The sequence below is a fragment of the Eumetopias jubatus genome, unplaced genomic scaffold (genome assembly GCF_037043125.1).
Source record: "Eumetopias jubatus isolate StellerSeaLion01/CBP00866 unplaced genomic scaffold, mEumJub1_p1.0 scaffold_5, whole genome shotgun sequence".
Taxonomy (NCBI): Eukaryota; Metazoa; Chordata; class Mammalia; order Carnivora; family Otariidae; genus Eumetopias; species Eumetopias jubatus.
This window is the reverse complement of record NW_028274811.1, coordinates 79549570-80016926: the sequence shown is the minus strand read 5'-3', so window position 1 is coordinate 80016926 and position 467357 is coordinate 79549570. Positions and strand designations below refer to the sequence as shown.

Genomic DNA, 467357 nt, shown 5'->3' with positions numbered 1-467357 from the left:
GGGCAGTCGCACCTAGCGCGCGGCCACAGCCGCGGCAAGCCCGGGAAAGAGCTACTTCTCAATGGGGCCCCGAGACCGGCCGCCCCGCGGTGCGGGCACGCCGGCGGAGGAATTAGCGTGCGCGCCAACGCGCCCCGACTTCCGCGCCTCCGCGCCGCCGCACAGCGGGAGAGGCGCTCCGGCTCGCCGAGTCCCCGCACCTCCCCGGCGAGCGCACGCCGCGCGCACACGGGGGCGCACGTCCCCGCACACTCACACGCGCTGCACACTCACGGCGTCTCCGGCCCCACCCCTGTGCCAAGCAGCCGCGGGCTCCCCGCACCCCGCAAGGGCCCCACCCAGTTCACCAGACCCCAGCCTCCTGCCCGGGCGCCCAAGGACCAGCCCGCCGAGGCCCGGGGCCCCTGGGGCCGACCCGCCGCCCATCCCAGAGGCCCGCCCGCCCAGGGTTCCCCAGCACCGCGCAGACACCGCGCGCCCGGCCCCGACACGAGGCAGGGAGGAAGGGGCGGTGCCGCGACTGGGGCTGGCACCGGGGCTCGGTGACTGGGGCACCCCCCAACCCACCCGCCCATCACCACCACCACCACCTTTTTCTGCAGCACAAAAGGTTGCAGGCGGAACCGCCGTCCCCGTGCAACCTACCGGTGGCCCACGGCTCCGCCACCTCCGCTGTGCCTGGGCCACGGAGCCGGAGACAAGGGCGGGAGAGGCGCAGGGCTGCGGCGTCGAGATCCGGGCAGAGGCCGCCAGGCGAGCCAGCCGGGTACCCTCTCCTCTCCCACCGCGCTCGGCGCCAGCTACCGCCCGGCGTAGGCCCCGCCTTCTCCTCCCCCGCCCGCCTTCCCAACCTCCTCCCTCTAACTGCGGAGGCGCCGCCCGTCAGCGCTGGGCCCGCCTCCTGCGCCCTGCTCTGACACCCCGAGCAAGGGCGGGCGGGCGAGAGAAAGGTTTTAAGAGGCCTGAAGTAGGTGGCGGGGGCGGGGGCGGGGGCGGGGGAGTTGCGGCCTGGGGAAGAGAGGAGGAGTCGTGACGCCTCCTCCCAGTCCCAACCGGCACTCTGCCTCGGGAGCTCCGACTCGCAGGCCCGGCTACGCTCAGGTTTCCTCCGGGTTAGGGGCTGTGGTGTGATGTTTATCATCGGTGAGTCTCTACTTTAAAGGACTCTGCACTGAGCCGAAGTAGAGAAGACCGGAAGCCCATGAAATTACAAATTATAGGGTCAATCTTGAAAATTGCAGGGTGAGGTGTATTCAGATTTAGATTCTGATTGGATTCGCTGTTTTTGAATCCTCAGACTTGATCTTTTCCATTCTTGTAAGAAATTATTTTCTTTGATCAGACTTTTCCATTCTCAATTCGTGTGCATCTCCTCTGCCAAACAAGTTAATAAACTCGGCGATAAGAATATGACATTTGGTTAGCTCTCACCATGTGCCAAGCCTTTTCACATGCATTTCCAAATTTACACCTCTCACTTCAGTAAGGATGTGACCAATTATGATCCACATTTTAAAGATTTGGAAAGTTTAACTTCCTCGAGGTCACACACCTAGTTGGTGCCTGAGCTGAGTCTGAACCCAAAGAGTGGAACCACAAAATGGTTTTATAAATGTTGCTAATTTATGTTGCAGTCTCAATCCAAGAGAGTTTGTTGTTACTGTTGTTTCTTTTTTTTTTTAACAAAATACTTTATCTGAACATAAAAGGCGTAAATTTTGGTGTAAATTAATACAAATTTAAATAAATATTGATTCAAACTTATTTCAAAATCTACATATGCCCCCGATAATATAAAGGCAAATAAATCCGAACACCCGTATTTCAACAGAGTGATGCCTGCCGGCTTCTGCACTAGAAGACGTTTTATATCACCTCTATGTGCCCTGAAGTAAGTACGGGAGGATAGAGGCAGAAGGACACTTCGAAGAACATTCTCTAAACAATTTTAGAAAACATAAATTACTTGATTTCCAACATAGATACGTATGTAATTTCTCAGATATAGAACCGCGCACAATATACTATGTATTGAACAAATAAATGAATGGATTTTTTGTTTGCATCAATTATTTCAGATTATAATTTGTTTGACACACAGTGAACTGGAAGTTATTTCAGATTGTTGACACAGTGGTGCTTTGTCCTGATAATCATTCTCATAAAACCACTTCCCAAATAGTGTATATTTTATATTAGGAAGCTTCCTTTTATTCTGTCCTGTCTGAAATCTTATAACCTTTCAGAAGAATGACTTGTACTTGCCCTTTGCTCTGAAAGTTTGGCAATGTTCTTTGGCCAAAAGCAATAAAGTGCTGGTTTGCCCTTAGCTTTATTAGGCTCCAGCCTAGCCATCTTGAAAGGGCTTTGTCTCCAAATTGCCTTACTCTCTGGGTGGTGCTTCCATCCTACCCTTAACTCCTCACCCCATCAAAATTTCAGTTTTTGAGTATCACAAAAAACGCCTACATATTAAGCCAGTTCATGAGGCAGTTAATGACTGATAATAACTTTATGTGTGGCCCCTCAGTACCCTGACTGGGTACTGCCTTAATTTGGATCTGTTGTGGCTTAGTAGGAGCTGTGGCTGAGGGGAGGTGGGGATTGCAGAAGCTCTTCCCAGATCTCTTTTGTGTTCTATGAAGATCTAGTCAATCTATAAAAAAAAAAAAAAGCCATGCTTATAAACAATAGGGACAAATGTAGAAAAGACCTCGTGATCTGAAAGGCCTGATTTTGAGGAGTCCAACACTCCATCTCAAAGATCCCTTGTGTGAGTTACATCTTTGCCTCAAGCCACCCGTCCCAGAAAAACCACTTGAAAATGATGGTTGCCCGAGAAGGCTTGTATATGAATGTAACAGTGCCACTTAGCAAACAGCCAGCTTGAGAGAACAAGATAGGTAGATTTGATGATAATAACATAGTGGATATAAACTACAAAGCCAAGTGTGTAAGAAATACCACATTGCAGCCCGTGCTCTAAACCCATTTGTTTCCATCAGGGGCTAACAAGGAAAATAGAGACCACTTCAAGTCTTTACAAACAGACAACTCAGGGCAAGGAAACAATAACACAGAGAATGGAAGAACTCAGAAGCTAAGCAGGGGTTGGTGAGGTAATCCAGAAATTAACAAGCATGGCCCCTAGCTGGAGAAGTAAAGGGAGGAGACAGAGGTACTGGAGGCCAGGGGCCTGGCAGTATGGCCAACCTGGAAGCTGCGGCCACGGAAGAGAAACAGCTACTGTCAAAGAAGTCATCTGTGGCAAGGGAAGGGGGGAAAATGTACCATAGATTTTCCTCTCCTTGTGCCCTCTCATCTCCTGCCAGTGCCTGACATTCAGCCAAACCTAGATCACAGCCATCCTGAGAACCTGGGAAACAGCCTTTGGGGTTAGCCCTTCTGCAACACAGAGGCAAATAGGGTAAGGGCACAGAACGTGCATCTGAGGGCAGACAGGCCCTGAATCAGCACATCTTTTTATCTCACTTTCAAGGCTTCAGTTTTCCTTAAAGTTTTTCCCCCACTCCCTTGTAGGGTCAAAGTTCCAAGAGTTCCATGCCATTGCTATGTGTAGGTGGTGATGACAGGGAGTGGGAGGAAGTCCTTTGGTTTATATGCATCTGTCCACAGAGGTTTCTTGTGTCCCTTCCCAGAGCTACCACCTACAGCAACATGCTGCAGTGTACAACATGTCCATAGATGGGATGGCTCTGTTCTACACACTTGAACACTCCCTTTAGCTCTCTCCTGCTCCAGCACCACACTTGGAGCCAGAGAATATTTCTAAGCTCTTGGATTGTCCTGTTAAGCCTCATACATTATCAGTCATTTGTATTCAGGGTCCTTTATCAAATATATGATATAGGCAGGTTGAAAGTTTAAGAATGAAAAAAGAGATATATCTTGCACACATTGTTGAAAACAAAGTAGGAGTGGCTCCATTAATATTAGATAAAGTGACTTCAGATCAAAGAAAATGGAAAGACAGAAGGGAGCATTTTCACATACCCAAAAGACTAATGTATAATGCACCAAATAGGAGAGCTGCAATTTATGTAAAACAGAAGCTGTTGGAACTGAACAGAGAAATAGGCAAACATACAATTATAGTTGAAGACTTCAATACCCCTCTATTAAGAACTGTTAGAACAATGAGACAATAAACCAGCAAGGATCAAGAACATCATCAACCAATAGGATGTAATTGACATCTATGTCCACCCATAAACAGAAGAATGCACAATCTTTTCAAATGCCCATGGAATACCAAGAAGGAAAATATCCTGGTTCATAAATCAAATCTGAACAAATTGAAAACAATTGAAATCATACAGAGCATCTTCTCCAACTACAATAAAATCAAATTAGAAATCAGTAACAGAAAACCAGGAAATTCCCAAGCACTTGGGACAAAACAACAAACCCCTGCGTAATCCATGAGTCAAAGAGGAACTCTTCAGGGAAATTTTTAAAAATACATTTATTTAACAGAATGAAAATGAAAATATAACATTTCAAAACATGTGAGACACAGGTAAAGCAGTACGGAAAGGGACAACTGTAGCACTAAAATGTGTACATTAGAGGAAAATCTCAGATTAATAATCTAATCTCCTATTTTAAGAATTTAAAAAAAAGAGAGCAAAATAAACCCAAAGCAAGCAGAAGAGAAGAAATAATAAAGATCAGAACAGAAACCAATGGAATTGAAACAGAAAAATGGTAAAGAAAATGAATGAAATGGAAAGCTGACTCCTTGAAAGGATCAGTAAAATTCACAAACCTCTAGCAAAGCAAAGAAAAAAAGAGAAAACCCAAATGATCAAAATCAGGAACAAAACAGAGGATGTCACTATAGACACTGCAGACATTAAAAGGACAATAAGAACATACTATAAACAACTCTATACTCATAAATTTGACAGCTGAAATGAAATGGACCAATTCCTTGAAAAATACAAGCTACCACAATTCACCCAATATGAAGTAGATAATACGAACAGCCATGTAACTATTAAAGAAATTAATTCATAATTTTAAAACTTTCAAAAAAGCAATATTTGTGTCTAGAGAACTCCTAAAAAACTCTATCATACATTTAAAGAATTAATATCAACTCTGCAGTCCCTCCCAGAAAATAGGAGTGAACACTTCCCAATTCATTTTATGAAGCTAATAGTACTTTGATACAAAAACCAGAAAAAGGCACTATTTAAAAAGAAATCTATAGACAAATATCCCTCGTGAATACAATTGTAAAAAACTCAACAAAATATTAGCAAATAAAAAGCAGCAATATATAAAAAGAAGTATACACTATGACTGAGTTTATTCCAGGGATGATAGGCTGGTTTGATATTCAAAAATCAGTATTATCCACATAGTAACAGACTCAAGGAGAAAATTCATATGATCTCTAAGCACTGGGCAAAAGACAAAATTGTTTGTTCTCACCACTCATATTCAAGTTGTACTGGAATTTCTAGCCAATACAATAAGGCAAGAAAAGGCAAACAGACTTGAATGGAAGAAATAAAACTACCCCTATTTACAGATGACCTGATTTTATGTAGAAAATCCCAAAACATCTACAAACAAAAACAAGCAAACAAGTTCCTAGGATTACGTAGTGAGTTCAGCAAGGCCTCAAGATACACATAAAAAAATCTGTATTTACCTATAACGAATATATGGAAACCAAAACTAAAAATATGGTATCATTTACAATCACTCAAAAAAAGAGAAATACTTAGGTTTAAAGCTAACCAATGAAATATAGGATGACAAAATGTTGATGAAAGAAATCAAAGATCTAAGTAAATGGAGAGAAGTACATGTTCATGGATTGGAAGATTCAACCTAGTGAAGATATCAGTTCTCCCCAAACTGATCTATTAGTTTAATGTAATCCCTATCAAAATCCCAGTAAGTTTTTTTATGTAGGCAAAGATGAATTTATTCTATAATTTATATGGAAAGGTAAAGTACCAGAACAGCTAAAAAAAAAAAAAAAATCTTAAAAAAGTAGAGTAGGGGTGCCTGGGTGGCTCAGTTGGTTAAGCGTCCAACTCTCGATTTTGGCCCAGATCATGATCTCAGGGTTGTGAGATGGAGCCCTGCATTGGGCTCTGTCTGCAATGGGAGTGGAACATGCTTGGGATTCTCTTCGTCCCTCTCCTTCTGCCGCTCTCCCCCCTCACTTTTGTGCTTTCTCTCTCTCTCTCTTTTTTATTCTTTTTTCTTTTTTAAAAGAATTTATTTATTTATGACAGAGAGAGACACAGCAAGAGAGGGAACACAAGCAGGGGGAGTAGAAGAGGGAGAAGCAGGCTTCCTGCAGAGCAGGGAGCCCAATGTGGGGCTCCATCCAGGACCCTGGGATCATGACCTGAGCAGAAGGCAGACACTTAACAACTGAGCCACCCAGGAGCAACTCTCTCTCTTTCTAAAAAAAAAAAAAAAGAAAGAAAAAACAGGAAGAATCAGTTTACACCTTTGCAAGACTTATTATATAACTATTTTAAATGAGACCAGTGGAATAGAATAAAGAATCCAGAAATAGACTCACAGAAATATGGCAAACTGATTTTTGACATAGAAGCAAAAGCAATTCAACAGAGGGAAGATAGCCATTATAACAAATATTGCTCTAAGCAATTGGACATCGTTAGGAAAAAAAATTGAAGTTCAACCTCTTACTCTATACAAAAATTAACTAAAAATGAATCATAAACTTAAATGTAAAACATAAATCTACCAAAACCATAAAACATTTAGAAAAAGGTAAACTTCTCAACTACAACATGAAAAGCATGATTCATAAAATGAAAAACTGATTAAGTGGACTTAATTAGAATTAAAAACATTCACTCAGCTAAAAACCCTGTTAAGAGGATCAAAAGACAAGCTAAAGAGTGGAAGAAAATATTTGCAGACCATATACCTAATGAAGAACTGGAACCTAGAATATATTATAAATGTCTTAAAACTCAACAGTAAAAAAAAAAATCAAATAATCCAATTATAAAATAGGCAAAAGATATGAAGAGATATTTCACCAAAGAAGATATATAGATGGCAAGTTAGCACACGGAAAGATGTTCAAGATCATTAGCCATTAAGGAAATGCAAAGTAAAACCACAATGAGCTATTACTTACACAACTATCATAATGGCTAAAATAAAAAATAAGGACAACACTAAATGCTAGGGAGGATGTGGAGAAACTGAATCACTCACATTGCTAGTAAGAATGGAACATGGCAGGGTGCCTGGGTGGCTCAGTCAGTTAAGCGTGTCTGCCTTTGGCTCGGGTCATGATCTCAGGGTCCTGGAATTGAGCCCTGTGTTGGGCTCTCTGTTCAGCAGGGAGTCTGCTTCTCCCTCTCCCTCTGCCTCTCTGCACTGCAACCCCACCCCCCACGCTTGTGCTCTTTTGCTCTCTCTCAAATAAATAAATAAAATCTTAAAAAAAAAAAAAAAGAATGGAACATGGCATAGCCGTTCTGGAAAACAATTTGGAAAAACACTTTGGAAAAAAATTGAACATGCAGTGACATATGACCAAACAATTACATTCTTGAGCACTTTTTCCAGAGAAATGAAAACCTACATTCACCCAACAACCCGTAAATGAATGCTTAAAGCTTTCCTAATAATAATGCTCTGCATTATTCATTAGAGTCAGAAACAGGAAACAACCTAGATGTTCTTCAGTGGGTGAATGGTTAAACCTTGATGCATCCATACCATGGAATACTACTCAGCAATAAAAAGGAACAAACTCTAGATACATGCAACAACCTGCAGAGAATTATACTGAAAGAAAAAGCCAATCTCAAAAGGCTACAAACTGTATGATTTCATTTAGAAAACATTCTTGAAATGACAAACTTAAAGAATTGGAGAACAGATTAGTGGTTGCCGGGGGTGAAGGCTGTGATATTGTACCATAGTATAGTACTCGGTAGCACTCTACGTAAGTTACCAAGAGGGAATCTGGGTAAAGTGTTTATGGGATCTCTCTGTATTATTTCCTATAACTGCAAAATAACTCAAAATAACAAGCTTTAAAATACTGAAGGAGTTTAAAAGCAGCACATCTTCATGTTGACAGCATATCTCTAGAAGCATAGCCAAGAAGTGGAAAATATGAGTTGCCCCAGGGAGGAAAAGATGGTGGTTGGGAAACAGAGTGGAAGGTAATCCTTTTAGTGTACATTCTTCTGTACATTTTGAATTTTGAACGATGCAAAATTAATGCCTATTCAAAAAATAGATTTTCACATATCTGTTTTGAAATTCATCAACCAGTCAGAGCCTGATGGTTTCCAATTGTTAAGAGTTTTGATTCATCTGTTAATTTTCTATTCAGAAACTACGTGAAGTGGCTTTTTCACCCTTCCAATCAGTAACCTAGTGCAGTATTACAACTTCTTGTTCTTCCTAAACACTTAGCCAAAATCCTTCCTTCTTTAATCATGAAGATTCACTTTAATATACTCATTCTTTTCCAGAATAAAAAAGAAGTTTATGGGAAAGTCTGTGTTACTATTTGTTATTATTGTAATTACGACAGTGTGTTGACTATGAAATTACTGACCACTTGCTCAGATTCCCCATCAGCACCAGGGCAAGGACTGGATCATAACTGTAAGACTCCACTGCTTTCAAATCCAGAATGAAGTTTTAGGTTAATTTTTCCTTTTGTGTTGAAAAAAATACAGCTGGGAAAATACAACACCCTTGAGCAACACGAGTTTGAACTACACCAGCCCATGTACACTTGGATTTTTTTTAATTTTAATTTTTTTAAATATTTTATTTATTTGTCAGAGAAAATAAAAGACAGAGGCAGGCAGAGGGAGAAGAAGGCTCCCCACTGAGCAAGGAGCCAGGTGCAGGACTCGATCCCAGGACCCTGGATCATGACCTGAGCCAAAGGCAGATGCTTAACCGACTGAGCCACCCAGGCATCCTAGGATTTTTTTTTTTTAAATACAGTACAGTTCTGTAAATGTATTTTCTCTTCCTTGTGATTTTCCTAACATTCTCTTTTCTCTAGCTGACTTTATTGTAAGAATACAGTGTATAATACATACACAAAATATGTGTTAGTTCACGGCTTATGTTTTGATTAGGCCTCTGGTCCACAGGAGGCTCTCAGCAGTTACTTTTTGAGAGTTTGAAAGGTATATGCAGATTTTCGACAGCAAGATGACTGCATGTTTTTCAAGGGTCAGCTATATGTTTTTCCAATACATTTAAAAGGTTGAAAAGAAGTGCATATCACCAAATACATCATGCAAATTACATGATAGCTTGAATGAGATTTTACAGTGTTTTCTAAAACTAGTTTTTATTTAGAATTAAAACACATCCAGATTTTTCTAACGTTCCTGCTCCTGGGTTTTCTGTCTAGATTTCTAAAAGTCTAAATGAAATTTATCTCACTCCATGATAGAGGTAGCCCTGAAAAATGAAGTGGAAATGTCTCTCTCTATTTGGCATCCAACCATATAACCAGCTAGTTATTGGTTGATACCGTCTTTGTCCTCCCTTATAATTTATGATTTTCAAGTATCTTATATGCTCCTAGGAGAAAGGGTCCATGGTGTAGACTGACTTTGTACAGGACTCTGGTATGTGCTTTAACATCCTCACATTTTCAAGTTGGAAATAACACTAGAACTAGTAGCTAAAACCACCTCCTTCTAATCATTTCACAAGTGAGGCAATAAAGCTTTAAAATAAAGTGCCTCCCCACACATTTGAAATAGAATTCCATTTACAGAAATTAATTTACATTTTTCAGGAACATGGTTATTGTGTAAAAAGCTGTCCATGCGGGCCACATGTATATAAAGCAAAGCCAGTGGGCTTGGGAGTCAGACAAACGGGTTCAAGTTCCCGCCTGACTCTCAAATAGCATTGCTTGATTGAATACTTTACAAGGGGGGTGATACCTCCTCATGGAGTAGTGGGTAAGATGAAGCGATAGAAATGGCGCGTAGCTTTGGCATACAGAAGGTGCTCAAAAATATGAATTTCTTCTTAAATGTCCCTTCCCCATTAAAAATCCATTTACTTGAAAAAGAAATCAGCTTAAACTTTATAACAGTAGTATTGGGGACATTTTGAGGGGTGCTTATATTAAATAAAAAACGTATTGTCGGGCAAGAGTTTTTGCTGCGTTACAGTTCACTCTATGTGAAAACCAGAGGCTTCACTGGTGGAGGAGAACCGAGTCTTCCTTCTGTAGTGTCTTGGTTCCCCAGCCTGGACCCAGTGTGCGGCAGAAGCAGCGCAAGGGAGCATCGCGTGTCCGTTTCCTAAATCTGTGGAAGTTCCAAAGGCTGATACCTGTGGGAGCTTCCCAGGATGACAGACAGGTCTTGGTGCATTCACTCCTTCCAGTTTCTGAAGCTCAAGAGGCAGATCCCTTTAACTCAGTAACTAGCCATTTCCTTTGGATGAAACTCTTCAGCAGTGGTAAGGAAAGTAATAAAGTGACAGAGTCCTTGCCTTCTCCCTTGCTGTTCGCACTGGCCGTGAGGGCGTGTTTTCTCTGTAGCCACTCTTGGGGGCCCTGTGCACCTGTGCTGGTGAGATGAATCCACTCAGCTCACTTGAGGCTCCCTGGCCCCCGGTTAAGCACGGCCACAGAAACCCAACCAGCAAAGAAATCGTTACAGGTGGATGGGACTTTGGGGAGTTTTCTTGACCTCTAGAAATTAACAAGGAGGGTAGGAGATAAAGATAGATTTTCACACATTATCTCCCGTGTTCTATTACATTTAGGAAAATGTTTCTGTTCCTTAATACGAATTTGAACTTCCCTGCCCTGACACTTACTGTTCAGTACCCTCTCTTTCTCTCTGTCTCTGCCTTTGTGCTCTTCTGTCTCTCTGTATGTGTTATTCACTAGTTACCCCTAGGAAGGATGAATAGGCATAGCTGAGCCTTAAACCTTAGGATACGCCACCTTTTGAGTGCCAAAGCCCACCTGGACTTTCCTTCATGTTATTCCAGATTGAATATCTCATTACAAATGTAGTTGAAGATGATTTCATTTTCTGGATTATACTCCTTGGAGGAGGGGGATGGAAACAAGGGCAAGGTAAATCCCCATGGGGCAGGCAGTAGATTTTACTAAAAAGAGGAGGGAGAACGCTGGCAGCAGGGAAAAAGAAGGCAGAAGAACAGACAGAAATAGTGTGTGCTCTTAAATGACCCCTTCGGAGGGGCTGAACTTCCCTTTTTTTTTTTTCTCTTGGATTAGGGAAACAGATATCTCTGGAGTATAACCTTAAAGGTTCTAATCCTTGGTTGTAATTAATTTTCTTTAATTATTCCTCATCTTCGGAGAAAAGTGTCTCACCCGTGCAGCTTTGACTGCTAATGCTTTGGGGGAGTTAGAATACACAGCAAGCAAACAAAGTGTGGACTTTCCAACCACAGGAACATGGAGCCCAGGACAGCACCCTAGCTGGGGGGAAAGTAGGGAACTCTAGCTGGTAGCAGCCTCCAGTGGAGAGGATGCAGTGTGGAGGAGAAGTTGCCAAGCTGAGACTTCAGGGGTGGGTATGAAATGAACTTACTCCTTTGCAAATCTTATAAAAAGAGTAGGAGTTGGTGAAATGGGAAGAGGTTGCCACATAGATCACACTCAGCAGACACAACGTGGCCCTTCTCACAACATGGAAACCACCATTAATACAAGGAACCCCAGTTCCCACTTTCACCTCTCCCCTTCTTATCTTGGGTGCTTTCTTTGATTAGGAGCAAACTTCCAATGTCAGAGAATTATCAGCTGTGTCGTCATCTAACTAAATAAGACAACAAATCAATCTGAGCCCATTTTAACAGGTTAGCTCCTATTAAATCAGTAGATTAACATGAGTAATACACTGTATCTGCGTGAGCATCCCCCTTAATTGAGGATGACACAGACAGAGCTGCAGTTCCATAAGATATTAACCTAGTGTACATCAACCCAAATTTATGAATCTCTAAGTGACATTCCCTTGATGTTTCTGTATTTCCATATTGTTTCAATAGCCACATGTGTCAGATGCATTTCTGAAATGTTGTCAGTAGAGAATAAGTATTTAAGATACCTCTTTCCTGTAAGTTTCCGGTTGCCCTTTTGAAGTCCCCACAGTAACATGTAACTTCAACATGCACATTCCCAAGTATTCTGGCTTTGTTGATGTACCATTTGCATACAGTAAGTTCTTTGTTCAAACTCTAATGTAGCCAAAAGGACAGTCAAATTACAGAACTTTCATATCCTTGTTTCTGTAATATTACACATATATCAATGTGCACCACACAGGTGATTATCGTATCTTGGACTTCTTGGAATTCTAAGAGATTTTTATATTGAAGTTATCATCCTACTTAAGTATTCAGCAGAATAAGAAGAATAGAAGACTCACAGGGACAGAATGGCATAGATCTCAATGGTCACTAATCTCTGCCTCTCTATGTTCATTTACGAAAAAGATAGTCTTATTATGAGACTGGACTTGCCTTCTGTTGCACATGACAAAGGCTTTGAAATGTCCAGAGCTATGTATCTGTAAAGGATAAACTGATATTCAAAAAGCACTGTGCAGTTTCTTTTCTCTCAGCCTATGCTAAAGTTGATGATCTTCCAACTGTAAAGATCAGGTTCTCCGTTTCCTAAAAAATTCACTACCCAAAGTCCTATAAGACAAATTTGGAGAAGAAAGTCCACTTAATCATTCTCAAGGGAAATATTTCTTCCTAGTAGAGAAAGCAATATGATACTAGAAGCCCACTTATTTAGAATTTGAGTAAGAACTGCACACACCATCATAGGTTTGGGTCAGATCGTCCAGGTCCTCTTGTTGGCCCATTTAGACCTCTCTTTCCTGCGCAATCTGAAGACAAGAGCTCTAAATGGTTCTCAAGCCTAGATTTTCACTTCTCCAAGCTACCCTTTCTGTCCTTCGAACATCTAATATTTACCTGGAAAAGCCCCCCAGGCTGTCTTACAGAGAAAGCCTCTCTGCATGAACTTCTTTTTAAACATCTGACAGCTCCTGGTTTATTGAGGAAGGGGTACCTCCACCCACCACAATTTGGTGAGCTTCATCAACATGTTATCATATTAAGTACCATAAGCAAACAGTAAGGTAACAATGACTTCCTTATAAAGCATTGTGATTTTTGCACTATCATTTTATTGATTATTTTTGAAACTTAAATCCATTCTTATTGACTCATCAGCCAGAAATTATAAATCTGCTCTTTGGTTCATGGTTACAAAAGAAAGCTTTTGTTTTTCTGTGCTAAATCATTAGAGTCAGAAAGAAAGAGTTGGCTCTTAAAATCACACTGCGCATGCTTAAGGTTGGTCCTTAAACCTGGGGCATGTGTGTGTGTGTGTGTGTGTGCGTGAGAGAGAGAGAGAGAGAGAGAGAGAGAGAGAGAGAGAGAGAAACAGAAGGAGGAAGGGAGGGAGGGAGGGAGGATTGAGGGACAGAGAGAGAGGAAGAGAAATCATTCCTATATTCGTGGAGGAGTTGCTGATCATCATTTTTCCCCTAAAATAGCTTAACCTAACCATATTTCAGTAGTCTACATTTTTCCTTCTTGCCTTTCCATTGCTACAAATCCTGGATGAGAACTTTCTTCATTCTGATATCCTGGAGCATATCGGTGACATACAATCAGTATCTTCAACATCTTCATGGTCCAGATTCTTTTCCTCCAATCCCCCAGTTGCCAGGATATTCAACACAGAACTGTTGAGCAGGGAGCAATTGCTCACCAGTCTTGAGGCCTTATGGAAGGTATAGGTCAGGGATCAAAGCTTTTTTTTTTTCTCTTTTATAACCATCATTTAGTGCTAGTACACAGTGAATACTCAATAAATATTGAGGGAAGCAAGGAAGGAAGGGGCATTTTGCAAATGACCTGGCAAAAAACAAGCAAAAAACTGGGCATTTTATGTTTTAAGCCACAGTATAAGGGGGTCAGTGGCAAGGACATCCCATTACTTAAGACAATCAGAACCAAGACTGGTTGTGGGGGAGGGGGTAAAATTACTAAAACACATGAAAGTGGTGATGATACAGATAATGATGACGACGATGGTGATGATGAGAATTCTTACTAACACTTACTGATTTTTAACTGGAGGACTAAAAAATTGAGGAGAGAACAAACTTTTGATTGGTTATAATAATATTACTTACAATCATTTCCATGAACTACTTCTATTTAAGCCAGATTACTTTGCAATATGATAATGATGATAAACACTCTAATAGATAAGATTACTTTTATTATAATTTTATCCTCCTAGAGTATTTATCTATATATACTTCTTCATAGTTGTCGTGTAGCATGATGATATGTTTATTCAGAATATTGCTTAGGACTTAAAAGAGTCAAAGGAAATACTGCATCTCTTCAAGGAAAAATATATTTTTCCTGGCCATGGTGAATAAGTTGTTTTGTTCTTTTACTAATTAGTCATATCCTCAAACCAAGGTGGATTATCTTTATAATCAGCCTTGGCAAATAGGTGCTATTTTGTTTCAATTGCAGACAAGTTGATAGCTTAGAAATGTAGTGGTTTCCTATGAACAGGACATACAAGGATAAGCAGAACCAACACAAATGAATAGCTGTCAGTGTTTAGAGGTATCTGATTTGCTTTTCCAGAAATCTACTAAACTTTTTTGTCCTTGATATTCTTAAATTTCATAGAATATGCCTAGATGTGGCTTTTTCTTTTTTTCTCATGTTTGTCACGCTATAGTTTTTTTCACTGAAAGCATTCATCTTTCAGTCTGGGGAATTGATCTCCATTGTTTCTTCAAATATTAACTCCTCTCTTTATTTCTGGGACTCCTAATATTCAGATGTTAGGCTTTCTACTTACTGCCTCCATATTGCTTAACTTTTCTCTTATATTTTCTGTGTCATTATTACCTGTTCCCTCTGGGAAAGTGCCTCCATCAAATTTCTAATGTGTTCATTAATTCTGTGGCTGTACCAACACTACTTTTTATCCCATCTATTGGGCTCTTTATTTCAACTCCTATGTGTTTTTACACATAATATTTCCACCTATTTCTTTTTATATTTTCTTGTTATCATTTTGTGTTGGTAATGTTGTTCCTAATCTGTTTGAGTGTATTTACAATGCCTATTTTGAATCCTTGTCCCATCACTTGTAAAACTCACTCTTTTGATGGACCCTGTAATCCAGGTTGCTGTTTTCTTTAAAAAAAAAAAAAAAAAAAAAAAAAAAAGCTGAGCTCCTCAGATCTCTCCTCATTTTAACCTATCAGTTAATATTCCGACTGGAGTACTCATTGCTCTGTCCAGCAACATACACAGGGGAAGGCCAAGGGTCAAAGTCCAGTCTAGCTCTGACCTGGTGCCCTTGGATTGTTCACAGGGCCAGAGAGAGTTGTGAGCCTAAAGGTGGAGTGCGGTGGGCACCAGAGAAACATCTTAGTTTGTGTCGCCATACCTGGAGGTTTGGGTGAGGAGGCAGAAGAAGAGAAGTGGCCATCCAAGAACTATCAATCCCCACCTGCTTTTTTGGAAACCCCTAACCAATATTTGGATTGCCAAGATTTTACACGTGACACCACCTGCATCGGTGTTGATCCTGGCACCATTGATGGCCCTGAGGCAAGGACAGTCATGTCCTCACACAACGGTTCAAAACAGCCCCCAGTCCGCCCAGGAATTTCTGACAGCTTCATGTCTCTCCTGATGTTTCTACTGCCACTGGCTTTGATCTTGGGGGAGTGATGTTGTGGTGCTTCATGACACAATGTCTTGACTGGAAGGGGTGATTAAAACTTACTTTACTCAAACTCCATATAAAATCCTTTGTGGTCCTCCAGTGCTTCATAAAAACTATTAACATTTTGTATAGGCGCATAGTGATAAGATGCCTGATTACAATGTGCAGAGAACTGCACTGTGGAACTTTCAGGCATGTAACTGGGATTCCATGATAGGATATATTAAGGATGTGAGATAGCAAATGGTAAATCCATATATACCACCAAGAAGCGTGGCCATGTTTGTTTTCTCTCTTCATCTGAGACACATGATGATGTTGTTTTTCTGATCCAGAAAGAGAAAATCCTTTAGGATACCATCCTACCTATTTGTAAAGCACCACAGGCCCACCAAAATCTGGCTGGCAGAAATTGCTTGGCTGCTTGGACCACAGCAGTGCTAACTAACTTCTGGCTTTCTTTATTAGTCAAGACAGCTAACTGTGTGCTTTAAAAACAATCAACCCTCGAATCTCAGTCCTTTAACACCCCACAAGTTAACGTTTCTCTCTCATGTTACATGTCACCATAAAGATGCTCTGCTTCATGTAGTCATTCAAGGACACAGGCTGATGGACGTTCTGCGGAGCCTACATACTGTGGGAGAAGGGAGGGGAGGGACATCCTAAATTGGCCGTCACTGCTGCTGAAAACTCATTGGCTAGAACTAGTCACATGGCCTGGTCTGTGAAAGCTCATTGGCTAGAACTGGTCACATGTCCCAGTCAGCCTGCAGCGCGGCTGGAATATGTTGTTTTCCTGAAAGGAGAGGAGTTTGGATACTGATGAGCACCACGTGGCCTCAGTGCTGTGTCCCTGTATTTATGATACAGGCTTCATTTCCAAGATGACACATGGCACAGATTCACCGCTTAGCTTTTTTATTCTCTTTTTCTGTTTTTCCAGTGGATTTTCTTATTCCATGTACCTTATAAAGATGTTTCCTAAGGTTCAGTTTCCAGCCACATGCTACTTTTCTTATGCACTATTTTTCTTGAAGCTTTAAGAAACATCTATCATAGTGTTTCTCATACTTCCTTGACTATAGAAGTTTAATAAATATTGAGTTATTGGTGAGCTAATTAAATATCAGTTCAAGGCTAAATGGTGATTTTAGAAAGTCCATATTTGGTATGCATATTTAGTAATCTTTTATACTTAATAGTAGAAATCTTCAGTATTCTGCCTCCCTTTTCTCCTATTACTCCTCTTTCTACCTTTTGCTTCACTGTAACACCTTACCTGTACTATTAAAAAACAGTGTTAATGCTGTAATGAGCTCTGGTCTTTGATAGACCAGAGTTGGTTAGTAATAACAGCATGAGGATATTCGAAGAATATAAAAGTAAACAAGAAAACAAAGTATATTTTTTTATTTTCCACTTTAAACCATCAAGTGATTATCTTCATTTTTAGTTATCTCTCGTCAGTGTTACACAAATAATACTAACTTCAATGCCAAAATAATTTTGGAAACAGTACTTATTGTTTTTTAGTATCTTCAATTAGAAACTATTTAAGAGTAGTGTTTTTCATAAATAGTGCAACATTTAGGGCTACAACCAAAACAAACTAATTTTTAAAATTTTGAAAGTTGGGGGCGGCGGTGCCTGAGTCAGTTAAGCATCTGCCTTCAGTTCAGGTCATGATCCCAAGGTCGGTTCTGAGCCTGATGTCGGGCTCTCAACTCATCAGGGAGTCTGCTTCTCCCTCTCCCTCTGCTGCTCCTCCTGCTTGTGTTCTCTTTCACCCTCTCTCAAATAAATAAATAAATAAAATCTTTTAAAAAAATACTGAAAGTTGGGTTGTCTGGCTGGCTCAGTTGGTTGGGCCTCGGACTCTTGATTTTGGCTCAAGTCATGATCTCAGGGTCATGAGATGGAGCCCTGCACCAGGCTCTGTGCTAGACATGGAGCCTGCTTGAGATTCTCTCTCTCCCTCTGCCCCTCTTCACTCACATGCTCCCTCTCTCTCAAAAATTAAATAAGTAAAACATTGAAAGTCATTTTCATTAAGACTTTTGCATGAATATGTAAGTAATTCAAAAAACAAAGTTGTTCATTGATTCGTTTTTTAAAAATGTCTATTGAACATGACAGTGCTTAAGGCATCTTGTTAATAAATTGACTTTGAAATCTCTGACATTCAGGTACCAATGAGTAGATTTCTAAAAATCTATTGAATCCTCTTAGATGGAGTTAATTTTGTACATTTCTCAGTGTGTAATATGTATGGATATATATAGACATGTGTACATATATATATGTCTGTATCTATGTATCTAGAGAGAGAGGAAGGCAGATGATGTGACTCTTGTTTTTGCTGCTTTGTTATTGGGTTCCATTGGCAGGAAAACTTGTTTCTTGCATTGTTTTTTGTTTGTTTAGCCCAAAAATATATCAAAAGGAAACTATGATTCTATATGCAATTAGAAGTAAACTTTTTACTCCATATCAAACATTTTCATGGAAAAGATTATATATTAAACAGATTTATTTTCAACTAAATTATATTGAGTATCTCCTATAACTGCCTACTAGAGTGCTAAAATGCTTTTATATATCTTTTATATTTTTATAAAGAGCCAGAAAATAGTACCTGATATACAAAAAATACTGTGTCTGTTATGAATTTTTTAAAGATTTATTGGAGTATAATTAAAATAAACTGCACTTATTAAAATGCACTGTACAATTTGATAGGTACTGATATATGCACATACTTGTGAAGCCATCGCAACAATCAAGATAATGAAGATACCCAAAGTCCAGGGTTGCCTGGTGCCTTCACCATCCTTTCTTCCACAGTGATCTACATCACCACCCTGCCCCCCAGCAGGCAGCCAGTGATCTGCTCTGGCATTAGATTTGTTTCCATATTCTAACATGTTATATACATGGAATGATACAGTGTGGATTCTTTTTTTGCCTGGCTTCTTACACTCATCACAATTATATGGAGACTCATTTCCGTTGCTGCATGTATCTATAGTTTGTTCTCTTTTAATACTGAATAATATTCCATGGTATGGATATATCACAATTTGTTTATCCATTCACCTGTTTGTAGACATTACAAATGGAGCTGCTATGAACATTCAGGCTCAAGAATTTGTGTGCATATGCTTTCGTTGATTGTGGGTAGATATCTAGGAGTGGAATGACTGGTTCCTATGATAGGTATATGTGTAATTTTTAACACAGTTGTCAAGCTCCTTTCCAAAGTGATCATACCGTTGTACATTCTCACTAGCAGTGGATGAGGGCTCCAGTGGTTCTGCTTCCCTGCCAACACTTAGTACAATTGGTATTTTTAATTTTACTCATTCTAACAAGGGTGTAATAGTATCTCATTGTGGGTTTAATTTACTTTTCCTTAATGACTAGTAATTTTTTTTCAATTTTTGTATGCTTTTTGCCATCTTTACTTTCTTTGCTCAAGTATATATTGAGGTCTTTTTCAAATCTCGTATAGGAGTGTTTGTACTTTCAAAAATGTTTCTACATCTTTTTGTTTTGCAATAGTTTGAAAGCCTGAAATTACTTCTGAATAAAGAAGTAAAAAAGAAAAAATCATTATAAATATGGTCACAAGAATTATAAATGTTAACAAATCATCTTTAAAGATATATTTGAATATACAAATACAATAAATACTTAAAATATAAATATACACAATATAATGTTAAATAATATAAATTAAATTTATTTTATCAAATATTAAATAGTTTAAACTCCAAATGATGCTAGGAAAGATCAAGAAGTGGCGGAGGACAGGTGTGAAGCAACAGAACCACAGAAAGCTTCCCATCCATTGAAGTGGGCCAAGTAAAAAAACTCAGTTTCAATCTTGACTTGCACAATTAGAGATCTGTTTGTTCAAGGCAAGTACAAGCAAGAACCGAAAACTGTATAAATCACTGCAGAAGACAAAAGCAAAAGAACCATATTCCTTACGTTGAAAGACAAAGAACACAGGACATGGCACCAAAACATAAACGTAAAAAACTTAAAGCCACATGACAGACAAAACAAACATTATAGTTAAGGATTTTTTGAGAAATGCAAAAATGTTCACAACATAATGTTAGACAAAATGTGTAAGATGCAAAATGTATTCAGAATGACCATAATTATGTTCAATACACACATATATATGTGGCACAGAGAAAAATGAATCAGAGTAAATACATCAAAGTGGTGTCTCTGGATGGTAAAATTACACACAATTTTTATTTTCTTAATTATAAATTTATGTTTCTTCAAAGTTGTCTAGAGTGAGCATGAATTACTTTTATACTAAAAATAGGAGTTCTAGTTTTTTAAAAAGAAAAATAGAGCTTTCCATCTCTCCCTGTTTCTCCAGCGAAACCTGATTAAATGGTGCATGAAATGGCATCAGGACCTTCTGCCTAACATCTCCCAGGAACACTGTAAGACTGCCCCTTGGGCAACATTGCTGAGGTAACAAGATTTATCACTTCAGTTGTTTTACCTGGAACGCCGTCCCTCACATCAATTTTAGTTTCATCTTGGGCATATGAAAGGTCATATCAAGAAGTTACGGGAGTAAACATTAACGTCAGTCAGTTTTGATTAAAGTGGAGAACTTCCTCCCACGTCAGAGGCCCTAGAAGAGCGGGAGTTTTCCCTTTATAGTTGCAGTTGTTGTTTGTATTGTTAGATGATTTGGGATCACCTCCAACAGTGGCCCAGTTGACTTCATGGATTCACAAAGGCCGCACAGAGCAGAGATTAGGAGCATGGACTCTGAAGACAGGATGTGGGCCTGAGTCCCAAACCTTGAGCAAGCTAGTAAGTATCTTTGTGCCTTAGTTCCCTCATCCATGAAATGGGCACAATAATAATGGTACCTACCTTACAATTATTTTGAGAATCTGATGAGTCCCTCATCTGTACTCTTTCTGTGTCTTGTCCTACACAAAACTGGGAAACACATTGCATTTCTCCATTGGGCTCTTCTTCCCTTTTGACCTCCCAGCCTTCTAGATATAGTGGTTTTCAACCCTTTATCTTCCATCACCTCCTCAAAAGCTACCTCGCCCCACGGATCCTGTATCCTTGCAGTCCTGCTTTCTACTTTCCAGAATCATGGCTGGGGATAATCCACAGTAATTTATCTACATGCTGTTCCTTTCCACAGGGCCTTTCTGGAGATAATGCCTCAATCCTATGTATCCAGAATGCTGTGACAAAGAACAGTGGTCAGAGGGATGTTAACAAGTGTGCTAAGAGAAAAGGAAATGGTGTTCTGAGCTCCTAAAAAGTCGGTAAATATGCTCAGTTTAACAAAACTAATGTATGCAATTTTGAGGGCTCTATAATATGCTAATGTGTATGTCCTGGTGGCGAAGACAAAGTGTATAGCATTTCTCAAGCTTATTTGCCTGGTGGAAACTTTAATTTTCTCTCTGTATTCCTATTAACTGCCGGAAAAGTTGGCAGAACACCACTTTGAAAAATGCCGTCTGTCTTTACTAAAAGGAGAGACACTCTGTGGTGAAAACACTCCACAATCTTGTGGGAAAGAAATGTTTCTGAAGACACTATTCAAATCACACCATTTTGCTTTGGTGACCAGAATGGGTTCATCAACAAAATCCCCAAAGTGACTGAATCCCCCTCACCTTGCCACAGGCCTTCAGGCCTGTGCTCATTCTACAAATTTTTATGGAGGACCTGCTACATGGCAGAAGCTGTTCTCGATGAGCAGCTCTGACTTTGTTTCCCTGGTGGGGATACCAGAGGCTTACTTGAAAGCTCACAAGGACTATGTGCCAAAGATTGGAAAACATGAATCAGACATTCAGGTAAGAAACTTTCCCCCTCCTTTAGGATGCTCATGAACAGAGCCAGCCTTGAGGTGTGGATGGAGGGTGAAGGAACTAAACAGTGCTGTGAGTTCTGCTTGGTCTGCTCTTCGCAGCACACCATTTTGGCATACATGGCCATGTTCATTCAGTCTTCAGTGTAAGAGTCATCCAACTTAGAGTCCAACAAGTTACACTGGCTGATAATACGAACAGTGACAAAACCTGAAAATATTTACTATGTCAGGCACTTTATTTATGTTAAACCCGCTTTTACTCTCTACTTGGAGGGCTAAGTATTTTCCCGTCCCTGGTTGAAATGTCAGGCAGGTACCATGATTTTTAGAATCTTAACAAAACATACGTCCTTGAATCCCTTCTAGGTGCAAGAATATTCTCATTTTAATAATTAAAATATTCAGTGCAGTATAATAACTACTGTTCCAAAGTTTCTTCCAGCTCCCCACCCCCATCCCAGTGTGGGCAACTCCTCACGTCCTCACTTCAGAGGTGGACTGAGGGTGGGAGAAGTAAGGGGCAGGTGGCACAGATACAGGTCCTGGGGCTCCTGGGGCTGGCTCCTGGGCTGGTGGAGCACCAGCAGTGATTCCTTCTCTGGCGGAGCTCCTCAAAGACACTGCCGCTGGGGTCCTCACACCGTGATGCTCACCGTGCCTTGCCCCAAGTGGTCATCATGCTTCCTCCCTCCTGTCCTGGGCATCGACTTGGTGGCCTTTGTGGTGTTAAAGGAATTAAACAAGGAAGCCAGGAGACTGAGGAGGCTCTAATGTCTTGGTGCCCTACGTAAGCAAGCAGAAACCTGAGTCTGAGTCAGTTCCTGTAAGCGCACTCCCTCAAGGAAAATGAAATTTAAGAACAACCAATCACAAACAGCCAACTGGTTGTTCCTAAGGAAGGCAACCACTTAAGCTACAGCCACTCAAATCATTCCCTTGCTTTACTTCCGGGTCTGCTCTATAAAGCCTTACCACTCCCCCCAACTCTTGTTCGCGGAGTGCTCCTAGCACTGCTTCAGAATAATCCATGCTTGCTCAAACTCTTGAAAATTGTAATGTGCCTCAGGTTATCTTTTAACAGTGGGTATCAGATAGTCTTTCCAGATAGGGATTCTTCACGTCGTTGGAGTTCACATCTTGCCCATGAAAAACAGTCCTGCTTTTCGGCTAGTCAGCAATAGACAAATACTTTGTGTGCAGTTCAGTTCTCCTCTCTCAGCTCTGCCACCTCAGGGCTGAGCAGCCACAGTCTCTCACATGACCTTCATGTGCTTCCACTCCAGGAGACTCGTGTCAACCCCCCCCCCCCCCCGCCCCCGCCGCTTCTCTCGAAGGTCCTTTTCTCATGTAGGTGAGAGGGAGGTTACCCACTCCACCGGGGTGGGGATGCTTAGTCCTCCAACAACCATCTCCAAATAAATTCTCTTTAAAAACAATTCTTTCTTTTGACCCATCCAAGCTCTCTTCATGCTTGAGGTAGGTATTGAGCTGAGGTTTGCCGTGGTTGACAACTCTTTTTGCAGGTACTGTATCAGTGGCCTCTGGACTATGCAAAGATACTTTGAACCTATGATTTAGTTCTAGACCTTTGGGGATTCAGTGAAAACAGAGGTAGAGAGTCTCTGACAGCCTGGTATACAACCAGGGTCTGATTTTAAATGATAGAGGTTCTCTGATTATTCATTGGATTCTAGGTACTGGAGAGAGCATCACACAGGCAAGGATTTCTGTCCTTTTTAAAAGTGGTATATCCGCAGCTTCTAGAGCAATGCTTGACACAGCGGCTCAACAGAATTTTAAAGGCATGTGTAATTTTACAGATAAGAAAACTGGGGCTTAGAAAAGGTAAGTAACTTGTCCAAGCTTATTCACCTAGTGAACCAAGGAGCCATGGTTTGACTAATTAGTGACAGAAAGCAATTAATGTTAAGCATATGTATTTTATTTAAGCTTTTCTTTTTTTAAAGCTCTTCTTTTATATATATATTTGTGACCTTGTATTGAAGTATTTGCATAGAGCCCTTATTTTATTTTTTTAAAAGATTTTATGTATTTATTTGAGAGAGACAGAGAGAGAGAGAGCATGAAAGGGGGAAGGGTCAGAGGGAGAAGCAGACTCCCTGCTGAGCAGGGAGCCCCATGTGGGACTTGATTTTGGGACTCTACGATCATGACCTGAGCCGAAGGCAGTCGCTTAACCAACTGAGCCACCCAGGTGCCCTGCATAAAGCCTTTAAATTCATCTTATTTTCATAGAAATCTTCTAGAATTTGGTTACCCTGTATTTCAGATATTCACGCCGGCTCATCTGTAGGACTACCCGGCAATCTGACCTTGGATGGCGATACTGCCATCTGGTGTTGAATATATGAATTGCAAGCTTAACATTACACACCTTTTGGATCATGGTTTAAACTTTACATCCAGCTAACTCATTTAATCTTCACAACAACCCTGTGAAATAGGTACTATTTGTATATTCATTTTTTAAAAAAATATTTATTTATTTGAGAGAGAGAGAGAAAGAAATAGAGAGTGGGTAGAGGGAGAGGGAATGGAAAAGAATCTCAAGTCAATTTGGTAATGAGCTCAGAGCCAGATGCAGGACTCGATTTCAAGACTCTGGGGTCATGACCTGAGCCGAAACCAAGAGTCTGACGCTCAACTGACTGAACCACCCAGTCTCCTCTGTATACCCATTTTATAGATGACTTAAACACTGACAGGACCAGGACTTGATCCCAGGCTACCTAGCTCTAAATCTCACTCTTTTATTACATTGTCATGTTTCTCTAGTAGAGGAAAACAATTTCACTCTATTTCAGTAATGCTAGATGTCTTAGGCCCTTTGCCTCCTTGCTCTACTCTAACCTGCTTGTTGACATTTCATGGGGTTATTATGATCTCCACCAGTCATCTAAGGTGATGCTAGGCAGAAACTCAAAACTGTCTTGCTAGTTACTCATATAATTTTCTTTTCCTCATTTCTGAGTATTTTACTGCCAGTCCAAGTGAAAAAAGTTATAGTCTGATATTTCATCAACCGTAATGAAGCTTTAACATCTATCATCTCTGGTTCAATAAGCACTATGCAAGAATTCGCATGTGAAATTGTTATAAAATAATGCCCCACATGGAAATGTTTGCCTCATTAATTTATAGTTATTTCTCCTAAAGTTAATACTTCACTACCTGAATGGTTTGGAAGAGAACAACTCTCCTTTGTGGAATCAGGAAATCTGATAGTTACATATCATTCATCTACTGTCAGAGCACATTAAAAAAATGAGGGGGTCAAGCATTCTTAGGGAGACCAACTTTTAATGCTATACCCATTATTTTTGTGATGCTTTTATCTTTAAAATGCCTTGCAATTTACAGGGCTCTTGCACATAGTTTTTTTTTTTTTAATTCTCCTAATTACAATTTGAAGTATTTTTACTCTCATTTACAGATGAGGAAATTGAGATCCAGAAAGTTTTTTGTAACATGTACAGGGACATAATTAATAAGTAGCTGAGCTAGGACTAGAACTCTGTCTGATTCTAATCCAGAACCAGACCATTTTAAAGGCTTTCCTAATATCCAGGCTAATGTCAATTTCTAAGTTATCTTTTTTTCCCAAGAGATGCCTTCATGAGAAAATAAGTTTAAGGTCAAATGCATTTGGGGAACACTCTCTATTAAACTCTCCATTGGAAGAATCACAAACTTGTTATCATTTTTAAAGGCTGTGAAGGACTCCTGCATTAATGAAGCTCATTTAACTTTGTTTCATCTAAGCTTATTTCTAGATTTAATTAATCATTGAACTTTCCCCCCCAAGTAATTGCTAATAACATCCAGAGGACCCAAATTAATGCTTTTCAGTATTAAATGAACAGCATATTACCAACCATTCAAAAAAGGCCTAGTTCTACCAATATTACATGTGGACAGGTTATATTTTAGATAAGTTTAGCAAAGATTAGAGCAAGAGAGTAGTCATAAAAGAACAAAAATAAGTGTATGCTTCTGTTTTTTGTTCTTAGTCAAAGAGACCTGCTAGACTATAAATGCGATAGAGGTAAGAACCATTTCTAAACTTTTTGTGAGACATGTAATGCAATCAATCTACTGTCAAAAAAATGTGTTTAAGGGAGAAAACTGGCATTAATTTCTCACATTGGTTTTATTAATCATAAACAATTGTTTATCAGAAAACTGAAAATTAAGCCTATTTTTCTACTTAAGTGGCATAGCTTGTGGTTATTCTGATGCAAAAAGATCATTTGCAAAACTGCTATATGTTTAAGGGACTTCTGAACATCATCACTTAATGACTTGACCAATGTCGCATATGTAAGTTTCTTAAAAGGCCAATAATATACTAGAGAGTGTTCAAATACATTAGAGAATAAGTTATCTTGAAATTGGAAAAATAAATGATTATTTTCTATGGCACTTTTTTAAGGGCAAAGAGAATGTACTTCAAAGGTTTTATTTATTTATTTGTCAGAGAGGGAGAGAGAGAGAGAGCACAAGCAGGGGGAGTGGCAGGCAGAGGGAGAGGGAGAAGCAGGCTCCCTGCTGAGCAAGGACCCCAGTGCGGGGGCCTCTGGGATCACGACCTGAGCTGAAGGCAGATGCTTAACCAACTGAGCCACCCAGGCATCCCTCTATGGTACTTTTTTGACTTAAAAATCAATTCTCTTTCCTTTTCTCCCTCTTTCCTATTGTCTCTTATTCACCTACTTATTGATCCAAATTTCTTATCTCAGAACTCTACAGTGAAGGCATTTCAAAGTCAGTCTGGGTAGAAATGGACACACTGGTGTATATCTTTAGGGCAACTAAAGCACTGAGACATTTGGACAACCACAGATACAACCTGCACACAGAGGCATATTAATCTGGCAGATTCTGCTCCCCTTGATCTCCACCAAACTACAACAGAAAACTTAAATCCGAGCTTGTATTATACCACATTTAGTTCTTGCCTACATGAGTACTTCCCTGCACACAGATACGCACAAACTTCACTACATTATTGCTCTTTCAAAAAATACTGTTTACTTAAGGTAAGAGAATTTGAAAATCCAGTAGCCAGATGGAAAGTCTGAAAACAATTCATAAACTACCAAGTTATAGAGAACATGGATTTAATCCTACAGATTGCTCCCTATTGCTCTCATCCCTGGAGACTAGGAAGTTAACCTAGCTCTAACTGGTATACTTTTGTACTTTGTAAAGAGACACCCAGGTTATCGTAAACTGCCATCCTTGAATTGCTTTCATGGCAGAAATTTTTACTAAAGGTCAACTTGTATCATTCAAGCAAATAAATCCTAACAACAGCTAAGACTGAAACGTCTTTTAAATGGCCTCCCTCTTTCTCTCTTCCATGAACCTAAGAGGTATCTCTTCACCTGTTCTGTGGTATGGAGGAAATAATAGCATCTTCCCTCCATGGTGTGCTTTACAGTCTACGAAGCATTCTCCCATATATCATCTTAGTATTGCTTATCACAAAAAGCCTGGGAAGGCAGTAAAAGTGGATATTATTCTGAGTTTTATCTATGAAGCAATGGAGACTAGAGGAGGGTGACCAGGAAGATACACTAGTGGAAAACAGGGCTGAGACAGACAGACCTTCCAGATTTTCATCCATTCTCTTCCCATAACCACACTGCAGTCAGAGTTGAGATATAGAGTGAATAAATAAAAGACAAGATTGAGCTATATTTCTTGAATGAAGACTCCTGAAACCCAGTCAAGATAGCAGAATTTCTGTGCAAATACTTCTGATTTGAAAAACATTTTTTCAGTAACTGCATAATAAATTACAAACACCAAATGATATTCCCTGAGAACTTCAGCCACTCAGCAAGGTTAGCAAGTTAAAGTAATAAACAGTGAGAGAGCTGATCATCAAGAGATGGTGACAGGAGATGAGACAAAAATGCCCAGGAGTTGGGGCACCTGAATTCCTTTTCCAACTAATGTCACTGACTAACTGTGTTTCCTCTGGCAAACTCTCTGGATGTCAACTTCCTTATCTGTCAAATAAGAATAATCATACATGCTCTGCTCACCTCCCCAGGCTCTTTAAAGAGCTTGGCAAAATAATTTATGGTGAAGTTGAAAAGAATATGTCTCATTCAAATGAAAGGACTGTAGTTGAATTACTTGACTAGAACTTCTGCTCTCTTTAAATCATGTGAATAACGTATAGGCTTAGCATTCTTAAAATCGCGTATTTTATTTCTGGCAATATGTGCAATATTCAGGAAAAGAAATTATTTTATATTCCTTTCTCATGTTTTAATGACTACCCCCATTTACTCTGATTTCACTTGTGCTTTTCTTTTTAATAAAGGTGCCAATCGAAAGCGGAATGTATACTCAAGGAAATATTTAATGTCTCATCTGTAGTTTGAGGAGTGTGAAGTAAGAACCAAAAACTGGGCAGGCTTCGATCTGAAAAAATTCTGTAGTAAACTGGTCTCTTCAGGTGAAAACAGAAACAGAAAAGCTAGCAATCTATTCTGTGCAGTTCTGGAAATCAACTTCATAGTAATGCAAGTAGGACAATGAGGCAAAGAAACCATCCTCCTGATTGTACTTAGTTTAGTCAATTTCTAAAAGCTGGCAAGATTCCAGAAAGGTATAATAACTTTTTATATGAATTGCAAAAGACTATTAGAGAAAAGAACTTCTTTTTATTATAATACCACTTGCAAAGCTCTAATTAGGTGCAAAATACACTGTTCAACCGTCAGATGCCTGCCTTAGAAAGCCTTGAGCGTGTGGACAGTTTGATAAAACTTAGAGTGATTTGATGCATAGAAATTGTCAAACCTAGAGACTTTTTAAGAAAGGAAAATGGCAAATAATGGAGTTAAATTTGTTAAGGAGGTTATGTAGCAGTATATTAACACCAAGAAGTCTACTTTACCTTTGTCAAGCCATATTTAGTTATTTTAAATTTTCTTTACTTTACTTTGCAGAGTATTTTGATTTTTGGAATAAAGATTGTCTTAATCTTAATTTTGGGTACTGAGACTCAGGTGAATCAAGAAAATAAATTGCTTATCACACAGCAAAGAGTGGATTTAGGAGTTGAACTATATATCAAAACCCACACTTTTCTACTAGCCCACATGGCATCCCCTTTTAATTTCCAATCCCATAATTCCACCTCTTGTAATTTACTGCAAGGAAATAATTTGTTACAAGAACAAAAACAAAAACAAGCTGACAGGAAAGAAAAAGAAGGAATTTAAGGTCTTTATAATGACAAACATTTAAACAAATTTTGGTAGATGATCCAATAGACTATTTACCTATTGTGAAAATGAGATTTCCTCTTAATGAAAGTTGAACTTTTGCAGTGTACCTACACTTCCTTCCCCAATCACTCTAAAGTGACAAGAAAAGAAAGATTAAAAAATAATAAACCACAAAGCGAGTACGAATGAAAAGAAACATCAGATGAGAGGTGTCAACAGATTTATGGAAAGTAGAAAGCACACCACATTGTGTTACTGGATGTAAAGAGCAAGGTACTGCAGATGGCGACACGAAAGTAAAGCAAACCAGCCCCTCCAGGAAGCCAGAAAGGGCTTGGAGGATATGGTTCAGTGGGAGGCAAAGATGGCAGGGGGCTTGGGGGAAAGGCTGTGTACAGACACTGGTGGTTTTGTCTTCAACATCTGCTTCTCACCCAGCCTTATATATTCACCCTTTCTCCTTCCTGGAAGAATGTGGAGTCCTTCTCTGAGTGTGACCATGTGGCCATGTGATTCAGAGGAGGACATGGGCAGAGAATCTGGGAGATGGAAAGCTAACACAGGAAAGCAGGGAAGGCTGGCTCAGAGAGAAGGAGCCCAGAATGGAGCAAAGGGCGGGGGACTCTGTTAATTGAGTCCTGTAATACCGTCAAGTGCAGCTTGGGAGCACAACAAAGATTATTCAGAGAGCCCTTTGGTTTTTAAAATGCCCAATTTAGTGAAGTTATAAATTCAAAATTCCTAAGCACTTATGTTGACTTAAAGGTAACAGTATTGTTTATAAATCTTGTAAATTTTAATCACTTTTGAGTGATCCTTTTATTAATATTCAGTCCCATTTATTTAGTAACTTAGTTCATGAGACTTGTGTAAACTTTTTAAACTGTATTTTAAATACTTTGTGTGACAAATGTTCCAAGAATTTATAAATTCTTATAAATCTAATGTTAGATTTCAACTTAAAATCAAATTAAATCAATTACACACCTTAAAATTAGAATCACAAGGCTGATTTAACTCCAATTAGCCAAGTTTTCTTAAATACTACAATTACATAAAACTCAAAACTGCAGAGATTCTTTAACACAAAAAAATATTTTTACTTTAAGTTCCATTCCTTAAATATTCCTCTACTTAATTCTAAGTCTTCTCAAGATTGAAAGATAAATGATTCTTTCCCACTAAGGAAAAAACTGTTACCCACCAACAAAATATGGAAGTTACCATCCCATTTTTGTGGCCACCTTTTAGCATGTTTCAAAGTTTCTTTCTGTTTCAAGAAGACCTTGGACTAGACAAGGATGGGATTCTTGCCTTCAACTTTGATGGGACTTACAGAGCACAGTATATTGCTGCTATACTAAGTATGCTATGGCCTTAAGAAGAAAGAGGCTTTTAAGTAGCCTGGGTCTCTTAGGCTGTAAACACACATTACCTAATTCTTCTGTCTACTCAAAGAAGTCTTTAGTTGGCCACCTTTATGTAATTGGCTATGTGACTTGATGGGATTCTGAATTTCATTGGCCCTTCTTCAAGTATAAATATCCCCCTGCCTAACTTTAAAAACTGAACTTTATGAATCCTTCATTCACTTCAAATTTTTCCTGACTGGTGGGACCACACAACTCTAAAGTATAGTAATATGTCATTGGATTGACTTCTGAGTATCTGTCATTGTTTTTTGTCTAGTTTTGTGCACACAACTTCTAAAGTCATCCTACTGACAAGAAATAAGAAGGAGCTATTCGGGAGAAAACATGGAACTAAACCTGGTTGTTGCAAATAATATTGAACTCTGCTTTACATATTCACTGGAGAATTTAAAGAAATCACAATACATCCACTGAATGGAAACCAAGGAAAGTTTCAAGAAGAAACAAGTATTTTACAAGAAAGGGAACAATCAGAGCATACCATTTGGCTCAGCAATAAGCAATATTTACACAGCCACTCATACTGTATGCACTGATTAATGATTTAACAACCTTATTAGAGAGTAGAAAGGAAAAGCAGAGTTTAGAAAGTTAAATTCTTACTTATCATAACAAGAAGTCAATAGATAATATCTAAAATGGATACATCAAAACACAGTTGTGTAAGATTATTATATAGAAATGTGGAGGTGAGTATCTGAAGATAGACCTGGAAAACGTGTAAGGAGATGCCTTTAGAAACTGAGACTTGGGGTAGGGATGGGTAGAGGTCAAAAAAAAAAAAAAACAAGAGGAAGGAAAGTGAAGCACTTTTGTTTCATTTTAGTAACATTTGACCTAATGTATACATATATTACTTTAATAAAAGTTTAAAAAAATTTTAAATGAAATGACAGAATTTTAAAGTGATAATTATGACCACGAAAAATACTATGGATCATGGGAAAGTGTCATGTAATATGGAATAAAGAACCTAGGAAAAACAACATTTTCTGTTTATGGCACAATAATTACAGTTATGTAAAGATACCTAAGAACAGTAACTGGAAGAGACCATAAAAAATGAAAACAGTCTTACTAGGTTGATGGAATAAAAATGACTTAAATTTTTTTTTAATTTCATGTTATAACATTAGCTTGACATCACTTATTTTGAAAATCTATCACAATTTACAGAATACCACTTCAGAGTACACACTTTGAGATTTATTAACATGGAAACCATCCCTATCTCCAGTAGTTTATACTCCAAAGTTAATGAAATTCTTTAAGCCTCCTAAATTAAAGCCTCCCACTCAACACCACCCCAGGTACATTTATGAAGTCATCATTGTTTGCCTTTCCTATCTTCCCCTTTTTTTTCTTTTATCTTCCTGCCCCAACCTTATTCTGCTCCTTTCATGCCACAATAACACACCACCATCTACTTCCTCAGATAAAAATTCTCCTAGGATGCCCAATGTCTTCTGTGGTTTTCTCATGGGATTTGCAAGTTGTTTTTTTAATGGTGAGATTCTTTTCAGCGTGATTTTCTATTGTGGGAGTTCCCTGTGCGTGCCCTGGATCGTGAAAGTGTCCCAGTGATGTGTTTCGGCATTTGCTTCTTTTTGTGGACTTGGGCTTTTCCAGACAATGAGTAGGTATAAGGTTTTACAATTCTGGTTCGCAGAGCATAGAGCCTTTCCTGCTCTCTTTTATGAATGGAGCCCAGCTGCAGCAACTTGCCATGCTTTCAGTCTGCAACTTCAATCCCTGTCATACTTCCTCAAGAGTACCCTTAGCTATATAACTCATGCTGATCAAATAAATTATCCCTGAAAAATCAGGGATTGAGGTACCGTTTAAATCCCTTAGACAAAAAGACTTCAAGCTTGATTTAGACGCTGCTTTCTCTTGTTTCCAATACCTTCTGGTTTTAATTTCTTGCTTTTGAGCTGTTACATGCCATTTCCAAAATAAATATTTTATCCAGAATTTTTAAGTGTTTGGAATATAAGAGTTAATTATTCATTTTGCCATGGTCTCTGTGATAGCTTTAGAGCACTTGGTCCCCAAAAGACAGTAAATTCCTTGAAGGATGCTAACAGGACTTTTCATATCACCAGGGCTTAGCACAGTAATGGGTTTATAATCAACATCCAGCACACATTTGGTGAAGGACTGCCTTTCTCAGATGACTGTGAGAAAAGCAGTTGATAAATTACGGGGTTAATGGTCAGATTAATGATCTAAGCCTTCCAAGGGTATTTGCATTTTAAAGGGGGCTATCTATGTGTTTGGCAGGGAGTTCATTGAGCTTTCTTAATGATTTTCCCCATATGATCTCCACTATTGACATTTCAGACATTGTATCTAGCAAGTAGGTAAGATTTTGAGCAGATAAATTCCTCCCAAATTCCCATTCCTTACTTAGCAACCAACTTTTCTGCTTATGCGGTAGCCTCCTGGCCCAACTCAGTAATATGAGGTCATCTGCTTCCTATGGGGTAACTAGTTTTTTAGGGATAATTTTTTTTTTCTTGGTCAAAAAGAGTTACAACCCTGTTATGATAAAATGATATCAGGTCTACTGTTTCTCATACAGCAAGATAGATACTTATTTGTGGTTGCAGCATTGGTCAGAATATAGAGGGCAGAAAGTAACAAGGAAAAGAATTTTCTTAGAATCACATCATAGACTATAAAGAGAGCTGAGAACCCATATAATCATTTTACAGAATAACTATAGATGTTCATTAAAACAAATAAACAAGGTAATAATGCACATGCAGAAATATAGAACATATTCTATATACTCAAAGATTTCCTATTAGTCATCTGCTTTTATACAATTTATAGTACTACGTCACCAAAATACTAGGTATAATTTTTTTCTTATTCTTGCTGTAAAAACATTTCTCTAACTATATTCCAAACTGTTTAGGCTAATATAAAAGATAGTTTGCATTTACAATATCAGCCAATATCTAGAACTAAATGCACTCTGGGTAATAAGTAGAAGCTAGTAAATATCCTCGAGTAGATAATTCCAAAATTATAATTACAAATATTGTAGCATCAATTGTATTAAGAGTAAATTCCTTAAAAGAGCCTCTGGGGAGCAAGAAGGAGTAGTATTGGATATCAGTACCACTAACTCTTATTTTAGTTATGCTATCTACCTAAATTAGTGTTCAAAAAGGAGGTAGATTTCACATATGGCATATTAGAAACTTTCAAAAAGGTTTCTAAATGACCAAAGAAGGATCAGTTATACAAAACCACTGTGAGTTATAACATTTGGGACTCCCAGGTCTCATTTTCCTATAAGACAAATTAGCCTTTCTAGTCTAATGAAAGACAGTCTTTAATTATCTGGCTTCCAATTTCTTCACATCGACAATGTTTTTTTGATAATACAATAGTAGAGCCTATGTGCTTTTATTCTCTCTTCCTCATCTTTCTTCATTTTCTTTTCCCTTCATTTTTCCATCTACCCATCCATCCACCTTTAACACTGAACATCCTATTGTATTGACTAGTTTGAGAAAAAATCTAGTTTTTAAAGTAGCAAAACACTTTCAGAAAGCACACTGGATTTTCCTTTTTAAAAAAAATCATCCTTTATACATCAAGTACTCGTAAAGCGCGTCACATAGAATGATAAATAAGTAGCCCACTTTCTTCATTGAGATACATCCTTGTAAAATGGGTACCTAAACCATACATCCATTGTCTCGCCAGGGCCACACAACTGTGTCACTCACACCATACACGACAGGAGATGGACAGGTGGGAGGGCAGACCTCATTTTGCTTTGTTTCAATACTGCGGGTTTTTTTTTTTTCAAACCCTGCTTTAAGAAGGAATGTATTGTCTTATTTTAAAGAGTTTATAAATGGAAAATATGCCAAAATAACCTTGATTTTTTTTTTTTTTGGTTTGTCAGATTGTTACTAGGCAGGCTGTTCCCGTGGCAACAAAAGCAACCATAAAAGAGTACTGGGAGCTGTCTAGAACATCCTTGACTGCAAAATGCTGAAATGCAATTGAAAACAGAGGCCTGGTTAACATTTGGACTATATACAACTCTATTACAACAAAAGGACACAAATAATCCTTCAAATTTGTTCTTCCCGTTGTAATTTACCAAATTACCACTTCATCTGATCCTGACAACACTGGACTTGAGGCAAAACTGGCATTATTAACTTCATTTAAAAAATATGAACTGTGTTATAAAAACAGGAGCTTCTCCTTTACTTCTTCCTCCTCCTCCTCTTCCTTCTTGTCAAAGGATAGTAACAAAAAAAGAAGTGATACCCTGTTTGAAAATGCAGAAATCATTTCTCAATAAAAATGATTAGCCCCAAATATAAAACAGAGACATAAACTGTCTTCCGCAAAACTGGAAAACACTTGTAACTTCAGACACAACTGATGAAAAGAGCTGACAAATGAAAGAACAGGTCGAACAGGAAGATGCTTGGAGAGGATGCTTCTAGCTCCAGACCTCAACGGCATCAGACAAAAAGACTCCGAAATAGCTGACATAACCTGAGGGGTCAGACAATTCCTTGTCTGAAACAATGGAAATGGGGTGAGCATCAGCAATTGTGGGTTTTCTGGATACTGCCTGGGACCATAGAGGAGCAAGAGAGGCAAAGCCAAAGGAGGAGATCTAGACATGTCACCAACAAAAAGTTGTCGGTGGGTGAGACAAGAGTGGAGGAAAGAGACTCCAAAAGAGACTAGCTCTGCAGTTGTCAATTACTGTTTGCTGGAGAGAAGGAAAGGCTAAAACAGCTCTCACAGAGCCACAGCCCTGTCGTAAGTGCTTCCCTATTACCCAGGAAGAGCTGTTAGTCCAAAACGCTGCACTACCTACTATCTATGGATGTATACCAAATAGGTGAGCCAGAAAGAAGTGTATTTCAAGATGAGCAATAAATGAACTAAACCTGCATGGTACTTGCACAAATGCTCCTAGAAAAGGAGGACAGGAACAGGAGAAATAATAGCAGATAAAACCCCTGTTGATAAAACCGTTCAACAGAAAAAAATGAATCCACTGAGCATATGAAATATATGGCCAAATATACTGTCATAACTCAAGTGAAGGAAACAAAAATTTCATCCACAGGTGATCAGAAGCCACATGGCACCACAATCAAAGGAAATGCAATAGGCGTTAACAGAATTCAGTAAAGAAACGGAAAAGCAAAAAAGTCATCCCCAAAACAAATGCAACACCAGAGGGAATACAAAAAACTTAAGTGAAACTGAGAGAAGGCCAAGAGAGGATAAGGTGGAAATGGTTTCATCCTGATTAATCAGGGGTTCAAAATATGGCATTTAAATTGATAAGCAAGTGATAAAGGCATAAAATATTTATAGGTATAAAGCTAAACACAAGAAGAACCAAGGAAATAATACAGCCAACTAAAAGTGCTCTGGAGGAAAGGCAGAAAAAGAGTATACTAATTGGACATTGCTCATAGCAGGGAGTCAATAGCATCTAAAAAATGAAATACACAAATCAAAATTACAGTTAAGAAAACCACTAGGGGAACAAAGGAAACTAGAGCAAACATGGATAATGAAAATGCAGTGTACAATGTATATTGTTGATTATTTATCCTTTATTCATCCCTCCACCCCTCTTCAGAACCCTAATTTTGGTCATATGTCCATCCTTTCTTCACATAATCATGTGCTTCAAGGAGAGATTCTTAACTAGCAGTGATTCTGCTTCTCCAGCAGACATTTGGCAATATCTAGAGACATATTTGACTCTCTCCTAGGGGGAGTTACTGGCATTTAGGTTAGAGACCAGGATGAGGAGACCAGCTTCAGGCCCTATCACGGGCAATTACAAAAGCTTTCCCTGGTAGGCTTTATGAGGGAAAGCTGTCCTCCCCACACAGTCTTTGAAGGGAGCTATACTCAAGGACTCAGGTCACCATGCTCATATTCGTATCTGCATTCCTAGCCCTGGCAGCTCCATCCAGAGGCCAACTCAGGGGACCTTGGCTAAGGCAATGTTAAGGTGTCTCCACTGAGACCTTCTTAGTGGGGAGAGGTCCTGACCAAGATGCACTTCTCCACTCCATTGTTTTCCACTTCTAGCCTTTCCTTCTCTCCCTGTCTTGTCCCCTGGGTTCATGAAATGGCAGGAATCTTTTGCTCAGTGCTCCTCAGCAGTAAGACTATTTCCTCCATCTGCACTGCATGTCATGTGATTGACCCTTACCCAGTGCCATTCAGTGGGGGGTGGGGCGGGGGACGAGGCAAGGAAGAACAGTGAGGAGCCAATACTACTTTTCTTTTTGGCCTCTCGCTTACCTTATCACGGTAAGTAAACAGAGACTTGATTATTTTCATTTTGGTTCGTTGTCTTAATTGACTACCTCAACTCTTGCAGTTTAGCATAGGAATATTGTTAAACATCCTACTATGCACGGACCAGCCTTCCACAATAAAGCATTAATTGGTCCAAACTATCCACAATGCTGAGGCTTTTGGGGGAACTTGACCCTATCACCAACTCCAGAGCCAACAAGCCCATGGAATTCTCCTAGACAATGTTAATCATTCAGAAGTGGATAGATGACCAAATAAGTTGGCCCAATCACATGGAAATGAAAGACTTACTATTCCATGGTTAAGGGAGAATTTTCCTCAATTTTTGTTGTGTTGGACATGAACAAGGGAACATACAACCCTGACTGCCATGAGCAGCCATTTTGTGAACATGAGAGAAAACAACTTTGGGATAAAGCCTGTATGATGCTATAGGAGTGAGGGAGAGAACCTGGGTCCTCGAAGACAGTATGGACTGAGAGAACTGTGGCTGGAACCTACTCCATCTGTGGACTTTCAGAAATGTGTTATAAATTTCCTTAGGATTTTAAGTTTCAACTGGAGTTTTTCTTACTTGGAATGAAAAGCATTCTTTTACAAAAAGATAAAAAAAAACAAACAAAGCAATAAAAATAGAAAGCATTAACCTAAAAGCAAAGATATATTACATATGAAAAGACTACACTAATGTATGAAATAAGAGGAATCCTAAAATTGAATCACAAAGCAAAACTCACTATATACTATTTTAAAATACCTAAACAAAGTGACAAAAATACAAAAAAATACAGGGATGAATAAAGGTGTATCAAGCAAATGTAAGCTAAATTAAAACACTAGTCATAATCTTAATATCTGACATTTTAAATTACAGGACAAAAGCATCCAGTGAAACAAAAACAAAAACACAAGATATTGCTATAATGATAAAGGTAATACCCACACTGGAAATCTAGCAGTCATGGAATTCATATGCAACGGGAAACATAGCCACATACAATAGAGAAAAAAAATAAAAACCAGACAATAAAAGGAGAAAATCCCTAAGTGAAAAGTTTCATTTACCTCTGTCTCAAGTCATGACTAAGCACATGGACCAAAGAAAAAGGTTATAAAAGATCTAAATAATATATTTAATCAAAACATAATTTACATATGGTATAAAATAATAGATCTTATATAGTTCTCCATTCTCTGAAAATAGAGTAGACCTTCAAAAAAATTGAGCCATTACAAAGAAAACTTCACATGGCAATAGTTTGGTACCCATGGTTCTGTACAAAGGGAGAGCTGTTTCTACCTGGACTCCTTATGACACGTGATTCTTTCAGAAGGAATATAAAATTGTCCCCATGGTAAGAATGCTGCTGGTGGTGACAGCTCTAGGTAGTTTATGAGGAGTGGAGAGGGGCTGGAGAGGGAACCGCTGAGCCATTGCGGCAGCGATCCGTACCTGACTGAGAAGAATACATGCTGTCCAGATAAGTCAAGGGTAAAATGATGTAACATTAATGAACACTATATGGAAAACAAACTTTGATAAACACAAAAGGAAATACTGAGGACTTTCCATTAACATATGAACACAGCACAAAAAAGTAAAATCTTAGTTCAAACTGGCACGAAACTAGGTCGTAGTGGACATGCAGGGCAAGAGTCAGTAAAACCCGGAGGGAAATCTGGGCAATACTGTTCAAAATAGACTTTTCTCTCCTCTAAAGAGTTTTAATTAAGTATTTCTTGAAGAGCTGTACATTTAACTTTTCTCTCTTCGTGGCCATCTATTGCCCTTTTGCTCCATGTACACACGAAGCACACTGTCGCAAGTGCTTCCTCCCTTTACTGTTTCTCTTCTGCCTCCATTTCCTGCTCCAAGGAAACAGGAGAAGGATGCTCAGCACATTTTTCTCCTTTAACCCGAGGTTGGCAAAACACCCCCAAAATATTTCCTGGTGTTGAGGATGGACTGTGAGAACTCAATAGAACCAGGACAGCAAAAGCTGCCAGCACAACTTCATGGGCAAAGTTAAGTCTGAGTTCAGATGTAGGGGTGAGGATAGAAAGAGTGAAGAATGTGCTACGAAGACCAACATCCCAGAATGGCCGGGCAGTTCTTCAGGCTGCGCTTTCTCATCTCTTTGCTGGTTGCAGGATTAGACTGCGAGAAGCAGTGTCTTCCAGTATTTAAAACAAACGAAAAATACACCTTCCAGGGACAGAAGCATGTGGGAAACAGATGGTTCAGTCAAACTTCCACTAAACAGTGATAACTATAATTTCTTGCTCTTCTCTATGTCTTTTTGTCGTTTTAGAAAATGACTCAAAGATTCTTTCAAATCAGACTGTCCAGTCTACACAAAAATATTACTGAGTTTAGTAACTACAGTGAAATCATAGTTCTTGTATAACAATGGAAAAAGTGAGCTGGTTGAACTTTTCTAGTTAATGTCTAGGAAATATATTGCAATGTGTACGGCCAACAGTAAGTTTTATTTCATATCTAAGATAGCACTGTTTAATACTCAAATAGTTTTCTTCATTTATTTCTACTTTGAAAGTGAAAAGGAAAGAGATAAAGAACAGGAATAAAAAATGATTTGCCATATAAGTCACTCTCTGATTCTGGAAATAAAATATTTTAATTCAGTTTCACTTAAAAAATAAAAGTAGTTTCTTACTCCCACACCGAGCACATTAACATTTTCACATACAGAAAGCCTAGGTACATTGAATTGTTTAAAAGACATGTCTCCACATAATACAATTACATTCACATGAAGTATATAAACTTATATAATTGTATATATTCGTGACTTTTGCATCTGGTACTTTTACAAAACTAACACATAATACGCTTATTTTCTAAAAGTCAATTCTTAGATGATGATCTAAAGTTAGGAGAGTCTCATGAAGAATTTTAATAGTTGTGTTCATATGAGAATTCAGTAATTGCCTAAACATAAGCTTCAAACTAAAGTTTTAGCAATTTAAGTGACCTGACTGGCAATGCATGGGATTCTTATCAGGTTGTACTGTCTGGTTTACAGTTTAAGTCATTTCAAGTGGTTTCTAATTATTTGTGCATTAGGGGGTAAAAAGCACCAAGGATAATAAATATTTTTTCACATCACAGATGAAATCACAAAACAATGATCTCAATATCCTTTCAAAATCTAATCATTTGAAAAGAGCAAATGTTCAATCTTTAAGCTTTCTTTGTGAGATCAACTGATACACTAGAGATAAGAATGGAAATGCTAAAAAAAGAGGTGCTATACATAATATCTACTAACTACAGAATTCAGACATTCTTCTCACATTGATGATATCCATTTCTGAACTGATTTCCTTAGATCTAAAAAGAACTCTGAAAATAAGTGTAACATTTATAAACTTGTCAACTATATCTCTTAAAAAAAAATAATCTAAAGCTGTCTTTCTTCCCAACACATGAAGCAAAAGTTTCCTGATGAGCAAAAGCACCTTATGGTAAGGAAATATATAAAGAAAGTGTTTTCTACAAATTAATATAGAAATTTATGTACATAAAGGTGTAGTTATCCCAGCTGTATATGTAATATTTTAAATAACACACAATAAAAAAACTCAAAGCACATATTGAAAAAATAACCCATATGCTAATACTCCAGTTATTAAATATTGCAGCATATCTGTAATTCTAACAATTGGGGGGAAAAGTTTCTAATCTAAATGATCAATGAAATCTCTTTGGAAATACACTTAAAAAATCTGCAATCAGTAATCCTGACTGCCAAATTCTAACCCAAGCTATAGGTTTTACAGCTAAGATAAAATCTCATGAAAATGAAAGTGTATATAGAGGTCACCTCACAGATTCTTGAGTAAACAGCATTATTGATGTGACACTGGTACAAGCTAGCTGGGCTTTTCTGTCCTTGTCTTTACCAAGGGCACATGGTAAACATAACATTAAGAATGACAGACCTTCCTCACCATAACTTTTGCTGCTCATAAAATGTTAATGAACATTGTCTTAAACATTTCAAGATCATGAGAAAAGTTCCTTACCTGAATATATATGATGAATTCTCTAGATTTAACATATTTTAAGATGAATTCAGAGATGTATAAGGAGAAACATAAACTACTTGCTTTGACAGTTTTCAGCCCAGGTTTATTATGTGTCCTTTTACGTGATTTTTATATATTTAAGGAGTTCCAGCTTCTGCTAAGATTTCATTTCTTTTTCCCTGTGGTTTTTTTGTGTTCATGCATTTCTGTTTTGTTAGTTATATTCTTTTTTCGAGATGAGGTATTAGGAACAACTGCATTAGAAGGTCCGCTGGTAGCTATACAAAAAGAGAAAAACTATTGCTTAGATTTTCACAAGCAATTCATGTTCAAATAATACTGCTAAGTGACAAAATAATTAATTTTAATTGTGATATAAATGAAACATTGTAAACACTCAATAGAGCATTTTTAACCTTTTAACTTTTTAGAATTCAACACCAATACAAAAAAGTAATGTCAATGGGCTGGGTCCACAAAACAAATTTCTCTTTTCACTCTAGGTTCTTCCTGGAAAACTAATTTATTCATCATTTTTAACTACCGTCTATTGTGCTAACAATCTTCAAATGTGCACTTCTGTTCTGGGTCTTTTCCCTTACTTCAAGATTTATATACCCTGTATATCCTACTAGAAATCTCTGTATAGATAACTGACAGGAAACATAATATGTTTTAAACTGAACTCATCATTTCCCTATAAACATCTACTTTCTACTCTATCTCTTATGTCACCACTATTTAAAAAGTCTGAAGGTGGGGTGCCTGAGTGGCTTGGTCGGTTAAGCATCTGCCTTCGGCTCAGGTCATGATCTCAGGGTCCTGGGATCGAGACCCACATCGGGCTCATTGCTCAGTGGGGAGTCTGCTTCTCCCTCTCCTCTCCGCTTGTGAGCTGTCAAATAAATAAATAAAATCTTTAAAAAAATAAATAAAAATTCCAAAGGTTAGAAGACTATAAACATTCTTCACTTAGAAATCATCCTTCTATATCCAAACCCAAATCAAGCCCTAATGAGTTACTAAAAAATTATTCTAAGCCAGATTCCACTTCCAGTATGGATGGGAAGTTTCTGTCAGACCAATTCTCCTACAGATAACAAGTATAAACTTTGGATAAAATATGAAAAACAACTATTTGAAGACACTGAAGAGTAAACAAAAGCAGGCAAATACTGGAATAAAATCAACACTTGGAGGAAGGGAACTCATGTTGAGTCCCCCCAACACACACAGTTTTTAAAAAGTTTTTGGCCTTAAAAAAATGGGGTGCCTGGGTGGCTCAGTCAGTTGAGTGTATGACTCTTGATTTCAGCTCTGGCCATGATCTCAGGGTTGTGACCACATTGCTCTGGGTGTGGAGCCTGCTTGGGATTCTCTCTCTCCCTCTCCCTTTGCCCCTCTGTTCTACCTACCCTCCCCCTGACCCCGCTCATGGCTCACAAGCTGTTTCTCTCAAAAAAAAAAAAAAAAGAAAGCTTTTGGCCTAAGGACAGTATCCAGAGTATCCAGTCTGAACCATGTGCAATGACTAAAACTCCAACATAGAACTCATTCTTAGTAGCATGAAGAACCAGAAGATAAGTATTGGAGCAACTATAGCTGCTGGAAGTCAGGTGGGAGATCCCAGAAAGGGAAAGCCCCCAATTCTTTGTATAAACTTGATCACATTTATGTCATGAGCAGGGTAAGCTCCAAGAAGTCCAGCTGAGGCTAAAAGAAATGAAGTGAAATGTGAGCTGCCAATGACTTGAGGGGACACAGTTTTGCAATCTGAGTTTAGCCAAGGTTAACTCTTTGCTTGAAAAGAACCCAAACAACTCAATACTCTTGGGAGAAATATAACAAAAATAACAGTTTGGACTTTATACAACATCTCATTCATAATGTCTAGGATACAATCCAAAATTACTCAATGTATGAAGAAACAGGAAAACATCCTTCTTCTTGAAAATGGATAAACTGATAGAGACCAATCCTGAGATCAGCCAGATTAGTTACACAAGATTTTTAAAGCAAGTATTTTAACTATACTCAAGAACAAAGGAAAAGATTGCTTATAATGAATAAGAATATAGGAAATCTCTGAAGAGAAAAAATTAAAAGAATCAAAAAGTGTCTAAAACTAAAGAATAAAAATCCACTAGGTAGGTTAACAGCAGAATGGAGAGGAAAAAGTGAACATCAATCTAGATTATTAAAAAAAAAAAAAGTCCTAGGCAGGCTTGCCATAGTCAAACTGCTGAGAGTCAAAGATAAAGGGAAAATATTGAAAGCAGGCAGCAAAAAATAATTCATCAACCCACTGCATACATGGAACAATTCAATTAACAAAGACTTCTTATCAGAAACAATGGGAACCAGAAAACGGGAACAGGTGGGAAAAAAACAAAACAAAAAAAACTTTCTTCCTAGAATTATGTCTATCCAGCAAAACTTCTTTTCGAGAATGAAGGTCAAAGAAATACTTTTTTAAATACTAACAGACCTGCAGTATAAGAAATGCTAAAAAGATTCAGGTTGAACGCGAATAAAACTACATGGAAATAAAGACTTAGGAAAAGGAATAAAAACTGATGGCTAACGTGTGGATAAATAAAAGACTTTTTCTCTTCTTAATTTCTTTAAAATACATATGACTGTTTAAAGCAAATATTCTAACACTGTATTGTAGCCTTTATAATATATGTGGAAGTAACACACATGGATAACTATGTGTTAAGGATGGGAGGAAAGGAAGGTAAATGAACCTATAGTTGCAAGGCTTCCACATTTTGAGTATAAAATTATCTCCAGGTAGACCATGAAAAGTGAAAGATGTGTATTTACAGCCACCAATAAAAGAATAATGCAAAAAGATAAAGCTAACAAGCTAATAGATAAGTTAAAATACTAAAAAATACTGATATATAAATATATCAGTATAAATATATAAAACATAAAAATATAAAACAAGGAAGAAAAGAATAAAAGAATAACAATCAGAAGGTATAAACAGAAAATACAATAAAATAGTAGATTTAACCCAACCATATCAATAATTACAATGTTAATGAACTGTAAACATTGCAACTATAAGGTAGATATTGTTAGAATGGGTTTTTTAAAAAGCCAAATGTATATTGCCTACGAAAAAAAAATCCCTTAAATATGAAGACACAGATTGTTTGGAAAAATACTCCATGCATACAGTAGGCATAAGAAATGTGAAGTAGCAAAATTCACAACAGATTAAATAAACTTTAAGACAAAGCATTACTAGGAATCAGAGGGACATTTCATGATGATAAATGGGTCAATACATTAGGAAGGCATATGAAATATATATGTACGTAATAAAAAAGCTTCAAAGCACAGAATAAAAGCTGACTGAATTAAAGGTAGAAACAGACAACTCCACAGTTGTGCGTGGAAAGTGCTCTCTAAGCAACTGATACAATAATGAGAACCTCTCCTCCCATGCACATGTCCCCACCCCTCAAAATGGTAAAGACACAGAAGATCTGAATAAGATTATCAGCAATTCTGACCTAATGGGTACTGATAGAACATGATACCAATGAACTATGGAATAAAATTTCTTTTTTAGTGCTCTTGGTACATTTAAGATGTACCAAGTCCAAATGGTAAGCCATAAAAAAAAGTTTCACATGTAGGGGCGCCTGGGTGGCTCAGTTGGTTAAGCAACTGCCTTCGGCTCAGGTCATGATCCTGGAGTCCCGGGATTGAGTCCCACATCGGGCTCCCTGCTCAGCAGGGAGTCTGCTTCTCCCTCTGACCCTCTTCCCTCTCGTGCTCTCTCTCTATCTCATTCTCTCTCTCTCTCAAATAAATAAAAAAAATCTTTAAAAAAAAAGTTTCACATGTAAAAGACTGCACTCAGTGTATGTTACAAAACAGTGAATGTTTTGTAATTGCGATGCAATGAAACAAGGAATTAGTAACAAGATATTCACATCCCCACCCCCAAATATTTGGAAATTAACCAATATGTTTCTAAATACTCCATGACTCAAGGAATAAATCACAATGTGAATTAGAAAATATTTTTAACTGAATGAGAATGAAAATAAAATTTAACTTTTGTGAAATGTAGCTAAAAGAGGAAAACTTATAGCTTTAAATGTTTATATAACAAGAGAAGAAATGTCTAACAAAAAGTGATTTAAGAAACTACAGAGGATAAAAGTAAATCCAAAATAAGTGAAGGAAGAAAATATTAAAGAGCAGAAATCAATGAAATATAAAACAAACAGCTAAAATCTAGCTCTTTGAGAACACCAACAGAATGGATAATTCCCTAGTGAGAGTAATGAAGGAAAAAACCCACAACACAAATTATCAGTATCATAAATAATGGAAGTTATTACCACAGTCATTAAAAGGATAATAAAGTAACCAGAAAGTCGACCACTAAGATAAAATGAACAAATTCCTTGAAAAATACAAGTTATCAAAGCCATCACTAAAATGAAACAAAAAATTAATTCTATCAAAATTTAAGAAATACCTATCTTACGAAAACTCATTCAGAAAAGAGAAAGAGGAAGAAATATTTCCGAAATCATTTTATGAAGCCAGCATCAACCTGATACCAAAATCTAAAAGACATTACAAAAACAAAAAACAAGAAAACAAACAAAACAAACAAATAAAAACAACAACTACAGACCAACTGTTATCTTTCACAAATGCAGGTGCCCCAAATACTCAAAAGTCAAATTGAATTCAACAACTCTAAATAAATTATTCATCATGACCAAGTAGGGCTTATTCCAGAAATGCAAGATTGGCTTTTATCAGCCTATGTTTTATTTGAAAAGTCAAATATAATACCACTTCATCGTTATTATTTAAAAATGCTTATGAAATAATGCATTTATTATGTGTCTAATATGTAGAGAACAACAATGTACCATGATTCAAAGAGTATTCAAATCCTAGGTCTACCACTTACTAGTTATGTGAACAGGGATAAGTCACAACCTCTCTGCAACTTTTCATCCATAATGGCATGGCCATGGGCCATGTTTAGAAATTTAAGAATAAAAAAGCGCTTTGCAGCATAAAAAAACTAGACAAATATTAGCTTTGAGCTGTATATGGAATACACGATAATTTATATTTAAGATACTAAGATATTAAGATTTATATTTAAGATTTCAGTTGTCTGTACCTGCATATTCTGGTTAGTTGGAATGTACTAAGTTTAAATATATTTAAGATACTGCCTTTAACTTGTAAGGCCTGATAATCTGACAGAGCTATAATTAATTAGGTATAAATATCAAGTCAGAAGTAGAGTGTCATTGGAGTTCTTGTTTTGGTAATCATATAAATACATCACCATTGGAGGGGGCTGGGTTGGGGTTTGAAGAGTGGGAAGTAAGGGGAGAACATTTTTGAAGAAGAAAAATGACCTGAATGTCAAAGGGATTTATTTGGGGGGAAGTGAACAACACTATAACAACAATGGCAGCTAACATTTAGTGAGTGTTTACTGTGTGTGTCAAGTACTTTACATGTATTATTGGATTCATTTCTGACAACCTTTAAAAGAGGCACTATTACCCTAATTTTATGACTATGAAACCGAGGATCAGAGAAGTTAAGTAATTTACCCAAGATCATATAGCTAACAAGTAGTAGAGCTGAGATTTTAATCTAGGTTCCTCCCACTCCCAAGCACAAACTCTTAACCAAAAGAATATTTGAGAGCACTAACATGAGGAAAAGAATTAAGAGACTTCCAGTGAGGATACAGTCAAAACCTCGGAGCTATCTAGAATTCTCTGAAGGAAAAAAAATGTAAGGTAAGAAAAAAGGGAGCCGTTGAATGTCCTTGTTTGGCATAGGAAAGTAGGAAGAAGAATGAGTGTCAAACAAGAAGAGTAGAAGAATCAGATAAAGGGAAAGAGCACCAAGACAAAGTACACTGTGGAAGTCAGAATAAGATAAGATTTCAGGAAGGATCAATCACATAATCAAATATGCCAAAAAGGAAAAACAGAAAAAAGTTGGGGCGCTTGGCTGGCTCAGGTGGTAGAGTGTGACTCTTGACCTTGGTGTTGTGAGTTCAAGTCCCAGGTTGGGTGTAGAGATTACTTAAAAAATAAAATCTTACAAAGAACAACAACAACAACAAAAAAGTTGACTGCGAATGGGGAATTAAGACACTGTAAAAAAAGAGAAAAAAATTTCATATAAAATGACAAATAATGCCTAGGCTCAAAAGAAAAGCAAAAAGTTCGTAAGTTGGTGTGCAGAAAAGTATCAGTATGAAATATATTTTATTAACAGATACAGGGGTGGGAGAGACAACAGAGAAAAAATATAAATACACCAATAAACTATAATAACAATTTTTAACTCTAGGAATTGTAACGATCCTTCCTAAAAACAGATTTTAAACTCAAAAAGCAAGCTATTATTACTCCTTTAATTGTGTACAGAATCCATAAATTCACACACAGTTCTAACCTGGTTTGCTGCTTGCTTTCGTACTCTTTAAGGTAGCTGGTGGTGTTGGGAGGATCTTTGCAGGTGTATATGTATTTAAAGATATTTTTCTTCTCATTACTGGACTGGAACGCGAAGCTGTAGAGGCTGGAAAAAAAAACACAACAGATAGGCAGTTTGATTATTTCTGCCAAGTTCTTACATTTTAGAAATTTCTAATGACATATTTAGTGGACTTATGAATATACATTACAGGAGAAAATAGACAATGTAAGGCTTATGGAGTAAATGCAGCAAAATCTTATCTTTCCTATAAAAAGTTCTCTCATGCTCTTAGCCAAAGAGATGTTCTGTTTCTACTGTAAATAATAAGCATTTAACAGTCTTTACCAAAGGTATGCCAACAAGAATAGAGCAACAGACATAATTTCATACTGCCTTGATAGAAACTCAGATTCTTAAGGAATGGCAGAGAGCTTATGACAGTTTTACTGCCTGGTTAAAAAATAAAAATAAAAAAAAAAAGACAGGGTCCCAAATTCTTTTTCTCTTAAAAATATGAAGTAGAGATTCAGGGATAGTTAATCTATAAACATTATGGTCTATTAAACTATTATATTTAAGAATAAACTAATAGATTATAAGTAATAAAATAAATCAGATTGTCTTCCTCTATTATCTAGTTGAGGATTTATCTTAATGAAAGGGAATTTTAAAGATTTCTTTTTCTTTCTAATCACAGTGGGGCAATTAAGAGGTGTGACAAGGAAAAGTAGGGATAATTCTTAAGTACAAATTCCTCTGGGGAAGGATAGGTCAGAGCAGGAGAGCTACTAGAACGAGCTTCTGAGTTCCTAACCGAAGGGAGCTGAGGAGTTAACAAAAAGCAAGATTTGCCTGTTTCTGCAATTTGGGGGGAGGATATGATAGCAATAAAAAGCATGTCTCTGAAAAATAAATATGTGGGCCAATTATAACAACTGTGCCTTAGATGGCTGATATCTGTCTACACTGAATGAATATAAATTCCAATGGCAGAAGTTCCAAGTTTAATGACATAATACACAAATGATAAAAAAAATCCCTAAAGTACCATGTAAAGCACTATACCACTACTAAGTCTTTCCTGCCTCTATATTTTATCCTGTTAACTTCCATCTCTAACTTATCCAATTAGCATTTCCACAGCTTCCCCCCATTTGATTCTGTTAGTGTCCCATTGTACCTATCTACTAGCTACCACAAAGTTGATTAATTTTGTCCTAAGTGAGGAAAAAGCCTTTCTGAATGACTGAGGATTAACAACGTCAGCTTCTTTGTTATAAACAGCACAAAATCAAGAGTCTATATTATGATGCTAATTCCTTGACAATGCAAGGAATTAAGTATAAATAATGTAAATATCCTGTGATTACTATTAATTCTGCAGTTACAGTATAAAATGTAGGCTTCAGATAACTTTTATTATAATTGGCATCTATTTTCTTTACTATTCAAAAAGAATTTAAAGAAACCATACACTTTAGAAGACCTGGATTTTAGTCTTGCTTGATCACTAATTTCTTGATTTCCTCAATGGTGTCTAAGTTTTTTTCTTTAAACAGTAAATTTTTCCCAAATGAAATCTTAAATAAAATGGATGAAAACAGATACTCTGGTTGAAGCAGCCATGCAAGACATAAGGCCTAACCACTCAGCATCTTCCTCATGGAACTTCCAAAAGCTCTTGGGAATACAGATTGAAGACCAATGAACCAGAGGGACTCTAAGGTTTATCCAATTCTATGAACTGCATTAACTGTATTTACGTTCTCATCTAGTTCTCTTAGTAAGTAATGGCAGGAAATTTTAGAAGAGCTACAGGGCTTGAGGTACAACTTGTACCCATGATATAGAGAAGACTAACCTGAAATGGAAAAGGAATTTAATATCCTTCATTAATATACCTCAATAATATACTCTGATGAACTGAATTCATTAACCACAGAAATAAAGCCAACATAATATAACAGCATCACAGAATATAACTTCAAAGATGATCTTTTTGTAAATATTCCACAATTCTCTTCCCAAAACAGCTGTCATTACTGCTATTTCCCTTGTCATTCACTGAAAATCTTCTAAAGTCTAAATAGCATTGATATCTATCCTAAGTTCTAATTTAATAATTAGAATCTTTCCTTCATCTCTATTTTAAGATTATAAATCCTTACCCCAGGGAAGAAGTGAAACATCAAGTATAAAGGGGGTAAAGGGTAAACGAAAATTCATTCAGGTTCTCTACTGCAATTTGAGGAAAAGCACTGTCCATTCTATCAGCTAACAGAGAAGAAAGGGAGATGAACATTCTTCGTTTTCCTAACTTTGACTTCATAGAGCTTAAAGTTATTTCATTTGGAGTATTACCAGTTCTCAGAATCAGACACATTCACATGCAGATTTTGAAATCAAAACCTACTTCCTAAAACCATTCCTAAAAGTATTTTAGAATGCCCAGATATCTCTCCATTACTGTTAATGATTCAATGTTGACTTCCACTACCAGAAGTGTAAGAAAAGGGAAGCCACTATACTGCAGAAATGCAGGGGGCACCATTCAGACAGAATACAATGTGAACAGAACTCTCTAGAATCATACAACGTGGTAGTCAGAAAGGGAAGAGGAAAACAGCAACATGTGAAAGTGGCTTTCACTCCCAGACCTCCAATTTCATTCTTCAGAGAAAGAGATTTACAGTATGCACCTTATGAAAAGGAGAAAGGTATACATTGAAAGTTTGTGACTTTCTGAAGATATGACTAGCCCCAGCAAGATCCTTAACAGCGCATGGTCTCCCCAAACTGGATGCTTCCTAAACTGGAAATTCCAGTGTGCTGACGGATCTTATAGAGCTGAGAATGACAGCAGTCAGCTGACTTCTCACACCCAAAAAGGTAGCCCTAAGGGTTTCCCAAAATGATGTCTCTTACAAGAGTGCTATAGAATGTTTAAAAGTGTCAGCAAAAATGTGCTTTCTCAAAAAATAAGGTTTGGAAAATCTGGGTATACAGCTTTCCTTACAGAAGAACCTTAGCTATTTCTACACTAATATAACTCTATCTCTCCAAAGAGAGGTAGGATATAAATATACAGTTTCCAAAACTTACTGAGCCATGAATCCCTTTTCTTCAATGAATGAATCTTTTCAGAATATTTTCTGAAGAACATAACTTGAAAACCCTTTTGTCCTAATTTGCTCTCTTTAGTCAAGAGCTCCTTCTCAATCAGAATGACTACTTACCAGAGCTGTTGTGGGGATAGACATGTGTGCATGTGTGGGTTTAATGACAAATGATATTTTGTAATTTTTAAAAAGCTTATAAAATGACACATGATAAGAATGTGGAAAAAGACCATGACTCTATATTGTTGACTTCTATTGCTGGGTCTTAGATTTTTCTCTTTCCTTTTTAGAAAGAAAAAGATTTTTGGGAAGAGTCAAGAAAAGTGGCATACTGCATAGTAATTACACCAAAGAATTCCAAATAATGTTCCTTTATACCCCCTTTCCTCGTAAAATTCTATTCACTACCACTAGTTGAGTTTGTTGTTATAATTCTTTTTATATTCAGATAATATCTACTGCCACAAAATGATAATAATAATAATAGTAATAAAAATAATTTTCCTACAAATTTCAGGGGTCTTCCGTGGAACTTCACTTGATGGAGAAGCAATGGAAGCAAGAAATTCATCCACCTGCTTTAAAGACAGGGCATTGTGAAGAGTCTCTAGAGGACAAATAGATGGCACCATGGAATACAACTCAAAGCCTGAAAAAAAGAAATGAAGAAAATTTGGATATTTAAAAAATCTTTAATTAAGAAGGAAGATGACCATTGCTTAGGACTGTATGGGTTAGGTCTTTCCAATCTATCACATGCAAACACATGAGATCTCTGAAGTCATGACACCAGATGCTATGCAATATGGGATTGGAACAAGATGTGACAAAGATTTCATTTTAAATGTAATTACATAGTACAGCATGCACACAATTTCATTCTATATTTTGGTAAAATCTAAGAATGATACTTAAAGAAAAAACCTGGGGGGAAAAGTAGAAAACATTATATTGTTTCAGTTTTTACTTTAAAAAATCAGGTCGGGCGCCTGGGTGGCTCAGTTGGTTAGACGACTGCCTTCGGCTCAGGTCATGATCCTGGAGTCTCAGGATTGAGTCCCACATTGGGCTCCCTGCTCAGCGGGGAGTCTGCTTCTCCCTCTGACCCTCCCCCCTCTCATGCTCTCTCTCTCTCTCATTCTCTCTCTCAAATAAATAAATAAATAAAATCTTTAAAAAAATAAAAAGTCAGGTCTACTTGATAGGTGAATAAGTTGATGCCATGATGTGTCCCTTATGCCAGAATGCTAAAATTAACTTCTTACTGAAGAATAATTATGTTGTAATTACTTGTGAAGAGTCATTTAAATTAGCTTTTCTAGTCATACCAAGGCCTACAATACTCTCTAATGTGACCTGAAAACAACATTCATTCATTTATGCTGAAAATGAAATTTCAAAACACATTGTACCTACCTTTATTGAATTAACTCAATAATTCTATTGTTGAAATTGCTAGCTGAGTAAAGTCAGGCCAAGTAAAAAGCAATACAAAATACAGACATGTTTGCATTCAATAATGGCACAGAAATACAAAAATTTCATGAAACAAATCATGCACATATATATTAATACCATCAGTGAAACAAAAATGCTTAAATATACAGGTCTTTTTTTAAACAAATAGAATATAGGTTATTTGCTTTTTATAAAAATTGCCTGTTCATTTAAACTTTATTCAACTGAATGGCTTTTAAAATTGCTTTCATACACAACTGAAATAACAGGTCCTTCTGCATCTACTCTTTCCAAAATCCAAACTAATTTTCCTCCAAAGAAAATACTTTTAATACTTAAATTAAGATTTTATATAAAGGCCAAAATTATTAAATAAAAAGTAAAAATTAATTAAACTCGAATAGACTGCAAAGCTCTCTGCTTCAATAGGCATGTGCTCATTTTAACATTGGCTGATATTTACTTAATTTGGGGAGGAAAAAGTGACCTGAAAACCGCCTAAGTCTTGGCTGAAGTAGGGAAACTATGGTTGAAAGAGAATCTAGTCTTCCTATGAAAATAACAAAAAGGTTTATAAAACTGGTATGTTTGATTTTCAGGTGCAAACCAAAGCATGACAGAACATTACATATACTCAAAAACAAACAAAACAGAAACTATACCGTAACAGCAGCTAAAGCACCTGAATTAAGCACTAAAAAAATTAGGCTTGCACAAGTATTACGTTTTTTTAAAGTACAAGATTCATGCAAATACACGCAAACCCTTTCTTTGCAATACACTAAACTTAACAAGATGATTTTTTTTTTATCCTTTCGTCAGAATGTTTTGTAAGTGTTTTATAACAACTATTTCCTTGCCTTTGCCTGTTAGATTTTCTAACAGGCAAATAACAACATAATCAAGTTCCTCTGGTGACACATTTCCCCACTTATCTTTAGTAAACTGTATTTAATGCACAATGAAAGGGTTAGCGCAGCAATTTAAAAAGCCACCCTGCTGTCATGTTTAGAAGCTATAAAAACATACCACTGGAGCCTAGACATTCCACAGAGGAAACGGACCAGCACCTATAGAGGTGTAGGTGTTCTGCACAGAGGCCCAGAAAATAAGGTAAAGCACTGTCAGAAGATACTTGTTTCACCATGTTCCTTGAACTAAAGATGAAGGGAGGGGTAAGTCCATGATATGTATTAAGATGGAAATAACATAAAAGTTAGGGGAAATAAAAAGTGAAAGAGTCAAATGACAATTCATAGGACAGATAAGACAACACAGTATAAAAAAGAAAAAAAAAATCTTGAAAACCCAAAAGAAACATTTCTAGAGTTGAAAGGAATGCATTTATATGCATTAAGTCACATGTGTGGAAAACCCACATTTAAAAAAAAAGTCTTAGCCAAAGGAATATAAAGTTACTCTATTATCTGTTAAATTTAACAAACTTTCTTTTTTAAAGCTTCAATAAACACAGATTCCTCCTATAAAAAAAAAATTGCAACACTGGCTATAAATACATAAGCATTCTGCATAAAGACTATAGTCAGTCTTAAACCTGTAATGTTTCTTCTTAGAATTTTGTGGCTTCTGTTTTTCTTGTAACTTTGGTTTTTCTTCTAAGAGGTTCTTATGCATGTGGATTCTTTAGAAGCTGCAGCTGTATCAAATAAGGATCTTTTTCTTCAGAAAGTAGCATTTAAAGAGCTACAAAGGAGGGAAAGCACATTAGGCTTTAAGGCTAAATTTTCTCTTGTTGAGGATGAGATCTTCTTACTCCACCTCCAGGAAGTATTTAGTACACTGTTATTTAAGTGTGCTGTTAAAGGATCCAGAAAGGGGAGAATGACCATAAGCTGTGTTTAATTCTTCAGTTTCATATAAGTTTTTGAAAGACTTGATGCGAGTTTTTGAAAGATTTATTTGCAGTCAAAAAGAAAAAAAATTTCCAGGGGATAAAAGTACCTTCATTTGGAATAAAAGCAAAAATCTGTATGTTTTCTTTTAAATTCTTTGACCCTCAATTATTTAAAAATGATCAGCAAATACTCCCTCTTGTCCCAGAAGAACAAGCTCTGTGTAGGAAAGCTGTAATAGTGCAACGATTCAGTTTATAAACAATGGCCACGAAACGCTTCACTGTTCAGCCTCAGAAACTGATTTAATTGAATTAGCTTTCTAGATTTTTAGCTTAGTCTCCTTCCTATTGCGAGTTCTCCAAATTTTAACAAAAAGCAGTGGTACCAAAAAAAAAACTGGTTGCTTGACAATAGCAAACCATATTGCCACATGAAAACAAAGTGAATGCTAGATGAAGTTTTCAGAGTGTTCCAGACCAAACTGAGTTTTGCTTATGACAAAGAGCCATAGATAAATGATGTTACACAGTGAAATCTGCATCTCCTAGTTCCCAAGAACTTTTCAAAGACACATCTCATTTGGCTATTTGACAAGTTGTGGCTCTGTATTTTTATTAAGTAACTCAATAAAACAACCATGTGATCAGAAAATGGATTAGAAATAAAAAAACATTAAAATGATTAGGATTTAAAAAGAAAACAAAGAATACTAATTGTATTTTTAAAATTTGTGTAGACTGATCACTTGAGAAATTAGAAGGGATTTTAACATGCTAGTTTAGTATTAAAACTCATCATCATTGTGGTCATTTAAAAGTTTGATGAGTGATGTTAAATGGTTGTGTAAATTATAGCTGAAAAAGGGAGCTAGACAGTATCAATGCTTCGGGTGAGTAAGTTGGAATTATATGCCAACTGAAATTAAGAATGGAGAAATGAATGATACTGTATACCCCACAGTTTGAAATAAAAGAAAAATAAAAAAGGATGAAGCAGGGGAGTATCTTTTAAAATAAAAGCAAAACGTACCATTGGTTGGGTGTCGAGCAAATGAGATAGAAAACCTTTTAACAGCAGAACCGCGTGTGGCGTCTGAGAAAGAGAAAAACAGGTACCTGAAATTCGTAACAGCTACCAAAAGAAGAACACTTAAAAAAAGAGGGAAAAAACAAATATATAAGGAGGTTAGAATTAGGTGACATGCAGAAGGGAATGAGAGAGGGTACTGGTTAAAAGTAAAATGGCTTGATGATAGAGGCAAAGTGTTTAATGAAATATATAAAAGAAAGAAAAGCAGGATGAGCCAGCAATTCTGGTAAATCCATGTTTTACTGACTTAAGCAAAATTGTGGATACATGAGAAAAAGTTTTAAATAAAGCTAATCCTGAAAGGGCTAATAAACACTCCTATTAACAGAAGGCACAAGATTCCATGAGCCTCCAAAGACAATCTGAATATTAACACTTAAGGTACTTTAACAAGAATGAGAGGCTCTCCAACTAGGGATTCTAAAACATTCTCATGCTATGTTTATTTTTATAAAAATATTGCCAAAATATTTTCTTCTATTTATAAACATTCGGTTCACTTTATTTCATTTAGATCACTATTAGTAAGTAAAATGAGGGATAACAATGAACAAAAGTTTAAAAGATCAAAGAAAGACTTATTCTTTATAATATGGCTTACCGACTGTCTAAAAGACTGATACATATGATGCAGTTCTAAATTTCACATTTCAACAAACTATTCATTGAGTAAGTACTGTGTGTCTAACCACAACTAACTCTGATGAAACACAGATCCAAGCCATGGCTAAGAGAGCAGTGACTGTCACTTAGGCGCTAGGTGTCACCAAAGGGTACTAGGATTCCAGCTGAATCAGTCAGTGGAGGTAGGCTTGCCTTTGAGAAGTACTGTATGCTCATGGGTGTGTGCATGGGTGTCTATATGAATCTGTGTGTGCATGTGTGCACATACCATCTATGCAGCCAGAAGAAGTCAGCTTTTTACGATGAGTACGAGCATAATCCTGTAGGTTAGGTGCGCTTGAAGAACCCCCGAGCACCGAGGTGCTAAACAGGCCCGCACAGTGAGACCCTGATGGGAGTTAGAGAAAATACATACACAACGGGTGTTCTTCCATTCACATTGGGAATTCATGCAGCATGCAATAACATGGCTCTTACCACACTTATCTGGCAGTGCCCTGAATAGATTTACAATTCGCTTGTAATGTCAACTTTAAAATAATCACCACTACCACTTGTCATATGTACAAATGAGGGTTATTTAACACTGGATAAAATGTTGCCTTTGAGGAAAATAATATATCTACCCCATAATTAGAAATATACATATTAAAAGTATTAAAAATACTACTAGGAATTAATTTAGGTTGGTAAGGGATTCTGTCAGTTTGCATGAACAGGTCATATAAGAAACCTCTCCTAGCACAAATCTAGTCATAACAGATCAATATTTTTTAATGTATGCCTAAAATGAAGAATCTTTTCTGATACCCTGAGTTAAGAATCATCAATGTATGTTATGAAATAAAGCAAACTAAAGCTTACTAATCTGTGAGAAGACCATTTGAAAACAATTCCTTGTAGGTCATCCAGGCCAAAATCACCTTAAATTTCTAATACTTAAATGACTTCAGATCTTAAGTAATAAGACATTATTAGCAAATAAAACACAGTTATTAGCAAATAAAACACAGTATAAACTGATGCTTAATTTGTAGCAAAAGTCTTTATACCCCAGGAAAACTTCTATCACTTGGTAAAGTTTAAATAAATTTCTATCAAATATATTATGATACATAAAGGAAGACAATGTGGGAATATTAAAAGCTATCAACATAAGCTATATGTAATTAACTAAAGAAGATCCTCGAGTAAATAGGCATCAACAAACAGTTCATATACTTAGTATGTAGATCAAAGTACATAAATAGTTGAACCTTATTTATGCTTTTATTAAACCTGTTTAGACAACTATTTATAGAGAAAATACTATGCCATTATGTTTATCAACAATGAGCTTAAAACTAGTAAGTTTAGAAAGGTCTTTTTCAATAATGTTGCTTTGCAACACTATTTGCAAAGAACCAATTATGTTCTATAGGTCAGTAATGACTAACAACTGCCCCTAGGCATTAGTTTTGCTTTGGTTTTCCTTAGGAGATAATCAAAAGGAAAAATTAATACACCAAGAAGGGGTTTAAAACATTCCCCACTTAAAAAAAAACTTTTTTTTATCAGAAAAGAAGGTTCTTTTTTTTTCTTTTTAGTAGGCAATAGCATATTTACAATTTTATCAACTGGGAAAAATGACGTTTCCTTCCTAAATTAAAATATTTTGGGATTTTAATTTATAGAATACAAGATTAAAAACTAGCATTGGCAATTGGACTAAGTAGTTTACACTGCAGACAGTCAAAACAGTTATAAATCAAATTAAATGCTATTTCTTGTTCATTTTATTGCCACTTTTACTTTGAGTTGTACAACTTAACATTTTTTAATTAGTATATGTTAAATAAAAACTAAAGCATAGCATTTGGTCATGCTTTCATCACTGACGAGTTTTACATGTGTGCGGAAGAGTGAGTTGAAGAAGATTTGGAATATAATTTCCTTTAGACCACATACCTACAGTAGGGTTCTGCTTTTGTTCCACAAGAGTTCTTGGTGTTCGCAGGTAATTAGCATTTTCAGATACAACCTGTGCAAGGAAAGCAAAATATATGAGGTAAAACAGTAAAATCAATTCAAAAGTCCATACTTCATTTGCAGCCTGTTCCAGACAGACAAAGGTTAATAAGCTGTATGATAAATATTAGTAGAAATACATAAAACACGAAAGATCATGCAAGATCCCCTTCTGAAGGGAGTCCATTTCATATGAAGTCCTTGCAATGAAGTGGTGCGAAGCAGGCATTCAGAATGAAATATCATGTATGAAATAAGACAGATGAAAAGAAACAATTAATAGATTGATATAATTTCACTCTTAAAAGAAGCCAAATGCCCACTCTTAAACAGCTCCTGTATTTGAAGGGGGGAAAAACAATCACAAACAAAAGAAAAGACAGACAAAGACTGTTGAGGTCACCATACAATTACTGATCCATGCACGGGCTTTATCAGAGTAACCTTTAAATATTCACAGCCTTAATGGATACCATAATCCCTTTTCCTATAATCAAATGCGTTCTATTTCCAAAAGGAAATTGCTGAAATTCTTGGAAAAGTCATGTGTAACAGCAGACCTTCCATTCTTAGAACAAGAAAAACAAAAAAAATCCTAGTATTTTAAATTTCCAAATGCCATCACAGAAAGTCCTTCTGAAGTCCTTTTATTTTGACCCATATTACTGATGGGCACCTATACATTGCATCCTCATATAAAGAGAGCATTAAAATATTATACAATTCAAAATACCCCCACTGTATGTATCCCTTAGATACTTCCAGATAATGGAATAGTGAGGGAGAGAACAATTAATATTAGGTGTACCCCGCTAATTAACACAGGACCACATAAATTTTGATATTTTAAAAAATGTTTATATTCTCAGCAAATTCCAAATGGAATCTAATTTTTCAGTTATGGGGGAAAAGGTTATTAAATTTTCTTACCATCAAATTACATAATTTTGTTTCTGAATGTTTTAAAGAACAACCATGCCAAAAAAGATTTCTTTCCTTTTTAAAATTTTTTATTAACACACTAAAGTTCCAGGAATGGAAAATTTATTGATTAATTTTTAAATCCTGGATATTTAAAACCCTCCTAGTAAAAATCCTAAAACACATGCAATGTAAGAGGTTTCTTTCTCTCAAATATTGTCAGGTATCACAAGCATTTTTAAATGAACTGAAAATTAAAATACAGAAGGATTTACTCTGATGTTAAATATAAGGGATTAGATGTCCTCAAAGACAGCTGTTTGTTGCTCTGAATGCGGGTAGGAAAATGTTTAATGAAGTAAAGTTTAAAAACCTGTTGCCATGAGCCAAAAATACTGGATGTGAAAGCCAATGATTTGGGGGAGACAGGGGAAGAAGTGATTTGTTCCCCTGATCTGCGTCTTCGACGCCCAGTACCCACACCACTGGTATAATGCAGCCAGGTACCAGTACCCTCTGGGCTAGACACACTCAGGGGGCTCTCTTCCTGGAAGTGAGAAAGGGGGCAAAAAAAAAAAAAAAAAAAAAAAGCAGAGCATGCAAAGTTAGATACAACAGAGCCAAATGATCAGAAAGAAAAAAAAATACAGTTTGTTTGCATTTGTTTATCAATTTTTTAAAAAACTATTAAACAGTAATTTGGGAGCCAAATATTTCAAATATTTGAGAAATTCATAGGAATGACTTAGAAATCTAATTGTATGTGATAACAATTGTAAGAATTACCTTATCTTCAATTTAAAAAACATTTATACTGCTTAATAGTTGTCCCTTCTCTCTTAAAGCTGGAAAGATTTAACACTTTTCTGTCTTAGCAACTTTTAAAATATAAAAGTATTCTGCTTAATTTTAAATATTCAAGACATTCTGTGCTATACTGGGTAACCTTCCAACCCAAAGCGCTAAAGAATTGTGCAAAGGGTTAGAGAAGTTTCAATTTATATGATGTAGAAAAGAAAACCTATCTGCCAGACACTTATAAAAAGAGGTAAGATGGATTCAAATTGCACTTATCTCCATTTTCAAGCTATTTGTTTGTTTACCCCCTCCAAAGATTATTTATAGAGTTCAGTAAGCAAAACATGCAGCAAACATTATCATTTACATGTTTGCATGTTCAGGTTTCAGACAGTGAGGACAGAGTAAAATCTACTTGCACAAAATGAAGAGAATAGTCTTTTTCTCTGTGTGTCTTTTGGAAGTACAAACTTCTGATATCCATGGAGATGGTGGACGCTGGAAAAAGTCTTCAAGGTTTTACTTGAATAATTTACCTTATGGAAGTAAAAGTTTAGCATGGCATAGAAATAATCTCTTGAAAGCAACTATTTAAGTATTTATGAGAAGAAGGTTTATAAATGTGTTCTGCATCTTAAGAATTAACAAAGGGCAGTGATTTTGTTGATTTTACAAATACAAATGTGTTGCAAAATGAAGACTCACAACACATTTGGCTGTATCAGTGTTATAAGCTTTTTGGGGTGCAGAAGAAAGTTTAATGGTGAAATTTTGAACAATCTGAAATTTGCAGATTGCTTTGTTCAACATCAAAATCACTGCCCTTATACAGATGGTAGTTTTAAGTTATATTAATGTCATTTCCCAATTTTCTGAAATTAAAGATACCTGAACATAACCCCAGATTTCTCATTTTTAAATTAAGCTATACTAGAACACAGTCCCAAATTCTACAGCTGTTAGTCATCCTCTTTTTATAATTAACTTACAATATCACAATCATAGAAACCCTAACTAGTATACAATTTCCATTTTAAAAGTACCACAATCTCTTTACTGATGGATGTTTTTCCTATACATAATTGTCAAATTGGGTAACATATTTATTTGAAATTTGAGAATCATAAAGCACTGTTGTTTGTATAATTTGAGGTAACAGAAATGAGCATAATTCTGTTTTGTTGTTTAAGTTCTTACTCACCAACTGCTAGTTAAATGTTATAATTAACTCTTATGACTTGGCATATTTCATTATTAACAAAAATATTTTTCTAACTTAAAAGTTGATGGTTGTTTCTAGCTTAAAATCTTGCTCTATACTTTTTCAAGCATTTAGAAAACATTTATAAGCACTAATCTCAATCAGTGCTGGGAGAATCATCCTATAGAGAATATAGATAACCCAAAATATAGGTATTTGAAGTATAAAAATGCATACTGGTGTTAAAGATTTACTTAACAAGCTACATTCCAACTGTTCAGCTTTCTTGTTAAATCTTATTTTAGTAGTTATTTAAATGTTATTCTACTAGAGAACACAAGAATTAGCCTTATTAATTGTAGATCTTAATAAAGGTAAAATTTTCAAATATCTCTTCAAATTTTCAAATTCCTATACTGATTTTTGCAATCAGACTAACAACTTAGAATTTCACATCTTAATCTACAGTGTCATTAGAATCAGTCGTTGTTGAAGCATTTCTGGCAGTTCCTCTCTACTTTCAGGTGAAAATTATTCTCTGCATATTAAATCAGACTTTTAAAAAAGTTCTTTATTAGAATAACCTAACGTGACAGGACAAGAAAATAGATGAGTTCATAGAAAGGTCTTATTTTACTATGTCTATTCAACTTTGTTATGAAAATTATATATAAAGCTACAGGTTCTTAAATCAATCTCTTTTTTAATGGCCTCTGTATTTTAAAAATATTTATTAGAAAAAGAGGCAAAGTTGACAATTAAAAATCTGTTAGGTTCCCAAGCTCCATAATTAAAGCTGTATTTTCTTTTCTGTTTTATTAAAATATAGTTAGTTTATTTTATGAAAAACATGCTCTGACACATATACTTACTTCATTTGTAGCCATCTTCCTAGGTCTTGGAAGTGGAGACTTCCTGTGTATATGAATTGGCTCTGATACCATAGGTTTGAACAGTATCACAGCACGATCAATTTCATCTTTTTTAGAAGTATGTGGTTCATCATCATTATCAGTTTTAAAAGATCTCCTGCCTTCATTCTATGGGCAAAGAATACAATATATAAAATTCAGATAAAGCAAGAGTCTCTTATGACAAATTCAACCACCAACTGGTGAAGTCAGTTGAAGCACATACACAAGTAGGCTGATTCAAATGAATCAATATTAATTGGATTTTTACAACAGCCTAGTATTAGTCTATAAAAACAGCTAAAAAAATTCAGAGATATATCAAGTTCTTGGACTAGAGGATCTACTACTGGAAGTTTATTTCCCTCAAAATTGATCTGCAGAATTTATGTAATCTCAGACAAAATCCCAAAAAGTTCTCTTTGGAACATTACTTTTTACTTTAGTTTGAGAATGAAGAAGTGTTTATTTTTTTATTTTATTTTTATTTTTTGGGGGGATGGGCAGTGAAAGAATCTTAAGCAGGCTCCACGCCCAGCCTGGAGCCGACTTGGGCTCACTCTCACAATCCTGAGCTCATGACCTGAGCAGAAATCAAGAATCGGATGCTTTACTGACTGAGCCACCCAGGCGCCCTGTGAATGAAGTGTTTAGTATCAACACTTCTATTCAACACCATGCTGGTAGCACTTCATAAAAAAGCATATCCAAATGGCCAATAAACATATGCAAACTGCTAATCCTTACTGGTCATGAGGATAATGTAAATCTAAACCACGACAAGATACCACTATATATCCTTCAAAATAGCTACATTAAAAACAATGATCATACCAAGTGCTGACAAGGATATGGCAGTATCTTTAGAAAACTATTGGACTGTATTTTCTAAACTTGAACATATGCACCCTATGACTTAGCAATTTTACTCCTCGATGTATATCCAAAAGAAATGTGTACATATGTTCACCAAAAGACTTGTACAAAAATGTTCATGAAAGCATTCATCTTCATAGCTTGAACTGGAAACAAATAAATAATCAAAGTAGAAGAGATGAACACATTGCACTGTATTTATTTATATTTATTGTTGCCATGTAATCCTACATGACAACAAAAATGAAGAACAAAATGGATAAATTTCATAAACATAATAAAGGAAAGAAGCCAAACCCACCCCAACCTCCCAAAAAGCATGTATTTTGCGATTTCACTTATAAAAAGTTCAAAAATAGGCATATTAAAACATGGTGCTAAAGTTCATAATAGTAGGTATCTTTGAGAAGAAGACAGGGAGGTTGTGATAGCGAGGGGCACAACTGGGTCTTTTGGAATGATATTATTCTACCCAAAACCTGGCTGGCTGTTTTATACTAGTGTTTATTCTGTAATACATCATTAAGCTATACACTGATTTATCAATATGAATTTTAATTTAGTAAAAAGTTTTAAATTGAATACATATTTAACTTTGTAAGGTTAGTATAAGGATTAAAATAACAATAATTTGTTTACCATGCACTAGTCCTCAAGTAATCAACAACCAAAACCAGAACCAAAACTATAGTTAAGCATTCTAAATATTGGTCTTAAAAATACAAAAAAACTAAATAAAATATAAAATTCTTGTATGCTTAGAAATGTTGTCTGCCCAAATCATACATAAAGAAATTTATACCGTCTTGCTACTTAGTAGTTGAGATAAGAATTGAGGTACATTAACAGGAAATTCTTATAGAAATCTTATGTGGCTCTACAACTATAGTAACCAAATTCAGACTGAGAGTTTCGTATTTATTACCTCTCTTGAAGCTGGTCTGTATCCATAGCCAGATGGTAAATTTTTGTCTTCTTCACATCCTTTAGCTCCTGGACTAAAATGTAATTCAACATGAAAGCGTTCCTCTGAGGAAAGATCCTAAGAAATATGGAACATTTCCAAAATGAAAAACTACAGGCTATTTATTTACTTCTGATAATACACACAAATCTAAAACTCTTTGTTACCTTGTTAGGATCCTCATAAAGCATGATCACAATCTGAGTCATGTAATTGAGTTCATTGACAACATTTAAGTAATCCATAGCTCGTTTCCACTGTTCATCTTTTGATTCCTGAACAAAAGGTATATGGTAAGCATTTTCTCATTTCACTTTACTTGAAAGTCACTTTATTTTCATTATGGTAGTTTGTTTAGTCCTGAGTGATACTACACAAATAAGGTAAGAATGTATATGCTCAACCTTTCAAAATAACTCAACTATATTTAAGTCTTGATAAATTACTTATGTTTAGGTAAATTATTTTAAAAATCTTTTATCAGCAGTATTAGAAAGTCTAATGGTAACTTTTTAAATAGCTTCTAGAAAGTAAAAATAAAAATCTCTTGAAATACAAACCCACAATTGTATTCTGAGGGTAAGGGGCAATGAGTCATTAACCTTAAGTCCCAAAGTACCCACTGTGGAATCATGCTTCATAAACTGAATACTAACCTATAAGAGTAGAGCTGTTTTTCCCAGTATCATGTATGTAATACATGCTTATCAGGAAATATGCCTTGTTATACTGCAGTGGTATTTAAAATAATCAGCAGGAGGTGGCATATGTAAGCTCTATTAATCTTACCATCTCTTTCATTGCTCCTCCATCTTCATTTAGATAATCATTGAACATATAATCATATAGCATCAGAACTGAAAGGGATCCTAGAGAACATGTACTACAAATATTCAAAGTAGAAAATTCTATCTGAAAAGGTAAAACTACTTAAAGTACAAAGTCTACAGTCAATGGGCAACAGGGTCTACATCACAGATAACTTTCCTTCATTTCATATATCATAAACTTTAGAAAAAAAATGCACACAACAATTTTTTGCATAGCATTAAGAGTATACAGTATTTTAGACTTTATGTGTGTTTAAAAAATGAAATTTGACCCACAAAAGCCTAAACTTACAAGACCACATGTTGATTACCTGTTAAAAAAACAAAACCCAAAACCAGATGTATTCTTTTTCAAATTTAGACATTATATATCTCTAAGGAAGCATTCCCCTTTTGAAGTTTCTAGAAGAGTAAAGTTAAATATACATCATATAATTTGTATTCTTCCATGTGTGCTTAGCATCATTTTAATAAATGACTATCCACACCTCTAAATGCCCTAATGCCAAGCCATTAAAGTAGCTACTCCCAACCTAAGCAACAATCCAGAGAAAAAACTGCATCTGTATGTGTTCGCGTATGTTTGCCTGTGTATTTGGGGGAGGTATATGTGCCAAAATGTATAAGCATTTTTTCAAAATTGGTAAGGGAAAATATTAGCATAGCATTTGAGTCTCAATGTGAATTACTATAAATAATGGATTTAAATTAAATACTAAAAATTTTCAATAGGTGAAAGGATGTATTAGATTTTATGATCCTATACTAATAAGAATACAATCTAATAATCTCTAATTCAGTGTTGCAGTTATAGGTTCTGCTAGGTCTGTTCTAATGAACATATGAAATTAATTAATATTTAGTAGCATCTTCCTGAGCACAATTAACATGCAAGAATCCATAAAAATCTTTTTTTAATTAAGGCTTATTAAATATATTCCCTGAAATCGTACTTATAATCTTGTTTCCTTAACAAATACGTTTTGAAAAATTCTATTATGGAGAGCTAGATTTTACCCAGTTCACACTGAAAAATAAAAAATTTCAACTGGAGGGAGACTGAACAAGGTTTTACGTATACTAGTCACAGGGTCTTATAAAGATAACATGAACTGCAATAATGACTTACGGTTCAAATAAATTTATTTTTTATATTAGAAAATGGGACATCATATTGATATTAAAGACACTACATGTATTTACTAATGTGAAAAATAATTTTTTTTGAAATCCTAGAAGCAGATTTTTAAAAGAATGGAATTGTTCAGCTTCTGTTTTAAAAATGTAGTTGAATGCAATATATACTCAACAAGCTCTAGTTCTACTACCATTATCTTAGTCCAAATTCTTTCTTCAGATCACTGCGAGAGAGCTTCCTAACCGGCTTTTTCATCTCTACTCCAGACTATCTGCTGTCCACACAGCAACCAAAGCCATTTACTTCCCTACTTAAAAATGGCTTCCCAATCTCCTTAGGATTCTCAAGGCACTAGCTCTCCAATCTTATCTGTTGCCATTTCATCCATTGCTCACTATAATGCTCCACAGGCTTGTTCTATTGGCTCCTGTATCTTCCACGCTTCTTCTACCTTCTAAATAAGTGTAAGAAAGTCAAAAAGGAACCATGTAAGAGATGTAGTTCTTCTCCCCCAAAACAATTCCATCATTACTACTGGATATGTAAGTTCTTGACTTGCTAATTAAGCATCTTTTTTTAATGATTTCTTTTATTAAAGCTCAACTAATACACATATGTATGCAAAGGATGTCACTTTGGTATTCCTTAATGGGACAAAGAAAGAAACTGAAACAAGAGGCAAGAACATATGAATGAGAAAATTTGATGAGAACAGAGGCTAAAATAACTTTAGGGTAACTTTAATATTAACTATTCATCAAGGCTAATACTAAAATTAAGAATCAAGAGATGTAACAAATCTTTATTATACATCCAACTGCCCTTTATTAAAAAGGTCAAACAAAACTGAATTTTAAGAACCACTTTGTTAACAGATGTATATGGATGTGTACACCAATATATACACAGAAAATTGAAGGAAAATTCTTATTTTTTTGCTATTTTAAAGATGGATGAAAATATACTTTTGATATATAATAGAGTGACATTGTATTCTAGGTAATCTATGGTTTGGGTGTACCAAGAAACAAGATATTAAAATTTCTAAGTCTCTTTTGTAAATTATCACTTCCATGGCCAATCCCTACAATGTCATCTTCTTTATCATTTCACATGCAAACTCCCTGGGAATCTTACTACTAGTTACCGTCTTAGCTGTCATTAGTATGTTGGCTTCCTCTATACCTTTAAGTCAAACCTCTATCCTCACCTATGAACATAGTCAAGCTGTCTAAAACTAAACTCATTACTTTCCTTCTTAAGACCTGATCTTCCTCCCAGGTGTTACTTTTATCAGTGAATGGTAGGATCATCTACCAAATTATCTACATTAGAGATACGGGAATTTTTTTTTAATTTTTTTTTATAGATTTTATTTATTTATTTGAGAGAGAGAATGAGATAGAGAGAGAGCACAAGAGGGAAGAGGGTCAGAGGGAGAAGCAGACTCCCTGCTGAGCAGGGAGCCCGATGCGGGACTCGATCCCGGGACTCCAGGATCATGACCTGAGCCGAAGGCAGTCGCTTAACCAACTGAGCCACCCAGGCGCCCGAGATACGGGAATTTTTCTTGACTCTTTTCTTTCTCACTCTCCATACCTGTGAGCACTAGAAGGGTCTCAAGGAGAGTGTTAGTAAAAGCCTAACAGGCTGGAGGAGGTTGTTGGTGAGGGATTATATAAAGGTAAGAAAAAGGTTACTGGAAGCTACAGGAAAATGAACTCCTGCTATGTAGGGCATAAAGTGTAGAAACACTAGCCTGTAGACAGTGGAAAATAAATAAAAAGTGTATCTAATGACCTAGCTCTGGAGATTTCTAGGACAAGTACTAAACATGTCACCAAGATTCTTCTCACTGCCTATGATAAACTAGGAGAGAGATAAGCTACAGGGAAATTGTCAATTATAAAGAAGCTTGCTGGGTCCAAAAAGAAAACGGTTTCTCATTCCCAGCCTTTTTGGAGACCAAATAATGCTGTAATTAACTTTCTTCTTTTGAGAAGAAAGGAAACACAAGATTCTGCCATGAAAACATGGTGCAATTATAAAAACACTTGCTAAGACCTCCAAAAGATGTAATGAGGTGCTTCACAGATCTTCCAAAGAAACAAAAGACTTTCTCAGGATCTTAGGAGTATGTCTCTCAGAAGCTCAGTATTAAGCAGTACGGATTGCTAAGTGCCATCCCTCAGTAACCACATAGGGAACCCAAGGTAGAAAATGGCTTATCCTTAAGAGATCTTTGGGTTTGATGTGTTTAATACAGTATATTCTAAATTACTCCATTTTGTTTTGTTTTTTTAAATTAATCACCCTCAACTAAAAATAAACAGACCTCTGGAACCCCAAACTTCTTTGGGCAGGAAGCAGGTTGAAGAAAACTATTCAACAGCAAACATGAGCTACTTTTTATTTTAAGGGAAGGATGACCCAGATGAAGCAATCAAGAACCCAAATTATGAAACCATGAGCCATTGGAAATAACTGCCTGGCAGTATGACAGAGCGCTAATTAAAGAATGGGCAACATGGACCTGGGCAGATTTCAAAATTGCTAGTGACTATAGTGACTACAGTGTACCTTCTGTTTTACCCTCTTTTGAAAAGTTTATTTACAGCAGTTACCTTATGCCTAACCCACCACTGTATACTGGGTATTGGAAGGACAGATAATTGGTTTCTTCAGTTCATAGGTCTCTGAATTAAGATCGAATGCTCTTGAGCACTCAAGGAGTTGTGTCCAAGGAGTCCCATCTACATCTGGACTTGACTTAGATGAATAAACCTGGAATGTCAAGTTTATGATGTAATAAAATAAGATGGGTAATACTGGATAAGAGGTTAAGTGAATTTTGCATATGGAGAAATATGGACTGTGTAGCCAACAGACATACTGTGATGGATCTTATTTTCCAAAGATGGCCACCACAATGTATCTAATCCCAAGTACTCATTTTACAATGTGGCAGTGACATTCCAGGCACGTAGTAATGTAGATCTATTTCCCTATCCCTTGAACCCGGATGAACCTCTGTGACTGCCTCAACCAATTCAGCTCAGTAGAAGTGATATTATGTTACTTTATAAGTTAGATCATAAAAAGTCTTGCACTTGCACCTTGTTCCATTGTGAAACTCAATCTTGGAACTCAGCTACCATGTTTTGAGGAAGCAAGCAGATTACACCAAGAGGCCTGATGTAGGTATTCTGGTCAACAATCCCAGTTGAAGTTCTAGCTGACATACAGCATCAAGCACCAGATATGAGAGGAAAGCCTTGAGATGAATCAAGCCCCAACCACTGTCTAACTGCAACCTCATCAGAAACCCAAAGTGAAACTGCCTAAATATATCACAGTCAGTCCTTTAAACTGTGGGAGTTAAAAATAACTGCGGTTGCATTAAGCTAAATTTTGGTATGACTCATTACTAATGATAGATGAGAGGCAAAATATCCAGCCAAACACCAACTTCTTTCTAACGCCTAAATAACTCAGATTCATCAGCTTCTCTTTATCTCATTACCACCAGCCTATAACATTACCTAAAATACTTTGTGTTATTGTTTGCTTAAACTTCTCCAAAGGGAAGAGAACATGTCTTTATCCCCAACATCTAGCACAGTGCTTGGTATATAGTAGACCCTTGCTTGAGAAATGATGACACATGATCAATTATTGAAATTGCACAGTAAAAACTGGTGCTAGTGATTTGATTACAAATTCAAGGAACCATATTTTTTAAGTAGGTTGGAATAACTTATTCTACTTACATTGCATAAGGCACCATAGCGAAGAATAGATAGTAAAGAATGTACATGACTTTCACTGGTAAAATATAACCTGGTACGGACATGACGTTCAGGAGACAGAACACCTCTGGAATACCTAAAGTTAGCAGCAGACAATGTTAGAACATAACCATCTAGTCAAACCTTGAGTATTGAAATTATTTTGTAAAATGGAATTTAATCTTACTAGAAGTAAAAGACCTAATAGGTAAATCTATCCCTCTTCCAACCACAACTGAGGAGTTATCTTCGGAGATATTCCTCTAACATGAAGATTAACTAGAACTAACTGGGACCTCTGAGATTAGTCAAAAAAGAGTTAATATTAGTCAAGTTCATGGTAAATAGGTCATTTTAACTCCTCTAATTGCAATGACAAAGGTCATAGCCCTAAAGAAGCTCACAGATATTTTATGCTGCTGAGTGATCCCATGTGAAAGATGACACATATCCCCTTTCATCTCAGTTCTTCCTCAGTCTGGAGCCCTTAAAGAACCTTGGTTGGAAGTTAACTGTTAGGACTATCTAGGTAATCCTTACGACCACAGTGCACTAAATAATACATTCCTGATTTCTTCATAGGAACATTAGATTTGAAGTATGCAAAAACAGACGCCTATAGACTTAAAATACCAGTACGGTCTCTTACACAGGGTGGAGTTTATTTACAGTGTCATCATCTTGTGTCCTCTGGAGGTCTGAGCGAATTTTTCTAACTAGAGGAGTACAGTAGCCTTTGGCAATCTCCAGTTTTTCAGCTTTAGTTATACCATATTCCTGAGCAGAAAATACATGATATTAGAAAAAGAGTATAATGACAAAGCACTCTAACAAATGTACTGCTTATTTAAAACATTCTAGTAAGAGACAAATATCTTTATTAAGCTTTTTTTTGAACATTGCAAATTTCCAAGTTTACATTTTTTGCAACTGCAAGTATATTATCTTAAAACTTTTAAGTTTAATTGGAAAGATTTTTTTGGTAGAACTGAAAAAGCGAGTAATTTCTGAAGACAGGAGGATGAATGAATGAATGTAATCTTTATAGACAGTAGTTCAACTCAATCATAAGGCTTCAAATGTAGAAAACAATCGTAAAAGGATGGATTAAGGACACAAACACTAAAGCACAGAACAACAGTCAAATCTATGAAAAGAAATATAAATGAAACCATGAGATTTTGTTTATTTGAATGTCAAAGATTAAAAAGGCTAACAAATCATTTAAAAGCCTTTGGCTAATGCTTTGAAAGACTTACCTAGTGGTAAGCAAAAAATGTAATGAAATCATCAAATTTAATGACTTCAATAATGATTATGAGTTAAACTTACAATGAGGAATTACAATATGAAGTGTTAAGAAAACGTAATTGTAATAATAATTCTAATAAAAATTACAGTTCAAAGAAACAGACTAGAAAATGACCTGATGTGTAAAGAGAAAAAGCTGTGATATGTGTGTAGATGGAAAAGAGGGAGAAAGAAGAAAGGAGAGGGTAGAAAGGAGGAGGGAATAAACAGGCATACCCTCCCTCTCCAAGTTTATTCTACGATACCTGAATTTAAAGACTATTTCCTGCTATCAGGTACTTCTCAAATAGCAAAAATTCTATATGGATAATAGAACTGAAAACTGTCGAATAAAGAAAAGGCTGACTGATTACAGATGGAAGGCCCATGAAAATAGAACTTCTTTACCGGTAACTGAAACTTGGTTCAATAGTCTTGCCAACATAGAAGACTGTGAATGGAATATGCAAAAAAGATAATATATGTAATTGTGTATGTATAAATAAAAGGAAAATACTGGAACTAAAAATCATTAGGTGAAATTTTTTTTGTGTTGTTAGCAAGGTATAAGGAAACAGGTGCTCTCACACTCTGTTTACCTGGAAGAAAACCGGCAAAAGATTTCTGGAGCTACAAAAATGGTCTTGAGTACATGTAAAGACATGTGTAAAGACACTGAAAGAAACGAAGAGTCCAAATTCCCAAATATGAAAAGTTGGTTAAATAATTATTACATCATACCATTAGCCATTAGAAAAAATGATGTACATATAGCTTTAATGATATGTAAAGAAGTTCTTGGTGCTAAGTGAAGGGAAAAAATCAGGTTGTAAAAGATTATGCTTTTCCTGGTTCCATTTTTGCAAAGAATACATTTGTTATATGTATGAGAAAAATTGTATCTTCATGAATTTAAGAGAAAAATCCTTTAAGAATTTTCTAAAACATTAAAATGTTTTTCTCTAATTGTTAATATCACAGTGACTTTTTTTGCTATTTCTACATTTTCTAATTTTACACAAAGATATATTAATTTTGTAATAATGAAATTTTTCCCTTTAACACATTGACATATTTTGTTCATCTGCCACCACCAACTAGGATCAAATAATTATTAGATATCCCAGTTCTCATGTGTAATTACAATATTTCTGCCATAAATAGAACGAATTAAAATACCAGATGAGGCTATATGAAAGCTTATTATGTGGTTATATTTAATGAGAGTATCAATGGACTTTACATGGTGAATGCTATTATAAACAATCCTCTGCATTTCATAATCCATAAGTAACTAAACAAATTGTCTTCAAACTTTGGTAAATGTGATCTCAGTTAGGAGAACCTTAATACCACATTTAGTCTTGAGAGGTTCTTTTCTATTGCCATAACATCATGACTATTTTAAAGTATCATTTTTAAGCCACAGCCTCTATTTGATGAAAATTGAGACTGGTTAAAAAGTGGAAAGTTAATTCTATCACAGCAAAAATATCTATAATAATTAAAATTAGTTTAACTGTTAAAATAAATAAAAGTAATAAACTGTTATATTTAAGCTTAGCAATGATTAGAATTATATAATTCACACAGCATAGATATAAGAATTAATTCAATGGAAGCACAGAAATACATTTTTAGAGGCATAACAACACTTTGAGGTACACCAGAGCATATACCCACTATCACAGATAGTGATATTTTCTAAAACTAAATTAGCATATTCTAAACAAGTTAAAATTTTACATTATTTGACTGAATCATCAAGTCTCTAAGCTTGAAATATTCTTTATTTCTTTGAGAATTAAGTAGGCAAAATTTTCATTTTTTTCCATTGTAAACTACAGTTTCATTATAATTACCATAAATATTTATAATTTTTAGTTTGTTAAGTGGCTGAAAATGCCTGCATTTTGTCCATAGTTCTGGATTTATGAAGGCTAAAGTAATAAAGCAAAATAATATTTACTGGACTGAATTCAACAATCCATTTAAAAAGAAGAAATCCCAAGTTTCTGCTACAATAAGGAACATCAAACCAAAAAGTTAGGGAGGTAAACCCAAAGCTGTCCTCTCAAGTTATAATCTCAGAACTGCAGGAAAGTATGTAAAAAAAAAGTCTGCTTTTAAAGTTACAACTTTCCAAAATGTAATTATAAATCTATCAAAAATAAGACTGATTCTTGTAAGCTTGGGCAAAATGTTGTCTGACGAGTCCAAAGATTTCAAAGATAAATAATTTATCCAAGAAAGAAATTTTAGAGATGTCTTCAAGTAAATTCTCAGACTGCTGAGATCTAACCTAACTGCATCCAAAGACAATTATTGTAATAAAGACTGAGAAGAGTTGAGCATGACAAATTACTTTAAAAGATACAAATGATGTTTTAAATCTTTCCAACCCATTCTCATTTTTACTGATTCTTCTAATTACAGTACTTTGAAAAATCCATTATAAATATTTAAGTTACAAGGAGACGGTAAGAAGTTTCTTCAGTGATTTAAGCAATATACCTGAAATACATACATGATACATAGGAGAAATTAACATCTAAAACCCTATTAACACTTGAGTATCTTAAGCCCAACTCTTAGAAATCAACCTTTCATTCCCAATTCTAGAACATTTAGTATACAGTACTGAGAAAAAAGAGACATGAGATTAAATAAGCCATGTAACAAAATAGACGTGATTATGCTAACAAATCATTTGTGTATTTAGCCACTGAGGTGCTAAGTTTAGATATACTGAAAGCCTACTGTGAAGAATGCATATAGCCACCCTAAATATTTAAGACTGTCTTATATTAAGTTTACCTGTTTTAAATAATCATTGAAAGAATGAGTATAACTAATATGCACTGAGCCTGGACTAATGTCAAAGTAATCCAAAACAATGAAAAAAAAAATGTGGATCTTACTTATACTTCCAATGTAAACTAATTATATGGTTAGCAGAATTAACAGCAACCATTCCAGGGCGCCTGGGGGGCTCATTCAGTTAAGCATCTGCCTTTGGCTCAGGTCATGATCTCAGGGTCCTGGGATCAAGCCCCACGTTGGGCTCCCTGCTCAGTGGGGAGTATGTTTCTCCCTCTCCCTCTGCTTCTCCCCCCTCGCTCATGTGCTCTCTCTCTCTCAAATGAATAAATAAAATCTTAAGAACAAACAAACCAGCAATCATTCTTCTTGGAATAGTTAATAAGAAAAATTTGAATAAATTTTCTTTCCTGAATTTCATAACAAAGATGAGTCTGACTCAGTAACTTCAGTTATAGTCAAACCAGCGTTAGCTCAATGACTGTCTAAACACTGCTGCTAAAACTGAGTTATGCAGAATTTAGTGTGTTCACTCTGATGATAATCTTAAAATATCTTACCTGTTACAAAACTTTTTATTCTGTAAAATTAAATTTCTTTTTAAATTTTTTTTATTATGTTCTGTTAATCACCATACATGACTAGTTTTTGATGTAGTGTTCCATGATTCATTGTTTGCATATAACACCCAGTGCTCCATTCAGTACATGCCCTCTTTAATACCCATCACCAGGCTCATGCATCCCCCCACCCCCCCTCCCCTCTAGAACCTTCAGTTTGTTTCTCAGAGTCCATAGTCTCTCATGGTTTGTCTCCCCGCCCCGACTCCCCCCCCTTCATTTTTCCCTTCCTGCTATCTTCTTTTTTTTTTTTTTACATATAATGTATTATTTGTTGTACCTCTTTTTTCTTTTTTAAATATTTTTTTTTATTTATTTCAGAGAGAGAGAGAGAGAGAGAGCATGCACATGTGCCTATGGGGAGGGGCAAAGGGAGAGGGAGACAAGTAGACTCCCCACTGACTGATCAAGGAGTCCAACGCACAACTTGATCCCAGGACCCTGAGATTATGACCTGAGCTGAAATCCAGAGTCGGACACAAAACTGACTGAGCTACCTAGGTGCCCCTAAATTTCTCTTTTGCAGAATAAAAGCTCTCTTCCGTTTAGTAAAAAGAAGTTGTCAGATAATAATTCCTTGTTTGCTAAGTCAGTGTTTCCTAAGAGGCCCAAAGATATATTCTTGATATGTGAGGTATTTTTATCTTCTTTTTTAAGAATTCATTTCACAAATCACTGAATCATACAATATACCTAAGATTGTCTATATTATACATCTGACCAAACAAGCAGTGTTCTCTCAGGCTGAAAGAATAAGCTAATCTTTAACATGTACACAAATAATTGTAGGTAAGTTGTGTACTGTCTGAATTCCCAGTTTTTTGAAGTTTGTAGTTTTTCCTGAACTTTGTGTGAAAATTAAGGGACACTGATACTATTTAAACCATTTTTATATGTATTAAGTAAGGCTCTTTTTGTTCAGCATCTTCATATTTTTCATGTATTCCATTTTTTCACTGCTATTTAACTTTGGTTCATAGGTAGAATGTCTGATCTACTCCAATCTCCTCCTTATAATATCCAAATAATCTTTAGTCACTCAGTTGAAAACAGACCCCAAATTTTGGAGAAATTGAGGGGCACCGGGGTGGCTCAGTCAGGTAAGTGTCCGAATCTGGATTTCAGCTCAGGGAATCTGGAACCATTTTCTGCTAACATATCTCACTTGTCTTGTCATTTGCCTCTTTATTATCAATCTGATTCTCTGCCTAATTAATTTCAATTATTTGAATTCTGGTTACACCTTTATTTTTATTCTCCTATAAATGAAAAGACCCATGACTTGCACCCTTCCAACAACAACTTACACTTCGACCTCTAAATAATTTTTTAAGGGGTGCCTGGGTAACAATTAAGTGTCTGACTCTTGATTTTGGCTCAGGTCACGATCTCAGAGTCGTGAGATCAAGCCCCACGTCAAGTTCTGCACTGGGTGTGAAGCCTGCTTAAGATTCTCTCTCTCTCCCTCTGCCCCTCCCTCCCTGCTCTCTCTCAGAAAAAAATTTTTTTTCAAAATACTTGCAAACTTTACATTGGGCTACAGCTACCTTTTTCTCCCACTCGCCACATACTTCCATACCACAGAATTGGTAGGTAAATAATAAGTAGCCAATAAATATTTCAGTGATTCATTCTATCCTGTTTTCAGTTGTCTTGTTAGTATATTATTGTTCTTTAGGAGTATCAATCCTTAAGTTTTAAAGTCACTACAATCAAACGATTAGAAAATCAAGTAATGATTTAATATAATAAAAAGCTTAAAATATAAATTCATAATTACTTTCCTGTTAAAAGTTATGGATTTTATAGGGAGATGAAAATCAACTGTCTTTTATCCAGTGATAGACATTTTAAAAGAATCTACAAAACACTATAAGAAAACTGATTCCGAGATTTACTTACCTGAGGGATAACAATATCTGCTAATGCCTTCGAAAGCCTATATAATTCCATTGTATTTTCTAATTTCAAGGAACCATTATGCTGGACATCATATTTTATACAGTCATATATGTCAGGGATTTTACTAATGTCATATCTTCCATTCTTTGTTTTAAAGTCTTTCTCCAACTTGGACCATCTACGTAGCATAAGCTCTAATGTTTCACTATGGTAAAGCTGAATATCTAAAACAACATAACATATTTAGCATATTAAACTTAGAATCAGATTAAGGGTATATACAAAAAGTTGATAATTAGAAACTTTTTTTAAATGTCAGAGGTAAAACTGTTAAGAAGGTAGGGAATGTTATCATAGTCATATACCATTAGCAACCATATATTGTGTAGACCTAAAGAAAAGATATAAATAATTGCTTTAGGACTTGGGTTTATAAAAGACCTTGCCGTATGTTACACGCTTCAATAATCAAAATAAAAAGAACAATTATAACAAAACTCTTTTAGGCTATTTTCAATTCTGAATTTTAAGTAGTAGTCTTTTCTTACTAGATTCACAGAACTAACAGAATGGACAGTCTTTAGCAGAAAGGAAACTTAGAAATTAAACATTTTAAAGGATTTATTTTTACCAGTAAGAATCCTAGATTTCAAAGTTGCCCAAGTTATAACAAGGCTAATCTCAGAGTTAGAACCCCGATCATCTTCTTATTGCTTGTTTCTTATTATGCTGCCTATTTGCTGCTTAACTATACGGCAATGCTACAGAATTATTCAAATAATAATATTTTATTATCTTTTTCATGCTATCATAGAGAAAAGAAACCATAACCTAGCTATTATTCTTCTGCTGGATGTATGTTAACTCATAACTAGAATAGTATGAGGCTTAATTTCTTAAGATTAATACATCTTATTTTAAAATGTTTACAGTATTTGGATAATAATTTTCATTTGTTTCACATTCCAAGGAACACATAATATTTACCTGATGATTTGGGATCTTCCATTCGATATCTGATTTGAGAAGTCAAACTCTGTATCAAGGAATAAACTTTGTCACAGGTCTTCACAGGATTTTTAATTAAATGCATTGATTTGATAAGAGAAATGCTTCCAGATGGAGTAAGCTACAAATGAGGAAAGTGTAAATATTACATCTAGTTATTTATCTAATTGTCCAAGAGAACAATATAAAAAGTTTTCCAATAGCTGGAGAATAATTCCATATCATACATTAAGATGATGCCCAAAATATAGTAATAAGGTCAAGAAGGAAGTAAAAATCTCAGAATTTCATGTTTAAAAAATAGTAAAGATTAGTTATCATTAATTACTCACAGAGAAAATTTAGCAGAAGTACTCTAACTTATAGTGACAAACTGCTGACTCAGTATGGTTCTAACCATTCAACATATATTTACATGCAATAACCCTAATTGCTGAATTTCTATATTGTACACATGAAACTAATAAAACACTATTAACTATATTTGAATTAAAAAGAAAGAACATAAAAATAAAACAACACCTGAAAAATGAGGAAACTTCCTGTGTTCAAAAAGATAAAACACTAAAAATAAAAAATGCAAATGACTGAAAAATGACAAATTAAATATTAAAATAGCAAAAAGAAATTTTAGAATTGAAAAATACACTGGCTGAATTAAAAGCACATTAAGTACAGCCAAAGGTAAATTTAGTAAATTGGAAGACTGGTGAGAAAATTTTATCCATAATAAAGCATAGAGATGAAAGGATGAAAAAAATTTTTAAAAAGGATAAGAGAAATTTTTAACAAACATGTATTTAGAGACCCAGAAGAAGGTAACAAATGCTACATTAAAGACAAAAATCAAAACCATAAAGACAACTTCCTAAAACTGAAACCACAGATCCAAGAATCCTAATCTACTAGCAGGATCAGTTTAAAAAAGCAATCTCCATCTAAACATACAACAGAAAAACTGCTGAAAATCAAAAGTAAAAATGTTAAAAGTGGCCAGAAGGAGTTATAAATAAATAAATAAATAAATAAATAAATAAATAAATAAGACTATCTTCAAAGGTATAACAATAAGATCAACAACTGACTTCTCAAGGGAAACACTGGAAGCAAGAAGAGAGTGTAACATTATCTTCAATGCAATGAAAGAAAATAAATGCTATCCTAGAACTCTATACCCAGTGAAAATATCCTATAGAGTCAAGTTGAGGGGCGCCTGGGTGGCTCAGTCGGTTAAACGTCCGACTCTTGATTTCAGCTCAGGTCATGATCTCAGGGTTGTGAGACTGAGCCCCACGTCAGGCTCTCATGCTGGGGGTGGAGCCTGCTTAAGATTCTCCCTCTTCTTCTGCCCCTCCCCCCACCCTCCCTTCCTTTAAAAACAAAAAAAAAAGTAAAGTTGAAATAAAAACATCTTCAGACAGAAAAGAATTCACCATCAGTAAACTAACAGAATTAATATAGTTGTTCAGACAGAAGGAAAATGCTCTTAAATGGAAACTATGGACTTCAGAAAGAATAAAAAGTAATTTAAAGGGCAAATGAGGGGGCGTGTGGGTGGCTCAGTTAAATGCCCGACTTGATTTCAGCTCGATTCTTGATCCCAGGGTCTTGAGTTCAAGCCCCTCAGTGGGCTCCAAGCTGGGCATGGAGCTTACTAAAACAAAATATAACAAAACAAAAAAACAAAGAAGGGCAAATTAATGGATAAATCTAAATAAAAACTCCCTGCCTAAGGAATAATAAAAATGACATTGTACAGTTTAAAAGATACAAAATTAAAATAAACAATATTAAGAGCATAAAAGTTGCAGGCTATGCAAATGTTACAAGGATCTTAAGGCTTGCTGCTAAATGTATGGTCCCAGAACTAGCAGGCATTGGCATGAACTGGAAGCTTACTGAAAGCAGAATCCTAGTCCCCACCCCAGATATGATAAGTCAGAATCTGCATTCTTAACAAGACTCCCAGTGATTCTTATGCAAGTTAACATTTGAATAGTATTTTTCTAGAGTACTTGCATTGTCCAGGAAGAGTAAGAGCACTATGTATATAAACATTCGACTTTAAGAAGTTATAGAAGCCTACTATTATCTCTGGGGTAATGACAAAACAAACAATAAAATCAAATATAATTTTTAAGCTAACAGAGAAATAAGTAAGTAAAAAGTACTAATTTCAACAACAGAAGAGAGAAAAATTAAAAAGGCAGTATAAATATAAAGCCCTTGAAAATATAGTGGATTCATATATAAATTTGTCAATAATTTATATTGTAAATAAAACTGCCCTAAAGATTTTCATAATACATTTAAAAAAACCCAGTTATATGCAGATTGTAATAGATACACTTAAAAATGTAATTTCAAAAAGTCTGAAACTAAAAAGGTAAAAAAGATGTACAATGCAAAACCAAGTAAGAGGGGGAAAAACTGTTGTTGCTATATTAACCTCAAACTTTCAGGCAAAAAGTACTGATGGAAATATATCGTTTCTAAATTTGATCTATCTAATAACATGGCATCAAATACGTAAAGCAAAGATTAAGAGAACTACAAAGAAAATCCACAATTAGAGTGGGAAATTTTCACACAAAACAGTGAAGAAACAAAAAAATTCAGGAAGAATTTTTTTTTTTTACTAAGATGGTATAAAGTTAGAAATAAAGTTTAACTCAAAATGCCACAGGTTTTGAAATTCTAAAAAAAACCCTCTGACTAATCTATGATCAAAGAAGAAATCACAAAGGAAATCAGAAAATATCCCAAACTGCACAAACCTCAAAATTTATGCATGCAGTTGTAAAGGGAAATTTATAGACTAAAGTCTGTATTTTAGAAAAGATTGAATATTCATGAGTTAATAAGCACACAGCTAGTGACACGAGTTTACAGAAGTAGAAGAAATACAAAATTAAACAAATATTAATCAAATGGAAAACAAGTGCATAATAAAGAGGACCAACAAATTAAAGATATTTCTTTGAAAGGACTAATAAAATGCATCAACCAGTTAAAATGATCAAGAGAAAAAAAGACAGTACAATGTTATGAAACAAAAAGGGACATCTCTACAGATCCTGCAGACATTACAAAGAATTTAAAGAGGATATGATAAACTTCTACAAGAATGTAATTTAATACTGACACAAAACGTAATAACTGAAAATTACTAATTACTCTGGAATCCATGATTACAATGATGACATGATTTCCCACAAAGAAAATCCCCATAGGATTTACTAGTAAATTTTATAAAACATTTAAAGATATGTACACAAACTCCTTCCCCAAAATAGGACTCCCTAATTTTATGACTAGCATAATTCTGATATTGAAAGCAGAGCAAGACATAAGAATAAAAATGTGAAGGTCAATCTGACTCATGAACACAGATGTAAAACTACTAACCAAAAAATAGTAAACCCAAACCAGTGAGATACATTAACAACAAAAATAACAAAATATATATACATACATATAAAAGTTGAGTTTATTCTAGGAACCAAGATAGCTTTATATCCCCCCAAAAAATCATATGATACAAGAGATAAAAAGGAAATAATGATAAAATTCACTGATTTTCCATTTAGCAAAACAGGAACAAAATGGAATTTCCTTATTTTGAAAAAGGATAGCTATTAAAAAAAGTACAGAAAACATTTAGTGGATAAATGTTGAAAGCTTTCTTTGAGAACATGCACAAGAAAAGATATGCCACTTCTATTTAACACTGTTTTCAAGCTGCTAGTTACTGACGACAAGAAAAAAATAATAAAATAAACAAGATCCAAAAGGAAGGAGAAAAACCTGGATGCATTCAAAGGATAAAGAAAAATCTACAGATAAATTATTAAACTAATAAATGAGCTCAATAAGGTTGATGCATATAAAGTCAATATTAAAAAGCTATTTCTGCATAGCAACAGAAAATAACATTTTTAGAGGTACTACTTACAACAAAATTAAAAATATATTAAAAGATATAGATTTTCAGAAACTACAGATTCGATCCATGTAAATCAATATTGCAACAGGATTTTTGACAGCTTATTTTAAAATTTATATGGAAATGCAAGAAAAGCTAAGAAAAACTTGAAGGAAGCATGTAGGACTTGGGTGATCTTGTATTCAGTGGCACAGGATCTAGAAAAGAATATAGTATAGGGCGCCTGGGTGGCTCAGTTGGTTAAGCGACTGCTTTCGGCTCAGGTCATGATCCTGGAGTCCCAGGATCGAGTCCCACATGGGGCTCCCTGCTCAGCAGGGAGTCTGCTTCTCCCTTTGACCCTCCCCCCTCTCATGTGCTCTCTCTCTCTCTCTCATTCTCGCTCTCTCAAATAAATAAATAAAATCTTTTAAAATAAAAAAAAAGAATATAGTATAGAAATAGACCACATGTATATATATATTATAAAGATGGTGCCACAAAGTAGAGGAAAAAGGACAGTCTTTCAGTATATGGTGCTGAAGATCATACATAAGAATATTTTATGACCTCTAATTAGAGCGGAATGGTAGATACAGGCAGCCAGTTATTGAATGAGCAAGTCATGGGGATAAACGGTACAGCACAGGGAATATAGTCCATGGTATTTTAATAGCATTGTATGGTGACAGATGGCGGCTACACTTGTGGTGAGCATGGCACAGGATATAGTCTTGTCTGTCTAATCACTGTGTTGTCTACTTGATACTAATAAAACAATGTGTGTCAATTATGTCTCAATAATTTAAAAAAAAGATACTAGACTACATCAAAAAAAAATGCACTGACCATAAAGGAAAAAATTAAACTTGGAATTCATGAAAAATAAGAACCTCTGCTTATTGAAAGACATCATGAAGGCTCAGAGTAGGGGGCAGGATTTAGACCACATATAAAAAAGAGCTCGTATCCAAAATAATTTAAGAACTTCTACCACTCACTAAGAAAAATACAGACAAGCAGTAGAAAAAAGGACAAGAGACTTGAAGAGAAGGCCTCATGAAAGGATATCTAAACGGTCAGAAAATATTAAAACCACAATGAGCTACTATTACACATCCACCTTCAGAATAGCCAAAACCGAATAGTCTGAGAATAGCAAGAATACCAAGAATAGAGACTACGTAGAATAATTAATGATTCTCCTGGATTTCTGGTAGAAGTGTAAATTGGTTCAATGAATTTGGAAAAACAGTTTGACATTACCTACTCATATTGAAACATAAGCATACTGTGGGTCACAACAATTCCAACCATAGAATATACCAAGAGGATGTATGCTCACATGCACGAGGAGATATACAAGGACAGTCATAGCACTGCTAATCGTAAGGGCACAAAACCGTGACGATGATACAAGTATATATATAAATTATAGCATATTCATAAAATACAACGTGGGTCATCAAACGATGGCCTACAGGCCAAATGTGGCCTGCGGCATAGCCCATGAGCAAAGAATGGTTTTTACTTTTTTAAAAGGTGGGTTAAAAAACAAAAAGAATGTGCAACAAGAGCCCAAATGTGACCCACAAAGCCTAAAATTTACTATCTGGCCTTTTACAGAAAAAGTTTGCCAATCCCTAAAACGAAATACTACATAGAAGTGATTACTGATTAACTATGGAAATTCTCAAAAATACGGATGAACATCACAAACATGATATTGAGCAAAAGAAGCCAAACATAAAAGAAAACCGACTCTATCGTATGAAAGTTTAGAAAAAAGCCAAAACTGAGACCGCAGCAGTTAGGGATGCATACTTAGCCAAATAAGTTTCTTGATATGAGAAGACTATAAAAAGAGCAATATTAAGTCAGGATAGTAATTAATTCTAGGAGATTGGGAAGGAGTTGCCATTGAGAAGGGGCACACAGGGGCCAGAGGTGTCCCAGTGGTCTATTTCTGTATCTTGATGGTGGCTATAGGAGTATTTGCTTTATAATACAATAGGCTCTAAGTTTATGTTTTACATACATTTCTGTATGTGCATGATATTTCACAATGTAAAAGAGTTTGCTAAGACCCACCTTTTCATAGTCTTCAGCAGTAAAATCTCTATCCTTCTGAAGTATTTCATGAAGTCTTGCTTTCACACGTTGCTGACAACTGCTCAAGGAGTCACTGTCACTATCCAAAAGACCATTCATATTTGCACTTTTTACCATCTGAACAAGAATGGGTGTAAGCTCTCCTTCTAGAGCTAAGAGCCCCTAAACATATTGGATAAAGCCAGTACAGATTTTAAAATTAGTATGCAAATTAATAGAAAGCATTTTAATACTTACTTTGTTACATGCCGAATCCCGCAAGGTATAAGCTAACTATTTGCAATAAACTTGGTTAATAATACAGCCCATCACCATTTCAGGGCTCAAGTTTGAAATTTCAAATTTGGGATTTTTAAATATCGCCTTAGCAAAAAGTCTTCGATGACATTCCTAGCAATTCTAAGAAACGTTTACTTATACCTTTGCAAAAGCAGCTGCAGTCATCTGGACTCGTCCCTCATCAGAGGCATATATTTTGAGGTCATGTCGGTAGGTACTATGTAATCTCAGTAAACCACAGCCAGGAAATCCTGCATAATCTCCTGAAAACAAATACTCAAATCACTTAAGCTATATTTTTGTCTCACTATATTTCTATAAACTATTTAGTAACATTGCAAAATAAATGAAGATTTGAAAACATAATGCACAGATTTAACCAAATTAAAGAAGCGCCAAGATTTACCTTGACCTCCAGGATACATACACCTGAAAGCTCTTCCAAGTTCTTCAGCCTGGACCCTGCCTGCAGGAGTTAGTTCTCCTCCCCATTTTAGAACCAAAAGTAAGGATGGTTCTTCTCTTCGGCTATCTAAGACACATGTGAATGGAGAGAGGCAAATGTCAAGTTTGGGTTTTTTATTATTTTTTTTTTTTAAAGATTTTATTTATTTATTTGACAGAGAGAGAGGGACATAGCGAGAGAGGGAACACAAGCAGGCGGAGCGGGAGAGGGAGAAGCAGGCTTCCCGCGGAGCAGGGTGCCTGATGTGGGGCTCGATCCCAGGACCCTGGGATCATGACCTGAGCCAAAGGCAGACGCTCAATGACTGAGCCACCCAGGTGCCCCAAGTTTGTTTCTTTTAAAGAGACATATTTCAAGATTAATTTTTTCTTTGTTCTATCTTCTGCAGTGGAATATAGCTTTTATGTAAATTATTCTGTTCCTTTGAACATACCTATCTTTGTAGGCTTTTGCTTCTGTCAGGAACACCCTTTGCTCCTTCTGTTAAAATGTGACTAAAATTTCAAAATCTCTTCCATACGTTACGAAGAAGGCTCTTTCTCAGTTTTCTGAAAGAAGTATTGTTTCTACCTTCCCTGCTCTCATGGTGACATGACACCAATAGTATTTGCCCAATATTTTAATTTAGTTGTGCTAGCAATGTTAGATTAAGAGCTCCTTGACCAAAGGATCAAGATCTTGTCTTTATATCAAAAGTCTCAAATAAAAGGTAATGTTAGCTGAAGTGAAGATGTATACATTATGATGAGGAATCAATGATTTGCATAATTTTTAGGAAGACGTGAGATGAAAAAGCCTAAAATTTATTATAATTTAAATTTATGAATGATATATATAATAAAATGTAGCCAAGAGCAGCTTTTTATATTTGGAATTGTGCAATCTCTTTATGTTCCCGACCAAAGATTTTCTCAGATATTAGGGGAAGTTCCACAAGCAAATGAGTTTCTATACTTAATTTATCTGCCCTTTATCATGTCCTAAGATCTGTACTGGGCCACAGAAACAAAGGTAATTTAAAAATAAGCAATAGGGGGTGCCTGGGTGGCTCAATCTGTTTGGCATCTGCCTTCAGCTCAGGTCATGACCGCAGGGTCCTGGGATCGAGCCCCCTTGTTGTGCTCCCTGCTGAGCAGGGAGCCTATTTCTCCCTCTCCCTCTGCCCCTCCCCCTGCTTTTGCACTCTCTCTCTAGCTATGTCTCCCCTCTCTCAAATAAATGAATAAAATCTTTAAAAAAATAAAATTAAAATAAATTTAAAAAAATAAAAATAAGCAATAGAAGTGCTAAAAAACTTAATGATGATTCATTAAAAGTGATAGAAATCAACCTTTTTCCTGGGACTAGACAGTAGTTGTATGTGCTTTATTATGCAGGCCAATATTAATTTATGGAAGGACAATTAATTAACAGGCTTTTTCAATCAATTCAATTATTTATTGAATGTTTTTCATCACGAACATTAAAATATAAGAAATTAATCTATATTGCTATTAATCACAAGTATGACAAAATAGCAACATGTCAAATTTTAAAATACATTTATAAAGATCAACATAATCAAACTTGTGCTTGCATTTAAGATAATCATTACTTCAATTTATGCCACTATAAATAATGATATTGTGAATATCCCCAGAGATCAATCTTTCCCTGAATATATGACCACTTCCTTGGGATAGATTCTTCTAAGTAGAATTAAGATTGAAGCATATGAACATTTCTGAAGTTTCTAATATAATTGTTAAATGACTTTTCAAAGTTATGTCAATTTATACTCCTCCCAATAGACTGAAATCTGCTCACACTGCATTCTCATCAACATTCCTTACCATCGATCTGACAAAAGAATATAACAAGAAAATACTTTGCTAGTGTGATAGGCAAAAGTAGTTACTATTATTATCATTATTTTATTGGGCATCTACATTTCTCTATGAAATGGCTTCTCCAACCCCTGCCCATTTTTCTTTTAAAAGGTAAATGAATTGGGCACCTGGGTGGCTCAGATGGTTAAGCGACTGCCTTCGGCTCAGGTCATGATCCTGGAGTCCTGGGATCCAGGCCCGCATCGGGCTCCCTGCTCAGCAGGGAGTCTGCTTCTCCCTCTGACCCTCCCCCCCTCATGCTTTCTGTCTCTCATTCTCTCTCTCTCAAATAAATAAATAAAAAATAAATAAATAAATAAATAAAAATAAAATGTAAATGAATTTATGGAGTTTTATGCTGACTACTTTTAGGAGACGGACCTGACCTTCTTTAAATGCTTATTCTGATTTTTTCAGTGGAGGAAAAGCTGTATTAGAAACATGTTTATTATGTATTTTTTCAGTCTTTTTGTACTTTTTGAGCTTTCTTCCTGTATACTCTGCCCTCTTTCACCAAAAGAGGAAGAAAGGGGTCCATTAAGTAACATGTAGTTATAAATAAACTTTCTGAAACAATCCCAGAGTAAAAGGGAAGTCCTAAGCAGTTTCCAAAACAATAAAATTTATCCTTTACTCAAAGGATCAAGAATAAAATCTATCCTTTATTTAAAGGATTGAAGAGAAAGTTAACAAAACTCTACTTTATTTTTCCTTTATTCAGCATGTCAGTCCCTAAATTATTACACAGACGAGGGTCCAAAGGTAGTAAGATCAGTAAAGTCCCTACACATAAATTAAAACACAAGAGGTATTAATAGTGATATACCTTCTTCTTCACTAGATGTTTTAGGACAACCATGAGGGAGGTAAGTTAATTGGACTTTACGATTTATTCCAGAAAAATGGCCATACCTGAAAAACAAAATGACAAGCAGAACAATTTTTAGTAAGTATTCAATGCAACCTCCTACAGAAAAACTAAAATCCATCTAGAAAACCTAAATCTACATATTAACGTGCCCTTCTATTTTTAATTAATTGATGAATTCTCTAACATACCCTAGCAGAAAATCTCTGTACCATCGGTACTCATTCTAATCACATCAAAAATGAAGATACAAAAAAATTCCTCTATAAAACTTAGACAATTTTGAAGAGATGACAAAGTATAGAAATATAAAAAAATAAATGTATGGGTATCTAAAAAATTAAAGGAAATAAGATTCTAAGGTGTTATATAAAGCTTATAAGTGGAATACCAGTGTTATCAATTTCACTTGATTAAAACATAGCTCAAAATTGTTTTTTAACTAAAGAGTATTTAATCAGTGGTCCTGTTAGCAATTTGGCTTTCATCCTAAATAGTATTTCATAAAATATCCAAATTCTTCTCATCCCAAAATGAAAAGTAAAACTAAAACAATAATCTTCAAAACAACCATCTATTTTCTCACTGTACCAATAAAAATCTCACTAGACTTCCACTAATTTCTCTTCAGCTTCAGCAATAAAGTGCAAAAAGATCAAACTGGGAAGGAAATTTAACAAACTCTTTTAAAAAAAGAACACTGCAAAAATCAAAGTTAGGAGTTTCAGAAAGATTCTCACATTTCCAATACAGTCTTAAGTTGTTCAAGTTTTGACTTGTTTTCTTCAATTTCAGAATCATTATTTTGCCCCAGCTCCATAAGAAGTTGTCGGGCAATGTCCAGCACTTCCTATAAAATAATAAAGAAGTGAATTTTTATGTAACTTTGTCATTAGCAATTTAAAACCAACAAGAAATAAAATGCACTTGCCTGTAACTGTTTTGGTTTTTTGAGTTTTAATTTCCCAGATTTGTATCCATCACACTTTTCAAAAAGATCAAAAAATCTTATAAAAAAAGACAGCACAATTAGTCCTTTGAAATAATTAGTATTAACACTATACACTTACATAAATCACTTATAAATGAAGATATGGGACTCAGATCTATGGATTTCAAATACTGTGTGTCCTCTTTCACTATAGAAGGTTGCTGCTCCACTGAGTGATAAAACTTACTATTCTCCTGAGCACATCAAACTAACAATCACTAGATCATTTTTAAAAGTTTTTCTCATGATGGAAACTGAGTATATGATTGTAATACTAAATATCATATTCTCTGAAGTCACTGCATACATATACATATTAAAAAATGTTTCAACACATATTGATTGGCTCAGGTTTTAAATTTTATTGTTTCCAAATCAAATACTGAAGAGAAAAAAGATAAACTTCCATTCTACTAATTTCTTCTAGAAGGTTGAGAGGTTAAAGACTCATAGAAAGCAATGAAGAGAATAACAAACCAAGATTAAACACAACATCTAAGGATGTTTACGCCTTTACAACAGTAAATGAAGCCAGATCAGATGGACGATAATTGATGGATATTACCATAATAATTTTCAAATGCTGATACATACAATTATTTTACATGGATTTTGTTTGCATCCAGTGGTTTAAATTAATGGCCAAGAAATGGGAAAACAGTTTTACTATATGATGTATTAATCAAATCAGCTAATCCCCTATCAGAAATCTTAAATTATCTCCTGATTAAATAATTATTCCTCCTAAAACATACTTTTGATGCCTCACTTCCATTTTCATTTTTTGTTTTGGTGTTCGATCCCCATGACGTATCACAGCTATGACACATCTAAGTTCCATCCTAAAATAAAAAAAAATGTTCTCAATTTTCTAACAAAGATTTCTGTTATATAATTCAGACTAATACAACATCTCATTATTTGTTTAGAGTCACCTTCTACCATTTCGAGATCTTTCCCATGAAGAACAGTACTTGTAACAACCAGTTGATTTTATCAAATTCAATCTTAAGATTTTAAGAAGCTGGAGGGGAAGTAATATTAAGCTATATATCAGCTTTCACTGGGATAAAAGTAAACAATGGCAATCCTGGAACTTCATTAAATACTTGCCCTGTAGCATAGATCATTACAGACTGAGATTTCCTTAAATCAAAGCAAAATAAAGCTTTACTTTATAGCTGTTGTATTTATTTTGACCTTGTAAGAACAGAACAAGTATTTCAAACTCAAATTACTAGAAGATAATAATGTCTTAGAAAGAAGGCTAGGGTATACTTTAGTGTATGCCAAACTGTAAGCCACAGAATACAACCCTGCAGATTTACCTTAAAAAATTTTATGTTAAATAGTTTAGAATACTGGTTTAAAAACATAATTAATTTCTATTGTCCTCCCACCCCAACCAGGACTTCTCAGAATTTTTAACAGGCTAATCTAAACGTCTAAGCTGTGAATATGAAGCATTTGGTCAACTCACTTGAGTAGCAGGTGAGTTTCAAGCAGTAATTTTCACTAGTAGAATGTTATTAGACACTTTGCCAATATTGGTCTAATTTATTTACCTCAAGACACACCTGTATATTTTTTCTTTACACACTCAGAATACAGAAGTTGTATGACCACTGATTATGAACCTTTAAGTGACATACCTGTTGGCACCTCCTTTATTTTTATGACTTAATTCAATAGTTCTATAACTAAGCATTTTCCAGGATTGTTTTTCCAGAATTTTTTTTTAACAATATAAAAGATTTTTAGTCTAGGTGGACCCCGCAAAAGCATATAATCTATTTCTCCATTTGCCAAGTGAACCATATGAAAACATACACAGTAAAGTGTCCAATAATCATTCAGAAATTTAATCTCTATTGTAATAGCAGAGATGTACAAAACCCAAGGAATTTCTAAAGGAAAATATTCAAACTTACATAGTTCCAGATGTAGTTGGTACAATTGGGATATCTTCAGCTTCTAAGGGTATTGACCAGGGGATATGAAATTGTGGAGCAAGTTCTCGCATTACAATATTGCTTTGATACAAAAAGAAAAACTAGAAATTAGTTCATTTTAAGACAAAACTCAGTACTCAATGACTAACAATATAGAATCATAAAAGGTCAAACTAGTGATTCTGTGATTATAGCACATAAAAAGTAACTCAAAGAATCAATCCTGATTAAAAAAAATTATATAAGCAGTTCTAAACTGGTACATTAGAACACACTGAAGAGATGCCATAAATTTGGAATTATTTATTATTTAAAGTATAAATCACAATGGAGTCAAATAAATCACTATAATTGCATTAAATCTACTCACAGATACATTCTGAAAACCAAGATTGTCTCTTCTTTAGGGCCACAGGTCTTTAGATTTTATTTATTTATTTATTTAGAAAGAGTGTGTGCAAGAAGGGGGTAGGGGCAGAGAGAGAAGGACAGAATCTCCAACGGACTCCCCACTGAGCATGGAGCTCTACATGGAGCTCGATCCCAGGACCCTGAAACTGTGACCTGAGCCAAAACCAAGAGTCAGACACTCAACTGACTGAGCCACACAGGTGCCCCAGGGATCATTTCTTACCTGTTTGTTGATCACTTTTGAAGTTACTCTAAATACCATGGCTCTTTTTAAACAAATTTCCATTATATTTTACTAATAGGGTTAACAATGGAAACATGTTAAGTAATTATAAAACATTTTTTGTTTTGTTTAAACTTAGCATTTATTCATGCTAAAATTTAGTAAGCTCTCCCAAATTTCACCTTAAGTGAAGTTTACCAATCTTTATAAAATATACTATAAAAGCTGACTCTGATTATGACAATACATTTTAAAGTGTTTCTATGCCTTTGTCATATATATTTTGAAATGGTTTAAAATTATTTGTCTTGTGAATCTTCTAAGTCAAGGTATAAGAAAATAGGTCAAAGAAAATAAAAATGGCATTTCTACATGCAGTAATTTCTTTTGGGTTCACTTGATAATCTCATGTGATTATCTTTAAGTGACATATAATTATAGAAAGCAGTATCATTCAAAAAAACCCTGAATTCCAAATATTTCTATTCTACTCTGGTTATTTATTTCATCAGTGTTCATTTTTATATCCCCTTAAAGTAAGAGAATGAAACTTTTTCAACTGTAATCATGTATCAAAAACTTACAGAACAAAGTAACCTAATAAATTAGCTGGAATAATAAGTGTATAGCACTTCTAAATCTTTAAGTTAAAATATCTTTAAGCCATCATCTATACTGGCCATAGATTACTCTGACTTTGATAACCCAAAGTATAACTCAGGATTTGGCATAGTTCTTTGGGGATGTCATTTTATGAACATTGATTTTTATTCTAGAGCGCTTCCAGGACCCTGATCATTTCATGTTTACAATAATTTGGTTTCTGAATAGCTAGTCTGCATTAGCTGTAACAAAGGTAAAGAGGAGAAATATAAAGAAAAAATTCTTACCCAAGTATTTTTGCACAATCATCATAATACTTCATGGAATTTTTCACAAAACTGAAGCCATTGACATCACAGACATAGGACTGTCCATTGGCTCGTAACAAATCAAAACCACAAACTGTTTGCTATTTAAAATAAATTATAAACTTTAAAGTAGGATTCACAGTTTTTCAGTCTTTAACGTATCAAATTTTATAAATGCCTAAAAATTCACTACTGCTTATTAGTTTATTTCATAGTAAGTAATAAATGAAATTATTCATCTGTAACCTGAGTACTCAAAACATGTAAAACATACCATATGATCATTTGAGTTCCCCCATGAAATATAGAACAAAAATGCTTAAGAGATAAGAGAGGCCAAAAAATAACAAACTATTTATTACAAGACATTCTTCAAGTAACATTTAATTAAAAAGAAGAGTAAAAATTTTTAAAGGTTTTGTTAAATTTTGTGATAGTAGAAATTATATCACTTTAATCCAAAAAAGCATAAAGGAAAAAGTTTTGAAGATATGTCCCAGAAGAAATGTCCAATTATGCCTATGAATCTTTTTTTTTAAGAGATTTTATTTTTAAGCAATCTATCCACCCAATGTGGGGTTCAAACGCACAACCCCGAAATCAAGAGTCGCTGGCTCTACCAACTGAGCCAGCCAGATGCTCCTCCCTCTGAATCTTTTACACCCTGACAACTATATCCTCGTGAGCACCTGAAATAAATTTAGTTTATTTGGGAGAAGAAAACAGTTGCAAGGTAGAAATTTCCTACTCAGGCTCCTAAAATTTTCTATTTTCTGCACCTTATATTCAAATCATCACATATTAGTATAATGTGATTTTAAGTCATGTCTTTTGGAATCCTGTTATTACATAATTAAAATAATTTATATAAAGCTATTAAAATGTATTTATAGACTAACATTCCTTCCACAAAAGTGACTTCAAATTATGAAGATATAAAGTATTTATTATTTAATAACCAGTAACACACTAGTTTTATATTATGTACCCAAGACAAGACTTTATAAAAGGTAAAGTTTATCCTTTAATAGATCAAGTTGTACTACTTTGGTTTAAATCTTTAACATACATTATTGGAAGCCTAATGATTTCACTGAGGAAATTAGTCAAATGTTAGAAGTAAAAAATTTTCTTTTACTCAAGAAAGAAAATTAGAATTTCTTTTACAGGGGTCTATATGGCCTGTAAAACATCTTACCTTAAAAGCAAGGCAGACTTTCCAGGCAATTAATTTCTCCCGTGCATTAAGAATAACAGGGTATCTAACTTCTTTTCCCTCACTGTCTCGTTCCACCTTGCCATCAAGCGCTGGAGATTTTCGAGCTTCAGCATGCGCGTAATCTGGACCCACTGTATAAACCTTTAATAAATGTTAAAAATTTATATATTATTTAAAATGTATTAAATGAAAAAAAGCAGACAACAAATCAGAAGAAAAAATAATCAATAAAAAATACTTCAGTCTCCAGACTGTTCTTTTCACACTTCTTTCTATTTCACATGCCAAAATTTTCAATACACTGGAAAAGATTATAAATAATTAATTACATGGCAAAACTGCTAACATGAAATTCTGTTCTCTACAGAGAATGATTATACTGAGCATTACGAGGGAACACAAGGTTGTATAGGATGTGATCTTTTCCAATTTTTTTTAGCTTAACCAAAGGAGAGGTACATTACAGAAGGAAGTAATGGCCAAAAGAAAGATTAAAAAACTGGGGGTGGTGGTGAGGGACAGCATACGCTGAAAGGCAGACAAGAAAGGGAACAGCACCCTAAGTAAAGGTAATCAACACAGAGGCCAGAGGCATTAAAGAGCATGATGTATTCAGGTAAGAGTAAGTTATTTGGTGCCTTTTATTCTGTAAGAAATAAGGTTCATAGGACAGACTGGGCAATATTCTGTATGCCATCCTTATGAACCTGATTATTACCCTATGGTCAACAAAATCCACAAGAGAATTTTAAAGGAGAGATTCATGGTCAGGTTTACACCTTAGAAAAAAAGACACTCTCGTTAGAGACTGGATGAAGGTAAAGCAATTAAGACCTTATCTGTCACCAAATCAAACATATTGTTTGATTGTATTATACTACAATTGTTGCAGATATCAGAACATCATTTACACTAATCAGCACTTAGAAACTAGTGGCTATTGGACCCTTACCCACTATATTTTATTATTTAATGTCCTTTTAAAGAAGAACACATATTATTGTATCACAAAGTTGGTTTTTAAATATTTTTGTAACTACATTTCAATAAAATTTGTCTCCTTGGCAATCCTGTTTTAAGCATCAAAGAACATTATTCTAAAACAAGGGTCCATAGGCTTCAGATTGCCAAAGGCATTCGTAATACAAAACAGATAAAGAATCCCTGGTCATAAAAAGAAAGAGATCCAGAATAGAGTCTATTCTGAGAGTACTCTCTTTTTCTGATATCGTTGGTAAACTAAATACAAAATTAAAATATACTGTAATCAGTCCTACCTTTACATCAGTACCATCTGTGGGCATAAACTCTTCATATATATATGAGCCTGTTTTTCGTACATTGCTTTCTGGGGAATAAACACTACTCCTACTGCCAATCTGAAAATGAAAGATGTCCACAAATATAAAAACTAAATTATTCATCTCATTTTTATAATATGACCTTTTTACCATCTATTTCCATCTTAGATATTTCCAAAAACTTTTATTGGTGCACAGATACTCAACAACACTTACTATAGAGTTGACACTGTATTATTTTCTGCTGTAATATAACTTACATGTAAATTAAATTGCATAAGAATACAACGAACAGTAAGAATAATGTTCCTAAGATTCAACCATGTTCTTGCATGTAACCCTCTTTTGTTCACTTCTTCCACCACAGAATTTTCCACTGTATAAGTACACCATAATTCATTCATTCTATTAATGAATATTTAGGTTGTTTTCTAAGCGTTAGCCAGTAAAACAGTGTTGCTTTCAACATTCTTTTAAGTGTTCCATGTGCAAGAGCATTTCTAAGGTACAAACTACAAGTAGAATTACTAGGTGATAGAATTACTAGGTGCTCATATTCAACTTACAAAGATAATGCCAAAATATTTTATGAACTGTTTTAACAATTTAGAGTCTTCTAGCAATGTATGTGAGTTCCCAATGCTCTACATTCTGGTCTATAATTAGTATCGTTAAACTTAATGTTTGCCACTCTAATGGATATAAAATAGTATCTCACTGTGTTCTTACTTGCATTTCCATGATTGCTTGTAAGTGTACATGCATTTTTAATCTTAATATATTGTTAAATTATGTTGCTAAGAGATAAAAGGCTATATTAATTTACATTTCTGCCAACAACATTTGGGCTTGTGCTTGTTTTCCAACTATCTCAATCTTTTTGATCTTTTGCCAATCCAAAAAGTAATTCGGTGTCATTACCTTTTAGACTTCATTTGCATTTATTTTATTATGGGTACAGTTTTGAGCATACTTTCATGAACGTAAATGATATTGATATTACTTGTATCTATGAATTATCTATCTTGGGGGCCATTTTTCTTAAAGACTACTGATCTTTACCTGAATTTCTCATATGCCAGATACATAAATGGAAGATAGAAAATCAAGTAAGTTTCTTCATATTTTGTATGTAGAAATTTTGCATAAACAACATTAAATAACTAAAATAATGCCTTGCTTTTCTAACAAAGAAAGATATCAGTTTGAATTTATCCATGAATGATACATTCTTATTTAATCTTAGTTCCATTAAATACTTGATTACTTTTAGTAGAATTTGTACAAAGTATGAATAACAGCATCCCCTAGGATAACAAAGGTTTACCTTTCGAAAAAGTCTTTGACTTCCACCACCAGCAGATGTTGGATAGTAAATGTAAACATTGTGATCCTCTGCACTGACTGGCTTTTCTACAAAAGGCTTTTGAAAAACTTCACCATTTACTTCTACATGATCTTCCCCTTCAATCAGATTGCATTCTAAAAATCAAAATAACAGCAGGAAAAATTACATATTGTTTATTATCTATATATAATATTATTGTTAAAGTTTTTACTAGAATAGAGTTTACAAAGAAAAGTAAACTTGGATAATGTATGATTTGATTTTAATTAAAAATTTATGCAGAAGAGGCTGGGTGTTTCAGTTGGTTAAGTGTCCGACTCTTGATTTCAGCTCAGGTTGTGATCTCATGGGTCTGGAGATGGAGCTCAGCCTCGAGCTCCACACTCAGGAGGGAAGTCTGCTTCAAGATTCTCTCCCCCTGCCCCTCCCCCCACCTCTCTCTTTAAAAAAATATTTATGCAAACAACATATACCAAGATTTATGATCTATGACATTAAAAACTACAGTTGTTCTTCAAAATCTTATGAACCTGACATTTTACCTTATCCCATAGAATTCAACATTAGATATGAAATGATGCCAACAAGAAAGACTGAGAAATTATTCTAGATTGTTTTCATCTTCTGAAAATTGTATGGAATCAGTTGTATCACAGATACCACAAAACATGACATTATTTAAGTTATTAAAGTAACCTATATAACGTAAGCAAGAAATCCAATCAGGAAGTTAACTTTTTACCTCTAGACAAATGAGAGAAGTTCCCTGTTACAGATAATAAATGCTATATCTGGTTTTTAACAAAAGTTGCTTTAAGGTACAATAAAATCATCAAAATTCCCCAAAATACCCTTGTCAGAATATTAAATCTTCAAGCAGATAAACATTTCTCTTGGCCTTTTAGACTGTTACATATAACTTACATGCTACATTTTAGATAACCAGAACAATGAAGTAAAGGGTGCTTTAGGATATTAATAAGTAGTAATATTTCTAAATTCCTAGTCATCAGAAATTATGGTATCCTAGCATGAAGTTTCTAATCCCGAATTCAACAGTCATAGATAAATCACTTGTTTACCCCTAATCAATATAAATTTATTAAGCATGTAATTTAAAAATTCTTTATAATTCCCAGATATATGTCAAATGTAGAACAAAGAAAAATAAGATATAGAACTCTTAAATTATTAGTGGGCCTTTTAGCTTATAGTGCCACACTTCAACTGAACATAATGCTTACGTGGTTCATTAAAAAAAAAGTAAATAGAATAATATGAGTTCTTTGAATTCCTTCTACTTAATTATAGAAAGGAAGGGGCTCAAAAGTATGTGAGTGACAAAAGGTAGCTTGCTCAAAATCTCATATTCTGGGGCGCCTGGGGGGCTCTGTCGTTAAGTGTCTGCTTTTGGCTCAGGTCATGATCCCAGGGTCCTGGGATCGAGCCCCGCATCAGGCTCCTTGCTCAGCGGGAAGCCTGCTTCTCCCTCTCCCACTCCCCGTGCTTGTGTTCCCTCTCTCGCTGTGTCTCTGTCAAATAAATAAATAAAATCTTAAAAAAAAAAAATCTCATATTCTTACCTTTGGGATTATTTGGGTCACGGTTCAAAATTGCATAACGAGGAAGTAAAATACCTTCAGCTTGAAGAATACTATATACTTCTCTTCTGAAGAAAAAGGAAAACATTTTTTTTTATTTTATTGCTCTATTTGAAGAGTACATTATTACTATTGTATAACTAAAAAAGGCATGGATATCAAGTCTTATTTTTTAAATAAACAAATAAATCATTAAAAATATTGAAAATTTCTAAGGAAATATTCAGCCATATTAGAACAAAAATGTATGCACACAATACTTCATGTGGCATATTAAAATATTAATATTTAAAATTGAGAATATAAATATATAAAAAGAAATGGTTAAATACAAAGTTGCTATATGGCAATGACAATATTACCTCTTAAAAACTTTATACTCAAAGAATATTTAACGACATAGGAAAATGTTCATAGTATTTTAAGAGAAAAGTGACCCTAATTTAGTAAAATGTGAGTGGATGTATGCATTGCTTTCTACATGAAAAACTATGATAGACAGTAGCAGGGTTAAATACCTTTCTTTATGCTTTTATTTTCCAAATTTCTTAAAGTAAATCTGCATTTATATATATGTATATATAACATAGAAGCATGTATTAATATGTAAATCTATGGAAAATGTTTTAAAATGTTAGATATTGATAATGTTTACTATCTGGAAGAACAGAAAAAAACCAAAACCAAAAAACTATTGGGCCTTAAGTTTTATAAAGCATTTTCACACATATAATCTCATATTGTAATGCTATCATAAAAGAAAATTGAATGTTGGTGAAATTGTAAGGGTAGCCATCAGAGTGAAACGTCACTCAAACAAAATAAATAAATATATTTGTATTCTACAGTTTCCCTTAGAAATCCATGCTTTTGGCCTGTAAAATGAATGCTAAGATATATCATGAGACATTTTTCAAAATTGTTGCACTATTCAATTTAAAAAAAAAGTCTAGTTATAATGAGTATAACGCTAATTTCATCTTCAGTCACATGACAGAGAAGTTGTTCATAATTTTCAATGGTTCAGTAGGCTCTGGATATTACACAAACCTGGTTTAAGTCCTTGTTCCACTATTGACAGAACTACTGTGACTCTGGGCAAATTAATTCAGGATTGAGTTTCTTCATCTATAAAACTGGGTATAAATACCTATTTCTAAGTATTATTTAGAGGATACCACAAATTAATGTATATGAAAACACCTGATGTCAGCTTACAGTAGATACTAAATAAATGTTATTTTCCTTCCCTTAATTCAGCCATCTCCATCACTCACCTATCTTGTATGAGATACTGCATATTCAAGTCATTGATTACAAATGGATTCCTGAGTTTTGCATAGGCAACTGCTTTGTCCAGTGGAAATCCTAAGAACACATATTATTAACATATTCTGTACAATCTCAAGATAAGTTGACATCTATAACTTATATCTATTTGATTTTATGCCACTTCCCATAAAAGGTTAATTTAATTATGCATATAACTGCTTTCCATATAAAGCATGGAAAAAGACATGAAACTTGACATAACTGGTATTATTAATAAGTCTTATTTTTTCCTAGTTAATTTGATTGATAAGGCACAACAAGCCAGTGGCTATATAACCAACTGTAGAGCACTGACATGTTAGTCAATGCCTGATTATTCAAAGTCACCTGATAACAGGTTAAGATTACCTCATACACAAACAGAACCCCCTATATAAATAAGTATATCACAATCACTTGGTGATTTAAAAAAAATAAATATGACTTCTTCTCACTTTAGTCTGATATTTATACATATAAATTGCCAATAATTCAAAGAACTTGTGCATCTTTAAAAATAGCAAAAACAAAAGTTAATTCACATACAATAGATATGCTCTAAATATAAAATATATGAGTAGAATCATACTTGCTGTAACTAGGTCAATGTTAAGGTATCAGAAATTAACTCCCTAAAATTTCTAGACTTTGATAAAACTACTAATTACATGGAAAAAAATCAAATGGCAGCTATAGTAAGAGGTCTAGAAAAAATCTAAAGCATTTTAATAATTATACCGCACTCTCTGTATTGAAACTAAAAGTCTCCAATTTTATCCATCAATACCTATTATTAAGAGATGGTATGGCAGTATACCATAGAGTCTAATAAAACAGGGTTCAAAATCCTGGCTCCATCTTTCATTAGCTATGTGACGCTGGGTAAATTTATTTAACATCTCTAAGCCCCTGATTCCCAGCTGTAAATGGGTATTATACAAGTTTTACCTAGTGGACTTTTTGAGGAACTCAATAAAGGAGTGTATATAAAACACTTAACATAGTCCCTGACAGAGTAAGCTACCAATAAATATTTATTATTCCTTAAATGACAATATTTTAAAGAATATCTTGTCTAAGGAAAAGAGGAAAAATCAGTAAGCATGCATAACTTTAGAATTTAACCTTGGGCACTACAGAATACCTGTACAGACACTGTATTTTGTACCATTATCAGAACAGGTGAGGGGAAGTAAGTACTAAGGCATACTGAAGTTAACAAAACTAAACAAAAAACTATGGTCAGTTAAAAAAGACTTATTCCTAAATTCCTCTTAGTTTTTAAAATTTAATAAAAGTACTCTATAACAAGAATCACTTCCACAAATTACAAACCCTTCTCGCTTTGTAAAGACTCTGCGAAGGATTCATCACTTGTCATCAAGATAGCTCAATGTCTATGATTTAAAGCATCCTAAAAGAACTCAGCATATAGGAACCTCTGTAACAGTTCTCTGGTTCTGTTGTTGTTGTTAAAGAGGAACTTTTTCCATACCAAGAGACAGCATATGGGATAAAACCTTAGATAGCACCTAGTTTTTACAGGCAAAAAAAAAAGCTTTGGTAGGAAGAACCATGTGGTAGTAAGGGAAGACCACTTTACCCTGAAGGATAAGCCAATTTTAAGATTCTCTGAAGTAAAGGACTTCAATTTATAAAGAAGACCAGGGCCTTGTCTTCTCTATAGGCTACAAGAGCACAAAAAGTCTCAATCATGCTCCACCCCCTTCTTGCTGAAGGAGAAGTTTCTTGAACACTTAACTAAAGTAAAACTTTAACACAGCTGGAGATTACATATTTTGATAACAAAGTGATTTAATATGAATACATTTATAACTGAGCATGCATCTTTTAAATTATAGTTCTTAGAAATTCACTTAATTCACAGATTCTTGGGTTACAAATGTTCAAATATTCACTAATAATTTTGACTAGTGGGTTTTACTATGAAGGCATACTTTACCATCAAGTAATATTTAAGTTTAATTAATATTTCTGTTTGATTTGTAAAAGAAACCAAGTAAAATTGAAAATTCAAACATTAAGTTCTTCAGAAATAAAATATGAATATGTACATGAAGAAAGATAGATCATTTTCTATATGGCAAAAGCATGCGGCTTAAAATATCTAATAATTCAAGAATTTATTCTAAGTAACTTAGAGTAGTACAAAAAAAGATATGCATTAAAAGAGTTCATAATAACCTTATTTCTAATAGTGAAAATTGGAGACTATCTATTAGGATAACAGTTAAATATGTTATAGGACATCCGCATGAAGACACACTATGATGACGTTAAAAATCAGGTCTTTGAAGAATGTAATGGAGGGGAAAAAAACTCTTGATATAACTAATGAAAAAATTAAATATAAAATTACATACACACAACCACAGTAAATCCGTTTAAAAAAATACATAGAGAAAAAAATGACTGAAAAGAAATATATCAAAATGCTAACATCACTGATATGTGAGATGGGTGAGTTTAATTTTATTTTTCTGTTTTATCTAATACTCTACAATTAATATATATTAGGCTTATTATTGGAGGATAAAGGGAGTTCCCACCCCATTCTTTAATACCTTTAGAATGGAAAGAAATAAGACAATCACATAAAGGCCAGTTTTCTACTGGTTCATTCAAAATAACATCTTCTTCAAATACTACTACTGTGATATATTTAAATAAGGAGATCCGTTCAAGAATTTCCTTCATTGGTTTGGATTTGGATTTCTTTGCCATGGAACATATTCCAACCACAATCTGCCTTTCTGGTGGCTAAAACAGAAAGAAAACAACAACAACAAAAAATCAGGTTGACTTAATACAAACTCCAAAGTAGAGCTATATTAAATCTTTTTCAGAAGTAAATGCAGGATGTAATCAATACAAATGATACATTACCCAAAAAAGGCATTTTTCAAAATTACATTTTTGTTATAATAAATAACAAATATTAGTTGTCTACAAAAGTTTGTAAAACTTTCAGGACATCATTACTACTTTCATTCTGATTTTAAACTTAAACAGATACTCCTTCCTTAATTGTTTCTAGTACTTATTTACCTTTGCCACAACAGAAAGGGGAAAATGAGGGTCAAAACCTATCTAAACCAAGTAAAAAGACCAATGAGAGTGAGATAAAGAATTCTCTTGCCTGAAATAAGATATTCTGACTACAAAGCGATAGTATACAGTGTTAAACTATTTTTGTAGACTGGGCCTGAACAGGAGCTGGTCACCAATGACAACGTGGAAGAAAATCTTGGAGAAAGCCAAACTGCTAACAGAGGTGTCAATGCTCTTTGAAACTCCAATCTTCATACTCAATATTCCTGTCTACTGGTGTTGTTCATCTCTGACACCCTTGCTACAGCTCAAGGGCCATGGTTCGTCCTAAAACTAAAAAAAGCAGGATATATAGAAATACTTTATAAGTAGCTCATAGGTTTACAAAATTACTCAAGATTCATTCTGAGATCTTCGCATTCAAGTAATTAAGAGTTTTATCAAATAAATAAAGCTGTGCTCAGTTGTTTTTTTTTAGTTCTCCCTCTTCTATATCTTATATATTTCACATGATATTGTAATCTGAACTCAAAAGCATTTCACTAGACTTTCTCTTATTATAAATCTAAAAATAAAATTGGGTAACATCGGATTTAAATTACCATTCTTTATGTCTAAAATTAGATTTCTTCATCACCTCTTCTAACTCATATGAAATTTAGAGCTCAAACTGGTATTGAATTTCATTGTAAATCCTAATCTCCCTGGGATCTGCTGTTTTTCCCCTTGATCATCCACTTTTATGTTCCCTTACTCAATTCTTTCCTGATCAAAAGCCTCTACATAGCTCATGATGTTCCTAATGAATACTTCCCCAGCCAACAAAAGATATTTGCAAATGATATACCCATTAAGGGGTCAATTTTTAAAATATATAAAGAACTCATACAACTCAACACCAAAAAATCAAATAATGCAATTAAAAAATGGGCAGAGGAACTTAACAGACATTTCTCCAAAGAAGACATACAGATGGGCAAAAGATTCATGAAAAGATGTTCAGTATCACTAATCATCTGGTAAATGCAAATGAAAACCACCGTGAGATATCACCTCACACCAGTGAGAATGGCTAGTATCAAAAACACAAGAAATATCAAGTGCTATCCTTGTGTAGTACTGTTGCTGGGAATGTAAAATGGTATGGCCACTGTGAAAGATAGTATGGAGGGTCCTCAAAAAATTAAAAAATAGAAATACCATATGACCCATTAATTCTACTTCTGGGTATTTACCAAGAAAACAAAAACACTAATTCAAAAAGATATGTTGACTGCATCATTATTTACAATAGCCAAGATATGCAAGCAATCTAAGGGTCCATCAGTAAATGAATGGATAAAGGAGGTATAGTATATATATTTGTCAGCCATAAAAAAAGGATAAAATCTTGTTACTCACAACAACATGGATGGACCTACAGGGTATTATGCTAAGTGAAATAAGTCAGTCAGAAAGACAAATACTCTATGATTTCACTTAACGTGGGGCATCTAAAAACCAAAACAAATAGACTCAAATACAGAAAACAGCCTGGTGGCTGCCAGAGGGAAGGGGAACGGTGGGATGGGTAAAAATGGCGAAGGGGATTAAGAGGTATACAGACTTTTAGTTGTAACATAGATAAGCCATGGGGATGAAAAGTACAGCAGAGGGAATATAGTCAATAACAGTAACTTTGTATGGTGACCAGATGGTAACTACACTTATCATGGCAAGCATTTTGTAATGTATATAATTGCTGAATCACCATGTTGTACACATGAAACGATTATGTCAATTATACTCCAGTAGAAAAAAGCACTCAACCTAACATTTCCTATTGCTTTACAATTTAAAAAAAAGGCTACTACGCTAAGTTGTATTTATTACAGATCTATTTAATATCTACTCATTAGCTAAGATGAACTAGAAACTTCCAAGTTTAAAATGAACAAATAAACGTGCATTATTAAGACAAAATTATAGAATTTTCCTATTGGTAAAATCTTGGAAGCATAAAAATAACTCTTCAGACAGATCTGAGTTACTTTGATAGATTTAATGTCTAAAATGAAATTCATACCTTTATTTTATTTTTCTGAAATTCATACCTTTAATCCTAAAAATAGGAGAATGATCTGGAACAAATCATTTTGTCAATCTATAGGTCAAATGAACCAAATCAAGCTTCTCAAAAGTGTCAATTATGTACCACAAATGTGACTCAATTTATTTAGTACCAATATTCCAAGAATTACACTAAGTGCTGAAGTTGGATATACAGAAACTACCTATCCTCAAAGTGCTGTGAATCGAACAGATCACAGTAATAATGTAGTACATTATGATACACGGAATACAAGATATACGTCAAGGTATAGAAATAGTACTGAGGGGGCACCTGGGTGGCTCAGTTGGTTAAGCATCTGCCTTTGGCTTAGGTCATGATCCTGGGGTCCTGGGACTGAGCCCCATGTCAGGCTCCCTGCTCAGTGAGGAGTCTGCTTCTCCCTCTCCCCCTCCCCCTGCTTGTGCATGCTCTTTCTCTCTCTCTCTCAAATAAATAAAATCTTAAAAAAAAAAAAAATAGTACCGAGGAAGAAGTATTCAAGATTATAAGAAGGGGAAGAATGAATAGGGAATATGAGCAAGGTTTTGAAGAATGAAAAATAATTCATAAGGTACCCCTCAGAAAAGGGCATTTCACAGAGATGAAGAAATACACACAACAGCAAAGAGGCATGGTACACCATGGAATAATATATGAAAAGCAAAAATTTGATATTGTTGAAACATAAAAGGTAGAAGGGAAGAGAGACTAGTACAGTTCTAGATATAAAAGAAAGACAAAAGTCCTTCTTTGTAAGAAATGGACTTGATCTGTCAGTGATGTTCAGAATGTTCAGATGAACTCAGGCATAAAGGGGTGGGGGTAGTAGAGGCTGAGTCAATAGTACTTTCTAGCTTAAGTCAGACAGATAAAAGATGTTTTATTTATTGGACTTCTGGATAACACTTCAGATGAAGAAAAATTTTGCCATTAAGAAAAGCCTGAAAATCATTTTTTCTGGGGGTGAGGTTGGGGGTGGAATATGTTTTAAGTGAATGACAGTCTCATTTGCATTTCAGATATGTGTAACGGCATGGTGAAAAGTGTTGAATAACTACGGAAAATGATGTAAATAATCATCCAACAGCTACTTTGGTTTGTTTTTTACTAAGTATAACAGGTTTTGGTTTGAAAACAAAATTATCAGGGTGCCTGCGTGGCGCAGCTGGTTAAGTGGCTCACTCTTGATTTGGGTTCAAGGTCCTGAGATCAAGCCCTGCGTCGGGCTTTGCGCTCAACATGGAGCCTGCTTGGGAATGTCTCACTCTCCTTCTGCCCCTCCCCACCGCCCTCCCTCTCTCTGTCTGTCTCTCTCACTCAAATAAGTAAATAAATCTTAAAAAAATTATTTTTTCAACTGGAAATGTAAGAAAAAACAAACATAAGTGTGTATCTTAAATCAGTTTTCCCAGTAAAGCAATCTACTTCTAAAGGGAAAACAAGAAAAATGTTGAACTAATGCAACTACAGTAAAATGAACATAATAAATGTGTGTTATTCCTAAAGATCCAGTACAGCTATACATCCTAGTCGATCAGATCAAAAAGAAAACAAGACTTATGCACTTATACACCTCTCTGGATACTTGAGGTAGCCTCTTCTTCTAGTCACAGTTACAGATTTCTGAATAGTTAATATATAAGGCTATCTTTGGGTCAACCACCACTTGTATTGACAGCATGACAAACTTAACGAAGCTGGCTAAGTCCTTCTTTAGTATCTTTAAAATTATTTCCTCCAACTTACGTCTTTATCTTGATACAGTTTTTTTAAAAATTTTATTATGTTACGTTAATCACCATACATTACATCATTAGTTTTTGATGTAGTGTTCCATGAGTCATTGTTTGCGTATAACACCCAGTGCTCCATGCAGTACGTGCCCTCCTTAATACCCATCACCTGGCTAACCCATCCCCCCACCCCCGCCCCTCTAGAACCTTCAGTTTGTACTTTTTAGGTACTTCTACATACAAGAAACCCTTTTGGTTTATGGCCCTGATTATTCTCTCCCTGCCACGTTTTCAACTGATTACTGTGTTATGCTAGACATATCAGTGAACATATCATGAAAGACATCATTAAACAACTTAAAAGTCTGACCCCTAATCGGATTTCTTGATGCACCATAGATTCAATAATGCTACTGGTGAAACATAACATGCTTTTACAGCGCAGAAGATTTCCAATAAATTTCTATGTACAAAAATGTCTTCACAATTTAGAAAGTATTAATCCACCTTGACGGTGATTAGCTAGAAGCCTATACTGTACTGGTCTTTTCTCACCAAACAAACAACTTACAGACTCATCCTCCTCCTCCTCATCTTCATCTGCATGGTGGAAGAAATGTCGATAATTTCCTGAGTTTATTTCTGTATCTTCAGGCCCAACAAAGAATCTGGGGGTCTCACTCATTTTTATTTCATCTGATACAGATATAAAGCACTATACTAAAACGCTCCTAAATAAACCATTCTCTCTATACTAGCTGACACAGAGCTCTGTTGCAGCTTGTTTCTGCTTATACAATCACTTGAAATTGTGATGACAGTTGGTCGGCAAATGTTCTTCTGTTCTCAGATATCATTGCTTCATTGTTGATGAAGTTTAAAAGACAAAGAGTGAGGCTATTGCTTCAGTGAGTTGATGCAGTAATCTTTCTACCTAAAATGCAATGAAAAAATTAATTTTGGAGACTGTACTTCAAAAACACTCATGTAAGAGTAAATGACACTTGTAAAATCATGACCAGTAACCTGATGCATACCTTCAAATGAAAAGACATTTGCTTCCATAAAATTAAAAAATTAGGCTCTCATCACCAATAACCTACATTTTATCAATTTGACAAACTGATTCAAAAATAACAAAAAGATAGTAATAAAATAACAAAGTAACAATAACAAAAATACACACTAAATTCAAGTCCAAAAATAACAAACGAGAAAATGATTCAAATTATAACAAAATTCCATTAAAAGGTAACTAACTCTGCAACACAGTTAAGTAATACCTGAATAGAATGGAAAAAAACAAAACCAGATAAAATGTAATGTGGATTTAAAACCCACTGAAAGCTATAAATCAATTTGAAATTTCATTAAATCAATTTTTAAAAGATTTTAACTAGAAAGCTCAGGGGATAAAACCGTTTTGCATTATAGTCTCAAAAAAAATCAACAAAATAAGATTAGAAATAAAAACAAGATTTCATTATAACAGCAGCTCTTAAACTTTTAAAAGTCAAAAACTCCTTGGCTAGCCTAAAAAAATCTATGCATCTGCTCTTCAGAAAAAAATGTACATGTGTAATAAATTCTGCAATTTTATGTGATTGACATCCAAGCTTTTCTATAGAAACTGATGCCTCTCAACATCAGTTTAAGAACTCATTCATATAACAGTGATATCTCAAAATATCTTTACCAAAGCTGTTTATACTACTGTTCCTTGGTCACATTAAAACTAATAACCTACCAAGATGAAACCACATATCAAATAATTCATTTGATTACTGGTAATATAATAAACTATTTGATCGAATATTCTTAAGAGTTGGATTATATGTTAGATAGAACTGCAAAGCCTAACTCCAACAAAACTCTTATTCCTAAAGATCTAATTCTAGTTTAATTGGTTCCCTATTAAATATTAAAACCCTAGTGTACCTAGCCAGGCTTCACTTTATGTAACTTTCAAATTAAAATTTCACAGTGTTATGAAATTTCAAACAGTTGGTGATTAAAAAATTAAAATAAAATATCTGTTCGGAAGACAAATACTACTCAACTCTCATTTTTAAATTGGAAACTACCATGCTACAAGTAGCCACAATCAAAGGAGTGGTTCTCAAACTTCATACGTCAGAATCACCAGGAGGGCTTGTTAAAATACTAAGCTAAAAAGTCTCAAAGTAGGACTTAATACTCTTAAAATTCCAACCTGATGCTCATACTGCTGGTCTGGAAATCAACATTGAGAACCACTACTCTCGACTTTGAAAAAGTGGGTTAGAAAGCTTTTTCTGATAGTTGCTCAGTTCTGTGTCCTTAACTAAGTTATCGAAACTGTCTAGCCACCAACTGTAAAATGGGATAAATCTCATTAATTATTTTGCAAATTAAATGACAATGAAGACAGGGGCGTCTGAGTGGCTCAGTTGGTTAAGCGACTGCCTTCGGCTCAGGTCATGATCCTGGAGTCCCGGGATCAAGTCCCACATCGGGCTCCCTGCTCAGCAGGGAGTCTGCTTCTCCCTCTGACCCTCTTCCCTCTCGCGCTTTCTATCTCTCATTCTCTCTCTCTCTCAAATAAATAAATAAAAATCTTTAAAAAAAATAAATGACAATGAAGACATAACAGCAATTAGTACAAGGTAAGCATTTAGTAAATGTCAGCTACTTACTTATCTTGCTGGCTTTTATAATTAAGACCGAGATTCCTACCTAACTTAACTAGCACAAAACAAATACAAACAATTCAATTTAGAAGGAACCTATTTACTCCCCATGTAATGAAGCCACGGAAACTCCTTTTCGTCGCCGCCGCTGCTGCTGGAGACCTCATTACATGTTTTCCAGTCTTACCACACTGCTTGAGACTATCATGAACACTACTGCCTGGAATAAACAGTCATCTCCTTCACAGATCTGCCATGGTCAAAGCTACTTAATCCTTAAAATGGTACCATGGATCAACCATCAGTCCTATGTAGTATTCAGAAATCCTCCTTTCTCGAGGAGGCTGAACAGACACATGACCAATTTTCCTGAAATCCTAAAAGCATTTTTCAATGAAAGCACTGTTGTAAATGGTGACTCCAGTTCCAGGGAACTATTACTACAGCTACCTAATAGGTTATTAAATAGGCTTCTGCATGCTGGCAAAGGCAGCCAAGCATCATTTAGAAGTGTATACAAAAAAGCCCATGCCAAGTTTCACAAAACCCTCACATTGATTTTTTCCTTCTTCAAACATTCATGAACTATATTTTGCTGAGCCTGTCTCTTCTTCTACTTATAATTCACTATTGTCCTTGAAAGTTCCAATTCCTCCTTTAAAAATTAACTGCAAAGTCCTCAATAAATGCTTTTCTGACAACTATCATGCTTCTGCCAACCCCTAAATACACATCAGCCTCTTTCCCATTCCCCCATGATCCACAGCGTTTGGGATATATCTTTACAATTACCTGTTTCCATTAGAATTAGGGTTTTTCCTCCCCAAGATTTTATTGTGAAAAATTTCAAATATTCAGAAAAGTTGAGAGAATGGTTCACTATACATGTACATTCATACACTCACCACTAGACTCAACAATTGCTAACACTTTGCCGTATTTACTTTCTAGCATGTACTTGCTCTATCATTTGAAAGTTATAGACATAAATATACTTAATTTCTATATACTTTAGTATGCATCTCCTAAAAATAAGGACATCCTGCTATATAACCAATTATGATTTCCACTTAGGAAAATTAATAGTTCCTTAATACTATTTATATGTAGCTGTGCAGGTGCTTTTAGAGAACAAGGACCTCATCTGTATATTCCTAGTACTTAACCGGTGCATAGTACTTATATGGGTGATCAATAAATGTCCCGCCAATTGTTAAGTGTAATATCCTCACAACATCTACCACAAGTCATGAGTTTAAAACTTAAAACAGCAAGATCTGACTGTGCAACTTTGAATCTTCTGCACATGTTTAGTCATCCGCTTTCAAAAAACCCACACTGCAGTTAGTATTTTGGTTTCTGAACTATTTAATTCTGCATCAATATGGAAGCTCCATGAGGACAGAGATCATCTCATCAGACACATAAATAGGCATACTGCATTTTTTTTTAAATGAATACTTTCAACCACTGAAAATGTTAGTGAAGAAACTGGAGGCAAAGAAGCATAATGGTAAGACAACAGTAGTATAATTAAGAATACAGATTTTGGAATCTAAAAAATGTGGTTTCTAATCCAGTTTTAAATGTTTGCTAGTAACAAAAGTTTTTAGGACAAGTGGCCTCTCTGAGCCTCAGTACCTATCTCTGGAACGTGAGAATAATAATCTAATATACCTCATGGAATTGTTGAGAGAAGCGTATGAGAAAATATGTAAAGCACTTGGCACACTTAAGAACTCTGTTAGTGGCGGTTATCTTTAATATTCAATTTGCCTGAAACAAAAACTGTATTTTTCATTGAAGAATTTTCAATAGCAAAACAAAACCCTATCCCAGTGTAGGGCAAGGATGCTGGGTGCTAGGGCCAGCCACGCTTCCTACTTCCCCATCTAAGCCTTCTAGCACACTAAAGCAAAACAAGTATCACCCACAGAAATCCAAAGGTCGCCAATTCCCAGAAGTCGTCCAGAACCTAGTAAATGAGATCCAGTGGTCACCACCCTCGGTCCGTCTCCCTCGAAGGGCGCGAGGTGCAACACTCTCGAACTGATTAGGTGAGGCAGTGAGTGACCTGCAGTCTCCGTTTTTATTTGGGAAAGCTGCAACGCAAGGGCCTTTTTGTTCTTTTGAAGTGGGGGGTGCAGGCGGCGAGGAGAAGAGGGGTAAAGACTGAGCAATGAAAATAAAAATAGCCATCGCTACCCACATCAGTCCCCAAACTCCAGGCTGGAGGAGCGAGCCCACAGCCTGGAGTGCCAGCTGGACCCTAGGCAGTTCCCTTCGGGTTCATCTGAAATTTCGGGTATCTCAAACCCAAGGAATAAAAAAGGGGGACAATGGAGGAGGAAAAGAAATTAAGACGCGAAAGGGCTGTAGTGTCACTCCTCCACGCCCACGATGCCTTTCGCTCTGGCACATGCCCCTAGGAAGAGCGCGTGTCTATCCGCAAAGCGCAGAAAAGACAAAGCAACTAACTGCACAGCAGCGGCCTCGGGTGACCGAATTCGGCATCTCGGTTCTCCTCGGGTCTGAGTCCTCACCTGCTACCGCTGCAGTAGCCACGCAAGCTGCAGAAGATAGCCGCGCCCTTCCCAGGTTTCGGCTTCCCTTTTAATCCCAGACACAGGAATGAAGTGTTCCTCAAAAGACTCCAGCTGTTAGCTTGGACGTAGGTCTTCTCTCTACAGTAGCAGCTGAAGGGCCACACAGAGGTACTGCAAAGCACTACACCTCCCTTATCTTGGTCACGCCTCTCCCCGCCCGCCTCGGGTCTCACACAGAAACCTCACCGGGCGGAACGCTTTCCGGCAAGTGCCAAACGGCCCGCACGACCCCATAAGCACACCCCTCCTGAAGACACCGGTAGTTCCGTTTCCGGCAGCACCAGATAAGTCGCGAGAGGAAGCTTAGATCCTGTCGTTTGCGTTTAGGACCACTTTCGGTGAGTGGTCGTTCCGGTATGCTTTGTTATATCTAGTGATTTTTTTAAAGTGAGGCATCACCTGACAGTAATTTCAAAACCATTTGCATCGACTAGTTTAAGGACGGTTTTAATTGAGTGTGGAGATTGCGCAGGCGCTGTTGGGGCGAGAGGGCCTCGCTTGGGCGTTGCGGTGTCCCGCGCCAGCTGAGTCGAAAAGGGGCGAGTTCTGTAGTCGGCCGAGGGGAGGTGCCTCGTCTGTGTAACCGAGTTTTACTTGAGATCGTTTTCCTGATCATGCTAAGTTTAGCTGGACCTTGCCCTTAAGAGTTGATTAACGAGCCATTAAAACTCCCTGGAAATGCTCTCTGATAGTTAAAGTAGCGTCCGAGACCGCGAGCAGGTTCAAAAGTTGACCGCCGCAGTTGGCCGACGTTAAAGAATTCTCCCACTTACTTTACCGTAGTTGTCATTTAATCTAGAATATTACCTTTTGCCCCAAATTAAAACCGCCTGTGGCGGGGAGAATCGCGAGTTCAAGGGAGAATCTTGTCCGGTAGTTTTAAAGGAAAAGAACACTACCTCAGTGTGGTTTTTCCTTAAATGAGCGTTTCTGAGCCAAAGTAGAGAAATAATTTTCAAAATGGAAATTCATGTATCATATGTGGCTTTATACGTATGCGTATGGAGATGAAGGCATTTTTGTTAAGCGAATTTGTGGGTTGAAGTGAAGCAGATTAGAAGTGTTCTGGTGTAATTAGATTTCCCAGTCTTGGACATTACATAAAATTGTGCTCTACTTTTTTTCAGAGATTAAAGTAGACTAATTCAGAAGTAAAAATTTTGATCACAAGTTAATATGTTTATTGAAATATTGAAAAATTTAAGTTTTTAAGCTGGAATACATGCATATTACAACTTTTTGGAGATGAGTTGTTGGCCTTGATGGGTTTTGTCCAATTCTCATTTAAAGTGATACTTAACTGCCTTACTTTTTGCATACACAAGATAAAATTAAATGAATTAAGTAATAAATATTTACACAAGTACTTATTGATTTTATTTGACGTTGTGTTAGGGACCTAGTGTTAAAGCTCAACTAAATTTGACCCTGACAGTTCCTCTTGCAAAATTAGAAGTTGTAATCACCTCCTCTTCTCATCCCTACGTATTTTAATACACAAGTACTTATTTTAACACAAATTCTTAAAAATAACTATTTAAAGAATGCTTAATCTTCCTTTTGATAACATAAATCACTTAATTCTCCCTTGTAAAAAATACTTTTGTTTAATATTTGGATATAGGAAGATATTTATGTTTGTTCTAATATTACAGCTTAAAGCCTTTTTCTCATGCTACTCAGATGGTTTTTAGGGATCAAATGGTGAGTGTATTTTGAAAAGAAAAAACTGCTGGTTCTTTAAATTATTCCTGTATATAAATGTCAAGTATTGGCAGCAAATTTTAACCTATTTAGATGATTTTCCTTTTTGTGAACTGATTTTTCTTATGTATTTAAGATTGTGAACCACGTTAGACTATAAATTCATTATAAAGTATACAGCTCTTGAGTCTTCTGGGTTTCCTGGTTAGCAGTAAAACATAAATAAATATTACCATAAAACATTAGTCACCATTAGTGAAAATGAGATTTTAAAATCTTTTTCCTTGTAGATAAAGGTTTGAGAAAGGAAAGTATTTTCTATTACTTTGAACAGCTTGATATGAATGATAACAATAACTAAATATGTTAACAGTAATTATATATTGAATTACCATTTGCAAAGGACTTTTCAAATCCTTAATCTCATTGATCCTGATATTTATGGAAAAGGAGGGATAAGTATTATTTTCTTTTTTCAGATGTGGATACTGAAGCTTAAGTAGCTCATACACCAGAAATTTTGACTCCTAAAAGCCATGACTCTTAGACACACCCTACTTATAGTGCCATATTTATATGTGTGTGTGTGTGTGTGTGTATATATATATATATATATATATATAAGTGAAGTAATGTTTTCCTAAGTGAAATAGCAATCATGTTTGAAACGTGCTCTTTTTTTAATTCACTGCTATCTTTCCTATGAGAAAAGGCAAATAATTCTTTGCTCATTCACAAATACGTAAATGTCCACTGTGTCCCAAACAATGTGAAATGATGTAAACATTAAAAATTAATAACTTTGTCACTTCTCATATGTAATCTGAATTATTAATTACAAAATCATTTTATAACTTAACTAGCAGAGGCCTGAACCAAGTATTATGAAATCTGAGGTTGACAATAATGAAGTTATTAGTGTAGCAGGGAAAAAAAGCCAACAAAATTTGAAGCAACAGAAAACAAGGTTCGAATGTCAGTGCCTCCACTCACTGTGTTGCTTTGAGCAAATTGGATAATCTCTCTGAAACTCTTATTTTCTTATAAAGTGGATATACAGCTAGTGCATACTTCGTAGGATGTTTTAAGGATCATAACAGTAAAGCATTGTATAAATGTTTGCAATTCTTAAAAATTGCAGTTAATTAAAAAATTCTCCTTTAATTAAAAGAAATTGTTCCCTAGCTTTGCGCAGTGGCAGTATCGTAGCCAATGAGGTTTATCCGAGGCGCGATTATTGCTAATTGAAAAGAAATTGTTCCCTGTCCCTGTAGTTTTGGCTTTTTCAGATGTCATTTAAATAATAGCATATAGCGTCTAGCCTTTTGTGTTTGACTTTTTTCATTTAGCATAAAAATTATTATGATTTTTAAGATTTATCCCGATTGTTAAGTATATTTTTAGTTTGTTCCTTATCAGTGCTGAGCTGATCCATTTCATCATATGGATCTACCATAATTTGTTTATCCACTCACCAGTTGATGAACATTTGGTTTGTTTTCAGATTTCAGCTGGTAATAAAGCTTCTAGAAACAGTCACATACACATTTTGTATGGTTATAGACTTTCATTTCTCTTGAGTTAAAACTGTTTCCAGCATGTTTATACCATTTTGTATTCTCACCAGCGAGGCTCTGTATCCTTGGTAGTACTTAGTATTGTTAGGTTTTGTTTCTTTTTTGGGTTTTTTTTGCCATTTTGATGGATGTATAGCAGTATTTTAGTTTTTATTTGCATTTTTAAATGTCTAATTGTGTTGAGCACGTTTTCATGTGTTATTTGCAAATCATATTTTCTTTGATGAAAGGTCTGTTTAAATCTTTTGCCCATTTTTTAAGTTGGATTATTTGTACCTTATTATTGAGATTTAAGAATTCTTTACAAATTCTTTGCAATGATGGGGATGGAGCTCGAATATTATACAAGGCCAGATAAGTCAGTTAGAGAAAATGCCATATTTCACTTGTATGTGGAATTTAAGAAACAAAACAGATGAACATAGGGGAAGAAAAAAAAGGGAAGCAAACCATAAGAGACTCTTAACTATGGAGAAAAAACTGAGGGTTGTTGGAGGGAGGTGGGCAGGGGATGGGCTAAATAGGTGATGGGTATTAAGGAGCACACTTGTGATAAGCACTGGGTGTTATATGTAAGTCATGAATTACTAAATTCTGCACCTAAAACCAATTTTACCATGTATTTTAACTAACTAGAATTTAAATAAAAACTTGAAAAAAGTTCTTTAAAGTTCTGAACACAAGTTTTTTATTATATCTGTGTACTGCAGACATTTTCTTCCAGCTGTGATGTTCTTTTCACTTTCTTAACATTGCCTTTAAAAGAACAAAAGTTTTTTGGGGTGCCTGGGTGGCGCAGTTGATTAAACATTTGACTCTTGATTTCAGCTCAGATCATGATCTCGGAGTCATGAGATCAAGCCCCAGCAATGGGCTTCATGCTGAGGGGGTTTCTGCTTGAGATTCTCTCCCTCTGCCCCGCCCCTTGTGCTCTCCCTCTCTGTCTCAAATAAATAAATCTTTAAAAAAAATGAAAGAACAAAAGGTTTTTGTTTTTTAACTTTGTATTCCCATAACCTAGTGCATATAAGGATTTAAGGACTTGGTAAATGAATGAACAAATAAAAAGTTTTATGGATGAAAGGCCTAACAACTGTAGTAGAGAGTAAAACACAGGAAGTTCTGCAGCGGTACAAAGAAAGTCAGGAGAGGTTGAGATCACTTCAGATTCAGATATCATGGAAGGCTTGCTTCAGTGAGGCGCTAGAGGTTTATTTTGAAAACTGGTTAAGACTTAATCAGATAGGGGCATCTGGGTGGCTCAGTCAGTTAAGCGTCTGCCTTCTACTCAGGTCATGATGGCTGAGTCCTGGGATTGAGCCCGGAGTCGGACTTCCTGCTCAGCAGGGTGTCTGCTTCTCTCTCTCTCATAAATAAATAAAATCTTTTTTAAAAAAGATTTGATAAGATAGAATTGGAAGGATAAACTATTCACAGGGGAAATGGTGACATAAACCAAGGTACAGAGAATGGTTGGGATGTGGGCAAAGGTATATAAAGAAGACAAGAGGAGAAACTGTAAGGCTCGTTTTGTGCCAGGTTGTAGAGGCTTGGCTAAATAGTTCAGACTTTGTCTATAAGCAGTGGAGATGGCCAGGAGCAGTCTCATAGTGTCTACTCTGTCTAATAATTCATTTGGAAGATAAAAATGTGCTTAGGACAATGAATAGTTTAAGTTTCAAGGTAACTGTGTCAAACAAATGATCACTCCTTTAAGTATTTTCTTCTTTACTAAGACAGCTGACCTTTATATAACACACTTGTGAAATATGAAAATATGTAGAAATTTTCTGATTTTTATGTCTTCCACCATTAGAAGAGTCCACTCGCCCTTAATGATGGCCAAAAACCTCAAAGAACTCAGTCTCCAAAATTTTGTTTATTGATTTCTTCTACTCCTTGACCTTTTGTACTGTGGGCTTGCTCTGAGGAGGGTGAATTATTCTATTTTGATGTATTTTCAGTTCTTTAAAAGTTAAGGGTTTGAAAGTGGAGAGGTTAATTTCAGTGAATAGACTTTACTGAACATGAATCTTCGTTCACGTATTTTAGGTAGGACAGCCAAGAGTATCCTAATAGCACTTGATTCTTGAATGTACTGAGGGCTTCATCTTATATTGAGTAATTAGAGAAAAGATTTTCTGATATCCCCAGTGCTATAGACTGAATGTTTGTGTGTCCCTCCCCTCACACACAAACACACACATACACACCACAAATCTGTATGTTGAAATCGTAACCATCAGTGTGATGGTATTTAGAGGTGATGCCTTTGAAAAGTGATTAGGTCATGAGGATGGAGCCCTCAAGAATGGAATTAGTACCCTTCATTGTTGTTGTTGTTTTTTAAAGTAGTCTCCATGCCCATCATGGAGCCCAATGTGAGGCTTGAACTCACAGCCCTGAGTTCAAGACCTTAGCTGAGATCAAGAGTCAGATACTTAACCGACTGAGCCACCCAGGCGCCCCGGAATTAGTGCACTTTTAAAAGAGAGGTCAGAGAGCTCTCCAGCACCTTCTGTTATGTGAAGACAAAGCAAAGAGGTAATCTATGAACCAGGAAGCAAACTTTCACCAGTGAATCTGCCAGCTTGTGTTTGGACTTTTTACCTCTATAACTGTGAGAAATAAATGTTTGTTGTTAATAAGCAACCCAGTCTATGGTATATTGTTATAGCACCCCAAATGGACTAAGACACCCTAGAGAATTGGAGGGAACAGTTGGGGGAACTTAAAAGACAGAAGTTTTTAAGTATAAGAGCAAAATAATGGACATCAGTGTGGTTTAGGGAGAGATTCATGTTGTCCAATAGCCAGGTTTTTAATACCAGTTACAATTACCTATACCCCTATGTTTTATGGGACCTAGTGTTTTCTCTAAGGTATGAGTTTAGTGTTTTGCTCCTGGAGGATTTTTATAGGCCTGAAAAGGCCTTGTCTTTTTAAGGTCCTTCAGGTTTTGTAACCTTTACTGATCTCTGAAAGGGAGTCAATAAAGGATTTTAATCTTATTTGTTAAATCACTTCTTCCTCCAGATAACCATGCTCAGCTGCTGTCTAACAGGATGGGATGTTTCAGGGTTTTCTTTTAGATGGTTTAGAACATTGTTGGTTCCAAAAGCCGTTCACAGAAAATAATAATTTGGGGTCATGTATTTTACAGAATATAGACCCTAGTGATTTAATCTAAAATGAGAAATGGCAGGGTGCCTGGCTGGCTCTGTGAGTGGGGCATGTGACTCTTGATCTGGGTGTTGTGGGTTTGAGTCCCATGTTGGGTGTAGAAATTACTTAAAGATAAAAATCTTTGAGAAATAAAATGAGAAGGGCGCCTGGGTGGCTCAGTCGTTAAGTGTCTGCCTTCGGCTCAGGTCATGATCCCAGGGTCCTGGGATCGAGCCCCACATCGGGCTCCCTGCTCAGCGGGAAGCCTGCTTCTCCCTCTCCCATTCCCCCTGCTTGTGTTCCCTCTCTCGCTGTCTCTCTCTCTCTCTGTCAAATAAATAAATAAAATCTTAAAAATAAAATGAGAAAGGACACTTCTTTCTCTCCCTTGGACTTGGAAGAACTTGTGTCAGTGTACCCTGGAGTTGAAAATAGGATAAAAAACAATTTTTACTTGTTGATTTGTTTTAAGAGTTGAGGAGGTTTAATACAGAGCTAGAGTGACAGGCAGGCAAATGGTTAGGTAGTCTGTATAGTCTGTATTCCCTGCTTGATACCACACAAGTTTTCCTAAAATGAAAATTGATGAAGTGTGGAAGTTTGCCATAGAATCATTTGGCAGGGGAAAAACCATAATGAAGATGACATTAAAGTAAAGCCATCAAGAGGTCTTCTGTGACAGATTGGGGGTGGGTGGTGGGGGTCAGGGGGAATGGTGTACTTCACCAAAGACAGTTTGAAAAGAACTAAGATTTAGAGCATCATGGAACTTGAAAACAGGGCCACGGGACAAGGACTGAGTGTATACATAGTAAAATCTCTCGATGCTTTTACTATTTCCAGTTAGGGGTTATCATGACTACAAAAAAATCTATGAACATTTTTGTACACATCTTTTGATAGTCATGTATTCATTTCACTGAGGTATAAACTTGAAAGTAGATTTGTCAAGTCCTTAGGGTAGACAAGTTTTTAGTTGGAAGAAACTCAATTTTCCAAGGTAGCTTTAGCCTTTTGCACTCCCACCATGTATAAGTGTTTCATTTGTTACCCATCCTTAAGCTAGCGTTGTCTGTTTTTAATTTTACCCTTTTTGAGAGTGTGTAGTTACAAAAATTATGACTTTTTAATTTGCTTTTTGGAGTAATGATGTTGAGCACATTTTCACTTGCTTATTAACCATTTGGATTTTTTTTTTTTTTTGAAGTGCCATGTAAGATTTTACTCCCATTTTTTAAGTTGGGTTTTTATCATTTTCTTTTTGATTTGCAGTTGTTTATATATGCTGCGTATTAGTCCTTTGTTAGGTATATATATATTAAAGATATCTTCTGCCAGTCTGTGATTACCTTTTCCTTTCCTTAAAGATGTCTCTTGAACAGGTTGTGATTTTGATGAAGTACAATTTGTTATAATTTTTCTTCTAAGAATAGTGGTTTTTTTTGTCCTGTTGAAGAGATCTCTATATATACCATAAAATAGCTTACACTATGCTGACCCAAGAGATATTATAAATGTACTGATATCCTCACTGGAAGTTATGAAAAGATCAGAAAGATGGTTATTGAATGTGGAAAGTGCTGTATCATAGGGGAAGAGACCTAATAGGCTATTTAAGCCATAGGTTCCTAGGCACAGTCTATTCTTTTTTATTCTAACATTCCCTCTGCAGTAATACTCTCTTGTAGCCTCATCCCTAGATCTTCTAGTGATCAGTAAAGATCAATATTGTTTTTAGAAATTAAAAATTTTAAGCATTTGTGTCAGAGTCCTGGTAGGAAACAGAAGATAGGGGATAGGGACACCTGGGTGGCTTTCTCAGTTAAGCGTCTGCTTCGGCTCAGATCATGATCCCAGGGTTCCGGGATTGTGAGTTGGGCTCCCTGCTCAGCGGGGAGCCTGCTTCTCCCTCCACCCCCACCCCCCTGCTCATGCTCTCTCTCGCTCTCTCTCTCTCTCTCTCTCAAATAAATAAATAAAATCTTAAAAAAACAAAAAAGCAAACAGAAGATACATTCCCTGGAAATTTGAAGAAAATTTAATGAAGTTCCTATTTAAAGACCAAAGAATAGGGTCAAAGAAATCACTGTGGTCCCTGGAGATTAGTAACAGTAGGGACTAATGATGGAATAGTGCCCCTGAATTAGCAAAAAGAAGAAATGATGTTATAGACTTCCAGTGAGAACTAGAGACATGGAAGATGGGCTACTCAAGAGGAACTGTAGTTGTAGAGGGTTGCAGCCTAAACCGAGGAAGGACCTGGGAAATAAATATCCTGACCTCTTCTGCATTCTGATTTGCCTCCTGGTACCTCCCACTGGACAAGCCTAATCAGAAAACTATAAATGTAGTTTATACTACATTTATAGTTTCTAGGGCACAGTGGCAGGGAAAGAAAAGCCAGAAATTGATCTGGATGGGTGGGGGTGGTGGCAAACAGAATAATCTGCACAGAATAGTTTCTTTCACCTAAAAATATGAACGAAAGGGGCTTTTTTTCTTTTTAACTTAATGGTTTCCCATATAATTTATGGTCTAAAATAGACAAATTTTATTTTGTTTTGTTTTTGCCAGTGTGGCCAGAGTTTTCTTTATAATATAGAGAAAATATGTACAGTACCAAAAATCATTTCTATTAAAAAAAAAAGCAGCTTATATGTAGTTCAGAAGAGTATATGAGAAATAGCATAGCTAAATATCTTCTCTGTCATTTATCATTTAAACATTTCCAAAATCTTTTTCATAAATTACTTGGACTTTTTTTTTTTTTTGCATTTTGCAATGACCATGAATGTATTTAGAAGGAAAAAAACTATTTCTCCCCTTTATAACCTATCATGTATTTAAATGTCACAACAGAACCATTCTATGTAAGTAACATTTCAATTGATGGTAGTGAGAGACTTTAAGCAAAACTTTTTAAAGTGTAATTATTTATTTTGTTTTTTCCCAGTATGTGGAAAATTTTCAACATTTCTTTTCACATGGAAAGAGACAAGATAATGTGTCATGATATATCTCAAAAATAGCTTTTGACTATTTTAGTTCATTATACATCACACAGTTCCTTTTCTGTACTATATTTATCTCCATCACAGATAATATTCTGGGAATGTTCAATTGATATGTAAGCAGAAATATGACAGAAGCCTGAACTGAAATAGCAAGTAAATGAGCTTATCATTTAAATTATATCTTTAAATATCTTTTACCTAGTTTCATGATGGTCCGTAGTGGAAAAAATGGTGACCTTCATCTTAAACAGATTGCATATTATAAACGAACTGGTGAATATCATCCAACTACACTACCAAGTGAAAGAAGTGGCATAAGAAGAGCAGCAAAAAAATTTATCTTCAAAGGTAACACTGGGGTGCCTGGGTGGCTCAGTTGGTTAAGCATCCGACTCTTGATTTTGGCTCAGGTCATGATCTCAGGGTCCTGAGATGGCGCCGGGTGTCGGGCTCTGGGCTGGGTGTGGAGCCTGTTTAAGATTCTCTCTCCTCCCACTAACCTCCCTCTCTCTCCCCACCCCCGCTCTCTCTCTCTCTCTAAAAAAAAAAGAAAGAAAAGAGACAAAAGTAACGTTTATGCCCCAAGTGTAGCATTATTATAGATGCTTTTCCATGTGTTCTTTGTGGAATACTGAGAATTTTCTGCGGTAACTTACTGTTGCTTAACAATTACCGGTGTAATTGATGATGCCACTCAGTCAAAAGCAAAATAAAAATCACAGTGAAGCTAACTGAATGCCAGTAAGCATGAAAAGGGAATTTTAAGTCATAGACAGAAAATGATACCATGAAAAAAAAAAAACACTCACCTAAATTAACCTCTTATGCTCTTGTCCTCAGGTAGTTCCTACTTTAATGGCATTTTCTAGCACTTATGTCAGTATCGATGAAGAGCTTATTTGATGCTGATATGAAAATGTTGACGTTAACTTTTTACCATATTTATTTCTGTGGTCTCCCCGCCATCAGATATCTTCAGGATCACATTCATTTTTGGATACCTAATCCCCCTGAATGGATTAAATATTTGAAAGGCAATAGAAAATTTATGTTGAAAGATTATGGTAATTTTTCCTTCTTTCTCCTCTTCCTTCAAAGGGAAGAGAAGTTTGCAATGAAATAAGCCAGAAGTTAGATCACCAGACAACTAAATGAATGTTGGTGCTATTAATTAATGGGAGTTTTGCCTCTAGGTATAAAATCATGCTTCCTGAAAAGCAGTTCAAGAAGCCTTTAAAATAATATATAAATACCTCCTCATATCTCTCTGTGTATAGCCCTTCCTATAACTCCTTTATACTTCATAAGTACACCTATTACTTCTTAATAAAGTTATGATTCATTCGTTCATTTATTTATTTAAACATTTATGCGGCAAATTTTTACCAAGTTCTTACTGGGTGTCAGTCACATTTTAGGCCTAATACACTGATGGATAAGGTAGATAAGGTTCCTTCCTTTAAGTTGCTTACCTTCTAATTCAAGGAAGGAATGTTTCACTCAGCATATGCTTAATTAAACACATTAGTAACTTAGTGCTGTGTTTGGAGTTTGAATAGCTGCCTCATCCACACTGGAGAGATAGTGATTCTTTCCCTACCTCAGTTGCTTTCCAGCGGTGGATTCTTCTCAGGTGCCCTCCAAAGGAAAACAGAGAACTGTCTTAAGGATTAAGGTTCTCTTACTTTCCTGCTTTACAAATCTCACCTCCTGTTCAAATCTAGAAAAACTTAACAGTGTGGTTGCTTACAAAAATGTAAGTTATGGTGAAACACTATTTTGGAAAATTCTGTTCCAGAAGTTGCTTACCTGTACATAATTCATCTGCTAATTCATGCCATTTTTAGGAGATGTCTGCAAGTATTTTTCCAGTTTGAGTACTCCCATAGAAAGATAATTTCATACTTCTATAGTTATCACATGTTTTGGTGAATAAACTAGCTCCACTGGTATAGATAGCTACAAAATTATAGCAACTAGTGATCCTCCTACATATCAAGTAAGCATAAGAGCTGAGGACCTTTCAGGTTGTATGGATGCATTACAAATAAATATTCTATCTTAGAGGGAAAAAGATTTTTAAAAACCATAATGGTTTGATGATAAGGCTTTGATTAGATTATCTTAAAATTATACTGATCTCTAAAAATTGCAGTCATGTCTTTTTGTTATTATTTATTCCAGAAAAAAAGCTGTTTTATGTTGGAAAAGACAGAAAACAAAATCGTTTGGTAATTGTTTCAGAAGAAGAAAAAAAGAAAGTCTTAAGAGAATGCCATGAAAATGACACTGGAGCTCATCATGGCATATCCAGGACCCTTACTCTAGTGGAATCCAATTATTACTGGACTTCTGTGACGAATGATGTCAAACAGTGGGTATGGCTTATATATTAAGAATATTTTTAATACCTTTGTAGTAGATATCCAAAATTCATTATTACTCCACATTTACTCTGGATATTACCTCTTGTTAAGTACTTTTTGTATGGGTAGTGTTTGTACAAAAACATTTAAAAGGAGTTTTACTTCCCATCAGAATTCTCCTTTGGGGGCCTGGGTCCCTCAGTCGGTTAAGCGCCTAACTCTTGAGTTCAGCTCAGGTCATGATCTCAGGGTTGTGAGACAGAGCCCCACTTCGGGCTCTGCACTGGGCATGAAGCCTGCTTAAGATTCTCTCTCTCCCTCTTCCCCTCCCGCCTCCCTCTCTAAAAAAGGAAAAAAAGAAATCAGTTTTTCAGAATACTTTAAAATCACTAAAGTATAATTTGAACTAAAACATTATTTAAATATTTGAAAAACAGCATATTTAAATAGATTATTTATAAACAGATTTTCATCATTGAACTCTTTTGTATCGCAGAATTCAAATGGGGCTGAAATTCCTTTGACTAAATGATTACCTATTTGAGGCAGTCATATAATCTTTTCTTGAGAGGAGAATCTGTTCATAGGTCAGGTCCAGTGTGTGCTCTCTTCATTTGTGCATATCTCATCTTGATACAAAAAATGTCAAATGTGGCAGAGACCCAAAACCAACTAAAGGCAAAATCAAGTTGTAAAAATGATGAAATTAGTCTGAGTTTTGTAACTTTATAACTTATTTCAACCTTCAACTTCTTATAGGATATTCATCTAGGAATTCTGGTATTCTTACTGGTAGATCATCTGATCCCTACTCTTTCTAGTGTATTCTGTATGACTTGGTATCTATGTGAGATCCTTTTAATAATTATAATAGTATATCAAAAGATTGTCATTTCAGGTATAAAGAATTAAACCAACGTTTAAATAGCGTTTGTAAGTTATCAGTTCGTAGTCTGTGCGTGTATTGCATGACCTCAATATTTGTATTTGCCTTTAGAACCTGCCACACATTCCTTTGATCTTTGTCAAATCTTTATCATTTGAGAATGGATATGATTTTTGGAAATAGAAGTTATTTATGATGAAAGCTATTACATAAATTGGACAATAAAACTTTTGATTAAAAGTAACTAATACAAAGAGGGTTTATAAAATTTTGTTCACAAGTTGGTTTGAAAGTGGTTTCCAAAGTGGAATTCTAGAAATATGTTGAGCATTGGCGCCATCCATATGTTAATCAGTTCTCATCCCACTCACATTAAAAGCTCCATGGCAGCATGGGCTTTATTTTTGTTCTATTTTCCTGGGACCTTGAGGAATTTCTGGCATCTGTAAGTATTTTTTTAATAAAATTATGTTTTAATAAATACTGTCGAAATAGATCAATGAATGAATTTATTAGAATGATAACTGATGAATCACAGACCTGTACCTCTGAAACAAATAATACATTATATGTTAAAAAAAAAAAAGATAGTAGGAAGGGAAAAATGAGGGGGGCGGAATCGGAGGGGGAGATGAACCATGAGAGACTACGGACTCTGAGAAACAAACTGAGGGTTCTAGAGGGGAGGGGGTTGGGGGGGATGGATTAGCCCAGTGATGGGTGTTAAGGAGGGCACGTAATTGAATTGAGCACTGGGTGTTATTCGCAAACAATGAATCATGGAACACTACATCAAAAACTAACGATGTAATGTATGGTGACTAACATAACATAATAAAATAAAATTAAAAAAAAGGAATGATAACTTTAAAAGAAAAAATCTTTTACTTACAGAAATTATTGTGTATTCAGATACTTAAAAATATAACAAATTTGATGTAAGAAATTGGTTTTAAGATTTATTTACATAATAAATATTAGTTGAATGTAAACTAGAATTATGTTCTATGTGAATAAGACCCCTTAAAGTAGTCAGTGGATTGTAATAGCAAGTCATATTTGCTTATTATTCTGAACAGAAGGTTTTATTCTATTCTGAGAATAGTCTAAAAGTTTCTCCTTCAAAACACAAAGTAACTATTAACAATTTTAATAAAAACTTCATATTTATAAGACTGCTTTTATTATGTTGAATATATTAACATCTATATATTTTTTTTGTTATTGTGTGCCTGTTTTGTAGGTATATGCTTGTCAGCATTGCCAAGTGGCAAAAAATACAGTTATTCTAGCACCTAAACAGCACCTTCTCAAGGTGGAGAATCCATGGAGTATAGTTACTGTTGATCTGATGGGCCCATTTCATGCAAGCAACAGAAGTAATGTTTATACTATAATCATGACAGATTTGTTCACAAAATGGGTTGTGATTTTGCCTCTCTGTGATGTTTCAGCATCAGAAATTTCTAAAGCTATTATCAATATATTTTTCTTATATGGACCACCTCAGAAAATAATAATGGACCAAAGAGAAGAGTTCATTCATGAGGTAAGACAAATAATTAGTTGGGTCTAGGAGCATATTTTACTTACCTTCAGTGCCTAGCACACCTCTGCATTATAGGGTTCTTAGTAAGTTTATATAAATTGCTACAGGTGTAGAAGTTTAATATTGTATAGCACAAAGGTAGCTGGACTGGAAACTAAAAGACCAGGATTTTTGTATTAATTGTGCAACTAAGTAATTGTAAGTCTGTCTTCAGGTTTCCTAAAACTAAAATGAGGAAGTTGGACCAAATAATCCTTGTTTACTTCTAGCTTAAAAATTCTGTGATTGGGGGCCGCTGGCCGGTTCAGTGGGTAGAGTATGTGACTCTTGATCTCAGGGTTGTAAGTTCAAGCCCCACGTTGGGTGTAGAGATTACTTAAAAATAAAATCCTAGGGCGCCTGGGTGGCTCAGATGGTTAAGCATCTGCCTTCGGCTCAGGTCGTGATCCCAGGGTCCTGGGATTGAGTCCCGCATCAGGCTCCCTGCTCCTTGGGAGCCTGCTTCTCCCTCTGCCTCTCTCTCTCTCTCTCTCTCTCTCTCTCTCTGTCTCTCATGAATAAATAAATAAAATCTTTAAAAAAAAAAAAAAAAAAAAAAAAAATCCTAAAAAAAAAATTCCATGATTGACATATAGAGGGAGAATTGACTAAATGGAAAAATATATCATGTTTATGAATGAAAATATTCAATATTGAAAGGTATTGATTTTTCCCAAATCAAAATTAATTTATGTAATTAATTTCTAATCAGCATTAATAAGGAGGGAGCTTATTTCTTGCCCTCACCTTTTTCCAGATTAAAGTTAACTTGAAAGAATATGCAAGCAAGAATATATACGAAAATTCTAAAAAAGGAATAGTGACTATGACATTTAAGGCATATTTTTAAATTTTCATAATTACACAGTACTGGTGTAAGAAAAAAATCAGACACAGCCAGACATGTTTAATTCTGTTAACAAGGAGTTATAGCAAACACATGTAAAATGTTATCTACCAGGGAAGCTCATTAGAGACAACAGTGCCTAGGATTTTTTTTTTAAGGTTAATCTTTTATTATTATTATTATTATTTGAGAGAGAGAGGGAGAGTGCAGAGGGAAAGTAAGAGGGAGAAGCAGGCTCCTCACTGAGCAGATCGCCCAATGTGGGGCTCGATCCCAGGACCCCAAGATTATTACCTGAGCCGAAGGCAGTTGCTTAACCAACAGCCACTTAGGCGCCCCTCAGTGCCTAGGATTTTTACTACGAGCTGGTCACAAAGGCACCTCTGTGTGGCTTGTACCAGAATCCTAGATTCCTAAAGGAAAAAAGGTGTTCAGCATAAACTACCTTGTTTGTATAGTTTAAGCACTATGAGCCATCTATATCAGGGAATGATGGAAACCCTCCCCAAAACCCCAAGTTCCTAGCCCCTGAGTGGTTCAGTTGATTAAGCATTTGACTCTTAATTTCACTCAGGTCATGATCTCAGGGTCCTGGGTTTGAGCCCCGTGTTGGCTCTGTGCTCAGCACGGAGTCTGCTTGCCCCTCTCCCTCTCTGTTCCTCCCTCCAGCTCCCATGCATTCGCACATACGGCACGCTCCCCCCCCCCATAAGTACATCTGTAAAAAATAAATAACAAACGTGGAAAAGTGTTCAAATTAAATAGGAATGAATATTGCAAATTAAGACCATTTTAACTTACCTGAAAAACAAAAATAGTAATAATACTTTTTCTCTGGAGAATTGACTGAACATTCCAGATATTACATTATAGGGTGGTAGAATTTCTCTCATCTAGAATTACTGAGGCACGTAGTCAAGAATAGTTGCCTTGAAGAGATACCCTGACCCATAGTCAAGTTCATAGGAGCAAGCAGTAAAGTTTTTGCATTAAAGCTGAGACTTGAATGTGTTTTGTAACTATCACATAATCTTGCCTGCCTTGACTGACACAGCAGTGGTCAAAATGAGGTGTATGAAAAAATCCAGTTTTGGGGATAACAGTGTTAGAACTTCTGCTTATATTTCTTTTTTATCTAATAAATAAGAAAGAAAGGATGTTTTGCTAATAATGTGTAGAGATGATTAATAGCATCCCGGATCGACAAGGCAGATGATTGTACATTACACATGTTATATGAAGGTATCGTGAAAAAAGAGTAAGAATCCACAACATAAAAGAGGTTTATAGTAGTTCCCTTGCTCATTCTTGGTTTTCAGTAGTAATTGCATTTCTGAATATCATCTGGTTTTGACCAAACTACTCCTCATGGAATAGTCAGGTGGCTTAAGTTTCTTACAGTGAGAACAAGATAATACTAATAATGCAATTACCTATCAGCCACAAGAAAATGATAGAACTGACACTTCTACTTAACTTCTGGTACTAGTTCTTTTATAGAGACTTTAATGAGATGAAAACAAATATGAACTCATTAGATCTGATAGGAAATTGGTCACCAAAATTCAAAATAAACAGAAACTGATTTGAAATATTGATTTGCATCCACCATATCTAATGAAAAGCCTCACCCTAAGTGCATAAAGTGCTTAGAGATAAAAATAATGACAGTATGAAGCTATTATGAATCACCAGTTTTTCCGGTTATGTTTAAAGTCATGTGATAATCCAGGACTTTGGAAATTTTACCAAAGGTAACAGTAAATATTTATAAGCCTCTTTTGCGAAGTTTAATAGCAAAAAAACTAAAAATCACAAATGATTGAGAAAATTTGTTCTTTTTGCTGTGATGTAAATGGCTTAAATACTAGCATAATGGTGACAAAATGATGTTTTCTTTTGTCAGCAAAAACATACCAAACACTGCTGAAGTGTTGAAATATGATTAGAATATTACAATGTGGATGCATACAGTGTGTGTATTACAAACACAGTTGGATGAAAATACAGGTGTTTCAGTAAAGTGCACAGACTTTTTGTAAAACTCTAAAGGAAAGAAAATAAATGTTTCCAAAGGAAAATCTACTTCTTTGATTTTAAAAATAGGTCTTATGGAAAACCAAAATTGTAACAACTAATAGAATGTCTGGTTTGATGGGAGAAAAAAAGGCTCTGGGGTTAGGATATCAGGCTGGCATCCCACAAATGAATTCACTGGATCATTCCTAGGCAACAACCTCTTGAAACAAAGAAACTGTTTGACCCTTTTCCAGAGTTCAGTCGTTTAAAAGCATTGATTAAGACCTCAGATTGAGGCTGACTCAAATGATACTAATTCTCTCTCTCTCTCTCTCTCTCTCTCTTTTTTTTTTAGATTTTATTTTTAAGTTATCTCTATACCCAATGTGGGGCTTGAACTTTACAACCTGAAGATCAAGAGTCGCATGCTCTACCCACTGAGCCAGCCAGGTGCCCCTCTAGGATTTCTTTTTTTCCCTTCTTTTTTTTTTTTTTTTTTTAAAGATATCTCTTTTAACTACTTTTGAGTTAAAAGATTAAAAGAAGGGGCACCTCGGTGGCGCACTTAAACATCCCACTCTTGGTTTCAGCTCAGGTCCTGATCTCATGGTCATGGGACATGTCAGGCTCTGCTCAGCACTGAGTCTGCTTGGGATTCTCTCCCTCTTCCTCTGCTCCCTTCCCCTCCCCAACTCGTGCTCTCTCTCAAATAAATAAATAAATCTTTTTTTTTTAAGTTTCAAAGGTGGCAGCCTAAATTAGTACATATATCAGCTAGGAACTGTATTAGCTGCAAGTAGGAGAACTCTTCTCGTGCCCAATATATAAACTCCAAAAGGTGAAAGAAGGTCAGGCTGTCCAAGGTTGGAAGAGTAACCTGAATGTCTTTGGGAACCCATGCTTCTAGTTTTCTCTTCCACCATCTTTGAGATGTGACTCTCAGTCTTAGGTTCACAATATGGCTGCCAGAGCCCATGCCACAAAAATCTATATTTCAGACAGAAAGAATGGGGAGGACAATAGATAAAAATACCTAGTAGCAGCTGAGTCTACCCAACAACTTTTAAAAGCCCAATAACTTCCACTTATATCTTTTTGACCAAAACTATATCACATGACTACTCCTTTCTTACAAGGAAGCTTGGGAAATGTGGTTTTGGTTTTGGTGGGTTTTTTATTAGCTTTACCTTTTTAGTTACTGTGATACTACTTGTCTTCTTACAATTAGGCAATAAGAATACAATCTTTTAAAAGACAAATTTATTAACCAAAAGTTTACCCAGTTAAAAATAATAATAAAAAATAATCTGAGGCATAAGGTAGGAAAAATAAGTTATTTTACATTTTATAGGCTTACTGTTTGAAGTTTTCTAAACTCATTTTGACTTTTTTTAGGCCCTGCAGATAGTAAATATAACCACAACAATAATAGTAACGTTATAAGTTATAAAGTGCTTAATACTTGCCAATAACTGTTTTAGGTACTTTACAAACATCTACTCATATAATTCTGAAAAGGGTCCTGGGTAGGATCTTCCTCATTTTACAGATAGGAAACTGAGTACACAGAAGTTTAGTTACCTGCCAAAGTCACGTAACTATTAACTGGATTATGTGACCTAGTGTTTATTTGAGAAATTGCTGAATTAAAATGTTATATGAACTCAGAGTTAGTGTTAAATTCTGTTCTTCCATTTCCTTGCTGTATATCTATGTTTGGCAAGGCACTTAGCCTCCCAAAGCCTCATATCTTTAAAATGGGGTTAATGAGAATTCATGATTGTTGTAAGGTATAACGACAGTAATGTAAAGCATCTAGTGTATTGACCAGTAGATAGTAAGGACTCAATAAATGGTAATTGCTATTTTAAATATGATATGTATGTTTTTATATAGAATGGGTATGGTTCAATGAAAAAGGCAAGATTCAGATTCTTTTGAAACCTTTCAGTCAAGCTCAAATCCTGATCTCATGGTCATAAAATACGAATTTTAAAGTCAACTTTTATATATTTTTCAGATCAATGTTGAACTGTGTGGATTGTTTGGCACAAAGCAAATTGTAATTTCTCATACCTCCCAAACTGTTAATCCAACTGAAAGTACACCTAGCACAATCAAAGCATTTCTTTCTAAACACTGTGCTGACCACCCAAACAACTGGGATGATCACCTATCAGCCATTTCATTTGCCTTCAATGTAACTCACTTGGTATGTGTCTTTATAATTCTGTACTTTTGAGTTATGACTGTTTCTTGGCTACATAAATAATTTATTACAAATCATTTTCCATTTTCCTTAAAATAGGAGCCTTCTAAAAATACACCGTATTTTCAGATGTTTAATCGCAATCCTTATATGCCTGAGACTTCAGATGTTCTTCATGAGGTGGATGGTGATGATACAAGTATGTTTGCCAAAATTTTAGGTGCAATTAAAGAAGCTGATAAAATAATGGAGAATAAGACAACTTCAGCAGGACAGGTGATTCTGTTTAATAGAAAACTCTATAATCTAAAAATCCATGAAGTAATTTTAAAATTTTCAGCATGCACACACACACAGATGCACACACACATATGGTATAATATGATATACTAAGCCAAATTTTTTTCTGTTAAATTCTGCTTTTGTTTTGATTATGCAGTGTGCTTATTAGCTCTAAAATTCTGAGAGACAGTAATGGGAAAACTTTGTTCTTTGCAATCAAGTAGAGCTGAATTCATATTCCTGATTTTGTTGCTTTCCAGTGGTTTGATTTAGGCCAATTACTTAACCTTTCTCCATTTAACTTCTTTGTAAAGTTGGGGTAATGATACTAGTTTTGAAATATTACTTTCAGGATTAAATGGGATTCATTTGTGCTTTGTATTAGTATCTCAATAAGTAACCATCTTGTTATTTGCATTTACTTTCAAGAAACTACAGCTCTTTCATCCCTTTGTTCTTTTATTTTGCTCTTGTAGATGGAGAACAACAATCCTGATGAACTGAATAAAAGCAAAATCATTGTTAAAAAGAAACCAAAGCAATTAAATCCATTTCATTTAAAAGTGGGTCATGAAGTTTTAAGACAAAGGAAAAATTGGTGGAAGGACGGTCGTTTCCAGTCTGAATGGGTTGGACCTTGTGTCATAGACTATATTACAGAAAGTGGATGTGCTATTCTGAGAGACAACACTGGGACTCGACTTAAAAGACCTATCAAAATGTCCCACCTTAAGCCCTATGTAAGAGAGTCCAGTGAACAAGGTAAGCATCTGTCATTTCTTTACATTTTTACTTTGTGTGAATGAGGAGGGAAGTTAAAAATAATATAAGAATCCACCCCCAACCCAGCCAAAACCCCTTCTCTTAGTTAGGTTTTACTAATATTTTATAAAATTATACCACATTTTATAAAAATGAGAAGGGAAAAGTCTTCTCATTTTTATAAAATGTGGTATAATTTTAGATCTCAGGTATTCTGTTTAATTAGAATGACTCTTCTGAAACTGTCAGGCTTGTAAGAGATCTTATTCTGATTTCTAGGGTACTTTTCACACATTGATGCCACAGTTCATGTAGGAGATACTAGACCTGTTTCACAGAAGGAAGAATTATGTCTTCTCAATTTTCACTTTCACAATATTTTGTCACTTTGTGTCTCGGTTTAACTTGAGAAAATATCAACTAAGATAAATGATACCAAAACCAAACATACTATCCAGAATTCTGTTGTGAGATAAATATACTAGGGAACTTTAAAAAAAGTGATTAATTTTTGGTGTTATGCCATAGTCAGGTCATGATAGATGGAGGGGAGGGTGTAGGGTGCGGTGTAACCAGAATGCTGTAAGGTGTTATAAGAAGAGGCAATAGCCTGAACAAGGTTATACTTGCCCCCAGATGTGGTTTTGAAATGTCAGAAGGATATTCTGATTTCTTTAACCCTTTCTTTCAGAGATTAAGAGATAAATGACGTTTTGCTGTGGCTTTCAGATTAAATCCCACTTAATGGAGACTGTTTTATTCTGTCCTATTGTAATTGATCCCTAGAGTTTCTCTGGGGTGGTTAACTGAAAGGGAGTGAATTGGTACCTCAGCCGAGTTAATTTTGCTTTTCCTATAAAGAAAAATAAAGCATCAATAATACTTGAATATGAGTAACAATTAGTGAAAGATGAATTTAGTACGTTTTTACACAACTGAGTTATTTAACAGGCATAAGTGAATATTACAAGAGCAACAGTAATAATATTTACGCTTACCATATTTTTTTAGGATAAAAAAGCCCTTGGGGGCTGCTCAGTAAATAGCTCAACGTTGCTTCTGATCTGGATCAAAACTCTCAAGTTGAAAACTCTTCCTACCTTTCCTTCTGCTTGTAACAGCCTGATTGCTCTATTAGTAAACTTACCTTGGACTGTTCTAATTCTGAAAGCTCACAGTACCTTAATTCTCTTTGTTGGAAGATCGGCACTTTCATTCCTTATATTTCTTCTCAGTACTGAGCTGACCTTTATGATTTCTGTCTTATGTAAGTTAAGTAGAAGAGAAAAAGATTATACAGGTACATGTTATCCTTTCTTCTCTAGCAAGATTTTCTCTCTAACCTTAGCATTCAGGACTCACTGCCTTCTAATGTGTTAGCCTTCCTTAATTAATACAAAATTTACATTTAGAATGTTGCTGTATCAGGATTTACTTCAACATTTTGCAATTTGCTCTTGCCAGAGACTTTCACAGAAAGGAGGCCAAACATTTTGGTACTCCTGCATATTTCAGAATCCAACTGAGGAGAACAGTTTCTAAACAGAGGCAGTCTGATTTTTCCCTCATGCTTGAATTCTCTGCACATATTTCTTCCAGTAATATAAAGGAAATTATAATATTAGTACCAGTACATGTAAGAAACTGAGATAGATGGGTAAAGTTGTGTTTTCTTGTTAACCAAAGGAAGTGTGACCTGGCCATCCTGGAATCTTGTTCTTGATTACTATTTGTTCCTTATTTTGTGTTTCTTTTCTTTGGAGAAATTCAAAATAAATGTGATTTCTGCCATCTTTTTCTTCAGTATCACATATTATCCTGAAAATCTTTGCCTCAGAACTGATTTTAAAGAGTCCTTGAACTAAGTGTAAAGCAAACTAAATGCCTTTGAATGTCTTAAATCCTATTCTTTCATTTGACATAAATTTGGAAGAGGTATAGCCAAAAGAACTATGAATTTGTCTGTCTGTACTTGTCATTGCTACTCTTATACCAGCTGTGAGATCTCGTAGCTGTTTTAAAGACTCACTGTCCAAAGCAGATAAAGTTCTGTTGCCAACCACTTATCCACTCTTATCTAGAGCATAACTTAGAGGGAGCACATTCAGTACTAGGTCTACAGTATTTCTCTCTGCTATTTTAAGCAGGCCTATGTCATTTTGTGTAGTTCAATGCCAGGTACTTTTTTAAGACTAATTATTTTAGTAAGTTTTAGGACATACCATCATATCTCTTTGTAATCATAATGTTCCCCTCTGAAAAGAAAAATATTACTGACTCATTATTCTATCCAATATAGATTTTGAGTAGTTTTATTGTTTTGTTTTGGATAGGAGTTGTGATAGATTTCTGTCTGCTGATTGCCCTTGACAGTTTCTGAGATGGTTTTCCTTATTTTATAAGTTTCCTATTGATACCATAACAAATTATCATAAATTTAATGGTTTAAAACAGGTCTTACCGTTCTATAGCTTAGAATTCCAACATAGATAGGTCTTACTGAGCTAAAATCAGGCATTGGTAGGGCTGTGTTCCTTTCTGGAGGCCCTAAAAAAGAACCTGTTCCCTTGCCTTTTCCAACTTTTAGGGGCGGCCCACACTGCTTGGCTTGTGGTCTCCTGCCTCTGTCTTCAAAGCCAGCAATGACAGCTAGAGTCCTCCTCACATCACAGTCACTGCAGCCTTCTCTCTTCTTCCCCCTTCTACAGTTAAAAGACCCTTGTTGTTGGGCCCACCTGAATAATGCAGGATAATCTCCCTGTTTTAGGGTCAGCTGGTTATCAACCTTATTCCATCACTTCTCTAATTCTCCTTTGTCATGTAAGGTAATGCATTTCCAGGGAGTTTTAGTACCTGGACATCTTTAGGGGCCCATTATTCTCCCTACCACAATTATGGTGTGCATTCATGAAACAAAATAAATCTTAGTTCTTTATTATTAAGCCCATGGTTTTTACTTTATTATTAATATAATTATCCAAAGAGCCTTCCTTTGGACTCTTAGTTGTATAATCTTTAAACTGAGAGTCATTCAGTTCTCTGTTGTTAGTATTGGTTATCTGTTATAGTGACAATTATGTACTATCAAATTACAGTTATTTGTTGCTTTATCATAAGAAAGGATGGGTATACTAGTGTGGCAATACATTCTAATAGTTTTAGGATTATCAGGCTATGTATAGAATTAGTCTGGTCACCTCTTTTCCGAATAAGAAAATTTAGTATTCAAAAACCATGTACTTTTCTTTATGTTTGATGAAATAAATTAATCCGAATCACTCTGACTTTTCTGAGACTTTAATTTTAACCTATTTTTCTCCTTAGAGAAATTAAAAAATTTATTTCTTAATTTCATTTTTTTACTCCTTAAAACTACATAAGGAAAAGCAAGTCAAAATGGCTGATAACACCTTACCTTCGTTTGTAAAAACCTAAAGACTTAATTATTCAGCCTGGTCAAAACTGAAATAATGCTTTCATCAAACAAATATCATAATGATAATTAAATTAATAGAATGAAAAAATAAGCTTATTATGTAATATGACTGAGTAGAAAAATGCTTTAATATGGTATGTTTACCTCTCTCTCTGTCTAGGGGGCAAAATTTATCTTGTTCTTTTTCATATCCCTAATTCAGGATTATCTTACATCAGTACTGACCAACAGATAGTAATATAATTTTAAGTTTTCTAGTAGCCATGTTAAAGGACAAAGAAATAGGTGAAAATAATTTTAATAATATATTTGATATAACCTAGTGTATTTGATTATTATTTAATCATATGTGTAGGGTCTCAAAAGTCTCTTTCCTGATAATTTTTGGTAATTTGTTTGGATGTTAAAGAGCATTTCTGTTGGCTCCAGTAGATTTAGACCATAATAGGAGTTGAAACACATTTGACCTTTCTGAATGAATGAGAATTTGGGGGCTTTTTTCCTACACAAACAAGGCTTGAAATCTCCAGAATAATTTTCCATTGCATATAAAGTGATTTGTTTAGAATTTGCCAGGTGTAGTTCTTGTTCTCTACAGTTTTATTACAATAGGTACTTTTTTTTAAATAGGTACGTTAAAATTTATCACTCATTTAAAAGAGAAGTATGTGTATTATATAAAGACATATACACATATATAGATATATGAAACATAGAAGCTCTCCTCTTACAAACAAGTGAGGTTGATAAAGTCCATTTGTTTCAAAGTCTAGTGTAACTAAGAGGTGCTTAAGCTCAAGGTCTGTGAATGCATTTCCAGGGCATCAAAGTGGCAACTTCTAAGAGCTTTGTGTCTATGCATATTTCCCCATTGGTACATATTTACTGGACATATTTTTCTACAAGAGACTTGCTTTATCTGTATGGAAAAAAAATTTTGAGACTGGAAACTTCCTTGATCAAAGATTTTTGTAAGGATCTTTGGAAATACCTTTAAATCTATGGTATCTGCTGTCACCGATACTTTGCAGCATTGTGCAAGCCTTGAAATATGGAATTCCCATGGCTTATTTGAAAAATTTCATTAGCAATACTTTTATCATACCTAACCTTTTAAAGTTCTCTTACATATTGGTGTCTAGCTTCCTCCAGTATTACGAACCTAAGAGTGAACTTTGATGTTGAACCTCCTGCAACACATCCTAAAAGTGTTTCAAATGCATTGGTCATGCTTTTGCTCCTTCTTGCTGCTCTTGAGCAATAACACTTCTTATGAGTTGTGTGATTTGGTTTTTGTCTTTCAGAATTGTTCTCTTGTCCAGTAATTTATCCCATGCTAACATAAAAATCAATTATCCATACTTTTGTTTTCATCATAAATATGTATATCTTACCATCTTTTTCAATCTAATTACTACTTTTGCATGAATAAGAATTGGTGGGGTAAAACTTGGAAAAACCTCTCAAAACTAAAATACCAAGTATACTTTGCCTAATGAAGAACAAAAATGTGCAAAACTAAACGTCCATACAAACCCAAGTCCACTTAGGCCATCTGTGGGTAGAGAGCAGCATGGCTTTGATCTTTTTAAGTTTTTAAATCAAAAGTTCTTAAGTGTGTAAACTTACGGGATTGGAATAGGTTCAGTGAGCTTTCCACATAGTACGAGAATGGGTAGAATAGGATCGTGTTCCAGGGTTTATTAGGAAATTTATCTGCTCTGAGAAACTTCCCTTGATTTCTGATCTAATGGGCAATTAATCTTCCTTTTGCTATTTCTTGAACTTAAAATTTGAGGGCTCTTTAAGCTATTAAAATCTTAAAGAGAATCATTAATGTTTTGGGAGAAAATCCAGAAAGAGAAGGGAGGGGTCCAGGAGTTAATCATCTATGGTGGAAGAGTTCCTTGTAATGAATTAAAGTATCACGTAGGGAGGAATCCTTTTATATACATTAACCTTTTTTTATAAAGATGCTACTGCTTTGCCATCTGTTTAACATTCATATTAAGCATTTTTTTTTCCTGATAGTGATGATAAATTTGCTCAAAATAGAATAAAATGCTGACAAGGGAAATTCTTTTTCGGTATTTCAGTATGAATTTAGCTCCACCTTAAAAGTTCATGAGCATTTTGGTATTAAATTGTCTTACATAAGCTAAGCATTTTAAATTGCCTACTTACATATAAGCCTGTTGCTAGTAACTTCATCTTTATTTTAGTTTATAATTTCATATTATAAACAACTCAGTATTGTCCTAATTACAAACAACGTGACATTGTCCTAAATATGGATTCTATGAAGATTAAAGTTACAATAAGGATTTAATTTGTTAAATATCTTTCAATATCCCATTAATTGACTCAGGAGTGCCTTGCAAAAGTATGTTAAACCTGTCATCAAAAATAGAGGTTTATAACTTTGCTTTTAATCTTTACCATAATCTTCAGCTGCTTCTTACCCCCTCACACATACCTGCCAAAGACAGATCAAGGGAACAGGAAAAGTTGGCTCTTTTATTTATTTATTTTTAAAGATTTTATTTATTTGACAGAGAGACAGTGAGAGGGAACACCAGCGGGTGGAGTGGGAGAGGGAGAAGCAGGCCTCCCGCTGAGGCAGAGCAGGGAGCCTGATGCGGGGCTCGATCCCAGGACCCTGAGATCATGACCCGAGCTGAAGGCAGCCGCTTAACCAGCTGAGCTACCCAGGCGCCCCAGAGTGGGCTCTTTTAAAATCTTTGGTCTTTCCTGAACTCTATATATATATGAACTGTGAAATGTATGTATCATTTTATTCATCCTTTGACATGTATATTTATTTAGTAGATAAGAGAACCCATCAGAAGTTAATCTTAGAGTTAGTTTTTATTACTTGGGATTTTGTCCTCATTTAACATTGTTTAATTTTAAAATGATGTTTAATTGTAATTCTAAAAGGTGAACTTACGATGTTTCTTCTTTCAGACAGTCTTTATCTCTTACAAGGTTCAGTAGTGGCAGATCATGACTACCTTGGATTGCCTGAAATTCCAGTTGGAGCATACCAAGCAAATATTCTGGTAGAAGATGCAGCTATTGGCGTAGTCGATAATGAATTACTAACATCAAGCAAAGATCGTGAACTATTAGAATTTAGAAATGCCAAAATCTCTCCATTGATAGAAGATCATAGTACTCTTGAAAAGCAGACTTTCAGTCTGTTGGACTCTTCAAACCAAGTCCTTGAGTACTTAAGTTAGTAAATACCAAAATTCATGTAAAGTGCTTGGTTAGAAAGTGTAACTCCTTGAATCTTTATCTTTTCCATTTAAAAAAAAGTTGTATAGAAGTGTCTTAACACGCTCTGAATGACTAAATCCTGAAGGTTTATTTTATAACTATTAATTTATCTAAACTTGTGTCATGTTTGAACGTCAGTACATATATGTAAAGGCAAAGGAAGCATATAATATATGGAATTCACTTTTTCTTATGAAAATAGACTAGGCAAAGCATGATTGCTTCTTAGGAAGGAAACTAAATTCCAGCTCAAGACTATCAGGTCTTTCTCCGGTATTGGTACCATGTTTTCAGTTTAATTTGGGGGGGGGGGAATATTTCTCCCCTTTAAAAAATAAGTTTGAACTGCCTAGAATGGGATTAATAAATATTTATTCAACTATAACAATGAATTAAGTGAAACTTGTTTGTGTCATTGGAACTTTTAAAAATACTATTGTAGGAAAGAATTTAGAGTTGTTTAATGGGCTCATAGGACATTGATAATTTCACCTTCTAGGCTCAGAATTCGTATCTGAATCTATATATTGGTTTGAAAACATTTGTGCATTTCCATAACATATATTAAAGTCAAAAGTACCTATTAATAAAATTTTTTTTCTGTAGTCGAGTAAATACTAATGATAAAATAAGTACTATCAGAGATTTTAAACTATAAGCTCTATGATATTTATAACTTTATTCAACAAATATTTGTTATAAAGCACTTTGATACTGTGGGAAAGTTAAAGGATGAGTTAGATGTGTGTCTTATCTTCATAAGGGGCTTACAGTCTGGTAAGGATTATAGACCATATAAGCCATGTATAACAAGTTACAAATTACACGCTAAATTCCATTAGAGAAGTACAAATAATATACCTAAGGAGTCAAAAAAAAGAGACGTTACTTCTAAATAGGAAACTTAGATTTATGCTTAAAAGGATCATTTGAGTTTGACCTTGAAGATGCACAGGATGTGATGAGAGAGTACAAAAGAATTAGAGGAAGAAAAATGAACAGAGAAAAGAAAAATACTATAGTGATTCACAGAAAGCTTTTTGTTGTCTGCAGTGCCTCAGGTGTAAGGTGAAGTAGTAAGGTATGGGAAAATAAAGCTGAAAAGGGAAGCGGGAAACCTTGTGGGGGACTTTGAATACTGTTATGGATTGAATTGTGCACCTCCAGATTCCTGTGTTGAAGTCCTAAACTAGTACTTCATAATGTAACTTCATTTGGAAGTAAGGTTATTACAGATGTAAACATTAGTTAAGATGAGGTTATATTGGAGTAGAATGGGGTCCTAATCTAATATGACTGATGTCCTTATAAAAGGAAGAAATTTGGACATAGACTCAAGGACAATACCATGTGAAGAGGAAGGCAGGGATTGGGGTTATTCTTCTACAAGCCAAGGAATGCCAAAGATTACCATCAAACCACCTGGAACTAAGGAAGAGGCATAGAACGGATTCTTCCTACAGCCTTCAGAAGGAATCATCCCTTGTCAACATCTTCATCTCAGATTTGTAGCTCCCAGAACTGTGAGGCAATAAATAACCTTTTTTATAAGCAACCCAGTTTGTGATACTTTGTTATGACAGCCCTAGCAAAGTAATACAATACCTAGCTAAATTATTTTTTATTTTCTGAGGGTTTTTGAAGGTTTTTGTTTGGTTTTCGGTTTTGTTTTTTACTACTTTTTTTTTTTTTTTAATGTAGGCTCTACACCCAACATGGGGCTTGAACTCAATACCCCAAATGAAGAGAGTCGCATGCTCCACCAACTGAGCCAGCCAGGAGCCTCAATTGAAAGTTTTTGTATAGGGAAGTGTCATTATCAGAACTACATTTTAGGAAGTTTAATCTGGCAGCTAATAGATTAGAGGAAAAGAAAAGAATGGGGATTCGTTGATAACAATTTTATAGTGATGACAAGTAATGGAAACCTAAACTATGCTGGTAGCATTATTAATGAATAGAGCATACCTTAAGATCTACAGAATATCTCACATTTTATGTATCAACCATACTGAACAGTGATAGGATACTGAAAATGGAAACCTGAGATATTGCAATTACTCATTTAAGAAGAAAGACTAAATTGTGTTTAATATAGGCTGAAGGGTAAATGATTGGAGGAAAAAAATACCAATCTGGGGCTTTATTTTATACCATAGACCCAAGTAAATTCCAGGTAGGATTCCAGAAAGAAACCTTAAGAAAGCATAGTGTCCCAAATAGTGATATCTGTCATGTTCCCATCAGCAGACCAAAGTTCATGATGGAGTCATATTGGACCCTCGATGGTAAATATAATTGGTGAAGTGTCCTTTTCTTAGCTTAAATGAAGTGACTTTCCTTCAATAATCATCTCATTCAAAATCAGCCTCTTTTTCATTATAAGAAGGTGATTAGTAATGAGTCTTTTATAATTACAATTTCTAAGCACTTTTAAAAAACCCTGCCTCAAATAGTTTCTGATCAAACAGATCTTTATCCTGTGTGTATGGATCATGGTGTGCTATGCTATGCCGTGTCTAGGGACCACCCCCAAATCTTAGTGACTAAACACAATGAAACTTTATTTCTTAGCCATATTCTTGGTTCCATTTGTATCCTCCAAGATGCAGGCTGATAGAGCCTCACCTTGGAATACACCAGCCACCATGGCAAGGGGAGAACGTGGTGAACCCAGCACTAGCTATGAAAAGACTTGCTGTCACATTATGTACAAACCTTCCTACTCAAATTACGGTGGTCAAACCTAGTCATAATCTGCTAACAGGTACAGGTTTCTTTCTATGGCAATGGTACAAAAGTATTAAAGTTAGTGATGTTGCATAACTGAAAATACTAAAATCCTCTGAACTGTACACTATAAAAGGGTGAATTTTATGATATGAGAATTACACCTCAATAAAATTATTATAAAAAGAGTAGAAACCAGAGCTCAAAAAAAATGCTAGCCACATAGCCACACCTAACACCAAAGGATAGGTAAGTACAGTCTTATATTCCTGGAAGGAGAAAAACCGAAATAGTGGTAGATAACTATAATAGCTGCTGTACTTACCTTTGTTTACAAATTCTATCGTAGGCCATTTTGATGAATCATTTTTACTTCCTGATAGCCAATACAAGCTATTCAAATAAGCTGCTGATTTTGTTACTGAAATCTCGGGATTCTAATGTAGAGATTCCAAGTACAGATTGTAAGTAAGCAAATACACACCACAAAAAATCAACAAATTACATACATACACAGTCTTGTCTCTAATGTTTGCAGGGCCCTGTCAGTGAAAATGGAGGTCCACATCCCATATGTGTAAATAATCAGAAGTTATAAATGGCACTAACAAGCTGCTCCTACCTTGACAAAGATGCCTTCTTAAGGTCCCCAGAATTCTTGGACTCCTCAAGCCCTGCACTAATGAGTGGCAAAGCAGGGAGAGATGGACTCCGAGAGCCCTCCTTGTCCCAAGGACAGCCTATCCCAGCTCCTGCAGATGCATTGCCTGAGCAGTCCAGACCTTTGGAACGTGCTCGCCAGCTTCATCTGCCCTCCTAGGACGGACCAGGAAGGCCTTGGAAGAGGTTCTCCAGGTGAGAAGGGGCATGTCCCTGGGCTCTGTGGTCTTCTTGCCCTGTAGGGAGGGACATATGCTAGAGGGGGACAGAGCCTAGCCCTCAAGCAAATCCTCTTGCCTGGACTTCAGGGAGGTTTTCTCTAAGTATATAGTAAAATTTTTACAGAATTCCAGAAATGTCTTTATGAGGTTTTGTATGCTACCTTGTGGTATACTTTTATGAACACATAAAAACATATAGTAGAAAATGGAGATGCTGAGGGCGCCTGGGTGTCTCAGTCGGTTAAGCGTCTGCCTTAGGCTCAGGTCATGGTCCCGGGATCAAGTCCCACATGGGGTTCCCTGCTCAGCGGGGAGTCTGCTTCTCCCTCTACCTCTGCTGCTCTCTCTCTGTCAAATAAATAAATAAAATCTTTAAAAAAAATGGAGATGCTGAGCTACAATAAAAGAGAAATATATATATATGCATATATATATATTTTAAAGATTTTATTTATTTATTTGACAGACAGATCACAAGTAGGAAGACAGGCAGGCAGAGGGAGAGGGAGAGGCAGGCTCCCCGCTGAGCACAGAGTCTGATGCAGGGCTCGATCCCAGGACCCTGGGATCATGACCTGAGCCAAAGGCAGATGCTTAACCAACTGAGCCACCCAGGCACCCCAAAAGAGAAATATATTTTAAATGAGAATAATATCTTGGCTTGAAAAGTTATTTTTAAATATGATTAACTTTTCCAGTGTAAAATTTTCTTATGTGACTGTCTAAAAAATAAAGCAACTCGCTAAGATATATAAAAGAAAACTTAATATTATTTAGCTATGGGATTCATTCATGCACTCAAAAAAGATATGTATTAAATGCCTGCTCTACTCCAAGTACTGTTTTGGCCCTGAGGTTATATTAATGAGAAACAAAAATCCCTACCCTCCTAGAGCTTACATTCCAATAGGAAAGTAAAGTAGTACCCATAGTTCTTAATGAATACATTTCTTTACTTACATCCAATCTTAAAATCTCATTGGTAGCCTTTTGCACAGACATCTTGTTGGGATCCCTATGTTAAGCCTTAAAAAAAAAGTAAGTATTCTGCTTATTTTTGACTGTATAGAAAGTTGTAACAGTGTTTTGTTCACACATCTAAAAAGGACTGTGCCACTTCCAGTGGGAGTTTCTAACCAGTATAATCAGTAATTAAAAGAAAAAATAAGCATTTAAAAAGCAAACTTATTTCAAACTTTTGTTTTCTACAAGTGCTTTTATTATTCAGTGGGAAATGCTAGCCTTGTGCAGTGTTAACAATTAATGTTAAGCAGGCAAAGATCAATTCAGTGCCATCAAATTAAAAAGTACCTAAACTGGTAGCTTGCCCTGAGCTTGAGGCCCAGGCCAAATGACTCTTTTGCTTCCTCTAATCAATCCCTCAGTGTTCTCCTCACCCCCTTTCTTCCTTATGCCCATTAATGCTACTTCCTTTGTGTACTCACCCACAACTTGTTTAGAAGTTAAGTGGCACTGGGACCAGGGGACTTCCAATTTCTGACCACCTCATTGTTCAAACTTTGAAGGTCCTTGTGAGGAACACACAGGAAAGCCAATTCCTTGGCTGGGTGGGTAGCTGGAGGAGATCAGATAGCCAATGACAACTTCATTCCTCTCCCCTATATCTCAGTGAAGCCTCTGTTAGTTCTGAAAGGTCTCAGGAGTTGAAGTGGAGAATGGAGGAGAAACTAAAGGAAAGGGCATCTGACTTTAATCCTTCCCCTGTACCATTTTCATATAGTGATGGAGAGAAAAATACTAAATGGAATGGTTCTCTTTCTCTAATACCATGTTTTTCTATTGCATCATAATACAAAATCTATAGTCTCTGAGCTTCTGAGCAGTATTTTGTTCTAGGTTTTGCTCTTTTTATTTAGAATTTCATCCTTACAAATATATACATATACATTTTTCAATTTTATGTGGTAAATAAACAATGATTGTAGTGGTGGTTTATGTGACTTGGTCATAGCTAGAAGTAAATCAGTGGCAAATCTGCCTAGACTTTCAGAATAGGACCTAAAATCAGACCTCTGTTAAGCCATACTCATCACAAATTATGTTTAATAATCACTAATATTACCTGAGGTAATTAATATGTTATGGTTTGAAGAGGTAATGGCTTCTTTTTATGTAATGTTAAAAACACATAAAATCCTGTGCTCGCTTCAGCAGCACACATACTAAAAACCCATAAAATCCAGAAAATATATAAATATATTAAAAACTCATAATTCAAAAAAATTTAAAAAAATAAAAACTCTTATAATTCAACATACAAAATGACAATTTAAAAATGTGCAGAGGGGGCACCTGGGTGACACAGTGGGTTAAGCGTCTGCCTTTGGCTCAGGTCATGATCCCAGGGTCCTGGGATCGAGTCCCACATCGGGCTCCCCTGCTCTGCAGGGAACCTGCTTCTTCCTCTCCCTCCGCCTGCCACTCCCCCTGCTGTGCATTCTCTCTCTGTCAAATAAATAAAATCTTTAAAAAAAAATGTGCAGAGGACTCGATTATGCATTTCTCCAAAGATATACAAATGGCCAGAAAGCACAGGAAAAGATGCTCAACATCATTAGTAATTAGGGAAAAGCAAATCAAAACCGCAATGAGATACCACATCACATCTAGAATGACTGTAATATTTTTTAATGGAAAATAGCAAGTATTGATTAGAATGTAGACAAATTGGAACCCTTGTACATTGCTGATAGGAAGGTAAAATGATGCAGTCGTGGGGGAAACAGTTTGGCTGTTCTTCAAAAAGCTAGACGAATTACCATATGACCCAATAATTTCACTCCTAGGTATATAACCAAAGGAACTGAAAGCTGGGACTGGAAGAGATATTTGTACACCAGTGTTTATTGCAGCATTATTCACAATGGCCAAAAGGTGGAAACAACCCAAGTGTCCATCAACCAGTGAATAGATAAACAAAATGCAGTATATACATATGATGGAATATTATTTAGCTATCAAAAGGAATGGAGTTCTGAATAATGCTACTTCATCGACCGTTGAAGGCATTATTCTAAATGAAAGAAGCCAAACAAAAAGGACAAATATTGTATGATTTCACTTAATGAAATTTAAGAATAGGCAAATTTATAGAGACAGTAGATTAGTAGTTAACAGGGCCTAGGGGAGGGGGAAAGGAGAGTTAATGGTTATTGATTACAAAGTTTCTATTTGAAGTGACGAAACGTTGGAAATAGTGGTGATGGTTGCACAGCATTGTGAATGTAATTAATGTCACTGAATGGTAGACTTCAAATGGTTAAAATGGCAACTTCTATATTATATATATTTTACCATAATTTACTGTAAAGTTAGTGATATACCAAAAATAATTAAAGTATTCACTTTAACTCGGTAAATTATATGCTATGTGAATTACATCTCATTAAAGCTGTTTTAAAAAATTTGTGGGATGCAGCTCAAATTGTCCTTAGAGGAAAATTTATGACTTATGTGCTTATATTGGAAAAAAAATAAGGGTTATAAAGTAATGAGTTAAGCATCTAATTTAATGTGATATAAAAAGAACAAGTGAATAAGCCTAAAGAAAATAGAACGATTGAAATCATGAGGATAATAGGAATTAATGGAATAGAAAATGAACATATAATGACATGAACTGAGGCAAGATTTAGCAATTCTACTAAGAAAAAATAAATTAGGGAATTTATAAATAAACAATACTGTGAGGTAAAAAGGGTCAGAACCTGGTATGAGGCATATATTTAAAATATAGAGGATATTACAACTTTGTTTCAATAAACTTGAAACCTTAAAATGGATAAATTCGAAAAAATTTAACTGGCAAAAGCGATTCAAGGGCGCCTGGGTGGCTCAGATGGTTAAGCATCTGCCTTCAGCTCAGGTCATGATCCCAGGGTCCTGGGATTGGGTCTCGCATCGAGCTCCCTGCTCAGAGGGGATCCTGCTTCTCCCTCTGCCTCTCTCTCTCTCTCTCTCTCTCTCTCTCTCTGTCTCTCACGAATAATAAAATCTTAAAAATAAGTGATTCAAAAAGAAATAATAAGCCAGATGATTTTACCAAACATTTATAACAAAATTTAAAGAACACATAGTATTACATCTTACACAAATTATTCAGTCTAGAAACAGAAAGAATACTCCTTAAATCTTGGCATGAGGGTGGCATAATCATAATAAAATCTGAAAAGGACAGAATGAGAAAGGAAAATAACAGGTTATTCTCTCACAAATACAGCAACTGATGAATCACTGAACTGTACCTCTGAAATTAATAATACACTATATGTTAGTTAATTGAATTAAAGTAAAATTTAAAAAATAAAAATAAATACAAAGACCTAAAAGAATTAAAAACTGAATACAGTGACATATAACAATATGCATTATGACCAATTGGGTAGATCCCCAAAATCTGGTTGATTTAGTGTTGGAAAAGCAATTTGTAGAATTAATGGCTGCATTTCTAAGAGGCATGGCAAGAAAGAGATGAAACAAAAAATAGTTATAACTGAAGGAAATTTAAGGAACAGTTTAAAGAAGGATTAATGGACATCCCTTTGGTGACCAATAATAGCCAGGAACCTCTAGGAATGAAAGGGCAAGGAGAGGAAATGCTTAGTGAGAGATGGAATTATGGAAGAGGGTTTAACCATCAGTATTTGTAGCCATAGAAGAATGCATCTTCTGTCAGAACCATAACAAGGCAGTACTGTGACCAATGAGGGCTACCACTCTCCCATCTCCTGCTATTGCCTTTCATTTGTCAGCCTCCGTGAAAAGCCAGTGGCAAGGGAGCTTGGGGATGCAAGCAGTAAAAATAAGCCTTGTAGGGAATAGAGCAGTAAAGGACAAGGAATAGATTTGGGGTGTTCACTTTGAGAATAACCTGCTAAACAATATGATCAGAGGTAAAAAGGAAAGTTGTATAATCATCTAGTTGGCAAACTTCTGCAAAAGGCTAAATAGATAGTAAATATTTTTAGGTTTGCAGGCCATGGAACTACACATTTTTGCCATTGTAGTGTGAAAACAGCCATATGTACTAAACAAGTGTGTGTGGCTGTTTTCCAATAAAGCTTTATATTAAAAAAAATGTGGGGAGGATTTGAACTTTGGGGACACTAGTTTTAGACCCTGGATCTAGTATATGCAGAAAAAATATTTGCTGAATATTAACACCTATTTGAAATTTAAACAACAGCAACAAGAAACTCTTGGCAAACTCAAAAGAACATTTCCTTATCCTGATACAATATATGTTATTAAGAAAAAAAGCCCATAGTAAGCTTTATACTTAATGAAGAAAACATTGAAACTATTCTCTTTAAGATCATGAACAAGACAGGTATTGTATTGTATTGTATTGTATTGTACTGTATTGTATTGTATTGTATTGTATTGTATTGTATTGTATTGTATTGTATTGTATTAGGTGCTCTAGCCAGTATATTAGGGCAAGAAAAAAGAAAAGTCATAAGGATTACAAAGAAAACTAGTATTTGCGATAGAAATCATTGTCCATATAAAGAATTAATATAAATCAATATGAAAAAGACAACCTAATATAAAAATGGGCAAAAGTCTTGAACAGGTTACAAAGAAAACTAGTATTTGCAATAGAAATCATTGTCCATATAAAGAATTAATATAAATCAATATGAAAAAGACAACCTAATATAAAAATGGGCAAAAGTCTTGAACAGGTACTTCATAGGAGAGAAAAGTGAACATGAGTAGCCCCTGCAAATATCTTTTGTTTGCCCCTACATACCAACTTCACATTCTTCACCCCGTGCTCTGTCCAGGATCCTGGCAACAGCAGAGTTCCCATTCCCTTTGACTTCCAGTTGGATTTAGCCAATAGGGATTCCTGACAGAAGATCAGAAGGAGGGAGGAGAATGAAGTTGAGATATTTTTTCTCCTTGATCACTTCCTCACTCTAGCTATTTCTTTTAACCAAAGGTTCCTGCTTTGTAAGGCTATTCTATGTTTTCAGTAACCTTTTCCTCCTCTTGTCCTTTTGGGTGTAGGAGTGGAAATAACTCTATTGTGGACAGACTGGGTTCTCCTACACTCCATGCACATCTTTGTACTTAGTTCCTTTGATTATCCTAACTTGTCATTTGTTCCCTTTTGGAATCCTGATACAGTTGATCAACATCCTAAAGATGCTCAGTCTCATTAACAGCCATAAAAAATGCAGGTCAAAACCATTATTAAAGATGATTTAAAACCTACCATATTGGGAATAATTAAAAACATCAGCAAGGATATAGAGCAGATAATACAGTTATACATAATTGGTGAGTGTATCAATTGAAACAACTATTTTGGAAAAACAATTTAGCATTATGTAGCGAAGCTGAAGATGCACAAGTCTATAATCCAGCAATTCTGTGCCAAGAGCTATGTTCAAGAGTATTTATAAGAGGATTTATTTTTTTTTGTAATAGCAAAACATTGGAAACACCATAGATATCCATCAATAGGATGGATAAATAAATTGTGACATATTCATACAATAGAATACTAAATGGCAGTGAAAATGAGTAAGTTAGTTACAGCTACATAAAAAAAAAGGCATGGATTAAGTCAGAAACACATTAGGGAGCAGAAAAATCAACATAGAAGAAGGTGACACATGGGCAAAGTTTTGAATGAAATGAGAAAAGGAGCCATATGTATACCTGGGGGAAGAACATTCCAGAGAAAAGAAATAGCAAGTGCAAAGATGCTGCAGTGTTTCTGTGTCTGGTGTTTTGAGGAATAAGAAGGGGCCCAGGAGACCTAGAACAGAGTAAAGGGGAGTATAGCAGGAGATCACAGAGAGTAGGGGGTAGAATAAATTCTTTCCGCCCATGTAGGCCATTGTATGAACTCTGTTTTTAGTTTTTATTTTTTTTATTTTTAAAGATTTTATTTATTTGACAGTGAGAGACACGGCAAGAGAGGAAACACCAGCAGGAGGAGTGGGAGAGGGAGAAGCAGGCTTCCCACGGAGCAGGGAGCCCAATGCAAGGCTCCATCCCAGGATCCTGGGATCATGACCTGAGCCGAAGGCAGAGGCTTAACCGACTGAGCCACCCAGGTGCCCCTGTTTTTAGTTTAATATGGGAGTTCTCTGAAAGTGTTTGAGAAAAGTGACATTATCTGACTTATTTTTTTAGATAATCACTCTGGAAGCTGGAATGGGAATGGGCAGAGAAAGCACATTGGAATACTGGTTATGAGGTTGTAGTAATTCAGGGGAGAGATGATGATGGCACTGATAGCAGTAGAGGTAGTGAGAAATGGTTAGTATTGGTTATATTTTGAAGGTAAATGGGATTTGCTGACACTGGAAATAGCTGTTTAGAGGAAGAAGGGAATCTATGAGGACTCTAAACTTTTTAGACTTACAGGACTGGAAGCTACTGAGTTGAGGAAGACTAGGAAGAACAGGTTTGGGGAAGAAAAAAGATGTTCAGTTGAAACATGTTGAGTTCAAGATGCTTGTTATACGTTCAAGTAAATCTGTTGGGTAGATATTTGGATATGAGTCTGGAGTTCAGGGAATAGGAATTCAGCATTCATTTATGCACAGTTCAGAATTCTCCAGAATACAACTTTAATTCATACGTGTCCCTTTGGAGAGGCCAAGACGTTCTCTTTGCTACAGAGATCTGTACTTGCCATTTACCTGCCACATTTCTTGTTAGTCATTGCTGAGGTAGCCATCCAAAGCATCTGGTGACTGATTCTACATACTCTGTGGCATTATTTATATTACCTGGCCAATCAAACAGATGCTCAAGCAAGGTTCCTAGCTTTATGAATGATGGTAGCTGAGCATTTGGCCCCCTTCTGCCTTTTGATGGATATAGCTACAATAAAGGAGCTACAAATAAACCATGCAAGTTCTCAAGATCTCATTCTCTCTCTTTTTTTTTTTTAAAGATTTTATTTATTTATTTGAGAGAGAGAATGAGATAGAGAGAGCATGAGACAGGGGAGGGTCAGAGGGAGAAGCAGACTCCCTGCTGAGCAGGGAGCCCGATGCGGGACACGATCCCGGGACTCCAGGATCATGACCTGAGCCGAAGGCAGTCGCTTAACCAACTGAGCCACCCAGGCGCCCCCCAAGATCTCATTCTCATTGGCCAGTAGCAACTCAATGAGACAGAACATTAGTCTCTGCAGGAACGTATTACTTTGCAATCACATAGCACTTTGTCTTTGCTAAGGAATTTACAATCCAGTGTAATTTATATAGAATATCACTTTCCTATTTTTACCTGAGCTTTCAGTTTGAAAATTAGAGAACTTTTTTTTTTTTTTCCAGAATGAGAATCAGAAATTCTTAGGATATGTCCTGTCCTACCTCACAAACTTGAAGTTATTAGCCTTTAATTCTTAATCTTCTTTTGAATTCTGGTCAGTTCAAAGTCTTAGCATAGTATATAATTTTACTAAGATACCTAAATTGCCAGGGTCATTGGGATACAGGGCTTTGCTGAAGCAATATGACATTTTAGTTCACTCAGAGAAGAATCTGTGTTTGGCTCCAGCAGTAAAGAGTTTTATTCCAACTGTAATGAAAGACTGGTCACGTGTAAGCAGGGAAGACAGAATGGGCACTGAAGGTAGTGAAGGAGTAGAAAGCTGAATGTTTTCTGTTCTCTTCCCACATCTGTTCAGTTCTTTCCATAGCTAGCTTCACATCTCTCCCTTCTGGGAGGCCTTCTGTCTTTTAGGTTTTGAATGTCACAGACTGAGGCTCCCTGAGCTGAGGAATCCAAAGTAGGCAGTGGATCTATCTGATGGTGAGATTGGGGGCTAGGGGGGGCACAGCAAGAGGACAGGGACAGCACCAGGCAGAGAAATTCTGCTGTGGGACACAGACTTCCACACACAACAAAGATGTTCCCATATCTGTGGGCCTGTACCTAAGCAAGGAAGGCAGTGTTGCAGGACACCTTGGGGAAGGGTAGAGAGCTGGCCTAAGCAGGACATCTGAAGGGCATTTTCACCAGTGTGAAGCTAGGGAATTCATTAGTGAGGCCCCTGGTAGGGGTAGGAATGATTCATTATTTGAAGGAGCTATGACTCTGTTTTGGAAGACAAGAAGCCATTTCTACATGGCCCAGCTGTGACTGGGAGTTTTCAGGCTTTGAGGATGGCGGTGGTTTACCAGGCTTGAATATAATTGTGTGTGTGTGTGTGTGTGTGTGTGTGTGTGTGTGTGTGTGTAAAATTAACATACCATAAAATTCACTCATTTAAAGTGAAAATTCAGTGGTTTTTAGTATTCATAGAGTTATGATTTTAATCATTTAATGCAGGAAATTTAATTGTAAACAACTTGAAACCAGCCATGCTGCCAGCCACACTCTGGTATTCTTCCACAGAATCCATGCCTACCTCTTCCTCATCTTTCTCCAGAGCTGCCAGGTTCTCCTGGGCCTCAGAGACCTCTCCTTCCTACATGCCTTCCCCCATTTACAATGTATAAATGTTCATTTTGCCTTCGTGAGATCAAACTTATGGTTCAGGCAGGCTCAGACCTCAGCCATGGCATGGTGTTGCTCAGTATATATACACTTTGTTGCTCTTTGGCCAGGTCTCCCCTGGGGATGACAATTGGAAAGCTGATAGTTGATGCCCACTTTAAATCTAGTTGGACAACATCCACACACTGGGAGGTGCACTTCATCCTGATGCTGGTAAAGGCTGTGTTGACATTGGTGTATCCCCCCCCACACCCCGATACCACATGCTGCAAACCATATACTTGCTGTGGCAAGGGTCATACTTGGCCATTTGACTGGCTGGTTTGAAGCAGGCATTGGTGACCTTGGCCGCAGACAGCTGCTCATCATAGGCCTTAGCTGAGATGCTTGGGAGTAGGTGGCCCAGGGAAAGTGGATATGGGGGTATGGGGCCAGGTTGATTAGGAATTCTGTCAAATTCACATTCAGGGTACTGTCAAATTGCAGAGAGGTGGTCATGGTGGACACAATCTGCCAATCAAATGATTGAGAGTGGTGTGTATGATATCCAGGTTGCGTTGACATATGTCATAGATGGCTTCCTGGGTGACCATGAAGGCACAGTGAGAATGATCCAGGGTCATGTGGGTGATCAGGAAGGAATTGTAGGGCTCCACCATTGCTGTGGAAACCCGGAGGACCGGCAAATTTGAGTTTGGACTTCTTGCCATAGACCACCAAGAACTGTTTCATGAGCAGGGGCACAAACCCAGAGCTGGTGCTGCCCCCAAAGCTGTGGAAGATGAGCAAGTCCCATAGCCCTGTACATGGATCTGCCAGTTTTCAGATCCAGTCCAGGTCAACAGTCTCCTTGCCAATGATGTAATGGCCTTTGGCATCATTATTGCCTGTGTCTTCTTTCCCAAGGATCAATACCAAGTACCCATTTTTTTTCTTTTTACTTTTCTGAACCTAATTTTAATTTTCTCTTATTTCTTAAAATGGCAATAGGTTAACGAAATATGCAAATGATTTTGAGTGACATTATATATGTTTATTTTTGCCTCCTTAACTGCTCATATAAAAAAAAGTAACTAAACAATTTCATGGTTTCTGTTCTTTGGTTCGAGAATAGTGACTCCATTGGCAGAGGACATGGATACTGTCAGTGATACCTGATGTTACAGATCTTTTCAAATACCTGGGTGCTTGGCATGATGTGGACATGAAAACTGGATGACTGGCAGCATTTTAAATTATTCTTCTTAAAGACACAGCCATCATTCACTGAATAGCCCCTTTTATGAGTGTGCAAATCCATGCAAATTTTTACTGTTTTACCACCAGATGTCAGCCATTCACTACACTGGTAATAACTACCCTGAAGAACTCTTTATGAGAAATCTATGTGGATGTCACCTTCATCTCTCCTTCCCTCTCTCACCCCTTCCTGCTATGACTGTCAGTCTGTCTTTCGATCAATTATCAGTTGACCTATTATTTATTTATTTACTTATAATGCATATTTATTCTAATCTATCTAAATAATGAAAGGGATACACTAGATATTTTAAGAAAACGAACACAATATAGGGTTTCAATATTGTCATATGCAGTGTGAAAATGACACTAAAATGTTTTCTAAACTTTGGTCTGGAATTCAGGCTCTTTTCCACCCAGGAACTTTGGGACCAATGCAATTATTTTGCAGCCTTTGTTTCAGAACACACTTTCAACTGTCACCCAGAACCTTTACTTTTTGGAATTTTTATTAGATTCTTGTTGTTACTCTGCAATTATATCTTTACTGGAAGTGTTATTAACTATATATTGAACAAACTATGCAATATTTGATTTTTAGAGAAGCTCTAAGGTGGTTAAAAAGCTAATTAACTATGGAAGAACTATGCAGAAAGAATTTTCTCCTACCAACAACTTCCATTTAATTTTTTTCTATTAAATGCCTTTTTGAGCATTAACATATACCTCCTATGTTCCCTGACTACAAACTTTATCAGGTGCCTGGCTCTACTTTCATCACCAAGCTTAATACAATGAATGTATGCTTTCTTCCCCTCAATATTGTGAGCTATTTGAGTTTTGGGAGCTTAGCAGGTATCTACTGGTAAATGATTTTTATTCTTTAAACTTATATTACAGCTAACCTATAGTGGATTGTTGGTTACCTCCTCAGCAACCATTTTCTCCTATCTCTCTTTCCTATCTGAATTTTGTTTAGGTGTCTAGCACTTCTCTTTTGGAGCCATGGAACTTAGGGAAAGTTCATTCCACCAAGCTTCAAACATGGGCCTGAGTGGTGTAAAAATAATCCCATACCCTTTGCTAATAGCTCAGAAATTACCATGGCCATAGGAGGTCTAAGGAAAACTTTCCTCACTCCTAAAAGAGTGGAATACAAGGACTGATGGATATATCTTTGCAAATCTATTGTTATTTCTGAAAAAGAAAACACTATTGTTCTTGTATTTCTGAATCTTTTTGTGGGGGGTGATATAGATACAGGGAAAGTAGGGGAGGCTCTCTCAAATTTTCAGACACCTACCAGAGACACTTTCATATCACATAGAAAGAACATTCTAGAGTATGAACCAACATAGAGGAAAACAGCTGAAGGCAAGACAGAGAGAGAGAGAGATCTGATGTTATTTTTTGTGTCCCTAGGTCCTCTTTAATGAGACGATGAACCAATAAATTTCTTTCTTATTTTACACAATTATACTCAGTGAGATAAGAATTTTGATAGGGGACAACTGTTAGGCATCTGGGAAAATGTCTAGAAGCTGGAAAGACAGTAAGAACATGGCCATTTGAGAAAGAAATCAAATGTGGCTTCTTGGAGTGAGGATGATGAGGTGACTTGGGGTGGGCGTGGGGGGGGCTATGATGAGGCTGGAGAAGTTAGCAGCCCCTGGGGCCAGAAGTCTTAGTGGTGTTCACCATGCTTTTCTAAGCTGAAACAAAATTCAGAGCCTTAGTGAAATTCTTAAAGATTTCTGTGAATTTTATGACTGTTGGGAAATATAATAAATTAGACTTCATCACAATTAAAAACCCTTTGAAAAACAAGGTTCAGAGAATGAAAAGCTATAACTCATATACTGGGATAAAATATTTACAAATCATGGCGCCTGGGTGGCTCAGTCAGTTAAGCTTCTGACTCCTGATTTTGGCTCAGGTCATGAGATTGAACCCCACCCAGCACGGAATCTGCTTGTCCCTCTTCCTCTGCTCCTCCCCCAACTCGCTCTCTTGCGTTCTCTCTCAAATACATAAGTAAGTAAAATCTTAAAAAAAAAGACTTTTAAAAAATATTTGCAGATCAAATATCTGATAAGGGACATTTATCATGTATATATATATATGATAACTATATATATATACATATATAGTATTATTTTACATATAAATAACACCCCATTTTCTAAGAATTTGGACTAACGAGATTTTTTTACAAGTATAATTTGTTTTCTTTGTCCTATTCAATAATTATTTTTTACTTTTACTAACAGTCGAGTAAGTTCATATGCAATAAAATGAAGTATATCAAATGTAGTTAAATCCAAATTACTCCTAATGGTTTTGAAACCCTTCTTGTTGAGCCAGCTTGGCTTTCCAGCCCTTCCACCGCTGCACCCCTAAACTACCCTGAGCTGTAGCCATATTGCTAATCCCCTAATATGACCAGCATTGTCCCTCAGTTCTCCTCTCTCTTACTCAAATATCACTTTCTTTATGAAAACTCTGTTCTTCTGTCAGAAGTTTGATAGCATTTTGCATGTGTTCCTCTTATGCCTTATACTGCAATTATTGGTGGGCTTATTCTAGTTCCCTTGCTAGCTTACAAACCCTCAAAGGCAAGACTATGCCTTTTTTATCTTTGCATTTTGCACATACCAAAGCTTAATCAGTCTGTTGAATGAATCCTTTCCCTTTTCATTTATTTAATTTTTATTGGATTACCCGGGTACACACTTTCTGACAGATGTGAGAATCATAGTAACATTTTTAGGAAAGGAACCATTCCTTTTTAATGAAGGCCAGACAATTCTCAGAACAAGGCCCTAGAAATTTGAAATTCTTAAAGATTTCTGTGACTTCTGGGAAAGATAATGATGTAAGAGAAAATAAATGGAAAAAATCAAAGTTCCAGGAATTAAATAAACCTAAAGAGGCTTTGCGATTAGTAAAACTAGACTGGCCAATGCCTTTCTTTGGTTCTTACTTAAAAAAAAAAAATTATCTATAAATGTATGTGATAGGGTATGGAGCCAGAGATTACATTTCTGTTTTTCTCTTCTTTTAATAAGAAAAAAGAGGAAACGATGTACACACCACTACAGTGTAAATCCCAGGAGAGCTGGGATATTGCCTTTCACCACTGTGTCCCCAGAATTTGAGTTGTTTGCTTGTTAGACATTCAGAAGTGCTTACTAAATGACAAATAGTTGTCAGAAATTACTTCTGAATCATGGAAGGAAGTTTCTCTGGCTAGGTCAGGTTGGGACAATTAAGGCTCACCAGGGAGTCTCTCTTAGAAAGGGATAGATGACCAACGGTTGGTCCCCATACCTGGTAAAGAAGGGCTGATGGATTATTCACAGTAGCCAAGATGTGGAAACAAATAAATGTGCACTGACTGATGAAGGGATAAAGTAAATGTGGTATGAATACACAATGGAATACTATTCAGCCTCAAAAAAAGAAGGAAATTCTGCCGTTTGCAATATCATGGATAAATCTGGAGGGCATTATGCTAAGTAAAATAAGCCAGTCACAGAAGGACAAATTTTGAATGATTCCATGTAAAGAAGTATCTAAAATAGTCAGACTCACAAAGCGGAGTGTACAATGGTGGTTGTTAGGGATTAGGGGGAGGAGGAAATGGCACGTTGCTCTTCAGCATCTAGTTTCAGTTACACAAGATGAGTAAGTTCTAGAGATCTGTTCAACACTGTCTTTAGATAGCAATACTGTGTCATATATACAAATTTTCTTAAGAGGGTAGATCCCATGTTAAGTGTTCTTACCACATTAAAAAAAGAAAAAGAAGAAGAAGAAGGGCTAATGGAACTCTGTGAGTTTTGAAGGTTTGAGAGGACGAACTCCTGACCTCTAGTATGGATCATAGGGAGGGAAGGAGGTGATGGTTCTGTGTCTGTGGCACAGATACAAGGATCAGCCCTGACCCAGGACTTTTGGGCCTGTCAGCATCTGAGAAGGTGGCTGTATGTGTGAACTAAAAATGCCCAGCACTAAATATTTTGGCACTCAAAGGCCAACTGTAACAATCTTGGGAAGTGGTCTGGATTGGGGCAGCCTCGGGGCAGCTGGGGACAACAGCTCTTAGGACTGGTATAGAAGACAGTATTCAACAGTGACATTATGAGGCAGCAAGAAGCAATTGCAGTGTGGACAACTCAGACTTGAACATGACCCTCCTACATCTGCAAACCTACTGATTCCATGCTCCATTTTCTCCTTTTGGGATCTGGATTTTTCTTCAGAGAAGGAAAGGATAGGGAAGTCAATCATCAAAAGGTTGATAGCTGACTTTCTATCAGTAAGAAAGATAAGGACCTGAGCAGTTAAGTAGGATAATAAAAGGCATCTGACCATATTTGTGCCATTAGTTTCGGGAATGTATCATATTAATTGTAAATAAAATGAGGGGATTATTTTATGCTCTTGAGTAGATGCTACCAATATTTACTGGGGTGAGAGTAAGACTCAGTCATTTATAGAAGAATGCCAGACAAAATAATACAATTAGAAAATCATTATTGTTTAAGAACTCCCCCAAAATTATAGATTCAGGAAAAGATCATCAATGGGTACAAAAACCATTGGGTACAAATTTGTTGGCGAATAGGTTCACATGGTCTTAAAAATGTTTTCTCTCAGAAACACTTTCTATAGACAAAGTAGAAATGGAACATATATAATGGGGAAATTTGTTGGACATAATTTTATTTTATTTTTTATTTTTTTAAAGATTTTATTTATTTATTAGAGAGAGAGAGCATGAATTTGGGGGGACAAAGGGAAAGGGAGAGGCAGACTCCCCTCTGAGCAGGGGGCTGGATGCAGGGCTCGATCCCAGGACCCTGAAATCATGACCTGAGGTGAAGGCAGACGCTGAACCGACTGACCCACCTAGGTGCCCTGGACATTGTTTTACTTAAGTGATCACATGATCAAATGTAGTGATCATAACCAATAATGGGGCAAACTGACACTGAGTACCTCCTAATATGAGGCAGTGGGAGGTAGGCATCATCACAGTTATAAATCAATCATGGGGAAAAAGATGAAGTTACAGTGGGAGCCTTTGTGCAAAATGATTGGCCTGGACTATCATAAGGCAGTTGCCTTATCTCTTTTATTGATTGAAAGTCACCTGTTTCCATCAACCTTAGATGAGTAGAAATCATAGTATAAAATACAGCTTGTAGGTCTCAAATCTTTGCTCTTGGTTTTTTATATATTTTTGATTGTCATTATTATTGTGACAGGTCCAAACTGAACATTTTCTTCTTGTATTCAGTATTGTTTCTGGGAATTTGAGATTATCTTCATTTATACACTGGTACAGACTTAATCACTTAATATCCCTTTTTAATGTAATAATTTAAACACCACACAAATAGCCATTTCAGTAAACCTCTTTATCTAAGAAACATAACGTTAGTGCCTATCTTCTATCTTTTCTTACCAGAATCTACCCTTATTCAACTGGCAATAATATCTGAAGTTTTCTTGGGGAAGCAAATTGTCTATAAATCATCAGTGTTGTTACTATGGGATGTGACTCTGCCCTGGTTCTATGTATCACACTTTCCCTGCCTAGGGTGATTGGTTCTAAAGTTGCACAGGAATCAAATCAGGCCAGTCAATGTATTGGAACTCTTTAGAAAGAGAAGATATCTTCCTCAGAGTTAATGCTAGTAGGATTTAAACTCAGAGCTGCTGGTTGCCACCTTTATTACTATATGGGTGGAGAGTGTGCATGAAAATGAGTCCTATATAGAAGAAAGACAAACTGAGGGATGAAGGGAGGCAAATTACTGATAGCATCTTCTGAGTCTCTGGATCTAGCCATGCCTGAGCTTTTCAGTTAGGTGAATTAATAAATAATACTACCCTATCTTGATAAATTATTAATTTTTGATTATTATTTTCATTATTATCATTATTAATTTTTAATAAGAATTGTTCTTAAAACTGAGTTGTGATTTATGACTAAAGAAATCTCATACAATGGTATATAATCAGATCTAGTACTTGGAATTTCAGAACTTTCTCCTCTTAACCCAGTGTTCTTTCCAAACTCAATATTGGCTAAGACTGGGCTGCACTGTTGAATAAAACTACCTCTTTATCTGGAAGTTAGTTCTAAGAACCAGTGCATTTGTGCTGTTCCATCCATTTGCATGCTTACTTCAGTTCCTGGACAATATATATTTTTAAAGACATGGAGAATGATATTAGTATAGTAGAGGAAATAAACAGAGCATTCTCAAGGGACTGGTTTATTCAGGTTACGTATGTATGTGTGTAGGACGAAATGCATTTTTGCTCAGACATGAAAAGGGTTCTCTCTTTTATTGTCAAACTTGTTTTTATAAACTCGTCTATTTCATATTCTTTCTTCATATGTCTAAACTTGAGCAGTCTATTATCAAGTCTTCATTGGTAAATCCCTTCCCTGTGATGGTACAGTGTGTACTCAGTTTTGGAGCACAGAAAATACTTGTTTCTTGTTTTGTACCTTTAGTTTAGATATATGAGTGACATCTTTGTGCTTTGGTGTTTCAAAAATCTTAAGGCTATAAGGAGGAGTCACATTTACCATCATCAATGTAGTCTCTAGAATGAATATGCTCTCTTAATTAAATCATGATGCAGGAAAAACACACCAAATTTATCTGGTGGATTCTTGCCTTTAGGTGTGATTTAAAAAGAGAAAATAAGACTAGCATGGCGGCCTGTGGAGGACATCACTTGTATTTTGACTTTGGGATAATCAGTGTTAAGGGAACTGAGGAAGAAGTTGCTGGTAGGTAAGTTCTGGCTGTGAAGATAATTTGCACATGTGGTTTTTGTGATGTGGCTTTGAGGAAGTGGGGTCAATGATTTCCAGGCCTCTCACGCTACAGAGACCATATATTTGAGAAAATGGCTTTGTGTGCCTAATAATTGTTTTAAGGCTTAGCTACTCTCTGTAGGACTGTATTTCCTGGAAATGGTCTGTAGAACACCTGGGTCCAAATCACCGGGGGTGCTTCTTAAAAATCTGGGCCCCACCCAATGTAGTGAATCAGAAACTCTGGGAATGGGACCAAGAGTCAGTCCTCTTAAAATAAGTACCCATGGTTGATACTTATATTTACTGAAGTCTGAGAAGTATGCTATAGGCAACATCAATTTTGACTTACATCAACTTTGAGCTACTAGGTAGATGACAGTCTGGGCAATAAGCCCTAAAACCAAATCTGTGGCTTCCCTTGTCATCCAGCTACTTAAATATTCAATTTGAAAATATTCAAAATAATCCAATTTATATAACATTTGAGTGAAAGTTTAAAGATGAATGGGAATTTTGAAAAAGAATATGCTGATTGAATAAACTAAGAAGAAAGTTTAGAACAAAAGATTTTATGCATATGGTAATTCAGGGTCAATTCAGTGAATGACAAAGCTATTTTACCTCCCCCAAATAATACTCTCTGGATAATTTAATGTAAAAAAAAAAAAAAAATCAAAGCCCCGCTGTTTCTCTTTGCCTTTTTAATAAGTCAATTATGCCTATTTTAATTATCCAATTTAGAACATTGAACAATTAAGGTAGTCAGATCTTGGTACTAATGATCAAATCAAAATACCCCAGACCCCATCTTCTCTCTCCAAACATTTGTAAACCATAATTTATGTGAAAATATAGCTATCTACTTCTAGTAATTGGCAGAGTAGAACAGCCGTTCTCAAAGATAGTGGTTTTTCAACGCAGAATGCACATTAGAATTACCTAGAGAAATTAAAAAGCACGACCTATACCAATATCCTCCTCTAAGTCAACCACATCAGGATCTCTGGAAAGAGTGCCCATTTTTTCCTTAAATTCCCAGGTGATTCTGTGAAGCCAGGGATGGGATCCACTTCTTTAAGCGCTTCCCAGGCAGTGCAATCTCTTAAGTGTCTAAGTAAATGAAGTTCAGCTAAGAACAATAATCAGTGGAGAGATTGCTTGAAGGCAATGCGGTGCGTTCATTTCTCTTCTACCATCTGTAATCAAGCCAGGTTAGTAGAGTAAGGGTAGTGTACTAGGACGGGATTGTAACACCCCAGCAGATTTTCTTTTCCCGAATCTTTTTTTATCACGCCATTCGCTTGTATTAGGCATAAAATGCGGCACCCTATATTAAGGGACATATGGAAGAACAGACCTGCAAAATGTATTTGTCTGCTCTATGGATATTGTTGAAGACTTTAATGACACATCTTGCTGCTGTCTTTCAGAAGGTATTTGGGAACAAGTTTTTCTGGTCTTATAATTAGGAACTCTAAATTTTTAATGGACTCATGAATTATGTAACTAATCAAGTTTTATTTAATGAGCTGCTAGAAAGTTTAGAGCCAAATTCTCTCCCTGAGCAGGTGTAACAGGAATTACTTTTGTATTAATTTTTCCATTTTTATCTTTGTTCTCCCTTTTCCTTTCTCACCTTATAATTTATTATTTTTATTATTATTATTTTTGCATCCATTGAGTCATCTCAACTGTCTAGGAACAAGACTAGGAGTAGATAACATTTTAAAAAGTAGCTTATGGAGCTGAGGATCAAGTATTGCATCACAAAAGTGCAAATCAACTAATGTCCTCAGTGTAAGCAAACTTGAACAGTATCAAAGTCAACCTATAAAACATGTACCTTGGGGTACCGGACTAATTCTCACATTGAAATAAAAATATGTAAGATACAGTGGACAGGCACATATACACCAGAAGAGCTGTCATTCTACATTTACGTATTTACTGCTGATGTATGGAAAGGGCCATAAAGGAGTGGTCAAGGGCGGAACATGTATTCCTCATTTGAGAAGGAAGATCATAGGAATAAAAAAAAGGTGAAGTTTCTACTTGGGGAGAACGCCCAAATTAAGCTTTAACAAGAAGGCGAATATATGGGAAGTGACGCATTTTTTCCATCAGATCATCTTTGGTATCAATGATGAGGGGAAAAAAATCTAGGTTAAGTTAGGTTTTTAAAAATAACATAACTGGAAGACATTCTAATTAATATACTTTTTTGCAAAGCACTCTGTAGTGTTTTCATGATTTGTCAATTAAATCTCTACTATGCCACTACTAAGATGCCTCAATTGCAAGTAGGCACTTTGAAGAAACGGTTCTAGAGTCTGATTATTATGCAAAGGAAAGTTATCAGGTCCTTACTAAATGGCGTTGATGGATTATGATGAAAAAAGATATGTTATAAAAGTAATTTGTAGTCACTGTAAGATGACTATTTCCATGAATACCTGGGAATCTGAGTGAAATTATTCTTTAAAAAGAAAGTTAATAGTAACCTACACTGATGGACTCATTTGCGTATGTAATTTGAGACACAGCTTTCCTCTTAGCTAGATCACCTTTTATTAAATTATTTACCTCCTGATTGATATACAGGCAAAACCCCTCTTTGAATTTTAAAAGAGAGCCTGGTTTTACACATGTATGTAAAGTCTGATTGCTGGCTTTTAATTTATATCAGCTACATAACAAAATATCATCTTCATTTTAATACAATACAGCACATTTCTTTCTGTTGAAGACATTGAGTAGTTTTCACTGTTATCTGTGGTTTGTGTAATTATTACAAAAGTTGTATACAAAACCCTGCAAATATGCAAAAATTGCAAAATACACTCTGACAGCTAATGCTCTGAAAACACTTTATTACACAAATTACATTCAGATTCTGAAAATAGTGTTCTAACAGTGTAACCATCTAAAAATAAGACATCCCCAAAACACACCAACTGAAGAAAATTAAAAAATGAATTTAAATAGAGACTCTTTTTCTTTCCCTCGTTGCAATATAATGTTAGTGATTTTAAAAAAATAGGAGATTTAGCAGCTTTGTCCTCATGTAGCACAAAGTTTCTCTTTACTGCCACAGGCTGAGAATGCTGAACAGGAAAGGCACCAAAGACAGACATTGGCAATGGAAGTGCTATTGGGAAAATACTGTGTTCAAGCAGAGAAGGGGGTTATTTACATCTACAGAAAAGTCTCGAAAATGTAAATGAGCAAACCTTCCTTCATTAAATTCGTAACGTGAGAAGAAGAGGACCGTTTCTCTAGTCTCTGTTCACATAAAGACAATGGCACTGTTATGAACGTTTAAGAAACTCCTCAACTAGAAACAGAAGCCAACTAAATCAAAACAAAGGAAATAAAACGTGTACAGTCCCACATAGACCAGTACAGTTTACAATTAAATACGCAAAACTCTAAACGTGCTAAAGGGAGAGGAATCTGGCATTCTTGGAAAATCTCATCAACCTAAATCAAAGGCCGTTTTCAGGAGGAAGAAAGTGAGGGTGCAGGCAGAGGTGCTGAATACTCCTCTTCCGATTCACTTCCATCATCCTCATCTTTCTCTTGGTCACTCCCCTCGGTGCTGAGGCGGTCAAACCCTTTCCGGCTGTAGCCCTTCCGGCTTGCAAAGAAATTTCCGAGGTTTAAGCCTCCACTGCCTTTTCCTGAAGAAAGCACACAATGACATGGAACTGAGGTAAAGTTTGCACAAATGATTCTCCATCTCCTTGTAAATTCTTAAATGATAAACAAATGAGAATTTGTAATGCCAAAGGGTAGATATTAGCAAAAAAAAACAAAAATAAAAAACGTGACAGAGTCACACATTTATTAAAATAAATAAGAAAGGGGCGCCTGGGTGGCTCAGTTAAGCATCTGCCTTGGGCTCAGGTCATGATCCCGGGGGCCTGGGATCGAGTGAGCCCTCCGTCAGGCTCTCTGCTCAGCAGGGAGTCTGCTTCCCCTTCTCCCTTTGTGCTCTCTCAAATAAATAAATAAAATCTTAAGAAAAATAAAATAGAAAAAAAGCTTCCCAGGATTATATATGTGTTTCTGTAGGATTACTTCAGATTCATTTTTCAGCTCCTGCTTTTCTCAGGCTCCCTGGAACTGGCGTCCCTCAAGGAGCTCTTCATTTCAATGACTATATGAAAAGGTCATCTACACTATGACAAGCACTGATAGGCCGACAGGAGTGACAGAAAATTTACTGAAGATGAATGAAGCCAGATAAAAGGCAGGGGAAGAGAATTAGATGATACAGAAAGGCAAAGTAGAAAAAACTGAAACTGGGAAATCTGCTGCCAGAGCCACACACTTTGGTTTTAGTTGATGGTTTGCATTCTGCACTTAACGTTGCTGTGCTGCACACGAGGAGTTTAATTTTCTGAGAAAAAATAAGAAATATCCCCTTGCTCTATAAAGGACATGAACTTGTTGACTTTGAGCCAAATGTGAAGGATTCTGAAAGGTCACACAGGCATACCTCTAAGTCTTCCGAGCACTCTTCCTGAACTTGCCTCAAGTTTGTGTTCAGAATCTGCTAGAAAAAGATGGCACATTTCAAAATGAGTCCCAATCACCCTCTTCAACCATGGGTTCAACTTTCAATACAAAATCAGGAATTCACAAGCGATTAAAAACAAGGCCTGGCTCTTGTCTGTATGCAATTCTAAGGGCAAAAAAGGCAATATATTCTTGTGATGTATCTAAGGGCCAGAGCTGGGCTTGACTCCTGCCTGTGTCTTACAGGCCGTGCAATGTCAGTAAGTTGCTTCTCTGAGTCTCAGTTTTCTCCTCAGAGAAAAGAGGTATCAATGACAATCCCTACCTTTCTGCAAGGTTTACATGGGATACTGCATGTGATGCGCTTAGAACAGTGCCTGGTACATACACAGTACATGTTCAATAAATATTAGTTAAATTAAATCACCAAGAATTTGTAATAATTTGGAAGCTCTGGTTATTATAACTTAGGAGTTTTTGTCTTACGCTTTAGTCTTTCTGTCAAGAACAGAACATGTCCTGCTTGAGAAAGCTTTGGATCCATATAGATCGTTTCTCTTTTGTATAAGACTTAACTGAAGGCAAGGACCTGAAACACTGGATATTTTCAGTCATAAAAGTGAAACAGCACTGCCCATCTCCATGAAGGATGGACATTCTTTCTTTATGGAGAGGCAGGGTTCTCAGTGGACTTTCTTTTTCCCTTTGCTCTCTCGCTCTGCACTTTTTGTCCTGGCTTCCCTGAAGGGCTACCCCCTTCAGGCTGTGGTCATGGAAGTGAGGCTCGGTGTTCTCCTATGAAGTCTCTAGCCAGGAGCACAGGCAGCATCATGAAAAAGCCAAGCAAACAGATGATGGAGGAAATGTAAGAAGAGTGGGTGTGGAGAGAAATAGGCAAGAAGGGAAGAATCTGCTAAGACGATTAGAAGGCCAACAAATCAGACCCTAAGTTCGATAAGCATGCAGGAAAGTCCTTAGTTGGCTTTGTATCCCCTGTGCCTAGCCCAGTGTCTGATGGGGAGCCGACATGCAATACCTGCTGATAAATATGGGAGGTCTTTGACGAGGGTTACTAAAAATTCTCATGGATTGGACAAGAACTATCCAGAACAAATGCTGAAAAAGGATGAGAGGCTGACCTACTTTTAGAATTAAATGTATTCAATGGAATCATATAAAACTGCAATTTTTCTAAATAAAACATGATTGAATAATGGTAATTTCATATAGTGTGACCTAGGTCTCTGCCTTCCCAACACCCTCCTGTGAACTCAGAATGCAGTGAGAGTGCCATGTCCCACGGGCTTAACAGCAAACAGGGGAGACCCAGCCTTCCTCATTCCCCAGCTACTCCTTCCAGTGTGGCTGGGTTGCCAATATCCCTGCTGCCTGCCCCCAGACCCCATGTGTTCCTGATCCTCTGTGTATTTATCACTGTACTTACCACCCTCTATTGTCACCTTTATATGTCATCTCGTTTATTATGTGTCATCTCTTCTGTGAGCTCCATTTATTTATTCAGTCATTTTTCCAACAACTATTTCTCAAACACCTAGAGCCAGGAACTGTTACTGGTGCTGAGGATACATCAGTAAACAAGCAAACGTAAGATTCTTGCTTTCAGAAGCTTCCATCTAACTCCATGAAGACAATGGCTGTGTTTGTCTTTGCCCCCTGCTCACCATAGTTCCATACCCATAACAGGGGCTCAGAAGTTCTTTTTTGAAGAGTTAACTGTATTTTTTTTTTCTGCAGAGCTTTATCGATTGCAGATGAAAAGCAAACCAGTCCTAGAAAAATTCCCTTTCACCACTTATTAAATGGAATCCTCTGTTTTTTTGTTTCTGTGTCCTTTTCTGTGTCAGGGCTTTGCCATGGGCACTGAATCCCTGTCATGGTCACCTTGGCCTGAAATAGAATCAGATGCTATTTCTTGATCAAATGCTGCCTTCCACCCTGGCCCATGGATTCCTTCCCGGATGTAGCTGTAGACTCTTGCCTTAGGACCTGGTGACCCAGCCAAGGGACTGCTCCTGAGAGGTAAGAATCTTGGGTTGGATTATTTCTTTGTTTATCTGAATGTCTTGAAAGGAATTCAGCTCCTGGGTCTTATACAGTGATGATGATTTGATAAAATACTGACTCCAGTACTGGACCCTGCCTTGTTTGGTAAAGGAAGGCTGATGGCCTAAACTGTGAACTACCAAATGATCTATTATAGAAATAGCTGGATTCCTGAGAAAGTTGAGGTTTAAGACAAGTATCCTCTATGACTTCTTAGGACTTTTATTACTCTATTACCAATGACTGTTCCTCAAAGTCATTGGTGGTATTGACTGAGCACTTACAATATGACAGAAACTGTGATAAATGCTTTATGTTTATTATTTCATTTAATCCTCACACAACCTTGTGAGTGTTTTACCCCACTTTATAGATGAGGCAACTGTGGCTTGGGGAGATTAAGTAACTTGCCCAAGGTCATGTAGCTAGGAGCTAAAGCCAGGACTAGGAAGGGAAAATATAAGTCCCAAATAACTGACCAAGATATTTTGAGGAGTGGGCCTGTTTCTAACATCAAGAATCTCCTCCTTCCTGACCCTAATTTATACTGACTATTACTTATCTACACAGTTTCATATGGAGACATTAACTGGGCTTACACCAATTGCTACAAGGCAGTATTAAAGGTTATGTTTTAATCTAACTATCCAAATTCTGAGGCTTCAGATATTTTTCTACTGTGATACTAACTATAGACAATATACGGAACATACATAATAACACCAAAAAAGGCAGAGAGTACTTAAAAAAGACACTGAAAAAAATCACGACAAAACTTTGAGGATAATCAGGCCAAACACTCTTTCAAAGGTAGGTTCCAAGTTCAAGGGGCTCATTTTACTTGCCTCCAAAGGCCTTTGATTTTTTCCACCGAATATATAAGGCAATGGCCAGCAGGACAACCACCAGAATAACCAGAAGGGTTGTAATGAGAACAATGGGCACTCCCAAGCCCGGCTCTTTGATCAGTTTCTGTTTCTCTTGCATCTTCTGCAACTCTGTGGAGGCGGGTTTGTTCTCCATTTTGGTTTCAACAACTGCCTCGGATTCTTCAGGGAAAGAAGAGTTCACAATATTCAACTGACTCAAAGATTCCAAAACCCTCCCGCCCACCACTACCCAGGCAAATCAATAACTGCTCATAGAGAACTTGCTGACATCAGTGCATGTGGGGTTCACATTTCAATATCTGAATCTACCAAGCTGCAATTACTATTGTGATTAGTACTTTCCACCCAGTGGTTTTGTACCTTTAAATTGGTTTTCTTTGATTCTGTCCTCTATTCCCTCTTGAGCTATAATTCCATAAAAAATATATCCTCCTTTTGCATTTTTTTCAAAGTTAAAATTAACAGGCAGCATGGTGCAGGGCAAAGAATTGGTGTGCACACTGGAGTCAAATGAATCTGGGCTGAAATCCCAGTTCTCCCACAGAACTAGCTGTGTAACTTTGGGCAAGTTACTTAAATGGTCTGGGCCTTAGTAACCTCATCTATAGAACTGTCATGATAAAAAAGACACCTCCTTCATAAAACTGTTGAGTAATGTTTATCTTAGAGAAGGAGCTTAGTATGTTTCCTTGAATCTTTGGTTTTTGAATCTTGTTAATGGTCAATGATTTATTGCATAGTTGCACACATTAATTCTAGGATTACAAACTGGAAAAAGAACCTTTTCAGGTTCTTTTATACAGTTCCCAGAAAGCCATGAGGGTACACAGATGCACTGTATATCATATTGTTGTTGATGAAAATAGCTTATAGAACAGTTCTCTGATATTGACCGGTATTGGGCAGATATTAGGCCTAATGTGCTTTTTGGGAACTGATATAATGAAACCATATAAGCTGCTTCAGGGATTTCAGCAACTACTGACTTGAAAATGAGGTTGAGTCTTGAGACGTTCTTGCCCTGTGGAAGCACATATGTGTACTTATACAAAAACCCTAGTGTGCAAACGCTAGAAGTTTCAACTACATGTTTGCCAAAAGGCTCACAAGGTTTCTGGAAGTTCAGTTTTTTTGGTGTGCCCTTCTGCTCTATGATACAGAGTGTATCACATGGCCTCAGGGAAATTTTGACCAAGTGGGAGGAAAATCTTTGGTTAATGTTTAATATGTATAGACACAGCTTAGTAGCTTGCTGGACATTTCTCCAAGGAAGCATTTCTCAAATTACTTAAGACACTATAAACACAATTTGTGATACACACAAATGGCAGGTCCCAGTTTTTTGCTTCCATGTTCTGAGCCAGCTTCCTTCATGGTCTCAATTCTATCTCCTGAGCACTTTGCACTGTTTCAGGCAATATCCTCATTTAATCATTACACCAAGCCTATGAGTAGGCATTATCACCATTTTACAGATGGCCTCACAGTCCTCATTTCCTTCCCTGTACTACAGTTAAGGGGAGACCATTATTTCTCTTCTTTGTCCACTGAAATGGCTCTTGAAACTTCAGCAGGAGAGAAGGAAAGGGATTGGCTTGTAGATTTAGATGGTTCATATTTAGCCTGTCTAGCTCTGTTTCCAAGAGGAATGTAAGTATGATTCTCACTCTCCCTGCCTACTAACTGTTGTGTCTTTTTCTTCATTACTGTGGGAGAGATATGCAAATTGTTCTGTTTTATTTAAGCTCCTTCTACACTTAAGTATAGGAAAATAGCAATAAATAGAGGGTAGGATTAAAAAATAGACCAAAGATGTAGATTGGCAGTCAAGAACTTGTTGCCTTGAAAGAGGGATTTGTTTCTATATGAAGGTGACTATAACTAGAGTAATTACATAGCATTTTCTGTCATTAGTGGTTTACCTACACCAAAGACAATGGCTGTACCAGCTCATATCTAGTTTCCTCTGTACGGCACAGCTAGGACTGGGCTTCAGTAAAAGGAAACAAGGACTAGAAAGCAGGTGACAGACTAAAGGAATCCGTTTAGCATTCACAGAGAGTGTGCTGAGAATGAAGTAATGAACTTGCTAAGGTACACACTCTGCACTTTAGAAATTCTTGATTTCCACACCCCTCCTGGTTCTTTGAGTGTCATCTACTAAAAATACTTGAACATTCTCACTTTTGGAACCCACTGAAGTATGCTTAGATTTTTAAAAGATACTCTACATTTTAAAGAAAGAGGGTAAAAAATTTAAATTTCCCAATCTAAAAAACAAACAAAAAAGCAATATTGGTGTTTTTTCTCAGGAACCTTTATAAGTGGAGTAAAAAGTCTGAAAAATAGTTATGATTTAAGATTCTAGGAATTTCATTCAAAGCATTAATAATTCAAAATTCTGCCACTTTTACTCTTTATCCTAAATTCTTTAATTAAAAATTAAGTTCTTTAATTTGGAACATCCCTGATGAAGGAACAGTGAAGAAGCTCTACCATTGGCCAGAACCTGGGGCTTCCGGAAGGTAGAGGGTGCCTCACATGATGTTTTCTATCACAGAAGATGCCAGTTGTATTCCACTGAAAACAAAAATGTCTTCAAACAAGCTCTTCTGGTATCCTTATAGATACTTGGAAATAAATATAATTTTGAAAAGCTGATGTATAAAAGTTTTTTTCCTTCTTTAAAGCACTGAGTTTAGAAACGGAAGCTAGGTGCATTCTTGTGTGAGCTCTCACATAGAAGCATGTGCGTGTTTCTTTCCCCTGGAGAGAAGGGAAGGCCAGAGACCAGATGGAACTGGAATAACTCAGGCAGTAAAGGAGAGACATTCTTAATACAGGAACCCAGCAACTAATACCCAGTTCATTACAGACAGAACTGAAGGCTGAAGGTTTTAGATGGCATACTAGCAAGTAACAGGAAAGTGCACATAGCACCAATGAAATTACTGTCCTTCCTTCCTTCCTCCCTCCCTCCCAATTTTTTTTCTTTAATGTAATGTGCTTTCCCTATAATCTGTTGTTCTCTATAAGGCCTAAGATACTAACTGCACTAGAGAGTTTGTTTTTATTTTATTGAGACTGATTCACCATCATCATCTTTTATTTTGGGGAGGGAGGAGTGAAGGCTATGATTTTGGTGGGACATTGGCATATCTGTTTTGTCCCTGGCAACTTTATTTGAAAATCCCTTTCCTAAGCTTCTGATCATCACAAATTCTCTTATTCCTGCCACTCCCTGTGAACATGATGCTGGCTCCGAAACACTGTTATTATTCAACAGTTATGTGACCATTCACAGTGAGGGCAAGTGTCATCAGAGGTTACTCAAAGTTGGAAATGTATAAGTCTGCTCAATCTGGGATGTTTCTCCCTTTCTTTTGTAAGCAGTAGTTTAAATTAACCTTCCAGATTTTGATAAAAGACAAACTTTTGGGGATTCAGCATGATTTGTAGTCCTTTCTATAATAAGAAAATAATCTTAAAAAAGAGAAAGAGTTAATGAGAGTCATATGGGTTCAAAGAGGACTAGAACAAACCTCATTTGTGTTTGGGTCTTCCTAGTTATTAAAATGGGACTGTCATGACAATATATTTCAATAATATTTACTATTTGAACTTCTGTGTTCTGCCACAAGGCTGGGAGGTTTTCTGACCAAATGCACTCAGTGATGTGCACTGAGGGAAGAGGAAATGGCCTGGGGAGAGCCTTGTTCATCCTTCACTGGCCAGGCAAGAAGAGATCAGTGTGGTTGAGCTGTTCTCAACAAGTCAAGCAGTATAGTCTAGGTTTTTTCTTTCTTTTTTTTTTTTTTTTTGGTGGGATTTATTTAAACAGAAATGGTTTGAGGCCACTTTAAAATCCCAGAGATTTCAGTGTAAACTTCAACCATCCCCAACCTGTAGCTCTTGGAAGAATTTATGGTAAGTGACTTGGTGGTATTCATCTCTCCTCAGTAGTGTAAGAACAATGGTTAAGAGCACGGGCTTTGGTGCCAAAAAACTGTGGTTTAAAACCTGGCTCTGCCACTTACTATCTTCGTAGTAATTCTGATCTTCAATTTCCTCATATGTAAAGTGGGGATAATAGCAATTATCACACGGTTGGTGTAAGGAGTTAACTTAGTAATTTTTGTATAGCTCATTGTGCTCCGTAAGTGAGAGCTATTACTACTAATATCTTTATTCTAGAGCAAACAACTCACCAATAATTCTATATGTAACAACCACAGAAAAAGAAAGGATCAGGAACTCTTCGATATGGGTGTGGTATGAATGCCACTTAGTAGAGTCACCTGGGTTGAATCTCTACAAATGCCAAACAATCACTGTTTATTTATTTTATAGTATTATCTTACCCCTTCAACCTTGAGCTGGCTATATTCTCTTATCTGCCTGCATAAAATCCCTAAACTCCCTCTTGGTTCTTGCTTCTTTGCATCTCTTTCCACCTGCTTTCACGAGAAAGGAAAACAAGTAAGCCTAGGGTTAGGTCTGAATATCTAGGTGAATCATTTGTAAAGCAACAAATAATGGAATCACTTTGCTACTTAAACATTAGGAGCACCTTTAGTGAGTTCTTAACTTCACATGACCATGTCAAAACCCTGCAGATAGTAGAACATGTACAAATATAAACTGATCCTAGGAAAGGGAGAAAATAATTCGACTGGGATTCCTACTAAAACCAGTGGTTGCTTACCAGTAGCTAAATTCCATTTCCCATTCCTGACAGTATTTACTAAAGCTATACTTATTTGTATATATGCATATGTATGCACACACACATAGACACATGCTCCTTATAGGTTATAAGTCTCTTGAAGTCAGGCACAGTTTGATTTCCCTTAAGCCCATTATAGTGCCTTATATTTGGATGGCCCTCAGTATGTTGGGGGCAAATGGTGCTAAGATTGGAGCTGAGGGATCAGCTCATCTTCTCAGGCCCCTATCACAGTAAGTCACTCATTTAGACTAGAGCCCACTAAGGAAGGCCTTTCCAGTATACTGGATGGTATTTTTCCACTTGCCTGAGGTTAACGTACTTCTAAAAGTGACTGACTTACTTTTTTTCTCCCTGAATGTCTCTGGCCCACTTGTTACAGAATCACTTTCTATCACCTGAAATCAGTGAATCTGAGCTCATTACTACCACTCCATTTATCAGAGAAAACAGTGGCAACATGCAGGTTTAAAAGCTCAGTACATAGTAGAAGTTATGGATAATTTACCAGATTATATTATTTTTTAGTCTGATCATTTTTCAAGTGCATTCAAGAGCCATAAAATAATTCAGCATGAATAGCTTGGGTTTCAGAGTCATAAGAGACCAACCTTTGGTTTCCTGGACCTCAATGCCAGCCTTTTTAACTGATCGATGTTCCATTTCTGTAACAACACAGCAAAGGAAAAAGAAAATCAGAATCTCCAAAAAACCTTGAAAACTTAATTTTGACATTAATTTTACTCAGTGGAAAATATTTCTTCAACTCATCAAATGCATTATCATATTACGAAAGAGTTTAAGACAAACCACTAATTAGGTGCCAGACCCGTGAATCCTGGATACAATTTAGGCAAAGCTGAAATATTTCTAAACTCTTCATATTTAAAATGAGATTTTCCTTGTGGAGTTCATAACGTATTATTTCTGAAATATCAAGTGGTTCCGTTTTCATGTGGACATCTAGACTGATAACTAATTCTGCCACGTTTTATCACCAGTCTTCTAACTCACCTAAATAGACTTGACTAGTTAGATACTAGAATGCAAATACACGAGATAACTGTGTAGCCTCTGATAGCAGTCTTACTGTTCCAAAAGGAGATTTATTATTCAGGTGCAATATGGACTACACACAAGCTTCTTCTCTTTCAAAGCTGAATGCTATACTGCAGTGCTTCTCAACTTGGGGAGCCTTTCCAAAATACACATATAATCACCCCACTCTTTTCTATAGATCTTAGAGTGGGGTCTGGCCATGTGTGTCATGAGAGCCCTCCCCAGGGGACTTGGATATGCATCTCTGTTGAGTACAGGCCACTAGGGTGGTATCAAGAGCCTTAGACCAGAATCTTAATGAGTTTAAGTATCATGCTGCTACCTATAAAATGAAGGTGCAGTCTAGATTTCTGAGGTCTTTTCTAACTTGAAAGGTATTCATTCTTTTTTTGTTTTTTAATTCTTAAAAGCCTGAGTTTAGTCCTGGAATTGGGAATCATCCATCTCTCTCTTTGCTTTCCTGTCTGCCTATACCCTCTGGTTCCTCTTTGAGGCGGTAGGTGGTGGGAGGCTACACTTGCTAGGGGAATGGAAAGCTACTGATGGAGTGGAATAGGCCATGCACACCTCTGTGCACTTAGCCTTAACTGGGTCCTTATTACAATATGGCAAAAGCTACTCTAAGGACAATTCTGAAGATCAAATTTACTTGGGCTCCAAGATCTGTAGGGTACCTGATTAAAGTTTTTGGACTCCTGATTTTACTTTTCTTCGTCATAAGTTACATTTTTTCCTTGCTGTAATTTTTACTTTTCCTTGTTATAATTAGCATTTATCTTCATCAATTCCAAATGTCCTTATTATTTCTCTGTCTAAAATTGCCTGTTGCAGCTCCTGATACCTCAAATTTACCATTCCTTTCCTTACCTCCATCTTCTATGATTTGGACCGTGCCATATTTTAAAAGCATCTCTGAACTTTGGGTTTTGCGGCCTATTAAATGCATTTATTACACTTGAATCTAGAAAGCTTATGTTTTTTAGTATGATATCAGAAGTTAGGTTAGTATACTTTTCAAGAATTAGAAATAATGTCCACATTACAATTAGAAAATCCCCAAACTAGTTGGCTTGGTCCCAACAGAGAAGCTCTTCTGTCCCCAGACATACTTTTGAATTACATGAAATAACAGTTCGGTATTTTGAAAAAACTGCAGCCTAAAGGGAAAAACGCAGGGTGCTTTCTGCTTGGGGTAATCTGTGTCTGACACGGAGGCTGGAGCTCCTCGATGCTCAGCAGCCCCTGCGAGCTGAAGAGCCACACGGGAAGTGATAGCAGTGTGGAAGCCAGTCAGCCTCTCTGCTTCGCCAAAGCTGTCATGTCCCTCTGGAACTAAGCTGGAATTAACACTGGCTTTCAGTGTAACAGACATTACTCCAGGCATCAAGAATTTCCTGTGGAGTATCTGTGGAAACAAGGGGATAACTGCCAGGAAAAAAAAAAAAAAAGCTGTTTCTCTCTACTTTTTAAAAATTAATTTAATCCCTGAAATGAAACCGAACAGCTCTTTTAACAACCGCCAATTCTATTTTGATTTCCCACTCCTATCAGTAAAAAGAGAAGGAAATGCAAAAATTTTTTTCACATGCTTTGAGGCAATAAAGCTGAGGGAAGATATAGACAGGAACACTGTCAACACCATACTTTCAGTCAAGGTGAACTTCCAGACAGTGTTGGTGTGAGCGTCTCCCACGTACACGGTCCCGTCTCCAGACGCAGCAATATCGTGAGGCATGTCAAAGTGCTGCCGAAAGAAGAACACACGGGGCGGGGGGAGGGGGGTGAGCCTCTCCTTGAATTCTTCAGGGAAAGGCAGGAAAAGAAAGCAAAGCAATAAGCCTATTAATCAAACCAAACAAACTATAATTCCATCCAAGCAGCTCTAGGCCAAGAAGAGGCACTCACTCACTTACTGGGCACTGACTCTACGACGCGTAATTCTAGCCATTGGAAAATGAGAAGGGACCCTCACCACTGACTTTCAAGTCTTTTAAAATTGAACATTTATAAGATTATTGTTTTCCAGTTTTGCTTACTCGGTGTTCCATTATCCACCTATTTATTTCTATTTTTGCCTTCATGTTTCTGTTTTCTTTTAATCACTATCCCATTTGCCTGTTTTAATCTACACAAGTAAAAAAAAAGACCAAGTATTAATTTTTATTATTATTCATCGAGGGGAATAACAATAACAATAATAATAATACTTCCCATCCTATATGCTTCCTGAAAAACCATTTATACGTTTCTGATGAGAAGAGTCACTTCAAAGATTCAGGGCATTCAGACTATTTCTGAAGTGCACTCCAGGAGAGATGCAGCAGTATGGGGATTGTTACTGCCCAGGCTTGCAGTATTTTCAGTCAGCAAAGGGAAACAAATTGAGTGTTACCTCCAAGTACATCCTGGGTTTTATTTATTTATTTCTTTTACCTACTTTAGATATTCAGTGTTTCAATATGTCTTTCTTCCTGCCATATTTCCATTTCAAATCACGGCCCTCTCAGTCATGAGGACACAAGAGATAGGGGGTACTTTCTGTGACTTTCTCGTGGTCACCAAACTAGTTCCTGGAAAAGCAGCCTTAAAATGTTGTGCTGTTGCCATTTCTGTGTGGCAACCAAAGCTTTCAAAGGTGCCACTTGGTCACCAGTTGGCAGGACATAGATGATTTTTTTTCACTGTTGAGGCTAAGAGGCCCGTCTTAGAATACAGTTATCAAAAAAATATGACCAGTGCGTATGAACAGGAGCACATCCTGACTCTGGTCCTCTCAGGTGGCATCTGCCCACTCTGGTGTGCTGAGTACAAAGGGCACTAATAAGGCAAAACACTGTTCTTAGCTCACTTTAGGCAGGGCAGAATACCCGCTCTGGAGATACTATTATGCTTGGAAAGTCATCAACAGTTTGTCACATTGAAAAGAAAAATGAGACAGCCATGCCAAGGAGGCTCATTCCTTCATACTATCAAATGAGCTGTGACAAATGTGCATGAGAACAGAAAGCGAGAAATCAAAATGTTGCCTTGTTGATCTCACAAGCCAGTCATTAAATGTTCATCTTTATTTTGGGTTCAGCTAATAGGTGGCAACAGGCTTGCAAATTATAGGCAGTTCCTCTTCTATACCAAAATATGTTCTTAGAAACCGCTTTGCAAAACATATTCTTGTGAAGTGCTTCATATTTTCTGATAGGAAAAATAATATAATGGAACAAAGGTGAGGGGGGAAATGTGTGAACTATTCATTGGCTAAGGATTTTGCTTTAAATAAATCACAATATGTCATCAATTCAAGGCTACAATAACAATAAACCTCTATCTGTGGTCCTCAAATGGATCCAAGGAGCCAAGGGTTCTGCTGGAAATACTCTGTGACCATTAGGGGGCTCAGGAGGCGGAGAGTGGATAGGACTTTGGGACCTCTATTCCTACTGCAATCAGAAGGATTCAACTGTAATCTTTTTAATGAACTTTTATACTCCTTTGTGTCATTTGAAACAGAAAATCAAATTGTAAGCTTTAGGATTAAGCTTGAGGATCTCAGAGTTGAATGAATTTAAAGATCTTCCAATCCAGGCTTTGTAAACTCTTCTGAGGTTTCTTCTCTCTTCTGTTGAGGTACCCCTCCCTAACAAAGTCAAACTGACAAGAAAAAGAATGACACTGCCCAGGGCAACCTGCTCTCAAAATCTTATATTTTGTCTTAAAAATTCATAAGGGATTTGTATTCTCAGTATCATAATTATGTTTGCTTTAACACCACATAATGTTTAAACTTAACATTAAGTCAAATAGTTCTCTAAGAAGTTGCACCAAGTTATGTTGTAGTTTAATGTATCCCGTGGTGTACCAATGTGCACCTCAGGGGATTAAAAGGTTAAACACATTCTAGGGTCTAAAGACTTGCTTATAAGATCCAGGTGTGCTACTTACTATGTAGCTTTGGATAAATAATTTCACTTATGTGAAACTTTGAGCCCAAATACTGTCAAATACTGTAAATTTTATATTTATTTTTTATTCATTTGAGACATAGAGATAGATAGAGAGAGAGAGAGAGAGAGAGAGAGAGAGTATGAGCAGGGGGAGAGGCGGAGGGAGAGGGAGAAACAGACTCCCCGCTGAGCCAGGAGCCCGATGCGGGGCTCGATCCAGGACCTTGGGATCATGACCTGAGCCGAAGGCAGATGCTCAACGACTGAGCCATCCAGGCGCCCCAAATATTGTAAATTTTAATCTCCATTGTTAAGGCTGGAGAAACAACATAAATCTGGGCTTACTGTTTTTTCCTTTTCTTTTTGGATTGGAGTGGCAGGGATCATTCCCTTCCATATGAGCTGCCTTGCAAAAGAAAGAAGACAAAAAAAATGCAAGCCTGAAGGGTGTGTATGCAAGCAGATGGATGATAGGGACTATAGTCTCTCTTGTGATTATGGGGAGAAGAAAGTGGGAGGTAACTGTGTATCTTTTGCCCTCATACCTTTCTGAAACCACTTGACACAACCATCCTTCTTATTGTCCTGTCTCAGCCTCCCTGCATAGACATAAAAATGGAGCTCATATGTTCAGGCACAAACTTTTCTGAAGAATGTAACAGAAGAAGGAGAACTGAAGTACACAAGGAAGTAAGTGGTGGACAGGCACACACAAAGCTGCAGACACATTATGTAAAACTTGACTTTTGATTTGAAGGAAGAATCTCTTCTTACATAGGAATCAATATACCATATGATTTCCTTCAAACCAATTTAATCTTTGTGATGATAATGTAATTAAATGGCAATTCTGAGAGATTCATAAACTGATTTTCGTTTACTCAAATCAACACAGAACAAATTTCTATATTTTGGTGTAATATCAATTCTTGTTTATTGAAGGGAAAAGCAAATTTCACCTCGGAGTTCGGCTCTCTTTTTAAGTTTGCCGTACTGACTTACATATTGTGACTTACTCATTGTCCAATGTCTGGTGAATGCTAATGTTTAGGCATAATGCTTTCTGAGGTTTTCATTTCATGGCTGTTCATATGAGAGTAAGGTTTTTATGAGAATAAGACTCATTTAGAATTTAGTTTCTTACATAGCACACAGTTTTGCTTTCTTGATGCATATCTGAATTAAAAGTTAATATCCTTGGTTGACGCAGTATATTATTATTAAAAGAAAAATCAAGGCAAACACCACACTAATAAAAAGCGAAGACCTGAAAGATAGGTCTCTTACTGTATCAATAGACACAAGGAAGTTAAAACTCAGAGGGGCAAAATAATGAAGATCAGATAATCAGTAAGGATCTGAAACACTACTGAGGTAAAATATATATTATCAATGTAATGAATTTCTTTCTGAAGGGCTACTATCATTAGATATTTGATTCCTCACTGCTTTTCAGGTGAGATAGTGTGAAAAGTCCTATTTGTTGTGTATGAATAAAAACTTATGAAAAAAAAAAGGGAATTTGTACTGCAATCTTTCGTTCAGACTCAGCTTGGTTCAGTTCAGATCCTGTAACTTTTGCTAGAACTCCATCTGAGGGCGAGGCTGTGTAGGCTCTGTCCTGTTCTGTTCACCATCATATCCTTAGAATCTAGCATGGTGCCTGACATGGGGCAGAAACTTAATAACTATCTCTAGAATGAATTTTGATCAATCCCAGCCTAGCTGTCAGTATTCTAACAGACAAATTTCTCAAATATTGAGGCATTTTGAAGTTTTTTTTAATATAGCAAATTTGTTATTTGAAAGAATACTGTTATGAGTATGGAGATAGAGTTTGTCCAGTGCTTCATGATAGTTGCACTTTGATCCAAGTAAAGCCAATACATCTTTACATGTTTTGGAAAAAATAACTCTTATTTGCAGCATTGTAGCAGGCTGAATATTCTAAAAGCAGCCATTGTATGTGCAGGCAGTGTATGTGAACATTCTGATCATTCTGGCAGTGTATGCAGGCAGTGTATGTGAACATTCTGATCATTCTGGCAGTCCAGTCACATTGCAGAGAAGGTACACTGAAGAGACGGAAGGGCGATGGGCATGGCGAACCAGTCAGGGTGTTTGTAAAAAGCACTATTAGAATAAGCAGTGGTAAACCATTTGTGAAGTCACAATTAGCCTTTAGTCTCTGTCCTAAACCAAGCCTAGAGGACTTGAATAAATTCCAGAAAGTGCTATTTTCAAGTCTTGTTGCTCAATGCAGTAACAGCATACAAAAAGCAAACAAGATTTCTGTTGGATCTAAGAGAATTGCAAAAGTACAATTTAACATACTGTGGTATCCTCTCTACTTGGATGAAAGCAGGAAAAGACTTTTTTTTTTTTTTTGGTATTTTAACTACAGTGAATTTCAACCTGCTTTGGTGTGCAAAGTCTACTAAGAACCTTAGAAATGCATACAGTGTTACTTTGCATCTGAAGAAACTAAGAACAGACAAGGATATTTATTCTAAATAAAACATAGTAATAGGAAACTCCTAAAAACATAGTTAAGAAAGTTATCACACCTCCTTAAAGTTTTTAAAAATCATTCAACTACAAATTGAATGCCAAGATTCTTATTTTAGTTTATTCTCATGACAACGGATACCTAGGCAATTTATGTGAATACCTTGCGCACCGGCTTGAAGACATCTATAATTTCCCCACTGGAAAAGTTCATCACAAATCCCTGTACAGGTTCTTGGTCCCCAAAGAAAGGCTTCCCATTCACCGCAAAGAGCAAACCTGTGACAATACACCCAGTTAAACTTTTTTTAAAATATGGAGAAGACTGGCCTTCAAATATATGCATGTACATTACACAAACAATTGACTTCAGGTGGTCAGCCTAGTCCCTACAATTGAAAACAAAAGTAGAAAATAAAATACTAAGCAAATTTATCTTGAATAATAAGAACAGGGGCAAACAAGTTAGTTAAGGCCCTAACTTCCTTATAATAGGAAAACCAGGAACTGCAAGGCCTTTTCCACTTAGGAAGCCAGTAGAAACCGGGAATACACAGTGATATAGATACAGAGACATACAGTTATCACAGACATCCTAGTGATAACCTTTAAGTCGGTCATTGTGGGATATCAGATCTTTTAAAAAGTAAGTACTATATGCTATCGCTACAAGGAGAGGCAAGAGAAAAATACCCAAAGGCAGCAAGTGAAGTTACGGGAGAAACGTAATAATGTGAGTTTAAACAATTGAAGTTCGAAAATGTGAGATGCACACTTCAGATTATCAAAGACTTATTTTTTCCTAATTAAAAAAATTAGACCATCTTTTTTAATATTAATTCCATGAACACTTTGTATAGCAAAATTACATTTCTTAATGTAGTAGTGCTTATTCAAAATAAGAGAAACCGTGATGTTTGGGTGAAATAAACACTTCAGATGATTGAATATTATGTTTTAAAGAATTAAAACACAATAAAATATACATCGCACTGAACCGCTAAGATCTTTTCATCTTTTTTTTAACGGATTTCAGGAAAAGGTTCTTTAGCATATCATATGCTAAAGACTAAGAAAAAAATCAACATATCAGCATCAGTTATTATTGTGCAATATTGCAGAGGGAATTCCAATTATAATACACTTTGTCTTTGCTTATATTCTGTTTTTAACCAGATTTTCTCTCATATTCTCTCTTAATATTTTTCTCCTATTTGATTTATTTTTAGTCACCATGAACTTGATCACCCTCCTTATTAAGTGAATGGTCTTGCCAAATTTATTCATTAACGTATGAAGTAAAAACCAACATGAGAATTTCTTTTTCACTGACATTAATGAGAGTCTTTTATTATTTTCTTACTTGTTCCTTGTGGAAGCCAAACTTGCTCCTTAATCTGGTCACCTGAGTCTCTTTACTCCATTTCCTAAATACATTGGGGCATGCTTGGGAAGATAGCAGGCATATGCAACTTTAATAGTATAAGAAATGTAAACATAATAGTGATGACTACAAATAGTCAAAGCTACTTTAATAGAGGTACACATATATTTATGAAATATATTGTAAAAATTATATAGACATTTTAGAAATATATTTTTAGTTGTTCAGTATTCATGATTTAAAGAAAGCATAAGCAAGTTATTTTGTAATATGAATCAACTGGAGCTTATTTTATGAATTAATATTATTTTTCTGATTTTCTTCAAGTCCAGAAAATCTATTTTGAAAAGGAGAAAAAAAATTCTGGATTTTATTGGTCATTTATCTTGGCATTTAAGCCATTAAGTAAGCCTCACTTACTTTACAGATTTACCTTAAAAAAAAACAAACTTGGCCACTGCTTTTTTAAAAAATGTGAAGCAGAAGTATTTTGAATACTGTACTGATTTTATCGCACACCATCTGTTGATGATGTGTAAAGACACAATCTTAATCACTTAATAACTACAGCAAATGATCCCAATTAAGGAAAAATGAAAATCCATATTTGGGAACAATTTTTGAATCCATTACAAACAGTTAAGTTTGAGTGCTTTCTTATTTCTGTATAAAGAACAGGGTCACATGAGTTGAAAATGATCTACAAGGCACTAACAGTTTTAAAAGAGTTCAAGATCTGATCTATGAAGCATCTTCAATCCCTTAATAAGAAAAATAATTCATAAAAAAAGCACATTAAGATAAGAAAAATAATTTGTAAGGATAGAGTATATAGCATGACAAAAAACAAAAAATAAAGATGAAGTACCTGGTATGTATGAAATGGCAAACACATTTCTTCCAAATGATGCATGCTTAATCTCTCGCACAAATTCTTTGGTGTCAGTTTTAAAACACTGGATTCGGCCATTTTCCCTGTCTGCCACGCATAATTGGCCCAGATGAGGCACCAGAGCCAAGCTGTGAGGAACATTGAACTGGCCTGGTTTAGGATTGCTCCTAGAAGACTCTACAGAACAAAGAAAAACATCAGATACACAATTTGTAAAATCACCCAAAGTCTGACTTTAAAGTTTTCTAATGTTTCCAAGTCCATGGTAGTAAACCATTAAATATCTGGGGGACCAAGGGAAAAATAAGGTAAAGCAGTTTATAAGTTTATAATATCTCTTGCCCACAAACACATTATGGATTTTCTCCCTATTTTGACAAAGTTTTTGGTTGAAGCATTCTTTTTTCCTCTCACAAGACTCTGTGTGTGTGTGTGTGTGTGTGTGTGTGTGTGTGTGTGTGTGTGTGTGTGTGTGTGTGTGTGTGTGTAAGAAAATTGCCAAATAGATGCATACAGAGGCCCTGCTTTTCCCACTGCAGGGGACAATTACATCCAACAGTTACATCCAGTCGCTAGTTCCTAGTGTAACTGGCTATGAATAACAATTAGAGATCAAGAGTCAGATTGCGTACCTTCTCCCCACTGTGTGATGAACTCTCCAGTTGGTGAAAACTGCACAATCCGACTGTTGCAGTAACCGTCTGATACGTAGATGGTTCCAGTGTCTGGGTCTACAGCGACATCGGTGGGTTGACAAAAGTGATTCTGGTCACTGCCTGGTTGCATGCTCCTTCCCAGGATTAACAGAGGGCCGCCTTTACTGTTTGGATCCAGTTTGAACACCTTTTTAAACAAGGAACAAAAGTCTTACCCACTCTGCATGGTTATTATGGGTACACCCCTGCCTGACATAGACCACTTTCACAGGCAATTAGAGTGTAAGCTCCCAGAGGTTTATTTAGAAGATACTTGGTAGAACTGCATGGGACTCTAAAAATCATCTGGTCTGATTCCTTCATTCTTTAAGGGAGGCCCTTAGAGATTAAGTGATCTGCTCAAGGTCATCCAGGTAATTAGCAGTGAATGGAGACTAGTGGTGAACGGATGTCTTGTTTCCCCCACGTCACACTTTTTTGTCTCTCCTCGGCTAATAGTACAACGCTCTCCAGGTAATACATGAGCAATAACTGTTTATGGAGATGATGTTTGAAGGCTCTTATAGTTATGTCTTCTGAGTTCCAGGTTGTTTTTTTTTTCTCCTAGTTTTCATACTTCTTTGCCACCTTTTCATAAAATGGATATTAAAGCTCATTTTTTGAGGGGAAGACCTTATGGCTATTCTGTGATGGAAATAGAACTTCCTTTAAAAACAACAAAAATGTGATGTTTTAAATATAAACATGGATGTACCTGAAGATCTTGCCTGGATTTATAGAAGATTAAAGTGGTTTAAGGAAAAACAACAACAACATAAAACACAAGTGATAAAACAGAACCAAGACCTGGGAATACAGAAAAGAAAAGCAAATGTGGAGAGCCAAGAAGGGTGGGAAGGCCCATACAGTTGTTACAGTGAAGTCTCACATCTGGCCCTAAGCTTCCTGCCACCCCAACATAGAAGGGTGACTTGATTATTTAAATATTAGCTTTTCCTAGCCCTGAGTTCTACAGGAAAAATTTCAGATGTGGCAGTTCCATTTTCTTGTTATCAACTTCCTGCGTGACAGAAAAAGACCCAGACAGCTCTAGAGCAATTCAAAAGCATATCTCCATTAAGTTCTATTTGAATCCCTGCCAAATGGAAGCTTACCTGATGCAGAGCCACGTCTGTGACCCAGTAATTTCCATCTTTATCTACACTCAAGCCATGGGGCAAATAAAATCTGCAAAATAAAAACAATGGTCTTAATTATATAATTACTCCCAAAGCATACACGAGAAGAATTTTTTTGCTAATTAATCTGTAAAGGTAATATAAATTTATGAATTGATAAACATGTACCTGCATTACTAAAGCCCAACATAAATTAAATGAAAATACCTGTTAAAATAGAAACCTCCTTTTGACATGTCTTTTTTTAAAGCACACTTTTTTAATTTAAATTCAATTAGCCAACATATAGTACATCATTAGTTTCAGATGTAGAGTTTAATAATTCATCAGTTGCGTATAACACCCAGTGCTCATTACATCATGTGCCCTCCTTAATGCCCATCACCCCTGGGATGTACCCCATCTCCCCGCCCCTCCTTTTGACATACCTTAAGTGGTATTTATTTAATCTTTGAAAAATGTATAAATGGAGCCTACAATCAATTACAAGTATTTGTCACAAAGTATGGTATATTAAACAACACAAATAATATCAATTTAAAAACAAGTTCAAAGATCATAAATATTAACATTTTAGAAATTGTATAAAGCAAACTGTCTAGAAAAATATAAATGGATTTTATAGTTTGAATAGTTTAAATATGCTTCAAGGTAATGTAAGCTGTGTTAATATAAAATATTAAATATAGGACTTGAAAGCTTTCAGAGTGCCTCCTAAAGACAGTGAAACCCAAAGAAAACACCTTCCAGCATACAAGCTCACCTAAGCAAAGTGAAGTGATATGCTGGATAATCACTGGAGAAGGTTAATCTCTTTAACAAATCAATTGGGATAATCTGGGTAAGAGAACTAACGGGAAACTAATGTAGACAGAGGCTCACAGGCTTAAGGAACTTAGAATTAACAAACACACGGGCAATATCTTAATGTGGTTGTGGTCAAATGACATCTGACAAACCACAAGCTGTTTGTCAGCTTCTAGCCTTAACCATGGTGGTGACACCACAGACTTTTTTTTTCATGAGCCAAGACCGTAACACCGTGAGCGTGACTAATGAACTGAACTAGATCTGTGTTTTGGTGACTGAATGTGAGGGTTATGACTTGCTTTCGACACAGACACCCCACTGCCGGCCAGGTTCATTTGGCAGCTGTTTCTCCGCCTTCCTCTGATGCCTTTCTGGAAAGAGAATGCTTCTGATTCATGGGTACAGCACCAAGGAGACAGGCTCAAACCCACTAAGTGGTAGAGCTGCTATTAGGATTTGGCCCCTGACTCGCCATCTTAGAATCCTATTAAAAAAAAACCAACCCTAATTATTACCATCCTCATAAGCAGCTGCGCTCAGAATGGATGGCTCCCTGGCTTTTCCTGTGCCTAAGCAGATGGAACAGGGTGTAGTTCCTGAAGCTGCCAGGTTAAAATGGTTGAGGACACTCTGTAAGCAGGTGCCCCTTCCCTTCAATGACCATGAACATCAGCCAATATTTTTTTTGGCTGCCAAATGTCATCTAGGAATAAGACCAAATAATAAGTCTTTCAAAGCCAAATTACCTATGCATGCTAAGGAAAGCTAAAAATGACATTTGTTTAGTTTTCACTTTGAGATAGCAAGAAAGAAGCCTTTTTTCTTAATGTTGATTACTTGATGATTTTGGTTATGTGAATTTAATGCTGAAAAAAAATTTTTTTAATCTTCAGATCCACGCTGACCAGCAACTCACTTCATTAGCCATGTGTATCAATGGTGCTATCAAGTTTGAGTACCTATTAGAATCACCTGGGAGCTATAAAATTAGCTTTTGACGCCTGGGTCCCATCCCAGACTAAATCTCAATCTGGGTTTTTGAAGCTTCCCAGGTGATTCTAATTTCAGTTAGGGTTTAGAACCATCTCTTTAGAAAATGGAAGATGGGGAGGAGGCCCGATTAGTCTCCTGCTTTCTTAAGCCACGCTTTTTCACCAGCTACCGTACGATACACCCTTTCCAGGACCAGAGCCAGTGCCCCACTTTAACAAACAAGCCTTAATAACCACAGAAATAATTTCACTCACAGATTTTTTCCACTGGACTGGAGTACCGCAGCATTATTTGGATCTATGACAAGAATAGTGTCTTCTTCAATTGGCCCGAGTCCTCTTTGCTGGTAAACAAACATGCTATCAAAAGAGCTAAAAAAGAAAAAAAAAGGGCATTAGAATGGAAAACAAGCCAATGAGAAACGGCAATGAACTTGAGAAATGCAGACCATTCACTTGAGGTTCAAAATACAGAATCAAGAGAAGAACTTAAACTTTGTTGTCCTTCACATTTCTCTCTTTGATTCCATCTATGTAATATATACATATACATATATATACCAGTATATATATAATGGTAGTTACATATATACCATCGGCCCATAGAACCGTGCTGCTCAGAGTGGTCAGCGGAGCGAACTGCCTGGAGATGCAAGGTCTCACACCCACCAAATCTGACATCTGTCCTTTCACAAGATCCCCAGGTGATTCATATTCACATGAGAGTTTAAGAAATACTACCAAGAACGCTTAATTATTTTTTTCCAAAGCTCCGCAAAGTATTTTAAATCCATAGCTATTTTCTTTCAAACTACAAAAGAAAGCATAATTTATTTTAACTTACACTAATAAGGAAAGTATAAATGATAGCAGAAGGGGTAGTGATCAAAAATATGTTTGCTGTTGTATCTGTCATAGGTATAACATGCAGATACACAGTACAAGGACAGAGGATGTAATGCTCAAAATATTTTAAAAATAAAAAACATAATTGATTCTTGAAATAAGAATATGCTCAGAAACATGAGACTGCCATAAAACAACTATTCTATAAGTACAAAATGGACTATATAATAATATAAAAACTAAAACTAATATGACAATTGCTGCTTTTTAACTCTGTATCTCCCAGGTTATAAAATATTATGAACATACATGTTAATATATATTTTTTCCATTTATATTTCTATATGAATTGCTAGTAATATATTTCCCTAAGTTGACAATTATCACAGATACTGTACTTCTTTCGATTCCTGTTTAGGAAATTATTTGGGTAAGTGACAAAGATAAAATCTTGTAACCTAATCTTATGTAACAGAGAGATAAATACACAGAACACCAAGAGATCAATTTATATTTTAAAAAACAGAGAACTCGGGCGCCTGGGTGGCTCAGTCACTAAGTGTCTGCCTTCGGCTCCTGGTCATGATCTCAGGGTCCTGGAATCGAGCCCCGCATCGGGCTCCCTGCTCCGCGGGAAGCCTGCTTCTCCCTCTCCCACTCCCCCCGCTTGTGTTCCTGCTCTCTCGTTATCTCTCTCTCTGTCAAAAAAAACAAAAACAAAAACAAACAAAAAACAAAAAAAAACAGAGAACTGGATCAGCACAGAGTTGAGTCATACGCATGCGTGTGTCTATATAAAAATATACATAATATATTTATATTTTGCCAAAGTCAATGGATGATCAATGAATATTTCTGTAACAGAATTTCCTTTATAGAATCAGACAAAGCCGTTCAAAAAACTATTACTATTTTGTAGTTCAACTGTATAAGCAAGAGAAGAATCTGAGTAATAATAAATACTTATGGAGATAATATTTGCAATTTGGAAAGGCAAAAGAATGATCAAATCTGTCTCATACCTATTGATTGGATTGTAGAACTTATGCAGGGTCCCAGTAGATGAATAAAAATTTCAAAATTACATTCTCTTGCCATTAAAAATACACATCATACAATTATTTGAGTTTCTTGACTGTTACAGTCCTTTGGGAACATTTTTCATGAAAGATAACAATAAGTCCCTGAAGTAGTTCTTATTAATGATGCATTCAATTGAAAACAAAATATTGATTCAGCATTGTCAACCTAAAACTTAAGTAATACTGTTCATATATGCTATTATGTGTAGTTAAAAACCACACAGCAGTCCCTAGGGAAAACAAAAAATACCCGAGTTTATGAAACAGAAATAACATCACTAACAAAGCAGATTTCAGAAGATATTCATGGGATCATTATTAAATGGAAATGTGAAATTTTATTAGAACCAATGTAAGAGTATACAAGGTCTTATTAAATCATGGGAGATTGATAAAGAGTAAATATGATGTAACTCTTTAAAACTACGAAAACTGAAAAGAGTTTATCCTATATCTGAAACTCTATTTTCAATATGAATTTCTTACTAAAAAACATCCTAAGTATTCTAGAAAACAACGACCCTGGGTTCAACCACCAATGTTCGCTTTTTTGCCAACGCGTCTGTGATATCGGATAACGTACGTTCTGCATGTCTAAGACTCATTATACACTAGAAGGTTCACATTCATGTGTAATAATCTCCTCAGTTATTGTCTATTTTCAGGCTTATGTTATATTCCTCATTCTCCAAGAACGTTGCAGTGCTTTATAATGGCACAATGGCAATCTAGATAATGTGAGTTTTACCTTCCCTGTAAGGAGTTAGATTAAAATCTGTTTCCTCTTTCTTTGAAATTTTGAGATAACTGTGGATTCACATGCAGTTGCAAGAAATAATACAGAGAGGTTTCTCAAAGGTAGCATTTTGCACAACTATAGCACAACATCATAACCAGGATATTTATTGATATTGCTAAAAATCCACCGATCATATTTAGATTTCCTTTTCCCTTCTGTATTTCCTAAAATTTTCATTTATTCTTGGAGTTTATTTGCTTGGATATGGAACATATTAGTATATTACTTCTCTACTTCACCCCCACTTGGGAGTTAGTAATATGGACTATTACCAAGTCCTCATAATTCTTACCACGTGCTATACACTTGATATATTGATAGTGTTCTGACCCACTACTGATACCTAATAATAGTGGCGTTGCATGGTGGCAATAGTACCTATTGTATATCCTGAGAAAACTGGAGCATGCCAGACCTCAGCATACCTACTTCCACACCAAGAGACAGTCACAGTCCTAATCCTTTTCATTGGAATAGCAGGGCCTTCGTGCAACTGGCTACTGGCCCTTGGTAGTGACACAAGGCTAGTAATAAAAGAAATTGATATTTTTTCTTAAACGGGAAAAATCACAAACACACACACACTAAATCTGCCAAATAAAGTAGTTTATAAACTCCTGCAATTCAGAGACAGGTAACCCTTGAACGGTTCATAACTGGATGTCAGGTTACAGAGCTGGCTATACCACTGCTATGGCAAAAGCTGCTTCTTTGGTGTTCTAAAACAGCCAGCCCGCATTATATGCTGCAGAGAGGTCTTTATTTCAACCACATTTAACTTTTTACAGGATATAATAATACCCTGCAAATTTCACCCAGTGCCTGCAGCACTGCTGATTTTTGTTTGCTGCTCTGAAAAAGCACTCAGCCAAAGAGACTGAACTGTGGCCTATGGGCCAGAATTCATCAGTTCTTTATTTTAGCAGTTTGAATTCCCTGTTAATGATTTTGCACATTAGCAGCTAATCAAACAGTTTAGATAAGGCTGAGAAGAAATGCTTTGCTATATTCACTCAGAAAAGAAACAAGAGTAAGGAGAAAATAAACTTCTGTACCATCAATCAAAATTACGGGAATGCAAAGTAAATAACAGCAACCGAGAAGTAGAATATAATGTTGTAATTATATAAATTAAGAAGCTGGAGAAAGAACCATAGGTTTTCTTTTGCTTCTTCTTTATTTTTTAATTTTAATTGCCGGGTAGTTACCACACAGCGTTATATTCATTGCAGGTGTACAATATAGCGATTTAACACTTCCCGAACATTCCTCAGTGCTCATCATGATAAGTGTACTCTTAAGCCCCCTTCACCTATTTCACCCATCCCCCCACCCCCCACCCCCTCTAACCCTCTGTTAGAACTGTAAGTTTTCAAGTGAGAAAATAAGTGAAAAGGTCCCCTCAATATTAGTGAAGCAAAGATATACCATACAAAGGCCAGAGACTTTAAATGGAATGTACTTAAGTATTATGTTAAAAACACTTACTTCTGAAAATAAACACATTGCAAAAAGTCCCTGTGAGGAGGAAAAGAGGTAGAAAGAAAAAAAAACCCAATATGACTTTAGTGCCCCGATGGACCTAGCACTGGGGACATTACAAATAGCAATGAAAAGAACAAAGAACTAGGTATTACGCCACTGGGCTTTGTTGGGTCAGTAAAGCCAATGAGGACCAAGTGCTTGACAAAGTGCTTTTTTGTTACTCAACAGAATGAGGCACTTAATAAAGCCCTCCTTTTTTGGACTAGGGAACTGAGGGTAAGGGAGTGCAAACATCTTCATGCAGGTCTCAGAGCTAGGAAATGGTAACCAAGATTCAAACCCAGGTCTCCTGTGTTAAAAAAAAAAAAAAATATATATATATATATATATATATATATATATATATATATATATATATAATATATATATATGGTTTTCTTACTAGGACTGACCTCACTGGAATGGAGAATTTCTGTGCCAGTTATCAGATTTAACATGTGTATGCAGAAGAGATGAGAGAATAGTCACATAATGAAGAACTAGAGAAAGTGACATAACACTGGAAGAAAATGGCTTGAGTAAGTGGCAAATGGCAATGTGAGAGAAAATGCTAGGACATGGAAACATTCTTTCTATAGAACTCCTCATGATTTTCTCTCAGATATGAAGGTTCTAAGGTACCATTCAGTCACTTTGAGTTCCGTTTTCTAGGCTCACTAAATTCTTAAGGTATAAAAGAATTTGCAGATGTAAAAGCAGAACCTCAAGCAGATAACTGAGACTCCAGAAAACTAGTGAGGATAATGTTGAACTGATTTTTCTGAAAGCCAGGATGCAGAGAGATTTCTGCAACAACAGATCTCAGCAAGATTCCATAAGGCACTGATGAAGAGATGTCTCGTGAGCTGTTTGGGGGTGGGGGGTGCAAATAGGAGAAGATTCCCAGAAGACCACATCTCCAAGAGCAAAACTTGCTAAGTCAGCCACTCAACTATTCAAATCTTACAAACAACATTTATGAAGATATGGAAGGCATGCTCATCAAACAGACCTGACACAAGACTGGGAGGGACAGCTCATTCTCTAGTTAATTAAGAATAAAATAATATCTGTAAATTGTTAAATCTAATATGGTGAAATGTAACTGGAATAAAGTCCTGAATTCAATATTTTAAAAACACCACATAAGTATGTTTCCAGTAAAAAACTTGAGCACAGTTTTATGAAATACATTTGAAGATCTTAGCAGCTTCAACATATGGCAACAAGGTGATATGACTGCTGAATAAAAGTGAATACAATCCTTTTACATTCACAGATATCTAAAATACACATGAAGGACAGTAATTGCATTGCCGATCAGGTAATAGATGAGGTATTGTGGCCACTTCTCAACCAAACACCTTAGAAGGATGAGAAATCAGTGTGCCTTCAGATACAGTATGATGTCAGCATAAAGGTTGGTTGAGAGCCTGGGGATATTTAGTCTGGAGAAGATAAGACTTCCTTCAAATATGTAAGTAACTGACATGGATAAATGGGAGTAAGTTCATCCTGCATTAGGTTGTCATGAAGGTGGAGTTAGAAGACTCAGATTTGAGTTTAACATAATGAAGAACTTTCTAACTCCTAGATGAGTCCCATAATTGGAAAGCATGTCTCATATCATAGGGAATTTCCTGGCACTGAGATTTCAAGCAGTGGATGACTGTGGAATATCTTGTAAAGAGGTGTCTGCATTAGGTAGGAAATGGGAGGTGAGCTCTCTGGTGCACATTTGCTCTTCTGGGTGCCCAATGTCTACTGCCCCATGTTGTTCTAATGAAACCTCCATGTTTGTTTGGTTGACCCAACATATTCTGAGCCTCACTCTCAGCCCATTTGCTTCAGATGATGTCAACTCTACTCCCAAATTCCAGGGACAGAACAAAAAACTTTCGGCTAAGCCAAAGAGTGGATATCATTCTTCTGCCGCAAGGACTGGTTTGGAGATGGAGGAGATGTGACTAAGTCAGACCAAAAAATATGCTAAAAGACTCAATTTAAGGATTTTCTGTTGACCTGTCAGGGACACAGATGATCTCTTTTGTGAGACTAGTGTAATAATGTGATTCTGAAGCTGAGAACAGGGAGAGGATCAATCAGGGCCCAGGAATGGAACCAACCAGGGGAAAATGTATTAAAAAATGGATTTGGGTGATGTTGTTTGGACGAGCATACCCTTCAAGTTTTCACTTATATGAACTGATAAATTTCCTCTTTTCCTAAGCTAGTTTGTGTTGGTTTTCTCTCTTACTGAAAGAATCCCAAGTGATACAACTTCCAAGATCCCTTCCAACTCCATGTGAAAAAAAATAATAAATGATATAAAGGAAAACAACTTTTAACACCTAAAAATTAGGGGTAAAACCCTTGATTTAGTTAAATGGGTATGTGATGTGGGTCCTGCCTACTGGAACCACAACCATAGCTGAGAGAAATAAAAGAAAAGCCAAGAAGCAAGACTTGACAGTCCTCTGATTTTAAAGAAAGAGACCCAGGAACAGCTGTTTGGAGGCAGGAGCTACCCAACTCCTGCTGGGAGGCATTTAAACTTGAAAAAGCTCCAGCTGTGACGCTGCCCTAACACCAGGACAGACAAGAGGCTCTTAAAAGTTTTCATTACACCCTGCTGGTAATAGGCATTTCTTATTTCAGCGAGAAGCTTCTTAAAGTAGCCATATTGAAGTCAGGGACAGGCAGGGAAGAAAATGGAAATCAAATGGAGAAAGGGAGTGACAATCACCTTTCAGGAGGTTAAGTGGTTTTTATTATTATTCTTATGTTAGTTTGGTTGCCATGCATAATTAGCATGGTTAAATAGAAGAGTAAGGGGTGATCAGGGAAATCAGGGAGAAATGAGGAGTAACGGTACTTATAAAAACAGCCGATATGATGACACCAAAGAGCGTTGGGTACTAGTATTAATTAGGGATTGTTAATGCCAAGCGCTGTCTGATAGTTATAGAATGACCACATCCTAGAAATTAGGGGATACAGAGGGCTCAGATTTGATTTAGAGCAAGTTCTGGCCTTATGGAAACTATAATTTTGTGAATGTGAGAAATATCAGGAAGGGAAAAATTCCAAGGAAGATGACGAATACAGGATTTCTCACTGCTCTCTTCAAACAGTTGGTAGCAACAAGAATGCAATTTCCACCCAATCGTTAATGTCCATGGTCTCTCACCAGGACATCATAAATTCTTCAGGCAGGTGTTGTTTTTGTCTTTTTACAATCCTTGGATATTTAATGAGGGAGAACAAAAACTATGTATTTTGTCTGTTTTATGTAACGCGACTTACATATGAAGGATGGCCATGCATGACGGTTCAAAGAACGGAATCCACAAATCCCAATCTATTTTTCTAAAAACTAACAGAGTAATCCACTTCTAATTCTCCTCATAGAATAATAGAGCAGACAGTGGTTAAAAGCAGTGAAGTGAGTTCCAGAAGAGAATTCCCTGGCAGGTATGGATTGAAAAGCCTGCTAGAGGCCAACAGACAATACAGGAGAAACACAAGGAAAGAGAGAGAACGAAATTCTTAACATCCGAAAGATAAAGATGAATAAAAAAGAAGAAAGAGACTTAACGAGTTGAATCAGCGCATCTGCTCTGAAGAGTCTTGCATTTTTAACAACACCCTTTTGTTGGTGCCATTTATCAGGATAAACACACCAGGGCCATGGCCATGAAACTGGAATCTATTCGCCCATGATACTGGTTATCTAGATGAAAGCTAGATGCCAGGAGAAAGCAGCTCTTTTGCTAGGACTAACACACAAGTCACAGAAAAGGTTCTTCTGTGGCTCTTATTTCATAGTCTTGTGTCACCCTCTTCGGCCCCAAGCTGGCCTGTACTGATCCTTTGTCCTAGTGAGCTGTCCCAGCCTCTGCTGTTTGCTTGCAGTGAGTATCCCATTCAAACGGAGAATTGGACTTTATCCAATCTAGCTTTAGCCAGCTGAAACAGTGTCAATGGGAGAAAATGACGCTGTAATTTTCTCCCGTGGTAAAATGTGGCTAGAAATCCATGCAGAAAATGTAGCAATATTCATTAAAAAGAAAATATGCTACGATGAATAGAAAGAGTTTGTTTTTAGAAGCACTTGTTAAAATACCATTAGATGTTCGATAATGACTAAGACGATGTAAAAGAGATGTATGACTAGGAATAGTGAGTTCGATTGCCTTGAACTCTAAAGTGATTTCCTTCTCAGATTCCATTTTCAAGTGTGACAACTGGAAAGGACAATTAAACATTAACAAAGTTAGCAATCTGTTTTGAAATGCTGCCTGAATTCCCTCTTCACCTGCACAAAGAAAACCCCATCCATGTATAGTGACAGAGCAGGCTTAGGTAGCATTAGCATGAGTTTAGTCAATATCTCTGAAAATGGAAGAAAAAAAACAACTGAACTATCTATGTAGGTCCTCAATTTCCCAAACAAGACCCTACAGCTGTACACTTGAAAGAAGAAGATTCATGACACTTAATTGATATCTTAAGATTTACCTTCATATGTAAATTTGTGATAAAAACAAATGACTAAATGGATATTCATTACTTAGGAGAGTTGACATAACCTGCTAAATTTTGGACCAAGCTTTTAAAAATACCATCATGTGAATGTACTCACAATCCCATAAAAGGCAGTATCACAAAGTGGGTACCTGGGCCGACCCAGGAGTCAGATAGAAAGGAACTGAAGCCCGGCTTTGCCATTTGCTAACTCCAAGACATGCGCAAAACACTTACCTTCCCTTGGTTTCTTCATCTGGAAAATGTGACTGGTGGTGATAGTAACAGTGCCCAATTGTGTGAGGTGATTTACATAAACATTTAGAACAGTGACGGGTCCACAGTAAACAATAAATGTTGGACAGACATTTTTACCAAAAATCCTTCCAAGAAGATAGTGGAAGGCAGGATAAAAGGTTGGAAAGAGAAAACCAGAGGGAAAAGCAGGGGAATTAGTCCTTCAGTCTTTGGTGCTCTTAAAAAAGAGAAAATTTGAGTAATAAAATTAATCTTTATGAAAATGTGAAGGCCAAGCTACTCTTCCTACACACGTGGTAGCCAAATGGGTTCAACCATAATCTCCAGAAGGCTAATTGTGATCACTGCCATGGAGCAGTCTGCTGGAAAAGGGGAGTTCAATTGCCTTAGAACGGTTCTTTATGCAGCATATACACGGAAATAACAAAGTGCTTCATTGTAGTCAACTAATTATCTTTTCTTGGTTGATCGTTTCTCATGATACACTTTCTCTGAAGTCTTGAAATGGCTCAGCAATGTACTGTCTTAACTGCCTTTAATATCACTCTCCTTAGGAATGTGAAGGTAGCTTCAAGGAGGAAGTAGGAAAACGGGAAGCAGGTAGGATCACAGATTGTTACTGCCTTCTTTCCATAAACTAGATTGTGAAACTGTTTTAGTTTGTTTTAAAATGCACAAGACTTCCTTTCTGCTACTTATCACAGTCATGCATTAAAAGAATAAATGTGGTTTGCTCACAAAAATCAAGTTCAAAGAGAACCTTGGTATTCTTTTACTGTTTAACAAAAAGTGACACGTGCTAGATTTGTTTTCATTTACTCCCTGAAGGAAAAATATTACTTACTTTCCATCCCAGACATGGTCACCTCTGTGGAAAATCACCAGGTTATTCTTCAGGTCCAGAGCCACCCCAGAAACCTGGCCTGGTAGCAAGTATACTCCAGGCCACTCCAGTGCTTCTTCGATATGGAAATCTAAAAAGATAAATCCATACATGTGCTATAAGAAGGAAAACCAGTACAGCGTCATGAAGACTCACTGTGGTTGTGAGAAACTCATGCAGTACTGTCACTAGATGCAAGGGAAACAAAATCAAGCCATGCTCTATATCAATATACCACATGCACATGCCAGCCAGCTTCCCGAGCTACAAGATAAAGAAGTGCCTGTGAACTGGTTTGGGGACCGTATGCCCACTTTCCCTGTCGATAACATGCCTGTAAAAACAGCTTACCATTAGGTCATGAAAGAGCAAATCTGAGCCTGCTTTCTTCTGGATAAGACTCTTCTTTAAAATTCGTATTTTGGGGAAATATGGCAACATGGACGGCATCATTTTAATTCAAAGCTTTTACATGTGAATAAATAGCAAGCATGGACAAGAAGCCTGTGTGTCTGTGTGTGCGCATGAGTGATCTAACTCCTATGTAAATTCTGGATGTTCAATATACATGAGACCCTATAATAAACCATGACTGATTACCTCTTGTACAAGGAACCTATCTGAGATACCGATCTCATTCCTCTGAACGTGAGTGTTCCTGTAACAATGGGTACGGAGAGACACACTTTCATTGCTTGTATTGCATGGTTTCCTACCATCAGAGAAGGGAAACCTAACGGAAACTTTGTGACTGGACAATTTGCAAGGTATTTTCATTTCTCATCAGAATACATTTATACTTAGAGAACACCTGGGTTATTTGTGTTAATTCCTTTTATAAATGTGCTCATGAATAAAGAGGCATGGTGTATGGATTCGCTCTACCAACTGTGCATGTAAAGTTATGAAGATACTGTGAGATCTACTGTAGCAAGTGTCAATATTTCTTTCTCTCTCGAATGCTTCAGTAAAGATGCTGAGAAGTAGAAAAGTAGCAATTCGAGTCTCCTCATTTCTCCTTCCCATCTTCTGGAGGACGTGGCCACATGCAGTGGAATCCTTAGAGACAGGAGCTACAGACTGGAGGAAGAACGGGAGGCACAGGACCTGGATAATGAGCCTCTGCAAGCCTGAGACGATGCTGGGGTGAGGAAACACACTCGACGTAGCTTCCCCAACTGTACTTAAGGAAACAGTACCACCTCACTCAAAGTCTCTTTACCCTTGCACATTTAATTTTTCTTTCGTAAAAATTAATGAGACAGCACAAGGGAATGCCTAGATCAGTTCTGCCTACAACTTTGGCTGAAGCATCGTCAACGAGTATTCCCTAAGTGTATTGTCTATGTAAGTCATTATGCTAGATTCCGGAAGCACAAAGAAGTAAAATATGGTTTTTGGCCTTGAAGAACGTGTAGAATGAAATGAGAGAGAACGGAAACCAAATACTTATGACATGATGCAGTGCCAGAACACAGGGAAGGGTCCGTAATCCTTCCTGGGGCTTGGCTGGGAGAGGGCAGGGTGAAGGTCACACCTGGGAGGTTTCCCAGGGAAATAAACACTTGTGTTTGCACTTAAAGGTAAGTGGGGGTTCGCTGAGTGCAGAAGACGGCAGAGAATATTTCCGTCAGAAAGTTCAAAAGTGAGGATGTTTACAAGCGCAGAATGTGCTTCAAGATCTTTCGGTAATCCGGAAAGATGCCTGTGTATGTCTAGGAGGCCTTAGGGCAGCGGCAGGCAGGATTCACAGACCTGGAGAGCTAGTTTAGACTGGACAATGTGCCTTATACCACACGAAGGGTTATGGATTTAACAATGAATGAATGTGAGTCTGAGCTGCGGTGTCTTGATCTCTACGATGATTCATTCTGAGGCCTGCTGCAAGTATATTATTAGTAGCAGTAAAGCACAGAGTTTGGGAATAATTTACTTTTGAAATACATTAGAGCATACGAGAATGTCATTGTCACTCACGTGCTCTGATACGCCTTCTTGAGTTGAAGAGAAAGGGACAGAGTTGCAGCTGGTACGCTGACATTTGCAAACAGTTCTGGGCACAGCAGTGGATGTGAATGGGGCTGCTCAGATGAATAACATTCATCATCTATTACACTTGACATAATAGGAAAGAAGGACGCAAATTGCTGCTCCAGGCAACTGGGAGCCCCTGAAGGTTTTCAAGCATGGGGCGACATGATTAAAACTGTGTTTTTGAAAGTGAACTCTGGAAATAGTGGTATAAGCCTGACAATTAGATATGTCTAGACAGATCAACAGATGGATAAATCATTCCCCAAAGAGAATGTTTTAAATTATTTTAAAGTTGCTTGAATTTCAGGTTATATGTCATTCATTCTCATCTCAGTTACAGCTTGTCCATTTGGTGGTCATCATTCTGTGCTCATTCACCGGCTCCTGAAGAGTCTGGATGGGCTTCCAGGGAACCTTGAACATCATGACAATGGATATATTGAATTGCTTTCAACAGATTCTCAGAGCCCAAAAGCACTGCAACCAGATGGAATTTCTTGAGGGCAGGGATCATGTCGTATTTACTATTTTCACCAAGTCTCACGCAGGGCCTGGCCCACTGTAACGGCCTAAGAAATACACTAGATGGAACTCTGTGATCCAGGCTCTACTTGTCTACATTGCCAACCAGCATTTAAACATGCTTATCATCTTGTAATTCCCTTGTACTATCTCTTTTTACCCCAGCACTGTGCTGAAGACACTGTTAAGAGACTCAATAAAAATGATAATTGGTTAATTATTTTCATTCAAGAAAAGAAATAAATATCATGTTTCCTGGAACATTTCTATTCAGGGGTTCACCGACAGGCACCGGAAGCTAGGTGCTTGTGAAGGTCCAGAGATACTAGTTCTGATAAGAAATACATGCAGTGACCAAAATAACTATACTGTCTGGGGACAAATGTGAATTTCATAAAATATTGGAAATACTGGGTAATAAACTTTAATCTGGCTATGAATGATCCCAATTATCACTGACCTTAGATTGGCAGGCACTCAAAAGTCTGCAAAAAGCAATGACTGAGAGGTTGTTAACAGCCTATTTTGTTACATATGAGAGTCCCTTTAGGTTGGAAATTTTCAAGAAGGAAAAGCAATGTAAATATCTGGAAGGTACTTATTAAAATGTATACTTTTGGTGAATTTCCAGAACAGTAAAGGTAATACGTAAGGAAATAAGAAGGTTAATTAACGCTGCGAGCAACCTGGTTCTTTTAGTACTAAGTCAATGCAAAGGAGAACTACTTTGTGTGTGGCAAAACTTTTGGAGAGATTGTATTTTGTTAATATATTATTTATATAATATTATATATTATTTTAAATTTCATTTTCAAATACCATAGCACATTTAATTAAGACTGCCTACCCAAGACCTCAAAAATTCTCAGGATCTAGGTCCCTGTGTTCACTGGAAATTCTGAAATAGTTAAAAGGAAAACTGAGTTCATGTTCTCTTCTGTGAACGTTAGTTTGGTTGACTGATGTTTTGCTTCCAGTGTCACCATCCTTTTCATCATTAGGTGGTTAAAGGCTGTGACCTTTAAGATGAAATGATCAAGAATCCAGGCAATCATTTAGGACCGGTGGTATGTGTATATGGAATTCATACTGAGGTTCTTCCAATCCCCGCCCATCGTTACAGGAGAATCACAGAATGCTAGTGCAGTACTGGCTCATCCCAGGTCATTTTCTCATTTCACAGGAGAGGAACTATAGGCTTGGGCCAGACTTCAGTCATCAATATCAAGGATGATTATTTCCTAAACCCCAATTAAGAAATATTTCAAATCCTTATTCAAAAAATTATATGATAAAATATATTTGCGTTCTAACTTAAACTTAATATTTTCAATCATGGAGAAGTTAAAAATTAGAGTTCAGATTTAAGTGATTCAGTAGATGACTAATGTTGTAGCCTTACAGTGTTAATTTGAAAATTAACACAAATTTCTTACACATGACCTTGGGCAAACTATTCCCAAATCTAAGTGTCAGTTGCCTTAAATTCAGATGTCAGATAATGGGATTATTTCAGAAGAATTCTTACATGCATTATAAAGGTAGATGTGCAGCCATATTCTGGCTGTATATTCAGGAAAAAAGTTACTACTTTCAGAAAAAAATTAAACATTACTATTAAAATTGTATCAGTAAATCACTAAGAATTAATGAATTATACCTCTCCGAGAGAGATTAATGTTAGTGATCAATGCTGCTTTCATATGAAATTATTAATAAGCATTTAAAAGGGCATTCATTCATCTGTGTTACAGAAGAACTAACAGAATTAAAGTTGAGAAAAAATATAATTTCAAACCCAGAGCTGTGATTTCACTTCAGTGGAACGGGGCTCTTCACACTTAATTTTAAGTAAAAGACCCTGATGAAATCACTAGACAGCTTCAACAAGAACAGAAGGCAGTGGTGGCTTTTTCTATACTTGCAAATTCTCATCTAGTGAGGAAAAGATGCCTTATTTTGGTCAGGGATTATTATTCATCAGAAGTGCCAGCAGTAACTATAATTAACTGAAACTACAGGAGAAATATTTATCCCCAAGTCAGAAAGAAAATAAGACTTAAATTATAATGTTTCATTTAATGGGGATGAAGTGAGGAAGAGAATTAAGACATAACTAGGGCTCAAAAGCACTAGCAGAATTTCTTTTCTTTTTAAAATTTAATTGCAAATGAGATCTTCAACTTGGTCAAACGTTTGGATACTGACTGAGAAAGTACGATCAAAAGTAATCTACACCTAGGGGCGCCTGGGTGGCTCAGGCGGTTAAGCATTTGCCTTCAGCTCAGGTCATGATCCAGCCCTCCACAAGCCCCTCCACAAGCCCCTCCACAAGTCCCCTGTTCCCTGCTTGGGCTCAGTGGGGAGTCTGCTTCTCCCTCTGCCCCTCCCCCTGCTCATGCTTGCTCTCAAATAAAATAAATAAAATCTTAAAAAAGAAAAAGTAATCTACACCTAGTGTTAATTACAATTGTAGATGAGATGAAATGATGGGATGATTGGACAAAAACCAGCCATCATAATGATGTAACGTATGGTGATTAACATAACAATAAAAAAACCAGCCATCATGCTTCCCTCTGGCCTTCCTTCTTACTATTATGTATGTATGTATGTATGTATGTGTCTGTCTATCTATTTTGTGTTATTGTGAGAGGCAAAATAACAGTGATTAAAAACCAAGATTTGGAGCAAGTCTGACTGGCTTTGAATTGTGGTTCCTTGAACTATGGCACTTGAGGCATGTGACTTAATCTTTTTATGCCTCAGTTTCTTCCTCTCTAAATGGGTTTATAAATAGGGTTGTTATGGGGATTAAATAAGTTAATGCCTCTAAAACACCTCGCCTGGCTCACAGGGAGGGCTATGTATGTGTTTTTATTATTTTATTATTCCCTCCAGAGAGAAAATTCAGCCAATTGAATGCTTTCTTTTACCCTGGGAATCCCGTAAGATGTGAAGAACTTAGCGGTAAGTGTGTGACTGAAATATGTTAGAAGTTTGGACTCTGAGTGAGTTAAAAGTTGTCCATAGAAATTAAGTAAAATCCAAATATTCATAAGAATATTTAAAAAGTCTGTGAGTTCTTTTAACTGATAAGAAGCATCACACAAATGCAGATATTATTTTTTGATGTCCAGAGGTATGCAGTATATGCTGAATCAGGCTAGCAAATAGTAGTCCAATCAAATCTGCCACCGAGAATAGCAATCTGTAGTTTTAAATTTATTTTTCAATGAGTTTGGTTTCCAGAAGGCAACTAGAATAAAGACTAAGATTTTATACCTATCCTACTAATATTGTTTCATATAGGTATCAGACTAATGGTAGAAACCAAATGTTGTTAAGTGTAAAATGGAGTGTATTTGCTTCTCAGTTTACCTAGTTGAATATTTTCACAACTGTACATCATATATCACAGGCAAACATCAAGACAGATCGATATAAGTGATCAGAGATTTCAAGAGCCACAACTCCCATTACAGTAGAACACTGCCAAGTCATTTTCTGAATTTATCAAGTTGGAGTGCCAAATTTTACAGCTTTCCTACACATTCCAAGAAAATTCTCTCATGGATGCTGCTTAAGTTGAAGTAATTGATATTTAGTTCTATTCCTTTGGTGTTTAAAATTTTGAAATCTTGGGGCACCTGGGTGGCTCAGTTGGTTAAGCGGCTGCCTTCGGTTCAGGTCACGGTCCCAGGGTCCTGGGATCAAGCCCCACATCGGGCTCCCTGCTCGGCGGGAAGCCTGCTTCTCCCTCTCCCACTCCCCCTGCTTGTGTTCCTTATCTAGCTGTCTCTCTGTGTCAGTTAAATAAATAAATAAAATCTTTGTTAAAAAAAATAATAAAATAAAATTTCGAAATCATAATCCAACATGACATGAGTGGTGACAATTATAATCGTAATTATTGTTAATGCATTACAACATTTATTAAGTAGTTTCTGTGTTCCAGAACCTGTTCAAAGCACTTTCCATGTATTTTCTGATACAAAGAAATGTTATCTAACCCTCACTTCAACCCTATGAGGAATGTACTGTTATAATCCTCATTTTTATCAATGAGAAAACTAAAGCCCAGAGAATTTCTTTTTTAAACTTTCCCAGAGATCACATAATTATTGGTGTAGTTAGCATTCATTCAAAGCCAGGAAATCAGGCTCCAGAGCCTGAAGTGTTCCACATCATATCACCTCTGTGGAATGGTTTTCAAATTTTATTTTGGCCAAATGCAGAATCCTTCTGGGGCAAGCTGTATTGTGTGCATGCAGTGCACACACATGTGTGTGTTGTGTGCATGCATGTGTGTGTGTGGTGTGGAGTCTGCAACCACTGCTTCCCATTTGAGGCACGCCCTTTCCAGCAATAGCTGGAAATCTCCGGGCTAGTCTAGTTGCACCTGTCCAGGAAATTCCATGACTATTGGGAGAAGAGTCTTCAGAACAGGCCCACCAAAGGTCACAAAGATAAGACCTTATAAAGGGTGCTATTTGTGGATGTTTGCACTCTTAAAGACACACTAAATACACAGTACTTAGCCATCTTGTTCTTGGGAATGGTAAAGACTTTACAGCAAAGTTGGAAGATTCGGTTGTGCTCATCAAAGAGCTTGTGTCCACTAATACTCAACCCATTATGAGGTGGGAACTCAATGTTAAAGGCAGTCACCAGGGTGTGGGACCATGTGGAATTCAGACCAATCTCAAAGTCTACAAAATGGTGCTGCTTTTGAAACCCTGAGGTAGTCCTGGGCCTACCACACATGGTCACATCCAGATTTTTGAGCTGATCAGTATTTCACTTTGACCACTCAAATCAGTTGTATGGAATCCATTACTGTATTACAGTTCCAGAATATGGTCCAGTCAGTGGAATCTAAAGTGCTGCAGCATAAAATGCACCTGTATTGGGTTGCGCTAGTGCCAAGAACTATGGACATCGGAACAGGGTTCGGAGTAGAAGTCTCCAGCTTCCAAGCAGTGATGGTCCAGAGCTCCCGGGAGGTATATCTTAACTGGGCAAACCTATTAGCCCAGTATTTTGAGCACAACTGCAATGAAGTGTAAAGAACTTTCGTGCACATTCTACTTTTAAGTTCAGTCATAAAGTCCAAGTTTTAAACTCAGACTCTGTGACCTCATCGAAATTGGGTTAACATCTCTAGTGTCTCCATTTGAAAATTAAAATAAGTCTCAAAGATATCTGAAATGAGTATGAGTTATCATATTGAGCAACAATGATAGCCTTACATTTTTGTTTTTGTAATAATTCCATATGAGAAACCACCTTCTTCTTTGAAGCTAATATAATTCCTTACGGAACACTGGCCATTTTAGGGAGACAGTTAATTCTTCCAGACCATTAGGATCCCATTCTCAGTTTTGTCTAAAGTAAAGAAAGGGTATGAGAAAACCAAGGGAAAGTTATCCATCAAATTTATTCCCCTTACTCATGCCCTGGGAAATATACATGAATTAGACTACTAATATATTTTATTAGGGTATTATATGCTAATAACTTCCTACTTTCTTCTTTGCAAATGGAAGCTTCCTGAGGATAGGTCTTTTTCCAGCTTATACAAAGGAATGAAGCATTCTCAATTAAGGTTTGCTATTACGTTGTGTTATGGTAAACAGTGAAAGAAAATTGAAAAGAAAAAGGCCTTCAGAAATAGCTTACCTAAAAACAAGTTTTGCTATTTTGAATTTAATGTTTAAAAAAGTTTTTGAATCAGAGTAGTGAAGTAACACTAAAATAAATCATTTCAGAAAGGAAATACATGCACATTTCCTTTCTATAATTAGGATTTGTGCTGTATGTTTCTGTGACTCATTGTTTTATTTAATTCAGTGACATTTACCCACATATTTAAAATGAAAGGAAATTTCCTGACCCAGATCCTGCAGAAACATTTTCTCCCTGGGCACTGCCATTTTGACCACCCTGTGAGGTATGAGATCTAGCAAGTAAATGTATTGGGGGTATTTTAAATATTTCTTTCTTAGAAAAGCTAAACAGGTTTTAGGAATACAGTGCCTTAAGTCAAACTATGATTTTTAGATGGACACTTATGATACCTATAAATAACTGCCATATTATTTCAAATTCAGGAGTGCCAGAGAAAAGTCATGGAATGAAGTATGCTGCAACTCTAACACTTCACACTTGAACAGAATTGTATTCTCACCAAAAAGGCCCTTCTGCCTTTTATATTTTCGGGTTGTATGAGTTACCATGTACTGTCCTTCATATAGAGGTTCAGAAAGACACTCAAGTCTCTCTGTGGAATGGATAGGGGCATGATAAACTGCAGATTTTCTAGGCACCACACTCAGAAATGTCAATTCGGTTGTTCTCTGATAGGATTCAGGAGTCTAGATTTTTCATAAGCACCGTACGTGATTCTGATGCAATGCAATTTGGGTACCCCCTCTTGAGAAATAGTTTCATTAGATAAATTTAGAAGGAGTCAGAGCAGGGCTGATCCTATTTAAATATCAAGACACAAAAATCTGGGTCCCAGTTAATATCCCATTGAAACTATTCGATCAGTCCCAACAGACAGTGCTTGAAACTTCTGTGTGAGCAAAAGGCACCTCATGCGAATTTTTTTCAATTATAAATAAAAATCAGCTGGGTGTTGACTAACATGGCTTCCTGCAAAGCTGTATTTGAAAACACCAAGCTGGCAGCCGGCGCCATTCCAGGCCACGCGTGGATGGCTGCCATGCACCCATGTCCGTTACTTTTTCAGAGATTATCTCCACATGCTGTATTACCTGGCTTTCCACATTAGCAAGTAACATGAAACACAATCAATATGACAGAGACCACAGCACAGTGAAAGACGAAGATGAGACATCCATAGCTTGCTGGCACAGAAACCTGAAGGGAATAAGGTATTGTCCTCTAAATGTGGAAGCCAGTCCTAGTTAGAAATAAAGAAAAATCTCCAAGTTTCTAACTTGCTGGAGGTCCCCTCAGAAATAACTACTCAATTTTCCAATTAAGACAGTAATTGATAATGGAACTTAAGAAAACAAAGTCATAAAAATGGTTGTATTTTGCAAATCAATTGGAAGAGAATGTTGGAAGTATAAGATTCCTTTGCAAGGAACTTAATTACCTTAAAAGAAGGCAGCATATAAGCATTTCATACACTGAAACTTTGCATATCATGTGCTGAATTTTCCATTTCTTTCCATCGAGCAGAATAGAGAATACCGATGTGGTAAGAATTTGTTACTCTGAATTTCATGTGCCACCCTCCCCAACGTGATCTAGATATTTTTGGCCCTGGTAATTTTGGCTCATCGACTGAATGGAAACGGAATTTATGTGGTATCGGGCCAAAACAACAAACAAAAAAACTCAAACAAAGGTGATATCTGATAACCCAGATCTGAGTAATTTTTTTTTGTTTTTTTTTTTCTGATAAGTTCTTTTGATGGGTAAGTTTTTTCACCCATGTATTTTTATTCCCTTCAGATTTTGCTAATGTGGATGGTAGCATTTCATAGTTTGTTCTTTCAAAGAAGCCCTAAACGCACCTCCTGTGTGTTCTGGTTCCCAGGTGCCTTCACCAGGTAGGGGCTGCTGAAATGACAAAACTCTGCTTTCTGCTGGCCTCAAAGTAGACTCTAGTCTGTGGAATTTGTGAATTCTGTCTCTGACAAGAATAGCATTGCCCCTCTCCTCATGCTCTGCACTCTCTCTGGTATCGGATCCACCAAGATCCTTCTTTTGGACTACGTTTGCAATCTCAGCTACCAGGTCTGATTCTGATTCTGATTCTGCCTTTTCTGTAGGATTATATTTATGCACATGAACAACATCTTCCCTTTCTCCTAGCAGCTTGGAAAGTAGTGAATAGAAATCACCTGTGGAAAAAAGAGAAGAGATAAGGGGCAGAGGGTTGGTAAGATTGCAAAATTTACAAGATTTTGTGCCTAAAGAATACCATCTCCTGATTCGTCATAGTAAGTGAGAGAGAAGGCTGCTCTCAGATGTTCAAGCATGAGGGGGAAAAGATAATTTTCCAGAACAATGAAAAAAGAATAATATGCTTCACATTTCATTTTATATACCACATATTTATTCTGTTATCTCCGGAGCCAGTAACACCAGATAACCTCTATTTGCATATTAGTGGAAACAAAACGATGCATATGTGATTGCATGGCATGTTTCAATAAATGGTTTTCACAGTATAGCTGGATTGATTTGGAAGTTAGAGTTCATCAGATTTCTAAAAATATTATCAACAGCTACATCAGAAAGCAGCTATCTTCAAGGAAAACCCTTTGAAGTTGTCTTTCAAAGCCTATTAGAGGATAAGATACAAGAAATTAAATGTGTATTTTTCAGCATATGCTATGAAACACAAGAAATCTAACACATATGCATCTCTTTGGAAACTGGAAAACCAAAGTTTTATTATTATTATATTGTTGGCAGTGCTACTGTAAGTAGCTCCAGTTGTTCATTTTAAACAAGAAAAGAACGAATTCCAGAAAAATAATTTTGCTAGAAAACAATACTTTAAATCACTTTCAAACAAAAGAAAAAAATTTAATAAACTAATATCATTGGAATGTTTCATCAGTAAAATATACTTCATGTCATTCTATACTAAAAAGTAAACTTGGCTATGATAACCTAATTCCATGACAATAAATTATTTATAAAGCATTATGACAGATATAAGATATGACCATGAAAAGTTCACGAAGCATTTTAATCCTCATCATTTACATCTGTGGCTTTAAATCCATTTACATCAACTATGTGAACGGAAAACATGTTTATGTGCCCAATAGAAACATATATCTGCTTTCCTAAGTCAAACCCAAAGGTAACAAACACTCATTTCTTCTTTTTCCTCACCCTATTCTAAGTGTTGCTAATGAAATTGGTTATGACTGTGGAGTCTTATTGCTTAAGTTTTAATTACATTTATAGTATGATCAGTTAATATTTATAAAATCTTTTTTTATGACCAGTAGGAAGTGAAAATGATAACTGGTTTAGCTGTGGTACATTCCACTAAAGAATATATTATTTTACAAACTGGTGCAAGGCGATATGAAGTCTCTCCAAAATGATGCTAAGAGATCCTGTCATGTTTACAAATAGTCTTGGTTTAATGATTCAAAGTAGGTTTTCAATTCTTGCCCATGAAAGCTGCTTATCCCAGGTGAAATCTTCAATCAAAAAATAATTACCAAATAATAGGGCCAATCTCAGTAAAATGAACAAAGCAAATTACAACTCAACCAAATCTGTTAGGCCACGGTGGCATTTTGCCTCACAGAAAAGAAATTAATCAATTACTGCTAAATTCTCCTGCCCTCCACACTAAACATAAATAGTTTAATGTGCTGTTGTGCGATGAAACATTTATATAGAAAATAAGACGCAAGATTATTTCAGGGACAGACAAAAATTAGCATTTTAAAACTTGAATCCATGTCAGTAGGCTAATATTGATGGAGGAACGTAGACTTGCAACTATGCAGTTACTCAGGTGTGTCCGTAAAAATCTAAAAGCCGTGATGAAATAGCAAATGCAGAGTGCTCCGGTTCCTTTGAAATTGTCATTTACAATTATCACTGGGTTAGGAAAACAAAACTTTAGCAATGTAATTAATGGGCTTGGCTACACACAGGTTGCCCTGGCCTTAAGAAAACAAAGCTTCAGAGCTGCATCTCATTTATAGAGATTACATGTGTGTGAGAGAGAGAGACCACTAGATGGCTATCTCCTACATCCTTAGGCACAAACCGGGGTACTGGATATATGGAATCCTAAAATGTTAAGTGTTTTTCTGAGCCATATATATCTAACCTTGAGTGCAATGGATGGATGAGAAAATAAACAGAGGAAGTTGTGTGGTCTTTACCCCAGTTTCATTTCTCAATATTCCCTTTTTTCTTCTCAGTTTATGGTACAGCCATATGGCTTCCCCTTCCCTGAATGTCAACTCCAAGATGTTTCTTCTTCCAGCGACACGCTATCCCCAGTAACCAACTAGCTCCAAAGCCTTCAGATCTTACTTAGGTTTCACGTCCAAGAAGCCTTCCTTGACCGTCCGATTGGTCTGTGCCCCAGCAGTACTCAGGTCCTTCCCTGGATTGTTACTGCCCAGTGTTGGTGTGTATTTCACACCCGTGTCTGAATCCAACCCTGATGCTTAGTGGCTATTTTGTGTCTTTAAGCAAGTTACTTAACATTATAAAGATAATGAATGACTTACTACCTTTCACAATTATTTTGTAGATTTCAAGAAGTTAACGTAAAAGGCCCAGTCCAGTGTATACCATAAAGTAGGTATCACTGAATTGTAGCTATTATAATTACCAGCAAAAAAGACATAAACTCTAGTTGCAACATGCACAGGCATCTGTTTCAATCTGTTGTTTACCTAAAATTAAAAAAAAAAAAATCACTTCTTATCTCATATTCAAGTATGGGGATTTTCATAATGGAAAAAAAAAAAAAGCCCTTTTAACTTTATAGCCCTCTATTTTCTCACCAAGTCACTATGGCTGATGTAGTGACTTGCTTCCTAGCTGTGCAAAGGAAGTTGTATTTGCACTTTTTCTGTCTCTGTCTTTTTAGTCTGTTTTTGGAGAAAGAACTATCCCTACCCCAGTGTTCTGGAGGCTAGCCCTCCTAGAGCCTTTGCTATGTGCTTCCTCTTCTCTTTCCCTCCCCTCCCCTTCTCTTCTCTTTTCCAATACAGCTTCTTTGCCAAAGACTTGACTCAGGTTAAAAGCACAGTCACTCTGCATTTATCTTGAGCGGTCAAGGAGGCAGGAGAGACCCTCCCCCGACATAGTATGTCTTTCAAACTTTTCTGCCTTCCCTTGTCCTTTAACAAGTTCCAGCACCGTCTAACGGTGCTCTCTGGGCTGATGGGAACAGCCTTATACCTGTGCCCAACATGAAAGCCACTACACACATGGGGCTAGGGAGAACTTGTAATGGGGCTAAAGTGACTGAGGAATTTAAATTTAAATTTTATTGTTTTTAATTAATTTATATCCAAATTTAAATAGCTACATGTGGCTACTGAATGCCACATCGGACAGTGCAAGGCTACTTCACCCCTCCTCATATCCCCTTTTCTTTCCAAAGCCAAAGGCATCTGCTTCCACATCTTCCTTCTCACCCTGTATGACTTCTTCATGAGTTGCTCAAGAGCTCCTAGTTGCCAAAGCCAAGAGACCCTGCATCTTGACCCACTGGTTCCTTCCGAAACTCTCTCCTTATAATGTTCTTTCCAGATCTTCTCCACCTGTTTTCTTTGCTTTCTCTTATTCTTCTGCCCAACATATGAAAATGTTGGTGTTTTCTAAGGTCTTTCCCTGGAATCCTTTCTTCCCCCTGGTGAAGGCCTCTTCCTACTAAGAAATATCAGCCATTCACCAGGCTTAGCTGCTGCCTCCAGACAAATGACCCTCATATCTGGAGCTCTCCTCGTACCAAATTGATATACAAAACCACCCTCTGGAAATTTCCACCTGGATGTCTGTTTCATAGGAATTTTGAACTTGACATGTCTAAAATTGAGCTCTTAATCTTCTCCCCATACTTCACCTTTTTTATAGTATCTCTCTTGATGATGAAATATGTTTTGGGTCAATCAATCCGGAAAACTGGATTTGTCCCTCTGTCACCAGTGAATCACAAAGTCCACTGATTCATCAATGCTGATATATCAACGTCATTTTTTCCCTCCCTACCACCAGGACTCATTTGGGATTCTTATCATCTGATTGGCATGCTGAAATTCTCCTCCCCTCTTCCCTCAGAACTGATTTTCATCCCTGCCTTCAAGGTCAAAGTCTGTCCGTAACGGTATTTAAGCGGCTTTGCCTCCGTGGAGCTGACCTGTGATGGCAGCCCATGACCCCTGGACACCCCTTGGTTATACCCCACCTTTCTCTTAGCTCTTTCAACATACGTATTTCACAATGCTATTCCCTAATTTTATTCTGGCTCCCACTGCTAAAATGACCATGTAATTTAGTTCCCAAACTGGGACAAATTGGAGAAGAAAAAGGGTGTTGTTAATATTTATACCAGGCATGAACTAGGACAGTCCTGGAAAACTGGGATATACAGTTGCCCCACCTATTGCTGGCAGAGGTAACAGATCACAGCTACTTTATAAACTACACATGGTAACAATAGCAATAGCTAACAGTGTTTGTGAGCCTAGCATTACCCAGTTACTTTGCTGAGTTGCTTTATACAATTTAACACATTTAATATCTATAAAATACTCCTTGTCCTCATTTTAGATGAGGAAATGAATGGTGAAGGACGAACCTGCATATCTGGGAGGAAGCTGAACTGGGATTTGAAGGAGCAACCTGAATGAGGGGCCCACCTTCTAACTTATCACTATACTGGATCCAGGTTCCCCCCCCTTTTTTTTCTATAATGGCCAATAAACCCTTTCCTGTGAATTTACCTCGGACTTGACAATCTTACTATATTTAATTTTTTTCTTCTATTTAACTCTTCTGAGCCCAGGTGCTGGTTGTCCTCTTTAACAGAGCAAGTTTCTTTTTGTTCTTTCCTGGCCTGTCTTCTTCATACTATAATATAAGATGCTTATAAACTAGTCAATATCTATCTATGATAGTGATTTGCACAAAAATGGCCTAAAGAATAATGACTGGCTTCCTTTGGTCTGAAAAAGTAGTATCTGTCTCTTCAATAGTTTTCACTTCCCCCAGCAATATACCTTACACGGATGATCAAATTCTGTAAGATTTTCTTAAAAATTTTTTTGTACATTTAAATTATCTGGGAAGGGGCAGGTGAAAAGGGATAAATGTGATTTTATATGAAAAAAAACCGGCTCATTTCTTACCCACTGTCATATTTCCAGTGATTAGTACTATACCTATCACAGCAGATACTCAGTAAATTAATCTGAAATGAATAATAATTTGTTAAAAACGTCACCCTTTGCTTCTGCCATCAACAGAAATAAAAATATTTCTTTGATGATTTTAGGCTGCAGTGAGTCCGTTTCTTTTTTTCCTCACTCAAACTTTGACTTTTATCTTACAAAATGCAGAAATGTTCTAGTTCTTTAAAGCAATTTGGCTGAGTGGGTCTGGATTTGGAAAACATAACTGTGGTAGCAGCTAATGTGTCAGGAAAAAGAACACAGCATAGTAGGAGAAAATCTAAAACACTACCAGTTAAACTCCCAATTCGTTAAGTTGTGTGCTTGCATTAACTACTTCATGACTCAATGGGCATTTTTCTATTTAGTAGGGACCATTCACTATTCCCTGCCATCAACATGAAAATTTCTTTGGTTTACTTTCCGGAATATGGTGAGATAAACTGAAAGAGAAACATATGTTGAAAAATCACCCCATGAGTTTGTTTTTTTTTAAATAAAATGTTTTAAAATTATTGAATAAAAAAATAAGTATCTCTACTTTTAGACAGTGTAAAAATCTTAATTGTGGAGGCATTTAAAAAAATGATCAGGAACACTTTGGTAATCTTCAGAATATGAAGTCCCATTTCCCACACGCGTCACTAGGACTTTATTACCTAAAACAAACAACTTTTGTTATTGCTCTGTGATTTCTATGGTACATGGAAAGTAAACAGAATGTTCATCAGCAGTTTAGCCACTGACAAAATATGCCAAGTAACCAGGCTAATGAGACTGCAGCATGGAACATAACTGATTAATGAGAGAGATATGAGGAATGGAAAAATAAAAGCGTTTCTTCTCAGATTTTAATATTTTGGTTTATAACCCAGTCATATTTGATTTTCCCTTCTGGTTAGTTGATTCGGTTTATTAACTGTTGACTTATCACTAACATTTATCCTACTAGCCTTCCTGAAATAAAACATGATCATGATGACCAGCTCAAGGATTGCAAATGAAGTAAACTTTATTATTTTCTTCTTTTACTGATTTGAACAATCAAAATGCCCCCCCTTTTCTTAAGAAAATGAGACAAATATAAAAAAGGAGAAGTTAGCAGATGATGGGTTTTGCAACTACCATGCGTACAGATGTTTATCAGAAAGCACAACTGTGTGATAAATGATCATTCTCATCTGCCTACTCTGCTATTAGGAAACCAATTCAAAACAGCATCCACTCAGCTTCCCAGAGCCTTGGGGGGTATTTAGAACTGTGTTTGATAGATGAGTTCAATATATAAAGACTTGTGAGCTGCTCATAAATCATAACAAACTGATAACTTTTTAGCAAATGGGGACACAAACAAGAATTGTATCCTCTTTCAAACAGCAAAGTGGCATTGTGGGTGCTTGGAATTAGCCAAGAAGATGTTACTTAAATCATTTGTACTTTATTAGGGAATGAAGGGAGTATTCTATTTTGGACAAAGCAAAGAAATATAAATTTTAGTTATTAAGCCCAGACTTTGCTTCACTCCTCTCATAAATGGTTTACCAACTGTTACTTTAACAAGCTGTTACAGTAGACTACTAGTCTTTTTAACTTGCAACCTTGTTCCCTTGATTCTGCTTATTTGATAAAACATGCCAATGGTAATTCATTTTTGTTAGCATAAAACCACTGTGAAATTATTCTGTTTCACAGAAGGTGTCTGAAGACCTTTAACTATCTGGGGTCACGGAGTGTTTTCCCTCTACAAATTGTATTTTTGTCATATTCTCCCAGCCTTGGGAATATAGTCACTCATGCTGACCTTTGAGTAGAAAGATTGATTATATGAGGGCACAAAGACTACAGTGAGAGGGGTTTGGAGCAAACTGAATAAAACATGCTAAACATGCCCCTTCTGCAGCAAAAGAAATGCTCTCTAGCGCATAATGTACAATGACAAGGACAACTAGTATTGTAGATTTTGACTTTCAGTTCTGCCATGAGTTTTCTTTTAAGACATCAAATCTTCTCAATACAACTAACATAAATTTCAATACTGCACCTTCACTTTGAATTATAAGGGAGAGAAACACTCAAAATCAGAACTCCTAATAGTAGTTGCATAGATTCTTGCTTGAAGCTGGTAAACCTCTTGGTTTCAGCTCCTATTCCTTACCCAAACAATGTTGATAAAAAGCTCAGGTTGTGTCACTGGTATAGTGAACATATATGAAATCATAATGCATAAGAAATAAAGAGCACTTACAAAACACACTTTACTTTCCTAAAAGTGCCAACTGTAAGTAAAGGATATGTTTGTGTGTCTGCTCTGGAAAACCTCTGTAGTCTCCCAGGAGTTTCCTCCACTTAGAATCAATGTCTAATTGAGTCTTATTGTTTAGCTTATTGCACTTACTACAGACACAGGTATTCTTCACTTACAATGGTTTCAAAGGATAGTAATGTTTCAGTTCATTGTGAGTATCTGTTAGTGTTTTTCTGCTTGGAGGCAGACATAATCAACTCAATCACAGATTAGCTCACCTATAGACAAACAGGCTAGTCTCAAAGCAGCATGGGCAGGAATATAAACACATTATGCAAGCACTAAAAATCACGCTTGCCAATAATTTTTATAGCTGGAGGAAATGTTCAAAATATAGTGCTTAAAAAACAGGATACAAAACTATGCACACATGATCTAAACATTATTAAAATAATGTATATATAATATATATTTGACACTGATATGTACATATATACCCATATTTCTGGGGGTGATGGATGATTTTTATTTGCTTCTTCAGATTTTTCTGTAAATTGCATATCTTTTTAAATGAATATTATTTGACAAATCAGTCAAATAAGCATTATGTTTTAAAATGCCCCACAGACTTCATTAAAGCCTCATTAAAATGTGTCTCCTTGTTGCATGAACCAGGACAACCTGACAGGTAAAGCTGTCATATAATGAGGCTCTTCTGGTATCTTCATAATTACATTTTTTGAGATAGGTCTGAGACACAGTTCCTAACACCAAATTTTGTTCTTCAGGAAGCAAAAATAGATAAGGATACTGCAGAAGGTAAAGAGTGTTTGTAAGCACAGGCTGGGCAACACTACATAGATTCATGTAACTCAACTGTTTCTTTTAAACTCTAGTAACACCTCCAATCAAGATTAATATTCTGCCAAAAATTAATAGCTAGCTATTTTTGTAATTAGAATTAAAAAAAAAAAACCCAAACTTCTATTCCTCCTGGAGAAACAGAGTATTAGATAAACAATGTGACACAGCTACATTTGTTTTCAGCCTATAGCATATGAATACTTTCCATCTTTTTTACTACCTTAATAAAAGTCATTCCTTCTTTCCAACAGGGCATTTATTACAAATCTTGACCTTTATCTTCCTATATGCTTTCCACTGTATTAAGCTAGGAAGTAAAATCAACATTGTTTGTGTTATCCAGGCAGAACTATCTCTATTATTTAGCCACTGATGGGTACCGAACTTGCCTTTGAGTACATGTCCTCTGACATTTGGGGTCTTTTCTTTCCTACTCCACAACTCTTCTATTTCCAATGGGGGTTTGACAGCCTCTGTGTGACCAACATAGATGCTGTCTCTTAACTTGTGGCTAGCACTACTGAAATGATTCACAGCTTTTATTTATTGGGGACTTAAAATATTAAAAGAATCAATACAAGTTGGCAGAGTACTTGAACATAAATTGTTTTGGCCACAGCACCAAAATAAGGCAGAAGGTTGAGCTGGAGGGCTTACTTAAAAATCAGCAGATGTGGCATAATTTATTTGAAGAATTAGAGCCCTCTTATTAGATACCTGGCCCATTTACCTCCCTAGGGAATTAATACAAATATACATTTTGTGCAAAAAGACATCTCTGAGAAGAGTGGGATACTCTCTCAGTAATGAGTAGATCTGCCCTGTGTACTGCAAGGAGAGACATTGATCTCATTAGCGAATCAAATAGACTATGTGTACAAATATGCACTTGGTATATTTCTCTATTCTCTTTAAATTCTAGGCTGGTGGTACCCAAAGAGCTGCAGAATAATATATGGGCTACACTGGACACTGAAATGGCTTTTGGTTAGTTATCTGTGTTCACATAACCTAGCAGGTGACATTTTGATGGGCCCACTAGTTTCAATATATGAATGCCATAGCCTATTTTCTGTAGTATTAAAATTCAGTCAGAAGAATATATTTTTTCCCAAGTTAAATCACTTTACAGCATTTTTATTCATAAGTAAAATAAACCACTAACTCTAAGAAAATAATTTCTTTTGTGTCCACAGAATTCTTCTCTAGAACCAGTAAGGCTTTGGGTATATTTAAACTTCTTAATATTATATACATATATGATCAAACATGAAAAGGTAAATGAATGGCAAAATATGAAAGCGTTTTAAAGCATTTGGTTTTTAGGTATACATGACACCTCCTAAATCTTATTTGGAAAGAACAGATTAAACCTAACATGTTCTTCGGCTAATGAAACCTCTGGTTTTCTAATCTTTCAAAAGTTTGAATGTCTCCCTTGATCAACTCAAATAACTTGAAAATGAAAAGAGTTCAGCCACAGTTTCCATAGAAACTCACCATTTTATCAGACACATCTACTTAATGGTGGTCTCATTCTATACTTTATCACATATGTTAGTGTTTCAAAATGTAATCTAAGATGACTCAAATTATTTCAAAGGCATATATTTCAAACAGTGCATTCAATATCAAAATAATTCATTTTAAGTCTGATCAAATTTCAGCACACTTATAGCAAACACTGTTAATACTACTATATGTAGTCTATAATTACTGACTTCCTTACAGTTATATACACAGATTGGTAAATTTAGCTATTTTGAATCATATTCAGTAGTTTAGTATGAGCCATTTAGTATATAAACTATTTAGTTTAAAATCGTCTCCGTTTTTGACTTAACAGAAAAGAAGAAACAACTTTGAGCTAAAGTGGTATTCTTTTAGAGGCCACTTTGTTATAATGAAATGTTATGGAACATACTTTTATATCACAGTTTTCCCTAATCCCCTCTCAGAGTGTATGTCTTCCTTTAAAAAGTCTGGATTCTTCAATTTTGTAAATACTCTTAATGCAAGAGTATTGTCTTTGACCTAGACCTAATAGAATACATTTTGAAGACTTCCAATAGTGGTTTACAATATCCAAAGAGTGAGAAATTTCTACCTGTCGCCAAAAGAAAAATCCTATCTATTTCCTGCACACTTGATGTTGTCATAAGAAGTGTGCTTGCATGAACATTAAACTAATGTTTTAAAATATATCCCCTCTAGCCAAAAATGACTTGATAACATACCCCAATGCCTAACACAAAGTATCATCTTTGAAACAACTGGTAAGAAAACAGGATGGAGAAGAATAATCTTTCAGTGCCAATGCATGCAATATATGACATAAAAGAATCAAGTATTACTACTTCAAAGAAACAGATCAGAGGAAGAATGATGCTTTCTTAACTCATCAGATGGCAACTTAACACAAAACTACAAATGCCTACGTTGATAATCCCTCCTACTTTACTAAAGGTAGAGAAGAATGACTTAAGAGAGGCAAAATGAAGGTTAAGTCTTAATTTCTTCCAAATATAGTCAATGAACACATCGCCCACAAGATTCTAAGTATACAAGATTCTAAATGGTAAAGTTCTTTAGATTTCAGAAGCAGCCCACCAATTGTTTCTAATTATTATATTTGCACTATGTACAAAAGTTAGCATATTAAAAAAACTAAAACAAAGACAGAAAAACCTAATGGGTCTAAATTATATCAAGGAATTTTACTTTCAAAGCTAAAGCACAACAACTGACCATTTTCTCATGAATTATGTATTATACAAAAACAGCAATACACAGGGATGGATGCTGATAAAGAGACCTAAAATATCTCAGTAACTTTAAAATTCAGTTGCCTAATTGGAACATGAATACTTTTTTAGGCCTAGTTATAAAACTATGCATACATACCCTGTTCTAACATTTCTTCTCCTTTTGGCTGCTGTAATAAAGAAGTCTTATCTTTGTTCTCTGTTTCTGTAAAGAGGATCAAAAAAGCTGAGCATAAATTTGTGGGACATATCACAAATGTTAAATAGTTTACTGGAAATATACCATCAACATAAAAATATTTTCAGGATCTTATGTTTCATAAAAACAACAGCATTAAGAATTTATATGGCAGAAATGCTCTAAATCACAAAAAAACTCCAGTGTAACCACCATTTACCAGACTTCTGACTTAATAACCAGATCAAACTACCTTTCCAGTAATATTTACATGATACAGAATTTTAAAAATGCATTAAGAAAACTGCTTGTATTTTTAAAAATTGAATTTAGTGACATTTTAAGGATACTTTAAGAACATTTTAAGGCACATTCTATAAGTATATTAAGATCTTAATAAGTGACCTAATCGCTATTTAAACTTGTTTCATAAAATTTCCAATAGAAAGACATAAGAAGCTGCTCTGGCAATTTCAAGAGTGGACCTGCAAAACTCAGTAAAGTTTCAGCATACTTCATCCAATAAAACAGGGTGTGGGTTTTGCAATTTTAAACTAATGAAATGACAATCAGTATGATCATTTTGTAGATGAAGAGTGAGTTCATCAACAATTCTGAGAATGAGACCAAAATGGCCAAGATTAGTAATGCCTCATAAATCAAGAACTCTTCTCTGCTTGAGGAGGCCCGTTAAAATAGATAATTTAGGGTATGGTTGGAGACGATAAGCATTTTCATTGGCAAACCAAAGCACTCTTTAGAACACGGCATATAAATTCATAAATTGCATAAGTCATTACTGGCTATGGAAAGAATAAAATGGGGAAGTGAAGAAAACATGAATTAAATGAAGAAAGAGCTACATTTATTGAACTGGTCCCAAAACTAGTCTGTTTCATCACTAGATTCTTCACTTTCACTGCTTTGATGGGGGCATATCAGGCGGGTAGATAGGTTAAAAAGAGGGAAAAGTGGGAATCAGATTATGTGTACATGTGATTGATAGAAGGTGGATGATTTTAAATATTAATTATATAGTCAAGTGAGACACACAAGAAAATATAAAATACAAAATCATATTTTATTTTAAATGAATACCAGTTTTACCTTTGTGATGTCCATGCATCATAACCATATCAGACTTCACAGGAATTGGAATATTGGCCTCTGGTGGTATGGTTCTGAACAGATCCGGAGCTACATTCTGGGTACAGGTCATGAAAGAAACTGCATGCTTGGCTTCCATGTAATACATAATGTATAGATTGCACATTTCATCACTAGATGTGCCACTGCAAGCAAAAAAAAAACAAAAAGGAAAGGAAAGAAAAAAAAGACATAACAAATCAGCTACTCACATAAAACACATTGTTAATGCAAGAAAAATGCAACCAGTAAATCTGCCAGCAATAGGTCCAGAGGTGGAAACATTGTGCATTTATTTTATAGCTTTCATTAAAACCCATCACAGTTTTCAGCATTGAAAGCACATTGTCAAAGGCATATTTCCACTTCATAATGGAGTATCCATTTGCAGTCACTCCACAGATATCACCAAATACCACAGATGGAAATGGCACTTAAGTAGCAGTGACATACTTTCCTTCCTCCTCCAAATCCTTTTATGCTTTAGCCCTTCTTCTACTTGCTAGAACTTGCAGATTGGGCAAAGTGCTTTCCTCATGGAAAAATCTTAATTATTTACTTAATAATGGTAAAATTCTGAACACTTTAACAGAAATATCATATATTATTTACAAGTCTTTAAAAATGGCTTTTTTCATTTAACCCCGAGAGTCTAGGATCTTGTTTTTGGTAACTGCCTCCAGCCTCATGGTCAGATGAACTGAGAATCCTGTATTGATACTAAGACATCATAAATGTGCCCCTGATATCTGACTTGGCACCTTGGCTTCCTCAGCAGGGAAGTAAAGGGAGATATAAAGGAATGATACAAAATGACATCAGTCCTAACCTCCTCTAAAGGCTCAGACCTCAGTGGGGTAGTGCCGCACAGCTGAAAGGCTCAATTGTTAAAAGTAGATTTTCAAACAGTGGGATGGATATTTCTAAGATACAAGCTCCAAATAATACAAGGCAATGCCTAATAGTTTAACACATGTTTTGTTCTTCCTCAGTTCACATGGGCTATCATGTATTTCATCCTCTTCACTATCATTAGGCGGGAATTATTTTGGTACACCTTCACAAGACTTTCATTTCCAAGGTAGTTTGCGCAAATGAATGTTTCCTTTTTGGTGTTCTGACAATTTTTAGCAAGCCTCTGCTAATAAAAAACAAGCTATGAAGTGGATTATTTGCTGTACAAAAATACCTCAGTGTTGATTTTTCCAGCAATGTCATGTGGCACTCACTTCCTCTCCATAGCAACAGTAATGACATCAGCAAAGGAAGGAAAAAAATTTTTTTTCCAAACAGGGATGTGGTTTCTGTAAGCTCTGAAAATGTAGAGCCCCTGAGAGACCACAGCAATAAATCCCTGTCACGGGAAGCTCTGTTCATGCTTTAAAAGTCATTTGGCTTCTCACTCTCTGAATCTAATACCTGTCAGTGTAATTGCCTCTCCTGTGAAATGCAAGCAAATAGTGAGGTGCAGTCCCAAACAAACACCTGTTCACTACACACATCTTCCTGTGTCAAAACACCATTCCTAAGAATTTCATTTTATATCGCTGAAGTTGGTCAGAAAGCTCTGTGCTATAAAAGGAATAGCTGATGCCCGAGTAATAAGCCAGGACCTCTCACCATATTGTCCACCCTACCCCCCATTCAAAATAAAGAAAAATGTGTAGATCAAGAGACAGAGATGAGGGAAAAGGAATTTAAGATGTGGCTATAGCTTAGAAGACCTTGACTCATGGTACAGAGAGGGAAAGCAAAATAATCATGCAAACTTTTCCAATCAGTGAAAGGAAGAAAAACATCAGTAAATTTATATAGTAACAAATGAAACTTGCAACCAATCTGTGGACAGATCCTTCTACATTTTACCTGTTTGGGAACCTCATGCCCATGTTCATCTCTAAACACGTGACTTTGTGAGACAGCGTAATCAGCTCACCAAAATTCATTTAAGGTACTGATCCTATGATACAAAATTGAGCTGATCAAATAGCTGTAGAATCTTTGCTATCACAGGGGCTCCGGGTGGCTCAGTGGGTTAAGTGCCTGCCTTCGGCTCAGGTCATGATCCCAGAGTCCTGGGATCGAGCCCCACATCAGGCTCCCTGCTCAGTGGGGAGCCTGCTTCTCCCTCTCCCTCTGCTGCTCCCCATGCTTGTGCTCTCTCTCCCTCTCTCTGTCAAATAAATAAATAAAATCTTTAATTAAAAAAAGAATCTTTGCTACCACAAAGAAAAATTCATTAAAGAGCGGAAGGAAAAGAAAAGAGTCAGACTTTATGCCTTTCCATTTATAACCTAACTTGCAGTTAAGGTAACTCTGAGTTCCTATCTGAACGAGAAAATATCACATCTTAAATGTGTCAGGACTCAAATCTTCCTTAGTATCAGCAAACCAGTTTGCCTATTTTATTCCACATCTGTCTTTCCTTCACTGAAAAAAAAAATCTGACTTTAAATCAAACTGCTTTCTGTATTCCTAAGGGGGAATTTTGACACATTTACCCTTATTTTCGATAGAGGACAACACATGCAATTCAACTCTGTCAATCTAGTGATTATTAATATGAGAAAGTATGGAGGGAGGCTGTGTTCACACGTGTGCCCTGGCTCCGCTGAATGACCCTTTCAGCCTTTCCTAACACCAGTGTGATTCACTAAATGATGCCTGCTGGCATCACTTATATTCCAAAATTACAGTGCTGCATTTCTTTCATCTTCATGCAAAATAAAGTGCTTATGTGATAACTACTTTTTTATATCAGCTCGCTCTAAATCTGACAAGCTGTGATGAGCCTGAAAATAGTTAAGCCCTCAATAAATATTTGTTGAAGGGAGGAAGAATGAATAATCTCTCTTAATAAATGTTTACAACTTGTATGGCATAACCTGTTACCCCCTAGTATACTGTACTGCTGAGTCAGGTCAATTTTATGGACTCGGTCTATGGCCTTCCAGAAAAACATTTATATCTATCTGTTTATCTATCTACCTATTTATCATCTATCTATGTTCTAAGAGAGTTTTAATAAAATATATTATTTCCTATTATAAAGATACATAATAGAGATTTAAGAAAGTATCAAATATTCTGAAATGTACCCTTTAAAAAACCCAAATCTTGTACACTACGATTGTGTTTCACACAGTGATACTCCCTCCACTTTGATGATTCCCTCATCCCTAGTTCCCTTACACCCAACAGATGCTGGACTTAAAAAAACAATGATGGGAAGTACTAATTTTGGAAAGAAATATGAACATTTTAAAGAAGTTATTTTTCAAAACTGAATTGTTTCTTCAGAGGTTTCATTGTGATTTTAAACTTACACATTAAGGAGTTTCTGACCATGTAACTTTATCTTTGCATATAATACACTTCAAAATGTTGATTAAAGTGCTGTGTTTGGTATCTATGAATATTCATTAGACATTCTCATACGTACATTAAATAACTGGTTCCAAAGGAAAAATATGACCCACAAAATTGACCAAATACGTAAATATTATCTACCAATTCTCAAAAGTCAATTTAAAATGTTAGCAAATTAGCTGACTCAATTAGCTTAATTGGCTGACTTTAAATAAAATTCTTTTTTTGTTTGTTTAAACTTGACTAAACATTTGAAATGAATTTAGAGAAGTGTCATATTGAATATAAAATATGTAATGCAGTCAGGCACAAAATACTGCTTCCACACTGATTAGTTGGTACTGTTGTCAGTACATACATTGGTGCAACTTTGTCTAAGACATATTATTCATATTTACTATTTTAAAAGAAATTTAATATTTCTTAAATATTAATTTATTAATATTAATAATAATGTTATTTCTTAAAAATATTACCATTTGGTAAATTTCTTAATATATCTTGTCTTAAATCCACCTACTTTTTAATGGTTGTATTTTGTGGTGTGTCCCTGCTAGGAAAAAATTAGTCCCTCTTTTTAAAAGGACTTTTTATTAATTAACTATGATCGTTCCACCCCAGCAAAATTTTTCCAGTCCTAAGATTGTTAGCTCAATACAGAGTTAAATTCGGATTGGGTGGAAGAATTACTCAGCTGAACATCTTCTTGGTAGGCCACTGATAGAATTTTCCTGTAAAACCTGGTTTCCAGGTGGCTGCAGAATAAGAAAGTTAACAGCTTGACGCCGGTAGTTCTCCCAGTGCATAGAGGGGCATCTGCTGGCCCCATCCGACTTGCAGTAAGTGGCCTCCTACCTGATTAGTCTTCATGCTCATGGTTCAAACCTGTGCCCAGGGGGAGTACATGTTCATGTATGTTCATGTTGGGGGTTAGGCAGGAAGGGAGAAAAGGGAGAGATTTACAGACTCATAAAATACTAGTTTTCTTTTCTTACTGGTTCCCTGTGGAAGTGGTATCCTGTATTTTATAAAACAGATGCATTGATGCTATTACCTCTCTAAAACTAAAATGCACATTAAGTGATGCAGGAATACTATATATTATTAGGAGAATTTTTATTCATATTTAAATTTTATTCAAACCTATCTTATTAGTTTATCATTCCACTGGAAAAAAAATGCTACCTTCATATAAATTAAATATTCAGAATATGGACTCATCCAGTAACTTAACTTCTTGTAATTTCTTTCTATTTCATTTGTATTTCAAGATGGCATTCCCTTTAGCCTACATGAGATTTACAAAAAGATAGATTTGTACAGTCATTTTAAGGTATTATTTTAAAGAGAAATGCACATTTGTTAAAAGACTGAATTATTCGAGACTCCTGAAACCGAAAGAGGTTTCCTGAGATTACTTTGGTCTCTCATCCTGGCATTGTAATAAGTCACTAATTTCTGTTTGATACTGCCTCAGAGAGGATACTGAAAGGATACAATTTGGCCAAAGTTACAAGCCCTTCTAAATTGTTAAAGGACTTTTAAGCAAAAAATTCTATTTATTCCACACTTGAACTTATACACTAATACACAGAATGTGTTGCAAAGGATTTTTTCCTACTTTGTTTACCTATTTCAGAGGCTAATGAAATAACCAATGGCACTTAAGTAAAGTTGTGGAGGGTCCACACTAACATAGAATGGAGAACAGCTGATCAATACCCTGTGACTCACATATTTAAAGGCTGGGTACCTGGCTGGCTCACTCAGTGGAGCATGCAACTCTTGATCTTGGGGTTGTGGGTTCGAGCCCCATATTGGGTGCAGAGATCACTTTAAAATCTTTAAAATAATAATAAATAATGATAATGATGATGAAGGCTGGTAAGAAGTGAATGACTCCTTCAAATCCAATTTTGTCTACTTTGTCAAGCTTTTTCTTAGCTACCATTCATGCAACGGTATAATTTTATTGTTTTCCTCAAGTCTTTTTCCCGAACTTACAAAATTTATCCAAAAACAAAACTGTTGGAAGCTTCTTGTTTAATATAACTTGGTATTTTTTTCTGTATGTCCTATCTTTAGCCTTAAAATTGATGTTTATTAATACAACAACCCTTTAGAGTGACATAAAAAATCCTATTCCACTGTCTCAAATGCCTTTTTTTCTTTTACCTGCTTTAGCATCTTTTCCCTTTCCCCTGACAACCAACAGCTAGTGTTGTCATCGTAAGAATCATCCTCAGTATATCTAATGCCTATTTTCAGATGCCTACTTTCTGTGACTTCTCTTTGATCAAAGATAAATGGTTTAAAACTCCAGCATCCAGGTGGCATCTGTAAATATTTTATAATCTAGTTTAACATGGAAAGAAGGCTCCTTGGTTCTTCTCTGACAACAAAACAAAACAAAACAAAACATGGTAAGAGACTTTATCTTTCATTTTTAATTTAGGCAAACCTATTTTGAAAGAGTATTCATAGTGCTTGGAAAATTTTACTTGGGTCTTAAAATACACTTATTTCAAGGAGGCTCAATATTTTGAAAATTATTTAAAGTTCAATGTTCTCTTTTGGAAAAGTGTGAATATTATCATTCCCACTTGGAAGACCAAACAACTGGAAAACAATGAATACACAGAAGTTTTAACAGGCGGAAAAAAATCACAGTTCTGAGTAATTAATGGACACCACCAAATGTGGAAGCTATATATTTGCCTAAATTTGAACATAGGGAAAAGGACACTTGAGGAAAAACTTTCATAATCAATTATATTTTTCTTTATTAAATGAGCCTGAGGAAGTAATATACCTCTTGTGGCATCTATAATATACAGAGACATGATCCTGAAGGTTTTGAATAAACAGGAGGAAAGGAAGTATAAAAAAATAAGCACATGTTCTGGAGTTTATCCTAACGGGTTCTAAAATGAGAAAATGCAATATACAGTTTGTTATAATTGTTCATGATAGTAAAAAAATGTGCAGTTCACTCACAAAGATAACTATCACCTATAATCATGCCTTGCCCCAATAAAATATTTTTAAATAGTGGAATTTGCAAAACCATACCCAATGTGCGTGGCGTCTGTCCTTCCCTCACCAGTGAATACACATCTTGCTGCCAATATGTCACCAAAACTAACATCTACTGGGTGTTCCACAGGGTAGAAAGCCTACCAAGAAGACAAACACAATGATTCATTAAAATTACCAATAAAATACAGAACTACATGCTTTCTGAATGTGAGGCTTGGCATACTCTGGGTAGAAAGGATGAAGACACAAACACACAGACACACAATTCACCAGCATGTTTACACAAATGTTAAGAGAAACCATCAAGTTGGAAGTTGTAAAAAAGGAGGTTATACACAGCTTAGATAAATAGGAAGGTAGATTTGGAGATGTTAGGATTCTAGAGAAATTCACAAGGATTCTATGAGGGTTTCTAAGATTATTATCTGTTGATTAATATTTTTTTGTCTCAGAATGAAACCAGTTTCTACATACCTGCGGCAGCTGGGGGCTCTGGCGTCCAATCAGTGTCCACTGTCCATTTCTTACTCTGTACCCACTGACTACCTTACCTGTAATGAACATAAATTATAATCACATAATATCATAAAGTATTAGAAAAATAAAAGGCATCATTTGCTTTCTTTTTTCAAAATAAAATTTGAATACTGTCAGAACCCCAAATGCTAGGTATTTTAATGAAAACAGTATGATGAAAAAACATACATTTTCAAGGTATTATGCAAAATCTTTCATTGAAACAGATTTAAGGTCAAATATAATTTACATTTATAGCATTAGCAAGTGCCAAGGTAAATATTTATAATTTAACCTGTAGTTTAAAGTTCTTACCTAAATGGTGAGTGTGAACTCTATAGGCAAAGACATGCATTGGATACTTTTTGTAATGGCATGAAATGTCAGAATTCACCACTGTTAGAAAAGAAAATACAGAAAAAAAGGTCACTCTCCAACTGGAAAATAATATTATTCTTGTCTAAAAGTATGTATAGGTTATTCACAAGATGCTAGGCATGGGGGTTTTCCTATCAAGTAAACATGCACCTAGGTATTCAGCAGGTGTTAAGCGCCTATTATGTACCAGCCAATGTCCTAAGATGAGTTAACAGCCTCTTGCCCTCACATTTAATTTCTTTCATAAACAAAATGACTAGAGCCAAAACAAAATACCCTGTCACTGAAAACACAGGCTTCATTTGCTACTTTTACCATGAAAATTTATGCAGTTGAAAAAGCTTAACAATTGGCTGCATACACCTAAGGTAACTGCATTGACAATTCCTGTTGAGAAGGAACCACTTCATTGACTTCTCTTTCCTTTCAGTCGAAAACACTGTAGCTCTTCAATAAATATGTCTTTGATAATAAGTGAACAGTAACAATGATACCAAACTTGCCAGTAACTTTATAAGATGCCCAGTAAAAACAAAGGAGTAATATTTAACACAGCATTTTCATCAGATGATCAGATACACTGGTAAATAATATTACACTTACTCCAATAGCTTTTTGTAAGTTTAGGAGAATCAGCTATTATTATCCCCATTTTACAAATAGGGAATTAAGCTCAGTATATCTAACTTCAAAGACTGACTTGGTCTTGGATTTGCCAGCCTCTTGATTTTGAACCTGATATTCTCTGTAGTAGTTTATGTCACTGTAGGTTATGAGGTTTGTCTTTGGCATCTGAAGGAAGGGTGACTGATTTGTAACATACTCAAGATTTATTCTTTCATTTATACAACCTACTACCTACGCATGGGCCTCAATTCTTAGCATCTCAATAAAAGAATGGATGATAATAAACTACTGGCTTGGAATAATAGAGAAATCTATTTAAAATCTAAGGGTAATAAAGAATTGGTTTAGTTTTCAGAGATATAGGTCATTTCAAAATCTTATTAAAAAATATACTGTAAATCCATTCCTATAGATTTAAGTAATGAGACGATGATAAATACTAAAAGATAATTACCTTTCTCTCCCGGAGGAATAACAGTGTCAACAGACATCATAAGGTACATGCCAGCAATTAACGGCTGTCTGCAGGAAACAGTAATATTTATATCAACTATTTGAAACATCAAAACAATGGCCTTAGAAAAATAAGATATACTTCAATACACTGATCTATAAAATATGATTCACGTGAAAATGGAAACAATATGGAAAAAGAGGTAGAATATATGCTTTTTCTTAAAATAACTTATTTTCTTGAGCAAATAGCTAAAAACATTTTTTATAGCATGGTGTATGTGGAAGGCGGTCTCTAAATGGCTCCTGTGACAGTTAATTGTCTTTGTCCACTTGGCTAGCGGATAGAGACCAGTAGTTTGGTCAAACATTGGTCTAGATGTTGCTGTGAAGGTATTTTTTAGATGTGACCAACATTTAAATCATTGACGTTGAGTAAAGCAGATTACCATTCACAGTGTGGGTGGGTCTCTTAAGAGAAAAGACTGAGGTCCCAGGAAGAGGAAGGAATTCTGCCTCCAGACTGCATTGAACTCAAGACTCCACACTAACTCTTGCCAGAATTTCCAGCCTGCCTTGCAGATCACAGACTTGCCAGTCCCCACAACTGTGTAAGCCAATTCCTTGAAGTAAATCTAAATCTCTCTCTCCTTCCCTGTGTGTGTGGACATCCAATTGGTTCAGTTATTCTAGAGAATTCTGGCTAACACAGCTCTCAATAGTTCCTAGCTCTGACATTCATGCCCTTGCCTAATCCTCTTCCCTTGGGCATGGGCTGGGCATAGTAACTAGACCTAGGGATTGGTTATTTCTAACAAACAGAATAAGGCAAAAGCAATTTCACTTTTTTTCCCCCATAGGAGTCAGAGTATGATGATTTGTGGCAACTCTTTTCTTCACCTAACAGATTTCTATATTATTCACTAACTTCTGACATCTGGCTACAACTAGGCTGTGGTTTCCATCTTGCATACCCTCTCTTGTTTTGTCTTGCTGGCTGTGATGGAAGCCAACAGCCATATTGTGAGCTGCCCTGTTTAGAGTCCATAAGGCAAGACATGAGGGAGTCCTCCAGCCAACAGCCAACAAGGAACTGAATCCTGTCCATAGCTGTGTGAGTGATCTTGGAAGTGGCTCCACCCCAGCGGAGCCCCCAGATGGCTGAAACCCTGGCTGAGCCTTTGATTGCAGCCTTTGTGTGAGACCAGCCACAGCCACCAGCTAAGCTTGTGCCCAGAATACGTGTTGTTTCAAGTCACTAAGTTTAGGGTGATTTGTTATATAGCAATAGATAATGAATAGAGTGGATTTCCCACTTTTAAGTTGTCAAAGATCTTAAAGCTGTCACTTAGCTAGGGTAATTGGAAGTACTTACGGCAAGCGTGTGAGGTGTAAGGACACACCAGAACAGTCTTTGTGATTATCTGAAAATGCACACAGACAAAATACACATCTTAAATAGGAAAATGTGAAAAGTGGATTTCAAACTACTAACTTTTAAATGATTATAACTCAATACTAAAAAAACCCCCAAAACTATGTTTTTGTTTGTATGGTGTTTTATAGTTTACAGAGTATTTTCATATTCATGAATACATTTTTAATCTCCAATGCATCATGACAGCAACAACAAAACTATCATTTCAAGCACCCTGTGTTTTTTTTCTTGACTCATCAAACTGACAAGTTATCTGCTTTCCTATAGCCATACTAGATACTAGTCACAGCTCACAGAACAAAGTTGTTGCTACTCTCTATGAACGTTCTCCATTGTTGAAACATCCAGAAAAGTTGATTAATTAAATGGTTTGTTCCATGTCAGCTCTGAGCAACTAGCTTCTCTACTTTTCAAAAACGGAAGTAGTCCGTAATTTGAGCTTTCTAGATATGACCACGTTTAGCATCTGTAATGTCTCTGATATATGTATAGGAATCACCCTCTTTGGTTTCTAAGCCTTGCCCATTCCCACCTTCTAAATAGAAACCTGATGGTAATTTTCACCCCAACTTCAGTGGAAAGCCTCTGAGTATGTATTTTTGCCAAGGACACTTCAGAGACCTCTTACAAATCCTCTCCTTTATTCCTTTGCCTTCCCCAAGTAGAGAGAAGGTAAAAATTTAAATTTTAAAACCAAATTTTTATCTCTGTTGAACTTGCTGATTTGTCACCACAGAGACCATGAATAGTAATTCATACTTACTCATTCCTTCTATTTCTGTGTATGCTAAATTCTTTCCACTTCGTACTTTATTCTAAATTTTATAAAACATTATATCTCAATTTTGAGTTTTTTTAAATATAAATAGTGTGTGCAAGATTAACAGATTTATACTTGAAATTAAAAAGTGAAGTGTGATAATAAATAACAGCAGATGGAACAGTTTTAAGGAAATTTCTTTCTTTCAGCTCTAATTCTTACAAGAAAAACAAAGGTAGCTTCATACAGTAATATATAATAACAGGTAACCTGAGTAACAAGATACACATTTTGATTTACCAGAGATAAAATTTAGAAAGTATAACAAGTCATATTTAATACTTTGGTAATAAAACACAAAGGAAATTTCTCCATTTACTATTAAGCTTGATTTTAACAACGATAGTACGGAAATAAATGGAATGATAAACATTTTATATTTAATCAGGTTGTTTTTGGTCACTTTACAAAGGGATCTCTATCCAATATCCTAAATCAAATTCCAGTGTGGTGCTATTTTCATAATAATTTCAAGTGAGTTGGGGCACCTGAGTGGCACAGTCGGTTAAGTGTCTGACTCTTGGTTTGGCTCAGTTCGTGATCTCAGGGTTGTCATCTCAGGATCATGATCTCAGAGTTGTGAGATCGAGCCCCACCTCTGGCTCCACACTCAGTGCTGGGCAATCAGCGTGGACGTGGAGTCTGCTTGAGATTCTCTCTCCCTCTGCCCCTTCCGCTTGTGCATGCACTCTCTCTCAAATAAATAAATAAATCTTTAAAAAAAATAAAATAAAATCTCACGGAGTTTTAAAGAGATGAGGAGAAAATAATAATCATAATAAATAACAACACAGGTTTATCTTAATTTTTGTCTATGCTTTTAAATATAAAAAGGATAATTGAGTATTATTTTTTAATTTATTAAAAATTATTTTTTAAGGATTTTATTTATTTGTCAGAGAGAGAAAGCATAAGCGGGGGCGGGGGGTGGCAGGTAGAGGGAGAAGCAGGCTCCCTGCTGAACAAAGAGCGCCACGTGGGACTCGATCCCAGGATTCTGGGATCATGACCTGAGCTGAAGGGAGACACTTAATTGACTGAGCCACCCAGGCATCCCCAAAAAATTATTATTATTTTTAAAGATTTTATTTATTTATTTGACAGAGACACAGCGTGAGAGGGAACACAAGCAGGGGGAGTGGGAGAGGGAGAAGCAGGCTTCCCACCGAGCAGGGAGCCTGATGCGGGGCTCAATCCCAGGACCCTGGGATCATGACCTGAGCTGAAGGCAGATGCTTAACGACTGAGCCACCCAGGCGCCCCCCCAAAAAAATTATTTTTAAGAATGAGGTTTTCTAAGTGTATTGTATGAGATTTAGTAAATACACCTAGTCTGTACTACTTTCAAAATGATTAGCCAATGAATTATATAAATATCTATACTGATCAAAAGAGAATGGTTGAAAGTATACCATTCATTCATGCCAAATGAATTCTAAATTCCAGAGACTCACTTATTTAGCTTAGTCAGTTTTTAGAAACATTTCTCATGTGTATAAAAAAATCATATCTACCTTATAAGGTTATTTTGAGAAATGGTAATCATCCATTCATTCAGTTCATTTTATTGAGCAATTGCTATATTTAGACACTATTCTATACACTGGGGATATAGTGAAAAACAATATACTCAAGTCTCTTGTTCTCATGGTAGGAGAAATGAGGTACGAGAGATATGGAAAAACAAAACACTGAATATATAAACAAGATAATGTCACACAGTAAACTCAGCAGGATAATGTGATAGTGGGTAGCCATTTTATCGAATGTGGTCCCAGAAGGATGCAGTGGCCATGAGGCTGGAGATTTTGTACACCATGCAGAGTGTGTTAAGAGTCTGGATTTTATTCTGTCTGAAAGAAGCCATTGGAGGATTTTAAGCAAAGTGACAGGATTATATAAGGTGTTCACCTAGCACAGTACTCGGCACTGACAGATTACTAATTACTGAATGTTAGGCTTTGTAATCTTTTATTTTAATTCACAATAAACCAGGAGAGAGTTTTCACCCCATACAATGTCTGTCCAAGCAAAAGGGCCCATATGCAATGAGAATTGCTTCTTGGTTTTACACTACATCTTTGCATTGAAAGAACCAAGTGAATCACATTTTGATATCCAACTTGGCTAATATTCTTAACCATGACTTTAAAAAAAATTAAATGGGAACAATTAATAAATTAACACGTTTCTGGAACTATTAAAGAAACTTATCATAAAAGATGAAATGCCACCAAATTAAGAGTAGCAGGAATGTTACTAATAGTAACATTCCAGCTATTCCCAGGGACAGTGCATTTTCCCATCAGACAATGTTCTCGATAAGAATTGTCTCAACTGAGTGGCTTTCTACTCAGACTAAAGCTCAAAAATAGGTCAGAAACTTATGTATGTTAGTATATATGTCAAATTTTAATTTGAAGACTTTTTTTTTAAAGATTTTATTTGTCAGAGAGCAAGAGAGAAAGAGAGAGATACAGAGCACAAGTGGGGGGGGCGGCAGGCAGAGGGAGAAGCAGACTCCCGCTGAGCAGGGAGCCCGACGTGGGACTCAATCCCAGGACCCTGGGATCATGACCTGAGCTGAAGGCAGATGCTTAACCGACTGAGCCACCCAGGCGCCCCTCGAAAACTTTTTTTAATAACCACACTTAACAAAGTTTTCTCCAAATTAAATAATAGCGATTGCTATGTAATTGTTGTATATTTGCTTCACTCTAGAGTTTTAAAAGTGAGTCACAGTTTCACCACTCACTCTGCTGTAAAGACATAGTACAGGTTTTCTTTTGATCCCATGTTTATCAACTACATGCCATATCCTGTAAAAAAGTCAAGGAAGGATACCACACAATAATAGCAAAACTGCTAAAAACTCATTATGGGTTTTTATATGAGATGGTCAACACATTCTGGAAGAAAATACACTGAACTTCTGACATATATTATAATGACTTTAGGAAAGACTAAATTTTAGAGACTTCAGAGTTTTTTCTTATATAATGTAAATCTTAAATGGGTAGAGGGCTGGTGAATATACATATAAGAATCCAAAGTAAAAATCATGCCTGTTTTGTAAAATCTCAAGAAATAAAAATAAATAGAATGGAAATTAGTTACAAGATCACTTAAAAACAACACTAGATAGAATTTCTGCATCACTGCTGAAGGAATTTGTTTACATCAAATTTATCTGGTCAATTTGATCCACTGAATCAGCAAGAAACGAGGCATTTCTAAAATCTATGCTGTGTGCGTGCGAGGGTATGTGTGTAAGCATGTAGCTATTATGCTTTAAATTATGGATAACGCTTCAGATTATCATCATTATTTAATCATGTGATAACTGTGTGACTTTAAGAAATTCTGTTAGTAATGGATAAATACACATTTTAACAATGATATTTTAAATTGAACACAATTCTAAAAGTTATTTCCAAGTAAAGACAATACTTATAAAGCATATTTATATGCATTTTAGACATTAGAGTCAATTGCTCCACATACATTATTTCAAAGTCAAATTTTATTACTATAAATGATTGTGATCTCTTCTAGTACTACTTTTCACAGTTTGACCTGAAGAGCCCATGTGCTTGTGTATATACACAGTGAGAAGCCCCAGAGGGAGCAACTTGAACTCCCTCAAACAAGGTGGTGCGGGGGCCTGGAGGGCTCCTGGATCCACTGATACTCCTATAGCATGTAGCAGCTTTGGAGAGAAGCCTGTTTCAGCCTAGTGTCTGGTGTGAAGATTATGACCTTCTAACTCCCAATGTGATCCTTGCCACAGTGATGCATTATTATTTCCATAACCTCTATTCTGATCTTACTTCTGGTGAACACAGAAACTTCGCTAGTTTTGCATATTTTACTGATAATTTTCAGTGTGCTCTGACTTTGTATGCCCTTCTACTGTAACACAGTGCTTCAACCACAAAATACAAAGCCTCATGAGAATTAATTCATTTCAATTCACTAGGCTCTATATGAAATCTGTCTCTAGCATGCATCATCATAAAAATGGATGACAACTTATAAGGTTTATTATCATTAAAAACATAAATCAGTGCCTCTGCTAATATTTTACTACATAAAACACACGCAAAAAAATGAAATCAGGGCTGAGATAGTTAATAAATGTATAGAAAATGAACTCAGAATATCAAAATCATAAGCTAGCTGAAAAAGCTGGTCGGAAAGGCTGATTCTGTGACTAGAATGAAAGTAAACAGGAGAGAGGAGAGGAGAGGAAATAAATGGAAAGGTTAACATAGGGCAGAAGACCAGAGAAATGGAATTCCATAGCTAAAAAATAGATGGGAATGGTAATAAGTCAAATAGCTAAAATGGCCTGAAATTATAGGATTGAATTTGCAAGAAAGGTAGAATAGGAAGTGGACTCTTTCCCCAATTTATATTTCCATATAAATATTGTATGTTTGTACATGTCCAATGTAAGATTTGTTGGGTGGAAAGTTTGAAATTAATCTGTGTATTTTAATCACACAGTTACTTATAAACTTATAAGGTACCTAGTACCTTATAAGATCATCATCAGTTTCAGCTAGGTGCTCACTGAGTTCCTTTGCCTAAAATCAGTAGGATCTGGAAGGTTATCAATTTTTATATTTGGTAGATTAGTACTTGTGATCAATATTGATACCACTAAGAAACCAGTCTATAAATGAGATAATCTATATAAAAAATGCAGCACTATAAATGGAGCATAGTAAAAATCTAATACATATTAGTTATTATTATCATTATTCTTTTTATTGGCAGATTCCAAAAATCTTCAACACATGAATATTTTCTTTTAAGAAATATATCTTCTATTGGGACTCCATCAAGATAAAAAGCTTCTGCACAGCAAAGGAAACAGTCAACAAAACCAAAAGACAACGGACAGAAGATATTTGCAAATGACATATCAGACAAAGGGCTAGTATCTGAAATCTATATAGAACTTATCAAGCTCATCACCCAAAGAACAAGTAATCCAATCAAGAAATGGGCAGAAGACATGAACAGACATTTCTGCAAAGAAGACATCCAAATGGCCAACAGACACATAAGAAAGTGCTCAACATCACTTGGTATCAGGGAAATACAAATCAAAACCTCAATGAGATACCACCTCACACCAGTCAGAATGGCTAAAATCAACAAGTCAGGAAACAACAGATGTTGGCAAGGATGCAGAGAAAGGGGAACCCTCCTACACTGTTGGTGGAAATGCAAACTGGTGCAGCCACTCTGAAAAACAGTATGGAGGTTCCTCAAAAAGTTGAAAATAGAGTTACCCTATGACCCAGCAATTGCACTACTGGGTATTTACCCCAAAGATACAAATGTAGTGATCCGAAGGGGCACCTGTACCCCAATGTTTATAGCAGCAGTGTCTATAATAGCCAAACTATGGAAAGAGCCTCAATGTCCATTGACAGATGAATGGATAAAGAAGATGTGGTGTGTGTATATACATACACACACACACACACACACATACACACGTGCACACACACACACAATGGAATATTATGCAGCCATCAGAAAATGAATTCTTGCCACTTGCAATGACGTGGATGGAACTAGAGGGTGTTATGCTAAGCGAAATAAGTTAATCAGAGAAAGACAAGTATCATATGATCTCACGGATGTAGGAATTTGAGAAAGAAGACAGAGAATCATAGGGGAAGGGAGGGAAAAATGAAACAAGATGAAACCAGAGAGGGAGACAAACCATAAGAGACTCTTAATCTCAGGAAACAAACTGAGGGTTGCTAGAGAGGAGGGGGGTGGGAGGGATGGGGTGGCTGGGTGATGGACATTGGGAAGGGTATGTACTATGGTGAGTGCTGTGAATTGTGCAAGACTGATGAATCACAGACCTGTACCCCTGAAACAAATAATACATTATATGTTAATAAAAAATAATAACATAAAAAAAGAAATATATCTTTATAGTCATAGGTATGGAATTTCTTTAATTGAAGAAACTGGAACACAGAATTTCTTCAACTAATTACACAGGGATAGAAGAAAAGGGGAAAGGAATATGGGAATATTAAATGAGTAAAGAGATGGTGAAAAAAGGAATCAGAATTGAAATGGTATTTTAAAGATACTGCACAAAATGGGGATACTCTGAAAGTGGGAATAAATAGAAATACTGATTCAGAAGGGTCTGTAGATACAGATACAGAAGTAGATACAGAGAGAGTTATCAGTGAAATACAGAAATATTAGTAAGACATAAGTACCAAGGTCTGGCTAAAATGAAGTTTTTGGATTGGGTACCACAGGACCATGAAAAAGTTGATAATGCATTGTTTTAAGGTCCCTCCACAACTTTTAGTAATAAAGCTCCCTCGACCAGACCCAAGACAACTTCCTTCTTTCTGAGGTCTAGACTAGAGGTCAGTTCAACAGGATCCTATGTTTGTAGAAAAGAGAGTGAGGCCTTTTTATCCTGATACTGAAATTGTTGTTTTTTTTTTTTTTTTAAGATTTTATTTATTTATTTGACAGAGAGAGACACAGAGAGAGAGGGAACACAAGCAGGGGGAATGGGAGAGGGAGAAGCAGGCTTCCCACGGAGCAGGGAGCCCGATGCGGGACTCAATCCCAGGACCCTGGGATCACGACCTGAGCCAAAGGCAGACACTTAACAACTGAACCACCCAGGCACCCTGAAATTGTTGTTTTAATCTACATTTATTCACTTATCTTGCACAACTGTCTTCATGCAAAAATCCTGACATCTCTTCCTTCCAGCTAGCTTCATTTATCTTATTTTAGTTTTCTTATTCCAAGGTAAATCGTTCTCACCTTCATTGGACTGGGCTACAGGTTCACTCTTTCTCCAAGGTACAATGGTGAATACTTGACTCTTGGCTATTAATGTTCTGTACTTACTCAGGACTGAACCCAAGACATCCCTGTTAAAGAGATCTTTCATGATTGCTGTTCTCTTTTAGTAAGACATAATTATAGCCCTAATGGATTTCAACATATGGAGATGAAACTTCATTCACTAGGTAGGTATCAGATGACATTGGGACTACTTTCATTATATGTCATTATATTCCATTATAATGTCACACATATGTACTAGAAGCTTTTGTAATGGTGAAGACATTAACAGTGGGAAAGTTAAAAGAATTATTTTTAAAAAGAGATATAAAGTAAGAAAGTCTAATAATGTCTTAGAATGTAATGTAGTACCAGTAGTTGAGTGGCAAGACTTCTAAAAGTAGTCTGATAATGGAAGAAACAAGTATTTCCAGACACTGGATGAGACTTGAAAATAGCATTCAATCAGAATCTAATCTTGAGCCAGATGAAAACTGGACAACCACTCCACAAGGGTCTCAAGCTTGCCTTTTTTGAGGAATTGCTCTCCTCTGCTGAGACACAGATGTATAACCACAGCAAGGTATTTTATCAAATATATAGACTCAGAATTTCAGAATTGAAAGGGAGCCTGAAGATGATGGAGTTCAGTTCTTAGACTTTATAGATAGGGCGAAAAAGGCTATCGGGATTAAGGGCGTTGACCAAAGTAATTCAGCTAAGTGGGACACATCTGGGTATCAAAACTCATTCTCCTATGTTAATATTTAGTGAACATGACTTACTGTAAAGAAAAAGAGTTCTATTTCTTAAACACTTCCAAGGCATTTTATCTATGAAATATCCTAAAGCTAAGATAAAGGAATTAAGCAAGAATGGGAAAGTAACCAGTGGTACTTAAGGACATCCACTTAAGCAGGAAATTCATTTCTCTTAATGGGAGGTGAATGGATGGGATATGAGGTTATCCATTCCAAACTATTTAGCTTGCTTTTCTAATAATAGCTTGTCGTTCCTGCTTGGATACATGGCTAAGTAGTAAAGTAACTATGTGGAATAATGCATGATAATAACCTATTAGATTGTAGGTCCTTAGAAGACTGTTGGTCTCTCCTAATCTTTCCCTCTAGAGATAGCCTTCTATACTTCATGAGCTCATCTTGTCCTGGTTGTTTCCTGCTTCAATAGAAAAACAGGTTAACCATCGATCCTGGGGGAACCAATGTATTGTTATAAACTACATCCCATTAATTGGAAAAGTCCTTCTGAAAGACAGTCCGTAGAGTGGATTTCAATTCACTGCACTCTCCTAGGAAAGTAAAGGATAAAGCATACCCATTATCTACTATTCCAACCACAGTTTTGGATAATGGATCCTTTCCTTATGGAAGTGCTGACAAAGCATGCCTGGAACCACTGGGAAGTCTTATGAAAAACAAAACAATAACATGTTTAATGATAAAAACATATTTCACAAAATTTGTAAGCAAGTAGTCAACTGTATCATACCCTTCTACCCTCTCAGAGAGTTCTGAACATCATAAGTTAACTTTCTCCCTGTCTTGAACAAACAAAAATGAATCAAGGAGATCATAGTACACACCAATAATTTTGCAATAATGTATGTACATAGATCATGTAATTGCCTCTAAAGCTGGCTTGATCTTCACCTTATGGTTCTTTGTTCTAAATTAACAATATTAAGTTAATAGGACAGATAAGGTTTTGCTGAGATTACATCATGGCTCACAAGGTGATCAAGAATGGGAGATAACTTGGGGATTCATTTCTAAAGTCAAGGAAATTTTCATATAGTCAAAATTACTTGGAAAATCCCTTAGGAGAGTAGAGAGTGCAGTCTCTTGATAGATTCAACACAGCCAGTTTCCTTCACATTGGAACAGATTGCTGTCAGTTTTGTCAGTTGGGCCACATTGTTAAAAAAAAAAAAAAGTTAGTTCTACACAGTTGGACTGTGTAGCTATATAAAAAAGGTTATTTCTGTACATTTGAAATGCTGCAACAGATGAGCTGGACACAAGCACAGGAGGCAAAGAGTTGAGGGAACAGTGGACTGGGGTCTTGTGTTCACTTTGGTTTTAATGAAGCTAATACACAGCTCCTTTATTGTTGTTTTTTTGTTTTTGTTTGGTTTTTTTTTTGGTACCACCTGTATTAAAATGCAATCACTTGACAGTACTCAGTAAAAAGATGATCCTCCAATTTAACCAGAAAATGCGTACCTGGAAGTTCTATATTAGAGTTTCTTCCAAACAAAATTCGAGTCACCAAATTTCCCCTAGAGAATTCACTGTTCCTTGAAATCACAATCTCAGAATATCAGGACTCTCCAGTTACAGATACATTGATATAAAATAATCTCCGCTCAAAAAGCACTAACACCTTGAGCTGTCACAGCAAATGTGTATCTGCTTAGCAAATATCAGTGAAATAGGGGCATTGTTAATACAGACGCAACCTGCACAGAGGTCTTCCTGGAGGCTGTTGAAAGCTGGCTTAGCAGACAAGCTTCTGTGCTAAATAAACCAGCACTACAAAAAAAAAAAAAAAAAAATCTTCAAAAAAGAATTCCTCTTGAAGCTGTCACTGCAGCGAGTTAGCCTCTTTTGATTTTGTATTCGCTGCTATGGGACTAGAAATTACTAGCTTCCATTTGTCCTGTGGCAAGGAAGAGAAAATGCATTTATCCATCTTGCAAGAAGACGACTTTCACAAATGATGGCCTGTTCTGTTCCCAAAAGAGATCAAATGGAAGGCAGGCAGGCAGGCTCACCAATGTGCTTTTATAATTACTCTGTGCGTGGAGGATGTTACGGCATGACTAATGTCAGAGCACCTTCCTGTTTCCATCTTTTATGAATGCAAAAAAAAAAAATTATAGTAAAGCTTAGGATTTATACAATTCTCCTCTCAGAGTTCTAAACCGGCTCCAGAATCATACTTCTAAGGAAGTAAAATTTAATTTTTAAAAAACCCAGCAATCCTAAGTAAATACAGTACTTTTTAAATGCCAGTGAATTTTTAAATTATTGATTGGTTCTTGAACTTTCTGCTGAACTGGTTACTAGGAAATATTTTTTCCCCTTTCTCTCAAGGAAAGTCCTTCAACTTTTTTTTTTACTGTATCTCTGTTTTTAATATATATTCATTTAAAAAAGGATAACCTAAATTTTCTTCTGCATTCTCCCAATTATTGTCTGTTCTCCCCACTGAGGGCTGAATGTACCTGCAAAAGTCTAGGAGCCACACAAAAAGTATTAGATAAAATAAATAATGGAATGAAAAGAGGCTTTAAGATTTTTATTCAAAGATGCTGTTTTATTATTTTTTTTAATTTTTTAAATTAAAGGGGTCGGGGCGGGGGGGGGTGGTGGGGAAGGAGGAGAGGGAGAAGGAAAAGCAGACTCCCCACTGAGCAGGGATCCTGATGCAGGGCTGGAGCCTAGGACCCTGGGATCATGACCTAAGCCCAAGGCAGACACTTAACCGACTGAGCCACCCAGGCGTCTCAAAGTTACTGGTTTAAATTCAACTTGAAACATAAAGCTAAAATTGTTTCTCATATAAAATGCTCTATTATGAATTTTTGAATCATTTTGAGAGTATTTTTTATGTATATAAAGGGTTAACCTTTCACTCCCTTTGGAATTCTCAACTCTTTTGTGCAACAGGTTCTCCCCCTTTTATTTAACTTAAACCTCTAACTGCTCATGAATGATAAACAAAAGAGGCAACACTATCCTACTTTGTTTCGAAAATAGGAAGTTTATATTCTGCAAAAGCAGTAATTTAACTGCAGTATACCCCTTTGAAGCTCAATCTAAAATCAGTGGCTACATTTTCCACCCAACTGCCTTCATCAACTTAAAATACTATTGTGTATTGTGCTTGGTTCTTCAATGAAAAAATTAATCTGAAGTATCTAATTTACATATAATTATGCATGCAAGTAGTCCATGGTATTAATTAGGGAATACATTTAGGACATTATAGCTCATATATTTGATTTAGCATTAATTTTCAGTCATTCAATATGTTTATGTTGTGATGTGAATAAAGTAACATTTATAAAGCACTTGAGTTAAGAGGTGGTATGTAAGTGCTAAGTATCACTTCTACATTAATGAAAAAACACTGAAACCCTTTGGTGACCCAAATTATCTCTCAAAATTTCCTCAGTCCTTAAGCAAGTCTTTTTACTATAAGATAAAGGGTTAGGGTAGAAGGGACTCTGGTTACTGACCAGATTTTATTCTCCTTTCAGTTATTTCCAGGTGGTATATTACACTTAAGTTGGGGAAACAAGAATAAGAAAGTCTTGCCAAAAAAATGGGGCTAGGCAAGTGTGGAGAGGAGAAATATTCCTACAATAAGAAAAACTCTTGAAAGTTTTCAAAGATAGAGAAAATAAGAATTAATAGATAATGAAAAGAAATGGAGAGCAGGAGGAAGGGTTTCCAAATTGGATGAAGAGGTGAGTAATGTTTCTGTTGGCATAAAGAGGGAGGTTCATGGTGTCTCTTCCAAGCCCCGGATAGGCTAGATTACATTTTTCTAACAGAATATTTTGTAAATATCACTAAATATTATAATTGAATCATTTTCATCAAATGTTTTTTTGATCATGTATTTATTAGGGTTATCTTTTCCATTTTACAAGTAAGACAGTCAACTAACATACAAGGGAATTAATAGTAAATGGGAAATGGAAGGTGCAAATCCTAGCATACCTCTTTAAGAACTTCTATCATTTGCCAGAATTCCTAGAACACAGTAAACAAATATAAACGTGCTAAGGCAATGAAGGGGACCAGTGAGGGACAGGGTGAGGGGTTGGAAACCAGCTGGAATATGTATGAAACATGTGAAAAATGCCTTGAAGAGTGTCAGGGCCCTGAACTAGATGACACTGAAACTTAATTGCATCTTCTAATTTTTATGTGAGCCGATGTGCAAGTAACTATTCCTCCTCTTAATTTCTTTTGGCTAAGTAATGAAATGTTATCTGCTATTAATTTAAGTGAATTAATTAGTTGGGACTATGTAGCCATGACCAACTTCAAAAGAGGAGTTAATAATTATGAGTGATTACAAAAGCATGAGTTGCAAAGGAATAAATGAAGGTAAAGTATACGGTTTTCTTGAAAAACAACTAGAAAATAAATTCGAGATACGACAAACTAAATGGTGTTAGGGAACGTTCTTTTTTCCTAAAAAAGACATCACTTAAACTAAATATTATATTGTTCAATGTTAAATTGCTTTAAAAAACACATTTCAGGGATAAAAAAACATTCTGAATATATCCTTTAAAATAGAAATAATACTGCAGTGCTTTTATAGGTCTTCTCATAACCAAATAAATGAAAATGTAATTCCTGATACTTAACGGCCATATTTGGGTATTAAAATAAACAGGTGCCCCATGGAATGAATGAGATGAATAAGGATCATTAGTCTTCCATACTGAGGATGATTAACAAAGTTGAAATGCAGGAAGCTAGGGAATCAGGGAACTCACATTTGCATGAAGAGATTGGCAAGAGCAAAAAAATATTGCAGATAATAGGCTTCTTTTGGATCATTTGAGAGGTACTGAATAGACCTAAAATCATTCCCATGACTCACATCAAGCTGCTTGTGTATAATGAAGGGTAGACAGGAACATGAAGAACATCCGATTACAATTCTTCTGAAAGCAGTGGGATTATCAAGCAACCTGATTTAGAAATATCCCTGCTTGATAAGGGAAGTCGATTACTTCATACATCAGGATGAAAAGGTCTAAATGAGATGAGGTAAGTGACTCCATCTTTATACATATTTATTCTGTTGTGCATGATTGAGTTCATTCCTCCTGGTTCCTAGTGGTTCAAAGTTTAGAAACACTGACTCCATTATTTGTTTTACATAGTGGACATGAACTTTGGCTTATATACAAACTAGAAATCCAATGCAAATTAAATTTTTTCGGTTTTTAATAGCATTGGACTAGTAGCTATATCACCTTAGGCAAATCACTTAACCTTTCTGAGCATCGATCCCCATTTCTGTAAAATGGAGGGGTTGGGCTGGATGAGCCCTCCCGGCACACTGTTCTTACCTAATCATCCTGAAGACTCAAGTCTCTGGGGTTAAAAACAAGCACTTTAAAAACACCTTAGTATACAGCACATAAGGTCTCTGGTTTTTAGTCCTTTCTTCTCAGAAGAAAAGAAAGTTATGGTTTTCTTTTCAATAGTGCAGTCTCAGCCACATCTCCATCTCTTCTTTATCTGCAAAGGTGTAAGAGGCTACAGAATTTTGTGCAGGTGGAATGTCACCTGCTTGCCAATCATTTCTCTCTCAGAATTGCTCTCATGGTCTCTGCCTTTCTCTCACTTTCTAGTCCCTGTCACTCCATACATTCCACTTAAAAAGAAAAATGTAAAAAATGAAGGGGGGATATAACTTATTTTTGCTCACCCTTCAAATAGGTTCATCTGAATTAAGTGTAAAGAAGGAACATTTGCAGACCTATATAGAGCAAGGGGGATATCCAAGAAAGTCATCTATTCATTGTAAATGGCTTCTACTATTACAACTCCTTGAAATCCAAACATCAAATTTTCTGAAAAAGTTAAGAATAAACGCTCCTTCAAATTTCTAAGTGAAATCAAGAAAGCGCTAGAATACCAGGCAGTAATTAAATGCAATTTTCCTCTTTCAAAGCTCCCCCTTTCTTAAGAGAATTGAGATTTAATTATACTTATTTTGGTAAGTGCAAATTATTCTGCTCATGTCCCAAGCCCCAGGAGATTGCCCTGACACACACGTAGTACAGGGGAAAAAAAATGCCGAAGTCACTTCAATTCTTACTAGGACAATCTGAGCCTCTGTTTTTAAACTTTAGTTTGCATCAAAATCAACTGGGCAGCTCATTAAAATTCCAGAATTCTGGGCTCACTGGTACTGGTAACATATTGTCTCTGGGGAAAAATATGCATGTGTGTGTACATATGAATTTATTATAGTTTTTGTTATATAATATAAATGATGTGTAGCACACAATAAATAATAAAATATATAATATTCTTTACTGTAAATTCCATATTACTGGTTGAATGACACAGAATTCTTTCCTCATTTTTTTTTGAACTTCTCCATAGCCAATGTATGGTTTTAACTGATGAGTAATTCAGACAAGAATGTTTGCTGATGTTCTTGTTTATTGAAACAACAAAGATAAATGTTGGAACTGCATTTGCTTGTCAGTGATGTGGGTAAAATCTTTGCTGTGCTGGTTAATGGCTTTTAACATTGGAAAAATATTTCCTCAAATTGTAAGACTATTCACAATAATCTGCATCACCAACACCTTTTCCATAACTTTCTCTCTTTTTTAAAAAGATTGATTTATTTTAGAGACAGCAAGAGAGAGAGAGAGAGAGCAAGCACAAATGGGAGGGGCGGAGGGAGAGGGAGAGAGAATCTCAAGCAGACTCCATGCTGAGTGCAGAGCCCGTCCTGGGGCTTGATCTCACGACCCTGGGATCACAACTTGAGCTGAAACCAAGAGTCAGACACTTAATGGACTGCGCCACCCAGCACCCCTCCGTCATTTTCTTAAATCTAAACAACCAACAAAATAATTTCTCAAGCACTGATCTGCAGCATTTGTCAATTTGCATAATGTGACACTTCCCACCATGGGTGATTTCAAGCTATCGATGTGACAGCACTGAACACTGGGCTGGGAAGAGATGAGCAGTTAAACACCATTTTACAGTATTTCCACTATATGGATACAAGAGAAATAATAACTTAAATATCCTCAAGAGCAGTGATAGTAAAATGTAGTAAAATAATCAGGAGATGATAATTTTTGAGCATCTATTGCCTTCATTTTTAGTGATGGTTACAAAATACATCTGAAAATTAACAACTGGGTCTTGTGAGTCAGTATCAGCCAGCTCCAATACACCGGTGCCTCACCTCTACCCTTTTTTGTGCGTCTGATTCAGTATTGGTTGGAACCAGGAATTTTCACTCTAAAAAGCACCCCAAGGAGATTCTGGTGCAGGTACTCCTTAGATTAGATTCTGAGAAATCCTGACTTCTCAGGATTTAGTGAAGAGTATGTACTTGAGAGGTAATTCTATTAAGACCTTCCAGCTAATTCCAATCCTATTAATGAAATAATAAGAAGCATTCCATTGTCTAAGTAAACAACGGGCAAAATTTTTCAAGTGTGAAAACATCTAGTGGAGGTAAGGATATGAGGCTCACTCATTCACTTGGATTGTAAATTGGAAGAACTGTTTTGTTGGGTAATTTGGTGGAATCTGTTAAGGCTTAAACACTACACGACCCAAAAATCCCATTTCTAGAGATCTACCCTGCAGTAGCAATACATCGTTACTTAAAACACCGTTTACATTAAAGTTCACCGCAGCACCGCTTGTGATAGCAAAAAAACTCAGAACTTAAATGTCTTTAATAGGGAACAGGATATATAAATTATAGTATATGTGCACAACAGAATACTAGGCAGCCATTATAAATAATTGAAGAGCTTTACATGGTCTGCCTTAGAAATATGCCAAGGGTACATTGTTAAATTAAAAACAACAGCAGATGTAGATCTGTGAAGACAGTGGTCTGATTTTTGTCCAAAAAAGAAAAAGTACATATATACACATCTGTGGTTTCTGTGTTTATACAGAACTGTTAGTTAGGATAAGCATGTGAAAAGTAGGCAGATAGAAATGATAGTTACCTGGAGGTGGGAGTCCAGGGAGAAAGGGAGGTAGAAATGAAGAGGGTATCACAGATTTTTCCTTTCCTTTGTAACCTATCATCCTCTGTAACCTTTTCTTTAATAGTTTCACTGAGGTGTAATTCACATAACATGCAATTTACCCCTTTAAAGTGTATAAGTCATGGGTTTTTAGGACATTCATAGAGATGTGCAGCATTCACCTCATATAAGCTTTTTGAATAGTAAGGCACTGCAATTTTTTTACTTTTTTTTTTAATGTTTTTCTGTATTTTCCAAAAGATGAAAAATAAAGTCTGAGAGAGATTATTTTCATGGGAAAATATTCAGATCTATCCACAGTCCTGCCATCCTTGTTATTATTTTAACTGAGAACTCCAGTGTTAGGGAATAAGTTTCTTTGTTCTAATAGAACTTTTTGCAATTCTGAAATCTGAAAAGCTCTGGAAGCCTAAGGTTTTTTTTAATAATGTTTGGCAGCAAAATTTGGTCTGAACAGATGTGATGCTATATATGATTTTTATTTATCCCTTGTAGCGTGACTATTTGAACATTTTGCTATAGGAATATAAGCATATATGATTAGGGATGGTGCCCCAGACTCCCAAAGGTGATATATGTAATACATGATTTATGTGTTTGAGGACCTTTCTATCAGATTTAAAGTTCTTACTTCCAAACCACATTTGGCCCAAAGCATTGAGTAAAAGTTTGTGCCCTTATATCAAGGAATAATAAAGAAATAAAAAGTGCTGTGAATTGTGTAAGACTGATGAATCACAGACCTGTACCCCCAAAACAAACAATACATTATATGTTAATATAAAAAAAAGAGATTAAGTAAAAACAAAAAAGAAAGAAAGAAAGAAATTTTAAAAAATGGAAGTTTTCTCCCACAGCCTTGGGAGAAAAGAGGGAAACTGAGGCAAAATGTACTCTTCCTGGAACCACCTTTCTGTATGTGCCGAGGCTATGCTTGCTTAAGCAGGGCTGCTATCTTTGGTGTTGAGAACGTGGACACGTTATGTGCACCCTGGAATGAAAGACCATGGTGAGAACTAACCTCCTATATATTTTTTAAAGATTTTGTTTATTTGAGAGAGAGAAATAGCGTGAGAGAGCATGAGCGGGGAAAAGAGAGCATGAGAGGGAAAGAGAGAGAGGGAGAAGCAGTCTCCCCACTGAGGAGGGAGCCTGACCTGGGGCTTGATGTCAGGACCTGGGACCATGACAGGAGTCAAAAGGCAGACACTTAACCGACTGAGCCACCCAGACGCCCTTAACCTCCTATATTCTGGAAGGGGATTAGGCTTGTTGGACTATGTGCACATCAGGGTCCTATTCAGGGAAGGCCAGGCTGAGTGCTAGTCTCCTTGTCAGTGTAGAGGCTCATGGCTTTCAGGCAGCTCCCTGGGGGTGGGGAAGAAGTAACACATTCCACACTTGCAATTTTAAGGAGTTTCTCAAATATGGAATGTAATCCAGAATGCTAGAAAATACATGGATTTAAACACCCCACCCACAGTATCCCTCCCTCACTTTGCAGAGGAGTAAAAGAAGATGGTCTTTCTTCCTGGGGAGCATGCAGGAGGAAGCCACTGGGAGGGGTTTAGAGAAAACAACAGAGGAAGCGGTGGGGCACAACCTTCCCCGCAGTTTCCCCGATATCTCTGCCATCAGGTATCAGGGAGTCAAGAGCACTCTCACGCTTCCACTAAAGTCAGAGTAGTCTGCTTTATACTGGAATGAAATAATTTTAAGAGCAGCTGCCCTGCCACTGATCTATGCTCCATCTTATTAAAAAATGCATTAGCAAGGGATTTTTCCTGGGCTCACAATTTCAAAGCTTTTTGCAATAGCTTCCTGGCAGAGATGCGGCAGAAGTCACCGTGGAATTAGAATTCCTCGAGAGCCCTCTGTTTTCCCTTCTGCTTGCCATTGTTTCTATTCTCTCATGCTCTTCCTACTGTTCCTGCAGCGGTGGTGAGCCAGGAACCCCCATGGTGTGGATGTGGACAAGCATGGGGTGTGCATGCTTGCACTCACACCGTATGTCTAGTAATAGCCACTTTCCTGGAATGAAGCTGTGCAAAAGCCACGCCTAATGGATCACAGGATGGAATGACACAAAGAAGGCAAGGAGAAATCAAATCCGAAGGTCACCAAGTCCAGGCACTAGTGTTCTCAGGATTTTATTCAGAAAGTTCCTTGTAAGGACTTCAATTCTGAGTCTGTTTATTGTAAATTTGTGAACAATTACATGAAAAGGAGCCACCTAGATTCCACATCTAACTCATCAATTTAGAACAAGGGAGAATGATGCCTATAAGAAATCGATCTCTTTCTCAACTGGGCATGGTCTTGCCTGACTCTCAATCCCCTCTAGCCCCAAGGAAGGTGTACTGACTCATGTGATTATAGCTATTGTTTTATTTTTATTTGCCACCACTGGATGGTGAGCTCCATGAAGGCAGATTTTTGAATTTGCCCATCTTAGCCTCCATGCAGTGCTCTGTTTGAATTAAAATGAGTTGAAATGGTAGCTTGACAAAGAACATACAGAAAATACAGAAATACAGAAAAGCAGATAGAAGAAGGCAACAACCCCTGTAACAGAAAAACTCCATATAGTCCTAAAATTTTGAGGGAAATCATTGTGCAGTAGTTAAAGTTCAGGATGATATCCCTGAATTATGAAGAAAAGGGGGACAGCGATAAGGAGGGAAACTAACATCTATTACCAATCAGTTATGGTGGACACAGCTATCGGCATTAAGCATCTACCCCCTATTTTAATTTCAAAAGACATGTAATATATTTGGGCAACATTTCTGTCCAAAATGTTTTGAAGGTATAGTATTTGCAGAGTTAAAACCTTAGCTTTCTGGAAAACATGGCTATCAAAAATGATTTGTTCGCTAAGGGTACTACCTGTAATTTTATGATATGATTTTACTTACAATCCCAAAAATTTGGAGACTAAATTTCTGAGAGCTCACATAAAGGAGAGCTGAAAACGGGATCCCCAGGTTTCATTCATCTGACTTAGAATTAAGTATTAAAAACCCCCTCTAAGGAAAATGAATCTCTTAGCTGTACTAGCAAGGAATATGCTCAAATGCATGTTTATTTTGAGGGCTGGGCTGGGGGGGTGGAAGCAAGCTCAGATGTGTGTGTATGTGACTGTGTGATGGGGGGAGAGGGTCTGTATCCTTGACAATACCTGCTCGTTTTCCTATAAGCAACAAGAGTTGAAGGACAGGAAGCAGTTTACAAGCCTGGAAATTCTGCCAACCCAAAGGGAGTCGGAACTTAGGCACTTGGGCAGAGGTCCTTACATCCATTTTAAGGATATCTGTTCCAACTTCAGTTAGTGAGTAAACGGGTTTTCCAATTTGAGAAATGAGTTAATGTTGAAGACCAGGAAGCTAATACCAGTAACTCTGCAAAGGAGAGGCCAGTTTTCTTAAGATTCCCGTGGGCCAAAATGCCCAAAAGAAATGTGGCAAATTTCTGCAATAATCTCAGGAGAATTTTCTCTTTGGAACAAGACTTGATTGAAAAAACTTGGGTGAAAAAAAAAAAAGAGGACCAGGAGGAATCTCTAGTTCCCATTATTCTAATTTCCTTGAGGGCAGGGACAGTCTTGTAGTTTATCTTCTTATAAATGAACTATGAATAATAAAAACTGTTGTGGAGAACAGGGAACAGCACAACTGGGAAACTCCTAGTCACAACGTGACAGCTATGAATAGTTCTGTGTCTACATATAACAAGAAATTTTAATACCCTTGAAAAGTAACCAACACTGTCTTTATATTATGGGCAACTATGACCAAAAGGTTGCATTTAGGGCAATTTATGTCACCTTGAAGCCTTTTATAGGGACTACCATGATACCAGTTAACATTTACTGAGTACTTAGCAGGTACCTTTATATGAACCATTATGATCCCATTTTACAGGTGAGGAGGGCAGAGAGGTCTAGAAATTTTGTGACGGTTAACAGAACTAGCAAGTACCTTTGCCAGGCCATCTGGTCTTAAGAGTCTCATCACCTAACCCCTGTACAAGATTACTGTTTATATAGGATATTCATTTTTTTTTTTAATATTTTTAAGCAACCGCTACACCCAACGTGGAGCTGGAACTCACAACCCCAAGATCAACAGCTGCACACTCCACCAACCGAGCCAGTCAGGCTCCCTGGGACAATCATTTCTAACTATATTACTTTATTTTTTCCATAGAATTAATTTATAAAAAGCTAGGAAGTGTACATTTAAAAAAGGATTCATTCTGGCTTTCCGGAGCCTCAGTCCTGGGTCACCCTGGCCTGCTGAAGTCCCGATCTTTTCTTCATTAGGCTAGTAGCTTTCCCACGCTGTCAAGCTTAGGACTGAAGCTTAGGTTAAGGCTTGGCTAATAAGCACTCTGAGTGCTTTGCCAAATAAAGTCCTAACAAAGCTCTCTATGGTCTGACCCCACCCTTCACCAATGTTCTCATTTCTTGCCACTTCTCTCTTTGCATTTCACACTCCAGTAGTACCAAATTACCAAAAGTTCCTTGTGGACATGAGGCTTTTCACTTCCCTGTGTCTATGCACACACTTTTACCTTTGTCTGGAACATGTCTTCCCCCTGCCCCTGCCTACCTGGGGGCTCCTGATCACCATTCAAATCCTTGCTCTGTTTCCATCAGCTAAGAAGCCTTTCCCAGACACGTCCCCTCTCTTCCCAGCAAACATGCATGCTCTGCCTCTCTCCACAGCCCCCAGAGCTGGTATACATTTCTAGTATTGTCTATAAAAGCAGATTTTGTGCTTGTCTCTCCTGCTACCATATACTAAACTCCTGTGGGCAGGAAGGTTAGGATACCCAGCCCCGGCAAGGGTCTGACACTGTGACTGACATGGCATTTAATAAAGATGGCTGCTTCTAAATGATGCTTGCACAGCTTCACGTTCTGTGCAGTTTCTAAAACAAAGACCAAACCAAAACAAGTATTTCATGCAATCCCACAGAACTCACTCTAAAATCACACTCGATTTTTTTTCCTACTGATAGAGATCACAGTCCGAGACATACTCATCTGACTTCTGATACTTTATCAGATTCCAACAAATTTTAAAAGATTTTTCCTTCACTGTTGGTGTTTTATTAAAGAAAAGTCCTAGGTTTCTCATATAAGGATAAATACTCCCTGTAAGGATAAATACACCCTTAAGCCAGATATTTTCCTACTTTTCAGTAGTGTAGTAATGTCCTTGCACTGTGAGTCTGCTTCTGATGTTTAATTTCTATACTTAAAAAATATCATCAACAGTTTTAATATTTAGTTCAAATCTGGACTGACACTAATATGATTATATATGTGTGTTTATATGTGTAATATAAAATATATAATACAAATATATATGATATATAATAAAAGCATACATAATTTGTAATCGAAGATATGATGATATAATTATTTTTCATTTCTAGGTGCATCTACAGATAAGTGTGCCATCCAATATAGAATCTTTATACAGTATAAATCACTCCTTAAAGAAAATCAGGCATGTAGAGATTTATACTGATGCTTTTTGTCAGGAAGGTATGACTGGGAACACAGCATACTAACTGGTAGGTACTGAAAGACTTAACAGTACTTCCACTTGTGAAATTGAAAAACATCAAGATAATGTTATAACATTTTAAAGGAAAAATAATCACACAATTCTGACTTTCATGCTTATTGACTATTTTTTTTCCTTGTTCTTTATAATACTTGGAAACATGCAAGCATACACACAGTTTTATGATTTGTTTTTTGATGGTCTATATAAATTTTTATGATTTGCTATTATACCATTTATTTAACTAGTCCCCTATTAAGGGACCTTTGTTAAATCTCCAATTTTTCATTTTAATAGTTAATAGGGCATAAACAACCATGGGTAGGAAGCTCATTTAAAAACAACAACTCTTTCTTTAGGATAAAAGCCTTGAGCAAGATTTTAATGTTCTATATAAAATGTGTATGATATGACAAAGTTGCTTTTCAAAACCCTGCACTAATTTAAAAAGCTCCCCAAACTGTGCCAGATTAGTTCAAACCCTGGCAGTCCTGGTTTTCTAATTCCGCCTCCACTCACCCCCGATTTAATAAATGTAAAATGCTCTCTAGTTTTAGTGAGATTTGATATCTTCCCATGCATTTATTTATTTTCTAAGTCACGTATAGCTTAAGGCACAAGATCTTATCTAATACTACTGAAAAAATTACATGGGTGAAATTTTTTGCTTACATTTTTATTATATTACAATAAGGTCCATGAATTATAGTACCAGTAATCCTTCCAACTCATACCTCATATATGCCTTCTTTTAGAAAAATGGTTCTCAAAAAAGTGAAAAATGAAAAATTACTATAAAAGTTCCTTATCAGTCTCTTAGAGTAAAGAATAACTGTATATTTATATATTAAATCTCAGAACTTTTAAATTATCCTTAGATTAAACATAAAATACAAAACAAAATTAATTCCTCACCAATAATAAATTAAATTATGACAGGAATATATTTTAAAACTAGTCTATATCATCCATCTTTCCTAGGGTATCAGTGTGGTACCCGGTAGGATGTACTACAAAGCTAGGAGGAATCTGGCTGAAAGTGAAGTCCAGGACTCTATAGAGGGACAGAGAGTGGGGGTGGGGGAGTGCGTGGGTATGGTCAGCTACTTTAGTTGTGGTAGTCAGGGAAAACCTTCCTTGCCTTCTTGGGAAATTACAGTCTTGTCAATGCTTTGGAAGTCAGCAGTGTTGGAATCTGCCTGATCCGCTCACACCAACATGGTAAATTTTTAGAGCAGATCATTTCCGTCTTTGTTCCTCAAACAAAAACATTTATTCCATTCTTTTCAACAAAACCCTGTCTCAAAACTACAGTGAATAACTTAAGACTTTAGGTACTGTTCCAAAAATGGAAAGCTATTTGTATACTATAACTCAAAGCATATTTTTAATATAAAAACAATTTGGAATTTATTTGGATGTTAGGTTCATGGGCTGGTCCACAGGAGCTTGTTTAATTGATAATCTATCTGACTGCAGTGCTAATGACAATTTTTCAATCATATAAAATTATCCTTTCTAATGTCTTTTTCCAGAGAAAGGCTGTATTTACTGTCCCAGTCCTGAATACTGAGAATCTATGGACCTATCACCACATGAGGCACTCTCAGCAAAGGCCCCAGAAGATACTTCATAGACAGAGATGGACATGGTACTTCAAGACTTCAAGTTGTCAGAGGGCAAGCTAATGTGTCTGGAGAGGAAAATGTATGACGTTAGTTAGCAGAAATATAATGTTAAATTAGAGAACTCGGGGCAATATGTATAAGTCAGCAAGACATAGTGGAAAAGCCGATAAGCTAAGGAGAAGATTGCTTAATATTTGCTCTCCCATGAACACTGAAGTGTGAACCTGGAAGGCAGTTGGAGTTCGACTAAATGCAGCACAAGGAACAAGTACCAGTCTTGGCTGCCTTGGGAACGGGGGCCCCCGTCCTCATGTTAATGATTCTATAATAAGAAAAGGATGATTTAAATCCAATCAAGAAATGGGCAGAAGACATGAACAGACATTTTTCCAAAGAAGACATCCAAATGGCCAACAGGCACATGAAAAAGTGCTCAGCATCGCTCGGCATCAGGGAAATCCAAATCAAAACCTCAATGAGATACCACCTCACACCCGTCAGAATGGCTAAAATTAACAAGTCAGGGAACGACAGATGTTGGTGGGGATGTGGAGAAAGGGGAACCCTCCTACACTGTTGGTGGGAATGCAAGCTGGTGCAACCCCTCTGGAAAACAGTATGGAGGTTCCTCAAACAGTTGAAATTAGAGCTACCATTCGATCCAGCAATTGTACTACGGGGTATTTACCCCAAAGATACAAATGTAATAATCTGAAGGGGTACGTGCACCCCAATGTTTATAGCAGCAATGTCCACAATAGCCAAACTGTGGAAAGAGCCAAGATGTCCATCGACAGATGAATGGATAAAGAAGATGTGGTATATATACACAATGGAATATTATGCAGCCATCAAAAGGAATGAGATCTTGCCATTTGCAACGACGTGGATGGAACTGGAGGGTGTTATGCTGAGTGAAATAAGTCAATCAGAGAAAGACACGTATCATATGACCTCACTGATATGAGGAATTCTTAATCTCAGGAACAAACTGAGGGTTGCTGGAGTGGTGGGGGGTGGGAGGGATGGGGTGGCTGGGTGATAGACATTGGGGAAGATATGTGCTATGGTGAGCGCTGTGAAATGTGTAAGACTGTTGAATCACAGATCTGTACTTCTGAAACAAATAACGCAACATATTTTAAGAAAAAAGAAAAAGAAAATAGCAGGAGAGGAAGAATGAAGCGGAGTAAGTCAGAGGGGGAGACGAACCAGGAGAGATGATGGACTCTGAAAAACAAACTGAGGTTTCTAGAGGGGAGGAGGGTGGGGGGATGGGTTGGCCTGGTGATGGGTATTGAGGAGGGCACATTCTGCATGGAGCACTGGGTGTTATGAACAAACAATGAATTATGGAACACTACACCAAAACAAATGATTTAATATATTGTGATTAACATAACAATAAAAAATTTAAATAAAAAAAAGAAAAGGATGATTTAAATGGAGTACATAGTACAAACTTCCAGTTATAAAATAAAGTCATGAGGATCAATGGACAGCATAGGGAACATAGTCAATAATATTGTAATAACTTTGTATACTGACAGATGGTAACTAGACTTACCATGGGGATCATTTCATAATGTATAAAAATACTGAATCACTATGATACACATCTGAAATGAATAGGGTATTATATGTCAATTATACTTCAATAAAGAAAAAATGAAGTGCATCGTAATCATGGGTAGACCAATGAGTTGTCTAGGGGGACGTTTAGCAGGTGTCAAAGGAGTAGGTGGACTCTGTGCCTCAGTGCAGTGGACAATGGATGAGTTCACGAAGTGGTAAGTATAGATCACAGATTAAGCACTGACATGAACCCGAGTATTGGAGAACTTTTCTGGTACTGCAAAACATGATGACTCTTCCAGTGGTTTGCCTGTAGTAATGGAAATAAATGCTAAATCCCTATTCTTCTGACAATACTCCTTGGAAGGAATCCCCTAAGAGGAGAGGGTAGATTAAGACACTACATTGGAAAGCAAAAGAACCCTGAAGTCAGCATAAGAGAAAGCAGCACAGTAGGACGTATAAAAGAATATAGTTTTCAAAATAAAAGTCATTTCTGGGGCGCCTGGGTGGCTCCGTCATTAAGCGTCTGCCTTTGGCTCGGGTCATGATCCCAGGGTCCTGGGATCAAGCCCCACATCGGGCTCCTTGCTCGGCAGGAAGCCTGCTTCTCCCTCTCCCACTCCCCCTGCTTACGTTCCCTCTCTTGCTGTCTTTCTGTCAGAAAAAAAATAAAATCTTAAAAAAAAAAAAAGTCATTTCTTCAACAGTCAACAAAACCAAAAGACAACCAACAGAATGGGAGAAGATGTTTTCAAATGACATACAGATAAAGGGCTAGTATCCAAAATCTATAAAGAATTTATTGAACTCAACACCCAAAGAACAAGTAATCCAATCAAGAAATGGGCAGGAGACATAAACAGACATTCCTGCAAAGAAGACATCCAAATGGCCAACAGACACATGAGAAAGTGCTCAGCATCACTTGGCATCAGGGAAATACAAATTAAAACCTCAATGAGACACCACCTCACACCAGTCAGAATGGCTAAAATGAACAAGTCAGGAAACAAAAGATGTTGGAGAGGATGTGGAGAAAGGGGAACCCTCCTACACTGTTGGTGGGAATGCAAGCTGGTGCAGCCACCCTGGAAAACAGTATGGAGGTTCCTCAAAAAGTTGAAAATAGAGCTACCCTACGACCCAGCTATTGCACTACCAGGTATTTACCCCAAAGATACAAATGTAGTGATTCGAAGGGGTACATGCACCCCAATGTTTATAGCAGCAATGTCCACAATAGTCAAACTATGGAAAGACTCAAGATGTCCATCAACAGATGAATGGATAAAAAAGATGTGGTATGTAGATATATATATATATATATATATATACATACATATATATATATATATATATACACACACGAATATTATACAGCCATCAAAAAATGAAATCTTGCCATTTGCAACAAGGTGGATGGAACTAGAGGGTATTATGCTAAGTGAAATAAGTCAATCAGAGAAAGGCAAGTATCATATGATCTCACTGATATGAGGAATTTGAGAAATAAGACAGAGGATCATAGGGGAAGGGAGGGAAAAATGAAACAAGACGAAACCAGAGAGGGAGACAAACCATAAGAGATTCTTAATCTCAGGAAACAAACTGAGGGTTGCTGGAGTGGTGGGGGGTGGGAGGGATGGGGTGGCTGGCTGATGGACACTGGGGAGGGTATGTGCTATGGTGAGTGCTGTGAATTGTGTAAGACTGATGAATCACAGACCTGTACCCCTGAAACAAATAATACATTATATATTAATAAAAAAAATTATTTTAAAAAGTCATTTCTTCAATAGTCCCAAAAGTAGTTGTTTCTCAGTGGGCAGAAAGCGTGGCCAATAGTTAGTATGTACATTTTACATTTTTATATATATTTTATATATTTATAGTATTTAAAGTTGTGCTTAGTTCCAACATTTCAAAACTTACCTCTGAAAGCACTAATATCCCCATAGTGTACTTGTAGTACAAAGTATTTACTTCCAGTCTCTCCTCCAACTCTGAATCCAACACCTAAAGATTTACAAAGAAGACAAATTAATATTTTAGAAATCAAAGTCTAAAATGGAGCTAATCTCAGGTTGCTGATCTCTGAAATCCAAAGGGAAATAAAATAACATATAACATATGAAATTATGTTATGTTAAAAAGAAAATGAACTAGGCATTCACTGAACATTTCTAATATAATCTATCATTCCTTCTCAAAGCTCTGATAGGATTCTATTCTTACTTCCCATTTCAGAACCAGAGTAATCACATACACTTTAAGAGGAAAATTCACTCATTCTGAAAGAAATAGAACAAAACAAAATTCTTGCCCTTGCTGATCTATATATAACAGACATACATAAACCCACTTTCATTTTGTTTTGAATATGTTCACGTTCATTTTTATTTTCTGATTGAATCTAGAAAACAGACTTCTTAGGAGCATCACAGGGGAAAGGCTTTTATTCCCACATGAAAACAGGTATCTGCAAAAATGTTATTGAGGAAATCGGTTATCAGTGAGATTACAAAGTCCAGTGTGTCAATAGGTTCTTGGAATCTGAAGGGTTCCTAAAAGTCATACTATTAATAGAGTTTACTAGGAAGCTTTAAAAAAAAATCTACAGAGAAAATATTTATAGGCGGAGAAAATTTTTTTCCTATCTGCTCAACGAATGGATCTTCAAAATGCCAACAAATCTATAACCGCCTTCCCCCAGCCCCCATTAGCTTCCACACTTGTTTGGGAGCAGCTGCCTGGTAAACTATTGAGAGGACTGAGAAGCTCATTTGAAGCAAAATTAGAGCTGGCAAAGGCAGGGAGGCAAGAGAAGAGCATGTGTATCACAAGACACCGTCCCTGAACCACGGCAGACCTAGTCTGTTAGAGAACGGCACATTCCCCTCAATATTAAGAAACATGGTAATAAAAGAGAACCTGGTAATTTATTCACACATTGGAAGTTATGAACAGTTTAGAGTGAAGTCAGAAAGCCAGCTGAGGTTTGGCATTACATTAAATATCCAGGTTCCAAGACTATTAAAAAAAAAAAAAACCTGTTTGCTGAAACAGCAATTTATTTAATTCCTAGCTCTCCTGGCTCATGAAACACACCTGCCGTCAAGAACCAATGTCCCATAGGCCAAAGGTGGCTTGAGGTATACTTGGATATTTTCTAATTCTGTCTAAACTGTTGTGTGGGCAAGTTACTTACCAAAGAGAGGCAGAGAAGTAGTAACTACCTAAGTGAAACCTTTTCAGTGCAAAGCAAGTAATACAGGTAATTTTTATTGTGAAATTGCAAAATGGAACACTGTCGACAACTGTGGGAAGGACATATGATAAAAAGTACTCTGGAGTCAGAAATTAAACAGCTTTAGAGAAGACTAAGTGCAAGAGGCCTCAGATATACCTTTGGGGAGTCTGGTAGGGGGAGCATTTCTTGCCCAGGCATATAGAATATTGGCTTTATCTGTACAGGTTCCTTCATCACAAAACCTGAAGGAAAAAAAAAAAGTAGCCATCAATGAAGATTCAAGCAGCAAAACACATAAATCATTCACCACGGGGAGAAGGGGATAGGGGAAGGTATTTGAACACAAAGTAAAATACATAAAATATCATGATTGCAGTCACACCAGCTTTAAGATCCTAACAAAGACTAGAGCAAAGAATAATTTTCTATGTGAAAAAAAGTAAATACAAAGGGAGATGTGTCTGTGTGTTGCCCGATGTGCACCAATCCTGTGAGGCAGATATATAATTTATAATTTGATATGTTCCTATGTGGAATGCAGCCTGTGTAAATCAGGTAGGAAGGTAAGCATCACATAGACAGCACATGGGAACCAGTGCTAACACAGTGTTAATTTGGAAGTGGACTAAAAGAAATGTCATTCACATTTCCCCTTTGGGGATCAGCATTATCAATAAATCTTTGGCCACATCAACACACAATAGTGCACAGTACCTACCTTCAGCAGGGGGAACCATACAAGTGTATCCCACTTAAGGGGTTCTTGGTGCTATATACATGACTTTAAGTGTTTGAATACCGGCTGTGCCATTTATAAGTTGTTTCCTGTTGGGCAAGTCACCCAATCTACTGAGCCTCAGTTTTCTCTCTTGTAAAACAGGGTCAACTATACTTACCTCACAGTTACTCTGTAAATCAAATGAGATACAAGAGAAAGCACTTTACACACCTCAAAGCACTATACCAGGGTAATGCATTCTTTAACAAAACATTCACTTCATCTCGAGATTCATCATTGAGAAGCAGAGCTGTGGGTGAAAGGAACCCAGGCAGAAAGACGCATCTAGAGTTGAATCCCAGAATCTCCCATCCAAACCCTCACAGGCCTGTGTGCAGAGCCTCCTGCTCAGGCTGTGGTGGCCATGTGTATGTGGCCCCCGCTATGCTGACTGACACACTAGAATCCACATTGGTCAATCCAAATTCATTAATGGTAAGCTTCCTGAGTCCAAGCCACACATTTTTTTTTTTTCCATGACCCTATATCTCTTAGTTTGTTCTGTTCTAGAATTGGATTTTTCAAAACACCATTTGGTAATGTTTTTATGTTGCCTTTCTAGATCTGTGTTTTGGGAAACTGGCACCAAGCTAAGTCTGACTCAGGGGTTTAGGAAAACTTGAAAGGTTCAAGGGCTTATCAAGGACAAGGACAAATATAGCTCCTTGGGCAGGAGGCTGGCTCACACAGGAGAAAATGGGCACTGCCCATGGCCGGGGAAAAAAAAAATAAAGGCAGGCCGTGATAGCTTTCTAAACAGGTTAGGAACTGAGGCTAGAACCTGGACAACACCCACGTCACAGATAAGGAAATCACTGGTAAAATGTACCTTCAAACTCAGAGGCAAGGACTCCTAACATGTTCCCTGCTCATGGCCAGAAATGGGTGGGGGAATAGGCAGTAAGGACAGACACCTGTTACCCATCTGAATGAAGGAGTGAGGGACCGGGAACCAGGAGGTCCCCCCAAGGTTCTATTTAGCAAATGCTTTTGCTTCTATCAAACAGGATGTAGAAAGGAATTGGGTAATGTACAATGTAAAACACATCAACCAGTGGTTTCTTAGTGTTCACTGTCAAGAACAATATACTTAGGACGAAGGATCAATTATCATGTGAGGCGTGTGAGTTGGAGCAAATGTCTGACACCCTCGTGCCCACTGTGCCACAAGGCTTAGGGTACTGGACAGTGCCCCAAAGCAGTTTTCCTCCTCGGCCTCATGCTATTAGAATTTAAGAAATGAGGCTGTCATATGTGATGAACTTTGTATCTCACTACTGTGAGCTACTAAAATTTAAAGGTCTGGGTGGCAATTTTCATAGCTTTCAACAAAGATCATAAATATACAAAAGTGCCTCCCATCAATGTGATGACAGTCTTAGGTTAAACAAGATAATTGTTTCCTCTGATATGGAAGTCAATTCAGCGTATGACTAGAAGGAACCAGAATGAAATATAACAGAGAAAACTGCTTTAGTAAGTTTTTCTAAGCTACATACTTGATTAGGTCATTTGCTGGCACAAAACCTTTGCAATGCTTCCCAAAAATAACATGAAAATAAAATCCAAACATTGTAGCGTAACACATAAGGCTTTTCATTATTTGGGACCTTTTATATCCCAGGGGAAAAAGTCCCATTTTATTCATGCCAAGTTTCTGCCAGTTTTTAAAGTCTCTCTTCTGTACTATTCCCTTGGCCTGGAAAACCCCTTCCCCAAATCTCTGCCTGACAAACCTATACTTCCTTTCTCCTTCAAGATTCCTTTCAGACTTTCTCCTGAGGGAAGCTTTCTCTGATCCTCAGCCAGGCCAGCTCCCACTCATTAACCATAGCGCCCATCTTAAGCATCAGCTTACTTATCTCCTCTCCAACCAGACTGTGCATACTCTGTGGTTTAATAAATTCCCAGCACCTGCAATCCTGCCTGGCATTTAGTAAATATTCAAGAAACGTTTGGTGAAGTTACCTTCCAAGTAAGTTTTTAACTTTTCACATGTAAGCGAAGATTTGAATTGGCCTAAATGTTATTGTAGTGTCAAGTATAATAAAAAAAAATTTTAATTTCCTCAAGAAGCTTTAAGTAAAATATTTAAACAACGATAAATCTGAATTATTACTTGCCTGGTATTTTGTAGAAATCAGCTTTCACAAGAACACTGCAAATAGGTTATGCTTTATAGCTAAATAAGCTCAGAGAGTTTTAACTTCCAAAGGTCACATATTCAAGCCATGATTCAAAGTTCTGCCTGTCACCCTCCCTTCTATCTCAATTCATGAGATTGATTTATGGGCAGAAAATGATATTCTGTGAAGATAAGCTTCGATGACTACACTACTATAGTATCTGAAGTAAGCTGCAATGTGTGTATACAATTCTAAAATCAAATTCTAGGTAATTGTTCTCACTTATTCCCAAAGAGACAAAGATTTTATATTTTATTTTCCCATCAGCTCTGGTAAAAGAAGAGCTCCAAAAGCAAACCTTGATTTTTCAAATCCTGGTTTATAATTTTTAAGAAATTTATTAAACTCAAGACTGACTTACTGGAAGGCACTGGGATATTGAGACTAATCCTAAAACTTAGTATGTGACAGGATGAGGAGAAGAGGAAAAACAAGAGGCCAAGAGAAATGGATTCTGGAATGGATAATACAATGGGAAAATATAACAGTGGCAAAGAGCATTTGAATAAAATCCCTACACCGTTTCATTTTCAGATTTATACCTTCCCTTTTAAATGAAAAAATAACCATCATATTTTCTCCACATAAAATAACCACAGGAGGGGCGCCTGGCTGGCTCAGTTGGTCAAGTGTGCAACTCTTGATCTTGGGGTTGTAGGTGAAGCTCACGTTGGATGTAGAGATTACTTAAGAAAAAAAAAAAAAAAAAGACCAAAGGGATAAAAATGGTATTTTGGCCTTCCAAAGAGTACTATAAAAATAGAGAGGATTTTTACTATTCTTATTAATAAGAAAAGTCTTCAGGCTAGGAAGCAATGTAACCCTTGATTAATGGCTGTTGTAATTTCAGGCCTCATCAACTAGATTTCTTGGTCTTACAATTCTAGCAGCTTCTCCTTAAGGCTCCTCCAGATTAAGCCAATTAATTGTGAAAAGATTCACATAGCTCCCTTGTGGTTTCTTAGTATTTGTAGTAAAAGTGATGAGAATTAACTTTTGAAAAGAAAATGATTCTGGATTCTTGGACCTTTGCTTTTAGAACCTTTTCACCTCTAATCCACAGGGAAACGATTCAGATGGCAGGAATATTTTCAGACTATGCCAAGCACTGAAAAATGCTAACCTGTCATTTTGAATTATCCAAATAAAGCATGATTGACTGTTAAAGTACTCTCTAGTTGTATCAGTTAAAGGCTATTTAAAATCCAAGGTTACTCAGGGAAGATCAAAACTGACAACTCATTTCTTTTTTTGTCTAAAAAATTTTTTTTAAAGATTTTATTTATTCATATGTTAGAGAGAGAGAGTGAGCATAAGCAGGGGGTGGCAGGCAGAGGGAAAAGCAGGCTCCCCTTTGAGCAGGGAGCCCAAAGCCGGACTTGATCCCAGGACCCTTGGATCATGATCTGAGCCGCAGGCAGATGCTTAACTGACTGAGCTTAACCGACTGAGCCACGCCCCCAGGCGTCCCTAAAAAAAATTTTTTTTTAAATAAAATTGTCATACCGTCAAGTTAAGTCTATATAGCCTTAAATTCCAATTTTAATAAGTTAAATATCAGGGCCACAGGAAAATTATCCAAAATTAGAATGTTTCTTTAAGAAACACAATATATCATCAATGGCATATGTGGCATATTCTTTAACATTCAAAATTGCATCTGGAATGGGTCAGGTATTCAAATCCATTAACTGCTCTATAAACCCATAGAACATACTTCCCAATTCAGACAAATCTTATGTGAATATCAATGCAACGGGTATGCAATAGGTATTACTATTAACATAGTAATTAGAAGGATATTTAATGGGAAAGCTAAATAAGAGCGGTGATTAAAAGGCACCAGCCTGATAAACAGTCCCACAATATTCACACCCCACCTTCCTAGTGAGATTAAAGAAGCCATAAAGTCTATAAAAAAAGAGGGTGTGTCTGTTTTGTTCACACCAAATTTTCAGTGCCTAACAAACTGCTTGGCACATGGTAGGTAGTTAAGAAATATTTTATTAATTAAACAAATAAGGGTAACAACTACCATTTCTTAAGTACATCTATATGCTAAGCACTGCGCCATTATTTACATCACTTTACTTATTCTTCATGATAGCCCAATTAGATGGGATTAGTAGTCCCATTTTACAGACCAACACAGGTTAAATAATTTGACCAATGTTTATTACAACCGGCTCTATGCTGAATGTTATAGCTCTATGCTATAATATTGCTATTCTGTTTAACATAAATACTAGTCTGCCAGAAAAGAACCACTTAATGTTTGTTTCTGTTGCAACTGTCAAAATGGTTACAATCATGCCATTGTACATTATTAAAGTTGACACTAGTCTCCTAAGAAGTGGTCAGTTGCTAAGGAACACCTCTAATCCAGGTTTCTATAAATTAGCCAAGGAAGGGGCACCTGGGTGGCTTGCTCTGTCAGTTAAGCGTCTGCCTTTGGCTGGCTCATGTTGTGATCCTGAGGCTCTGGGATTGAGCCCCAAGCCCCATGTGGGGCTCCCTGCTCAGTGAGGAGTCTGCTTCTCCCTCTCCCTGCCCTCCCCCCACTCATTCTCGCTCTCAAATAAATAAATAAATAAATAAAGTCTTTAAAAAAAATTAGCCAAGGATTATGATCACTGGTAACTACAAGTAAGAATAAGTACCAAGTGTGTCTCATATAAACAAAGATCCCTCATACTACCCTGATATGCACTATCATATGAATCTATTATAATATTACATTGAAAAAGAAAATAGATACAATCAATTTTAGCCTAGCAGGGATTTATACCTAAAATTTGCTACACAATCAAAGGCACATTTTATAGTGCTTAGAACAAGGTATAGCACAGGTTTTGGAGACTGTTATTTTTATTTATACGGAGAAGGATGTTATGAATATTTAACTTTAGAAGTTTCATTGTGGCAGAAGAAACAAAGAGGGGATCGCGGAAGATACACCTATGAATGTTTAACTGTAGAAGTTTCATTGTGGCAGAAGAAACAAAGAGGGGATTGCAGAAGATACACCCTGTACAGATGACAGGTAGCGAGGATATGGAGAGGGTGCCTAAAGGCAGCATATGCAAATCCCATTCTCAACCAAAGAATCATTATCATCATGAGGGGGGCAACTAAGTTGCAGACGTAACATCATCCTAAAAAATAAACAGTCATTTAAATGAGTAACCAGGCAGGGTGTCTCACATATATATATATATGTTTTAGCTACTCTTCTCTTTCCTCTTATCAGCATCTGTAACCCTGTGGAGACAATGGCATTTAAAAAGACACAGCAGGTGGTTAATAAATAGAAGCAGTTGAAAGGGATTTAAGCTAAAGCTTCATAGGACAGTAAAGCACCACTGCTTTAGCTTGAGAATGATTCCAAGTTACAACAGCTGGAAATAGCTTCGTTTAACCAGCTGGGATTCTTCTTTTCAAAAAAGATCAAAGAACCTGCAGAAGCCATCTTTTTTGATTTGTAAAAAGTCGTTGGTCACAAGCATCATTAGAAATAGTTTTCAACCAAATATTAATTGCTAAGACTAAACATAATAATTTCAGTTATGCATAGAAGATGATGCCTAAGTACAAGGCAGGGTACGGAAGAAGCCCATTCACTTTAATCACCCAATATTGTGAACACATAATCTTGCAGTTGGCCATCATAAATTGCCTTAAACCCTAGGTCCTGTGTTCAGCAGGTAAAAGTGCACAGGCCTGTACCAACTCACGTTACAAAAAGCGGTGCTCCCAAATTACCCCAAATGTCAGACAACTTGTATGAACAAAACATGGTGATTTTCAAAGCCTGAAATACTCTCCATAGCCAACCATGCATTATTTAAAAAAAAAAAAAACCTGTTAGAATAAAAATAAAATAAAGAAAGGTGTTCACAGAAAAAACAAATGCAATATGTCAATTTCTAAGATCTCCTAAAATTTACCCTTTTTTTAGTGAAGAGCTATAGTAGGTGCTTTATGTCTAAATTACCCAGTTTTCGGCCCCTCATTTCCTTATTGACCATAAAAAAAAAAAAGCCCCCAAAAGCATCTACTCACTTATGGCTCATATTCAGCCAAGAAATCTGGGGAACTTAGAGCTGCTTTGCTTTGAATTAAGTCTGCAAGGACCAATGGAATCCAACAAATCACTATGCTTGCTCCATTCTTGGTGCTATTAACTTTCTCTAGGTCCCCAGATACAGTTACTTGTCTCCTCCTTCAAAGGCCCAGGAGAGAAGGCTTGAGGGTTACATCTGACAGGACTGCTGCCTTCCTTACATGGGCCAGCAGAGCTGCTGCTTTTCCATCAGCTGGTCCTTATTTGCATCCTCGAGAGGTATGTTAATTTGGAACTGAGCACCAGGCCCACTCTAACTATAAAGGGACCACCCCACAGTATATTAAAAGGTTCACATCAATGTATGCAATTTAAATGCACATGCATATAATTAACTAGACACATTACCACTGTGAGCTGCTAATTTGGAATGAGACACAAAAGACTGGAATACGTGTAGGGGAAAAAAAAACTTTAAAATGACTACATAATGAAAACTGCTTCATGCTGTGTCTACTATTTTCATGTAAACTTAATATAACTGTAAATATATTTTAATGAACAGTAGAAAGAGGCAATTACAAAGAGCAAAGGAGGGCAGCACAACAGGGAAACATCATCAGAAGAGCTCTTTGCTTTCATATTAAGAGTGCTGCCTGAAGACAGGGGATGAATTATAACTTCATAATTTCAGGGGGAAAATGTTTACTTTATTAGAGACACATACCTACTTGCCAAACTGCTGGCAATGAAAACAGAACACCCAAGTGAAGACGAGGGTAATCCTAGCTAACAAACTGAAAAAGAAAGAAAGAAAAAAAAAAAAAAAGGAAATCTAAGCTTGACGTTTGGGTGTTAAAATATCCCATTAGCGTTTTCTTCTTTCACTAAAACAGCTTTGTATTCCCATAAAGATTTCCCCAGAGTATGAACGAGTTCTGGATATTCTTAAGCATCAAAAAACATTACAGGTATCAGATCCAAAAATATATGTGAAAGTTTGGGAATCTTAATTTAACTACTGTCTAGATCTTGGAGCAGTTGAGGAATAGATTTGCAACTGTAAAATGAGTGTGATAAATTTCATGACTCAACCATTTTAGAAAAATAATGCAAGGCTTTGACACTGATAGATTTTTGTTATTAGTATTGTAATTCAGGTGGGAGGACAAGAGGCCAAGCAGTTGGAAAACATCTGCTGACTGTTTCCACGGCTGAGCCCGTGTGGCTTTGGGGGCAGGGAGTGGAAGACGTTTTTGTGAAGCAACTGCGAAGTTTAGTCCATGAAATATCCTGTGAGCTGCAATGCTTTAAAGAAGCATGGGTCTTGCCAAATATTGGGGGATAAAAAATCTATACCATTTTTAAATGGAGAATAAGACTGGATTGTGGAAGTCAGAGTCACTAGAAAACTTTCACTTAACGCATACCTCTTAGTTTACATACTGAACAGCTACTACATAGATATATATATTGAAATAAATTTAAATGTTAGGTGAACACTTTGGGCGTGGCTAGAAGATCAATGACACCATCAATTACTGTCCTTGTAGGGTTATAAAGTCAATCCTAACCTACAGATTAAGTGGGAATATGTGCTGCAAAGCAGATTTTAAAAATCCATTTAAAATGACATACGTATAGTGCCATTCGGGGCTCTAATCACTCAGGGATGCAAATGAATGGCAAAATACAGTGGGCTGCCTGCTTGAGGTGAGTCGATCAGTGCACGTATCTTATAATGATGACTTTCCAATCTGACTCAGCATCTGCATGCAATTTATATTCATAGAATTATAGAATTTTAGAGCATAGAGGAGTTCTATAAATGATCTAGTAGTAGTCCCTTGCTAAAATGAAGAAACCGAGGCCAGTTCACATGAAATAAGTAATTTACCCAGGGAATCTAGCTAGTTAGTTCACTACTCCTTCCCTCTACTATGTTGCCTTTCAAGTGATAATGTTAGCAAAATAATACGTGTAGCAATTACTTTACTCAAAATTTCTGTTTTCACTTTCATTTACATTTTCTTTGAATTCTCTCTTTCCCCCACTTGGAAATCTTTTGGAAAATATATTTTACTAGACTTAATTTCAAAACAGCATATTTAAGAATATTAATAAATATTTTTACAGGACCAAAATAATGTTTGCTCTGATGTTCCCTTGATATGAGAACAATGAACTAGGCTTAGTTCATTTTATAATAAGATTTTTCTTAATTAAAACCATAATAACATTTAGTGACATTTTATTTTTTCACTCATTCTCTTTAAACAAGGTAAAGGTAAAGCAAGTTTTAAATGCTTCTAGCTGTTTTCACGAATTCTAACCCAAAGGTAAATATTGTTAATTTCAGAAGAAATATTTTTAAAACATAAAGCCAAAGTACATGATTTTGTGATTAAGATTCAGAAGAAGCTGTCACAGAATAATCTTTGAATCCCAGAATCTTATTTACAAAAATTTACCAAAGAGCAAAAAACTGGAATGTTGATAGTCAAGGGTATTAATTGTGATTTGCTGGCCCCATTTTTACATTAACCCAGTCATGTGAGCTGGATTCCTATGTGATATAACCCTTTCATCAAATAACTTAAGCCTATTAACAAATGCTTTGATGGTACTTGGTCCCTGGAGATTTCCACTAATTGCCCTGTGCTTTTAACAGTTCCAAATATATATTACAACTGTTTGTTATAAAAATGACCAGAATGCATTTGCGGTGTGTCTTGCCTCAGCCGGACGAATATGAGGATGTGCACAGAAAGGTCTATCAGTGTACGTGATTATGCAGGGACAGGAGCACAAAACAGACCCTTCTTCATTGCAAAGCAAGACACACTAGTCATTCCGGACTGTTCAATATCTACCAGTGATTCTGGCTATTGTTGCAAAATAGGAGACTTAAAATGCATGGCTATTTTCAAAGCTGACCAATCTTCGTGAACACCAAAGAACAAAATGAAAGGACAGATCTCAAGCCATAATTATGCTGTAAGTTTCTAGGGATAAATAAAACATATCTATCTATTCTAGAACCTTCCACAGCATCTGCTATAATTCTGGCATATAACAGGCACTTAATAGATGTTTACTAACCATTCATAGCAAGATAATACTAAGACTCACCACAGTGATTAAAATAAATTCTAAAACTGCAACAGTTGCTTGAATCAATGGGAGGCAGTGTGGTAAAATGGAAATAACTTTGGATTTGGGACCAGACAACCCAGGGTTCTACCAACCAGCTGAGTTACCTTAAGCATGATACTGATTCTCTGAGGCTCAGGCTCCTTGTTTGTTAAGTGGGCACAATATTAACTGTTCTGCAAAACCTTTAGGAAAAAAATGAAATGGTGTACACAAATCACCTAGCATGGTGTCTGGGATAAAAGAGTGATCAATGAACAGAGGCTTGGTGCTCTTTGGGTTGAAGCATGATCTTAAAAAAAGTAAACATCAGAGCATCCATTATCTAAATTGTCAGTCCTTTTTTATAAGCTGTCTGTACCTTGATATGCTATCTATGACAACAGACATAAATTTATTAAGTCAGTGTCAAAGACTGATGGATGTGCTCCATTGCAGACTAAATAACTGTGATAATCAGACCATGATAACCATGTGATGCAAAAGAACCATGTTCTTTCCTGAAAAGTAAATATTCTACCTGTTTATTAATCAGTTGCAAAATACTTGTACAGATGCAATTTGTACTTATAAAAGACATACATTTTCTACTCCCCTTTTGACTGTGAGCCCATTTTCCCTTACCAGTAACTTCCAGTGGAAGAAGGCATATTGCATCCAAAAAGTAACATATGATGGACAGTATCCATGCTGGCACGAGGTTTGAAGTCAACTGTTAAGAGAAAAGGACACATGATTGTGAATACAAGTTACACTTCTGTGCACAAACTGTCCCAAGAGAAGGCATCATTCAACAGTCCCAATTGCTGTGTAACAAAGATGTTTTATTGCTCTTAGGATAGAAGGCCCTGATTGTATAAATTACCTTTCTCATTCCTTAAGATGAGTATGATCTGACAATTTAATTTAGTAGGAGAGTGAACTATTATATAACAAAAAGAGAAAGTAATAATTAATAGGCTGAAACGACACATCTACCCACACACACTTTTTTAATGGAAGACCCCTTCTGAAGTGTTGAGAGCAGTATGGGGGTACAAAATGAAAGCTCCAGGCTATGCGTTCACAATATATTCCCTTCCAGATTTCAGTAGAGTGCTGAGTAGCATAAAACACCACACAACACTGCACAGCAGAAACCACAGTGAGTGGTCAGGACATGAGCAAAAGGATTCATAAGAGAAATTTATTACCATCTCAAAATAACGGTAGTCACTGGGATGTGATATGAAGAAACAATTTACTAGAAAATAAAAGTGGAAAATGTATCCTTTTTTGGGAAATGTATCTTTACAAAAGTACAAAAGAGAGAAAATCACTGTCCTGGATGAGCACTGTGCACTTGTTAAAGGGATACTGGAACTTATGCAAGGTCTTTCTTTTTTTTTCTCCTAATAATAGTGGTTGCCTGGGTGGCTCAGTTGGTTGCGCGACTGCTTTCAGCTCGGGTCATGATCCCGGAGTCCTGGTATCAAGTCCCGCATCGGGCTCCCTGCTCAGCGGGAAGTCTGTTTCTCCCTCTGACCCTATCCCCTCTTGGGCTCTCTCTCTCTCTCTCACTCTCTCTCTCTCTCAAATAAATAAATAAAAATCTTTAAAAAAAAAGAATAAGAGATTATTAAAAAAGACATTAAAGTAAACAAAAATGAGTTCAGAGAGAAAACAAAGCAAAAACTAAAGATAAATTATACTAGTATGCATGGTCAATAATCAGCATGAGCTCCCTTTCCTGGTTTGGATGTGGCTCATCTACTTTTGTCTGCATTCGAAATGCTGTGCTACCAGGCCAGTTTCTAAGTCCCCTTTACATAGAAAAATCTAAATAGTCTAAAATGATCTTAAGTTTTGGGTGTGTGCAAAACTGCATCTTTTAGCTCTTTTGGTCTGATAAAATTAATAAAATATCATTTACTGCTAAAATGTGTATCTGAGTACATGAGTATTTATAAACTAAAAGATGTTCTACATCAAACTATAGCGCCATGACTTGCAAAGTGTGGCTGGTCAGAAAACACGGGGCGTCTCCTATGAACCATTTTGACTCACAACTTTCAGAGGAAATAAAAAGTCTTTCAATTACTGCACTAAAAATAAGAATTTAAAGCCTAAAAATCCCATCACGAGATATTCATGTCACCATTTAAAAAGCTAACAAAGAGAGAATGGCTGGAAAATGGACTTGCTATAACTTGAGGCTTTGTTTTCTATCATCAAGGAAGACAGTAAGCCTATGAGGTTGAAGAAGATACTCTGGAAGGAAAGAAGCAATTGGAAGTTACCACAGGTCACAAACCATAGAAAACCCTACTCCTAATAAGCCTAAATTTGTTACCAAGAGAAACATAAGGAATAAGAGGAATTCTATCTCCACAGACTCACTCTCAAGTTAAGTGCAGGATTTCCTTCCTCCCTTCCAAAATCCTCCCCCAGTATCATCTCTGGCAGAATTAAATTTAAAAAAGCTCTAAGGTGGGAGTACCAGGCCTTTGTTTTTTATTCACTTTAAATTTATTTTGGTATGTGATGTAATTTGTTATATTTGTTTTTATCAAATGGCTTATATCACTCTATGGACATCCAACTTCTTGATCTGACTGTATCCACCTCCTACTCTCTCTCTCTCTTTTTCAATACGCCTCCACCAATCCATGGGGTGTTTGTCAAACAAGAGGATGACTCCTCTGTTTTTCAGAACCTACGTAGATGACCATATGATTCCCATTCCCTTTAAATTCATTTATTATGGGTGGGTTATATTAGTAGACTTCCTAAATTTGAATCATTCTGGGAATTTTGATAATAAGCCAAAATAGCCAAGTGCATTTTATCAAGAAATTAACTACTGGGTGCAAAGCAACACTAAAAGTCCAGGTGGAAATACCCAGCAGAAGAATGGGATTCTGTGACTCTTGTTTAAGAGAGAGTCAGAGAATTACGTATTTGGGAATCATTTAAAAATTGAACCCTGAAACCATGAGGGTGAACAAAAAAGGCTCAAGACAGAGTCTTAGGGAAAGCCCTGAGCTGGCAGGATCCATGCAGGAGACCCCAGCAGGGTTTGTTTGTTTCTTTTTTAAAATATTAACGCAGTGTGTGTAGGGCTGTGAAACAAGGCAAACTTTTTTTTTTTTAAGAGTGGGCTATCATTAAATTCATAAAATGAAATATTAAGCAAAATATTCAGGGAAGGACAGAGAGGAGACCTGTTGGGAGAAAAACAGATCATGAAGACATACAATCTCTATGGCTCTTCATTAGGAAGGAAAGCCAAATGTTTTGCCTGGGCCCTTGCTTATGCAAGAGGATCTTCTAATTGTCCTTTGTAAAGGGCAAAAATGATACAAAGTATAACTTCTCTATCCATTTTCTGATTTTTTTCTCCTTCTGACATACTATTTTAAGAACCACTTATTTGTTCCACACAGAACTCTTACTAGATAAGTGTTTAATCTTAGCTCCTATAATTAGAAATAAATCAATATCTTTAAGAGGTAGTAAAAGAACATTCTTCAGAGGTCCCTCTCATAGCTTACTCTTAGTGACTCATGCATTCCTCCAGAATCTCAAGATCTAATTTAAATGCTGGGCGCCTGGGTGGCTCAGTTGGTTAAGCGACTGCCTTCGGCTCAGGTCATGATCCTGGAGTCCTGGGATCGAGTCCCACATCGGGCTCCCTGCTCAGCAGGGAGTCTGCTTCTCCCTCTGACCCTCTTCCCTCTCGTGCTATCTCTCATTCTCTCTCTCTCAAATAAATAAAAATAAAAATCTTTAAAAAAAATGCTAAGTAAATTACTGGCATAGAATGGTATATAAACATCTTTTTCACATCCTAAAGAAAGAGTATAATATCAAAGTATTTATATAATTATAGCTCAAAGTACAATTCATTGTAAGTTGAAATGAAAAATACTGCCAGCAAAAGGAATGTCATATCAAAATGTAAATCTAAAACAAAGAGTAGGTGCCATAAAACAAAGCAAGCCTTCAACAATTTCATTGAAGGGCCTGCTGCCAGTGGTGGGGAGGGGTCAACTGGGAAAAGATTAGGCTGACAGGTTCATTTCTTGGGTTTGCTCCATTCCTACTTATTATTCCTAGCTTTGCAAAGCAAGATCCCATCCCTAGTGAATAAGAATTAAGTCTGTTGGGCACAAGATACACATATGACTATGCTGGAGATTTCAACACTACACAAAAAGAATATGGGAAAATATTTTCAAATCACATTTTAAAAGAAATCCACCCCCCTTCTTTCTTTTTCTCCCATCATACAGCAAAGAAATAAAGGATCCAAGGGGAAGAGAACCAGAGGATAATAATGAAAACAACTGACAGGCAGAAAAACAAAGGCAGCCTTGGGATAGCGACAAACAGGCAGGAGCACAGCCTTGTGAGAACGCAAGGGAATGTTATATCCGGTAAGATTAAAAAGTGCCGACTCTTCTAACTCAATAATAAGATGACAGTTGCTTAAATGGAAATGGAACTTCAGTCTCAATGGGTGTTGGTTCAGAATGTCTGATATATAAGATCAGGAAAAAGTTTATAGGCAAGTAAATGTGAGTAAGTCCTGGGAATCAAATATTGTTGAAGGACTAAGACTCCAGAAATAGTAACTCATGCACATTAATTAAAGGAATGCAATGGCGCTGAAAGTGCACAGGTTGGATGATTTCTCAAAGGATAATGTCATCTGAAGTGAAAGACTTGAAAGGATGTATGTAGGCGACATACTGAGCAGAGATACTTAGGTCTAGTTTCTGGAGTTCTAAGCAACATTTGTACTAACTGCATTAGGTTGTTTGAAATTTATGGCTTCTTTTAGCTAACATTAGACTACAATCAGGGCCATAAAATTCTCTACGAATGTGACCTAGGATAGAATTTCATTTAGCACTTGGCTTTCTCTCCATTTTTCCAAGTGGATATCCAGGTCTGCATGTCAAATTTCGATGTATCTGCCAGACGCAGGATGTGGAAAGATTTCGAAGAACCCACGTAGCCAAGTGTAGGAACTAGAGATTTAGGAGCTATCCATACACATACAATCAACCCTACATTACCACTGAATATGGGAGAAACACCCCTTTTAGCTAAATATATGCACTAGAGGAATACTACAGACCATGGATAATTAACCTATCAGATAAAAAAGAAGACTTGTAAATGCAAATTTGTATCTTCAGAACTTAGGCATTCTAGAACTATTGCCCGTATATATATCATTAGGGATCATTATTGTTGGCTTTGTTTCCTATTTCCTCCCAATGGAATCATATTGTACATAGTAAATGGTTTATTTCCTATGCTGTGGATATTTTTATGTGTTATTAAACAATTTTTGTCAATGGTACTTTTTATCTACTGCTGCACATTAGAATTATCTTATGCAGCTTATTAAAAATACAGATGCTCAAGGTCGATCCTGGATCAGTCCTAGCCCTTCCTCCATCAATATCTCATTTAAATCTGAGAGGCCATTCCGGGCAAGTGTACATGTGAAAAGTTTCACAGGTGAATCTTAGGTGATTCTGACCTCTGTCAACATTTTTAGTGGCTGAATACATATTATGTAAGCATGCTTAGAGTTTAGTTAACTCATCTTAGCCTGGGTTGTATTGCCATCCTAAATGTACAGGGCAAACAGTAAAAACAAAGTTCCTTTTTAAAATAAATTTATAAAAAAGTTTTTTTGGGGAGTAAAATTGGTTGATCCATCAAAATCACCTCACGTCATTTTAAGGCTGAGATCTGAAGCAGGCACACCAATTTGAGAGACTAGAGAGATGTCAGGTTTAAGGCATAATAATGGAAAAGAGCTGTTATCATTTAAAAAAAAAAAAGGCCCCAGATCTTAATATCACTTCCGTAAACATTTCTTTGTTTCCCCCAAAATGAAGATTGTATTTCAAAATCCACTCACAGAAACTGAAGATAATGCTCTAAATTGTCATGTAAGTGTAGGATATGATCATCCTTAATGTTCATCGTCCTGCAGTGGAGTCAGAGAATTCAGACACGTGGAAAGCCCATAGCAGCAAAGCCCATTTAGCAGCATGTTAAAAACCCACAGCCATCGCATATTATGTTATCTTCTGCCAGCTTCCTGCATAACCATAAAGCAATTCTACACTAAAATAAAGACTTTTTGCTTGAACATTTTAGATCAGAAAGTTTAACAGAGAAATTGCCATTAATTCTCGCTAGCTTGGACAATGATGTACACTTCAGAAAGAGTCTTAACGTGGTTTATGAGGACTTGAAGCTGCTGTTGCCAAATTAACCAAGAAATAAGACACCTTGAGCAAGTCTTTAAATGGAACACAAATTTAAAATGTAATAACCCTTGCCTCCAAATGAAGGAATTTAAGGACAAAAAAGAATTAAACTTCTGGATGTTAGACCTTTTAAGATGGAAATTTTTGGTATATATGTCAGAACCAACTATATAAACAATAAATAGACTTTATCAGCCAGGCTATGCAAGATAAAATAGCCTAAGCTTCATTAAGCCTTGTATTTGTAACGTCATCCTTGTAGTAGTCCCCTATTAATTTCCCGCAGAATGAAACCCAATGCCCCTTCTTGCCTTTTTGGGCCGTGCATAATGCTGACCAGTCCCCTGCACCCCTTCTCCCTCTCCCCGCCCCGCCAAGTTTGCAACATGATAGCTGCCTGCACCACTCTGTACTCTGGGGGGGGCAGCCCTCTGCACTTAATAACCATCCCTAACCACTAACAGTTACTGAGGGCTTGCCCCAAGGCCAGGCTCCCTCACTGCTCACAAGGACCCTAGCAGTCTGGTCCTTTCCCCTCAAGCAGCTGAGCCTTGAGGACGGACAGGCTGAGTCACTCGTGTGCGACCATGTGGCCGGCAGGTGGTGAGGCTCACACTTGAGCCCAGTGTGCTCCTTCATCAGTCAGACCATTGGCCACTGGAATATTCTCCTCTCCTCTGCAGACCCAAATGGACTATCTTCCCAGATGCAGACAAAATCCTCTCTGTCTATCACATGATGTTTGGTCTGACTACAACAGTTCATATTCAACCTTCTTAGAGCTGGTCCCTGAAGTCAGCCCCATTGAAAGAGCTGAAATGACTACTTCCGAATGACTGTCAAAATGCGACGAACCCCCCGCTAATGAAGGGCATTCACACAACAAATCTGACTCAAACCTGCGCTTTCTGAATTGGCCATTTTCCTGGGAGCGCTGGGGGGTGGGTGGTATCTTGACATTACTGCAGTAAAACAGCACTGTCCAAGTGTCAGTTACTTTCTGGTGATCCCCAAGACATTCTTAACTCTCAGCTTTATAAAAGATAATGAGTTGGTTCCTACTCCTCCCTCTCCCTTTGTTTTATCACCTGAAAAAAAAAAAAAAAAACCTAGGGGTCATCAGGGGTCGTCGTGTTGGAAATGTGGTATTTGGGTGACCAAACCATAGAGGGCATCCTGGAAATACTCTGAGAATAGGCGGACAGCTGCAGCTTCTCCTTCCTGATTATGACCAAGCAAATCAGATTTTACCTGCTCATCAGAGACCTATAAGTGTAGCTCTTATTTGTGCTATCTCTCCAAGTAACTTCCACTCAGAAACTAGAAAAGCTTCCGAGGGTGCTTGCGGGAAGGTACCCAATGGTCCTGTGGAGAGAGAGCCTACACTTTTCACGTTGGAGAAAATCCCGAGTGAAGAGAGAAAGGAAAGGATATGCAGTCAACTAATTGGAAACAGAAAGGTGACAGAGTCACTGCATGCGGAGGGAGACTCACACGCATGTACAAATACACATCAGGCCATAAAATGTGATTATCCTGCCAGACCTTGGTCTTTATAGTCATATAATGACTTTATGTAATGACCCATAAGCATGATCAAAATTAGATGTTCCTGTATTTTCTGACACAGGGACCCAGTATCACCTGAATATGTGCTTTGTTTAGAAACGGTCATATTTGAAAATACTCAAGTCTAACTGTGCTGTTCTGCAGTAGACTTTGTTCTACATTCAAGAGAGAAACCCAAGAAAACGAAGAGCAATGAATCACTAGATTAATTTCACCTATTTCTAAATTCAATGGCTTCTATCTCATTTGTATAGTGCAATTTGATAGATAGGGACCTGCCATCATTCACTAAGGAAAAGACACATTTATTTACTGGTCACCCATGTGAGGGAAAGCAAGTGGATGAAGATGACAGTCAAATTTCTTGGCTGAGTGGGCTGCTGTCAGAGTCAATTCCTCTGAGTGTCTGTAAAACACCTTTTAGACAGCATCACGGTTCAGTGGTCAAATGCAGATTTTATCATACCTTCACCCATTCCAATCTGTGATTTCTTATTAAAACAATAAACAAAAGCAATGCTCTAGGGAAAGCAATGATTTTTTTCAAAGCATAAAAATTATATTTATCTTCATTATTGTATTTCCCCAAACAACTATTTAATTCACATTTAATAATTCAATGGAGACACATAAATGCATCAAAGATGTTGTGTATGCTCATACGTAAATATGACAAGCATATGCACATATAAATTCTATGACAATTGTGACGGTATCTTCTCAAAATGAAGAAGTATGTTTATCTAAAATGAGTTACATAACTAGTCACACAAGCAGAAAGCCAAAATTATGAATTATTCAAAAGCAATTCTGGCTTTTAACACCATCAAGAGAGTTTGTTTTAGTCCTAATAAGCAATCTGAATTGTACTCTGCCTTTTGTGATTTTCTTTAGAAATTTGAAAAGCCAAAGGAGAAAGTTCTCTTCAGATGTTATAATATTTGTATTCTTGTCTTCTAGAACTCTGCCAGGCTGTAATTTCTTTGAATTTATATTATACCTCACATCCCCATTGCCTTGCCCAATATCTGGCACACAGTAGAATTTTAAAGTTTGCCGAATTTATGAACAAGTGGTTTTTCTTAAAAAAGAATTATTCCTTTATGTTCAAATAAGAGTGTAATTAAAGGCAAAAAGGTAAATTGTCCACTATATGATATATTGCCTTAAAAATGGTCAAGCAAAACACTTGTTTAGTGTTCCCTCATGTATGAAGCAAACAATATTGAGTCCCCCACCATATCCGGTTGCACATACCCCGGGGGCATTCAAAAACTGAAGAGGCACAGATAATGAAAGCAGAAAGTATAACACTGATAAATGTCTTAAGAAAAGAAATAAAGTATTAAAGCCTTTATAAGAGCTCATTTCAACCATATCTAATCTTCTGATAAGGCATCCTGAGACCTAGAATTTGGGACAACCCATATTTTTCAATCGTGGCAAAGCCTTGGTTACCACTAGCAAAACTTTCACTTTGGGAATCTGGAAAACCTACTTATGACCAAACCATAGAGGGCATCCTAGAAATACTCTGAGACAAGGCGGACAATATACAACCTATGCATTCAAACCCTTTTCCTTCCGTAAATTTTTAATCTTCATGTGTACTGGGTTTCATCTTGCAAGATGGTTTGAGGTTTATTTGTCTTTTTGGCAAAGCTGTGTTCCCATTAGCGAGTGAAGATAAGGGAATGAAAGAGTAATTGTATTTGATGCGAGGAAGACAGAGATGTGCTACTGCTGTATTTTGGCTCCATCTATCCATTTGATAACTTCTTCCATTTCTTCTTTGATTCACTATCCTCACATATAGATAAATCTGTTACGATTTTAACAGCATACAGGTAGGGGAATACATAGTAAAAAGCTTGGGCATGTTCTTTGATCTCTCGGACCCTCTGTTTCCTCCTCCATAAAATGGCTTACTCATGCTTAGCTCTAAGTATCTTAGTGTTGGTAGGCCCTTAGTAAACAGGTGGTAATGAGCTGATTGTATGAGTAAGGATTCTATATATCCTTACTACTACTACTCCATCCTACCATTTGATTAAATCAAAGAAAGAGATGTTCCTGTCTTTGTTTCTCTAACTATAAAATGGGACTACTCTCAGGGTTGTCCTAAGAATGAGACAATACACGCAAACTTCCCCTTACTTATTCCCTTATATAAATGACTGTTTGGTATTTCTCTTTGGTTTGCAATTTTCCAGTTCTAATTTGCTTACACCTAAACACCTACGGTTGCTGGATTATGCAAGATAATGGTAACCACAAATCGCCTGGGGCTAGTACATTAAAGGACTTGAACAAGTGACAAAATCTTTAGTATTCATGCAATTCTCCCAGCAATAAAGAGAAAGAAAAAGATACTGAAAATAATTATTAATCTCACAAGCTCCTTTAAGGACCTCAGAACTCGGAATAGTTTAATCTTAGAAGGGAAGTGCCTAAGAAAATGCAGAAACGTTTAGTACTCTAGTTCTAATATAGTCCTTTATGAGTTTCCTATGAATATTTTCCTTGACTGAATATATTCACTTGTACTTTTCATTTTTAATTTATGTGGAAGTAAACACATTTATATTAGGAGAGCAAGAACACATTCCAGGATATGTATTTATAGTCCCTAGAGTCACCAGCTCTGAAATCATATACTACCACCACCCTCCAGAAACAAATCAGTAACCTATTAATGTGAGACCCATAATGTTGCTGTGAAACATGACTCTTATATTTATATAGATATGGAGACTGGCCTTTTCTTCTAAGCAAATGTGAAACAGGAGCAATCAAGACTCTCCTGGAACTTGGAAAGAAAATATCAAATCAGTAAAGAAAAAAACTTGACACAAAAATGCCTTTCAGCGAGTAAATATTATTTTCTCCTAGGCTGCCAAAAATGTGGATATCAAATTGAGGAAAGCTTTATTGTTGATATCTTAATGACGAATTCGTATCCTAAATCACATTTAGCATTACACGAGGCACTACAATTAAGAATTTAAGTTATTCTCTGTCTTATAGAGTTCAGGATTTGGGAGCACTGTCCTTTCTACTTTTTTTTTCTTGGTAATATTCAATTATTATACAAAGTAAGGACACTCAGGCAACACTCACCTTCTCAAGGTCTGACTTTCATTCTTAGGAATTAACTATGGGAACAAATTTTCAGAGTGCTGTTATAAGTTGTATTTTCTGTTGGAATTGCCACCAAAGTGTGTGGGGGAAAAAATGCACATTGGTCTGGCTTTTCAGGTCTATAATGTATATTCCTGTGGGAACACCTCATGAAAATTCATCCTCAGATGGCCCCGAGGCAACTGTACACATTTTATAATTCAAATAATAGCCATTTCAGACAGTCCACTTGCAGATTAGTTTCATGGGACCAAAGCACAACTCTCATTACCATTACTTTCTCTCCAAAATCAACATCTCAAACCAGAAAAGTAAAGTAAAGCAGGGGGAGAAAAAGAACAAGTCCATCAATAATTTGCCAATCACACCTTCTCCCTAAACAGTTAAAAGTCTGTCATAGGGATATTTCAATTAAAACAACCTAGATGAAAACAGATGGCATTTTGTCACTTTTCCTATCCGATTTAAAACCTCAGCTGGGGAAGGACCAGCCATTTATGTATGACTCCTCTTATTCTATAATATAAACAACAGGACCAATGTTCCTTCCTTTCCCCCATCTCCCTCCTTCCCTTCTTTCCTTCTCTCAATCCTTCCTTCCTTCCTTTCTATCCATCTACTGTTTGACAGGTAAAACCTTAAATTCCCTGATGTTGAGTCTAAGTACAGTCAATTTATAGCATGAACCAGCAGGTAAATAAACAGTCTGTTGAGTGGAGTGGAATTAAGCATCCAGCCACAGACAGAAAGCCAATACTATACAAATGGGACCACACGGTGTTGGCAACCATTGACATCTGCATGCAACTCCTTAACTACTATTACTCATGAATGTCTCCAGATACAGTTTGTAATCTTGTCTCTGAGTGGCTCTCTCTAGTTTGTTTCTGCATTAGGCATGATAAATGCATTTTAGAAACTGACAGTAAAAGATTAATATGTTCATAACCATCAAAGAGAACCTTTCACTGACTTCAAATAGCTGCCCTCCCTTCAACCACCCACCCCAGCACACCATCCAATTAATACTTACTCACAAAGGCTTCCTCATCCACTGGCAAACGCAATGACATGCAGAAGTATGTATCAGACTATTAGGGAAAGAAAGATACGAAATCTGAATTAATCTGCTGCTAGTAAAGAAGAAAAAAAACGAGTAAAAGCATGGGCTCTATGACTGAAAAGGAACTACTGGCCCAGGAAGTTAAAGTTGCCTACCAATTGGGTGGGACCAAAGTAATGGAAGGGCCAAGTCTAGTACATAGGTACTCCAAACATTTTTCTAGGACTCTTTCCTAATTAATTTCAAATCCTATTTATAAGACCAATTATCACAAGTGATATTTCTAGTACTGTCACAGTTAAAAGGCAACAGTTAAGATGCTTCTATAAAAAGAGTGAAACACTTTAATGCACTTGACTTTAAAGTGGTAGGAGTTAGTGCTGACCACCTTCACTATATGCATAATTAAATATTTAATTTCCTGAATCACTTTACAAGTGCTCAAATATTAACTAGAGAAGTACAATGAATAAAAGTTGGTCTTAAAATATAATATTTGGTTATTCTCCCTTAATGTTTTTATGTAGTACATTGACGAAATCAACACTAACTCGTTATTCTTTCTTTTCCAGCAGCTAGTCTCTTATCTAAATGGCCAATTTTCCACCATCAAATATATTAACATTAAGAATTTTTAGTGATAAAAATTGCAATTTAAAGAGAACGGGCTTCTGTTGACCTATGCATTCCACTTCCTTAGCGGAAGAGCCTATGCAGGGAACTATGTGCCATGGCTGATCATATGCCCAATACAAATATAGACTAAACTCATTTAATAATTCATACTTCATGGGTTAACACCATACAGTGCTGGAATCAAGAGAATCCATAAACACAGACAGAGATCATCTGCGTATTACTAAACCTACTGGTTAGCACTGAAAAATGGTGAAATTTGTACCTCTTTTTAAAATTCTGTGTTGGGTAGAAGTTCACATACACCTCAAATCAGCATGTTAAACTTTGAAAAATTCAAGAAAGAAGATTTAGTCTTCACTACTACCTTTATATTGCCATTTTTTTCTCAATTGAGCAAACTGTTTTGTTTCGTTATAATTATTTAGATTCACCTTTATTTTGCTAAGAAGGAAACGTGCTGGGAAATGTTGAAGATTGCACAGCAAGGAGGTTAAGCTACATAAATGATAGAGATGTGGACTGTGTATTCAAAACCCGAGAAATATAATGGCAAAATAATGCTTAAAGGTCTTATAATCATGTACAAGATTGCTCATAAATATTTTTCCAATCTCTGAATTACTACTGTCACGAAACTCCATTCTAACATAAAAAACAGTAAGTGTAAGATTCTTTTCTATTTGGCCCTCCTGAGCTATGAGTAATTCAGGGCTGGAAGCTATTCGTGGTTACGATAGCTGCTGTTGCTACTATTACTATTGCTAAGCCAACAGTTACTGAATGCTTAGTATGTGCCAGGCATAGTTCTCAACAGATTATATCATTTAATAACTAAAATAATCAAACATGGTAGATAGATACTATTATGAACTCCACTTTAAAGATAGTAAAAATAATAACTAACATTTACTGAGAGCTTCCTATGTGCCAGCACTGTTCTAAACACTATATGTATTAACTTCGTTAATCCTCAAAACATAGCTTTGTGATATAATACTATTATTCACCCCATTTTACAGATGAGGAAACCGAGGCAAACAGAGGCTAAGTAACTGTTCTGTTTGTTCTAGCCAAAACCTGGCACTAGGCAGATAGGCTCTTGAAACCCCTCTTAGCGTAGTTGCTTTAGAAAGCTGGCAATTTAATATGTAATCCTCTAAAAAAAAAAAAGAAAGAAAGAAAGAAAGCTGGCAATTGTAAAACTTTGCTCTGCCTCTCTGAGATGTGAACCTTCCATCACCCAGAACTGTCTTCTCACATTCAATGTGACAATTCTGCTCTGGTTCTCAGCCAGTGGATGCCTTGCTCTAACTTCCATCACTGCTTCCTGTCATGAAGATATGAAAAGCTTGTTTTTCCTCTAGATAGGTGCCAATGAACAAATCCAGATGGCCGAGTCCCAGGAGCCACCCCCCCGCAATACTCCTCAGTGCTTTGCCCTCCCCGCCCCCAGACTCCAAAGGTCTTCTGTCCTTTGTTTTGGCAGAGTTGACTTCAGTTCACACTGGACCTCCTTCACTATCACAATGGTAATTTTTGAAGAAAATCTGTCTTTACCACTTTAATCCATGTCCACCTGATGTACCTTTTGACACTAACAAGTGCAGGAGCTGGAATCTGAACAAGGTAGCCTGAATAATGCGTTACAGAGCATTCAAAGCACTATGAACAATTAATGACTTCAAGGAAATATAAAAAGAAAAGTCAATTTAAAGTAGCTAAGCACATATTTACAATAAGAAAGGATCAAAGGTTGCAATTAAACACACACCAAACAAAAGTTCTTTCATATTTGGACTTGTTTTTGGTTTATTTTATCTTTCATTTCATTATAAGCCACTTCAAGCTGTTTTTGGAATACTTAAGTTATAGGACAAAATACATACATCAAATTCAAAAAGTTGGTTCTTTTGATTAAAAATAAACAACCAGGGGTGCCTGGGTGGCTCAGTTGGTTAAGCATCTGCCTTTAGCTCGGGTCATGATCTCAGGGTCCTGGGATCAAGCCCCGCATCGGGCTCCCTGCTCAACGGGAAGCCCGCTTCTCCCTCTCCCACTCCCCCCCTGCTTGGGTTCCCTCTCTTGCTCTCTCTCTGTCAAATAAATAAATAAAATCTTTAAAAAAAATAAATAAACAACTAAAAACAATAATGGTTCCATGTACAGAAAAAAGGAAACTACTATTATACTCAGAACTGATCAAATCCATATTGTAATTCTTATTCTTATCAGCAACTGTGCAATTTTAAAGGACAGAATAACCTGGGAACGTCCTCCTTCTGTCAATTTTTATTTCTTGGCTTATAAGTTCTCTGAAAATGAGAATATATTCAGATTTCAATGGTTTCTTTTCTGTTCTGTTGAAGCCAGTTTAAAAAATAAAAAATGAAGACGAGATGAGGGAGATCCTCTGCAGAAAAAATCGCATTTGGCAAAATTATTTTGGGAGAGCAAAGTCTGTATTACACATTGCATCAATGGTGTCCCATGCCCCCTTATTCTCTGATTTAGGATTTTACTCATGCCCCATTTTTCAAGATAAAGAATAATTCTGTTAGAAGAAAATAAGGTAAAAACTTTTTTTTTCTAAAAATGAGCACACTAAAAAATACAGTGTGTATCAAATCAATAATTAGCCTTCAGCTGAAAGCTCTGAAGACCAGTTCAACAGAACCGAGAATAACAAAAATTAATACATTCTTTTCTCTGCAAGTGTAAAAGGTATCAGTGATTTTGTTCTATAGTATTCTGGTAATATAGTTTGGTTCCTAGAATTAAGTTGAGAGCTCAAGATCTCTGTAAGGAAGGTATGGCCCTGAGGGTCATTTACAGGGTTTAACTGGAGAAGCCATATCTTAAAGATGACTCAGGGCCAAGTTCTGTCCCCCTTAGGCTGGCTGGGTCTGAACAAGCACTCTTTTTGTATTACTTCATTTTCTTCTCACAGTTATGCTGTGAGTAGGACTAACAGGCACTGCATCATTTTTTACAGAAATGGAAACTGATTCACAGAAAGGTTATTGATCTACCTAAGGCCACTGAGGTAGTGTGGAATAAGGATTAAAAGTCCTCAAGTTTACACCTTCAGGATGATTAGAGATAACTGTGTATCTTTCCTGCCACTTTCTTGCCATTAATCTAGTTTCTTGCCATTTTAATCTAGTTAAACATGATTCTGGAGGGTCCTCTGAACCTTCATATCTCTTTTTCTCTAACTATGAGACTAAATCCTATATTTAAAATTAAATGTAAGGCTCTTCATAAGTAAATGAATAACTCTTTTTTTTTTTTTTACAAGACAGGTAATCTGCTGAAGAATGGATTGGACAATAGCCTTTGCCAAACTATTATGAACTCATTATAGCACAGGGAAAGAAAGATTATTTAGGTGATTACAAAATACTGTTTCATCAATATAGGTTAATTTCTATAGCAGGTCACCAAGAAGGGATAGTTACTTTAAATTTAAACTCCATGCTGTAAGCAGTAGTCAGTATAAGAATTTAAGGCTATAATAGCATATAATCACATAGTTAACTACTACCAACCCTGCGATCGAGAAACTTTTTTAAAAAAACAAAGCCTTCTGAGACAACAATATTAAGAAAACTGGGACAATACATTTTTCAAAGTAACAAAACCATTATATCACTGATACGAACAAGTAACCAGTTATGTTTTTCTTTTTTGCAGGATAACCATAGAGAACATTATTTAACAGTACCCTGATCAGATAAATATAACCCCACACCCTTTGTAAACAATACAAAACAAATTCAACTGACTTAAACATATGATCAATATTTAGCATATGATACCTTGTCAAAGGGAAAACATTTATTGAACCTCCTACTTTATTCTAGAAGCTTTCCATCATAGTTATTTCCCATGATAACACGGCCAGGTAGATGTTACAGACACTGTTTTAAAGATATAAAACTGAAGTTCAAACAGGTAAGTTGTTTGTGATTAAACAAAATTCCCAAAACTTATGAAATGGAATTTGAACCCAGTACATTAAAACACTTCTCTGTCCACAAGGGTTGGACAGAGGTTGTTTTTCAAATCTCTCTAATATTTGAAAAGAGAATATCAGTTCTTAGACACAACTTTTGTTGTTTACTTGCTTAAGGGGAGAAATAAAGGAATCCAAGAGACATAAAATTTAACAAGAAGTTTTAGTCCCAGTCCCCTAAATTTTCAATAGCATCTGAGAGTATCTCATGAAAGCTTGTTGACAAGCTGCAAAGAACTAGACTAGAACTACAGAGATTTAATTTTGCCATTATTTTGTTTCTGCAAAGTAAAGCTATTTGAAAGCATATACATAACTCAGATCAGTGTTTCTCTCTAACACATTCTGAAGACACAAAAACAGCACCTTACTGCCCATTATAATAGTTTCTTCATTTGAACACACAGTCCCAGAGAGGATGTTTCCATAATTCAACCCAAACCAGCAGTACAACCTTTCACAATTTTCCATATATCATCATTGAATCCTCTTTGTCTCTCTGTGGGAAGAACGCAGTATCTGAGCTTGGTGCCAGGGGAGTGTCTGTAAAATGCTGTTGATTCAAACTGCTAACATAAGGCTCAGAGGTACAAAAAGGGAGAAATAATGTGAATCTACATAGCCACGTTTCCCAGTGCTGTTATGGCACATCAGCCAAATCTGAATCAAAAGGGATATGATGATATTGCTGATGCCTCTTTACTGCTGCTACTGGAACTATCCAAGAAAAGCACATTTTTCTGACAAAAGAAGTGTGCTAGAAATGAAAGAAAAGTGCTTATTGCCAAAGAACTCCTATTATATTCTATTATTACCCATTTTTTAAAAGATTGTGTTTTAGTTATCTGAGAGAGAGTGTGCAGGAGCAGGGGGACGGGGCAGAGGGAGAGGGAGAGGGAGAAGCAGACTCCCCACTGAGCAGGGAGCCCAAGAGGGAGCTCGATTCCAGGACCCAAAGATCATGACCTGAACCGAAGGCAGATGCTTAACCGACTGAGACACCCAGGCGCCCCTGTTATCACCCATTTTAAACCAAGAGTTCTCATGTAGACAAAAGGGTTCAGTAACACCTTGCTTACATTATGTAAAAAGTGTTCTTTATTTTGATTTAGTTGTTTGTGAGACAGAAATGCAGTAGTTTCTACAGAATAAGTAGTTAATAAAATCAACTGCTTATTTAAATTAATATGGTACAAACAAAACCATCTGTTCACATAAAATCAGTAAGTTTTGTTTTGGGAAACCAGAGGTACCATTCAGATTCTAGTGCTGAACACTATGATTTGATCCTGATTAGATAATATCCTCACTGCCCTTATATTGTTTGGACTTAAAAGGGTCCCTGCAGACAACATTTCTTAAGGAGATTCTCCAATGTGGTGACACAAATAGGCATATAAATAGACAACATGACCCAGTTTTACCCGGATATGGTTATTTCTGCGGCTGTTTGCAAAGGGTTGTTTTCTGTGAATAGGCCACAACCCGTAAAGATACTATACTGTGTATGGCGTGGTCTCTGGTGACTTTTCTCCGCCGTCCCTTGTTAAATAACCAGAGCAGTGAAGCCATCTCATGGTGGCAACTGTGACTTTGTGCCTTTGAGTTGTTGCTTGCAAAGCAAGTAGTACCCTCTTCACCAACCAAGATCATGCACAGTTTAAATCCGATCCACACAAACTGTGGAGGCTCCACGAAAGCCCTTCATTTTCATACAGTACTCACTTTGGGTTTATGTATTTTTTTTTTAAGATTGTGTTTATTTATTTAAGATAGAGCAAGCATGAGCGGGGGGTGGGGTGGGGGGAACTGAGGAAGAGGGAGGAGCAGACTGCCTGCTGAGCAGAGAGCACGACTTGGGGCTCCATGCAGCGACCTGGGGCTTGATCCCAGGACCCCAGGATCATGACCTGAGCAGAAGGCAGATGCTTAACCGACTGAGCCACCTAGGCTCCCCCTCACTTCGGGTTTAAATAACTTGAGCTCTGCGAAGAACCAGTGGAAACCTCAGGCACTGATAGTAGTGTTGGCAGTCCCACGAGGCAAAGGCTGAGAATATGATAAGGCCTCTTTTTTTTTTTTTTTTAAAGATTTTATTTATTTATTTGACAGAGAGAGACACAGCGAGAGAGGGAACAGAAGCAGGGGGAGCGGGAGAGGGAAAGGCAGGCTTCCCGCCGAGCAGGGAGCCCGATGTGGGGCTCGATCCCAGGACGCTGGGATCATGACCTGAGCCGAAGGCAGATGCTTAACGACTGAGCCACCCAGGCGCCCCATGATAAGGCCTCTTTGACAAGCATCCTAGTTAGGAGAGGAAGGAAGCAATTGGAAAATTGTTTTGCAAAGTTTTCTTTTAGTTGGTCCAGTTTGAAAATGGAATCAAATTTCCCAAAGTGATTTTAATGCACGCTTACTAAGCTTAAACTGACACAGTAGTCTGTATTTTCAACATCATCCTAGTATAAAAGAAAGCTAAAGCAAAGGAAAATTATAGCAGACCACAAATGCCTTTCTGGAGCAAAGCTCAGGCTTAAAAAGTCTCCCTCTCTAGGCAAACCAAGAAACAGACTCTTAACTATAGAGAAGAAAATGAGGGTTACTGGAGGGAAGGTGGCCGGGGGGAATGAGCTAAATGGGTGATGGGGATTAAGGAGGGCACCAGGTATTTTATGTAAGTGATGAATCACTAAATTCTACACCAGGAAACAATATTATATTGCATGTTAATTGGAATTTAAATAAGAATCTGGAGAAAATAAAAGAATCAAGAAAGAAGATAAACAAGACTTTCTATTTTAGATGTATTCTATATTAAAAAGCTTAACAGGCTATTAAACTTCTCCAGCAATATATATTTATGTTGCAAAGTTGGGAGAAGTTGAGGAATAATAAACTTTTTAATTAAAAAAAAAAGAAAAAACCCAAGTCTACCTCTCTAAAACCAGAATTCAAGATACTTACAGATAAAATCCCTTAAACTGTCACTTTGTATATACTCTATTCTAATTTTCCCTTTGCTGTTGTCTTTCCCTTAACATACACATATAAAATATGTGTCTTTTTATGTTTATATTCATTAAGCTCTGGAAGAAATAGTCATAGTGAAGATTTCATGTTAAAAAGACATTCCCAAATTGACTAAAAGAAAGTATTCTCCAAAATGCTCTACTCTTGTCCTAAACGTCAAGCTATAAGCTCAAGCCCCACCAACTTTTTGGATGTTTAGCCCAATCTAGAATGTAATCTTCTTGTAATAATGTCTGTCTTGCATCCTAAGCATTTAGAATACCATCTGGCATACACTGGGAGCTCTATAAATATTTGCTGAATTTTGCATGTACCTTCCTCCTTTGGTGGCAAAAAACTGACAATTTTAAAAAGGCTGAAGTGAAACCTGTATTATAGATGCTGCCTAATTAGGGTTTTATACAGTATCACTTTTTCATATGAATTTTATCCTTCAGTTGACTCATCCTAGAATCCCATCTGCATTTTTAAACTATAATCGCACTGTGGCTGATGATGACAAGATTCTTAATGCCAAGTAGCTCAAGTGGAAGCGACTTCCTGGCAAGGGCTCTTCTTTGGGAATTACAAATCTGTATGAGCAAATGATGAAGGGAAAAATATTTTGATGAGTGAACATCTGTCTTAGAGCATTCACACACTTTCATTTAAGAGAAAACAGAAAGGAACAGACTAATAACAGTCTATAATTAATCACCTATGGTGGGATCTTCCTTGGATTCCTGATTCTGAGGAAGTTATGTGAGAGGAAACTACTCTTCTCAACAGGGGTTGCTGATGACCTCTACTACTTACCTTCCCCAAGCCTAAGCCAGTGGTTTATGCTTTTCATCAAGTTTCCCCAAAATGAAAGCTTTCTGAACCTTGTGCCAACATTAACTAGTCACACCCATGTCCCTCTCTTTTAGCAGCAGATTGGAAAATGACTATCTCAAATCTGTTTGCAGATATTTCAGAACACAGAAGGTCCCACAGTCCCTACCCCCCAAACACCACATTTCTATGCTAAGTGGCTTACATTTGACTCTAGGACGATATGGTGTCATGGAAGAGAAGCTCTGGAATTGAACAGCTCTGTCAATTACTGTACTACTTCGGTTGCATCCAACTCTCTTGAAATTTAAAATGAAGTATCAGAAAACAAAGTGGTCTACACAATTTCTGTTCTTTCTGGGGCTGTTCCCTTATGTCTTGTCAGAGTCATCTCATGAATACTTGCCCACCTTTAAATCTCTTTTAATGTCTGTGTAGAAGTCCATTCTTCCACCCACCCATTCATTCATTCAACAAGCATATCTGTTGGGCAACTCCCATAAAACTGTGAGCAAAAGTATACATGGTTTCTGTCCTCACAGAGCTTGCACTCTGTCAGCAGAGCAGACAAATAATCACACAAATAAATGTCAAATTTTTGCTGTTTTAAATAATACATGGGAGAAGTAAAGGGTGCTATAAAAACCAGGAATTCAGGGGAAACGACACAGATGAGGAGGACTAGCAAAGTTTTAGGCATAGGAAATAGTATTTTCAAAGGTCTTATAGTTGGGGAGAATTTGATGTGACTGAGAAAACAAAAGTCAGTGCATATAGACAGGGGAAACAAGTTAAGTTGGACTGGAAAATGAGATGTGGGGTACACACTGCTAGACCTTGTAGTCTGTGTTAAGGACTCTGGTTGTTTTATTTTGTTTTTCTTTTTTCTTCTTACATTTATTTATTTTTGGACTCTCTACACCCAACATAGAGCTCAAACTCACAACCCCAAGATCAAAAGTTCCACGCTCTTCCAAATAAGCCAGCCAGGTACCTCTATTTTGTTTTTCTTGAGAGCAACAGGAAGCCAATGAAATTTTTTGTAAGAAACTGACATGGAGGCTCAAATTAATTAGAGAGGTGAGTAAAAAGGTGAGTAAAAGTTATTCAGAAAAGTGATATTAGCTTGAAACTGGGTATTGGCACTAAAGAAGGAGAAAAGAGAACAGATTTTAGAGACATTTAAAAGGTAAAATAGGGGTGCCTGGGTGGCTCAGTCGATTAAGCGTTTGACTCTTGATTTCGATACAGGTCATGATATCAGAGTGCTGGGATCGAGCCCCACATCTGGCTCCCCAGTCAGTGTGAGTCTGCTTGTCTCCCTCTCCCTCTGCCCCTGCTCATGTGCTCACTCTCTCTCTCTCTCTCTCTCAAATCAATAAATAAATCACAAATAAATAAATAAATAAATGCTCATCTAGACATGCCTGGGAGTGGATTTGAATGGGAGGGAAAGAGGCAATATCAAGGATGATTCCTAGATTATTGGTGTGTGTAACTGAATGCACTCATAGCAGTTGAGACCTAAAACACGAAAAGACCAGGTTTGAAGAAGAAAATGGATTTGTCATTGGACATATTGACCTTAAAAAGCTTTTGAAAAATCTGTAAGTAAATATCAAATGGGAAGTTGGGTCAAAGTTCCTTAATTTAAGAGCAGAGGCCTAGAAATGTAAATTTATGCCACATGTAAGCTGGACTGTAACTGGGCAATGGGTGTGGAGGAAGCTCTTTTTGGGAGACTAGAAAACAGAAAAGACAAGTGACTGATCTGTGAAGTGGCTGGCCCAAGAAAGAGCAGCCGCGGAGGTTGGAGAAAAACCAGGAGAGTGTTATATCCAGAAGCTGAAAAAGGGGAATGTTTCAAGAAAGAAGTAGTTGACAATGTCTCTAATTAAAACCTATACATTAGCAGTGTTCTCACAGGGATGCCTACAATTCAGTTCTAACATTTGGACATCTACTTCTTCGTGTGTTAATACTCCTAACTTATTTTAAGGAACCCAGTTCCTCCTGGTAGCTCCTCCTACAAGGACTACGACTCTGGATACTCTGGCTTCATGACTCAGGGTCTTCTCAGAGTTCTGTAAACCTCCCACCATACTCACAATCGAAATTCCCCACAGACTCTCTAGTGTTGGCCATCTAACTGCCTTCCAATAAAGAAATGCCTGCCGCAACAGTACACAGAATCACCACAAAGTTCTCTCACCAGCTCCTTTGGTGATGGTCACAGGGCCTCCGCCAAATTGGGAAACAGGAAAGAACATCAGTGAAAAGGAAAATGAAAAAACAAACAGGGGAGCCTGGCTGGCTCAGTCAGAAGAGTGTGCGACTCTTGATCTCAGGGTCGTGGGTTTGAACCCCACATTGGGTGTAGAGATTACTAAAAAAAATAAACTTGAAAAAAAAGAAAGAAAAAAAAAAACACTAACAACAGCAACAAAAGACAAAGATTTAGAAGGCTGAAGAAAAATGACTTCAGCATACTTGTATAAATGTTACAGTTCTGAGCAAAAATCTAAGTCTTCGGTATTATATATCTGTAATAAAATTAATACTGTGAAAATATAAAATTGTTGTACTCACATTTCTCTCCCAAATAAATCACATTTGGTTCCCCAGAAGCCATTCTGTTATTATGGCTCCAAAGAAGGGAGGCAGGGCTAATGCTAGCTAGGAAAGGGAGAGAATAGGCATAGCAGAATACTCTCCCAGACAGGGGGAGAAAATGAAAGGAAATCTCTGGCCAAGAGGAAGTTAATGTCATAGTCATAGTCATAGTCACAGATGAGATGTCAGAGTTGATACCAATGAAGAGAACTGAGCCCAAGAATTCCCTTCATTTGAAACCCTTTCCACTGCCCAAGGCTATTCATGTAAGACCACTCCTTTTCATATACCCAGATATTATCCTGACAAATAAAAAAGGAAGGAGGAAGGGAAAAAGCCTAATCAAAGTTGGGATGATTGTCTGAACCCAAAGGGAGTGGGATACGCTTCAACTGATACTTTTAAGGTTTTCTTCTCTTACTACTCAGAGGGTCAGGAGCTTAAGAGGCTAAATTCGATCAGTTTTTTAAAAAGTAAAATCTTTATTTTCTTTGCATACTTGAAGAGCAGTGTGTGAATTGTGATTCTGCTACATACATAAGCAAAGAACAATTTGTAAGTTAATGTATCAATTTATTATTTGTACTTTTACTATTTGTTAATGCATTAATAACTGGCATCAGTATGGTATACCATTGCCTGATAAATTTCCTATGGAAGAGATGTAAAATATGTAAATAAACTTGTAAGGCTCAAGTATATTTATGTACTCATGGCAATGATTTACAGAATTTTTTGACCTGAAAGGTGACTGAATTTTTATTTCATTTACTGCGGTACTTAAAATTGGTACGAACATTTCAAAAAAGCAAAATGGCAATGCATGGTTATGGCTATCAAAGTGTTTATCAAAAACAGCCCTTTTCTCCTTATAATGAACTGAGCTCATACCAGGACATATCACAAAGACCATGTTAATCAAATACACAACTTCTGTCATATGTAAGAGGCTTAAGAAGATGTTTATGACCACAAAGAGGACATTTGGTTGCAAATTGCAGAAGAACAACTCAAACTGGCTTAAACAGAAATGCAGTCTCTCACATAATATGTGGTGTGATGTCATCAAGGACTTTGGTTCTTTCCATCTATCAGTTTTAACATATTTGGTATATTGCCTTTCATCTGTAGGATTCTTTCATCATGATTACATGATGGTTGCAGCAGCTTCCAGTAAGTATCATAGTCTCAGAAACTAATTCCCAAAGGCCAACAGAGGGAAAGTCTCTTACTTCAGTTCCATTTCAAGAGTGAAGCCTTCCCAGAAGCACTTGCTTCCAGCAGAATTCCCTTCACATCTAAATGGCCAGAACTGTATCACATGCGTTCTCTAAACCAATCGTATTAAGGTTAAAGGAATTACCCTGATTGGTGTAGTCTAATCAAGGGTCACTTTCTGGGCTATGGAAGATCAAAAAAGAAAGGGAGAAAAATGCTTGTAGAGTAGGCAACCAATAGGTCCTGACAGAATATATTCCTGAGAACAAAAACCAAAACCCTCATAATTCTAAATTTAACTGGTGGTAGATAATCTTCGGGCAATTGGGTCCATTTCAATGTATTGATCTGCGATGTTCAGAATTTTTGAAATCCTTGCCTTCTTGTCTAGTAAAATAATTATGTCAACTAAATATATGCTCAATTAGACATTTTCTGCTGCATCTCTTAATTAGATGCCAAAATACACTAAGATTTAGGGACCAAGAGTGGATAAACACCAAATTCCCAGTTTGGCAAACCTGATGATTTTGAGGGAAATAAGAAATGGAAAACCAATTTCATCCTAAGTTTTAAAAAAAGACAGTTGTGCCTTCTGAAAAAAAATATGTTTTTTTCTTCAAAAGAAGAGGTACCACAGGCATGGGGTACTTATGTTTAATGATGAAGTCATATATTTAACTATAATGATCAAGGGCAAAGTCATTCTGTCTCTCTCCACCACCCTCACAGTGATTTTGCAACCTATTCATTTTCCTTAGACTTCCAACTCACACAGGAAACATTACAACAGATTTGCATCCTTTGCCTCCAACTTCTAAGAGGAACTATAAAATCAAATATAAAAATATTCTTCGGAACATTCTTTGTTTTTCCTTTGCACGTCATAAACCTCTCTGTTTCAACATTAGGCAGTTAGAACAAAGCTCCTTGTTTGCTAGTCTGTCTCTTGTTATTAGATTGTGTTTTAAAGGCTGAAGCCTTGATTTATTCTTGTTTGCTATCCCAAAGACCACATGGCATAAGAACCGGGTATGTAGTGGATGTTGGTTGAATTTTTTTAAACTACATGACTAATAACCTTTCATAAAGGGCCTATTCCTACAAAAATAGTTCCAGAGCGTGGAGTAATTTTTTCCTTTAAGGATTTCATTTACGCTTTTTTTTAAAAGACTATCAAACCAAATTTATCCCACTGTAATTTTCCAACTTCCATTGAAAGACAATATTAATAATTCAAGAAAAGGAATGACTCTACAAAGGTTGTCTTCTCTTTGTGTCTCAACTCCCAGAGGTGGATACTTATCATATAGTTAATGGAGTTATTCTTACAATGAACCAAATAGCTGTAGAAACTGCAAATGTCCATTTTCCAGATATATTTTTACTTGTCATCAGTTCATTTTACATTAATAAACATAAATAACTGCACTCCATTCAGTACTGGTGTCCTTCTTTAAGCCAGCTTGGAAATTAGGGGAAAACCTAATTCTAAATGAAAGAATAAATTCAATATTTTAAAATCAGTTTCATTTTTTTATTATATTTATTTTTAAAGATTTTATTTATTTATTTGAGAGAAAGAGAGAGTGAGCACGAGCAGGGGGAGGGGCAGAGGGAGAGGGAGAAGCAGACTCCCCTCTTAGTAGAGAGCCAGACGTGGGGCTCAATCCCAGGACCCTAGGATCATAACCTGAGCTGAAGGCAGATGCTTAACCGACTGAGCCACCCAGGTGCCCCGATCAGCTTCATTTTTTAATGTTTTCTTAGACTTACACATACATATAAACATATACACATACATACAAACACACAGAGTGCATAATAACAACAATAAAACTAAACAATCCCAAACTGTCATCATTATATAATTAGTTTTCTATATTCAGTAGCCCTTAGTAGATGTTAGGAGAAAATCTGATCTTTTATATCCAGCAGTTACAAAACATAAACTGTATAAACATAATAAACTGAATTTAAGAGTGATCAAATGGCTTATGGGGGAAAGTTTCTTTTTTATTATTATTGTTGAAGTATAATTAACATACAATGTTGTATTAGTTTCAAGCATACAATATATTAGTTCAACAATTCTATACATTTACTCAGTGCTCATCATGGTAAGTGTAGTCATCATCTGTCACATAGAACATTATCACAATATTATTGACCGCATCCTCTATGCTGTACTTTTCACTTCCATGACTTATTTATTTTTATTTTTTACTTTTTTAAAAAGATTTTATTTATTTGAGAGACAGAGAGTACATGAGTGGGGGCCAGGGGAAAGGGCAGAGGGAGAGGGAGAAGCAGATTCCTTGTTGAGCAGGGAGTTCGATGCGGAGCTTGATCCCAAGACCCCAAGATCATGACCTGAGCCGAAGGCAGATGCTTAACCGACGGAGCCACCCATGTGCCCCATGACTTATTTATTTTAAACTGGAAGTTTGTACTTCTTAATCTCCTTTGTCTATTTTGTTCATCCCCCCCTCCCCTCTGGCAACCACCAGTTTGTTCTTTGTATTTAAAAGTCTGTTTGTTTGCTTTGTATTTTAGATTTCCACATATAAGTGAAATGATATGGTATTTATCTTTCTCTGACTTACTTCACTTAGCATAATACCCTCTAGTCCCATCCACCATGTTGTCTCAAAGGGCAAGATCTCATTATTTTTTATGGCTGAGTAATATTCTATTGTGTGTATATGTGTGTGTATATCTTTTTTATTCATTTATCCATCAGTGGACACTTGGGTTGTTTGCATAACCTGGCTATTGTAAAGAAAATATTACAATAAATTTAAGGGTGCATGTATCTTTTCAAACTGTATCCAGAAGATACAGTTTGTCCCTGGCAATCTCTGCTACCAGCCTATCAATGGCGTTAACACAATAACCAACAAACTAAACAACAAACATACCTTGATTCCATATATATTTTGATCCTGGGACATAAAAATAGATAATAATAATTCTCTTCCTTCAGAAGCGTTAAAATCTAATGAAGAAAGCAAAGCCTACTCTTAGTAAAGAGTGATGATGACTTGATCCTAATAGAACCCGTCCAGGGGCAGGGAGGAGGGCCATCTGGCTGGGCTTAACATTTGGAGGGCCTTTTCTCCTAGAAAGATTATGCAGAGAGAGAGACAGACAGACAGACAGACAGACAAGACTGAAAAAAGAGGGCATTTATCTTACAAGTTTCAATTTGTCCACCACTTGTAATTCACAGACTTAACATATTTTATAAATCTTGTCATTTTCTTGTGAATGGCACTGTACCATTTCTATAATAAGAGTATTAATTTGCTGTATTTAACATTAAAATATATCAGTCAAGCTTCCTTTAGGAAACAGAAGGCAAAACAAAGGGGACAAATGAGGAAAATGTCACCAAGGAACCAAAAACAAAGCTGTGGGCCAGGTTAAAGGAAGCATGTGGGTAACGTTGAACCTCTAGGGATTTACAAAGTAGCAAGCTGCTACCACTTAAAGACACGGGAGGCAAGAAGAGGACCAGGTGTCAAAATCAGAAACTGCTTTAGCCTTAAGAGAGAACTGGAGTTACGGCAGAGGGAGAGAAACGTGGTCACAGTCAACCTGCTGCCCAACAGAGAAAGAGCCAAGGAAATAAATTCCCCTGACCTCCTCTTCCTGCTTTCCAGGCTTCTGTCAGTTCCTCCCACTGACTAGAGCCAACTGGAAGGCAGAGAGCAAGGGAGCCTACGGACGGCACCCACAAAGGTCAGTCTCCTGTGGAGCAGAGTAGGCTGGAGAAGAGTGGAAAGTACATCTGAAGAGACCAATGGTGAATACCCAGCCTGTAGGATACATCCCTCCTTTTACACTCCTGGTTTGGCATTTCTTAATATCTCAAAAATGATCAAACAGAAACCACAAAAACAGAGGAAGAGACCTAGACTTCTCTCAGCATCTGAGAGACCCTGAACAGAGAAGCTGAGTCGCTGTGTATGAAGGGAAGAATTCAGACAAAGTCAAGTCAGAGGAAGACCCTCAAAGCTGTAAAATTAGTTTGACCAAAACCTCGAGGTGGGACCAAGTGTGGTAGAAGCAGAGACAGTGTGGTGACTGGATAAATAGGCACAGACGTGACATTTTAGGGAGTTCTGAGAAAGGAAGTGGGATAAAGTGAATGAAGTCAGGTAATGAAAGTGAAAGGGCCTGGGAGACAAGGTGAATTTCGATTTGATCTGTTTAGACGTGATATTACGGCAAGTGAGTGAGGTGTGGGGCATTAAATCATGAGTGCGGTCCTTTAGGAAGAACATGTTGATGGAACTGAGAAGCAAAGAGGATCCAATGGGAAGGGGCAGACAGTGGAGTCTGGAAACAAACCAGAAGTCTCTAAGAGGAGAGTGGCAGTGAAATCTGTCCATTCATCCAGCCATACGTCCCATATGTCCATCTATCCCACAAATATATACGGAGTCTACTATGGCCAGACAAGGGTGAGCAGAGCAGGCGTGTTTCCTGCCCTCACACAGGCCACAGCCTGGTGATGAAACAGAGGCATGAGGAGAGTAACGACACGAACAAGTATAAAACTGAAGCTGTGAAGCATCTCCTAAAAAAGGCATGGGGAGCTCTGAGAGCTAGGACAGCTCTCTGAAAGACGGCGTGGGGGCGAAGGAGGGATGGAGGGCATGGGAGGTGGTCAGGAAAAGCTCCTCTGAAAGAATGATGATCAGATTGCGATACGGAGGCTGCAAGCTGGGAAGGCATTACCCAAGGCAAACGGCAAACGGAGGGAGAAGCAAGCACGGCAGGAACACAGCAAGGGCAAAGACTGAACTGGGAACGCAGGAAGCACGGGGAAGGAAAGAAAACCAGTATCACTGCGACAGAGAGGAAAAGGGACAAATCTGGAAGACATTTCAAAGGAAGAAATGAAAATAACTGTAAACATCTAGAATTTAGACATTAAGAAGGTAAAATACTCTAATGCTGTTCCAACCATTTTAACCAAAGAGAGGACATGTTTAACCGGCTCATCAATCTATGCTCTGGCCTTGACCAAAGAACCCAATGAATAAATATCTCTTCTCAACAAATATTTACCAGGCACTCTGCACGGCACTGGGAATAGAGCCTTCACTAGACAGACAATCTTTATTACATCATATGAGTCATCAGCCAACCTGCTTTCCTACATGTACCCAAGAGCAGAAGAAATAGATGGGCACAGATTCAAGGAAGATTTATTAATCAACAAATATTCACTGAGTACCTTCTATGTGTAAGACACGATACAAAACAATGAAAAAAAAATATCTAGTCTGCAGGACAGGTACAAGCTGGCTTCTTTTAAATATAGATTGTGATGTCTGTTCAGCATGAGCAGAAAGTGACAAAAATATGCACCATGATGAATAAGATGCAGTCACTGGTTTCAGAGACCCTTTAGTGGGAGAGATTTAAAACATGAGAATGAATCACTGCAAGTGACAATACAATAGGTCTATAAGAATGACAGAAAGTATTATGGCACTCACATCAGATCAGTTTGAGGGAAGGGGGTAGGTTCATGGGAAAATGTATGTACTCTGTAACTTAATAGGGTATGATTCCAATAGGTGAAGATGCATGGCAAAGAAATTCTAACAGGCAGAAAGAATAACATCAGTTCGAGGGCATCTACTGGTAGGAATGACAAACAGGCTCCATATGGTAGAAAATGGGAAAGTCAGGAAGGAGCAATGCAGGGAATAAGAGCTAAAGGGGCACAGATGGGGACCATAGGGCAGGGAATTTAAGAACCAGAATATGGACTAGGAAACACATTTACTTAGAATGAGGAGTTACTGAAGATTTCTGAGTAAGAGAACAGCATTATCAGAGAGGATAGTTAAGAAAATTATACGGACTGGGGCACCTCGGTGGCTCAGTTGGTTGTCTGCCTTCGGCTCAGGTCATGATCCCAGGATTCTGGGATTGAGCCCCGCATCAGGCTCCCTGCTGGGTGGGGAGCCTGCTTCTCCCTCTCCCACTCCCCCTGCTGGTGCTCGCTCTCTCTCTCTCTCTCTCTCTCTCTAAGAAATGAATCAAATCTTTAAAAAAAATTATATGGACTGAAAAAATCATAAGATAATAGTTAAAAGCACAGGATCTGAAGCCAGCCTGCCTGAGTCAAGAGTCCCAGACTCCCTCACAGCTACGACTTGCCATCAAAAGGAACAAACTACCGATAAACACAATGTCACAGATGAATCTCAAATGTCTCACGCTAAGTGAAAGAAGCCAGAGACCAAAGACTACATACTGTTGTGATTACATTTACATGTAAATCTAAAAAAGGCCAAACCTTAGTGACAGACAGATCTGTAGCTGCCAGAGGATGGGGATGGGAAGGAATGGGAGGGAGCACAAATGGGCGCAAGGGAATGTTTGGGGGTGATGAAAATGTTCTTTACCATGACTTGGGGCAATTACACAACTGCATATGTTTGTCAGCATTCATTGATTTGTACACTTTATTTTTTTTTAAGGATTTTATTTATTCATTTGACAGAAAGAGACACAGCGAGAGAGGGAACACAAGCAGGGGGAGAGGGAGAGGGAGAAGCAGGCTTCCGGCTGAGCAGGGAGCCCGATGTGGGGCTTGATCCCAGGACCCTGGGACCATGACCTGAGCTGAAAGCAGACACCCAATGACTGAGCCACCCAGGCGCCCTGATTTGTACACTTTAAATTGGTGAATTTTTATTAAGTAAATTATATCTCAAATAAGCTGATAAAGATAAAAAAAATCATGCAAGTGTAAAAAGTTAGATAACAGTTGAAATAAAAATGTGAAGCTGAAGAATATTTCTTACATATTAAGAGCATGGCAGCAGGGGACTCACAAGCAGGGTATGTGTGATCAATACAGAGGCATAAAAAATATAGCAGTCACTGTGTGTGTGTGTGTGTGTGTGTGTGTGTGTGTGTGTGTGTGTGTGTGTGTGTGTGTGTGTGTGTGTTTGGCAGTATTGGGGAGGAGCAGGGAATATTCTTAGTACGAAGGTAACTTCCTTCTCTTCTGAAAAAAATTTATTCAATTAATCTTTATTGGACATTTGGCATTGTTTTAGGCCCAGGGGATACAAGAGTGAACAAGACAGACAGGTCTTTTCTTTCAAGGAACTTAATTTCTTGACAATACATCTAGAGAAAGGCAGAAAGGGGATAATGCTTCAACGAATGGACATGAAACGGAGATCTGTTCCTTGAGTGATGACTGCACAGATGGAATTCAGACTTCTGCCCCCGACCCACAGAAGTAATTTTGTAAAGAACGGCTAGGTATCAAGGCAATTTTATTCACTGCAATATGCAGTAGGTTAGGTATATTATAATCACTGCTGTATACTGCTGTCACAATGGTTACAGAGGATTATTTTATAAAAGCCTGGGGGAGAAATGGTCTGGCAGACTGATATTTAGAAAAGAAAGAATTGGAAAAATCATTTCAATTTTGTTTACATTTCAAAATTACTTACGGTTTTCATATATGTCTGAATTAATTCTATTAATATATACATGATGATATCTTTGGATTTCACTAGTAGATTTGAACATACCTCAAAGAAAAAAATAAATGTCAGCCGATGATTTCCTAATCTCACTACCACAATAAAGTGACAAGAACATTCTTTAATTAATGTTCTCCTTCCTAAGAGAGTATGTCAGAGGTTGGCATATTTCAGTTCTCTATAAAGTTCTTAACTACAATAAATAGGTTCCGGAAGGTTTACTTTTTTTAAAAGCAAGGGCACTACCTTGGATTCATGTATTTGTAAACTTCTTTTGGACAACTGACATCTTTGAATCTTGGGGAACACATGTGGAGGAAGGCATGCAAGTGGAAATAAATGATACTCAGTCTTCCGATAAACCTGGAGTCTCTCACGAGCGGCAGACTTGAAAGCATTAAAAGAGTGCTAGATTTGGCTTTTATTTGCTTCAGTGGTGCTTCAAATCTCTTTGGCTATTGTAGAAGGTTTTCAGGGCATCACAAACCCAAGTGAAAAGGGAATATTGTAGGCAGTAACTATACGAAATACCTTGTTTATCTCAACTGACTCCTGCCATAATTGATTGAGGGACCAAAAGTCCCCTTAACACTGAACAGCCGTGGGCTTCTAGACCCAAGCTCACTGTGCTGATTAAATAAATGATAGGTAAAGATAGAACAGAATATACCTCTGGCAGAGTCAAAGAATTCATGTTGAGCAAGATATATTTTTTCCCTCAGCTCTGAGCTATTTAGGGCAGGAACTTAATTTCCTCACCCCTGAGCACAGTTTTTTTTTTTTTTTTTTTTCCATTTTGTATTATGGAGTGGTTATGACAGCAGAAAAGCAATAGAGAGACCATTTGTTAACTTCTAAACTTATTTGACCCCACTACAGTCACCTCTGTAATACTTGCATTTACCCAGGCTACCAATCTATCTTCCTGCTTACAGCTCCTGGGTCTGCCTTCGAAGTCTGAGGCAAGTGAATGAAACCACAACAGTAAAATATCTGTGAATACCGCCTTAGCATTTATGAAAAATACATTAAGGAGATAAAATTAATATTTTAATGTGTCCAAAATGGGGAAGCTAAATATTATAACTAATAATATTATAGAAAGTTAGGTAAACAGATAATTTGTATTTTCATGGCAAAATGCTCATTCGGTTGAAAGCAAATGATTTAACCATAGTTTAGTACAGCCTACCACATGCAATAATTTTGATTTCCACAAAGAGTGAAAGCTGAAATATTTTAGTGGTATTTTCCAGCTTGTATTTAACTTGATGTCAGTTTTTGTTGAGAGTTTATTGTTTTGTTTTGGGTTCTATTTCCCAATTAAAACCTGTAAAAATAATCAAGTAAGTCTTTTTCAGTTATATATAAAATTATTAGATAAGGATGTTAAAGTGTTAACTGTGTGCACATCTGTGATCTCTGAAAGGAAATACTCCAATCTCTCAGAAACATCATTTGCCCTTTGTAAATCGATGTTGCCATGGCAAATGTTTTCATTTAGTAGTGGATTACTGAGGGTGGGAGTACGACACAATGTACTGCAGAAACGTGCTGGCTATTTTTATATACCTTCCTCTTTAAAAATGCACTGAGGTTTGTTGGATGAGGTGACTTTTGCATGCAAAGACAAAGCTATTCCTTTAATGTGTACCTCAGATTTGTCCCTTTATATATGATTAAGTAGAATACATTATCTGTGAAAAGCAATCGGTGCCTGGAAAGAGTGTGTTCTGCACTTTTGCTTAAAGAATGCAACATTCACATGGAATGGTTCCAAATGCTCCTCTTGAATAGGGTTATTGAAATATTAATTCAGACTACATAAATCTGAAAATAAGTGAAACAAAGAGGATTTTTTCTGGTGGCTAATAAGTGCAAATAGAATCACTTTTCTTGCTAATGTGGAAAGATATGCATGGTTGCCTTCCACAAATATCTTCAGACCAACTAAAATAGAAGAATGCCCCCCTACAAATTTGGCTCTATTTGTTTCTAAACCTGTACCAATTTCCTAAATTCTTCAATTAATCAGGCTCTCTTAATAGCACTGTTGCAAAGCAGAGGAAAAGGAATTAAAAATTTATCAATTAGAAGCATTGTGTGGAAAACCCCTCTAGAGATTTCTAGAACATTAGGGTTTATATCAGAAAGGTAGATCTCTTTTTTTGTTGTTTTGTATTCTTTTTGTTGGTGATACTGCTTATTTATTTCCTTATTAATTTTTAACAATTACAAAGTAATAAATGATCTTTTTTTAAATGATCTTTTTAATAACAAAACAACTTTGATAAAAAATCTGCTGTCATTCTCATTCATTGCTACTTCTCCAAGGGACCTGTGTTTCTAGCTTAATGTGCCTCCTTCTAACTTCCTCCATGCCTGTACAAAAATATATAACCAGACACACACCTACATAGGGATTTTATTATTTATTTTTATGAAGATGGGATCTCACTCTGCATCTGACTATAGTTTGCTTCTCTCACTTAACACACAATGACAATACTTCCAGGGCAACACACGTAGACCAATCTCAGTCTTTCACTTACTGCATAATATTCTATAGAATGATATCCCACAACGTTTGCCAGATGGAGCACAGACGCTAGGATTAAAGGGTGTGAGGAGACCAGTTAGGAGAGCTACTGTAGTAATTCAGGAAAGAGAGAACAGTGCCTGGACCAGAGTGGAAAAGATGGGTGTGGTGAGAAAGGACTGGATTCTGGATATATTTGGAAGGGAGAACCAATAGGAGTTGCTGAAATATTGTCCATGGGGTGTGAGAAAGAGAAACCAGGAAAGACTCCAGTGTATTAGGTCTAGAGGAACCATATGACACAGGGACGGCTATTCACTGAGATGGAGAAGACTGAAAAACAATAAACTCCTGTGTATGACCATTTAACTCATGAAAACTAAACAGGTAACTAAGGAACAAAGATCAAAGCGCTGTTCACCTCACATCAGTATTTTTATTCTTCATGTTCTGTAAGTCAGAAGACAAAGTTCATGAGATGTCAAAGGTTAAATCCACTTATTAGCCTAACTGACATATGCAAGGATGGTTTCCGATCAGGGATTGGGAGACTACAGCGAATGGGTGGCTGCCCGTTATAGTAAATAAAATTTTTTCCTGGAACATAGCCAAGCCATTCATTTACATATTGTCTAGGGCTGCTTTCTAACTCTGGCAGTTACGACTGGGACCGTACGGCTGGCAAGCTGAAAATATTTACAATCGGACACTTTAAGAAATAATTTGCTAATCTCTTAGATTTAGAGAGGGATAAGTCAAAATGGTGTTAAACTGAATGAGGCTGATTACAAGGTGTCTTTTAACAGCCAGGTGATCAGAAATACCTCATCAGAACTCAGATTAACAACATTTCCTTCTGGATGGACATGAAAAAATATAGGATGGAACCTGTGATCTATATTTAGTTTGTATAACAAAAGGAGGCTTTTATTTTATAACACTTGTGTAATAAAAAAAATACGTGTGTGTACACACACATATAAAATATATAGAGAAACATTCTCTGGAAAATACCTATAAACATTAACAGGTTTGCAGCACAGAATTATGAAGTAAACAGTTTCAGATTCAAATAAACCTGTATTTAAAACCGTGTTCTTTTATTTACTGGCTATTTGGCTATCGACAGGTTATTTAATCTCCCTGAATTTCAATATCTCATATAAAAAATGGGAATACTAGTACCTTAAACACAAAGTTTTTATGAGAATTAATAAGCAATGCTTGTAAAGTGCCTAATACAATGTTGTTACATATTGAGTACTCAGTAAATATATTTCCTACTTTAAAAAATTTATTAGAAAAAAACAAAACAAAAAGAACTCTAAATCTTTTTTTTGGACTTCCCTTTTTATTTTTTTATTATGTTCAGTTAGCCAGCATATAGTACATCATAAGTTTTTGTTGTGGTGTTCGATTCATTAGTTTTGTATAATACCCAGTGCTCAACCCAACTCGTGCCCTCCTTAATACCCATAAGAACTCTAAATCTTATTGAGAAAATAGGTGATCATAAGGGAGTCTCTTGGACTATAATTACTTTTTATTTTACTTTATTTATTTTATTTTAATTCAATTAATTAACATATAGAGCATTACTAGTTTCAGAGGTAGAGATCAGTGATTCATCAGTTGCATAGAACACCCAGTGCTCATTCCATCAAGTGCCCTCCTTAATGCCCACCACCCAGTTACCTCATCCCCCCTGTAGTTACTTTTTAAAATATTTTCTTCAAGTATCAGGTTGATATAAAAATATCAAAAAATAATCAAAAATAAAAAGTCCCCTTTCTGTTTCTCATTTTCAATAAAGAAAGAAAAAAAAATTGGTTGATGTGTATTTGCAGCTCTGAACCCAGATTTGTGATGCAGATTAATGTTTTGATTATTCTCACAGGGGAAAACACTGTTAATAGCTCAATCATATCTTCCCTAAGTGGACATCACATATGTTTTAGTAAAAATACAGAGGAAGTGTCATGATTTAAACATAAACAATTAGCAATGAACTACATGTGACTTTAATTTGCAGTTTATAAGATCCATTTAATGTTTCTGTATTCTGTTTAATTCACATAATTGAGCCTTGCTGATGAATCGAGGGGTGAAATATACAAACAAATAGAACCAGGGAATGGGACATGTAGCATCTTAACACCAATCCCGAACTTTTAAAAAAGCAAGTGGGAAAAACAATTTAATGTGAGGGAGCTAATAAGTAAACAAAACAAGGGTCTGGTGACTGTTCTTTCTAATAATCACTGAATTTCTTTGCTATTGGTTTCTGCATAATGGAGAATGGATAATATTACTTCCTTGGTTTGGAGAAGGGGAAGGGCATAGCATTTTAATCTCTTTTGTTGCTCTTTCTCTAAATCTTGGAATTTTATATACATTGCCTAAGTCTTTCTGAATAAAAAAGCAAATACTAGTCCAGAACTAGGATATTTTTCAACTTTCCTCCTTCCGTAGCAAGAACACCATGCTCCTTTAATTGTGTGTGTGTGTGTGCGCGTGTGTGTGTGAAGGGAGAAAAAACTAAAAAATTAAGAACTAAGAAACACTAAAAGCCATGACTCATGTTCATTTTAAGACAATGATTTAATGCGATCAACCTTTACCCATGATCTATTTTTTCTAGCAACAGAAATGTGTTGGTACCGGACCGGCTACCGGAGCCCCTACCTGTCTTTCACACTCATGGTCTCACAATTCTTCTTAACATTTTCTAGGCAGCAATTCTCAATCAAATGGACTTGCCTCAAAAAGCAACCCCATTTGCCATGCTTGTCCTATTGTACAGACTGAATTAGAAGAGGATGAAGATGAAGCGGTAGACAGGTCAGAGGACTAGAGAAGGTAGGATAGGACACGGCCACTGACCACATACAGGGGGTCAGGGAGCTTATGGGGGTTCCAGATACACAAACTCTAGAGTCAGGTAGAGATCTACTCTGGGCATTTCCCAGCAATCACCCAGCTGCCTTGGGAAGAGCTCGAATCCATTCTCCCCAACAAGTATAGCAGACAACCTACCGATGGTGCCCAGAAGACTGCTAGTGCCCACAGATTAAGTTTCTCCCCTTACACAATAGGGCTTAACCTGAAAGTCAAACTAGTCTTGCAGTGGGATATGGGGTATCTGCCTTCCTTTTATTCTCATGCTCAAAAAAACCTCACAATTTTTATTTTTAAAAAATGCAAATACTATTACATACTAATAACTAGAGAGAAGGAGACAAGCAAATCACAACCCCCAAAGAACTAAACACCATTCCAGTAAAGCCCCATTTGCAGAGGAGGTGTCCTTGATAATTCTGTCCTGAATTTTAAGCACTGGTTCGGATTCCTTTTCTTTTTTTCCCCCATAATGATTAAATTAAAAATATATAGATTTAACATATTATAATATCCCCCAAATTAGCCATAAGCTACATTTTGTACAACTGACTACATGAAAAAATCTGATTTAGTAAGCATTTTGAACTTAAAATTAAGGCAGAACAGTGCCTCCGCATTTACCTTGCATAGTACTTCTGATAAATAGATATCCTAAGCAAATGCTGCTTATAAGTGAAGTTATGATAGCAGCCTGATCTTTTAAACAGGTGCAGTAAGAAAAGCATGTGAAAGCTGGGTTCTTCTTACATGTTTCTATGCATAGTGAAAGCAAGGGGAATCTCTTCCTTTTTATGTCTGAGAATGAAAATTTAAAATATATTAGTAAACATTTTCTAATGGTTGTTCAATATTTTGAGAAAAAAACAAAGAGAAACACTGTGGGAAGCTTTTGAGAAAATGTCATAGGAGTACTTTGTTCATCCTGGTTATATTTCAATGCTACCTTCTTCCCGGGTTATTGTAAAATAAGTGATAACTTAAGACTCTAAGGTTTTCAACTTGCTGTTCAGAGATATCTGATGTGATTTTTAAACTCAGAATTGTTCCATTTCCTGGTGTTCCTGGCGATAGACCTTTGTATTCAGGAACACAGGGGAAGGCAGCTTTCTGATTTCAAAGCATAACCTGTGACTCTTCAAAAGACAACTACAGAATGAGACAAGAATCTGCAAGAGGTTCAAAAAGGAAAAGGTGCATTCCTTTATAGTTCTCAAAATGCTCCCAAAATAAGGGAGGAAAGTGACCACATTAATGACAGCCCAACATATCCTAATGGAAAGACATTCCATTATTACATGATTTAAAGTTATTACGTTCAACGTAAATATTTAATTCTATAAAATTGTATCTTTTACAAATTAGTTTACATTAGTAAGTCCTTAAACCAAGACTGCAGAGGAACCAAGGGATACAAATAACAAATAAATAAAATGCTATATAAACCTAGGATTTGAAAAGACTTACGTTAGGTAAGAGTTATTTTTTTTTTAAGATTTTATTTATTTATTTGACAGAGAAAGAGATAATGAGAGCAGGAACACAAGCAGGCAGACTGGGAGAGGGAGAAGCAGGCTTCCCGCTGAGCAGGGAGCCCGATGTGGGGTTTGATCCCAAGACCCGGGGATCATGACCTGGGCCAAAGGCAGACACAAATGACTAAGCCACCCAGGCGCCCCAAGAGTGATTTTTTTTTTTAAATAAGTAAGGCCAATGTACAAAGTTCCTAGCAAAGTAAAGAAATCCAGGCTAATTTCAAACTAATATTTAAAAAAAATTAAGGCTTCATACTGATGAAACGGCTTTTGACACCTTCTTTTCTAAGCAGTATGAAAGATATATAAGAACTCTGAGAAAAGCATATCCATTCTCAATGTTCCTTCATTTTCTGATGATGAGGGCCATTTTTTTTTAAAGGTTTTTATTTATTTATCTGGCAGAGAGATACAGAGAGAGAACAAGTAGGCAGAGAGGCAGGCAGAGGGAGAGGGAGAAGCAGGCTCCCCGCCGGGCAGGGAGCCCGACGCGCGGCTCAATCCCAGGACCCTGGGATTATGACCTGAGCCGAAGGCAGCCGCTTAACCGACTGAGCCACCCAGATGCCCCATGATGAGGGCCATTTTTAATAGAAATTACTAAGGAATGAGCACACGGCAAGACTGAGTTCCCCGCTTACTTTCTCTGGGTTTCTCTTACCCAGGTTCACACTTTCTATTTTTCTTCATTTGGCTAACTTTCCTCTCTGTCAAAATTATTACAACGTCTCACCTTCTCCAGGAAGTTATTTCTGAAAACATAAAGGCTGGCAATTTCTTTCTCATCTTAAGACTCATTCTGGGCGCCTGGGTGGCTCAGTCGGTTAAGCGACTGCCTTCGGCTCAGGTCATGATCCTGGAGTCCCGGGATCGAGTCCCGCATCGGGCTCCCTGCTCAGCGGGGAGTCTGCTTCTCCCTCTGACCCTCTCCCCTTTCATGTACTCTCTCTCCCATTCTCCCTCTCTCAAATAAATAAATCTTTAAAAAAAAAAAAAAAAGACTCATTCACATTTCCTTCAACACACAAAATAACAATAACGATACGAATTCACATTTTACTAGAACTTATCACGTGCAGGGCAACTGAACGTGTCACTGGGATAACCTTGCTCAGTCCTCAAAACAGTCCCGGGTAGGTACAAGTATTCTGTCCACAGATGAAGGAGCAGGCCTAGCTGGTTAAAAACCACAAATGAGTTGACATTGCAGGAGCTAAAACGAGAAGGCTCTCAACCTGGCCCTGAAGCCCATATGACCCACTAGATTTGGCTTAGACTTAGACAACAGACTTTAGTAAAATCATCGTAATTATGTCTCATTTATTTTATTTTAAAATCAAACGTCCATGGGACAGTTAACACACCAAAGTGATGGTAGCACCTTATTATGACCAGGAACTGGCAGTTTATTGAATTGCTTTGTTTGTTGATATGAACTGGTGACAGCAAAAGCCCACAGGGTCTTTCGTGAAAAAGGGAGTCAAATGAAGAAGAAAAAGTGCTAAGAGAAGAGCCTCAAGATACCACCACTCCTCGGCTTTGCTGAATTTGAAGCCTGTGCCATCAGACACCAGATTTTGCTTACTTTACCCCTACTCTAGGCTACTTAGCTGCTTACTCTTCTCCCTACCTTCCCAAAGTCTGAGAAAACACTAATTAAGGAAAAATTTATGAAAGAGGACAGAAATTATTTTTTAAAATTTCAAGTCACAGAAGACAGTAAGCTTACGTTGAATATAAAATTGATATTGCAATAGATAATTAAACTACCTTCCCCAGACTCTCCAGAGCTGGTTTAATGAGAGCAATTTTTAAAGGCTGCTCTGAAGTCTATGATATGGCAGAAAGGACGGCAACTCAGAAGCCTGACATGACTGGATATTCTTTGCTAAGATACTAATTTAGACCTGTACTCCACCAGCAAAATTAGTAATTGAACTGTGTCTGTATTATAGCTAAGTTCTCCCCACCTCTGTTCTGCATCTGCTTGTTTCTCTATTCAGGCCTACCCAACAAACTCAAGTTTCCCAAGGAAAGGACTCAGAGCAGATTCACTGATGTATCTTGTTATTGCCAAAACTTAAGATGTGTGTTATAAAAAAAATTGTTGAGTGAATATATCTCTTTAGTCAACGTAGTCTGCCTCAATTACCAGCTCAGTTCCTTCTTTTTTTAAATTTTGTTGCTCTTCGGAGCACCTAGGTGGCTCATTTGGTTAAGCGTTTTCCTTTGGCTCTGGTCATGATTTCAGGGTCCTGGCATCGAGCCTGGCATAGGGTTCCCTACTCAGCAGGAAGCCTGCTTTGTCCCTCTCCCTCTGCCACTTCCCCTGCTTGTGCTCTCTCTCTCAAATAAATAAGATCTTTAAAATAAATAAATAAGTAAATTAAATAAATTTTGTTGCTCTTCTTGATCTTCCACTATTAAAAAAGAAAGATTTTAGGGGCGCCTGGGTGGCTCAGTTGGTTAAGCGACTGCCTTCGGCTCAGGTCATGATCCTGGAGTCCTGGGATCGAGTCCCGCATCAGACTTCCTGCTCAGCAGGGAGTTTGCTTCTCCCTCTGACCCTCTTCCCTCTCGTGCTTTCTATCTCTCATTCTCTCTCTCAAAAAATAAATAAAATCTTTAAAAATAAATTAAAAAAAAAGATTTTAACTCCTCATTGGCTTTCCTTGCTTTTATGTTTCCTTACTCCTGGTTTTCTTACCAGATTTTTAAAAATTAATCTTTTATTTCTTTTTAAAGGCCCATTAATTCATTTGAGAGAGAGTGTGTGTGTGAGTGAGGGGAGGGGCAGAGGGAGAAGAGGAAGCAGACTCCCCACTGAGCAGGGAGCCCCCCCATGACGCTCCATCTAAGGACCCTGAGATCATGACCTGAGATGAAATCAAGAGTTGGATGCTCAACTGACTGAGCCACCCAAACACCCCTTTCTAAGATTTTTTAAATGTTCTGTTCTTCCTATTGTACTTATTCTTTCTTTTGCCCTTTATTTTTGTCCTTGATCATTCTATTCCCTTATTTTGGGGGAGGGAGGGTTTGGAGGAAAACCAACTCTTTTTCTTTCCTTCTATCTTTTACTTCTTTCCTCTAGTATGTTTCATTTTTCTTTTCTAGCCTTGTAATCTCTGTTCCTCTTAAGGATCTATGTTAAATTTAGTTTCATCTGCATTTTGCGAAAAGAATACTTTCTTTACCAAAAGTCCTCACACTACCACAGCTCTGCGTCTTCCTCACCAAGAACCCCAAGTTCAGGAGGGAAATGGGTTTCCGTGTCCATCTCTTTCTGGCTATCCTTAGTAGGGAGTGTAACTATCATTTCTCATGAAGGTTTACGAGGTATAGGTTGGCCAGATCAAATCAGTAAATACTCGTGGCATTTATGTGATGGGGGTAAGTGGAAGAAACAGTTAACAACCAGTTCTGAGCTGACGAGGCACAACAACAGAATCACTTACCCAGTTAGGTAGTTTTAGTCACAAGTCAGAGACCCGGTTGAAAAAAAAGCCTAACATAACTGAAAACTCCCTAAGTAGCCAAGAACATCCGTTCTTCCAGGGTCTCTGCGCTGCCTTCTATGCTATTAGTTTGATCGTAAGCATGGCTGCCCTCATGAACGCAGCAGACCTGAGGACTATGTGCCCTGTGCTCACATGCAACAGAAAAACACATTCCCAGCGAAAGTCCTAAGATTTAATTGAACTGGTCTAGGTCACACACCTTCTTCTGAACCAATTAGTGTGGAAGGGGAGGGGGAGGGCAGTGATTTGCTACTCCTCATCCATGTGTTCCACTTCTAGATCCTGGCTAGAAAGCTTGTGGAAACCACACGGTTTAAAGAGAAGGAGCAATGAGGAACTGTCTGCTGGGAAGGCGACCAGCGAGTGTCCACTGCATGAGGCAAAACTGCATGCAGATGGGGGAAAGGAACAAGCGGTAACTTCCTATATGGTCTTTTTGCCATGGAGTTATTTTGATAATTATAAATTATAAAAAAGAGTAAACATATTTTATCTTATGAAAATTGAGCTTCTCTACATTTTTTTTTATAATCAATTCTTCTAGGAAGTCTTTCCGAGAATATTGACCCCAACAGTTACCTGTTATTATTGCTGTTAAATTAAATACTACCGTAAAATAATGAGAAGAAAAAATAACAGACTGATAATGAACCTTGACAAATGATTATTTGAGGAAATATTAATATTCCTGTGGGAAAAGAGTGCTTAAAGACCAATTAGCAGATTTTTTAAAAAAGGTAATATAAAGTCAGTTTTAATATAAAGCAAATATAGGTGAAAAAAATCACTTTTAAAAAGTGAGAAGAAGCACACTTCACAAGTGAGCAACTGTCACTGGTCTCTCCTATTCCCAATCTCATTACACGTCTTCTGACTAAATACTAAATCAAGACCTTATGGAATTAAAGGCCAGGACACTAACAACTAAATGTACAGACAAGTCATCTGCCTGGTCATTTGGGAACAGGCAGGGGACGGCGGTGAGGGTCTTTTTGACAATAGTAAAGTAGATACTTAGATCATACACAGGTTTTCACATAAATGAATGTCAATTTTAGTCCCCTCCAAAAAGGACCATGTGTATTTTCCTAGAGCATCTGAATGTCAATTCCAAAGGAACTCTCCCCAGTAAGTAGAATACTTTTATTTTCTCAATACTTAAAAAAAAAAAATAGAATGCTATCTGCAACAATGAGTCATCAGCCACTGCAGCTCTACAACACCCTGGTCTTGCCCTGTCTCTGCAGCCCTTCAAAAGGAGAAGACTATCTTTTAATGACACATATAAATCCCTGCAGTGCCTGGCTGCAAAGCATAATTAATTCTGGCCTTTTTATGCTTAATGAAACACCTTGCACACATGACAGCAGTGAGTTTGAGCATCTTCTAAAATAGGGAAAGCCCTAGCAACAACCTAGTTCTACTCAAAATGCTCTGTAGGTCACATTTGTATGAGCTCTGCCATCATTTCTTCAAGATATATCTTATAACAAGCAAATCACACCAAAGAAAACTCATAATCAACCACCTGTATGAACAGTTTTCTTATGTTTTAAAGGTGTGCAATGTTTTGCAAATTCTTGGCAGTACACACATGCTTTTATTTCTCAATTTGTGGCTGCGACAGAAGGGTATTTTAAAAAAGTAATTTCTCAGATGCAGCTGTTCAATATCATTTCCCTTTATTAGAATAATTTTTCATATTTTAATACATACTTACATGCTGCAATACAGAGGCTATTAGTCCACTGAGAATTTCAAAACATAAATTTCCAAGGTTCCATTTCAAAACACAAATAACAATATGAGCAAATTTTTTAAAAAGAAATTTAACTGAAAGATTTTCTTTGAAAGATTTACTCTTCTTTATAATATTCAATTATTCTGGCCCTACCCAAGGAGTCCTGAAAGCACACGCCTACTTTCAAAGAAGTTACTACTGCTGTGAATTCCTTGCTTCAATTATAGATAATATACAGAACAAGGAATCATGAAATCTAAAATTTCTCTCACCTGTTTAGGTGTAACTCCAGGCATGTGAATATCCAATGCAAAATCTGATGAATCAATAGGAATTACTGGTCTGGTGGTACCAAGACATTCATTGGAAAATGATCTGGTACTTTCTTTAAACCTTAAAAAAGAAGAGCATTTCAATATCCTTGAACATAATGGAATCTTAACTCAACATGAGAAGGAAAAAAAGAAAAAAAGAATTCTAAGATCTTAAGATAAAAGATTATTGATTTAGATCCAAAGACAACTCTAAAAGATATAATGACTAAATAATGTTCTAAAACATCAGAATTGCATTTAATAGTCTAGGAGCAACATATGCCCCACTTGGAAACAAAATATCATCAAAGCAAGTGAGCAGGCTACATTTAAAACTCCATTCAATAAAAGCTTGTCATAATATATACTTATTCTATTTAGTGAAAATACAATATTAATAAATGAGAAATTAACACAGGCATGTCAGTTTTCTAATAGTATAAACATTAACTATAACCCAGTAAAATTTTTATAACTATTTTGTGAGTGTCCAGTATCACTAGCCAGAAACAAAACACCAACAATATTGTTAGTAGGCAGAGCTGTTTGGGGGGGGAAAGACTGCTATGTGAATTACAAATGTACAAGTGCATGAATATTTAATATGGTAATTATGAGGAGTGTATATACAGCTCGGTGTTTTCTCCTGAGCTATTACAGTCCATGATCTGCTTCTCCCCACCACTTATCTATCTTGATAGTTTATTCTTTGAGCTGTTTTAAACAAGAAGGCATTCAAGTCTAAAGGACTTTACTGTATATCTCCCCAAGAGGGAGTGATTAGTATTGGAAATCACAACTTCTAATTGGAGTTTTGAAAGCCAATGCAGCTTGACTACAATACAGTGGGCTTTTTCTGTAAGGAGGACTTCACAACAAGTTACTGTGCTAAAATCCCAAGTCCTTTCAACAGAGTAAATCAATATTGCATATCTCTACAACACTCTGGGTCGTAAAAGTGGTTACATTTTCAACAGCATGCACAGGAGCTATCCAAACAACATTCCGCCTGCTTTTAAAAAAACAAACACCCACCTCTTAAAGACAGAAAGTGGGCTTCTGAAACCCAGACAGCTGCTTGGAAAAACAAGGAGGAGAACTAGCAGGCTCGGAACGCCAGCCATGTCCTCGCCGCTCCGGCCCCGCCGGGAGAGGACCCGGCAGCGCAGACCTGGGCTGGGGCCGGCGGTCGGGCAGCGGCGCCGCCAGCAGCCGCTACTTCATGGCTCGGGCGCGACGGGCGTCCTGCGGCGGCCACACACCATCTGCGTGCGAGAGCGGCGAGCTGGACGAGGCGAGTGTCTGGATCACCAGCCGCAGGCAGAAACCCGTGCGAAGGCGGGACTTTCGTCCAGTCCGCAAGCGGAAGCTTTCCGCCCTCCAGAGCTCCTTTCTGCCCTGGTGCTGGGGCTAGACGCGCGGGATCCTTATCACTCAGGCATGACAGGGACTGTGAGGGCTATCACACAAACCCGCGTCAGTCATCATTCGGAACCTGCAAAAATAGAAGCAGATAATGGATGACTAACACATTACAGCATTTGTCCTCAGCAAATCCCAACTGAGATTCTTTAATACATTAGTAGTTTTCACAAGCTTGAGCCCAAGCCTGGGGAAAATGCTGGTCTGTTGGTCTCCCTCACCCATGACCAGCCCCCAGGATCTCACAGACCCTCATAGCCCCTGTTCTGCCCTTTGCTCTTCCTTCCTCCATCACACCTGCTTTTCCTTTCCTGATTCTTCCCTCCTTCTCCCTTTCATCCACCCAACTCTCTGGATTTCTTCTCCTTACTGCCTATATCACTCCCTTTGGTCATCAAAAAATGCACTTAATACCTCCGCTGAATGTAAACAAAGTTATTCACACAAATGACAAAGGTACAAGAAAAGGGAGAAAAAAAAAAAACTAAGAGAGGCAGAGACAAAAAGCACTTGGATACAACAGTAATCAAATAGAAAAAGACTTTGAGAACAAAGGCATGTTTATATCCGTGCAACAGTGCTACCAATTTAAGGAGAAAGATATCCCCTCAAGAAGGATCACTGAAGAAGTAATCTCTGAAGTTCTCAGGATAATTTTAAAGCAAATAAAAAAACTACAGTTAATATGATATATGAAATGAAAATGCCCATTTAAAAATCCTGTATCGTATACACAAAGTAATAATCTTTTACTTATAAGGCAATGCCTCCCAAAAGATACTCTTTCCTGAATAAAGTTTGGAGATTTACAATGCAATGCAATTAGAAACAGTAGGGAGAATCTCAGCTGCCACCCAAATAAATTCTATCTGACAAAGGGTATGATCAAGAACTTAAAACAACTGTATAATGAGAAGCCATGCAGAACTCAAGATTTTAGAAAGAAGACTCAACTAGGCTAAATTTTGGAATATGCTTGTTTTGACTTTACTATTTTTCTGAACATACTTCAGACTATGTATCAAGTTTGTAACTTTTAGTTGGAAGGTACTATTTTAAGATGTATCATTCACAATATAAAAGTAGTTCCAAAGAAAAATATGTCTTAAAGTTTTACTTTAATCACTAATTATAAACATGGTTTGGGAATCTCAGATCCATTATCCAGCTGAATAAAAGTAAAAACCAAAAGTCAGCAAGATTATATACAAGTGCATCACAGTAATACATTAGCCTCTAAATCATCTTTTGGAATTCACAAGATATTGAAGGTAACCTAAAAAACAAAAACAACAACAACAACAAAAAAAACAAAGCAAAAAAACAAAAACACCCAAAGAAAACAAAACAAAAAAGTATGAACTAACCTTAAATTTAATCAGAAAATTTCATGGTCAATGCTTTCTAGAAGAAATATGCCTTACATCAAAAACAAATAAAACATGATTGAATATCCAACTGATCTAAGGGTGCTTAAGGCTCACCAGCACCCAAAGACCACAATTAATTTACATAAGCAATGGCATTTTTAAAAGACTGATGATATTTGTTTGAACTTTCTCTTTGGCTTGCTGTTTTGAGCTTCCAGCAACAAAAACCTTCAGCTTTGTCTTAATTCTGAGGGTAAAGGAAAGAAGTCCTTCTGGGGGGAAGAGAAAAAATTGGCCTGAAGGCTATATTATTGCCTTTGCAACAAAATATAATCCTGTCTAGTGACAATATGTCACATCCCCTGAAGTTCTTTTTTTTTTTAAATATATGTGAAGAAGGGATTATGTTTTATTATTTCATTCAGACAGGATTCAAGGACAGTCCTTCTTCCAGCTGGCAGGGAGATATGGTATTATACAAACACTTGAAACAAATTTAGTATTAAAATTCTCTAACAGGAACACATCCTTAAGCACTAGCCTTTGAAAAAATACTCCACTTATCTCTGACTGATTTTACTAACTTTGATGTCCCTAAAACACCCACTAAAAGAAAGGGAACAGAAGTTGTGGGTTAGAAGCAAAGTTGATATTTACAGCCATGAACTGAACAAAAGGTCCTACAGAAATGAAAGCTAATTACGCTTCTTGGTTCTTGTAAACTAAAGACATAATATAAATCACCATATGAAAAAAATAATGGCTAACCATTTCATTTGTTGTTTTATAAATCTTGATAATTGTGGAATATACAATATTCAGATCTTAGTAGTCTTTATTTAGGATTTTAAAAATTCAAAATATATGTCCTTGAGATAAGCCATTCCCTCATCCAAAAAACTAATTTGTAATTTCATATTCTGTTCAGAATATTGTTGGGTTTTATAAAATGAATAAAACTAAAAGAGAATACAGTCTATTAAGGGAGACGAGGACTTAGCACAATTAATATAAGGTATGTTTAGAATGAGGTATTCCTACACTATACTATAGTACTATAAAAAGGATTCAAGGAATTTTGAAGAAGAAAAGATCATTTTAACCTTCAAGAGGAGAGTAAGAAAAGGAGAAAGGTAAAGCTGTTGTCAGTGGAAGTAGGAGCTTGGAGGGTTGGGTTTCTTCAGTGGGAGATGGACATATTCCAGGTTCAGGGAAGGGTGGGAGCAGAGGAGCCCAAGTGGTAGGCAGAGCCCAAGTGGTGGGCAGACACAGATTTACTATTTTACTTCTAATACAAAGCAAATATTCTGTTTCCACATCCATAAATTCTTAGCAAGAATGATGTATAGTTTGTACTGGTACAGATGTTAATTTCAGAAATAGTAGTATTATGTAGTAAGTACAGCCTAGTACAGAGGACCATAAAACTAACTTGGCTTTTATGAAGTAAGCATTCCATTCCTTTCAATTTTCATTTGAGAAAAAAAAAGGTAGCTGAAATTTGTGATTGATCAAAGAATCAAATAAATATATTGGCCATTCATTCATTAATTCATTCATTCAACAAGAAAAAACCAAGATAGCATAGTGGCTGAGAGCTTGTAAACCAAAGCAAAACTGCCCTGACTCCTGGCTCCATCACTGAATAGCCTTGTGAAATTGGGCAAGTACCTAGGCTCCCTTTGCCTCAATTTCCTCAAAAGTAAAATGAATAATCCTACTACCTATCTCATAGGGCTGTTACAAGTACATGAATTCATAGCCTTAGAACAGTGCCAGACACATAATATATGTTCGCTATTACTGTTCTTGCAACAAGTATTTATTGAGTGCCTAAGAGTTTATTAATGCTGGGAATGGTGATAATCAAGATAGAAAAGTTCTCAGTCTTATAGAGATTACTTTCTAGTGGGGGAGAAAACCAATGAAAATAACTCCCAAATTATAAATTTCATTTTCTTTTAAGGAGATTTTATGTGGTTTCCTACAAATGACTTACAATTAAACTGATGAAAGGATGCATATCCATTCAAACACAGCAATTCGACTCTAGGGATTTAGTCTTAGGCAAAAATTGAACAAAGGCACAAACATGTTTAAAATGACATTTACTGACATGGTATATAACAAAGAACTATTTGTTTATAATAGCAAAGAACTGGAATCAGTTTAATGCTCATCAATGGGAGAGTGGCAAAAAATTTTTTTTTGGATATAAAAACTTGAATACTATGCATCCCTTTAAAAAAGGACAAGATGGGTCTATTTTTATAGGCAAGGTCATACTCTATGACATATTTTTTCTTCTTCCATAATTAAAAAAATGTTTAAACAATCTCAAACTTACAGAAAAGTTGCAAGTACAGTTACAAAGAAAATATTTTTTAAAGGTTTTATTTATTTATTTGAGAGGGAGAATGAGAGAGAGAGAGAGAGAGAGAGAGCATGGCGCGGGGGTGGGGGGAGGATCAGAGGGAGAAGCAGACTCTGCTGAGCAGGGAGCCCGATGTGGGACTCAATCCTGGGACTCCAGGATCATGACCTGAGCCGAAGGCAGTTGCTTAACCAACTGAGCCACCCAGGTGCCCCAAGAATTTTTTTTCTTTAACCATTTGAGAGTAAATTGCTGATGTGGTACCTCATCAAGTATACCCTGAATACTTCAGTATGCATTTCTTAAAGTACATTCTACTACATGATCACAATACGGCCATGAAAATAAACATACTTGCACTAACACATTACTACCATCTAATCCTCAGTCTCCAAACTTTGCCAACTATCCCAACAATATCCCTTATAGCAAATGAATCCAGTTCAGAGTCAAGTGTTACATGTAAAGTTGCCGTGTGTCTAGTCTCCTTCATTCCAAGAGTTTCTCAGTCTGTCTTTACCTTTTATGACCTTGACTCTATTAAGACTAAAGGCCAGTTATTTTGCAGAATGCCTCTCAATTAGTATTTGTTTTCTGTTTCACAAGGACTAGATTCAGGTTGTGCATCTCTGGCAGGAATATCATGAAAGTGATGCTGTGTTCTTCTCAATTTTCTGTATTAGTTGTCCTTTGCCACATATCAAATCATCCCAAAACTTAGTAGTTGAAAACAACAAATACTACCTCAAATAGTTTCTGTGCACAAGGACAAGAAGCAGGTTAGCTGGGTGATTTTCTCATGAGGTTGCAATCAAGATGCTGGCAAGGGCGAGAGTCATCTGAAGGCTTGACTGGGGCTGAAGGATCTGCTTGCAAAGTGGCTTACTCACATGGCTGGCAAACTAGTGCTTGCTTTGGCAGAAACAACCTCTCCTCACTATGTGGCCCTCTCTGTAAGGGCTGTGTAAGGGCCCTTACAACATGGTAACTGTCTTCCCCCAGAGTGAGCAAGGTCTTTTAGCATCTAGCATCCGAAGTCACATGTCATCATTTCTGTAATATGCTATGGTTACAGGTCAGCCCCACTAGTATGGACAAAGACTACCCAAGGGCATGAATACCAAGAGGCAAAGATCATCTTCTTGGGAGTTGCCTACAAGAGCATCTCATAAGATGGCATGCAATTTTGATTTGTCTCATTACTGATGATATTAACTTTAATCATTTAATTAAGGTGGTGTCTTCCAGTCTTTTCCACTGTAAAGGTATCATTTTTCCCTTTGTAATTAATTTTTTTTTGGTGGGAAAGTTATTTTCGACTTTGTAAATATTCTAATTCTTAGTAAACTTTCATTTTATTCAGTTATTTATTACATCATAATGGACTCATTGTTTCCTATTTTTTTCAATAGGTTTTAATCTGTTAACAACTCAATATATTTACACTATTTGATGCTCAGACTGTCTCAGTTGTGGCCCCTTTAAGCTAGCTTTTGTGTCCTTCTGACATATTCCATTATTCTTTTTTTCTTTTAAGATTTTATTTATTTATTTGACAGAGAGAGACAAAGCAAGAAAAGGAACACAAGCAGGGGGAGTGGGAGGGGGAGAAGCAGGCTTCCCACTGAGCAGGGAGCCCGATGCAAGGCTAGATCCCAGGACACTGGTATCATGACCTGAGCTGAAGGCAGACGCATAATGATTGAGCCACCCAGGCACCCCCCTTCCCCCCCCACCCCCCCACCCCCGTTATCCTTTTAGCACTTTCTTGCTTTTTTGCCCTTTCTCCCATCTGGGTTCAAAACCCCACACCCGGCCTTCCTCTTTGTGCTCTTCATCCCCCTTGGCCTTTGCTGACATCCTACAGTGAGCTGCCCACACAGGTGGATGCCCTCTTTACCGCCTTTGCACATGGATGCCCTCTTTACCATGTTTGGGCTATGACATCCCATGCCAGGCCACCAACCCACCACACTGATGCTCTCTTTACCCGAGGTGTGTTCCTTACCGTATGCCAGGCTGCCCTCCCTGAATGCCTACCTTGCTCTGCCCCACATAACAGCTTTAGGATTGAATTGTTCAGAGAGAGAGAAAAAAATCAAATTATAGAACAGTATACACATGTATTTATAAATCTGAAGAAATATAACTCAATTTTATTTCCAATGGTTTTCTATGGGGATAGGTGGGGGGAAAAGGCAAACTTTCACTTTCCATTTATATGCTTTTGCAGTTTTTTGACTTCTACAAGCTTATATTACTTTTTTTATTTTTTTTAAAGATTTTATTTATTTATTTGAGACAGAGAGAATGAGAGAGAGAGAGAGAGAGAGCACATGAGAGGGGGGAGGCTCAGAGGGAGAAGCAGACTCCGTGCCGATCAGGGAGCCCGATGTGGGACTCGATCCAGGGACTTCAGGATCATGACCTAAGCCGAAGGCAGTCACCTAACCACTTGAGCCACCCAGGTGCCCCACTTATATTACTTTTTGTAACCAGAGAAATATAGATGTAGATACAGAGGTAGATATGCACTTTAAAATATTTTATCGGACGTGAATCTATATATTTCAATTTACATGTTAATTTCTTTTTTTTTAAAAGATTGTATTTATTTATTTGAGAGAGAAAGAATGAGAGACAGAGAGCATGAAAGGTAGGAGGGTCAGAGGGAGAAGCGGACTCCCTGCTGAGCAGGGAGCCCGATGAGGGACTCGATCCCGGGACTCCAGGATCATGACCTGAGCTGAAGGCAGTCGCTCAACCAACTGAGCCACTCAGGCGCCCTTACATGTTAATTTCTATCTGAGCTAGGTGATGTCTTGAAAAACAAATAACTCTCCTTTCTTGGCAAGAACTTTACGAACTACATTTTAATGGTGGTTTTATAGCTGTAATGCAGGGTTTCTCCAGCTCAGTACAAGCAACACTTTGGGCTCAATACTTCTTTGTTGTAAGACACTGGCCTGTGCGTTACAGTATGTACAGCAGCATCTCTAGATTTGACCCACTAGATCCCAGTTGTACTCCCTTCAGCGATGACAACAAAAATGTCTCAGACATTGCCAAATGTCTTCTGCAAGGTAAAATCACCTTGGTTGAGAACCATTGTTGTAATATGGTTCATTAAGATGAAGCTTAATTTGTAAATCAAATGTCGTGCAATTCCCTTCAAATACATATCAGACATAAATTGCCAAAAAAGTGTTTGCAGATATGAAACTTCTAAATAATGAGAAAATAACAATTAGAAAAGCAAGTAACATTTATCGATTTATATACAGCTGTTGATTTTACACATAATATCTCACTGAATTCTTATTACTTTGAAGTACAGGCTATTATTCCCACTTAATAGATGATGGCTCTAAGACTTAAAAAAATAACTTGCTCTGGTTACTCGGCAGTGGAGTAAGGATTCAAATCCTGGCTTGCACACTCCAGAATATATTTTCTCAACTCCCATTTCTCAACATAAAAAAAGACTCTCTCTATTCACAGAGGATGTTTTCTTCAAGTACAAAAAAGACACACCCTCTGAAGATCACTTTATTATAAAATGATAGCCAACGTTTATTGAGCAACTATCACATGACCGACACTGTGCTAATAATAAGCTCAGCTGAATCCTCATCTGATGCAACTGAAGTTCATACCATTATCATTCCCATTTTACAACGTGGAAACTGGATATAAAGAGAATTGGTAATCTGCCCAGGGTACATAGCTGGGATTTAACACAGGCAATCTGACGCCACACTTGAAGACCTTAACTACTCAGCTATCAATGCAACCTAGTCTTTTTTTTTTTTTTTCATTCACATATTAGGAAGCATTCATATTTCCTCTGCAAGTCTACTAACATTACTCATTTAGCTAATTCAAAAAGAACAAATTGAAGATTTATGACTAAGGTCCAAATCTGGCCCAAAAGTAGACTTCGTTTGGCTTGCACGAATTTTTCCCAACTGAATCTGCATTCTGAGAAAACATTTCAAAAGGAAAAAATTTCACATAAAAAGTATCTTTTGAAGAATTGTAAAATCTGGCATCACTGGACCCACATTTCCATATGGCAACAATTAACTGAGCCAAGTAGTGTCTTCCTTTTAAGACAGGGCCAGCAATCTGAAGATTGCCATGCTCCCCACTGCTCCTTATTACTCCCAGATCCTGAGTGCAAGAGTAGTTGTTTTAACTGCCACCCAGCACCCAGGTACAGTTGTTTTCTGTGTATTCATTTGAGGTCTTTATTTTGCTTTGTTTTGTTTTTCATACCTGGTCAGCCTTGCTCATTATCATTTCTAGCCATACCCTAAAATTATCTGTGTTTTGACCCCAGACCTATACCCTTTCTCTGTGTAAGAAGGTAAACTTCACCCTACATAGAACATAAAATTTGCCACAATTTGACATGCTAAGTTGCTTCTTTTCTTTTCTTTTCTCTTCTTTTTTTTTTAAGGTTCTCTTCATTACCAAGGCACACCAAATTGAGTGGCATTTTCTGCACGTGGATTTGTTTGGGATTCCTTATTTTAATATGTAGCCAATTTGAAGTTTTTTCCCTTGCAAGTCAAAATTGGCTGGGTAACTATAGAATATTTATGTTAAAAAAATCTCAGGGGTACCATTCAGCATGTGATTCTACTGGAATAACAACTTGCCAACAGGAACAAATTTTACTTTATTTTTTCGTTTCCATGATCAGTACCAGATGCCCTTTAAACATGTTCATTAGTCATCAAATCGCTCAGTCCTGTAAATACTTCCATGGGGAAAGAAACAAGAGACATTATTCTTAGTTAAATTTCTCAACTTTGACTAATACAAATGTTACTTCATAACACATGTATCTAAAATCAGTGCTGGCATGTTTTAATGTAAAATAAAACAGATCCCTGAGTTCCAGTCAGCACACATCTCTTGAGTTCTAAGGACTGCACTGCAAAGTTCTCAAGAAACCAGTGCCTTGCATAGCAGAGCAGTCTTGAGGATGTCAGAGAAGTAGAAGGCCTCCTTTGTATGTGACTCATTTGCCTAGCAGGCATCTGATTTATTTACGAGCTCAGAACATCACAGAGAATTTAATTTCAGAAAAAGAGCACAAAGCACTTCTGCAGCTATCACCACTTTTTTCCTTGAAACATTCCCGTGGAGTGACGGGGAACAAGGTATCAGCCTTGTCCTGCAGAGTCACTTAGCAAGGTGAAGAGCCCTCAGTGATGTCTGTCCTAACTCAGGGAGTGAGTCTGAGATGCGGGCCTAAACTTACAGGCTATCTCCACAAGACGCCACTTCGGAAATTAATAAACTCTCTATTTCCTCTTCAGTGAAGTTTTTGAGAAACTAGTTTGAAACTAATACCCAAGACCTGATTACATTTCAAGTGTCTGGTGTATTTCAATAAAGTGTGGATCACTGAAAGACACCCTGATTTTGCTACTGAAAGGTGTTTTCCATTACTCTTGAATGGCTTCCTTTGTGTGTCCTTGCACTATTCTTTTCTTCTATTTTTAAGAGGAAGTTGGTATAGAATGGGGGTCGGAGGGGACCCCATTTAAGTGCAAATATTTAGTGGCTGGCATTGGGCTTAGAAGGATGTGGTTTGAAGGTTGGGATCTGCCTCTCCTTCTGTCTTGCAATTATCAACACTTTTTTTTTTTTTTAACAAGATGTCCTCTTTTGTAGGGTTTTTTTCCCCTATTTGATGCCACATCCTTAGGCTTGGTTATTTCAAAAGCACTTTACTATATATCTTGTTAAATGCTTCCTGATGACTTCAGAGGCAGGAGCTATTATCTATACATGAAATCTGGCTCAGATCCAGAACATGCTAAACATAAGTTTAAAAATAAGTATTCTTTTCCTTCATAAGTAAAAAATCTACAGGAAAATATCCAGATTCTCATTCAAAAATAATATTTAACACACTTAACTTCATCTTTTGCTTCTTGTGATGCTCACACAGAAGCATTTTCTCCCATAGCAGAACCAAATTTTCAAATGATTCTCATGTTTGCCATTTCAAATGTTCAAACACTTACAATAAAATGCCCACAAACATACCCCTTTCTATTACATAAGTTTGGCTATCCTTTTCTTCAAGTCTCTCAGCTCTGTAATTACAGTACCCAAAAGTAGAATCTATAATCACATAATGCTATTATACAATTCAAAAGCTCATGTGATTTTTCCTTAAAGCTCATAAAACATGCCAAAACATTTTCTCATTTATATAATTCTGCTCAATTGCGTTTATAGTAACCTAGAGGGATTCTATAAAATCTCCACTACACACTGCCCCCATCGGCCCATCTCAACTATATAATTTGAAAGCCACTAGCAGTAGGAACACAGTTGCTTAAAAACATTTTAATGTTTTTTATTTTATGGCATAGAAGCTACAATAACATTTAACTTAATCATAAGAAGTGCATTTGAAATTTTAAATATGCAATTCACCATTGAAAGAAAAGTATAATGTACTTCTGAACAAGAAGTAGCTTATACTCAGATTATTTTAATTTCTAATCTATAATAATAGTTTTCTTTGATCAGTGTCCCCAAATTCCCCATGAACTATCAATGAAGAGCTTCATAATTTTCTTCTGGCCGAAAAGGATCAAAGCATTCTTATGTTTGCTAGAACTCTTTGATAATGCTGCGCAAACAGGTGGTGAATTTATTTCATTGCTATTAAAGTGTTTCTTGCTGTCTTGAGCTTAGGAAGAAGTGGTTTATTTTAACAAGATGCTTACAGACCAGCTTGCTCTTCCCCAATTTTTAATCTTCTTTACTAGGTTTCGCATAGTGTTTTGCACTACGCCCTGGACCTGAAAATGAAAGCTAAAAAAGGATGAGGCCCATAATCCTCCAGGCCTCCTCCACTAGGTAGAAGTCCTGGTGGTCCTACTCCAAGGAAGTGAGGCCTGACCACACCCAGTTGATTTTGTTTGCCTTCTCTCTCCATTGTGGACATTATATGCCCTAACCTTGAGTTACATCACGCTTAAAAGTTGAGTTTTTAAGTTACAGAAAAATGTGAAATAAGCCCAATTGTGTTGGCCAATTTTAACCAAAATAAAGAGGCCCACAACAGTATCAGATGGAAAACTGGTTCCCATCTTTGAAGTATGAAAATCCCTTTCTAAAATTGCCACATTTCATGGACCCATCCATGATCATAATGATGCTTTTAATAATTAAAATAATATTTAACAATTACTGAGTGTTTGCTATATGCTAGATGGTGTTTTAAGTATTTCTCGTGTATTATTTCACTTAATTTTCACCACACCCTTTGAACTAGAGTATTATCTCCATTTTACAGATGAGGAAATAGAGGCACAGTGAGGTTAAGGAATTTGCTTGACATTGGCAGTGGCTGCTTTCAGAGGTAGGAGCTATTAAACTCCAGGCTACACTTTGATAGAGACTGTAAGTCTGGTATTTGTTTATTAAGAAAATAGGTAAAGGCTAAGTAAACTATTACTGATTCAGTAATGCTTTTCAATTAATTTGTATTTTGTCCCCCATATAATTAAAACCAATAGTTCACATGAGACATGATATTTCCCATCGCACATCACCTGCTTCCCACTGGGGACTCCAGGCTCCACCCTGAATCTCCCTCTTCCGGTGGATTCTGAGTCAAAAGGTAGAAAACAATGGTGTTAATGGGGAGTAGAGACTTGCACTTGAAATGAGAAGTTGTGGTTCTAAGTCCCATTTTAGGGATTCATTTCACATTCCTGAACTTTGGTTTCTTCCTGTACCAATAAGGGGTAATTGATAAATGCACTACCAAATGGCTACCATAAGAAACAAAATAACCTGGGCAAATTCTGAAATGACCAAAGCGCCAGAGAGACATAAGTTCTTACTAGTGGTTCAGGTTCAGCTTTATCAATGGATAAATTTAAAAATCTTTCTTTTATTTTTCTAATGTTTGCACTGTTCATTCTGAATGTACTTATACATCAACTTTGAGTAAAGTTTCAGAGTACTAGAACATCTTCATATGGCAGACACGGTAAAATTATCCCTGGAAAGTCAGGAAAAAAAATAGGGCTAAGAGATCCAAATTTAAACACTCTTCCGAACAAGAAAAATAAGAACAAAAATAGTAACTCTGTCATTCAGCAAAAAGAGAACTAAAATCTTAACTTAAATCATTTAAAATGTGCTCCAGTAATCAGGAATAACACCTATATTTCAAGGGAATTACCAATGTTATGTTGAGATTATTAGGAATCATTTAGTGGGTACGGGCTCTGACAGGTATGGTATGTCATGGCCTTTGAGCCTGTGTCTCATGACTTAAGGAAACCATACAGAGGCAGGCTTGCAGAACCAGCTGCCCAAAGAAATCAGTGGTGGAGGCAAATAACATGAATTTATATTCCACAAGCAGTTAGATTTTTATTTTTTTTCAGGGAACAGATAAATATAAAATGGCACCCAAGTAGGTCCTTGGGATTTAAGTGAGACAAACAGATTCTTATTAGTAATGCTTGCCTATCTCTTTATAGGAATATTGCCAAGAAACATAACTTATTGTTGCTAAAGCATTTTGATGATGAAATGTGCTATATAATTACCAAGTACTACACAAGTATTAAATGCTATATGAGTTATCAAGTTTACTACTATTTACTTGATTCTATGGAATTTAATATTTATTCCTAAATAGAGGGATTATGTGACTTACTTTGCTGGAAGATGGTTCTTTTGAAATAGAATTTTTTTCAGTGTTTGAAATGGGATTTTCACAGTTGGTATATAGGCACAAATTTTAATTTCTCAAAAATTTGCTTCCTATTAAAATGAATTTCTATGATCAGAAGGTTAAGTTTCTCTTTCAAAAAGCAAAGAAATCATGCAGATAAAGAAACTCTGGTCATAATACAACTTAGACAATATGTAAATCTCTATTGATAAAGCAAACAATGTACTGCCAATCCAGTAATTCTGCCAAAAGACTTCTCTCTTTTGAAACAGCATATTCCTAAAGATTTTGTAAAAATAGAAGCCAAATTAAAAAAAAAAAGGACCTTAGGTCCTTAAATATACTATTCATAAAGGTATAGTAGTTATAGATTTAGAGTGATCATACTTATTGTTACTTTAAAATACATTAAGGACACCATCAAACCTTTTAACAAAATAAAACTATAAAATAATCAATGGTTCACATAATCAGTCCAGAGGTATATCAGAATATACTTAAAAGAAGCTGACCATTTTATCTTTCAATATGATTTTCCAGGAAAATTATGTCTCTATCAATGCATTCAAAATTAATGGCCCATGCTTTACCAGCTGGTCATTCCCACTATCATAATGGCCAGCAAGATAACTGCTTCATTGATTCAGGGATGGATACCAACTGGAAGGCAGTTCCCAGGCTGGTCATGCTGGTATATATCTAGGAAAATACTATGCTGATTACTGCTCTTTGGGCACGGTAGAATTTGCATTTTATTTCATGATATCTTCAGCTATGATTAAAGAAAAGTTGAACGATACAAACAAAAGAATAATATTATTAAATATGAGTGGAGTTAATTCAAACAATGGGAAAATATACTTTAAAGTACTTGATCAATCAAGTCAAGGTTAAGAAAAAAAGGTGAAATTTCTCCCTTCATAAATAATAATATAGCACTAACATGTGCTGTCTTTGTCTCGAACTCAAGACCACAGAATTGTTTTAAGATATTAAAAAAATACTATTGTTTCATTCTGATTTAGCCAAAATAACATTTTTTAGTAATTTCTTATTATTATGTTCAATTAGCCAACATATAATGCCAAATTAACATTTTAAGATGGCCTGCTTTATTTCTTGTTCCTGAAACTTGGTAACTGTCTCATTATCTTCTCATAAAATATCAAAAATTTCCTTGTTACCAAAGAGGTCAACATTTTTTATCAGTAGGCTTTATCTTAACCAATGTTAATATTAAAACCAGAAAATAAATGGATTAAGCAGTATTAATTTGCCTAAAAGAGAATAAAACTGTGATAAAATTTCCCTTTCATTTTGCTATTTAAATCACTATTGGTATTATATTGTAATGAGATAAAGGTTCATTAAGGCAGCCTTTGTTATGTAAAAACAAAACACCCTAGAGGGGAAATTCTTCACTGAGTTACAATTATCCTCCAAGGATACAGCAAATGAGATATCATTAAAATATTTAAGTTTAATTATGCAATATGTTCCAATACATAATCAAAATACATATATATGCACACAAGTATTTCATTCACTCCTGAAACCTTCTGAATTTTTCTCCTAAAGAGAAAGTCAACATTAATCAAATCACAGGAAAATTCTAAGGAGAAGCAATCATACTTTTGCGCATATAAAATAGTATTTCCTAAACTGGAGAATGCATCTGACTATGGAGCAGAGTTCTCCACACATATTCATTTTCAAGTTCTCTTGATCCCACATTGCTACTGCTGCACACTGATCGAATCAGTACATCATCCTGCCTTCGGTTTCTCCAAAATGGAACCTACTAATCTAAGTTCCTGTCCCCTCCTATTTGCCCCACAAATTAATTTATTTGAATTTGAGGCCAAATGGTAGTCAACGTTACTGCTGCTCTATCTTACAGTTCCCCTACAATTCTGTTTTCTCTATTCTTCATGTCAAAACTTCCCAAGTTTGAGTTTTGTAGAAACTGTATCTGCTGTAAAGGAGATGCACCTCAGTTCCCCAGAGCTGTAGTCTTAAGGAAGAAGATACCAGGACTGGTCACCAAATGGGCATGTGACTTCCCCATAGCAGTGAACTGTGTTAATCCAAACGCAGGTTCTTAAAGCCGTTATTTTAAAAGCCAGTAATTCACCACTGTCTTTCCATCTTTTCCTTACCTACAGAAATACTGGTGATTTCAGAGGGAGGCTGCACCAACAGCTTGACCCAAGACGCTCCCTGAGGAAAACAGAGGGCAAATAAAAGGAACAGACATCTTTATAGGGACTTGAATTTAGAAACTACCAATATTTACATGAAAAAAGAAAGTTAAAGCAGAAGAACCAGGTAATTCCGATGGGCTAATTTAATTACTTCCCAACTACCCAGTAGGGTAGGTGTTAGGAAGAAGTTTATGAGTTACAGAGAAGAAAAGGTGTGATTTTCAATACACACTCCCATGCCTACTTCTACCCAAAGCACTCCGTTTGCTAAGGCCTCATACTCCTCTCCAGGTAGAAAAAAGTTTGTTGGGTGTTTTCTTTTTTAATCCAATGAGACTGGAACTTCATCCTACCTGTTCCAACACTGACATACTCAATAAATGTTAAGCTAATGAATGAGAACAAGGGATACAAAGAAATACATCATACAGTTCTCCGGTAAAGTTTGAGAAAAATTACACATACCAAAATTTGGATATATATTAAGTTTTAGAAAATTGGAAATAAACGTGAAAATAATCTTGTAAGTCAAAGTAGTACATACACAGTTAAAAGTCAAATAGTACTAAAATCCTACAATGAAACAGCAGTTTTCTGCCCAAATATCTCAAGCCCTACTCCTCAGATGCAACTCTTCGCCAACTCTTAGCAGACTATTCTGGTATTTAACTTTGTTTTTCCAAATGTGTTAATGTTCTGGTTTACCGATTCACAGTTGTATTCATTATCTACTGGCTTCTTAATTTGGAAGATGAGGATTTAAGTCTCTTATATATCCCTTCCTATACCACCAGCTTTTCAATAAACATATCACAATTTTTTTATTATTTTATTTTATTTCCTCATGATAAGTGTACTCTTTAATCCCCATCCCCTATTTCACCTATCCCTCCACCCACATCCCTTCCGGCAACCATCAATTTATTCTCTATAGTTTTTTTTTTAAAGATTTTATTTTATGAATTTGACAGAGAGAGAGACACAGCGAGAGAGGGAACACAAGCAGGGGAAGTGGGAGAGGGAGAAGCAGGCTTCCTGAGGAGCAGGGAGCCCGATGTGGGGCTCGATCCCAGGACCCTGGGAACATGGCCTGAGTCGAAGGCAGACACTTAACGACTGAGCCACCCAGGCGCCCCTATTCCCTATAGTTAAGAGTCTGTTTCTCTCTCATTGTTCATTTGCTCATTTGTTTTGTTTCTTAAATTCCACATATGAGTGAGACCATATAGTATTTGTATTTCTCTGACTTGTTTCACTTAGCATTATACTCCCTAGTTCCATCCATATTGTTGCAAGTGGTAAGATTTCATTCTTTTTATGGCTGACTAATGTCATTGTGTGTGTATAATATATATATATATATATATATAAAATACATCTCCTTTATTTATTCATCTATTGATGGACACTTGGGCTGCTTCCATAGTTTGGCTATTGTAGAAAATGCTGCTACAACCATCAGGGTGCATGTATCCCTTTGAATTAGCGTTTTGTTTTCTTTGGGGAAACACCTAGTAAAGTGATTGCTTGGTCCTAGGGTAGTTCTATTTTCATCATTTTGAGGAACCTCCATACTGTGATCCACAGTGGCTGTACCAGTTTGCATTCCCACCAACAGTGCAAGAGGGTTCCTTTCTCCCCATATCCTCTCCAACACTTGTTCTTTCTTATGTTCTTGCTTTTAGCCATTCTGACGGTGTGAGGCAGTATCTCATTATGGTTTTGATTTACATTTCCCTGATCATGAGTGATGTTGAGCATTTTTCATGTGTCTGTTGGCCATCTGGATCTTTGGAGAAATGTCTGTTTATGTCTTCTGCCCATTTTAAATCAGATTATTTGTTTTAGGGTATTAAATTATATCAGCTATTTATCTATTTTGGATATTAATCCTTTATCGAATATGTCATTTTCAAATATCTTCTCCCATTCAGTAGGTTGCCTTTCAGTTTCGTTATTTCCTTTGCTGTGCAGAAACTTTTTATAGTAAACAAATGAGCAAAGGGAAAAAAAAAAGAGAGAGAGGAAGACAAACCAAGAAACAGACTCTTAACTATAGAGAACAAACTGATGGTTACCAGAGGGGAGGTGGGTGGGGGGGCATAAGTGAAATGGGGGAAAAGGATTAAAGAGTACATTTATCATGATGAAAAAAAATTTAATTTAATTTAAAAAATGCATCATAATAGTGTCTGTTTGACTTCAAGTAATGTATACCATTACTTTGTAAATTAAGTAAACTGAGGGTAAACTAGTTCTGAGAAATTTGGTATCATCAAAAATTTCTAAAAGAAAAAAAAGTTGCCACTGATTATTTCTTTGTAATCAAATTCCTTGTTCTCAAAAAGATTATTTTAAAAATGTAGATTCCAGAGCACACATTTATTGATCCAGATTTAATAGCTTTTGGTAAGGCCCTGAAATGTGTATGCAGGTGGAGTGAGGATCAATTCTGAAACCAAAGCCTGGGAGTTTTGATCACTCTGCAACAGGCATGGCATTCCAGGGTCTTGAGGAAGACTGCCCATCATCTTAAATCTGATGCGTAACAATCTACCCTACTGGTATGATCCCCAAACCAAAAGGATCCCCTCAGAGCCATTTAGGATCAAAGCCTGAGTGTTATTTCCATGTATCTCTTTCTCCTTGACTTTTCTTCCTTGGGGCTTCACTTTCTTGGGTCAACCACATCTAGACTGATCTATAACACAGGGTGTACGGGAAAACCATTCCACTCGCACTAATCTAGGATTCTATACCTTGTTTCTAAAAATGGTATCTGGATGAAAATAAAAAGCTCAGAGGCTATCACGAGGGCATCGGTGGGCTTTTGATGTATGAGGGAAAGCAGACAGCTGGATAGTCTTCTAGTCACAGTCCACTATCCCCACTCCCCTGCCCTTCCAGTAACGATACACTGAAATCTCTTGATGTCAGTGGCTGCGACTGAAACAGAGCAAGATGACAAGAGAAGGCCTCATGTGCACTTTAGTTCTCCCTGATCCCTCCTCAATCCAGAACACAGTTATCTTCAAGGATGAGTAGAGCCTTTATAGCTATCTCCCAGCTCTTGGCAAGAGCAGAGGCTCTACACGGACCACAAGAAACAGGAGACGTCAGGGAGTACACCACTTGAAGAATTACAAAAAAGTGACTCTTTGTTTTGCACACCTTTTTTTTATTTTCCATTCAATATTTTTGTTCCCGGAAGGCAGGAAATTATTCCATTAGTTGAATGACAATAAGGTAAACTTGGATATTTGTCTAACCATCTCAAATGTTCAAAACAGATCAGTATAAATCCAAATACAGCTTATGACAGCTGATAAATACAGAGGAATGGACTATTGACAAAGGACTTGTTAATTAGAAGCTAAGATACATATGTCTACTCTGAAGCCAACACTTTTTTCCCCGGAAAATAGTGTGTACATTAATGACTTTTATTTGATAAAAATGTGTTTAAATTTCTATCCAAAACTGAAACTATATTAGGGTGAAGAAAATCGTTTCTTCAACTAAATGACTAAAAATAGAACTAAAAAAGAATTCTTATTCATGAAAGTGGTAAATGTCTTTAGTGTAGCATCTACACCTTCAACAAACTGCACAAATAGCACTAATTTTCACAAAGGCTCACAGTGCTAATTCTCAGTTTCGCTAATTTATAAAGACATCACCCATTTGTGCTCAAGAACAATGCCTCTAAAATGTAACAATGTCATCTCTCTTCCTACCATCTTAAAGTTCCTTCCTCGTTTTCTTGACTATTTCTGTTATCACAACACTTTAACAAGGAGTAACTGGCTTCTGGGTACTTTGCCAAAATCCTAATGCAAGGTTTTGATGCACTATCAATGCATGTATACAAAGAAGGCCTTCAGCAAAATAAATAAGCAATAACTAAGACTAGGAACAAAACTGTCAGCACAATCTATTAATATGTTAATCTTGATCATAATGAACTGATTGCTGACCAACTGTAGCTAATGATAATTAAGTCAAGGTGGTATATCCTTACTCCTGCCCTCTCCTTCATCTTCCTTGTCAATGCCCTGCCTTCAAAACATACGTCGGCACATAATGTGGACTTGTTAAATTTATTATATCCTACAGTCAATGAGTACAAGTCTAACCACCATCAAGTGCTTCAAAATATGAGCCTTGGCTCACAAGAAGGATTTAATAAGAGTATGTACCTATATCATACACTGATCAATCACTACTTCTAGAAAAATAAATGATGGTACAGACTCATACGCATCAACAGCTACCAAATATGTATACAATGGGCAACATCAACATCCTACAGGAACTCTGGTGTTCCTTCCAGCTAAGGCCTATGATTTTGATTCTGTGGCTCCAGTCAAATAGTTAAAGCTCCAGCAATTTATATCTCTGTCATGGTACAAAATATAAATCAGATGACAGGGCTGGCATAATAATGGCTCTCATTTCTCGAGGTTTCACTATATGGTGGTGTTTTGCTGCTTCTTTGTTCACTGCTATATCCCTAGCATCCAGAACAATGCCTGACAGAAAGCAGGTGTTCAAAAGTACTTGTTGAATGAATGAATGAATGAATGAGTGCTTTATTGCCTCATAACAATCCTAGGAGTTAGGTTTTTAATTATTCTTATTATATAAATAAGAAAACTGAAAAAATGAGGTTAAGTGACATGTTCCAGGTTCCTCAGCTATTCAGCGAAAACCCAGGATTTGAAACCCTGTCTTGTAGAACCAAGAGATACCAAAGCCTCCCCACTTAAACCCACTGAACACACCACACTTCACAGTAATAGGCCAGCAGAAGAACTCCTCTCTCCTTCCCAAATGGGAACAAGCTCTTCTTCCTGTTGCTCTGAATTACCAGGATGCTTTAATTTGTACTTCCATTCAGGTTCTGTCCATTCTTTCTGCATTTTATTGACAGGAAGGAGAACTTCCATTTACTAAGCACCTATCATGTGGTAGTACCATGTGGGCACTTTCAGGGATGTTACTTTATTCATACTTTGTCACAGTCTCCTGGGTAGGCATTTTATCCCTTATGTCATGAGTGAAGAAAATGAGAGTAAAATCTTTCCTCAGTATTTTCCAAACTTACCCAAATTAGAATAATCTGGGGCGGGTGGGGGGGGGCTTAAAATAATAGCAGATCCTACTCCAAATCTTTAGACTCTTGTTCAGGCAAGGAGACTAGATTCGCCTGACTCCCAAGCTAATTGCTAACCCTTTAGGGTAGTAGGGGCCACGGGTCAGGTATCTATGTTCCCTTCACTGCACATACTAGACCCTAACAGTGTCTTATCTTCCTAGAACATAACAGCTTATAACATACATGCACATGATTCCCCAAAATAATCATAATAAGTGAAGATAACAGGTATCAATACCCTCTTCTTACAGGTGAGAAAAATAAAGCACAATCAAGTTCTACAGCTCCCGGATAAAGAATTAAAAAAAAGAGGTAGAGAGTGAAAAGGAAGGTAATGGAGAGAGAGAAAGAGAACACATTTTATAATTCAAAAATTTTTACCCAATTCTTCTCCTCAGGTATACCCTCCTTCTGACACTTTCAGTGGGAAATCATTCTATATATTCTGCAAATCTCAGGATGAAGTAAGAGGTTTGTCAAGAGGATCACACAGGCTATTTGGAATAGACCCCTCAAAAACAGCATTTTTCTTGGCAATAATCAATAAAATCTTCACCATGTTCCTATTCTGTCTATTACAGAACTGGTATTCTGTGAGATCAATTCTCAAAATAGGGCATCATGGAAGAATTTGTAGGATGTGGTATGTATTTAAAGAGAAAACTCCATAGTTCTCTGACTGATTTCAGCTTTAATTGACTTTCTTTAGGATATTTCCACTTAAATAAGTTTTCCCAGAAAAATTTTGCCCCTTATCATCTAAAGCACTCTCACCGGATAGTCAGGAAGGAGTTTAGAGATCTGAATGATATTAACCTAAATGTAATTTTACTATCTTTAGCTCACTCAAGTAGATACATTTTTCACAGCACAAGAGAGTTAAAAAATCTAAATTTTTTTTAATTATAATTTTTCTCCAAATAAACAGAAGTGAGTACCCTGCACCACCACGACCAACAAAGATTTTATATAATACCAGTGAGAGCAGGCCCATTCCAAAAAGTGAACTTCCTCTTCTTACTTGGCAAGAAAACCACGAGAGGGAAAGCAACCCCAGAATTGGGAGAAGGGCTTCTTCATTATGAATTGGGATGTTATGCCCTAAAATCCAAGAACCATATACGCTTTGAGTGAAAGGTAAGTTGAACTGTATGTAGGAGCTCAGTATGGTGGGACTTGGGTGAAAGAGGAAGGACTATTTACCTCTGAGTGGTGGAATTACAGCAGCAGTGCCAGACCCTCCCAGCCTTGAAAGGTGGGCCCCAAGTAAGTCAAGGTAGGACTCCACTCTCCAGCTGTAGCTAATTAGCCACCTGACTTAACTGGGCCAATCCAGATATCTCTGCCTGAAAATCTGATGTTGCAAAAATGAGATGGTAGCTGAGTTGAAAATTTATGTAATATCAGGGCCAAAACAACATTGGGGAAGCCAAAACAAAGCCATGAGCAGGGTGAAGTGACAAAAGAGTAGAGAAGTCAGAACATCACTTTGCAAATCAGAAGAGAAGACTGTAGCAGACAGAGAAGTGACCGAAACCAGGCAACACCACAGGACCAACCTTGGTTCCTAACTGGGTTTTATCCCAAAGTCCTAGCATATTTCCTGTCCTGTTCAGGAAAACGTGAAGTGGCCTGCTTTTTCACTTATAGAAACACTTTTGTTTGTGATAATTTCAGTGGGTTTCTATTCCTTGAAACCAAACAGCCTTGACTAAGGCAGGCTCACGGAGGAAGTGACTAAGTTACACATCAAGTGTCCATCAGGTGGCCAATAGAGATAAAACATCCCAAATCAAGACAAGAGCTTATAAGTCAACCCTGAGGCAGATGAACAAGTTGAGTTCTAAGAACCACAAGGAGTTTCGTAGAGCCAGAGCTCAAGGAACACTGCAAGGGGGAGGGTCAGAAACTGAGGCTGGCGAGAAAGGCAGGAGCGAACCCACAAGAGGCCCTGTGATATTTTGTCTTTATCCTGTAGGTGATGGGATCAGAGGTGTGTTGTAGACCATTCTGGCTGTGGAGTAGAGGCTGAAGTGCAGGAGATCAGAGGAAAGACTGGAGAAGACTAATGAGAAAGTGAGCTTCTCAAGGGTAGTTTTGTATGTCACTATTTCCACCATCAGGGACTGTTCTAAGCGAGAAGAAAAAAGAAAAAGGCATCAACTTGTTCCTAAGAAGCAAGTCAGCACAACACCCTAGGAAATTAAATAGTCTGCAGCTTGGCCAGTGGTGTAGCTGCACAGTTACACCCTTCAGGCCTGATGTTTTAAAGAAGCTGCTACAGCCTACAGGTTTGCTACCCAATGAGCAAATGCACCAACAAATGTGACCTAGGACGTGATAAAATATAGATCACAAAAGAAGCACACGCTTTGAAATACCACACAATTTCATACTTCATTTCCTCAGTTCTCATACTCATTTATTAATTTCCCATCATCACATAAAGCCACATCAAGCTTTAGCTACTTTGGGAAACATGGCACATTTCAGAAAGCCTGATAAAAGCATTAATAATTAAAGACTGACTTTGAATGAAGGGCATCTAAAGACTCTTTGGCACAGTGTATTTGCGCTATTCAGTAATACAAAAGTTAAATCTGTGTACCCCTGAAAAAATGGAAGCTATGGATGTTCTGATCTTAATTAGTTTAGATAACAGGACAAATCAAACCCCCAAACACTGAATGGATGGAACTGGAGCTGTCAGGTCTGATGACAGTGTAGACTGTGGACATAAAAAACTTCCTGCATTATCAATAATTTCTTTTACACACACGTGTAGAAAGCAGAAACCTGTCACAACAAACAGCTGTTACTGCAACTGACTGCGAAGCATCCGCTTAACACGATGCTTTGACGCTCGAGTTTGTCTCTTTCCGCTCAGCTGTCTTCACTTACAGAGGGATTCCCCAGGCTTAAACTACACCCCGACAACGTCTTCCGTCCTCTCTCACATGCCACTGGACTGCAGCCTCCTAACCACGTCTGAAATGCTGTTTGTTGTACAGCATTCTGCAAGCCACCTTAGTTACAAAGAGCTATGACAGAAGTTCCTTTTATCTCCACTACTTAGGGACTGGTCCACGGATTGCAGGGTTAGCATCACCTTGGAGTTGATCAGAAACAGGCTCAGGCCCCATCCAAGACTGACTCAATTCGAATCTGCATTTTATCAAGATCCCCAGGTGGCCCTGAAATGTTTTGGAGGCACTACCCGGTATTTTTGGGAAACGCGGTCGAGGAGAGTTTGACTACAACCTAACCCCTGATCCTAATTTTCTTTGATTTCAATTTTTTTTCTTTCTCAATTTCTTTCTTTGGAGGAATGGCTGCCAAGGCCTGCATTAAAAATTATTGCCATTTACCTTAAGTGGCACCAGGAAGATGGCATGTGCTGTAGAAACAGAGACAAGCTTTAAAGTCAGCTCTCTCAGTTCAAGTGCAAGCTCTGCTACCCAGAGGCTGTGGGATGATGGGCAAGTTACTTAACTACAAGGCTGAGTCTATTGTCCCTTTTCCCTTGAGTTGAAGGGACCATTTAGTTTTTTTGTTTGTCTGTTTGCTTTTAAGATCATTATAGAGTCACCTGAAATTGAAAGAAGTAATACAGAGAGATCCCACATACCCTTCACCCAATTTCTCCCTATGGTAACATCCTGCACAATTACAGTACATAGCACAACGAGGAAATCTGTTCTCCATCTCCTATAAGTTTGTCGTTTCAAGAGTTTTATAAACAGAATCATACAGTGGGTCATCTTCTGAGATTGGCTTCTCACTCCACACAATTCCCTCGAGACCCATCCAACTTGTACATATCAATAATTCATTCCTTTTTACTGCTGAGTGTTATTTCATGGTATAGATGTACCACAGTTTAACTATTCACCTTTTGAAGAACATGTGGATTATTTCCAGTTTGGAGCTTCTATAAATTATGCTGCTATGGACAGGCATGTGCAGGTTTTTGTGTGAACATAAATTTCTGTTTCTCTGGGATACACACTCAAGAATGCAACTGCTGGGTGTTATGGCCATTTTGTGAGAAACTGTCATACTCTTTTCCATAGTGATTGTGCCATTTTAGATTCCTACTAGTAAAGTACAAGTGAACCAGTTCTCCATATCCTGGCTATCATTTGATGTTATCACTATTTTTACATTTTAGCCAATGTGACAGGTATGTAGTAATATCTCATTGTGCTTTTAATTTGCATTTCCCTAGTGAGTAATGATGTTGACCATCTTTTCATGTGCTTATTTGCCATCCATATATTTTTCAATGAAATGTCTATTCATGTATCTTGTCCATTATCTAACTGGATTGCTTTTTTTTTTACTGTTCAATTTTGAAAGCTTCTAATATATTCTAGACATAAGGCCTGCGTCAGATAATGTGGTTTGCAAATATATCTTTCCATCTATACCTTATCTTAATATCCTCTTCAGAGGCTCTTTTTGGGAGCAAAAGTTTTTAGTTTTGATGACTCCAATTACCAGTTTTTGCTTTTGTGAATTGTGCCTTTAATGTTAAGTCTAAGAACTTTTTCACCTAGCCATAGGTCCTGATGATTTTCTCCTATGTTTTGTCCTAAAAGTTTTGTAACTTTATGTTTTCCATTTAACTGTGATCCATTTTAAGTTAGTTTTTGTAGAAGCTGTGAGGTTTAGGTTGAAGTTCCTTTTTTTGCCTTTGAATTACTATTTGCTTAGATCAATCATCAGTTTTGAAGTTTTCAACTTAATAGAAACTTTGCAAGGAGGAAAAAAATCAAGTCATTACACTAAATGTACATATCCAATGTAAGAAAGCCCAGTTGTAGAAACATTAAAATGTTTTATCATGTGCTAGATCACATATGGTGGCGTATCCGTTCATGGATCAGCAAGCTCTTGGGCTGTACTGATTTCTTTAAAACATCAGGCCTGAGGGTAGAACACTGTACAACAATACCACTGAAAAAACTGTAAGACTTACCACTCTGCATTGTGCTGACTTGCTTCTTAGAACCATATGAATGCATTTCCCCCTCTTCCTCCTCCCTCACCAGCCCCTGATGGTAGAATATGAATGTTTCTAGATTCTGGGACTAGATACTAATATCACTGTGCATATCCAATGGAGAAATTATGTCATGTTCAAAGTCTGGCTCATAAAGTTATTCAAAACAGCCTATACATTAATTGTTTGCTTTTTCTTCAATCTTGAGAAAGAAAAACAAAACTAGAAGGATCACAATTCCAGATCTCAAGATACACCACAAAGCTGGAGTAATCAAAGCAGTATGGTACTGGCACGAACAGAGACACACATATAAATGGAACAGGACAGAGAGCCCAGAAATAAACCCACAATTATATGGTCAATTAATGTGTGATAAAGGAGGCAAGAATATACAATGGGGAGAAGACAACGTCTTCAATAAAGGTACTGGGAAAATTCGACAGCCACATGTAAAAGAATCAAACTAGACTACTTTCTAAAACTATACACAAAAATAAACTCAAAATGGATTAACGACCTCAATGTGAGACCTGAAACCATAAAAGTTTTAGAAGAAAACACAGGCATTTATTTCTCAGACATCAGGCACAGCAGCATTTTTCGAGATCAGTCTCCGAAGAACAAGGGAAACAAAAGCGAAAATAAACTATTGGGACCACATCAAAATAAATACTTTTGCACAGCAAAGAAAACCATCAATAAAACAAAAAGGTGACCCTTAATGGGAGAAGATATCTGCAAATGATAAGGGCTTAATATACAAAATATATAAAGAACATATGCAACTCAACACCAAAAAAACAAACAACCCGATTAAAAAATGGGCAGAGAACCTGAATAGATATTTTTCAAAAGAAGACATACAGATGGCCAACAGACACATGGAAAGATGTTCAACATCACTAATTATCAGGAAAACGAAAATCAAAATCACAATGACCTATCACCTTACACCTGTCAGAATGGCTAAAATCAAAAACACAAGAAATAACAAGTGTTGGTGAGGATGTGGGAAAAAAGGAATCCTTGTACACTGTTGATGGAAATGTAAATTGGTATAGCCACTGTGAAAAACAGTACGGAGATTCCTCAAAAAATTAAAAATAGAAATACCATGTAACCCAATAATTTCACTATTGGGTATTTAACCAAAGAAAACAAAAACCCTATTTTGAAAGGCTATATGCATCCCTATGTTTATTGCAGCACTATTTACAATTACCAAGATATGGAAATAACATAAGGGCCCTTCAGTAAACGAAGTGATAAGGAAGATGTGTGTGTGTGTGTGTGTGTGTGTGTGTGTCTACACATATAGACATATATGTGTATATATAATGGAAAATTACACAGTCCTAAAAAGGATGAGGTCATGCCTTTTGCAGTAACATGGATGGACCTAGAGGGCATTGTGCTAAGTGAAATAAGTCAGACCGAGAAAGACAAATACCATATGATGTCACATATATGTGGAATCTAAAAAACAAAACATAAAAAAAGAATATAGAAACAAAATCAGAAACAGATTTGAAACACAGAGAGAACAAACTGATGGCTAGCAGAAGGGAGGAGAATTAGGGGATGGCAAAATGGGTGAAGGGAATGGGAGACACAGGCTTCTAGTTTTGGAATGAATAAGACATAGGAATAAAAGGCAACACATAAGGAATATAGTTAATGATATTGTAATAGCATTGTATAGTGACAGAGACAGCTGCACTTGTGGTGAGCAGAGCGTAACATATAGACCTGTCCAGTCACTATGTGGTCCACATGAAACTAATGTAACAATGTGAGTTGACCACACTCAACTTAAAAAACAAAAAAACTAATTAAAAAAAGGAAAAAAATTGTTTGCATTTTCTCATATTCGTAATTGTTTTGAGTTAATAAATAATGCAATAATTCATTACACTGCTATTTTTTTAAGACACAGGGACACCTGGGTGGCGCAGTTGGTTAACTGTCTGACTCTTGGTTTCAGCTCAGGTCCTGACCTCAGGGTCATGAGATCGAACCCTGAGATGAGCTCAAGTGGAGTCTGCTCAAGATTCTCTCATCCTCTGCCCCTCCCCACCCCTCAAATAAGTAAATAAATAAATCTTTTTTCAAAAAAAAAGACTTAAAACAACATAGCAGGAGTGCTTGGCTGGCTCAGTAAGAGGAGCATGTGACTCTTGATCTCCGGGTTGTGAGTTCAAGCCCCATGTTGGGTGTAGAGATAACTAACTAAATAAATAAATAAATAAACTTAAAGAGAAACATAACAGTATGGAGGTTCCTCAAAAGTTGAAAATAGAGCTACCCTATGACCTAGCAATGGCACTACTGGGAATTTACCCCAAAGATACAAATGTAGTGATCCGAAGGGGCACCTGCACCCCAGTGTTCATAGCAGCAATGTCCACAATAGCCAAACTATGGAAATGCCCAGATGTCTGTCAACAGATGAATGGATAAAAAAGATGTGGTATATATATATATATATATATATATATCTCAGATGGAATACTACTGAGCCATCAAAAAAAATAAAATCTTGCCATTTGCAACAATGTGGATGAAACCAGAGGGTTAAATTATACTAAGTGAGATAAGTCAATCAGAGAAAGACAATTATCTTACGATCTCATAGCGCAATTTAAGAAATAAAACAGCATCATAGGAGAAGGGAGGGACAAATAAAACAAGATGAAATCAGAGAGGGAGACAAACCGTAAGAGACTCTTAATCATAGGAAACAAACTGAGGCTTGCCGGAGGGGAGGGACCTGGGGGGATGGGGTAACTGGGTGATGGACATTAGGAGGGCATGTGATGTAATGAGCACTAGGTATTATATAAGACTGGTGAATCACTGACCTCTACCTCTGAAACTAATAATACATATATGTTAATTAATTGAATTTAAACTTTAAAATTTTTAAAAAAGAGAAACAGCAGTATTAGAGTAAACTGTACTACCTCACATGACACCCCATTATCAATTCCATTTCCATAAATAAAGTAACTTCTATTAACAATTTTCTATGTATTCTTCAATCTCTGTTCTATGCACTTACACACATGTGATACACATATACATAATTTTAGGTTGTATTTTGTGAAATGAAATGATCAATATTTTTTCCTTTGTGTTTTTCTCTCATTTTTAAGTCCTTCCTGAGATTAGCTGAATCATGCTTTCATTTTTGTCAGTAACTTCTGAATCCAATTGAAATATATTTTTGTGTATGACATGCAGAGGAATGAACTTCTATTTTTCATCATTAGCCAATTTTGTGTATGGCCATATTAAATCCTATCTAGACAGTCTACACACATATTTGTACCTATATATATTTAAGCACACCTTCCAGATGTTTATTCTGTTTCATTGTTTTAACTACTTTTTTTTTTTTTTTGGTCAGATTTTAACTTAATAATAAGTTCCTTCTGACAGCTGACAGTTAAAGTTCCCCTTGACTTCTTTGTCAATATTTTGCTGGCTACTATTATCTCCAGCTAATTTTTTAAGACAAATTAATGAATCTATATTTTTCAAGTTCAAAATAACAGTTCTAGTGAGATTTTTATTATGACCAAATTTATAAATATTTTTAGGGAGTGCTCTATAGTTTCACAAATGTTCATTTTTGCCCCTCGGTAAAGTCAGGAAATGCCAGTTGAGAGAAATACTTGGAAATGCTCTCTAAATTTACTTGAAGCACTAAAATTCACACCTACCTCTTTTAGCCTTTAAAGTTCTTTAAGTCTTTATGTACACAGAGCAAAACTGCCATGACCTTTAGAGGACAGAAAATACAGACTGCACGTGTTCTGATGACCACTTAGTTTTGAATTTTTTTTTAAATAAAAAAGTACTACAAAGTACAGAAACAACAGTCTCTGAGTTGTGTGTGTTTATAACAGTTTGAGAGTGAGCAGGTGGAAATGGTAGAAAAAACAAAACTTGATTCCGGGTCCTAGAATATATAAATAGTGTGCTATTACTCCAAGTGCAGAGGACAACTGCCATAATAAATGTGAATCAAAAATATTTAATCTGGAAAAAGACATAGTATTAACCCAGCAATTACGCTAAGTAGAATTTTTAGCATGGGTTGCCCGAAAGAATTAGGCAATTTCACTCCAAATAACTGAATTTTAATGAAGCTTATTATGTGTGTTATTTCTTGTTTCTATGTAAGTTTGTTTACTATTCACAATGCAAAACTGTCTTTAAAAAAAAAAAAGCTCAATGACATACTTATTCCTACACTGAAAGGGACAAGGTAAAATTAAGTAAAATGTATGTCTCTTTTAATTTTCCAATAATTAAATCAACTTTATTATGAAGTGAAATAGCCACCTGTAACAGGGACCACTAGGCTTACAATATTCCTCTTCCCCTTCCTCTTTCATCACAAGAACCTTATTTTTTAACTGGTTATGTTGCTGCTCAATTATAGGATAACATGCCTCAAACTCAACTGTGGATAGGTAAAGCCAAAATATTATTTGTGTGCCCTTCTTTGCCCCTTTTTCTATCCTGCTGGCTAAAGGGGGCATGTGATGGCTAGAGGTTTAACAGCTGTTCTGAACTATTAGGACAAGGGTTATACCTAAAGATGTAGGAGTGGTACCCGGGAAGGAGTCTGGGTCCCTGATGTATATATGGAAAAGGCAGACCACCTTATCTCCAAAGCAGATAAATCTCTTTCCTTTGTGAAAGAAATTAACTTCTTTCTCATTGGAAATATTTTCATTTGTTTTGTTATATGCAGCTGAAGCCACTCCCAAATTATATACCATTACTGCCCAGTAAGATTAAAGTCTGTGGGACCCACTATATTAAACTACTTTTGTACAGAAATTTCTCTTTAAATTAACATTATTACAGAAATACACCATATCTAAGCCAATACATTTTAATTACAGAATTTTATGTCAATGTTTCCAATACAAAATAATCATTCTTTAGACTTTGTCTCGCCCATGTTTTTTCCATTAATATCAACACTTCTGAATAGAAACAAAGAATATATTTGTAAAACCCATACACAACAAATAAAGATAATCTAATTTTCTACCTTTTATGCATCATTTAAAAATAGTTTGGATCAGTGTTGTTTCAACGAAAAGACTGCATACTAGTTTTAATGTATACTAACCTAACTATAAAATTATATTTAACATATACATATATTAATTTTAATTTATATATGTATATGATATTTGAATGTTCATTTCTCTTGTTTTACTGCTCTGGTCAGGCCATCTAGTACAACAGTGAAGAGAAGCAGTGAGAGTAGACATGTCTCATTTCTCATGTAAAGGGAACACTTCTCATGTTTCAGCATCAAGTGTGACATTTGCTGTGGGTCTTGGCAGACTCCCTTTACCCAGTCAGGAATAATGATTTTCTATTTCTAGTTTGCTAAGTTTTTATTACAATACGACACTGTCTTTTTTTGTGAAATAATTAAGAAAATAATGGGGTTTTTCCCCTTAATCTTTTAATGTGGGGAATTACCTTAATAAATTTTCTGATGCCAAGCCACTCTTTTAACTTGTTGGATAAAACATCTTTGGTCATGATACATGTTTTAAATATGTGGCTGGGTTCAGTTTTCATTATCTCATTGAGGATTTTTACATCTAATTTTACAAGTAAGATTTACCTTTAATCTTCTCTTATCATACTCCCTTCTCTGGTTTTGACATTAAGATTATCCAAGCCTTATAAAATGACTTGGGAATAAAATATTCTTCTGGACTCTATTTTGTTCAGTTTGTACATGCTTGAAATTGTTCAGAGAACTTTCCTGTAAAAATGTTTCAGCCTTTTGAGATTTTTTTGGATATAAGTTTTTAACAAGTGATTGAATCCCTTTAATAGTTATAGGCCTTCTCAATTTTTTATTTTTCTTGAGTTAGTTTTGTCGAAATATTTTCCCAAGATTGTGCCCATTTGAGAGTTTCATTGATAATTTCGATTTAGTAAAGAGAACAACATTAAATTTTCTGTATAGTGGAAATATTAGTCCACTTACAGAGTTAAGGGGGATTAAATGAGATATGTTGTTGGTGCCTAGGCAGTGTATTTCCCAGATAGTTCATTCCTCTTCCTTCCTTTACAACCCTGACCAGCATTCTTGGAAAGAGTTCCCATGTATCCCAGTCCCTCTTAAAATGTGGTTTCTGAAAGTGAAAAATCCTAAGAAGTGTCCTTGTACCCTGAGAGTGTTCATTAAAATAGTTCATCTTCACATCAGACTTTTTTTCTGGTAACTACTAGAATTCTAATGATCCTTCTATGCTATACAGCTTTACCATGCTTTGATTATGCAGTTGTGGGTTTGGGGGGGTTGGGGTTTTATTTTTTTTATTTTTTGGACTAAAGACAGAAGTCCTCACAACTGCATTAAATTCTATTGGTTTTGCTCCAACCCACCTCAAATGCTTGGGACTTTGATTCTCTAATCAAATGTACCTGCTGTCCCTTCCAGCTTTTTAGTGTATGACATTGTGATCTGCTTGAGGGGTAAAACTGAATTAAAAGATTCCTCCCTTCATTGATTAGCATTTCGCAAAATTTTTCAGCCAAAGTTTGGTAAAATTTTTAATCTACCTTCTTGTTCTAGCACCCAACCCATACGTCCACTACATTTTGTGGATCTATATTTTTTCATTAATTTATATGAGACCTTTACTCTTTCATTCAGAACCCATACTGTCTTCAAATGTTATCATGTAAGTTCACTCAAAATATTTAAATATACTGATCTAAACAATCATGCTTTTCAACTAGGCTATGATATGTAGAGTGGGTTTTTTTTAAATATTGCCAGAAATGAATTTTTGATATTTTGGTGGATTTTAATGCCAAACTTCCTCCTAAAAACTTTCCTCTTTTAATCTTGATATAACTTTATTTCTAAATCTGGGAATAGAGAGGTGCTCTAGACTGAAAGTTTGTGTCTCTCCTCAAAATTCTTATGTTTGAACTCCTAACCCCCAATGTGATGACTCTAGGAGGTGGGACCTTTGATAGATGATTAGGTAGCAGTGCTAGATGATGAGGGCACAGTGTCCTTCTGAGAGACACTGGAAAGCTCCTCTGTCCCTTCCATGTGAGGAAGCAATATGAAGATGGTCATTTGTAAATCAGGAAGCAGGTTCTCACCAGACACTAAATCTGCTTGATGTTGGACTTCCCAGCCTGTAGAACTCTGAGAAGTAACTTTCTGTTGTTTATAAGCACCCAGTCTATGGTATTTTGTTATAACAGCCTAAGTGGACTAAGAGAAGACTATAATTTTCTTATCTGATCCTATTCTGCATTTATTCCAAGATTTTCATTCCTCACTCCCATCTGTAAGGTAATGGAGAATTGAATTACCCTTAGAGTCACATGGCCATGAAGAAGGATATTAAATCTATATTGAAAATGTCTCCTTTTCCATAGTAACTCCTTTTTGGAACCAAAACAGATAAAGAAGGTTTATAGATGTTTTTGAGAGAGACAGAAATAAGGATGTTACGGTCATTTAAAAATAATCAAAAGATATTTATATTTGAAATTCGCTTTCCTTTTAAAATTTTGGTTCTGGGCACCTGGGTGGCTCAGATGGTTAAGCGTCTGCCTTCGGCTCAGGTCATGATCCCAGGGTCCTGGGATTTAGTCCTGCGTCGGGCTCCCTGCTCCTTGGGAGCCTGCTTCTGCCTCTGCCTCTCTCTCTCTGTCTCTCATGAATAAATAAATAAAATCTTTAAAAAAAAATTTTGGTTCTAATATTTGGTTTGGGATGTTGCATCTAAGAGACTCATGCTGATGCCACCTATTTGTCTATAATTACAGATAAGGGAAGCTGTGAGATTCTGGAATGAAGAAATGCGAAAAGAACCAGCAGGAGCTATACCAATTATTTATCTTATAAATATTTATTCATTTATTCAATAAATAATTTCTAAGTGCTTAAAATAAACCATTGACAAAATGAAGATTCCAGCCCTCATGTAGCTTACATTCTAGCAGGAAAATGGACAATAAACATATAATAAGTTAATAATATTAGGTGTTAGAAGGTGATTATCATCATTGAAAAAGAAAAAGGAAAGCAGAATAATAGAGAGTGAGAATGCTGGGGTAAGGTGAGCGGTAAATTGTGAGACTATAAAAGGTGACACTTGACCAAGACTCACAGGTGGTCAGGAGTGAGCACAGTGGCTACCTGTGGATGTCTCCAGATAGAAGAAAGAGCTAGAGGTAAGCAGCCACAAGGAGGCAAATGTGCTTGAATCAAGTCAAGGCGATTTGGATCAGTAGAGCTCTGTGGGTCACTATAAGGACTATGGCTTGTGGTCAAATGGAGTCACCGCAGAGTCTGAGAAGAATGGCAAGATTGGACTTACATTTCAAACGAATCCTTCTGGCTCGTTTATTGAGATTGGACTTGGGGGGAGAATGGGGAAGCAAATATATAAAGCAAGGAAAGTATATTCTTATTATATATTATATTATTATAAAATTTAGTTATTATAAATTTATTTCATTAATTTATGAAATCATTATAGATTTATATTATTGTAAATTATTACATTGTTATTATTTTTATAAGATTTTAAGATTTTATATCATTTTATCTTTTTCTGTCTAATCCCGGTAGCTCAGTCCAACGTGGTAGCAGTTAGTTGAGGTAACACGTGGTTGGATTCTGAGTGTATTTTAAAGGTAGAGAAAGTGGGATATCCTAATGGACTGTGTATAAGATATGAGAGACTAACTAGAAAATCTCTCAAGCAGAAGAAGTACAGTAGAAACAGATAGGGTTGTAAGACACCCGGGGACAGACCTAGGAAAGAATACTGATTAGTTCTTGCTCTTTACCCCAGCTAGTGATAATAAAAATTGTGATCCTTTAACATGTTAAAGAATATCCTCCAAAAGAAACTGGAACACTCCATTCACGGAGATACCTCTGAAGCCAGACAAGTTGCTTTAAAATTGATACATTAGTACAGTGCATCCCTCTGGTTTTCTTTCCAAAATAAAAAGAGGAGGCAAAAAATACAGTAATAAAATACAGTGAGGACCTTGAAGATTGATATCGTCCAGAGTTACTGGCTGAAGATATTTTGTGTAGTGATATTTTTTACAATAGCATCTATGTTTTATAGGTCAAAATAAAGAAGATCTGTTCTGTCTCACACCAAATTTAATGTCGTCCATGTCCTGGAATGCCAAAACATCTCTCTTTGTGAACTGTCACATCTCTGGCTGATGGCATCTCTGCACTGGCAACAGTGAGTATGAAGTGGATCTGCTACAGAGCACAGAAGTAAACAGGAGGGCAAGGGGAAATGAAAACAAAGAATGAACTGGGATAGATGTAATATTAAATCTGATAGAAGTATTTTTATACTCTTTAATTATAACAAACATCTATATTTAAAGGTGTGGGGTTTTTTTCTCTTTTTAGAAAAAACAAAGACTTGTTTTTTCTTTAGACTACATATGGTTAGTTTACTTTTTCTTCCCTTTTTCTCTCTGTTCCAGTAATCTGACTGCAGGTTGTTATACTTTGCCAACAGCTATCCCAGGGGGAAATATTAAAAAACAAAAACCGAAAACTAAAGAAATCAGCACCCATCTGCTCCTTCAACACCAGTACCATTTCAATGATATTTATAATTCCTTTTAATGGTAATAAAGTATCTGCTCACTGATTAATAATCTAAAATACAGTAAAACAAAACCAAACAAATGTCCCCAATATAAGAAAGTGGCATAAGAAATAAGTTTGGACATAATGCTGTACCTATCAAAATGAAGAAAAGCAACATTTTTATGGGCAGAGCATTGAGGTGTGTATTTAAAGATCTAGTGTCTAGTCAAGAATGGCAGTACACATTTTTTTTTCTTCCAAAAAACTTGATTATATTACTGTGAAATCATTTGTCTTTTGTCTTAATTGAAAATTGCATTCTGGTAGCCACCTTCTACCCTGCTATTTCAACTGGCTGTAGTACTACTGGATTTGTTATATCATCATGAAAGACAGATTAATTGGTGTCAATCCAAGAATCTCTTCTCAATCCCATCCACCCAAACCTCTAATAACATTTCATCATCTTAAGCCTCTGCATTTTTAAAGACAGACAGAAGGAGGCTCCCCACAGCTATTTCGACAAACATATCACCTGGCACAATTTACCCACATGATACACTTTTATTTTGAGCCACTAAATGCATTTCAATAGTACCAGAAATAGAAATACTTCTGGTCTAGACAGGGTGTCTGTGGAGTTTAACTCTTTCCAGTAATGAATTTCTGAAACTTTGGAGGGGAAGGGGGAGAAGCAGTGTTTCTACATGTAATTTTGAACACAAACTCTGAAAACTAGAACCAGTTTTGATAGAAAGTAAATGCAATTTCATATAGAGAGGACTTCTGGGGGAAGGGTAATGTTCTATTTCTTGACCTGGGTGGTGGTCCCATAGGAATTTATGGCTATTCTTCAAACTGTCTAAGTTTATGCATGCATCTGTATGTATGATATATATCACAATAAAAAAACTAATAAAATTTTCTTTAAAGATCTTTAGGAGTTCAAATACTTTGGTGTACTACTTTTGAGATTCAGGGAGTTGGAGGTGATATTTCAAAGATTATTCCAGACCTCTAATTCTGTAATTATTACATATTAGTCCATCCATCACTGTCAACTCTCTATATTAAAGAATATTTAAAGGTGAAAAACCAGAAACTCTTCCATCTTAATCAAGATTTTTAATCAAGAATTAAGAATATTCATGACATATGTGTTATCCTAACAGATTAGAATATGAAGCAGAGGCTGCAATTATTTTCTTCCTATTTTTACTTGCTGATCATGGACAGAAACTCATCATGAAACAACCCTTCCCTTTGAACTCACAATAAACTAAAACAAAAGCAAACACCCACCTTGAAAGTATAATTACAATGATGCTACATTTCTCTTATAAATAATAAGAATTATCATTCAACTAAAACTTAATGAGTTTACATAAGCTTCTCTGCCACATAGGAAGAAAACAAAAGTTAAGAAACTATTAAATCATGGTCACATTTCTTCTTCCCTTCTCTCCATTATATTCAACTGAATTTATCATTTTACTATCTACTAACTGACATTTCAGAAGGAACAACATAAAAGTATCTTTAAATGTAGCTATTTTTACAAAAAAAAAACTTAAGTATTTATGTTGTTTATATTCTTCTCCCTTGGGGAGCAGTAATTCATGTCCAAAGAACTTAATAACCATTCTTTAAAACTGGTAGGACTAAAGATGGTAAAAACATATGTAGACTAAAAAAGGCTGTACCAAAATACAAAAACGTCATGATGTTTAAAGTCAATGACCATTAATCTGTAAATTGATGATACTTACTCATTTATTTATTTTTTTAACTATTGGAAAGGATGGCAAACAGTTTTAAAACCTTAAGAAGGAACTTGATAAATCAATTTCTTTCCATTTTAGGAGTGGGCAAACAAATAAAAACATGTGTGACTAAATATTCTAAATGTAATCTTGTTTTTAAAATGTTTAAATATTTTCCCTTGAAAAGTTACAAAAATCGATACTGATTCCTGTAAATGCATGATGACACCACTCACATAAAATATTTCTTTAGGCCATGGCACTTTTCTCGGTGTTATGTTATAGTTTAAGGTGAGCTACATAATGAATGGAGTGCATTATAATGAATCATACAGCTCTTCAAATGACTTATCTAATTTCACTTTCCAGTGCATATATAAAACCACATATATAATTATGTTGTTTTTCTATATGCCTCTTAGGTTTCTTCTAATTAATTCTAAATGTGGTTCAGAATCCTTCTCTCCTCGGCTGTGAAAAATATAAATAGTGAAACAGAGGAAACTCATTATTAATGTACCTTTTACATTTATTTAATTGACAAGAATGCATTTAGTTTCTTAAATTAATCCCCTAATATATTACATTTTATGCTTTCATTTAATCAGTTACATCTTAGAAGAGGAGTACATTTGTGGCTTGAAATTATTCTAAGAGCAAGTACTATAAGATTAAACAATTCATTAATTTGGGTAAAAAAAGTACAATCTAAGTTATTAAAACTTATTTTCTTCAGACACTGAGTTAGCCTCTGGGAAAACAAAGATAAACAGAAGTCATGCTGTCCTGGCTTTCACTGGGGCAGTCAGGGGTGATAATACAGGGATGGAAGACAAACCTTACACGGCAACGTGAGAAGGTCTATAAGAATAGCAAATACAACATGTGTGGTACTAAGAGGATGAAGCGAGGAGGTGATGGAAGGATCAGGAAAGGCTTCTAAAATATGTAATAATTAGTGAATTCTTAATAGGAAGTAAGAAAGTAAAAGCACATTAGGGAATGACAGTCCATCTGTATCTGGCAGATCTGTGAGTGGAGGAAGAGGGAGAATGTGGCATTGGCTTCAGCTCTGGGTACATGAAAGTTGTGAGGGCAGCCAGGCTACTAGGCATCAGGGACGGGATCAAGGGAAAACGGCACAAGAAGAAAGAAACAGCTCCATCTTTCATCATGAAGTGAGTGGTCTTCACCCCCCACCACAGTCGTACACTGCTCTCTCACTATTTGCCCTTTGGGTGTATTCATAGTAAATGGTTTCACTCATTTCAGTTGTTTCTTGTTCACCTTTTTCACAAGATGGTACATTTCAAGAGAGCAAGGAGCTGTATTTCCAGCCCCTAGAATAATGTTTGGCATGTACTAGGCACTCGATAATACTGTTGAACAGAGGACTTAAATCACTAAGAAGAGAGAAGTAAAAAGGGAGATGAAGAATGATGTGAAGAGTGGTCCACACAGAAAAGAACAGGATTAGGGAATAATGAACCATCGTCTCAGATGTTACCCATGGCACCAATCCCTAGGCTAATCCAGAAACCGTTACCCAGCAAAAAGTTCAAAAAGAACATTTTGAAAAGGCTATACCTATCATGTACTGCAAGAGCTTGTCAGATTGAAAGCCAGAACATCAACTGCATTTTACACATATTGCTATTTCAAGTGAAAAGTGAAAAAAAAATACATCTTTAATGGGGAATATTATAATTGAGAGCTTATTTAAATAAGTGGCTTTTTCAACATAAAATATTAATCTTTTCAATAATCATATTTGCAAGAAAGAAATGGAATACTATTGTGTGAACCATAAGTTCAAATTCCTACCCTGAGCACTTAAGTTTTTTTAGTCATCACTATATTAATCTGCCTTTTTTGCATTTTACTGCTGTTATGTTAAAAAAATCAATCTCCTAGACAAATGGCAATTCAGGAACACAATTCAAGTGATATATTATTCCCTTTGACTACACAGGTATATTTTCCCATTCAGATTTTTTTCATTCAAATCTGGCAAAAGCTGTTATATCACACAAAATACACTCTCTGCTTTCTCAACTACTGTAACATAGAACAATTTCTACAATTCCCTCATCCTTTCTCTGAAACACTGAAAATATATTTTAAATTTAAATTAAATCACAGAGAAACGTTATTTATGTTATTTTCTTTGACATTAACTTGAATATTTTAATTGTATTCAATGTATCTGGTAGGTGAAATGTAAAATGTCACGGGCCTTGTTATTTAAAATCCATATATGAAAACCATCTTTACCTGAAGTATTTTGACATACACAAGGCAACACTGTACCTAGTATTACTGATCAGCAAAAATTCAGTATCTTTTGGTATTATAATTCCCCCTGGTCCGGGGGGGGGGTGGGTCTTCCAGTTCCAGTACACTTCTATCTACTTCATCTTTAGAAATGTGAATCTTGCAAAAAGAAATGGTGAACTTAAAAGGAGAAAATTATGCATGTTCTTGTTTGATGAAGACTCTCCCCTGAACAATTTACAGCCTCAATTCCAATAACAAGGAAGTTTTTTCTGCCTGACAACCCAGCCACCACCAATGATAGATACAGATACACTCTTTAATGAGTCGGCAGCTGAGTAAATTTCTTTATCTGTACCCAAATCCCATCTTCCATGAATAGAGGGTTATTGGTTATTGCTTAGCTTATACATAGTCACAGAAGCCAATGTGCACACTCCTGAAAAGAGAAGGAAGGAGCTGCATGACTCTGGACATGTCCTATAAACCTCAGAACAGCCATCCTTTAAACAGTGAGGGCGAGATGCGGCAATATAAATAAGAACGCTTTGGAAACTATAAAAAATGCCACACACACACACACACACACACACACACACACACGATTCATATTATGACAGTACTGACTGAAACAATGTGAAGGATGTCATTGATTTCTTGTTCCCTTTCATGTAAGATTGGAACCACAAGGGGAAAAATGCCGAGACTAAAAAAATAACAGAAATGGTCCCTTTGCACTGGTCTCCGTATACAACATAGGCAGCACTGAACGCACAGTAAATAGTTAGATACCATCTTCTCATGTTCTCATGCCCGGGTTATTATAATTGTCTCCCAACTCAGCTCCCTGCTTTTGCCCTTGCCACCTTATAATCTGTACCCAATGCAGATGCAGCAATCAAAGTAAGCCTTTGGTAAAGCAGCTCATATCTCACTGCTTAACACCCCTCTCATTTAGGTCAGAGTAAAAGTGAGAGTCATCATCCTGGCACGCCAGGCCCTACAGAGCCAACCTCTCCACCCCTCAGCCTTCCTCATGGGTCTCTCCTCCCTCCACCCTTTCCCCTGCGCGCTGTCCTCCAGGCACACTGGCCTTCTTGCTGTTCTTTACACAGGCATGCTCCCACTTGCTGTTTCCTCTGCATAGAATATTCTCACACCATGTATGTATCCGTGTGGCTTCCTCTCTTGCTCAGTTCAGGTCTGTGCTCACTCAATTGCCACCTTCTCAGTGAGGTCTTCTTTAACCTTGATATTTAGAATTGCAAACTTCCCCATGTTCCTGGGATCACCCATCACCCTTTACTACTCCAAAGTATTCAGTCTCATTACAATATGACCTATTTTACTTATTACTTTGTTTAATTTCTGACTGTAAGCTCTATGAGAGCAGAGATTTTTGTATGCTTTCTCTGTTATACCCCCAGTACCTAGCACAGTGCCTGGCACATAGCAAGACCTCCGTAAATATTTGTTAACAGATATGCAACTTCCACACATATACATGTTTGAGCTACCTGTAAACCATTACAGTATTACAACAAACTCTTCTGAACTAGGGTTCAAGCTAAATGTTCCAAAAAGAAGGGGTACTCACTTCAGCAGCATATACGCTAATATCGGAGTGATACAGACATCAGCATGGCCCTTGTGCAAGAGGCCAAAAAGAATGGGAAAAGATTATACAAAAATGAACAACAACAAAAAAATGAGGAACAAAAGTGAGATTTTTAAAAATCATCCAAAACAAAATAAACTAATTGACATTAAACTCTGGAGAGTTCCAACACATTCATAAAACCTTTTACTTACTTAGTCAATGTAGACTTAAAGAACACAAAAGGTTTGTATTTCAGCCATTACCCTCTAATGGCTTCTTGGATAATCACAAATTTAATGTGTAGGATGTGTTCTCAGAAAATGTGAGCCCTTGGGGACAGGTAGCGGGGCAGCCGGTACCCTTCACCCTGTTAATTCTAGGCTCCACTCACTAGCATGTGAAGATACCAAACTACCTTTCAAGTACTGATAGCAAAAGAATTAAGTACATTTAAAAGAAATGCTAATTTCTTCTATGAAACCAAATCTTGCAAACAAGATCTGACAAAATTATGATTTTTACAGGACTAACCTTATTGAGTCCTGGTATCAAACATACTTTTATGCCATTTATCTCAATGGCCACATCAAACAGAAAAGTGCAGTTATCCTTCATATGGTGTTTGACCCCCACGGTGTGTTCTTTCCCTTCCCTAACATCTTATAACACGGATGACCTTTATATGACAAGCTTTGTACTATAACTGTTTCTTGTATGTCCATATTGTTTCTACTTGAGAGATGCTTGAGGGCAGAAATCCTCGAGTAAGAAATACTCAATTTAACAAGGATGAATCCATTTATAACATCATCAAAGAAAAACAAGCAAAAAATGTTTCTAAATAATGGAAAGCAGAGCTGTAAGCACCAACAGGACCTCTATGTTTCCCCAACCAAGAGAAGTCAACAGGAAGGACTCCTGGCAAAGATATGATCCCCGCAAAATTTGCCTGTAGGAGCCTCAGCTTCTCATATATTCATTTTCTAATAATACAGTCAATGAAACATTATCATCCTTATTTTACACTGTGAGGAAACAGCGGTTTGAGTGAAGTGATGAACTTTAACCTGTTCAAAGTGACAGAATGTCTCAGAAGAAAGAAAAGACTTAATCCCAGGGCTGTCTGACTCAAAAGCTTGTGCTTCTCGTTACTGAGCTCTGCCTCCCGTTGGTCTAGAGTTGATTACGTACGCAGCTGTGTGATTCATATATTTTCATGTGAATGAGTTCCCCACGACTTATCCCTCTAACCTCTTGCAAAGAAGCTGTATATCTAATTACAGGATAAAGAGCATAGAATAAGAGAAAAGGAGGATAATATTTGGGAGGAAGTGGACGTGCAAGCCCCTGAGACTGTACTAGACTAGCTTGGCCTTGCCCTAGCTATGGGCATGGGTCAATGTCAGGCCTGCCTTAAAACCATACTAGCTCCAATAATATGTCAGTCTTCTTGTTTTTTTTTTTAAAGATTTTTATTTATTGAGAGAGAGAATATGGTAGAGAGAGAGCATGAGAGGGAAGAAGGTCAGAGGGAGAAGCAGACTCCCTGCTGAGCAGGGAGCCCGATGCGGGATTCGATCCTGGGACTCCAGGATCATGACCTGAGCCGAAGGCAGTTGCTTAACCAACTGAGCCACCCAGGCACCCCTGTTAGTCTTCTTGTTAAGAGGAATTACTGTCTATCCCCAAATAATCAGTACATTGCCAGATAAAGGATGGCTCAATTATCAAGACAGAGAAAAGTTCGCAAAGTTATAATCATGGTTAAATTTGGACATCTATAAATTTTCCAGGTTATAAAGAACTAGTGGACAGCCCTGAGACCGTCTTTAAAGCCTGGGTTTCAAGGGAATGTAGAACCACTGGTGACAAAGGTAGTAAGATGAAAACATAGAGCATGTCATAGGAAAGGTGAATGACTGGAAGAAGGTGTAGTGTGTATAAGAAGAAGGAAGAGAGACACATTAGTTCCTATAAAAAATGACAGTGTTTTAACAAAATGCCTGAATTTCACTTAGCATCATGACATAATTTAAGAATTATATCATATTAACATAGTAGTAAATTTTTTCTGGTTAAAGTAAGTACTAAATGGGGAAAGAGTTACCATATTGTTAGATATTTACTGTGTGCTAACAATGTTACCCAGAGAAAAACACAAACTACACCCACCAGACTTAAAAACTGTATGAAATATAGTCATATTATTCATATCATCACAATTACTTTTAGCTATTAACAATATATTTCTACACACATACAGATATATGCATGTTTTGGCAATTACCTAAAAATAACTCAAGCTAATTCCCTAAAGATTTAATCCATGTTGAAATGTGTCCTTAAAAAAGCTGATGGCATACTTTTTGTAAAACCGAGTGTAACAAAGGGTCACACTTAAAAGATATGCATATGAAGCTACATTTCTCTTTCACACATCTTGTCTGCATTTTCAAAACTGAATAATAAGCATGGTATTTTTAACAAGATAATGTTCACTTCCTTTGCATATAATAAAAATGTCAGAATCTTAACTTTTTATGCCTACATAATGGTTACAAGGTTATAAAAATGTATTCAATATAAAGGTTTCCATGAGTTTTATAATAAAATGACCAGGAGAAATGAAAATGAGATTAAAAACCAAAAGAACTAGATTCTAGTCCAAGCTCTGCCACGAACTATCTGTGTGACCTTGATCTAAATGAAGAATGTCAAATCTTTGGCCTCCAAGCAGCCAAAATCCCAACTGACCAGAGCTGACACGGAAGTTGAAACTTATCCATCCCTAGGCTGGTACCTTAACTACACTGAACTTCATATTCTGAACTATAAATTGAGAGAGTTGGCTTCTGAGTTACCTTGTGACCCTGACACTCAGATTACCAAAAAGAGCAGAGTCAGAAGTCTACCAACTGGGGCGCCTGGGTGACTCAGTCATTAAGCGTCTGCCTTCAGCTCAGGTCGTGATCCCAGGGTCCTGGGATCGAGCCCCACATCGGGCTCCCTGCTCAGCCGGGAAAGCTGCTTCTCCCTTTCCCACTCCCCCTGCTTGTGTTCCCTCTCTACCTGTCTCTCTCTCTCTGTCAAATAAATAAATAAAATCTTAAAAAAAAAAAAAGAAGCCTACAAACTGATGAGCATTATTCCTATAAAACTGTGAGACTCTTGTAGGCCCTCCTTTTTTTTCAAAGCAAAAATGCTTAATTTGTTATGTACAGTATTTTTAATTAGTAGAAGATGAGTGTATGCCAGCTGGACATAAGCCTGGGTTACAGGCAAATATTTACCAGCAGACTGAAAGAATCCTATATATGTTATTAGACCAGTGCACTACTGAGATGATATAAGGCCAAGGCCCAGAAAGAGGGACTAAGAAAATTCTTTCTAGATTCTGAGATTTCTAAAGGGAATATACACATGGACAATCCATATACATTTGGATAAAATATAAGATATATTCAGAATTATTTCTAAAATCAAAAAGTTCCTATCTGCTAATTTTTGGCTCTTTTATTTAAAGACTACATGTAAAAAATCCAAAAGGGATTGTTTGTTTAAATGAATATATTCTCAAACATATTCTCAAAATTTAGCAACTATAATTATTAATTATAATCACTAAAAGCTTAGCCTTAAAAAATGAAATAAAGAGTAGCCTACATTGGACTACCCAGAAAATGTTTTATATATATATGACTTTCAGCCAAAATTCAGAGTATCCAGCCTCTATCATAAGTCACATCTTTATTAGTAATAGCTAATTACTACTGAGTACTTAGCATGCACTAAGCTCTTTGAATTGTTATATATCTTTGAGTCTTGAAAATAACCCAATGAGGTAGGAACTTCTCATCTGCAAGTCTAGTTGATTAAGTCATATATATTTTCAGCTAAGAGCCATATTATACTACCTTGGAGATTACACAGCTTCATTCTTCTTTTTTTAATAAAAAAGCAAACAAAGAAATAACCAATGATAAATATCAAGGCCACAGCTGCAGTCAGCATGTATTCATAGAGCTGTCCAAACCCAAACCCAAACCCAACCATCTGCATTTCCACTTCTGCCTGCAATGACCTAGGGAACCAACCTTAGTGAACTACAAAACACCTTCTATATGTCACACACTGATAGATACAATTCAATCTCATGTAACCCTCACCACTGCCCTGGATGTATATTACCAGCCCCATCTCACAGATGAGAAAACTGAGGCTCAGAAGTAAATCAGGACTCTGATGTCCAAGTCAGTATTCCATAGGGCGTACCCCGGAGTTTCCACAGCACAGACACAAGAGATATTCAAGCTTATGATCAGATGCCATCAAGACAAGGTGAAGGTATAATCAATGCAGTACATCGAAGAGGAAAGGGAAATGAATAGAACAATTTAGAAAAAGCTGAGCATAACTTCAAAGGAAAAAAATTACAACAAACATCAAGTAAAGTTTTGCTTTATAATACTTGCTTTCTAATATTTAAATTATTCAATGTAGTACAAGGGTAGTGTTTATATTAAACTCACAGTGACCTTCAAAAGATACTGTAGTTTATATTTTATAGTCCATTGGAATCCTATCTATTAAAGAAAGTTTGCTTCACAAAACAGACTTGGGATATTTCAATTTATAGGCATTTTCTAAAAGTAATAATATTTGTCTACAATGTTCAGTCATTATTCATGTTAGGATATAATTAACAATAAAGGAAAAGAAAAACATTAGAATATGATCAGGAATGTGTTACAAAACAAGTCTACTAAGATTTTATCTTGTTTCATTTTCCAAGGATCATAACGTCTCAATATACCCGTATTGTCCTTCCGGGGAAGTAACAGATGGCTTTGTTGAAAGAGGATAGATAGGAAAGGGAAGGATCGAACACTTCCTGACCTTTATTCCTTTTACACTAAAACTAACTGGCTCAGAAAGTTCTTAAGTACCAAGCGATATGCTTAAACTGAAAATATTTCTTAATATACTTTTCTTTTGAAGTAGTAAAAATTAAGGACATTAAAAGGAAACTTTTTCATGTATGGTTGAATGGCTTATAAAAGCATCTATGTATCACTGTGTCCTAAATTCAGTTTATTCATCATATTCCTTCAACGATACTATCATTGAAGAACAAAGATGAGGAACAACTAATGTTAACTTTCTCAGAACAGAGTACTTTCTGTTAAAGCCTCTGAATTTCCTAATCCAATAGACAGAAAGAGGTCTAGGCTCTGCATTTTCCATTCCAAGAGTGTCAGCTGCATTGTAAGACCTGTTAAAGAACACAGGATTACTAGCTAGAACATTTAGAAGCAAATTTGTATCTTTAAGGATTGCAGTCCCAACAGAGTGCTAATCCCATTACCTAAGGAAAGGCTTGAGGTTGACTCTCTAAATGGATTTTAAGAGGTAGGCAATCGCTGGTATGTCTCAAATACGTTCTTTACTGAGGGCACCAGCAACTCACAGTGGCTTCAAATGTTTTCTAATTGCAAAATTTTTAAAACACTGACCCTCTATCTATAGAGTCAAACAAGCTTCCCTTATTTTATGCCAAATACACCCACAAAATGATTTAAATTGTAATTAATTATGGCACACTATAAACAATGAAAGAATCCTGGACCTCCATTCCTCGTCCAGTCCCTTGTATCAGAAAGCTAAAAAATTACATACAGAGGGGACATATCTCTTTAGGAAGAAAGCTTCTTATTCTACATAAATACTTAGCTAAAAGTTTTTCCAATTTACAAGAAAGTGTGGGCAGTAACAAATCTTCAAGTAAAAATAAGGACCTATTAGAAGAGGCTTAAATAACTTTAAAGAAAATATAATTTTATTACATTATTTTAAATCTCCAGATGACTTAACCCAATACATGGCTTTTTTTCTCTCTCTTTAAATAGACACTTTATTATATCCACAGGCAATAAAATCCCTGAGCTACTGTTGGGCACGTAAATACAGATCCTGCTAAATATTTAATGTTACCGAGCTTGTGTGACTCCAGCATGGTTCTGAGGCCAGCGACCTCAGTGTCTATCTTCCTGTCTGTCTGGGTGACAGCACGATCTTGCTGGGCATGCAATGCCACCATTTCTGTCCTCATTTCCAGCAGTTTCCTTTCATTCAACGAGTACAATTCCTTCACTCTGCTCTTTTCTAGATTGAAGTCTAACTTGGTATCTGTTCGGACTTTGACCACTTCATCCATTATTTGTTGTTTTAACCGATGTAGCTCCACGTTTATCTTCTCATTTTCTGCTCTGAGGACTGAAAATTCGCTTTTCTCCAAAATAATCATATCTTTTTTCACATTGGCAATCTGAGACATTATTTGCTGTACGGTGATCTCCTGCTGCATCTTGGTGACCATATCCTTGTAGATAATATCCATGTTGGCGTCCGTGATCTTGACCAATGCAGAGACAGTGATTTCTGCTTGCCGGGTGGAGAACCCATTTTCTTCCAGTAAACACACTAAGGCATGGGTGTCAAAGTAGAGTTTCTTGTTCCCGCAAGAGGTGAAATCTCTCCTTTTGTGCTCCAGATCTCTCCTGCGCTCCAGCTGCAGGCTCCCAGCAGAGAGGCTCAGCTCTCTCCTGGACAAAGTGAGGGCGGCCATTCGGCCGCGGCACAGGTGGAGGGCGCCGGTGGCCCAGGCGATGCCTGGGGCGAGGCCCGGCAGGTACCTCCCCGCGCAGCCGCGGCCGGCCGCGGGGACGGAGGGCCTCGGGCGCGCGCGCTCCGGGTCCGCCCCAATACATGGCTTTATTGGGTTAAGTAATTTATCCAAAACTGCATTGCCAGAAAGTGCTAAAGTCAGAATTCAAACCCAGGCTTTACTATGCATAAATCATTTTCATGATCTCATTTACATCTCATAATACTCTAACCCTAGAAGGTAGTATGATTCTCATATTTACCCTTATTACCTGTGGTGAAATTGAGATTCAAAGAGGTTCCATGACTTGGCCAAGTTCACACAGCCTGTACTCTTGGAGCTTGAATTTTGGGCTATAGTAAATGGTCTCCTGGCACCACATTAGATGGTCTTTCCAAAATATCATGCTACTGCTAAAATCTGGCATTAGATATTTGATCTTCTACAAAGGCAAACAGTAAATGGCCAGGTTCCTATTAAACATGTCATTGATTCTCTTCAGATTCTGTTCTCTTAAACTATTAAGAATATATTTGATTTAGTTAATATTTAATTTCTTACCCAAGACTTAGATCTAAATTTTGCAATGTTGAACAAAAGATAACAGTATTATGGAACCTAAAAACCACTTGTGTCTACGGAGATCCATTATCCAAGGTTTCTTCCCAGAAGTCCTTTAAGGAAATGTTTGATGTTTAAAATAAAATTATTAGCCATTCAATTCATATATTTGAGGATGGCTTAAATTAGATTCTTACATTTTCTATTAACTTGCCCAAGAGTCTGACATGGTACAAGTCAGGAGCTGGAGGGCTCACAAAGAGCATCATTGCTCAAGTAGAAAAGGCATTTCCTTTCCAGCTGTTGAGTTTCTTGGGTCTTAGGAAGCCCACAGAGGTCTTTTGTCAAATAGGTACCTGTATCAGTAGTGGATAATTTCCTATTCCTGACCACTTCAGCATCTGACAGGGTCTCCCAAAGTCTAACTTGCCATCTAGACACAGGTTTATAGATCAGCAAAAATATGCTAACTACATGGAATAGAACACAAAAGTGTTCGTTTACAAAAAGCCCTTATTCTATAAAGTTTGCATTTCTTAATAAAAGAATAGAGGTCAAAAGAGCTCATAAATTTTTAAGTAATTTAGTTCTACTCCCATAAAACTAATTAGGAAACACTGTCACCTGTATTTAACAGTTCTGAAGCTTCCCTTTCCTTGCCTAAAAGAAACAAAACATTTAGCATGTATTAAGCAGGGAGCAGAACAAATTCACCAATGCAATAGTCACAGCAAAACAGTAAACTTAATAACAGGAAAAGTAACCAGATGCCAGCTATCAACAGTTATATATGGTACCAATTAATTACACTCAGCTTTTTAATATTGTAAGCGTTGCGAGAATATTTAAATACTAAAACTTGGAGGATTCTCTATTTGGTGTGAGGGAGTTTAAATACACAGTGACTATTCATCCTAGTGACAACTTCCATTTGTACAGAGAATGAATAAGATAAAGGACTACAGCTGTAAAGTTTAGCCTGGATTCATTATAAAATTCTATTCTTCATAGGTTTATTAAAATGTTATAAGGATAAATACTATATATTTGGAAATGTTTGCAGAATGCTTCTCCCATGGCAATCTATTTGGTTTCACAAGCTATGCTCATGAACACTTGTTTCTTATTTTCCTAAATATTTATGAATAACATAGGTCTTTAACTCAACAGCATTTTTCTTGGCATAGCTCTTCTTCCAGATGCAGCATCAAGTATGGTCTTGAATTAAGGATCAAGTAGCATCTTTAATGCTGCTTTCCTAAGCCATCTGCTAGTTTTGTGAGGTTTTAATAAACCAAATGTCATCTTAAATTTTTCCATTTCCAATGCTCCCAACTACAATAAGATAAATTAATGCCTAATAAACCAGGAACACACAAAGAAAAGATTAAGTAATGAAAGTTTAAGTATTTTTCTCCTAAATAGAGAAAGGGGAAGAACTGTTATCTTTTTCACGGTCAGAGTCTGTTGGATATATAGTTACTTCCCTTACTGTGACTGGATTATCCCATGTTCAGAGTCTGTTATAAAGTATACATGAGAATAGGTCTATTAAAAGTTAACCTATAAGCATGGAATGTAAAGATTTATGGTAAACTAAAACTCAGGACCACTGGATTTTAAAGCTTGATTCTGGTTCATTTCAGTTTCTTTCTTCATGGGCACTCTTAGAAAAAAAAATGCCCAAAGGAAAAGAAAGGATCCATAACTCTTAAATTCCTAGTCAAGTACGCTCTAGACTACTTGGTTTTAATTGTTCACCCTGATTGTAGTTTGACATCTGTTTCAATGCTCCTTCCAGGAATCAAGTCACAGATGCAAGAAAGAATGACTCAACCAGTTGTTGAAGTCTTCCCTGTCTAATTATTTCCCACATTTAAGTTCTACATGATAGTTCCATACTTAAAATGAAATATTTTAAGGAGAAAAAAATATTTTAGGCTTTGATTTTAAAATTAGGGGAATAATATACCATTAATTTCTACTTACTTTTTTTTTTTTTTTTTTTTTTTTAAGAGAGCGAGAGAGAGAATCTTAAGCAGGCTCCACACCCAGCACAGAGCCTGATGGCAGGGCTCAATTTCACAACCCTGACATCATGACCTGAGTCAAAATCAAGAATCAGACAGTCAACCGACCGAGCCACCCATGAGCCCCACTATTTACATTTTTAAAAATATTTTTTCATTTTTTTCCTGTAACTCGCTTCCCTAAAGAAAGGTAAGATTTTGTAGCAATTTATGACTGTTTCAACACAATGTTGCTATTAAATAAACACTGTGATTTTATTCTGATCTGTAACAATTTCCCATATTCCTAAAATTTTTTGCTTTGATAAGATAAATGTGAGAGATCTAATTCTAAAGTAGCTAATGCTTTTTCTTTATATTTTCTCTATCTTCTCTGTAATTCTACACTCTTCATTCATTCTTCTCTTCTCCACCAAAATTTTCTGTTTCAAAGAGATAACTTTTGAGAATTTTTTGTTATCGTTGTTCTCAATATTGTACAATTCTGTGGAAACATTCTCTATCACATCCCTTTGGAAAAGTTTAAATATTTATTAGTCAGAAAGTTCACAAGGATGGCAGTGGGAAAACATCAATTTGGCTAACTGAACAACCTTAAGTTCAAACTTCTAACATTATCTTCAAATTATATTATACATATAATCACTGTATTTTGTGACTCTGTTAAGTTTAAACAAACTAAATGTGAATATTTATAATACACCAGCTTTTGTAACCTGGCTTTGGCATTTAGATTTAAATCGATGAGCCTAAAAAATTGTAAGTGATTCTGGGCTTCTCTTCCCTGCAGAGAGACCCTGGTGTTAATGTCCACTCAGGGATTCATTCACCTTGGGGCTTAGAATCTAATCTGGCCTCCCACTGAACTACATTACAAAGAGTGGAGCGTTTGAAATTTTTACAGAGTCCCTTAGAAACATATTTATTTTCTTTTTTTTTTAGAAAGATAGTCTTTTTATTTTTTATTTATTTTTTATTTTTTTATTTATTTGAGAGAGAGAATGAGAGAGAGAGAGCATGAGAAGCGGGGAGGGTCCGAGGGAGAAGCAGACTCCCCGCCGAGCAGGGAGCCCGACGCGGGACTCGATCCCGGGACTCCAGGATCACGACCCGAGCCGAAGGCGGTCGCCCAACCAACCGAGCCCCCCAGGCGCCCCATATTTATTTTCTTCATAAAGTTTTCTAATACTACCCCTCTCATCCCCTATGACTTCAGACACTACCACTGCCCACAACCTATTCTTGCTCTATCAAAACTCTTAGACTGGACATCTTTAGATACTGAAATGAGCTCAAATTAAACCTCTTGGGTAGTGTGCAGTTAGACTCTCCTGGGAGCCAGAGCACTTTCTAGGGTCAGTTTTGCCTTTTGGGTTTTGGAAACAACACTGGCATGGACTTTAAGTGCTTAGGGGATCAAGGAGAAAAAAAAAAAAAAAGACCAAAAATAGCCAACAGTAAATCAGAAAGAATTCCAACCAGCAGAAATCTAGGTAGGCTAACTGGGATAATGGTATTGGGATAGTGTAGAGGGAAGGAGCCTCAGGAGCAACGCAGGAACTGCTGCCTCCCCTTGTCTTATGTTTCTTTCCATGCTTAATACTTCATCTTCTAAGCTAAGCATTATTCCAACTTCTTTCATGCATTCCTTCTCCTTCAATCTTCCCATATTGCTTAAATGCAAGACATTTCAGTACAAGGCATTTTTAATCATGCTATCTTTTAATCCGTGTCATCTAACAGCAGATCATGTACCACCAGCCACGTTTTTAACTTTTAGACTGGACATAGCAACAACAAAAATTGCAATCAACGTCACTCAATTTGCTATTTACATGTAAGGGTAAGTTAGGTGAAAGGAGACAGTGAAATAATAGTTTAAGATCTTAACCAAAGATTAAAAAAAATTTTTGATAAAAATTTTAAATAAAAACAAAGGAAAATTTTAAAAGGAATAGTCCAAAGTATACTATCCCAACATCTCTATAGAAAAAGGGTGAAAAATGTAGGTGAAGGTTTAATTGGTTAAACACAAAATCACACAGGATACTAAAGCACAAATATATAGTAATATAAACTCAACAGTTCTGTGTAACTAATATTTATGGGGTGTTAACTATGTGCCAGGAACTATAAGCCTCACACAGTAACTGCCAGGTTAAAAACAAAAACAAAACCTAAGGAGGGAAATTTTTAAAGAAAGAATAAAGAAAAACGTGATGCAACTTAAAAAAGACATAGAAAAAGAAAAAAATCCAATAGTTTCAAAACTATCTTAAGAAATAAAAATGGGGGGCGCCTGGGTGGCTCAGTCGTTAAGCATCTGCCTTTGGCTCAGGTCATGGTCCCGGGGTCCTGGGATCGAGCCCCGCATTGGACTCCCTGCTCCAAGGGGAGTCTGCTTCACCCTCTCCCACTCCCCCTGCTTGTGTTCCCTCTCTCGCTGTGTCTCTCTCTGTCAAATAAACAAATAAAATCTATAAAAAAAAAAAAAGGACTTTCCTGTCTGAAAAGTCTTTTGAAAAAAATCTTAAGATAAATGAAATGAAAATAATTAAGGGAAGCAAAATAATATTTTATCATATACAAAAAGGCAGGGTCTATTATGGGCCTACCTTAAATCTGTTTATCACATTCTCATCCTCCACCTTCCTGATATAGCACCTCTCTAAAACCTTTAGACCATACTTGCAGAGTGTGTTATATAGAATCTCTACACTGATTTGAGGTACTTTTAAAAAAAAAATTATGTCACTTATCTCTTTCTTCTTTGCTGTGTGTTTGAATGAAATGCACATCTTAAATATATAAAGTCAATGAATTTTAATGATTTATACACCACATCAGTAGGCAACTTCTACTCCAGCCAATCCCCACACCACCATGGGCAGCCTATATTGGTATTTCTTTCCCCATATTTAAGTTTTCCCTGTATTTAACTTTTTATGGACACTCTTCATGTCTGCTCAGCTAGACTTATCATCACAGACTTTTCTTAGAGTTAGTGAAGATTCTAGAACTGTTGGTCCAACTCCCTCATATTACCCACAAGAAAACAACGAACAAGAGGAAGTTAGTGTAAATCCTGGGACTATGACAAGGGAACTCACATTCTCTCTGGCCAGTACACTTTCTGTCATATTTGAAGTAAGAGATTCACTTTTCCACATCCCATTCAACGCTGAGTCCAGGTGTTCAGCAATCCCTTTTAACTGGAAAAAAAAATAATCAGTGAAATGTAGCTTTGCTTCCACTAAGGAGCACTTTTCCTCAGCTGGTCTCCCGTTGTCTGCCAGCCTCTGGACCAAACATGGGGGGAGGGGCCCACACTGGGATGAGGAGGAAGCCGGTGGGCAAGCATGGGAGGCAGTGTGTTACCGCCCAAGGCGGCTACATGCCAGCCTGGGTGCTTGTCCAGAGCAGTCTGCTCCCTGCCCAGCCTCTCCCGACTGCAAATGCCTTTCTCGGCCCCTCTTCCCTCTCTTTAGTTTTATTTCTCATTGTGACACAATCTTCTCAGTCTTCTCTCCTGCCCCTTGCTTGGGTTTAATCTGGAGAGTGTGAGGTTGGAGGGGACACACACTCTTCACACTCAAGACCTCTTGTTCTAGGAGCTAGGTGAGTTTAAGTAGCTCTAGGGAACAGTAACCTGGAGCCGGTCTGCCCAGAGTATTCCCAGTCCCTCTCCTGGAATAGCTGGGTTATTGGATTCCTCATTTGCAAAATAAAGTAATAATAATAGTACTTTCCTCAAAGGGTTGCTGTGAGAATGAACTAAGAATGTACATAGAAAACTGGCACACAGGAAGTCCTCAATAAATGTTGGTTGCTATTAGCCAAATGACATCTGCCAAAGTTCCCTGGAGATCCACACTAGACATATAATCATGATAAGATGGGCATTAACAAATGTATATCATATAGAAAATATCAACACAGAAAGAAAAAGCAGGTTGGGAAAGATGGCAATGTTAGGTTAGAGAAGGAGAACTTTGGCAAACGAGTGTATGCTCAGGTGCTCTGAGGCACCTTTCAATTTGGGAGTTCCCCTCTTTGAATTTCCACAGCACTTTGTTTATGGTACTTATTCTAATCTGCTCTGTTGTATCAAAATTATGCCCATCCTTCTCCTTCTGAGAAGGTAGGCTCCTTGGGATAAATGTTTGCTAGATAAACTAAAATGCATTTCAAGTAACTAAAATTAAAACCCTTTTCTTCCTTCCCACCCCTACTCCTTGCCTTGAAAAATTCTAAGCTTGAATGGAGATGATTATGTATTAAAACAAAATGAGAAACTAATTCAAAGTTTTATCTTTAAAAGTTTCTGGTAACAGAAGATGATAAATTTCTGAACATTCATAATTATTTTCCTTCTTTTCTGTTGGTTCCCTTCAAAAACTCATCATATTTTTCTCTCCAACTGCAAAGTGATTAGCTTTATGAATTTAATCTTCACATTCTTGTCCAAGTCCCAAAAGTCACTTCTGCCCTTTACCAAAGTGGGTTTCTAAAGGAACCATAAGCAGTGAGTGTATTTCAGGTTCTTCAGAATGTTTTTCAACCCAATTCCTTTATTCTCTGTTCTAACTTCTGTGAGCAATAGTCTCATTTATTGCTTCCCTCCCCAAATAATGTACAGCATGTTTTTCATTTGGCAATCATAATTATTTATCCACTTGGACAGGGAAGGGGAAATTCAAATCAGTTCTCCATTATTTAATTATATATAGAATTCATGTTATTATGCATGTGTATTCTTTACAAATCTAGACTATGTGTCTGCACAAGTATCACAGATTTTAAAATACACTTCCAGGAAGATGAAATCACTATCTTATTCTTCTTTTTAAATACGTCCTTGTTTCAGTGCTTCTAGTATCTTAAATGTATGTTTTTCTACATAATAATCAACCCCATTCATTCATCTGCATCAAAATTGGATGAGCATAAATTTCTATCCATTTCTTACCCTGATATGTAAATAAGTACCATTCATCATAATCTATTTCTAACAGTTATAAATATACAATTTTTTTAAATCAGCATATTCTTCTAAACTATTTTAGTGTTGGGTTTAGAGACAGCATACTGGAGATGTTTTATTTGTAACTAATGCTTGCACTAATGGTTCAAAACACAGGACCCTGATTTAAAATCTTCTCTAAAAACCTCACTAAAAAGAAAATGCCCCATCAGCTCAATTTGTTTAGAAACTTTTTAAGATGTGGTGACTTTATGTTACATTCTAAATATTTTAATCAGAAAAAGGAAGTGGCGAATTAAAAAATATATATTAATGAATATTTCATCAAGTTGCAAACCAACTGTCACGAAAACCCTTATATATTATATACAATTTTATATAAATCATTTGATGGCCTCAGCAAGAGGAATATACCCTATTTAAACTGGCTCGTGTGATGATCAGGAAGTTTTGCTGCGACCACCCTCTCCAAGCTGACTGAAGGCAGATGGTGCTGACATGTTCAGCTGAGGGAAGCGTTGATCACAGAGTATCTGCCAATCAAACACTTGGGAAAGAAATGAGCTCCATCTGTGTTTTAATTACTACAGCAAACCCAACCAGTGTAACTGCCAGAGCTGCACATTTAATGGAGTACAAGAGACATAACACATACTTTCTTTCAAACACTAAAGTAGAAATTGCCATATACAGTACTAAAAAAAAAAAAGAGAGAGAGAGAGAGCACTGTTAATTAAGAACAAAATCTAGTGACAGTATGAATATTTCTATTCATCTCAAAAATATTTCTATTTCAGGGGAGCCTGGGTGGCTCAGTCGTTAAGCGTCCGCCTTCGGCTCAGGTCATGATCCCAGGGTCCTGGGATGGAGCCCCACATCGGGCTCCCTGCTCCTCCGAGGGGAAGCCTGCTTCTCCCTCTCCCACTCCCTGTGCTTGTGTTCTCTCGCTTGCTGTGTCTCTCTCTGTCAAATAAATAAATCTTTAAAAAAATATATTTCTATTTCACTACAGCTGTATTTCACTTTCTCTAAGCCAATTCTAATGTGTATGAGAGAATTCTATACATAAACATGAAGAGGTAATATTTGAAAAGTAAAATATTATCTAAATATTCTGGACACCAAAGAGTAATCCTACTAAAATTCAATAAAATGAGAAAATTTATAAATATTCAAAAAATTTATAAATATTCAAATTTATATTATTGAATTTTTATAATTACAGATTATATATATATTTATTGCATTTGTTAATATATCCTTATATTATTATAAAAACTCATTTCATTAAAGAAATAGCTGAACTTTCAAAACTTTTCTGTCAAGTGATATTAGGTTGTTTGGTTATTGTTCTAGTATTCTCAAATGAACTTATCCTGGTACTCACCTTGTCTCATCACTGTGTGAACAGGAAGCATGGGAGTACAGATGTCACTTGGTTTACGCTTCTACCCTAGAGGCATTCAGGGGCTCTCTGGGCTGGGGTGTGCAAGCAAGCGGGAAGGATATAGGGAGGGATTAAAAGGAAAGAGTTCTCCTTTGTCTTTTCATTTTATACTCTCCCAGCTCAGTCTTCCCCGCTACCCTTTCACTAGCACCACATATTTGGCATCAAGGAGGTCTTTAGAGATTCACAGTGATCTCAAAGTTTCAGTTACACTTTGAAATTTGAGAAGATATATTAAACATACACAAATACTGACAGTAAAAGGATTTCTAAACTCTAAATGTGCATAATAACAAAATAAATTCATTCATCCAATAAGCATTTATCAAGTGCCTATTATACATTGAGTTGAGGTAAAGATTAATAAAGATGGTCCCTGTCCTAAAGGATCTCAGAATCTAGCAAGGTGGCCAATCCCATAAGTAACTGAATGCAAAACAAGAAACACATGTACTAAGACATACGCATAAAGTGCATGCCAGGTGGCAGAGAGGAGGGAAGAATTAAGTTTGTTGGGATTCAGGGAATCTTTCAGAGGGTAAGTGGGCTTTCACGGAGACAAATAAGGCAGAGATGGGGGAAGAACATTCCAGATGGGGGACAGCATGTAGAAAGGCAGGGACACTGGACAGTTCATACTGTCTCCTCATGCCTACTCTCTTGGGAATGGTGATCTACAGGGTCAGATGCTACCAAGAGGTTATTTGAAATAAGACCTAAAAGGGGCATATTTCATTTAGCCATTTGAAAGTTATTGGTGACTTTTTACAGAATAGTCTTAGGTTTGAAGCAGGTTTCAAAATAAATGGAAAGTGAAGAAGTGGGTAGCACTTTAGCAGAGAGGAGAGAAGGGGTGGTCAGAGAAGGGGAGGAGAAGAGAGACAGAGGGAGAGGGGTGAGTATTTTGAAAAGGAGACAGAGTGGAAAAAAGGTTTAAGATCTAAGCATGCTGAAACAGGACAAAAATGGCTGCTCTTAGTGGGACTGTGTAAAGTTTGGTTTATTTTTATAATTAATTGAAGAATTATGTTTCTTCAAAATTATTTATTGAATTATTCTTAAAGAACTACTTTTTACACTATAAAATTTTTTTAAAAGTTTATACAATGAAATAGAAAATATGTACCTTTTGCCAATCCAGTTTATTTTTTCTTATCCAAATTACCCCCCACCCTTATGATACCTACCTTATCATAATTTTATTTATCAATTTTATCCCCAGAACAAGTAGTGAGTGACAAGATAGTTATTGTAAGCTACCTTTTCAGAGCACGGGTAAAAAGCCCTGTCTTGAGTCAATTTTTGTATCTGCTATGGAATTCAGATCATCAATTCATTATCAGAGTCCTCTAACACGTAGAGCTCGGAACTGAGCATATTAAAAGACACACTTTCAAAATGTTTTGAAAAACACAAAATTTTTAGAAATAGGTCACAGATTACCATTATAACCCTAAAATCACCATTTTATAATTATCAGAACCTTGATCCTCAATTAAATGCTGCCTCATCCACCTATAAAAGATAACTAGGTTACCAATCTAATACTAAACGAGACCTTTTAATATCACTTGATGCTTCTCCCCCCTTTTTTTTAACTTTAAATTCTTACAAAACTAGAAGCCAGATCACCCAACTCCTTTTCCCTGCTCCAAAAAATCATGGTTATTTTTGAAAGAAAATGTGTTCTCCATACAACAAGTTATTTATTAGACCAAATTACTAATTTTGGAGTAGAACAAAATACATTATATTCTTTGCTATACTGCTACATTAAAGGTTTTCTCCCCCCACACAAGGAAATGTATATGACTTGATAGATTTATAATTGCAGCCAGTCATCCAAGTAAATAAAACAGTGAGGAGGCAGCTATAATCTACTAAAGCAACGGATCAAAGGTTCAGGAAAGAATAGATTCTTTACATGCAGGAAAGGTGAAAATTTTAAATTAAGAATAAAAAAGAAGAATTTTAAGCAGTGACAGGTGAGTGCAAGGAAATTCTTTGATATTCATAACCACTGGAAACTAAAAAATGACTCCAGGTTACCAAAAACCAACCAAAGTAAACTATTTTATGTGTCATTGCAAACAATCAAGAAACATCACACACTGTTTTATGATCGGCTATATAGATATTCTCTATCTTGCCAGTTGTTCAGGCCAAAAAAGTCTCTGGAGTCATCCCCAGTTCTCTCTTTCTTTCATACCCAATCCTTCCTGTCCACTCCACCTTCAACGTATATTCAGAATATCTCTCCACTGATCCTTGGTCCCTATCACCTTTCACCAAGGTTACCACAGTTTCTCCCAACTGATCACCCCATTTTCATTGCTGGCCCCTTGGGCAGATGAGCTGTTCAGAAAGGCAAGTCGGGCCAAGTCACTCCCATGCTCAACTCTCCCAGTGGTTTCTGCTCTTGTCAGGACAGAGAGGGCCCTGTATCATCTGGTCCCCAATACCTGTCTGATCTCATCTCCAGCTACTCACCCTCATTCACCCCCCTCCAGACACAGTAACTTCCTTGTTGTTATTCAAACACACCTGCACACATCTGTCCCAGGCCCTGGGCCCTTGTTCTTCCCTGTGGCTGAAACACTCTTTATGTAGCCCTCGCCGTGGCTTGCTTTTTCATCTGTCAGCTCCAAAGGTCTTTGTTCAACTGTAACCCTTAGTGAGTCATTCTCTGACCACCCAAACTAAAATTGCAAACCCAACCACAAACACTTCATCACTCCCTACCTCTACTTCCTGCTTTATTTTTCTACTTGGTGCTAACCATTCCTCTAATAGTTAATATATTTTAATTATGTGTTTATTGTCCGTTTTATACAACTGGAATACAAACTCCAACAAGGAAGGAATTTTTGTTTGTAGATAAATAGTACTTGACCCATAGCTGATTCACAAAAAGTATCCGTTGAATGAATGAATCCCATCAGACAGTTCCAGGAACAGATAGTTGCTAACGATACATAAACCTCCTCATTTCTTATACAGTGGTTAAAAGTTTAGCCTGGTGTAAGTTTTCTGAGCTTTCTTTATAACTCATGTTTTAGGTGAAAAATCACATAACAAGCTGCCTCTGAGGTAGAGTAATAACTTTAAATAAAGACCTGGCACTGATAATCAAAAATAAGAGATAAAAAGTCAATGGTGAGTTCAAGATTTTGAATCTATCCTTAAATAACCAGAAAAAATTGATGAGATTACCTCTGATGCCCGTAAACACTGGCCAAGCATTTAAAACACCTTTATTTAAGGCTCCTTGATGTCATTACAGAAAGCTTTTGAATGAGCAAGGACATGCAAACTTCAGTTCTAAAGCACTATAGGAAGTCAGAAAATGTAATTTCACAACCAAAGTAATTTGTAATGCATTCTGTGACTTTCTTTTCAAACATGACTAAAATAATTCAGTTTCAGTCCTAATGACCACTCCAAACATGCCAATCCCAATATTACTAATTAGCAGCAAGCAAGCCCTCTATACTAGACATTATCTCTTTCACCAATGCTCTGGGTTGTTGTTAGGCCCAGACTGATTTGAGAGTAATTAATGTTTCTGCAGTATGCAAATCTAGAGTTGAGTTCACTAGATTTCCACTGGCAAATACTAGTAAAAGCAGGGTCCTCTTTGTATTATCTTTCCCAGAACACCTTCATAGCATGAATTTAAGAGACAGCAAGCTCCCAAGTTGGGTTAAATGTGCACTTATTATTGAAGAGACTTGAAATGCACATGAAAACATTGCATGAATTCATTTCTCTTCAAGCTAACGACTTCCCAAGATTGATATCATCAGTCTCCTTCAGTCTTCCCCATTTCTTCTATCTCCCCATCAATGCTGCCACTTGGGTTTAAGAGAACAGTCATCTTTATTTAACCCTCCCTTCTCACATACAATTGGTTGTCAAAACCTGTAGGTTCCTGTAGTAAGACCTTCATTCGTTCTCCACTGTGCATGACTGCATTATTCATTCAACTGCTTTTCTTGCCTCTGGTCTTTCCATGATCTGATCAATTATTCTTTTATGCACTGTTATCAACTGTCTCTGTCCATCAATCTATTCTCTTAGCTACAAGATTAAAGTAAACCCCAATCTGTTGTGCTTCTGCTTAAAGAATTTCAATGGCTCCTTATTTTCCACTGAATTAAACGTAGATCCCTCAGCCTAGGATTTAAGGTCCTCTCTAATAATGCACCAACCCTGACCACCCAGGCTTACCTCCTTCTAGTTCATTTCAGTATAGAAAGCAGCAGCTGTTGTATCTCACTAAACACCGGGAATCTTTCTCTTCAAGTCCCTAGAGCACCTGTGGTACTAATAAATTCATTTACTCATCCATCTACAAATAGTTATTTATCTCCTAATACATGCTAAACATTGCTTTCAGAGCTGGAGATACAGCAGTGAATAAAACAAAGGTTCCTGCCCTCATGGAACTTATGTTCTGGTGGGGAAAGACAGAAAATAAATTCAATCAAAAAGAAAAATATGTCAGCTATAGATAAGCACTTAAGAAAAAAGCGAGAAAAGGAATTAGGGGTTGTTGGGGTACAGTTGGGCAGGGTAAGCTTATAACTTTAAATAGGGTGTTCAGGAAAGGTTTCACAAAGAAGCAAATACCCGAAGGAGGTGAAGGAATGGGCCCTACAGATAACTGGACGAAGAGCACTTCAGGTAGGGGGAAGAGCAAATGTCAAGACTTCAAGTGGGAAACGTGTTTGGCTTACCATAGGGAGAGTGTAGAAATACAGTCCAAGGGGTAGAAGGAGACCAGTTTTTTAGGACTTAACTTTTACTCTGAATATGAGAAGACATTGGAGGGTTTGCAGGAGAGAAGAGGCAAGATCTGACATGTTTTAAAACAATCACCTTGATCAATATATTGAAAGTCTGGAGACAAGTTAAAGGGCTGTTACAAGAATTTAAGCAATAGCTAATAATGATGCCTTGGACCTGAGTAGGTCCAAGTCGGGTAGCGCAGGTGGGGAAAGTAGTTAGCTTCTGGGTAGCACTAACAGGATATGGAGCATAAGAGGAAAAGAGGAGGAAAGGGTGACTGAAAGGTTTTTGATGTGAGCAACTGAAACGCCACTGTCTAATAGAAAAAATACAGTGTGAGCCACACATGTAACTTTTAATTTTCTTACAGTCACATTTGCAAACGTAAAAGGACAAAGATGAAACCAACTTTTAAAATATATCTTATTTATCCCAATAAAACAAAATATTATTTCAACAAGTAATCAACATAACAATTATTAACAAGATATTTTACATTTTTTTCAAACTCTTTGAAATCTGGTGTGTATTTTATGTTTACAGCACATTTAGTTTGGACTAGTCACATTTAAGTGCTCAACAACCACATATGGCTAGTGGCTACCATATTGGGATAGTGCAGAACTAGAATGATGAAATGTTTTTTTCTTTCTTTTTTGTAACAGGGATACTAAATGCAATGGGAATATTATAGTTTAAATTATAGTAGCAAGTCATGGGAGGCAATCCAATATTCACTCATAAGGGTAGTTAATAAATTATGTTACAACCAAGTAGCTACTAAAAGCTAGGTTCCCAAAGAATATTTAAAAGTATGCAAAACATATTCATAGTAAATATGGGGTGGGGGTGGGTGGGAAGGGTCAGAGGAAGAAACAGTATACACAAAATGATCTCATGAGCAGGGATGAGAAACACACACAACATGAGCTTGGAAACACATATGTCAAAGTGTTAACATTGATCATTTCTGGGATAACTGATGGAGGAAAGACTGTAGGAAGAGTAGCATCCCCCACAGAGGGGGATGATGAGAAGGTTTGAACATACTACATTTAGGATGCCTATTAGATACCCCAAGTGGAATATGCTGTCTAGAGTTCAAGAGAGAGGTTCTGATCAGTAAGACGAATCTGGAAACTGTCAATGTACAAATGGAATTTAAAGGCAAGAGACTGTATGAGATCACTAAGGAAGTAGGTTTCAACAGAAAAGAAACTGGGACCAAGGACTGCATACTAGGATATCCAACTTCTAATGTAAGGAAGATGATGAAGAACCAGCAAACAGGACGGGGAAGAACAGCAAGTTGGTAGAGAATGACCACCATTTTCAAAGGATACTGCAAGTCATGTCCAAGGAGAACGGAGAACTGACCAAAGGTATTGACCTGAAAGCCAGTCACGGTCCTGGCATGAACAGTTTTGGTGGAGCAGTGGGTTATGAAAGAAGTGGGTTCAAGACAGACCAAGAGGTTGGGCGCCTGGGTGGCTCAGTTAGTTAAGCAACTGCCTTCGGCTCAGGTCATGACCCTGGAGTCCCGGGATCGAGTCCCACATCGAGTCCCACATCGGGCTCCCTGCTCAGCAGGGAGTCTGCTTCTCCCTCTGACCCTCTTCCCTCTAGTGCTCTCTGGCTCTCATTCTCTCTCTCTCAAATAAATAAATAAAATCTTAAAAAAAAAAAAAAAAGACAGACCAAGAGGAGATGAACCGCAGAAAAATTCATGGACCACATTGAGCATGAAGCAGGGCAAAGATATACAGTGTTTTTATCAGTGTAGAATCATATCCCTGTGTTCTTAACTTCTCTCTCTCTCACTCTAACGTAAGTTTCTTAAAACAGGGAATGCCTTGGGCGCCTGGGTGGCTCAGTTGGTTAAGCGACTGCCTTCGGCTCAGGTCATGATCCTGGAGTCCCGGGATCGAGTCCCGCATCGGGCTCCCTGCTCAGCAGGGAGTCTGCTTCTCCCTCTGACCTTCCCCCCTCTCATGTACTCTCTCTCTCTCATTCTCTCTCTCAAATAAATAAAATCTAGAGAAAAAAAAAAAAACAGGGAATGCCTTAATTCTCTGAGCCCAGTATTACTTTTGAGGCAAAAAATTAAAAACATGTGCCTAGGAGTAATACAGTAATTTTACACAGGCTGGCATACTGAATGCTGAGGTAAACCAATGGATTAACATCAAAGTTAATTCATGATTCAGATCATCAATTGGCGAAAACCTCAACTCAGGGTAAACACCTCTGAAAAGTAACTGCAATCTGATAATTACTGGCTGTCATAAAGCCTAACTATAAATTTCTCAGTGAAAGCTTTCATCAGGAATGCTCTTTTTCTTTTTGCCAAATGTCAAGTTTAAAACTAACCACTACATTTCTTTGACATTACTGCAAAGATGAAAAAATCCCAAATACCAAAACTCCAGGCAGATAACCAGTGAGTTATCAGCTATGACACAAAAAGACCATAAACTGTAACCTCATCAATACAGAAGACTGTTGCAATGAAAAATACAGTGACTAGAAAAACCAATTATTCTTCAAACTTCCAACATTTTACTAAGTCTGGGCCAATTTCAAGCTATTGTTTCTGCACAGTCTTTCAACAATGGTTCAATCTTACTGAAAATCCTCATAGAGCTAACATATTAGGAGGTAATTCTAGACAACTATTATCAAATCTAATATATGTTGCTTCTTGGCATAAAAATACCTGCCTCTTTAAGATCCATTTAGAAAACACAGTGCGGAATTCATTTTACAAGTTTAGCATCTGAGATTGGGGAATGATGGCCAGGGAATGGGCAGGATAACAGAATAGTTGCAGTGATCTCGGAGAAATGTAAGGTTCGGATGTTTTTAACTTGGGTTTTAGCCATTTCAAAAGGATACACTGGTAATTTGGTGCAGAAATTTCAATGTGTAGATAAGGCAATCTATTTTGCTCACCACAAAATGTCTTATGAAACACTCAAAATAATTCTGTTGGTGTTGCTTCTTTACCTCATCCTTTTTACTCACTTAACAAGACCAATTTCTCAACACAATCTCAGTGCTCTATTTCATTTCCCCTTTTCCTGGTTTACAAATTTTAACTTCACTTTCTTCTCTCAATAACCAGCCATGTCCCTTCTTTCTGCCCACTCTCTCCTGTAATTTTACCTGCCTTCCAGCCACAGAAGGAGATACTGATAACTACACAATCAAGGCTCCGCAGCGGGAGAAAAGGAGAGGCACAGGCCTAGGTGTGCAGCACAATGCTTTTACACTCAAAGGGATTCAATAAACAGGAGTTGGGCTGCTTACATGAAGTATTATAGGGAAACTAAGAAGATGCAAACAGGAGTAAAGAGAAGGACTGAGGTAGGAAGTGTCCATTGTAAAGTATGTCAGTGTGTGCGTGTTGTTACGTGTGGGTGTATGGGAAAGACATTCTACAGTCGAAAAAACATAAAATACGTGTTTTTAAAAGTCAGGCAAGTGTAACTAAGAGAGGTGGGGGATAAAAAGCTTAACAGCATAACAATAGGTCTGCCACCAAGTAAATACATCAATTCATTTAGTACTTTAGGAAAAATTTACTTTTCAGTAGAATGTAAATAAAATGACTTATCAAATTCCAACTAGAATTTGTCACTTGGCAAAAACTACTATGAAAATAAAACAGTGAGTTGTTAAGTGATAAGACAGTTACTTTCCATAATAGTTCCTCTCTTAGCTGAAACTCCATGAAATCCAAGGTCGCATCGTCCTTCGATTAATTCTGCATTGTGTTTAGTGCACCTTCATGCACGTGAAGGCATTCAATAGTAATTACTGAGATTGCATTTTGATTGAAGAGGACAAGACTGACCTTCGCCAATAAAGGAAAACAATGCCGCCTGACTTCTGTCATATTCTAATATTCCAATTGGTAAGTCATATTCATCTGTCACTTTCCCTCCTAAAACTCTTGGAAAAACTTTGAGCTTAAATTGTGGTATGTATTTGTTATTAGAAGGTCTCAATTTAACAAAATCAATGGATTGGTGAGCTCATTCCCTGACTTACAGCTATTGAGACTGCATGATGGTCTGCAGCTGCCTCCCCTCTCCTGCACCTTTGGTGTTTGGGAAAGAAGCACCTGACAGCAGCTCTACTTCCCCTCATTAATGGAGGATAGTTGGAAGGAAAGCAGGCAGGGGCAAGGGGGCCCATTCTAAGAGGAAACTACCCTTAAAAGGAAAAAGGCTCCATCCTGTTATTCTAGGCTTTACTCAATGCCCCAGCTTCGACTCCTCCTCCTGGGAGGATTTACAACTTGTTTGTGACAGAAAGGAAGGGAATGGCCTTGGGCGTCCTAACCCAGGCCCAGGGGGAAGCTCAACTGCAACTCAACAGCCAGTGGGATATTTAAACAAAGAGCTTGATCTAGTGGCCTTAGGCTGGCTGGCTGGCTGGCTGGCAGGCCTTAGGGCAGTGGCGGCTGAGGCCTTCTTGATCCCGGAGGCTACTAAATACTGCCCTGGAAGAGCCCTCCACCCTTTTTCCCACGTGAACAACTACCAGAAAGATAGACGAAGACGTGGACAAAAACTGGATTGGGTGACAGGCGCAGGGAGGGTTAATCAGATTAAAACAACCCACACCAAAGAACCCATAAAAACCCCTAGATTTAAACCCCAAAATGGCAACCCTCTCGGCTCCCCTCCCTCTTCAGGTACTTTGTACTATCGCTCAATAAATTTTGCTTTGCTGCCCACCACTCTTCCTCTGGTCTACCTCTTCATTCTTCGAAGTGGGGTGACCAAGAATCCGGGGTACTAAAGGAAAAGAAATCCTGCAACATCACGACCGGCTAAAACGCGGGTAACCAACCTCCTGCCCCCAACATGGGCTTACTTTTTATAAAGTCATCTAGGACTCAGTAAGTACCAAGTATGGGGAATGGTTCTCTCTAAACTGTCCCACCTTGTGGCTGGTCTTGCACTGCAGTGCTCACAACAACCCCCCCCCCCCCACACACACACACGATGCCAAGCCTCTGTCCTTGTACCTTTGTGCCTTTTAAGTATTGCTGCTCCAACTTTGTTCTCCCTAATTGCCCCAGGCCACAGATTGTGCATGCAGAATGGGTAGCCTTTACTTCCATTAATACTCACTCCAAATCAGGAGCTAATGAAAAAAATCGGTCCACAGTTATAAAATCTTGCTTCTATAGCAGAAATTGGCAGAGATAGGGGCGTTCTAAAAATTAAAATAACAACTTTCTTCATCAATATTTCAATAACTGCTTTTCTTTTTTGCAAGTCTCACCCATCTTAAAGAGAGATGTCAAATTGAAGCAACAATAAATTAAAGGAAAACAACGTAATGCAAGGTCAGCGAGAAAAGCGAGTAGCGCTGGCAGTGGTTCTCTGATCTACAAAGCCTTTGGAGCAACAAAGATTTAGGATAACTTCCTAGTTCCATCGTTTCTTTGTCGATTGCCTTCACTCCCATTCCCTGGGAAAATCCCCCTAGAAATAAAACTGAGCTAGCTTTCAAAGCAGCCGGTGAGAAATCCTAACAATCTTTGAAGTTTTGATTTTGAAGTCTCCTTCCACCTTATCCACCACTCACTGACCACATATGATTCAGAACCTCAAAACTCTCATCTCCATTAATTAGTTCCTTTATCTCTGATTTCTCTCAAAGATAAGCTTTTAAGATAATTTTTAACAAAGTTAAAGGATCAGTAGAGCAACTGAGCCAGTTCAAAATGATTTAAAGATTAGTCTCTTCTATCAGCAAAGGCAGCTGCTCTGTGACTTTTCTTAGTTTTTTTTTTTTTTTAGGACACAGAGAGATTTAATCTCTAATTTACCATAGCTGGGGAAATTCAGTATTAAATTGGATACTGTGTATATATATATTTCAATGTTTAAAAGTGTTTGAGTTTTCTTCGTTTATATTAGCACTTGAAATATACATACTATTGATAAAGACACTAAACATTGAAGTGAATTTAATATGTGCATAAAGTAAGAAACTTTCAACTAAATATATATTTTTGTTTAGAGAGGCATTTGCTACAGATGCACAGTTAATTTTGTTATCAAATTGTTTAACTAGCTGATTTTGATTTTCAACTTCATTGTCAAATAACATCTTTCTTTTAATAATATTTTTATTGACAAAGAAGTTCATGATGGCATAAAATCAGATTACGCTTTTATATAGAATCCTAAAGTTGTTGTACCCCTCTAGTACCAAAAGGACCCATAGTTACCTCTTGCAAAGAAATGTGCCTTCCACAAGCTCTTGTCTTCTAAGCAAGGGTCCTACGGTACTGTTCAGTTTTCCTTAGAAAATGATTCCAAAAATAAAAAGGAATATGAGCAAGAAAACAGTTGGTTTTCTTTCCATTTCTATTCCTTCAGAGAACCACAGCAAAAAGTAATTTTTGGCTTTCTGTCCAAAAGTGATATGCTAGAGTTGTTCCTCCCCTGCATCTTTTATCACTAGTGTTTAGCAAAGAAGTTTTAAAAACTACTGCTAGATATAAATTATCTAATGCTTAGTATGGAGGATCCATGTGCCATGAGTTGGCTCAAATCTATGATAAACACAGGATGTGAACAATAAAGGAAACTATTTTTGCAGCTGTTGGCCTCAAGTCTCGTGTTATTGATTATGGTAATATATTGTGCCTTTCCTAGGAAACCACATAGGGCATACCTGTCAGATTCATCTGCTGGGTCTTTTGACGCAAATGGCTTAATGCCAGATCAATGAATGACAGTGTTATTCAAACCTCATGGTTACTAGAGCTCACCTTTGGGTCTCTGGCAGCCCCACCATTACCCTTCAGTTTCCAAAGAAACCCAAGCTGATTCACAAATGAGTTAACTAATGGAATTTTTGCATTCCCAAATCAGTTCTGTTTAATTAACTTCATGTGACATGAGCCTCTCACTAAAAATATTAAACTGAGAATAGTGTCACTTTATAAGGCTCACATCTGTACCTCAGAGTTTTAAATGTTTGAGTGGGTGAAACATTTCCGTCTAATCTGATTTTCCCTCATTAATTATGCAAGGAGATGGCTGCACCCACCTAATTAGGTCAAAATTTCATAGTGTCTGTTGGCAATCACCAGTTTATCTTAGAGTTGTCAGTAAAATATCTGATTGTGAGTTTAACGTTGATAAAACGAGCCATGAATTTTGTAATCTTTCTTTGGTGGGCAGAATAATGGTCTCTAAAGACGTCTCTTACCTAACCGTCAGGACCTGGGGATATGTTGCTTTACATGGCAGAAAGAACTTCGTAGATGTGATTAAGGTTAAGTAGCCTAAAATGGGGAGATTGTCCTGGGGAGATTATAAAAATTAAGTTCTTTAAAGGTAGAGACTCTTTTCCGGTCGCAGAGAGCCAGAGAGATGGCTGCATGAGGATTCGTTCAGCATCTGCTAATGGTGAAGAAGGAACGTGGCCATGAGCCTAGGAATACAGACAGCCCCTAGAAGGTGGAAAAGACAGGGGAAGGGATTCTCCCCTACAGCCTCCAGAAAGGAAGGTAGCCTTCCTGATACTTCGACTCTGTAGTCATTGAGACCTGTGCCAGACTTCTAACCGACAGAGCTACAAAACACTAACTCCATATTCTTTAAGCCACCAAGTTTGCAGCCATGTGTTACAGCAACAAATGAAAACTAATGTACTTCCTAGTTGTTAGATTGTTTTAATCCTTCCTTTTGTCGGAGAAAAGTAAGTTGAAAAGTTGACTAGGAAAAAGATCTCACCTCCAGCTAGGGAGTATGCTGCCATGAAAATGAAAACCGGCCTGTGAAAGTGTGGGTGTCCAGGTTCCACCCCTAGCTCTTCCATGACATAAACACATAACTGGGCAAAGCACTTAACCAGTCCTTCACAAGCTGAGCCTCTTTCCTCTCACTGGAAAAAATGTTTCCTTCCAGGTCTATGTTCTTCCACATAGCTTCCTCTAATTCTTGCAGACACTATTTTGATTTAGCTTGTTGTCTTTCCAGTGAGAACCAAAGTGATCCTTTCTCTGCCATATTTCATCGGTTCATGCCAGTAAACTCTACAGACCTGCCATTTCCATATTTCAAGCAGGAACAAGTTTAAGTATCTATAAGACTTAAAACATTCTTATTAGGACATAAGAATAAAATGAAAACTCTCCTAAGCCAATTTTTAAAATCATCGTGCTAAAAGAAAGACATAAAAAATAAAAAAATAAATAAAATCATCGTGCTTAAAACTGCTTAGAACTACTTCTTGATGCAAGGATGAAAGAAACTGTAATCTTTATAGTACAGTCTACGTAAACTGCCACCTGTGTCAGTTAAGTCCGCAGGAGAGTATTTTCATGGGTATCTTAAGGGTTCAAAACTACAGAAGTATTTTTTTAATTACAAAGACTTAGCTACTCAATAGATTAAATTTCACCCAAAACGTTAATACAAGGAGCAAAAATTTGACAGAACATAGCCTGGAATATAACAGTCTTCTTTCCAGCACAAGCATTTTGAAAGTGTTTCAGTAAAAATATTTTTTAAAGTATGGAAACCATTTATACTGACTTAATTTTTTTTTAATATTTAGCCTACCATAATCTAAATTATGTAATATATATAGTAATGCGATTTTTGTAATATGTAATGCATATATTAATATGTAAATAAATCATAATAGCTCTACTTTTCAGGAACTTTTTTTGATAGCAGTTAACTAGCAAATTTTCAAACACAGAAACAGAACTAAGTATTCTAAACATAAGGTAATTAAAAGTCAAAGCATCTTAGCATGTTTTCAGAGCAGAAAATGTACAAATAAGCATTTATGATATTTAAGATAAGACAGATATTCTTCACATACAAGTAACTAAATTTAAAATTTTTAGCCCTTTTTTTACACTCTCTCACAACAGTATTTCTCACTGAGTCTCTGTAGAAAGGTGAGTGAAGAGTATCACCAGTCCACTAAGGATCGCACAAAAACAAAGGAGGGCATATTCTAGAAGCCTCCAAAAATACAAGAAGCAAAAATGCCAATTTCAATCAACGTCTCTCTAGAAATGGACAGATTAAACCACTTACCTACATTTCAAAAGAGACAGATGTCTACCTCCACACACAATAAAGATTCAGCTACGTTAAAAAATGGGGGGCGGGGGCTCCCTACTCCATCGACTCTACCCTTATTATTTTTTTCTCTTGCAAAGCTATCCCTTAACTAATTACTTAGAAACTGACTTCACCTACCAACTTCATTTATACACAGTAGCATGTTCTGCAAAGACACACTCAAACAGTCCAGTGGGAATCAAGAGGAGGAAATATATATAAGACTAATATTGTTGTATGGACAGAACTCTCCTAATGCAGTGAGATTCAGAAGCAAGCTGGTAGGAAGAAACCTGGCTTGTGTACTTCATCCTTTACTGTCTATTGATGAGGCATACTGTAGTAGAAAAATTGAAACAGAAAACTAACTTTAAAAAGGAAATATTTGTTCATGGATCTCCTATGTGAATGTTATAAGTTGTTCTAAAGTATTCTTGTCCTAAAGCTGAACTCAGCTTGCTTATCATGCTTACAAAGCATGAATATGTATTAAAAGAAAACTTTTATAAAGCACTAATTTCACTTATCACAAAAGTGGGAGCAAATTGTGAGATATTTTGAAAAGCATTAAAAGTACAAAATAAGTATGAGATGATAGTTATTAATATACTTTAAACTTCACATATCTCCCTGTAAATGAATCTTTGTCCAATAATGTTTTAATTTCTCTAACATGCAAATTCTCAATGTAACTTGGCCCTTCTTTTCTAATATCTACCCATGTCATCTTGACCTTTAAAATGTTAATATTTAAACTGGATAAAATATATAAAGAATCAATAAGAAATATCTAATTTACACACTTAAAAAACAGCCCATTTGTCCTGTGACACTTGTCAGAATATTTTAGGGAATTTATGTATTTCAAAAAATTTGAAATAAAAAGCTCTACTGGGTTTACTAAGGCTGTTTACCAGAGAGAGGAGAAGGCATTACATTGTGCATTCACAGTTATTTGTATAAGCCTATCTCACATGCATATACACACAGACCAACACACACTTTAAGTACAAACTGTAAGTCTATTCTAGGTAATTGGATGAAATTCTCCCATACACTACAATTCCAGTTATTAGTATATCTTAGAAAGAAGAAACCATTCATGCACCTAAAACAGAATAACAGAGGATTTAGTAATTCTCTGTCTGATATGCAAAACAAGGCACTTACCTTCCATTTCTAGGGACGTCTGAAACTGAGCTGGAAACCAAGCAACGGCGGGGGGGGGGGGGGGGGGCGGGGGGCGGGGTGGAAGAGGGGCTTTATTGCGGGGTGAATCATCCCCACGTAGATGCTCTGAACAATCCCTGTATGCATACTGACATCATCAGGAAAGACTTGGGGGCAGAGGATACTATGGTAACCAGGCAATGTGCTGGGAGACAGAAGCCTTTAATTGCTTTAACAACTTCCTGGGGCTCGAGCTACCAGGCTTGGATTTGCTAAGTAGGAAGTGAAGGTTGTCACAGAAGCCTCGAGTGTGACACAGAGCAAGGGGACTCAATGAATTTTGAATCTATTCATTGTGATGTGACTTTTTTTTTTAAAGATTTTATTTATTTATTTGACAGAGACAGAGACAGAGACAGCAGGAACACAAGCAGCGGGAGTGGGAGAGGGAGAAGCAGGCTTCCCGCCGAGGAGGAAGCCCGATGTGGACTCGATCGCAGGACCCTGGGATCATGACCTGAGCCGAAGGCAGATGCTTAATGACTAAGCCACCCAGGCGCCCGTGATGTGACTTTTTAATGACAAATGTCATTACATGACTCCATTACCAATATTCCTCTCACAGCTGAAGCTCTGACAAAGTCACAGGTCAATAAATAATGCTGCCAGGTAGCAAAAGTGTAAGTATTCATAGATGGTTTTCTCATTTAACAAGCATTAAATATTACTGCATTACGAACATCCTTTTCCTTGAGGATGAATACTTGATTCCCTTTGAAAAGAAAGCTCACATCTGTGCCTTCGAGGTCAGTATACCGATAACAATGAAAACTGATTCTATTTCCTTCTCCAGGAGGTAGCAGCTGCCCATTCCATTTATCTCCAAGCTCTAGGAAAGCCTTGCCAATACATCACTTATCCAGAAAACACCTCCAGCGAAATGCCTAATTATGACACCCAGATAAAATCAGAAAAAATCTGCTGTCTTACTGCCCCACAGTCTTTTTGATTAAGTCTCTTCTCTCACAAGCAGAATTACTTCTACTTGTAACAACCCCTAAAACCACACATAATTTAAATCTCCCCTTTGAACTGTTTGTCCTTCCCTGCATCTGTCACCCACGTTCATAGGAATACAACCCCTTTTAAAACTACCAGGCTTAAAGTAATTGCTTAAAATAACAATGCTTCAACATCAAGCTGAGTCTATAATGATACACCATGCTTATCTGATCAGATGTGAAGCTTTAATAAGTATATAATTTATCATCTGTACTATTAAAAACTATTGTTTTCTTCTCCCGGCATATTGGATTGACATGTTTTTAAACAATGCTGTGGTCTAATTTTTCTAGTGCAAATACTGTAATTGTAAAGATAAGCAAGTAACTTGGCAGATCCTCTTTAAGATATTCATAACACAACAAAAAATGGAGGTTGTCATTCTGTACAGTATACTTAGATCTAAGCTATTTCTTAGAAACTATTATTATCTCTATTTCAATTTAGAGGAAGCTAGGCCCGCCTTTTAATGTTTCCCTTGTGAGTAAACAGTGTACAAATGTCTAACAATAACACTGCTTACAAAAATGGTAAAATAGAATCCACAAGCACCAGTTTACAATCTGGAAAAATGTAGAGAATTTTAACATAATTGACAAGTTGGACTTTTCACTACTGCAGAGGTGAGGGAAAATCCTGAAGGAAAAACAGCCCTCACAAAAATACAAAATTCAGTGTTCCTTAACTTTGGTAAGATGAAAAAGCTTTCAAACAAAATGGAATTACTCTTTTCCTTTCATTTGTTCTTCCTGAGATCCTGAGTTTGAGAGCAAAATATGCACATTTTATCATGATATAAATGAAAATATAAATATATATGCAAAGTGTACCACAGGTTAAAATAGTGTTTATATATTACACATGACTCAAAGTTTAAAATAAATGTATTTGTGTACCTTAATATGCACTGAAAAATGTCTAGAAGATACATACCCAACTGCATGCAGACTGAGAGAGTACTCCAATTTTTATATTATAGTTTTATACTTCTAAAAGTTTTTTTTCTTAACCATGGATATGAACTACTATTGTAACTCAAAAAATGGAAATTCTAAATGTGTCTGAACTTGCAATTACTCTCAGAGAAGACCAATGGCAGCTTCAGTGGACTACATACTAGCCAGACTATTTTAAGGTCGTTTTAAACAACTCCCAGAAGGGAGATGACCCACCTGTCTAAACAGAATTTGGATGGGAAAAGCAAATAAAGGTTATCTGGACAGCACACACAAAAGGGGGAAGGTGTATGGACTTTTGCAGAGATGTGACAGTCATAAAGGAATAGTCCCACAATAAGGCTACTTTGTTACATTTTTGAAAAGGTTCAGTTTAACAAAGAGCCTATCCAAAAATAAGGCCGAAACAAGAGATCTCTGACCAAAAGGCTGAAGGGAATATGGAAGACCACCAGCAGGAACAGAAATCAAGTGTCACGAGACAAATGGCCCCAGGTAGCCAGATCAAGCGTCCTGTTAAAGATGCCTGCTTCAGAGAAAAGAAGCCTGATCTCCCCCAACCTCCATTCCCTAATTCCAAGCTTCATGTAGTTTTTATTCTCCTCTTAATCTATAAATCACGTGCTCATCAGTGTTCTATTTCCTCTTGCCACTCCAATAAATGTTGTGATCAGTGCAATCTCACCACCTCTTAGAGAAGACCATAAACTCTCTCCTAAATTGGTAACTTTTACAAAAATCACTACCTCTTCCTTGGATCCCTAAGGATTGCACAGAAAGGCCTTGTAAAATAAACATCTATATTAGGTCACTCAAAGCACAGAGTCTGGGGTAGGAACAAAATCTACCCAGTAACAGCTCTAGCTCCACTGAGCTCTGACATAGTCTTCCTAGATAACTGTATACTCCTTTAATTTGTCCTTCAGAACTTCAGAAAATCCACTTCTTATTTCCCCACAGATCCCAAGGCTTCACAGACATCCAAACAATATTATAATTTCTCAAACTGAAAGAAAACCAAAGTTAGAAGGTGGAAAACACTCTTTCACAAGAAAAAAAAAGACAGCACATTTCCCAGAGAAGTCACCCCTTGACTACCTAAGTATTATCAATTGCACGTAATGCCCACACAACCACCTTAAATTGAAGTTTAGGGTTCAACAGGGTCCTGAGCTTACCTTGTTTCTTAAACTGAAGTAAATTCGTGTTGGCAAAGTGCTGATTCATAAGCAAATGGGGGGTCAAAGTGCCACTTTGGAGGGGCTCTTTGGCCAGGATTTCGAAAGCCTTGACAGTCAGCTGTAGTGCCCGCCTACCTCCTCCCCCAAATCACTTCTCTGATAAGCGGAAACACCCTTAATCCTAAATCAGCTTTGCCTCCTAATTTATACTGAATTTCTTCCTAGCCCAGATGAGCAACATTCTTGGCTCCTCTGGTCTTAACAACCCTTCTCATAATTCCGGTTGAGCATATTATAAGTACAAAAAAACAACAAAAAGCGACAATGGCATATGGGATTTTATCAGCACTTGGGTTTACATGTGTTCATTAAAACAAATTTACACTGATTTAATTAAAAAGAAAAAAAAAAGTATCACCAGAACCTCCAAATCCAGTCAGTGGCCAAATTTCAGTGATCTCTCTCCTTTTTGTTCCTGCCCCACAGATGCTCCTCTAGCACAGCCTTCCCCATCAGTCATCCCATAATGCCGTGGTCTCTGGTCTCCCTGACTTCAGCGTCTTATTCATTCTTTTAATCATTCTATGCATAACTTTGTCTTTGATGAGTCATCATAAAACATTTTCATACTAGGTTACCACAAAAATCCAAAATCCTAAAAGGCTCCCCTGTGAGCCACTAAATCAAGTGCAGATTTCACAGCTTCAATATAAACCCATCTTTGTCAAACTTATCTCCTTGAGCTACCTACAGCCAATCAGACAATCTGATACACTAATATGTCCCCATCCTTTCCCTCCTCCAGGCCTTTGCTCTTACTCTCTCCTCCTCCTGAAACCCACAACCTACCTCCCAATCCTCCCCACACACAACTCCTCCTGTCTCTCCTCCCTACCAATCTAAACCTTACGAGTCCTCCACAAACCTTCTCTTCCTCCTCAGAGACACCGGTGTTCTCTACCTTACTAACTGCATTTAAAACATTCCACCGCCCAGTTATTAGCATGTATCTTTTTTTTTTTTTTTAAAGATTTTATTTATTTGACAGAGAGAGAGACACAGCGAGAGCAGGAACACAAGCAGGGGGAGTGGGAGAGGGAGAAGCAGGCTTCCCGCGGAGCAGGGAGCCCGATGCGGGGCTCGATCTCAGGACCCTGGGATCGTGACCTGAGCTGAAGGCAGATGCTTAACGTCTGAGCCACCCAGGTGCCCCTATTAGCATGTATCTTATTTCCCTGCTCCATGTAATCTTCTAAAAGGTAGAGACGAAGTCTACATTTGCTTCTTATTCTCTTTACAACACCATGCCTGGCATTTGGCATTTATTCAATAAATACTTATTGGATAAGTGAGTAAAAAATATATTATGTCCTAATTTTTTTTCATTTTCCAGAGTGTTTAAAATTATTTTACTTGATCTTTGAAACTAGCTAGTAGAGTAGGGTAAAGCAGAAATTGGAATTTCACTTCTAGAAATGAAAATAAAAAGCAGAGGCTCAAAAAGATGAGGTGAGTTCTCTTGTGTCACATAGTTTCTAGATCCCCTGATTCCCTAACAGGTTCCTCAGCTGGACATCTGCTGCTTCCCATGGCAGCCAGAAAGGAGGTGCCATCATATTCCCTTTCAGGCAATCCACTGTTTCTGAAGAATTCAGGCCAAAATGGTCTGACGTTTTCATTCTTACCAGTGACCCATGGCATAGTCATTCATATCACCATAATATTCTCAAGTCAACTTATTAGTTGGGAGAAACACCTCTTGTTACCCATTTCTCTTCTCAGTATCTAGCTACCATCACAGAGAGGCTGCTGCTTCTGCTCCATCCCACCTTCTCAGAGTAGCTGAAAAGCTACTGAGTAGCAAGACCCTGACTTTGCTTAACATCAGTTCCCCATTTTCAAAAAGGCAAGAATAATAGTACCACTTCATATTGTAGTTATGAAGACAAAGATAAGGCATAAAGTACTGGCACATCACAAACTCAATAAAAAGTAGTTACTAAAATTAATGACACAATGAACAAAACCATAGAGAATCAGATTATACTACCATCTCTGAAAGGCTTCCTTGTATTCCAGAAAATTGTAATTGGGTCATGAGGAAGCAGAAACTGACCAAGGAAAGGCCTTTAAGAGCCTGAATAATCAAGTGGGTGGGGAGGGGAGGAGTCTTGGTTTTTTTGGTGTTTAAAATGAGGGTGCTAGTCTTTTCCAGACTAACATTCTATGTGCTATGAAGACGTCTATAGCAGTTTTTTTTTTTTTTTCTTCATTTGTTCCACACAAATATTGGCCCTCTTTTGCAACCAAGCGCAGCAGAGTGCCCAATGCGGGGCTACTTTTCTCAGTTCATGTGACACACTCAAATTATTCAAAGTTTTATCCTTAAAGAATCTTAATTTTGCTTTCATTTAAAAATCTAGGACTAGATCTTTATACTACCTCTGAACTCACTCAAGAGTCAATTAATGTTTTCCCAAAGCCAAATACAGATTATAAAGCCTTCAATGTTTTGAATCTAAAAGTCAAAGGAATTATAGATGATGGCTTACTCTAATACCGAAAAGTTATTTCAACATTTCATGATTCTAATTTTGATTCTAATTCTCAGAGGAAGTACTGGATTAAGTTCTAATACACTTTTTTCTAAAGGAAGCCAGTTTAAAATAAATTCCCATTTTAGTCTTTCAATTAGTGGAAATTTAATACCTTTTCCCTAGGACACAAATAAAGAACTTTGAAGGAAATGTAGAGCATTTGTACGAATCACAGCATAGATATTGTTTTCATGAAATAAAAGGGAGCATAAGAGCGGTTAAAGATGCTGCCTGCAGCCTAAGAAGACCAGCAGAGCTGAAAGGGTCTCAGGGCAGAATGCGGGCCATAATGCTTCTGAATGAAATCCTTTTGTGCAAGGGTCTCGCAAAGGGCAACCAGGCAGGACTGTCTGTTTGGATTTAAATTAATCAACCATCAGTTGCACAATGCTAAGATTCCTTCTGTTTAACTGATTAAGGCAGTTCCCAAAAGATGTCAATAGCTTCTAAAAGGCCAAATGCAGCCACACACACCAAATGTCCTAGAGTAAAAAGCACCAATAACTGCTTCCTCTATAATTTGCTGGGTGTGACTTATTATGCAGTAGATTATCCCATTTTAATCAACTGCCCTGGTTTTCTTTTTCTTTTGGTTTTTCCCCAAAAGCTAAAACATATTTATACATTTTAATGATACATATACATTACAAGACCGCCTGCTTCATTCTACAGTATGTCTGGCTACAAACAATATAAACAGTCCAGCTTCAGCACCACGTTTTGCATGGCGGGGTGGAGGATGGGGCAGAAAAGGACAGAAGTGGAACTCTTCCAGTCTCGTCAAATAGGGGCCAAGTACAACCAAAGCATTATCAGTGTTATTAACACAAACTCACAGACAAAGCTATAGCTGTAATAATGCCATCGTTAAGTAATAGATGCTTAGGAAATAGTATGTATAAAAAGGGAAGACCCACACCAGGTGGAAAATTCCATCTGGGTTCAAAACCATGGATTCTAGCCCTTCAGGACTTTCTTTAAAATCCAGTGTTTCATTGTTTTTCCCAAGCAGTAAGGGACTGAATGCATTCTTGTGACATATTAATCATGCATGTCTTGGGCACTGAGTCAAAAAGGAAAAGGGAAAAGATAAGAAGCCAAGGATACCAGAGTGATCAGGACCAGGTCTTGCCTGACAATGCTGCAGACACAATAGTGTGGCCCAGAGACTTAAAGGAAGTTCCAAGACCTCAACAGAGCCCCCTCCCTCCCATTAATGCCCCTGACCTTCAATTATGAAAAGGGACGCACTGTTGCACAGCTTCTTAGAGAACAGCATTCTTCTAAATCCCAGCTCTGTCACCTCCATTCTCTGTGATCTTGGGCAAGCTTTTCAACCTCTCTGGGTCTCACTGGTGTTATCTATAAAATTAAGGAAAGGATAATCCTACCTCTGAAGGTTGCTGAGAGCCCTTCTACGAACCAGTCACAGTTTTAGGTATGGAGAATACAGTGCTAAACAACACACACAAGGTCACTGCTCTCAGGAAGCTTGCATTCTGGGTTGCGAGATAAAACAATACAAAATTACATAAATAACTTATTTTTAATACATATGAGAAAGGGCTGTGCAACAGCTATAGCTTTGTCTGTGAGTTTGTGTTAATAACACTGGAGAAACTTACAGGATGATGAGATAAGAAATTGACTGGACAGGAGGATGACTTAGATATACCTGTCAGAGAAACCTCAACCTCAGAAGAAACAACATTTGAATCAGGAGAAGGAGCAAAATGAATAAAATAAAGGGACAGAGCCTTCCAGGCCTAGAGATCAGGAAGAACAAAGGTCCCAAGACAGAAACAAGCTTATAATGTTTAAAGAACATAAAGAAGCCCAGGGTGGCTGGAGGATAGTGAGCAGTAAGTTTCTTCACAATTCTTCACAATCCTTAACTTCACAATTAAGTGAAGGAGCCAAGTAATAAATGAACTCATGAATGGAGCTTGGGGTAGAGGACAGAGCTGGAAATGTAAATCTGGGAACCACCTACTTAACACAAATGGGAAACACCCACCACTTGACACCCAGCATAGTGCCTGAACATTATGATTACGGATAACTAATCTCTCTAGTCCCACCTTTTAAGTAACTGAATTGACATTTGCGTTAGGGAGACTGTCAGCAAAACAGAAAGAGAGGAGAACTGGTAGGATTGGATTCGTTTAGGGAGAACGAATATGTTTCACATTGACTGCCAACTTCTACAAAATAGTAGGAGCTTCCTGGCATTCTGCGTTGAGCAGGATTCTGAGGCCAAGTACGAGCCTGTACAACAATGTGTTCCAATATACGCAAAGTATAAAAATGGTAGCATATTTCCAAGGCTCTGGAATTGGCAGTTTTTGTTCACTGTGTAAGTTTTATTTAATTTTTTTAATTTAGGTCCTTTTTTCTTACAATAATATAAATTAGATACCATTACTATTCCTATTTTATAGTTAAGAACCCTGAGGCTCAGAGAGAATAATTTATTTGCCCAATGTGACCAGCCTTCAAAGTTAAAACCAAGAAAATCTGGGCATCTCTAACTCTTGAGACCATGCTCCTATCCACTGTAATATACATACACGTAAACTTGCTAAATAAGCTCCTTATTTGTATTCCCCTAACTGCACTTTAAGGGTCTTTCCAGCTGAGCTTAGTACATCTGGCTCCAGGATGGAATGTCTTGTACAATCATCCCTCTAGTTCTGGCATGTTCACTTGTTTCTAAATTCACATGTTGCATTCTGAAGGAAGCATCTAAGCACAGTTCTTTACCATGTCGATATTCATGGAAGACATCCTAGTTTTCAAAATACCAAATCCCATTTAATTCAGTTATGAGGTAATTTTGTAAGCAAAATGACTTAATTTTAGCACCTGTCAGAATTTCAACTTACTTTAGCAATCACCTACCTATTCTTCAGCTAATGGCTTCTCATCTGGTTGCATTTAAAAACTCACACACACATTATCAGATTAAGGTACTGCTACTGTTATTGTCCTCACCCTCACACACAAAAGCAGATCCATATACTTTGACTGAAGAATAGAAATTTTTAGTCCTAAGGAATGGGAATTTTAATTTTAAGGATTCTAGGGCACTGAGAAGTAAAAACTCTTGTTACAGACTAACCACAACGTAGGCAGAAAAGCTAAAATATATTTAACTCTGAATTGCCTTATCCTTTCTCTTCACCACCATGCTTTCCTTCCCACCTATTTTCTGTGAGAGGGCTTCATAACAGGAAAAAAGTATGCCAGATACCACACTGATCTGATTCCAGCAAACTAACCAGAATTTGAATTTTCATGAGCAAGAGCCATAGGCAAAAGCAATAATGCACCATACCTAACGGATTGGTTAGTTGTATTCATGAACCCATGCTGGGTTAAGAAAAAAAAAGAGAGAGAAAAGAATAAGAAAAGCCAACTTCAAAGCACTACTGAAAGATGATTAACTCTCTACCACAGATGAGAATCACAAGCTACTTTGATGTGTGAAAATGTTTAGTGCCTAAACGTAAAGAACGGACATCTACAATACAAGTTTAACCCTTTGAAAAAAATCCAATGATATACTTCTTTTGCATCTTGAAAACCAGTAATTACCTGAGGGAATAAATAAGATTAGAACTCAGCCTCAGAAATTAAGCCTTAAATGCAAAGCACACAAATAGTAATCCTCCCTCATCACACAGGTCAGGGGCAAAATGCCAACTCTAATATGCTCAGTACAGGAAAGAGAACTCTTTACCTTGTCATTTCCTGAGTCACCACTCCATAAGGTAGTCTGGGCATTAATCAAGCTGCGTACACAACTTCACTGCAAAACTTCAACAAAGTTTAAATCAGAGTGTTACTCAACACACAAACTATGTGGCAAGTGACTGCAATGATGGTGGCTGTATAAAAACTTGTGCTCATACTTAAATTGAAACAAACACTAACAATGATCTAAAATTGCTAATCCTGGAACCCTGAGCAATCTCTATCATTTAGATAGCATATGTCATGGTCTATTTTCACACAAAAATTGAGAATTATTATTTAGTATGTATAATTCTCGAAGGTTATGTAAAAATAGGCCATGGAATATCCTGTATACATTTCAAGAGAAAATGGAAATTACTAAAAAGGGAAGTGAATGGATTAAAATGTGTGCTTTTTCTTAACAAAGGTTCAAAGATAAGGGAAAGATGGAAGGCCAATACCATGAAATTTACACGGCTCTTAACAGGTAAATATATTAGATCTGATCCTCTTTATACTTGTATTTACCAATGTAAGCAAATTTAAATACTGTTAACACCTAAATGCTGTAACACTACAATTTTCTCTTTCCTATCAAATTGACACATCGCTATCAATAACTACCTGGAAAATATGCAAGAGAATCTCAAAAAGAGTTACCTGTGCTCATTATGCAAGATGAAAATGCAGCTTTTAAAAAATATTCTGTCTGACATTCAGTTCTATATGCTGCTACAGCAGATCAAAAGCCATTAGCCACCTGCTGGAAATAAATACTAGGAAATAAAATGCCCTTCAAAATTATTTTGCATACAATATTCTCAGTGTAAAATGGGTGAGGTTAGATTCTATATGTTTAAAAATGTGATGCCTCAAAAAGAAATACACTCACCATGCCAGAAGTTAATTTCAAAATAAGATTTAATAAGGGTCATATAATATAGGATATTCACATTAGACAAAGAAAGCATCATGTCTACTATGAGAAAAATGAATATATAAATGAAAACATAAAACAACCAACCAGCTCAACACAATGGCTACTGCTGTCTCCTTTTCCAATAAAAGTGACAGGCGCAATATGATTCCTGGGATTCCTAGGAGATTCTCTCTCACCATTCGGTAGTCTTCTGGGGACTGACCCAACCGTCCCTCTTTGTATCCGTAAGACATTCTACAAGTCTATTCAAACAAAAGAAGCAAAACACCAGCCCATGTGTCCTTGCACATAAAGAATTCACAGCCCTGTCTTGTTTAACATTTTGAAACTTGGCAATGAAGTATATGGCTTGCTATCATTAATCTATTAACAGGTTCTATTAGTAATTACTAGATGACTGGTCACATGGCACTTAGTACATCCAGGTACTAAGCTAAGTGCATGACATAATCTTAATGCACTTAATCCCACAACTTTATGATGCAGGTGACATCCTATCAATGTTTCCCAAGTAAGGAAATCAAGGCACAAAGAGGTTAAGCAATTGGCTCATAGTTATACAAACAGCAAATGGCTATATTTCAATGAGGGAAACTTAGAGTTTATAAAATGGGAAGTCCTGATGTGTGATGGGCAAGCACAGGAAAGAAAATGAAGGAGGCCCAAGTCAAGGACAGTCAAAAGAAAGGATGGAATAGAAACAAAGGCTTTTTTCTTTTTCTCTATTTTCTACTTCTATTTATTTCTGTTTGCTATTTTCTCTAATCTTACTGACTGACTGGGGTGTGCTTAATAAACAAAATGAAGAAGTAACAGAATTGTAATCCAGTTTGCAAGGGCAAGGATGACTTCTCCTTAAACACTAGGACGCTCATATTTTCTCGCCTTACATAAAACATGGATTTCTGTTGTGTGGACTGCAAATACCCAATCTCACTGCTCAACCTCTGAGATGACAACTGATGGATAAATACACATTGTGGTACCATGTCAGATTCACAAGCTGTCGAGGCAGAGATGGGTTTCTAAGAGTCCTATACGTTCACCTATAAACCTGGTTCCTAACATGGATCAAGGGCAACCCTTGGAGACTGACTTCAAGAAGGGTCAGTGGGGTCCCCAGGCTGTTTAGCTATAGAGATCTCAACTCCACTGGTGTTACCCTCAATTGACTTGAGCCATGCTAATTTGGTTGTAAGAAATCTTAAATTGGTTCCCCAATATAAATGCCCAGTGTCCCTTCCAGGGGCCCTAATCCAAAATCTATCATCAGATCCTGAGGGGTTTTGTTGGTGCCACTGGGTATTTGGATTTTGATTATTTAATTTAAAAAAAAAAAATTTCTCCTTCAAACACAACATTGAAGGGCTCTAAATCTCCAAATATAAACAAAATACCTCTTTGTTGGTAAAATATGAATCCAAACAAAATCCTTCTGTCAAAATGAAGGTTCTAAAATATTTCAGGAAAAAATTCACTGAACCATCTGATGATAAGGTTGGAAAAGATTCCATTGTCCACACCCAAAACAAAGGAAACTGAATCCCTACTTTAACTGGAGACTGCTGCTATTTGTTTCACGGATAAAGGCCAAATTACACATATTTTTGTGACTTCAGTCAAGAATCAAGGTCAGTCACCAGATTTTCTTCCACACCAACAACACAAGCAGCAGCATGGATACAGATGTTCCTTCTCCCTTTCACCACAAGTTCTTCAATTCAGTTTTTCCTGTCAGAGCAGCTAAGATCTCTTAGTTTGTCAAAAGGGTAGCCATTAAGAAAATCACTTAGCTAATCAACAAGGAAGTTAGCTAGCCAAGCCTGATAAAGAGCAGAGAGGAGCAACACTAAGGGCAATGTGTACACACAAATTAAGGCAGTGAAGAGTTGCTCTGATAAGCACTTTTAAACTCTTAGTAGTACTCAAAAAACCGAGCATCGCTAGTTATTAGGGGTCAAGCAGCAGTTTTAAACTTTTCTTCCTGTCTCACTCGGTTGCCAAAACAATCTCAACAGTCAGTCCCGAGTTTCACGGATGTGCAAAGAAAGACAGTGGTAGACAGAGCAAACAGAAGAAGTGTCAGGGCAACTCACGTTCCTTTCCAACCACTTTTCTATTCTTCTTCTATTTGTCACTGTTTGAGGAACCAGCTAACATTTGCTTAATTTTGTGAAAAGCCGCCTTCCCTAAGTAAATAACACAGTGGAAATAAACCTGTAACCCTCATGAAAGATGGTGTCAGATTTTGAAGCACATGGTTATCAAGCAAAAATTCAGTATCAGAATTTTCATAGTTATATTTTATACATGCAGTTGATATATATATATATATATATTTTAAAGCTGATAAGCTGATAATCTTTAATTTAGACACAGTGATTTTTTTGGTGGAGAATAACATAACTAAATAATTGTAGATTTCATATTTAATCTAAATGTCTTCAGTTTTCTACAGAAGTTAAATTTTTATCAAAAGCTTACACTGGAAATACTACAGATTAAGAAGAATCTGCTAATGTAATAATACTAATGTCTTCTCTCAGAGTTTAGGTAGGACAGGAAAACCTCCCTAATCTAATCACTTCTTGTAAAATGCTTCAAATGCTCTGCTCAATCCTAGATTTAATAATTCCTCCCTTTAATTGATTGAAAATATATCTAAATTAGTAAGAACCCACTTCTGCCAACTAATTCCAGGAAAATATTCATTTCCGCCTGCCAAATCATACCTCTGCTCCAGGCTGGGGTCATTCCTGGCCTTTATTAGGATGAATGTCCAGCCTCCACTCCCATCTCCATGAGACCTGGTGATCATAGTCAGTCTTGAATGACCCTCAATATATCAGAAATAGAAGATAACCAATAAGAGTAAAACATGTTTAAATGATCATTTAAATTAGCCTTATAAAATAGTAGGTGAGAGTCTGAAGGAGTAACTGCCCAAGGATAAATAAACCATTTTGAGTACATTATAAATTCAAAAGTATTAGATAAGTAATAAATTTTATTTAAAATTCCTCAATAAAGAGATCAGTGAATGAAGATGTTTAACAAATTTTTAAAAAGGGAGAAAGGTGCTTTTAATTTGGTAAACCCCCAGAAAGTCTCAGGTAAATATAACACAATATATTCAATATGTTTCACATACTGTTGAAGTTTTAAATTCTTTTTTTTTTTTTAAGATTTTATTTATTTATTTGAGACAGAGAGAATGAGAGAGAGAGAGCACATGAGAGGGGGGAGGGTCAGAGGGAGAAGCAGCCTCCCCGCTGAGCGGGGAGCCCGATGCGGGACTCGATCCGGGGACTCCAGGATCATGACCTGAGCCGAAGGCAGTCGCTCAACCAACTGAGCCACCCAGGTGCCCGAAGTTTTAAATTCTTAATGTAAAAATAATCTACTCTGTGATCAATTTACAAAATTCATAAATTAATTTTATATATAAATCTAGGATAAAACTGTTGCTAAAATTACTTAACACATTTAATATTTTCAAAATGTTTAAAAATTTTTACTAGTTCAGTTTTTAAATGAGAAAAGATATTACTATATCACTGATATCTGAGCTTTAAAATAAGACCAGTACTTACTATAATTAATTTACTTAAATATGCTATGTATATAATATGCTTAAAATACTGCACTGAACCAGAAACTGTTTTCAAGATTTTGCAATAGTTTCAAATTTTTTAAATTTTCATGTATGAAGATTTTAACTTAATCGTTGAAAATGAAGAAGCCTAGATACTTCAGACATAACTCAATTTATATGGATATTTAAATATATATCTATAGGTGTTTCTTCTAAGATTTTTTAAAAGCAAATCATCAGGTGTTCTACAAAAATTCGCAAATTCATATAAGTTATCTTACATAATCTGTAAAGGAAAAAGTAGGCTTAAAACATTATCTGAGTGAGAATGAAAAGAACTGTATTCTCTTCCTATGAGGACCAAGACTCCTAACCAACCATGATGACAAGGGCAGATTTTTGAGAGAAATAAAATTATTTCTACATTACTTGATTAACATTAAATTCCACTTGGCAGCGCTATTAACTTACTTGCTACCTGAGACTTCCACTTTACTTTTTTTCTCTAAGATGGCTATAGAAAGCACATATCCTGTTCACAGTCAAATTAAAACTATCATAAGCCTCGTAAACTGTGAAGCTGGATTCTGATTTGCAGGATTAAACCATTGGTAATTATGTATTACAAATTCTTCACTTGACAAAATTATGGTTTGTAGGGCTCCTTTAAGTAGGGTACCTCTAATGTAATTATTTTTAAAGATTAATTTATTTATTTTGAGAGAGAGAGAGTAGGGGGGGCAGTGGCAGAGGGAGAGAGAGAGAGAGAGAAAGAATCTCAAGCTGACTTCCCACTGAGCAGAGAGCCCTACACAGGGCTCCATTTCATGACCCTGAGATCATGACCTGAGCCAAAATCAAGTCGGACACTTAATGACTGAGCTACCCAGGCGCCCCTACCTCTAATGTATTTAGAAGAGATTTCAGCAAATGATATACCTGATAAAGGGTTCGTATCCAAAATCTATAAAAAACTTATCAAACTCAACACCCCCAAAAAATAATCCAGTTAAGAAATGGGCAGAAGACACGAATAAGAGACATTTTTCCAAAGATATCCAGATGGCCAACAGACACATGAAAAGCTGCTCAACATCATTCATCATCAGGGAAATACAAATCAAAACCACGATGAGATACCACCTCACACTTTTTAGAATGGCTAAAATTAACAACACAGGAAACGAGATGCTGGCGAGGATGTGGAGAAAGGGGAACCCTCTTACACTGCTGGTGGGAATGCAAACTGGTGCAGCCACTCTGGAAAACCGTATGGAGATGCCTCAAAGAGTTAAAAATAGAACTACTCTATGCCCCAGCAATTGCACTACTAGGTATTTACCCAAAGGATACAAAAATACTAATCTGAAGAGGCACACGTGCCCCCATGTTTATAGCAGCACTATCAACAATAGCCAAATTATGGAAAGAACCCAAATGTCCATCAACTGATGAATGGACAAAGAAGACATGAGATATAGATAAAGATAGATAGATAGATAGCTACACGCACACAATGGAGTATTACTTAGCCATCAAAAAGAATGAAATCTTTGTGCAAGACTGCTGAAACACAGATCTGTACCTCTGAAACAAATAATGCAATATATGTTAAAAAAAAAAAAAAGAAGAAGAAGATAGCAGGAGGGGAAGAATGAAGGGGGGGAAATCGGAGGGGGGGACGAACCATGAGAGACGATGGACTCTGAAAAACAAACTGAGGGTTCTAGAGGGGAGGGGGGTGGGGGGATGGGTTAGCCTGGTGATGGGTATTAAAGAGGGCACGTTCTGCGTGGAGTACTGGGTGTTATGCACAAACAATGAATCATGGAACACTACATCAAAAACTAATGATGTAATGTATGGTGATTAACATACCAACAAAAAATTCTTAAAAAATGAAATCTTGCCATTTGCAACGCCATGGATGGAGCTAGAGTGTATTGTGCTAAGCAAAATAAGTCAGTCAGAGAAAGACAAATAACATATGATTTCACTCACATGGAACTGAAGAAAAAAAAACAGATGAACGTAGAAGGAGGGGAAAAAAAGAGAGGGAAGCAAACTGACTCAAGTATAGAGAACAAACTGAGGGCTGCTGGAGGCGAGATGGGCAGGGGATGGGCTAAATGAGTGACAGGTATTAAGGAGAGCACTTGTGTTGAGCACTGAGTGTTATATGAGAGTAATCAATCACTAAATTCTATTCCTGAAACCAATATCTCACCATATGTTCACTAACTAGAATTTAAATAAAAATTTGAGGAAAAAAAATACAGGAGATTTCAAATTGCAAAAACAGAATTTGCCATCAAATTACATTATTACACTGCCCCAACTCTTCGTAATGCCAGTCAGTGAGAAGTAGGGCTCATGTATCATGTTTTTGAGAGCTTACGAGAGTGCACACCAAGTGCCCCAACACAACCAGACTTTAACAGTCAACTGTTTGCTAAACAGATAAAGAAAAAACCTTACACAATTGCCAAATGTGTTTTATGAAAACACATTCATTGCCTGGAACCTGGTAAATGTTTGTTTTGAAAGTAACCTTATAGTCTTTTCATATGCACTTTATCACTATTGGATTGGAGAGCAACTTATGACAATAAATTTAATATTTTAATATTTATTTAATATTTAATATTTTTCTCAACATGATTTTGGCTTTAATTTTGTCACCTTCATCCCCTCCGACATACACACAAACCCACATATATACACACATCAATGGTAACTTTCACATATCTGGAATGCATTTCCTAAATTCCATATAGATCATGTTTAAATATAAATTATAACCCCCAAACATTAGGTCACTCTAATCTCCTTCATGGAAAAAAGAGGGCGTTGCTTAAACACTTTGTTGGAATAAACACGATTCTAGGCAACAAATTACTATCCTCCTTATTAGCACGGGGACACCTTCTCTCAACATTTGCATATTACCCAACAAAAATGCCAACCGTTGTTGTATTTCAGCAATACTTGGTGTAATGAAGCAGACCCAAATGGAAATGTTCACTAAAGCTACACTTTCCTTCAAGAAACTCCCAGCACCTAGATAAAACCCCTTATCAGAGACAAAGGCCTTCACAGACAAACTATCTGAAGTTACCTGGTTATTATCCTAAGACTGATGGCTTTACAACTAATTGACAGGGAAAGTTTTTCTCATCTGGGGTTGAAGGAAGGGAATTTACCATCTCTATCTCACATTCAGAAACAAAACTCAACGTTAAGTAATCTATCTAAAGGGATTTTTTGGTGTGTTTTTTAATTTATTTTATTTTTTTCCATGGTAACACTTGGCAAAATGTTGAAAACAGAAAAATCCACTGGAGAAAAAGTAGTTACAAAATAAATAACATAGAATTGGATTAATAATATCTTTAACGCATAAATAAGTCTTACAAATAGAAAAGAGGAACACATAGGATTAACCACAACATGGAGAAAAATATATGCTCAAATCATATAAAAAATGCTCAAGTCACCAATGAAAATTAAAATAAATGACTGTAATTCTTCATTTCTCAAACTGATGGTTAAACACACACACACACACACACAAACTAATTCCAGGATGGGCAACAGTTGCTCTCATATAGAGTGCTACAGAAATATAAACCAGCAGAATCTTTCTGAAGGACAATTTGGCATATCAGTTCAAACACCTTTAAAATGTTCATACTCCTTTATTTAATTTTACTTCTAAGAATTTATTTTAAGAAAATAAAGAGAAATAGGCAAAAGATTAATCCAAGTATTTCCATCATAGTGCCATTTATATATTTAACAACAACAAAAGAATAATATTCTAAAAGCCCAGTAATACAGAACTGGCACAGGCATAAAATAAAAGGCAATGGAGCTACTTAGAAAGAAAGCAGCTGTAAAAGAATAGTTAGTGACATGAGAAAGTGTTCACTATTCAATGCTCAGTGAAAAAACAGAGCAGGTTATAAAACAGTGATCATTACAATCCTAATTTTATGCCTCCCAGTTCTGTATCTGTCTGTTCGTGTGTGTGCATATATGCAGCACGAACCAGAAGGACTGCTGACATGCAAACAAATGATATCACTGCCGATCTTTGAGTGGTAAAATATGGGTAACTGTAAAAATATCGTCACCTTTGTGCTTTTTTATTTGGATTTGCCAATTTTCCATAATGAATAGATACAATTCAAGGAACAATGTGTGTGTGGGGGGGGGACATAATTACTCAGAAAAGTAAAACTGTTAAGTTCCTATGTAGGTGATAGTGTCTGCTAACTAGAATAACAGTGCTCAGGATAATGAAAATAATGTTCCTACAAAAGACAAAAATCGACTCTTTGCCCACATAAATGAAAAGAGTGGTATCACTCTCCACCTGGCAAAAGCAGCCCTATGACGCAGTATTATATAACATAATACCACACTATTTAGATAGATTTTCTGCCCTACCACTTAGATATCTTCCCAGAAAAATAGTCAAATCACCCTCATAAGAATCACAGGCTTAAATGAAGCTATAGTCGTAGTAAAGAAAGCACCCAAACGGCCCAGAGACCCACAGTGATCTTCGTACATCTATAACAGCGCTACGGATCCTAGTCTTTCAGGCAAAGAACTACGCATTTCTCAAGATAATACTAATACTGCTTTTAATATCAACAACAAAGATTCATGGCATATTTTATAATAACTAAGATACATTAAGTTCCCATAACCTAGTATATTGTACACTCCATTTTTTTATTGTGTGTATATTTTAAAGGTTATATTTTCTATCTGTTCACTGAGCTTATAAGTAGGCTTAACAAGCTGCAGTTAAGCTGATTATTGTGCACATGAAGATATGAATACAATTTCCTGAATAAACAGATATCAATCAACAAATATTTATTGTGCATCTTCCATGTTCCATGAATCTTGCCAAGTACTGAAAGAAAATATTTTTAAGTATGGGCAAATCATTCCCTAGATCACATACGAGACAAGGAATTTATTTCCCCAAATTTAGTCTAATAATGACCACTGAATATTTATGAATATGAATAATTAGCTAACATTTCTTGTTAGTTTATTCTCTAACTGGAACCATTTTACTACTTTATAATACCATTTTAGTAAGTTTTGCTGTTGTTATTCTAGTAAAATATACATGACATAAAATTTACCTTTTCATCATTTTTAGATCTACAGTTCAGTTGTGTTAAATACATTCACATTATTTTGCTACCATCACCACTATCCATCTCCAGAACTTTTTCATCTTCTCAAACCAAAATTCTGTACCATTAAACAATTATTCCCCATTCTCTGCCCCCATCCCACCCAGCCCTTGGCAACTAATACTCTATTTTCTGTTTCTATGAATTTGACCACCTAAGTACATCATGTAAGTGAAATCATACAGTATTTGTCCTTTTATGTCTGGCTTCTTTCAGTTAGCATAACGTCTTCAACGTTAATCCATGTAGCAGCATGTCTCAGAATTTCATTTCTTTTTTAACACTGAGTAATATGCATTGCACGTATATATCTCACTTTATCCATTCATCCATCAGTGGACATTTGCGTTATTTCCACCTTTTGGCTATTGAGAATAATGTTGCAATGCACACTGGTGTACAAATATCTATTCAAGTCCCTGATTTCAAATCCTTTGAGAATATACACAGAACTGGAATTGCTAGATAAGTTTTGCTTTCAAAAATTCCAACTTGCAATAACATATCTTTTGATTTTTTAAAGATTTTATTTATTTATTTGAGAGAGAGAGCAGGGGGAGGAACAAAACGGGAGGGATAAGGAGAGGGCAGAATTTCAAAGAGACTCCACTCTGTGCAGAGAAGCCTGAGGCAGGGCTGGATCCCAGGACCCTGAGATCATGACCTGAGCCCAAACCAAGAGTCGGAGGCTTAACCAACTGAGCCACTCAGGTACCCCTATTTTTCAATTTAAAAAAAAAAAAAAATCAGTATCATCAAATTCAGTCTCCAGGCTAATTTTTTTTTTTTTTAAGTAGGCTCCACACTGGGAGTGACCTCCCCTGAGATCGTGAGATTAAGACCTGAGCTGAGACAGAGTCAGACATTTAGCCAACTGAACCAACCACCCAGGGGCCCCTCTATACTGAATTTTTAACTGCAAAATAGCTATTTTTTTCTCTTTCATGGTATACTTTAAAAGCCCAAATTAAAAATAAAAGTACTTTTCATACTTAGGACTTAAAGGTAAATCTCCTGATAATACCAGTGTTAGCCAACTTTTCTCCAACAAAATGTATCGTGCTTTGGTGATGTCATCCATAAATACACTTCCTGTTTCCCCACACCTTGTATCCTCTGCATTTCAGCGTCAACTGTCAGCGTACTTAACCACCAAACCATTCTGTTCTTGTAGCTGATATGTTCCCCTCCAACTATTAACACATTCTATCTCCCACTTCCAAATAACACATACACATTTTTTTAAGATTTTATTTGGAAAAACTAATGATGTACTGTATGTTGGCTAACTGAACCTAATAAAAAATATTTTATTTATTTGAAAGAGAGAGAGTGCGCATGAGAGAGAGAGCACTAGCAGTGGGGAGGGGCAGAGGGAGAGGGAGAAACAGACTCCCTGCTAAGCAGGGAGCAAAATGGGGGACTTGATCCCAGGACCCTGGGATCATGACCAAGTCGAAGGCAAACACTTAACGTACTGAGCCACCCATGAGCCCCTAACACATACATATTTTAATAATCCCAACACAATGCTCACAATTTTGCTGTTAAACTAATAGTTACTTAATGGAAAGAATTCCAGCCAAATGGAGTAAGAACAAGTAGTATGTTTCAGATCAAATTGTGACTCTCCCTCAACACAGTATTTCATTTCATACCACCATAAAAACCAGATGCAACACAGCAGGTCCATAATACAAATATTACTATCTGTTATCCAGTGGTGTTACAAAAGGATACCACTATTTTTTAAAAAACATGAAAGGATTCTACTCACATTAATATGTGAGTAGTTCTTAAAATTATGAAAATATACATCATCACTATTGTGAGTGGAAATATAATCTAGAGATACAAAGCCGTTTTCGAATTCCTGTGAATTACTGACCACTTGAGAAGAGAAATGTAGTTTATATCAAAAAGAGTTATTATGCCTTGCATACAATCCATAATTTTAAGACACCAGTGGCATGATGAAGTTATTAAAGTCTTTCTGACAAGGTAAAGACCATCATAACTCACTGCCACCTTCATCAAAGCTGGTGATTTATGGAGTATATGAAGGGTAATTACCCTTCAAGTAAACTATGTGGGCAGTTTCTTATTATAAATTTTTATCTTTAATACATAAATTGTCACACTTTGTTAACAAACAATTTGAAGCAAGCTGAATTATGTGATTAAGTTATAAAAGAAAATTACTTATCTGTTCATTTCTCATCCAAGACATCAAATATGATTTTTTGTTACTAGGGTCCAGTGATTGGTACTGAAGTCAGTCAGAGCTATGGAAATACAAATTAACTGAAATAGGATAAGACTGTCCTCAATTATTTTTACAGCAAGGAAGGACAAAAAATTTTCAAAGATGTGATACAATTTTAATTCTCAAATCCACAATTAATCTTTTTTGCCAAATCAATCAACAATGATAGTAATAACCTTGAAATATCTATAATATATCCATCATTTAATAAATCCCAACTAGGCACTCACTATACATGCTAAATCATGACTTAAAGAACTACAATTCCTTAGATGGGAGACTATAAATAAATACTGGAAAAACCAATATATCCTGAGAATATCCAACTAGTTTTTACTGCAAAGCTCTTTATGTTTCCATTCATTAACCCAAAAATCCACATCTCTACTAGCCCCTCAAGAGTATCATGAATTTGGATTTCCTTGCTTAGGGTTGCACAATAGTTCCCTTCCAGAAATAAAGGTGATTGGCATCTTGTCCAGTCTGACTTTAGGCACTCAGACCATAACGTGGCATATTTCCCATACCTTTTACTGAGCCCAGGAAGTCTGTCCAACCATGGGCCATTCCCAGAACACAAGAACTCCAAGTAGCACAGGATACTGAGAGCTGTATTTAGCACCTGCCTAGGCATATGGCTAAGTTACAAGAGCTCTGTGGGTCTGATAGGGCCTGGACATACAAATCCCCAGAACTACATCTATTCTTCTTCTGAGAGCTCCCCGCCTCAAATGAAATGGGTTGAAAAATGTGCCTTGTCAAACTGTTTTTGAGGAGGATAAGTAGAATGTTAAAGATGAAGCATTTCTCCCTGGCCTTTACATCAGCATGATTTCTAAACTAAGGGAAGATTTTAAGTGAAATTCCAATCATTATAATTCAAGAGCAGTGATGAACAGCCTTAATGTATGAATCTCAGATGGAAGACTAAGATGATTTTCTGCTTCTAGAAGTGCTACCTTCTCCTCACTTGCTGTAAGGGTCAAATGTTGCAGCTGGGAATTATCATTATTATACCTAAGTATGATCACACTTTGCTTGGTAGCTTTCTTTCACATAACTTTTGAGGTAGAAATTGTTATGGTATATTTTTGACTTTTATACTATGCATCAAAAGAGTAGTAATTTACTTATTCCTGTTCAGAGTAAATTATTAATTTGCTACTAACTACTCAGAATGAAGATTAGTGAAACAGATTTGAAATTGTAAAGAATGTGGAGCCTAGTTCCTCCTGACCCTCAACGTTTACCTAACAAACCTGAATGTGTCTGAACTGAAAGGCAAGTTTTAGTTTTCACATATATAGAAATTATACTACATTTCTGGGATACTTCTACATTTTCTCCTGAATGATTCAGAAATTAATTGCTAGAAATCTGTTGGCTTGTAATCATTTCCTTCAATGTTCAGAAGTTCATAAAATTGACAGAAATAAGACTCAGAAACTGTTCATAGCTACACTCTAGAAAGTAAGACTAAGTAGAGAGTGAGAAAATATGTTTTCAAGATTAATAAGAGCTTATATTTAAGGACTGCTAGCTAAATGCTAGGCATTTTCCAAAGTACTTTTAGAAGTATGAACTCATTAAGTGCTTAAGAAACCCTATAAAATGGGTACTATCAACCAACTAAGCCATTTTGCAGATGAGGAAACTGAAGCACAGGGAGTTTAAGTAATGTGTCCAAAGTCATGCCTCCTGCCAGTGGGTGGAACTCAGGCTGGCTCCAGAACCTGTGGGATTAATCACATCATAAACCACCTCTTTTAATTAGGACGTGCAATAAGAATTTTGTTTTCCTTTCTCAGTTCCTTCTCTGAAAATTAATGTGTTCCATGTATGCTTGACCCAAGAATGGAATAATGTAAACTTACAAAAAGTAAATTTTGTTTTACCATAGTTATGCTAATATATCTACAAATTCAATTTTTTAAAAGATTATTTATTTATTTAGAGAAAGACCATGTTGATAAAATAGATAAAAGTATAAAATACTTTTTATAAAGTATATATATAAATATATATATAAATATATTATATATATATAATATATATACAACATTATATATATATATAATATATAATATATATATAAAGTATATATATAAAAAGTATAAAAAGATACTTTTTACAAAGATAAAAATAACTTTGTACATATATAACCATTTCAATGAATAAGTTACAAAATGTAAATACCAGGAGGGAGGAGCAAGATGGCGGAGGAGTAGGAGACCGAAATTTCCTCTGGTTCCCAGGAATTCAGCTGGATAGGGATCAAACCATTCTGAACACCTACGATCTCAAAAGGATATCGAAAGAAAGAATACCAGCAACTCTCTGAACAGAAAAGCGACCACTTTCCGAAAGGTAGGACATGCAGAGAAGTGAATCCGAGGCAATATTCAGGAAGATAGACAGCGGGGGAAGGGAGTCTCCGTCAGCCGCTACCGGCAAGTGATAAAGCCCCGGAGCACAAAACTGGAATTTACAGAAGTCCGCTTTGCTGAGGGACGTCACTCCAGTGGCTAAGCAGGGGGTGGAACCCTCGTGGGATACTGTGGTCTCAGGACCCTCGGGGTCACAGAAAGACGGGGGCTGCCTGAGTGCAGCAGAGCTCCCAGGTATTGGAGCGAGGAAGCCGGCTGCAGAAACGGAGCTGAGGAGTGGGCTCTCAGCTCGGGGTTGACATAAACTGTGATCCGCGGCACAGTCGGACCACTACTCTTCCGACAGGGACCCAACAAGTGGCAGATCCGGGAAGACTCCCCTTCCTCCCCCCGGGAGGAGCGGCACGGGAGCGCACCACAGGGATCTGCTGGGTTTGGAGACTCCACACGGGGTCAGGTGCCAGAGATAGAAACCCTCGGTCACAGGAGACTGGAGAGATGGGAGTGACTGACTGCTTATCTCTGGGGGCGCACTGAGGAGCGGGGCTCCAAGTTCTTGGCTCCTCCCGAGCGGAGATTGGGAGGCCGCCATTTTCATTCTCGTCCTCCAAAGCTGTAGGGAAAACCTGCAGGGAACAAAAACTCCCGACAGCAAATCCAAGCAGATTACTTAGTCCAGCCTGACAAGGGTGGGGCAATTCTGCCTCCGGCAAAGACATTCACAATCACTGCAACAGACACCTCCCCCAGATCAGCAAGAACAGCCAGCCAAGACCAAGTTACCGATCAATGAGAAAGACAGAACACCAGCACAAGGGGAATACTGCACATAGAATTCTTGCCTTTTTCCCCCTGATTCTTTAGTCTTTCAAAGTTAATTTTTTAAAATTTCTTTTTCTTTTTTTTGAATTTTTCTATTTCCATTTTCAAGCAAAATCTTATCAATCCTTTTAAAAATCTTTTTAATTTTTCATTTTTAGAGTCATATTCTATCCCTTCATAATAGTGAACCTCATTTTTGGTATATATATATATATATATAAGTTGTTCTCTCTTTAAAATGTTGGGATACAGTTTCTTCGAACAGACCAAAATATAGCCTAAATCTCTAGTGTATGGCTTTGTTCTACTCTCCTGCCTAATCACATTCTGTCCCGTTTTTTTTTTTTAATTTCTCTTCTTTCTTTTTTCAACCAACTTCTTATTAGTTCCTTTTAAAAATCTTTTATAATTTTCACCTTTACAGTCATATTCCATCCCTTCATCATATTTACCATTACTTTTTACATAAAAAAGTTTTTCTTTCTTTAAAATTTTGGGAGTCACTTTCCTCTAAAAGACCAAAATACGTGAAAATCTACTATGTGGCCCTGATCTATGCACCAGCCTGATCATATTTGATCATATTCTTTTTTTTATCTTTTTTTTTCTTTTTTCTTTCTTTCCCATTCTTTCCCCCCAGTTTCAGTTCTCTTCTGATTTGTTTAATGTATATTTTCCTGGGGTCGTTGTCACCCTGTTAGCATTTGTTCTCTCATTCATCTATTCTCCTCTGGGCAAAATGACAAGACAGGAAAAATCACCTCAACAAAAAGAACATGAGGCAGTACTAACTACCAGGGACCTAATCAATACGGACATTAGTAAGATGTCGGAACTAGAGTTCATAATGACGATTATAAAGATACTAGCTGGGCTTGAAAAAAGCATGGAAGATATTAGAGAAACCCTTTCTGGAGAAATAAAAGAACTAAAATCTAACCAAGTCGAAATCAAAAAGGCTATTAATGAGGTGCAATAAAAAATGGAGGCCCTAATTGCTAGGATAAATGAGGCAGAAGGGAGAATTAGTGATATAGAAGACCAAATGATGGAAAGTAAAGAAGCTGAGAAAAAGAGAGATAAAGAACGACTAGATCACGAGGGCAGAATTCGAGAGATAAGTGATACCATAAGACAAAACAATATTAGAAAAATTGGGATCCCAGAAAAAGAAGAAAGAGAGGGAGGAGCAGAAGGTATATTGGAGCAAATTATAGCAGAGAACGTCCCTAATTTGGGGAAGGAAACAGGCAAAAATTCTAGGAGGCACAGAGAACCCCCCTCAAAATCAATAAAAATATGTCAACAACCGGACATCTAATAGTAAAACTCACAAGTCTCAGAGACAAAGAGAAAATCCTGAAAGCAGCCTGGGACAAGAGATCTGTAACCTACAATAGTAGAAACATTAGATTGGCAACAGACCTATCCACAGAGACAGGCAGGCCAGAAAAGACTGGCATGATATATTCAGAGCACTAAATGAGAAAAATATGCAGCCAAGAATACTATATCCAGCTAGGCTATCATTGAAAATAGAAGGAGAGATAAAAATCTTCCAGGACAAACAAAAACTAAAAGAATTTGCAATCATCAAACCAGCCCTACAAGAAATATTGAAAGGGGTCCTCTAAGCAAAGAGAGAGCCTAAAAGTAACACAGACCAGAAAGGAACAGAGACAATATACAGTAACAGTCACCTTACAGGCAATACAATAGTACTAAATTCATATCTTTCAATAGTTACTTTTTGAATGTAAATGGGCTAAATGCCCCAATAGGAAGACTCAGGGTATCAGATTGGATAAAAAAAACAAGACCCATCAACATGCTGTCTGCAGGAGACTCATTTTAGACCCAAAGACACCTCCAGATTGAAAGTGAGGGGTTGGAAAACCATTTACCATGCTAATGGACACCAAAAGAAAGCTGGGGTGGCAATCTTTATATCAGACAAATTAGATTTTAAACCAAAGACTCTAATAAGAGATGAGGAAGGACACTGTATCATACTTAAAGGGTCTATCCAACAAGAAGTTCTAACAATTGTAAATATCTATGCCCCTAACATGGGAGCAGCCAATTATATAAGACAATTAATAACAAAAGCAAAGAAACACATCGACAACAATGCAATAATAGTAGGGGACTTTAACACTCCCCTCACTGAAATGGACAGATCATATAAGCAAACGATCAACAAGGAAATAAAGACTTTAAATGACACACTGTACCACATGGACTTCACAGATATATTCAGAATATTCCATCCCAAAGCAACAGAATACATATTCTCTAGTGCCCATGGAACATTCTCCAGAATAGATCACATCCTAGGTCACAAATCTGGTTTCAACCGGTACCAAAAGATTGGGATCATTCCCTGCATATTTTCAGACCACAACGCTTTGAAACTAGAACTCAATAACAAGAGGAAAGTTGGAAAGAACTCAAGTACATGGAGGCTAAAGAACATCCTACTAAAGAATGAATGGGTCAACCAGGAAATTAAAGAAGAATTAAAAAATTTCATGGAAACAAATGAAAATGAAAACACAACTGTTCAAAATCTTTGGGATGCAGCAAAGGCAGTTCTAAGAGGAAAGTATATAGCAATACAAGCCTTTCTCAAGAAACAAGAAAGGTGTCAAATACACAACCTAACCCTACACCTAAAGGAGCTGGAGAAAGAACAGCAAATAAAGCCTAAACCCAGCAGGAGAAGACAAATAATAAAGATCAGAACAGAAATCAATGAAATAGAAACCAAAAGAACAGTAGAAGAGATCAATGAAACTAGGAGCTGGTTCTTTGAAAGAATTAATAAGATTGATAAACCCCTGGCTAGACTTATCAAAAAGAAAAGAGAAATGACCCAAATAAATAAAATCATGAATGAAAGAGGAGAGATCACAACAAACATCAAAGAAATACAAACAATTATAAGAACATATTAGGAGCAACTATATGCCAGCAAATTTTCTAATCTGGAAGAAATGGATGCTTTCCTAGAGATGTATCAACTACCAAAACTGAACCAGGAAGAAATAGAAAACCTGAACAGACCTATAACCACTAAGGAAATTGAAGCAGTCATCAAAAATCTCCCAACAAACAAGAGCCCAGGGCCAGATGGCTTCCCAGGGGAATTCTACCAAACATTTAAAGAAGAGTTAATACCTATTCTTCTGAAACTGTTCCAAAAAAAAAAAAAAAATGGAAGGAAAACTTCCAAACTCGTTTTTTGAGGCCACCATTACCTTGATCTAAAACCAGACAAAGACCCCATCAAAAAGGAGATTTACATACCAATATTCCTGATAAACATGGATGCAAAAATTCTCACCAAAATATTAGCCAATAGGATCCAACAGTACATTAAAAGGATTATTCACCACGACTAAGTGGGATTTATTCCTGGGCTGCGAGGTTGGTTCAACATCTGCAAATCAATCAATGTGATACAATACATTAATAAAAGAAAGAACAAGAACCATATGATCCTCTCAATAGATGCAGAAAAAGCATTTGACAAAGTACAGCATCCTTTCTTGAGCAAAACTCTTCAGAGTGTAGGGATGGAGGGTACATACCTCAATATCATAAAAGCCATCTATGAAAAACCCACAGCGAATATCATTTTCAATGGGGAAAACTGAGAGCTTTCCCCCTAAGGTCAGGAACACAGCAGGGATGTCCACTATCACCACTGCTATTCAACATAGTACTAGAAGTCCTAGCGACAGCAATCAGACAACAAAAAGAAATAAAAGGCATCCAGATCGGCAAAGAAGAAGTCAAACTCTCACTCTTTGCACATGATGTGGTATTTTATGTGGAAAACCCAAAAGACTCCACCCCAAAATGGCTAGAACTCATACAGGAATTCAGTAAAGTGGCAGGATATAAAATGAATGCACAGAAATCAGTGGCATTCCTATACACCACCACCAAGACAGAAGAAAGAGAAATTAAGGAGTCAATCCCATTACAATCACACCCAAAACCACAGGATACCTAGGAATAAATCTAACCAAAGAGGCAAAGGATCTGTACTCAGAAAACTATAAAATACTCATGAAAGAAATTGAGGAAGACACAAAGAAATGGAAAAACGTTCCATGCTCATGGATTGGAAGAACAAATATTGGGAAGATGTCAATGCTACCTAGAGCAATCTACACATTTAATGCCGTCCCTATCAAAATACCATCAACTTTTTTCACAGAGCTGGAACAAATAATCCTAAAATTTGTTTGGAACCAGAAAAGACCCCGAATACCCATAGGAATGTTGAAAAAGCAAAGCAAAAGGCGGCATCACAATTCTGGACTTCAAGCTCTATTACAAAGCTGTTATCATCAATACAGTATGGTACTGGGGCAAAAACAGACACATAGATCAATGGAACAGAATCGAGAGCCCAGAAATCGACCCTCAAATTTATGGTCAACTGATCTTCGACAAAGCAGGAAAGAATGTCCAGTGGAAAAAAGACAGTCTCTTCAACAAATGGTGTTGGGAAAACTGGACAGCCACATGCAGAAGAATGAAACTGGACTACTTCCTTACACCACACACAAAAATAGACCCCAAATGGTTGAAAGACCTAAATGTGAGACAGGAGTCCATCAAAATCCTAAAGGAGAACACAGGCAGCCACCTCTTTGACCTCAGCTGCAGCAACTTCTTCCTAGAAACATCGCCAAAGGCAAGGGAAAAAGGGCAAAAATGAACTATTGGGACTGCATCAAGATAAAAAGCTTTTGCCCAGCAAAACAAACATTCAACAAAACCAAAAGACAACCGACAGAATGGGAGAAGATATTTGCAAATGACATATCAGATAAAGGGCTAGTATCCAAAATCTATAAAGAACTTACCAAACTCAACGCCCAAAGAACAAATAATCCAATTGAGAAATGGTCAGAAGACATGAACAGACACTTTTCCAAAGAAGACATCCACATGGCCAACAGACACATGAAAAACTGCTCAATATCGCTCGGCATCAGGGAAATAAATCCCAATCAAAACCTCAGTGAGGTTTTGTCATCTCACACCCGTCAGAATGGCTAAAATTAACAAGTCAGGAAACGACAAATGTTGGCGGGCATGTGGAGAAAGGGGAACCCTCCTACACTGTTGGTTGGAATGCAAACTGGTGCAGCCCCTCTGGAAAACAGTATGGAAGTTCCTCAAAAAGTTGAAAATAGAGCTACCCTAGGACCCAGCAATTGCACTACTGGGTATTTACCCCAAAGATACAAATGTAATAATCTGAAGGGGTACGTGCACCCCAATGTTTATAGCAGCAATACCCACAATAGCCAAACTATGCAAAGAGCCAATATGTCCGTCGACAGATAAATGGATAAAGAAAATGTGGTGTATACATACATCAGAATATTATGCAGCCATCAAAAGGAATGGAATCTTGCCATTTGCAACGACGTGGATGGAACTGGAGGGTATTATGCTGAGCAAAATAAGTCAATCAGAGCAAGACCTGTATCATACGATCTCACTGATATGAGGAATTCTTAATCTCAGGAAACAAACTGAGGGTTGCTGGAGTGGTGGGGGGTGGGAGGGATGGGGTGGCTCGGTGATAGACATTGGGGAGGGTATGTGCTATGGTGAGCAGTGTGAATTGGGTAAGACTGTTGACTCACAGACCTGTACCTCTGAAACAAATAATACATTATATGTTAAAAAAAAGAAGATAGTAGGAAGGGAAAAATGAAGGGGGGGAAATTGGACGGGGAGACGAACCATGAGAGACTATGGACTCTGAGAAACAAACTGAGGTTTCTAGAGGGGAGGGGGGTGGGGGATGGGTTAGCCTGGTGATGGGTATTAAAGAGGGCACGTACTGAATGCAGCACTGGGTGTTATATGCCAACAATGAATCATGGAACACTACATCAAAAACTAATGATGTAATATATGGTGATTAACATAATAAAAAAAACAGTAAAAAAAAAAAGGAAAATATGAATACCATGGTAAAAACTCCCAAGACCACCCTAATCCCCATTGGCTTTCAAAGTTCTGGAGTCAGATTTTCAACTAGGCAAGACATCTTGGATGGTTAAGGTCACCTCATATTCAACAGTTTTATCTTTTCCCCCAAGCTTACACTTTCTAAACACATTTCTACCGTGTCTAATTACACCATCTAATCAACCCAAAAAGAAACTTCATATTTTTTTCACTCTACTCTTGCCTTCAATCCCCTCAATGCAATAATTCATTATAAAGTTCCACTAATTCTGTCTCTGACACATCTCCTGAATCTGTCACCTGCCTTCATTCCTATATTCACTGCTCCAGTTCTTAGCCCCATTTTCTTACCCCATGAACCTGTAGAGGTAACAGCTTCTAACAGGTTGCCTTATCCTCTGGTTTGTTCCTTAATCAGCCCTTCGTAAATATCTACCAGAGTTCTCTTCTAAAATAAAAAAAAAAAAAAAAACATTTTTAAAGCTTTTAAGTTTCCAACTGTTCATAGCAGAAGTTAGATTAGACTCACCAGAAGAACTTGTTAAAACAGATTGCCGAAGGACCGCCTCCCAATTTCTGATTCAAAAGGACTGGGATAGGGCCCAAGAATCTGCATTTCCTACAAGTTCCCAGGTGGTGCTAATGCTGCTGGGTCAGAGACCACACTAGTTTTTTCAACCAGTGCTGTGCATAAAACTACATGGGGAAGTTTTACAAAATGCCCTTCCACACCCGAAACCAAATACATGCAGTATTTGATAGCGTTGGTTTTTTTTTAATCCTCCAGGTGATTCTGATTTGCAGAGTACTGTGATCTCTATTGTATACTTGAAACTTGTTTAGAGAATAGATCTTAAGTGTTCTCACCACACTCACCCACACATACCCACACACACAAATGGCAACTATATGACCTGATGGATACCTTAATTAGCTTGACTGTGGTGATCATTTCACAATGTATACATATAGTAAAACATCAGGTTGTACATTTTAAACATAACACAGTTTTTACTTGTCAATTATACCTCAATAACACTGGGGAAAAATAAAAAACAATGTAGCCAGGTGTCCTCTATTTTTATTTGCTAAATCTGGCAATCCTACCCATATTCTCTTTTCAAACTGGGCCCTACAATTTGTGTAAGCCCTCCTGACCATGACAACAAATTTAAACATTAATTTCATAAGGCAAATGAATGAACTGAGTAATATACAACACCAGTTGGGATCACACGGAATGAAAAACTTTCTTTTTCTTTGAGCATTTTCCTTTGCTGCCATCGAATCCCCCACAGAAACACACCCTGATGTACAACTTTCCTACCAAGTTTCCATCTGCACAAAGGTGTAAAAGTGCCACTGCCAACTAAGAAATAAAAACCTGGAAATGATAGCCCTTTAGAGATTTAGACACACCAACAATATGAAGAGTTTAACAGAAAGAATGAAAATTTAAAGAAATATTTTTTCACAAAAGCACAATTTCTCTAAAAAAAAGAAAAGGTAACTGGAAAAAAAGAAGCCAACATGTTGCCTATACCAATATTACCAATAACATAAAATCGAGAAGAGAGAGAGCCCCGGGAATAGAGAACTTAATTGATTCTGCCTTTTCTACTACCTGGCACTTACAAATCTAATATTGACTTTGGAAATATTTCTAAACACTGTGATGCTATTTTGATTTTTAAATATTATGTTTCAAAGGTTTATGTCCACTTCTCAGTAAATATAGATGTTTTTCCTTTAAGTGTCTTACCGAAGTCAGGGGTAGATTTTTCTTTCTTTCTTTTTTATAGCTGTCAATCATATATATTATTTGTATCTACTTCAAACTCATTTTGCAATAAAGGTTTTCAAAATCCTCTCTCCTTCCTCTGGGGTAATAACAAAGGGTGAAACAAACAAGGAAGATGACTTTATATAATCCTTTCATTTCAGATCCTGGTTCCTTCCTGCTGTGAACTTCATGCCAGAATTCTGCTTTACTGTGCTTCAGATATGGACAAGATGAAAGAAGCTCTTATATCCTATAAAGAGTAAGTTCACCTTTGGTAAATGTTGGAGAAATGTGAAGAATGATTTAATCTTTGATGAAAATATAGTGTGTCCTGAAAGTTGAGTTCAGGTTTGAAATTCTCCAAACGCTTAACTCCTAAGAATAACAATTTCACAAGCAGGATGTAACAGTTATCTATCCTTCATCGGTTCAATGCTTAAGGATTGCAGCAAGTAGACTGGAATAGGTAGTGACAAGAGCAGACTACCTGGCTTCAGATCCCAGTTCTGCCTCTTATGAACCCTCTGACCTTGCACAGGCTTCTTGGGCTCTTGGCACCTCACCCACATAAGGGGGATGATGACAGTATCTATTTCATAGGGCTGCTGTAAGCATCAAAAGGTACAGTTCTTGGAAGAAGGCCTTGTCTGCAAAAGCATCATGGAAGTGTTATTAACATTGGTATTAAAAATATTTCTGTCTCATCTAGGAAAACAAGTCCCTTGTATACAATAGCTAACCTTCTCACTTATTTTTCCTGGCATGCATGATGGATATCAAGGTTTTAAAGAAAACTATTGTTTTGTCTTTTATTTCCTATCAAGAATCAGACCTTGCAAAAAGCTAAAACGATTTTACAAATATCGCCTGGTTGAGAGACATTGTAATGTACAAAGAGCAGCGGGGAGACACCCAAGAGATTTATTAAAGTCCTGGTTCAACTTAAACTGTGACTGCACTTTAGCTTTTAGTCCTTTTCTCATCTGTAAAATGAGTAGGTACTCATACAATTTCTAATGTTTCTTGCAGAACTAAAATTCTACTTTTGTAAACTTTAACATCAATGTCAAACTTGTCAGAAAGGAATTCCATGAACTCCTACTTATCAAAGGGCCTGTTTAGGGTAGGTTTTCTTGAAATTCTCATTCTCTCATACTATGAAATTTATCACCCTATACTGTTCATACTTCCCACCCCTCCAAAGGCAGGCAATAAAATAATCCCACTGTTAAGTGACCCGAAAAAAAAGAATGAGAAATTGGTAAAAGCCTCCATTACTACCTGAGCCTGACAGAAAAATTAATAATACCTATTAGTGTGGTATGCAATTTTTTTAACCATATTAACAAATATTATGTTATTCTAATGGCAGATTTTAGAGTAGTGCTTCTCAACGTGGGGCAATTTTACCCCCCACAAGACGTTTGGCAATGTCAGAAGTCATTTTTGGTTGATCACAACTAGGGGAGTACACTGGCATCAAGTGGGGCAATTTTACCCCCCACAAGACATTTGGCAATGTCAGAAGTCATTTTTGGTTGATCACAACCAGGGGAGTACACTGCAATCAAGTGGGTAGAAGTCAGGGATGCTGCTAAACATCCTCTGATACAAGGACAGCCCCACACAACAAATTAGTGACCTCACCCAAATGTTAAAAGTGCAGAGGTTAAGAAACCCTGTCCTCAAGAATGGTTTTCCACGGGGACGTTAGTGCCCCCTAGAGGGCGATGCAGATAGCCTGCCATCAGGGTTGGGGTGAGAAGGGGGCTACTGGCGTTAGTAGGCGGGGTCCAGAAGTAACATCACGCAATGTGCAAGACATTCCTTCTTAATGAAGTACTGTGCCATATCCTACTCAGCTTTCAAACGTCCCATGAACCACAATGGTGATAAACTTGTTTATGATTATCTGAGCCCAGAACCTAATTCCATTTTACATACAAACACACAAAATTTTTTGTATGGCTTAAAAACTTCTATGTTTAGAAATGAAACTACATAAATCAAGAGAAGACAGCATTTTGTTTGATTTGGAACTCTGCCAAGAGTTGCTCATCATTTTGGAAAAATAACATCACCAACAACGCCATTCGTAGTATCTGAGCGGCCAACACAACAAAAACATCAATCTTTGTGTACATCTGCCACATACCCTGTGATTCTACATATAGGCACAGCTTCTGAATACTTCATATTTCTTCCTGTGTAACTGAAATTAAGCATTTACATAGTAAAATGTATATTATTTCATTATAAATTACTTCATTTGTATTGTCATTTTATATTAGTTAGGGATTGTATATATATATGTGTGTGTGTGTATATATATATACTATATATTTTTTAATTATGCATGCAGGCAGGTTATATTACATATGAATTTCATTTCATGGTACTAAAGAGGGTACTATAAAACATATGTTATAAAAAAGAGGCATTGGATATTACAGGTTTGAGGATCTCTGCTTTGCAGATGACCTCATTCAACTCCTTCGTTTTATGGAAGTCAAGTTGAGGCCCAGAAAGGAGCCCAGATTCTCCTCATGGCAAGTCCACAACACGTCATTCTGATCTTACATCCATGCTATCAAAAGATCTCTGAGTAGAAGGGACTGCCTGATTCAAATTCACACAAACCATCCCTCCAAATACACAATGTAAATCTGACCTGTACAGCATCCACATATAAAATATTACCACGGGAACCAGGACAAGGACAAACTGTGAAAATTGTTCGTGCCGACCCATCAGAAAGCAAAGTTTGCTTCATTTGGTTTTTTGTGTGATCTTCCATGTAAAAACAAAGTGAATGGAAATGAGGATGACTCATTTCAGAGGTTTATCATTTGGCAAGATTAAATCACCACAGGTCTCGAATTTCCTCAGGAAACAATATGCCACAGACCAGGCTTTGGAAGGAAACAATAACAAGTAATCTACTTGAGCAGTCCCCAAACTCATTTTACCCATTCATATGGAGTCCAGTTTTCATCTCACTCTAAATGCCAGAGAGACCAAATGCCTGTTTTGATTACAGTGACTCCTTAATATAATTTTTGGTAATATTACAGTCTCCTTCCTGAAACCTTAATTTTCCCTCTTGTTTACTTGTGAGGCAAACATTAATTGAGTGCTTCTTGTTTAAAACACTGTACAGAATGCTCTAGGGAATTACAAAGTAGAAGACAAACTGTCTGCCATTGACAGTGTTCCCCCTAAAAGAGGAAACAGAACAAACATAAACATATAAACACAAGTAGAGGGCAAAATCAAGGAGACTGCAGAAGAGTGATATGCAAGTATTAAAGGGGAAGATAAATCAAATCTTAAAAAACAAACAAAAAACATGTGGGGAGCTGAGAAGCTGAAAGACAATCCTCCCAAGTCTCCTTTTTAGTTTTCTGTGATGCGCGCTCTCTCCCTTGAACTTTTTCTATCTAGTGGGGAGTCCGAGAGGTGCTTCTGAATGCTTCATTACATCTACTTGCTAACTGTAACTAAGCATTTACATACTGAAATTTTACTTTATTATTTATTATAAACTACTTGATTTGTATTGCCGTTTTATATTACCATGAGGGATCTCACACACACACACACATAACACACACACACACACACACACACACAGCAGATATCCAGTCTGCTTACCCCAAGATGGCACGATGCACGATGCCATTCAAGTGTTAAGTCACAATTAACACAGTTCTTCCTACAGAAGAAAGAACTGCAGGTCTCTCAAGGGCAGACAGAAATTTGGCAGATGATCTTTCATTTATAGCACCACAGAAGAAATAAACAGAACTATCCCATATTAATCTCTAATCTAGCAAAACAACGTTCCTCTCTCGTTTTTATTTTCATCTTTAAAAATGGAGAAAGGTAACTTCATTGACCTCTCTTTTGTAGGGGAAATAAAAGAGGAGCTAAGCCAATTTGCCATTCCTGAAAGAAAACAGAAGTCCTCCACATAGTAAACAGGGCCCTGGGCATGAACAGCAACATCCCCTGTTCCTCACATACTCAAATATAAATCACTGACCTCTTAGCTGAAAGGCTGCTTTCTTAATGCACATTTTACCTACAGATTCCTCTGCAAAGAAAAAGCCTCATTTGGCGAATTTTTAAACTCTCTAGCAGAACAGATTTCTCACCCTTACTCAGACAACTAGGTCACTATTTTCAGAAACCCCCACTTAAATACTTCATTTTACTCCAGCTAAAGTTTTATTCATTCAACTAAAATTTATGGAACACTTGCCAGGTTCCAGGCACTGTTATAAAAATCCCAGCCCATTGAAGCTTCAGTTCTGGTGGGGACAGAAAATAAGGGGAAAACATTTAAGTAAATTATATAATATGTTAGACAATAACAAGTCTACACAAGGGGAAAAAAGAGGAAGGCAAAGAACCAAGAACTATAGGTGAAGGTCTGCAAATTTAGATAGCGTAGTCAAGGCAGGTTTCAAAGAGAAAGTAACTTGAACAGTCTTCAACTCACAGAAAAATCCCCTTTCTCTCTAGATTTTAAGTCAATTCTTATGTTGCCTCACTTTTTCCATTTTCATATTACTGTTTTTATTGCTACATGGTGGTTTTGAAAAAGATCCATTTCAACTAAGATAAGTTTCCAGAAACTTTGTAAAGAACACTGCCCTACCATTTAACATTCCTTCCCTCTCCCCAACAAAAACTTTTCTGCATACCCACAAAAACAAATAAGAAAATATGAGGGAGCAAAACGGAAGCCACACCAATTCACAAAGCAAAAGAAAACAACCCTAAATATGTAGGAATAACTCTAATGAAAAATGTGTGGGATACATAAAGAAAAACAACAGAATTTTTCTGAGAGCAATATATACAGTTATACAACAATGGGAAATAAATATTGTTACCCAGTATGAGAAGACTAAATACTATAAAAATGTTATGTCTTCTAAAATTAATTGGTAAATTTAATGCAATTTTGCTAAAAATCTCAAGGTAGAGCAGAACTGAGTAGAACAATGCTAATACTACTGACCAGTAGTTCTTAAACATGGACATATATCAGAATCCATCAGGGTTTCCTCAGTACACATGCCTGCATCCCACCATAGACTTACTAAGGTAGCTTACAAAGGTTGCATACATTTGGCCAAAGCTTCCCGATAATTTTGAGGCACAAACTGGTTAAGAATCAATGACTAGGAATAATAAATGATAGCAAAGCTAACTGAAAGAAAAAGGGTGACTAGAAAGTATGACTTAGCAGTCATTATAACCTATCTCCAAGCTAAAAAAATAAGATCAATGTGGTACTTAAAGAAGAATAGACAGATACATCTTCTCAAGGAGAAGAATAAACTTATAAACTTCCTAGGAAGTAATGTTCTGTATTCAGATATGATAAATGAAAAATCACAAATCAATGGAGAAGAAATAGATTGTTTTCTAAATTATTTTAAGAAAACTGGGGAAGGGATCAACTTACAATTATACCTCACACACATACACACACCCACACTCTCACTCACTCAACTAGGTGGATTAAAAAACTGAAGTGAATTTTATGGTTTCAGGTCTTATATTCAACTCTAATCCATTTCAAGTTAGTTTTTGTGTAGGATGTGAGATAGTGGTCTAGTTTCATTCTTTGGCATGTAGCTGGCTGTACAGTTTCCCAATACCATTTATGAAGGAACTGTCCTTTCTCGATCGCATGTTCTTGGCTCCTTTGTCATAAAGTGTTCATGTATGTGTGAGTTTCTTTCTAGGCTCTCGATTCTGTTCCACTGACGTATATGTCTGTTTTTATGCCAATACCATGCTGTCTTGACTACTATAGCTCTGTAGTGTAGTTTGAAATCAGGGAGCACGGTACCCCTGGTTTTGCTCTTCTTTCTCATTATGATAATTTGTGGTTCTATGCAAATTTTAGAATTATTTGTTCTTACTCCTGTGAAAAATGCCTTTGGAATTTTGATAAGGGTTGCATTTAATCTGCAGATTGCTTTGGGTAGTATGGATATTTCAATAATACTGATTCTTCCAACCCATGACCACAAAATATCTTTCCATTTATTTGTGTCTTCTTCAAGTTCTTTCATCAGTGTCATACAGTTTTCAGAGTAGAGGTCTGTCACCTCCCTGGTTAAATTAATACAAAAAGAGTATTTTACTCTTTTTGATGTAACTGTAAATGCATCAATTGTAAGTGTTAATTTCTCTTTCTGATAATTTCTTATTATTGTATAGAAATACCAGATTTCTATATGTTGATTTTGTATCCTGCGACTTTACTGAATTCGTTTATTAGTTCTAACAACTATATGGTGGCGTCTTCGGGTTTTCTCTATATAGGAAATGTGGTGGTAAGCTCCTCGACATCAGTCTTAGTAATACTCCTTTACACTTGACTCCAAAGGCAAGGGAAACAAAAGCAAAAATAAACAAATGGGCTTACAGCAAACTAACAAGTTTCTGCACACCAAAAAAAACCATCATCAACATGAAACGGTAACCAACTAAATGGGAGACGTTTGCAAGTCATATATCCAACAAGAGATTAATATCCAAAACATATAAAGGACTCACACAACTCAACAACAAAAAACCAAACAACCTGATTTTAAAATGCACAGATCTGAATAGACATTTTTCCAAAGAAGACATACAAATGGCCAACAGACACATGAAAAGATATTCAGCATCACTAATTATTATGGAAATGCAAACCAAAACCACAATGGACATCACCTCACACCAGACAGAATGGTTATTATAAAAAAGACAAGAAATTACAAGTGTTGGTGAAGATGTGGAGAAAAGGGAACTCCTGTGCATGGTTGATGGGAATCTAAATTGGTACAGCCACTGTGGAAACCAGTATGGTGATTCCTAAAAAAATTAATAATAGAACTACCATATAATCCAGCTATTCCACTTCTGGATATTTATCCAAAAAACACAGAAATGCTGATTCAAAAAGATATATGTACCCCTATGGCCACTGCAGCATTATTTACAATAGCGAAGAATGGAAACAACCTAAAAGTCCACAGATGGATAAATGGATAAAGAAGATGTACTATATATACATAATGGAATACCACTCAGTCATAAAAAAGAGTGAAATCTTGCATTTGCAACAACATGGATGGGCCTTGAAGGTATCATGCAAAGTGAAATAAATCAGACAAAGACAAATATTATGTGATTTCACTAATATGTCGAATCTCTAAAAACAAAACAAATGAACAAACATAAGAAAACATAAACCAAGTCATAGAGGCAGAGAACAAATGTGTGCCAGAGGGGATGGGGGTGGTAAGAGGCAGGCGAAATGGACCCCTGTATGGAAAGGATGGTAACTAGACTTTTAGTGGTGATCACTTTGTAGTATACACAGAGATCGAATTATAATGTTGTACATCTGGACAAAAAATTTAAATTATTTTAACCATACCAAACCAAACCAAAAACCCTAAAGGTGGTGGATGGGGAGAGAATAAAATAAATTATTGAAAAAGAAAAAAAAAAAAGGGCGCCTGGGTGGCTCAGTTGGTTGAGCGACTGCTTTCGGCTCGGGTCATGATCCTGGAGTCCCGGGATCGAGCCCCGCATCGGGCTCCCTGCTCGACGGGGAGTCTGCTTCTCCCTCTGACCCTCTTCCCTCTCGTGCTCTCTATCTCTCATTCTCTCTCTCTCAAATAAATAAATAAAATCTTTAAAAAAAAAAAAAGAAGAAAATTTAGGTCATTTTTACCAGATCACTTGAAAGAAAAAGGAGCAACAGACATGGATCCACAAGTTAGATCAGAATACAAAGAATGATAAACAGATTAAGAGGTTACAAAACCATAGGCACAGTATGATTCTATTCTATATCTATCAACACACATATTTGTAAGGATAGCTACTTACATGTTAACAGTAGTTGACTCTTGCTGATTTTTTTCACTTTTAGTTTGTGTTCAGTTTCTTAACGTTATACAATGAATTTGTATGTTTTAATTTTTTAAAAATGGTGTATTTTTCAAAGCTATGTAGTTAATGTGTTCATTGATTTTTTTTCATATAACGGCAAACTGGGCACATAAAAGGATAGGTTTGAAACTCTTCACGTGTTTTTAAGTGTTTTGCTCATCTTAAAAAATGTTTTGTCCTAATTATTGCTTTGCTTTTTCTTATTAATTTCAGTCTGCTGAAAATTCCTGTTCTCGCAGATCACAGTTATTTTTCACAAACTGGAATAACTATTTGTCCAGTCATAGCAATAAGCTGTAATAATTAAGTATTTGATAAAAGTGATATATTAGACCAAACCAAATTTTGATAACAGGGGATGATCAGATTTGGTACTCTGCTTGGTACCTGGTAAGCAGCTGCTCTATCAATGAGCCAGAAGAGGGGTCCTACCACAAGAGATCAACAGAAACAGCCTGAATGTCCAACAGAATTCTTGCAGCAATTTTTTCCTACAAAATGTATGCATGCTCTTTAAGATAAATCTGAAAGCTACAAGACATAAAGGACATCCATAATCCCACCAGATCAGAGACTAGATTTTAAAACATTTCAATGTCACCCAGAATTAGCAAGATACAAAAAAAAAAAAAAAAGGAAAAAATGTTAAGAAGTTCTAAAGACAGGATATCATGCTAAGTTAAACAAGTCAGTCACAAAAAGACATATCACACAGAAAGTGTGATTCCATGTATATGACTTATCTGAAGTCTCAAATTCACAGAAACGTAAAGTAGAATGACGGTCACCAGAACAAGAGGAGGAGAGAGTGAAAACTTGTTGTCTAATGGGTACAGAGCTTCTGTTTCGTAAGATGAAAAAGTTCTGGAAATCTGTTACAAAACATTGAATATACTTAACACTACTGAACTATACACTTAAAAATGGTTAAGATGACAAACTTTGTGTTGTGTTTTTTACCACAATGAAAAGGTAGATAAAAATTCTGAAAGTAATATAAAATGCTTCATATTGCACCAAATTACTAATACTGAAGACCAGAGAACAGTGTCATACTGACAGCCTTGTTTAAAAACAAATTTTTTTAAAGACTTTATTTTTAAGTAATCTCTACACCCAACATGGGGCTCAAAGTCACAACCCCAAGATCAAGAGTTACGCGCCCTACCCACTGAGCCAGCCAGATGCCCTTAAAAAATGTTTTTCAGGCCCAATTCCACTCAACTAAATTATCTAGAGTCTGATAAAAATGGCACTTGAAATGAGTGGGAAGGAAAGAACGACTCAATTAATGATGTAGAACTAATTTGTAAAAACCTATATAAAAATATACATTTAGAAAAAAATATATATATATACATTTAGATGCTTATATCATGACATACATAAAATTTAATTCCAAAATTAAATAGTTAAGACGTGAAATTACAAAACAACCAGAATAAAAATACAGGTAAATATTATCTGACCTTAGTGTGAGAATATTTTTATAAAAATAAAAACAATGGAGAAGATAAACATATTGAATTTATCTTCAATAACTGAAATAATTGAAATAATTTCTTCAAATAACTGAAATACATAAAACCGAAGATCACTTTGTTTTTTAAAAATCCCACCACTACGAAGCCAGAAGGCAAACAAACTAATTAATTCACTAAATATCTGACAGTGGGTTGATAACCTTAATATGTAAAGTATTGCATCAAAATATAAAAAATAATAAATGACTGTAGAAGTCATAAAAGAACAAATAAAATACTAAAATGGCCAATAAGGACATGAAAAACTGTATGACCTCAGCAGTAATTAAAGAAATAACAAGAGCTAAAAGCTACAGACTACGTACTCTGTTACATGTTATATATCCAGTTTCCTATTTCATCTCCTGCAGCTAGGGACAAAGAAAAAAATGCCCCTATTTTTCAGATGAGGAAACTGAGTCAACCAAAAGGTCGTATTCCAAGGGCAAGCAGTCTCAGTTCAGAGCTGCTGTGTTAATCCCACACTCCACACCCTCCATAAACAAAAGGAAAAGAGAGATAGCTTTTTACTCTATCAAATGTCATTTAGGGCAGGCCTGGACAAACTAGGCTCTCAAGTCAAATGCCCTGCTGCCCATTTTTGCATGGTCTGCAAACTAGAAATGAATGTTTTTTGCATTTTTCCATTGCTGGGAAAAAATTATGTAACGTGAAAATTTTGTGACGTGAAAATCATATGAAGTTTAATTTCAATGTCCACAAATAACAGCAGAGTTAAGCAGGTGCAACAGAGATTGCATGGGGCCCTGCAGAGCCTAAGACATTTACCTCATTTGGCCCTTTACAGAAAGCGCCTGTTGTCTCCCGATTTGGGATACGGGAAACTGGGCTCTCTTCTACGCTGTCACTGTAAATGGCAGTCAAGTACAATACAAAGCAAAATATGTGTATCTTCATAGTAGCTGACCCAGGAATTTTAGTTTATCACAAAGAAATGTAAAATTCACCTCAAGTTTTATGTAAAAAACACTGCAGCAATGTGAACCCAGGAAGTCTGACTCCAGGCCTAACCTCAGCGCCAGGACTAGGGTGAAGGCTACACTTAAATACTGACTCTGAAGGGAAGAAAACAGCTTTTCAGGTTTGTCAAGTAACACCCATGAAAACTGGTATTCCTGAAGTCCTAGGAATCTGAACTGTCAAACAACACCTGGAAATTACTACCAAATCATAAAACATTCATTTAAAAAGACATTGTTTTTTGAGCTGGAACACATGAAACTGCAGATATTCAAAGGTTTATGATACATTAATAGTATTAAATCAAAAGGTAGACATAGATTAAACATAAAATCCATCTTGAGTATGGATAAACCCAAAATTGACAGTTTACTTTCAGCAGAATAACACATCTGTCACATGAATTAATGTCATCACTTGAATTTTATTGGTTTTGGAGTTTGTTGGCATTTAATTTGTAAACGTGCTTTATTGTATAACTGTATAAATGCTATAACCTAAGACATTTATTCCATGCTGGGATGTATTTACATAATATTACGACAAACATAATTAAGTCAAACTGGAAGTAAGAATGTTTTCCTTTGAAAGAGGCCTTTATATTTCACAAGTTTGAGAATGCCGTATCTTGTAAATTCCACAAACCACCTAGCACATAATTTTGAGAAAAAAACAATCACAGTCCCCTTCTGCTCTCTCTCACAAGCTTGGTATTCATGGGCAACAGCAGACCACAACCATCAGGATGAAAAGCATGGCAAAGAAAGACCATTTTCACATGACTTCACATTCAAAACAAAACTCTTCACCTTTGTGAGCTTCGATTTTCTCTTCTGTAAAGTAGGGATAATGGTTTGCATTGCAAGGTTATAGAAAGCAAGCATGAGAGGTATACTAGGTAAGGTATACAACATAATAATAATAATAATAATAGCTAATATTTACTAAGCAGTTAACCATGTGCCAGGCATTTTGTATGCATTTTATACGCACATAACATTTTATATACATCACCTCAACGAATAATTACAACCACTACACTCTACGTAATAGGTACCAGCATATTTCTGTTTTAAAGATGATAAAGCTGAGGCACTGAGAGGTTCAGTGATTCGTCCAAGGTCACATGGCTGGCAAAAGGCTGAGCCAAGACCTGACCAAAATGTTTAATGCCAGGAAGCTGGTTTTCTGATACTTATGTCCATAGTTTACCAGAATGAGAACACATACACATTTCTTCTTCGAAACCCAGCCACAGACCTTCTAAGTGAGCCACGGCCTCTGAAGGCGCCTCCGAGCCACTCAGGTCATAAACCTTCCCAGAATGCATTTTCCAGTTGGCTCTAGTCTTCTTTCTACAAAATTTGGGACATACAATGCAACCTTATTTTTGAAAGTCTTCAAAATTCTAGCCAACAGCAGTGTAAACATCAATTTCCTCTTCTTCTCGGGACTCTCCAGGGTCCCTCCCCCAGTCTTTCCTCCCTTTGTATCCCTGCAGTTGAAAACTCTAGACTAAGCCACTAGGCCTAAGTACACAGTGCTCGTGGGAAGGAGCCAAAATCATCATCACCACCAAGTTTTTTGTACAGATTAAAAAAAGGTTTGGTTAACATCACAAAACTGATGAGCTTAAACCCCAGAAAGGGTTATACTTTAAAAAAATAAAACTACTTTTGGGACGCCTGGGTGGCTCAGTCGGTTAAGCATCTGCCTTCGGCTCAGGTCATGATCCCAGTGCCCTGGGATGGAGCCCCACATCAGGCTCCTTGCTCAGCAGGGAGCTTGCTTCTCCCTCTGCCTGCAGCTCCCCCAGCTTGTACCCTTGCTCACTCTCTCTCTCTCTTGCCCACACTCTCTCTCTCTAACAAATAAATAATATCTTTAAAAAAAATAAAAAATAAAAAATAAATAAGTAAAACTACTTTCTTGCCATTTTCTATGTTTCCCCTATTTAGAATGTAGCACTAAAAACAAAAATCTTCAATTTCATTCCCAACTGGCAAACGGGTTTTATTTTCATTTTTAAAAGGCATCCTAGGGGCACCTGGCTGGCTCAGTTGGGAGAGCATGCAACTCTTGATCTTGGAATCATGAGTCTGAGCCCCACGTTGGGGGTAGAGATTACTTAAGAAAATAAAAGAAAAGGCATCCTAAATCATTATAACAGAATTATAATTTTTTGAAATGGAAAAAATAAAGGTTATTAGGAGATTTAGTTCCCAACTACCCTCAGATCTTTACTCCGCTCCCCCTGCCAATCAAGTATACATTATACTGAAATATAAAGGTTTTAAATGGCTACAGGGCCTAACTTCTTTGAAGAGAATCTAAAATGGCTATCAAGAGTTTATAACTCCCAAAAGCTTAAGCAAAACGCTGTGACTTTTTTTTTCCTGTATAGCCTCAATCTTCAAATGGTTCCACTGTAAAAAAAAATGCTTTTATTATATGGACATGCTAAAATATTAGGTTTAAAAACAAATACAAACTCTTTTGAGAATGAATGCCTTGAAAATAACCAAGAAAGGAAAAAATAAAAATAACAGAGAGGGCCACTATTAAAGCCATTTTTCTGAGTCTACCGAGTGTTTGGGAGAATGATTACTAATGTAGTCAGGTATGAATCTGAGCAGGTAACATGGATAGCAGTGGTAGTGGGAACAAGTGCAGGAGCGGTGAGAATAGATCAGTGCTCGTGGTGTGCCTGACTCCACGCTAAGTGCATACAGGAGCATCTCGTTTGTTCCACAGTGATGCAGGCCCCCAAGCCAGGATCCCTGGATTCAAATACTTGGCCCCACCACTTAATATCTATGTGACCTGGGGCAAATCACTTTGACCTCTGTGTACTTCATTTTCCTTATTTGTAGTTGGAGATAATAACTATCCCATCTCACAAGGTTGCTGTGAGAATTAAATGTGTTAAAAATATGTGTCATGTTTAGAACAGTATGTGGCACACAATCAATATCACAAGGGCTACTTGAGAATTATTGTTGTTGTTATTGTTATTATTATTATTTCATTTCAGAAATGAGGAGACTGAGGCATAGAGAAGTCACTTGTCTGAAGTCACACGCCTGGGAAATGTCAGACCTGGAGTCTGAACATAAGGCATTGTGACTCTCAAGTCCATCCTCTTAACCACCTCAAAACAAACAAACAAAAAACTGTTGTTTTCAAATGTAGAGAATTCATTAAATGAGACAACGGGTATCAGTGAAGTTGAGGATGCTCTGGAATGATGGCCCTACAACCTGGTGACTAAGCACCCCTTGGGTCAAATATCTCTATTGGATGCTGAGATTACATGAAACACCAGATGGCCCCAGGTATGGCTTAAAGCTCATACTTTAAGGAGAAATAATATACATATAAATATTTTTAAATTGTAGTGACAATTCACTAAATCCGAATGGCTTCCTACAACAGTCTTCTTGGATGTGATCTACATGCTAGACTATTAGAAAATAAAAAATGGTTAGACTCTTAAATTGCTTAACCAGGTACACAGGAAAATACCACCACAGTTTCAGGTACCTTTCCTCAATGTCCCTAAAACAAAGGCTGTCCTGAACACCAGAAAGAGCCATATGAAGATTAATGCATAAAATGGAACACCTTAATGCCAAATCTGATAAAACTCTAAAACAGTACCACTTAGGTGTTCTCCAACATCAACAGGTAGACATGTATCAAACTCTTCTTGTACTATCAAAAAAATAAATAAAAGCAAACCAAAAAAGAAACTGGTGAGAAAAACAAATATATGAGATTTTTAAGTCGAAGAGAAGGGTAAGTTTTTAATCAGCCAGGGCTGAGGCATCTAATAAGATAAAAACCACAGACCCTTCTGGGCAATTAGCAGAGAGTGGTTAGCCTGTGTCACAGAACCACATGTAGCCTTCCAGAAAGTCAAAGGAAGCATGCTGGGCCAAAAAAAAAATAACTGCAACGATGAGGCGCCTGGGTGGCTCAGTCGTTAAGTGTCTGCCTTCGGCTCAGGTCATGATCCCAGGGTCCTGGGATCGGGCCCTGCATCGGGCTCCCTGCTCAGCGGGAAGCCTGCTTCTCCCTCTCCCACTCCCCCTGCTTGTGTTCCCTCTCTCGCTGTGTCTCTGTCAAATAAATAAATAAATAAATCTTAAAAAAAAAAATTGAAATGATAAAACTTTTCACACACAAAAAGAGTCTACATGAAGATTATATGAATAAGTACAAGGATTATATACTTTTTCTATCACATCGGTACCATATCTGAATGTACAATTAAAAGAAAAAGGATGTACTATTAAAAAGAAAAGTGCCTCGGTTCTTTTGTTCCTTCTTTTGTCTGGACCTCTCTGTCCTAATTTATACTAACTGGAAATTAACAGGCCTTGCAGAATTCTAAAGTAAGTATAGATGTACATTCAGAATTTCACATGTAACGTTGACCAGGTATTTCACTGATTTTGCCCTATGTCGTACAGATTAGCTCTTACAGACCTAACCCACGTCCTCTAGGAGTCATTCTAGTAATACACACCTAAATCATGATACTTACGATTGCCATTTCTTAATGTGTATTGAATCACGCTGGTATGAACTGAACCGCATCCCCTAAAAAGATGTTAAAGTCTTAACTTCTAGTACCGGTGGATGTCATTTTATTTGGAAACAGGATCTTTACAAGTGATCAAGTTAAGATTAGGATATTAGGGTGGGCTGTAATCCAATGACTGTGCCCTTATAAAAAGGGGAAACTTGGACACAGTGACATAGAGGATAGGTGATGTGAAGACACAAAGAGAATTCCATCCACAAGCAAAGGAACACCAGGGGCTACCAGACGTTAAGAGAAGAATGGGACAGATGCTCCCTCACGGCCCTCAGAGGGAATCCACCTGCCAACGCACTGATCTCAGAGCCTCCAGAACCATGAGACAATGTATTTCTGTTGTTCTAAGCCACTCAGTTGATGGTATTTTGTTACAGCAGTCCCAGGAAACTATTATACAGGCAATGGACTGAGTTGAGTTGTCCCAAACTTGGGTAGTAAGTATGGCTAGAAGCACAAGAAGCCTCACACAACTCTTGTAGTACAGGAGATTCCACGGTGGGAAATGGTGTGAAAAACCTGCAATTTAGGTGATGAAATGAAATACGCCCATCTAAAATATTTAAAATAATGACACATTTGTTAAAACACGTTTCCTGTGTCTTACTTCATTTACTCCTGACAACCACACTGTGAATGAATTAGGGAGGCTTCTTATCTTCATCTTAATCGACAAGGAACCTGAACCTCACAGGGTTGAATGTTTTGGCCAAAGTCACATATGCACATGACAGAGCTAGTACTGGTGCCCAATCTTTTCTAGGAAGAAAGAACATAATCATAAATATTTTAACTTGGAACAACAGTAGCACTTAAAGTAGTGCCTCTTCCAATGACTCAAGGAAGAAAGGAAAAAATAGTATCATACAGACTGAGGTGGCTGAGGGGCTCAGTGATCCAGGAAAGATGGAGTAAATCAGAAAAAAAAACTGGTAGAAAAGGTAACTGCTAACTTGTGAACCTGGTCTTGAAGGCAGAGATGGAAACAGACTAACAAGAGGAAAGAAGGGCCACAGTGAGTAGATGTTAACACCAAGAACAACAATAAATTATGTGTAAGGCCTACGAACACTGGAGAAAGCCCTTCAAGAGACTAAATGGAGAAGTCCAGAGAGCATTGTAATGGAAAATGCGGCTAAAATGAGAAAGGGGCCCTTCCACTCAGCCATTCAACGGATTATCATTGACATGATGGACAAGCAGTTACCACTGTCTGGCTTTTAGCCAGGGTGTGATGTGATAAAGGCAGCTGTCCCAGGCGCGTTCTTAACAACAATTTAGTGGCAAAGCAATCTGGGACTGTGATCGGTACAGTGCATGGCTTTGAAAAAGTGGTCATGACTAAAAAGAATATAATGAATCTATCTAGATGCTTCAAGTTTCAGCTTCTAGCACGACCTCCTTGACAGCTGCCTTTCTTCCCTCCCTCCCGTATTTCTAGACAAACTGGCCTTCTTGGTATTCTGTGAGAGTGGGAGGGTCCTTTCACCAGCCTCGAGACCTTGTACTTGTCGTTCCCTACGCTTGGTAGAGGATTTTTGCACAGTTAGCTCCCCTACTTCATTTGGGTCTTTGTTCAAATGCTACCTCTTCAGAAAGGTCTTTCTTGATCACTCTGTATAAGACAACAATCCCCGTCATTCTCCATTCCCTTACATGACTTCATTTTTCTTTATAAGACTTATTATTACCTGAAATTATATTTATTTTACTTACTGATTAACCATTACTCTCATTAATACATAAACTCTACAAGTACAGGGATCTTGCAGGTCTTATTCACAGTTGCATTACCAGAGCCAGCACAAACCTTGGCATAAAGTAGGGACTCACTCAATATTTGTTAAATGAATAAAAGAATCTCATTCCCAAATAAAGTTGATGATATCCTCTAAAACACTTTTGTAATCCATCCTCCCTGCCACTTCACTACCAGTATACACAACAGGCCTGGGACACTGTTGTTTCTACTTGGATTAATGCAGCGGCCACCCAACTTCTCCCCACTGCCACCCTGTGTCCTCCTCCAATTCATTCCTCCGCAGATGATTTTATCAAAACACAAATCTCATGGAGTCACTGGCCCCTACTTAAAACATTCTCCCTCTGCTGTCTGGACCACTCTTCTCCCCACCCTCTCTCAAATTCTCCACCTCATGCTTCAGATATCAATCAGGTGTCACTTCCTCGGGTTCCTGTTACACAAGCCCACAAAACTGTGCTGCTCTATTCAGAGCATTTACCTCTATTTGTAATTATGTAATTATTAGTTGTTGTGGGTTTTTAAAAAAAATTAATGATTGTCTTCATCTTGGACTCTTCACTCTATGGTAGCACAGATCACGAGTATCTGCGCACTATCAAATCTCTAGGGTCAAGAATAGTGCTTGGTACGTGGCTGGCACTGAATAAATATTTGCTGAGTGAATGAAAGAAGGCACCTTGTTAAGAACCAAAGAGCTAGAAGCCAGTATCAGATACACACATAAAAACTTTCCCCAAATACGGAAGAAGAGCTGAAGATAAAGATACTAGTGAAACTCTACAATATAATAAGCTGCCATTTAAACAGAAGGAACCAGGAGAAGCCTAGGGCAATGCAAACTTTGATACAGCACTGCCTACAGACTAGAAAAGAATGGGACCATGAGAGCCTATTTCATTAAGGAACTAGACAAGAACCAGTTCAAACAATTTGCTAAAACTACATAGTTAGTTAGGTAATGACGGTAACTAGGTGAAAGGTTACATCTACATATCCTATTAAGGACTCCTTGACTCATCAGTCTCTCTGGAAACATTTGCCTCTGCAAAGAAACTATTCAAACTTTCCTTCTTCTTGGCATTTTCTTTTATAAAAAAATCCCAAAAAGTCCTTAGCCCCCTGGAAAATGTTTTAAAGACATTTTACTGTGGTCGATTAGGCATACAGTAATAGCTAAGTGAGGCAAGGCCATGGAGGAAATGGCATACAATAGAAAGAACCCACTTTTGCTCACTCATGTATGACTCGGGAACCGTACACACTAAAAATTTTTTAACACCACAGGAAATCCAGGGTTAAAGGACAAGGCCGAATTTGTAACCCTCAACTGTTGTTGTTTTAATCACCTAAAGCTAGAATCCATGTAATTCTAAATTCTCCGAGGGAAAGGAAAAGCTTATTAGTTTATATTTCTTTATTTCAGGCTTCTTTTAAAATAAGCTGTAAACACTGACGTGCATGAAAAGCAACCTAGTATCATCTCCTTTCATGTGAACCCATCAGTGACTCATGCTATAAACAGCAAATCTCCTGGGTTTGTTTCTGAGCCCGGCACAACACTTTCAACTGCATAGTTTTGCTGGAGCCAATTTTCCAAAGACGATTTACCACACCCTGCCTGAGAAAGACTGCATGAAACTGGTGAAAATTCTGATCTTCAGAAATAAAACAGACAATGATTATTTCCAATTTCATGCTGTTTATATGAAGAGAATGGAGGCACAAGGAAATGCAAGCCTGAAGCATGGGTAAAAACTGTGGCAAACAAAACAGAAAGGGGAAAATGAAAGCATGCTAAAAAAACTGACAGTAACAAATACAGGCGGGGAGGGGCAGAGAGAATGCAGGGAGGATAACCAACCTTTTCCATCCCTACAGAATTAAGATTTCAACATTCACAATTAAAAAAAAAAAAAAAGACATTTAGCAAAATAACAATGAAACACCAAATTGAGTAAAATCTCACCAAGTGGGAAATTTATGCAAGGGACTCTACTTTGGTACAAACCCTTACAGCAAATGACCTGGCTCTCCCAAAGTTCACTTTATAAAATTTGAAGAGTATCTGTGAAAATAAGGGTTTGCCAATGTATTTAGTAGCATAAACAAGAGACATATGTCTAGCCTACACAAATTTTCTTTAAACAGTACAGAACCCCCCAGTTATATGCAAACAATCATCCAATCATCATGCTACTTCAAAATTAACATGTCTCTTCATAAAAGTTTTCTTTGAAAGAGTTCTAATAGCACATTCTTGGGTTAGGTACGTAAGCACTTGCAAATAATAAATTCAATTTTTAAAACATTCTAAAACTCAAGTTTTTAAAAATGTGAATTGGTCTTCATATAAGTACAATTATATTACACTAGAAATCGGTACTATTTTAAAGCGCATTTCTTCTGGCATAGGTAGATGAAATTCCCTGTATCAGAAATGTTTCACAGGGCATTTTGATCCAGGGAAATAGCAGGTGGTGAAACGGTTCTTCCATAAGGGCCCTTGCCTTCACTTTTAAGATTTCTACCCCCATCCCTTGTTTTGCTCACGTTGTTCCTACGTGGCTAGCAGTCAACTGCACACTCAGGGCGGGTAAAAAACACTGTCCTTTGTGGCTGCAGCTGCTGTAGGCACTTTCACGTCCCAGTACTTGTGGTCCATGACCTCCTCAAAATGAACTTCCCCCTCTGACAGCTGGAGGGCATCTGCTGTTTTTATTGTCTCCTGGCATTCCCCCCCCCCTCCGCCCCGCTGTGTCATTTAAAGTTGCACTGTCAAGTACTACTTTTTTTTTCCTTTTTGAGTCTAGCTCCCTCTTTTCTCAAAGCTGTTCCTCTTAAATTCCCTGAACCATTGGGAAATCTTGTTCCCGTCCTCTAAGCCTCTATGTGAGCTCAGGCGGCACGGCGGGGTTCAGCAGGCGCTGCCTGGGTGCTGGGGGACGGGCTCAGCTCCAGAACCTCCCTGCAAGTGTGCAGCTCTTGTCCTTCCGCGTTAAGCATGGCTGGTAGATGAAGCTGAAGACAGCGTTCAGAAGTTTAAGCTCCTTTGGGCACAGATCCTAATCTCCATGTGATATTGAGAAATGCCACATAGACGGAGAATTTCTATTGCCACAAGGCCCTAGTCTGTCCAGTCTCCAAACTGACACTGCAGATAATTTTCTTTTATTTTCCCGAGGCGCCTGAACTAAATACTGTATTAATTATCCAAACTGAAATATTCCCTTTGTATAAAGGAACTCCATGAACCTCACAAAAAAACAAGCATCATTTCTATGCTGTCAAAATAAACAACTTCTTGCCTCTACTCACCCAAGAACACACACACACACACAAATCTGAAGCAACACCTGATAGAACTTTCTGCAATGATGGAAATGTTCTGCATCTGCTCTTCCCACAACAGTAGCCACTACCCATATATGGCTATTAAACACTTAAAATGTGGCTAGTGTGACTGAGGAATTAATATTTTTTATTTTAATTAAAATTAAAATGTAAACAATGTAGCTAGTGGCTTTAAAGAATTGTAAAGGATCTCAGATTTTGCCCTACTTGCAAGCTAACAAATAAGCATGGCACAGTTTCATGGATGCTGAGAGAAGACATGAGCTATCTAAGTATGGACAAAGGGGTACACTACTCACAGAACTAGCAGTAGCAGGAGTATAACATAGTTCTATTAGCTCTTTGAATCCCAGCTCCCACAGTATGATGCAAACAGGGTAAGTGATACCTATAGCTTTAACGATCTGCATTATAGAAGGGGAGCCCTGAGTTTAGAATACCCAAATCTCTTACACTAGAGATAAGCTTTTCTTAAAAAATCAGGGCATGGCCTGCATCCCAACCTGACAACACTTGGCTGGAACTGAGTATCACTGTTCCCTTTAAACAAAGCCTGGGTGCTCCATGTTCCATACCCCTCATTCCTACTCTCATTTGTTTATTCCTTTACATTATCTACCTGATTTCCATTATAATGCATCATGTTCTGTTCCCCTTGGTCTGGAACATTCCTCAATCCCCAACTTCTGCAGCTGCTAACTCTCACTGATTCTTCAGGTCTTGTATTCATGGGAAGTTTTCCCTGACCACCACCAACCCCAGTTACAATGAGGTGATGCCCTGTAGGACACTCACCAACCCAGGCCCCCCACCATCCCATCTTCTGTGGTTCTCTGCAATACCTCTATCATGGCATGAATGACATGAGATTATAATTTTCTGTTAAGTCCAGACTTTTAAGATCATAAGAGGGTGACGATGACTATTTTGTATGCCAGTGCCTAGGAAAAGGTCCAACACATAGAAGTTCAATAAACACTGTTGACTCAATAAATTAAACAAACATTAGCTGAGGAATGGCTAATTCAAAATATTGGGGGGGGGGATGTATAGTTCTTTTTTTTTTTTTTAAATTGGACCCTTGAAATGTCATCCCCTGCCCCCAAGAAACTAAAATAACTACTTAAGTAGAGTAGTTATTCAGGCAATCTGAATTATAGTTCTACTCCTGCCACTAACTAGCTGTCCAACCCTGGGTAAAATGAAGGTCTTATTCTCTACACAAGTATAGTAAATTGTAGGAGATAAAGAGGACCAAAACTTCTCCCAGGAGATTTGGGAGCACATGACAACTTTATTCAGAGCCTTTTTTAAAAGCTATTTTTATATAGTTTTAACAATGAGCTTTTACTGGTTAAAGGAGTTAAAAGGGTGAAAAAGTCCTCACATAAGAAGGTTTCTGGCTTGAGACTGATGACTATTTACCAAACCACACAGTTTCCAGGGCAGTGACAGATCTTTAATCTCAATTCACATATACAAAAACAAAGGTACTAAGCAAAAAGGCCAAGCATAAAGTTAACTTCATTTCCCACAGGATGCCCCTCAACCTGGCTTGCCTCACTGACTGAGTTGACTCAAAGCTCTCAGAGCCCAGGACAGGGTATGCAAAGCCTAAGAAATTCTACACATATCCAGCAGATGGATACATTCTTCCTAGGAGCAGGAAAAGAATCAGAGATGTCATTGATGTTGCACCAAATACAACCTAGTCTGGTCAGTCTTTTCCAGATGGAATTCTTGCCCATCCTTTGTGCCAAGCCAAAATTCTTTAAATGGTTTAAAAAAAAAAAATACTCTAAGAATCTTGTAACTGTTTCAGTCGAATTTCCAGAGTCAATCGGGCCCATCAGGCTTGAAGTGTTCAAGTTTCAACTTATTAAAAATATTACATTCAATCTCTGTACCTTTTTCTAGGCATTACAGTATAATTTCCTTTCTCAAAGAGTTGAGAAAAAAGTGTATATGGGCACCATAAATTGACTTCTTCACTGAAGAAAGCTGAATTAGAATTGAAATTTCTATAGTTTTTAACATTTGATTACCAAATCATACATGTATGGATGCTCTTCTGAGTTTTCATCCCAAAAAGACTATTTTATCACCAAGAATGCCTCCCATTTGATGAAGTAGCATTTGGAATTTCATTTTAAAAAACACTTGCTTAGCTAAACTTTTTATTCCAATCTATTAGGTAGATTCACTAAATAATGATCTTCGTGGGCCTTTAATAATGTATTCTTGACATCATTCTACCTGCCATATGTAGTCATTAGAATATATTTGACGTCCATATAAAAATATGAAATAAAGATATTATTCTCTAATTTAGATTGGAAGCCTCTTTAGGACAAGGAATATAGTCTATATTCATCTTTGAAAGCACATAGCACAATGTATTGTACAATACAGGAACTTATGAAATGTCTATTAAATCAGGAACCATTTAATACCAAGTCTAAAGCTGACTTGCTTAGGCCATTTACTTGCTTTCTTTCATACAGTAATTAGAATGGTGCTAACAATGCTTCTCGTGCTGTGATTTTAAACTGAAAATTTTCAACCGATAGGGCACATATCGCTTTTCCGAGCTAAATGTCTGAACTTACTTACTATAATGAAGGTCTATTTCCTGAATTGTTAAAAATTAGAAGCAAACTTAAATTTCAGTTAAGATGGAAAAGAGATCATAAAGATTGGCAAACATCGGAAGCACACACAATTGTTATTTACCCAAAGAACGGGGCCAATAACGATCTTTGACTATTTGAATTCCTATGACCATAGAAATACGTAAGATCCATAGCTTGCTCGATACTTTGGGCTCGATGGGGAAGAAACGACTTCAACTCTGAACACTAATGACCAGATCCGGAAACACGAGCCTTTTATCCCAACAAAGCTACAAGCCAAATCACCTAGAGACATAATTACATCTCAGCCGAAGAACCTGAACTCAGACGACTAGAACACAGGACCTTGCCAACAGGCAGCTTCCCGAGACGGGAGACGTGGCTCAAAGTCTTATAACACCCCTAAGTCATCCCACTGGATCTTCACAACGACCCTCAGCAGTAGGCAGAGCGGACCTTTTGCAGACGCGAATATAGTGTCCAAAGGGTCGGGTCCCAAGGCCACACAAGTAGCAAGGTGACTGAAACCAGACTTAAATCCCGATTTAACTCCAAGTGGTGGATATGCTCCATCCCGCCTCTGAGATCACCCTTCGAGGGCGTATTACACAGTCTGGCTGGCAAAACGGCAGGAAGGAGAGCAGAGGTGGGCAAGGACCGGAGAGAAGAGAGGGCATTTCCACCGCTTTCCCGCCGATACTCGAGCACCCCAGGTCGCTCCCCAGCTCCAGCCCCTCTCCCCTCTCCGGCGGCCCCAGCTTCCCCCCCCAAAACTAGTCCCCAGGGAGGCTTTCTCACCGCTACCGAGAGTTCCCCAAGTTGGGGGCAGAAAGAGCGAATGAACAAATGTACCGAAAGGGTGAGGGCGCAAGAAGTGCGAAGGTGAGAGAGACAGGAGGGGGGTGAGCCTTCACGAAGCGGCCGAGGCCGTGGTGGCGGTGCGGGGTGGTCAGAGAGAGAGTAGGGGAGGGCGAGGAAGGCTCAGTGCCGAAGACCCTCCCCGGCCGAGGCGGTGGATTCCCCGAGACTCTCAGCCCGGGAGGAAATCAACAACCGCCTCGGGCGCCGGGAAGCCGAAGTAGCCGAGGTAGCAGTATCCCCGCCCCCGCCCAGCATCTGCCCAACTTCCCGAGCCCCCTCCGCACTCCCACCCCCAGCTTTGCCGTATCCGCCCCGCCGCAGTGGCGGCGGCGGCGGCACCAACCTGCGCGGCCGCGGGCACAGTCCGGGACGGAAGCCGGAGCCTGCCGGCGGCGAAGCACCGGGCGCGGCGGGCGGAGTTAGTTGAGAGGCTCCGGCTCCCTGGGCGGGGACAGGCTAAGCACGCGGCGGCAGCGGCGGCCGCGGCGGCGGGGGCTCCTTCCTCCGGCGCGCGCGGGGCCCAGCCTGGTCCGCCGCTCGCCCTCCTCTCCCGGGGACAGGCAGCAGTCAGTCCCTCCCCCGGGGCGGCTCCGCGGTTCCCGGCCGCCCCCGGGCCCGCCTCGCGCTCGCCGCCTGCGCCCCGCCCCTGCCCCCCTCGAGCGCGGGGGCAGCGGGGGTTGGGAACGAGGTCCCCGCAGAGTCACCTCCTGGTCGCGCGCAGTTTCCCGGGGTTTCCCTGCTGGGATCGCTTGTCCTGGGGGTTTGGACTCACGTGCGGGCAGGAGGTGGCCAAGAGCTGGAACTCGCTCGTGAGCCCGGGCAGGGGGGTGAAGGCCGGGCCTGAAAGTCTCCTTTTGCTCCGCCCGAGTCCCGTATCCCTAAAAGCGGCCCTGCTAGGTGGCCACGCCGGCTGCCGGGAAAGAGGCCGAGGAAAATGTCCGACTCTCCCTCCGCCCAGTGCGGGGCTAGGAGGACATATCCCGAGAGAACCAAGGACCCCACCCCCCTGCTCCGGCCCGGGGTTGGGAAGTCCCGCAAAGAGAGTGTACGGAACTGGTAGACCGCGCACCGGGGTTGAACCTGTGGAGAAGGTGCAGTTTCTATTCACATACACACCGAAGCCCGGTTACTGCATTCAGGCATACTCGCTCAGGTCTTCGCAGTGCTTTCCTGTCCGCACTCCAGGCCTGGGGGGACCCCCTTTCCTAGACTAGCTTCTCACCGCTGTCTGCACATCCTCCATCCCGCCCAAAGCTTTTTAAGCCCGCAGCGCGCGCAGCGCGCACCCTCTGACTACTTCGCCACTAAAATGCCTGCATGGAACTCAGGAGCTCACTCCCTCCGTGCCTCGCCCCAAAGCGGGAGAAAACCGGGGATCTGAGAAGTTTCAGCTGGAAGGTTCTATACCCATGAGGCTACATGCGTCGTGTTACTGATCCCATACACAAATTGATACGCGTTTAATTCGAGGGTAGTGTTTGCCACTTTCTGTACCCTACTTAGGTGACTTGGGTGTGTTCACTGAGTTTTTTCTCTCCCCAGCGCCAGCCACTTCTCTTTTCCCTAAATCCCACCCTCCCTTCCCCCGACCTCTCCCACCCAGCTAACAGTACGGATCCCCAGCGCAGGGTTCTGGTTTCTTCAAATAGCTGAACGTCCTGGGGTCTTCAGGTTGAGGGGTTAGGGAGCGAAGAGCAAGCTGGGAGGAGAAACAATGAAGAAAATGAAAAAGAAGAAGCCAGTGTACTGAGGGCAAGGAGGGAAAGGGCAACCCGAATGAATATGCTGGAGAAATGATGTCATGAAGGAGAGACAAAGCCCTCCAACCAGAGGGGAACTCCCAGAAAGAAAAATCCGTTTCTCCATTGGGAAACCACCAACGCTTGCAGTGGATAGATTGGAAAATTTGGACCACCTCCCACCAGGATTCCCAGAGAGCAGTGGAGAGTCACCGAAAAACTTCAGGACCTAGAGCATGCCTTCACCAGTCCCACTTCCCAACCTGAATTTCTGGGAAGGCTGATGACCCCAAGCTCTTGGCCAGTGATGAGAAATTCATCCTGGAAAGTGATGGTCATTGAGGAGATGCAAGGAAGTAGAGTGGGGTCAGTTTACAGCTTGCCTGGCTGTTCTTTTGCTTTAGGCATCCTCTCACTCACCCCACCCTCCTGGCCTGGGCTATTAAGTAAAGCAAACTTGCACTTGCGACCCTTCCTTAAATTAAGAAGTCACTTTTGATGAGAGAAGAAGGAGGTGGGGAGGGACACAAGTCCTGAGACTGTGGTGGTTCTTATTTTTAAGTTCAGTTTGGTGTATTTTTATGTCAAGATAATTTTCCTGCTCAATGAGTGGCCACATTTTCACCAGAAAATGAGGGAGAATGGCTGGGACCACACTTTCAATATTACCAGACAGCAAACTTCTCTCACACCCTCGAGGTCCTGGTGGGCACAGCCACCAGGCTTCAGCTGCACTGACATAGAACCAGTCTGCCTGAGGAACCCCCACCAACCCCAGAAGTCAGACATAACAGCCTTCGGGCGTTCCAGTCTGTGTGCAGTCCAGCCACCCAGCACACGCAAGTTTAGCATGTGCTTATGGAGGGGAGCCAACCACCCACACTTAGTAGGTGAGAAGACTTTTCCTAACCTCAGGGCTTCACCTCACCTGAGGTTGGCTCCACACTCTAGAAGTGTCATTACAGAAGCAGTCCCCAGTGCCCCACTTTCACCTTTGGAGAGGCTACCTCAAATTTAATTATAAGGGGCGCCTGGGTGGCTCAGTCGTTAAGCATCTGCCTTTGGCTCAGGTCATGATTCCGGGGTCCTGGGATCGAGTCCCACATCGGGCTCCCTGCTCAGCGGGAAGCCTGCTTCTCCCTCTCCTGCTCCCCCTGCTTGAGAGTTCCTGCTCTCGCTGTCTCTCTCTGTCAAATAAATAAATAAAATCTTAAAAAAAATTTAATTATAAAATCTCCTTCCTTCCCTTATTTCTTCTATTGCACAAAAGGCTAAGACATAGAACAGTTCAAGCAGCTAGAAGACACCTCCCCCAATAAGAAGTTTCTCCTTGTCCATTCATTAAAAGAAAAATCATCTGTGACAATGGAACCTTACTGAACTTAAATCTTTTCTGGAAATGGTAATCCTTCTGTGTGTATGGTATTTTAATTTTTTTTATTTTTTAAAATTTATTTATTTATTTTGACAGAGAGACAGCGAGAGAGGGAACACAAGCAGGGGGGATGGGAGAGGGAGAAGCAGGTTTCCCGCCTAGCAGGGAGCCTGATGCGGGGCTTGATCCCAGGACCTTGGGATCATGACTTGAGCCAAAGGCAGATGTTTAATGACTGAGCCACCCAGGCGCCCCAGTTATTTTAATTTTAAATAAATGGTACCATCTCATGGCAAGAAGTGTCCACACAACTGGTGGGGATAAAGGGTCCAGTTTTTTCCTGGGAAAAGTTCTTGTAGCTAAAGAGAATGGGAGAGCTTATTACAGGAAGCAGAATTGGTCTCAGGCAGTATTACAAAATAGATGGAGATGGATAGTCCTCCATAAACCTCCCCCATTTTCAATTTGCCTTCCCAGCAGCCTCATCCGCCTAATATTGCCAAGTTTCCAAGCCAATTCACCTCACACAAAAGTGTTAGGGACTTCAGATACTGTTGCCTACTAGTGTTTGTATTAGAAAAGAGTGACATTTTGAGCAGAAGTGACAGAGTAAAGGGATAGCCTTTGGATATCCCTGGAGAATCTTTCCTGTACTCCTTATTTTAGACTTTTCTGATAGGTGTTTCATTGTAAAGATGGGTCCAATGGACAGAACTTATCTTGGATGAATGGGGAACGTGCAGGCCTATGGGCTTCACTGAAAAGAAAGAAAACTATATCCTTCCACATTCTGCAGCACTTCAAGTAAGATCTAAGAGCACACAGCCTTGCTTGAGGACATAAGGTTACATTCAATAATAGAATAAGCTTCAAATTGGTTATATCAAATAGTCAAATTTGCTTATGCATATACAGAATGGCAAGAGAAAATATTAATTTCAATTTACAAGTCATCAAAAAGCACCTTGTGGACCACATAATGAATAGAGCCATGTTAAAGTAATATATGTGTGTTCTTTCACAAATAAATTTTCCTCTGATATACAGACATCTGTCATGGAGTCAATTATCTTACACAGCATGTGCTATAAAAGCACATAAAAGAAATAATATACCACATTGCTTATTTGAAAGTGATCAGGAATATGCAGCTGCATGCTGGCATGTCTTTAATTTCATGGTGTTAAGAAAAAACTATAGGAGTATGAAATAGCAAACCCTTTCCTACTGGAGTACTAATTCAATTACCTATCATGATATATGAAGGAGGAAAAATTTTCCCCATTAACTGGCAGAAACACTATGGAACTATTTTCTTGTCTTCCTCTACTAACCCTTGTAGAGAGAACCTGAACACGAAGTTTCCTTTGAAAACAAAAGGATCACAACACTCTGATCAGCTCCGGGGGTGTGCAGAAGAGCAAGGCTGGAAATGGCATTCTAAGGACATAAATTATCACTTAAATGAGGCTAGACTTTTATGAAATTTATGCATCAAATAGACCTCGAATTTGAAAAGTGCAATAAGAGATAGGCCAAATCAAACTTCCTTGATGTAATGCAAATGTGAAACCTTTTTCTTTTTCATTTCTGTGGCAAACTCCCATTCTCCCCTCTTTCACTGCATGATGCACACATAAATAAAATACCAAAATATTTTGTAGAAAGCCCTGCCAGGTTAAGTACACAGAGCCTTCTTGAATACCTCCTATTACTTTAAAATAGATTTTTAAAAAATTCTTAAGAGGAATATCTTAATAGCTCCCCAGAAGGTAGAATGTATTATCATTGCAGTACAAAGGGCATCATTCATTTCCAATCCTTGGCTCCACAGGTGTTCCCTGCCCAGACTGTGGTTGACACTTAGAGGGCCTAATTATGATTCATATATTCCACATTCCCCAGGAACTGGTCCCTCTAATTTCATACAGTTCCTTTATTCGGAGGAGAAAAATACATTTCAGTCGTACTGGCTAGACATAGTGATTCTCAATCCTGACTGCACATTAAAATTACCTGGGGAGCTTTAAAAATCCTGATGCCTCAGCGCGCCTGGGTGGCTCAGTCGGTTAAGCGTCTGCCTTAGGCTCAGGTCATGATCCCTTGGTTGTTGGATCAAGTTCCAGGTCAGTCTCCTTGTTCAGCAGGGAGCCTGCTTCTCCCTCTGCCTGCCGTTCCCCCTGCATATGCACTCGAGCACACTCTCTCTCTCTCTGACAAATAAATAAATTAATTAAAAAAATAAAAATAAAATAAAATAATCAAAATCAAAATCCTGATACCTCAACCCAGCCTCAGGCCACATAATCGAGACTCTCTGGGGGGGTGGAGCCTGAGGATAGGCGTTCATTTCATTCCCTAAGTGGTTTTTATTTGCAGTCAGGGCAGCCATTGGTAGAGTGTAAACACCCAGCAAATAAAAAGAAAACCATTTTTTTTGATAAACTATTTCATATGAACTGAGCCACCAATTAGGTGCAGTCCCCCCCGCCCTTCTTTGTAATCAAGTAAGTTGTTAATTTGGTTTGACAAGGTAAGTTTTCCTTACCAAATTATGTTCTCTCTTCCTAACTTTCTGGTAAAGATGCCAAGGCTGGCTCACAGTGAAAGTCCATGACCTCCCCTGGTTTGGGTGAGTTTGTTACTGGAATCAAAGCCATAGATCACTGTAGAAAAATAGACTTGGGGGAAATTGAATCTTGTAAGTCTTAAATTCCCACCAGTAATCCCCTTGAGCTATGAAACCATTATCCAATTTAGCTGCTAAAAAACAGATACATCCTATAATTAATTCTTTCTATAAAATCCAAGGTTTAGAAACAAGGACAACCAGGACCATCAATTTTACATAGATTCAGCACTGAGGAAGAACGAAATATTTGATTCTGAAAAAGGAGTATTAAAATGCTGCCAACAATCTCACAAAAGTAGTTAATATTTTGAATATGCTTATGGAATGAAAATAATTTAAGGGGAAAGAAAATACATGGTAGGTTTTATATACAATATCATATTTAAGCCATAAAAACTTTCTCCATACAATTCAGCATGCTGGGAGAAGAGAGAGCAAGGCAGAATAAGGGGATGTAGGAAGGAAATCAATTGATAGGCAATTGATATATTGGGGAAGTTGAATAAACGAATAGTATTTGGACAGTAGAGATTACAAGGTCAAGTCAAATCAAAGTAAATACCACTTTTTTTCACCGCCTTATTTGGAGTGGTTACTAGCAGTTTGTAAAGGTGGTATAGTAGAGATGAAGGCTAGAATAACCACTGCATCACTAGTAATTTCTGGAAATCAATGATTCCAACACTGCACCACGAGCTTAGATTTTTTTAAATAAGAAATTCAGTTAATTCCTCACCAGATGGACTGATTCAATTTCCTAATAAAAAATGGGAGTCCCATATATTTTTCAGGTAGAAGGTATACAGAGGGTTATTAGTACATGTAAATGGAGTCAGAAGGACTGAGAGTTTCTTTGAAAATATTTGAGTATATGATCTCAATTTTGTTGAACTAAAAAAAAGATGCATTATACTTTTCTGGACTTTTCAAAATAAGCATGTAATGCATTTATTGTTAGGAAAAGATCAATGTTATTTTCAAAAGGCATAATCTGCTTCCTTTGTTATAGCATTCTCTTTCTTTTCAGTGACTTGAAAACTGAAAATGAAGTATATTTGTTACATGAATGGTTTTCTTTCTCATGTTTGTATTTTCTTTTCATTTTACACCTGTAGATTTGCATCTCTATTTTAGGTTCTTACTGAGAGGGCATTGGAGATTTGGTTTCAATAAGAAAAGTCCCTTGATATGTAAAGAGTGACATAGATTTTCCAGTCCTATTTAGCAGCAAGAAAACCACATAAAGGTGTTAAATTTTTTTTGTTTTTATCATGAATGGAAAAAAAAACAAACAAACAACCTTTAAAGGTAGCACACAGGAAGTCAAAATACCTGATTCTCATTATTGGGCACGTATTGCTGCTGAGTTCTGTGACATGCACATCACTTCTCCTCTCTGGGTCTTTTTCCCCCCTGTACACAGTGAGGGGTTGGCCCAGACTGCAAGTTTCCCTCAAAAAAACATGAGATTATTCCATGAAGAAAAGAAAGCATAAAAATTCATTCAAGGAAGTGCTTTGGGATTAGACCCCTTTGCTTCTGAAATATTGATGGCTACAAAAAGCAAGTAGTTTAAAATGCCAGCATTTTCTTGAGGCTGAGGCAGCCAGATACTCTGCTATTGCCCTTTGTGGAAGGTTTTTTTTGTTGGGAGGAGGTATCCGCGGGTATTTTACTCTGCTGGGATCAAGGCCTGAACCTCCTCAGCAAAGGACAGTTGAGACATTGAATGCCTGAATACCTGAAGCAGGTAGGCAAGGACTGGTCAAAGTGTACTCTGGTCAGTGGCAGCCACTTTGGTCAGAAGCAGAGCAACCAAAGAGAGATGTTGGGTAGGGGGGATGGTTGTGTAGAGGTACAGGTAATGGATCCAGTTATGAGTTTCCCTGTCTAGTGTATCCATTTTCTCATCTCCATGTCCTAACTTTGCTGAGTTTTGGAGAATGAAGGGAAAGATAGGGGTTAATGCTTAGGAAAGAGCTATGAGGACATCTGTAACAGCTGCAGGAACAGGGAAATGACCGTGGGTAACAGTGCAGAGGGAGGGACAGGAAGGGAAACATAGTAAAAGGCAGCCCTTCCTGTCAGTCCAGTGAGGTGGAGGATTGGCTGTTTGAGTACTAAAAGGAAGGACTCTGAGGGTGGGATTTTTGACAGCGTTTAGGTCACAAGAGATCTCCTATTTGTTGAAGGCTGACTATGTGTAGGGCACCGTTCTCCTCACTTATTGCATCTTTCTGTCTTCCCATAAAAAAAGTTAGAAAAATGTACTGAATCAAATGATAGTTCTTATCCTTTCTTACCATGGCTGCACCATTAATCACCACTCCATGGCTACACATTAATAAGTATGTGGCTTGTGGTTTTCATTTTCTAATTTTTAAAAAATCCATTGTGGTAGGCAGGATAATAGCCTCCAAAGATGTCCACACCTAAACCCTGGAGGCTGTGAGTATATTACCTTACATGGCAATAGACTTTGCAGATGTGATTAAGATGGGGAGATTTTCCTGGGGTATCTGGGGCGGCCCAGTCTAATCAAAGTCCTTCAAAGTGGATGAGGAAAGCAAGAGAGTTGGACAGAGAGATTGCCTGATGGAAGGAGAGGCCGGGGAGATAAGCCATGACAAAGACTTAACCGCGATTTCTGACTTTGAAGATAAAGAGGGCTATAAGCCAGAGAATGCACATGAATTTAGAAGCTGAGAATGAGCCCTGACCAACAGCCAGCAAGGATATAAGATCCCCAGTCCTACAACCCCAAGAAACTGAAGTCTGTCAATAACCTGGATAAGCAAGAATGTGGATACTCCCCTACGCCTTCAAAAAGGAACTCAGCCTTGCCACACTTTGATTTTGGCTTAATGAGATCCGCTTTGGATTTCTGACCTATAAAACTGTAAGATAAAATATAATTTTCTCTTGCAAGGTGCTAAGTTTGTGGTAATTTATTACAACAATAATTGAAAAGCAATACATCCACTATATCTTGACTGAAAGCTAAGACCCATTACCTTTGGCTCCCAGTACCTTGCATGGAACTGACATTTAGTTTGAATAAATATTGGATGAAGAAAGTAAGATTAATGGGAAGGAGGGAAAGAAAGAGTATATTAGGTTCCTGGACCCCAAATCCAACTTGTGTATGTGGAGTCTTCCCCATACCAACAAGCAGTTCTCAGGAGGTGTCTGAGAATTCAACCCAGTTCAACTCAATTCTGACACTATCTACCTGGAGATAGCATCAGATTCCAAAAACAAAGGGCTCATTCTCACAAGACCATCCTCCACTTCAGATCCCAATCACAAGCCCAGATTGTTGCCTGTGCTTCTGAACAACTGGCTATAAATCAGAGGTTCCAATGACCCCCAACTTAGGTTCACTTAATTTGCAAGAACTCAGGAAACCCAATTACCAGATTACTGATTTATTACAAAGGATATTAAAGAATACAAATCAACAGTCTGATGAAGAGGTACACTATATAGGGTGAATCCCAAACAAAAGAGCTTCTGTCCTTGTCGAGCTTGGGACCTGGCATGGTAGCACAAGGAAATATTCTGGTTCCCCAAACAGGAAGCTCTCTGAACCCCCTCCTTTTGGTTTTTATGGAGGCTTCATTACATAGGCATGACTGATTTAACTAAATGGTCATTGGTGATTGATTCAATCTCCACCCCCTCTCCCCTCCCAGAAGTCAAGCAGGGGGACTGAAAGTTCCAACCCTCTAATCATGTTTGGTTCTCCTGGCAACCAGCCCTCATCCAGAGGAGTTTTCCAAAAATCACTGAATTAACATAAATCCAGTTGTGGTGGAAACGGGCTTGTTATAAGGAACAAGACACCCATTTCACCTTTACAACCCTGAAGCATTTTCAGGAACTGAGGACAAGAGATCAAATATTATAACAAAAGATGCTCTCATTGCTGTTATTGCTCAGGAAATTCTGAGGGTTTGGAGAGCTATGAGCCAGGAACCGTGGATGAAGACCACACATATGCATATGAGAATATGAGAAATATATTTTGGTCATCTGAAAGACAGAACTATATATATATATATTTATTTCTTATTTTAAATCATAATATCACAGAGAGACATAAGTCTTCATTTTTCATAAATATTTTTGGAATATTTTCAATAATTTGGAAAAGTGAAAGAGAAATTTTATAACTAGTCAGGGAATCAACAATAGGTATCAACAATTGGTGAGATAGAAGAGGAGCAAAATGGAAGGCCAACTTTTGCTCCTAAAATCTACCTGCCTAGACTCCATCCCTTTCCTCTCTACTTCCTAAGTACTACCCATTCTTCAAAGCCCACTGATGTCCTCCTTTACTGTGATATCTTTTCTGACTCTTTCCATTTCCATCCCCTGAAGTCGCCTGGTACTAGGAGTATGTTATTCAGTCATTCATTAGAACACAATTTGGGAGTTCATATTGTATGAGTTCATAATGTATGCAAGGGGAAAAGACCAGAGACCTAAGAAAGTTAAGGAGTTCAATTTCGGAACAATATACCTATCAGTTTTTCATCATTCTTCAAGCAGCGGCTGGATGACAATTTGCCGTGGATGCTCCAAGAGGCAATCCAGGGTCCCTTTCTAAGTTGGACCTGATCAACACCACTGTGCCCTTTCAATTATGATTCTTTAGGTCTACAACTTGCCAGGAGAGATCTGGCCAGAGAGACCTCTTCCTTCTGATCCCAACCTTCCTTTCCTCCTTTATCTCTCACCAGGAACTGACAGGATCCTTTTCTCTAGTCCTTCTGGTCTTCTTCCCATCTTCAAACTCACTCTTCCTGCCTGTTTCCGAGTCTTGGCTCAAGTACCTCCCTCTATGTACAGTACCTCAACATTCTACCCTGCTGAGGTAAATGCTCTTCATCCTTCAAGAACTGTTTAGGAAAACTTTCCAGACCATCTTAATTTACTGTGATCCTCTTCTTTCAAAGAACTTTTGGTGCTCAACATATATTGACTTCTACAGCTAGCTATCTTTATATGTATAAACATCAGAATCAGGAACCATGACTTAAACTCAGCTGAACACACCGAGAAGACTGGTGTTATTCAAACACTTGTTCTTGATTGACAGATGATTGATACTGCTGAAAATAATTGATTTGGGTTTCTATTTTGGTTTTATAGATGGCAGATACATTTTGCATTCAAAGAAGATTATATTTCCTATGCTGTATTTACTCACATCAGCAAGATTTATGCTTGAATTCTTAACTGAAATAGTGTTTCGTGGTGGTTATTTTTGTTGTATTTTTTTTTATTCCTTTCCAGTCTACTAGTATTAAATACAGAATGAAAATCAGGATTTGGGACACATACAATCCATGGATGTTGCCGGACTTTTATGTGTATCCACAGTAGGAATACTTGGCATCCGGGATATTTCCATATGATATAGATCCCCTGTATCTGACCTAACCTTTAAACTTTTTGAACATTTTCTATTGTTATTTTCTTTGTGTTAGACTTAAGAAAGACCTGCTTCTAATGTAAGGTGGTTTGACCGAGGATTATTGGAAAACTGTATCTTAGTTTTCAAATCTTAGTATTTTTTGATGCATAAATTTTCTTCTAAGCCTAGCCTTATTTAAATGCTAATGTCAGTTTTCATTCAGCCAGTTTCTTGTTCTCCTCTATATATCCTCAGAACTGATCTGAGGGTGGATATTTCATTCACTTCAAAGGAAACATCATGCTTGGATCCTCTCCACAGGGGTGCTTAGACTAAGACAAGAAATGATCCCTATAGCTTTTTTTCTCCTGCATTTGTGAGGAAAATAAAATAAAAGCAAAGATTTTCCAATGCATTTAACATTCTAAGTAATTGCATCAGTACCGCATTTGGAGCATTCATACACTATTGCTAATTCACAGTCTTAAAGATCCTCTTTAACACTGGGTCATTAAAAGTATGTTGGTATGGTAGGCTATTCTAGTGTACCTATTACTTTCAAACAAATAGTACACTATGTTATTACTCTCATGTGCATGTTAGGAATGATCTCATGCTGTGGAAGATAATTGACTACATGATAGATACAGTTTACATGCAAAGGATCTTTTAAAGGGAGAATAAAATATCTTACCTTAATGTGGTCATGTTTAGTGGCTAGTTATTAAATGTCCAATAGGTGTTTTTTTCAGTGGTTTGTAAATTGCAGTTAATCCTTTCTTCATCTGCTATCGTGACTCTTGTAATTCTCTTTTCCTGTTTTGATTGGAAGCCTTAGAACACGTATGATTTAGAGCTCATCAGTTTGGAGTTGGGAAATGATTACTTAAATTGCCAGTACTCTATTGTCAAAAATAAGAGGCATTTTCCTTTAGGTTAATATTCATAATTAAAACATTTTTTCTTTTCCAATATTGCTATGACTTAAGAAGATTGGTTAGGTACAACCACACTTAATTTGAGTTGGAAAAACAGTATTAACATTACTATCAATTGATTTTTCCTTACAATTTGTAAGCCACTTTCATATCCACTACTTCATTGGAAACTCACAAAAATTCTTTGATATGAAATTAATTTTGTGATTTCCCTTCTATACATGAGGGAACTCAGGATTACATTTTAAAAACTCACCCAAGAGGGGCGCCTGGGTGGCTCGGTTGGTTAAGCGACTGCCTTCAGCTCAGGTCATGATCCTGGAGTCCCCGGATCAAGTCCCGCATCAGGCTCCCTGCTCAGGAGGGAGTCTGCTTCTCCCTCTGACCCACTTCCCTCTCGTGCTCTCTATCTCTCATTCTCTCTCAAATAAATAAATAAAATCTTTAAAAGAAATAAAAAAAAAAACCTCACCCAAGGACTTAGAGAACTGGAAAAGAATGGTGCTGGCATTCCAACTCTGATTTCATTCCTTCTAACCCCAAACTCTTGACCATATACTGCTGCCTGTGAATGGTAGATGGCTATTCAAAGGAGAAGATTTTAAATCTTGTTTTTTATTCTTTTTTTTTAAGATTTTATTTATTTAGTTGACAGAGAGACATAGCGAGAGCAGGAACACAAGCATGGGGAGTGGGAGAGTGAGAAGCAGACTTCCCGCAGAGCAGGGAGCCCAGTGCAGGGCTCGATCCCAGGACACTGGGATCATGACCTGAGCCGAAGGCAGCCGCTTAACGACTGAGCCACCCAGGCGCCCCTCTTGCTTTTTATTCTTATAGCTACTTTATGTAACTGACCCTCTTTCTTATGTTTTAGGTAAAGAAATGGCATGTTTTATAATAAAAATATGAACAAAATTTATTAAAGAATAAAATCTAATGCAGATAGTTGTCCACTGGTATTTAATCTATAAAAAAATAAAGATAACCATAATAATTGTATTAGATGTTTGAGTAATCATGCCAAAGGTATACTGTTATGGACACTTTTTTTTCTCTCTCCTCTGGAATAATCTGGCTTAACAGATTCTTGTAAAGTAAGCATAAAGTCCATTTTTTTATAATGAAGTTATCATCTGATTCATCTTAATACAAAAGTGTTTTTGCCATCTCCCTTTGGATTTGCATGGAAGTTTGAGATAAGAAAAAAAACCATCATTTCTATGATGCCTTGTGGATATATCTGTTTTGTACCCATATTATATATACTCCTTTATCCTCATCCAGCTTCACATACTAGACTTCAAACTAGAACTGTTTCTTTTTTTTCTCCTTTCAGGGGTTAGACACTATTTAAAACGGTAAATTAGTTAATTTATGGACGAATTATCAGTCTTTGTATATTTCTAGTGTGGTAAAGAAATTTCAACCAAGTGTCTACAGGAATAATTCAGTCAACATTCATTCTTTATCCAACAAATATTTATTGACCCTACTATGTGCTAGTTTCTGTTCTAGCAGCCTGGAAACACTAGTTGAACAAAAGAACAAAAGATCTGTTCTAATAGAGCAGTGGCTGTCAAAAATGTGGCCCCTAGAATCTGCAGGTCTCTTACCCACTCATGGGGTGCACGAAGTGAAAACTAAGAATAATAATACTAAGACATTATTTGCCCTTTTCACTGTGTTGCCATTTGTAGTGATGGCACAAAAGAAATCATAGGTAAAATTGCTGGTGCCTTAATATGAATGAAGGCACCAAATTGTATTAATAATCATTGTCTTTTTTTATACCCATACACTCACATTATAAAAATTTAAATGCCATTTTTACTTAAGAATGTCTTAGATATAGCAGCAAAAATAACTTTATTACATTTGATATTTGAATACCCATTATTTTCGTGTTCTGGGTGACCAAATGCAAAGTGCTCATGAAGAACTTCTGCATACTCAAATACTATTGTCGTGAGGAAAAGCACTTGTGCAGTTGTTTGAGTTATGAGCTGAAATTGCTGTGTTTTCAATGCAACACTATTTTTACTTGAAAAAAAGATTACTGGCAGAGAAAATGTAATTATTTAGGCAGGTATTTGGCAGATATTTTCTAGAAAATGAACAATGTGAGCCTGTGACTTCAAGGAAAATAAGTAGCAGTATTTGCTGCCAGTAATAACAAAATTTGAAGGAAAATTAGAATTTTGGAAAACTTGTATTTACCATTGCTTAAAGACTTTTCTTAAATGTCAGTGATGATATTAATAAATGCAATTTTTTCTGTTGCACAATGAAATGTATCAACATTTGGGGGATTTGGATAACTCAGTGAACCAACATTTTTCACATGACTGTCCATGGTGTTATTGAATCATTCTTCAGTAAAAGATTAATTTAAAATGCAAGATAGACCAATGATTTTAATGTAAAGAGTTGTTGTACGACATGTTTTATACCTGTTGATGAGATCCTTTTGACTGATTATGCTGTTGAATTCTTCCTTGTTTGTGTATTCGTGCTGATTTTTTTTGTCTACTTTATTCATTGTTGAAAGGGTGTTGAAATCTGCAACTATTGCTGCAGATTTGTCTATTTCTCCTGCAACATTTCTTTTTTTTATCTGACTACTCCATATCCTGCCCAAATCTGTCAGCCAGCAAATTATCTTATTGTTGTCCTACTTTCAGTTGCATTTCTTCTGCTTACAATAAATTTGATTTAAGTCCTTGATTATAAAGAAGGTCCAACCAGTCATTCCTTGACAACTTTTGTCAAACTAGGGTCTACAGACATATTTTCAGAATGTCCAGAAAATTATGTACAAATTTTAAAATGTTCATTTTCATTTCAGTTCTAACTTAATTGATGTAAAAATAGTTTGGTTTATCTGGATGATCCCCTTATTGATTGAGGACTGCCATGCCATTTCATTGCTTTTGTTTGTCACAAGTTATTTTTGTGAGTTAAAGAAAAAGAATTAATGGTGGTTGTAATTAAAGAACATGTTCTGGAACCCAACTGCCTGGGTTTGAATCCTGGCAATATCTCTTATAACGTATTCTAACCTTTAGTTGCTAGTGTCCCTGTCTGTAAAATAGAGAAAATGACACTACCGATCTCATAAGGTTGGTGTGAATATTGAGCGAGTTGATAGGTGCTGAGATCTTAGAATATTGTCTGCCTTATAGTAAATGCTCAATAATGCTCTATTCTTTTTTTAAATTCCCTTGACTTTATTTTTTTAATTTATTTTTTTATTAACATATAGTGTATTATTTGTTTCAGGGGTACTGATTCATCAGTCTTACACAATTCACAGCACTCACCATAGCACGTAATGAAAATTTTAGAGCCAAGTGAAGAGCATATAACATCAGACATGCTATAGGTTTTACTATTGTCTGAATAGACAAAAATGGTAGAAGAAATGACTTACTTTACATATGTACAGTAGGAAATGTGAATAAGAATGTTTAAAGCAGTATTGTTCTTGATAGCGAAGATGCAAGAAATAACCCAATGTCCACCAATATAAAAGTGGGTGGATAAACTGCTACAAAATTCACACGCTAGAGTATCATGCAGTAGTTAAAATGAATAAAGTACAGCACCATGCAGCAATGTAATATGGATGGATATTAGCAATATAATATTAAAGGAAAAAATAAGTTTCCAAATATTATATATATATATTTCACCTTCTATGAAATTAAAAACAATAAAAAATAAAATATGTACTTTTTAGAAATATATGAACCATTTTAGGCATATATAAAACTATGTCTATGAAATAAAATCATCTTTTAAAAGGCAAAAATGATCATAAGTACAGAATTTTGGATGATGGCTGCCACAGGTAGGAGCAGCCTAAGGAATAGAATAGGAGGTTGTATTGTCAGAGTAAACTGTCAGAATCCTAAGTTTTATTTTGAGTGAAAAGTTTCCTGTTGTGTGTAACGTTGTAAAAATTAAATGGCTAACTAAACAAAAGAGGACTATGAACGCACCAATGATGAAAATGTGTACTGAACTAAAGATGATGTTTTATCCAATTTTGGGCACCTAAGTTCCAACGAGAAAGAGAGAGAGGGGAAAGTGTTACACATGGCCCATGATAGTACACGCATGCAGACAAACCTTGCTGCTAGAACAGTATTATATTCATGTTGGAAGGGGTGATTTCATCTCAGCAAAAATCACCTGTCATGTTAAGTCAGTGTTAAGAATTTGAATTTTATTTTTTGTTTATATTTACTTTATAATTTTAAATTTCAATTTAATAGTTGTCCAAGTGCTTATGCAATGAAGTTTCCATCTACTTTTTGGTTTATATTTACATTATATTGGAGACAATTTAAGGAATCATTGAAGAATTGCTGAAATTATTTTTATGTCAGAAGGATTCTGTTCTTTTTTCACCTTTAGGAGGTCAATGGTTCCTTTCTCAGGGTCCTTTATTCTAGAAATTCCTACAATAAAATCCAGGGATGGCTGAGAGATGCTGAGATGTTTTCACAGTTATGCCACACAAAGTATGAAAGAACCCACAATCAGTGAGATTAAATTGCAAGACAATATTCTCCTTCCTCACTTTCACTCATAAGCAAAGAGTGTTTTCCAGAATCTGTGTGACATGTGATACTATAAGCGATTAACTACAGAAGCAGGTAAGAGAATCAGGAATTTACATTTAATTTTGGCTATTAAATCAGACATTAAACAGTTTTACCAAAATGCAAATAATAGCATTCTTCTCACTGAATTTCTTTCACTGTGGAAAATGTGGGGTATCTTTTTCATAATTATATTATTAATGTCACCCTGTAATGGGTTTACGTTTATTTTTCAAATGAATTAATAAATATTTTTAAAATTTCTCAGTTTTACTTTCTAATACAAAAAATATCAGTAGATATTATTCACATAAACAAAAAGCTCTTTGGGAACCTCAACAGTTTTTAAGAGTATGGAGGGACACAGAGCCCAAAACCTTCGAGAACTGCTGCTTTAACCCATATCCTCTTGTTTTTATATTCTTCCTAGGACTACACTGAAATTCATACAACATGAAATACTGCCATCTCTCACACTCTATTGAGCAGCTGGGAATTTATACATAACTGGGAAGAAACAGGGGAAGCACAGAAGGTTGTCAAGGTGACGGGCTCATGAGAGGCAGAAGGCAGACTCTTCATTGTGAGAAAGTAGGTGAGCAGGTGTACACTATTGGATAGGTCAATGATTAAAAACCTGTGGAATTTCTGGAAGAATAAGCTCAGAATTTTTACATAAATGGCATAAAAGAACGCCAAAGACAGCAAGAGAGGGGGAAACAAGAGTATGTTGTCATGGGTGTCTGCTTTCTGATTGTCAAGTCACCATACTTTACATGGCCTCACATGGCCTGCTGAGTGATGTCTAGACAGTGGAGGAGCTCTGGTCAGTTTGCCTGAGGTCCAGGACATTGAAAGTAGGACAGCATTTTTGTTTAAAATATGTGCAAATATACACACAAACACACACACATACTGAAGGATGCTCGAATAGCTGTCACATACATACAAACCACTTCCCATAAGCTCCTGGAAAAAAATTGCATTTACTAGATAATCTCTATCTCAATATTTGACAAAAAATGCAATATCTGTTTCTTTTTTTGGCATTCATGTCACTGCAGTAAGATGAACCATATTTTAGGCATTAATAAAAGTTTCTCAGCCTTTGCTTAAATCCCATGGTGATATAAATCTGAATAATAAACTCAACAAAAACACATTTTTTTTAAAAAGATTTTATTTCTTTATTTGTGAGAGACACAGAGGGAGAACGAGCGGGGTTTGGGGGGAGAGGGGGGCACGGGCAGAGGGAGAGGGAGAAGTGGACATCCCTCCCGCCGGCAGGGAGCCAGATGCAAGACCCTGGGATCACGACCCGAGCCTAAGGCAGACGCTTAACTGACTGAGCCACCCAGGTACCCCTCAACAAAAAAACATTTTTAAAGGAAATTGTACCATGTGAGGAAGTTTGAATAATGAAATCTGTGAAATATATATTTATGTATATATACATATATAAAAATATAAATATATGTATAGTCTAATATTAGTTTAAAACTTATTTCATGAAACTAGTTAGCAACATCATCATTCCATCCCCTGCCCTGCTTTTTGGTCCTTCAACTTTGTTGTTTCCTCAGACAGAAGTAGACACTGTTCATTTTATGAAAACTTGGCATATTTTTGTACCCATGCACTGTTCTTCATATAATTGACAAATTACTTATAACTCAGAAATATTTAAAAGAAATTCTGCTCCCTTAGGTATTTCATCAGTAAACTCTGATTACCTTTATCATGTTTTATATAATTGTTGCACACAGGTATTTGTTCTAAGCATATAAACTGCATCCATATAACTGAATATATGCCAGGATATCTGAGGCCATGGATGTGCAAAGCTTGCCACTTTTTTCTGTCCTTAACTCAGGTTGTCATTCTGCTTAATTTGGTATCTTAGAAAAAAATGTGCCAATGTCTCTGTTTTTTTTCTTTTGCTTTTCTGAGGTACACAATTACAGAAATTATCTTATTTCAACAGAAAACACTGCTGGCAACAAGAAAGCATGGAAATCTTCAAAGATTTCTTTTAAGGATGAAACTTATCCCATAAATTCCTGCAGGCTTAAGAACCCATCATGATATCTTTTTTTCTGGAAATCCCTTCCCCTCGCCCTACATTCTCCCCTGGACCACCCCCCAGTCATTATAGCTCATCCCACAATTTAAATGCTTCTAGCAGAAAGAAAATCCTGCTGAGATCCAGACTCTCTATCCATCAGGGCACAGTTCTCTTAAATTAATGTGCTGAGCTACTAATATTAAGGAGAGGAACAAATTGATTTTTAAAAGTCAATAAAATACAAACGATATGAATTCAAAAACAGTGTTTAGGATTTCTATATTGTATTGCATTTTTGTATTTGCACAAATAAGGCACAGCAGAAAAAGTTGAGTGGTGTTGGAATGAGCTAAAGAAGAGATGTAATACCTCTCATGCCTTATATATGCCATAAGTCAGAACTAAATTTTTTTCTGTGCAGCAGCTAATATGGTAGTATTCACAATTCCAGTTTTGCATTAAAATGCACTCAAAGGAAAACAAAAAACAATTATATGGAAACAGTTGGGATATGAGAAGTTATTTTAAAAATATTTGATATTGAATTATAATAGCCCATCCAATAAAATGCTTTACAGCTTCTTCTTTATATATATTTTATATTCTAGTCTCTGAAGCTTAATTTAGGTGGATGGACCTGAGAGCTATTGTCTTGATATTATACACTTCCCTAGTTAGTTGAGAAAGAAAAATGCTTTCACTTAGACAAAAAATCCAGTTGGTCCTGGAATCTTTATGTTCAGAAACACTGAGAGTTTCATCAGCAACTTGTTCCTGCCTCGGTGCAACTTGTTTTATATATTATCCATCAAAAATATGGATTATCTTTTATTTTTTTAAGAAAAATCATTTATTTTGTATTAGCCAACAGGGTAAAGCATTCATTCATCAAGAATGCCACATTAAAGATGATTCATTTCAAACATATAGCTCTAAGTTAACTTCAGTGCTTGAAAAGCAAGTTCTATGGAGAGCACTGTTGTTTACTGATGATAGGGTTAAATACAATGGTGACAAATGGTAACAGTCTGTTCAATCAGGCTTGGTAACATAACTTAGTTGTACAAGAATATGTGTGTAAAGAAAATGTAAGTGGCTTCACTGGTCTCTTGGTTTTTATTTATTATTTTCCCATAAAACATTTTAAAATTAAGAGCCAGTAACCCTCATGTTGATATTCCAAATGAATCCAAGCTATACCTTCTCTTGTAAACTGTGTCAGTTGAGGTCTCTGATTTGTAGCGGGCTTTTTGATACACTTTAAAGTCCAATTCTTTCTTTCTCATGCAATACAGTTGAGAGCCAAAGCTTATCTTGCTTTAAGTGGAAGAACAAATTCAATACTAAAATCAACCAGCATTTACAGAGTGCGTATAAGTGAAAGGGATTGTTGGGATCAGGTAAGAGGAAAGAGCAAGATCCCTGGAGTTAAATGCTTACCCGTAAAGCCTGGCTCAGTCCTTACTATCTGTGGGAATTTGGGCAAGTTATCGAACCTCTTTTCCCCTACTCCTCATTTGTAGATTGGAGCTAATAAGAGAACCTATTTCTTAAGTTTGTGGTAAAGATTAATGAGATAAGGTTTTGAAAGTGCTCAGCAGCCCATCTGATACATAGGTGACCAGAATGCCATAGACTGTGTCCTCCAAAAATTCGTATGTTGAAACATAATCCCCAATGTGATGGTCTTTGGAGGTGGGACCTTTGGAAGGTGATTAGATCATGAGGACACTAATGGGATTATAAGAGAAACCTTTTAAAAACCCTTAAAAAAAGAAACCTCAGAGAGCTCCCTTGCTCCTCCCTGCAGGTGAGGACACACTGAGAAAAGAGCCATCTATAAATTGTGAAGCAAGTCCTTACAGACACGGAATCTGATGGCCCCTTGAGTTTGGACTTTATATCCTCCAGATCTGTAGATATAAATTTCTGTTGTTTATAAGCGACCCAGTCTACAGTATTTTTGTCAAAGCAGCCTAAAGGGACTAAGACAAGTAAGTATAAATTATTATAATAAGTTATATGGAATTCTTGATATTATTATGAAAAAAGTAGATTTCTTAGTATCCAAGAGTTCAGTCCAGTGAGAGGGGCAGCGAAATACATGACTAACAAATACCCTATGAGCCAAGATTCATCTCTATTACAGGAAAAACAAATAAGTGCAATTAGAGAACGAGGAGATCCTGGGAAGATCATGTGGAGGAAATGAAAGTTGGAATTGTGTTAAGGAATGGGTAGATAATTCACAGAAGGGGAAGCAGAAGAAATATACTCCAGGAACAAAGAGAGACTATAAATCAGTTAGGGAAGGTATTTATAGAACTTGAGCAAAAAATTCGTGTAGCTAGAACACATAGTAATTGTCATGGGAGAGTGGACATTCCTAGTGTCCATCCTGAGAAGAAAAGAAAAGAATACTCTGAAGGTGGCCCCCAGGAAGTCAATAAAAGAAATACTTATCACTCTGCATCCCAGTGTCTTGGCCTCTTCCTGAGGAGGATATCTATCTAGATGCATGCTCCTGCATGCTGTTGGTTTCAGTGTAGGTAGTTGAGAAGCCAAAAAGATGGCACCCTGTAGTGGGCCATAAACTGAAGATGACTCAGTTGTATTGCATATCAGATCCTCCAGTTACATATACTTCTTTGGAATTTTTTCTCTTTCATTACCCTCTAGCCTTCAGTAAAGTCAGGTTTAAATATTTCAGCCTTGGGGCGCTTGGCTGGCTTAGCTGGTTAAGCATCTGACTCTTGATTTTGGCTCAAGTCATGATCTCAAGAGGGTGAGTTCCAGCCCCTCATCAGGCTCTGCACTGGGCTCTGCACTGGTCATGGAGCCTGTTGAAGATTCTCTCTCTCCCTGTCCCTTTGCCTCTCCCCGGCTCACACTCTCTCTCTCAAAAATAAATTCAACCTTGTTTATGGTGTGCTATGGGGTGGAAAGGGGGGATCTACTTGCTTGTACAGGGTAAATATTATAGGTGAAGCAGTGTTTTTTTCCTATGTAGTGGAAGATTTATTCTTGGAAAGAAATGACATTCCTGCTTTCAGATCACGGAGGAATCAGAAAGAATAGGTTTCCAAGAAAATTTCAAATGATGGATATTTACCAGAATAGGAATTTCCTTCAGAGGGCTTTGGTCATCCTTGTGATTAGGTAGATGGCAAAATTATTTACTGAGAGTAAGGATGACAGGTGTGGGTTGGGAGCCTTGAGATGCATTTTCAAACAGTTGCTGTGGCAAGTGCAATAGGGAATCAATTAGAGTTAAATAAAAGAATTGCTGAGTAGCACTTGGGGCCCAGCTGAGGAATCTAATCCAATGCAATTAAAAAGAAAGAAAGAGAGAGAGAGAGAGGACTCTATACATTACTAATAAAGAAGATGAAGATATAAGATAGGCTTTCCTGGAGGAGCTCAGTTTAAAACCTAAAAGGAGAAAAATGTTATCAACAGTAATCAAGGATGATGTTGAGGAGGTATAATAACAGTATGGTTTCCATTTGAGATCAAGGAGAGCACTTTACATGTTGGCAGTACATCTAAGTGAATTTTTAAAATAGGGATAATCTAAAGTAAACTGGCAAAGTCCATTGAACAAACAATTAAGTAACTTAATGGTCTGTGCCTTTTTTTAATTGACTAATTTCTGAAGATCCTCTACTGTAGGTTATAGGCAATTTTAAGAGGATAATAGATATAATGAAACAAGTAGCAGGAATATGAAAAAAATTAAATACAATTAACCAATTGAGATATAAGTGTGAAAATGAAAATCTGTCATGGAATTTAAAGGTGGGATAAAAGTTTTACATGTTATTGTTCCTATTAATTGTGTTTTACTTTTCCTAAAATTTCAGAAGCAGTGCTATGAACTATGAGCATAACTGTGAATCCAAAGATATGGAAATAATCGGAGAACAATAGTGTATTTTACAGTTCCTACGTGATTTCTCTTATTAACCAGGTAGCAGGAGCTATTCACCATGTATAGGCTGTAGTGCTAGCCTCATGAACTGATTTTGGAAGCAAGCCTGGCTTCATCTTTTGAAGATTCGCAGACACTTTTTGGCATGTCACAGGACTTGGATCTCTGCCATTATTTATTCATTCATTGTAGGTACCAAAGGCACTAAAAGTTTTGAGAGAACGCTGCTAAAATGAAACCATCTTGGTAAAGAACAACCTGGGTCTTTATTTTCCTACTGATCTGAGAAAATCCCTTTGTAGAGAGAGAGAGAGGGAGAAGTCAAGAGAGTGGGGACTGGTGGAGCGGTGGAAGAGAATTAGAGGCACATTTCTACTTTACATGTTTTCCCAGGACTGGGAAATATTAAGGTTGTTTTATAATTCTTTTGCTGACATAAGAATGGCAACAAGCATATCCTTCAGTACATACTGTGAAATGATCCACGTGATTTCTTTTACCATCTTAAAAGTCATTCTCTAATAAAAAACTACTCTTAATGAAGAAAAAGAACCAGTTTTCCATTGCAGTTTTCTACTATATATATATATATATATCCCCATAAATGAAAATTAGGACTAATATAAAAATTGTAATTTAACCCAATTACACAATACAAGCAAGCCATGCAGGGGCTTATAATTTTGGGAAGTCACTTGGCTCAAAGCTTATTTTTTCTTTTAAAGAATGGCATCATCTCTATTTTAATGCTGTCAAATGTGCATCATTTCCCCTTGCTAGTATTTTATTACAAAATATTAAAAATATATAGGATGTTGAAAGGAAAAGTATGCAGCAAACCCCCATATACCTTCTTCATTGATTCTATAATTACAGTGTTGCTATTTTTGCTTTGTTATATACCTGCTAATCCACCCATCCTTCTATCGATCTATTGTTCCATCTTTTTTTTAGCTCTGCATCTTTTTATAAAACAAGAATGGAATTACCAGTATGTGTATATATCTGGAGACAAACCAGGAGTGTAAAAATTATTTTGTACTTTTCAGAGCATGTTTCTTAGAGTATTGTATTAGTTTCCTTTTGCTGCTGTAAAAAAAATCACACAAACTTGCAGGCTTAAAACAATGTGAATTTACTTATGGTTGTGGCAGTCAGAAATCTGAAATCTTACAGGCTAAAATCAAGGTGTCAGCAGAACTACATTCCTTCTGAAGGCTTTAGATAAAAATCTGTTTCCTTACCTTTTCCAGCCTCTGAAGGATCCTTTCATTCCTTGGCTCATGGCTCCTTCCTCCTTCTTCAAAGTATATTACTCCAACCTTTTCTTCTGTCCTTAAATCTTTCCCTGTGATCCTCTTGCCTACGTTACAAGGACCCTTATGATTACATCAGGCCCACCTCCAATCCAAGATAATCTCCCTGTCTCAAGGGCCTTAATGTAATCACATCTGCAGAATCCCTTTTGTTGTGTTAGGCAGCATAGTTACAGATTCTGGGGTTCTGGATGGGGCCATCTTTGGAAGACATTATCCAGCTTACCATAGGATAATGTTATGGTCTTTACTGTGTGTTTTGCTATTAGCATCCCTTAGTGACTGGAGAAAACATATGCTGATTTAATGCTTTGTTTACTTGGCCCATTCCATGAAATATGTAATGCTCTCTTATGAATGGCTCTTACCATATGAGACAACAAAAGTATCAGTAATTTACCATTCTTCATGATCACAGAGTTGCACTGTTATTTTATGTACCATTGAGAAAGAAAAAAAGAAAACACTGACAATTAAACTGATTCACTACTTAATGTAAAGTGCATTTTAAAAAGATTTATTTATTTATTCATGAGAGAGAGAGAAAGAGAGCTGGGGGTGGGGGGGAGGGACAGAGGGAGAGGAGAGAGAGAACCCACAAGCAGACAAATCAGGACCCTAAGATCATGACCTGAGTCAAAATCAAGAGCTGGCCACTTAACCAACCGGCCCACCCAGCCTCCCTGTAAGATGCGTTTGGATTTGATGTTTAAATGTGATAAAATGTGTCTCAAAATAGGTGAAATATTTATTTACTTATTTATTTATTTATTTATTTATTTATTTATTTATTTATTTATTTATTTAAGAGTTTATTTATTTTTTAACAGAGAGAGACAGCAAGAGAGGGAACACCAGCGGGGACATGGGAGAGGGAGAGGCAGGCTCTCCGCTGAGCAGTGAGCCCAATGGGGCACTTGATCCCAGGACCCTGGGACCATGACCTGAGTCTAAAGCAGAGGCTTAATGACTGAGCCACCCAAGCGGCCCTCAAAATAGGTGAAATATTTAAAATTGTCGTTTCAGTGGACCACATGGCACAGAGATTGCCCAAGAAATTTCTTCCTTTTCCATTAACTACTGTTAATGACTATTATAAGGTTCCTATTTTAGGTAAATTTGGTTCTATTAAAATGCAGCATTGAGAGAAATACCTCAATTGACTTAGTGCTTGCAGTGACTAAAATGTATGCACATTTCTGCTTTAAGTTATAGTTAGCAATTTCCTTTATTTCAGTATCTGGATACTAAAAGTAAAAATGTTAGTCCTGTTAAGGCCATGTCTTTTGAAGATGGACATATTATTTTGTACCTCCCAGTGATAAAATGACAGAGCAATCATCTATAGCATGCATTAGATACCTAAAGGGCACCAAAGTAATTAAGTGTACATTATTTAACTGGAGCTTCTAGATCTCTGGGTTGACAGTTACTTCATAGCCAGGATGGATAGGAATGGAATGGAAACACAATTTTCTTTAAATAAAAAAAAAAAAAAAGCAAATAGGCTGCATCTAGACGGTCCTTATCTGCAATTCACCTTTATCATCTCAGGAGCAATTCTTCCAGCATATAGCACAAGCCCTTGTGTTTTCATTATTTTCTGCCAACAATCTCTCTTTCCTGGGGGAAACATCTAAAGTTAATAAAGAGATAAAACCTATTTCCTTCGAGCTGTGTTTTTTCAGACTTTTCAATATTCAGTTAAGGAAGGGCAAAAGTTGCAGACCACCTTAGAGGAACAGTGTTAGACTACTTTGATTTTTTTTTTTATATGGTATGTCTCAAACTATATTGTGGAAAGAAACCTTATATTGCTCAGTTGAGCTATGAAACAATGATAATGCTTCTGAATTTCAGAAAGTGCTGGAACAAAAAATCCTCATCTCTCAGGGCTCTGCATTGTAGAGGGCTCCCATACATTCAAGAATACGTTTCTGAACACTTTTCTTGGCAGAAAGTACAGTTTAAGCCTTAGATTTTGTCTATTGCAGTGAGTAGTGTGATTTGAGATGTTGGTCTCAGCATAAGGACCACCTAAAAAGGCAACTTTGTTTCCTAACCCAACCAAGAGGAAGGGTAATCAGAATGTTTAAGGTAGTGAAAGCTATAGACTCAATCTAATTCCAACTCCTTAATTTTACTGATTAAGGAACCATATCAGAACTGGGGCTGTAGGTCAATTTTTCCATTGGGTCAGGGGTAAATTCTACAGTTATTTACTTATTTATTTATTTACAAAGTTCAATTTCTTTTAGGTTTTGGATATACGGAACTAAGCTAATTTATAGCTCTAAATTAAGACTGCCTAGAATTCAAGCCACCAAACGCACTGCAACAGTTTTTGTTTATTTTACACTTTATAGAAGAAAATGCTGCAGAAATTTCACCAGCTGAGAGCTATATGAAGCAGAGTTGAAAGCACTTAATCTTTGGGATTGATATACAAATGACTTCTATGAAAAATTATTCTTTTTCTCTCCCTCAGAATTTATTTGGACACGAGACTGAAAAAAAAATTATTTGGCCTGTGGAATTTTATGGTTTCAAATGTAAATATCCTTCTCACTAAAATATATATATATATATATATATATATATTTCCAAAGAGCTGGACTTCTGTGTCTAAGAACTTTAGAACCCGACCAAAAGGGAACTAGGCAGCCAGGGTCCTTCTTGGGTCCCGGGTAATGGATTGGTAAGCCCTTAAACTTCCGGTTTTGATGGTAGAAATTTCTAGGAATTGTCTCTCACCTGTTAACAGTGTGATACAAACAAATTTGAGAGTTCTAGTTTAAACTTTTTTTTTTTTTTTTGAACTCCAGAACAGCATTTGCTAAACTTGTTGCTTCTCTGTGATAAAATGCCACCATAGTATTCACACGTGAGTCACATTCATAAAGCCTGGAGCCAATTGCGCCCTGGAGCCAATTGCGGCGGAAAGTAAAGTAGTCTATCTGCAGTTTCACTTTCCGCGATTTCAGTTACCCAGAGTCAACTGGTCAACCGCGGTGGGCAATCAGATGATCCTTCTGGCGAATCATCAGAAGGTCAATAGTAGCCTAACTCTACGTCGCAATGCCTACGTCATTCACATCACCTCATTTCATCATCTAGGGATTTTTATTGTCTTAAATCAACACAAGAAAGGTGAGTCCAATACAATGTTTTGAAAGAGACCACATGCACATAACTTTTATTGTAGTATATTGTTATAATAATTCGATTTTATTATTAGTCATTGTTAATCTCTTACTCTGCCTAATTTATAAATTAAACTTTGTCATAGGTATGTATGTACAGGGGAAAAAACATAATATATACAGGGTTTGGTACTATCGTTGGTTTCAGGCATCTTACTGGGGTCTTGGAAAGGATCCCCTCTGCATAAGGGCAGGACTATTGTGCTGCACTTCCAATTCCTAGCAAGCAGTTATAACTCCTATTTCTCTCCTATTCAAGAATGCACATTGCATAGTAAGTGCATGAGAGTACTCGGGAAAACATTGGTTCTATTATAATTTATTTCGCCTGGGTGGCTCAGTCCTTAAGCGTCTGCCTTCGGCTCAGGTCATGATCCCGGTGTCCTGGGAGCGAGCTCCTCATCTGGCTCCTTGCTCCGCAGGAAGCCTGCTTCTCCCTCTCCCCCTGCTTGTGTTCCCTCTCTCTCTGTGTCTCTCTCTGTCAAATAAATGAATAAAATCTTTAAAAATATATATATTTAATTTATTTAAAAAATCATTCCTAACCTTGATATTTTATTATACAGAGTACTTCACATCTGATAGAGACAAATGTTTCAGAGCATTATGGCTTCAAACAGCTTTTCTGCAGCATTCACTGATTTAATCATGAAAAAGCTTAGTTTATTTCATTTTTCTTTCAATGCTTAGTTTTTTAAATAGTTAACATGGTTAAATTATTAAAAAATCAGAATGATGTAAAAAGATATACTCTGAGAAGTCTAATTCTCATATCTTTTCCCTGTCTTGCCCCTTTTGGTAAGGATTAGCTTTTAGTTTCTGACTTGTATTTCTTCATGTAAGTATAAATATAAATATGTATTCTTATTTCCCCCCTATTCTTTCACAAGTGAAGGCTACTATATTCATTGTCCTGCACCATGTTTCTTTTAAATTTAAAATCTATCCTGGGGGGGGCACCTGGATGGCTTAGTCGTTAAGTATTTGCCAGGGTTCTGGGATCGAGCCCTGCATCCGGTTCTCTGCTTAGCAGAAAGCCTGCTTCTCCCTCTCCCACTCCCCTTGCTTGTGTTCCCTCTCTCGCTGTGTCTCTCTCTGCCAAATAAATAAATAAAATCTTTAAAAAAAAAACTATCCTAGGGTACTCTATATCACATACTGTGATAATATATCACTACATAGAATATATATACATACATATGTATATATATATATTTATACACAAACATATATATTTCTCTTTTACAACTACATAGTCCATACCATGAGCTACTCAGTCCAATATTGATGGATACTTAAGATAGATTCTAATCTTTTGCTATTATAAAGAATGTTGCAAGAAACAACCTTGTATATGTTATTTTGTGAGTGATATCAATACTTCTAATTAAAAACATGTTTCAAATGACATGGAATTTTTGACTTCAAGATGTTCAGATTCTAAAAAGCAAAAGAAACAAAATATTTAAAAAAAAAAGGAATCTGAAAGACCAAGCTTAAGTTTAAGCTGAGGTAAACTCCCAGAAGTGGGATTGCTGGTTCAAAGGGTAAATAAATGTATAATATGTACATATTGCAAATTTTCCTTCTTTAAGGTTGTGACAGTAACATAAATGTTCAAAGTTGCCAAACTTCTGCATTTTTTGACAATCTGATGAGTGAAAATAAATAAATAAAAATCTTCATTTGCATATCTCTTGTTATGAGTGAGATTAATTATCTTATTATATGCTGGTTTATTTGCTTTCCAGTGAACTGGCTACTTTTATCATATGCCTATTTTTGTTGATTGTTGGTCATACTTTTATGGAGTTCAAGGAGCCCTGTATATATTGGGAGATTAGCTGTTTATAATATGAAGTACAAATATTCTTTTCCAGTATGTTTGTTTAATGACTTAGCTTATGGCTTAACTCACCCACATTTATTTCAGAGGCTCTTCTTTACCAGGGGAAGATGGAGAGGCAGGCTTCCTGCTGAGCTGAGAGCCGGATGTGGGGCTCAGGGCTTGATCCCAGGACTCTGAGATCATGACCTGAGCCGAAGGCAGAGGCTTACCCGACTGAGCCAGCCAGGCGCCCCAGTCACCTCCTTCCTCCCTCTCAAATCTCACTTGTTACTGGGAGTTACTCAGTTATCTTCAGTTCAGAAACATATTTACATATCTCCTATCTTAAAACCATAAAATATCTTTCCTTTATTTTATATTGCCCTTACTTCTATATTCTTTCCTTTATAGGCAGGTTCCTTGACAGAAGTTTTCACTCCATGTTTCCATTGTTACTTTTTTTTAAAGATTTTATTTAAATTCCAGTTGGTTAACATACAGTGTAATATTAGTTTTAGGTGACACAATTTAGTAATTCAACACTTCTATACAACACTCAGTGCTCATCATAAGGGCCCTCCAAAATCCCTGTCACCTATTTAACCCATTCCCCTGCCCACCTCCCCTCTGCTGATCATTAGTTTATTCTCTATAGTTAAGAGTCTGTTTCTTAGTTTGCCTCTCTCTCTTTTTTCTCATATGCTCATTTGTTTTGTTTCTGAAATTCCAC

General features: G+C 36.9%; 4 protein-coding genes and 1 pseudogene across 15 annotated transcripts; 2 read left to right on the top strand and 3 right to left on the bottom strand.

Moving 5' to 3' along the window:
• Positions 1 to 39353: 39353 nt before the first annotated feature.
• On the bottom strand, positions 39354 to 109615 carry PPIP5K2 (diphosphoinositol pentakisphosphate kinase 2). Of its 4 annotated transcripts, XM_088023416.1 has the most exons (32): positions 109411 to 109615; positions 104770 to 105132; positions 99887 to 100082; positions 97268 to 97358; positions 95973 to 96058; positions 94369 to 94523; positions 93018 to 93119; positions 91720 to 91881; positions 90501 to 90622; positions 88956 to 89057; positions 87780 to 87866; positions 86965 to 87040; positions 86774 to 86883; positions 85992 to 86077; positions 83238 to 83363; positions 82973 to 83094; positions 82532 to 82714; positions 76495 to 76636; positions 75508 to 75731; positions 69525 to 69652; positions 68858 to 68972; positions 63287 to 63394; positions 63081 to 63197; positions 61241 to 61408; positions 59587 to 59703; positions 58743 to 58916; positions 57389 to 57461; positions 55710 to 55829; positions 54758 to 54820; positions 50923 to 51063; positions 47272 to 47397; positions 39354 to 41069 (listed from the first exon to the last, which is right to left on the bottom strand). In XM_088023416.1, the coding sequence occupies exons 2-32, from the start codon at positions 104881 to 104883 to the stop codon at positions 40957 to 40959; spliced, it is 3849 nt and encodes a 1282-aa protein (XP_087879542.1). In that variant the 5' UTR covers positions 104884 to 105132; positions 109411 to 109615; the 3' UTR covers positions 39354 to 40956. The 4 variants fall into 4 exon arrangements, with proteins under 4 accessions (XP_087879542.1, XP_087879543.1, XP_087879544.1 ...); XM_088023417.1 differs by lacking the exons at positions 59587 to 59703; positions 109411 to 109615 and having other exon boundaries at positions 86774 to 86879; positions 86961 to 87040; positions 104770 to 104908; XM_088023418.1 differs by lacking the exons at positions 54758 to 54820; positions 59587 to 59703; positions 109411 to 109615 and having other exon boundaries at positions 104770 to 104908.
• A 131-nt stretch (positions 109616 to 109746) lies between these two features.
• Positions 109747 to 175798, top strand: GIN1 (gypsy retrotransposon integrase 1). Of its 7 annotated transcripts, XR_003609085.2 has the most exons (10): positions 109747 to 109811; positions 119136 to 119281; positions 121118 to 121311; positions 123429 to 123734; positions 128660 to 128851; positions 128948 to 129124; positions 129607 to 129892; positions 139879 to 140195; positions 157663 to 157776; positions 164189 to 167929. XR_003609085.2 is itself a non-coding variant. In XM_028102712.2 (8 exons), exons 2-8 carry the CDS (start codon positions 119140 to 119142, stop codon positions 164206 to 164208), a joined length of 1317 nt encoding a protein of 438 aa, XP_027958513.1. In that variant the 5' UTR covers positions 109747 to 109811; positions 119136 to 119139; the 3' UTR covers positions 164209 to 167929. The 7 variants fall into 7 exon arrangements, 3 of the variants coding, with proteins under 3 accessions (XP_027958513.1, XP_027958512.1, XP_027958514.1); XR_003609082.2 differs by lacking the exons at positions 139879 to 140195; positions 157663 to 157776 and adding an exon at positions 175595 to 175798 and having other exon boundaries at positions 164189 to 164363; XR_003609083.2 differs by lacking the exons at positions 139879 to 140195; positions 157663 to 157776 and having other exon boundaries at positions 164189 to 164363; positions 167725 to 167929.
• On the top strand, positions 112361 to 112481 carry LOC114208754 (U4 spliceosomal RNA; annotated as a pseudogene).
• PAM (peptidylglycine alpha-amidating monooxygenase) lies at positions 160534 to 438039 on the bottom strand. Of its 3 annotated transcripts, XM_088023415.1 has the most exons (27): positions 437915 to 438039; positions 362928 to 363029; positions 310048 to 310507; positions 308971 to 309091; positions 276578 to 276635; positions 265181 to 265268; positions 254533 to 254618; positions 253059 to 253142; positions 225783 to 225831; positions 224409 to 224476; positions 223265 to 223345; positions 222908 to 222984; positions 222467 to 222570; positions 215987 to 216171; positions 214841 to 214906; positions 203449 to 203778; positions 193301 to 193430; positions 183676 to 183792; positions 181595 to 181667; positions 180417 to 180627; positions 179761 to 179961; positions 177672 to 177787; positions 172707 to 172806; positions 170615 to 170668; positions 165233 to 165436; positions 162304 to 162360; positions 160534 to 161482 (listed from the first exon to the last, which is right to left on the bottom strand). In XM_088023415.1, exons 3-27 carry the CDS (start codon positions 310134 to 310136, stop codon positions 161301 to 161303), a joined length of 2931 nt encoding a protein of 976 aa, XP_087879541.1. In that variant the 5' UTR covers positions 310137 to 310507; positions 362928 to 363029; positions 437915 to 438039; the 3' UTR covers positions 160534 to 161300. The 3 variants fall into 3 exon arrangements, with proteins under 3 accessions (XP_087879541.1, XP_087879539.1, XP_087879540.1); XM_088023413.1 differs by lacking the exons at positions 162304 to 162360; positions 203449 to 203778; positions 362928 to 363029; XM_088023414.1 differs by lacking the exons at positions 162304 to 162360; positions 203449 to 203778; positions 362928 to 363029; positions 437915 to 438039 and adding an exon at positions 321768 to 321809.
• LOC114208612 (mitochondrial calcium uniporter regulator 1-like) lies at positions 356477 to 370215 on the bottom strand. Its single transcript, XM_028102668.1, has 4 exons — positions 370150 to 370215; positions 368793 to 368947; positions 358144 to 358220; positions 356477 to 357378 (listed from the first exon to the last, which is right to left on the bottom strand). The coding sequence occupies exons 1-4, from the start codon at positions 370213 to 370215 to the stop codon at positions 356477 to 356479; spliced, it is 1200 nt and encodes a 399-aa protein (XP_027958469.1).
• Positions 438040 to 467357: the final 29318 nt, after the last annotated feature.

Excerpts from the sequence above, each read along its gene's own strand:
- PPIP5K2 (XM_088023416.1), bottom strand. The coding sequence starts at position 104,883 with ATGAGTGAGACCCCCAGATTCTTTGTTGGGCCTGAAGATACAGAAATA. Across the intron at positions 76,637-82,531 it reads CTGCTGAAGACTATGAAAAG|CTTACTCCATCTGGAAGCAT; the intron begins GTGGGTCTTAGC and ends CCTCATTTGTAG. Across the intron at positions 47,398-50,922 it reads ACGGAAGACCCCTGAAATTT|CCTCTACAGCTTCGCGTTCC; the intron begins GTAGGAAAATTA and ends TTTTTTTTCCAG.
- LOC114208612 (XM_028102668.1), bottom strand. The coding sequence starts at position 370,215 with ATGCACAGTGGAGAACGAATGAAGGTCTTACTACAGGAACCTACAGGT. Across the intron at positions 368,948-370,149 it reads GTTTTGACAACCAATTGTAT|TTTGGGTGGTCAGAGAATGA; the intron begins GTGAGAAGGGAG and ends TTGCAATTTTAG. Across the intron at positions 358,221-368,792 it reads CCTGGGACAGATGTGTGCAG|ATGGCAAGTTAGACTTTGGG; the intron begins GTGTGTTTGAAT and ends ACCTGTGTCTAG.
- PAM (XM_088023415.1), bottom strand. The coding sequence starts at position 310,136 with ATGGCTGGCGTTCCGAGCCTGCTAGTTCTCCTCCTTGTTTTTCCAAGC. Across the intron at positions 254,619-265,180 it reads TCTTCCACTGGAAGTTACTG|GTTTTGTGATGAAGGAACCT; the intron begins GTAAGGGAAAAT and ends TTTTTCCTTCAG. Across the intron at positions 172,807-177,671 it reads TCTTCAAGCCGGTGCGCAAG|CACTTTGACATGCCTCACGA; the intron begins GTATTCACATAA and ends TTCTTTCGGCAG.
- GIN1 (XM_028102711.2), top strand. The coding sequence starts at position 119,140 with ATGATGGTCCGTAGTGGAAAAAATGGTGACCTTCATCTTAAACAGATT. Across the intron at positions 121,312-123,428 it reads CGAATGATGTCAAACAGTGG|GTATATGCTTGTCAGCATTG; the intron begins GTATGGCTTATA and ends CCTGTTTTGTAG. Across the intron at positions 129,125-129,606 it reads AGACAACTTCAGCAGGACAG|ATGGAGAACAACAATCCTGA; the intron begins GTGATTCTGTTT and ends TTGCTCTTGTAG.